Raw genomic sequence first — 444,167 nt, 5'->3', positions numbered from 1 at the left:
TCCTGGGTTGGACTCCGCCGTTGCAAACTGCCTTTCAATGGTCGAGTGGGCGGGTCGGCGAACAAGGACGTCCCGCCCGCCGGTCGTCTTGCATGGAGAGCTGCGGCAATGGCGGCCATCTTGTCCACCTCCACTTGCGACTTGAGTTGCTGGACATCAAGTGGCGGTGACAGTGGACAAGATGGCCGCCATTGATGGCGCTCTCCCTGCAAGCCGACCAACCCAAGACACGCTTAGGACCGCCCCCCTCATTTGAATAACATTGCGACTTGAAATCAATCAATGTGAGAGCAGAGCCTTTTTATTTATTCATTGAAATGGAATTCTATTTACACATTTATTTTTGTAATTATTTAGATTTAGATTTTTTGAATCTCGTTTTTTATTCTTGTATTTGTTTGTCGTATTTCATTTTCCAATCGATATCTTTTTGCGCTCGCGATGCTGCGGCGCAACAGTCGCACGGTGAAAGCCAGCGAGAAGAAGAACGCCACACGTTCCACGTTGAACTCAGACCCGACGCTTTTTCGTTGTTTCGCTCGCGTCACCGCAACATCCTATTTCGGCCATTTTCTTTCAGCTTTCATTTGATTTCGGCACAAAATTTGGCTCTTGTTGCCATTTTGGGCCGCAAATTTTCGCTGGCCGAATATTTGGTGCGACACCAAAAAAAGTATAACCGTTTTTATTTTCACTTTTAATCATTGACTTCTTTAGAATTTTGGCAGTTTTGGTCCCGCTTGATTGGGACAGGAAAAAAAATCATAAAAAAATAAATAAATATCTTCATAATGATGTCACTTTACAAATATTTTCACAATTGTGACCTTTTTTAAAAGGAGCCGTCATATTCAAATACTCTTATCAATAAAAGGATTGTTTTTATTTCTTTCCCGCAATTTCTGCAATTCTATGCAAATGTCATATATTGGACATAAATGTTGAATGCCGGACAATAGAACATTTGCCAATTTTGTATCATGGATGACTTTTGTTTTGCTTTCTTGCAGAAATATGATTTTAATATTTACAGTATTGTTGACTCTGTCAAATTCTTTCAACTTCAACTTGCTATGAATATTCATTGAAAATATCAAATGTCGCGCATGGAATGTGTGTGCGTGTGGTCGGTGTATTTCCGCATTAACGTGCGCATGCGTTTCCTCCTCAGCCGCTGCTGTGACAAAAAAAGTTGCGGAAATCGAAACGAGACGCCCTCTGACCCCGTCATCATTGACAGGTAGGACACGCCCCCTTTTCTGCGCACGCGTGTCATAAGTGCAAGCGCGTATGATGATGTCATCCTCGTGTTGTTCGTCGGGCGTCGGCATTGAGCCTGTCATATGTCGTTGAGGCGTGGGCGAGTACCGATGCCAGGTATCGGTATCACACTGTCGAAACCCATTTCAAAGTATCGGTGCTCGTGGTGGCCATTTTACAAAGAGGAACATTAAGAATATATTGATTTAGTTCATTGATTTCATTGGAATAACTACTTGCAATTATTACACTTTTATATAATAATAATAATAGTATATTATTATTATAAAATATATCAATGATATATATTTTACAAATTGTTATTAAGTTATTAATATCATAAAACACAAATTCCAAAAACAAAATAAAGACGAAAATTTTATGTTTACCAAACGAGCTCAAATGAACGAGAATGACAGCAAAAGATGAATTCAATGCATCGGCCTTTGGGGAGGATTTGATTTCACCGGAATAAGAACGTTGGGAAATGTCACGCAGAAGCCACGCCCGAAGGCGGCAGCCAATAGGAAAGCGCCGCCTTCGGGCGACGTCGTCCGAGGCCACGCCCAAATGCAACGCAGCCGAGAAAGGAGTTCCTCTTTGCAGTTGGCCCGAAAGTCAAAACCCTGCCAACGGTTGGCCTTTAGCTAGCGAGCTTACGAGCTAACGAGCTCCAAGCGGGTAAACGAGCGCCACGGGAGCTTCTTAACTGAATGGAAAATCCACGTGAATCGGGAATCAAATCGATTTTGGAAATCGGGATGGATGCCAGCCCGAGAATCAAGCAGAGCTCAGAATCGAACCAAATCGAGTTACGATGCCGCGCTGAGGATGCCGCGCTGAGGACGCCGCGTGCGCACACGCGCGAGCGCCATTCGGGTCATGTGATGGTGATTTACAGCGACCGGTTGTTTCTCTGCATTTTAGTGCCTGTTAAGAAAGAAGGATTTATGACACGCACGCACACACGCGCGCCTGCGCCCTCGTGACGTGCGTGCGTGTTTCGTGAGCCGTCATGCAAATGATGTGCGAGCAGCTACAGTAAAGACGTTTAGTGCAAAATCAATCTTATGTGCGCACGCACACGCGTGACATGAAGTCAAAGGGTTCCAGTGTCATGTGACCTTGTGCGCGCGACCTCAACACGACAATTTCATGTCGTGTGTTTTTGATAGCCGCAATTCGCAGCGCGGGCGGCGAGGCGCGCGTTTCACCATCCAAGTCACGTGTCGCGCATTAGCAGCCAAGTGGGTTGACCTTTCAACTCATCTCGTCTTACGGTCTCGTCAAAGCCAGCCTTACGTCTCCTTCCTGTCAAACGGCAGGAACGAAGGTCCTCGAACCCTCATCGCTTTCAAGTCCCGCAACATGACTTTTTACTTTTGGATGACATGTTTTCACCCTTGTGGTTGAGTGGGGACACTGCAGTCAGTGAACATTACATGCCACTCATATAAAGACACGGGATCGAACGCGTCGGCTATTTTTCATCCGTTGTCCTCAAGCAGGCCACAGAAACACAAAAAGACGCGTTTCAAAGACGAATAATCATTTTAAAAATGGTTTGCATTGAACCAATTAATCGTCAATATCAGTCAATAATATTAGCAGTAAGGAAGGAGGGCTGCTGGTGCAAGTCCGTTTTCGAGCGGGCTGGCGTCGGGCCAAAAACATTGCGTCATCAAAGAGACATTTTCAACACTGCAAAAAAGACGAAATGTACCAAATTGTGACGTTGGTGGTTCGAACATTTTCAACGAGCAACTTTCCAATCTTTCAAATCTGAGGAAGACATTTTGTTTCCTGATTGCGTTTGTGGCAACCTGCTGCCGATTTGCTCCGATGGCGCCGATGGCGTGCCAGCCCGCAATGCGTCCAACTGCATCCGGGTTGACTTTTGAATGCGCTCCATTTTTTTCTCTCGGCCATTTGGCCAAGCCTCCAAAATGGACACGCAACTCGTTCACTCGTTCACTCGTTCACTCGCGTGATTCTTGCCTAACTCTCTCACCCGTTCACGTCTTCGTTGCTAGCTCACTGCCCGCTAACGGACCTTTTGAGTCCCGCAGTTGCTCGGATGCGAGCTAACAAAGTCGTCACCGGCGATTCCTTCGCGCGCACGAGCCTCCACATTGTGTGCACGTGAAACACGCACACACAATGTTTGTAATAAATGGAGTTTCCCAGAGGAACTGAGCGAGCGAGCGAACGAGAGAGAGAGAGAGAGAGTCAACAATCGCTTCCGTTTCTAGACTCGTGTTTACTTTGTGGTGGAAGCGCGCGCTGAGCTAGGCTAAGCATGGCTGCAGTGGGCGGGGCTTCCATGTTGGGAATCGGCCGCTGCTTGACTTCCTGCTCGCACTTAATTGGGAGCAGCCAATGTGATGACATCACGGCTTCAAGTTCAAGTCCCACCCAAATATTTGCGCCATCGCCCCCCAAGCATTAGCATCCAGGAGTGTGCGGCGTCTCGTAAGGTCGACCTCCGCCACTCGGCGGCGTTGTGCGACCCCGCCCCCTCCTCGCCATGACGACCTTCATCTTTATGTAGGAATCAATATGTTATGTCCTGACTGAGCCCTAACTGTCTCATTCGCACCCGACATCACATGGCATGGCCGCCACGTGCCCGGCTCACATTTCATACACAACACACGTGCACGCACGCACGCACGCACGCACGTGCACGCCATCAACATGTTCCCATCTTCAGAATTATTGATTTATTTTTGGGGAATCCAAAGAGGAGCAAAAGTAGTGTTTGGGCGCCTTGACATATGAGTGGCGTTCAACGCTCGTATGTCAAAACCCTCCAAGGGAAAGCGCGCCAGTGCGGAGCTTAGCGGTCACATGACGCGGTCACCTGTTGTTGGGTGGGGGGGATCACGGCAGGGGTCGCATTTGGGGGGGGGGGGGGGGGGGCTGGCTGGTGGGGCTTTGCTCTTGGCAGGTGTTGTGGCGCCATAAAGCGGCACGAGTGGGAGGCGGCATCTGGTGGGCGGGGGCGGGGAGGGCCCGGGAGAGCGCGGAGGTGGCGTCGCTTTAGCGGCCAAGCCCGGCGGCCGCAGATGGTGGCGGGCTCTTAGGTCACGTGACTGGCGTGGCGTGTGCTGGAATTGGGGGGGGGGGGGGGTCCTGATGTTGCCACGCCATGCTACATTAAAGAGCGCCGCTCGATGGTCCACGCGGATGGATGCTGCCAGTCAAAGCTAACAGCCGCGTTAGCATCTCACACACTTGTTTAGTTTTCTGGTTTGGTTCCTTTTTTTGTTGGTTTTGTTTGGTTCGATTCTTGTTTTTTTTGTGTCTATGCTTCCGCATTTGCTTGATTCGATGACTTTGGACGTGTTTCCATATTTGGTTGCCATTTTGTTTGCCGGCACGCTCATTTGGTTCCTTCCGTGCTTCGGGTCCGACAGGCGTCAGGCGAGCCGCCGGCGTGCTCCGCTATGACGCGGGGCCAAGCGGGCCAGCCAGTCCGCATTTCATCCATTATGGGATCGAGTCCACATTTTGGCTGCAGGCCAATCGGATGGCTCCTCAAATCCCGGACGCTCCGGACGTCCGCCATGTGACGCCGTTTAGCGCTACGTTCGTGTCCCGTTCCTCGCAAGCGCAGTCACGACCGGTTTGTCTCCGAAGATCCAAACGTGGGACCCTCGTGTCGTTTTTTCTTCTGTCTTTCTTCTTTGTTGCAGTTTGTTTTTTCTTTGCTTCCTTTCTTCTTTGAAGGTTTCCTCGCGCCTGTCCTGTCCTGTCCCGTCTTGTTTTGTCCTGTCCTGCTTCCACGTTTGCTTCCTCGCATGTTTTTGCTTTTGGTTCCTGGTTTGCTTCCTTTTGGCATTCATTGTTTCTTTACACGTGCAATTGTTTGCTTCTGCGACTGGTTCCTTATTTGGTTGCGTGCGTGCGTGCGTGCGTGCGTGCGTGCGAGCGTGCGTGCGTGCGTGCGTGCGTGCGAGCGAGCGAGCGAGCGTGCGGCTGTCATGTTGATGTCGCAGGTAGCCGAAGTACAAAGTATATTTTGTGCGAATGTTTTTTCAATGTGATGCTAAATGGACTCTTCAAGGTGAAAGTGTTCTTCCAGCAGCAGCTTGACAAATGAATTTTGGGGGAGGGGGTTTGGGGGGGGGGGCAGTTGGGAGCGAGCGAGAGTGCGAATGTTTTTTCTTTCCGAGCGAGCGATGGCGAGAAAGTGGCTCGGACGTTCGGTGGGCCAACGTGGACGCGTTCGTGCGTGATGCAAACGGCTCGCCACCGATCGCCGCAATACTTCATCACGCAGGATGACGACGATGATGATGACGATGATGACGACGAAGGATCCTCAACATCATTTGCTGAAATTTGAATTTGTTGATCTTCAACATTCTCAACAAAAAGTGCAACACATCGAATAATCGGCAAGTGCTTGATGATGAAATGCATCGTAATAACGATTTTGCTCTGAAGAAATGGAAACGGATTTTATGGATCAAAACAGAATCGGAATCAGATTTAGTTCTGTACTGTTGGTTTGAAATCACTTCCTGTTTGATTAAAAACCACACACGCGCGCGCACACGCGCGTCCTGCGTGGCTCGTCCGGGTCCATCTGTGCCGCAAATCTTCATCACTCGCCTCCTCTTCCTCTTCCTCCTTTTCCTCCGCTTGCTCCTCCCAGTCAGTTAGCAGGTGTTCTTTTAAGGGTTAGCGTGTGCGCGCGCGTGCGTAATGTGGCCCCAGGGTCCGCTTTCGGCCGCCGCCGCCATCCGAGCGAAGACGCCACTCTGCCAAAAGACCCCCGCCCCCCGTTTTGTGAGTCCAGTGGGGGGGGGGGGCAACTTCCCGCCTCTTAAACTGTCTGAAGTCACGCCGACCTTCAAAGTGTGACGTCACCAAACTCGCAACTTCCCCCTGCTGCGACCGTTCACTCGGGTTGTCAGTGAATGGTCGTTCAGCAAGCAGGTTGAGCGGTCATTTCCGGCGACCGGTCGTCAATTGTCAGTGTCGGCCCGGTGAGCAGTCCTAACCGTACACGTTGTCAGTCTGCAGCATGCATGGCGACCATTCGCAAATCTACACATGCATGGTGACCGGTCGCAAGAGAGCAGTCGTTACGTAGCCGGCACAGTGGAAGCGGCCGGTTGCGCAATATCATATTGAGCTAACGTGCTAATGGCTAACAGGTGCAGCCAACGCGTGTTTAATGACGAGGCCGCGCAAGAGAAAATGGTTGTCGGCGGGGGGGTTAGCTTAGCTTATTTTAGCTTAGCGGCGCGTACGTGCGGCGTCTCGCTAATCACGCCTTCTAATCCTGCCTGTCAAACGCTCCAATCGAAGAGGGCCGTGTTCCGCCACCCTTTAACCGGCTAATCTCTGCGCCGCTGGAGGATTCTGGGAAGAAAAAAGAAACATTCGGGAGGAAGACAGGCTGAACCTCGTGATCAAAACCCCGCCCCCGCCCCCGCCCCCGCCCCGCCCCCCTCCCCCCAGGCTGTTCAATGTCCGCTCAAATTCAGACCGGCCGGGGGCTCTGGGCCACCGAGTTGGGAGCGCAGGTGTGTGTGTGTGCGTGCGTGCGTTAATGCATGCGCGCGTGTGTGAACACGAGCATCGATCCATCGACCCATCGACCCCCCCCCTTTTACCCCCACCTGCGCTCGCAGGCTTAAGTGTTATTTAGTCGTCAGTCATTAATGAACACGCTCGCATCCTGCAGCTGTCAATCACGCGCACAAAACACCAAATGTGTGTGCGTGCGCGTGTGCAAGCTTCCTGCGAGACCGTCGCACGCACGCACATCGGGCACAGCCTTGTAAAAACGTTTGCTGCCTGTTGGTGGCGCCCAAGAGTCGAAGAAGATTTTTCTTCAAGCGTGAGAGTCGTACCTACAAGTCGGCACGCGTGGGGGCGTGGCCTGCCTGCCGGACGCCAAGCATGAGTTAGGGCTGCAAGTCGTCATCATTTGCATCAATCTGTCAATTATTTGTTCAATTAATGGATGAATCGGATAAAAAAAAGACAAATGCAAAACAGGACGTTATTTGAAATGTGTGAGTTACTTTGACGTTTTGTTTGTCAACGTTGGCCAAAATGTTTTTGGAACACAATTGCTTGATTTTGGTGCCGAACCATAATCGGTCCGCTTTCACGCAGAAATTGGAGAATAGTCGAGGAAATGAAATTGTCAGCGTTGGGAGAGAAAATAATGATTGAATGGATGATTATTGATCGATTGTCGCATCTTCGAGTCAAACAGAAAATGCTTGAAATCGAAAACGCATCAAAGCGAAATGAACAAATGTTTGCTTTGACGTCAGCTCCGAAATGTTCCGTCCGTTGCGTTCCCGCCGCAATTGGACTCGACAAGTCAACACTCGCTGACCGTTCTTTTCATCTTGCGCGCCGGCAAAAACCAAATCATCACACGATTGCGTGCCTTTTTGTTCTCTGTTGCCTTTTTTTCTTTTTTTCATCACCACCTCGAAGAAGATGAAAAGTGGCGGACAGCCGGTTGCCATGGCGACCCGTCTGACAGGAAGCCACTTCCCGATTGCAGCCGCCCATCCTCCAAGGATGGACCGGTCGCCGGCCAATATCAAACGGATTGGTCGGCACTTGCGGCGTCCCGCCTGGCGCAGTGTAACACCTCCGCGCGGGCGCATGTGCTGACGCGGCGGCGTCACCTGCTGCCGTCGGCGTTTCGCTGGAAAAACCGTGACAGGAAGCGGCGACAGAGGCGACCCATCGCGCCGGTTTGTTGCGCGTTGTCACCTGCTGGAGCAGGCGGCGCCGCATACAATGCGCATACATTTGCATGGCTAATGTGGCCGTTTAATATGCAAATGTGGCCAATCGGCGGATGGCGTGGGAGGAACGGAACGACCGACGCAGGAAGTGACGGCAACTTGAGGTGGATGCAAAAGCAAGTGACAGCAGCAAACTTTTTTTTTGTCGTCATCGCTGAACGGCGTGGAAACGTGCTCAGCTCGCAACGCGTGTTTGTGAACGGATGATTTTTGGCAACATGGACGTCATCGGCTTGAATTTGGGGAGGAAGACGAACGCTTTTGATTTTCCGTCCTGGATAAAGAAAAGAGCAAAACAAACCATGACAAAGATGGCACTCGTGCGTAAAGGTGCGTCGCAATCCAATTCCATGTGCTGCCACCAGGAGGCAGCGCCGAGCAAGCAAGCAGAATTCACCTTTTCTTCTTCTGCGACTGCTCCGTCGCTCGCTGTCAAACGTTTGTTTCGTTTTGTCGAGGATGAAGAACGCGTACGTGGAACATCGTTTGCTTTAAATATGCGTTGCCGCGCAAGCTAATGATGCTAACGGTTAGCATGAGAATGTGTTGTTTGTTAGCATGAAGCGAAGCCTGCTTTTCCGTCCGGCAAACTCGAGTTGTTTTCAATTCACAATTCAAGTGTTTGCTTTTGGACTAAACTTCAGCTGGGAGTGGCCGAAGCGAGCAACGTCTTCTTGTTGAATTCGCCGCCGCCGTGCAGCACTCGGACATCGAGCGTTTGAGTCAAAAGACAGAAAACCCGCTTGAGGGACACTTCGTATCTGCCGTACATGACGGACGGACGGACGGACGGAAACGTACTTTGGAAGAAGTCCGTCACGAGTGGGAGCTGTGCGTTTTTTGGAGTGCGGTCCAAGGTCGGGCAGATGGCGCCAACCTTGACGCTGACCGCTGGTCCCCACGCCGCCGCCGCGCCGCCGTGGCGCCGCCACAGCAACACACCTCGCTCCACCGCCGCAGCATCGCACCCGCGCGCCGCCAAACAGATGGACGGAAGCACCGAGCGTTAAAACGCTTCGATGTGCTGAGAAAACACACACGCTGCAAAACACACGCGCGCTTGTGCCAACTCGTGTGTGCGTTCGTCTACTGTATGTGCGTGCGTGCGTGTTGATGCATCTTCAAAGGGGACAAAATTACATTTCCGATGTAATGTTTGCATCATCATTCCTTCTCTTTATCAAGAACCAATCGACTGTAAGCGCACGCGCGTGTGCGTGTAAATGCGGTGTTTCATGACGAAAAGTCCGCCTGCAGGGAAGGAAGTGGATCGAAGAGCAATGGATGACTTTGCAATGGATCGGCATCAATTTCCACCTGAAAATGAAGACGATGATGAAGAGGATGACGATGCGGCGCACTCGCCACGCACGCCACCGCGCGATTGGCTGATGAGTGAGTCGCCGTCTTTCGCCTCGTGAGTTGCCGTCAACTTCCTCCTGTTCGTTAGGGTTAGCGTTAGCCACGTTAGCCTCGTTAGCCTCATTGTTAGCAGAGCAAATCAAATCCAAAAACTGACTCCAATGTTGAATCCAAATGTAACATAAAGAAGCGACTTCTTGAACTGGACCTGAACCGGATCTGAATTTAATTGGACCTGGATCGTAAATGAGCTTATTGTGGACATGGATTGGATCTTCGATGCGCTTCAAATCCATCACAAGTCCATTGGACCTGGATCTTGAATGAGCGTGAAATGGATCTGAAGTGAATTGAATTGGAAGCGGATCTGACCCGGATCTGAATTGTCTTGGAATTGGATCTTCGTATGAACTTGAAGCGGATCAAGTGGTTGTCATTGAACGCTCCGGTCGCGTGAGCCAAAGTTTGAGTGGCGTCCATGTTGAACCCCGCACGAGAGCCTGCTCGCACCTCTGCTACAAACTAGCGGCATTAGCATTAGCGGAAGCCTTCCTCTTGTCTTGATGACATCGCACGTTCGCTCCTCATCATCCAATCGATGACATCGTTCAATCACACAAACTTGTCTAAAGAAACATGCGGTCGGGAGAGTGGCCACGCCCCCGGCCCCGCCCCATTCACCAGACGCATTCAAGACTTTTCATCGTCCTTTTAGGAACGCTACGAGGCTTACCTCGCTTCCTTTACGTTCGTTTCACATTTCTCGGCCGCCATTCGACGTCACTACGCACTGAATGCGTTGCCGCGTCAATAACAATGGCGGCGTACGTCCAAATAAAGTTTCTACAAAATGTATTCAACTGCAAAAGATTTTTCCAAAATGAATCTCATCGTAATGTTGTTAACAACCAAATAAATGATATAGAGCAACAATCGGGGTTCCTTTTAAACAAATGACAACTTGTAACGTGGTTCAACATGCGCGCGCGCGCACACACACCACACACACACACACACACACACACACACACACACTACACCTCCCAGCATCCCTTGGGGCTGCTGCAGGTGTTGTGGGAGGCGCAGGAACATTTTTGGGCTGGAAGCGCTCAACATGCTGCAAAGCAATAATGACAACAGCAGACCGCTGTGTGTGCGTGCGCGCGCGCGCGCGCGCGCGCGCGTGCGTGTTGGCCTTGTGTTTTTTTTTCAAATGTTTTTCCCCCATTTTACAATCCAACTCTGACTTGCACCTCCCACACTCGCACGCACGCACACACACACACGTACGCTCGGACACGCACACACACGATCTCTGCGTGCTTTTTGTGGCTCATCAAATCAGTTGTTGATTTGTGGTTTTGAACCCGCCTCCACTTCCTGTCCCGATGCGGACAAGAGTTTGGGAACTCTTCCTTAAGGTCGACCCGAACCCGCAAACATGCGCGTGTGTGCGAAAAAGAGGCATCCACGTGCACGCTGAGACAAAAACAGATGCACGTCACACACTCGCACGTATTGTTGACTCAAATAAAAACACACACTTGAGCGCACATCCACGTCCAATTCACATGTACACAAACTCACACGCACACGCGCATAAACAGACACAAGCACTTAGACACACACACGCACAAATGTTGTGGCAGAGTAAAATCAATAATAAAGAAAGAAATAAAAGTGTGTCAAATCTTTCATTTTTCCACAACACGACGCAAGCTAAGCGTCACAGTCGCTTCAGTGAGAGTCACAAACGATTGGTCGCACTCGAACAGCCGGCACAGGACAAAGAAAAACTGTTTGTGCGTCAACCAACACACACGCGCACATAACGGAGGAGGCGTGATTAGTAGGCGGAGTCAAAACATGTTAACCTGTTGAAATGTTTCCGCTGGCTCGGCTGCTAATTAGCATCAAAGAAGAACGGCTTCACATTAGCGTCACGTGATGATGTTCGCACGCACGCACGCACGAACGCACGCACGCACGCGCGCGTCCTCCCAAAAAGGTCCAATTGGTTCCGTCTGCCAGGTTGAGTGGCGCCGCTCTGTAGGTCGCCGCCTGCGTAACACGACGTGACCGTGTGTGCGTGGGCCTGCGGATGTCGAGGCGCGCGTGCGTTGTAATCCGAATCCAACCAAATAGTTTCCCATAATGCAGCGGGTGTGGCGGGATGACATCATCACCACTCCACTTCTCCGTTCATTTACTGACGTGCGCTCGCTGCAAAGCGGCAGAAGGCAAAATAAAAAACAAGCTGCAGGCCACGTATTTGGGGGCGTGGTCTGCAGGCCACATATTTGGGGGCGTGGTCTGTAGGCCACACATTTGGGGGCGTGGTCTGTAGTCTGTATTTCGATGTTAGTTTTTTTGTTGTGCATTTGTGCACATCTCAAAGCGGTTGTGTTTGTGTGAAAAACGAAACAAATGACATCCTTTGAAGCGTGTAGGCCACGCCTCCTGGCATTTTCATCCTTTGAAGCGTGTAGGCCACGCCTCCTGGCATTTTCATCCTTTGAAGCGTGTAGGCCACGCCTCCTGGCTGACGTAGACGAACCGGTTTTGGGTTTGTGTGCGATTCGCCCGGCGACGTGTGTGAAAAGTGGACCGGGTCAACCGAGCACTTCATTCCAGTTTCATAAGCATTACGTGCCGTTAGCTTAGCCGTTAGCTTAGCCGTTAGCGTAGCCGTTAGCGTGGCTTGTGTGTCTTTCCTCGTCCTTCCTTCGTTGTCTGTCTGAAATGTGAGGCAATGCAAATGCAAATTTTGCCCGGCAACCTGAAAATGCTCATTTCTCGTCTTCAGGATATAAAAATGTTGTCGCTTGCCTCCCGCTGCAGGTTCTTCCTCAAGTTCTTCCTCAAGTGCAATCAGAACTGTTTGAAAAATGCGGGAAACCCCAGAGACATGAGACGCTTCCAGGTCAGTCGCACGGCAACCGCCAACCGCTAACCGCTAAAGGCTAGCTCGCTATGCCGCGGCCAAGCTACCAAAGTGTTGTGACGCGTGTTTGGCAGGTGGTGGTGTCGACCACCGTCAACGTGGACGGTCACGTGCTGTCCGTCTCCGACAACATGTTTGTCCACAACAACTCCAAACATGGCCGCCGCGCACGCCGCCTGGACCCGTCCGAAGGTAAGACCAAGTCCAAGTCTTGGTTTTGGGGAGCATTATTCTGTTTCTGGTTTTCAAAAATATTTGTACTTTTTTCAACGTTGCTTACGGGAGTCGAATCAAAGCAGAGTTTTTCTTTTTTCTTTTTTCTTTTTCTTTGTAATCTTTAGTCCTCGTATTTAGTACTAGAATCAAGACTTGTTTGTATGTACGGTATGCGAGTACTTTTGCGAGATGCCGACATAAATCAATCAATCGATCCATGTTTTCAAAAAACCCGCAATCTTTGTGGTCAATCAAACGACGGACGAGGAAACGACTGGAAGTGACAATTAAGATCCTTCGTCGACGTTGTTGGAAATCGGAGAACAATCCAAACAATCTTCTCACGTTGTTGTCATTTTTACTCTCACGCAAGCAGTTCACGATGGCCCCTTCCCTCCATTTTGGTGTCAAAGACCCCAAACCAAACTCGTGTAAGGACGATTAAAACGTACAAATACGTTCTATTGTAAATATGTGGTCATATTTCCCAAAAACGTGTTTGTTTTTTTATGCGAGAGCAAACAGGAGGCTTCGATGCCGCCTCAACTGAAGAGGGACGCTGGAAGAAGGGTAGCAATTACAAAAACGGCCAGCAGGTGGCAGCAGAGTATAAGAGATGAATGCCATGTTGCAAAAAGCTCCATCCGCTTCGTTTTAAACAGATTTGTGAATAATGATGACACTTAGCTAATGTGCTAATGCTAATCGCTGCAAAACGGAAACAGATAGAAATATACTTAATGGACGTTAATCTTTCTTTTGGTAGGTTCCATGTTTTGATAGCAATGGAACACAATGTTGTGTGGGCCTTGCAATATCCAACTCCAAATCCAGTCAAACAGCCGGGAGCGAAGGGGGTTGCTTCGGTCAAAATAGGCTGCCGAATCGCTGATCAAACAATTTTGATCACCGATGAATGGTTAAGATTTCATCGAAAATGGTCCAAATGTCGCATTTGATGACCTTGCGCTCATTTTCATGTGTTCGTCACCTTTCAAGCTGGAGGCCCTTGAGCCCATCCATCCGTTTCTCGGGTCCGGGAATGAGGAAAAGAAAATCCTAGCAGCCAAGATGGCGAACACGCGGTCGGAGCAAAACTTTGTCTTCCTTTTTCCGCCTCCGACTTAACGAACGCCCGCCCATCTGGGACGCGGCCCCGAGTAAAACAAGCCCGCGTTCGCGTCGCCGTCCGTCTGGGACACGCTGCAACGTAAAAGAAGCCCTCCCGGAGCCGGTCATCAAAGAGACGTCTGGCGGCGGCGGCGGCGGCGGCGGCGTCCCGGCCGACGTCCTCTTTCAAGTGCGCTGGAACGAAGCTGGCAAGACGGCGATGAAAGGCGCGTTGGCCTCCCGGCGCGGCGCCGACGTGTTTGGCTCGCACCTGGCGGGGACCAAACAAACGCACCTTGACACCAATCTGTCGCCGACGCGTCAGCTCGCCATTGTTCTCGTGAGCACCTTGATGGCGCCGAAAGAGGGGCGGCGGTCCCGGTGGTCCGAAGGCTCCTTCTTCTTTCATCCGCTCTTCAAAAAGCCTCGACATCTGCCCACGCGTTTGTCCCGAGCCCGCCGTCGCCGCCGTCGTCGCCGCCGTCGTCGCCGCCGTCGTCGCCGCCGTCGTCGCCGCGGGATCCGCTTCCCGTTTGCGGCTTTACTTTGTTGAGCATCTTGACAAAAGGCGGGAAACGGACGCGCTCGGCACAATGGACGCCTTCGCCGCGCTTGCCAACAAACATTGGCGCCAAAACCAAACCAGCGTTTGCAAATTCTTGGTGTCAAACGTCTTGTTTTGACGGATGACATTATTGATCCTTATTTCCTGTTGCTCACGCAAATGCGAGAAAGTACGCATCGATCGCCACGTGACCGCCCGCGAGGGAAACGCCCACCACAGACCGAAACAGGGACATCCGTTGACTGGACAACAAAGACAACTCCTCAATTGATGAATGAACTCGTAGACCGACCCGTTGACCGACCCGTAGACCGACCAAACCATCAATTCCCCAAAATGACCAGCAAATCAATCAACTCGCTGATAACAAACGACTTCATAAATAATCAGCCAAACATTCAATAAATGTTTTTACAAGCAATCGTCCAATAGAATCGATCGATCGATGAACCCGCGAGCTCTTGCTTGTCCGAGTCACGCCGTCCTTCCACGTTCACGTGTGCGTGTGCGTGTGCGTGTTGTGAAGCAGCCACGCCCTGCATCAAAGCCATCAGCCCCAGCGAAGGTTGGACCACCGGCGGCGCCACCGTCATCCTCATCGGAGACAACTTCTTCGACGGACTGCAGGTGGTCTTCGGGACCATGCTGGTGTGGAGCGAGGTGAGCCGCGTCCGTCCCGGTCCGGACAAGCGCGAGTGTTAGCGTGTTCCAAGCGTGTTCCTTGATGCGTGTGCTTGCGCTCCGCAGCTGATCACGCCGCACGCCATCCGCGTCCAGACGCCGCCGCGCCACATCCCCGGCGTGGTGGAGGTCACGCTGTCCTACAAGTCCAAACAGTTCTGCAAAGGAGCGCCAGGACGCTTCGTCTACACAGGTGCGCACGCACGCACGCACGCGCGCTCATTTTCATTCGTAGGCTTAAGACGAATCAGTTTGACTTTTGTATTATTCTGATCATATAAACGAGGAATTGAATGAAATATTTTCTTTTCATGGAAATTGGTTTCAACTTTATTATAATAGATAATGAAATGTTGTATTTATTAAATATATATATTTTATGCCAAAAACTTTATTGTTCTTTACAGTGGATTCACAAACGACTTTCATGAGATGAGCAAGAAAAGTCCGATTTTAAGCAAATATAAATATAAATATTCACAATCCAAATCGTGATATTGTGAAAAACGTCACTAAGAAAGTGCACGTGTTTTGTGCACGTTGCAAATCAAAATGTCGGAATCTGCGACGACATTTCGTGGCCCAATTGTGCCAAATCTGCAGCATCCGACCTTTGACTTTTCCAATCCAATTTCATTTAAAAAAAAAAAAGACACAAAGTGAGGCCAGCGGGAAAAAAAGAAGAAAAGAAAGAAAAAAGAAAAGAAAAAGCCGCCACTCACCCGAACAAAAAAAAGCTCTCATGTCGTCTGAAGACGCGCACGACGCTCGTGTCCGGTCGACGTCCAGATGTCCTTGAACGCAGCTCAAAGGTCACGTGTCAGCTGTTGAGCCTGATAAGCAAAGGTCGGCGCGAGGCGTTGGATCCCCCCAGCCCACCGGCCGACGACCCCCTCCCTCGCCTCGCCGTAGTGTCACAATGGCCGCCGCCACTTTCGATTGGCCGGGCAGATAGTCGCCTTTGTCGACCTGTCGGCGGGAAAAGCCAACAAATCGCCGTCTTTTTCTTCGGTTGCGGTGGTGGGGACGCCTGACTGTGGTGGTCTCCTGTCCTCCTCGCCCCCCCCCCCCCCCAACACTTTCCGGGGGGGGTTGATTATCGACGTTTCTTCTACTCCAGTGCAAGCCCGAAGGAGGAAGTGCTGCGATTGGCCGATGACGTCGCCTGCGTGACCCGAGTTTGACCCCTACGTCAAACGCCGCTAGTTTAGACGCGGCAACCGAGCGGCGGCGGCGGCGGCGGCGGCGGGGACACGCGCGTGATGAAAGGAAGACTTCCTTTGAAGTCAGCTTTTGATTGACAGCCCGCCGGGACTTCCTGTGCGGTCGGCAGGGACCGTCACACGGCGGGCCCGTCTGCATTCCGCCAGCTAATGTGGGCTAATTAGCACTTTCAAAATGAGTAACATCTCAGGTGGGGAGGAGGAGGGGCCTCGTCTTTGAGTCAGCGGAAGGTGATTAGCCGCTAATTAGCATGCGTGCGGCGACTCGCGGCGGCCCCGGGAGGAAGCGGTGACGGCTGGGTGTTTTCCGGTCGCGTCGCCGGCAGCCGCGACCGGACGGCAAGCGCCAAGATTGACGACAGATTTCCGCAGCTGGCGGACGAGCGGCGGCGCCGTTTGATCCGTTCTGATGCGAAGGATCGCGGCCGAGACACCTCAGGTCTCCGGAAGCGGATGGTCAGACGCGGCGGCGTGCGACGGCATCGTCGTCGTCAGGGTGACATCGCAGATATCGGAGAAGTGGAAGTCACGTGATCAGCCAATCAGCACCAAGTGAGAAGAACCGGGAAGGTCTGCTTTCCGTCCGATGAACGCAATGTCAGGACGCCACTCGACCGACGACGAAACAACGAGGCGCATCCGCTCGAGGGTGAGGAAGAAGAGCCGACCGTCATCATCGGCGTCGGCATATCAATCACGCGGCCGGCAAGACGGCAAATTGGCGTCCGGTCGGCGGAACGGACGAGAGGCGGGACCGGCGGAATATGGCGGCGGCGGACGTGACCGCACCTTCCGCCGAGCCATCAAGCTCACTTAGAAGGACGACGCGCAATCTTTGGAATGTCCCGCAACAAAATGGATGCCAAGTAACGCGTAACGGCAACTTAATCAAGTGGACAAGATGTCCGCCCCGGGAAGCGGCTGGAGAATGTTGCAATTGCTCGCCTTGTTTATTTCTGAGGATCTCACGGCCGGTCGGGCAAACGAGGAAGCGAGCGAGCCAACAGGAAGTGGACGGCCGCCCGCTCGCTCGCTCGCCGTTCCTCTCCGTCTCTCATCAAGCGTCGAAAGAGGCCGGCTGAAGCTCTCATCTCAAAGCGCTTGGAATGGGAAAAACGATTGGGTTTCTTGCTTGTCAATCAAAGATGACCTGACTTGACCTCGTCTGCCGTTCTGGACTTCCCACAATTCCTCTTTTTGATGATGTGCCCTTTGTGTCTATTTACAAAGTGCAAAACGAGTGAAGTGAGTTGAGAGGAGCGACCGGCGGGGCCACTCCCAACCGGGCGGGGCCAACCCTCCACCCCGCCCCCCCAACGGCACCCGGGCGGGCCCCAGCGGGCTTAGCGGACGGAGGCCACAATTGAGACCAAATGCATGCCAGGATTCTTTCCCTGAAAATTGAAGCTTGAGTGCGATGACGGTTGAGATTCCGATTCCCAATCCGATGGAAATTTCCGTCTCGCCAGGTTACGATGGCTTCCGATTCCGATTTCAATGAAAATAGGTCTTTTCATTCTGATTTGATTGAGATTTGCTTGCTGTTAGATCCGATTGATGTTGATATCGATTCACATTTGTCGATATTTGAAATCCCATTTGGAGTTGAGTTTTGCACATTCGGATTGACAATCGGTCCGCTTCCATTTGCCGATTGGGGATTTGCATTCCTTGGCCGAGTTTTGAGGCAGGAAGGAAATGCATTTTGGCTTGAGGTGTGATTGTTTCCCGCCAAAAGTCTCGGCGGGATTGCGCCGTCGCCGGACGAGAAACCCGCCGCGGCCGACGCTTTGTCGCCGCTCCTCACGTTTTCCATTTCGGCGTTTCTTCATCCTCTTGTCTCCGCCTCCGGCCGCCTCGGACAAATTAGATTGAACGTCTGCGGGCCGGCCGGCGTTCCCGGGAAAGCCAAACAAATATTGTTCTAATGCTAATAGCGTCGCCGCCCGCCCGCCCGCCCGCTTCGTATTCATGAAGGCCGCACTTATGCAAATGAGCGCGAGGAGGCGGCCGACGCGCGGCCTGTCGATCATCGTTAGCCGCTACAAGCGCTAACGCTGACAAAGACCCTCTGACAAATTGTCCCCAAAGTCAAATTTGACAGCGTTTTATGATTAATGGACTTGATCGGCGAGAACAAGTCGCTCTCGACTCGCTCTTCCCGCCTTTGCGGCGGCAGGAAGTAGATTTGAATTAGCATCCAGTCATTTCATCAAATTGCGGCGAAATCGCATGACTTCATCATCGCCATGGCAACGGTGCGGCTCACTCGCCGTGCGTGTGCGTGTGTGCGTGTGTGCGTGCGCCAACAGCCTTGAACGAGCCCACCATCGACTACGGCTTCCAGAGGTTACAGAAGGTCATCCCTCGCCACCCCGGGGACCCCGAGAGGTTACCTAAGGTCAGTAAGCGCGCGCACAAGTTCTGCATTCCAGCAAGTTGTGTTTTCCGTCTCGTGTTTTGCTTCTGCTGGCTCCGATTCACATTTCGCGCATTGATCCACATTTAGACATTGATCGATTGATCGTTACAGTCACGAAAAGATTTGGGTTGAGATTGATCACGATTTTCATTTGAATGGATTTTTGAGGTTTCGTCACCAGATTTGGTTTCATATTAAGATTGAGAACAAGATTCTGATTTGGTTCGAATTGAGATTTCAAATTGAGATTCACGTTGAGGTTTGAATTCAGTTCAGGATTTCGATGTGGTTTTGAGTCCGATTCTGATCCAATTCTGATTCCAACAGACGACAGGTGGCGTGCGTTTATTGCTCCCGTACAAAACGCTGACTCGCGGCTCCAAATGAGATTTAGGTTCGAATTCACTTTCAGATTGAGATTTTGGAATTCAGATTGACATGATGTCGACATTACGTCTTTGATTGAGATCGACTTCTGGATTCAGAATGAGATTGTGGATTTGCTTTCCATTTAGATTTGATAAAGATTGAGATTGAAATGGGCTTTAAAATATGAATTTATTTTCAGATTTAGATGAAGAAAGAATTTTCGATTTACGTTGAGATTCTGATTTTTATTTGAATCAAGATTGAAATTCAATTGAGATTGAGTTTGGGATTTGACTGAATCCGACATTTGGCAATGTGGGCTGTGATTGGCTGGTTCCTTCAAACAGGAAGTGCTCGCCCCGCCCCCACCGGCGTGTCTGCGACTCTTTGCTTTGATGTGGTGGAAATACGACGCTGCCGTTTCGTGCAAGATGGCGGACGCTTGACAGTGAGCGCGCTCGCTCTCCTTCAAGACACGCACGCACGCGCGTGTGATTGAGGCGGCGAGATTGCGTTTGGTGGCGGCAATGAGGGCAGATGTGCGCCGACAGTGAACGCCGCTGCCAAATTGAAGCCATTCATCAAACGGCGACACGCCACAAAAAGCCGTTTGTTTGTAAATTGATGCTAATCGCCGGCGCAGGTCGCGTCGGCGCCGCCGGCCGCCATCATGGCCAGCCTTCACCTCTTCCTCACCATGAATATTTATGCCTTCCTCTTTTTGTCGGCGAGGTGGCGACACGCGTGTCGGCGGCGGGCGTCTAACCCGCCGCCTGTCACTTCCTGTTTGCTCCCGCCCGCCCGCCGCACGTTTGTTTGCACGCTCGCCGGCTGGAGCGTGACACATCAAACGCAGCGGCGCCAGTGTGTCACGTGACGTCACCGCATATCGGCCAAAAGGCGGACGCGCGCGTCATGTGACCTCCACAATCAGCTGGCAGAAAAGGATGAGCGGGTTCCGTTGGAAAGTCGCTGTTGACGTCCGTTCCGTCCACAATTGGCCGCAGTTGTCCACCTTGCCAGTAAGCGGCGCTGTGGTTGTCATTCAGATTGACAGGAGACCGGAGCAGGCTAACGCTTGCGCCGACATGGGCGGGAATCCATTCGCCAACGGCACGCAGCTGCAAAGGTCCGAGTGACTTGTTCATTTCTGAGCTTCTTGTTTTCAACACCGTCGCGAGTGACGGCCATCTTTTTTCTTTTTGTGTGTGTAAAGTCCGCGGCATCGCAAAATGCTAACATCGCGACGCACAAGAAAACGTAAAAACCTTTCAAACGCTTTCACGTTTTTCTTTGATTTGATTTATTTTGCTTAACAAAAATACAAAACAATAATATTGGACTTTATTGGCTGAAAAAAAGACGGCTTGGCTAGAACGCGACATCGTCTCTCACGGACAAGCCCCTCCCCCAATTCGTCGCTTGAAAAATCGATTGATGTTTTTTCCTGCAGAGGTGCAACGATTAATTGCCAACTGATCAGGAATGAAATGAATTGATCGGAAATTCAAATGTGTTTTAAAATCCAATTCATCGACAAAATAATCAACTTATGAATCAAATCTTAAAATAATTGTGAGTTGCTTGATTGAATTATTTGTTGTTTTTTGACACAAAATGTCGGTGAAGACGCTTTTCCGATTTGGATGGCAGCAAGTCAAGTTAAGCGAGCGGTCGCTTGGAAGACTCTGATGGCTGCTATCGTTGACCCCCCCCCCCCCCACACACACACACACACACACACACACCAACGCCAGCCCCCCGCCCACCAGCGCCATCTTCCTCGCCTCGCCGCTAGTGATTTATCTTAGTTAAGAGCTGTCTGCTAACTCCTCCTCTGGGTTGGACTCATTCTAGTCCTCGAGCAGCCCCCCAAGCACCTCATTAAGACCCCCGCAGCGGGAACGAGGAGGAGGAGGAGCTCTCGGGTCGGCGACGGCGTTGGTGAGCGGGACGTTTGAGGTTGTCCGCCAAAATTCGATGCTCACCGGGAACGAACGCTTTTGATGAACGAAGGAGCGCAAATTGAAAGAAAACAAACGAGCAAAAGCAAAATCGAAAAATTGATGATCGTTTGCTGATTGGAAATCATTTGGGACCAAATCAAAACATGCTGTGATTATAAATGTTTCTCATTCGAGGACGGCAAAAACGGCAACTTGAAGCGCGACCAGTCGTCTTTCACAAAAATCAACTTGCTCCCAATTTGAATATTCACGAGCTCCTGCCGTTCAATAAATCGTTGGGCCTGCTCATGTTGGAAGCGCAACGAAAACATGTCTGCCATCTAGTGGTGAAAGTTGACGTTACAACTTGAAACCAGAGCATATTCACAATCATTTGTTCTTTCTGTCATTCTTTCTACGACCCCCAAATTCAATTGACCTTCAGCTTTTGAGGACGAACAACTATTTTCTATCGATCCGATTGATCTTTCTTTGTTCTTTTTCCGATTGTGCGCAATCCATCGCGAGGCCGCCGAGGGTGGCCGTGATTTGCCCGGCGGGCCGTGGCTGCTTTCACGCCACAGAAAGGAGTCAGCGGGCGAAGTGTGAGCAGCGTCACCGCGGCAACGCACCTTCCCTGCTCAATGACGTCACGTGATCGGTCCCGCGCGCGCACACGCGCAGAATGCAAAGCGGTTGCAAAGAAGGAAAAGAGGATGTCATGATAATAATAATCATGATGACGTGTAATACCCCAGGGACGGCCAGCAGAGGCCTCCACCTTCCCGCTTGCTTTCCTCGGGGACGTCCGTCTCGTGGCAGGCTGACGTCGTCCTCCGGCTGATGATGACGTTTGTCAACAAACGTCTCCTTTTCTTTCCCGCCTTTTTTCTCTCCCCCTTTCTTTGCCTGCGCTCGCTTTTCTTCCCTCGTCTTGCCGGTCACGTGACGTGCGCTGATCTTCGTCCGTCGTCGTCTTCGTGTTTTTTTGCCGGCTGTCTTTCCTCTCTTTGATGTGAAAACGTGCGCGACAGGAAGTGCTGTTGAAGCGAGCGGCCGACCTGGTGGAGGCGCTGTACGGGATGCCGCACAGCAACCAGGTGAGCGCCGCGGGACGGTCAGCCCGACCTTTGGCCTCTTAATGACCCCGCCCCTCCCCTCCCCCGCAGGACATGATCCTGAAGCGAGCGGTCGACCTGACGGAGGCGCTGTACAGCGGCGTCCCGCGCGTCCACAACCAGTTGCCGTCCCTGAGCGGCGCGGCGGCGCATTCGGGAATGATGGCCGTCAACTCCTTCGCAAACATCTCGGAGGCGTCGCAGGCCGAGCAGGGTGAGCCGCATGAACGGGTTCAAGGGAGGAAATGAATGCGCTAACTTGATTCTTTTCATGTACAATGAAAACCTTTTAAAAGTTTGACCGCTGATGACATCATCACCCGTGCTGAGGAAGCAGGTAACGACCAATCGCGGCTCACCTGTTTTGCGGGGCCGCGATTGGTCGTGACCCGCGAAAGGTGACGTGATCGATGGCAACGAAGGGAATCCATTTTGCGGCTTTTGCCGGCGCTGCTTCGGCGTGCCCCGCCCACCCCGGCCTTAAATGTGTCCCGCGTTTCCAGGCTACTCGCGCGGCTCCAGCAGCGTTTCTCCCCGCGGCTACGCGGCGAGCGCCACGCCGCAGCAGACCGGCTACAACGGCATCAACAGCATCACGTCCTCCATCAATGGCTACGGCGCCGCCGCCATGACCAACCTGGGCGTGCCCGGCTCGCCCGGATTCATCAACGGCGCCGGCGCCAACTCCGCCTACGCCGGTAAGTGGGCGGACCCGCGCAAGTGCCGCGCTGCGATTGACAATAGTTTGATTGACGGGTCCCAAGTTGTGAAAAATCTCAAATCTGTCGTCGTGGCCAGCAAACGCGCCCGAGCACTCGCACCCCTGCACGCCCTCCCACCCCACCATGCGTCCCCGCCCCATTCGTTCCCCCCCCCCCCACTAATTCACTGACATCTTTCTTTAAGCAGATGTTGAAGCTCAAAATCAAACAAAATGTGTCCCTTAACACGTTCAACAGCAAAATGATGAATTGATCATAATAATAATCATAATAATCAAGCTGATGATGTCGCCACGAAGATTGATGTTTGGCTTGAGTTTTCTTCCTGTTTGCATTTGGGGCCAAAAAGCGATTTGACGCCCTTCAAGGTCTGGAAGTCTCGTTTCTTCTTCTGCTGCGTGAAGCGACGACTTGAAAATCAAACGCCGGTCGCACGTTTTGGAAGCCTTCACTTGCACGCGTCGCCAGTCTCGGCGCTAAGCTAGGCTAGCATAACAAGCAAATCTGCTCTGTGATTGGCCGTCCAACTCGACGCCATTTGTTTAAGCTTGAAGCGCTGCTATCATGCGCGTGAATTGCATTTCTTGACGTGATCCAGCCGCTTCGGTTTTGCCTTTTGCGCAACCTCCATCGCTCGCTCGGACCCTCCAGTCTTGATGCTAAGCTAGGCTAACGGCGTGGCGGCGACTCCGGTCGTTCCTTCAAGTTATGGATCAACTTTGGCCGACGCAGACGAGCCATCCTCACCCCCCCCCCGCATGCGCCATCCACCCCGCCCCCCCGCCACCCCGCCCCCTCGCCACCCCTCGCTTCCTCCTTCCTCACGCGTGGTCTTCCTCTTCTTCCCGCTCTCGCAGGCGTGCGTTCATTCTCACCTGTGACTGCAGTCAAACAGAAGAGCGCCTTCGCCCCCGTGGTGCGAGCGCAGACTTCCCCGCCCCCCACCTGCACCTCCACCAATGGCGCCGGCCTGCAGGGTGAGCATTGCCCCTCCCCCGCCCCGCCCCCGCCTCCTCACGAACCCCGCACTCTCACCTGCTTTCAGTCAAAGTTGATCCATAACTTTTTTGCCTCTAGTTGCTCGTTTTGCGCGGCTCTCTCGAACGCTTTCCAAGTTCGGCCCTCCGACGACACTTTGGAGCAACAGGAAATGCGCTTGGAGAGGAAAGTCGGACATTTTGGCTTGAAACGACCATTTCACCTTCATCGGGGTCATTTGCTGGCCTTCTTTGAAAGTTCTTGAAATTTTGCCGCCAAAGGCAACATGATATTTGTCAGGCATGAGCAGACAGGAAGAAAAAGAAAGTTCCGATCAGCACCTGCCGCCGGAGGGGGGGGGGGGGGTGGGGGGGTGGACCTGGTTCGAGAAAGACGCACAGCTGCGATGTCCTTCAGCAAGACACTGACAGGCTGAAGTGCTCCACGGGTGATTAAGCCTTAAGCAGTTGTAAATCGTCTTAAGCAGTTGTAAGTTGTCTTAAGCAGTTTTAAGTCGTCTTAAGCAGTTGTAAGACGTCTTAAGCAGTTTTAAGTCGTCTTAAGCAGTTGTAAGACGTCTTAAGCAGTTTTAAGTCGTCTTAAGCAGTTTTAAGTCGTCTTAAGCAGTTGTAAGACGTCTTAAGCAGTTTTAAGTCGTCGTAAGCAGTTGTAAGACGTCTTAAGCAGTTGTAAGTCGTCTTAAGCAGTTGTAAGTCGTCTTAAGCAGTTGTAAGACGTCTTAAGCAGTTTTAAGTCATCTTAAGCAGTTGTAAGACGTCTTAAGCAGTTTTAAGTCGTCTTAAGCAGTTTTAAGTCGTCTTAAGCAGTTGTAAGACGTCTTAAGCAGTTTTAAGTCGTCGTAAGCAGTTGTAAGACGTCTTAAGCAGTTGTAAGTCGTCTTAAGCAGTTGTAAGTCGTCTTAAGCAGTTGTAAGACGTCTTAAGCAGTTTTAAGTCGTCTTAAGCAGTTGTAAGACGTCTTAAGCAGTTTTAAGTCGTCTTAAGCAGTTTTAAGTCGTCTTAAGCAGTTGTAAGACGTCTTAAGCAGTTTTAAGTCGTCGTAAGCAGTTGTAAGTCGTCTTAAGCAGTTGTAAGTCGTCGTAAGCAGTTGTAAGACGTCTTAAGCAGTTGTAAGTCGTCTTAAGCAGTTGTAAGTCGTCTTAAGCAGTTGTAAGACGTCTTAAGCAGTTTTAAGTCGTCTTAAGCAGTTGTAAGACGTCTTAAGCAGTTTTAAGTCGTCTTAAGCAGTTTTAAGTCGTCTTAAGCAGTTGTAAGACGTCTTAAGCAGTTTTAAGTCGTCATAAGCAGTTGTAAGTCGTCTTAAGCAGTTGTAAGTCGTCTTAAGCAGTTTTAAGACGTCGTAAGCAGTTGTAAGTCGTTGTAAGCAGTTGTAAGACGTCGTAAGCAGTTGTAAGTCGTTGTAAGCAGCCCCCTGCTCCTGTGATGGCTCGAACGCAGATGTCAAACTTGGGGAAAAAAGCAGATCTCCTGCAATCGCCGGGTCTCGTTTTGAAGCGGCCACTGTAAGCGTGAGGAGGCAGAAGCGTATTTGAAGTCGCTCGAGCGAGCGCTGATGATTTTCTCGCAGCTTCAACATGTTGACGTTTCGTGTTGTTTCTTCCTGCAGCGATGGCCGGTCTCATCGTCCCGCCTATGTGAGGCCGCCCCCACCCCCGGGCCCCTCCCACGACACGACGCCATCCATCGGCGAGCCCGACGGATTCTTCGTCTTCTTCCGGCCTCCGCGTTGAAGGTCACGTGACTGTTGATGATGTCACCTCACAGACATGGATTGTGAGTCGGGGGGCCGGGTGGGGAGGGTATGGGAGTGGGGAGGCCCTGATGACATCATCATCATCATTGGCCAATCAGCTTTGAGCAATCGGCCGCTTCGGTTTGTTCGCTACAAATGTTTGCATGACGCTTGCTTGAGTTCCCAAATATTACGTGAAGATGGAAAGTTTTTTTTGTTTGTTTTTGATCTTCTGGGAAACGTTTTTGATTAATGCGAATTGACGCTAATGAGCTCCAACAAGGATCTGCCTTTTCTAGCTTTTACGCGTCGCCGTGAAACAATCTAGAACCTTGAAGGTTTTTTTCTGAATGGGACCAAGTCCAGAATGACGCAAGCCGGCGTTCCGTCCGGCCGCCAGTCAAAATGGAGTCTTCCTGAGGGGGCGGGGCCTTCACCACTGCCAATGTCCTCATCATCCTGGAAGCAACTTCCTCAATCGGCGCAATCGATTCCTTTGCTTCTTCTTCTTCTTCTTCTTTGTTAGCGCTCTGAAATGTGCTCACTTTCCGGTTTGGCGAGCAAGTCACGAGGAATATGTCCATCTTTTTTTTTCTCCTCGTCTTCTCTTCTTGCTGTCTGTTAGCGCGCTTCTTCTTTTTCTGTCTTTATAAGCTTCATTTTGTTTGTTATCTTTCAGATATTGTTGTAAAAATGTTTTTGTAAAAAGAAGTCACAACATTGTTATAAACATGTTGTCCACTTTTGTAAACAGATTTTGTGTCACACGCACGCACGCACACACGCACGCACGCACGCACACACAAACCAGCTAAGCTACAAGCTAAAAAAGAAAAAAAACTGTTGCAGTGATGTAAAATTTTGCACCTTTGCATTGAACCGTCTTTTACGCGTCCTCGTCTTGGTGCCAACGTGACTCTCGTTCTCTATTTTTGGTATTTCTTATTTTGGACTTTAGCGTGTACAACAGCGCCTCCGCTGGACACTTTGTCTACCACCTTTCAATCAGGGACTTTGATCAGGAAATTAAAAAAACAAATTGAAATGGCCACGTTTGCAAAGCGATGATAAAACTTGAGCACGACGACGTGCGACGCGCAACGCGTTATTTTATGTCTGTAACGTGTTTCTTGTTCTGTTCAATGAGCCTGATGGAACTTTTCCAACTCAAGAATTCTTTGGGGGGGGAAAGTCGTGCGTTTGAAAAACACGCACAAGATGGCTGACACGAACTCTGTCGAACGAGTCCACTTCCTGTTTGCTCTTCAATGTGTTGTTAGTTTGCGTGCGTGTCCTGAACATGTGAAACGTATTCAAAGCACAAACGTTGACGGCGGCGGACGTTCAGGAACACAAACGAACCGACATCGCGGATATTTGCACGCCGCTACCGACGTGCATTCGCGACGTACGATGCACACGATGACGGATGTACATATAAACAGACGTGCGTACTTCCATGAAACATGTTTCCGTTGAGACGTTTGTAAAGACGTGCGTTAGGACATACGTGTGCATGTTTGTTCTTTTCTTTCCTCTGTGATATTTGCTGACTCGTGCTTTTTTTGTACAGAAACTCTTGAATAAAGATTTCATCACCTGACTGACTTGGGCTCTCGTCTCGCTATTTGCTAAGTCGCCGTTTGTCCGTCCACGCGTTGCGGCGCGTCTCAATCGTCTTCATGGCGAGGCCAAATTCATCTCGCAAAAAAGGCGTCGGGAGGCCGCGGTTTCCGTCCTGACACTGAAACTGAACCGGCCGCTACCGGATTCTCCAGCATCCGGGGGGGGGGGGGGCGTCGGGGGTAACCCACGCTCGTAATGACCTCAGCAGAAGCGGCGGTGGCTGGCGCCGGTCCAGAGACGTCAAGATATTGTGGGCCCGTTTATGAGCGGAGAAATTCTAAATGAGCATCCGCAGATCACGCCACAAAAACATGTCAGCTTGATTGACAAAAGCAGAACGCACAAAATGTTTGCTGACACGAACGAAGGTAGCAGCAATGCCGGAGAGCGACGCACGTCGTGACTTGCGTCGTGACGTCACGACGTTCGTCGCGCGCGACTCACACGGACAGAGAGACAGAAAATGGAGCGCAAAACCGCGTAGGTCATTTTCCACAAAACAAACATCAGCAGCAGTCAAGTGGTCAAGATGCTCTTTTTGTCCCGCCCTAAACGCCGACGATACAAACATGTCGGCTGCAAACGCATCAGCGGTACGCGATGTATTATATTTGTGAACAAATACGGCAAGAATTCAGCAAAGTTGTTTGGAATCACGTCTGATGTTTTTCTTGTGCAGAAGCAAGTTGCCGTCAAATGACATTTTCACGTCCCGACCGAGCGGACGCGTTGCTTTTCTAGCGCAAAGAGCACGCAAGGTGTGTCCGAAAGCGGCGCCGGCGCCGGCGGGTGCTTCCCGCCGGGAGTCGTGAAGAAGAACGGAGCGCGCCGGCTCTTATTAAAACAATGAAGGTGCTAATTACGCCGCAATTCCCGCGCACGAGCGAGCGAGCAACCCGCTAATGAGGCCACGGCGGAGACGCGGCCGACGTCATAAATAAGACATTAGACGGCCCTAAAGGAGCCGAAGGGAGCCGGCGCCGGTCGGTCGGCCTGACAACAACCCGCAATCATGGCGCTCTCCCGGCGACCCTCGGCTTTTGTTTACACGTTTGACTTTCCATCGGGTTTCGCTCCCGTCGGACAAACGCACGCAGCGCCTCCTTCTTCATCGTTCTGCTGCACTTCCTGTTCTGCTGACGGCTTCCCGTTGGTCCGCTTGCTGTTCTTTCACGAGCTGCCAAATGGGTTCTCCAATACATTCTTTTAAGGTTTGGAATGATTGGATTTGCAACACAACGGTGCACGCACACGCACACGCACAGCTTCTAAAATGGTGGATGACGTCGCGATGACGTCGCGATGACGTCGCGATGACGTCGCGATGACGTCGCGATGACGTCGCGATGACGTCGCGATGACGTCGCGATGACGTCGCGATGACGTCGCGATGACGCGCTGCAACGTGTCCACATCTTTAATGGGCCGAAAACGGCGCGGGTGTGTGACTTACGCAAGTCGGAAGTCCGTGGCATTCGTAACAGTCGCATCTTTTAGAGGCGGAGGAAGAAGACGATGGTGTGACAACAATCATCATCATCATCATCATCATCATCATCATCATGCTTACAATTTACCGTCCCAGCAATTTGGAACGTCCCGTATAGTATTTTGTCATCAATGAAAAAACTCGCAAAGCCGTCAAAATGGACGCACTCGTGCATGCGCGGCGCCATTTTGTCCGCCGTTTGCAGCTCAATGACGTCCGCCGGCAAGTCTCGTGCTCGTGACCTCATCCTTTCCTTTGTTTTCATTATTCACTTGTTGGCTAAATCCACACGTGTTGCCAGTTTCTGTTGCGTTTGCTGACAATCCCCCGATGAGACGCCGCTGTTGCTGTTTTTCGGGCCCGCCTCCAAGCAAGCCAATAAAGAAAGAGGAAGTGGACACTTTTATTGTTCTTCTTCTTTTTTTTTTTACACATTTGACCGCCGCAAGGACGTCGGCGGAGTTAATGACGGACGGAGATGGAGAGAGACGCCGTGTGACAGGAAGTGGCCCGATTGCCGCCATAACTCGCGCGCTAATTAGCGGGCGCCGTAAAAGAAGTCGGCGTGGTCAAGCTAATGAGTCCACCAGAGGGCCGTTCCATCGCGGCGCACGTTCAAACAATAAAAGTACCAGCGGCAATTTTCACTCCCATTATTAGGATTCTGCTCTTCTTCTATTTTTTAACTTTAGCGTCTCCAGCCGCCGCCGCTGCTAACGACGTCTTTGTCTTTTAATTGCACTTGCTCATGAAGACGTTTGCTGATGTTTCTACCGAGTGCAATAAACACGTCAGCGCTAGCGCTAGCGCTAGCGCTAGCGTTAGCGCTAGCGTTAGCGCTAGCGCCGCTCGCTTCCTCGTCAAGCAATAAATGAAAAAAACACATCATTGACCGTCATCGCATCTTAACAATCCATCAATCGCAAATCATACGTCTGGAAACATTGCTCCTCCTCCTCCTCTTCCTCCTCCTCCTCCTCCTCCTCTTCCTCCTCCTCCTCCTCCTCCTCTTCCTCCTCCTCCTCCTCCTCCTCCTCCTCCTCCTCCTCCTCCTCTTCCTCCTCCTCCTCCTCGTGGAAATGACGACTGTGTGCTTTTTTGACAATGTTGTATTTTGGCACCCGCATGTTGAGTAATTATGCTAATTGCTTGTAATTTGCATATAATATTGGATCCAATCAACAATTAGCATATGTTGTGCTGAGTGTGTGTGTGCGCGTGTGCGCGCGCGTAAGTGTGTGCGTGTGTTTTCCCAGGAATGTAGGTCACCTGACGTGGGCCAGCAGAACCTCCCTCATCTTTTCTCACCTTCAATTCTTTTCTTGGCGAAAATAACGTTTGATTGTACGTACTTTTCGCTGCCGTTGCATTGATCCATATTGATGACGACATTTGTAATGATTGGCGAGACGTTTACGCGAGCAACACTTCTTTCCTGCCATCCTCATATTTGATGATTACCATCACTGTGCGTTATTATTATGTTGGTGAGAGTTGTCATGACAATTACACATTTTAACATCTTCTAATATTTCACGCAAGCTGTCATCATCATCATGATTATTATCCAGATTATTGTTGTGTGTGCGCGTGCGCGCGCGCGCGCGCGGTAGAGCTGAGCATCATTGCGAGTGAAGCCCATCAATTATTAATCATCGGTATTGATTAGTTCGATCCTGGGCGGGCTGCTTGTGAATATGCAAATGAGGCGGCTGCAATATGAGTGAGCTCATTTGCATATCGCGCAACCTCCTCGTCTCCTCTCACACGGCCGAGCAGCGGAACAGGAACACTTTTCAATGATGACGCTGCAGCAAATTGGACGGCTGAGCATCGGAACCGCCGTCCGTCCTCGTCCATAGTTGAGCGCGCGCGTGCGTGACGGACATCTGTCGATCACAATTCGCAACACGCGTGTGAGCGTGCAGACGTCATAATCACACTTTCGATTTGGAATGGCAATTGACAAGACATTTGCATGATCGATACCAACCTGGAGGCAATTTGAGGTCAAAGTCGCGTCATCGTCGGGAATTGAACGTTTGCAAGAAGTGGAAATCTTCACCTTCGTATCCATTTGCAAATGTATAAAAGTATGTGTTGCGCTGAATAAATATTGCAAATGTTGTTTTGGGGGAGGCTGGAGAATCCCGCGGGGGGGGGGGGGGGGGGGGGCGTCCGTCCGTCCGTCCGTCCGTCCGGTGGTCGGTCGGTCGGTCGGTTGCTTGCTGGCGGCTGAAAATGATGCAAAGCTGAGCAGAGTTTGCAGCTTGTGCAAGTTTTGGGAATCGACGCTGGAAGGAAGGAAAAAGATTTCCCAAGAACAACTTGCAAGAAATGTGAAAGAGGCCGAAGATGTCCAACAGCAGGACATGCAGGACATGCAGGACATGATGCCTTGATTTGTAAGTTCGGAGGCCAACAGGCAAAAGGTGCAAAAGTTGAGGCGGAAGAATTATCACAAGTGAAAGTTAGCTAGGAGATTTTAAATGAACAAAATCATAAAATCAATCAAACGATCCAACTAATTACGACTGTCATCCACAGCAAGGCGTCTGTGGGAACAAGAAACGTGTGGGGGGGGGGGCGCTGGAGGGGGGGGGGACATGCATACACCTGCGAACATGGCCAGGTGGAGCAGGCCACGTCATGAAAAAAAATAATAATAATTGTCTGGCAATTCCCGTGACAGGACAGGATGATGATGATGATGATGATGATGATGATGATGATAATGATGAAGGGGCCGTGAAGAAAAGTCGGGCAGTGGTCGACAAAAATACGCATACCTCGAAATGGGTTTCGTTTTCCATTTTTATTGATTGATTGATTTATTTATTTTAAAATGACACCCGGAACAATGTTGGTCCACTTTGGGCGTTTCCGCACGGACGCTCGTTGCTGGCGACACAAACAGCAGCAAAGTCGAGCTGAGATGCTGCCAAGTGTTTGTTGTCTTTGGGCTGAAAAGGGAGGAAAACAAATCTTGTCGGTGTGATGGGAATTTACGCCGCGCGACGTGAGGAAGAGGCGCGTCGTGACGTCATCGTCGGCGGTCGTCAGGTGGGGCCGGGCCAGCTGGTGCAGGTAAGCAGCAGCAGCAACACACCTTTGGCTTGCTCTGACAAAGCTCACGACTTGACTTGAGGCCAACTTGCTCAATTTGCTCAACTTGCACTCGTTGTCGTGCTGAGCTCGGTGCGAGTTGCTAACTTAGCTTAGCATCGTTCGTCTCGAGCAGTGACACGAAAGTCTCGGGGTCATAAATGGCAAAAAATAAAAAATAAATAAAATAAATGGCAAACGTGAACGGAAAAAAAGAGCAGACGAGCGGCAGAATCTTGTTTTTTTGTAAGTCTTTGCGTCCGCGAGCAGACAAAAGTGCTTCCTATGAAAATTCCTAAGCCGAACCCTGATGTTTCATCAGCAGAATTATGAAAATATGAATTGAAGGTTCAAATCTGATGTTGTGTTGCTTTAACTTTTAAGTGTGAATATCATCAAACTTGAGTCTTAAATTCGTGATTATCAAAGTCAAAAGTGGGTTTTGTTACCCCAAAAAAGCTCAACTGTGTGTTTGATACAATAATGGCGCGTAAAAACATGATGAAGATGATGATGAAGATGACAGCATCAATGATGAAGATGATGAAGATGATGAAGATGATGACCCACTCATGTTCATTTCTTCATCCATTCTTTCTTAATCACAATGAAGGTATTTAGTTCATTCATTCTTTACTCATGTATTCATAATTCAAAATCATTCTTTCACCCCCCCCCTTATGCATTCACTAATTTGCACAATTTTTGAACAGAAATCAGATTTGACTTCAATGTTTAACAACTAAACATATTCTTTATTTGAATTTGAATCATTCATTCAGTTGTTAGTTTTATTCATTGAACATTCGATAATGTATTCATTCAACCTCGCAACATGTTCATCCATTCATTCAATTGGTAACGAAGTCATTCATTCATTCCTTCCTTCTGTGTTCAGAAATTGAAGGCGTAAATCATGCAGTCATCATCTGATGTTCATCCTTTCATTTGAATCCTTTAACAGTTTGACCGATTTATTAGAAAAAAGGAACATGAGATTTTTGATTTTGAATCGTCGCCTTCATCCAAATATGGCCGACGTTGACGCTATGAAGTGAATCTGCGTGCGTGCGTGTGTGTGTGTGTGTGTGTGTGTGTGTGTGTGTGTGTGTGTGTGTGTGTGTGTGTGTGTGTGTGCGTGCGTGTGTGTAGACGCGCGCGGGCTGACAGCTGACCTTTATTCACATTCATGTTTTTCCCTCCACGGACGAGGAGGAGGAAGGAGCTCCTCTTCCTCTTCATCCTCCTGTGAAGCGTCACCGCGGGGTTAATGTAAGTCGTGTATCTCATTACGCACACACATCGTCACGTCCCAGTGTGTGTGCGCGCGCGCGTCTCGCGGTTCCGCCTCGCTGCTTCTCGCTTGTGCGTCCCCGGGGATGCGGGCCGGGCCTGGACTTTTCCGTTGGAAGGGAAAAAATGTGGAGAAAGTTCTTTTGTGCGGCGTGGAGGTTCTCACGCTGGCTCGTCCAGCACATCTGCCGCCGGACTTTCCGGAACCGAACCCGAGATTCCGTCAGCGGCCCAGAAAAGGCCCGCTGCTTGACGGGGAGCTTCCCGCCATCTCCTTCAAGCGGTGCCGGAAAAACGTGCGACGCGTCGCAACCTGGTCTTGTGGGCCTCTGCGAGCGCGACCTCCGCCAAGGCCTCCTTCCGGACCTCCTGCTAGACCACCTGCAGGTTCTGGTGGAATCCACCTGAAGACGTGTGTCAGGTTGTTTACGGTGCTTCCGGTCTGCGACAACATCAACGGAAAAAAAAATAAACAATGGCTTGACATGAGAGGAGGAGGCGTGGCCACGACCACCGCGTTGGCGTGAAAACTTTCCTGCTTCCTTCCTGCTGCTGGAGACGCCTTCCAGATGTTGATGGCCGCCACGGGAAACATGGAAACATCTGCCGCTTCCTGACAGGAAGTAGGAGCGCACGCGCCGGTGGGCGGCTTCTTCGTCATCCGCCATTCCTAAACGTGCCGCCGCTTAATATGTCACGTGATGTTTAGCATGACGCTAAACATGTCACGTGATGGTAAAAACATCACATGACATGAAACCTGTTAAAACATGTCACGGGATGCGTTAACGGGATACTAAATATGTCACATGATATTAAACATCACAATTTTTAAACATGTCAAATGTTGCAAAAAACCTGAACTGACAAACGTCAGACATTGCTAAAGATGTTAGCTAACGCTAAACATGTTACAGTGCTAATCAAGTCACATGACGTTAACGACGTTTCGACGCGCTATTAAACACGCCGTGTCATGTTGAACACGTTACATGACAGCGAACATGCAAGCAAAGCGTTGTCGTTTGTCTTGATGCGTCGTTCAGAATTTTGAAGATTGGTCGTCGAGTGGCGAGTGTTGTGGTTCCGCCGCCACTTGCGCGCGCTCCAAGGAGCCAATTAGAGCGGCGAGTGCGATTCGCCGTCGCTCGGCCGTCGGTCTGCAGACGTGATTGACCTGCAGCCCAGCCCGCTAAATCCCTCGCCCTAATTAAGAGATCCCTTCTTAGCATTTTGCCCAAAGAACCGCACGCCTTTCCCCGTTGCCCCCCCCCCCCCCTGCCCCCCCCCCTGCCCCCCCCCCACCTCCATCCTCAGAAAACATCTGACATGAAATCGATGCGTTTGGCGTTCAGGTACGAGATGGCAGGCGGGCCCAGAGGAGTCGGCGGGCGCCGGCCGCGGCCCGCTAACGCAAGCGAGCGGGCGGCCGGCGGATAAACCCGTCAAGCGCTAATAGGCTCCGTTGTGATTCGCTGAAATCTGGCTGCAGGCTCCGCCCCCTCCAGACACATAAATAAATCATCTTCCCAACTTTGCCTCCATTAGAAGACAAGAAAAAAGTTGTTGTTGTTTTCGCCGGCTGGCAGAAAATTCCACAATTTATTTATCATTCATCGTGCGCGGGTCTCCTCGGGCCGGGTTCCGCTTTGTGGGATTTGACTCGCCGCGTTCAGGTATCGCTTTGGTTCTTTCTTTTCTTTTGCGCGCCCGGCGGCCTCCCGCCCGCAAAGTTCCCAGCCGCCGCCTTCCGACCTCGCCGCAGACATCAAATATTTACGTACTTTTTGCAAGGCGCCAAACTGGTCTCGAGCGCTCGCGAGCGTTCCCGACTCGGGCCGCCGTCGCCGCTTCTTGCGCGCCGCCACGGACGACGTCATGGCTAACTTTGCAACGTCTGTGCTGCGACGTAGAAGCGATCTCGCCGCGACTCGGAGGTCACGTGAGCATCCCGGCGAAGCTTTTGGGGGCTTTTTTGACGTTCAGTTTTCAGAAAAACGTCAATATGCGTGTTTTAATGATGCCAAAACGGCGCATTTCGACCCGCAAACTGCTTCACGCAGCTGTCGCTAAAAAGTACCCAGCATGCTTTGAGGTGGGTTTAAAAAAAAGTTCTTTCATAATTATGGGTTTGTTATTTTAGTTCCGTTTCCCAAGTAGCAGCATTTGCCGTCTGCGTGCAACCAGCTGCTCTTCTATTCACGTTGATTGATTACAAGCGCTTCGGACGACGGACGGCGGACGACGGACGGCGGACGACGGACGGATGTTCGGTTGGCGCCGTACGCTCGTAAAACGCACGATGGCGACGTCTCGCTCACCGCCACGTCCGCTTGCTCGGGCTGCCACCTGGTGGCGGGTGGCAGACAAACGCGCCGAATCGATGCTTTGATTTATTAATTCATTGATCGATCTTTTTTGGGACTTTCTGTGAAAAGTCGTCTTCGAGTACCTTGAAAAGCGCTTGACGAGATAAATGGATTATTATATTATTATTGAATTTTTTGCTTTTTGCTGCAAGTGACAAATGATTATAGACACGATAAGGAAAAAATCACACGATCATTCCTTTTTTTCAATCGTCTTCACGCCGAATATCGTCTTATGGCCGCGGCGTCGCCGGCGTCAAGTAACCGCCGTTGCGTTTTTGTAACTCCAACAAATTGCCGTCACAAACGTGTGTTTTTTGGCGACGGGCAATCGTTGCTCGCTCTCTTCCTGAAGTTCACACGGTGTTCCCTCGCCGCGAGTCCCATGCGCGTCACGTCCCGTCACGCGCCGCCACGCCGGAGCGAGCCGACGGACGGGACCGGCCCGACCCGAGCCACGACCCCTCCCGTAATGGCTTCGGACCGCCGATGGCTTTTTTCCGGCTGGCCGCCGTCCTTCCCGCCGGGAACGCTGGACTCTCTCCAAACTATTTCCTGTCCTGCGAGCTCACAAATGTCAACACTCGATCAGACCTCATTGAATTTGGAAAACGCGCACACGCACACACAAAACGGCGCAAGGAGACGCGGGACTCGTGTTGCGTAACTTCCAAAGTTGAAGTCGGAGCACATCGAAAGATGTTGAAGTGTTGACATGATGTGATCTTGTACATTATTATATTATATTGGACTTTATGATACTTGACTGTCGCGTGCTGCTTAGCGCTAGTTTGTATTTTTTCAATCTTAAGGTGTCGTCTGGCGACGACAATTAAAGGCGGCAAGTCGTAAAAATGGCAAATAAAAAGTTGCGAGGAGTAAAAAGGGGCCGCGGCGATTCTTTATGTTATCTAATAATAGATGTGATTTATGGTGCCAAGCCTCTAATTGGCGTATGAAAGTGTGTGTGTGTGTGTGTGGGGGGGGGGGGGGGGGGGTCGTCAGGGCGGTCGTCGGGGCCGGGGCTCTCCGGGGAGTGCTGAGGGCCGAGGACTGCCGGGCCATAAAGTCCTCGGACCGACAACTCGGCCTGGTCTCCTCTGTGGGTCTTAAAAGGCCTCGTCAGGCAGCCAGGCCTGACCCCCCCCCCCCCCCCCCCCCAAGCCCTTCAATCACATCAAGCACCTTCGCGAGTCCATGACGGGGACTTTTCGGTTTGAAGACGGAAGCGTTGCTTATTTGTACGTTGCGCAATGAAATGTTGTCGCGTGAGCGTGCAGTCAGAAAACGTCATTTGCTCTGGCAACAATTTGCATTGCCGTGACAAGTTGCAGCAAGAAAGTTGCTGCAATTTTTGTAAAGTCTTGTTATTGATCAAGCTTTGTCATGCTGCAACTTAGCAACACGTTGCTGTCAAAAGACAACAAGAAAATCAGCTGCAAGAACAACAGTGACGGCAAAAACAGAAGATTACGTCTTATAAGTTAGCAGCAAGTAACGACAACATTTCGCAGACAAAAATGAACATGACAGCGCGTGCGTGCGTGCGTGTTTGTTCTCCATGTGAGGAATTGAGTCAGCGTTTTTGAGTTTGTTGTTTATTTTGACCTGGAGGTGCGTGCGTGCGTGCGTGCGTTTGTGTTTTGGTGGTTGCTGGGGAGTTGTTCCCTCCCAAGGGGGGAGTTGAGGAAGTGTAACCTGATGTAATTGAAGCCATTAAACGCGGAGTCCCCCCCCCCCCCCCCCAACACCCCCCCCCCCCCCCCCCCCACACACACACCATGTAGAGCGAATGAAACCATGAATGCATTTAAAATGGCTGCCAACTGCAAACTGCACGACGACGTACTGCATCGTATTGTTTTGCACTCAATCGGGTCCGGACCGGCACAAATACTCAGTCAGCATTTTGATTCTGGTTCCTCGCCACCATTGGCTGACCAATGAAGCACAGTATTGTACTTCATTGTACTACTTTATTTTATGCCGGTACAGTTGCGAAGTTGTTGGGGGGGGGGGGGGGTCAGCAGCGTTCCCATGACGACGTTACCGCCATAACAGGCTTTATAAAAGCAAAAGCTTGTTCAAAGAAAAAGAACTGTCATTGAAATGTGCTTGTGACATTTGGGGGGGGGGGGGTCATCTGAATGACGATGGGAGGGGGGCCAGATGAGGGGATCAAATTTTTGCGGGGTGGGGGAGATGGAGAGGTCTCCAGGGTGCGCTGATCCGACAGGAAGGAAGTGGACTTGGCCGACGTGGCGGACTCGCGATGATTGGTGGTCCAGATGTTCCTTCCTGCCTCCACAATGGACGTATGATTCCCTAAATCACGCGCGGCCTCGCCGGGAAGATTCCCAAACCTTCCGACAAGTCGCAAGTCTTTCAAGCGGGACGGATGACGGACGCGTGCGCTCGCCGCAAATGCAAAATTCTGTCTGCTCTCAATCAGAGGACGGAAAAATGTAAACGCGGCGAATCTAAAAAAGGGAGAACGGTGGGCGACGTCAGCACTCGGGATGGCGAGGGTCTTGGGCGGATCACATCTGCGAGCCCAATTCCGATTGGACCAAAGAACGAAGCCACAAATGACCGAAAGCCGCGCAACCGAAACGCACGCGATGAGAGCGAGACAACAAACTGATGCACGGAAATAACGATGGCGTCGTTGCGCGTTTACGTTGACGACGCAGCCCGACAACATTCTGATGACGTGTTGGGAAAAAAAAAGGATCCTGCTGCCGTCACACTCAAAGAAACGACGCGGGCGCGAGCACGAGCGCCGCTTGACGACGCGATCGTTGGAAGAACGTTGCGGCGAATCTCAAGCCATCCGAGCGCTTCGATTGTTTACAACGTGAGCTAGCAGACGCAACGCGGCCCAACGCCGCAAATTGAGCAATCGTTCACCGGAATTGTGATTCCGCAAATGAGATGTTGCTCGCAGCGCTGGCACGTGCAAGTTCGCTCTCGCGTTTGAGGACTGTTTGTCGTCGGACTGGCTCGTTGTCGTCATGTGGCCAAGCTTGATTTAAAAATAATAATCATCATCTTGAATTTACTTTGTCAATGATTACCAACATTTACGCACTCGCTTCTGCCTCCACACACACACACACACACACACACACACACACACACACACACACACACACACACACACACACACACACACACACGCGCATACAAGACTGTGCACGTGAACACTTCCTGTTCTTGAACTTCATCAACGCCTTCGCCCTTCAAACCACAGCAATTAATGATCTACTCCAACCGTTGGTAATGCGTGTGCGCGTGCGCGCGTGTGCGCGTGCGCGTGTGAACTGTTTACAAGCACGACGTCAACCAAGTGGTGAACTCATGAACACGTCTTCACGCACGTTGACGTCTTCACGAGTCTCACGGTTGTCATGTGCTGTTGATCACGTGACTCATCCCGTTTCGTGTTCAGTGTTGACGTCACGTGACCATAGTAGCATGTTTTGCTATCATGTCGCGGGATTCAGTGTATTTAGCACGTTTGATGTGCTTTAGCATGTTGCGCCATGCTAAGTCTCGTCTGGAGTGTTTTGCATGGTTTTAGCGTGTTTAGCGCGGCACGGCGCGCTTAGCATCCGAAGCTTGCATACGTTCGGGAACACCGACTAACGTGGCTGAAGTGGAAAATGGCGGCCGTCGCATGATATCGCCTTGTTGCGATGGTTAAAGTTTTGTCCACACCGCCGTAGGTTTTCTGAAGTTTTCTTGAACATGTCGCGATTGTCAAGGAAGAAGCCGATTGGCCCGACCAGCCAACGTCGATGCAAATAAGGCCACACCCACTTACGAGTCTTCCAAGAAAACAGCCGCCGCTCAGCGGGTGTTGGACTCGCATTTCACTCCACTAGCTTAATGCTAATGCTAAATAGCATCTACGATGTGGCGCAGCAACACGTGCAGACAGACAATATAACAGTGCTCAGTCACATTTCCTTGATCCTCTGAAAGGATCAAACAAATATTAGTGCCGTCCTGATGACCCGAGAAGTCTCAATGAACAACATGTGCGTCGTTCTGTCTTCTGCTGCCCCCGGTGGCCGAGTCAGGAAGAGCAGCAAGCACATTGGCCCTTTGCATTCATTTCAATGGGCAAAGTCCATTTCAGGTTCGAGTCTTTTAAGTGCGGGGGCTCCTCGGGGTCCTCATGTCGAAAGGTCGCATAGCGTTGAAAGAGGGAGGAAGGCCGGCAAATGTTTCCGAACCTGTACGAGAATCATAAAAGGTCGCCGGCAAATCGTTCTCTCGTCGTCTCGTCTCGTCTCGTCTCGTCTCGTCTCGTCTCGTCGGCCTGATGAGAGCGCAAACCATAAGTCGGTCTGCCGACTGGCGTCGGAGCAGCGGCGGCGACGTCTCCGCCCGTCGGACCGGCCTCCTGGCGTGTGTTGTTTTGCACGCTTGCAGCAGTCGAGCAAAACTTCAACGTGGCGGCGCCGAGAAATTGAACAGAATGGAAAAATGGCTTTGCCGTAAAAAGGGTGAGGAATCTGATCCTTTTGCCTCTCAGCTTTTCTGAGGTCGGGCTGTTAGTGCGCACATTAGCCCACCGGCTGCCCCCCCCCCCCCCACTCGCCCCCCAAAACCGGCCCGCCTGCCCCCAGAGTCAGCCGCTCGTCCAACGTAACGATTAAAAGCACAGCTAATGAAGTGTAGGATTAGCGAGGCGCTAATGGTGGGCGCGCCGGCCGCATTAAGTGGCGCTGCCTTCGTGTCGAGAGGTCGCCAGCCTGTCGCGTCTCCAAAAAGCCGGCGCTCAAGATTTCTTGTTTGTCAACAAGACAAAATGAAACCACTTCACTTTTTACATGATCGCTCTTACAGCCGCTGTGGCTCCTCCCCTTCCCCGTCTCCCATTAGCTGCATTTGTCAGCGCTGACGCAGCGCTCCAGCTAGCGCACGCTAATGTTAGCACGCAGCGAGCAGCCTCGCGTTCACAAATCCCAAACGATTCAAACCCTGTGACGATGATGTTATTCGCATCAATGGATGGCGATGACACGCTCGGGTCAGGAGCCGCCGCCGGCGTCACGCGTTGCCATTTTCCCGCCTTTTGCCACCTTTCCCTGGCCTCGCGTCATGTGACACGTCTCGCACGCAAACATCACCTCAGACGAGCGGCAAGCAATGCGGATTAAAAAAGATCTTGAATCGATTTCATGAGCAAAACGGATGAAGACAATCGCTAGTTCGGTCACGACAGGAAACGCGATTCTTCGATACGAACGTCAACAAACGCTCCGCACGATTATGACATCGGCACTTTGCGCGCCGCGTAAATAACATTTCAATACATGCGCAACTGCACGATTATGTCAATCCTGTCGTGACTTAACGACACGTACGCGTCTGTAACGTCACATGAAAGCATGTCGGCTTGCGGCGTGTCAGGACGGACGGATCACGCGGCGCAAAACGCGGCGCAAAACGCGGCGCAAAACGCGGCGCAAAACGCGGCGCATTTTGGACTTTTTGGACGTTGACGACCGTCGAGGACTTTTGCTGCGTTTCGGCTGGCAAACGTGTTGCACGCGCGCTAACGCGCACACGCAAAGAAAGCGTGTGGTTTGAGAGGTTGCGCGTCCCGGGAGGACCTCGGCGGAGTCCGGGCCGGGCGTCCCCCGGCGCGCCGGTTCACCAGGTGTTGTCTGCAACAGGCAATTAGTGGAGGAGGTGTAGCTGTCAATCAAGGGGGAGGGGGAGGGGGAGGGGGGCGGGGGGGATTAGCCGCTCGGCCGTAATTAGCGAGCTGGAGGCTGGCGGGCCCCCAGGATAAAGGCTTTGCCAATAATGGACCCTCGGGTATTAATTACTGAAGGTCGGAGGCGGAGGAAAGGCCGGGATCTTAGCAGCCGAGCGCGTAAGATGATTGTTTAAATTTCAAAAATAATACTGCGCTGACAGTTGTTGGCCTCCCGCCGGGACGCCGCTACAAGGTAGCTGGCGTAATTAGCTTGAAGAGGAAAGGCCACCGCGCACGCACGTGCACGCACGTTGGCGCACGCACGCACGCGCGCGCCAACGCGTGTGGAAAAACACTCGTGTGACGATCCGAGGGCAGAAAAAAGAAGAGGAGGAGCAGGAAGTAAAAAGGGAGGAGCAGGAAGTAGGAAGTCAAAGATGACTTTCAGCAAGTAGCGGCGACGCGCGACGGCAGCCATCTTACGTTGCCACTCTTGCTTGTGAAAAGCTTTTTATCCGATTCCTCAATGGACTCTTGAGAGCCTCTCAAGAACCAACTTGACGGGGGGGGGGGGGGGGTTGGGGGTTCGACGGCTTGACTTTCTGCACCTGTGGGATTGAGGAGCAGGAAGTTGAGGAAGACAAGAAAAGTGCAGAGAAGAAGAAGAAGTGTCAGCCGCACGCACACGTTTTTTCCCTTCAATGTTTTCTTCATTTCAGCAGCGGATAGTGATGACGAATGTGAAGGTGCGTGCGTTGACATGGGGTCAGCGAGGTCATTTCCTGTGGGACTTTTGGGGGATTTGATGGTGAACATAAACATGTCGGTGGGTCATCCTCTATTTTTTGGTGCTTTTTTTTCTTCTTCAACACGTGATCCCCTTTGACTCCCAGATGTGCGATGCAGCTGTGTGTGTGTGTGTGTGTGTGTGTGTGTGCGTGTGTGTGTGTGTGTGTGTGTGTGTGTGTGTGCACGTGTGCTTTTTATGCAAGACGCTCCAGTGCATGATGCAATCTGCCAATCGTCATGTGACCTCGTCATACTTACTCAACGCTAACCCAGTAGCATGTTAGCTCGTCTTTTTAACCTGAACGCTGGTGCCGAACGATGATAGCTAGCGGCGTGCTAAATAAGCGAATCGGCGACGTAGCACGAGAGAGCTAAAGCAGCGGCCTGACGTTGAAGCGACTGGACGCACGTGCGCGCGGGCAGTAAATCTGCTTGAGCGCCGGCCGTGCACCTGCACGCGGCCCCTGGCGGCCCCTGGCGGCCCCTCGCTGATGACCACAATAAACATGTCACCGAGCGCAACTCCTCGCCAGACGCCATAAAGAAAAGCTGCAACATGCGCGTGAGAGTTATTGTGTGTGCGCGTGTGCATGCGCATGAACATTGGAGGGAAAAATGCTTTCCAAGATGGATGGCAATGTTTTGGTCTTTTCACACGAGCTTTGTGAAAGTCGCACCTTCGTCAACTTCTCGTTCACGCGCACACGTTTGACCTTCAATAATCTTGTTATGAACGATTGATGCAATGAAGTGATATGAAAACAATTATCGTGTTCGGGCTTTCTCACAATAATGACGCTATTTACTCCATTTTATGATTTCAACGTGCATTTGAATGAATGAATGAAAAATCATATCAAAGAAAAATATAACCTTTACACATGTTCAAGATGTTCAAGTAAACACTTTTTTAACTCTATGTAACTTAATGAAACATTCCCCAACAATATTTCGCAACAGTTTTGTACATTCGCATCAAGTCACATCAACATCAAAGCGCTTCCATCTTTGACATTTTGTCATGAAGGATTTTATATTTGAGTTTTTCCTTCAGCCCCGACGAGGACGTCCGTCGCTTCAATTTTTGCACCCAAAAGTGAGACACATCTGTATTTTGCATTCGTCCTCACTTTACATATTTCTTTTTTTCCATCTTTTTTTCCCTTTTTTTCTAAAAACATATTTAACTCTTTCTAACATAATGAAAGATCTTACTTCAATTGTAGATTCCGTCTCTTAGTTTAAAAAATACAAAGAGCTAAGCTATTATTGAAAAAGTGTTCCCATCGTTTTGAAGTACACGATATCCATAAATTTCAAGAGGCCGATCCTATAAATCACCGATTCGTTGTTTGTAACCAACCTTATTCATTATTCTAATTGCTTTTTCTCTGTCGTTGAACGATTGGGTCTATATTTGTTTTATACACATTGGCCCACATTTCAGCACAATATGACACGCGAGGTCAAATAAGTGAAAAATACAAAATGTGGAGGCCTTTCTCATTTAGAAAATTGACTTTATAAAGAACAGCCGCTGGTTTTTGCGGCAGCCAATCGTATTGCTTGCTGCCTGGAAGTCCAGTGGGATTCATAGCGGCGCCTCCATCAGCAGCCCATCCGTCCGTGTGTCTTCTACTGCCCCCGTGTGGCCAAGGCGGGCACACCCAAGGAGCGCCGTTCAACGGACGCAAAAAACGCTTGATTTCTTTGCAATTGTGTGTCACGACGTCATCGGCGTACGCCGGGCGGGTTCGTCACGTAAACATCGGCGGCCGTCACGCGAAGGGCCGACCGACGCTGGCGTTCGCTCTCGTCTGTCAATCACACTCACAATTAAACGTGTTCATGAATTCATTTGCACGCGCGGGGAGGAAAACATCTGGCGAGCGCTGCGTCACACGCTCACATGTGCATGCGCGCCCGCCATATGGCTGCCGTGGCGTCCCGTTCGACGCACCCGTGACGAGAAGTGAGGGGACGAGTCCGTGACGCTATCAAGCGTGAATGAATGAATCAACAATTACAAACGATGCATCGAGTCTTCGCGATCTCGTTGACTCCATTGAAACGCTTTTGTCGTGCTTGCTGAAGGAAGAAGCTTAGCTGCTTTTGCTAATTAGCATAGGAGGAGCCAAACGCTTCCCTGCATCAACTCAAACGCCGCAAACACGTCCGTATGCAAATGAGGCAGTAAAGCGCCGCCACGCCATCGCCGGCTGCCAATCAAAACCGGGACAATTAAAAGCTCCGTCGTCGTGTGCATCTTTCAAAATGGCCGACTGCTCATGAATATTCACACCGACGCTTCACATTTCACGCATGTGTCTGTTTCTCAGCGAGTTTATACATTTTGATTTCTAGCTATAATGACATCATGCTACTGAATGCTACTTTGTTAGCAGTGAGCAGCATTAGCGCACACGGAGGCAACCTGGTCGCTCGCGGCCTCGCGCGCTCGCGGCCTCGCGCGCGCGTGTCCCGGGTTTGTCGTCGTGTGGCTGCAAACAACAGATCACATGACGGGATGAAACATGACGGCGACAAAGTGTGGCGCTTTCCTTCCTCGGAGGCGCCAGCTGCGGGCACGCCACCCCAAGGACGCGCGGCGCTACGCTACGATAGCGCCGTAGCGCTACGGTTCTGCTGGGCCGAGGGCGGGGGGGTGCGCTGGGGTGGGGGCCCTTCCCCTGTGCGGGTGCAACTTTAATGAGGCGACAGCGCGGCTGCTTGACGATTCATCAAACATCTGCACTGGCAGATGTGGAGAGACGCCGCAGAGACGCACGACGTCTCCGCCCATCTGGACGCGCACACACAAGAGGACATTTTACAGCACGCGCACGCACACGCACACACTTTCAGTCAGGACGTGTGTGTTTTCTTGTCATTCCTGCTTTGTGAGGACACTTGACTTACAATTAGGAGTGGAATTTCATTGCTTGTCGTTTCCCGAAGTCACCTCCAGTCACTTCATCCGTCTCCACTCGTCTCCACTCGTCTTCACTCGTCTTCACTCGTCTTCACTCGTCTCCACTCGTCTCCACTCGTCTTCACTCGTCTTCACTCGTCTCCACTCGTTTTCACTCGTCTCCACTCGTCTTCACTCGTCTCCACTCGTCTTCACTCGTCTCCACTCGTCTTCACTCGTCTTCACTCGTCTCCACTCGTTTTCACTCGTCTCCACTCGTCTTCACTCGTCTTCACTCGTCTCCACTCGTTTTCACTCGTCTTCACTCGTCTCCTCTCGTTTCCTGTCTTGGGCCCTGATTTCCGAAGATCCCAAAGAGCTGGCTTTAAACGTTTTGCACAAGATAACCTTTATCCTCCATGACCGTGTGATATTGATGCTAGTTTCATTAGCCCACCTCTGGCATTTTACATCATGTGTTAGCATTAAGCTAGTGGACTTTCGTATAAAGGCAAAGTTAGGTACTTTGGTGAATTACACAAAGTGTGATTGTCTTTGTTTGATGTTTAGTTTTCGAGTACAGTTCAAGTGTGAGAACCCGTTTGGAAGACGTGTCAAACATTTTCACAAGTCAACGTTCCAATCTCAACTCAGAAGTCAAAACGTGGGAAGCCAAAGCAAAAGTTTGTGGAGTGATGGCTCATATGTCGTAAAATTCTCAAGTCGGGTCACGATAGCTAAAGAGAAGAAATGTCCGGCGGAGGGAAGCGATTTGAAATGCTGACGTCTGCACGATCTCGAGAATGTCGACCATCGGGCAAACGGCGACCTCGGCGGACCGATAGAGTCGGCGTCACTGCAGATGGTCGGCAAGACCTCAAGAATCTTGAAGTCCTCCAGTCAGGGCAGGATCTCCTCTCGGAACCCCGCGGCCGCTCCAGACTTTTTGGACTCGGATTCCCTGCGACGATTGGAGACGGCGGCTTGATGAAGCCGGCAGAACCGGCGCGTCTACAAAACGTGGCGTAACAGCGAGGCCGCCAACGCAAACAGCCTCGCCGTCTGGACTGCGCTCATGAATGTCAACGCGCTCAAAGGGCCACCTTGGCGGAGTCCGACCCCCACTGGACGCTAATGCGGACCAAACTCTGACACGGGTGAAAATGGGCCGCGCGGGCCCGCCCGTGTCAGCGGGTCACGCGGCCCGCCGTACTGCCGGGATCCTGCCGCCGCATCGCCCGGCTGAGAAAGACAGTGGAACGAACCGACACCTTCTCCGTCTACGTGCGCGGGTGCCGTTCTGGACCGACGGCTTTGGAGGTGTTGACTTCTTTTTTTTGACGCAATCTTTTCTCGGCTGGCCATCCGGGATTGCGGGTGCGAGCGCGACATACTTCGCATGTCGGCGTGCTCATTCAATTCAAGATGGAGGGCGCTCGCGTGTCATTGTTTCTCATTTATTTGTTTGCCGCCGAGAGGAGGCGGGCGAGGATGGGCGGGGATGGGCGGGGCTGCACTTTGCCGTTTTACTGGCGGCATATGGAGCGCATTTATCACCATTTGCTGCCATCTTGCTAAACGCTGTGATGAACTCATTTGTTACTTTACTCTTTTTTAATCAAGCACATGCTGCGCTCTAACGTGCCAGCAATGCTCGTGGGCTTTGGGAACAGCGCCCCCTACCCCGACACCCCCCCACCTCACTCTCACCCCACCGCAGGGAAATAACGGCAGCGCATGCGAGGGGGCTGGGGGAGGGACGGCGCTGAAGAAGATTTGTTGGGGGGGGGGGGGGGGCTCAACTCTCCCGAGCGTTGGCGTGTGCCTTAGCATGACGGTCATTAGCCTGTTGGCTAGCGTGATCGTATTGGCGGCCATGTCGGGTAATAGCGGAGGAGGGACCGAGTCACGAGTTAAGTTGACCTTCAAGTTTCTGTGGCAAAAAGTCCTTTCCAGAACATTTCAAGCAAGTGGAGTCAAGTTCTTGACGACTTTTGGGCCAACACAAGACAATTGGGCTGTTTTTGTCTTGACCGCGACCCATCATGGCCGCCACACATGCAAGATCATCCTGCTGTCATTTGTTGCCATAATCCGCTCGGAAACGAGTCGGGCTGACGAATCGGACAGGAATCGACGACCACCGCCTGTCTTGTTGTTTTGCACCCGCCCGCAGACTCTTTTGGGAGTCTGTTAGCTTGCGTGTTTGGCTTGTGGGCGGAGCCTTGTTTTCAAAACGTTTGGCTACACAATACTTACCGTCTTGTCGTTGTTGTTTTTAAATCTTGCATGCAATACGCATTTTTTTTACAACTAAAACTAATGCTAAAGCCAACTAAAACGAAGATTTTTTGTGAAAAATGTAATGAATACAAACTTCGAAATGTCATTTTTGGCTTGCGTGGGCTTTTTGTTTGTTAGGGCTGTTGTTGTTTGTTGTTTTTGTCTCGTTTTCCTGCTTTCTTCCGTCTTCTCGTTATGTCTAAACACACCACCTGTGTGTGTGCGTGTCATTAGTGTTGGTGCATCAAGGCCCCGCCTCGCCAAAGCCCGTTTCAACGCGTCCTCACAAGTTGCGTAGCGTTGAGGCCGTTGGTCCACACGGTGGCGCCGTTTCCGAGCGGGAAAGATTTCAAAACGCGTCAGTCTGTCAACAACAATGGCGGATAGCCGCGTCGTCGTTTCGCGTGGCCTCCTTAGCTCGCTTCTGCTTTTGCAGCAAAATATTTGTCTTCTTTATTCCACGTTCAACGAGCGCCGTCGTACTTGAACGACCGCCGTTGTCACGTCTCCCGCGTTCGTCTTCTTCATGTTGTTCCGATACACGCGAAGCCATGTTTGTTCTGTAGATTGCAATAAAGTTTGTTTTTTAAGTGTCCGTCTTCTTGGCAGATTCTTCTTCTACGCTCTCCGTGAACTCCCTGTGGCTGCGCAACAGCGCCCCTCCAGTCTTGGCATACACATGACGGCCGTGAAACGTCCTCAGCGTCTTCTTTTGGACACACGCAAGTCTTGAAACGCTTCCGTGTGGACGAGGTCCGAGTCTGTTGAGTTGATCCACTCGGTGTGGGTGCGTTGCCTAAGTTATGTGTGGAAGTTGGTGCGTGAGGTCTTCGTCACAGCCGCGAAGCCAAAGCTCCGGCCGAGTCAAGTCGAATCAGGTCCCGTCACGTCCGTCACGTCCCGCCAGTCAAGGATATCTGCTCACCTTTTTCCTTATGGTTCAGGAAAGTTCCACGCATTGCATTCGTTCGGGTCCGGCTTCCCTCGACCACTCAAGTCGGACCCTGACAAGAAAAGTCACCCAGAAAACAAATGGAAACTAAGAAAATGTGAAAAACAAAAAAGATCACGAGTGATTTGAATGCAAATGAGGCGAGCCGCTATCCGATTGGCTGAGACTTTCCATCCCATAAAAGCACAAAGACAGCAGCCAATTTTCCTTCTCTTCAAATTGTGGGGAAAACGAAAAGAAAGAAACCCGCGCGCGAGCTCGCAGTTGTCGACAAAGAGGCCGTAACGTTTACAGGTGGCGTCATGTGACATGGAACATGCAGACGAGAGCGGGAAGTCGCGTGTGAAATGTCGCGTAAGGTGACGTCGGCGTGCGACGTGCGACGTGCGACGTGCGACGTGCGACGTGCGACTGCATGCCGGGAATATGAAACGCTGTCAGCACGCCAGACGGAACATGTGACATGTTAAGCGCTTCATGTCATGACAACCTGATGAATGACTGGACGCCATCAGCTGCTGAGACGAGACTTCATGGACGCCACGCCGGGCCGACGGCAAGCGAGCAACATCGAGAGTGCGCGCGCAGACGCATGAACGCACACACAAAAGCACGCAAACACGAACATACACAATTTCATCAACACGCGCACGTCGGCGCCGCGGAAGCTGAGAGAGCGACGTTGGGGAAATTAACGTTAAGATGGAGGGGGAGGATGCGGAGGAGTTTTCGGGGCGGTCGTCAAAAGGCTTGCCAAACCATCCGAGATCTTCCTCCTCCTCATCCTCGCCTTCCATTTTGTTTGCAAATCCCGCCGGCACGTTTTGGGCCGGCCATCAAACGGCAGCCGTCCCGACGGACGCTCGATCGGCGCATCCCGGGCGTCTCGTTACGGCGCCCGAGACGCGGCGGGCGCCCATCAAAGAGGCCGCGCGGAGGAGGCGGCCGATCGGGCCGGCACGACGAGACTTTTGCTAATAAATGGCGGCCGCCAACAAAGCTGGCAGCTTCCTGCTGCATAAACATGACTTTGCCGCTGCCGCCGCATAAATCCTGCCGTAACGCGCACGCCGCCGGGCCTGAGCGGGAATAAATTGGACATTTAGCGGGGGGGGCGTGTGTCTGGTGGGCCTGTTTTCAACTTTGAACCTTTGAGTGTGGGAAGGTTCAAAGTCTTTACGTTACAAATAGACAAACGATCAACTGGGTGGATATTGACGCGCGTTCCCGTTGTCAACGGAGGAGCAATTATTCTTCGCCATCCGTCAAGCTCACGCACGGATGCAAACTCCGCAAGCACAAGAAGGTCGGAGCGGGGATTCGAACCCAGAACCTGAGAATTGGACCACCAGGCCTGCATGCTTTTTTGTTTGTTTGTTTTAATTCCACTGAATTCCATTTTGTTGGCGGCGTTGAGCGATGCTTCCTTTTACCGCCACATGAAGTGGTTTGGGGGGGTTCGCACCAACCACCCGCCCCCTCGCCAACCCCCTCTTCTCCATCCACGTTGTTCCCCCCCGTGAGGCCTGGCAGCATCCAAAGCCCCGCCGCACTCAGCATCTGCTCAGCGAATGAATAAATGAAGCGCTCCCCGCGCCCGCCCGAGTGACGGCGCGCCGCGTCTTAATTGCGACTGAAAGCCGCCGACTGCCGACGCAAAAGCCGCTTTTCCTGCCTTTCCTTTCCACCGCCGCTAATTAGCACATTGTGTCCTTAAATGATTCACAAAGTGTGCGCCGCGCCCGCCGCCCGCCATCACTTATTCACGCGCCAAGCGGCGCTTTGTGCCAACATGGCCGCCCGAGGTAAATTAATTTCATCCAATTAGCAGATGCTGTCAGAGCGCATCAGCGTCTGCCGTCTCCGCCGCTCGCGCTAGCCGCAAGTCCCGAACGCTTCTTATGGAACGCCTTCGCCGGGGGGCGCTCGTTGCGCCGCATTGTGACGCCATCTTGTTCACTTGCTGATGTCAAGTCGCAAAAGTCCGACTCGACGCTTTCCTCGAACGCAGCACGAGCCCGCCTGTGAACGCAAATTGACCCGCGGCGTCCATTTTCGTCCCGCCGAGGCCCGTCGCATGTTGTGCTTTGCGTGTTGGAGTTTGCACACTGCGAGCGTCGCGGCTGCAAACGCAGAACTCAACATCAGCTTCCTGCGCGCCGCTGTTGCCAAGTGCGTGGGAGTTTTTAATTTGGGAGAAGAAGAAGAAGAAGGAGGAGGAAGAGGAGGAGGCGTCATCACGGGAGCAGTTTGTCTTTTTACCAATCTGATGTTCGTCTGAGGCCTCACACGCACGCACGCACGCACGCACGCACGCACGCGGGTGTGAACAAAAGGCCTTTCTTGTGGATGCCTCACAGGAAACTTCCCAGATGTTCATGTTTTCTCCCCCAAAGTTTTCTTTTTTTGCACAAAAACAATAACAAAGCTCATCAGACAAAGTTCACTGCTGAGCTTTTGCTCATCAGACAAATATGTAAATGAGCCGATGATGTCACGAGTGACGCTGATCTGGCCACGATTGCGCTTACGAAATGATTCTTCATTACAGCGGAGCGTCCACGACTGCAAATGGAACTTCCGACAGAGTTTATGGATCGATTGATCGGTTCAGGCCAAGAAAAAACTCTCAAGTCCGCCGCATGCAAATTTCCAGACAAATGAACTTGATTCTGTTTTCAGTCAATTCAAGTGAAAAATATTTGACAATGATATGCGACTGGTGTAAATATTGCGTTGTGAGGAACAGGAATGAAGCAGCAAATGGTTCAGTGGACAGCAAGTGTCAAAATGGCCGCCACTTTTCTGAGTTGGATCAAAATGGCTTCATTCCCACGTCACAAACGTGCAGTATTCATCATTCAAAATGGCGTCTTTGGACGAGTGGGACCTCGTTGAGCGTCGTCTCGTCAACAAGATTTTTGACTTTTGATGGTTGACTTGTGTTTCGGCTACTTTTTGGTGAAGCGGCGCCCGAAGCCGGCCCAGTCCCGGTCGGGAGAGAACATTTTCAAGGTCTCGTCCGGGACTGGGAATTTTCCGTCCAGGCCGGCGCTGATCCGTTCGGCGGCCTTTCCAATGTGAAGAAGCGAGAAGCGCTTGGCCAAACGAGAAGGACTTTGACGTGTTGATGTCACGCGGGTCGCTAAACGCACGGCAGCCGCTTCAAAGGTCTCGGATCGCGCGTCGTTGAGCGCAAAAAGTCGGGCGATAGCGACGAGGAAGCCGGGGGAGGAGCCAACCATTCCAAACGCAGTTCCCGACTATGACGGGATATTTGACAGGACTTTGGAGTCGGCTTGCCGTCGCCGGCGCGAAATGTTCTGGCGAAAGTGCATCAATGAGCCTGACGTGAATCATTGATGGCGCTCGAAAAATCAAATGTTTGTTTGAGCTGGCAAAGACAAAATGTGCCATGAATATTTCAGTCGGCTGCTCGGATAAACAACGGCGACAAAACAGCCATCAAACATTTACGCTGATGGACGCGTTCTTTGCCTTCCGCCGCCAAACCAGGCGGAAGGCCAAAAGTGCTGCCCGCAACCCGCATATCTCATCCACCAGCGTGCACGCGCATGCGCGCGCGCACGTGACGTACCGCGCATTCACGACGGCGCTGCAAACGTCTGCGTGTGTGCTTGTCGGTGTGTGTGTTTACGTTTGTTTGATTTGTATTGCTGAAGGTGAAGGTGATGATGATGATGATGATGAAAAAGTGATGAGGAGCCATCCCACTCCTGATTGGACCCGCACGCACGGACGTCCGACCCATCAGAGCGAGACTTAGTGGATTATTTGCGTGAAGACGTTTGTCCCGAGAGACGCTTTTGCCGTTGTCCCGTGTGAGCGGCGAGCGAGCGAGCGGCCACAAACGGGATGGAAACGCATCATCATCGACTCGATGCTCAACAACGGAACGAACGGACGCCGCAAACGCGTGAAGGACAAACAAAGCGGACGAAAAAGAAGAATGAGACAGACACTTCCCACAATTCCCTCGCAGACGCAAGATTCAAACACAAGTTTGAAGTTGTGAAAGTGACACTCGTAAATAAAAGATTGCAAAGAATTCATTGACACCAAATAAGTTTTCACGTTTGAGACTTACACTGAACAAATAACAAAGATGAGATCGAGATGGAAAGAATGTACAGCAGATATTAGGCTGATGAAGGACATGCGGGAAAAATGGCATCCATGTCGTCGGCAAACGGTTGCCCGCCGTCGCCACCGTCGCCGCCGCCGTCGCCGTCGCCGTCGTCTTGTTCTGGTACTGGTGTCAGGATGGATGGAAAGATACTTGAAGGAGGAAAATGAGAGGAGGACGAGTGGGAGGGGCAAAATTCGCTGGACCAGGAAGTGCCAAGTTTGACAAGTTTGAGGTACAAAGGATATTGAGAAAGATGGAGGCATGGAGAGGAATGTTTGTGTGCGTGCGGATGAGAGGAGGAAGACTGAAGCGACAAAAAGATGGCGGAGGTGGAGGACTTGAAATACTTGCGATCAACAGTCCAGAGCAAGTGAGTGTGTTAAGGAGGCGAACGAACGGGTCCAAGCTGCTTGGAAGGAGGGGGAGGAGCACGGGAACGCCTCAGGGCTCGTTTGTGATGTTGACCGAGTCGAAGGCCAAAGTTGAGTCACCACGGTAGATAAGTTGGATGTTTTGGGGGGGGGAAGGTTTGAGAGAAACGACGCACGCGGACGTTTTGGACACGTCAAGCGTGAGATGTGACTTTATGGCTCGGAGGAGGATGAGGGTGGAGCTGCCGCAAAAGGGAGCGAGTGGATGGCTGTCGTGACTCAAGAAGACACGAGGGCAGTTGCAGGCAGAAGATCCGCTTCCATGGAAAAGGTTCACCACCATAACGGGACAAGCCCAGAGGAATAGAAGAAGAATTCCCGTAAATGGCGGTCGTCCTTCAGCAACGAAGGCTTTGCAGGCCCCGCTTCAATGTAGTGGCGCACGGAAACACTGGATGGGAATAGAACCACTGGCGGAACCAGAGGCAGGCCGGGGTGTCGGTGGCCTCGCCCTGAAACTTGATTGCAACACACGCGCACGCACGCGCACACCTTCCGCCTCTCCAGATAATTGACATGTCACGGCAACCTTCTTGTGGCACTGCAGCCGATGTTGTGTGTTAGCGCCCTCTACTGGTAAAAGGTTCATACAACAGCGCGTATGAGAGCTGAAAGTTTGAAGATTCATCTTAACGTCTATTTTCCTCCTTTTAGGCTGAAAGTGGAGATTCCATAGCTTTGTGTTGTGTAATTGCAGCCTAAGTAACAATAAGCTATAAGTCTTATCTTTTTCATTGGATGCATAGGAAATGAAAAGTGGTTTGTAAAGAGAATGATGAAATGAAAAACTGATCAGCAATATGATACCCATGGACAAGTCTATCGGCGCCACCTGGCGGCTCAGTAATGTCGTAGTTGTGCATAGTCCAATTGTATACGTACAAGTCTGTAACGTACGCGGTATACTGTTACTATTCGTTTTATTGGGTGTACACTTGTTTCCAGTAATACATTTGACGTTCTTGGGTACCTTCCTTGGCATTAAATCAATGAATCTTCCCCAAAAATAAAGCCACATTCATTAACGTAACATGACGTCATTAGCATTTAGTTCTTAGTTTTAATTTAGATTTGTTGAACGATGGACATGTTCGTGGTCGGGTTTGCTCGTTCCTCCTGACCACCTAGGGGGCGCTAAATGATGACAACGTGTCTTAGTGGCTCAGCTGCGCGCTCGTCATGTCGGCGAAGAAGATGTCCAGGCAGGCAGTCCGGTGGTTCTTCGGCTTCTTTTTTGCCTTTAATCAACACGTTTTGAGGTTCTTCGCTCGTCTTTTAATTCTAATTGAGATGCAAGTGACACTTTGACCCCGTCATGACTGCGTGACCTCGGCAGCTCTTTACACTTCAGGTAAACGTGTATTGTTTTGAGCTCAAAGACGTTTAGCCTGCTAAGCTAACATGCTAGCATCCGAGTTTCAGAGAATCCAAATGGATTTTTATTGCCAACGTCAGTCCAAATTACATTCACGACGAGAAATTGGGGGACATTTTATGATGGGGTCTTTTTTTCGTAGAATCTCACTTTTAAACTTGCGTAAGTTTCTTAATATCTCTCGTATTTTCAAATGACTGCTATCATCGGAAAACTGGCTTAACACAGACAACATATAACAATGATGGTGTTTGTTTCTAACTAATGAGTTAGCTGTTTCAGTCAGTCACTACACCAAACATTAGATCAATGTTAGTGTAACAATCATAATTTGAAAACTACAATGAATATTAAGTTGACATTTTAAAACAAAAACAATTTAGCAAGTCAATTGGGACCTTGTTTGAAAATTATTTGCAAAGTGTGCATTCGTCTACCATTGATGAGTTTGGAAATGTGCGTGTGTTATGGCCCTGATGATTTCCTCTTGAGCTGTCTGCACTTGTTGAAGATCCGTTATTGTGGCAGGAGATGTCAGCGGAGTCGAGGCGTCTGTGGACGAGCGCCCCAGCCAACATGATTGTGAAGCGTTGAGTCATCGAAAAAATTAGAAAGGTCTTTCATTCTGGGATTGATTGTCGAATTGGTGCCAACGCAACCGAGTGGACGCACATCCTGGTTGGCAGCGATGTCGCATGCCGCTTGTAACGATTGTAACGATTGTAAACGCGTGCTTGCGTATGCAACGGCTGCTGTCTCGTTCCCTCTTGCTTGTTCTTTGCGTGCACTCCGGACCTTCTAAGTCCATTTGCTGCTGCTGTGTGGGTTTGCGACTGTTGTGCAGAATACATGTCAACGTGCACTTGAAAGCACGACTTTAAAAGAGTGATGTTGATGTTGGACTCGGTGTTGTTTGGTTCATCGCTCTCTTTCAGCTTTGGCTTGAGCGATATCGTCCTTAACGAGTCACAGGAAGTTGCTTTTGGTTGAGTTTTAAAACGAGACCCTGGTGGCCATCTCTTCAAGTGTGATGCTTCTGGCGACTGGCATTGCCACGGAAATGTTTGACCTTCGGACCCTCATGCTGAGACCTTGTCACTCATCCTGCTCTGTGTTCACCTTCTTCCCTGGCACTTGTGTCTGCAGCGTCCCGCTATGTCTCACCACCGCTACCGGCAAACGCCGCCGTCTGACAGCGACCTCCGACCCGGCCTGGCCGCCGCCGGCCTTTCGGAACGCCGCCGGAGCGCCGCCGCCCTTATGTGTCCAGGTCCACATCCTCGTCGGCGCCGGCCTTGCCGCTCGGCTCGACAGACAACACCCTCAGCGTTCTGAGCAGCCGCGGTCTGGAGCCCGCCGACTTGGAGCTCCCTGAGGACAAACTCACCGTGGAGTGTCTGCCGCACCTCGTCCGTCAAATTAAATCCAACAGAGAAGCATTTCAGCCTCCTCCCGTCTCCTCGTCTCACCTTCCCAGCTCGCCAAAGCCGCCCGTTGGCCGCCTGCATCTGGATCCCGGCCAGTTGGTTCAGTACCCGCTAGACCACATCGAGGGGATTCCTCGAGTAATCAATGGAATAGTCGTTGAGTGAATCCATTTCAAAAAGATTTGTTTTTAACGGCCCTAACTGCGAGCATGACTTCTTCACGGTAGATTGTTTCCAAAAATGAGATGTTACCAGTTTAACTCGTGTTGTATTGTCACCCTTTCAAATTTGTCTTTCAGGGTTTCCTGGAGCTGCCATAAGAGTCGGCAACCAACTCAACGTTACCTTCAGGAACACAAGAACCGTCGCCCCGATCTCCAACAAACATCGACGCCTCCTCAACGGCTCAGCGTCTTTGTCGGCTCGTCTCTTCTGGAGTTTGGGTCACAAGGCAAAACGATGCTGCCAGAAAGTGACAAAACTGCCCGGATTGAATCCGAAGGTAGGAAGACTTTGGAAAACGAGTCAAAGGCCAAGAAGAGAAGAAAAGACGAGAGTGAGTGGGAAAAAATGAAGATCGAGTCCAAATCCAAGAAGACTTGTGGAAGCAAGTCGGAGGCACAACAGAAAAACGCAGCGAGTCGACGTGTCTCTTCAAAGACGTCAGAGCAAATGTCTCGGACCGACTGCAGTTGTGAGGAGAACTCGTGGGAGACCTTAAAGAGAAGAAGCGCATCTCCCGAGGACACGTCTGTGCCTGGAAAGATCCCAAAGAGCGAGCAGATGTGAAACCTCTGCAGAGAACGACAACAATCTTTTGTTTGTGCCGGATGCATTTTGATGTCTGTGGCGTTTGCAGGACGCTGACGGACCTTCAGGTAAGCGATCGCCGCCGTATCAGGACTGGCGAGCTAGCCCATGACCACGTTGACACCTTGCGGATGCTCACAGGAAGCCGGTTTGTGCGTCCCGTGGTCGGCTACTGGTGCAGCTTGTGTCAGCTGATCTACGCTGATGAAGACGAAGCCAAAGTGCGGCACTGCAGCAGCCGCCAGCACCGCCTCAAATATCAGGTGAGCAAGCAGAACAAAAGGCCAGGTCCATCGGAGGGCTTTTTCTTTCTTCTTCGTTGCGTTCCAATGCGGCAAGCTACGTCGTCATTTCAGGAGAAGATGAAAATGTGAGGGAACGTCGTCGTTCTTCATCGATTCTTACTTTGCCAATAAAGTGACAGGACTTGACGTGTGTAAAACATTTATTTCGTAAAGCATGCTAACAACTTAGTCCGCCCGCACTGGTGGCAACATCACATGAACAGAACGGTCACACACTTTGCTATTGAAAGAAAAAGAAAAGTGAAGGAATTCACACGTTTGTCTTCTTGGCTCGCTTCTTCTCCGCTTTGCTTTGTTCCATCTCCAGATATTTCTGAAACGACAAAAGTCCCGCCGGTGACATTTTGGCCATTCTTGTGGCACGGCAGGCGATGCGCACGCCTGTCATAAGAACTTTTGCTTGGCGCTAAACGATATTGCGGTTTGCATATAATGATATAATAAATACATCCAAAGAATTCCCACACGTGCAGTTGCGTTGGGTTTTGATACCAGCTCCATTTGTCCGCATTATTTCCAATGCTGAATCTGATGCGCCAAATGCGTCGCTGTTATGCTGGGCTGGTTTCCCCAGAGGAAGTTTTTTTTTTTAATCCCCTGCCCGCGGGATCTTATGACTTTTACCACACAAGTGGCGATTTTTCCAAAAGTTTCCTTGTTCCCAACCATAACCTTAAACATGTGGAAGAAAACCGAAACAATATTAACATTCATCAGTGGTTTGAGCTTCTTTTTTTTTTTTGTATGCTGCGTGCGAGGTCATTAAACGAGTCCATTGCAGAATGCGAGCGTGTTCTTGCTTTTCTTTTGTTTATCTGCGATACATTTTCTTTTTCTTGTTACAAAACCTTGTTTCTAAACCTGAAAAACACACGAGTCTTCTTCATGCGTTTGTTGAAAAACATGCGTACCCTGCGGCAGGGGATGCAGATTTTCCCGGGGGTAACTTCTTTGGCACGGCACCGCCTCCAAGCGCGCGTCAACTTTGTCAAAATGATTCACTCCTCAATATGCAAAGCACGGTTTAGGAGTCAGTCGTGACAGCAAAGTCAACTTCTTGCCCACCAAGTGTCTTTGGTAAAGCCCAAATCTCACCGAGCGGCGCAGGATTGCGAGGGTGAGCGCACGTAGCCAGTGTTGCCTTTTCGGCAGGCTCCGAAGCACAAGCAATGAATAAAAACAACACCGATAGCTGCAAGAATGCTACATGCTATTAGCAGTGCTAATGCTGCGGCTCACAAAATGAGAAAGAATTGCGTGCGCTTATGAAGACCCGATGGGACAAATGCGAACGGAAATGTTCAAAATGGGTTTAAATGCCGCTTTACGGGTGGCGCCGTCTGCGCACATGGCTGAGAATTAAACGTATCGAGCTCCTTTTTTATTATCGTGCAATGAATTAATTTATTGCAAATCGCGGCAGCCCTCACCTGCAGCTTGTCGTAGTGCGCTTGGCTGCTGCAGTGCGTCTTCTTGGCCATGTCCTCGTTGGAGTAAAAGAGGAGACAGACGCGGCAGTAGTAACCCATCTTGATGTGCTCCACACCTGCAACCAAGCACAACCGTGAGTACCGGCCGTCCGGCAACTCGGCAGCACCGAGGCTCACTCACCGATTGCGCTGTCGGCCTCAAACGGCGGCAGCGGCAAAGATGCGGCGGCGCTTTTACTCTCAGAGGGCGGGGGGGCGCTTGCTTCGTTCTGATTGGCTGCTGGCTCCTCCTCCTTTTCTTTCAGCTGCGTCAAAACACAGCAAACGATTCAGCGGACATGAGACAGCACAACAAGAAGCGAACCTGAGCAAAACTGACTTCCTGGCCATCTGGAATCCTCTGGGGGGGGTCCGCTTCCATCTCCAGATGTGAACTCGGCGCGTTCTCTTCCTGTGGTTCCATTTGCTCCTCCTCCTCTTCAGGTTTCTTCTGTTCCTTTTCGAGGTCTTCCTCCGGTTGGACTTGCACTTGGGGCTTCTGCTGCTCCTCCTGCTCCTGCTGATGCTCCTGCTGCTGCTCCTGCTCCTCCTCCTGGGCTGCCTTCTGCTCTTTTTCCTCCTGGGGTTTGACGACTTCTTGTGGTTCCTCTTCCTCGGGTTTCTTGACTTCTGCTTTGTGCTCGTCTTTCTCCTTGATTTTCTTGGCTGGAGGTTCTTCCGAAGACTTGGAGGGCTTTGGAGACGAGCTGCTTGACCGCCTCTTGGTGGCGCTGGCACAGCTATGCCTGCGGAGACGACACAAAGTTGAAAGAGAAGCTGAAGGACAAACGGGAGCTGCGGTCCCAGAAGACAACAACGAGGAGGAGGAGGAGCTGACCCGTATTTGAGCTGCGTGTACTTCCTGCTGACATAGATGAGAAGACGTCTGCCTTGCAACTTTGCTGGGTTGGTTTTGTACGTTTGGGCCATTTCGTCCGCTGCCTCCGCCGTCTCCATCTCCAGGAAACACTGCGCACAAAAAGCACACGCGTTTAGCAAGAACACGTTTGGTGGAAGGACGTCTGGCGAAGGGCATACCTCCCGCTTGATGGGGTTCAGGAAGCACTTTTTGACTTTGCCGAAGGGCTCTGCCAATTTGAGGACATCCTCGTTCTCGTATTTGCCGTTGGGCAACTGGCCCACGTACACCACCCTGCTGGCGCCGCACTGCAACTCCAGGAAGCGCTCAGATGAGCGCCGGCCGGTTGGCACGCCGTGCGCGGACAAGGCCGCCCTCACCTGGATGGTCGGGTAGGTCAAAGAGTGGTTGACCCTCACCGGGCGCCCGCACACCGACGGCATGACGTTGCCGTTGTAGAACTTCACCATCGCCAGCGCTTCTTCTTCGCTGGAAAACTGGAGGAAAGCCTGCCGGGAAACGGGGAGCAGATGAGTCCGAGCGTCATCTGCGACGGGAAGCCTGCGACTCAGCGGTGCGCCACCTCGGGCCTCCAGTCCAGAACCAGGTGCTTGACCACCTTCCCGAAGGGTGTAGCCAGTCCCAGCAGTTCGTCCAGGAACTTGTACCCTCGTCTGAAGCCCAGGATGTTGACCACCCGCAGCCCCTGACGGAAGGAAGAGCGCACACATCACGTTGCCGTCTTCAAATGTAGACACTCGGCTCATTGGTCGTTCTTTACGCCGATACGTACTCCCTTCCTGGATGGGTCTGCAGAGAAGAAGAAGAAGAAGAAAGACTGAGCACGGCGGTCAAACGATCATCCCGCGAATTCAAGCTTCCATGATGGCTTACCAATGCCGTCAGACTCTCCTTCAGCAGCAGGAGCCTCTTTGTCGTCCTCGTCGGGGAGCTCGTCCAGCGTCACAAAGTCCTCCATGTTCTCCAGGAAGTCCTCATCCTGACCGCACAAGACTCATCGGTCACGCCACTCACATGACCTCAATGCGGTTTGCGCTTCCATATCTGCACGGACTACAAAAATCATTTGCTTTTCCTTCGTCAAGACCGGCGTGATGCTGCCTTGCTCATTATTAGACCAGGCCACTGAGGCCAGGGACTTTTTGACTTGTCACCAACGCAACGTCGTCTTGAAAAATCAATGGATTATTTGGTTGCCAGCATTTAGCGGCGGCTGCAGCGTTATCAGAACTGCTGCTAAATGCAACTGTTTGATGACTTTGGAAAAGTGTGCGCACTTTGATGCGGACTTTTTTTATCACGTACAAATGTAGTCCTCAAAATCCGCTCCTACGGTTCTGACGTCACCTCGTCTCATAGACCAAAATCTAGAGAGAGCATTTCTATACAGGAAAATAGTGTGCGGTTTAATTTTCAATAATAATAAATACAAAAACCCTAACTGTCATTGTCCTAATAACACCAGTTATACAAACAATGACATCTTTTTGCATGTTATGGGAAGGGGCGGGGCTTGCTGATGATGCCATGCCTGTGGCCAAGTGACCTCCTCCGTTGGCTGCTTGACGCCTCCTTCTGCTTCCGATTGCGGCTCCTGCGACTCGTCCTGCCGCTCAGCATCCACGGGCGCGTGTTCCGTGACGTCGTCGTTCACGTCACTATCTTTCTCGCCGTCGGCAGCCTGCGGAGGAGACGTCTCCTTTAGAACAATCCTACGCAAGGCCTCGTCCATCTTTTTGCACCCGGGCATCGTCACCTGATTTTGAAGGCCGTCTTCCCCTCCCTCGGGCTTCTCCTCTTCCGCAGCCACCTGGTCGGGTTGTTCCTCCTCGTCGGCACCCGTCGCACTCTGACGCTCGTCGCCTTCACCCTCCAGCACTCCCGCCACCTCCTCGTCGTCGTCGTTGTCGTCGTCCGAAGCAGATTTGTCTGCGTTGTCGTCTCGGCTCCTGGAAGGCGAGCGGGAGCGGGATCGGGATGGCCTTCTCCTGGTTCCGACTCCTTCCTTCTGCCTGCGGTTGATGCTGTTGATGATGATGATGATGATGAAGAAGGCGGTGGCGGTGAAGCTGCTGTTTGTGCGGCCACGTTGCCTTGACGAGTGCCCGAGCGGACTCACTTGAGGGTCTTGTACTTTGTGCAAATGTTGAGGCGGACGGCCCGTCCTTTGATTGTGAGCGGATTCAGCGTGTAGTATTTGACCATCATCTCGGCGTCCTCGGGACTTCCCAACTGGATGAAGGCCTGCTCAGCAACAAAGACATTCCACTCGTCAGCTCACGTTGACTTATTGATCCCGAGCGGGGAGACTCAGATGCAACGATACATTTTCAAAAAGTGTTTTTAGACCAAAGTCTGACAATACTATGAAATCCTGTTTTAGTGTTAAGTGCTAAGGCTGCACAATATGAAAAACAAATAGCGATAATGGTGCGTGTAACACGCATATGGCAAACGTGTGCGGCAAGTTTCATGTAGAATAGGATGCTTTTATCTGACCCATCGCAAGGAACCTTCAATGTACATCGCTATCCAATAGGAGAGCATTATCTCTGAACAACAATCGGGAACGTTGAACACTTGAATATCGCTCGTGCATCACCTGGTCGGTCAAAAAGAGATGTTTTTCCACCACGCCAAAGCGAGCGGCGGCGGTCAGCAGCTCCTTCTTCTTGTCTTCTTGTCGGGGCAGGTTGGAGAAGAAAACCACCTGGCTGTCGCGGCGCGGCGCTTCCCAGGACGCTCGGTCCGACGACCGCTCTTCCTTCTGTTTGTCACCAAAGATGGCGTGTCAGACTCTCCACAGGTGGGCGTGCGGTGCCGCAAGTGGCGTCACCTGGATGACGACCAGCCTCCTGGACAGGTAGAAGGTGATGGGCTTCCCGTAGAGCGTGGCTGGATTGTGCTGGTAGTAGTTGACCATGTCCATGGCCTCCTCGTGCGTCTCCATCTCCAGGAAGGCCTGCGCGTGCCAAGCGCCGCCAGACACCGCTGCCGTTTGTCAGTACACACTAGCGCCCCCTACTGGGAAGGTGAGCTCGAAAACCTACCTTGGTCGTGAGGACCAGGTGCTCCTGCAGACGACCAAAAGGTTTGGCGAAGGAAAACAAAGTCTTGTTGCTGAGCGGCTTCCTGTCGTATTTCACCACCACCACCTGGCTCCTCAACTGCGGCAAAAGCGCAACATCACGTTTGCGTACTTTGCTTGAGGAGCTCAACCTCCATGTTGTCACGTCGCGTAACCCATTAAGGCTTAAAGTGCCTGGCAAAACATGCCTCTAAAACCTCAAGTTTTCCTGGAAATTCAACAATATTAAAAATAATTGTTATCTCAGCTCCTGAAGCAGATAGAAACATCCTTCCAGACCTGTGGCGTTCACACAAACCCAAGTTTATTATTATAAACCTTCAATATATCCTGTTTTTTTTTTTTTAAATCAACAAACAAATGTCGCAGTATATAACTCCAAATATATTTATTTACCTTCAACACTGAAGCGCATTTGGAATAACCTCGGGGAATCGAGTGGTCATTATTGGCCGTCCATTCCGTTACAAAGCCGTCAAAATGGTCACCATCCTCCCTCATCATCTACAAACATATTTCTTAACAATATGTCACTGTCTACTCGTTACACGGATTCTAATTCCTCCCGCGGCGTCGTCAATCGCGTCAGTTATTTCACAACTCCCGTGAATCTGCATTAACCATAAACGCTCAAATAATATTCCAGGACATGCTACGAGGCCCGCGTCACCCTCTCGTGCATATTCGGATTCATTTCATCGGCAACAATTGGTCAAAACATAACAAAATGACATATCCGCTCTCCCGCCTTTAACGGTAGAAGCGCGGTCACGCGCTCCCGGCCTTAATGGGTTAAGGACCATCAACAAAAACCTCAAGACTGACCACGTTGGGTTCTGAGCGGTTCTGCCTTGCCATGCCGAGACCCAAACCCGGTCCCGGTCCCGATCCTGCCACACACAAACGGAACGGCGGTCATCAGACATGACATCATCGCATGTTGGAAAGGAGGTGCGTGCGCGCGTCTCACCCCAAGCGGACGGCATCCCAGAGGGGACGGGTCCCAGCAGCCCCGCTGCCAGGTTGGTGGACTCCATGATGCCGCTGAAATGCAGACCGCATCAACATGTCATGATGATGACGCCACGCTGGAAATCCATTTCCACTCAATTACTGACAAATCTACAATGTTTGACACTCACGCTTTCTTGTGCCACTTTTGACACATTGAAGTTGTCGCATCAACTTGCGATTTTTTGTAAGGAATGTGCACAATTTGAATTGAGATGCGAATTGAACGTATGTGAATTTTGCGATTGGAGTGAGAATGTATGATAGCATATTGTCGCGTGTTTGAATGTCAACGCGTGTGCCGTCATGCGCGTGTGGGCCGTGCACAGCGGAATGTCATTCCTGCTCTTGGAAACCCGACACCCGGAAGTGTGGACCTTTAGCCAGCTAATGAAAATTGGATTCAAATGTTACGCAATCGGTCGACATTTGCTGGTTACCTTCTGCCTGGAGCGCCGCCGACATCCCACTCGGGGTACCTAAAAGGTCACGACAAGGAGACAGGGGTCATCCATCCAAAAGAGAACCAACGCGTGTGCGTATCATGTCGTGCGTTAGTGTGTGACTCACATGTTGACGAGCACACGCCGGTTCTCGGCATGTCGAAGTCCGTTTGTGTGTTGGCTCCACTCCTACACACATGCACGCAAAATCAGCTCACAGTCGCGTCACTACGGCAACCCAACTGCGCCACCATGTTCCCCGTTGTGTGCATGTGCATGTGTCCAAAGTGTACTTTATCGTTAAATGTGCAAGATTAAAAAAGGAGATCATCCATGACAGCAAGAAGACCAAATGGAGGACAGGCCACAAGGCGGACCCATGTGACTAAAAGATGGCGGCAGGAAGGAGGTGTGGCTTTACTCACCATGCTGGAATGCACATCAAAGTCACAAAGAGAGCACACGTGCGGGAAGCGTGGGGGCGGGGCTCCCAAGAAGTCTTGGACTTTTCCCATGGACGGGGAGCCCTTCCTGCGCTGCGAGAAGGCGGGCTGGGACAGCAACGCCCCCTGCGGACCGCCGTAGGAATCGCGGGGCAAAAGCTCGGTGTACAACCTCTCTCTGCCGCCACCGCCAAAGTTCAAGCCCGCTCTGCGGCTGACGGAAGCAAAGCCAAAGTCCGACGGGTCCGAACCCTGAGCGAACGAGGCACCGCCCATCCTGCCGCCGTCGTCCCAGCCGGAAGAGGCGGGGCCCCGGCCCGTCTTGCGGTTCTTGAGCTGCAGGAGGATCTGAGGCAGCGTGTCCACGCTGATGTCCTCCTCGGGAATCTGAGCCAGAACGTCTAGATCGGCGGGTGACAGCCCCAAGCTGGCGAAAAGCTTCATGGTGCCGCCAAGATGGCCGCCACCACCGCGGGGCATATGAGAGCCGCTTTCCTGGTTGTCAGCACCGCCGCCCACCCCCGAAACCCCGCCCCTCATCTGTCGCACAGACCGCTGCTCGTTCATGCTGAAGTTTAAGGACCCTGCGGCCAGGTGGCCACGCCCCGCCGCGAAGCCTTTTGGAGCGCCGTCCATCACAGGTCAAAGACGTCGAGAACAAGTTCAAGAGGCGTCCGACGCAAAGTCAAGTCTGGAGCAAAAAGGCAAGCAGAGTCCTGAAAGACAAGAAAGTGAAGGACAAGCAGACATTGTGGTCTTCGCTCGTGTCCACAATGACCGGCAGCTACACAAGCATGACGAGGAGGAGGACAACGGGAATAAAATCATCCTCTGCAGAAACAAAGCAGGAAGCTCGAAGTAGAAAAGGAAAGTCACGTGGTCAGAGAACCGCTTGGGTAAGTAAAGTAAAGCAAGAAACATCTTCATCGTCAATAGAGGAAAAAAGATTTGGACAAATTGCTCCAATCACGTTGGATCCAATTCAAGGTAACTTCCAGTCGACCGACGTGTTCTAACATGGAAGCAGACGCGCTAACACGTAGTTGTGCTAATGATTAGCAGACGTGCTAACAGGTCAGGGGTGCCACTAAAGCGGTGGCAGGGAACCCTGGTCCTCGAGAGCCGCTGTCCTGCCTGTTGTCCACGTCTCCCTCCATCAACACACCTGATTGATGAACAAGATCGCACAGAGCTTGCTGATTAGCCGATCAGTTGAGTCCGCTGTGTTTGAGGAGAGAGACATGAAAAAGAGGCAGGACGGCGGCTCTCGAGGACCAGGGTTCCCTGTCCCTGCACCAAAAGCTAGCGCACTCGGTCGCAGTTCGTAGGCTACCAGTACGCACTCAACATGTCATCGCTTACAGCTCGACTTTTAATGCACGATGGTAGGAAATATTTATACATATATATATATATATATATTAAAATAAAGGGGGTGAAATGGAGCGTCGCCAGAGCTAACGTTAGCATTCATTAGCTCGTGGAAATACGCCTGTTGTAAGCCACGAGAGCTAACGCCAGCGGCCTTAATATTCTTGACGAAATACAACATAAAAAAGTGCAGCTAGATTAATATAAAGTGGGCTAAGTATAAAATATGAAATGTTAACGTTTAATTCTTCCTACCCGTCTTTGTGTCGTCCGCTTGTCGAGAGCTGCAGAATGCGCGAAGCGACGACGCAACACTCGCGAGATGTCTTCTCATCAGTGACGTCACTGCTCTGAAGCCCACTTCCGCCAGTGAAATAAAAACAAGAACACGATAGATGGATAGCACAGCTGAATTATTACTGTCGACATATTCAAATCTTGTCAATGGGGGCTCGGCTTTTAGGCAAGACTGGAAAATGTATATATTAAAGAATTGTTTCATGTTGATGCACCTCATTGCTAGTGACTACTGTAAGAAATTAAACTTTTAATGATGGGGGCGCAGATACATTGCTTAATAATTGAATAAAATCCACGCACAGTAATGGCGTTCAAGTGAGGATGCTGCGCCTGCGCACATTGACACCAACTAAAGCGGAGATTGAAAGCCGATTGGTGTGCTGTACTGATTGCTTTCTGTTGGGGAAGTGGCAAATGTATTGATGTGGCCCGTGGAACTTTGTAACAATGTCAAAATGGCCGAAACCTGTCAAGACCTGTCAAGAGTCTACACCGGGCTGCTCCCACAGAGCGCGTCGGCGTATCTGTGGCGTCACGTTATATCATCAACAACAGGCATCTGGAGTGCTCCTTTTTCCGACGCTCCCGTGTCGTCCTCTTCCCTAGCCGGTTGGTACGTGAAGGCCCCATGGCGATTTTAGCCAATCCCAAGCGAGCAGCGCGTGACGTCGACTGGTAAACAATCGGGTGCCTGTCGGCCATTACAGCCTTGTCTTGGACGCCACCGAAATAGCAAGCGCCAATCGATTTTTGTGGTAAGTGCACGCCAACAAAGCCAATTTTTGTGCCAACAAAAAGTACATTTGAGCTCACTGACATTGTTGTCGCCGCCCTGACGTCACATGTTGACGTGTGCCCCGCTGCTAACGTTTAGCCGTGCGCTGGTCACCAGTGGTGGCTAATGCTATAGAAATACATTCCTGCTTGATTCGTTTGTTGGCTACTCTTTACTCTCTGCTTATATTTTGAAGCCGATATCAGCACTTGTACTCCTGGAGCAATAACGGCAAGGCAGCTTTATTTATACAGCGCATTTCATACACGATTTTCTTCGCATCATTTGAACTATAACATTTAAAAACATTTACAAACAAAGGAGCTAAAGACATTTGAAAGCAAAGTAAATAAATCAAATGTAGCTTAATAAATGACTAAAAGAACAAAATTCTGGAAGATCTACAAATGTTACTTTTGTTTCGCTTTTCTTTCAACTTGACTTAATGATGTAAATGGATGCGGTGAGGTTAACTGAGATGAGGAAAGGGACACGGGCGGAGGAATGACAACTATTAACAATGACTCGTATTCCTTTTTTATTTAAAGGGGAACTAAAACTAAGATATCAAAACTTACAGATATATTTTTGGTCTCTAAACTCCAACACAATGGTTTGGGAAGATGTGCTTAAGGTGCAGCCGCTCACCTGGTAATTGGAGGTCTTGTCGATTTGCATACGTACCTCCCACATGGCCGCCAAAGTCATTTCCTCCTGATGTCTTTTACAAGCAGCAGACACATTTCTGAGTTCACGTCAAGTTTGCATTTGCAGCCAATATGACATTCAAAGAGCCGTGGCACGGGCGTGTCCCGATTCATTAGGGAGACGGAATCAATTCGGCTTGTATGTCAAAGCACCTGCCCTCGTCCCAGGAGCGGCACCATGAAGGACCCCAGGTTGAGTCAGGCCGTCGTCAGCGGCGTCATCGTTCTGAGCGACCAAAACGGCCCGGCCGATTCCAACCCGTTCGCCGAGTACATGTGGATGGAACACGAGGAGGAGTTCAACAGGCAGGTGAGGTGCCGATGGTCTGCGACCGCGTGATGTCGCGCGTGCTGATTGGTTGTGGGCGCTGATGCCGCACAGGTGGAGGAAGAGCTGTGGGAGGAGGACTTCATGGAGCGATGCTTCCAGGAGATGCTGGACGAGGAGGAGGAGTCCGAGTGGTTCGTGCCCGCCAGAGACCTGCCGGACGCTCGCTGCCACAAGATGGACCGGACGGCGGTGGTGAGGCGGCCATGTTTGCTATCGGAACGCAGTGAGGCCAGTGGCCCCGCTTTTGTGGCTGATTTACTTTTGAGGCCAAACTTGATGTACGAGTGCTGTATGGTGGCCGGCAGTCGACTCAACAAACTTTGGCAACAATTCATCCAAAAAGAGACTTACAGAAAGGTCCGCTCGCGTCATGCTCGCACGAATTAGCGTTTAACACAAATTGTTTTGCAACAGCACTCACTGCAGTCCTTTGCGTAGAATGTCTGATATTCGTGTCGAACATGCAGTCAATAAGCCTTTCAAAAGCCCGACATCGACAATCTTTGCCTTTTCATCCTTCCTCAGGTCGCGACACAACGGCAGACTTGCTAATGCTCGCTAGCATCAGCATGCCGCTACCGGCAGATGTAAGCAATGCTGTCATTGGCTTGGAGCAATGTTGGGATTATACTGCACAGAGCGACATTGTATTTGGGGGCGGGATTTGCAGCTGTGCCAAAAACAAGAAGCGCCGAAGCCGTGGGAAGAAACCAAACAAACATGGCGACGCCGGTGGACGAATGCGTGGACGAATTAGTCTCTTGTATCCGCATATCAACATTTCAAAACCAACAACATTAACTCAACGTCATGATATCAGCTCGTCACAACGGTCGCATGTCGATGACGACATTTTCCTCCTTTGCCGTGATTGGTCGAAACAAAAGTTAGTTAGACGCGCACACGATTCTGCTTCGTCCAATCAGCTCAAAGTGTTGTACAGCATGCCCCGCCTTTCCCGAGCAAATCAACGCAGAGCTGATATTGTGGACAACTCTCTCGAGTGAAGCACAAATCAATCTGGCTATTGCAAGGCTACCATAATGCACTCGTATCTCAAATATGCGCTCACAAGGCAAAGCAACAACAAAAAGACAGCTGGTATCTTGCGACGCGACAGGCGGGGGTCACTGCTCTCAAGCGGGGGTCACTGCTCTCACGCGGCCAGAATATTTGTGCCTCCACCCCAGCAGAGGGCGCTGTCTGACCTGAGTTTTTCCATGCAGACCAACATCCCCAGCGTCCTCAACCCCAACGCCAAAGAGTTCACGCCGGGCATCCAGAAGCACGTCAAGTGACCGACGCAAGATGGCCGCAGCTTCCGTGTAGGCGTGTCCCAAATGTAAACGTGCGCTTGATTGGCTGCCGTGCTGGTGTGTTATGTGGCGTTGCGCTGTGCCGTCTGCTTGCTTGTGGCTTCAGGTAGGTGCCGTGCTACCCACAATGCTTTGCTGCTGATGCACTAAAGCCACAAAACGACTGTAAAGAAAACTGACAAAATGTTGTAAAAAAAAAGTGTATATTTTTCTTAAAACTATTTGAAAATGTTCATTGAAGTAAATACACTGGTTGGCTTGTTTTTGAAGTGAGCTTTTGAAAAGTGCCGCCTTTCCGGACAAAATCCAACTTTGTGTGTGTGTGTTTTGAAGGCTCGTGTCCACTAGAGGGAGCTCTAACTCCGCGTTGGTGCAGTTGTGGCGTCACAAATTCCTGAGCCCGATTTGGCTTCAACTTCTCATTATCAGCAACAAGTGGAGACGAGCAACAGTTTACAACACGCATGACCTCCTCCTGCCAAAATATAACTGGCAAGCTCGGATCTACGTAAAAACAAACCCCCAAAAAACATCGGCCCCTCCGTAAAGATGCCGTTGAGCAGTGATTTGTCACCTTGCTGAACGGCCCAAGCTTGCGAGGGTGTGTTGCTATTCGGTCAGCTTTCGTTCAAGGCTGCAAAACGTTCGCCAGAGCCTCACACAACATGTTTATGCTGGCAAGCAGCATTTCTTATCGCCATCCAATTTTGAACATGTTCAAAATGTCTTTGCCAGCATAAACGCTTTGCAACCTTGAACGAAAGTTGACCAAATCAGTCAAAACGCTGGCAAACCATTTTTTTGTCTTGTGTACAAATAAGATGGTGGCAAAACTGACGATGAAAGTAAAAACGAGGCCAAATAAGCAAATACTTGAAACGGCAATCAGAGTAACTTTTTCCAATATTTCAGTCTCGTGTAAATTGTCATCTCCGTGATGCGAACTTCCATACGTTGACCTTCGCGTGTTATTCCCATTGCTTCCATTTCTTCTTGACTCGTGGTGTCCTGAGATAGCAGTTGAGTTTGTTCCATGACCGACGGCGCTCAGCAATCATTTTTCCCACTGAAACCAACAGAAATGCCAATAATCCGTCCCAGCCTCCCCAAAAAAAATCAACAAAAAAAAGGTTCTCGTGTCTTTTTTAATAAGAAAAATAGCACAAAAAAGTTCAAGCCACATTTTTGCTGACGCTCCACCGTTTGTCGAAACATCCGCTGAACGACGGCTCGTCCCCGGAAACGTTGGTGCGGGTTCAATCGCATCTCAAGGCGCCGCTGTCCAAAACACTCGGGGCCCGCCTCCATTCCAAACGCCGTCTCTAGAGCGCCCCCTGGGCCAGCTTGCCGAAAAGCTGGCGCCTCTGCGCCGGCGTCATGTTCTCGCAGCTCTCCAGCAGGTTGGCGATGACCAGCGTCCGCCGCACGCTCGACGACTTGACCCACAGCCGACCGTTCATGCCCGCCACCATCTCGCACGGGAACAGCTGCTCCAGCTCTGCCCGCAAATCACTCTGGGGGGCCAACAACCTGCGGTGGGGCAAGGGGGGCTTTACTGTCTTGGGAATCAACGCTCATTCCCGACTTCCCAATTACGGCAGAAAGATTTTCAGCGGACTTCTTAAGAACGATCGAGGTCAGGAATGGGCAACTGGCGGCCCCTTGATTAATGTGGAAAATAAAATAAACATTCAAATCCCAAAAATGATTTTGAGACCAAATGATTCCCGAACGCAGCCCACCGCTCCCTCGGGAATGGCTCAAATGCGGAGAAGACGCATCATTTGTTGCTTGTGAACCAAAATATCCCAAGATGCATTTTGCGCTGACTTTGCGTAATATGTCAGAATTGAGGGCGCAACTTGGCAAGTACGCCGCTTGTTCTAATTTGCAAAGAGAATCGCATTCTTTGGAAGGTGCTCGACAAGACGGTACTCGACGTTGTTCAAATTGAGAACCGGCCGCAGTCATTGGTGGTTGGCTTCCCAAGTGAACGCCTCCAAATGAGGTCGTTGCATTCTATTGGTTCACCGCTAGATGTCACTAACACGTTGCTTTCAGTGCTGTATTTTGAATGTGAAGCCTATTGAATGACGTTGTGTAAGAAATTTGTGATTGTTTGTTGTTTAAACAACCACTTTGTACTGGTAAATGACTAAACATTGTAAATATTTGTGTTTCTTATGAAGCCCTCTGAGGAGAAGCGGAGTTCCAATGTGGCGTACGCCAAAAATGACTTTGCTACTCCTAACAGGATCAGGAACAGGAAGTTCAAATCAAACTTCTAGCCTCATTTCATCAAATGGTCAGGTCGTTTTCAATCAGCCTGTAGGTCGGCTGCGCGCATACCGCCTGACGAGGCCCAGCGAGACCTTGAAGAGAAGACCGCCCGCTCCGAACACTCCCATCCCATTGGCCCGTCCCGCGCTGTCCACACACACTAGCTCCGCCTCCATGTCCTTATTGGCAACGATCAGTTGCGCAAACAGCAGGTCGCCAACCTGAAGCAGGCAGAGGCGGGAGATCGGTCAGTCACACAGGCGTCCAGTCCGCGGACGGAGGCCACGCCCCCTCTCACACAGACGAACCTGGACATTGGGTCGGTTCCTCTTGGTGGTGCCTTCGAAGGCCAAGTAGGACAAAGACGCCTGCTCACTTCCGCCAACGTCCACCTTGAACACGTCTCCAGACTTGGACGTCACGATGCCGATGACCGTCTCTCCTTTGGCGGGAACATACTGAACGCACACACAAACACGCAGGTTGCTTTCTCAACTCGCGTTCGTACGTCCTTGTGATCTCATCAGTCGCGGACCGAGTACTCATCCAATCGGAAGTAGGCACACGGAACGCGCGAATACCAGGAGGGTTTGGAGCTCCATAGTTGGAAAATTGGACATTTGTAACGCGACACCAGTAGCTGATTAGTGGTTCATTCTAAAATCATTCACCCGTTGACATGTATATTCTTTTGATTTCATGATATTGGCCGTGATTGGCGTTCAACCCAAATGTTGTCGCCTCTCGATGACGTCACACACGTACCTCACTGTCCAGACTTGTTGCAACATTCAGAAGTGTGGGAGAGAAAAAGAAGACATTTGTGCCGCGTGTTATGTATCGTTTGTCACCCTTTTGTGCTGGGCGTCCATCCAGAACATGTTGGGCTCTTTGTGCCGCAGAACTCCGCTTTTATACACCAGCAGGCGGTCGCCGCTGCGCCGCAGCCCGGGCCCGCAAACTACCTTGTCCGCCTTCGAGGGGCCCGCCAGCGAGATGGTGTCGGCGCCGGCGTCCGTGTCCAAGCAGAACTCGTCTCCCGGCAGCAGAACCGAGCCCACTTTGGCTTTTAATCGAGGCAACATTGCGATGTTCGGCTCGCACGCTTGCTGACTGCGTTGCCTGTCTATTGTTGGTGCGCGGAATCCGCCCGCAGCGACACCTCGCGGACCGGAGGCACAATCACGTGCTTCGTATATGCGAAGTGCGCATTATGCAGGTTGGCGTGGGTTCGCTCCCCGGCCTGGGAGACCCTGTTGGCATGTGCGCGTGTTTGTGGGAGGGGGAGGGGGTTAGGATATGCATGTTTAAAATGCATTCAATCAAAAACAGCAACTTTCCAGCGGTTGAAATGTTACAAATCAGAGCTCGTTCCATTGGATCCATTTCATTGTCAATGACCGTATGGTCGTTTAGCCTACCCACAATGCACCACGCCGCTACCCACAATGCACCGTTCCGTCGAGATGCGCATGGAACGGTATTTGAAATGTTGCGTGGCTTCAGCAGTAATGGCGCTCATTAACTCTTATGCCAACATTGTTTTCTTAAGTGATGCTCGTTGCGCTTCACTTTGATCTGCTTCAAGTACAGATCATCTTGTTTTCAGTTTAACGACTACTCATGTATGGATGTCACCGCTCAGAATAACTAAGAGTACACAGTTAGGTTTATTGCTTATTTGATTGGGACAATGCACATTAATTAACATAACGCAGAGCATGTCGAATAGGACCCTCCACAAAAAGTAGCTCACAATTCAACAAATCGCAACGTTCTAAACACGTTTGAAAAGAAGAAGATGTTGCGCAAGAGAGCCAGCCGACTGGTTTGTCGCTTTAAGATGGCGTCGCCGTCGCAATTTCCAACATTTGGCACGGAGCTCCTTGACTTTGTTCCTCTGACGGCCACCAGGCAACCGTTCATCCGCTTTCCCAACCGCTTGGCCTCACACGGGTCACGGGCGTGCTGGAGCCTATCCCAGCGTTTGGCTAAATTTGGTCCTGCAGGCAGTTTGTATTTGACCGTTTCCTGGGTTTCGTCAGTGCTCCGGTGCCGCCTCGCTTTTGGGACGAGTCCGTTCGGAACTTTCAACGTGTACTAACCGGGAGCAACTCGTACTTTTTTCTACTTCAATCTTACAATATTGGTCAAAAATACAAATACGACATGTAAATGTATAGCTTTATTGGTTAGCTACATGCTACTGTGTAATTCAATTGTATTCATTTAGCTCCAATTCATAACAGCAGTTATGAACTTCACTTCTCCTACAGTTTGAATGTTTTAGGGCCGCAGGAAGACGTTTCCTTTGTGCGTGCGTGTGCGTGCGTGCGTGCGCGTGTGGCTGATTCTGAGATGAGACTTGAGCAGAATAAACTCAAGTGTCAGAAGACCGATTACGCGGAAGCAGCGCCATCTTTTTATTGACACGTTGGAGTTGGCTATGGATTCACACAAAAGCGATCAAGTATGTCAAGCGGTGGTTTAACATGTTCAGATGTTCAACTTGGAATGTCAGCAAAGCTTCTCATGAAATTGTCGGCGTCGTTGGAAGACCACGATCATGACAACCGCGCACGTGGCGACTTTCAAGGCGGGCGGCATCCCCGCAGGCGCTGACAGAATTTCTGCTGCGACCTTATGACGCCTGCGGCGCGGCGCCGGTCGGGCCGTTCAGGTCCCGGCGGGGTTCCGCGTGGAGACGGACAGCAGGGTGACTTTGGTCCTGGGCCCCGACGAGGATGAGGAGTAGGACGCCTTGTCGGGCGGGCGGGCCGGCGGCGGAGCGCTGCGGCGGCCACAGAGCGCGCGCTTGGCCTTGTCCCTGAAGTCGGCCGACACGTAGTAGAAGATGAAAGGGTTCAAGGAGCTGCTGAACGTGCTGACGGCCAAGCTGAGCATGTACGGCACGTAGACGTCCTGGCCCACGCCGTGGCCGTCCGCGGCGTAGGTGAGCAGCAGCAGGACGTTGCTGGGCAACACGCAGACCACGAACACCAGCAGCACCAGCAGCGTGACCCGCACGGCGTGAGCGTAGCGCTCGCCCTCGGCCAGCAGCGCGCGCAGGACGCCGCAGTGGCAGAAGACGATGACGGCGAAGGGCAGCAAGAAGCCCAGCGTGAACAGGGTGGCGAAGTAAGGCAGGAAGAAGTTCTCCTGGTCCCGCTGGGGCAGCGCGTCATGGCAGGTGGTGATGTCGGGCCGGTCGAGAGCGTACGTCTGCTGCGACATCAGCAGCGGCAACATGGCCGCCGCCACCGCCGCCCACACCGCAGCCGTCATTCGCAGGGACGTCCGGCGGCCGCGCAGGCTCTTGGCGCCGAACGGGTGCGCCAAGGCCACGTAGCGGTCCAGGGCCACCAGCGCCAGGCACAGCGCCGAGCCGTACATGTTGCCGTAGAAGACGGCCGTCACCGTCCGGCACAAGGGCTCGCCGAGGTCCCAGTGGTTCCCGCGGAAGTGGTACGCGATGCGGAAGGGCAGCGCCAGCAGCAGCAGCGAGTCCACCGCCGTCAGGTTGATGAGCAAGACGGTGGACGGCAGACGCTTGCTTCTGAAGGCCAGGATCCACAGCGCCAGCAGGTTGGCCGGCAGCCCCGCCGCCAAGGCCAGCAGGTAGAGCGCCGGCAGGTACAAGGTGGTGGTCGGGGCCTGGATCTCCTCCAGCTGCTTCTGGTTCAGCGTGGTCGCGTTGCACGACACCCTCAGCCGGAAGGCGCGAAGACCTGCGCACAACCGCGACATCGGGAACAAACGTTTGGAGATCGAAGCACAGAAGCAAAAATGGCAAAGGTTGGATTTCTGTTTATGGCCAAAAAAGAGGCGCGCGCGCTCACATGTTGATTTTGTTCATGAAACGGCAAAGAAACGCGACTTCCGCTGCGTCTTGGTGTCCTCGCTACCAACGTAGTGAAGACGGACTTCTACCCTTCGGAAAGCGACCGTTAACGAGGTACGAGAGACCCGCAAAGCCAGGACGCGGATCTTTCTCGAGACCTTCGGAGGTCAAACGTATCCTTGCCTTGACTTGCAAAGACCAGATCACGTCTCAGTCTTTGGGCCGGACCAGACCAGCGGCCTTCCGTCCCAGTAATACGGAACTTCCTTGCGTGCAGAGATTCCAGGTTGAGCAAAGCAATTTTGCAGTAAACGAGCCGAGTCATGTTTGCGTTTGGTGTGCAGGTTTTGTGCCAAAGAGGAAGAAGAGTCGACTCACGCATGGACATGCCGGAACATTCCTCGGTGGGACCCGCCGATGACGAAGACGACACGCCGAGGACGGACCACAGCAGCCAGACCGAGAGCGGAAACCCAAACCACTTCATCACCTCCGTCCGGTTGTTAACGCGTCGTCTTTTTTGGGGCGATTTTCTTTCGTAAATAAAGAAAAGTAAACGTTTGTCTCCAATTTGTCTTCCTACGCTCCTTTTTTTTCCTGACTTCTGCTCCTTTTTCGCTTTTGCTTTGGCGTGGAGTGGCTTGCTCTCCTTTTCGGTGAAGTCTGATGCGGTCCAGATGTGTTCCGCCTCCAGGAGACGAATCGGTTCTCTTGCATCTCCACCGCGAGAGGCGCGCTGCATGCTGGGTAGTGAGCTCATGGTGCCGAACATGTGGGAAGTATTTGTACCATTTCCTGTTTTCACGTCGCTGTCCGGTCCCGATAAGAACGCTTCCTGTCTGTGGCTTTCGATGGCGCTGTTGCCATGGCGACACATTCAAGTCACGTACAAATAAAAGTCACCTCGACACGACACTGCAACATCTGCAACATCTGCAACATCTGCTGGTCTTCGTAGTCCAGTCATGCGTACGCACTTCACTTCCCATGATGTCCATTTACATTATTAAGTCTTACCTACGGGTGATATTTATTCATTCGTTTGCTTTTTATCTTGTTTTGTGACATGACTGCTTTTGACTCCATGTCCGGCACTTTTTTATGCAGCAATGGTTGTTTCCAAGTCCTTAATAGAAAGACGCAATGGAGTTGAGGCTGCAGTCTTGTTGCTCGATTCGTTTTGAAGTCCTCGTTTTGCTGGAGGAAGCAAACCGACAAACCATCATCTGATCTTCTTCCACTTCTCCCTTTTGGCTTCTCTTTTTTCTTTAATAATGATTGGAAAATACCGTTCAGTATTCATTTTTGCAACCACTCGCCACTTTGTGTGAAAAAAACTCAATCTCTATCGCTATGTGCACATTGAACATTATATTCTCGCGATACTTGATGAACATCTCGGCAGCTCAACACAAACACACCCGGGCGCAGAGTGTGTCCGCGTGTGCGCATGCGCGCTGCGCCACTGCCGAACTGGTGGAGCTTCCGCAGCGCACGAGCGTTAGCGGAACCAAAACAAGCCCAAAAAGGCTCGAGGGCACTCGCAGGCCCGACCGGAACGAACCAGAGCGACGAGGACCCCCCTCGCGACCCACGCACAAACCCCAAGCCGTCCGGCCAGAACTGCCGAACCCCGGCGGCGAGGACGCGGATCGAGAGGCACCAGGAAGGAAGGAAGGCCGCCTGTGCGTCCGCGTGCACGCGCTTCGACAAAGACGTGAGTCGTGCACGCTGCACGAGTCCCTGAAATGCAATCGGATGGATGAAGGACAGCGTGTCTGTCTTTTTAGTTGCTCCTCCTCCTCACGCAAAACTACACAACAAACACAAACCGCGGCAGGAGGCCTGAAGGTGAGCATGATGATGATGATGATGATGATGATGATGAGGATGATGATGATGATGATGATGGTCATCTGGCCGTGCTGGGCATCCGTAGAAAGAGACACACTAGAGAGGGCGCTTTAGAAAGGGAGGCTGCCGTTGGACATCAGGACATTTCAGTGGACGAGATTAGAGGACATGAAGACGTGCGGAGGACACGCACACGCACACGCACACGCATCGATGAATGGATGATCAAAATAGTTGTTGATGAATTTGATCACAATGAGATGAATTGTTGCACTTGATGTCGTTTGATGTTTTTCTTATGCCCGCCCGCCGACAGTTTTGGATGAGGACAGCATGACGTCCCTCAGCCGGAGCGGGCTCCGCATCCCCTCGGTGCCGGTCCTGGCGTTGGTCCTGGTGCTGGTCCGGTCCCCGTGGACGCAGGCGGGCCGCTCGGACCGCGGCGGCGCCGTGTTGGCGTCCGAGGAGTACGTGAGCGCCACGGTCAACGCCAGCGTGATGGACGCGCGAGGACACGCCGTCCACGTCATGAGCAGCGAGGACGGAACCTACGGACAGAACTCGCCCAAAGTCGACACCCGCGCGCTGCTCGTCGTCACGCCGGCGCCGCGCCACGGAGGTAAACTTGCACAAATGCGCAATCAAACACAAAAACCCACAAAAGTTCTTTTCACACGCACGCCCTGCGATTGGTTGGAAATCAGTTCAGGGTGTGTCCCGCCGACTGCCTGAAGCCAGCTGGGATAGGCTCCAGCAACCCTTGTGAGGAATAAGCGGTGAACTTTTGACTCAAATGTCAAATTCCCGGTTTTTGTCACTTTCGGTCAAGTCCAAAATGTTGTTCCGGCATTCTGATGAATTTTGGGTTTGTGAATCCATAGGAAGCAAAAATGTCCCAAATTGAAGGTCACGTGCACGTTTTTCGGCACGGTTCGTTCAAGGTTGCAAAATGTTGCAAAATGACGTTTGCCAGGCACTTTTTCTTGTCGCCATCAAATGTTCCAAATATTTTCCCCCAAAGTTTCCTGTTACGGGCCAAACTTCCTCTTTTTGTTGTTGTTGCCGTTTTTATTGTCCTTCAAAGTTTCCAGTTCTGGAATTTGGAATTTTGCAACCCTACGCAACCGTGAGATCTCACGGTTTACTTTTCCCATTGAAATGATTCCGAATTGAGATCTCTGCTCACCCGTCGACTTTGGTGACGTGATCCGTTGCCATCTGCCGTATGCTTCGCCATTTATTTCATCAGATCGTCAATCACGGGATTTATGAAGATGGAGTTTATTCGTCAATTCGCACAACGGTTTTGATCGTCTTAACGCTTTTATTGAAGCAACATGCAAGTGATTAAAAACAAGCTCTGGGGAGACGCCGCCATTTTAGAGGGTGGAAGCGATGGCGTTTACGTCACGACAGAGCGCGCGCGTTTCCGCACGCGGCCTCGCCATTCCGAACGAAGCGTATGCATGACGCTCGTTGGGATTGACGAAAGGAATCCTGTGATTCCGAGTGAAATTCCAATCGGATTCAAGCTTTTCATTCCCATTGAGGCGTTCATATGGAGCCTTTTCATTCCGTTTGGCGGTTGGGATTCATTCTCATCGGAATACGAGGCTCCATTTTTTTTTGCGCGTGTGTGCAGTGGTGGACCGTCAGGGCTGCGACCCCAACACGCGCTTTACGGCGCCTCCTCGTGGCGTCCAGTGGGTGGCGCTGCTGCAGAGAGGAAACTGCACGTTCAAGGAGAAAATCCTGAAAGCGTCCGCGTTCAACGCCACCGCCGTTCTCATCTACAACAACTCCACCAACAAGACGGTCAAGATGGGCCACGAAGGTCAGTCAGCGTGCTAACGTGCTAACGTGCTAACGGGAGACTTCCAGGTTGCGGCCCGGCGCGGCTCTCGGACGCGCCGCCGGATGGGCTTGCTGGGTCCGTGAAGCTTTTTGGGGGCCACCAAGTGCTAAGTTACAAGCGGCCGACATGCGACAGTTCGCCGATGAGCTCATATTGAGCGCCTTTAAAGTCCTCACAAAAGCGCGTCGTCGCTTTCCGTGTTTTTAGGGCAACATCGTGTGAAGAAAATGTCGAGATCGCTTGATGAGATTTGTCATACCTGTAAGGTAGACGGTGGGCCCAAAGGGTCCACGGGGCCGTCATGTACGCAGGAGGCCGGGCCGGGCCGAGGACGGGCCGAGTCCGCTCCCGCTCCGGCCCGTCCTCGATCCTCGGTCCCGGCGGTCCCGGCGGTCCCGGCGGTCCTGGCGGCCGGCTGGGCTGCGGGTGCGAGCGTCACGCGCTGTGGGCTGGCCTTCAGGTACGGGCGAGACGGTGGCGGTGATGATCACGGAAGCTTACGGCAAAGACATCCTGGCCCAGCTGGAGCGGAACCTGAGCGTGCTGGTGACGGTCCTGGTGGGCCAGCGCAGTCCCAGCAAGAACATCAACCGAGGCTCGCTGGTCTTCGTGTCCGTCTCCTTCATTGTCCTCATGATCATCTCCTCCGCTTGGCTCATCTTCTACTTCATACAGAAGATACGATACGGCGGCGCGCCGCACCGCGCACACGTACGTCTGTCCGTCTGTCCGTCTGTCCGTCTGTCCGTCTGGAGCTACCAAAGTTTAGCATTTTTATTTGCTTTTCTTTCTTACTTTTTACAAAATGCTTCATTTGAGTGTTTATTAGTTTTTGTTCTCGCTTTCTTTTTGTTTTAAAAACAAATGTGAATGCTAATAAACCTTTGCGTGAGTGTGTGTAAATAAGTGTGTATGTGCTTTGCGTGTGATCCTAATACGGCGTGTCGCGCTGGTCTGTCATCAGCGTCGTCTGGGTGACGCGGCCAAGAAGGCCATCGGGAAGTTGAGCACCAGGACGGTGAAGAAAGGCGACAAGGTCAAAAGAAAACCATGACCAATGTGTGTGCGTGCGTGTGTGTTTCATTTGCAATCATAATGTGTGTGCGTGTGCGTGTAGGAGGCGGATCCCGATTTCAACCACTGTGCGGTTTGCATCGAAGCGTACCAGCTGAACGACGTAGTCCGCATCCTTCCCTGCAAGTAAGTCATGTGACCGCCAGGGGCACAAAATGGGCGGAGCCTGAGTGACGTCCGCGCAGTCTTTGATTTTCGGCAGGAGAGGAAAAAAATGGTGTGAAATGAATATAAAACATCAATTTGAGGACATCCCAACTTTGATTTGGACCCGCGCTCTAACTTTGTATTTCACGGGTGGGCGGGGTCCACGTGCAGCCACTCGGCAAGACCGAATGTCACGTGACGTGATGCGTTGATCATCGGGTCACGTGACCACGTCATTGCCGGTGCGGGCTTGTTACCAAATGCTGTGAAAAAGGCCCCGGGGTCCTTGGTCGCGTTGTCACGGAGACGATGATGTCACGCGTGTGTATTCAGGCACGTGTTCCACAAGGCGTGCGTGGACCCGTGGCTGAACGAGCACTGCACGTGTCCCATGTGCAAACTCAACATCCTCAAGGCTCTCGGCATCGCGGTGAGTCCGCCCGCCTCTTCTTGTCGCGCGCCGCCACCTTGCTGATGTCGCCGCCGTTTGCCGTGCAGAGCGGCGTCCCCTGCGTGGACAGCGAGGTCCTGGACGCGGAGCGTCCCGGCGAGGGTTCGGCGTCCGCCGGCCCGAGGGCGCCGCCCGGACGACGCGCCGGCCGACCCGCCGTCAGCCTGGAGCCGCTCAGCCCGCCCCGCCCGGAGGCTCCGCCCCACACACCTGCCGACATCGCCATCGCCGTCACCAGTAAGATGCGGGCCGGGATCCTTTTTGTCCATTTTCTTGTGCACTCCACATTTTCTGATGACTTTCTACATGTCGTTTTTTTTTTTTGCACGTTTATTTTATTGACTTTTTGTTTAGGTCGATTTTTTTGCCATGTCAAGGCCAGAAGAAGGTTCGACATTGCCGGTTGCGAGTCGGCTTGTTGCGCCTCATCCAAACACATTGAATAGCTCCATTACCGTAACTTTCCCAAAAATGGATCCGCAAAATTCAAAAGTCACATTTGCAGCCTGGAGGTTGAATTTTATTACACGCAAATGATTGAGAGTTCGGGCTTTGAGTTTTATTTGATTTATTTTGGGGCTTTTTATTTTGACTCTCTTGAGATGTTTTCACAGATTTATTTTCAATGATGTTGAATGAGATGAGATTTAGAAAAAAATTTAGACTGAGTTTTAGGTTGTTGTTTTTTTTTTTGAGATGTTGAATGTCAAAAATTGAGTGCAAAAATTCAAAGTTGTCATTTCAACTTGCTTGCGTGCGTGCAGGCGGTCACTTCTTCACGTCGACGCCGGCGCCGCGCACGGAGCTGCCGGACCTTCAGGCCCGTCTTGACTTCTACGATGACAAGTCGTGAAGGCCGTTGCCGTGGCAACCCCTCCTCCTCCTTTTCGCACACACTCACACACAAACATACACACAAACATTCTGACCTGTGTTGGGACACTGGACCCAAGTAGTCCAAAGTGTTGTGGGGCAAGCGGATGACTCTGGATCTGGTCTCACTGGGTTTGGGAGCAGTAGAAGAAGAAGACTCGAGAATCTTCCACGGAAAAGTGAATTCCTTGTCAGGTTCTGCTTTCCCGGAGGCTTGGAGACGTTGTGTTCGGACTTGGAACTCACCCTGACTTGTGGTTTCTCCCTTCCGATTTGGTTCCTGGGACGCGATCGGGGACGACAAAGGCTGCGGACTCCGGTTCCGCTCGAGGACCCTGGAGAATTGGCGCGGATCCGCCGATTGTTTTTCCGTCGTTTTTTGTTCCTTCTCAGAAAAGCGAATTGGCCGAATTCCAGAGTGCCTGAATGTCGGTCAGCGGACGCGACTGCAGCTGGATCACAACCAAAGAAGCAGAACCGCTGGCGCTGTGAAGCAAGCCCAGTCTATAACTGAGACCAGAACCAGAAGCAGAACTTCCGTAAAGACAATCACGTGACCCTGGAAGAGCACAGCCCCCCCCCCCCCCCCCCCCCCCAATGGAACAGCCCCTCAGCCGCCCATCCAGCCAGTCCTGCTGAGATCCCGACCGCGTTCCCGTTGTCGCCATGGTAACCGTGTTTGTGGCAGTTTCTTCTATGACCGGCGTGGCCAAAGGTTTGCCAGGCGTCCAAAACGGAAGCCAGGCTGGCACATTTCTATGCTTTACCACCTGAAGCTAAAGGTTAGCCTAGCGCAGCACGATAACCGCAAGCTAAGATTTGCACAAAAAGACCGAAGGGAAAGGCGACGACTCGCTTTGCCTACTTAACTTGCGTTAGCGTAGCAAGACAAGGAAAGAAATCATCGATCCATCAACGGATGCGCATCAACTGACGAGCTCGTCGGCACGTTAGCCGAGCAGCGAAGCCGCCGACGTGAAATCAAGTCACACCCTGACAGCGACCTTCAGTTTGCCCTCGTATGAACTCCCTGAAAGTCCCTCTTCGTGACCGTCGTACCGACTCTGGGCTGCTCCCTTACAAGGGTCACCGCGCTTAACAATTACAGTTATTATCAAGTAAAACAGCATTAACACAAATTTATACTATCTATAGAGCACTATTTATCACAAGAAAATATATATCCTACAATCTATTAGAACCGTGAGCCAAAGCATACAAAGTGCATAAGTAAATAATAATCACGTTTGCATATTTAGTCATAAGGATAAGCAGATATCAATCCTGATTGGGACTCAACGCGTTCATATTCGTCATTTATGTATTTGTGATTGGGAGCTGATCAATACTTATAGATCTGTCATTGAAATACAGGATAGTTGTTTGCACATGGCAACGTCAAGCGAATGAGGCAAAAGGTTTGAGCATTTACACAATAACTTCAAGAATTATATGACTTCATGTTTGTTGTAAAATATGATGGCATACACGTGACCAATGTGTGTGCGTGTGCGTGAGAGAGAAATTAATGTACTGTAGTTTATTTGTAGTTTGTCACTAATAAAATGCTGCTCCTTTGACACCTGCCAATCAATCATCTTGCTTACTGGTCACCTGATCCTGGTGTGCGACGTGATTGGTGCAAACGTCACTTAGCATATTATGCATTGCATTTACCGTCGCTAAATATTTGGAGACAAAAGTCTGTTTATAAATATGAATTTATGTTTGCATTCACAGGCTGAAAGTGATTTGATGTCAAATGTTCTATCATGGCTTTTCTAACTAACAATTTTAAAAAAATAACGGTAAAGATTCATAAACACGAGTGTGCAAGTTCATAATAATGAAATTATGAAGGCAGTCCTTCCTGTTTACTTGGGCAATAAAACAATATCAAAATACAGGAAAAGTAAATCGAGTAACTTGTATTAAAAAAAAAGAAGAATTAAATACATTGATTCCGTGACATTTATTGTTTGCAAACCTCTAAATGAATATTCATCAAAAGCTGGCATTAATCTCCGTCAATTACAAACAGTGGCGATGATTTCGAACATGAGGACAAACTTAGCGACTGGTCATTTCTTCGGCTTGAAAAGAAGTGATCATGTTCGTCCTGGATTGGCTGGCAACCAGTTGGGGGCGTACCCCGCCCCGCCTCCTGCCCGAAGCCAGCTGGGATAGGCTCCAGCGCCCCCGCGACCCTTGTGAGGACAAGCGGTTAAGAACATGGATGGACGATCTTGTTGGTCTCGCATTTTTCAAGTGCTTTCCTAAATGATGGTTTTGATGCATTTCAACATGAGCGCTCGTTAAAAAGCGTTTCCGGAATGTCGGCAACGCATTTCAATGCGTCTCGTCTTGCGGTTCGCCTCCCCGTCACTGCTAGTGACGTCGCGCGGAGGGCGTGTCCTTCGCGTCAATCCGGAAGTGATGTACAGTCAGCAGACTGGGTTCGGAAGAGAACAAACACACGCACACAAGCAGAACCCGGCCTTCCGCTCTTCCTGGCGAGCGGAACTCGAGAGAGCAGCGAACCGAACCGCTGAGGAGGAGCATGTGGATCCACCCGGAGGAGGTTCTGCTGGCCGGCCCGCTCTGGGTGTCCGAGCGGGCCAACCCGTTCTTCGTCCTGCAGAGGCGGCGGGGACACGGCCGCGGAGGGGGGCTCTCGGGTCCGTGGTCTCGGCTTCCTCATTATTGTTATTATTATTACTCTGCTCCATCCGCTTTCGCATCGTTATTATGACGCTTGCTTATCATTCTCATCTTCTTTGTTTCCCGTTTTCTTCTTCGTCATCGTCTCCTTTTTCTTCTTTTGCAAACAAGCCGCCATGCCCACTTTCGGTGCTGAAGTGTAGTCACGATGGACTTTGGAAGAACACACAGCAGCGACATTTTGTTTGTTTGTTTGTTTGTTTGTTGAGTGAAGAAGAGACTGGACGTCGTGACGTCAGCAGCCCCGTTGGACGTGCGTGCTGCTCTGCTGATGGTTTTGTTGGTGCCAAGAGGTTGAGTGGACCCACTTGGTACCAACATCAAAAGTTCTGGATGCCAACTTATATCTGCCGTTAGCAATAACTTTGTCAATTGGTACCACGACGAGCAGACGAACCTCGATCTCGGTACCAACATAAGCTTGCTCAACAAATATGTCGGTACCAAAAAGTTGCTTTGTTGGTTCGAAGAACCTCTGTTGCTGTGTTTTGACGCGGCGTTTGTTGCGTCTGCAGGTTTGCTGGTGGGGACTCTGGATGTGGTTCTGGACTCCAGCGCCAGGGTGGCCCCCTACAGAATCCTCCTCCAGACCGCCGACTCGCAGATCTTCTGGAACGTGGCCTGCGGTGAGTCCCGCCCCCCCCGACCGGGCCGCTCCGCCCGTCAGTCCTCAATCCGCTGCCGTCTGAGTCTGGGCCGCATCTGGCAGGTTCCTCGCGTAAGGAGATCACGGAGCACTGGGATTGGCTGGAGGGCAACCTGCTGCAGACCGTCGCCGCCTTCGACAACGACCGCGACGTCGCCACCTTCGTCAGGGGCAAGATTTCCGTACGTTGTTGTTGCTCCCATCTTGCTTCTTTTGAGTAGAATTTTAGTACCTGCGTCAATGAATAATTGTTTGCATTCATTTTTTTATTTCAATAAAAAAATGGCCCAGCCTTTCGTCAGGGCACGTTAGACAAACGGTGAGCTGGTCGCCAGGCCACAATGCGGAAAGCGGTCGTTTGAGCGGACGTCCCGTTTGTTCCCGGCCGCAGGGCCTGATCGCGGAGGAGAAGCGTGCGACGGCGGGCGAAGGGCAGGACGAGGATTGCGGCAAGTTCCAGGAAGCCCAGCTGAAGATGCGCAAACTGTTCGTCATGCCCGAAGAGGAGAAGCTGGTCAACTATTACTCGTGCAGCTACTGGAAAGGTCGCGTGCCGCGCCAGGGTTGGCTCTACCTGTCCGTCAATCACCTGTGCTTCTACTCCCTCCTGCTGGGCAAGGAAGGTACGCCGGCGCTTGTCGTTCCGTTGCCAGCGCCGAGACTTTCTTCTGTTGCTGCTGTGATTTTTGCCACTAAGACATTCGTCATCTTCCCAGATTGCCGCCAAGATCCTCTCGTGTTTGGACGACAACGTAGCATGTTGAAGCTAGCAAACGGTTTTGCTGTTAGTCCCAACTAGGAAGCTCGCCCCAAAAAGTAGTCGGCCCACTTTCTTCAATATGATGCACCGCGTGCGTCATATTTCCTTGCCAAAATCTTGAAGCGTGCGTGAGTCCGTTGACTCGGCGGCATGGACGGCACGCGGCCAATCAAACGAGTGACCCGACTGGCCGAGGAGGCGGCGGCGGTAGATAAAGCAAAATTGTCTTTGCGGTTGTGAGATTGTTTTTGTTGCTTCCTCGCAGTGACTTTGGTGGTCCAGTGGACGGAAGTGACGCAGCTGGAGAAGAACGCCACCCTGCTGTTCCCGGAGAGCGTCCGCGTGAGAACCCGGCTGGGCGAGCATTTCTTCTCCATGTTCCTCAACGTCAACGACACCTTCAAGCTGATGGAGCAGCTGGCCAACTTGGCCATGCGGCAGCTGCTGGACAACGAGGCGTTCGCCGCCGACCGCTCGCTGCCCAAAGCCTCCAAGACCCTCAAGAACGTCTCCGTCCTCAAGAGGTCCGGCAAGTCCCGCTCTCCTTTGCAATTGTTGGCCAGGGGCCGCCATCTTGGAGGGGCCGCCTCCAAATACATTTGGCGCTTATTTTGAAGGGAATCTGGGCGGGCGAAAGCAAAGTTGTCAGGCTTATTATGTTGAGAACCAATTTGAATTTGAAGGAGCGTATTTTCTCCAGAAAAAATCATTTTGACAGACCATCTGTCACTTTTTGCCAAATGTTGTAAATGTTGTCAGTTGGGGTGGTTTGAGAATGAGGACCGAGTGGAGGGAGTTGCCAATCATTTGCTCACTCCCCGATCACCGCAAAAGTGACGGAACCGTCTTCTTGACCCGCGAGTCACTCAGTCGTGCGTTACTTTGTCACTTTGGCTGATTTTGAAATCGCTGAGTAACCACGGCACGAAAATCACTTTGTCAGTCCGTCGGTACCTCAGTGTGACTTTTTACCAACATCCCACGATTTCTTCCTACCAGTTCAGTATGACTTTAGGACATGAATCTGAAGAGAGTATTTAAAAAAAATAAAAATAATTAAAATAATCCCGTGGCAATATGGAGATGCTGTGACTTGAAATCCGTCCACAAGCGTGTCTTGCTCGTGTTTTGCCGGTGGAGCGCCACGCGGGTGGGACGGAGCAATCAGCGTGCGCTTTGCGGGCAGGGATCTGGACGCGCGGGCCAAGAACGAGCGTTACCGCAGCACCTTCCGCCTGACGCAGGACGAGCGTCTGGACGGACACACGGACTGCACGCTGTGGACGCCCTTCGCCAAGATGCACGTGGCGGGACAGCTCTTCATCTCCAACAACTACATCTGCTTCCGCAGCCGAGAAGAAGACCTCTGCCAGCTCATCATCCCGCTCAGAGAGGTCTCACGCACGCACGCACGCACGCACGCACGCACGCACGCACGCACGCACGCACATGCCAAACATTTCAAGGTCATTGATTGCAGCTCGACCCAAACAAACGCTCGTCCCCCTAAAACAACCATTTCCATTTTCCCGCTCGCCGTTTCATGCCGTTTGTGAAACACGGCGAACGTGTGTTGTTGTTTTGCTTTGTTTTTACGAGTTAGCCGTTGTCACGTGATCCATTTCTTAGCTTTGAGTTGTGGTGGGCGATCTTGTCAATTTCAAATGAAGTGAAAAACAAAATGGGGACAAGAGCTGGGCAGCCTTTTCCGTGCTCACACAATATTGTCTTCCACCATTTTGAAGAGTCATCCAAAATAACAAATATGGACACACATCAGCAAAAGCTGCACAAATAAACGATGCAAAATGTATTGATATGAAAACAAGTTTGTTTGGGCGTCTGCAACAACATTTGCGAGTTTGGCCATCTCGCGCTTGGCTAACGTGGCTCATGATTTCCATTGCCGGCCCAAACGGTTGGAGCCGGGATTTGAACCAGCGAGCCTCCGATCGCTGGACGACCCGCTCTACCGCCTGAGCCGCAGTTGTTGGCGGCCATTTTGATCCGGGACCTTTTGCGCAGCGTCGCAAGTTGACCGGCTTGTTGACCGGCTTGTTGGCGGCGGGCGGCGCAAACGTTTGTGATTGTCATCAAAAGTGCGAACGTGTGCCAGGAGGTCAAATGTCAAACGTGCTGGTACGTGAGTCCAACGTGCTTGCTTGGCGCGTCAGGTGTCCATCGTGGAGAAGGCGGACAGCAGCAGCGTCCTGCCGTGTCCCGTGTCCATCAGCACCAAGAGCAAAATCAACTTCCTCTTTGCCAACCTGAAAGACCGAGACTTCCTGGTCCAGCGCATCTCCGACTTCCTGCAGCGGACGCCGGACAGCTCGTGGGGGGACGTCAGTCCTCTGGCGGCCGCGGTAAGACTTCCTTGCTCTTGAAGATGACTTGATGTCCTTGCATGAAGGAACGAGAAGGACGCAACGTTGAGAATCCTCTCGACTGGCCGAGGTTGTCAAAACCGTAAACTAAGAATTTGTCTTGTGTCGTAACAGTAACAAGCAGCTTGATTAAAAGGAACACGTAACATACGCGGCGCGACGTCTCGTAAGGGTGCCAAACTGTTAGCTGTCATCTTTGCTTAGTGATTAGGACCCGGTCCCTTTGTCCCCACCCCCACCAATCAATCAATCAGTTGCGATGGAAATCCACGGACCCGCGTCGGACCCGATTGAATCAAATCCAGCCAAAGCCAAACATGCTCGACGGCCAAGTGACGAGTCGGCATTAATGGCGTCATCGTCATCGTCAGCGTTTTGCGCTTTCATCAGCGCGCGCTCGGTCGTGGACGCACGTGTTTGCTTTAGCTCGTAGCGCCGTTAGCACGTACCTTCTTGAAATGAGCACAATGATCTTGTCTGACAATTTCATTTGAAAGACAAACAACTGAACTTGAAATAAGCAAATTGAGGTTACATTTAAGAAACGATGTCTTCGCAGACTTTCAGCATTTCTTGCAACCTTTTGGCAAATCAAAATGAGGAGAGAAGATTTCCTTCGAAGGAAGCTGACCCGTCTTAGTGCAGTTACGCGATTGCCTCGCTGGCGTCGCGTTTCAGCTCATTTCAACCGTCGGACTTAAGAAATGACGTGCGCGTTCTATCGCGATGTCAGCAGGAAGTCTCAACAGTTGTCATTTCGTCCCGCCAGCAGACGTCCTCGAGTGTCTCCAGGGAGCGTCTTTACCATCCTGACGTGCCGACGGCCACGCAAGCTCTTCTGCAGCTTTACCGCAAAGACGCTCCGCAGGACCCGGGACCAAAAGCTGTGAGTCCAACAACGCACGGGACGCCGCCCAAAACGACGAAAGCCCGTTCGTTCGTTTGTTTTTGACTCGCTCATGTGCACGCGTCACGCCAATAACACGGAGACGGCGGGCTCGTTGAATTATTTCTGTGGCAATTGGAAATGTTGAACAACGTTTGCATTTCACGGGCATCTTTGTGCCGCCAAAAGACCAAAACAAGACATTCCAATCGGCAAACAATATCCAATTCAACCAATTGATATCAGCTACTGCCAATATCAATTTCACGTCACGTCAAACCATGTGGTGGTCATGTGGCGTGACGTGGCGTGGCGTGGCGTGACGTGACGTGACGTGGCGTGACGTAGCGTGACGTGGCGTGACGTAGCGTGGCGTGACGTGACGTGACGTGGCGTGGCGTGACGTGGCGTGACGTAGCGTGGCGTGACGTGACGTAGCGTGACGTGACGTGACGTGATGTAACGTGACGTGACGTGACGTGACGTGACGTGACGTGACGTGACGTGACGTGACGGTGTGTGTGTGTGTGTTTGGTTGCGTGCGTCAGATGAAGGAGAAGATGAAGGAGGAGGCGTGGAACATCCACTTCTCGGAGTTTGGCCGCGGAGTCTGCATGTACCGGACGTCCAAAACCCGAGAACTGGTCCTGGGCGGCATTCCCGAGCGGCTCCGAGGAGAACTCTGGTTGCTCTTCTCAGGTCGGCATCACCCGCTTCCTCCTCTGACGCTTCTATGACCTTTTTCTTCTCCTCCTCCTCCACAGCGTCATCCTCTTTTCTTTGACCTTCTTTCTTCTGCGCGTCATCTCCGTCCCGCTTCGGCGTCCGGGCTGATGCCGTACGTTTTTTCCCCCTCTTCTCCCGCCGGCCCGGTGTGTAGGAGCGCAGAACCAGATGTCGATGCACGCGGGCTACTACGGCGACCTGGTGGAGCAGGCGGCGGGCTCGTGCTCGTTGGCCACGGAGGAGATCGAGCGGGACCTCCACCGCTCCATGCCCGAGCACCGAGCCTTCCAGAACGAGCTGGGCATCGCCGCCCTGCGCCGCGTCCTCACCGCCTACGCCCACAGGAACCCGGGCATCGGCTACTGTCAGGTGGGTGGCGCCCGCGCTGGCGCGGCCGTGCGCGGGCCTGACTGACGGGCCGCCCCCCGCCCCGCCCCCTCGCCCGCAGGCCATGAACATCGTGACGTCGGTGCTGCTGCTGTACGGCACGGAGGAGGAGGCCTTCTGGCTGCTGGTGGCGCTGTGCGAGCGCATGCTGCCCGACTACTACAACACGAGGGTCGTGGGTGCGTACGGCGCAAAGATGCTCGCGCTCGCGCCGCATTTCTACTCGTGCGCCGGGATTAGAACGCTGCGCTTGATCTCAGATTAGCAGAATGTTAGTGGAGCAGATGCACCCGCATATCCTGATCCAATGGCTGGAGTATCCCGGTATTGATCCCGATACTCCAGTATTGTGGATATTGTGATTGATTTGGTGGCCGTTTCCACATTCCGCTATCGGGCCAAATGTTTCTCATCATGCAAAAGTGTCCCGCAATATCTTCTCCTGCCAATTCTGGAATATGCCGGCAGAATCTCTTCATCCAAACATTTGAGGGTCCAACCGGCGTTTGTTTGCAGGCGCTCTGGTGGACCAGGGTGTGTTTGAAGATCTGACGCGGGCCTTCCTGCCGCTGCTGTACGAGCACATGCAGGACTTGGGCGTGATCTCCACCATCAGCCTGTCGTGGTTCCTCACCCTCTTCCTGTCCGTCATGCCCTTCGACAGCGCCGTGCTGCTGGTCGACTGCTTCTTCTACGAGGGCATCAAAGTCATCTTCCAGGTACGCCGCTCGCCGTTGGCCGCCGACTGGGGCTGACGCGCCCCCGTCCCGCCCGCAGGTGGCGCTGGCGGTGCTGCATGACAACATGGACGCCTTGTTGGCCTGCGGCGACGAGGGCGAAGCCATGACCGTCCTGGGAAGGTAGCAGTCGCCGTTGGGGTGTGGCGCCGCCCGCCCCGTCAACCGCCCGCCGCCAGTCACGATTTGTGTGTGTGTGAAGGTACCTGGACCACGTGGTAAACAAGCAGGTCGCCACGCCGCCCGTCCCCCACCTGCACGCCCTCCTCACCGGCGGAGACGAGCCGCCGCCCGAGATTGACGTCTTCGATCTCATCAAGTCGTCCTACGAGGTCTGATGATGATGATGACGATGATGATGATGATGATGATGATGATGATGACGACGATGTTATAAGAATAGGCCTCCTTAAGCCTTCGTTGTTTCCACTCACGCAGGAAAGTATTACGACATTGTGCGAGCAGGTAGATCAAGACAGGCTCAACGTTAGGAAAAACGTGGGGGGGGGGGGGGGGGTCATCATCATGCTGAGTCAAGCCTGTCAGTCGTTGGCGTTAGTTGAAGGGACATTCAAGAAAAAAAATGCGTCAGCACTTCCGAATTGTTTTGTGAAGGGAGATCAAAAGGATGTTTTTTCTTCCACTCAACATTCCCGCCTTTTGCGGCCAAACAGACGCGATGTCGCAACGTTGTGGGAGTGTCAGCAGTTGGTAACGCTTGCGTGAAATGAACTTGAGATGGTCACGGAACATTTTGGGCGGTGGGCGGAGCTTTCAGTGGGGCATGAAAACAAAACGCGGCATTTCCGTCCATTTAACCTTTTTTCATTGATGACATATTTTTTCAATATTTAATTTTTTAACCAGCACAAAAAAAATTTGGGTTGAAAAACAGAAAAACTTCAATCGTGTCTAATTTCTCCAAACTATTTGAACTTTTTGGAAGCCAAAAGAGGGAAAGAATTAAATGATTTTGGGGGGGAAAGAAATATTTGTGAAATTGTTAGTGGTGACCTCCTTTGGGGTCATAGCAGACATCGGTTGTCCCCCAAAAATCAGGAACTTGATTTGAAAGGATTGACAGGTGAGACTCGCTCATCATTGCGCAATCACACGAAATAGCCGACTTTTGTGAAATATTTACACGTCGTCATTATTTGGAACGGCCGGCGCTTTTCAAATCTCTCGTTCCTGACTTGTGTGAGCAGAAATTTGGCGGCCTTCGCTCTGATGTCATCGAGCAGATGAGATTCAAGCAGAGGTTAAAGGTCATCCAGTCACTGGAGGACACGGCCAAACGCAGCGTGGTGAGCCAGCGGGCGAGGTCTCCAGCTAACGTGCTAACGTGCTAACAGCCGACGGCCTGACGACAGGTTTTGTGCGCAGGTGAGAGCCATGATGACCGAGTCGGCCTTCGCCATCGACGAGCTGGAGGAGCTCTACTGCCTCTTTAAGGTGGGAACCGGCAGGCGACGGGCGACCCTTAGCGCACGTTGACACCCGCCATTGGCCCCTTTCAGGCCCAGCACATGAGCGGCCGCTACTGGGGCTCCGGCGGCTCGGCGGCCGAGCGCCACGACGCCAGTTTGCCTTACCTGGAGCAGTACCGCATCGACGGCGGGCAGTTCTCGCAGCTCTTCTGCGCGCTGGCCGCCTGGCGCTGCGCCGGCCACGCGCCCGTCCTGGCCGCGCGACTCTTCAGGACGCTGGACGGCGACGGCGACGGCGACGGCCTGCTCAACTTCAAGGAGTTGGTCACGGCGCTCAGTGAGTCCGCAGACGCCGCGCGCGCGACGCCAGCGACAAGCGCCGACCGCTCGTTTGTCTGCAGGTGGGACGTACCACGGCGACATGACGGACAAGCTCAAGCTGCTCTACAAGCTGCACCTGCCGCCCGGTAACGATGTGTGTGCGTGCGTGCGTGCGTGCGTGCGTGTGGCACGGGCCGATATGACGCAACATCAACAACAATTATTTGGCTCAATCAAAACATTTTTTTAATCTATTATAGAATAATTAGTAGAAAATGTATGAACGGCTGTTCTTTCTTTCAAATTTCTTTTGATTGATTTCACAAGAATACAAAACAGACCCCCCCCCCCTCCTGCCCCCCTCCCCAAACTGAGAAAACAAACCCCGTTTCACTGTAAGCCACCATAAAGTCTCATCATAAACGTCCAGAGGCTTCTTCGGTGCCATCGCTCCCGATACTGAATGCTGACGGTATCAGAATAGAATACACTCAAACCTTGGACCGCAGTCCGTCTCCAAGTGCTGCTTGAAAATTATTTTCTTTAATTCTAGATAAGGACGGAGCTACCGCATGAGAAATTCGATTAAGATGGTGCTTGAGTCATCCGTAACCGTTGTCGGAGGTTTATTTGGGGCAGGCGGTATGACGACGCTTTGAAATGAAGAAAGCTGGCCAAGATTCTAAAATGCTGTGATTTAGGAATATGAAATCTTTGGACGAGCTGTGCGAAAGAGGCAAAAGCATCATCCACAAAAAGGTCATTTCCACGTTTAAGGCCCAAATTGGAGCACAGCTGAAATGAAAGGCTTTTCCACTGTTGAGGGTACAAAAATAGGATTGGACGCCACTCGGCTAAAAAGGCAAGTATCAACTAAACCATTTGTTTTCTTAAATTGAGAAGATATCCAAAGGGAAGGAAATTGAGTACTGGCTTGTTTCCACTGGCAGTTGGCGGGTAATCAATAAGGGAGAGAAAGCGACAGGAACGCGCTTCCGTATTGGACGGACGTTCTTGTGTCCGACTTAAATGGCATCACTGCTCAGCTATTTTTACAACACTCATATTGGCCTTGGGGCTAACCGGAACTTTTTTTTTTTTTTTGGTAGCACAATGCACATAAATCAGTGCATCTGTGTTTACAGTGTGTCGTCCTTCCCGTCCTCCTCGTCCTCCTCGTCCTCCTGCTCTGATATGAGCCGAGAAGGAGAAAGAAAAGGTTCATTAATGCAACTCTGCAAGCAGCCAATCATATTGTGCCCTGCTCTCAAAAAGGAAAGAAACAAGCTCATTCGCAGTGACGGCGGTTTTAGCGCTTATTGAAAGACACGGAGAAGCCGTAATGGGCCCATGCCTAATTGAGTATTTTTTATTTTTTCATTTTAATTTGGGGGGGGGGCTTTTTAGCCTTTAATTGACAGGCATGTGCATGTGTGGAACATGTTCTCCTGTTCTCCTGCTCTCGTGTGCTCCACAAAATGCACATCGTTTTCTTGCTTGTTTGTCAGCTCTGTGTCCCGAGGAGGCGGAGTCCGCTCTGGAGGCCGCAAACTTCTTCACTGATAACACGGCAAAAGGTGACCGCACACACACACACACACACACACACACACACACACACACACACACACACACACACACACACACACACACACACAAGCAGCCAGCCGTTTGATGAGTTGATGATGAAAATCTTCAAGTCGCTTGTGCTTGAATTTTGGCTAAATTCTTCTTCTTCTCCCTCCAGAAGATTCCGTCGTGCCGGAGGAGGACATTTTCCAGCAGCAGGAAGTGACGGCAGGTTTGTTATGATGATGATGATGATGACAATGATGACGACAACAACGACAATGATGATGATGATGATGATGACGACAACAATGACAATAATGATGATGATGATGATGATGATGATGATGATGATGCACAGGTGAGCCTGGCGGAGGCGGCAGCGGCGAGGACAAGAAAGGTAAAGGTCGGGTCCGGCTTTACTTTGACTGTGCAAACAAAGTGCGGCGGTCGCCGTGACCTTTGACCTGTGCCTTTCAGAGGATTACAGGTACTACCTGCGGATGTGGGCCAAGGAGAAGGAGCCCAAGCAGGAATCCATCAAAGATCTTCCTCGAATGAACCAGGTCAGCACGTCGCTTGATTTTCTTTTTTTGAAATTATTTTGCCGATTTCCTCGTTTACTCCAAAAGTGGCGAGTCATCGTATTCTTCGTGTTTATTTGAAAGCTTTGTGGTCTGACATGAAATCACACTCAACTTTTCCTGTTTGAGACCAATTAGCATGATTTCCAATCTAAAATGAAAATCAGGCCATTTGGGAAAACCTTCCACAAGAAGCCAATCGCGGGAACTTGCCGTCGCTGCTCGGGTCCTAACAAACAAAAACTCAAACTACGTTTTTACTCGACTAAAAAACAACTCAAAATGATCGACTAAATCTTTGCAAACTGCAGTTTGTTTGACTTTATTGCACAATACTTGTTACAGTCAACACGGAATAAAAAGTAAGCCTAATGAAAAATCTCAAACTATGATGCAGTTGACCTAAAAGAGGAAAAGTTGATTTGCTGTGAAAAGCAAAAGACGCCATTTTGGTTTGCACGCGTGCAGGAGCAGTTCATCGAGCTGTGCAAGACTTTGTACAACATGTTCAGCGAGGAGGAGCGCGACGAGCAGCAGCTCTACCACGCCATCGCCACCGTGGCCAGCCTGCTGCTGCGCATCGGCGAAGTTGGCAAGAAGTTCAACAACGGCGACAAGATGGCCGCCGGGTGCCGCGCCGAGGCGGGAACGCCGCCCGACGTCCGCCTGGAGAAGGGAGACGACGACGTCGACGATGACGACGAGACGGCCGAAGACACGTCGGCGTCGTCATACTCCATGCTGAGCGACGACACGTCCTCGGCCGACGGCGGCGAGCGGCCGAGGAGGAGGCGGGGCAGCGCGGCCGACGCCGATTGGTCCGTCACCTTCGAGCAGGTCCTGGCGTCCATGTTGACGGAGCCGGCGCTGGTGGACTACTTTGAGAGGAAACGGGACATCCGGCTCCGGATGGCCGTCTGCAAGACCCGGCGGGCGGCCGAGCGGCAAACCAGCTCCGGTTCCTCGGACCGCGAACGAGGCGACCCCTGACCCCTTTACCAGTCCTGATGTTTCACGTCGTTGGCAGCTGCGTCGCCGTAACCGTGCATTCGCTTTCGCAATAAAAGGAAGGAAGTCCTGAAGCGGGGGAAAAAGGAAAACACTTTTTGGATATTAGCTCCTAAAAAAAAGGAAAAAAAAGTCTTTTCTACAGACGCACACCACAAGAAAAATGATCCATTTCATGTTCTCATGTGAAAAATGTCACATTCAAGTGAGATGAGTTTTGCGTTTGTTACGTGACAAGTTGAACTGGCAAAACAAAACAAAGCAATTCTTTCCGCTTCAGCTCAGTGGCAGAGTTTGAAAAGTTGCGAGCAACCGTGCCGACGTGTGAAAAATGAAATCAGGTTCCATTATGAGAAGATGACACGTCGCTCCAGAGGGTTCCGCCTCTCATCCTGACCGGGAAAATGGTTTCCTTTTTGTTTTTGCCAATGTCAATGTGGAAGTCAAACTTCAAATGTTCAAACGTGAAATGTAATGAATATTCTGTGGCCGCAGCTTCCGTAGTTTTGTTTTCCATAAAAAGAAAAAAAACTCCCCCCCCAATTTGTGCTTCAGAGAAAAAACAAACAAAACTCTTTTAATGTGAAAGTGATGTGATCTCATTTCCTGCTCAATTGATGCTTTTACTCTTGAAGTGACTGAAATTTGACAAATAAATGTGGAAGGCTTTATTGTGTACAATGAATATGTATATGAACATACTGTATATGCAGCGCTTATTCTTTTATTGTTCTTGACCTTTTAACTACTCTCATCAATATTCATCCATCCTGACAAGATGTCTAATGAATAATCAATAAATCAATATTCAACAACTTTATTTCTTCATGAATGCTTCAGATTCATTATGCAATATTTCTAAATGGCTCTTTGCACAAATCCACGACTTCCTGAACTCAATACCGCTCCTTCATTTCTTGTCTTTTATGATTGGACAAGCTGATTAATCAGGTGTGCCTGACCTCAGTAACCACGACAACGGCCAGTAAGGCTTTTTTTTATATTCATAACAATGTATATTATGGAGCGACCATGTATATATAGTAAGACTTTTTTTTATTTTAACAAACATGTAGAGCAAGGCGTTTTTTTTTAATTGAGTATTTTTTAAGTATTGAGTAAAAACTGTCTTGCTGACTTGTGTGACGAGTAGAAAGCTTGCTGGCTTGGCTTAAAACACTTGAGTTCGTTTTGCATCGCTTCTCGTTTTAGACGCACTTTGTCGCAGTCTCCACCGCGGGTAAAGTTTTTTTTTTTTTAACAAGTCAGTAAAGCGTTTTTAAAAAGATGACCATATAAAGTATGGTGTTTGTGTGTGTGGGGGGTGGGGGTTAACGACCATGTATAGTCAATAATTTATTTTTAAAAAGAACTGTAAAGTAAGGCTTTTTTTTTAAGATGACCATGTATTTAAGTGCTACTTTTGATATGGTAGATCTCCACATTTTATTAAACAGACAGCCTGGTGGGCATCTCTGGTACTGCTTTTAATCTGACAGGTCGATATTTCTTTGTAAGTATGGATACATGTTCCTCTGGAACCCATGGAATTAAATGTGGGGTTCTCCAGGGTTCAATTTTAGGTCTGCTCACGAGATGGGAGGAGCAAGATGGCTGCTTTGTCGCTTAAACGGCGTACACGGGCGTAGAAGGGCTATCGGCGACCCAGTCATATATTCAGATCAGCACCGGAACTGACTGCCAGCAAGGAGTGCAGTTCCGAGTCTGGCCATGGGAGGCATCGTCGCATCATTTCTTCATTATTGAGCAGCAGCAACTCCTCAGGAGAAGAGAGAGAGAGCAAGAAGCGCGCAGTCGTGTTGTTGTCGGCCGGCATCAAATCTGAACTTGTTGGTTGGTGTTTTTCTTGTTGAGGCTTCAAATGTACGACCAGGACGAAGGTGAGCTCCTCAACATGAACGTTTGATTGAGTCGCCTGCGTGTGAACAAGACCGCTAACGCAAACAAGGAACACAGCGTCGCCGCCGTTGACCACATTGGCTTAGCTTAGCGGAGTTTAGCATCCTCCAGACTGCTACTAGGAATTTGCATAATGGTACTGTCCTATTTCTAAAAGAAAAGACTATCGCGACCTCTCAAGTTCGAGCAAGCCTAGTCAAAGAGAATAAATGAAAGTTCCGATCCAATATGTAGGGACGTAACAATAAATGCATCTAATCATTTTTTTTCATCATCAAAACAAATGTCACTGAAAAGGGCACGAGTAAAAGAGCAAAATCCTTTTTTTAAATTGGCACTGGATATTTTGCCGTGACCGGCAACTCTCTTGCAAGCGTTATTTTGATTGCTCTATTGCCGGAGCGAGTCATGCACTGGTTCTGGTTCTGGTTCTGGTTCTGGTTCTGGTTCTGGTTCTGGTTCTGGTTCTGGTTCTGGTTCTTGCCTCATTTCACCTTGTGTGTCTTTTCACCAACTTTTCATTTTGTTTTGCCACCCAAAATAGGCTGTTGTCTGCATTACCGGCATAAGCCTAACCAGTGCCACAACCCTCCGACAAGTAGAGTAGGACACACTTTGCGTCTGTCAGAAGTGCAGAAATCGCGCCTTTTATTACTTTGAATGGGGAACATTCAATAACTGTTCAATTCTTCTATAAACACGTGAGACAAATCATTTGACCAGTTACTCTGCAAACTTTACTTTGGAATTTAATATTTCTGGAGTTTTTATCATGTCCATGACAGTTAAGAAGAATCAAATGGTACTTGTGGTTCTCGTGCGATTCATGGTAAAATAGCGCCATTTTCAGGTAAGTTGCCGGTCACGGCAAAATGTACAACTTGGTACGTTTGGCTAAGCGTCCATCGTACCCCGAAAAGCCTGGCAAGCTCTCCATCGAGTCGAGGCTCTTACCTCGGTTGCGTATTCTCGCGTGTGTGCAGATAATCAGTATGATGAAGACGACGACGAGATCACGCCGGATCTGTGGCAGGAAGCCTGCTGGATCGTCATCAGGTGCGTTCGCACCGTTGTCAAGGAGTCGACTTCCTATGTGGAATGGCCGACTCTTTTGTTTGGTGCCGTGCGTGGCCGCGGGATCGCTTGGTGCTCAATTGATGTGCGTCTCGCCTCATTTGCAGCTCCTATTTTGACGAGAAGGGTTTGGTGCGGCAGCAGCTGGATTCCTTTGACGAGTTCATCCAGATGTCGGTCCAGAGGATCGTGGAAGACGCGCCGCCCATCGACCTGCAGGCCGAAGCGCAGCACACCTCGGGAGAGGTGGAGGAGCCCGTAAGTTGCCTCCTCGGGAATGCGTTATTTGCTCCTTCGCCACTTCCTAATCGTCGTATTGGCACGCTGTCGCTGTGGCTATTTAGTCTTTTCCAAGTCCGCCAGAGTGACCAAGTGGACCGAACGTTTGCAATCATTCGTCGGTCCCGACTGCTGAAATGCAAGAATTGGCAATTCCTCAAAATGGCACAATGCTGAAACAGGTGGACGAGCCACTTCAACAATAATTCAGAACATTGAATGACGATTCCGTGGAAAATAGAAATGTGCTCTTTGTGTTGGGAAAAGATTTTTCGGGTAAAAGTGTGATTAAAAAAAAACACAAGCCTAAGCCAGAAGAATGTTCAAATGTAAAACAAATGTTGATGATGTTGTTTCTTGTAATTCAGATTGATTGATGGCTTGTTTGTCAGCAAAAACACGGGAAAGGATATTGATTTGAAGTAAGCGCTTATTTCACCGTCTTGAGAAAATTCGACAAAGATGGCGGCCGCTTATGACTTCTGTATTGTTTTCATCTTTTCTTTCCTCGGTGTTTGTGGACTGGAATTTGAATTTATTTTTTGTTCAATGTGACGACGGCGAGCTCGTTCAAGCGCCGAGTCGCGTTCGGAATCAAAATGACGTGCCGTAACTTGTGGTGCGTTGCAGCCGCGTTACCTGCTGAAGTTCGAGCAGATCTACTTGTCCAAGCCCACCCACTGGGAACGAGACGGCGCCCCGTCCCCCATGATGCCCAACGAGGCCCGACTGCGAAACCTCACGTAAGCCCGCCGCCGTTTTTTTTTCTGGCTCCGCCGGCCGCTCTCACCCGCCCGTCCTCGCCACCAGATACTCGGCCCCCCTCTACGTGGACATCACCAAGACCATCATCAAGGAGGGCGAGGATCAGCTGCAGACGCAGCATCAGAAGACCTTCATCGGCAAAATTCCCATCATGCTGCGCTCCACTTACTGCCTGCTCAGCGGCCTGACCGACCGAGACCTGTGCGAGCTCAACGAGTGCCCGCTGGACCCCGGCGGATACTTCATCATCAACGGCTCCGAGAAGGTGCGCAAAAGGAAAACAAAAAAATGCCGTTGTTGTTAAAAATGACACCTAACCAAGAATTAGCAACCATTCATTATTATTCGTTGGCATTTTTTAAAGAATAATAGTTCCAATAAGAATATGACTATTATCGTGTTAAAGCATTCATTCATTATCAGCCATTCCGGCTGGAGGTGGCGAGCAAATAAGGTGGAGGTGGCCGCCTCTGAATTTTGTAGACAGGAAAAACCCTGGAATCGGATAGGAGATGTTGTCAGGCTGAAATTCCGACAATGATTGTGGATCAAAAAGAGGATTCTTATTCTCAGGTACGGAAACAATCTTCCATCATTTAGACAGACATCTTGTGGTTTTGATTCACTTGATCAATTATTAGTTGTCAATGGATTTATTGTTGCACCGCTAATCTACAAAACGCAGCACATTTTATTGCCCTTTAACGCTCTTTTTCGTGAATCATAATGAAATTAAATAGAAAACGCAAAAATGCAGTTCAACGGTGTCAAAGTTCATCAAATTGAAGTGAGCTGAATTTGGCCCAAGATGAATTACTCAAATGAATCGACAGCTCATTTCATTAATCAATTCATGGTTTTGTGACCTCGTTTAACTTCAAATTGCCCAAATTTCAGCCTTTCAACCATAAATATTCTCTAAATTCATGCTGTTTTTTTCTTCCTTTAAAATAAAACGTTTGCCAACATCTGCTTTGACTTTGGAAAATAATGAAAACAAAATGTGTTTTTCCATTTTCGGATGAATAATGCGGACCAAACCAGTAACTAAATTATCATCAATTAATGTTTGCTTTTTCTGCACTGCCAATTTTGCAATCATCTGTTTTTAAAATTAAGCAATGGAAACAAAAAGTGTTTCTATTCATTGAGTATTCAAATTTGTAATCCAACAGATTAATTTGTGATGGAAATAATGGCAAGTTGCAGCACTCGTAAAATGTCCTTGTTGTCCGCTGCCTCCAAATGTGGCGTGCGCTTGGAAACGCAGACGAGGTGACGTGACGTGCAACCGTGTTCAGGTGCTGATCGCTCAGGAGAAGATGGCCACCAACACGGTGTACGTGTTCGCCAAGAAGGACTCCAAGTACGCCTTCACGGGCGAGTGCCGCTCCTGCTTGGAGAACTCGTCGCGTCCCACCAGCACCATCTGGGTCAGCATGATGGCGCGAGGAGGACAGGTAGGTCAAAAGCAGGTCCAGTTTAAACAAAAGAAACAAATCGGCACCACACCGCCTGAAAATGGTGGCAGTGAATGAGTTGAGGGCACATGAAGAGAAGTTCCAATACTTCCCTATTACACAGAGCTGTGGCGCCATTTTGTGACCTTTCAGAAAAAGACACAAAAAGGTGAATAGGTTCAGAGTTTTTCAGCCAAGGGTTGGACCTACTGTAGGTTCCACAGAAGAAGAAAAAAAGGGATTATTGAAGACGGTAGCGTTGCAGCAATTGGGTCCTTGTTTAACTTGCAACTGTCCAAAGGCTTCGAATTTTAGCCTCTCAAACTATCAATCTTTTGATTTCCACGGAGGCAGACATTTTGTTTTCTCCAAATCGCCTTTTACTTAAGAGAACAACAATCGCTATTTCTGCCCATTTTTTGATGGAAAATACGTATTCATCAGTTTCCTGGACTGTCAATTGGGAGTCGTCTCTTGTTTTGGATTAAAGCGATGGATATTTGTTTTGTAATCGGATTCATCGGTTAATGGGAACTGCGATGTAAGGATGTTTAAAGTAACGGTTAGCTGCATCCGTCGGCCACCCGCAAGTCCCCGATGATGTGTTTTTGTCACTCAGGGCGTGAAAAAGAGCGCCATCGGCCAGAGGATCGTGTCCACGCTGCCGTACATCCGCCAGGAAGTCCCCATCATCATCGTCTTCCGAGCGTTGGGCTTCGTGTCGGACCGAGACATCCTGGAGCACATCATCTACGACTTTGACGACCCCGAGATGATGGAGATGGTGCGTAGCGTACTTGTGGGCATCGTGCACGGCGGGCGCCGCCTCGTGACTCGGGTGCTTGCGCTCGTTCAGGTGAAGCCGTCGCTGGACGAAGCCTTCGTCATCCAGGAGCAAAACGTGGCCTTGAACTTCATCGGGTCCAGGGGAGCCAAACCGGGAGTCACCAAAGAGCGCAGGATCAAGTACGCCAAAGAAGTCCTGCAGAAAGAAATGCTGCCGCACGTCGGCGTCAGCGACTTTTGCGAGACCAAGAAGGCCTACTTCCTCGGGTGAGCAAACCAAAAGCGCCGTGAGTTGTCAACCGCCAAAGTCGAGCCGAGTCTAATTTTTTTAGTCGCAAAGGGGCTTGACAAGGCCACAGTTGACAAAAATCAAAGAAGTGAATTCTCCCGCACGTCTCCCGTTGTGGCTTTGAGAGAGAAAAAAATTGCAAATACGTCTTGACGTACGAGTTGAATTTGAAAACTCCAAACACTCGTATATCAAATCAGCTCTCCTCGTTGCATTGAGAAATGCTGTCAATCTGTTCCAACGCTGAAGGATTTTTGTGCGTGTTTGTTGTTGGCACACTATAATATTGTGCTTGCTAAAAACGGTCATAACAAACAGTTCACAGGTCTCGACACTACGACCAATCCACCCGCAAGCGATGTCATCTGAAACTACGCTATGCAAATTGGGACAACTTTACTTCAGCAAATACGGTCATGCTGTATCTCCCTCAAAAACCTGTGGTGCTCCCAGTGCAAAAGTTAGCGTAGAGCCCTGCTTCACTTGACTTTATTGCATTGTCCCTTGTAGGGCGATTTTGTTTGCACACAAAAACAATACAATCAAATAAAACCTGAGCAGCAACGTTTTTCTGCATGATGAATTCAATCCACTGCTGTGCTGGTCATTACCACGTCATTGTTTGTGAGCAAGAAGCTAACTGGATTTTCCTATGTGGTTGTTGTAGTTTGATAGTTCGAGCTCGAGCTTGTTATCCATTGAGTCGAGTCGCGTTTCCTGTCAACGTGCGCCACCTCAACATTTTCATTTCATTTCAAAATGCATTTTGCGATCAAGCTGAAGCTGTCATTGGACTTATTTTCCAAACAGGCCAGGAGAAGCTTATCCAGGCAGGGGACGTGATTCTTATAACGGTCTTCTGGCTAAATAAAAATTAAATGGCTGACTGCAGCTCGGGTTCTAAGATCAGAGCACGTGACTGCGGTCCTCCAGGCTGCTCGCTGTCGAATTGACTTGAAAGTTGTGCTGCTGCTCTGCTGACTGACTGACTGACTGACTGACTGACTGCGTTGTCCAAATGCAAATGGGTGGAGCCAGCAGGCCTCTGCGGACGCCGGTCAATGAAGTGGAGGCCAGATTTCAAAGCAAACATGGTAAAGCAGCATTTTGCTGTGATGCTGCACGGCAATGGAAGAAGCTGCCAAGTCGGTGGACACGTTTGTTGTTTCGTCTCGCTCGCTCGCCCCAGAAGGCACCGTGCACAGCTAAGCACTTGATACGTATTGAGATGATGATGAATCCAAGCATTAATACTCGAAATAGGGGCGTTAAAAAAAAATCGATTCAGCAATATATCGTTCAAACATGAAACAGATTGCAACCTGTTTGGTAAATACAGTGGCTCACACTTATAAGCCTGAAGTACATCTTCATACAAACCTTGCAGTGTATCTTACATGTACAAGTTTACTGATTAGTATTTTCTAAATTTGAATTGGGAAAAAATCCCAATAATTGACTTCTAGATTTGTATAGGGATTGATCGGTATCGAATCGAATCGTGACCTATGAATCATGATACAGATCGAATCACAAGGTACTGGGCGATGTCCCGTGGAGTTTGACGTGCGGATTTTGCGTGTGCTGCTCAGGTACATGGTCCACCGGCTGCTGCTGGCCGCTCTGGGCAGACGAGAGCTGGACGACCGAGATCACTACGGCAACAAGAGGCTGGACCTGGCCGGTCCGCTCCTGGCCTTCCTTTTCAGAGGGTCGGTGGCCGCCGCGCCGCACCTCGTCCGCGTTGTCTTTTGCGGGCCTGCGCTTGAACTTCCCGTCTCACGTCAGAATGTTCAAGAACCTGCTGAAGGAGATTCGCATCTACGCGCAGAAGTTCATCGACAGAAGCAAAGACTTCAACCTGGAGCTGGCCATCAAGACCAGGATCATCTCGGACGGGCTCAAGTACTCGCTGGCCACCGGCAACTGGGGCGACGTCAAGAAGGCCCACCAGGCCCGGGCCGGTGTGTCCCAGGTTGGGGCGGCGCGCACGCATGCGCGCGCTATGATGTCATTTCCGTCCCATCTGACCCAGCGCTTGGTCTTGTCGTAGGTGCTGAACCGGCTCACCTTTGCGTCCACGCTGTCTCACCTGCGCCGCGTCAACTCCCCAATCGGACGCGATGGCAAACTGGCCAAACCCAGACAGCTGCACAACACGCTGTGGGGGATGGTGTGCCCCGCCGAGACCCCCGAGGTCGGTGCTCGTCGCAACAGCCGCACGTCAAGCCAACGCCACCAAACCAATGTTTGATTTTGTGTGTGTGTGTGTTGGGGTCCTAAGGGTCACGCTGTGGGCCTGGTCAAGAACCTGGCCCTGATGGCTTACATCTCTGTAGGATCTCAACCTTCTCCCATCCTGGAGTTCTTAGAGGAGTGGAGCATGGAGAACCTGGAAGAGATATCACCTGCCGCCATTGCCGAGTCAGTCTCACACGCGCACGCACGCGCACGCACGCGCGCACACACACGCGCACACACGTTGAGATGGCTGTGCGATCTTGGCTTCACTTTTTCTGACGTCACCATTTTGACTTTGAAATGCTATGACACCCTTCACCCTTGGGACTGCACTTTTGATGACTGCGTTGTTATGGCAACAAAAGCACGACTACTCTGTTGTGACTACACGTGTACGACGTTTAATTGAGATATTTTTGGCATGTGTTGTCCTTACCGCAGTAGTTTTAATGTGTCATGCATTTGACTTTTATTGGAGTATTTTTGGTAAGACAAAACACAACTTTTACTTGCTGCGTTTCTTTTTCTCCTTTTTTTAGTAGTCTACATGTTTTAGCCAGCCAAAGTGACTTCCACCTTGGCAGCTGTCACATGACACAGAAGTTTTCAAAGTGACTCGTGTTCCTGAAAGCAGCTCAAATACAAGAGCGGCAACCTTTTGCACTCGTTCATGAGTGGAGACAAAGATGTGCCACAAATAAATAAATAAATAATTAATGAATATATAATAAATAAATAGATAAATACGTACCTCATCCCCTCCCAGGTCTCGACACGCGGGATGCGATAAGCAGCCGCGACGGCGGCAGCAACAGATGTTACAACAGATTTAATTATCTAGTAAATTGGAGGCAATCTTAACCTTTTTATTGTAAACAGAAGTTTCACTACAGTGCGTTATTCCAGTATGAACATCGTCCATTTCCTATACAATTGCATTATTATATTAACTGTTACAAAAAACGGTGAAGAAAACTTACCAGACAAATTAACCCTGTACAAACAAGCTGTCGCTTTGCGTGAAGTATCATACGAAATGATTTTTTGTAGTTTTTTACAAAATGATAGTCGGACCCTGCAAAAATGATCTCTATTTTGCTGGGTTGCCCACTGAAGCATTGGCTCATCAATGAAACCTTCGCTGATTGATTTTAGCCCCCGGCGACAGCGGCAGAATATTTTCAACTTTCTAGTATCGCGTCGCAGGCCCACACGTGCACAAAATTTCACATGCACCGATGTCGAGTGTCGCCCATGGGGAGGGGGGAGGCGATTTTCGCCTTTTCGCCTTGTCGCCCTGATTCCATAGGAAATGAATTGAGAGCGAGCGACGTCGCCTCCCGTGTGCAGAGCCAATTTCTCGAGAACTTGTTTGGAAGACATTTTACTTTGATTTAAGTCACGTTACTCCGATTGTGACGACACTGAGGTCACAAAAATGCCACTATCTTGGATTTATTGTGACATTTTGTGGACACGGCAGCGCCACCAAGATTTTTGTGAACGGCTGCTGGGTGGGAATCCACAAGGATCCCGAGCAGCTGATGAACACGCTGCGGAAGCTTCGGCGCCAGATGGACATCATCGTGTCTGAGGTAGCTGGCTGGTGGGCGGGGGTTCACTTCCTCCTCCTCGTAATGGTCCTCGCCATTCACGCTCCTCGCCCGCCTTTCACCCGCCAGGTGTCCATGATCCGAGACATTCGAGAGCGCGAGATCAGGATCTACACGGACGCCGGACGCATCTGCAGACCGCTTCTGATCGTCGAGAAGCAGAAACTGTTGCTCAAAAGGCGACACATCGACCAGCTCAAAGAGAGAGAGTACAACAACTACAGGTGACGGGGCAAAGTATGGCGTCTTGTGGATGTATAAAAATAAATAAATCAACCCAATGCAATTTCTTGGTAACATTTAAAACGCGCAGTTGTTCTGACGCATGGACACATTTTGTTTGTTTTGCTGTCTGCGATTGTGTGAGTGCAAAATGGCTGCCACATCCTGGCATTTCACATCACAGCTCCCAAAATCAAGAGGCTCCCTCAAGTGTCAGCCTGAGTCATGTTTGGAAAAGAAGCAAACAAATTTGTGTTCAATTTCATGAAACGGCAAATTGAGCAATCCTGTTGCTCCATAAATGGAATTGTCATCTTCAAATGCTTGAAATACGCCCAAATTTCTTTTCAAAAGGAATTTCCATGGCCCGTGTCTTTACGGTTATTGATCAAATGATATAGAAAGACAAATGTGAATCCAAATCGTCGTCCTGTGGCTTCAGCTGGCAGGATCTGGTGGCGAGCGGCGTGGTGGAGTACATCGACACGCTGGAGGAGGAGACGGTGATGCTGGCCATGACCCCCGATGACCTTCAGGAGAAAGGTGTGGCTTACTGCTCCACTTACACCCACTGTGAGATCCATCCGTCCATGATCCTGGGGGTGTGCGCCTCCATCATCCCCTTTCCCGATCACAACCAGGTGGGTCGTCCGTCCGTCTGTCCGTCCCTCCCAATTCTGCACCTGGAGCCGTCAGCTGGCATTCTGATCTTGTTGTCCGTTCAGCAGCTTTTGAAGTGTACACGCCGCACACAAAAATACAAAATCGGCCATGGAACAATTTTTGCTCGTGTTGTGCCTTGCGTGCTCCGATCAGAACGCCGCACGTGTAAAGATGGTGTTCCACCACCGTTGTGGAATGTCAGAGTTGTCGCGTGGTGATGATCCCGTGAACTGACAAACACACAGATGAGCAGACGCCACTAATGGCTGCCGCGTGTCTCAGATGCCGATCAATTGGTGCAGCCGCATTATCGATACATGTGAATGGAATTGCACCGAAAGAACAAGACCAATTTGTACTTATTTCTGGCTTCTTAGGCCCGCCCCAACGTACCGGTCGGTCTGCTTGAGGTCAAATGAGTTTCCCAGCGAGTCGGAGTGACTGTTTCCTGTTTCTGTTTGCGTTCAGTCCCCCAGGAACACGTACCAGTCGGCCATGGGCAAGCAGGCCATGGGCGTCTACATCACCAACTTCCACGTTCGCATGGACACGCTGGCGCACGTCCTCTACTACCCTCAGAAGCCGCTGGTCACCACGCGCTCCATGGAGTACCTGCGCTTCAGAGAGCTGCCAGCAGGTGCGCACGCATGCCACGGCCGCTCACGACCGCTCGCTCACGACCGCTTCCCGTCGGCAGGCATCAACTCCATCGTGGCCATCGCCTCGTACACGGGCTACAACCAGGAGGACTCGGTCATCATGAACCGCTCGGCCGTGGACCGAGGCTTCTTCAGGTCCGTCTTCTATCGCTCCTACAAGGAGCAGGAGTCCAAGAAGGGCTTTGACCAGGAAGAGATCTTTGAGAAGCCCACCAAGGAGACCTGCCAGGGTGAGCGCGTCCTCGCATCCACTCGTCGCCAAACCGACGTACCCGTTTGTGTGTATAAATGTCATAATTCAAATAGACGTCATTTGCACTTTCTACGGTCAGTAAAAGACAAAAACATTCAGCATATACGCACAGTGGCATTTTCACCACAGAGAAACAATGCAGTCATGTAACGTAAGATGGCCGCCGCACACAAAGTAGTTCCTGTAGTCAAAAGATTCCTTGCGAACAGAGCATGTGCAAAACACAAAACAATTTTGCGTCGAAAGCGTGTACCCGATCATGTTTATATGAACCAATATTTGTGTTTGAAAAGAGCATATCGCCGGCGTGGGGCCATGTTAAGGCTTTTCGTGGCCGTTTGGTTTTTTGTTTAGAGTGGTGGACTATGTGCGTGTGTTGGTGCTCCTTCCTGATTGGTGGTCCTCGTCCCCGGTTCAGGCCACCATTCGGTGCCAGCGATTTTGAGTGTCCTCGTGTGTTTGCTTGCTTTTTGGTTCAGTCCCACGCAGTCCCTGCGCCTCTTTGGTTGTTTTTGTTCTGATTTAGTGTCCGCTGTCTTTCGTGGGGTGCGCCATTGCCATCAATTGGACCATTCTCTAATTGCCACCTTCCATGCCTGTGACTTAAGAACTTGACCATAACCGTCATCACCTTTTTCGGGCAGTCACTATTCATTCGGGTGCACTTTGACAGGCGGTGATTCGGGAGCGGCGGCTCCATTTTGTCCTCTTTTTGGTGAGGCGTCTGCGTGTTGGTGTTATGTTGCGTGTTCTCCCCATGTCCAGTTTGTCCACCCGTTTGGTTCAATGTGCCCACTTTTTCCATCCCTCCCCTCCTCCGTGTGTGCTAGCCACGCCATAACATCACTCGGCACGTAACGGGCCAAAACCTTGTACCTCCAAAATCGTTACTTTTCAGGAGACCCCAAAAACGGCATTGACGTTGCGTCATCGTAACGAGCGAGCCATTTTAACACTTAAGGTTGGTCAATCATTTGTAAAAATGACACTCGCACATGTGGACGGACCAAAGTTTTTGAGAAACTCTGAAATTTGTGACTTAGGAGGTTTTGGCCCGACGCCAGCCATATTCAGGTTTTGACACGCCTTCCAAAAGGCAAACCTTGGCAATGTTGCGCTTTTGAAAGTTTCGCCGACTGCACGCAAACGACATCAGCGTCTTCCGACGTCACGTCTCAGATATGACATCGTTGCGCGTCATCACGCAGTACGTGACCTGATTGCGTCAATGACGTGGCACGCCTCCTCGCAGGTATGCGTCACGCCATCTACGACAAGCTGGACGACGACGGCCTGATTGCCCCGGGCGTGCGCGTTTCGGGCGAGGACGTGATCATCGGCAAGACGGTGACGCTGCCCGACAACGACGACGAGCTGGACAGCAGCAACCGGCGCTACACCAAGCGCGACTGCAGCACCTTCCTCCGCACCAGCGAGACCGGCATCGTGGACCAGGTCATGGTCACGCTCAACCAGGAGGGATACAAGTTCTGCAAAATTCGGGTAACTCCCACCGCGCCGTCGCCACCTGACGGCCGGACCGCGTCACCTGACGTCTTCCGCCTTTGTCACGGCAGGTCCGTTCGGTGCGGATCCCTCAGATCGGAGACAAGTTTGCCAGCAGGCACGGACAGAAGGGAACCTGCGGCATCCAGTACAGGCAGGAGGTAAACGGCTCGTCCAGGGCTAGCAAGCGGGCGCCGTCGTCACGCTTGTTTTGTTTGGCAGGACATGCCGTTCACGTGCGAGGGCATCACGCCCGACATCATCATCAACCCGCACGCCATCCCGTCCAGAATGACTGTCGGCCATCTTATCGAGTGCTTGCAGGGCAAGGTGAGTCGGACCCGGCTTATGTTGGGACTTTGATAGCAGTGTAGAGAATAACGGCGTTCGGTAACTCTGAACCATAAAGGGACTAATGTAATTATTTTCCCTATATTTGAAGCGCCGTTATTGAATGAGAAATGCGTTGCGGTACAATTTATTTATTAGTTTTAAGACGTTGCAGAAAACTTGCTGGAAAATGTCATTTGCGCAGTTAGCGGCACTGTTGTTGTCGGACCTCGTCACAATAAAAGTGCCTTGACAGCTGAAATGTGTAGTGACTTTTATTTTGGAGGTGCGGCGGGAAGCGTGTCACGACGTGACGGACGTGTCGTCCTTCAGGACCTTAAAACGTTGCATATTTTAGCAAAGAGTCCGTGTCTTCGCCTGGAACTGGTTTGACAACTTTGACAAGAGTGAAATTACCGCTAGATGACATATGTGCCACAAATCACCGTATATCCAGCATTATTTTTATTATTATTATGATTGCTGTCATAACTGGCCGTGGTAGAACATACATCACCACTCCAAATGTAAAGATTATTATTATTATTATATGATACGTCATGGGGTGAGGCATTTGTGTGACAAATACTCACAAAAATAAATAAAAAACACCCTTTATAGCCTGGACATAATTAGAATTCCTTGTATAGAAATAGAATGATGATGATGACAATAGTAAGAATATATAAAAAATCTAAATTGTTTGATATAAAACCTTTTTTTTTCTTTCTTTTTCGTAGTGAAAATAGTTACTTTGCCTGGTAACGAGCTACTTTTTAATGAAGTAATTCAATTACTAACTCAGTTACTTTTTTAAGCACGTATGAATGACTTTTTGAAAGTAACGTTCCCAACACTGTTTGATAGCCCGACTTGTCGTCTCCTCCCCGCAGGTTTCGGCCAACAAAGGCGAGATTGGCGACGCCACGCCTTTCAACGACGCCGTCAACGTGCAGAAGGTCTCCAACCTGCTCTCGGAGTACGGCTACCACCTGAGGGGAAACGAGGTGAGCGCGACTTGGGATGCCCCGCCCCCACACTTTTGACCCCATTGACCGAGCGGGCCGTGCTCAGGTTCTGTACAACGGCTTCACGGGCCGTAAGCTGACGTCGCAGATCTTCATCGGGCCCACCTACTACCAGCGCCTCAAGCACATGGTGGACGACAAGATCCACTCCAGGGCCCGCGGGCCCGTGCAGATCCTCAACAGGCAGCCCATGGAGGGACGATCGCGGTGAGACCGAACGCCGGCGCTGATTGTCCTTTTATCAAATGAAATGAAATTGAAAGGCTCTGCTTTATTTCTCACGATGCCAGTCCGTCTGTTTGATGTGCCATGTGACGTGCGTTTCAGCGACGGCGGCCTTCGCTTTGGCGAGATGGAGCGCGACTGCCAGATCGCTCACGGCGCCGCCCAGTTCCTGCGCGAGCGTCTCTTCGAGGCGTCCGATCCCTACCAGGTGCACGTGTGCAACCTGTGCGGACTCATGGCCATCGCCAACACGCGCACACACACGTACGAGTGTCGCGGCTGCCGCAACAAGACGCAGGTAACGAACGCGCGCAACGGTTTGTTAACGCTGAGGTCATCCAAGTCACGAGCATTGACAAACACACTTTTGTCTGGCGCCGAGAAGCTCAAATTGCGATCTTACAAAAAGTGCAACAGTTCATCAATGAATCGTTAGGAGGCCGTTGTTGAACCACAAATTGTTGCAACCTTTTTGATTTGTTGTGCAAACAATCTCCTTTTACTTTGGAAAGCAATTGCTGCCGATTGTTCTGCAGAGCAGGACCTGAAATTGATTTATTCCGTTAGAAAACGTGTCCTGCTTTTTAACAAAGGGATAGAAATCATTTTAAAAAGCGAAACACAAATTGATTGATTGATTATTCAACTAATTGTTATTTGCAAGTTGCCTAAATCTTGAAGAGACTTTGTTCATTCCAAAGGGTTGACGTTTGGGCCCGACCTATTCATCTGTAGACGATTCAAAATGGCCGGCCGCTTTGACGTTAGCCCTTTTCAAACTAATGGCAATTGGCGGGATTTTTTTCAGATTCAACGCTATGACGACGATATGCACTTACTTTCTCAAGAATCTGTAAATGGCGTTTAGTGTTGGAGTCGTTTGTCCACTAGAGGGAGGAGAGATTCCTTGCAGTCAAATCTGCATTTTGGGAAAATGGAAATGTGTGCTTGCGAATTAAGGATCAAGTCTTTTCAAATGTTTTGCCTGCAATTCACATCTTAGTTGTCGTAAGCATTATTGGAGTGATTCGATTTTTTTTTTCCATTCATTTTTTTCTGCTAAGTGTCAGAATTGGGCCCTTGTCATTTGCAGCCATACTTGATCCTTTTGCTGACGGCCGCGGTTTGTGATGTTTTCAGATCTCGTTGGTGCGTATGCCGTACGCGTGCAAACTTCTCTTCCAGGAGTTGATGTCCATGAGCATCGCTCCTCGGATGATGACGTCGTAGCCGCAACTTCTGGGACCACCTTTTGACTTGTCTTTGATTTTGTAAACAATAAAAGTGACGCGAGCACACAATGGCACGCTGCAGGTGAGCTTTATTTTCGTGTCTTGCTGTTTTCTACTGGTTAGAAAGGAAGCGATAGAAGAGAGCGTGCTTTGGATATTTCAAAGTAAAAGGTCAGCATTGAGCGGAGGTGGAAGATGGCTCTTCCTGCGGCGGGCGGCCGATCGGCGGCTCACAGTTCTTCCTCCTTCATCACTGGCAGGAAATGACATCATTAGCAAGCATCATTTGCTGTCGCAACTGCAACAGGAAGCTTTTATTTTGAAGAGCGGGATTTGTGCTGCTGCTCATTGGGTGGCAGCAAACCAACCAGTCGGCGCTTACCTTTCTTGACCTCATCCATGACCTCGACCTTGACGTCTCGGATGTTGGCGACCAGACGAATTTCGCCAACGGCTGAAGCGTCACCTTTGGCGTTGGCGGCGTGACACTCGTAAGTTCCCGCCTCATCTTTTGTCAGGGGTGAGATCTGAGAATTGTGTACGGTGATAATGAAATGATTTAGTTTCTCTTTTTCTGTTAGCTGCGTCCAGATGAAAAAACTTACACGAAAAGAGTAAGGGAGATGGCGGTTGTTCCAGATGGGTCTGAGCCTGCCAGGTACTTTTAGAACGATTTTTAGGTCTGTATTGATAAGGGAGCCTCGAGGGGTGGGTCAGTAATTTGATTTGAATTGGAGTTGCGTTTAAAATGAGAGAAATGATTGCATGCGTGTGTGTCATTGAAATTGGAATGTTTCTTTATTTCAGCTATGAGTCTAAGAAAGAGAATAATTGAGAATGGATTCTACAACTCGACGGGGAAGCCATCAGGTCCGGGACGTTTATTCATTTGATGGCTGCAATGGAGTTTTTTATTATTTAGGGACGCTTTAAGAATGCTCAATGATGAGCACGGGGCGTGTCCACTACACTTGTGGCTACTAATTGTTTGCTTCATTTTGACTTCTTGCAAAAAACAAACAAACAATGGAATTCTCATCTGATTGGAATGATGGTTGACAATTCATTCTTCAGTTCACAAAGTGGCAACTACCTACAAACAAAGCAAAGACAAAAGGCCAAGAGCACAAGACGACGCCGTTGAAAATGCTTTTGCTTCTCCTGTCTGTTAGTGGAACCCCAATTAAGTACTGCTTGGCCACCTCCCAAACACATTGCCCCCTAGTGGTTGGAGGTCAAAACCAATCCAAGCTTGGGGCTCTGCACTTGTTTTTTTCTTTTGGTTTGATGGGATTGAAAGTGTTCTTGTCGCAGTCGGTGTTATCATAAATTGGGTTTCTTCATCAGTAATGTTAAGTTCATGTTTTTGTAATTGTTCAGTGGGCTTATTGGCATTTACGAATTGCAGCGGATTTAGTTTTGGTTCAAGTTTCATTTTTTCCTGTTGCTCGTCTATGTGTAAAATGCGCTGAATAGATGTTGCTTTTGTGGAGTAGTTTTGTTTTGGAAGGTGGCGCCGTGACAATCAAGACTGACCAGAACCCAGCCCGTCACTTGATGCTTTTCGGGGCCTCCTCGGGTCTGGACGGCCAGGTTGTCCCTGTCCCCGGGAAGGAGGGACATCTTCTTCCTGCCGCCAGTCTCCTGCGGGAGGACGCCACCACCATCATCATCATCATCATCATCATCATCATCATCATGGTCAGTGCTTCTTTGTTGGTGCGTGCGTACCTTCCTCCACGTGAGCACGGGCGTGGGCACGCCGACGGCCTCGCAGCTGAGGAAAACTTGAGCGCCGCTGACGTTGAAGACGCGGGCCGGAGGCGAAACGATGACGGGAGCTGCCGAGACACGAAGAGGAATTCTGTTTGGGTTGGCGGGCTCGCTCAGGAATTCCGTGTTTAGACGGGCGGCGGGAGGATTAGGAGAAAAATGGCGAGCTTGCGCGCACACGCTCAAACATGTTTTGCTACCTTAGCACGAGCGACATTTTCAAAGTGTTGGTGTGTTTGGTCTTCAACAGTGGGAGAGCGTAGTGTGACCACCACAAACGTGTTTGTCAGCTTAACGCGACAAGCGCCCCCCCCCATTTTCTCTTTTGGTTATCTTAGCACGAGTGTTGGTTTTCTAGCTGCTATGGAATGAAATGTTTTGTTGCCGCGAGCTGAGCCCGAATGAGGTTGAAGTTGCCTCTTGAGTGTCCTCACCTGCCGCGCATCGCCCTTTGTTGCGCACGCCGACTTGCGGACGTCCTTCTTTCTGCGCGTGTGCGTCGGCGCTCTTGAGCGCGCAGACGTGCGCGTACGTGATGTCGTCGGTGCCGCACACTTCATCTTGGCTCTTGCACGCGCACATGCCCACTTTGCTCTTCTTGTCGGCGCGCACGCACTCCAGGCCGGCGCCGCAGCGTTGCGCGCCTCTGCCGCAGCGCTCGCCCTCCGCCGCCAGACACAGCACGCAGCAGTCGCACGCGTCCCGAACCGAACCGGCGGCGCAGCCCTCGGACGGCAGAGGCGCGCACTGGGCCGGCTCGCACGGGCCGCATTCCGGAGCCGCCCGGACGCACAGCAGCAACAGCGCCGCCGCCAGCGGACCCCAACGCCACAAAAGCAACTTGGACTTCATGACGACCTCAAAGTTCTGACGAGAGACAAACACAACACAGACAGCAACCCGGCCAGGCTCCGCCTATGACTGTGTGTGTGTGTGACTCTTATCATAACCCCCCCCCCCCCAAAGAATGTTCCACACAGATGCACGCTCATCACTGAATTGAAAGGAATCGTGTTGAAACAAATCCACGCTTGATTTAAACACAATCCAACAAAGCATACCAAAAGAAAACATAGTGAAAGAGCAAATGGGAGGATTTGTCAAGTCAGCCATCACGTCCAGTACAGCGTTCCCTCGTTTTGCGCTGGGGTTAGGTTCCAAAAAATACCTGCAATAAATGAAATCCGCCAAGTAGTTAGCTTTATGTTTTACATTGGTTATCAATGTTTTAAGGCTCTTAAAACCTCCCCACAGTTTATACAGTTTTCTCATCCAGGCATTTACAGGTGCTCGTCAACATTTTTTGAATACCCTCAAAAGTATTGAATAATTTCCGTAATTCCATTTAAATAGTCAAACTTTCATAGATTATAGATTCAGGGCCCACAATTTCAGGAGGAAAATGAGGGCCATCAGAGGCCAAAACAACGAGCTGACAGCAAGCATGAAGAAGGCCTGGGCTTCCAGGACCCCCAGGCAACGCCACGGCCATTCCAGGCAGTGGTTAAGGCAAAGGGAATCCAAACAACTATTGAAGATTGACAAATGGTTTTGAAAATACCACCCATCCTAATTTTTCCGTGCAAAACACTGGGAAGTATGCATGGTGATTTTTTTTCACGCTATTCTAATTTGTTGACATCCTGTTTTCATGTTGTTTTTTAGCTGGAAGCCCAAATAATGTAAAAATAAACAAATACTTGAAATCCATTAAGGTGTGGGACCTGCAATCTATAATATGTGAAAGTTTGACTCTTTGAATGGAGTTACAGAAATTACTCAACTTTTTGAGGATATTCCAAATTTTTGACGAGCACCTGTGCATTTTCTTACATTTCTGTTTAAACATTCTCAATGTTGAAACTTTCATAAATTGAAACTGCGACCTTGAACGAACCCTGACGTGAAATCGACATTTGTAGCATCGCAAATTCGCTCCGTCACTAAGTTACAGCCTTACGACAATGGCTGCCCTCCAAAGTCCACTTGCTAAGAATCTGTAACAGTAAGCGAGTGTTTGTTTTGGGGCAAACGTCAGCTATAGACCATTCACAAGTCCTGTTCACTAAACAAAGGAATGTTTAGGAACCAACTTGTCCACTAAACCAAAAGTCACAAACAACTCAAGTGTTGTTAAAACAACAAAACGGCATATTTGATGGTTTTTATTTTGATGAAATGACAAGAAAAAGGAAATTCTTGGCGTGTTTACTCGGCGTGGAAACTGGCCGACAGGAAATGAAGACGAGTTCTGGCTCGGGTCAGCGGGTCCGAGACAAATCCCAAAACAATGCGTGCGTGCGTGCGTGCGCGCGCACACAAACACGAGCGCACGTTTTGTCGGCTATTCAGCGACACTTCCTGTTCAGCTGCAGACAACTTCCTGTTTACTTGCGCTACTTTGTGGAGCGGCATCCACAAGTGTCGGTTTTTTCTTGCGCAGCGTTGCGTCGCCGCCGACAACTTCCTGTTCACTTGCGGTACTTCCTGACGACGGCGTCCATCAAGTCTTTGTAGGGCGTGTTGGAAGGCCGCGTGGGCAGTTTGAGGATGTGGACAACAGTAGGAGCGCGAAGCAGAAGATTGTAAGCCAAGCCCACCAGGCTGGAGCACCACCAGTAGAGCGCCATCGCCTGGAGGGAAGAAGAACTGCTGCATTTCTCGCACTTGCCGGGTTTGCGCGCAAGGGGGGCGGAACTCACCGAGGGGGCGCCGGCGGCGATGAGAATCATCAGCAGGGACAAACCTCGCATGGCGTTTGTCACCACTTTGTGGACCGACAACGCGTTGGACTTCTGCAGGGAAAAGAGCTGAACACAAGACGATGAGCAAGATGAGCACGGTGCGACGTCATCGGCGGCCGTCAATCACGTACCTCCACGTTGAGCAGATTGGTCAGCCCCAGAGCCAGGGGGAGGAGCCACGTGGAGTCGGGCGACGTCAGGTCGGGGAACCACAGAGCGCCCCCTGTGGCCAAGGAGCCCTGCAGCGCTGAAAAGCAAGACGGCACGCTTGGCGAAAGTCGCTTTTTCTCACCCGGAAGCTCGACATTCTCAACTCTCGCGTTACGGCCGAAGACAAGCCAAACGTGCAAAGAAAGCGCAACAAAGAAGCTCGGAAATGAACTTGTGCGTGATCATGTCAAATTGCTTCCTGTATGGAGAAGGAAGTCACATGCCATGCTGGGATTTTGGCCCCTCCCTCCAAACAAGCATTCAAACCGTTGTTGTTTTTCCCTCTCTTGCTGAAATGTTCGCCCTCGTTTCATTTTCATCATCAATACTTGTCAAGAAAGTCTGCATACATTTTCCCGTTCATCTTTCCTTCAACAATGCAACATTTGTGCTGACGTTGTCACCTCATAAAACTAACGGTCGCTTTTATGTACATTTTGCCGTCATCAGACGAGACGATATCCTCCCAATCGTTAACCGGCTTGTTCAAATATTGTTCAGCAAACGTGACTTTTTTCCATTTTCGTTTTTCTTCCCATCAATGATGTCTTGCACCAACAACTGCCACTCGTCCTTTCTGCTCATTTCGGGTCTTCACAGGTGGTTCTTGCCTCTTGGGCAAATCTTCTGTTTGTGCTTTGAACTGAGAAATGTTGCGAGGTGCACCCAATGGTGGACGCAAATTTCTGCTGGCAGCATTTACATACATTTGGGCCCCAAGCATGATGACTGGAACCCTTGCCAAGTTATGCCCGTAACCGATGCCATGTTTGTTTGAACAATTGCTTTGCGATGGCAGCTGAGCCCATCATGACGTTTGTCTTTACTCCCACCTTGGCAAGGACAACTTTTTGTAGGATGATATTCATTTGCACTGACAACGTTTGATAATTGATCATTTTTACGTGTTGGCTTTGAAGACGCACCCGAGGCATGTTTTCAAACGATTTCATTTGTGAGCTCATTTGGGCTGCAACATCTGGTTCATGTGCTTTTAGAAATGAGTGACAAAAATGAGAGACGCACGATTTCAGCCACATGCATCTTTTCAAATGTGAAAAACATGCGTCTCATCGAGGGCCCCGTCGGTGACGACAGACGGGCCGGGCAGTGCCGAGCCGACTCACCCGAGTGCCGTGCGCTGAGGTTCCTGAGGGCGAGCGACAGGCTGATCCAAAGCGGCAGCTGAACCCAAACCAGCAGTGACGCCTTGAAAGGGTGACAGTTGTCCCTCACGTACAACTGGGACACCAAACGCTGCAGATTCTTCTGGAAGTGGAAGCTGAACGCCACAAAGATGCGGTGGCGCCGTCAGCCCCGTGCCGAACGTCCCCCACCAGCGTCTCGGCCCGAACGTCCTTACCGACTCTGCTTGTCCGTCCATCCTCGCTCGCTGGCCCTCAGCGACACAGCGTAGCGCACCCTCTTGGCCAGCGCCGCCATCTCCGGCTGCAGCATCTCCACCTGCGTGTTGCCGCGGTGACGGACACAGGAATCAAGGAGAGGATGTTAGGCACAGATTGCCACGGTTACAACGGTTTACGAGGTACACGTTTTGAAGCAATTCAGTGTCTCGCGTAGGCCCGACTGATACGGACTTTTGGCGGCCAATACTGATATTGTCCCATAATCGATTAAGCGGCCGACAAATGTATCATTTCATGCGAAAGTAAGAATGATTGCGGCCAATGAAACTGTTGGAAAATCAGAAGTTGAGCTGTTGGATTGGGAAATGTGACAATGTGCCGCTGTTTGTTTGGTGCCACCTTGGCGAGTATGCGCATCTGGTACACAGTGAGGGGCAGCGTGATCAGCGTCCTGGCGCTCAGGGCGCTGACGGCGATGCTGATCCACCAGGGAAGACCACTGGTCTGCTGGACCTGCACCAGGAAGTCCTCAGCCAGGCGCACGGGGGCCGAATGCGCCATCTGCTCGTACCAGCTGAGATCCGCGACCCCCGAGGACACATGGCGGAGAGTTGAGGGGCCGGTAGGAGGAGGAAGTAGAGGAGACTTCCTGAGGAAGGCCGAGCCGCACGACGCTCTTACGGGAAGCCGTAAGACGTGGAGACTCCCCCGGACCAGCATGGCGGCGTCCCCCGCCTCCTGAAACGTCATCATCATCAACTAAGGCTACCTCTGCATGGTCAGTGGACGTCAGCTTTGTTTTGGCCATCACAAAATGAGTACAAATGTTTCCGGAATACCCCAAAATATATATCACGTTTTGTTTGTTCGCTTTTTCTTCGTTTTGTTATGATGAACGAGTCAGCAATGCCTTGTCCAACTAATCAAGCAAAAATAGAAATAACACTCCCTCGGCAAGGCTAAACATGTCAGGGGGGGTTAGTCTCATATTTCATAATCACCTGTTGGCGGTCGTTTTTTGTTCACCTTTTGCTTGCCGTTCAGCAGACATCAACCGAAGAGGAGCGTCGCGGATTAATGACGTCGCGTGTGACGTCCTTGGGCGGTTGGACGATGTCGTCTCCGAGCACTGAAAGTGCTTTGCTTCTGTGCATGTTCTCTCCTCCTTTTTTTTTTTTCCATTTGATGTTTTCCGTATCTTTGCTTTAAAAATATCTACGTTCACAAATTTGCATGTAACTTTTGACAGCCACATTCAAAAGAAAATGCAGATTGTTAGTAAAGTAAGATTTCGGATTTTTCATCAAAATGCTGTTGTATGTTTTGCGGAAATTAATATAATTTTGTGAGCAAACCCAACGTTGAAGAGAAAGAAAACGAGACAAATTCCATCGTCAGCCCACAAAAGCCTAAATTGCAGCTTTTGCGACGAAAAGGGGACCGGTAGCTGAAAATACACATTCACAATAAAATAAGTATTAAAAAAAAAAAAAGGATTAAAGCGAAAGCACTTTTAAGTTGTTGTCCTTTTTCAGAAAGATATTTCCCAAAACATTTGTTTTTAGGAAAATCGCTCTTTCGTGGCCTTGCCCCCCAAATATGTAACGTTTGACTCCATGTTGAATGTCTTAAAAGGATGGAAATCGTTGAAGGTTTTGAGATGCGCTTCTTTATCTTTTTATGATATGCTTACAACGAGCCACTTAGTTGTCATCCCGATCCCGAATCCCAAACATTGATTTCTTCAGGATCTGGCTAGCTTTGTGCGCGTGCTGCGACTTTATTGTGAAGGAACCAGAGCCGGAGCGGAAAAAGCTGAGCACATTAGCAAGCAGCCAAGATGGCGGAGTACAGCCAGGCCGGGCTGCTGGCCGCTCTTCTGCTCTTCGCGGTTCTGACGCTCCGTGACGTCTACGTGGGCAGGTCGAGCCCGCAGCAGTCGGCGAGCGCCAGGCCGGAGATGGAGTCCGGCAGGGCGGCCATGTACGGCGGCACCCCCGTGCTCAAGTTCCAGTACTGGTGAGCCAGTTGCGGTTAGCGGCGGCAGCTAACAATTAGCACGCACGCACGCACGCCAACAACGTCTTTGACAGGCTGTAATATTCTTTCGTGAAACAATGTTTCGAAACGTCTTACAACAAATAATGACTTCTGTTGAACCACACGCTGACAGTTGGAATCACTGCTTGTCATGTGATGACAACTCGTGGAAGCTATTGGCTGCGTGGTTGACGTACAAGTACGCACGCAAGTCAGGTTGATCCGCTTGCAAAAGTTGCAACTCACTGGAGATCACGTGACTATCAGTATATTCTTGGAGCTTGCTCATCGACGATAACGAGTTCCAACATGGCTCTAACTTATAGGAGTGGAGCTCCGTCGTCAACTGAAGACCGCGTAGTCAAATATGTTACTTGAAAATAATCATTTGGTTTAAGGTGTGCATCAGAAAGTTAATGACGCGCGCGCGTGTTCGTCCGTTGGGCAAAGTTGCGAAGGGACTTCCCTAAAAACGAGATCAGTAACAAGATCAAGTGACATTTTGTGGCAGCATTTGCTGTGATATGGAATTGGACTCAACTCATGTTGAAATAAAGATGCCGTGAAATAAAGATGTGTGACAACAGCGGCGATCCGCTCTTTGAAAATGTTGTCACGGTTGTTGTCTTTTTGTTGGCAGCATCTCCTGAGGCTACAACAAAGTGTTCCAGGAGTACTCCAGAGCCATCGGGCAGCTGTACCCCGACATGCGCATTGAGGGCCAAAACTACCCCCCCACCCCCGTCAGCAAGTACGTCCACAGCAGGTGTGCGCGCGCGCGCGTGCGTGCGAGTTGTGTGACGTGCGTCCGTGGTTCTCGTCAGGTTGTTGGGCAGCGTGGTGTCGTACCTGAAGCTGGCGTCCATCTTGTTGATCATCAGCGGTCACAATGTGTTTGCGATGTTCAGCGTGGACACGCCCAGAATTTGGACGTGGACCCAAGACAACAAGGTGAGCGCTTGACGTGACGGCCGCGCCGACGGACGGACTTCACGCCGTCGCTTTCTCTCGTCAGATCTTCTCGTGCCTGATGGCCTTCTTCCTGTGCAACATGATGGAGACGCACTTCCTGTCCACCGGAGCCTTTGAGATCACGCTCAACGGTAGGTCTGAAACGTCGCTTCTGATTGGTCGGTGTCCTCACGTCAGACATGTCCTTGTGCCGCCCGCCACACGTCAAGGAAGGCCCCCCGTGTCGTTGGATGGCGAAAACGAGAGAAATTGTTCCAATCACGATTTTAGCCTGCTTGTCTGCCATCTCTGAACGTGTGAATGGAGAAGAAGATGCGAGCTGAGGTTGCATAATCGTCGATCCGAGCAGTTAGCCAATTAACAGCTGACCTGAGCTCAAAGCAGCCAATCCAGCGTGCTCCTTGGTCGGCTGCACAGCACTCACCACAGCGTCGGTTGTTTGAGGGAGTGGGCGGGGCTTCCTTGCCTGGGAAGCGTTTGCGTCCCTGTCGCCGAAATTCTTCTGCCGCCAGAACGTGCGATCAAGTCAAGACTTGAGCGTTCACCAGCTGCTGTCGAACGTGCGCACGGCGAGTTTGTGCATCTTCCTCGGGCGGGAACGTCAGTCGATGCGGCTCGTCGTCATCCTCGCCGCACGGCTGTTGCGGGGATCTTGTATGTCAGCGCTTGTATTGAAGACGAGAGTACGGAGGACCAAAACTGCCAACATTCAAAATAAATAAATGACCAAATAACAAAAAAATGTCAGTTAAAATAAAAACAGATATAAAAAAAGGTATATTAACAAATATATACATTTGTATTTTTTTTTTTTTTTTGAATTATTATTTTTTTATCTGTTTTTATTTTAACGGAGTCATTTATTTATTTTGAATTTAGGGAGTTTTAGTCCATACTGCCAGGACGATGTTATTCAAATGAGGGGCGGTCCTAAGCGTGTCTTGGGTTGGACTTTGCCGTTGCAAACTACCTTTCATTGGTCGAATGAGCGGCTTGGCGAAGAAGTAAGTCTCGCTTGACCCATGAAAGGTCATTTGCAATGGCGGAGTTCAACCCAAGGCACGCTTAGGACCGCCTCCTCATTTGAATAACATTTCCACCTGGCAGTATGGACCAAAATTGCCAAAATGAAAAATTAATGATAGTTTCTATTAATTTTGGGGCTTCAATTTTCAAATGATATCTATTTTTATATCTGTTTTTATTTTCATTTTATGTATTTATTGAGAATGTTGTCGGTTTTGGTCCTCCATACGATGGCACGCCTTGCAAAAGGGTTGTTGATCCTTGTTGTCGTTGGCGACTGCCTCAGATGTTCCCATCTGGTCCAAGTTGGAGTCGGGTTACGTCGCCAACATCCAGGAGATCTTCCACATCCTCCAGCAGCACCTCAACATCCACCAGGCGGACGCCGCCGGCTTCTCCTCGCTTTAGAAGGTCAGCCGCCGCCTCGCCGCCGCTTTCTTCTCGCCGCTTCCAGACCAACACGTGTGCGTGCGTTTAGGTGCGTGGGGCCGTCCTTTGTCAGCGGGGCCGCCGGCCGCCGGCATCCATGAAGGTCGGGTCTGAAAGCAAACTCTGCAGGACCTCACCGGAAGTTTCCCGCCGACGACCGAGCGCCGCCGCCGCCGCCTTGTGACCCGCCAGCTCTGCAGCTTTCTTGAGGCTAACGAACATTTGTGACAAAACGTTCCTTCACGTGTACGTTAATCCCGCTTAACTTTGTCCTCACTTGTAGGTCGCATACTAGTACCGCAACTGCACGTTACTCGGGATGCTACTAGTAAGCGATCCACAAGGCATGACACATGCCTAGTGGTGTTACTAGTGCTGCTCATTGCTTTCATTGCGTACTAGTAGGCCATAGAAATACTACTAGTAAGAGAGCGCTTCTACTAGTGCGCTGAGCCATCTTACTAGTAGTGAGGACAAAAGGCAAACGAGTACCTTGAGGATATCGAATAAACCCTCGAGTGACTTTCTGTGGGTCGCGGTCCAAAATAATCGTTTTTTGTTTTGTTCTGATGATCAACAATAAAAGCAAACATTGGTTGACAAAAAAACAACAACTTCATTTCGAGGGTTATAACTCATCATTTAAATGAAATGTACAATGATTTGTGGCTTCGCATCAGTGAATATTTTTTTATTGATGATTACACACAAAAAAGGTCATTTGTGCAAACATGGGATTTCTCAAATGTTTATCAAGCCGGCAGTCCGAGTCAACATTCAAATGATTACACAAGAAGAAGCGCACCGCCTGAAAAAGTTTGATGACATTTTGCAATCGCGTGGAAGGAACGCTAGCTAATGTTGTCGTCGCCGCGACAGCAATTACGTAGCATAAGTCAAAAGCACAAAGACTTTCCTGAAGGACTCGACGAATCTCACGTGTGGTTGAAATTGAGAGCATTTGGACAATTTGGGCTCCATCAAGTGATTTGTTGATTATTCAAATAGTTGTGGATTCCAAATGTTCCTCACAGCTCCGCGTCGACGTGATGCTAACACGACCGCCGCGTCCAATTAGCTTTGATTTACGTTCCGACAGCTTGCGCTCGCTGCCTGCCGACAATTCTTCAAGTGTTTTTGTAATAAAAGATGATTGAGGGGATGGAAATGGACTCATTGGCGTTTTCAAATGTTAGCCGTATGCTAATTAGCCCAATAATAATGTCGTTAAATGTGGCTTTTGTTGAAGCTGTTAGAGGATAAGCTTTTTCCTCCGTGTGTTCGTCTTCTTTCGGGTCGTGAGAATGTTGGTTATCTGAAGACAGGCTGGAGACGATGAACAGTTCCTTCCAAGCTTTTATTTCTACAGAATATTCCAGGCACAAGTGAGTTACAGACGATGGCTGTAGCTTCTCACAAGTGCGAAGTTACAGTATCTCGAAGGGCGGTACCACACGGTTTCCAGTAAACAGTTCAACAAAGTTAACCGGACGTGCACGATAACATTCAAGGACACTAGCCAGCCGCAGAACAATCATCATTTGAGGAACAGAGGACGTTATAGTCACGAATGACTACGCCTGGCGGCGATAGCGATATCACGCAAGGATATATCCGCAGAACAAAGTTCTACTGAGGAAATGACAACAGTTATGACTAAATCTGGGCAGAAGACACACTTCAAAGCCAACATACAAACGTGTGATTGTTCGTGCACATGTATAAAATGTGTACAATGCTGAAAAAAGTCCAATCGTCACATGAAATCGACCTTCGCTGGCTTCCGGCGTCAGTGACGCATTGGTTGAATCCATTTCGATGTGTCCATTGCAACAGCTTGCACGTCAGCTATTTGAACTGCATTTCTTTCAGATCTTTGCACACTTTGGAGGACCAAAACGACATCGTATTTCATTTTTAAACCCTAACCTTTCGGCTTGGGGAAACGAATAAAGAATCCATCCGTCCTTCACATGTGGACGGTCGGAGTTTCCGGAAGTCGATTCTGCAAGTCGCAGAACCGCTGCGTTGACTCGCCTTACGTTTTTTCCGGCGATCAACGAGAACAACACAAGCACGACTCGCATAATAGCTCGTTAATGAGCCGTCTTCATTTTTGACCTTACGGTTCAAGCTGCTGAAGTCACGTGACCTTGCGGTCTAAAAATAGCATTGCGCGGTACCCCATTAAGAATATTACAATGGTTCTTTTCATGCACACGTACCGCACTATTCATCTACTTTCAGCAACCCCCCAAGCATGGCAGCGCGTGGTGACGGGTTTGAACCCCAAGTGGATGGGCTGCGCATGCAGGTTATCATGTGCCCCCTTTTTTCTTTTTCTTTTTTTACTATGAACACCTGCCCCTCCAAAGCCCCTGCTTGGCTACAATTTTGGCTAATAAACTTTATTAAACATATTGCAAAACTGACAGGAAATGTAATGTCCTCGGTTGCCTATCGGCTGATTACTATGGAGGTAAATATGGCGCAAAACTAACTCGTAAAAAAAAAGTCTAAATTAGTATCTGTAAAAGTTGTGATTTGTACCTGTCGAAATGACAACTTGTAGTCAAAGAAGTCGCCACTAGGAGTCACAAGTGGCTCAATATGGATAAATTGTACTCCTTTAACATTTCAAACTCAAAATTGGAAGACATTTTGAAAGCATAATTTCGTCACTTTCCCAAAGTTTTTTTACACATACAAATTTGTTTTTTTACAGGTCTTTTTTTTTTTTTTTTTTTACAAGTTAGTTTTGCACCATATTTACCTCCATAACTGCACTATTCATCTACTTTCAGCAACCCCCCAAGCATGGCAGCGCGGTGGTGACATGGGTTTGAACCCTAAGTGGATGGGCTGCGCATGCAGGTTATGTGGGTTTGACTTTCTGGACCTGGATTTCCCATCTGAAAATTGCCAAATTACATTTAATACATCAATACTACAACAACTCTTTGTAATTGACTTTTGTGAATGTAAAACGTTTCTTATAGAAGCTGTATTATATGGCCTTTAGATATCTTTATTACTCTTTGCAACGAAACAAGAAACAACATGCACAGAACGCTTTCTTTTTTTCTTGCCTCCCTCCAGTTCGACAGGGCGGCGCTGTCGCGCTCGGCAAGCTTAAAGAGTGTCGCTAGCGTTAGCATTAGCGTCAGCAAGCGGGCGGGAGCGCTTGCGAACTTGACTCATTTGCTCGTACTGCACTTTTAACGTGGCCGTCTCAATTACGTCCACGACTGATGTCCGCTTTCGACGTTCAAACTGAATTTGTTCGCCCGCGACAAGCGGAAGTGAGGAAGCTAACGAAGCTAAGTGCTAGCGAGGAGAGGAACGCAACGCACCTTGGCGGGCGGTGAGTGACGCGAACTGCGGACCGCCGACTGCTAGCCGCGTTACCTTTGCTCTTTTGTCGTTGAGGTGCAAAATCTTGAACGCTTTGAAGTCCTTCCCGAGCAACTAAATGGCACGCGCGGTTTGAGGTTGTTCATTTTTGGGGTACAGGAATGCAAACTAATAATTGTGTGTCTTGTGTGTCCCCAGCGTGTCCCGCTACTGCTGTTTTCGTCCCCTTGCAATGAACAACACCGTAAGTCGGCACACAAGCCAAAGGTTTGAACACAGCCCAGAGTGCTAATGCTAATGCGAACGTTTAGGGAAGTGTCAGTTGACGTCATCAAGTTGGCGTGTCCGTGCTATTCCATGTTTGTCGTGTCTATTGTGTGAGCTTTTCGTTTACAAAAAAAGACAATCACTTGTCCGGGAAAGGAGGCGTTCGAATGACAATGGCCGTCTGGCTACAATTGGCGATGTAAACTTGGTTGAGTCTTGGCGACTCTCCCTGAAGCTGTCGTCCAAGTTGGTGTTCACGTGGGAAAGACACAAAAGAAGTCCAGTCATTTCAAATATGCTGTAGCGCGGTCCCGTGCAGTTTGATTTAGCTTTTAAATGTGACGCCAAACAACAAGTCGATGAGCTGATGACTTGTGAAAGCTTGAGCGGAATTTGCCAAACACAAGCGCGATGTCATTTTGCGCGTGCTTGGCAGAAAGCTCAAATGATTCTCGTGGCCGACGATCGCACTTGACAAGCTGCTTCCCACAAAATATCAAGCCTAATGCAACAAAACACCGAAGCTTTTGTACATATGTGGTAACCTTGTTTTGCTAGATAGACACATGATGTCAATTGGGCAAACTTTTGTCCCGATTTTGCCCAACTAGAATTTGTCGTCTCAACTTTATTTATAAAGCACTTTCAAACAACCATTACTGTGTACAAAGTGCTGTACGTGGAGTCAAAAAGCAGCCATGCAATTAAGACCGGTAAAATAAAATAACAAAAAGAAATTTAAGCAGGTAAATGAAATAGGGCTGAGCGATATGGCCAAAAAATAAAATCTTTTTTTTTTCAGTCATTCAGGACGATTACCATTTGAATCGATTTTATTCTAATAAACCCAACAAACATTTATTTAGAGGTTTAATTTCTTCAAAAATAATTCCTGTGCAATATGTTCAGACAACAGGAATGTATTCTAAATCAGTTTTAACATAAAGTTAACATTCATAGTTTGTGCTTAAATGCCACAATGACGTAGTTGGTAGCTATTGAAAACATAAATCATGTCAAAACATGTAAAGCAGACATCCAGCATTCTGACACTTGTGCAAACTCACAAAAACATTTGGATGGAACCGAACATAAAAAACTGCTTTTAATAATCCAGAAGACAAAACTCCATTTTACAATTTCGCAAATTTTCAATGATCTGATTTTTAAAATTGTGTATCAAATGAAGCCCTAAATAGAAATAAATATCAGTCATTAATAACACAAAATGTACCATCTTCAACCACTTAAACCATCCTGTTGAATCAAAAGTCAAAGAAGGAAGAAAGCAAAGCATCCATTTGAATTTTTTATTATTATTATTTTTAATTCATTTGAAAGTTGCAAAATATGTATTTACCATATCACGTCCTGACAGACGCGGCCGGTCACTTTTCATCCACATTCGCCATTGGGGTGAGATGGCTCCGCCTCTAAAATGAGCCAACTTGACCATGGCAAGAAATACGCTTACGTTTACAAGATCTTCGGGTCTTTTGAGGACAGCTGCGCATCCTTTATTTAAAGTCCTTTCATTTTCCCCGTCAAATGCATCAAATGTCTCCTTTTGTTATTTTGGAGAGCGCCACGTTTGTGTGTTTGTCGGCGCAGAGGAAGAGAAGGAACGTCGGGAGCCTGCTGGTGTCCGGCAGCCCCAAGCCCCGCGGCCACGCTACCGCCAGCAGAGCGGCCCACGCTAACCGAAGGGCTAACGGCAGCAGAGCGGCCGGCAGGAGGAACAGCCCCCGAGGGCGCCGGGCGCTCGCCGTCGCGGACGCCATCGACGTGATGGACAACATGGAGGACGAGGGTGAGTCGCAACAAGAATCCTCAAACGCCCCGTTGCTGGTCATCAACGACTTGTTGCTGTTCAGGTGTTGAAGAGGTGGTGGACCTGACGTCGGAGGCGGTAGAAGCCGCCATGCATGTTGTCGACCTCACCAACAACGACTCCGTGTTGGTAAAGCACGCACGCACGCACACGCAAAGGAAAAGGAAAGGCGCTCGCGAGTTGTGCTATGTGTGGTTTGGCGAGGGTTTCCGACTTTGCGCCATCTGGACCGGCCCGCGGGGAGAAGCGGCCGCCGGCAGCTGTGAGGCTCATTTCGGCGAGCCCACGCAAGATCTGAATTTGGACCAAACCCGTCCAATCGTTCCGGCAGGTGAAAGGATGACAAATTAATTCATATGCGTGGGCTTCATTTGCATGAATTGTCGAAAGCTCAACTGGTCTCATTTCAAAAATCTGTTCAGCTGTCAAACGATGACATTTTTTAATCAGATAAATCACAATTAATCATTTAATTAAAAAGACTTTTATCCGCATTATTTGCCTGCCAAATTCAAAGAGCGCCTGTTGTATGTTAAATCTTTTGACATTTAATGTTATGAGGACATTTTTTGTTTCACCGCACACGCTCGTCCTCTTTTTCGAATCAGCGCCTTCCCTCTGGAGACGAGCGCGTTCTGCTGGTGGGCCTGATTGGGAGGAACGCTTGCAAAGCGTACGTTTCAGATCTTGGAGGTCAAGAATCTGCCCGTCGCATGGCAACAGTCATCCGATTGGCCCACTCGCTTTTACACACACGGCAAATCCGAACGCTTGATAGTTGGCGAGCCGAGCGGTCGTCCACATCTTAATCTTGCAACGTGTGCTTGTGGATGAAATCTGCACACGCGTCGGTCGGTCGGTCGGTCGGTCTGGATGGATGGATTGAGCGGTCCATCTAAATTGTGACCCTCACCTGCGGTCACCAGGTGCGACTGTTTGAGAAACGAGGGGTGGCGGCGAATGACATCTTGAAATTTACGAGCTGACAAAACGTGGCACGAAAGTGAAGCTTTCAAACTAACTCCTCCTCCTCTTCTTCTTCTTGTTGTTGCTGCGGTCACGTGGCCGTCACGCTCCCCCAGCTGGTGGATGAAGGTACAACACGTTGCACTTGACGCACACGTTGATACGCTGCTGTGACGCCGCCCGTGTCCTGCAATCAGGTGCTCGCGGCAGGAGGAGCAACTTGAGGGAAAGTTACGTCGTCAGCAGCGACGACGACGACGTGTCGTCGTCCGTGCCCAGCGCCAACGTCTTGACCTCGCTTCAGACGCAGAGTTCCACCAGGTGAGAAAGCACATTGGCTGCCGGTCGTGTCGCGCATCGTCAGCACACGTCACATCGCATCGCATGTCCCACATCAGGAATACGAGTAAGACGCACTTCGGAGTCAAAACAAAAACAAAAGAAGATGGAAATCCAGTTCAGGCCCTTTTTTGGATAGAACATTCCGGTTCCTGGAAAAGACACGTTGCGTCACGCTCATAGACGCATCACAGACGTGATGAACACAAGGCATCTTCAGCTTTTAAATCAGGGGTGGGCAAACTCAGTCCTCAAGGGCCGGTGTTTTGGAGGTTTCCCTCTTCCAACACGGCTGATTGCATTCAACAGGATTGATATCAGGCTTATGCAGAGCTTGCTGATCATATGAATCAGCTGTGTTGGAGAAGGGGAACATCCGAAACCTGCAGGACTTCCAGGGCCGAGTTTGCCCACCCCTGTAATGTAGATGAATTTGCATCATTCAGCTCATTTCGCAGCATCCGTCGCCACAAAAAGATGCACTTGAATCCAGTTGATAGACGACACAGGTGTGTGTGTGCGTGCGTGTGTTCAGGTTGACCCCGGGAACCATCAGCTGCCCCGTGTGCCTGGACACATACCCGGAGGTGAGACCCGCGCCGGCCGGCCGATCGGCGTTCCTAACGTTCACTTGGTGATGATGATGATGATGATGATGATGATGATGATGTTGTTGTGGTTATTGAAGATGGTGGAGAGCGGCCGTCTGGTGGTTTCCACCAAGTGCGGTCACGTCTTCTGCAGCCAGTGCCTGCGAGACGCCCTGCAGCGCTCGCACTCGTGCCCCACCTGCCGCAAACGCCTCACGCCTCGCCAATACCACCCGCTCTACATATGAACGGCACGTTCGCACCTTTTCGTTTGTTCGTTCTTTTTTGTGTGGGTCATTTTTGCTCGTCTCGTTTGTGTTGGCTCGTATTCAAATGAGTTGCGCGCCGCTCGCCCAACCGGACGGACCGGAAACGCTTGGCGCGGTGACGGACGGGAATGTTCTGGAAAGCCTCGAGTTTCACACGTTAAAGGCTTGCACTTTTATCTGCCGCGCCAAACAAAATTCTCCTGTCGCGTCACTGTTCATGTGACAAAATGTTTCCACAAAGGTTAATAAAGTTCCGATTTCATACGTTTATAAAATACTTGTCTTGAATATCAAATGGCGGCAAATTTGTGTCCTATCTAACTCTTCATCTTCACTAAAACATTTGAAAGATTTCCTTGTTCCATTTAGATTTTTTTCTGGGAGTGTTAAATTTCATAACTTGGCTGCGTCTGCTGTTTCTTTTTTTCTTTTTTTTCTTTTCCAAAGCCGAATTTGAAGCAAAGCACATTGAATGTGTTCAATATGTGATATATTGATATTGACAATAAGATGCTAAAGTTGAAACAATTGATTATCAAATAATTGATCATTTTACCATCTTAATTTAAAATAGTTTCAAATGTCAGCCTCCCAATGTTGATTGTTCCCGATTTCTGTGGCAGATCGATTATCTTTGTGTTAAATCTAAATGAAAACATCAACATTTTACTTGGGAAAGCAGTGATCCACATTTTTGCCGGTTTTATGAACCAAACCAAAAACCAAATCAATCAGTTTGTGCATCTTCTGCACTGTCAATTTAAAAATCATGTCAATAATTGTTATTTGCAGACCTAAAAAAAAAAAACCTCAATGAGGCGATTGTATGACAGACGTATGAAGATATAAAAAAAATAAATGTAAAAAAAAAACGTGTTGGTATTTCAATTGAAGAATTTTATGAAAAACAGTTTAAATGTTGAACAATATTTTGTTGTTGATGTCCAAATGACAAAGCAAATTTCTGGGCCACGAGTCATGTTTGGGCGGTCGGGTCACATGACGCGCGGGGAATCTCCCGATTGGAAAAGGCTTCGTCATCGCGGCCTGTCATTGGTCCGTGTGGGCGGGGCTTAAGCGCTGAACCAATCGGGCAACACGTAAATATTGACTCTCCATGGTTACGCCCATCCCGGAAGTGGCCAAGACTCAAGTCAAGCGACAGCGTTTAAAAGCTGCGTCACAAAGTGCCCAAGTCGATTCAACAACGACGACGATCTGAAGTAGAAGCACAAGCGGACCAGAACCGGAAGAAGAAGAAGAAGCACAAGCGGCCAAAAGATGTCGGTGACGGTGAAAGCTTACCTGCTGGGAAAAGAGGAGTCTGTTCGGGAGATTCGCAGGTTCCTGGTGGAGCAGGACGCGATCGGAAGCTTCGAACATCTGTGCTACAAAACTTGCCAGATGTTCCCCGTACTCAAGGAGGCCGCCTTCAACATGTACTACAAAGGTCGCGCGCACACGCACACGCGTGATCTTCTTCGTGCTTCGACCAAGTTCGACTTTGCAGCTTTTACCTTTTTGTTTTGCTTTCCAGATTGCGAAGGAGACCTGGTGGCCTTCTCCTCGGATCATGAGCTCAACATGGGCGTGGCCTGCATTAAGGATGACGTCTTCCGGGTTTTCGTCAAAGGTAAAACTGCATCATCATCATCCAAAAACTGCGTTCAACTAAAACCATCAAACGTCAACAAAAGTATTATTTTGTGGGTTATCTTAATTTTTAGCTTGATTTTATCTTGAAAGTGTTTCAATGTAAATCATATTTTATTATTATTATATATTAAGTCCAAATTCAAATAGGTACACTTAAAATATGTGTTGTATTTATTTCGTTTTAAAATAAAGCATCTCAATATGTGTTTTATTTTATTTACGATATTTAGATAGATATTTTTCTAACAATGTCCTGATATTTACTTTTAAAATAAAAACAAGTATCTTGATTTCAAATGAAATTTTCCATCCAGACTGCCTGACGTGCACTGACTCTCTATATTTTCCATCCATATTTTTAAGAATAAAACACCGAAGAACGTGTTTGACCAGATTTGTGCCACTGCGTTTGCTTTTCAGAGAAGAAGGAGCACCGTCGTGACTTTCCGGTTCACGCTTTTCCCCCGAACGCGTTTGCGGCGGCCCCTCCCCCGCACCACCTGGCCGCCGTGCACGCCAACGTGACGTGTGACGGCTGCGAGGGTCCGGTGGTGGGCGTCCGCTTCAAGTGCAGCGTGTGTCCCGACTACGACCTTTGCTCCGCCTGCCAGGTGCAAGGGAAGCACACGGAGCACGCTCTGCTGCCCATCTGGCACCCCCTGCAGGTGACCACCGCGCACTACATGGCCCATGCAAGCACGCGTGCTGATGTTGCCTTTTTTCAGGCGCTGTTTCCGCGGGGAAAGCTAATGAAGATGCGCCACTGCAGCAAGAACCAGAAGTGTGCCCGAGGTAGCGCCCCCACTGGTCAGTGTGCTTATTGTTACTTTCATCATCCCGTCGCAAGCTCATCGTTGTCCTTTGACCCCGAAGCAGGCCTCAGCTTCCTGAAGAACGTGGGCGAGGGCGTGGCGGCCATGCTGAGCCCGTTAGGTGAGTGACATGGGTGCCAAACGACCGACCGGACGGGAAGTGATGCGTTGTTGTCGCGCGCAGGCATCGACGTGGATATCGACGTGGAACACCAGGGCCAGAAGACCAAAGTGACCAATCAGGAACAAGGGGACATGGCAGTGGGCGGAGCCGAGGGAGACGCTCAACCCGAAAAGGTCAGACTCAATAACGGGTCGCGTGACCATCAGGTTGTCATGGGCCTTTTTGTAGTGGACCTACGAGATCAATTTGTACTGATTTCAATTATTTCACTTTGGGCAGGATTTGAATTTTGATTTTGAAACGTAAAAAACGTACACGCACGTGCGTGAGCTTGACGGAGGCTGCAGTTCCGCTTTCGGCCACAAGTGGCAGTTGAGAGTGACAAACTCCACAAAGCAACTTTAACAGTGTCCATAGGTCAAGACCTTTTTGGTCCTTTGTCAAATAAACAATCCTATACAAACATTTGGACTTAACTTATCTGGACAAAAAGTCAAACAAAAAGCTTAGCAACCGATGGAAATGTAGCAGTTTTGTTTTTTCAACTTGCGTTCTACTAAACTGCTCTGAATTGTTCAGTCCAAATGTCACATGACATCATTGCGCAATATCGTCTTTTGTGGACGTCAGGCTTCAGCCGCCGCCAAAGACTTAGACGAAGAATGGACTCACGTCACGTGCAAGGAGGTGGACCCCTCTAGTGGAGAACTGCAGTCGCTGCAGCAGGATGAGAAACCAGACCAGGACGGGGACCAAAAGCTGAAGGGGGATCAGAACCAGGACGCTCCTGCTGAGGTCCAAAAGGCTCCTTCAGGCTTGAAGGTGGCAGCGCTCTACCCTCACCTTCCTCCAGGTAAAAAGTCGCCCGTGTCCTCACCGCCGCCGCCTTCCACATGAGCATGGCGCTAACGCGAGTCGCGTATCCCCCAGAGGCGGACCCCCGCCTGGTGGAGTCTCTGAGTCACATGCTGGCCATGGGCTTCACCGACGAGGGCGGCTGGCTGACCCGCCTGCTGCAGGCCAAAGATTTCGACATCGGCGCCGCCCTAGACGCCATCCAGTACGCCAAAAAGCCCCGCGACCACCCGCACTGATGCCACCAATTAGCTTCCTAGCGCACGCGCGCTAGCGTCACAGACAAAGCTCTAAGCTTGAAACGTTTCAACAGTTAAAAATAATTGATACTCAATAAAAACACTTTGATCAGCTTTCATGTTTTGTTTAATTTCAACGAGATTATTTTCAGTGTTGCAAACGTTGCACCAAAATAAACGAGTGAAGGTTAGGAAGTTGAATTTTCATCAGAAGTTCACATCAAAGTCTTCTCCGCTGTCAAACATGGAGGAAGTGGTAAGCGGGGGGCGGGACAGCATCATGCTGCTCTTGAGTCTGGGGGGGTCGGCAGTCGTGTCGCCCAACAATGATGGCGCTCGCGTTTTCATGTTCACGGCGTCAACGTCTGACTGATCCAACAAAAACAAAAAGTAGCTTAGCATCAAGCCTGTTAGCCTAGCTTAGCACACGTGTAGCCGACCTCACCTGAGATCCGTCTTCACACTTCCTCTTCCTGACGCGCGCGCACACACACGTTAACAGATTGATGTGTTTCAAGTGGGTGTGGCCTAACAAGCACATCACCTGTCACTTGTGCTGTTGCCTCGGAAACGCCGCATGTCCTCAGCTTCATCCTCTTTAGGTGCTGCGGCCACATATTTGCTCCAACGGCTCACCTGCGGGTGGACCACCTACTCGCACGCACACATTCACACATTCACACATATACATACACGCACACACCAGTTGATGAGGTTGCTGGCTTGTGCGTGCCGGTCGTCGTCTCACTTGTTCATCTTGCTGGTCTTCACTTCCTGTTTCGTCTTCTTGCTGCTTCCTACCAATCACGTGGATGACGTCAAAGTTGAGCATGAAAAAAAAAAGCCTGTTTGTCGGTTACCATAGCGACCCGGCGTCTCGTTCTTCCAACATGGCGCCTCTGGCGGCGTTCAGTTTCTGAACGTGACGCCTGCAGTCCACCGCGCTGCCGCCGCCGAACTCCTGAGTCACGTGATCATATTCCCAAAATTCAACAGGTTTGAACGCGGCGTCCACCCACTGACGTCAGCGCCTACCTTGAGCAAAGATTGCTTCTCTCCGCAGAGTTTACACGTCCACGTTTTCACCTTCTTCACCTGTCACACGTTGGGGAAAGGCAGAATGTTCGAATGTTTCATGCGGAAACTTACAACATCATCTGTCGCTCGGCTTAGCCGCGTTAGCCGTTAGCTTCACGTGTGTACGACGCGTTTGCGTTCTTCTTACTTGTTGCACCTGGAAACAGTCGCAGCGGAAACATTTGACGACTTGAAACATTTGGACCATCAGCAACACCTTGTTGCAAAGTCAGCAGCAAGACGCCTTAAAAACTCAAACTTATCTTTCCCACTTGCGTTAGCCGGGCTTTATTTGAAAACTGACGTCACATATCCGGGCATCAGCTCGAAGTGCGAGAGCGAGAGAGCGCCTCCTGTCGGCGCGGCGGGAGTCGACACTGGAGTGAATGATGCTGCATTCGAGGAAGCTAGGAAATCGCATAGACCCCACTCGGATTGTCGCAGTTGCAACGTCAATGTGTAAACAACAAAATGGTGGATTCCGATAAATTGCTTGGGTCGCCATTGTCGAGTGACGTCAGCCTGAAGCCGGTCAGTTGACGTCGTGGTCTTTCTTTTTTTCCGAATTCGCAACTCGGGATCACAGAGTTTAAAAGAGGGTCCCGTGCACACCTCCTGGTATGGTGGGTTAAAGTCAGATTTCCCACTTTCCTCTAATGCAGCATCATTTCCATCGCTTCTGCACTGCAGGGGTCACCCAGTGGCGTAGCACGTTCCCCCAGGGCCCCAAGCAAGAAGGGGGGTGCCTTAGCGGCCATTCATAGTATACTTAGTGCGTCATTTTAAAATTGCACATCTGTATCTTCAATAAACAATCACCATTTAGTTACTAATCGTATGGTCTTTGTTTAAACCATATTATACATGGTTGTTGTGTTTTTTAAAATTAAATTTGTTTTAACACCTTACCTATGCTCAGTTTGAGGATACATATATATTTTTTTTAAAATAAATAAAAGCCTTACCATACACAGTTTTTTATTTTGTATTAAAAGCCTTAATATACATCGTTTTTATTTATTTATATAAATGACTTACTATACAAGGTTATTTTGTTAAATAAATGCCTGATTATATATGGTCAAATAAAAAAAATGCCTTACTATACTTTTTTTTTTTTTTTTAACAATTGATTGACTATACATCGGTGGTGGGCACACTCGGTCCTCGAGGGCCAGAGTCCTGGAGGTTTTGGATGTTTCCCTTCTCCAACACAGCTGATTAATGATCAGCTCACCAGCAAGCTCTGCATAACCCTGATAACGATCCCGTTGATTGGAATCAGCTTGTGTTGGAAAAGGGAAACCTCCAAAACCTGCCTCGAGGACCGAGTTTGCCCACCTCTGCTATACATGGTCGCCTCACCTGTAGTGCTCTTACATTCTGCTGCCAGAACTAGAAGAGCACAGGTGGGCAAAATATTACTCCTACACTGTAAAAAAGACTCAACTCAACTTTGAAAAGCGAAACTACCCCCAGCAAAAATGGGTTGAAATGACGTCACTGGTGTCCGTCCAAAAGACGTCTGAATTTGGTGGAAAAGTGAAAGGTGAAAAAGACGTCATTTTCAAGACGTTGAAAAGTTGTCCTTCAAATGACGTTTGATTGTTTGGTTGAAAAGTGAACCCAAAAAATCCAGCGCGTCTGTGAACGCTGCGCCTTTTCGCCCGGTCGTAAAAAGCTCGCCCCCTTCAATCGAGGGCGTTTCCTGACAATATTCTCTTTAAGCGCGGACGGAGGAAGGCACGAAAGCATTCCATGACGTCAGCATCATCTCATCCGACGCCCCAAAAAATGTGCGCATGAAAAAACAAAGTTTTCTCTTTCGTATGGAGAATTTTGATGCATTTGTGACCTCTGCTGACGCTGGACTCCAATAAAAGGAGAAAATCAAACGTTAAGAAGGCCAACAATGATGACGTCACTTTATTCTTATTATTTTTTAATCTATTTGCGTTCAGCACGTGCGCACTTTTGGTCGTGGTCAATTTTGTCTCTGCCGCACATGCCAATTAACTCCCGTGTGGAATTTGTCACGTGAGTCTATTTCGAGCAGCAGCAGTTGTTCTGTGAAGCGTGACAAAGTTTCTGTGTTCTTCTTTTCTTGCTTGCTTTCTCTGCCATCCTCGAACGTGACGTTCAATTGTGTGTGTGTGTGTGTGGGGGGGGGGGGGGGTCTTGCTTCTTCCAAGGCTTTGTCATAATGGCCTGCAGCCACTGGAGGCGCTCTTGACACTTCATCCAGTTCGTTTTTGTTTTTTAAACAAATTCCCTCTTTGTTGCTCCAGCATGAGGCACTGCCAAGTCGAGGCCAAAATAAAGTCAAATACAAACGAATTCTACAATGTGATGCACACGACGTGGAACAATCTGCAGTGTGGCACCGCGCCACAGGGTGGCGCTTCCTTGTTTTGTTGTGCATATGCAGCACTTTTTGGTTTTAGCCGTTAATGATTTTGACCAGATCAGTGGTTTTCGACGCCGTGGATGTGTATGATTTTTTTTTTGTTCCTTTTATAAAGTGAGCCTGTGGACTTCCAGTTCCTTTGTTGTTTTCCGGTTCCGATACAAATGCAAACGTGTAAATAATGTACCCAATGAAGCAGAAAACTCATTTCCGATAAAAAGCAGCGAGTCTCCTTGGGGCAGAGCGAAGGCACAAGCGAAGGCGCAAGCGAAGGCGCAAGCGAAGGCACAAGCGAAGGCACAAGCGAAGGCACAAGCGAAGGCACAAGCGAAGGCGCAAGCGTTTGCTGCAACAAGCTGCATGCGCTTAAAAACACGCAAGCGGTCGTACTTTTCCAACAAATACAAATTCTTCCGTGGCCGAAATTCGGCAAGCATTTTACAAATTGAAAAACCAAGGCAACATAAAAACAACTGCTAAATAGATTTTTCTTTGTTGAAGTATTTGATATTGTAAAAATGTGCATTTCAACCCGCATATGTGTCTAATGGCTTCACTTGTATTCAAAAGTGTTGCTTTGAAAACTTCCAGACAGTTGAAGACATGTTGTTCGGTTGGTTGGTTTGCGGTTATTATGGTCAATTTGAAGCGCAAGACAAAAGGTTCGTCGCTTCTGCGCATGTGCCGGCCTCCGCCGCTGATGCGTTCATGGCTATCGTAAAGCTTTTATTTTCCCATCTTCTCATCACGCAGTGATCGGATTTCAAATTCAATGACGAGTTTAAAGTGGGTGGAGTCAGTCTGCAGATTTGACATGTTCAAGAGTTCAAAGTTCAACTCGAACCCATCCACGTTGGCCTTCTAGAAATTCTCGAAGTCTGTACCCTGCAATACATCAGCAACAAAGTGCAGTAAAATCCCAAACGGAACACAAGCAAGCACATTTTGTCTTCGTTGTATGGAATCTTTGCAATGTTGTACAGTACAACTTGTACTGGTCGTTTTCTTTGGCAGTATTTTTGCCGAAGCTCTGCGCCCGCGGCGTCCGTGAACTCATCATCGCGTCAGGCCGGGCGGCGGTGCGTTCAAGAACTTTGCTCGGGCTCGTCGAAACTTTTTCGCGGTCACACGGCGGTGACGGACGGACGACGGACGACGGAAGAGCGAAGCTCTCCAAAGACGCCGTCGAGGTCGTAGGCGGCTTCAGCAGGCATGGGCTGCGGCCACAGCAAGGTGAGACCGAGGTCCGAGTCCGAGTCCGAGTCCGAGGCCACCCTCCGGGCAACGTGCTCCGCAAGCAGCCGCCGAGACTTGCACCAAAGGCAAAAGTCGAACGTTTTCACGGCAACGTACGCGAACCGACGACAACGGCAAGTGAAGAGCACAAACGCGGACAAAGTGCAACTTTTATGAGCGCACGTGTTTTCAATCTGCCTCGTGTTCAAACAGTCTTCGACTTTCTACACATAACTCGGGAACGGACATCATGACGTCATCACCTCGTAACCCCGAAGTCACGCTTCTTCTTTTTTTTTAAACCCCGTTTTACGCGTATTTGGGATGAAGTGGGTGTTGATAAACTACAACAAAATGGAGTCTAGTTGAGATCAACAGTCGAGTTGTTTTTATTTATTGAATCAAACAAGACCAAGCAAACGTTTTCGCATGACCGTTTAAAAAGTGACGTCATCGTCACGCGCCCAATCAGTTGCATTCAAATGAAAGGCGACATCATGTTGACAACTTTTGAATGGCGTCAGTTATGCGCATGCGTTAAAGGGCAGTCCATCAAATGTGCCTGTAATTCCTATCTTTGTTGTAAGGCAGCCAAAAAGAAGCAATTTTATTCATGATGGTTTTTAAATCAATGGGACCATTCAGTTATCGGATTTTGTGTGCGTGTGCCAAATATCCGCACCGGCCTAACACAATCCATATGGTCGGCGTTGGGTCCGATTCAAGACACCGGGGCAGTCTTTGAAATGACTCCGAAACAAAAGCCTTCTTAAAGGTACAGTCAGACGGATTTGTTTGGGCCCATCTGGGTCATTTCTGGGCGGAGACGTTTTACTCCATCAGTGGAATATGCAAATATCGCTGTGTGAATCCCCACTCCTGATTGGTGGACCGGTTTCACGCTCGTTCCTGGTCGTCTGCTGCCCTCGACTTCCTTGAGTGTCACTTTTGAATGTTGCGTTTACGAACCGCAGCAGAAATCCATCGGACCGCACCTTTAAAACGTGTAACGCTACCGTGCTAACGTCTCCCCCGCGGACCACATGATGATGACTTCCTGTCGCTCGCGTTTCCTGTTTCTTCCTCTGTGCGGCGCGAGAGCCTCTTACGTAAGCGCCAAAGGCGCGTACAAGAATCTTTTGGAGTCGCTCAGAATAGAAATCGGCGTGTGGTCAGCGCCGACGACTTTCTCTCTTTAATTGGTTTACTTGCTTAATTGGCTTAGCGGCGCAGACGTGCTCAGGCTGCCTAATGTGACCGGGTCCAAATGCTAGCATAACAGCTAACTCGCAATTGAAACCTGGAATATTTCTCTCTTTTTATTACACATTTTTAAGTGCTTTTGGGCCAAGGCACTGCGTCTCCTCCGGATGAAGAGAATTCGGGCCAGTGAAGAGAGAATTTCTTTTTTTGGGCAGAATTCTCACTTTAAAGTCCGAATCCTGCCAACCCTTTTTTTCTCTCTCCCTTCACCGGCCCGAATTCTCTTCCGTCTTTCGTGTCCATTGGCGACGTTCCTGCAGCGGCTCGAAGACGTGCCGAGTATGACGTCACGGCAACGACGCCATTTGCAGAGCGGTGGGCGGAGCGCGGCCCCTCGTTAATGACGGCGAGCCCCTCCATCGTTCCAAATCACACCCGCAATAAGTCAAATCCGCAATATTGAAAAACTGGAAGAACATGTTTTTATAGCATTTTTAAAGGTCTTTTAACACACGTTGAAAGTGGAACCAACACTTTCAAACGCTTTCATATAGAATGAGGCCGGATAGCGATCGCGCAGGCTGGCGGAAAACTGCGTCGGCGCCAGGTGAGAAGGATTTTCTTTTGTAAGTCCCCAACTTCTTCCAAAACGTCGTGATGAGCATTCCGCGTGCGTTGCCACCAATCCGTGTGCGAGTGACGTCGCCGGCGTTTGCGGCAGGCCGAGTTGGGCGGGAAACAAGCAGCAGGGCGTAATCGCTGAGAATCCATTTCAAACCATTGGCTAGCGACGGCACGAGTCTTGGGTCGTCGTCGTCGGCGTCGTCGTCGTCGGCGGCGTCGTCGTCGTCTTCGTCGTCGTCTTCGTCGTCGGCGTCGGCGTCGTCGTCGTCGTCGTCGTCGTCGTCTCTCTGGCGACATCTGCTGGCGTCCAGCGTCTTTTGTTCGAAACGTTGCTGACGTCTCGCTCGGTTGCTTTTTTGTTGCAGAAGAAAACCAAGAAAGGCCACGCAGACAACAGCCGCCAAGATGGAGGTCGGTGTGTGCTTGCGTGCGTACGTGTCTGCGTCTCGTGCTGTTGGAGGAAGTGATGTCATCTTTGTGCTTGCCGCCCTCAGCCAATCGCGCGCGTTCCGAGCGACGCGGTGCCGGCGTGGCCAAGGCGGCGTTGGAGAAGCGCCTGGAACGCTTGGAGCGCCAGCCGAGGATCCTGAAGGAAGTGCTGTCGGCCGACGGCGGCGCGCAGAGGGCGGAGCTTCTCAAGGAGCACGCCGACGAGGAAGTGTGCACGCTGGTGCTCGCCATCCTCGACAAGGTGAGCTCGCCACGCGCGTATGCAGGACCAAAACTGGCAAAATTCAAAAGAAATAAATGACTAATAGTGAAAATAAAAACGGATATAAAAAAAATATCATTGAGAAATGAAATACAAATGTATTGAAGCGAATATTAATGCTATTTTGGATGGAAAACGCTTCGTTTGATCAAGAACTGCAAAAGCAAACTCATGACGTCATCGTACGGCGCCGTCGCTTCCTGGTCTTCTTCTTCTTTGAAATGACTGCTGGATCACATCTCTTGATGCTGTATAGCGCCACCTACAGCGGCGGAGTCCCCCAGAAGTCGCGTGTCCGTTTTGCGCATTTTCACTAAATTTGCTTAAAAAATTTTGAATTAAAAACGGAAAATTGCAAACATTAAAATAACCGTGCTGCACAGCAAGTGCGCTCGTCACATGCTAACGTGGCTAACGTGTCTTGCGTGCGTCCTTTTTGCTGTTTGTGAAGGTCAAGACGGAGACGTGCGCTCACCTCAACGACGTTCATCAGCAACGACGACAACAAACTGCACAACAACACCAACAACATGTGCACGGTACTCACAATGGCCTTTTCTATTGCGTGTGCGTGTGCGAAGTGCGAAGTGTTTTGTTTTGGACTTTTCAATGTAACAGATTTACAATTTCCCAAACATCAGGATAAACGAAAACATCGCTGCTGGATCAATATCATCGATCTCGTCACGTTGCACCTTTGACTTTGTCTGACTATTTATGTGGCTGATGTGTCTTGCAACCTCATTTATGATGATATTTTCAATTTTTTGCATCCTTTTACGGCCAAATTGCTCTCAAGTCTCCGATCCTGCACGGAGCGTGCGTGCGTGCGTGCGTGTTTGTGATGGTCCTGTTTCCTTTGACAGAGATTGAGCGAGCTCACGAGGAGATCAAAGTTCAACTGACGGAGAAATTTCACATCAGCGAGAACCTATGGAAGGTAACCGTGGCAACCATGTGACACGCGCGCCCACCGTCGCGCGCCGGACATCAGCAGCCTGCTTGTGTGTGTGAAGGTGGAGGTGAGCGAGTTGAAGGCGGAGCTCGAACGCTACAACCACCTCAAGAGGCGTGTCCAAGAGTCCACCTTCAAGAAAGATCTGCTCAGGAACATTCAGGTAAGCGCGCGTTCGCGCCTGCGTCTCCATGGCAACCAGCGCCCGCTTCCACCTCACCGCCGATCATGACACGTGACAGGCGCATGGCAGTCCAGGTGCATTCTGGGAGTCGGAGCAGGAGTCTTTGCTGTTCGTCATCGAGATGAAGACCGAAATTCTCAGGGAGCAAAACAGGAAGTTGCAACGCATGGAGCAGCTGGTGAGGCCGCACGCACGCACGCACGCACGCACGCACGCACGACGCAAGCGACACACGCGGCTTTGTGTCGCGATCGTAAGCAGGAAATTGCGCTTCTGCAAAAAAAAGAGAAAGAATACACGCCAATAAGGCATATGCCACGGAGGAGGCGGGACTTCTGGGTTTTCACCCATCAACTTTGTTTCCGCTTCCGGTTGGGGGGTGCGGGTGTTGGAACGCGGCCGGAAACGGCGCTCGTGTGTAAAACCCGGAAGTCCGCGGCATCGACCCCATTTGTGAAGCAGCGCGTCGCGCACAATTCGAGCAAATCGCCTTTCATTTTGTGGTTGCGTCAAAAACACCCGTTGGCGTCCCCGTCGGCGTTTTTGACGCTCTCGTTGCGTTTCAGGCGGAGGAGAAATCCTGCGCCGAGGATCACTTGGCGCAAACCTTGCAGCAAAACGAAGACTTGCGAGTTCGTCTGGACAAAAGTCAAAACATCCTGCAGTGAGTACGCTTTCCTTCAAAAAGAAGTTGGAAAAAATGCATAAATTGACCCCTTTTTCAGGCCCCTCCCCCAAAAAGAAAACTTGTTTCTTGAAATTACGACTTTCTTGAGAATGGACAACTTTTGACCACTTTTTCTGGAGATGGAAAACTATACAAATGTACAAAAATATACAACTTAAAAAAAAACACAACTTTTTTCTTAAACATAAATAAATACCAATTTGGAGGGAAAACTATATATGTAATAAAAACAAGACTTTCAAAAACACTTCTTCATAAACAAGCTTTTTTTTTTGTAGAAAATATGACTTCCAGGAATTGTTTTCAAGAAAATATATTATTTTTTCCCCCAATATAACATGTTCTCAAAACTTCCTAGAAAATAAAATCATGTCCACTTTTTCTGGAAATTTCTGGAAAATATGAATGTGTTGAAAACGTGCCATTTTCTGAAAAATACTTCTTCTTTTTTTTTCAAAAATAAGACTGGAGAAAATCTTTTTGTAGAAAAGAGAGGACTTTCTCAAACATTTTTTTCACTTTTGTAAACAATACTTTTATGTGGAAAATATGTTGTTGACCTTTTGTAGGATTTTATTCTTGAAAAATGTAAAAAAAAACAACAAAGAAAACATTTTAAGAATACTTTTTTGAAAATAAGGTGGGCTTGAAAAATATTGACCACTGCTTCTGGAAATATAAAACTTTTCTAGAAATTTTTTTTTTCTTCTTAACAAATAAAATTTTCTTCAGGATAATTTTTTTTTCCTCCTTTTTTTTTTTACAGAAAAGATGCAACTTTCAAAGATATAAGATACATTTTCTGGAACAATAAAAAATCTATAAAATAAATAAAAAGTTTTCGACATGTACAAAAGTTGTTTGTACAAATACTTTAACCGATTGAGTCACAGTGACAAAAAACAGCAACAAAAAAATTACGCAACGCTTGCAAATCCCCAAAATAAAATTTGACAAAGCTAACTTGACTAGTCGTGTGGGTCCTCTGTTGTTGTTGTTGTTGTTGTTGTTATGAATATGAATCTTCCTTTTGAGCAAGGTCTTGTTCACATGATCACAATGCGGTCCAAAGCGGGTCCTGCACCTTTTGGATGTTTCCCTGCTCCAAGACGGCTGATTCCAATGAACAGGATCAGTATCAGGCTTATGCGGAGCTTGCTGATGAGCTTCAGGTGTGTCGGAGAAGGGAAACATCCAAATGCCGCAGGACTCCGGCCTTCCATGACCGACTTCGGACACCGCTGCAATATCGCATTGTCAGCCGGTCCTGATGGGACGAGACCTTTTGGGACTGAGACGGGTCGCCGGCGTGCATGTGCTAAGAGTGCTGTTGCTTTTGTTGTTGTTGCGCTTCAGGCGCGCGTGTCGTGAGCGCGAGGAGGCGTGCGCGTCGTTGGAGCGTCAGCGTTTGTTCAACAAGACGTTGACGCAGGACAAAGAGCAGCTGCTCTTCAAACTCGATCATCGGGACGCACTCCCCGCTCTCAACATGGCCGCCGCCACCGTCGCGCCGTCCTGATCGCTTCTGCGGATGTTAGTCACTCCTCCAGCAGCCCCCCCCCCCCCCCCTCCCCCTCCCCCTCCCCCTCTGGACAACATTACAAAGTTTGATTTCACAAGCGCAAGAGACGCTTTTATCCCTTTCTTTTTTTTTTCATCCTAGAAAGCCACAAACTATTCAAAACTTCAGCAGTGCCTGATGCTGAGTCACGTGACTGTGATGTCACGCTCAGTTTGCGGGAATGCTAACATATTAGCATGCCCCCCCCCTTCTTTTTTTTAAATAATTAAATGCATCATTTAATTATTTTAATTTTTTGTTAAAGGGGTTTGAGTTTACTGGCACATGTGTTGTTAGCATGTCCACATGTTCAAATGCTACATATTGTCATGTTAGCATGTAGCTTCTTCGAGTTAAGAACGAGTTTCTCATGTGCAAATGCTGCTTTGTTGAAATGCCACCTTAGCATGTTAACATGTGACTTTTTCGAGATAAGATTTTTTAGCATGACCTCATGTTGATGTGTTACAGTTGACGTGTTCCATTAGCATATTAGCATGTAGCTTCAGTTGAAGCTGATGGTTTGAATCCGCCAGTGTTTTGTTTACCAAAGATGCATTTTTGTTGTGAAAATACAAATTGTCATGCACCCGCACTTTTTTTTTTCTTTTTACTTTGTGGACTGAACTGTTATCTTTGTTTTTATTTTCAAGTGTTGTTGCCATGACTCAATAAAACATAAAGTACTCAATAAAACATAAAGTACTCTCATGCATCTGATGACAAAAATCACGCCCCCCCCCAAAAAAAAAAGTCTTAAACATGTCATCCTAAAAAATTGTAAAGGTTTGACAGTTGTGTATATTTTGTGGGTAACAAATATTTTTGCCGTTCATGTTTTTGAGGAAATATTTTCAAGAAAAACTTTTTCAACATCTTTGACAGTTGTTTTTTTTTCAAGAAAAGTTATATATCCGGGATTTTTTTTTATATCTTATTTTCTGGCACATCTAGCAAAGAAAAGGTGAATTTAATGCCTTTTTTTTTATTTTAAAGAATGTATTCTTTTAGAAGGTTCTACATAAAAAAAGAAAAATATATTTTCTAGAAAGAACATGAACTATTTTCCATGTTTTTACAGGTTTAGCAAATGTCATATACTGGAAAGTCATATGGCTTGTTTATAGTTATAGTTTAAAATTGGAAAAAATCTACCCGAGCCAGGGTACAGGGTTCGGTACTACTAAGTTGAAATTGTCGTTTTGATGTGCTCGTTATGTGATTGACAGTTGAGCCACTGGAGGGCGCCAGAGGGTTGTTGATACTCCTCGTCATGCTAAATCCCGCTCCCACACGCACACGCACGTGCACACACATTCACAGGTAGGATGAGTACTTCCTTTAATGCTAATCGCTAATGTCGCTAATGAAGATGAAGTGATCCACACGGGGGGAGTGGAGGGGGGTCTACTGGTCGGGTACAGGTGGCAACATTTGTAACAGGCAACTTATACAAGTTCAGATCTTTTTATTTATTTTTATTTTTTTACCTTTCAATTCAATCAACACAATAATGAAGTGCTAGCTTGATTTCGGACCAATTTGCATAATAATCACCGACTATCGTTCATCTATTTGAAACACTGCCAACATTATTATTTAAATAAGAAGGAATAGTTTCTCCCTCATTTTTGAGGGACATCCATTGATTTGAATCAGCTCTAGTTTCTATTTTTTCTATTATTGTTAATTTATTTTTACAGTGACTTGATAATGAATCAATATGACAGTTTACCAAATGCACTTTGACGGTTACTAACGCTTGTTTAAGCTTTGGCGTTTGACTGCTTTTGTGTTTGTTTGCTTGGTTTTCACACGAAAGCTGATTTGCATATCGGCCTGCAAACAACTGGAGAATCTCGAGCCGCAACTTTCAAACATATGCACGGCAAAATGAAATCAGACGGAAGGAGACTGATGCGGCCTCGTCAAAGTTGGAGCATCAACAGAAAACCCGACTTCATTTTCCAAACTTGCGTCAGTACTTAATTAGCTGATATCATATTAGTCATTATTGTTTGAATAACAAGTCAATAATTGCCACTGTTCTTTATTTTCAACGTGCATCGTTGATTGTCACGAGTTTCACGATGACGCGCATTCATTTTGTCCTCGAAACGTGTTTGTTTCTCGACAAACACGCGTGCATACTCCGAGGCCGACTTGTAGGAAATAAGGGATGAATAAATCGATCAAAATTGGACACTTGCCAATTGCAATTGACGACGCAATCAAAATCAAAGGGAAAACAAAATGGACGCATCAAAAGCCTCGTTTTTAAAATCAACATTTAGGCACTGATGCGACTTCGTTGCGTCTTTTTTTTTTTTTTTAGCTGATAATGTGCACTTAAAATCAAGCAAGATTAATTCGATGTATTTGTGATTATATTGACTTTGAAATTAACGTGACGGTTAATTCTTTTCGAGGATGCAGTGTGTGTGTGCGTGCGTGCGTGCGTGCGTGCGTGTTTCCCGTCATCTTGGCTCATGCAGTCTGAATATTTCGATGCAGTTCTTTCGAGAATCCAATCCAAGTGCGTTGCAAAACAAAATAAATCAATCACATTCGATTTGGATTCTTTGGATTGAAGTGATTGTGATTTGGATTATTTTTCAAAGGATGGATCATTTTGAGATTGTTGGATTTGTGGACTGATTTGGGGTCGGCTGTCATTTGGACATGACAGGTTCTGAAAGCCTGACGAACTTTGTTGTTCTTCCTGCGGGTCGTCGTCATCTTGTGCGCATGCGCATGGGAGGGCGAAGCTCTGGCAGGTGTGTTGCGCGCGCGTCTCACACGCGCGCGCTCAAGTTGGCTCCTCGGAGGTGAGAAGTTTCTTTGCGGGTGGGGGTGTAAAGGGGGGGCTGTGAGGGGCTCCACTTCGCCGTCGGAGTTCATTCCCGCCACTCGCCCGTCACTTTGGCGCCTTGACGCACTCCAGGACCAAGAAGGCGACACGCACGCACGCACGCACGCACGCACGGGCGCGCACAGGTGTCCCGAGGAGCGGGATGGTTCGGCTGTGAGCTTCGGGTTCGGGTGTCGGAGACTCGGGGGTCTCGTCCGGCCGCCATGTTGCAGCCGCAGCAGCTCGGAGGCGTCAAGAAATGTTTCTCCATCGAAGCTCTGGTCGGGAAGCAGCACCAGCACCAGCAGCACCAGCAGCACCAGCAGCAGCGGGCCGCCGGCGTCCAAAGCGTCCGGACCGCCTTCGAGGAGCCCATCCGGCCCACCGCGCTCCGTTTCCCGGAGGCCCTGCGTCCCCTCCCCGTCGGACCCGGGGACGTCCGGGCCTCGTACTCGTCGGTCGGAGCCAACTTTGGACTGCACGTGTTCGGCCGGCATCATCCCGGGCTCGGCGGCGTGAGCCTGCTGTACCCCCCCGCCGCCGCCGCCGCCGCCGCCGCCGCGGCCGTGGGTGCGGGCGCAGGCCCCCCCGCCTCCTGGATCCTCCACAACCACCACAGATACGCGCACGCGCTGCCAGGTAAGACGCGAGCTCCTTTCAGGACCCAAAACGCAGCATGCGACAAAATAGGATTTGACTTTCAAAAAGAAACAAAGTCTAGTTGTGACGTCACGTTGGATTTCATATGAAAAATGTTTCTCATGAAAAGCGAAAAAGCGCTCGACAAAACCAGAACCCCCCCCCCTTTTTTTTCATGGACAATTGCATTTAAGACAAATCTTTCAAGCGTTTTGTTTAGAATACAACGATGACAAAACGAGTCATCTTCTTCACAATTCTAGATTTTTTAGACCCAAGGACAATTCGTAAATGAGACAAAAACAATTGAGGAGACATTGTCCTTTGATATTTGATCCCTCAAAAAGGGATGATTATTTTTTTAACAAAAGATTCGAAACAGACAAACATTGAAATTTCGAAGCTGAAAATCTGATCACCAAAAATGATCACATGAAAATGAAAACCGTTTTCTAATGCATTCAATTCTCCTTTGGAAATAAAAATGTGCATTATTCCAAATCCGGCTTTATAGTGTATAGCCCCCCCCCCCATTTATTAGTATAAAAAACAAAAACCTTTTAAAAACAAACAAACAAATGTCATTTCAAGTCAGCTCAAAGCGTCAAATGCAAGAATTTCCTGTTTACGCGACGTTTGCGTTTGAAAGCTGCAGATCATAAATCAATTGAATAAAACATGAAAACGGTTGTTGATCGTTAAAGAAAAAAAGAAATTTGTTTGCAACAAATTAAATGGAAACGAAAACAAAAGCAAGCTTTAAATTTGACGTTTCTTTTTTTTAACATGATGTTTTGCCGCCGACATTTCTGCGTTTCTTTTAGGATCATTTGAGATTCCATTTGATTGACAAATCCTTCTGGTGACGTCACCGATCAGTGATTGAAATAACATACCAACCATCATATTAATGTGATGATGATGATGACATCACGCCCACATTTAGAAGGGCCAGGGGCCTCAAGGCCTGCATGGAGGGCCTGGTTGCCCCCCCCCCCCCCCAAATAGGCGCGTGTGTGCGTCTGTATGTAACCCTTGCTAGTGTGTGTGACTCAAATCGTGTTTGTGCTTGTATTCATTTGTTCGTGTGTGTCTATGTGTGCTTTTGTCTTTGCGGTGGTCCATACACGTGTGTTTTTCCAGGTTTAACTACCATTGTGGGGACCGACTTGAAATTGTGGGGACATTTTGGTGGTCCCTGTGAGTGCAAAATTCAATAAATTTTCATGGTTAGGGTTAGGGGGCGGGTGACCATATTCGCAATTCTAAAAAAAGAGGACACTTGAAATCGTGCGACCAGTCGCCGTTACACAATGTATGTCACCTCCTATTTTTAGTCGCGCAACGCCAACCGGACATTTTCATGAATTTATAAAAACCTGGACGTAAGAACATGGTCTGTCCTCATCAAAGAGGACACATTTGGTCACCCTAGTTTGGGGGAAGGGGCTTGGAAATGCATCATGTCAATGAGATGGCCCCACAAAGATAGTACCATAACCATATATGTGTGTGTGTGTGTGTGTGTGTGTTTATTAGTGTGTTGCTCCAACAAGAAAGAGAAAGTTAGCCGTCACTCAGCTGGTTAGCGGCGTGGCTAATATGCAAATAAGTGTGAGATGCAAATATGCTAATGAGTATCATCAGGTGTGTTTGTGACGAGCACACAGCACAAGTCCTGACATCATCATCATCATCATCATCATCATCATCATCGCCGTCTGCCTCCCCCCCCCCAAATAGGCGCGTGTGTGCGTCTGTATGTAACCCTTGCTAGTGTGTGTGACTCAAATTGTGTTTGTGCTTGTATTCATTTGTTCGTGTGTGTCTATGTGTGCTTTTGTCTTTGCGGTGGTCCATACACGCGTGTTTTTCCAGGTTTAACTACCATTGTGGGGACCGACTTGAAATTGTGGGGACATTTTGGTGGTCCCTGTGAGTGCAAAATTCAATAAATTTTCATGGTTAGGGTTAGGGGGAGGGTGACCATATTCGCAATTCCAAAAAAAGAGGACACTTGAAATCGTGCGACCAGTCGCCGTCACACAATGTATGTCACCTCCTATTTTTAGTCGCGCAACGCCAACCGGACATTTTCATGAATTTATAAAAACCTGGACGTAATAACATGGTCTGTCCTCATCAAAGAGGACACATTTGGTCACCCTAGTTTGGGGGAAGGGGCTTGGAAATGCATCATGTCAATGAGATGGCCCCACAAAGATAGTACCATAACCATATATGTGTGTGTGTGTGTGTGTGTGTGTGTGTGTTTTATTAGTGTGTTGCTCCAACAAGAAAGAGAAAGTTAGCCGTCACTCAGCTGGTTAGCGGCGTGGCTAATATGCAAATAAGTGTGTGATGCAAATATGCTCAAAATTCAATACATTTTCATGGTTAGGGTTAGGGGGAGGGTGACCATATTCGCAATTCCAAAAAAAGAGGACACTTGAAATCGTGCGACCAGTCGCCGTCACACAATGTATGTCACCTCCTATTTTTAGTCGCGCAACGCCAACCGGACATTTTCATGAATTTATAAAAACCTGGACGTAATAACATGGTCTGTCCTCATCAAAGAGGACACATTTGATCACCCTAGTTTGGGGGAAGGGGCTTGGAAATGCATCATGTCAATGAGATGGCCCCACAAAGATAGTACCATAACCATATATGTGTGTGTGTGTGTGTGTGTGTGTGTGTGTGTGTGTTTTATTAGTGTGTTGCTCCAACAAGAAAGAGAAAGTTAGCCGTCACTCAGCTGGTTAGCGGCGTGGCTAATATGCAAATAAGTGTGTGATGCAAATATGCTCAAAATTCAATACATTTTCATGGTTAGGGTTAGGGGGAGGGTGACCATATTCGCAATTCCAAAAAAAGAGGACACTTGAAATCGTGCGACCAGTCGCCGTCACACAATGTATGTCACCTCCTATTTTTAGTCGCGCAACGCCAACCGGACATTTTCATGAATTTATAAAAACCTGGACGTAATAACATGGTCTGTCCTCATCAAAGAGGACACATTTGGTCACCCTAGTTTGGGGGAAGGGGCTTGGAAATGCATCATGTCAATGAGATGGCCCCACAAAGATAGTACCATAACCATATATGTGTGTGTGTGTGTGTGTGTGTTTTATTAGTGTGTTGCTCCAACAAGAAAGAGAAAGTTAGCCGTCACTCAGCTGGTTAGCGGCGTGGCTAATATGCAAATAAGTGTGTGATGCAAATATGCTCAAAATTCAATACATTTTCATGGTTAGGGTTAGGGGGAGGGTGACCATATTCGCAATTCCAAAAAAAGAGGACACTTGAAATCGTGCGACCAGTCGCCGTCACACAATGTATGTCACCTCCTATTTTTAGTCGCGCAACGCCAACCGGACATTTTCATGAATTTATAAAAACCTGGACGTAATAACATGGTCTGTCCTCATCAAAGAGGACACATTTGGTCACCCTAGTTTGGGGGAAGGGGCTTGGAAATGCATCATGTCAATGAGATGGCCCCACAAAGATAGTACCATAACCATATATGTGTGTGTGTGTGTGTGTGTGTGTGTGTGTTTTATTAGTGTGTTGCTCCAACAAGAAAGAGAAAGTTAGCCGTCACTCAGCTGGTTAGCGGCGTGGCTAATATGCAAATAAGTGTGTGATGCAAATATGCTCAAAATTCAATAAATTTTCATGGTTAGGGTTAGGGGGAGGGTGACCATATTCGCAATTCCAAAAAAAGAGGACACTTGAAATCGTGCGACCAGTCGCCGTCACACAATGTATGTCACCTCCTATTTTTAGTCGCGCAACGCCAACCGGACATTTTCATGAATTTATAAAAACCTGGACGTAATAACATGGTCTGTCCTCATCAAAGAGGACACATTTGGTCACCCTAGTTTGGGGGAAGGGGCTTGGAAATGCATCATGTCAATGAGATGGCCCCACAAAGATAGTACCATAACCATATATGTGTGTGTGTGTGTGTGTGTGTGTGTGTGTGTGTGTGTGTGTGTGTTTTATTAGTGTGTTGCTCCAACAAGAAAGAGAAAGTTAGCCGTCACTCAGCTGGTTAGCGGCGTGGCTAATATGCAAATAAGTGTGTGATGCAAATATGCTCAAAATTCAATACATTTTCATGGTTAGGGTTAGGGGGAGGGTGACCATATTCGCAATTCCAAAAAAAGAGGACACTTGAAATCGTGCGACCAGTCGCCGTCACACAATGTATGTCACCTCCTATTTTTTGTCGCGCAACGCCAACCGGACATTTTCATGAATTTATAAAAACCTGGACGTAATAACATGGTCTGTCCTCATCAAAGAGGACACATTTGGTCACCCTAGTTTGGGGGAAGGGGCTTGGAAATGCATCATGTCAATGAGATGGCCCCACAAAGATAGTACCATAACCATATATGTGTGTGTGTGTGTGTGTGTTTTATTAGTGTGTTGCTCCAACAAGAAAGAGAAAGTTAGCCGTCACTCAGCTGGTTAGCGGCGTGGCTAATATGCAAATAAGTGTGTGATGCAAATATGCTCAAAATTCAATAAATTTTCATGGTTAGGGTTAGGGGGAGGGTGACCATATTCGCAATTCCAAAAAAAGAGGACACTTGAAATCGTGCGACCAGTCGCCGTCACACAATGTATGTCACCTCCTATTTTTAGTCGCGCAACGCCAACCGGACATTTTCATGAATTTATAAAAACCTGGACGTAATAACATGGTCTGTCCTCATCAAAGAGGACACATTTGGTCACCCTAGTTTGGGGGAAGGGGCTTGGAAATGCATCATGTCAATGAGATGGCCCCACAAAGATAGTACCATAACCATATATGTGTGTGTGTGTGTGTGTGTGTTTTATTGGTGTGTTGCTCCAACAAGAAAGAGAAAGTTAGCCGTCACTCAGCTGGTTAGCGGCGTGGCTAATATGCAAATAAGTGTGTGATGCAAATATGCTCAAAATTCAATACATTTTCATGGTTAGGGTTAGGGGGAGGGTGACCATATTCGCAATTCCAAAAAAAGAGGACACTTGAAATCGTGCGACCAGTCGCCGTCACACAATGTATGTCACCTCCTATTTTTAGTCACGCAACGCCAACCGGACATTTTCATGAATTTATAAAAACCTGGACGTAATAACATGGTCTGTCCTCATCAAAGAGGACACATTTGGTCACCCTAGTTTGGGGGAAGGGGCTTGGAAATGCATCATGTCAATGAGATGGCCCCACAAAGATAGTACCATAACCATATATGTGTGTGTGTGTGTGTGTTTTATTAGTGTGTTGCTCCAACAAGAAAGAGAAAGTTAGCCGTCACTCAGCTGGTTAGCGGCGTGGCTAATATGCAAATAAGTGTGTGATGCAAATATGCTCAAAATTCAATAAATTTTCATGGTTAGGGTTAGGGGGAGGGTGACCATATTCGCAATTCCAAAAAAAGAGGACACTTGAAATCGTGCGACCAGTCGCCGTCACACAATGTATGTCACCTCCTATTTTTAGTCGCGCAACGCCAACCGGACATTTTCATGAATTTATAAAAACCTGGACGTAATAACATGGTCTGTCCTCATCAAAGAGGACACATTTGGTCACCCTAGTTTGGGGGAAGGGGCTTGGAAATGCATCATGTCAATGAGATGGCCCCACAAAGATAGTACCATAACCATATATGTGTGTGTGTGTGTGTGTGTGTGTGTTTTATTAGTGTGTTGCTCCAACAAGAAAGAGAAAGTTAGCCGTCACTCAGCTGGTTAGCGGCGTGGCTAATATGCAAATAAGTGTGTGATGCAAATATGCTCAAAATTCAATAAATTTTCATGGTTAGGGTTAGGGGGAGGGTGACCATATTCGCAATTCCAAAAAAAGAGGACACTTGAAATCGTGCGACCAGTCGCCGTCACACAATGTATGTCACCTCCTATTTTTAGTCGCGCAACGCCAACCGGACATTTTCATGAATTTATAAAAACCTGGACGTAATAACATGGTCTGTCCTCATCAAAGAGGACACATTTGGTCACCCTACTTTGGGGGAAGGGGCTTGGAAATGCATCATGTCAATGAGATGGCCCCACAAAGATAGTACCATAACCATATATGTGTGTGTGTGTGTGTGTGTGTGTTTTATTAGTGTGTTGCTCCAACAAGAAAGAGAAAGTTAGCCGTCACTCAGCTGGTTAGCGGCGTGGCTAATATGCAAATAAGTGTGTGATGCAAATATGCTAATGAGTATCATCAGGTGTGTTTGTGACATTCGTTTTTCGTCAAATAACCGCGGTGACGTGTCGCTCAAAGATGAGCCAATGACGTTGCGACTCATTGGCCCCTCCCCCAATACGATTCCTAATGTTCGATTTGCGGAAGCGTCCTGGCCCGGCACGTCGTGGTCAGCGAATGAGTTTGCCGTTGATCCTCAGCGTGCGCTTTGCATGTGAATGTCACACGGCCGCCGCCGCCGCCGCCGCCGCCGCCTGGCGCTCGCCGTCATTGTTGTCGCCGGCGAGCCAACCGACCTTTTTGCGTGCGGCGTGACGGCGGCGGCCGATCTTTCCAGGCCCAACATTTGCACGTTTGTTTTTATGTAAACCATATCGAGCGTTTCAAGCGAAGATCGCGCCGCGCACACGCACGGCGTTGGCCGACGTTTAACCGCACACGCGCCACACAAAGCAGGTCCACTTGTTCTACTTTCTCGGACCCCAAACACACGGCAAGCATTAAAGCAAAAGAATGACAAGAAAGATGAGGGAAGGGCTTTTCCATTGGATTAGCATCGCTAACGTGTTAAAGCGAGCTTGACTTCCTGGAAGGTCGGGCTCGGGTGCCGGATGTTGGTTCTCGAGTGGAAGGTCATGTCAAGAGTGATGAAGGTTTTTCTTTGCGTGGTTCGGGTTGGTCCCGGGTTGGAAAGATGACTTTTAGGCTGTGACATTAAGTCGAGCGTTAAGTTTGGGCCGATGCGATTGATAGCGTTAGCATTGCTCATGTGCTAAACCCTGCCGCGAGCTTGACTTCCTGTCTGTGCACGTGTCCCGCGCTCAGGTGACGACGGCGGTGCCGAGAACTTTCTGCTGCACGGCGCTTTCTCGCGCAAACCCAAACGGATCCGGACGGCGTTTTCTCCCTCGCAGCTTCTGCGTCTGGAGCGAGCGTTCGACACGAACCACTACGTCGTGGGCGCCGAGAGGAAACAGCTGGCCTCGGCGCTCTGCCTCAGCGAGACGCAGGTGAGCCATCGGCAACACGGCGAGCGTTCGTCCGTTCCGTGGGGGCGTTTCTTGAACGCCGGCTCCATTTTCGTGCTCGGAAGTGTCAACGTGTCAAGAATTGAAGTTTGTCGAATGCGTTGTCGCGTGAAAATGCTGACAAATGATCGCATGCGAGGTTCGTTCTGCTGCGTCGAAGGACCGAAGGTACGTTTGGCTGCGGGTTTTAAGGTGGCAGTTTCGAGATTGGGTGCCAGGTGGGAATGGTCGACAACAGGGGTCCGCAACCTTTACTGACAAAAGGAGCCATTTTAGGCCAAATAAATAACAATAAAATGTGTCTGGAGCTGCAAAACCTTTCGACGTGTGACAGCGCGTTTACTGAGGGTCCGAACTAGAGCGGCACCATAACGCAAAATATGCAGCAAACAATACTTTGAGATTCTTTTCATTCTACCTTTCGTCTTCCGTTTTTTGGGTGTTTGTAAATGTTCACACATTTTTAGACTTTCTCCCTTTTTGTCAAATTTCTGACATATTATGCTCTTTTTCTGCCTCACTTTTTTTTGTTGACATGTTTATGGCTATTGTTAGACATTTGTTATTTTGTGAACACATGATCATTTGGGGGATTTGGGGACATTTTATAGTATATCTCTTCTGCCTTTAAAAAAAAATATATATATAATTTTCTGACTATTTTTTTCTGGCAATTCCAAAGACTTTTCATGGTAATTATTTAGCTTTTTTTTTGTTTTTGGACATTTTATGGTTACTTTTTGGACATGTAAAGGTTTTTTAAACTTTTTTGTCTTTTTTCTGACAACCTGAATATTTAATTAATTATTATAAAAAAAATCAAAATCATGAATTCATTTAAAGAATATTTTGTCTATAAAACCCAAACCCTATGCAAAACAACAACAATACAAAACAAACAACACATTTCTATTCATTTTTTTAGACATCCACATGCAGGAGCGGGACTAACGAGCGACATTTGGGTCCAGAGCCGCAGGTTGCAGACCCCTGGTCGAGAACGTAACGTTCTACAGTGTAACGCGTGTTAGTTCGTGTGTGTACGATTTTCTGGAATATTGTCGAGTGACGGCGAGGGACGGCTTGGTTCTAACTTCTTGTTCTAAAAAAGCGTACGTCGAGTTAGCCTTGCCTGCGTATGTTAGCATGTCGCATGTTAGCCTGTCCTGACACCTGCACTCATGTGTTTGCGCGTGTAGGTGAAGGTGTGGTTCCAGAACCGCAGAACCAAACACAAGCGTCAGAAGCTGGAGGAGGAATCTCCCGAAGCGGAACGCAAACGCTCCAAAGGCAGCCAGCACGTCAGCCGATGGCGAGCCGCCACGCAGCGGAGCCCCGGCCGATGCGCCGACGGCATCGCCGGCCACTGAGCTCGCGCGGCTCACGCGGCTAACGTGGCTAACGCGGCTAACGCTCGCCGTTCACGTAGACTGAGATGGAGAAAGAACTTTCTTGATTTTCAAGACCAAATTCCCCAACGCAAGCTAACGTTAGCATCCCGTGGGAAGTCAACAATCACAACGAGCACAAATTTGCATTCTCACTTGCTGATTGGCTGAGCTGAACTTGGAGGTGTGGGCAGGGTTATGTAAATGAAGCGCAAGCAGTGACGTCACAATCGGGTCAAATTGAGGACGGCGGACCGAAAGGCGCGTTTGAAGTCACCGTCTCGTGACTCCACCTCCGCTTGCTTGTCACATTCCAGAAACGCAACAAAACATTTGGATGCAAAAATCTTTTGGACATCATGGATCTCCTTTAAAAAAAAGAAAGAAGTGTATTAATAACGTGAGAAAAGCAAACGGCGTCTGTTGCGAACAGACGGACGCCAGTCTGGAGGACGTGTGGGAACAAGACCAGCGCACGCACGCACGCACGCACGCAAGCGCGCACGCACGCACGCACGCACGCACGCACGCAGGACTTCCATCAAACTTCAATTGAAGCGAAAGCTCGAAAACAAGAAAGACGAAGATTTCAATCAATTTGAAGGAATGTCTTGAAAAATCAAAGTTAGTTGTCGGCGACCAATCGGTGGCTTGATGAACGTGCGCTTACGTTTGCGGGCGTCTTCCGAGGACAAACGTCGTCAAAGAAAGGAAGATGCTTGGAATCGCTCTTCGTCATCATCCTCTTCTTCCTGGAGGTCATGTGACCAAGCACTACTTTATCCCCAGTGATCAAGTGGTCTTCCCATGAAAAAGGGGCGGGGCCCAAAAAGTGGAACACTTTGTACTTCCGGTGTTCACGTTTGAAAAATAAAAGTCAATCCAATGAGCTTTTCTCTTCATTGCTGTCGAGTCCTCGCGAGAATCCGCCATCCGAAGTCAGGCCTCCGTTGTGTTGCCATGGAAACAAACGAGGACGCCCGCAGACGGAAATGAAGTCGGTCATAAAAAATGTCTTTTCTTTTTTGACATCTTAATGACTCCGCAATTTTCCTTGTCCACTTGATTGTCCCGCCCACTTTTGTGCCCAAGTCCAGTACACGGCAAGTACTTGCTTACAGGTAAATACTTGACAGGAAAGTCAAATACATTTTGCGGCGTGCGTACAATTGAAGTCGCGGCTTGCATGTCAACGTTTGCAATTAAGTCAAGCATTTGCATATGCAACAAATATGCAAACAAAGTGCTTCAAAGTAGCCCAGGTACAGATGAACGACCCAAAATGTCAACTTGGCCGTGGAAAGGTTTTGGTGCCAAAGAACATTCAAAGGCGTTAATGACTTAACACCTCGTAATGGCATTATAATGACATGCTAATTATACGCAAGTCATATGGAAGAAGAAAGAGGAGAAAACGCAGCATCACGCACACACATTATGGAATACGGGACAGATATAAACACACGCATATATATATATATATATATATGTGTGTGTGAGAGATGTTAATCAGTTAAGACAAAAGGGTGTGTGAACATTTGAAGCTCGTTAGGTTAATTAACACTTTCCCCACACAATTTATATTCAAATGAGGTGGTCTTTACTCGTTTGTGTGCGTTGGCTCGCACGCTGTTCGCTTGAGAAGAGCGTAAATGAATATTCATGAAATAGCCAATTGGGGCTTTGATGAAGCAAAGGGATCGATATCATTGACGACGATCGGCGTCATTGATGTTGATATCGATCGAATGTCGATATCGTCATCATTCGCGTCGTCATCTCGTCGATGTCAATGACATTTTTCTTGTTGCCGTTTTTGTGCGTCGCGCACGCGATACGAGTGACAAATCAACGCGAGCGCACCCGCGGACCTCGCTCAGTCAAAAACCCACGTTTGAATGTTTGAGCGCGGCCTCTTTAGCCCCGCCCCCGCACGCAAATGAGCCGAGAGATTTGGCTGAAGGTCACGCCGCCGCGCAAAAGATGGCCGCCTCCCATTCAAAAAGGCTCACGCTGTGATGACAACACACATGAGTCAAATGTGCGTGCGTGTTGCCATGACGCAAATGCGCCGATTGGCCGTCGTCAACGGCAACAAAACCTTCTCAACGGACACTTTGAAAAGGTGAAAAATAAGAACCGCACTTGACCCGATTGCATTTGGATTCTTTTGGTGTCCCCGCTCGAAGTCCGATCGCGATTGCGATCAAGAGATGAAATCCGAAACGTGATGAATTATGATCGACAGCCACCAACCCGTGGCCGCGCCGTGAAATCAAAACCCGTCAACTTTGAAGCGTTCAGCTTCACATCAAATGTGCTTTTAATAGAAAATCCGAATCCCGCCATGAGATGGAAAGATTTGGTCAACGTGTCCTTGTGATGCGTTTCTTTCTGTTTTGTGTCTTGTTCACATTTTCTTCTCGCGGCCGTTGCCGCCTGGCGGGCTGGCTGGCGGAAGCGCGAAAGGATAATGATGCGAACGATGCTTTTAATGACGCGTTAATTAGAATCACGCGGCGCTGGAAGACGACGCGTGAAACGCTCGTGCACGTTGGCCGTAAATAACGCAACAGATTGGACTGCATATGCTTCGCGTTGCAACTTTACAACCGCGCTGGCAACGGCACGCAACGCACCCGCGCAACTATTATTAGCAGACTTTGAAATCGCAAACAACAACAAAAGCAAACACGAATTTGGTGCCGGAACGCGTGATGGGAACTTCAGCAAAATTCATACGGCGCTTCTGACTCCGGCCTTGCTGGTTCCGACCGCTCGCCAAAACTTGACAAGAAGGCGATGATGCGCAGAAAAGAAGAACAAGTCTGTCAACCTGACGTACTTTTTAGCCGTTCCGCTAAAAATAACAATTCAGTCTCTCCCCATTGATCCATTTGGCTATGAAGCCATTTAGCCGTTTAGCCGTTTAGTTATGTAGCATTGATCTGTTTTTAAGCTAGCAAGACTTGAGACGCGCGTGTGATGCGTTTGCAGTCCTCTCGGTAAAAAGGAGCATCATTTGTTCAGCTGCAGATGGCCACCTGGAGCGCCTTCCGCTGGAGCCCCTCCCACCTGGAGCCCCTCCCACCTGGAGCGCCTCCCACTGGAGCCCCTCCCACCTGGAGCCCCTCCCGCTGGAGCCCCTCCCGCCCATCATTGTCGACAAGCGGTTCCACGCGGAACACGCTTGACCTTTGAACCTCCAGCTGCCGTACCCGCGCGCCGGCCATAGACAGACGGACGACATCGGCAACGGCTGACGCCTCCTCGTGCTTCTCCTTAAAAGTGTGCGTTCTGCGTCTTGGGAAAAAGGGACAATTCTCATTCTGTTGAATTTCACGCTTCGGAGCTATTTATTTACACTTATGGCCGTTTTGCTATTTAGCCCTTTGACTGTTAGCATCATAGATATGAACACAAGTCACTATGACACGCCCCTTTTGAATTGCGTGCCGACGGGTATGCGAAGCCAGGACGGGCAAAGCGATCGCTTTCCATGCAGACGGCAAGAAAAGACACAGAACAAGCATGTGGGCGGACACTGATGAACAATTAGGGCAACGATTTGACGAATGCAAATACATCATTTCTTTTTTGATTCCAATGTTGTGCATTCTGTTGTGGCGATGACAAAAAAGTCAACCACACAAAAATTGGTTGAGAAATGATCCATTTTCTAACTTCATTTCAATGTCCTTGACGCCACTGTCGCCCCTGCCAACATGGCCGCCACGTAAGGTTAGCGGTTAGCCTGACTGCTCCAACATGCGGCCGTGTTCCATTTTCATATCCGTTCAACATTTGCATTTGAAGTTTTAGCCATGAAGTCCTTTTTGGCCTTTTATCTGCTCATCCATTTAAGCTGTTAAAAAAAGGATCAGTTAAACAATTTAGCCGTTGACTTTTTCGCCATTTAGCACTTTTGGCCCTCTCACCATCGAGTTGTTTCCCCATTTTGCTGTTGACTCTTTCAGCCGTTTAGCTGCGAACAAGTGACGCATCAGATGGAGCCGTCATGGCTAACTCACTAATGAGGCGCCACGAGCCGCCGCCATTAGCGCCGATGTCAGCGCCAGACGCAGATGGCCAACGCAACCGTGCCAACGCAACGCCAACACGCACAGACACACTAAATGCCCACACAGCTTTGTGTGTGTGTGCGCTTTATGTCATTTGAAGTGTACACACACACGCACACACACAAACTCATCTTTAATAGAAAAACATGAAAAACAAGAAATTGTAATAATGATAATAAAAATAATGATTTGAAAATGTTGTCTTTTTAAACTGAAATACTTTTTCTCTTGTCAATCGTGAGCATGCGAGTGCTCAAGTGTTGTTGACATTCCCCGCTAGCCGATTAGCCGTAGCCACGCGTCATTGTTGTTGACGCTCATTTTTTTGCTCGGGTGACGGCGCAAGCGTAAGAAACGTCCTCTTTTGGGAGGACAGACCATTTTCTTACGTCCTGTTTGGATAAATTCATGAAAATGTCCGCTTGCGTACCTGCGACTGCTAGCACAATTTCAAAGCCGAGGCGAGTGTCCTCTTTTGGGAAACGGGAATATGGTCACCACAGTTAAGGAGGCCGAGCGCATGAAACACGTTGGCACGTGTCACGAGAATTCACTCTGATGACATCACATTAGTCGTCTTTTACGAAGTCATGTTAATTCACTAAAATAGATGAAAGCCGTCATTGTGAGTTCGTCGTGGTTCTTTTTTATTTTTTGAACCGCGATGGCTGAAGGCGATTTCGTCAGCGCTCATGCAGACTGTCCAAGTTTCCGTTGGCGTTCCGTCCATCGACAGCAAAACGTCAAGTGACGGACTGACGGACCGTCCATCAGTCCGTCCGCCTCGGGGAATTACATCAACATTCGATTTGTGCTCAAAAAATTCCAGAAAACAACAAAGCAAAAAAATTTATAAAAAAAAGTGGCTGTTGGGAAAACTGAGCTTCCTTAATTCACAAAAAAATCGAAATCGGGACTTCACAATTTCCTCCTGCTGCTGGACTAATGAAATGCGGCGGCCTTTCGGGGACGCATGAAACTTTTCCCACCAACGCCAGCAAACACAAACACACGCACACACATTTTCACAAGCAAGTAAGCACCTGGCAACATGCTTCTACACCTGCGTTAAATGCGTGTGTGTGTGCGTGCGGACATTTGTGTGTGACAAGGTGTTATCTTCATTATCACCCCCATAAGCCCCTCCTATAGCCTCCCCGCCCCCCCCAATCGCCCATCCTGAGAACATCTGAGGTGTTAACGCCAAACAAGAAGAGTGGGTGCAACTGAGGAGGGATGGGGCCACTTCCCTCTCTTCCAAGCACGCACACACGCACACCCCCACACGCACACACATGATGCATTTCCTAGCCCCTCCCCCTAAAACCCCAAGCATAAAAAATTATTGCCTCCCCCCATTTCTTTTCCTAACCTCAACCATAACCCAATTCAAACCTAAAGCCTAAAACCAAGTCTTGGCCCTCAAAAAAAGGTCTGAACTTGTGGGGACCACCAAAATGTCCCCACAATTCCAAGTCGGTCCCCACAATGGTAGTTAAACCTGGGAAAACACTTGACGTATGCTTCACACGTGTCACTGCGTGTTAAACGTGTGTGTGTGTGTGTGATTGTGTGTTTGTACGTGTTATTGTAGCCTATGTGTGTGTTTGCGATGTGTGTAATAGTTTTGTTATTAATAATAATAATAATAAATGTAAGTCATCAGCGCCTTTCGTGACACCCGAGGACGCTTCACACGACAGACTCGACTAAACGAAGACAATTCAAAGCAAAGGTGGCGAAGATGCAATCATGCAAGAAGTCCAAACGACAATCGGACCGGCGCTGAAGTTTGCTGCCGTCCAAACAAGCTCATGTCCGATTGGCCGCAGGGACGAACATATGCGTCCGCGACTGCTCACTGACCGGTCGCCGAGGCGACCGAGGCATCCTGAGTGATCGACCATCTGGTCGCCTCGCAATCTTTTTTTGCGACTGCTCATCTCCTCGTCGGCCCGCTAAACACCCACGCGAGACCCCAACATGGCCGCCGAAGCGCTTGTGACGTCACGTGACCAAGAGGGCCGCTGGCGCCAACACGTCCAATCCGTCGTGCCCGTCCACAAACACGCTCGGCCTGTTCAACGTCATCTGAATCGCATCACGTCAGTCATGTGACACGTCAGGCCAATCACGTCCTTGTCGACTTTTGTGATGACATCACAGAACTGACGTGTGACGACAGCTGATGTCGCAGGGCGGGACATGCGGGCAGTCCCGTTGTCCCGAAGGATGGTGACGGGGTGAAAGAGACCTCAGTCGGCGGGCATTGTGGGCCCGGGGCACTTCAGTCCTGGGGGTTGGAAGGGGGGGGGGTATTGTGAGTTTCTTTGAGCTGGTCCAAGGGGACAAAAGCGGGATAATCCGCTTCCCATCGGCATGAGGCGTCTCCTCCCACTCGTTAAGGTCGGGCCTGACAAGGCCTCCTTTCCTGTCAGCCCCTGTTGACACTTTGAATGGCGGCACAAGAAGGTTAGCCACATGCTAACAGTCATGCTAACTTGCATGCCTAACTCCCTTTGTGGCGTGTGAGTCCACCATTTTTTGGGACCTTCATTTTTTTATTTGTCCAGCTAAGGCAAGTGAAACATCTCATTCAAATTCTGGCTATCAAGAAGCGCGGTTGCAAAACCACATTTTGGAGGTGGAGGCATCCCGCCCAACAGCGATCAAGACAAACTGCCACATTTGAATTCATGTCAAAATGCACTTTTACTGAACGTGGTTGAACCCGCAACCCCATCGTGTCTTTAGCTTAGGAGGGCAGAACGCTAACCGCTGAGCTTAAACAGTCCGCAGAAGGTGCGGGAAGTCATGTTTGACGTTCAACCCACGGCGTCCGTTCCACTCGCGTTATTTGGGTCGGATGTTTTGATATTCACTTAAACACACGTAAAGCACCGCCATGGAGGGATGGAAGGGGGGGGGGGGGCAGGGGGGTCGGCACGCCAATTGTAAATCTACATTTCAAGCAAGCGGAGATAACAAACTAACAAGCTAAAAAACGTGCTTCTTTGATTAAGTTAGCTTGCGAGCTAACGTCAGCGTGTCGACTGCGAGCCTTCAGGCGGTCAAATGCGAACTTGCCGACCAATCAGGACGCAAGAGTCACTCGGACACATGTTGAGCGTGTCATGACATCTTGTCATCGTTCAAGCGAGTGAGCGAGCTTGTGGCTAATTGAGATGATTACCCGCAAGTGTCACGACATGCTAGCGCTGATGCTAATGAGCATCTTTGCAATGGGGTGTGTGCGTGGAAGTCGTGTAAACACCCCCTACTGATCCCGCACTTAATTGATTCCAGCTCAGCACAATTAAAACACTCACACTCGCTGTGGGGCGCAGATGGGGGAGGGGGGTGTAAAAAAGGGGGGGGGGCTGAGGAGGGGGGCTGCGGGAGGTGTGCAGGGAGGAGAGGAAATGAGAGGAGGACAACAGAAGGTTGAATAGAAGTGACGATTTGAGTTTTTGGGTGTGTGAGCAAAGAAACAGCTTGGAAGGAGGTGAGGCGCGCGCGCACGCACACACACACAGAGCTTGTGTGCGAGTGAATGTGAGGCGACAAGGAGACAAATTAAGGAGCAATTAGACTTTGGCATGATGAGCACCATGTGACCACTATGTGGCGCTATTCCAGCTCGACTTTCTTTTTCCCGTCTATGGATGCCAAATTTGGAGCCACACAAAACATGTTCAACATTCTCGTCACCACACACGCACGCACGCACACGCACACGCACGACACGTCATACAATGAGATTGAAAGCAGCTCCTTCTTCTCATGCATGTCAAATAGGCAAGAAGTTAAAATAATCATCATAATCATCATAATAATAATCAGCTCATCCGCTAAAGCTCTGCAGAAGCCTGACAACTTGACAAGCAGCCTGATTATTTGATTCAGGCGTGTTGGAGGAGGGAGACAGGAAGAAAAAAAGCAGGCTGGATGGTCAACAAAATGATTGACAGGTTCATCCAACTCAATTGTTGTCATGACAACGCACACATCCAAAACATCAAGACTGACACAGGTGAGTCACCTGTGATGCCCATAAGTTAGCAACAGGAAGCCCCCCCCCCCCACCCGACCCCACCCCCAAAAAAAATCACAACACACACACAGAAGGCCTCAATGAAAGGGAAAGTGACAGGCAAAAATGCAGAGTTGGGTTTGGACCAAAGCAGGTGTGCGTGATGATGTCATCACATGAAGGGCGGGGCGGGGTCTGTCACTCGTCACAGCTGTCCATCAAAACTTTTTCTGATGTTGTGATCCGACTTGCCGGACCGCATCCCGCCAGCGGCCCCTCGACAGATGGGCGTGTGCGCTCATGAAAGACACCCCCTTTGTCTCCAGGTGTGTGCGTGTGTCCCCAGGCTCTTCCTGTTGCCCCCCCCCCCCCCCAGGAGGCATGCAAGAGTCCACAAGTGATCCCCAGTGAGAACAGCCCACCATCGCTCGCGTTTGTTTACTCGCCGTCCGCACCTGCTTGGCGCCGTGTTGCCTTCAGGAGCTACGCTAGCTAGTTAGCCAACCAAATTAGCTTCGCCTTGGGATGCCGTTTTTGGGAGATAACGTTTGTGCGGTTGCCTTCGGGTGCCACCTTGAACCGCGTCCAGGGGCCAAGTTGGGCTCGCGTCTTCTGATGTCAACCAGATTTGAGTTTGGACGTTTTTAGGGTTAGGTCACTTTGGAGGCGGAGACATCTTTCACTTTTTTGTAATGGGGTTAGGGTTAGAAACCGTACAGAAACATTTTCGAGGTAGCTGCGGCAACAGACGTGATATCATCTTTTTGTAGTTTTATCTCTTGAACATTATTTGGCAGAAGCGTCCTCGGATTTCCATTGGCACTAATGTGATGGCATTATGTACATTATTATGTGGAATAACACGTTGAAATGTTTATTAGTGTGCCTAATAATAATAATAATAATAATAAAGCTGCCATCTCACTGTGCGGCCAATGTTTTTGGTTTTCATCAGGATTTGTAAGATGTTTACGTGTGGCAAAGACATTTTCAACATGTTCAGTCCATGTTTCTGTCAAGTTCTTTCGCAACCTTTTACGAACCCTGACGAAAACCCCAAATGAGCTACATTCACATGCATTTGTTGTCCATTTTCAATTTCATTTCAATTTTTCCACTTGACTTTAAGAAATGATGTTGACTTTTTGGAAAACTTTATCTCCAGTATAAAACTTTAGGTAGCTTTTTACTTGCTTAGTTTTTAATTTAGTTTAACACGGTGATGCCCCGGGGAGCTCTCTGCAACCCCCCCCCCCCCCCACCATTTTTAAACAAAGCCTTTATATATTTCGATTTAAAAGAAAAACTCCATTTCAACAAAGATTTTTTTTTACGCTTTTTTCTGCTACTGCAAATTAATATTGGCTTGAAAAATCGCAGACTATGAATAATTGCTATCGCCCCTAGAAAAAAATACGTAAACATATTGGTCTGTAACTAACGTTGATCTATTATGACTTGTGGTCCTTCAAAAGCAACTTGATGGATTGCTGAACGAGCGCGTTTATTAGCATGATTAAAATGAGCATTTGCAAAGAGCACAAACTCAAAAATAACCAAAAGGCAGTGAGCAGATGGAGGCGAATCCGACGGACAGATGACGCTTGGCGGCGTATGCCGTTTTGTTTTTCACGCGAGTGGACGTCGTCCGTCGCTCGTTTGTCCCTTCTGACAACAAACGTCCCGTCAGTCGATGATGAACGTTCAGAACTTTACGAGTTGCCGACAAACAGATGGACGCAAAGTATTCAGCCTTTAGGTGCCCGGCCGCTGCCTGCAGGACCCCTCGGACACGCCCCCAAAAGCTCCAGAGAGCCAATCACAAATCTCCTCACTTGTTGGACTTATGTGGCATTCCAAACAATTATGCAAATGTCTCATCTTTTGCAAAAGTGTTCTTTGGTTGCTTTGTCCTCACTGCTTTACTTCGACACGAAAGGTTGAATTGTTGGTGAGATCTCATGTGACATTTGCCACCAGATCAATCTTTTGTACATTTAAGCGAGCGTGTAAGATGGCCGCGGGGCTCCTCTCAGCCCAAGTCGAGCATGTAATTATGACGAATTCTCGTAAAAAGTCAACATGTCGGCCCGAGGCCCAAAGTGTCAATTATGGCTTCCAGAAAGATCCACGAGACAAATTGCGGCAGTAAGACGGGAGACGAGCCGTTAGCGACACGAAACACGCACACACTGCAACGACGACAAGAATGTCACAAGCTCCATCAGACATGAGCAGCCGATTTCGCGGTGCACTTGGCCACCTTCAGACATGACGAGTCGACTTAGAAGAGAACGTTTGACTGTTGCATTTTAAAGTTGTGATGTTCAGACAGAGTTCAACTCCAACAGAAGCTTTAAGAACAAGCGCTCGCTCTGCAGTTGGCGTAGCAAGAAAGATGCATATTGGAATGAATGTAGTCGGAGCGCCATCTAGTGGGCAAGCGGCCTAAAGGACACTATTCTGAACAACTCCGAGACCGAACAGCATTTACTGTTTCATGAGAAATTTGGAATGTACTGTTATCGGGCCACGGTATTTAATTGGCCAAACTCTAGAAAAGGGCTAATTGACCGTACATAAACACGCAGACAGAAAAAGTCGTTGCCCGGATGTCCCAAATTTTGGAGACAGTTGAACACGAGGAAGGGGCAGAGGACAACAAAGGGACAGAATGAATACATAAATAAATATCATATTGTTATCATTTATTACCCCAAAAAATGCGGCAGTCTGAGGTTGATTATCATCATAATCATTCATCTCATTCAGTGATGTCATCATCTTACAACAAGTAACATGGCGTCCGTCCGTGGCGCTCCTCAAGCAAAACCACACTTTAAAAAAAGGAACAGCACTTAAATAGGAAAAAGACAACAAGAATTAAATAATTGTCTTGTATCTTGTCCACTTGATATCAAGACTGAGTAAAAAAAAAAAAAAAAAAAAGCCAGGGTACACGTTAGCGCTGCTAGCTGTGTTGAGGGGTGTGCAGACTTTTGTTCTCGGGGGCCACGTTTGGCTTTTCTAACCGACGTACCTACAGTATGTTTGCTTTTTACTATTCAAAATAAATCCATGAATACAAAATAAATATTTTAAACAAACAAAAAGATCATTTTACACTCAAAAAAATTAATGAATGCAGCAAATAAAATTGTTTATTTCAATGATAGAATGCTGCTCACTATTTAGCATAATTTAAACCAACTAACCAATTATTTAATACAATTTTAAAAACTTGCAATAAAAAATACACAATTGACTATTAAGATAAATAATTTAAGAAAATGTATTAAACATTTTGAATTAACCAATTTTTGTAACACTAAATTAAAAATAATAATAATAACTTATCTTTAATTACTTTTATTTCATAACATTTACTTCCAATTTACATATTTCACAAAACCTTCAATTATCTACATTTTTTATTTCAATCACCCCCCCCCCCCCTATTTTGTTCTTTATAACAAAGCAACCAAGCAGTTATTTCATCAGATAAATGAATAAAAAATGAATGAATGAATTTTGGAGAGCAAACCAATGCGAAATTAATGCAAAAAATAAAATTGTAGTAAAACAATCTTCATACACATTTTCCCCATCCTATTATTTTCAATTCTAAATCATTCGGCAATAATTTAATGCCATAAAAACATGAAATGTCATTATTTTTTCTTTCATTTGAACAATAATGTTGACGTTTTTTTTTTCCCAATTAAATTTGTTGAGAAGAAGTTTTGTTTGAGTTGTTAATAATGCTAATGTGATAGATGGAATGTGTTGGAAAGTTGTTCTCCTCATCTGCTTCCTGTTCAGGAGCTCTCCAAAATAAAAGGCGAGTGTGCGTGTTTGTATGTTTGTGTGCATGCGTGTCCTACGCGAGGAGGCACCAGGGCGTCTGGTCTTGGTCGCACTCCAGCCTAATGTTGATGACGGTGCAGGGGGCGCCCCCTATCGTCAGCTCCTGGCGGGACTCCACTTGGTAGCGCAGGTTGCTGAGGCCCCCTTCAGGATCCACTTTGAACTGCTCCTGCACGCCACAAAAAAAAGTTGCAATTTGGAAAAATAACTCCGTTTGAAATTCTTCCCCACTGACGCCACCATGTGTCAAAATGTGGAATAGCAAGCAGGCTAGCTAGAATTCACCAAATAGCACTTTTTTTTTATGTCATTATTCACAATATATGAACTAATTATGAAATGAAATGAAAAAAAAAAAACATAAATACAAATGTAATCAATTTAATTAGTTAGCACATTTCAGGCTGCTAACGTTTTTTCAGTGACATTTTGTTGGAGTGCTCAAAGCAAGCAAAAGTTGCGCAACCTGCTTCTGGGCCGCCACCCGCTTCTGGTCCCGTTTGCGCCAGGCCGGGTCGTGCACGTGCAGGAAGGTCTCGTAGCCCGTGGTGATGCCGACCGGCCGGGACAGCTGCAAATGGACGCCAACGACACCACTGGGTTTGGGAAATCATCGGCCTTGGATTTTGAAAAGACGTCAGGTGACACTCACCTGCAAGTTGGCCTTTCGCAGACGTCTGTAAAACTCGTCGTCCTCGCGGCCCCACCCCCAGAAACGATTGGACATCCCGTTACACTGCCGGTATACAGAAACGTGCGTTTGGAACACTTTTCATTCAAACGTGAAATGGATCACATCGAAATGTGACATCGCGTCAAAACGAAAATTGATCATGTGGAAACATGAAATTGGTAACATCAAAATGAGAAATTGATGACGTGAAAATAAATTGATCATGTCAAAATGTGAACTTGATCACATGAAAATTGGGAATTGATCATGTCAAATGATGAGATTAAAGCGATGACTGCAACATCAAACCAAAGTGCAAACTCGATTGTGTCCAAATGTGAAAGTTCTCCTGCCAAAAGGTGAAGGTGCTGCCGCGGAAACGGCGGTTACCATGCGGTAGTGCTTCTTGGTGAGCAGCAGGATTCCGCCCACGTAGGTCTTGTAGTGGTAGAGCGGGTGCAGTTCCGGGGAGGCCACGTGGAAGGGCCCGTTGGCCGGGAAGCCGTAATCCAGCGCCTCGTTGAGGGGCAGCAGGTCCACGTCGTGCATGGCCAGGTAGTCGGTGTCGTTGGCGCTTTCCAGGTAGCCCACGTTGATCAGCGACGCCCGGTTGAACCTGCCGGTTGGGTTGATGAGCAAACAGGCCAGACGTCCCCAAAACGTGATCCCGCGTAACTTGTCGGAAGCCATGACTGGCTCTCACCTGAAGTGATCCACCTGGTTGATGATGAGGATCTGGTGCGCAATCTTCTTCTTGTTGAGGAAGGCGTGCATGAAGGGCACGAAGACCAGCAGCTCCTCGAAGCGCTCCCTGAAGGGAATCAACAGCGACATCTTGTGAGGACCCCACCGCGCCTCCTCTTGCGGGCGGCTCTCGGACCGGCACGGAGGCGGCGGCGGCTGCTGCGGCAGGCGTCCGTTCCGCTGCGAGGAGGCGGCGGCGGCGGCGGCCATGTCTGACGAACAGCTGAGCTGCAGCCACAGCAGAGACGCAAGCAGCAGCAGCAGGCAGAGGCCGAACAGCTTGTACACCGAACAGCGGCCCCACGCTAACCTGAACACACCAACAAGACGTCAGGCACCATTTGCTTTTTGGGGAAGTTTGTTTTTTGACGAGCACTGAAATCATTCCATCAAATCACAGCAGGTTGATGCAACAACATGCTTTTAGTAGGATCCTCCCCAATGAAGTGAAAAATGACCCCTCCCCCCCCCCCTCTCTATCATTGATGAAGCACAAAGTAAGCTCTCTTAAGTGATATGGGAAACAATCACTGAACTAAACCAAATTTAGGACATTACATCAAGCGTCAGAATGAAGCTTATAGCTATGCTAAAAACTCTCTTTTTAAAATCTTGTACAGTACTTTCATTTTTACTTTCCACATTTTGTCCGTTCAGTTCACAGACTGTATTTGAATTGTGCATACTGTACACATTGATTCAATCCTTTGAATGGTTTTAAACATCTGCGTAGACTTTTTCAATTAATTTTACCCTTCAGGTCGAGCGTGTGCACGTTACATTGGCTAAAATGATTAAATACACTTTTTAGGGATGTAAAAATGGCAGAGCTGATTGTTTTAGGTGGTTTACAAAGTTTGAGAAGCAGCGTTAAGCTGTTGCTGTGCGCACATGCCACGTTTGTGTCCAATTCCAAACTTTTGACTTACTCTTTTAAGTCTTCCTACTCGACAACTTCGGAGGCGACATTTCTTCAAACAATACATTTGAATTTAAAATCCTTACAGTCCATTACAGGCTGAAGTCGCTTTTTACCTTCTCTCCTCCTTGAAGTAGAGCACAGGTTTCCTCTTGGACGAGAACATCATCGTGAGCCTTCAAAAGTTCGCTTTTTCAAAAAGACAATTCAAACCCGCGCGTGAGTCCTCCTCAATATTCGCCATGCCGACGAGCGCTCGCGTTTAATCGGACTTCATTTCAACTCGGAGTCACTCGTTCATGTCGGCGGCGTCCTCTCCCTCCAAGGCTGGACACGTAGCATGTAGCATGTAGCAATAGCACGTAGCCAAGCTAAGCTAACATGCTGCTAGCGAGAATTGGCGGAATGCGGCCCGACATGCGACGAGCGCCTTTAAAACGGATTCGACGTCAGCTGAAATAAAGCGCCGATATGGATTTTCTTCATTTTTATCCACGAAATCAGGGAGGAGCGGGGAAAACATCCCTCAAGAGCCGAACGCGCTTGGGTTCAACCTGATCTACTGCTCGAGCGGCAACAAAGCACAAATGCTGAAGGGTCCTACCTCCCCACTTGAACAACGGAACAGAAAACCAACAGAATAAAAATAGTTTACAGTAACTTTAATTTCAACATCTTTCAAATCATTACATTTAAGTATCAAATTTCAATGAGAACAAAAGCATTACAAACTCGTTTTCTTGTCAAGAGCAAATTGGGCTAAAACCTTAAACACGAGTATTGTAATGAAAAAAGATGACTTTTTTTCAAAACCTTTAAAAGTATTTTCTAAAATCCAATATTGACACAAACATCCAGAAACAAACATGACAGTGTCACACTACTGAATTCAGCTTCCGACCTGCATAGATCAAATGTAGAACACATTAAAAACATCAAAAAGTCAACATTCACACTGGATGCAGTAACTTGTTTTCTCTTCGCAGACAAATTTTATTTTGGGTTGGGGTTGGGGGGGGGGGGGGTGTGAAACCACTGAAATTAAATTGTTTGACACGAGTTCATATGTGCAGTGACCATTCGTGACGTCACACGAGCGCCGCGCCGTCAGCCGTCAGCTAAACTTTTGCAATAATCATCTGTCCACACGTGACGCCGTGGACCCACTTCGCATTTCACTGGATGATCCAAAATTTTCCGTCTAAAAAAATCATAAATATTAGTAATGGTCTCAAGTAACTTTTGTGCATGGCATCTCCGCTCCATACTGCATCTCTTCATAGGCACGCGCGCAAGCGAGCATGCGCTTAGACCAGCTTCTTGGCCTCAAAGAAGCCCTTGAGGTGTCTCATCTGCCAGATGCCGATGGCCACCAGGATGAGGGTCTGCACGATGGACCACCACAGGACGCGCTGGTTGGTGCTCTCGCTGGTCTGGCGGAAGCGCTCCTCCCGGAACTGCAGGCGACAGCGCAGGCGCGTGTAAACATCACTACGCTGTAGGAAAATCAGCGCAGCCCCCCTCAAGTGTGCTGCGGCAAACATCCAAATGGCCACCTTTCACTTTTTCTTTTCACCTTACGCCACTGGGTTACACTAAAGGGGTATTATCTGTAGTAACCGCCCAAAGTGCGGCCTTTTGGGGAGGCGAGGACCCAACAGTTGACTCGGGCAAGGCGCATGACCAGGAAATGATGTCTGCTGATGTGCGGTGATATTTTTTCCCTTTAATGTACACCAAGTGCCTCGACTCAATAAACGGGAAAGCCTGCAATTTCTAATCGCCACTGACCCTTTGGTAGTTCTGCTCCTTCTGGATCTGGTCCACCTGCTCCACCAGCTGCCTGACTCGCAGTTGCAGCTCCGACAGTTTGTCTTTGGCGGCGATCTCGGCGTAGTTGTTGGCGTGCTCGCCCACCTGGATGTCCAGGTGGACCCTCTGCGGGAAAAGCGGCAAATGCCGGTCAAAGCAAATGGTGGAAGAAGCGCGGTCGCATTGTGCGGCGCATCCTCACCAGCATGCCTCCGGCAAAGAGGGCGAACTTAGACGAGTTGGAGTGCAGGCAGATCTGATGTTCTCCGGGTGTATGAGACGTGAAGGTGAACCTCCCCTCCGAGCCATACTGTCGAGACAGGATCACCTGAAGAGAGAGAAAGAGAGAGAAAGAGAGAGAAATCATTATCTGCCGGGCTCGAGTTCCACGTAGAATAACGAACCTTCTCATCGGGGTCTTTGACTTCCACAAACATGCCCAGACCCTGAGTGGCCGGAAGATATTCTTCTCTGTGTTTATCGTACAGCTGAGTCCGATAGTTGCCTGCAAACAACAACACGGAGTGAGTTTCATGCCAATAGAAAAAGACATTTCCCTTGCAGCCACAAACACTTAACTAAGTGCCATCACGCAAACACTACTTGCTTTAATGCGTTCTGTGCATCACAAATCAAAGACCTCCGAAACAACACAGCTTGAACGGTATAATAGCTGAAATATCGCTAGATGAAACGACAGAAAGTTGAATAAAAATCCCAGGCTTTAAATCACACTTTAAGAACTGTCGAGCAACTTTGACTAACGATGTTTGAATCTCAAAAGTTTGCGAGCTAGCGGTTAGCTTTCGCAAGGCCGCTTCCCAGTCGCCGAGGCGCTTACCGATAATCATCGTCTCATCTGGGATTTCTTCTATGAAACACTTTTTCTCCGTTTCTCCGATGTGGAAGTACAAGGCGGTGACGAGGCCGTAAAAAATGTTGAGAAGGAAAAACGACAACAGAGTCGAGCACATCCTGACAGACGCCATCTTACTGCCAGAGCGCGCCACTGCGGCTGCGCAGAAGTGGCAGTGCCACATCAACCAAAGGCCACGTTCAAGCCAATCAGCGCCGTTGGGAGTTTTTACTTAAATTTTATTTATTTTTTTTCTAGTTGGAACCTAAAAGTACAACAGCTACCGATAACAAATACAATGACGTTCATGTAAAAAGTAAAAAAAAAGAAAAGAGAAAAAAGTCGACATTTAAAAGCACCCGGCAGTGCTCCTGTAATACACTAGAGAGCAGCAAAACAGGAGACAACCAGTTACGCGATAAGCGAAGAAGTACCACTTCCCCAAGCTGTTTCCAGGGTAACCAGAAATGGCGCCCGGTAAGTAGCTCGTCTGTCTCTGAACCGATCAAATAAATCCCTATGTCGTTACATTTCTATTTCCTGATGAGCTTGAACGCATTTTCATGTGATTAATATGAAAAGCAACACGTAAGACTAGTTAAATTGCAGTATTTAGATAAGGCGAAACACGTTCTTAACAAAACAGGCTAACATTATCAAGCAAATTCATTTCGCTTTACGTCAATTTTTGTGCAGGAGGAATGATTCAGTAAAAGTACTACAGTACAAATACAGACACGTGGAAAGCTCGGTTGCAGGTCCTTAAGATAATGTCATGTACAGTACAGACTCCGAAGTGTATTTCATTACAAGTAAAACGTAACAATGAATTTCATTCAATTACGTGCATGCATCATAAAAAAAAGTCTGCAGATTTATGCTATCAAAATGTGCTCCCATAGTTTTAGTTTTTGACTACCCCAAAATACTTATTAGCCCATGATTTAAAAAACAAACACACCTGAATGTGTGAAGTGAGGTCAGAAGCTGAAACTTTTTACGCTAAAATCTGACGTTTTTACCATCAATCATTTTTGGATAGGGAATATCTTGCTTCTCCGAGTCTGTCACGTCATGGTTGTTAACGCTGCCTGGTTCACATGCTTGCGTGTCACTCCTGTCCCTGTTTTTTTCTTCTTCTTGTAATATACGTTGATTGGACAGAGACAAATGCATTCAACGTTATTTGTACAAAAGAGATCATGTGACAAATTGCGGCTAATTTGCAACTCTTGCCTGGTTTCACAGTCAAATAAGGCAAGGCAAAGAAACCCAATAGAGCAATTTATACCAACTAAAGAATAGTGCAAATAAAAGATGAACATACAAAAAGAAAATCTGTTTTGCAAATTGCAACAAATGTTGAAAAATACCCAGTGAATGTAAGCGGGCAGTAAAGGTCTTGACCGTGATGTCATCGTTTGTCTCCAGGCAACCAGCCAATCGTATCCTTCCCGTGATGTCGTCGTGCGCGTGCTCGACCTTGTGCGTGTGACCTTGACGCGCAGCCTCAGCTTTCGTCGACTGCCTTGCAGGTGCTCCTGTACCTCAACTGCTGGTACTTTGCCGCCTTCTTCCTGGCGCACGTCCTCATGTTCGTCTACAAAGGTCGTCCGCCGGCAACGTCTCCTTTCAGCTACTGTCAGCGTTAACGGGTTTCTCCAAGATCTTCAAGGTCCGCTTCTTCTTCTCGGCAGGCCTTCTGCTGCCCTACCCGACGAGTAATCTGATTCTGGACGTGGCGCTGCTGCTGCTCTTCCTCGGTCTGGAGATTCTGCGGATCTTCTACGGTGGGTGCCGACGCTGCGCTTGGCTTGAGATGTTTCCTTCCGGCAGGTCCGTTCGGTCCAAGAAAAGAAGCCAGTTTGATTTCGAGGGGATGTCGAACATCAGCAGACCCACGGGAAAGTCTCAAGAAGCCATCGGAGAAAAAGCACAGGAAGTCTGCCATCTTGTTTCCCCCCAAAGTTCCTCAAAGACAAACTTATTGATTTGGATGTCGACAGTTTGTGGAGACAGGTGATGAGCGTGCGTGCGTGTGTGCGTGTCAGGGTGGAAGGGCAACCTGTGCGAGCACGCGGTGACCACGGCGGTGTCGGTGTTCCTGCTCGTGCCGTGCGTCACGCTGTCCGTCTACTTCCTGCTGCTGCAAAGTTTCGTGCTGCGTCTGGAGTTCCTGCTGGGTTTGGTGCTGCTTTGCTTCTACGGCCTCCAGTTCCTGCTCGGCGCGCTGGCCTTGTCGACCTTCGCCAGGTGAGCTGCAGGCGCCCTCGCGCGAGGCCCCCAGAATGTTCTGTCATGGCTTCTTCTTCTTCCTGCAGGTCCAAAGTTTACTGACGAGCGCCGAGCGTCCAATCAAACACTTGAGATTTGATTCCTAGTTTTTGTACATCATTTTTCTACTCGTCGACATGTTTGGACATTTCTACTTTCGTACAAAAAGTCAAACTCTGAACATCACAGAAATCAATCAGCAGTCAACCATCTTGCGATTGTTTGTGACTTTGAGATGTAATTAGGATTTCATATTTATTATCTTCCAGTGGATATGAATTTGTTGAATACTGTTATGGATTAATAATGAAATCGACTTCCTTATCCTAAAACACATGTCAATCAGGGGTGGCCAAGGTGGGCCCGGGAGAGTCCCTATCCGGCCTGTTTTCTATGTTGCTCTTCACGAACACACCTGATTCAAGATCAAGATCGTTATCCGATGAGCTGATCATTCGATTCAACTGTGCTGCAGGAGGGAAACGTGGAAAACAGGCTGGATAGGGGCTCTCCAGGAATCAAACTTGGCCACCCCTGATGTAAAGGATCAGGTTATGTGGAAGCGGGCAACTTGTATTGACAATTTCGATTCTCGAACTGCATTTTTGGGGGGTATTTGCTCTTATCTTCAATTGTGCTTTTTTATTTTTTAAGTCCCCTTATTGTACACATTTCTATACGTATTCAAAATAAAACATAAAAAAAACAACCCAGGTGCCCTTGGGAGCGTATTGCAACATGTCATTTAGAGGTCAGAAGGTCAACCAAGAACATTTATTTATTTATTTGCCCCGCTGACCTCGAGACACAAACGTGTGTACCGTCCACCAAGGAGCACATCACAGAACATCAGCATAGGGAAATTGTCTCTGACTGAATCAGCTTAGCAAGCGGTGTCCCACAGGGTTCAATGTTAGCACCACTTCTCTTTCTTTTCTGTGTTCATACTCTCTGCGATCAAACAAGTCCGTCTGCTAATGATGTGCTTTTTGCATTCCTGCCTCCCGGCTGCCGTTTCAAACGTGGTCTGATTCGGTTTCCTTGCCGTATTTCTTCCTCCAGCCGCCTTCAACGCCTTTCACGCATTCCAAATTGACTTTACTTTAATTGATAGCAAAAGGAAAACAATGACATTTGCGCCATCGAGATCAGCAGAAGCTACCGGGAACACCTTTTTGTATCTTCTTTCTGACAATTGTCACCGTGTGTGCGTGGAGAGCTAAAAAAGGTCGTGCAGTCACAACTCGTGTCTGCTGGAGAGCAAATCTCAGAAGGTCATCAGAAGGTCAACAGATCATCTGGAGACCTTCCAGACGACCATCACCAGGAGGCATGACGACAGCGGACAGCAGGGGGCGGCAGACAGTGCTTGGCTTGAGAAAAACAGGTCAGAGGTCACAGCAGACGCCAACCTGATGGAAGAAGTCACTTTTCATGTCTTCCGAGGACCTTCGGAGTTTCCTCAAGATGATCGCCGGCTTGTTTTCTTTCATGACAAAGATCTCGCTTGTCTTTGTGGCGTCGGCGCGCAGGCAAGCGAGAGCTTGTTCGGTAACGCTCGGCCCGTCGGGACGAGGCGTGGCTTAGGCGCCGATCGCAGCTGATCTGATGAGACCGCAAAGTCTTTCACTCCCACAGCTGGGAACATGTCAGCGCTTCACGTTCCAACATGTTCGTAAAACACGAAAAACATTTGACTGCACCGTGGAAACCATTGGAAAGGAACGCGCACGCGCACGCGCACGCACACGCACAGCGCTCCTCTCCCTTGAAGGTATTCAAAATGCTTGAACGCCATCTCCTCGTTCCACGGCCTCGATGAGGTTTCAGCACTTGCTTAAGGACACTTGGATAGGGTTGAGAATCGAACCGGCAACCTTTTGGATGGGCAAATGACACACTCCGCCACCTGAGCCATGCCACCTCTGAAGACAACACACGTAGATGATTTTTTTTTTAACGAGCTTAATTTTGCTGGAATGCGACGTCTTCAATCCAACTTTCTTGCTCACAAAAAATGCTCAACCTTCCCGTCGTCCCGCGTTGTTGTTTTTGGTCCCGTTTCAAGTTTGCATCGAGTTGCGTGCCTTCCGTGCAGCATCGCGCAACCACAACATGCCAGGGCAGCACTGAGGTCCATTTAATTGCGAATGCCTCCTGCAACATATTCCCCAAATTCATGCGAGAGGAAAGACAAAATGACTGACGACGAGACGTCTGTCTTATGTACGCGGGCAAATATGCTTAGATGCAAGTTTAATGCGTGCACGAAGGAGGTGAAGCTGTCGCCGTTCACAGCATATTGCACTCCTATGCGTATACGGCGCATCTGCGCTTCAATGAGTTTGCAAAAAGTCAAGATGGCCTCGAATGATGCGCTGAGACGAAATGGACCTCGATGGACGAGCGCGAGCGGAACGTTTGCAACGGAAAAGGTCAACACGTTGCAGGCGGCGATAAGAAATCTTGTTGGCTCCGATCATGAAACGATTGGACAAACATCCATTTAAATGCTACACGATACCAGTCGCAGTTCTGGAGACAACATTTGGTATTGTTGTCTTTTATATCGCGTTGCTATTTTTTAAAAACGTTTTCTTCTTATCGTGTTGTTGGCTTGTTTGTGTTTGCACTTTCAGTCTTAAAGCTTCACCATCAAAACATTCTTTTCCTCATGTTGGATTTCCCGTCACATTTCCCATCAAAAAAAAAATCTCCCCTTCATTTGCAATGAGATGAAAGTTTCACATCCTTCAAAGTTCAAAAATGTTCAGCTCGTTCAATTTGCCTTTTTCAAAATTCCAAGATTTTTTACTTTTCAAAATCTTTTCCCAATAGAATTACACGATAGCGTTCTCACCTTCAGGCATTCTGCAACATTTCGCAACTGATTGAAACATTCCGACTTCAACATGATTGGCTCATTCAAAGCAACATGTGATTGTGAAGTAGTTCCATTCCTCAAATTCCAAATAAAAGCCCCACATTTGACATTTTTGCATATTCGTCAACAGTTTGGACATTTCTTGACACATTCAAACTTCTCGCTCATCATTTGCAAAACTTTCCACATCAAAGCTTCAAATGGAGATTTCTTGACATCTTCGCCTCCAAGTGGCTCGACGGATTTTTTAAAAGCCTTCAAACTGTTCAGCTCGATGGCCTCCCATTTCTTGCGCAAAGGAAATCATTTCCAAAGCGTCGGAACAAGTTGACGTGTGTTTGGATGAAAAGTGGGAGGAGCCCAAATGTTTTGGCTACGGCAGGTGAGTGCAGAACCCCATGAAAAACAAACACGCCTCCTCCTCTCCGCTACCTTTGACTATCGTCACACCTGCGCATTTTCAACCACACTTGACCTTTGACCTTTCGGTCCCGTGACGGCGCCGCCACGCACCAACCTGCCCGACGCCACGTCGGCACACCGGCGAGGAAAACAGGAGGAGGAGGTAAATAAAGGAGGGAGACAAAAAAAAGTGAGCAGACTGGCAGGAAAAAAGAGGGAGTGTGAGCCCCTCCCTTCCTGCCTCCCCCCCTCCCCCCTCCCTCTTGTCAGCCTTTCTGGAAGCTTTCAGGCAGGGTGGAAAATGCCACGTTTCGTGTCGGCCAGAACCAATTACACCCCCCCCCCCACCACCACCACCACCAATCCAGCTGTTCCTGTCATCAGGAATCAGACGACTGGCGCACTCCATTGCTTCTGTTTGACTCCATGTGAGAAATCGCCTGACAAATAAATATCGCCAACAATCAGATCATGGTAGCCAAAGTAGTGGTCATGCTAAAATGTTGATGAATTGCAGAGCGCCCGAACCACACCAGAAAATTGCCCCAACGCGCTGAAAAGAGCCAGTTGCGAGAAAATGCAAAATTTGGATGGATGCAATATCACATGACTCCTTCTTGTGACTGCAAGCCAAGTCAGTGGTTAAGATGTCTTGTCGGTCAACAAGTCGTCGGGTGCAAACGACTGTCGCGTTTAGCATTGGTGGTTGGGACGCACCTCCGAGCGGGAGCACACAAGACATCTTAACGACTGACTTGGCCTGCAGTCACAAGAAGGAGTCATGTCATTTTGCATCCATCCAAATTCGGCATTTTCTCGCATCTGGCTCTTTTCAGCGCATCGGGGCAATTTTCTGGTGCGGTTCGGGCGCGCTGCAATTCATCATTGTTGGCTTTGCCACAGCCAATCAGGCTGCCGCTGTCCTAAACAAGCCTGCCGCCGTGAAGGCGTGGAACCCGCTCACTCGGACGTGAGGACAAACGTCTTGTGAGACCGCCGCTTGCCGTCCTTTCAAAATGCCGTGAGAAGAAAAATGAGAAGACGCTCCAAAAGCTGACTGGCAACAGAAAACAAAGACAATCAAATTCAACTGCTTGGTGTCACTCTTTGAATTCTCACAACGTGCCAATGAAACAAGCATTTTCTACATTGGAATGTGACAACGAACCAACATCAAAGGCCCTGGACTCGGGTTTCACAAGTTGAATGTTCTTATTTCAAGATTTTGCAGAATCAAGTAACAAGATCAATGGAAAACAATCAGACAAAAGTGCAATAACGTGGTTGAGTGGCTCGTTTCGTTATATTTACTCAACTCAATTTTGGTCCTTCCAGCACCAGCTCGGCGGTCTAGTGGAGTGCCTACCCTCAGACTTGGAGGTTGTGGGTTCAATCCCTGGCTGGCTCATTCCAAAGACAATGAAAATGGGACCTGTTACTTCCCTGCTTGACGCGCAGGCAAAGTTGTCCAAGCCTAAAAAATACTTGCGTATTTTAAGACAATATTTCTCTTTATTACAGCTTGAAAAAAGTCACAATGACTTTTTTGTGTAAAAATACAATTTTCAAGACCGCTGTGGTTGATATGATTACATTTGCGACTTTTCTTTTTGCAGTGAACACGATCAAGCCGTGGTTTTATAAATGGGCAATATTTTGAAAAAAAAATCCATTATTTGGATTTAGTCTGCAATATTTTGAAAAAAAAAATCCATTATTTGGATTTAGTCTGCAATATTTTGAAAAAAAAATCCATTATTTGGATTTAGTCTGCAATATTTTGAGGGGGAAAAAAACATTTGCGAATTTTCCGCAAACTGTGTCACCGCCACCAATGAGTCCTTTTTGTGTCTTTACTGTACGAGCCCTGACCTGACGCGAGCCAGCGACCAGTCCGTTGTTTGTCCTTATGTCCCTGCAAAAAAACGACTTTTTCATCCGGCTGACATAAACATGGACTCAACGCGAGTTATTTTGACGTTCTTTTAGCAGCACTTTGGTCTGCAATGTCAACAAGAGCGGCTCCATTTGTGGTCACAGTTTGGCCTCTCCCACCGGGCGGGGTAAAAACGGGGGGGGGGGGGGGGGGGGCGTCGTCCTTATCCTGCCACAGTGGGAAGCGTTCAGAAGTCTTCAAAGTTCTTCTTCTTTTGCGCTGACTTGTCTGCTGCTTCTCTGCTCCCAAAAGGTAAGACTTCGTTTCAGTCCTTCTCATGCATTTGTTTGTTGTTTTTGTTGTTGTTGTTGTTTGGCAGCTGCCTTGCTAATGCTTCAGCACACAAAACACCAAAGTGACATGATTGTAGATTTTCACGTTTTGTTTTGTCTTGTCAACAACGCGTCATGTGAAAAAGCAAAACAAAAACATCTTTGAGTATTTGAAGTAAAGCAGCTGAGCAACAACAAAGAAAAGAGTCGCAATGAAATGAAGATTGTTTGCCACATCGGCAGCGGGGGCACGGGGTGAGGGGGGGCGTGTGGGGGAGGGGAAGGTCCTGAGTCACACGTTTGACTTGGAATGCCAAGAAAAGGCCAGAAAAGGCGACAACACCTCAGCCCGCCGCTGCTCGCTCCCATGGGAAGGAATGCGCGTTGTCATGGCAACCGCTCATTTGCTTACCGACCCACGCAGCGGCACTTCAAAGATGAGCAACATTTGCACTAAGACGTCCAAATGGATTCCCACAAAAAGGGCTCAAATCAAACGGAAGCGTTTCTTCTGTTTAGAGAAACTTCCATTCAAGTGGTTGACGATTTCGTCTTCTCCCACAAAACACACAAAGAGCTCATTTTCATCAACGACGTCAATCCAGAACAGGACCAGCACCGCCCGCCGGCTGCGCCACGGTGGGCCGGCTGCGCCACGGTGGGCAGGAATGTTTGAAGTCGCGCTGGCTCCTCTTACGCCCTCGAAATATGACACGAACCCTTTGCCAAAAAGGACGATGTGCAGTCGCAGCAATTTGCACTCGATCGTCGCTGCTCGAGAAATGTGGCGACAAACAACACGAGCGGCTGCACAAAATGATAACAATCAAATTGTGTTTTACTTTGCGCCAGGCTTTAGACGTGGTCAGAACAATCGTAAATTCTGCCGCCAAATTGTCACGTTGGCAGGACCGGACTGCCGAATCGGCCAAAATCGAAATCTGTCAGCAATTGTGAGCGGCAACAGAAGATCCCAAAGATTTCAAATCGAGTCAAACAGTGCGTTCATGAAAGCTCGGCTCGTTTCAACGATTAACTGAACACGTTGCACACTAAGGAAGAACACTATAAAGTTTGATACACATAAATGTGTCAATGCGTTTTGGAATCGGCATTTCTTGTCCAGGTGTGAGTTTCAGGCGCTTCCACATTTCTTTGGTGCGGTGGGGGTTGCAGGTGTGCTTCCAGGTGGGGGTTGCATTTCCACAAACACTGCCGACAGGAAGTTTGAGTGCCATTGGAGCGATGCAAGCTGTCAGCAGGTGCATATTTTCAGGCCGGGTTAGAGTTAGACAAGCCTCATCCACGCACGCACGCACATATGCACGCACCTTGCTAGCATTCTGCTAATTATGCTAATGACAATAATAAAAGCTTTTTCTGTAAGTAAGAAGAGAAGCGAGCATGAAAATCTGAAAAAAGAAAACAATTTTATTTTTGTTATCTTTTAAGATGATTTTGGGCCAAGAGAAAGGACAAACCCTGACTGGTCGCCAGCCACTGGCATCGCATACAGTATAGATGTTCACAACGAGCGGGATAAAAATGGCCGTTGAGATTAAAGTTGCAGATGGACGAGAATCTTGGTGGAACGTCACGGAAAAGAAGAAGAAAGGAAAAGAGAGGATGAAAAAGTGATCTCAGGTTACTTTTCCACGTCGCTGAGCTCATCTTACCTTTTCCTCGTCTTTCTTTCTTTCTCAACTATGGAGCTTTTGTCTTCACAGCTGAAAAAAAGACAGCACGACTTGGAAGGTCTCCAATGTTCTTTCAGGAGCATGAAAGTTAAGCTAGTAACTAATTTCACCACTTTCACACGCTAGCTAACCATCAAATGTCAGCGTTAGCCACATTGTGGACGTGCTCGACGTAGCCGGAATGCAATGACGGGCAACTGCTAGCCTGCTTTAGCATTAGCGATAGCAACACTACTTTTCAAGTACTTGGCACAGCTTCAGTCACGTCCGTTTTCAGCAATCGGTATCATTAAAAAACGGACCCAAAAAAACGACAGTATTGAATTGAAATTGTCTGCTGTCGCCCATCATAAATATTTGCTTTATCACCATTTGGTGAAAGTTGCGTCGCAGCATATCAAAGAAGTCGACAATACGTATTTCTTGACTGTTCAAATTGAAGTTGAAGAAGATGTTTGGACTGCTGTGCTTTAAAGTGTGTTAAAAAAAACATTTTTATGGTCTCGCTGTTTTAGCCTCCACTTGAAACGGAATTGGTCGTCGGACAACTTCCCGCTTGATGCGTTCACGTGTCGGGATGTTTATGGCGAGGGGAAGACCGTATTTGCGCCAATCTCGCCTTGAAAGTACAGCACTGCGTGTGCGTGTGCGCGCGTGCAGTGCGCGCGTCAGCTAGTTTTCCTGGCAAGCTGAATTCGGCAAAGTCCGCCAGCAAATCAAACAGGTTCGTGTAGCAAAGAGCGACTTTATAAGAGCGACGGCACGTTCCAAAGAAAACACTTTGTTTGCTACTTGCGTCACCTCCTCCTCTTCCTCCTCTTCCTCCTCTTCCTCCTCGCCCAATGAGGATGGTGATGTTCCTCCAAGTCAAACACTCGGAGGAGATCTTTTTTTCCTCCCTTCTTTTTCTTCTTCTTCTCAATGTTGCCTTCTGGCTATTTTTAGAAGAGATGCTGCCTTGTGCGCAAAGTTTCCGTTCTGGAACTTTCCATCAACAAACAAACACGCTGGCTGAGCATCATCATCATCATCATCATCATCATCATCATCATCATCATCATCGTCCTCCTCCTCGTTCGGGTACATTTTGGACAGTTGCGTGCTTTTGTCGCGTGAGAACACAGAAGTTCCTTTTGTGGGAAAATTGGAAACTTCTTAAGCTAAATGAAGACAACGACATCAAATCCAAGTCATTCCGGTTGTACGAAGCAGGCGCGGCAAAATTTGGGGAAAATCGAAACATTCCTTGTTTTGTGTATTTCCATTCAAAGTAGGAAGCGGACGCTGTCTTGAAGCTCGCGAGAAGCTCGCGAGAAGCTCGCTGCTCCACTGCAACGGCGACTCGCTACATCGTGGAATAATCAAAGTCTCCGGAGAGAACATCGTTCGCGTCTTGTGGTCCACTTCAGCTCAAACGTGAATGTTTTTTTTTGCGTTCTGTCGTCGAGCAGCTCTTTCATGACGCAGAACAAATCTCACAGAGATCGCCAACGCTTTCAACGTGCTGAGGCAGGAACTCCGAAAAGATGATCAGATCATCCGGCGGATCGAGGAGAAGAACATTCCGGATGTCGAAAGTAGTCCGGAAGAGCAGCATGAGATTATTTTCTTTTCGTGCTTTGATGCCGGCACTTGGCAGCCTGCCAGCGTTCCTGGCGCGTTCCTGATGTCTGCACGAAAGAGGAGACGCCGAGCGGGTCAAGCCAAACAAAAGCGCTTTTATGGAATTCGTCATTTGACGGGCAGACGGAATTCCTCAGCAGTGAGGCCGGACGAGACAACGCTCGCTTGTTCAGCATCTGGAAAGCAAAGCGGCAATCAAGCAAAAAGCGGCGCAAAGGTTCCGAAACACCTCGTACGTCCTCAGGGGACCTTCGCAATGCTTGCAAAGGGCACATGTCGTCCGAACGTTGGGGCGAGTGTTTATTTGTCGGGGGAAATGTTCCCAAAACCAGAGAAGGAATGCTCCGTGTGGGATCGTGGCTTTGCAGCTCGTTTCCATCTGCAGTCCGTGTTCGTAGATAAGAAAGAAAATGAAGACATGCAGGCGTTCTGCAGGGAACCGTCTGAGGGATCCTGCGGATTCTCACCGTTGGTTTAAAAGCATGCGTGTTGAAATCCAAATGAAAAGTCTCCTTGTTTTGCTTTTGTGTCCGCAGACACTGAAGATGAAGGCGTGGATCATCTTCCTGGTTTTCCTGGCCGGACCCGCCATGGCCGCTCCTGTAAGTCCTCGCTGCGTCTGACAAACAATCACTGGAAGGTCCTCAGCTTTCTCAGAAGAACCTCAAAAGTTCTCTTCGGAGATCTCGAAATCATCAGTCGCTCCGAGTCCATAATTCCGGTTGAGTTCTTTGTCGTCGTGTTCCTTGAGTGCTTTGTTCAAGTGGCGGTTTTTTCCTCCTGTTTGTCAGACTGAGGAGCAGCCGATGGACGAGGAGCTGGTGGCGGTGGAGGAACCGCCGATGGACGAGGAGCTGGTGGCGGTGGAGGAACCGCCGATGGACGAGGAGCTGGTGGCGGTGGACGAACCGCCGATGGACGAGGAGCTGGTGCCGGACGAGGAGTTGGTTGTGGACGAGCCCGCAGCGGAGGATTCGCTTGTTGAAGTGAGTCGCAAACGGTCCTTCGCCAGAAATGTTTGCAGTTTGTCAGCTTGGATCTCAAGCGAGCCTCAAAATGTTCCCGCCTGTTTTTGGCCCGCGCGGTACGAAGGCAGAAGGTGAGCGAGCGCGGCAGACGCGCACACACCAGAAGGTCGCCCATTCCATGTCACCTCCCGGGAACCTCTCAGTTGAGTCCAAAGGTCTTTGAAGAAGATGAAGAGGAGAAATCTGAATTCATGGAACAACGCGAAGACCGCGTGGAAGCATGGAAGGGATTTCTACTTCAAAAAAGTCATCCGGATCAGATTGATACCTTTTTCTAATCCCCTTTCTTTCTAATCCGGATCAAATCGATCTTCCAAACAATTTTGGGATAGGATCAATCTGATCCAGAAACCAGAACCCAGAACCCAGAACCCAGAACCCAGATTTGAGGTTTTAGGATAGCAAGACTTCATGGATTCATCCCACTTGTACTTTTTTCCCTTCGCTCCCATTTTTATTCTGCTATGCAGCACACGATTGTGCGGTTAGTCCCGAATTCTTTGAGACAAAATAAAGCGTATCTCGGAAAAAGTCTCTCCTAAATGCCCAATGAAGAAGCCGAATCCTAAAGTCCACCTTTTTGAAATGATTTAAGGAAAGAAAAACCATCTGATGCGTCAATAGATGTCCAGCAAAGAGACTGTCGCAGGTTCCACCTCAGGTGAGTCCAAAATGGCATTCGAGAAGATGGCGACCAGGAAGCAGCATTTATGGAACAACGTGGAGATGACACGGAAGCATCGAGAATCTGACGGAACCCAGAAAAGACCGTGGACAAGAACGTTGTGGATGTCATCCCGGTCACGGTCATTCAAAAACGATCAATTGAGGTTCACGAGGAACGACAACGAAGAATTCGACGTTACGGAAGGAAATCTTTTGGACGAAAGGTGAAACGTCTTCAGCGGCCAAGAAGAGTCCAGTTGCCCTAAAATGTTTGCCGAACATTCTGGACGTTGATGTTGAAAAGAGGAAAGAGACGAGCTGGACTTTGGATTCTGCAGCTGCTCGTGATGATGTCGCCTTGTTGGCCATCGTTCCGCATCGTCACGTTTCAAATCCCAAATTTCCGTCTGGAGGCCTTCATGTGAATAAAGAGAAGCTTGGAAGTCGTTCAGCAGGAAATCAAGCGCCAAGACAGAATGTTCTGGGAGCCATTTGTTGTTTTTAGAGAAAAAAAAAGGCGACTTGAGCGTGTGAACGTTACAAACACCACATCTGGAAAGATCCGCCTCACGCGTCCTCTCAGGAAGCGCCGACGTCATCTTGGCCTCGCCGCATGCAGACGCAGCTGCTCGTTAGCGCCGGCCTTGCCGTTTGGGTCCCGCTCGCGGGCACATTCTTTCAGGGCGGAACCTTCTGGAAGGCGGCCAGTCCCGCCTCAACGCCTCGGAGGTCGCAAATCAAAGCTTGGCCGAGCGAGCGACGCGCTCCGCTCGCTGCTTCTGAAAGCTTTGAAACAAACACGTTGCTCTCCTTCTTGCAGGAGGCGGAGGTCGGCGCCAACCCGGTGCAGGTGGAGGTCGGCGACTTTGACGAGGCCATCGAGCTGGAAGACGACGACGTTGCGGAGAGTGAGTGAGCGCAAGCGCCAGCGCCAGCGCAAGGGCTCGCTGGCGACGCGCTCGTCCGGACTCCAGATTCAAGAACCACAAGCAAAATGACACGTTCAGGACCAGAATCGTGTAGAACCAGGACAACACTCGTAAAGTACACACTGTGCTTGTGTCCAACTTCACAAGGTCGGGTCCTCCCAAGGGCGAATTTGTCGGCACACTTACAAATAAATGGACCGGGATCGGCAACGCTGCCTGTCGGTTGTCGCTCGCACATCGACAGAGCGTCCATTCGCGTGTAAATCAGGCTTAAGTCCGTGCGTGCTGTCGAGTCGCGCCGGGAGTGGCGTCATGAATTTGCCCTTCGGAGGACCCGACGCAGGAAATGGTGGACTGCGGTAACAAGAAACACAAACACAACACACACACGCCAATGGCATCGCTCCCAAAAATCGAAATGCCAACTATAAATATTTCCTGACAAAAATAAATAAAACATGAACAAAGTCCCTCCGTTTTGACGGCTTTGCGTCCCGACGGCGCAATCGCGAAGCTCGACGAAGTCGTCCGCTTCAACTTGTTTGCAGATGTTTGTGTATTTTTCCCCATCTTATATTTGGGTAATTCTTCTCGTCTCTTCGTGGGTCTTCAACGGGCTTTTGTTTGTTTGGACTTTTTGGAGGAAGCGCGTGACTTGAAAAGCATGTTCGAGACCGCAAATGATGCCACTTTTCATGGCCGTGTGTTTTTGTCCAGACGCGTGCCTGCAGCACCAGTGCAAGAAGGGCAAAGTGTGCGAGGTGGACGAGGACAACACCCCCGTGTGCGTGTGCCAGGACGCGTCCACGTGCGCCGCCGCCGAGGGACAGTTTGAGCACGTCAGTTCTCAGCGCCGACCATTCCGCAGACTTCTCCATAAACAAAGCATTTCTTCAGACTTCCCGGAAGTCAACGGTCGTAAATGAAATATGTTGAGAGCCGCAGACGGCGCCCCGAAGGTTCCCGGGCCGAGCGAAGCGTAAAAGTCTCCGTGTTGAACTCCGCAAGAGACACAACCAAACGGGCAACGATTGACGAGACACAAATCATTGCATCTCACTGTTGCGTTGACGTGTTCAGGTTTGCGGCACCGACAACAAGACCTACGACACGTCCTGCCACTTCTTTGCCGCCAAGTGCGCCTTGGAGGGAACCAAGAAGGGTCACAAGCTGCACCTGGACTACATCGGACCCTGCAAAGGTAAAACCTTCCCCAGCAAATATTGAGCTCATGCTTTTCCCAGAAAGGAAAACATTTGCATGGAGAAAAATATCCACATATAATTGTTGCCCATTTCAATTGCCTTGAAATAACAATAATAAAAAAAAACTTTGGCTTGTAAGTCAAGGTAGCGGCGTACTGCCAAGCGTGAAAATAATTCCAAGCATCTTCATCTTCATCTTCATCAGCAGCTGCCGCTGCAGCGCGCCGCTCTCGCTGAGATGTGCCCGAGCGTGTTTGTGCACGCGCTCAAACTGGGCGTGGCTGGCGTGCGGGAGTGCGGGGTTCAAGTGGAGAACAGGACGACGGCATGTTGACGCTTGTCTAGTGAATAAGATGCTAACTTGCTAACACGGCAATGTTAGCATCAAAAGCTGTTCTCGTCAGCACAATCCAAGAACTGGACGGTGCTTTGCTTCTTTCTTCTTTTTTTTTTTTATATGGTTCACAAGTTCTTCCAAAACTCACTCGGTCGCACTTCCTGGGAAGAAAAAAATGTGCACCCGGCGCCTGTTTGACAGATCAACATGAAATTGTGAGGACCCGAGCACAAAACTGATTACAAAGTCAGGCATTTTTGTCTAAAGCAGCAACAGTCCGCCGATCGCCGGGCTTGTCCTTTGACAAACTCCTACTTGAGCTTTGGCCCAAATGAGTTCCGATCCGAAGACGGTGTCTGAAACAGTTGGCCGACGATGTTGGGCGACCCAAAAGGATTTTTTTCAGACCAGATCATTTCGACCTGCGCAGACCATTTCAATCGTTACCCAGACAAAAGTCCGATTTACAGACGTTGGATAAGTTCAGCGCCAAAGGAAGTGCTCAGAACCTGAAGTGGTCCAAACTGGATGAGCTTTGAGAGTCAGCGAGGGCGGGAATGTCGACAGACTCCGTCGCTCGCCGTCCTAACAAGTCGATTTGGAGGCACCGCCAGGAGCTCGACATTCCTCGCAAATTACTTTGTGGGATTCGGATCGGGGACGTCAATCACATTCCCGGCCGGAAGCTCGCGCGCGGCAATCGGGACGTCACCGTTGCCGTGCTTGCTTTTAAACGTGTGCTTCGCAGACGAGGCTCGCTTTCTCCTCTCCGGTCGCGCAAACAGCAAAACGTCAAGCGGCGGACGGCGGCGCCACCGCAGGACATTCCCAGTTTGGGAATTTGCGGAAGAAAAAGCCAGTTTGCGTCATCGGTTGGACAAACGGCAGCCGAGTTGCAATCGTTGTAGGTGCAACTTTTATGGCCTTAAAATGTGACCACCATTTTGCCGTTTCCAAGACATCAAAAAAACAAATTCTTGCGTGTTGAGCATAAAAGCAGGAATGTCTTCACACGTTTGCCTTCAGAAGACGCAGCTCGATTTTCAGATGAGCTCAGTTGTCACGTCGAGCGTTTTTCAACCGGCCTCGGACTTCCAAATGTGAGCGGAAAGACAGCACCCGAGCGGGATGAGCTCCGGTTGAGTTTGTCATGCGAAAGTGGGCGCGATTGCCGGCAGGCAGCTTGACGGCGTTTTGTGCTCACGCAGACATCGAACCCTGCGTGGACAACGAGCTGCGGCAGTTTCCTCTGCGTATGCGGGACTGGCTGAAGAACGTCCTGGTGACCCTGTACGAGCGCGACGAGGACAACGACCTGCTGACCGAGAAGCAGAAGCTCAGGGTGAGTCTCGCCCCTTTCGCGCCGTCGCTGCGGCGGGAAATTGAGCGTCAGCCGTTAAACTTCACACTCAACCTTCAACTTTGCACACGTTTGCGACTGCGGCGCTTCTGTTCCGAAGCCAGGAAAACGCCGGCTGGCCGAGAACCTGCCGTTTTCTAGAGCTAACGTCCGCGCGCAGCAGAAATTCTGAGGGCTGCGGCATCGGGAGAACATTTGTTGTTGCGGCGGAACCGACAAGTTCTCCGAATGATGCACCGAATATAGTTGCCGACGAATTTGATCACGGAAACCGTCGAGGCTCGTCCGTGACGTCTTCCGCCGCGTCGCGTCAACAAAAGGCCACCTTTGTTGTTGTGTGCTGACCCGCTGACTTTGGGCGCGGCAGGTGAAGAAGATCTACGAGAACGAGAAGAGGCTGAAGGCGGGAGAGCACACCTTGGACCTGCTGGCTCACGACTTCCTCAAGAACTACAACATGTACATCTTCCCCGTGCACTGGCAGTTCAAACAGCTGGACCAGCACCCCGCCGACGGGTACGTGTGCCAACGCGCTCCCGGGCCGACGCCCGTTCGCGGACCCCCCGCGGTGGTCGCAGGTTTATCCTGGAACCCAATTTGGGGATCCTCGCAAAAAACATTTGCCTCCGTTTACAAGATGATCTCCATTTTGTGGGGAAAGCGTACATGCACGTGCTGGCACGGGTCAAAACACGGCGGCGCGGGCCTGCCGGCACCTGGCCGCCGTGCCGGCAGCAACAATCAAAAATTCTTCAACAAGCAATGATAAACCGACAATCGGCATTTCCCACAGAAAATGCTGATCGCGTCCCTCCTCGAAAATCTGCAATTCCATTTTCTAAGTATTTGGGGAAAAGAAAATCCCCGAACAAGTGAATTGATGGTGTCGAACCCCACTCGCGTCTCCTTAATACTGCATTTAGGGATGGGCGAGGTATCGATAGCGGGCCGACGCCTTGACGGCGTCTCCTGGCTGCTTCACAATCCGGAACTCGAGGCACACGCGCGCATTCAGATGAAAAGCACAGAATTTCATTGGGACTTTTTCTGGCTAAAGGATTAATTAGCGGCATTTATTTATTTATTAACATTTGTTTTCTTGTGTGTTCCATGCAAAATATACATTTTAGGAATTAACGGCAAAAAGATCATGGAAAATGACCATTAATTGTAAGCAGTTTTAAGGAAAAACGCTATATCGGGATCGAAAGGTCCATCTTGAAAATGATTGGTCATTGTTTTTGAAGATTATGTGTCAAAAGTACTCGTAATCCATCTGCTTTTATGAAGGATGACTGAAATGTTCTCTAAACGACGTATCCGTGGTCAAACTCGTTGCCAATTAAAGTAACACATCGGTTATTTGCCGATTAATCGTAAGCGTTGTTTGATTGGCAGCTACTTGACGCACGGCGAGCTGTCGCCCCTCCGCGCCCCCCTCATCCCCATGGAGCACTGCACCACGCGCTTCTTCGAGGAGTGCGACGCCGACGCCGACAAGTACATCGCCCTGGAGGAGTGGGCCGCCTGCTTCGGCATCAAGGAGGGTGAGTAGCCCGCACCCGCGCCCGCGCCCACCGACGGCGCACCGTTTTGCAGGTTGCAAACGTAGCTGCCGTGTTGCCGCGCGATCCGCACATGCGAGCCTGGCAACGGGCCAAAGGCGCATACAAATCATTAGGGGGGTCCCCAGCACCTCTTCTTGGAACCCAAGCCACTTAGCATTAGAACTAGAATTAGAACGATGGACAGGAAGTGGCGTCATGACTCGTACCAAAAGTGAAAATATAACCGGAAGTAAAGCGGAATCGTTGGTGACGTCATATTGTCATCACAAAACACAAAAGTTTTTTGGAAATGTTGATGAACTTGAAAGATAATTGTCCACTGAAAATGACGTGACGGGCCCGGATTTGCAACCATGTGATCGGATCTTGAATTGCGCTCACGAAGCAGGCGAGGAACTGCTTTTGCGGCATCGAAGCACTCAATTCACTTGAAATTGCTTCCTTGGCACCAAAAAAAAAGGTTGGATTTTTTTTTTTTTTTTGGTGAGTTCTTCAGGGCGCCGACTAATAATGACTTTAATAATTGATTGATCTGTCAACGATTTGCTCAATTAATCAACAGAATTGGATTTAAAAACAGCACCCATTTTTGATTTCCGTGCCTCAATTCAAAACACGACATCATTTCAAATTGACGGTGCAGAAAATGGACAAACAAATTGATTAGGACTCATTTACGGGTTTGGTCGGTAACATCTGCCAGAAAATCGGCCCAAAATGTGGATCGTTGTTTTCCGGACTCAAAGACGATCAAACATGTTAAATTGTTGTTTGCAATTTGTATAAATAAAGTTGGTTGATAGCATTAACACAGGCGGCGGAAATACTTTTTTGTTTGTTTTTGCGACATCCGTCGGATCCGTCGGATCCGTCGGATCCGTCGGATGACGCAACAGCAACAGCTGCTGTTTGAATTGGAATTCAATCCGGCTTTCAAAGTTCGCCACCAATTCTTTCCCATGCGCTCATTTGGTCGCGTGCTGCTAACCGTTTTGTGTCTTTGCAGAGGACGTGGACAAGGAACTCCTCATCTAAGCGCCGGCTTCTGTGGGGACGAAGGAGGAGCTCGTCGCTAAGTTGAAAACAGAAACAAGAAAACAAATTGACTTTTGGTGCTAATTGCTTTTTCATTTTGAGTTTCAAGTAACAACCTTTTCTGCCTATACCACTATTAAACAAATTCCAAAAGAGAAACGTGCACAAACTAACATCAAACTAAAGACTTCTGATGTACATGTTTTTATATATAAATATTTCAATATACAATTATTTTGAAGGGCTTCCATTGGACATCAATGAGACTAAAGTGTCAAAAGTCCGAAAATAAAGTTTGGAAATAAATGTTCTCTGCGCTTTCTACTGCACGCTTACTTGCTTTAGTTGTTGCGCTCCACGACTTCGCTCGTTGGCGACCGCCCGGTTTCCATGGCGACGCTCGTCGACGCATGGTTTCCACGGCGACGTTGCTAAAAGAAGACGGGCATGTTTAAACAGGAGAAAGTCTCGCAGGCTGAGATTTTCTCTCTCCAAAGTGTTTCTACTGACAACAGCAGCTAAGATTCCTTGAGGAAATTCAATAAAGTCAATCAAACCCTCCGACGTCTGCACGCCTTTCGTATCTTCGTCACAACCCCGGCACACACTTCGGTTCGGACATCCTCGTCTTCATCGCCGTCTCCAGATATTAGACAAGCCCCAGACCGACATTAGCTTCATTACGAGACCTGCTGTTAGCATCAGCATTTTGTGCCCTTCAATTTGGCCTGTTTGTATTTAACGAATCGTTTTCAGATTTTGGACATGATTCCTGTCGCTTCATCAGAACCTCCGGGGGGGACACTTTGAGTTTGGACCTCCTCAATTTGACCACCGTCATGCGGCTAACGACGCGCACACCTCGAGTCCAGATATTAGGCCCATCCCACACTGACATTAGCGTTTATGAGACACGTCAGTCGTCATGGAATCAATTGTGTAGCAAAAAAGTCATATTAGCATATTAGCCACCATCACACACTGGCATTGAGCTTCCTTCACCAGACCTCAAGTTAGCATTAGCATGATGTGCTAACCAATTTGGACACTTTCGTCTTCACTTAACAATGACGAGCTTTTCGATGAATAATAACTACGAAGAACGATGTTGAATGAAAGGCGAACTACCTGACTTGCATAAATGGGATTTGAAGAAGGAATCCTTGATTTCTATTTTCCCACACAGAAGTAAACGAGATGCTTGCGCCTGAAATATTCCAACCTTGTGCATGTCTCAACCCATCACCTGCCGTCGGAATGCTAACGTTAGCATAGCAGCAAACGGCCTCCTTCCGGCGGGCGGGCGGGCCCCCGGGAGAAGACGGAGGGCCGCGCCCACCCGCACCCGGCCGGACCCGCCCGCTCACCACGCACACCTGCTCATCCTGGCTGGGCTGCAGAGGGAAAAAACACACAAGGGAGTTCATCTCCTTAAAAGGAAACGGAATCGCTGAGCGTTTCAACAAATCTCAACTGCTCCACAAACAAGCCATCAGCATTATTGCGACGTAATCCTCGGACGACGTTACAAACAGAAATCGCCAGAAAAGAATTGAGATGATATACGGCGCCTTTTATTTGACTGTATCATATTAACGTGATGCTCGTGTGAACACACACAAGTTTAAGCTTCTTTACTTGAAACACTTTAAGCAACTCGTCGACAGTTTACATCATTAGAAGCCTTTATATTGTTTCGTCGACTTCAATCTATCTACGTTTAATACAGCAACTATAAAATGCAGCTCGCAAGCTTGATCCACTTAATTTCTATATTGCTTATCGAGTTTGAGCTCCATTCCGCTTGTTGAAACTCCCTTTCATCTTCTTTGATCCAAACTATTCTATGTGCTCGTGTCAAACTCATTTGAGTTTGCGGACCGCTTTTGATCTCAATTGGGCTGGACCAGAATATTCCTGCTCTAAAAATAACGACAATTCCAAATGTTTCTTCGTTGTTTTGGTGCAAATAATGACTACATTGGAAAAATAGTCACATTTATTGGTTATTATCTTGTTACAAATCATTTGAGTATGTTTTTTTTTTTTTGTAATTATTACATCAGGTTTTTTCCATCCACACGTGCAACTTAAAGATCACACATTAGGAGCTTTTTATCAAGCTTGTTGAGATCTAGGAAATATTTTTAAACGGCAGCAGTTTTTGAAACTTAACAACTTTTAGACGTCCCAAGATCAGGCGTAAAAAGGTGCCAAATTCAGCATATCACAAAATCATTTAACTGGTTGTAAAAAAAACCTCAAAAAACAACATTTGGTTCTCACTTATTTACATTTTACTGATGAAAATTGTTTGGGCTACGTACTGTACTATTTACTGCACATGTAGCTAACAACGCTTCCGTATTTTTTTCTTCAACCCTACATGTTTGACAGCACCGTTCTGGTTTGTGCGCTCAGTTTGAATTAGATGTTGGAGTTTGAATGAATAAAGACAGCAAAAAAAAAAAAGTTTTTGTTTTTTTTATTCAACCCTACGGACCGGAGATATCAACGCCGACTTCGCCTCGAAGCGGCCAACCAATAGCAGCGCAGCCTCCACGACTTGCTTACCCCCGAAACATTTTTACGATTGGCTGTGCTGTCGGCTTTGGTAAGAGACACAGTTCGTTGCGATTGGTTGACAGCAGGAGTGACGGCGAGAGCTGCGCGTGATTGGTTACAAGCGACCGAACGCAGGCTGTGATTGGTTCAAAGTGCGGCTGGGGGAGTGGCACGGGGCATGTGAGTAAGCGCTGCGCGGCTGAAACCGGCGAGCGAGGGAGCGAGCACGTTGTTAAAGTGCTTGTGTTTCACTCATTCTAAGACCACTTTTTGTACTAAAGCGACTAAAACTGAGACACTCGACCTCTGGTGAGTAACATTTAAGATTGCGGCGCGAATAACCGCTAAAAGTTGTAATGTTTCTTCCACCGCATCGGGTTAGTTAATTGGGTCGGTGGGGTGGGCGCCGTCTATGCCCTGGAAAAGGAAGGCTATCTGTTAGCAACACTTAGCTTCAAAGGCGTCGTTTTCAACAAATGACGCCGTTTTCATACAGTCGCGACATTTGCCGTGAGCGGCGCGTGTAGGATTTATTCTCACTTCTCGTCGATGTGTTTGTCCGGGAATTAGCCAGCATCCTTGCGCTTCTTCCCCGCCATGCTGCGTGCTTTCGTTTTTGCTCCGGGCCTGCTTTTCTCCTCGTTCTTATTTCGTTTTTATTTTTATTTTAATACACCATCCGCCGATATGCCTCCTCCTTCTTACAAGACGTCTCCCGCTCTCGGCTCTGTACGTTTAGCGGGTCGTCAAGTGAGCAGGCGAACGTAAAGTAAGACTCGAAACGGTCGACTGGCACGTGCTAGCCGGCGTCGCCGAGCCTGGAGGCCCCACCGAAAAGTTGTCGGATCTTCACTTAAGTCGCCTTCGGAAAACATCCCGACCACTTCATAGCAGAGAGTTGGCCATTTTGTAGCGCTTTATCGGTTAACCCTTTCAAACGTGCGCTCATTAGTGCTGCGCGGTCGCACGATCGCGATCAATTTCAGGTCGATTACGGTCGGCAAACCTAACGATGATCACCGGATAAAAGTCCTAATTGAGGAGTCGCGAAAGAGGACGCATTTATATTGCTGCAATCGGGACCATTAACACGTGCTCTAACTCCCCAATCGTTACAAAAAGGATTTGTAGCGAATCATCTCGGTCCCTAATTTGGAAATGTCATAGAAAGCTGATGTTGCCGATGTGCTTTTGTGCAGTCCAGTGAGTACAGAAGAAGAAGAAATGGTGATGGAGAAGCCAAGTGCCCAGCTGGTCGGGCGGGAGTTTGTCCGACAGTACTACACGCTCCTCAACCAGGCGCCCGACTACCTGCACAGGTACGCCTACCTTGCATCCGGTGTGCGTGTGCGTGCGTGCGCCCGCTAGCATTCTCAGGCTTTTGTGTGTGCAGGTTCTATGGCAAGAACTCGTCGTACGTCCACGGCGGGCTGGACGCGAGCGGCAAGCCTCTGGAGGCCGTCTACGGACAATCGGTGGGTCACGCAACTGCCACGCGTGAATCGCTGCGCAACAAACTCGTTGTAACACGATGATTACGCAATCATTGTTCGGGCTGGGCAATGCAGTGACATTTTATTGTGGTTTTGGCTTCTCTCGATTTAAATAAATATATATATATATATATATAAATCAAAGACATATTATCTGTTCGTGGTTGCGCACGCACAAATTCCCAATGTTGAGAAAGTACAGTGAATGCACCACGTTACTTGCACAGCAATTACATCTGCAACAATGAACAGCTTTTTGGATTTTGACGTGATTCTGATTCTTTTGCAATGTTTGTCCAATTGTAACACTTTTATGCAAAAATTGCTACGCAACGATTGCAAATGCTACACAAGCCTTGTGAGGGGCGGCGTGGTCGTGGAGGTTGTGGGTTTAATCCCATGCCATTGTGACCACGTGGAGGTACCCTTGAGCAAGATCCCGATGTTGCGTCATCCGTAGGTGAAGGAGGAGGAGTCGCATGTAAGGCGCATTGAGGGTCTCGTAAGATGGACAGGCGCTGTTGAAAAAAGTACCATTTAGCATTCTGACCCAATCGTGTTGTTCCACTCGCGACACAACAATTTTGACTCCATCCTTCCGACGTGACGCTTGCGGGCCAACAAATGTTGCGCGTGTTGCAGGACATCCACAAGCGCGTGATGGCGCTGAGCTTCCGCGACTGCCACACCAAAATCCGCCACGTGGACGCGCACGCCACCTTGAACGAGGGCGTGGTGGTGCAGGTGATGGGGGAGCTGTCCAACAATATGCAGCCCATGAGGAAGTTCATGCAGACCTTCGTGCTCGCCCCCGAGGTGAGCCCAAAAGCCGACCGAGCCCAAAAGCCGAGCCCAAAAGCCGACTTCGTTTGATGGTCGCTTAAAAAGATGCTAACGTCGTTGTCATCCTTCTCCAGGGTACGGTGGCGAACAAGTTTTACGTCCACAACGACGTCTTTCGCTACCAGGATGAAGTCTTTGCCGATTCGGACTCGGAACCGCCTGAAGGTTAGTTTGGAGTGGGACATCTGAAGAACTTGAAACAATGGAAGAAGTGCTAAGTGTGCGCGCTGTGTTCAGAGTCTGACGAGGAAGTGGAAGAGCTGGAGGAGCGGGTTCCATCTCCGGACGTCATGGCCGACGAGACGGTCCCTGCTTTCTACCAGCCTGCATCCATGTACGCGCACGCACACGCATCAATGCCCCGCCTTGCCTGTGTTGACATTAAGACGCATTCGCTCCTTCCCTGATCACTATTGAGGATATTTTTTTTTCCGAGTGACCCTAAAGAGCTTCTTTAATGTCTGCAGAAAATCTTCCTGAAGTTACTCTGGCGGTCAGGAATGACTTTATGACTGTCGCTTATTTGCATAATAGATCAAAAATGTATTTTATTGTCTTTGAAGGTCAAAGCAGGCTTTTGCAAATATCTTATTTTGAAGGGGGAAAAAGTGGGCTTTTAAGGGAGCGCTCGATAAGCGGCTAAAATCAGGATTTGGGCAATTCTGATCATTTGATGAACAATTAATCCTAGTCTCTGCATATTTCAACATTTTTCATGGATTAGTGCAACCGTGTCTTGGGTCTGATGAGACCAAGTGTGATTGCGACATACTGTCTGTTGCGGCTTGGGAGTCCCAAACAGCACAAGACCGTGACACCTTTTGTTTTGGTTTAGTCCCGAAGTAGCACAGCCTGCTGATGAGCAGGAAGCGGCGCCGGCGAGTCCAGAACCGGAACCCGAAGCGGAGAAGGACGCCGAGGTGGTGGACGCGATGGAGCTGAAGGCCGCCACCGCCGCTGCACCCGAGACGCAAAGTGACACGCGCACGCACTTGGCCAATGAGCCGACGGACAAGAACACGGAATCCAGCGCCGAACCCGCTGAGACGGCACCCGCCGCGCCGGAGGAGAACCGGGTCAGTGGCGGCTTCCTTCGCGCTAACCGGACGCTAGCTAACAAGACGCTAACGCCGCACGTGTTGTTGTTTGCAGCCGTTTTCGTGGGCGTCGGTGACCAGTAAGAACCTTCCGCCCAGCGGGGTCGTCCCCGTGTCGGGCATCCCGCCGCACGTCGTCAAAGTGGCCCCCGCCGCCCCGGTAAGTCGCACCCGAGACCGCTGGCGTCCAATCTATTTGAGGCCCCGCAGCCGTTTAGTTTAGCGTATCAGCGCAAATGTTAAAACGAATCCGGTGACTCGGGTCAGGACGGACATTTTGTTTTGTTTGCTGTTTGTTAACCCATCGTTGTTTATTTGTTATTGACACAATAATCATGAAGAAGGAAAAACGTCATCATCGACCATTTTGAATCTCAACTACGAACGCACATTCAATGGATTATTATGTTTTTCATATATTAATTATCATGTGCCGGAAAATGTTGATCATTGTTGTTGCAAACGTCTTATTTTGAAAGAACAAATATAACGCTGGGCAACAACAAATTTGAAATCAGAGAAGCGTTTGTGTCCCTAAACATATTTTGGACTAAAGTCTTTCCTTTTTTCCGCTAAAAAGTTTTTCAGATGTTTTGAGGTTTTTACTTCTAAAAGCTTGTGCAAGAAAGATTTGACCATATGTTGTACTTTTATAGTTTCTGAGCTTTCAGGGAAGAAAAATTCCACCTGTTGCTCAACCTAATGATGAATTCACAATTATTAGGAAATCACAACTTTATTACATATTATCATCATTATGATGAATGAGGACAGATTTGCAATCGGTACAAACATTTTCTTGAAATATTTTACACGCATCTCTGAAAAAAAAAAAAAAAGCAGTAAAAATGTGTTGCGCAAGTGGACGTCCACATTTTGAAGGCGTATTTGAGGATTTTCTCCAAAAGTCGAAGCCAAGCGTTTGTTCGCGGCGTTTGAAAATGTGCGCATGCGGAAGACCGTCCTCGCGGCTCTCCCGCTCCTGCGAGGGAAACGCCTCTCAAATGCTGCGAACGCGCGAGCTCGTCTTCATCGTCTCTCTAAAGTCTGCCGCCGGCCCGGCTTCAAAGACGGCGGTCCTCTTGCAGCGAGCTTCAAAGTACGCGAGACGCTCGGCGCGGCGCCCAACGGCGGCGAACGGCCGCGAACGGCTGAATCGGAAGCTCAGCGGCGACATGCTACAAACACGCGGCAAATAAGCAGCGCGCGCGACGTCGTTACGACCGATTGATCGTTAAGATGATCCACTCGGAAGACGCGGCAACAAGAAATCATTGAATCCATCTTTAAGTCAAACAATGGCTCGAAAACAAAGTTAACGATTCATTTGACTGATTGATTGATTTTGACACGTCATGTAAATATGGAACACAATAAGATTGTCGTTTATGACCAAAATACGTTTGTCCGGTTTTCGTGTAAAAGAAACAAAAACTTGCAATGGATCAAGCGCAACGTTTTTTTGTTGTTGTAAAAGGATGCGGGTCCCGGCTGGCCACGCCTAATTTCAAGACGTGCGTTTCTTGTCCGCAGGTGCGCGCAGACGTCAAGTCGGAGTCTCAGTCGGCGTCACAGAGACCTCCACAGCGGGACCCCCGACCCCGAGAGCAGCGACCGGGCGCCCCTCCCCCCGCGCACAGAGGACCGCGCCCTAGTATGCGCAAAACAGGAAGTGATGTCGTCCCCAGCGGACGGCGCTGTGCCAACGTTGCTTCTTTTTGTTTGCTTCCAGTTCGCGAGGGCGAGCAGGGCGAGGTGGAAGTCCGGCGGATGGTGCGTTACCCCGACGCCCATCAGCTGTTTGTGGGGAACGTCCCGCACGCCGTCGACAAGAGCGAACTCAAGGAGTTCTTTGAGCGTAAGTCACGTGACCGCTCGGCTCCAAATGATGTAAGAGTCGCAGAAAGTGCGTCTTGGATTTTCAACATTGGGGAGACGATCCGGGAACGTCGCTTGAAACGTTCTCGCTGCGGGTTACGGCAACGAAGAGCGCAATCCACGCAATTGCACCTGCGGCATGCGCACGTGCACGTGCCGTGTTCTGCATGGCCGCCGACGCAGCTTGTCGACTTGCTAATAAGCTAAATCGGGACGTGGACTGGAAACGGATGCAATAGCTAATTAAAAATCTGTGATTTTGGGGATGCGAGAAAGATGAACCGTGATCCAGCGGGGGAACGCTGCTAAAAAGAAAAGAAAAGAAGCGTTTCAATTCCGGCACACGGTGTGAATGGTGACGTGACGTGAGGCTGACGTGTCTTTGGATGCGTGTGCAGAGTACGGAACGGTTTTGGAGCTGCGGATCAACAGCGGAGGCAAACTTCCCAACTTTGGCTTTGTGGTGTTCGACGACTCCGATCCGGTCCAAAAGATCCTCGGCAGTCGGGTGAGTTTGACGATCACGTTCATCCGCTTCGCCATCACAAACAGGGCGGCGTCAATTATTTGGACATGGTTCGGATTTGAAAAGTCGCACCGCCGGCTGAAACGTGTCATTTGCGAGATTTCAATTGCATTAGTCTTTATCTTTAAAACAAGTGGGCCATTTTGAGGAGTAAAAAAAAAGAAGAAATCATCTCAAGCGGTTCATGAAGTTTCATTTTCCAATCACTATTTCAGTCTTCTTTGTGTTCTATCAAACCTCGACTTGTGCCGTTTACAATGGCATTCAGAATGTTTTTTTTTTTTTTTACAATACAATTTTCTTTTACTTTTTCACCTCATCTGTAAAGAAAAGATTTAGTCTTAATCTTTCTACCAAAAAACAACAACAACGTATAAAAGCCTGATAGTTTTCAGGAAAAAGAAACAAATCGGCGTTAATGTCAAAAATCCAAACTTGATTAAAATCATGACTTTCCTTTTGTTTTTATTGAAAGGGAGGAGCAAAAATGGCCGCAAATGTTTGAAATTGGAAAAAAAGTGCGCTTTTCTTAGCGCATCTCGTCTGCTCTTCAGCCCATCAAGCTGCGCGGCGAAGTGCGCCTCAACGTGGAGGAGAAGAAGACGCGCTCGGCCCGGGAAGGCGAGCGGCGGGACGTGCGGCCACGCGGCCCGGGAGGACTGGGAGGTCCGCGGGAGCGCATGGGCGGCGCCAGCAGGGGCCCGCCCGGCGTGGGCCGCGGGGGAGCCGCCCAGAAGCCCAGCTTCGGGTCCGGACGCGGCGCCCCGCCCGGCGAGGGCCGCTACTCGGCGCAGCGCCCGTGAGCCGGCCGACGGCGGCGACGTCTTGACGATTGGACTTGACCAAATTGACCTTGAAGCGTCCTTCATGTCTTTGGATTTTAGTTTAGTTTGCAGATTCTGGTCACGTCACTGTCCCGCCCTCCACTCCCCTGTTTTTCTTGTGTTTTTTCCCCTCCAAGCGGACTGGAAGTGGGAAGTGGACTTGAATCTCCCGCCTGTTCTGTTCCTTAAAGGAACGCTACGCCGGTGCTGGAGGCACCGGCGTCTTTTTAGCGAGCTCGGCGCTTCCCGCGGAGCTCGCCAACCACACAACTAAATTAAAAGTCGGTTCCTCTTTTCAAAAGCTGCGTTGCGTGTCTTCTTCAACACGTCATCAACACGTCATCAACACTCATTCACACACGACAAATAAGTCATGGGTCGTGTTGTTCCGATGCCGCTTTTTGGCCCTCGATTCCGACACACAGCTTTGCAGTACCGGCCGATACCGATACCAAAGTTGTTGTTTTTATCTCAACGTGAAAAAGCTGTCCTGCCAATGGTTCGGAGCATTCAAGGGCCAACAGGATATGTTCGCTCGGCATGCAGGGAACACGTCACACATCAGTGAATGTCGTGCACGACATAAGATGCATCCAAAGTGTGTATTAGCGTCAGAATGAATGGTATCGGCATGTTACTTGTTAGTACTCGCCGATGCCGATGCCATTGTTTTAATGCAGTATCGGGGCCTGTGCCGATATCGGAACAACACTGCTTCTGAGAACGGACACTATTTTGAAAATGATTTGCTGCTAATTATTAATATAGAGTCAAAAAAAAAAGTGCTCTTTGTTAAGGAAGGTCATCTCTTGATTTGGTCTTATAGAATCGTAGAAGACAAGATTTTGGGGTCTTGAAAGTCACGTGAAGGTGCGATCCATTGTCAGGCGTCCACGTGGAACTCCTTTTTGTGGCAGGCCTCATCAAAGACACGCCTTCCCTCAGACGACCAAACCAAAGAAATGCTTCACGGCCTCCGCGTAAACAAGCCGACGCTGATAATCATTTGTTCAAAGTAACGAGACGCGTCTAATAAGCCAACACGGTTGATTGCAAATGACTTCATCACCATCCAAACGGCATGTTTTTGTTGACGTTGCATTTCAAACAGAAACCGTTAACACGTCACCTTCGTCAATAACGAGTGAAAAATAACCCTCAAGTGTGGACTGACAGGTAGTATAGATTTGTGAGAAAATTGGAAATTTCCCTAATTGTGACGTACGAGAAATGGGGAGTGAATCCCAACAGACACTATTTGCTCCTTTCAAACAAGCAGTACAGCAACCCGCCACCAGGAGGTGGTGACGCACCACAAGCAAAATGTAGTAGACCTTCCATTTAGTCGTGATGTTATAAACGACAAGGTCGGCCAAAAGACGTCACACGAACAATTGAGAAATCTCGCTAGATTTTCTTCCCACGTGACTTTTGACAACCACACAATTGACATTCGAAGCTTTTCACAGACGCCAAACGCCGCTTGCGACACTGCTGGAAACAACGCCACTTGTTTTCTTTTCTCCCCCCAAAACCACCACCTCGCTCAATCAAAAAAACTCGCCGCCGTGACGTCTTCACGGAAGGCAAACTCGACAATACCACCTCATGTCAACTGTTACCATTTTTATCACTACATGTCAACAATGCATCCTAAATATCATCCATGCGCACATTTTAGGCGTGAGCTTGATAGCATTCAAAATAAAGAGATGCGATCTGCAGCAATCTCATTAAAAAATGTTACCATTACTTGGCGGTCCTCATGCAAAGTTCACCTTAATTAATCATTACAAATGATTGGCAGTGCAGCGATTAATTGACAAGTAATCAATTCCCAAATTGAGTCATTTGGATCATCAATCTGACCTCAAATCGTTAGAAGCCTCATCAATTCGGTCCCTCAGCAGCAAATCTGCAATTTCCGTCGACCTTCATGAAAGCAATCTGATTTTAAAGATACTTGCAAACATCTGCCGCCACTTTTGAAAACATGACAATTGTTGTTGTTGCTTTTTTCCTACCATTTACGTCTTGCTCTTCGTCAGGAGTTGAGGTCGGCATGTTTTTGGTTGTTGTTGCTTCCATCCAAACATTTGAAATTCCACGCTGCACTTTTTGCGGCCCTCCACCTGCCACCGACTTTTGTGGCCGTTATCGCCCCCTGCGGGTCTGGAGTGCATTTTCCGAACGCTTTCTTGGGCACGAATCACCACAAAGGATGTCACGGGACTATAAAGAAATACCTTGCGATGAAAAGTGTGGCACGACCGCCATTATACTGCCCCCTACTGACAACTTTGTCTCAGTGGCAGCAGACTGTACAAGATGTCGTTTTGGTAAACGTATTGGTAATTGCTAAAAAAAAGAAACACGACAGCCACTTCAAAGGTGGCGAGGGACGATGAAGCTATAGTCAACATGAAGTTCAATCAAGTAAGTCAACATTGAGTAATAATAGCATCAAAAAGGACAAATAAACAATGTTGACTTGAGTGCCTGTAGTGAACAATTGCGCATGTCAATGCCTCGTGGCATTGTGGGTAAACGTTTTTATCATTTGAACCCTCCAGCCCTGATCACGATTGTCAGCACATATGAATGAATAGCATCATCAAATATGACCAGCAAACACCAGGAGACAAAATGGCAATCAACAAATCAGCCATCACAGTGTCAAGTTTTATTTGCACTTTTTAATCTTTCTGGATTTGTTTTTTTTTTGGAACATGACACAAATCTTCGAGCGAGCGGTCGCCAGCATTGTTCGAAATGATGTTGATAAAAGGTCGTTAATAGAATAATTAGTAGGACATATTTCAATAAATAGAATATGTATATATATAAATATATGTACAGATACAGCAGAAATGCTACATTCTTTTTTTTTCTTCTTCAAATTGCTTCACAGTTTTTGTTGTGCGCAAGCAAAAAAAGCAAAACAGCCGCCAATCTCGTCATCTTCATATTCATGCAAAATATTCTTGGTCAGATTTTGGAAAATCAAAGTGATTTGCGGCACTTTTCTTTTTTGTTCCTTGTTTTTTTCTCTCCATCCGTTCGGCTCGGACGGAGCACGCCGGCGCCGGCAGGCCAAAGCAACGCAAAAGGGCGGCACAAAAACGTGCCGCCGCCCAAGCTGGAAAAGCTCCAAAAGCCAAACGAAGGAGAAGAGAAGAGAAGAGAAGAGTAAGGCCATTCCGACGTGTGCAAAAAGAATCAGCAAGAATCCAGAATCAGTCGTCTCAGACGTCCGTCAAATGCAACAAATTAAACATGCTACTTTAAAAGCCCCCCCGCCCCCCCCCCAACAATAATTATAATTCCTCATAACTGTGATGTGAGAAAGTCACATGACCTCATGCCAGCGCGGCTTTGAAGCGGCGCTCCTTTGGAAGCACAAAAAGATTTGCAGGTCAGAGGTCAAAGGTTAGGGAGAGCAAAACAAACACGACCCTCCCAGCATTTACATCAGCAAACCCTCGGAAAATATTGCATGGCTGTTTTTTTTGTTTTTCCCTCAAAAGACTGAGTGAAGGTATTCCTTCTGGTTTTTCTCTTAACTTCATGAAATTGTTTGATGCATGTAAATAAAAATAAAAATTCATCTAATGAGATAATTTCATGGACATATTGTAAATAATACAATTATAAATATCAAAATGAATTATTTTACGTAAATGCCAAAAAACAAATGCATATATAACAAAAATGAATATAGAAATATAACATACAAATATTGAAATAAATATTAAAAACAAACATCTAAATAAATGGTTTACTTTGTCATCTCATTAATACGTGAATTGATTTATGGTAAATAAAATGTAAAAAACAAATAACCTTATTATAAATACAATAAAGAGATATTTTATTAATAACTGGTTAATACGTTATGATTTATTCCTATCAACCATTATAATATTTTTTAAGTCAAAAAATGATAATAAAAAAAACTTGAAAAATGATAGGTATTATTTCTAATTTCAAATATCTATAAAAATGAGAATAACTTTATTTTTTCCATTACATTTTTTTTGCCCTCACGCTTGTGTCTGTTTACAAAATCAAACAGGGACCAAAAATGTTCCCACCCGCCCCCGATAGGTCCTCGTTTTGTTTGTTTTTCTTCGTTAGCTAGCGAGCGAGCGAGCAGCGGCGGCGGCGGCGGCGGCGGCGGCGGCTATGGCACAAACTGTCATAATATAAACATCATTTCTACATCATAAGAAGTGACAGCCAAGTGGCATTGATGCGCTGTTAGCATGGAAACAAGCAGCAGGAATTGAAACGCTCAGAAAAAAAAGGGCATTATTTTCAATTTGCAAACACAAACGTGAGCATTTGCTTTGTAGGTGTCGAGAGAAGCCAACACTAGGGGGCGCTATTGGGCGCCATAACAGGAACAAGTCAACATCTGCATTTGTTTACGCACCATGTGACGTCTTTTAGAAACATTTAGCGCATTTTGTTTGCTGCTACGCGATCCGAACTTGCAACAAGCAAGTTTAACAGAGTTTGTTTTTTGTTTTTTTTGTTTTGCGTTCATGAAATGACTTGATTATATGCTAGTTGTAAAGATCCGGGAATGATTTGCACGTTACAAATTGCAGCAGCTAATGAAGCAACGCTTTCCATTAGCCAACTAGCATTAGCTTCTGTCCCAGATTTATTTTCACACGTTTGAGACAGTTGTCATTGTTTTACGGCCAAATGGAATGCAAATAAGGGATTTGCTCATGCTACCTGATGCTAACTAGTTAGCAAAAGGTTCACCATGAACACAAGTTCCAATGTTGATAGCAAGCTGGCGTCTTTCACACCAAATCATGAAGAACACTTTTGACTTTTGTATGTTGAAAATAGCAGCTGCTGTTGAAGCTAGCACAGAAGCCCATTGAAACGCTAGCCAATTAGCATTAGCATTTGTCTTGTTAGTTTCAAACATCTTTGATCCTTTCCATTCCTTCCAGGAAAATAGAACACAAATATTCAACATTTTTGCACAAGTTGCTGCTGCCCCCTGCTGGTTTGGAGTGCGGTGAACACACTTCATCTGCTGGAAAAGGAGGAGGAAAAAAGGAAGAAAAAAAAGCAAAGGATGCGGCAGCTTTGCTGTTTTGTGGCCGAGTTCTATTGGAGAAAGTCTGAAATGATTTGAGTTCTCGCGTGATGTCACATGACAGATAATTGCTGGATGATTGGCAGGCGATGGCGACATCATTTGCATACGGAGCGCTTTGCATAGAGAAGCCGAGTGAGGATCAAGTTCAGGAAGCACGAATCGCACCAGTCTGTTTGGCACATGCCCCTCGCATGAAAAAAAAAAGCCTTCAATAAATTAGAAAAATAATAAAATCATGAGAAGAATCATTTTATACATACACAAATAAATAAGAAAATAATCTCTTTCTATATATATAAATTAAATGGGGAAAAAAATCAATCTAAAAAATAATACTGTACAATAAAAAAATAGAAATAGTCAATCATAAAATAGCTAATAAAAGAATAATCCTTACAAACAAATCCACAAAAATACAATAGTACATACAATAGAAATAATCAACTGCTCAAAACACCATAAAAAAAAACATAAATAAATAAACAAAATAACATTAATAAAAAGAAAGAAAGGAATTTGTTGAGAAATTCAATAATAATGACTACTAAGCACGTGTTGTCTGTTATGTGAAGGGGTTAGCGTGCTAGCATTAGCATCAAAGCAAAAAGTTCATCAATATTCTGGGAGCTTTCTGGGGGGGGGTTGAGTTTGTGACGCTTATACGGCGGCCCCGCCCCCTCCACGCACATGACGCCACCCACCCGAGCAGGTGGGCGTGGCCTCTTCTGCTCACTCGACTTTCCCCCCCCAGCTTTGTTTGTCATGCAGCCATTCATTCACTTTGCGTCTGGAGGAAGAGGAGGAGAAAAGGCAGGATGAAGAGCGGGAGTTGAGTCGTGTCTTTGCCGAAGATGACGAGAAGATGAAGACGAGGATGATGATGATGAAAGTGTGTGTTTATTGTTTGTGTATGTCTTCGCTGCGGATGATCTTGTAGGTGATCCAGTAGAAGATGTTGAAGATGAGGAAGACGAGCGGGAAGGCCACGCGCGACACCGTGTCGATGCGTTTGGCGCGGCCGATGAAAAGTTTCTTCATTTCCTCGATGCTCTTCTCGGGCGCCGCCCCCCCGCCGTGCCCCGCCCCCCCGGCCGGCGCGTTGTTGTTGTTGTTGCCCTTGATGGCCGCCATGCCGTCCTTCTGCAGGCACGCCGGGCCCACGCCGTAACCCGAGCCCGGGAAGCTGAAGCGACCGTCGCCGCCGCCGTCGTCCTCCTGCAAACGCATGGCGGAAGACACACGCGCACAAACATGAGCGCGGCGGGCGGGCGGGCTTCGCGGGTCCCGATGTTCCGAAGAGCGAACGTATCGGAGACGTCGCGGTCGTGGAAAACGAGTCAAAACAATTTTTCCGTCCCGTCAGAACCCGCTTCGGTATCAAATCTCTTCTTCTTTGGGTTGCAGCTGACCCAGATCAAAATTCTTTGCACAATGAACGGGACCTGAAACCCGAAATAAGGCTCGGCTGTTCCAGTCCACTTGTTTGTTTTTAAAAAAAATACACATTTTAAAGATTAAAGATCAATATTTACGGACCGCTTTTGAAAGTAAGGCCAGAAAATGGAAACATTTTACGGCTTCCAAAACGTGCCGAGGAAAGCGAGCGCAAACTTTTGGGTCCTGACAAGGAGACCAATTAAAAATGTCTCCTCAATCAGCCCCGCCCCCGCCCCCGGCCCCGCCCCCAGCATTTCAACGGATTCGTCGTACTCGACGATGTCATCGACAGGACGCCATTTCCAAAATATGAAAATTCCAACATTGCTTCTTAAATGGCATGCGTTAAGGTTTCAACAACGACCAATCAAATCTTTTTCTTCCATCACTTCATCCGTTTTGTTGGATTGTTAAAAAGTTGCGTTTTTGGGCATATTTTGTCGTAATGCCATGAGTGGAAAAACAAACACATTTAAAATCATTTGGCCCACATTTATAAAGTATATAAATATGTCAATATGTTGAAAAATGAAGTAAAATACATTGTTGATTTGTAACTTGTATGATTTATTATTATTTCTGCAATGCAAGATTTCGGTTTGGCATTTTTCCCATCATGCAACAGAGATATTACTTTTACATCTGCAAGTAATATCCTGTGGCATTGTGGGAAAAAAATGCAGAACCTTGCAACGTATTTGCGAGTAAAACGTATTTTAAGATGTTCATTCGCCAGCCAAAAAATGTTTGTTCTACGTGAGCGCTTCCGTAAAGCGCAACAAACAACACGCACACGTGCGCGTGCGTGCGCGCGTGCGTGCGTGCGCATCAGGTAACACGCTCCATTTTTAGCCTTCGTGTCCCAATTCTGTCCTTGACTTCAGGCAACACCATGTATTACACTTTTTTTCATCACGCACACACGCGCACACACGCACACACGCGCACACACGCCCGCCGACCTCGACGCGCCCTTGAGCTAAACTATGACAGATGTTGGCCGCTCTTGCCGGCAGAATCAATGGGAGACAAAAGATAGAGACACAATGAGGGAGGAGGAGGAGGAAGAAAAGGGGAGGAGCCTAGACGGCAACTTCCCGGGAAAGTTACCAGGGAAGCAAAGCAAGAACGAGACGCAGAACAGGAAGTGGATGAAAAAAAGGAACAAAAAAGGAAGTTGAATCAAGAAGACGATCATGTGGAATAAAAGCAGCGAAAGAAGAAAAAGTCGCCAACAGGAAGTTGATGAAAAACAGGAGTGAGAAACAGGAAGTGGAAAAATCTTTCTGCCGTCATGGCGGCGACCAATCATCGAGCGGGCCCGCTTTGCACGGAGCTCGCTCATCCATTGCGTTGCCAAGCGGCGTCCCTCAGGGCTCCGCGCTCGCCACCGCCGAGCGGATCGATGGTCGCGCCGCCTAACGAGTTGCTAATAACTCCGCCCCTTAATTGGAGCTGACAACGTCGTGACGGCACCTAATCGATGGGCGTCCAATCATCTTCACTTGAAATGACAACTGACGCCAATCACGTGAGGATTTTCAGCCAAAAATGGACTTTTTGCTTGATTTTGTCTTTTGAAAGCGTATTTTTTTTCATGACAAAAGTTGATTTTAAGAAGACTTTTTCTGTTTTTGTTGATTTTTGATTTGATCTTCGATGATTTCAAATTGCGCTTTTTGCAAAGTAACAAATCCATGTGAAAGTGGAGGTTGCGGATTTTTGTCAATGTTTGTCTTGTGAAAAACATTTGAAAGCGTTCGTGTCAAGACTTTTGTTTGAATTCCGCCGCATTTGCTCGCTTGTCACGTTCGCGCTTCCAAAACTAAGAAAGAAAGAAAGGAGCCGACCTTCATGTGCCGTCGGCGCCGGCGGAAGCGAAGAAGCTCTTTGTGCTGGCGAGCGATGAAGTTGACGGCGGCGTACTCCAGCAGCGCCGAGAACACGAAGAGCAGACAAACGGCCATCCAGATGTCGATGGCCTTCACGTACGATACCTGAACGCAAAGACCAGCAGACAAAAGCTCAGCTTCTCTTTTGGGCGTCGTCGCGCCGCACGCTTGACGCGGATGGTCGCGACGTTGCTTTGCCAATAACGGCTTTGTCCCGGTGAGAGCGCCCCCCTCAGGCCACACGCAAGCAATGTAAGAGCATTTTTTTGCCACTGAAAACGGATTGGCTGATTTAAAGAGCGATTTCTTTCTGGCTTCTAGCGACTTTTTGATTCTAAACATTCCGGCAGCTGCAAATGAAAACAATTTTGAAGTTCTTCAGAAGAGAAAAGACATTTGGAAAAAAGTCCGCATTTGTCATCGTCCTCAAAAGTCTGGTCACGTTTCTGTCAGCAGGAAGCTAACTGCGCTAACTGCGCTAACCGCGCTAACTGCGCTAACTGCGCTAACTGCGTTCTGCCTGTGCACGTCCTTCCGTTTGCTGATCTCACCTTCATCATGACGTGCAGCACCTGGATGCACATCAGTGTGTGTGTGTGTGCGTGCGTGCGTGCGTGCGTGTGTTACACTCAGGTGTGTGCGTGCGCATAAGATCAGCTGTGCTGCGTGATCATTATTGTGACAGCTGAACTGCAGCGGAATCACGGTTCACTTGTTCAATTTTTAGAGCGCATGAAGCACCTAATGTCCACAAACCGTGTGTGCGTGCGTGCGTGCGTGCGTGCGTCGGGGATTACAGCTTCCCTGGACGTAATTATACAATCCGGTAGTGGGTCACGCAAGCTATGACTGTTTTTCTTTCTTTAAGCTGAAAATCCCTCAAAGGAAAACATTTTGTTGCCTAAAAACAAAACAAAAAAACTCCCCCTTCTCGTTTTCCTTTGGACGGCGAAAAGTAGTTGCTGAACGCGCATAAACGACACTGGCAACCCATTTTGACAGCAGCGTAAAAGTCGCCACCTCGTGGCTGGGAGGTGCGAGGGTTTTACGCGCGACTGACCTTGGGCAGGGAGGCCCTGGAACCCGAGCTCTGCGTGGTCATGGTGAGCACGGTGGTGATGCCCAGGCCCACCCGGGCGGGGGCGGCGTCCATGTTGATCCAGAAGGACACCCAGGACAGGATGACGATGAGCAGGGACGGGATGTACATCTGGATCAGGTAGTAGCCCATCTGGCGCTCCAGGTGGAAACGAGCCTCGATGCACGTGAACTTGCCTGACGACAGCGCAGCAAAAAAAGGATCAAAGACAAAACTTGCATTTCGCTGCAAACTTTGCTTCATTTCAACGTCGGGTCAAACTCGGACGACGAGAAACCGTTTTGGGATCGGATCGCTCATCGATGAACATTCATTGGCACAAAAATGGTCGTGTCGCTTTAAATCTGCTTTGCTGAAAAGAACTCGTTTGCAAATTCATTCAAATTTTGCGTTTATGTCGCGATACGCAACGTTAGCGCGAGGAATTGAATTCCGACCCGAAGCTCAACTTTTAGCCCCGCCTCCAAACCAACGCTCCTCAGAGTCGCGTTCGCCATCAACGCCGGCCGCAGCCAAAGTTGACGGATGCAGATGAAGAGCGGATAAGGTCAAGGGTCGCGGAGGCGGCGGGGAGACGCGGGAAGGAGGAGACGGAGGAGCGAGGAGGCGGAGCAAGTTGACGGCGTCCACTGACGGCAAAGACGTCCAATGGCCGCTCACGGGAAAAACATGGCCGACGTCACGCCGCAAAACCTTCAACAGTTTTCACGTCGTCAATTCTCGTTGACTGAAATGTTGCCACAAATTTGGTCCCGGAAATCCGATTTTTACTCGACGCGATTTAGAAAACGGACGCAAACAAAAAACACCAGAAGGTTTTTTACAAATCACAATTTTAATGCAAATTCAAACTCATTTAATGCCCACGTAGTAATCGAATACGCACGCGCGCGCACGCACCATCCTGGCATTTTGTCAAATGAAGCACGAAGACCAAAATGTTGTTGAGAAATTTCAAGTCGATTTCGATGTTTTACTGCCGCCACATTTTGAAGTCTTCCTTTGAGCAAAACACATTTCATGACTTTTCTGCTTTGAATATTTTTTTAGATTAAAAAAAGAAAAAGTATAACGTGGATATTTGCAGTAAGAATTTGCTTTGGCAGAAAAGCAGCAACGACGAGATTGAAAAGTCAAACGTGACGTGAAAATATCATCAAATGCAAAAGACGCGAGGAAGACAAAAAGGACACCAAAAAAAAGAACGCCGTCATTTTCACTGGAAAAAGAAAAGAAAATTCCTTGAAAGCAGCGCTGACCTTTCCTGCGACCCCAAGGAAGCCCACGTGTTCGTCTCTTCTTGACCCCGTGACCTTTAGCAACAAAGGTTGAAGGAGAACCGGAGGCGTTTGTTTGCATCCATCTCAGGCGGCTGCCATTTTGATCCTGCAGCGCCCTCTGCTGTCCATCAAAATGGACGTCAAAGCGCCTTCAGGTTGGCACGGCAACATGAACAAAGAAAGGCCTTCCGATCGGCGGGGAGGCGGGATCAACGCGAGCGCGCTAGCACGCTAGCACGTTTCCTATCCTCGCCGCACGTTACGACAAAATGGACGCCCGACGTGGTCGCGTGGTCGCGTAAGATGGCCGAGCGGCCGTTTGATCGGCCGCACGAAATTATGACAACATTCATATGCCTCAAATATCAAGCGGGGAGGAAGAGGAAGAGGAAGAGGAAGAGGAAGTCACGGCTAAGTTTGAGAGCTTCGAAGATATTTATTCATATTTCAAGAACAAGATTGAAAAATGATTGACACTTGAATTGAGACACGCCAGAGGACTGTCAGCATATATCGAGTAGTGAACGAGCGCCGCCGATATTTTCAAAATGGGACAGTCGATAATCATTTCGGAAAACTCTTTTTTTGAATTTTCAGCCGACTTGAAAACAAACTTTCGGAAACGTTTCTTTTTGTTCCACATCAAAACGAAAACTATTCAAAAAACAGAGCGATGCTATTCACTTCTTCACGTTTCCGATTGCATTTTTGAAGTCCTTTTGATGACCTTGGAAGCTCCTTGAACATTTAAAAAAAACATATTTTTTTATTAAATATATTGTCTGAGGTTAAAAAAAAAGAAGTATATTTTGAAACGTCTGAAAACATTTTGCTTGTAAAATGAAGACATTTGCTGATATTTGCTTATCTGAAGGCGAGCGTCTCGCTTAAAACTGGTTTTCAGCCTTCCTTCCTTTCTTCCTTCCTTTCTTCCTTCTTTCTTCCTTTCTTCCGATGGAAGGCAGATTGTCGTCAAGTGGCGTCTCTTGCGACGGTTGAAAGGCAGTTGCGATTGTGCGTCAAGACGCCATCGCAATATTGTGAAGATATCGGCAAGGAAGTTGCCGGCCCAAGGTGCGAAAGCCGCATTGCCCGTGTTGTTATTGTTGCTGCGTTTGCGGCGCGCACGCACGCAGGCGAGTTGTGCAATGCAGCAGGCGGCGACTTAATTAGTATTTCAAGAGGCTTTTTGTCGCCCACTCTTTGTGTTGCCGGGCGGAATCTCTTCTCTGCAGCTAATAAAGATGCCCCCCCCCCCCGTGCACACAAAACAACACGCCTTCGTCAGCGCGCCGGCTCCCGACAGCCAGCAAAACACACGCACGCACGCACGCACGCACGCACACTCGCGCACATATTGAGAGAGACGGAAAGACAAAAAGGAGGAGGAGCTACGACGGCCGCGCGAGGAGCAACGCGGGACAACAAACGTCACATTACAAAATGCCGGCAACGGAGAATTCCCTTCAAAAGTAACTTAGTTACTTTCCTGATTACTTTCTTAACAGTTGGCTTGGATTCAAAATAAAGACGACTTCGTTATTCAATTTAGATTTTTTTTTTCTTTTTTTCTTTCTAGAATTTAAAACGAAACCCAAATATTTTTTGTTCAAGTTAGCAGTCGTCATTTCTGATGTCTATTGTTTGCAAATATAGCGATATTGCGTTTGCGGACTTTTGCAGTCTGGCCTGACTTGCAATAGAAAGAAAAAGAAAACTTTTGCAAAGATGTTCTTTTGTTTTTTGCTGACACCAACAAACAAAATATCTCCGATGATGTCACTCCGTTCATTTGAATATTCCCTCCTACCCACAATGCATCTCACTGTTTGTTGAAAAGCACCGTTTGCATTTCTTAAATGTTGGCTCACGGTGACTTATTTGCTTCGTGACTTTGTTTTGAGTCGTCGAGTTGTTATGAATCGCGAATCGCGAATCGTTGCCGGCGACGGTCGAAGGCGAATCGTCGTCGGGATCGAAATTCAATGAACATTTGGCCGATTGCGCGCCACAATGACAAAATCGGCATCATCGTAAACAAAAGAAAAAGTGCGTCACGGCAGTCGTCGATGTTGCGCTTGAGGTGGAAGTGACGTCATCGTCGCTCGATTGCCGCCGATTGCGACTGCGTTGGAGGAAGATCGTTAATCAGAAGAACGCGTTTCACATTTCGACAAGAAAATCCGTTCAAAGCAGTCAATGAAAAATCGAAGTGGAAAAAGTCCAGAAAAAAAACATCTAAATAGAAATCAACAAGGACAAGCTTGCTTTCTTTCTTTCTTTCTTTCTTTTTTCATTTTTTTCTTTTTGAAAGTCGCGCTAAGGTTTGCGTCGCTCACCCGTGTTGTAGTGTTTGGTGCAGTATCGGAGGTCTTTTTCCTCCTTGAGGATGAACTGCGGCAGCGTCAGACCATCGGCGACCTGCACGGCGCCCTTCTCGTCCCACTCGAAGATCAGGTCGTTCATGGTGTAGCCGACTGCACGCACGCACGCACGCACACACGCACGCACACACACAGCCCAGCTTAGCAGCTCATCAATATTCATGAGGAGGAGGATTCTTCATCCTGTTTGACGACTTGCAGCCGCTTAGCGCCGCCGCCGCCGTTTACGAGCTTTCGCTCATCAGGCGGACATTTTCTTTTTCTTTTCTTCTTCTTCTTTGTGTTATTATTGAAACGCAAAAGTTGAGAGGAAGGAGGCGGGCCAAAGGATGCGGTCGCCATGGATACCGAGCGACGTCACGCCTCTGCCACGTTGGCGCCGGGCCCGGAGCGCGTCTGCCCTGCTCGCCAGTCGCCTCACGTCTGCGCACGCACGCCTATACCATACGTGCGTGCATACGTGCGTGCGTGGATCTTTTCAATGTATGCAACATTCATAAACTACAAACGTGTAATCTGTGTGTTGGTGTGTATTCATAAAGTGTTTACTACAAATGTGTATGTGTGTGCTTTTACTCTCAATGCGTGAGCGTGTGTGCGCGTACACCTTAAATGTGTGTGTGTGTGTGTGTGTGTGTGTGTGTGTGTGTGTGTGTGTGTGTGTGTGTGTACTCACAGCTTTCCAGTTGCATGATGCACGTTTGCACATCCATAGGGAAGTTCTTCAGATCCATGGGACAGGCCAGCACCAGCGTTATTCTGAGACACACGCACGCGCACGCACACGCACACGCACACGCACAGTATAAGTCTCGATGGCGCTGACGTGTATCGGCCCTTTAAACATCACCAGTCGTTGAAATCATTGAAAATCAACAATTGGTCGCCAATTGAAAGGAACAAATTGATAAACGTGTTGCATAATTGAGGGTCAGCACGGTGCGCTAGTGGTTGGTTCCGGGTTCCAATGCGGCTTTGCGTGGAGCGACGGGACGGGCCGGCCATGCGGCAAAGCCGGCGAGCGTCCTAGGCTCCGCCTCCAATGCGCATTTTCCCTGGCAGGAAGGAGGCAATAAAATGCGGCCATGAAAATCCGGCGCCATAAAACGCCGCCGCCGCCGCTCGCTCGCAAATCAAAACCCAACAAGTGAAGCAGCACGAGGACAGTTTGGACACGCGAGCGAGCGAGCGAGCGAGCGAGCGGGCGAGCGAACGCATCGGTCGCCATTAAACACATGCAAGCAGCACAAGTGCAAAGAAAAAGCACAGGAATATTTTTCTAAATGAATGAGAATAATAATAATAATAAGATTGTCATCGTTTTGACAACAAAGGAGACATTTTTTTGTCGTGATGAAAATTCATGATCTTTTTTGTGTATTTTTCAAAGCGAATGAAAATTTGTATTTTTTGTTTCAAAAAATGTGAAACGTGAAGAAAAAAAGGCGGCCATCTTTGGAAGAACAAAGACGGATTTTCTTGCAGGTTGCAATAAAATCATATTTTCACACGAACAAGTTGACAAACGAACGTTTGTGTTCATCTTATGAAAGGAATCGGAAGCCAATCGTCCTTTTCCCAAATTTCAGACTTGCAGGGGTCACAAGTCGCGTTTGTTGAAAATGTTTTCATTTTAGAGCTCGCAAACAACAAGCCTCGCGTGGAGCGCGTTTCCGCCCTGCTTGCGAACGAAGCTCGATTGCGTGTCGCGCTCGCGTGAAGAGTGCTCGGAGCTTTTCCTCCTCCTGCCGGCGGACGCCGCAACGGACGCCGCGCAACGCCGGAATACTAAAAAGCTCCCGAGATGAGCGGCCAGGCAATAAAAGGAAGCGGGAGGAGGCGGCGCAACGGAGGCGGCGCAACGGAGGCGGCGCAACGGAGGCGGCGCAACGGAGGCGGCCATTACTCCCGCAGCCCTGAAGTGGACGCGGGCGAGACGCCACGAAAAGAAAAGCGGCCCGGAACGCCGTCAAGGTCGCAAACAGGAAGGAAGTCATCAAATGTGGCCTCAAACTGCATCAAACTTTTGCCCTCATTCACTCCCAGGCGGCCCTTTGACTGAAGCGACCCCCTTCGCTCCCGGCCGTTTGACTGGATTTGGCCCACACGCACGACGTTGTGTTCCATCGCTATCAAAACATGGAGGCTAACAAAAGAAAGTTGAGCGTCTCTTCTTTCATCAGCAATTTTTTGAATCTGTTTTCGTTTTGCAGCAATTAGCATTAGCACATAGCTAACTTTCATCATTATTCACAAAACAGTCGGGAATCTTTTTGCATGGCCTTGCTTGATCTCTTATACTCTGCTGCCACCTGCTGGCCGTTTTTGGAACAACTACCCTAACGTCAATATGTCTTTGGGACACTTAAAGCATTGAAAACAGAAAGTCTTGATGTTTTCGGGTAGCAAACGAGCGGACAGACATTCGCGCGCTTCCTGCTAGCAAGAAAACCACTTGCTCATTTCCATGACGTGAAATCGGCCACAGCAAACTTTTGCGACGTCACGCATACTTTTCGGTTACCGATTAAGGTGAAGATTTCCGACTTCGAGACGAATAACGTTGCTCAAATTGTCAACCATTGGAACGATTTTCACAACAAGCCTGCGGGTTAATCCTGTCTTGGTGGGCGCCACGTTGGCGACCCCTGGTGGACATCATTCACACTTTTCACAATGGAAAATCGTGCACGTGTTTAGCACGCAAGGTCAAATTTGGCGGCTATCCCAAAAGACGGAATCCGCAATTTATTTAAAAAAACAAAATGGCTGCGGGAAGCCAAGATGGCCGACATCCTGAGACTTTTCACAAATGGCTTCTTGAGACTTTTCGGGTGAAAAACTCATCATCGATTTGCCGAACACATTTCTTGCTGAGGCCTACGTCGAGAAGCCACGCCTTTTTTTCCGGTTCAAAACGAACTCCGGTGACGAAGATGGACGCTTTCAAGCAAAATGGCCGACTTACGCCATCTTTTCAGGTGAGACTTTTTTTGACGTGACAATCACGGGACCTGCTGCCATTTTGTTTTTTTTAGGCCCAAGAATACAATCAAGAAAGAAAGTTACGTTTGTGCCCAAATGAGCATCTAATAATAATAATGATAATGATGATAATAATAATAATGTGTGCCGTACCGTATGCTGTAGAGCACGTTGCCGTTCTTGGAGATGCGCAGCAACTTGTTGTCGGTGGTGATCTCGTGGAAGTTGGCGCCCTTCTCGTTGGCGAAGAACAAGTCGGGCTTCCAGATGGAGTCCAACATGGACGGGTCCAAGTCCAGCGAGTCGTCCGGGTACTCGCTGTACGCCAGGCGCGGGTCGTTCCACTGCTGCCTCAGGAAGATGTTCACGCGATAGTCCTGGCAACGCAACGCGCAAAAAAAAAAGCATCCAATTTCTTCAATAACGAGCGATTGTTCAAGTGTTCAAATCGTTTCAAATCGCGCACGCACGCACGCACGTTGTCACGGGATCTTCTCAATGGATTTGGCGCCGGGATAAAAGATGAGAAATCCGATTATTTCCGTACTTGGTTGTTTTTCTTTCTAATCCGCTGCCACGGATTAGCGACCGCTCACTTGAGTCTCTCACGCACACGCGCACGCGCACGCACAATAAAAGTGAAATATGATAAACATGTTAAGGTAACATGAACTAATGAGGATTTTTTTCAGTGGTACATTAGTAGTCGATTCATCTGTCCATCATTTTTTCGATGAATCGATAATGTGAATGAAAACAACATCAAAGCGTTGTCTGTGGAACATTCCTTTGATCTTTGATCGATCAATTTGTTTTATGATCGACTTTTGCTTCAAATTTGAAGTTCAACAGAAATCGCGTTTGCTGCACACGACACTTGAATTGCGCACACGCCGCCACACGCGCGCTCACTTTTGATCGGCACGAAATGTTTTTCCCGGGTAATGACGCAGCCTCAGTTGCTCTTTTTTTGCGGGTACGAGCGCCAATTGCCCACCAGGGGACGCTGGAGGCCATGAGGAGTGGATGAGGCGGACGCCGTCAGCGAGCGGGAGATTCCACAAACACAACTTCAGACATTTGTGCGCTTTCAATATCGGAAAACAATTATCGATCGATTTGCATTTTAGCAGGCGAAGCAGCACCATGGGAGCTAGCTAAAGCGCGAGCTAAAGCGCGAGCTAAAGCGCGAGCTAAAGCGCGAGCTAAAACACGAGCTAAACGCTAGCTAAAGCGCTATCTAAAGTGCGAGCTAAAGCGCTAGCTAAAGCGCGAGCTAAAGCACGAGCTAAAGCGCGAGCTAAACGCTATCTAAAGCGCTATCTAAAGCGCGAGCTAAAGCGCGAGCTAAAGCGCGAGCTAAAACGCGAGCTAAACGCGAGCTAAAGCGCGAGCTAAAGCGCGAGCTAAACGTTATCTAAAGCGCGAGCTAGCACCTGAATGTGAAAAGCCTCTCACAATTTGGTTCCATTTTTGAACTCGGACCCGAAGGCGCCCAAAAACATTTCCTCAAGCAGAGCGAGGGGCTTACCATGGTGGTCTCGGCGATGGAGCCGAAGCTGTTGATGAAGATGTTGCAGGTGACGTTGACGGGAGGACCTGAGGAGGACGAGAGCGCGGGTCACATGACACGCCTCAAAGCACAAAAACATTTGCGTCGTCACCAGGTTCATAAATAGAATTTTTTTAAAAACCCGCTCGCTTTATTCGTAAAAGAACGACTGACTGTCCAAATTTTGCTCAGAAGACACGAGCGCAGGGGACGTCCTGCCCGTCCGCGCAAAACCTTTCCAAGCGTCCACAAGACAAACTGGCCCGGGAAGTCCAACCCGGTGGTTGGAAGTGGCAGGACAATACGAAGGTCCAGAAAAATCACATCTTTTGGACAATCGGGTCATGATATGACCTCGTCACATGACTTCCTTCAAACCTCAAACAAGTTCCGGAACTCGCCCCAAAATGGCTGCCTCAAAGCTCATGGCGGACTTCCTGTTCAATGATGCTCAAACGTCCGCTCGTTGGTTTCGGGAACCCAAAAATGGAAACGTTTCGTGATGTCGCTATCCAACATTTTGGGAACGGATTCTTCGATCCATGAATCGACTCATCGGATTCATTTGAATTTTGAGTATTACAAAAGCAATCATCGACTGCTTTTGATACTTCATGTTCGTTCAGTGATGAAAAACGGAGGCTTGACGTCCGAAACGACGGTCAGAGTTTTCCAAAACGTCTTATTTTGATTAAAGACAGACGATGATCGGTCTTCTTTGGTGAAGGACGACAGAAATCCGTCAACAATTATGAGATGTTGATGAGCTGAAATGAGAGCTTTTGGAACATTTTCAATTAAAAAAACAGCTCCAAACGATTAATTTGATCATCGATTACTTGTCGATGAATCGATTATATTGACCGCCTTAGAAGGACACAAATTGTGGCCTTTTTATTCCAGGACTTTGGCTGGTTGGAAAAATGTTGACGGACATGAAAATTGTAATATCACAAGAAGACGCGCGACGAGTCGGCTCCAAAAATAGCAACGTTGTCGTCACTCAATTTGTCTTCAATCAACGCGTCAGATTTCGCCCCGAAATCAAAAACAGGATCAACAACATTTCATACTCATAATGTGAACGTCAAACTTGGAGTCCACTCTGAAACACGCACGCACGCACGCACGCACGCGCGCGGAGGTCCATCAAAGTGTTTTATCGTCCTTCAGCCAGTGTCGGCCGCCATCTTGCTGAAATATGACTGCAGATGAAAAATCCATGTCATGTGACCCGCGTCCCTCAATTGGCTTCAAAGTCAAACTTCCTCTTTCATAAACACTCACTTTGCTCTGCGCGTGTGCGCGCGCGTGTGCGCGCGTGTGCGCAAATGGTGGTAAATATCGGCGAGTAAATGATGAGCCTGTACAAACATGGCGGCAAACATTGTTGACTCCAAGCTGGAAACGCTCGAGCCGGCCGCACTTGTTTGTTGGACTTTTATTATTTATAAGATTTATTTGCCTTCAGGTCACAGCGGACTTTAGGCAAACACACGCACGTGCGCGCGCACGCACACACGCACGCTGGCTGGGACGCTTTCATATCCTGCTGCACGTCGGCGTGTAATTCCAAAGGAAAGACGGTGGACGACTTTGATGGCCAATTACTCTCGCTGTCTGCGTGTGCGCGTCCCTGCAGGCGGGCAAGAAGGCGGGAAGGCGGGAAGGAAGGCGGGAGGGAGGCGGGCGCTCCCTGCGGGTCCATTTCAAGGCAAAACATGAATGGCGAGCCGCGATTGGGCCGCGGATGGCGTGCCGGAAGGCCGGCCACAAAAGAGCGTCTTTGTCCTTCCGCTAAGGAACATAAACGCGACAAACAAAAACCTCAACGAGCCGCATGGAGGCACACGCACGCGAACAACATCCGAGACGAGACAGAAAAGAAGACAGAAGGTCCAAACGCTTTTTTTTTATAAAAAAAAAAAAAAAAGGTCCAAACGCAACGTTTGGAAAGCAGAAACAAGCAATAGAAAGCAAAAGAAGCCATTTTGGAGGGCGAACGGCGAGCTTTCATCGAACGATCCCAAATGTGAAACACGAAGACGGACAAGATCCGCATCTCACCCGGGTTCGAACTAACAAACGCAAAAGCTGGACAAGCTAAAGACAGAAACCGCAACGATGGAAAGCATTCAAAGCAGAATTATTATTATTATTATCACGATTTGAAATTGAAAACACATTTCAACAAAAGTTCATGAAAACGCGTTTGAGTACAAGAAGTCGTCAATTGAAGAAATTGTCGTCAAAAAATGGTTTCATATAAATATCAAAGTGGTTGAAGGCGCCATTTTGGAATAACGAGTGCAAGTCCAAAGTCAGGCCAACGAGATCAGCGGCTGCTTCGTCCGATTTCGAACCCGAAGTCTTTGCTTTCGTTCGTGACTTGAATTGATGGAAATCAGATTTGACGGCAGTTTTGTGGAATAACGTCAACGTCTGCGTTTGTTCCACTCGGAAGTCAATAATTTAGATTTTATGAACAAATTGCTGAATGGTTACTGTTTTTTTTTCAAACTTGTGTCAAGTCTAATTTCCATTTTGATTTTAATGAGGAAAAAGTTTGATCAATTTCATTATCAGCTTGACATAAAAAATAAAAAATTATTTGAAATAAAATTACATTTGGCCGTCAACAGATTACATCAAATGTTTTGAAATTGGTTGAACGCTGTCATCATCATCATCATCATCATCATCATCATCATCATCACTTGCTGCTTCCCGTCAGCTTTTTCCCGTTTGAAAGTCAATTTTGAGTGGACTGGCACGTTTTTTTTCCCTTCACGTTGCCGTCAATTGGATTTTTCTTCCTGTCAGTTCGCCGCCGCCGCTTTAACTTCATTAGGATGAGACGTGTGTGCGTGTGCGTGTGCGGAGTTGCGAGTCAACACACTAAGCCGCAGATCAACAACTGAGAGCGCGAGGAGAGACGACGGCGGCAGTTTCATCGCGTGTCGACGCGACTCGGGGCTCGTTCGAAAGTCCAAAATCTACCGCCAGCCTTTTGGACCCAAAACGTACTTCCTGTTGCGGTGCGACCGCTTGGACCTTCTCGCTACCCGCGAAAACATTTTCAAATCTGACACCCAAAAAAAAATTTGCGATTTCTGTTGCTAACATCTCGACAGCGCGTCAGCGCCACCCGCAGGAGCGAAGTGGAAGTGCCGCTATTGGATTACAAAGATGGCGCCTGCCGACATCGCTGCGCGTGTGCGTGCTCAAATGAGTGTCGGAGTGTGTGTTTAAATGTGTGTCTGTTCAAACATTTTGCGTGTGCTTACATGCGTGCGTGTGAACATTCATGAAACGCGTTGAGGTGTTGCTTTTAGCTGCCGTTTGTGCAGGCGGCCATTTTATCTCGTGTGCGTGTGTGCAATTTAATGAAGTGCGTTGAAGCTGTGAAGTTAGCTTTGAATCATCTTGACAGGAAGGAGGATGTATCATGGCAGATGAGCGCACGCACGCGCACGCACGCACGCACACGCACGCACGCTGACTCAACCTGGATGTGCGTGCGTGCGTGCGTGCGTGCCGACATGCAAATGTCATATGAAGGTGAGGCCATGCGTGTTTGTGCCGCAGTAAACATGTCGTCAGACTCGCAGCAAATTAGGACTGCGTGTTGATAATCTTGCTCGCTTGACTTGAACTTTCTTCCTTTTAACAAACGTTTCAATCTGCGAGAACATTTGGGACGAAAATCTTTCAGTGACGCACAACTTTGGTTCGGTTGTGTTATGTCCTCTTGCACGCACGCACGCACGCACGCACGCACGCACGCACGCACGCACTTCATCCAATCACAATTCAAACAGCACATGCCGCGATGTTTATGACAGGATACGAACAATAAGGATATTGCATCATTGGGAAAACTCAATTCAGCGTTTGTATTCTTTAAGCTTAAAAGAAAATACGACGAGTTCAGACGATTGTTTTGCATCTGATGTTATTTTCGGGCGGTACAAAAAGCGACATTTCATGAACCAACGATTATTTCAGCCATCGATGAATCTGTCGTCGATTCATTATTCAATGAACTCATTGCCCCCCCCCCCCCCCAAAAAAAAACGGGACATTATTCCAAATTGACAGTCCACAAACAAACAAATTTTGATTCGGTTCAAATGAAGAAAATGCAAAAATGTCGATCATTGTTTTGCAAATCAAAGAAAGAAAATCGGTCCACTTTCGTGCACGACGACAAAAATTGAGGAGCCAAAATGTTGAGCTTTTTTACAAATCTAAATGAAAAAAGATATCAAAATCATTCATCGCATATCGAAAGTAATGATCAATTCATTTGATCATCGATTATTGGTGAATGAATTGATTCATCGTCGCACCTCGAATATGAAAATAAGAAAAGAAAAAGTGTTTGGTGTGAGAATGTGAGCTGTTGATTTAGTTGCGTTAGCGAAGGTTGAAAATGTCGGTGGCTGGAAGGTGGCCACGCCCAGTGGCAGATTGGCCACGCCCAGTGGCAGATTGGCCACGCCCAGTGGCAGATTTTGGCCACGCCCAGTGGCAGATTGGCCACGCCCAGTGGCAGATTGGCCACCGTGAATGTCGAACCCTGAAATTGTGCAAAACGTCAACTTTTGCCAGCTTTATCACAACGCTGGACGTTCACAAGATGTCGCATGCGTCGTCGCAAGCCAAGGAAGGAACAAAAAAAAAAAAACGATGGCATTGATTCAAATTCTTCCCCCCAAAAAGTTGGCCACGCACACGCAGCATCAACGCCATGGAGGAAGAGAGAAAGTTTGCGGGAAGAAACCAAAGAGGAAAGTACCTTTCTTGTGAGTCGCTTCATTTTTGGAGCCTTTGGGGTCTAATAATAAACAAAAAAGACCACAATTAAACACAACACAAATTGTCCATTTGTTTTCTTTTCTCGACGAACGCGAGCTCAGCAACGACTCGCTCGCTCGTTGTTTGTCCCGCTGGAGGAAAACAACGCGGCCGTCGGGCAGGGGAGGGGGCGCCATCGCACGCTGCCAACAAGGGAGGGGGGGCAGGGGGGTTGGGGCGGGGGTGGCGCGTTGGCAGCAAGGGGGGAGGGGGTGCGGGCGGCTGGCGGGGGGCGGGGCAAAGGGGGCGGGGCAACAAACTCTGGAGGCAGTAGCAGCAGGGCAAGAGGCAAAAAGAGGCAAAAAGAGGAGGAAGAGGAGGAAGAGGAGGAGGAAGATGCACGATTGGGAAAGAACAAAGTGCCGGCCGGCCATGAACAAGATGACGAAGAGGAAGAAACAAGCAAAATGCACGAGGGGGGGTCTTTTCAAACGCAACGCTCGCTTACTTCAACCCCAGTGATGATGCAAGGGCGGGCGGGTGTGTGTGTGTGTGTGTGTGTGTGGGGGGGGGGGGGGGGGCAAAATGCATCAAGACGACATGTCAAAATGGCTTCCTTTTCATTTTAGCCAAAAGTGCGCGCTCGGCATGGCGCACAGGAAGTGATGTCACACGGCGACACCCGCGGCGCCGTGACGACCCAAAACCACCCTCAACATTCTCCAGTCACGAACGTCACCTTTTTTGCCACATTTTTGCCAACCTGGAGAAAAACCACAATTGCGTCATGTGACCTCAACAATCATGGAAGCTCAAGTGAAGTGACGTCATCGCAATATTCTTCAAACGAAATGAAATTAAGATTGATTTGGACAAAAAAAAAAGAAAAAAAAAGAAGAAATCTCGGGATTTGAATCGATGTAATAAACCCAACAAACATTTATTTAAAGGTTTCATTTATTCCAAAATGATTTCTGTGCAAAATGTTGACATTTGAAATCACGTCAATTTAGCATTCGTAGCTTGTACACAATTAAGTCGTTGCGAACTATTGCAAAGTGTACATTGTGTACATTGTGTACCTCACAATCACATTTGCAAAAAACACAACTTTTACTAATAATAATCCAGAAGAAGACAAGAGTAACTAAAGATTTGATGTTTAAATGATGACTTGACTTATTTCTTTGGTTGATTGCCAAGTCAAAGCAGATGTTTGCAAAAGTCTTATTTTGAAAGAACATCCAGAAGACGATCAACGATCAGGCCACGCGAACGCAAGACGGCACAAAATGGACCCAAACTTGCAGGTTTTCGAAACGATTCAGCAATTATGAATTCATTTGATCATCAACTGCTCGCCAACGGATTCATAATTGATTGACGAAAGCGTGTGGGAGGGGCAAAACAACGAACAGCTTTTTTTCCTGTCTTTTCACGGCCTCTCGATATTTAGACCGATTCTCACCTGGAACGTGCAACAGATACGTTCCCAAGACACAAAATGACGGCCGCACGTGCGAAGGCTTGAAGCCGCGTTGTCACGGTCGCTCGTCAGGCGGGACGAAAGGCGGACTCGGGGTGAATTGTTCTCGGGATTTCACACCCCGCCCACGTTCGCCTGCGCTCGTGTCACGCTAAGCGCCGGCTTAAGTCGAGGCTTAAAGTCGGGATTAAAAGTGAGCCGGAGGCAGAGCTTAGCCTCGGGCCGTCCCAGCATCACGCTAGCTGCCATTCAACGCGCGCGCGCGCGTCTCCGCTATGCCGACGCTAAATCGTGAGCGCGGCTAACTAGCGTGGATAGCCGCTGCTAGCGTTAGCGATGACGCCGATAAGGCCGCATTGGCTGCAGGGGTGATGGGATTCCGCACGGGCGCTAACATATTAGCATCACATTAGCTGCCGGTCACGTTGGACCCTCCTGGAAGCATCCAGACGGAATGCATTCATTCACACCTTTTTCGACACAACTCAAATAGAATTTGCGTAGCGTCGTAGCGTCGTAGCGACGTAGCGTCGTAGCGTCGTAGCGACGTAGCGTAGGAAGAAGTTGGAAAGCGCATTTCATCTACAAGCTAACTCAACATGTAAAAGCAGTTCAAGACATTTCAAAGCAAAACATTTTTTGGGATTGGTTTTGTCTTCCCGCCTGTCTTCATGTCTGTCCCATCTTCAAACTCTTTCTGTCTTCCCGTGTCTGCTTGTCTTCCTGTTCTTTTCTTCCTGTTCACGTCATTCCCTTTTTTTTTTACAGCCCTTCCTCTTCTTGCTTTTAGTGTTGTCGTCTTTTTTTGTGCTTCCGTCCTCTTCCTGTTTTTCCTGCTCTTCCACTCTTCCTTCCTTCCTGTTCTTTGTTTTTCCTGATGTTCCTGTCTTCATGCTCCTGTCAATCTTCCTGTTTGCTTGTCTTGCTGTTCTTTTTGCGGTCCTGTCTTTCCCGTCTCCCGGTTCGTGTCCCAAATTGGGATTTTACGCGTGACGGCCAAAGTGTGTGCTAAGCTAAAAGCATCTGAACTTTGTTCTTAGTCAGCATGTCGTTCGCACGCTACCTTAGCTCCATCACGCCCCCCACCAGGCCCCCCCCCCCCCAAGCTTATTACTGCACGTCCATTCGTGGCATTAAGCGGCCATTAAGCAAGTGCTGATGGCAGCAAATCAACGTCAGTGCTGACGGATCATAAAGCACGGCCCACCTGGACGCGTTTCAACACAACGTTCCGAGTTAGCATGTTAGCGGATTCTTTGAGTCGATAACTTCTGCTGCCTGTTAAGACAAAGAAGCTCATCTCAAGCATTTTTAGCAGAACCAGATCATCATCATCATCATCATCATCATCATCCTAATGTAATGCGTGATTAAAAAAAAATGGGCTAAAGTACTGGTATCGCAAGTTTAGCTTATGTATAGCATGTTTTAGCAAAAGTGAATGTTTCAGCTCATATACAGTTTAGCATTAGCAAGGTGACAGGATTTGAAAAAACGGAAAGAAGATGCTTGCATCAAATGTCCACTAAAAATCCTGTACTCGCGCTCAGGTATGAGGGGGGGAACTTTTTCTTTATTTTTAAACACAGTAGTTGCCGCTTAAGACACCATTTACAACTTTAAAAGAACTCCAATAAATACATTGACATAATGGCGGCGACTAAAAGAAGAACAAAAGTGTCAAAAAGGCATGAAAAGATGAAGTCACGACTCCCATGACTAAAAGGACGGGCACGAGGCGAGGGTTGATAAGGTGGCAAAAGGTGCGAGATACGAGGGGTTGTGGGTCGGCCCACAACGTCATACGTCGGCAAAACAGCCTCAAAATGGAGCCAAACAGCAACTCGATCAAAACGATCTTCAAGAAAGTCAAACTTCGGACACTGACGGCCATATTTAATACACATGGCTTTCCAAAAGTGCCTGTTTGGAGAAAACACTATTTGTGTGTGGTTTGTGTCTTTCACCAGCGTTGTGTGTGCGTGTGCGTGCGCGTGTGTGCGTGTCTTGGTTGCTGTCGTCAGCCCGAGATGGCGTGTCAGAGACCACTGAGCTGAGCTGCACTAGTTTGCCTTTTTTAACTGGCACACGCGCACGCACGCACGCACGCACACGCGCACGCACGCACGCACGCACGCACGCATGCAAATGAAAGTGCGTGATGAAGGAGCAAGTGCGAGCCGTCACGCCGCGCACACGACACGACAGGCGTGACAGCGCGCCGACGTTCACGTCACCTCGTCACGATTATCTCTTAAACCATCCCTGAGACCGAGACGGGCTCCTCCCCCTCCATCGCGTCGCAAACATCAAACCTTTTCATTCGCTACCGCCATTAATGAGGCGCTAGCTAGCGCGGAAAGGCTAAAAAGACGGCCCACTTTGGCAGCAGCGCAACGTGCTCACGGTGACACCTTCGCGACGGGAAACAAGCGCGCCCGTCCAAAGTGGCCACGAGCTCGCTCATGCTAAGGAAGTTAGCATTCGTGCCGAAGTTCAGTTGTTCCTCCGCTAGCGGCTTTGAGAGTTAGCATCGAACCGCTTGTTAAGACAACGACGTGTTAGTTGAGCGAAAAAGCGAAATGAGCTCATAGATAACATAAAGTCGCTCGGGTCGGCCAATATTTCCGGATGATGCCATTCTGCCATTTGTCCACTAGGTGGAGCTCTGACGCCATTGGACGTAAGAGAAAAAAAAGTCTTTCTTCCGGCGAGGTCCTTCTCGCAACAACATTGTCGGTTGAGCTTGTTACGTTTGCCAGCAAAAGCACATCTTCAACATTTGAGTACGTTTGAGCGACCGCGTGAGTGGTCGCCGCACGCTTCCTAATTTGGCGGGAACGCTCTCTGTGCATCTCCTATTCCAAATGCCAGGAAAACGTCTCTGCTTTGGAATTTGGAAGTCATCGCTCGTTGCTCAGATGCGGCCGCACGCATTTATGGCTTCAAGAGAAAGATGACCTCAGAAGTTCCTGCTTTTATTTGACGAACGTTCTCGAAGATTCCTCTCAGTCGTTAAGTGAAACCGCAACAACAAACAAATCTGAGGCTAACGACCAATCAAAAGTTGAGCTCTTTGAATTGATCCGTACTTGCGTTGCTAAAGTGAGAAACCTGTGACATGTGTCTTAAAGGGGGCGTGTCCATTCAGGGAGGGTTGGGGTCGCGTCAGTTGTCATCATCATCATCATCATCATCATCATCGGAATTCAAAAACAACAACAAGCAGTCAGGATAGCATGTGGCTACAAGCAAAGTAGCCAGGTAGCATCGGAGGCGGGGGGGGGAAACATCCTGCGAGCCGGGTGCAAAAGAGGGAGAGCGAGGAAAAAGGCGGGGGGGGGCAAGGATGGTGGGGGTCTCAAGATCAAACATTTGGTCATTGGTTTACCTTTGTTCCACACTGAAAGTTGAGAACAAGCACATGAGATGATTAAACAGAGCGTTAGCATTAGCATTAGCATTAGCCAGTCAGGGGTGTCATCGTTCTCCAGCCCCGATTTCCCGTCCGACCGCCAAGTGCGGATTGCGGACGGACCCGAGACAAGTCCTTGGTGGACTCCTGCTCGCGCCGCAAACGCAACTCTGCCCTAACTGGTGCGCTGATTTAAGGTGGAAAGGCGAGATCTGGGAACTCTCAAGCGGAAATACAAGTCTCGGAAGTTGATGTGGGAATTTGACATCATGTGGAAAAACGTTATCTGGCGATCGAAGGTGGAACGCGACGATCCGGAAGGATGACTTCAGGTATAAAATCATTGGGAGCTGAATTGGAGGTGGAATAAAATGGATTTAAGGTGGAACAACATGAACTGCGAAATAAACTGAAGGCAGAAAAATGTGATGTGGGACTTTGATTAAGGACAATATCTGAGAACTCCACTTAAGGTGGAACAACATGAACTGGCGACTCGACCAGCACGAACCGTTTCTCAAAACGTGTCCTCGTCCGTCTCGTGACGCATCATCAGGCGTACGGAATACCTGGACGTTGTTCTTGCCAGCTCGCTTGAACCCAGGATGCGTCCGTTGCTGCTTGTGAACGCTGGGCTACCAAAACAGATTTGGTTTTGCTCGAGCGTGCAAATGCGCGCAAATACGTCCAATGTACAAAGACAATTGCGGTCTTTGGAAGAATGTTCTCCAGCACGTTCTTTAAAAGAACGTACTTGGCCAGTTCGTGACATGCGTTCTTCATATTACATCAGGGAGCCTCGTTTAAGGCGGAAGAACGCGATGCGGGAATTTAAGGTGGAGCAACTTGCTCGCTGAGGTTGCGCGAGTTTGTCTTAAGGTGGAAGCGCACGATCTGTAAACGTCTCGTGCGGGCGGGATCGGCTTTAAGGCGGAAGAACACAATTCGGGCGCGGCCCAGCTAACGAGAGTCCGGCATGTGCTAGCGTGTGCCATCTAGTGGCTCATCTTTGTAGTGCGATGACACCCCTGCTACAGTCTAATGGTTTAGTCTGAAGTCAAAGGCTGCGTTGGCAATCATCCACTCATTCCCGACTCACTCCATCGAGTTTTTTTAGAGTGGACATAAAAAAAAAGTCATCTCCAAACCTCTGTAGCGATGAGGAAGTGGGGGACGATGCATGACTCGTTCCCCCCTCCTGAAACGCTACAAAGGAATTGTTCTTGCTTTTTAAGAGCAACTTTTTGGAGATAGTTGAGAAAAACATCCCCTAAAACCCTGACAAGCGACGACGGAGGGATTTCAAACACAACCAAAGTCACAAATACAAACCTTTTGCCAAAAGTTTATGGAAATTCTCGGCGCCAGCAAACACGCGGCCCAGCGCTCCTACCTTTGAAGTTGGGTCTGATCCTGGCGTCGTAGCCCGACACTTTGCCCATCAGCTTGTCCAGGAACTCGGACGGCGGCATCGGCGAGGCGGCTTTCCGGGCCGCCGCTTCCTTGGACGCCGCCAGGCTGCAAAAAAAACACACAAAAACACGATTCTCACATGCTGACTCATTCAACAGAATGGAAATCACTTTGTTAAAATGTCACTCTATAATGATGTCCTTTATTTATAAAAAAAACAACATACAGTATTGACATGAATTTCAAACTGTTTTTGTCGACGGCCAGCGTTGTGTGCCGAATGTGCCACCAGGGGGCAGCATCATACAGACAAACGGCAATACAAAGTCACTAATATGGCTTGTCTGCCTGAAGGCCTTAAGACGCCTCGACGACTGATGCTAATTGTTACCCCCCCAATGGCGTTTTCCATGATGTGCTAGCATTAAGCTAGCAGGGACTTTCCCAAGGCAGATTTCTTCCTTGTTTGAAATATGCAACTTGGAGTTGCTCAGCCTCTTTTTGGAACATTTGCTGACTAATTGCTGCTTTTTCAAAAGCGTGTTGCGATGACAGCCACATCGCCGTGTTCGGTCTCACGTTTGCACAAAAAGGGTCCCAACAACGGCTTGCATTTCAAATAAATACAAAAATAAAAACTTATTGGTTGAGTCACGCTTGTGATGGAAATCTTCATTTTGGAATTGCCAAGATTTTTTGAATTTGAATGAACAAAATGAAGGTGTCATTCATTTGAAGGCGATTCTTTTTCTTGTCAAAATGTCAAGAATTTTGTCAACATTTGTAATTTTGTTTGAAAATGGTTGACGGATGTGGAAGGACATGAAGGTGGGCAGAATCATGAAAAAAACGCCGCGTGTGTGTGTGTGTGTGTTTGCGTACACAAGAGGTTGCAAAGAACAATAATTAAAAGATGCTAATTGGCTCCCAGAACACAACAAGCATCAGCAATTAATTAACAGTGGACTCGTTAACTTCAATGTCAAAGTTGTTGTTACAAGAACGTTGACGTTCTAACGCAGTTCATGGCTTGTGCCCCCCCCACCCCCCCCTCACATCATAACACAGTTTTTGTTTTTTAAGTAGTGTGATCTGTATTTTGTACAAGCAAGTCCAAATTTGTGTCTTTGGTGCAGTACCACGTTATGCCACAACATGTCCAGTGGCAGCACCGAGTTTACATGCAGACAAGCAGCCTAATTAAGAGCAAGAAGAGGACACGGCTGCCAGTCTTGTTGCTAGATGCACTTATTCCGTGTGTGAATACGAATGAAGCAGCAAAATGCACACGACGAGGGGGGCGGCCATTTTGCCACTTGATGTTGACTGGAAATGACATCACAGTAACGGGCGGGCCCAGGTGACAACCAATCACGGCTCATCTCTTTTCTGGGTTTGAACATGTGACGTTCGCAAGCGGTACACCCCCCCCCCCAAAAAAAAGAGAGAAAAAGACAATATACTTGAATGTTAATATTTTCAAAGTATTGAAATTGGTAATGGCATATTTTTTTAACAGATTGGACATCCGAGAGACCAGTCCAGACATAACGACTGCCTCTCATATCGAGAGTCCAAGATGGCCGACGGGACCCCCAAGCCTCCCCAGTGTGACGTTTGCGGCGCTCGCCGCTTGTCACTTTTGCTTGTCGGCGCGGTCGGCGAGATGGAGCCGAGCGGCCGATGATGTCACGGACGGCAAAAAAGAGCGGCGGCCAGCGAGGTCGGGACTGACCGGCGAAGGCCGAGCGAAGGCCGAGCGAAGGCCGAGCGGCGGCCGTGTTCGCATCAGCGCCGGCTTCAAATGCAACACTGCAAGCCACACTTGAGCTCGCTCGGAAGTGGAACAACGCCGCCGGCCGCCGGCCGCGCTCGCCCCTCCCTCCCGGTTGGCCGCTCGGATGGATGAATACGCGGGATAGCACCGATACCGTCCACGTGTACTCAACGCTTGAGCAGACAGCACCGATGACCATTACAACTAGAATCGAGTGTAGACAAATATGTATTGATAATCTCATAATCAATGAGCTGTCAATTGATCGCACCTGGAAATGAATTGTGTTACTTCTCAATCTATTTCCTGGAGCCTTCCGTTCGGTCTACTCGGGCGAGCCCTTCTCCGATGGGTTGCCAGGTTTCGTCGGAAAATGGCCGCCAGTAAATTGCGAGCAAAGCATCTTTCAAACAGGATCAATTGATTTGAGCGCAATTGCGCAACATGATTAGCATCGAATTTGAAGTGACGAGCCACGACGCGCTTGAAGGAAGGAAAGCAGGAAAGAAAATGGAACGAAGACGACCACGACGTGCCGCGGGACTTTCGGGACAGCCCGTCCAACAACTTCACTTCACTCAACGATTTTGGTGGGAAAACCGGTCAAGCTTTGGAAAAACATTTTGTTGATGTTTTTTTTAGTTTTGGGGGCAAACGGACGCGAACGGAACAAAACAGAAGCCGACCTCCGACCGCTCGGAGAAGCTCAAACCTCCGCCGTCGCTTCCTCCTTCTCCCGCGCTCATGATCAAAGTTCCGCTTGCTGTGATTATTCCGGATCAATGGCGCCGAGAACAAACTGCCCGTGCGTGCGTGCGTGCGTGCGTAAAACGCGCAGGCGGCGGGTGGCGAGAGGGAGGCCTGCGCCGAGGCGAGCCTGCAATCATTAGCGCTAAATGTTGCTCATTATGCTCCTCTGAAGACCTCAACTCCTAATTGGCCTCAGCCCCCCCCCCACCCACTCCCCCCCCACCCGTGCCCCCCAAGAGACACTCGCTCATTTCGTTGGTCCCACATGACACACCAAAACCAACATGTTTTTTTTTAACTGCTGTATCAAAAATGGAGCTGCTATTTGGAGAACGGCTTCATCTGATGAGGATTTTTTTCATTGATGAATCGGATGAAAAGCATTTTTTTGGTCGATGTCTTGCTTGGGCTTAAGTTGCGGGTCTGAGTCCTCGCACCGTTTGGGGAAACGACTCAAGACAATCTGCTGGTCCCGTAAGACCACGTCGGCCTCTTCGGCACGCGCGATTCGTTACGATGTTTGACTTGAGACGGGCCGTTGGGGGTGTGTCCAAAACATGTCTGGAAACTTTTGCGAACGAAGGAAACGGGTTCGTAAGCGGCGAGGACGCGATCGTCGGAAGAATCGAGCTTGAGCGAGCGTCGTTTCGTGCCCGAAGGAGTTTCAGAGGAGAATCGCGATCGCTGCGCGCGCGAGACGCAATACAAAATGGACCCCCAGCAACCGTCAAAGACGCAAGACAAGCAGACATGACGGACGGGAATGACAAAAAAGATCCGGTGGGCTCTTTTCCTGATTGGTCTTTTTCAGCTCGATTGGTCTTTTTCAGCCATCAACTTCCTTGAACATGAATTTGTTCTTCCACGTCTGCCGTCCGACATTTTGGCACGGCGGATGTCGTTCCCGGACGCAATCGGGAGATTTTGTGTTCGCATGCGTCTGAGTCCCGCCCAGTTTGACCCCCTCGCGAGACTCATGAATATTCATGAAGTGTGTCCATCTTTGAATTGAACGGAACTCTTATGAATCGAAATCAAATCGATTGAGGAAATGACAACCGATACTACCACGTGGCCCTCAATTCCAACGCGTAGCGCGCCGCGGACGGGGCCCGACGTTATAACTGTCATCCGGCGCCAAAAGCGTGTGCGTTGATCTGCTTTTCAAAAGGAAAGGTGTCGCCGTCCTCCTTCCCGATGCCGCGTCCAAACGCCTTCTTGCCCACTTCCTGCCAGCTCAACTCATGCGGCGGGAAAGGCGCATTCGTCAGATCCGCTCGCCAATCGATGTTTAGTGATCGGCGGCTGCGCTTGCTTGATGCAATCAATGAAACGGCGTCCAAGCCCGAGGAGCTGAGGTGGCCATTTCTCAAATGAACTAAACGCCGCGCCCACAATGCCTCTGCGGCGCACACACACACACACGCCGGTGTCGGGCGTCAAAAGGTGGGCGTCGCCAACACCATCAAAGTGTTGTTCAGAGGCCGCCTGGGGAAGAAAAACAAGTCCAAATTGTCCGCAAATCTGCAATGCGACTTTCGTGACAAGTCATTTGAAACAATCAAGTGACGTGGAAGGAAAAAGTCAATATTTGAGGCCCAAAAAAAGGAGGGGAAAAAATTGGACAACACTTTTATGATCATGACCATTAGGGGTGTGGCCAAAAAATGGATTCTTAAAAGAATCGCGATTCTCATTTAGTACGATTCAGAATCCATTTTAAATGTCCCCAAATCCATTTTATTGAAATGATTTTAGACCGTCTTGCCCTCGTTTGTGTGTGCCTTTATTGGGAGCGCCGTTCCCATTGTACCTGATTTGGCCACTTAGGGGCAGTGTGGTTCCGCGCGTTACGTTGTAGCCACATTCGAGTCAAAGGAAAAAGTCATGATCAAGTTATTCCAATAAAAGCCGATTTTTAAGCCGCTTAGGAATGTCTCTTGCGTCTGTCGACATTCCTCAAGTCTTTGAAACGAACAGTCGTTCTTTTGAGTGACAAAAGTGCCGCGAGTAGCGAGTAGCGCGCTAATTAGCATTGGCGAGTTGATCATTCTCTGCACATCTATAAATTGAAGCAGAAATCATCATCAAGCAAATCATTTTGAATCCAAAATCGATTCCGAATCGAATCGCAGAGCCAACAATCGCAATCGAATTGTCTTCTAATGACCGCGGTGGCGAGAATTCTTATATTGTTTGTTTAGTTGTTGAAACGCGTGTCAAGCATGCTAATCCGAGGTAGCGTTCAGCTAGCGAGGCCATTCTTTTGCATGAAGTGCTCAGATCTCAAGTCGGCACTCACAAGTCAAAACAATCAACAAAAGAAATTGAGTCCAATGATGGTGGTCAATCAGTTTGCTCGTATCTCGAGGCGCCGCTCGTCCTTTGATTGTGAAAGGGTGAAAAACTGTCGCCTGAATTTTGCACGGATGAGTTGAAGTTGTAAAATTCATTTCCATGGGATTCATTTTCATGCAAATGTGGAATTTGGGGAAGCGGGAAAAGGAGTCATTTGGATGTGAGTGACGTGGGTGGCATCGGTGAAGGAGAGCGCCAAGTCGTCCGCTCGGCTGACTGCTAACTGGCTAACCCGTCAGCCGCCAATCTAAGCATGTTGAGTTTGTCGGCCTCGCGTTGGATTGCTTGGAATCGAGAAAGAAAGCGCGCGAGCCGATAATCTCATCTGGTTTTGCGGCGGATGAGCGTGCGTGCGTGCGTGCGAGTGTGCGTGCGCGCACGAGCGAGAGCGTGCGGCAGGAATCATCTCATCTCATCTCGGCGCAATAAAGCAGGAAGGAGCCGGCAGGCCCCCGACAACATTTGCATGCAATCGAAACACGCCTTTTGTTGACATTCCATCGGCGAATTCCACAAAACAATCAACACGATGTGATTGGTCCTCATCCAACCACTCCAGCCAATCAAGTGTCCATTAGATATAGAAAAATAATGGACATTGACTGGCGACCAGTCCCTGGTTTGTCTTTATGGTTTGTCTTTATGTGCCTGACTGGCGACTCGCAAATGTTTGTCTCCATGTGGCCTGGGATTGGCTGGCGACCAGTCGTCTTCTCAGTATTTAAGAAGTATAAAAGGAGGGAGAGACCCCCACCCCCCACAATTGAATTGAATTTAATAAACTTATTTCTTTCCAATTTAGCGGGTCATTTTCTCAAATGTTTTTTGGCATTTCAGTTTCATTTTAATTCTTTCAAAATTAGAAAAAAAAGAGCTCATTTTTTCAAACAATAAAATCGAAATAATTGCTAAGGTTTATTTTGTGTTCATTTTTTTTGTGTTCATTATAGAGTTTTTAAAAATGTTTTTTTTATTTGAGCTTACATTTTTTAATACTACATTTTTAGTTTTCTTTTTTTAAACAAAAACATTTATGCTGTTTTATTTTCAATTTTTGGGGCAGATTTTTTTCTTCCAAAAGCTTTTCAGTGTTTCAATTTTTTGGGGAGGAATCTTTTCAATATTTTCATTTACTTTGTCAAACAGTCAAATGAATTGCTAAAATTTAAAAAAATATATTTTGTTTTTCAAATTTTATGAGGCAAGTTTTTCAAGGTTTGGGGAGATTTTTTTCTTCATGCTTTTTATGTATTTATTTTTTGTGGCATTTTTTTCAAAATGAAAAAAATAGTGGGGTTTGTGTGTGTGTGTTTGTGTGTGTATATGTGTGTGTGTGTGTGTGTGGGGGGGGGGGGTTACCGTTTTTTTCAAACCATAAGATCAAATTGCAAAAATGTTTGAATCGCACATTTAATGCTGGTGCTGAATTTTTTTTCCGTTAACCCAAATAGCAGTCGCGTTCCCATCCTGTCCGTCCCGCTTGTCCAACCCAAAATGTCCGCGGGGGACGCAGTGGATAGCGGCACGGGGGGGGGGGGGTGATGATGTTGGTGGCAGATGACGACTCGGTCAGAGGCAGGCATGAGGAAACGTATCTGCAAGCGGGAGCGACTGCATGTGACCTCAAAAACACAGAACAGGACCAAGACCGAGACTAAAATCCAAACCAGAATCAGGACCAGCAATAAGACAGAAACACAAGGACAAGACCAGGAACAGGACTAAGAACTGGGTTCAAAACAGAACCACAAATAAGACTAATCGGGACGAGGCAAGGCAGGGAACACCCTGGAATGGTCGCCAGTCAACGTCAGGCCCAAAAAAGGACTGACTGGTCGCCAGATGAAACGGCCAAACACAGACCGGTCGTCGGACCATCAAATTCACAAGTCCATTTGTTTGCAAGATTGGAACCCGGAACCTGGAGCGTGCGAGGCAGACCTGCCGTCCACTTTCGCACCGTGCTGCCTCCATTAAGAGCAAAATTGGAATTGTCATGGCCAAAGCAGGCCTCTCATTGGGCAAGACAATTGCGTCCATCTCGGCCGCACTCCTGTGCCCAAACGCTGCCCCCCAACCCCAGCTAACAACCCCCCCCCCATCCCAAACAAGTGTCCACCATTCCCAATTGCATGTATTTTGCAAGCGCGCCGGTTGTCCTTACCTGAAGAAGACGAGCGTCTCCCACAAGTAGATGCTGAGCGCGTTCAAGCGGCACATTTTGGAGAGTCTCATTTTCTTTCGGTGGGGGAGGGGGGCAAGTGAGGTTGGGGGGGGGGGGGTGTTTTGGTCACACTCTGCCGGGCGGAACGGCCCCTTCAGGAAGAGGAGGGGGTGGCGGGGGCCCAGGTGTGGGGTGGAGGACCTCCAAGGTGAGTTGGGAATCTGGGGTAGGGGGGGAGGGGGGGTCAGGGACGGGAGGGGGGGTCCGTCAGACCTCTGCGGCCATGCGATCACACCTGTGTCCTCTCAGGGAAAAAGGGGGCGCGGGCCGGGGGGGTGAGGGGGAGGTGAGGTGGTAAGGGGGCGTTTGGGTTGGGGGGGGCTCCAGAGTGGGATGGGAGGAAGAGGAAGAGGAGGAAGAGGAGGAAGAGGAATTCCACCTGCTTACAGATCCTCACAGCTGGCAGCAAAACGCGCCATATTCCTTCCTTGTCTGGCAAAGTGTTAATCCAAGTGGGAGGCGGAGAGTGTCCCCCCCCGCGGTGAGGATGAGGATGCCGCTGGTCCTCGGCGCCGCGCACGCTCAGGGGCGCGCGCGCTCGTCAGCCATGCCGTGTTGACGCACCGGCGGACGCTCCCGTACGCGCCTGCCGCGTCGCGTCGTCGCGTGTGCCGCTTCCGTGCGCGTCCGCGTCCACGTCCGCGTCCGAGACGAGTTGAAGGCGTGGAAGAAAGCGAGGCGAGCGCGGCGCCGTGCGCGTCACGTGTCACGTCAGGTGGGACGCCGCGGCCGCGTGTGATGCTCCTGCTGCAGTCATTTAGCAAACTAAGCCCCGGCCCCGCCCCCTCGCCACGACACGCCCACCAGCGCCAGCCGTTGGCCCGCCGGCCGACCACGCTGGCTGCCGATTGGCCGACGCAGACGTCAGTCATTAGGCCGCACCATGTGGGAGGCAAACGTCACGCTCCCAACATGAGGGGACGTGACGTCATCAATAGGCACTTTGACGTCGCAGCGGCTCCAAAAAACTAAATTGAGATTTAGGAGCATTTAAAATGTCCGAATTACATCCACTTTGACATCAACTCAATGAATATTTGAATATTTCAACATATTGAATTCCACTTGATTCCAAAACAACAACAGGAAAAAAATGTCAATCATGTACTATTAATATTACAATAAACCAATTGAACTATTGCTTAATGAGAGGGCTTATTAATAATATTAATAATGATAATTATTATGAATTTAACAATTGAGTAATTTGTGGACTTTTGTCAGTGTGGAAAACGTCAGTTCCAGATTTGCTCCGAATCATCCGTCAGAAAATGTTGAGCGTTGTTAAGTAAAAGCATTTTTGTTGTTGCAAATGTCTTATTTTGAAAAACACACAAATAACCTTTCAAGAAGGACTGCAGAAAATGAAAAATATTTATGGCTGATGTCATCTGCAGGATATTTGTGCATATGGACACAAAAGTATAAACGCACCACTGCTGTGTAAAAACAGGAAAAGGACATAAAGCAATTCAGAGGATTTGTCGAATTCAAACTGGAATACGACGACACATCAATGTAGCGATATTTGGACCCACCGTAGCCAATTTTTTTATGTATTTCGTGCCCAAAAACCAGAGCGGCCGGAATGTTAGCTGCTGTGTGCTAGCGCAGTTAGCGCTAAGGCGTCATGGCCGTCACACGCTTCATGTTGGCTTTCAATTCAGACCGACGAAGGAATCCCTCGCTTTGATGTTGCGACAGCCGCCATTTCCACCGCCGGCGCGCATGAAAGGCAACATTTTGGTGCGGGCGCGGCAACGCAAGAGGGCGGGTTCGGCTCACCTGCCGCAAGGACAACAAAAGAGAGGAAGAAGCGTCGCAGTCAATTGAGCAAAAGGCGCGCTGTCACTTTGCATTTTCTTCACGCGGTACAAACTGAACGTGACCTTTACTGCGGCGCGCGTGTGCGCACATTCACCGTCACCCCTCCATGAGTTTGACGTCAGGCCTCAGCGGACACTTCGTTAGGCACCGATGGAATTTAAGACAATAACAACAATAAGAAGATTAGGACGAGCGGGGCAACAATTCATCGATTAATCGACAGTTCATTAAAATTGCTTCGCTTCAAATTGTCGCAATTGTCGCCTCTCAACAGCAAATTTGTGTTTTGCTCCTTGAAGGCAGACGAAGGTGGGCGTCAGGTTTGGCCGGACAAACAGGAAGTGCCTTCTGGGTGCACTTCCTGTCCGTGTGAATGTGAGCTCAGCATGTGGACAAACCAATCGTTTGATTGATCGTGATCAATGTCCAACAAGCAACTCAGTGAACAATGTTGGAGGGGGGGCGGGGGGGGTGCGATATGAGGAAGCCGAGGTGCCGAGAGGCCGACTCATAACGCCGACACGGGTAAGGTCTCAAGGTCAAACACTGGCAGGTGGCAAGGTCGTCCGTTGCATGGCGGGGGAGCTTTTAATCCCAGATAACAGCTCGCTTGAAAGGAGCCAAAGGAAAACTATTAGCGGGCGGCACGTGCGCACGCACGCACACGCACACACACACACAATTGGACGGAGAGCGGCGGTGCAGGACGCCGACGACCTCTAGCCGTACAACGATGGCGCTCATGAATAAAACAGCGGCCGTTAGAAGACATCCTCTGTCGGAGGGAAAGAAAGAAACATTTCTTTAAGTTGTCGGGAAAGGCGGAGCGATCGTCCGCCATCTTGCTTAGCGACGACATCAACATGTCCATTCGAGACGGGAAATTCTGTTGGATGCCAATTGTCGGGACCAGTCGCTAAGTTCATCGATTCAACAACAAAAACACATAGTGGCAACTTTTTCTTCTTTTTTTTGCATCAAAATGAGCATTCAAGAGCGCCACAAAACTGCTGAAAAATTGTTGTTCGTCAATGAAAAGTAAACAAAATTTTCACCGGACTAAAACTAGACGAGACTAAAACCCTCACGAATAAACAATAAGTGGGACTAAATCAGTAAGCGTTTTCGTCGACTCATGAAGACGAGACAAAAATATATAAAAACGGGACATTTTAGTTGATGAAGAAAAATGATATGATTTTGCAAAATCTTGTCTCTGCTAATCTGTCATGTGACACACAGTGACACGCCCCCTTTCAAATCTGCAGCTCGCGACAGACAGGAGGTGGAGTCACACTTAAAAAACAAAACAATTATAAAAATAACGTGACATGAATCCAACAACAATAATGTTAATCCGACCGCTAACTAATGGCGGCTAACTTACTAGCTCATAGCATGGAGCCATCGTGGCGATTGCGGCAATATCGCGATATTAAAACTGCCACAATATATCGTCGTCGTGTCACGATAATAAAAGCAGCACATCTGCAAAAAAGTCTGGTTGATTTCCATTTGTGCATTTCTAGCACCCTCTGGTGGCAAGTTTTTTAGTGCGGCTTAATTTTCATACGGCATGTTTTGTCCCCCCCCGTTTGAAATCTACGCTAAAGGTCCGATGAAGGCGAACGTCATATGCTTGTGAAACGAGTCCGTATGTGGAGGAAGTCAAGATCAAGTCTTGTTAGAGATTAGAGACGTTTGTCGATGTACAATTTTGTGCTGTTTTACTATCAGCTCTTTTTTTTCTTTGGTTGACAATATCGTGACCTTTTTTTAATATTGCCATCCTCCCCACAATATCGTGCTAATTATTGTATTACAACAATGTTACAACTTTTGGCGATTTGGCACAAGCAGAATTGCAAATATACAGACCCCCCCCCCAGAATCCCCCCCCCCTCACAGAATCCCCCCCCCCCAATTCTGGCCATTCTTCATAAAAAACGTAGTTTTGGGGAATAATTCATTTTGACGTGGGTGATTACAATTCACAAAGGTTCTTTTGGGTCAACTGGACTTTTTTGTCTCGTTTTTACAGAAAACCGAAAGACATTTTGAATTTCTTTAATTTCAGTGCAAATTGCCGCAAGTTCATTTGAGAGAAAAGTTGCTTGGTATCGGATCCTCATTTCTTCTTCTGAATACTCCAAAAAGTGGAAAATGAAGAATGAAAAAGAAAAATGCAAATCTGTCATCGAGCCGCGGACAGAAACGGAAGCAAACAACATTTTGACTGACTTTGCCGACGAAGACCAAAATATTTCATTGGCACCAAAAGCAGAGCAGGCGCGCGCGGGTCTCATTTGTTGCTTTTCATGTGGAAAGCAAAAGAAGAAGAAAAAGAGGAAGAAGAGTTTGCGCGCCGAACGCGGCTTGTTGTTGTTTGTCGCCGGTGAAGGTCGGCCCCGGGAAAGGAAAAGCGAATAAGCGCAAATGACAGAAGAATGCAAAATGAACTTTGACCTTGTCAGAGCGGCTGCACTGCATGGCGGCCCCGGGGCTCGCACGCCAACCTGCTCGCCAGCGCCAACGCCGCGCACAAAGGCAAAAAGCAACGCAAAAAGGAAAGCAAGGAAAAGTGGAGCGAGGCCGGCGATGTCACGTTCACGTTCACGTTGACGTTCACGTTCACGTTCACGCGACCTCCGCCAAGCATTTGAAGTGAAATTGCGGCACTTTTTCTAAAGATGGAATCGGATGACTTCATCATTCTTTTTCAATGAACACCTTTAAGAATGGAAGCAATTTTTAAGATCACAGACTCAGATAGAAAAGCACTAACAACAAGTGAAGCCACTGGCGGCCATCTTACGTTGCCACTCAGTATGGCCGCCCAACTCGAATCCATTGATTAAAACTGTGACAAGCGCTTTTCATCCGTGAGAAAGTACAGAATGTTGGAGCGTATTATTTATTTGTATGGCAACTGCACTGGGTCAAAATTGTAGGAAGTGCCAGACGTAACTTCTCTCTCCTCTGATTGGTTCTTTCCACGTCTGTTTCGTTCAAGTTGAGTTCAGAATGAATTTGAGAACTTCTTCATTCTTTTTCATCAACAATTAAAACCTTTCAAAACTATTTTATCACACTTGCTGTCGACTGAAGACGACATCAGCCGCGCTGAGGAAGTCGCCTGCGACCAATCGCGGCTCCGTTTGCTGACCCAACCCAGGTGAGCCATGATCGCTCGTTAGCGACTTCCTCAGCGCGTAACTTGCGCATGAAAAAGAACAACTAAGTTACCAAACACGATGTGACCTTTGAACTGCTGAAAACGTCTGAATGAAAGTCCGAATTCCCCCCCGCTGAGGAACGCGCGTGACGGCGACCGCGTCGTGACTCTCGCTCGCCGGTTCAGCCGTGAATCCGCTTCCCAGGCTAACATGACGTTTCGGGTCACATGACGATGCTGTCGGTCGCCGTGCGCTATTATTTGATCATATAGGCCTTTATTCTGTCACATCCACGTGCGCTCTGTCCTAATACGTGCGCGCGCTCGCTCACGCGCGTGATCCGAACGTTTCACGAAGCAGAAACGCACCCGACCCGTCGTCGGTGTTTGCGCAGTTGAAAGGAATCAAGGAAGGAGACGAGCGAACATCCGACGCGGGCGTCCGTCCTGCACGTGCGGCTTATGGAAGGAGAAGCCATTGGTGGTCCCGCCCGCCCGCGCTCGCGCTCGCGCTCGTCTGCGTTGTCCCGCCAAGGCCCCAAGAAAGCCCAGCTGTGCTCCCGCCGGCGGCGCCGACCGGAGATGCACTTGTTTTTTTTCCCCTCCCCCTTTTTCATACACGGAAGCCTCCGCCAAACAACAACAACACAAAATCTCCTTTTGAGCCGTCACGCACGCGCACGCGCACGCGCACGCGCGCACGCGCTCGACTTCACGCTTGGCGGGAGACGTCCCAGTATTTACCGAGCGGACTTTTTTCACGACTATTTGCAGCCAGACCTTCCGATTTGCTGCAACTTTTGGCGCCGCTTTGGCCTCATACATAAAAGATGGCGGCGCGCATGAGTGAACGTAGCGCAGCGGGCTAATTGCAAATATTTACTTGATGTAACGCACGCGTCCATATTCATGCCGTCGTCCTTCAACATATTCATGCTGTCATTCGAGCGCTCACCGCGACAAACAAATCGCACTTTATTCCGATTAAATCCGTTTTTTTTTCCTGCTTTAAAAACCAGCTCGAAATTGCCGGCGAGACTGAAAATGTCGAGCGACGCATTTGAACTTTGCATTTTTGGGAACATTTCTCGCCGCCTGTTTTCCCTTTGCGTGCGCACTTCTCTTAACGAGAGGTCCGGCGTGCTCGCTTCAAGTCATTTGTCACCTCAAGGTTGCCATCAAATTGGCACGTAAAATAAAAGGCAATTAAAGATTCTTTCTACGTCTTAAAGTGAAATAATATATCGCAATATCAGCTTCGTGCTAACGTACACATCAAGCCAAACGCCATCGAGAGGCTGACGGGAAAAAAAAGGCCAATTCATGAAGTAGCAACGCACAAATGGAGCATTTATTATTAATAATGATGAATCTGTCTAATTTTTCAATTCATCAACGCGTGCACTAAAAGCGACATGTTTGAATTTCCATCCTTTAACAAAAGCAGGAACGAGTAGAAAATGTACAGAAATACAATGAATGGTTCTGATTCAGTCACGCTGAGTCGATAAAATCCATCCGGAAATCGGTAAAAAATGGCGATGACTGTTTTGCAAAATAACTGTTTTGCAAATGTCGGCTTTCGTGGAGGACTGCAGAAATCGGACAAAATTGATTTGAAAACGATTTCAACAAAACAATCTCTAAACGATCCCAAAAAAAGTTTGACATTTATTTCATAATGGCTACGTTGTTGAACATTTTTGCAGCTGTCATACACGTGAATGAAATAGGCCAAGGTTAGAAGAGTTCAACAAAACTGACAAAATAACTCAAAGTAAAAGGGAGACACATTTTTGTTAACAAAACCAAATAAAAAAATTATCATAATCATCTCATCATACATCAAATGTAATAACATAAAAAGAAAAATTCACTGAATCATCCTATCAAAAAGTTTTCAACGTTGTCAATTATTATCGTACGTGAGCTTCCGGGTTTGATTTGATCAATTTTGATTGATTTCCGAGCCCTCCTCACTCAGCTGTTATTAGCTCAAGTATTAGTTTTAGTTTTTCAAATGATATCAATGTCGTTTTTGAAAGCATTCCAGTTTTTATTGTATTGATTGAATGAATATGTTTATTTCAAATAAAAATTGGGGTACAGCATTTTGTTAATGGTAATAACACTGCTGAAGGCCCGTGATTTGACCTTTGGCCTTTGGCGCCCCATAATGTCCCCATTGGCAGCCTTTCCGGTTGCCGGCCAGCAAACGATTGTGAAGTTGGCGTTCATTTCTCAGCGACGGACGTCCTCACCTTGCCTGGATTTGCACGCGCGTTGGCCACGAAGCGGATGCGCAGAACGGAGGAGAGGCGTTACGCAACGGCGGCTGTCGACTCGACTGAAGCGGGCCGAGCTCGCCGCTGGCGGCCATATGTTGCTGCGAGGAGGAGCGGCGTCACTTCCACTCGTGTGCGCTGAAGGTAAGGAAAGCTGCGTGCGCCGGCCGGCCGGCCGTGACGCTGATGGCGGATGACGGACGAGCCGGATGAGGTGGACTCATTAGACGCGGACGCGCCGCCCGGGGGCCCGGCGCTCGCCCCGGCACGGGAAAAGCGCTCCCGTCTTGCCGTCGTCACGACAACGCCGCCGTCATGTCGGAGATGAGGATGAAGAGGACGAGGCTCTAAACGATGTTACGCTTCGTTCCCTCGCATGAGTCACGTCGGACGAGAGCCGCGCGGGTTGATGTGCCGGCGCGCGCTGTGCGGGGTCAAAGGTCAACTCGCCCCGCGGGCCAAAGATGGCTTCTTCGGGCGTCCGCAAGAAACCCAGAAAGGAGGACATTAACAAAAGAAAAAGAAAAACTTAAGAATGAACACATAATCGGTGCTCTTCAAATTTGGCAGGCAAAGAATGTTGATAAAAAGCGTTTTTCGATGAATTTTGGTTAATCATGATTAATCACTTAATTAAAAAGGCTTTTTATCCGTCAAATTTGAAGACATAATTCTTTTGACTTACTTGCATGCAGTTATGTTTATTGCTCAAACGGTCAAGATGAAGAATCTTCTGTGGTCAGAATTAATTGTGTGATTAATCTTAGCGTTAATACACGACGAATTGCCAAATGGTTGAAGTGTTTGAAAAAAGGACTTCTTTTGATTGGATGATGTGAAGAAGGCGTGGCTATAAAAATAGTGGGCAAAAAAAGAAAGTGTTGAGCGTCCATTTATTCCCGTTGACTTGCATTCATGACGCGGCTTAAAAGCTGCCGAACGGCTGCCGCGATGGGAGCTTCGCACCCGCCTGCTGGCATCATCACTATTTCTACTCGATGTGCACTTTATTATTTTACGCACACGCGCGCTGCTCAACGAGTGTGAATTCATTCCATCCATGCCAATTGGCATCAAGAGGAGAGAGCACCTTTAAAACACGGCCAAGGATGATGACACAATTTGTCAAACCTGACACTTTCTATTGGTTCGTCAGCGTTAACATTGGGGGGGGGGGGGGGGCATTTTTTCAAAAGACGCCGCGCGGCCTTCGCAAGCTGTCCTCGTTTATTATGTTCGTCAGCCATCCCACAACGTGTTGACAGAAAATCAGGGACAAAATGTGACCACTGATCGACTCGCGACCCAAAACAACTTTGAGCACTTTCCGCTAGCTCAATTTAGCGGCCGCCATTTTGGCTCACTTTCAGCCAATGGGAAGCTGCGTTGCTAAATCGCTCGACTCACGCGTCCAATGACAATCAAGCGCGGTGGAAGAATTGGGACCTTTTCCAACATTAAGTTTGTCAATACACTAATCAAAACTAACAAAGAAACTAAAACTCATTAAGAAAAACTAAACAATTTCATTAACAAAAGAAAAAAGAAAACGAAAATGCTTTAGAAAAAAACAAAAACTACATTTTGTGTTTACAAAACTAACTCAAATTAGAGCGAAAATCTTTGGTTTTAATCTTTGGAAAATAATTGATGATCTTAAATGTGACTTGACGCATATTTTTATATTTTTGTTTGTGTCACACCGAAGTGACGTCATCTCGCGGCAGCCAATGGAAAAGCGCCGCCTTCGGATGACGTCTCGCCAACTTTGCATGCTCCGCTTTTGCCTCCTTTTTCATTTAACTCAGCCGAAATGCAACGCAAGGTAAGAAATGTGTTACTTTTTTCATTTGATGGCGATGTTTACGAAGTAAAACATTTAAAAAAGAAAACACTAATGGTGAAACTAACGACAACTAAAAGAACCGCCCTCAAAACTACATTTAAAAACGAAAACTCAAAACGAAATCAAAACTAACTCAAATGCAAATTCCAAAACGATATTAACTCTTAAGTCAAATGTTGCCCTCAAAGCAAGCAAATGTTTTTTGGCTTCGGGTCAGGTTGGCTTTGGTGTTTTTTTCTTGGTTGTGTTAGAAACGCTTGCCGAATGTTGACGAAGGACATCGGACAGGCGGCCTCATTTGTCGTTTGCGCATTCCGTCCGGCACGGTCGCCGCGCTGCGGACGCCGGAACGTCGTCCAGGCCGCATCGTCCACGTCCGCACGCCACCGAGACATCAGCATCCGGAGACACGTCGGGATGGAAACGTCCTGAGTTAGAACACACTGCGGGGAAGGCGGCAAATATGGCAAAGCGGGGGGCGGGGCTTTGAACTTCATGCACGCTCCAAATAGCAGCGAGCGAGCGAGCGAGCGAGCGAGAGAGCGAGCGAGCGGGCGATCGAGCGTATGGAACAACACGTCTGAGGCGCTCGTGGACAAAGCGGCAGCTCAGGTGTGTGCGCAGCGGCAGCGCCGGCGCCGCGGGACGGCAAACGTTGTGACGCGAGGTCACCGAGACCAGTCGGCCGTCAAGACGCCAAACGTCTCGACGGGTCCTGCGCCGAGACGCGTCTGCTCGCCAGATGCAAATCGCAACTTACAGGGACACTCGGGAAAGATGGACGACGGCGTGATGCGAGTCGACGGCGTGTCACGAGTGGGAAAAACATGCTGGAAAGCGGCGCTTCGAACCAAAATGGCAGACTTCCTGTGACTTTTACTTCATAAAGTCTCGAGACTTTAAAGCGAAAATTGGGTTTCAAAACATTCCAAGGCAGAACAATCAAACCAAATGTGAAAATTTGCCTCAACAAAGTTTGCTGAAATGCGACACAAGAAAACGCAGCCATTTCCAAACATTCGTCAGACTTGAAATTTGCGAGCAACCCGACGACATCAAAAACATCAACAACCCGAAAAGGCAGCTTGAAACCAAAATGGCGGACTTTCTGTCTTTTCAGGCATGACTTTGTGAGACTTTTTTTGTGGGTCTTCTCGGGACAGACATGAAATAACAAACGTCATGTTTGAAAATCAAACCATCGTGATCAGCTCGGACCAACTGAGCCCAAAAAGTCCACTTTAAAACCAAGATGGCGGTCGTGGCTTCTTGAGACTTTTTTTTTTTAAGTGAAACTGGATTCCGAATTTCCAAACTGTTTCATGGCAAAACCCTCCAATTTCCCCACCGTGCTCCGCCCGCGCCCGCGCGTGAGCCGTCTGTCTCGAACGTGCGCTTCAAGTTTGCTCGCAACGAGACAAAACCTCAAAGACGTCTTTGAAGAACGCAAGCGCGAAATGCTCAAGGTCACACCAAAATGGCAGATTTCCTTCATGTCGAGTCAAACCGCTTGCTTTTTATTCATTGATATTTTGACGTGTGACGCGACGCGTGTCCGCCGCTGACCGCTCCGCCATTTCCCAAAATACAAAATACAAACAATCTGCAACAGTTGGCAGATGACATCACGGGGCGCCGGCGGCCCCGTGATGTCATCATTTGAGGCTAGCAAAAGTAGCAAAGCGTCAAGCACAACTGAAGTTGCCCGAGCGTTGTCTTGTCGCCAACGCGCTGCGGAGGCGGAGCTTCCAAATGGGGGCGCGCAACGACGGCGTCCGCCGCGCGGTAAAAAACATGTTCTTGTTTTCTTGCTGTGGCTTTTGATGGCGATTTGCACGAAATGTTCGTCCTTCTCCAGCGTCAACGCCGAGAAACAGACTTTTGCGAATTATTGCGATTATTATGGCCCAAGCGAAGGAACGGTCTTCAAAGTGTGGCTGCAGGCAAATCAGGAGGGCAGACGTACGTCGACGAGGCCCACCCGGAAGCGGGTATCCGAGACAAATGGACAAAGGGGCCATTTTTTTCCGGCGCCAACCCATGTGGGCGGAGCATGACGTCAAAGCCGGGTGATGAAAAATATCAGCCCTCGACAGCACGTTGACCGATCGGCACGAAAAAGTCTCAAGGACGCGCACCCCAAACTGAACAGGAAGGCAGCCATTTTGCTTTGAAGCAGCCATTTTGGGAGAATTCCAGGGCTTGAAAATGACGAGGAGGAGGATTTATAAGCTCTTTTTCTTCAACTGCAAGCGCAATTTGCTGATTCCGTTTTGTCGAGCAGGACGCCGGCGTGTCTCTAACGAGGCCCGTCCATCAAAATGGCGGTTGCCGGGCGTCGGGACGTCCCCGTGTGGCGGAAACGGCTGGTTTGACGCTTGAGCGAAACGCGGCGAGTCACCGGGGGCTTCGTTGCCGTGGCAACGGCATCATTTGGCCCGCTGACGTCAAAGCGCTCGTTTAGCGTCCGTCTGCTGGCGTCGCCGACACGAGCGAGCGCGAGCGCGTGGCAATGAAAGACGGGAAGCGGAACGTGAGCGGATGGAGGAGGACGAGACGAAGAGGCGAGCGAGGTCAGCGCAGGAGAGTCCATCTTTACCGCCAGAGCCATTTTATAGCTCGGGGCCGTCTGACTCGCGCATCTGCTCCGAAAGAGGCAAGAGGAAATGCCACGTTGTGATTGGCTCGTGCCGCGACAGCAGCACGCGCGTTGTTTGGCCATCAGCAAAAAAGGAACAGCAACGACACATGATTTGGAATCATCCTTTCATTTGCCCCCCCCCCCCCCCCATGAATCCCAAACGGTACATGACTTCAAATTGACAGCGCAGGAAATCCAGTCAAACATTGGAGGATTCACTTCCTGCTCTTTTGGCGAGCATGCGTTTCCAAAGCAGACGTTTGCAAAATGTCTGCTTTTGAAAGAGCACAAAGTTCATCAATCTCCTTTTATCGAAGATGACAGAAATCTGAGAACGTTTACTGCTGAGACGTTTGTGACATTTGGAGGATTCTCGAGAATCTCGCCATGACAGCTCAAGTTGGAATGTAAACAAACAACTGCCGTTTTTGGACCGCCGGAAAGTCGCACGCACGCGACTTGAGTTCGGTGTCATTTGGTGTTTTTTGGCCCCCGATACGATACCCAGTTTTGCAGCGTTGGCCGATGCCGATAACGCACCGATACCGAGGTTGTTGTTTTTTCTCAACATGAAAACGCTGCCCTGCCGTTGGGTCAGAGAAATCCGGAGCAGCTCGTTTAGGACTTTCTGGACCTCTGAAAATTGGTTGACTTTTGTTCTCGAGCAGACAGTCGGAGTCACTTCTTAAATATTTGAATCGATTTACCATGACAAGGTACCGAAACGCCCCAAAAGCCACCGTAGGACATCAAATAGGAAATGTTGCGTTCCTACTTGCAAGCATTTGCACTGATTGATGGTCTCTATTTCCTGTCCTGGCTGCAGGTCTGAAAACGCATTCGCTCGCTCTGCCGTTGCCCATCGTTCGTGCCTCCGAGCAGGCCAGACGGACATTTTGTCCGACTTCCTCCTCCTGATCAAGATGTCGGAAAAAGGAGCTGACTCATCGCTCCCTTTTTCTTTAACGACCTTCTCATTTTAACGAGGCACAAGCGGCGCTAAGAACACATTAAGACTCCGGCTCGCCGCAAATGCGGTTGCTGGCTTGGATTTGACTTGAACTGATGGGTAACATCGCACACAAACACACACACAGCGACACTCGCAGGCCACGCCTCTCGTCATGCCATTGGCCGCCCCGGAGTGAGGATGGAACCTTGTACAAGGTGTGAGGTGTGCCACGTTCAACCCCCCGTGGTGAGGACATGAAGCGGGCCAATATCAAAATGGGGCGTTTGCCTTTGGACCAATGCCCACGCACGCACGCACGCACGCACGCACGCACGCACGCACGCACGCACGCACGCACGCACGCACGCACGCACGCACTATAGGTGGCTCTTCATCACATGACAACAAATAGATGGCTCAGCTTGAAGTCTTCAAAGTTTATGGAGGTGCGTGAGTATGCACACAGCATGGAATAACACACACACACACACACACACACACACACACACACACACACACACACACACACACACACACACACACACACACACACACACACTGGCACGTGCGTCGCTGCGGCGTCCCTGATGAATGCGACGCCGCAGGCAAATGGACGAAATAGACAAAGTGTGTGTTGGGAACATTTCAGTCTTTCCTCCGTCCTTCTAATCAACTCGTCAGTCGAGTTGATTTGATTTCTTTTTCTGTAAAAAATGAGGATTTCGCGACTCGGGAGACGAGAAGGAGTGAATGATTGAGAAGGCAACAAACGGTTCCATTTGCCATCCCTTGTCTTGCGCTTATCTGGTTGTCGGATCAACGGGGGGCAGCAGATTGAGCAAGGACGTCTAGACTTGCCTCTCCCCAGCCACTTCATCCGGCTCTTACATGTGGATCCTCAGGCCTTCCCACGCCAACCGGGAGGACTGAGTCTCTCTCTCGGTGGGACGTGCCCGGAACTCTTCAGCGGGGAGGCGTCCGGGGGCCATCTTAAGTGGATGCCCCGGCCACTTCATCTGGCTCCTGTCAAAGCGGAGGAGAAGCAGCTATCCTCTTTTAAGGCCGAACCCGAACACCTTGCGCGTAGCAAAATCATTTCTTTCTTGTTCTTTGGGTCCCATCCCACAACTTGTGACCTTCGTCCAGTCCATGGAGTCCATTTGGGATTCACGAATGGCGATTGCGGATTTGGACCGCGAGTCCAGGCCCGCGCCATCTGCTTTTTCTTCTTGTCAAGTGCACGAAGCCGCTGCCAGTATTGTCCTCGCACCTCACAGTTGAATGTGTTGTTGTGACTTGTACACAACATGAAGCTTGATGTGACCGCTTGTGTCCGCTCGTAGTGAGACACCCCCCCCCGCCCCGCCCCCCCCCCCCCCGCCAACCCTTAAGTTATTACGTGATGCACACAGTCAATGGAACACATTGAACACGCACACACATTTCCACATGGATGCTTGAAGATTGTAACTAAAGCGTGCGTGCATAAAGGGGGACAGCAAGCGTCAATAAAGTCCTTGTCTGCATGCGCACAACGTTTCAATTTACGACACTCAACTTCTCCATTCGGGGAAACGCTCTTTGCCGCCGCGTGTCCAACGCCGCACGCAGTACACACGTGTGGCGTTCGTGTCGATTGCGGTTGGCGAAGGACGCCCCTTTCGTCTTTGGCGAGCACGCAGGACTGGAAGCCCCTCGTGACGTTTTGGTCCTGGCCTTGCTCAGATTCTGAATTCTTCCTTGAGCTCTGCCTCAACTGGTCTCCTCGCTCCAGATGCTCTCGGGTCTCGCTGGCGCCTCTTAATCCCGGACCAGGCCTGGCTGGCCGTCTCGACGACTCGTGACTTGGTTGGTGGCTTGAGAATCTCCGGGACATTATCACGAGCGCCTGGTTACAAAGCAAAGCCAACCAAGAGATCTGGACTAAGAGGGTGGGCAGTCTGGTCCAGGAGATGTAGACCATGAGACGTGCACCGGCAGATCCAGATGAAGCGCAAATGTTTAAGACTCTTTGGATACGAATACCTGGACCAGGAGACACGGACTACAAGATCTGGACATAACGACACACACAAGGAGATCTCCACCTGGACACCAACACCAGAAGGCCTGCACCTGCAGAACTGAACCGCAGGACCTGGACCAACAGTACCTGAGAGGGTCCGGACCATGCAATCTGCAGCAAAAGATTTGCATCAGGACAGCCGTCGTCCCAAGAGACCTGAGCAAAAAGCTCTGGCAAAACAAAATCGCGACCAGGTTATCGAGACTAGAATTTCTGCACCAGGATCTCTTCAGAGATCTGGACGGAAAGGTCAGGACCAAGAAATCTGAGCCAGTAGGCCTGCCCAGGTCGATTTTGACAAGTAGACCAAGAGAACACAAGGAGGTCTGGAACATGCAATCTGCACCAAGCGGTTTGGCCCAAAAGAACCTGCACTAAAAGATTTGGACCAGACTACGGCAATTTGGAAATCTGCATCAGACTTTCCGGGACCAGGAGAAATGGACTGGGACTTTTGCACCACGAGACTTTCGCAAAGATGGCTGTGAAAATGGTTGTGAAGATCTGCAGCTGAAGATGAAGACCAGAACCAGAAGGAATGCTCCGGGTCGGGAGAACTGCACTCAGAATTGTGAAGCAGGAGATCTGGACCAAGAAATCTGGAACACGAGACGTGCATCAAGAGACTGCAGTGGGAGGTCCGCACTAGGAAAATCTGGACTGGGAGACCTGGACAAAGAAAACCCTGACTTGGGAGTTTCGTTTCAAAAAAAAATCTGGTGTGTAAAAGTAGGATGTAGTGTGTCGTGTAGTGTGAATGTAACGTGTCGTAGGTGTCGTGTGCGCGTTCCAGTTCCCCGCATTGACCTTGTCTCCGCGGCGTTCTCGCCCTCCCTCCCCTCGCCCTCCATCTTCCCCGCTCGCTGACGACCATCTGGCCTCAGTCAGCCATCTTTAATGGCTTCATCACGGGCCGCGGGAAGCTGCTGAACCGAGAGCACGGATTGGCTCGACGGAGCAGCGCGCCCATAACCAATGAAATGACACCACCCCCCCCCCCCCCCCCCCCCCGCCCCCGCCCAACTATGGGCGGCGCTACGGTGATAAATGAAGCCTGCAGTGCTGAACGGGCCCAGTCGGAACAAAACGACACAAACACCGAACCCGCACTCACTGTCTACTACACACAAGCGTCAATGGCGCAACAAAACACCACCGCACAGACGCACTACACACAACCGCGAAACAGAATTACTATACAACTATCACCTCACACACACACACACACACACACACACACACACACACACACACACACACACACACACACACACACACACACACACACACACACACACACACAACATAACAATTGTATATATCCTCTTTCAGGAGCCACTAAACACAACAACTATACAGAAAATGATGATAAAGAACCATTGCACAGCACAGCACAAAAAAACACAACCACAATACACAACTACTACATCATCTTCACACGCAAAACCACGACAGACAACCGCTGAACATATACAGAAGCACTGGCAACCACAACACAAGACCTCAATACACAAACACAACCACTACACACAAGCACGGGTGGCAAGCACTAAACACAACAACGACACAAAATGGCGAAAAAGAACCACCGCGGAGCACAAGAAAACAGACCCACGGCACACAAACCCCGTACATACTGTACATGTTGATATTTCACATAAACACACAAAATCATTACACAAAAGCCTTTAACGACACACAATCTCTACAGGGAAGCACGAAACACGACACACACAAGCACAACAGACACACTACACACAAGCTCGAAAGGAAGACGGGAACCTCAAAATAGAAGCTTTACGCACAACAAGTACACGATAGACACACAACCGCTACACAAAAGCGCTATACGCACAACCAGTGCACGCCTCCATTGCTACACACATTTGACACAGCACAACTAAATGGAAGCGGTACACAGCTCCTGATTGGACGTGGTGGGCGGGGCTACCATCCAAGGACAGGCTGAAGGACGTGTGATGTCATCAGTCAGTGAAGGGAAAAAAGCGACGGAGCTGAGCTCAAAATGGCCCCGAGGACGAAAGACGATGATGACGACGACTTTGAAATCTTCGTCGCTCACCGCCATTTCGTCGTTAATGATGACATTATTACAACATTCATTAATCACACGCCGCACTCGAGGGCGGCGCTCACAAAGTTCAATCTGAATGTGCGTGCGTGCGCGCGCGCGCACCTGACGCAAAGATGGTTGACAGGTGAGGACGGCGACGCCGCATTGCGTGATCGCTCGACCTCATTTTTGGGTCGACTTGATTGCACTTCCTGTTTGTCTACATCACTTCCTGTCAATTTCGTGTTCTCTTTGAGAGCAGATATATTCGGGAATAACGTCATTGTTGTTACGCTGCCTCCGCACGCACGCACGACAAACAAACCATTACACACGACACACAACCACGATAGCAACACACAGCTACACACTATCAAACACATACTAAATATACTAGAACATCATGGCACACAACTAGTGTAGTACTGCACACAGCCTGTGTACACGGACACACACACACACACACACACACACACACACACACACACACACACACACACACACACACACACACACACACACACACACACACACACACACACACACACAGTAGTAAAGTAAAAAGTAAAAATCCCAAAGGGGACGTTTGCCCGTCACATTCATCTTGGAGGTGGTGGTCTTCCCGGCGCCGGTGGTGGTCTCACGAGAGCCGCATGAGCGCAAAACAAAGCAGGAAGTGGAGCAAGCAGACAGGAAATAAATCATCTGGCTTCCCGCTGCCGACATGACAAAAAGACAAAGACCAAAAAGAGACTCTCGCGCCCAATCCACAATCCATCCAAGCCAAATTCATTCTTATCTCGTTCTACGCCTTTTCTGTGTGTACCGTTTCCGACACACGATGCATTAAAGCGGGTCCGGGACAAGAACCAGGACAGAAGTAAAACGACAACAAGGACCAGTTCTAAGACAAGAATTGGGAGTATAACCAGAAACAAGTCGAAAACCAGAACCAGGGCTAAGATCATGTCCAGGTTTAAGACTAGGGGAAGGACACCTGCACAAAGAGTAGAAGTAGGAACACCACCAAGACGAGGGTCATGTCAAAGACCGAAACCAGAATCGTTACTAAGACCAGAATCGTTACTAAGACGAGGACCAGGAAAAGAAGACGTTTTACCAGGACCAAGTCCAGGAACAGGACTATGACTGCTACCAAAAGCAGAAACTAGGACCAGGGCTGCTACTAGGACGAGGACGAGGACGAGGACGAGGACGAGCAACCTTCAAACAAGCAAACCAAGCATACAACAATCCTCGCAGGTGTTTGTTTCCTCTGCCACGAAAGAAACAACGGACTTTTTCTCTTCTTCTTGCTGTTAATCACGCTGCATCTCAGTTGTCAGCTCAGTGCCGCCCCCGGCATGTTGTGGCACAATGCGGTACTACAACGAAGGCACCTGCGCTAAATGTAGCATCAACACTCTACTTTATAACTTAGATATATCATCCATTATTGAGACAGGAAATACTGTTTTTAAAAAGTGGAAGGTTAGCGCTTATTTCTTTGCGATGCCGCAACGGCTAAAAGAAAAGATGGCGGCCATTAACGCGTGTCACTCAGCACAATCAAAGTGAAGAATATCTTCAGGCTTCAATTAAACGCCGACTTCAATCAACTTCAGCAGCGCTTGCGGCACTAAATCTAAAGTACGTGTGCGAAGATATTATGCGCGTGTGTGTGTGTGTTGCGCAAATTATATTCACACGGCGCTCCAGAGACTCGTCAGCCTTTGATAAAAGTCAATAGACGTTTTCTCCATTTTAATCTTTCTTCAAATAGTTCATTATGCCCGAGTGTGCGTGCGCGTGCGCGTGTGCGTGTAGTTATGAAGGAGGGCGCGCATGCTGAGCCAAATGGGATCTTCCTATGTGCCTCCAGGCAACTGTTGACTGTGCTGGAAAATATTGGACTTGTAAATAGCTGACGTTTCAGTGTGTCTGCGCCACACACACGCGCACGCACACGCGCACGCACGCACACGCACTTTTTTTGCACTTACAGGCGAATGAGGACTTCCTGTCATACGATGTCAACTTTTTCTTCTGTTAGCACAAAGCAACCAATAATTAGCACATGCGCGCGTGCGTGTGATTGACACACGGAATGTGTGTGCGCACACGCACGCACATTCCGTGTGATTGACAAGCGCACATCCAGAGGTGCAAGTCGAGGAAGTAAGATCTCATTAGGCAGCAGGCTTCTTTTTGCCAGCGACTTCCTGCTTCCTCTCCGCTGCACTTCCTGCATCTGCCTGCTTCTACTTCCTGGTTCGAGTGACTTCCACGAGCTGCTTTTTGTTTGTTCGACGTCATTGTTATTGTTTGTTAGCAGCTTCCTCAGCTTCCTGTTGGCTGATTCTTGTTCTGCCGGAGTCGACTTCAGCAAGCGCGACATCACTCGACAACGAAGACCACCACCGAGACCGGCACAGACTGGCACAGGTCCTCAAATCACATTTAGAAACCTGCCTTTATAATTGGCGTCATTAATACGAGTAAAGGAATATCTTTTCTTACAAGTATTTCGATTTACATTTCAGCAAATCCCGCTGGGCTAAGTTTTGTCGAACAACTCAATTCATGTAATAATAAGGAGTGAAAGATGATTTTTTTTTTTTAAGAATCTTGTGTTTTGCCATTCACGGTCTTCTTGTGCAGTTGGGGTCGACATTTTTGGCAACTCAGACCTTCCAATTTGAGGGGCGTTCAAGTGCACGTTTCCTGGCCAGAAAACTCCGACTTCCCATTTTCCTGGAATGCAGCATTTGTTTTTGCCCCTTTATTATTATTTTGGTCATTCAGAGCATGTTGCAAGGAATTGAAGTCTTGTTGTTTTGGTCCAATTCCTTTACCTTGAAGAAGGCGCTGCCCCTTTAAGAGAGAGCGCGAGAAGACAGCCTGAGCTTCCTGCTCACATGAAAAAGGAATCGTAGAAGGAGCGAAAAGGTTCTTGTCGAGTTGCGTCTGATGCTAAAGTCCATAAAAGGCATTCCGTGTAAGTATTTGACATATCGGTGCCGGTAAATTGATGTAAAGCTGACGTGTTCGAAGTTGTTAAGTGCACCGTTTCCGTCGTCGAATGCTCCGTCGTGTTTGTTTGCAGTGACGAGCGCAACATGGTCGAGTCGTGTACGTTTAATTGACGTGTTTATTGCGTACTTGTTGCTCCAGTTTCACGGCCGCAATATGGAGAAAAGGTCTGAAGCCGTCCTGGCGCGTGGAACGTCTTTTGCGTTTCGCAAGCTGGATCGCCGAAAGCTGGTGCGAGGCCGCCACAAACTGGCTTTCCTCCTTCCTTCCAGTTCGGCGCTCTTCGTGTTAGGTCCACTTCCTGCATCCTCTTAGAACAATTTCCTGCTTCCTGTCATCAGTAAAAGGACGAGAGAAAAAAAAGTTGTTGACTGACGTGTTCACTTTGGACGTCTTTCCCCGCCTTCGGGCCGGGCTCGGCGGTTAGCGCGTTCATTAGCGCGTTCATTAGCGTCCTGGTGTTAAAGAGCCACGAGGCGTCTTTTTAAAACATTAAAATGTTGAATTATTCAAAGGACCTTTTGCATAATTGCAAGAGATTTTTTTTCCTTCCCTGCTGAGAATTTTTTTTCTTGCTAATGTGCACTCAACTTGATGAATGATTTTATCCATCCAGTAAAGTTTTTGTGGCGCAGCAGAGAACAACAACCGGCATCAATAAAAACAAAGCATCAACGTCTGACAAAACAAACCGACTCCGTCTTTGTTCTCATACTCGTCTCGTTCTAGTCCTGTTACGGCTTCTGGTTCTAGTGCTCGTTACGGCTGCGGCTCTGGTCTTAGTCCAAATCTGATCCTCTGGTCTGATCCTAGTTTCAGTCCTGACCTCAGTTTCGTCCTTCAGTCTTAATTCTGCTCCTAATATCAGTCCTGATCTGAGTCCTCGTCTGATTTCCGGGACTTGTTTAATGCTGTACTAGTTTTAGATCTGAACCTTGTTTTATTCCTCATCCTGGTTATAGTCTTGGTCCTGGTCCGAGTCGTAGTCAGAGGCCTGGGTTGGGGCTTACTCTTCGGTCCATTCCCACTGACGTCTTATGGCAAAGTTTGAAAACCTGCATCATATCAATCAAAGCTACCGGCCAATCACGGCCGAGTGTCGACCTCCGTTCAAGTAGCGAGCGAACTCAAGTCTGAGGACGACAGCTGCGAAGGCAAGGACCAAACGTACGAAGAGACAAATGTGATAAACGACACGTTAGCCAATTAGCTTGACGGCGTCCCCGTTTGTCCCATTTTGGTGGACGTGGCCGCCCGAGGGAGTCCCGTCCCTGCCCCCCGCCCCCCCGCCGCTGGCTTTGAAATGCAAATGAGGCGGCGGTGTGGAAAAAAGCTGACGCCTGCGGGAACCCTCAATGTGTGTCACATGGATGGCCGATGGGCGGGGCCAACGTGCCGTTAGCCGCCGATGTGTCCGGCCGGGTGTGCAGGGACCAGATGGTAAGCTCTCAACGGGTTGGCGCCATCTTGGCGAAGAGGAGGAGGAGGAGGAGGAGGAGGAGGAGGAGGAGGAGGAGGAGGAGGAGGAGGAGGAAGAGGAGGGAGAGGAGGGAGAGGCATCTGCTTCCAGGGATTCCGAACCAAAGACATCAAATGTAAACAGAGCTCACCTTGGCGTTGCTGTGAAACGTCGGCCATATTAGATGTGTCAAATCTGCCGATGCAAGTCAAACCAGACTGAACCTCGCAAGGCGACAACACGATCGACTCAAGCTTTGCCGGAAGAAACCGAGGCCGAAGCTGATCTCCGAAGCGCGATCGCATCTCCCAAATCAAAACAAAAGTTGCCTACTTTTATTTTGTGTTCTGTGGAACGAGAGTGACACGTAACGCGCGTGGCCCAATAAAGCCGATTCTGATTGTGATCGCCAGGCAACCAATAAACAAGACATCGCAACAACGTCCACTAGGAGACGTTGACGTACGATTGATGCATATTTGATGTCTCCCACCGGGCCGCCATCAAACAGATCCTTCGTGGCAGCGCTGGGACGGGCCGGGCCTAAGAATAGCGCGTCCGCCGGCGTTGTCATCGACAACCGACAGAAGAGGAACCCCCCCGCAAGCCCCCCTTTCGGGTCTCGCTACTTCCTGGAACTGAAACCTTCCAATCCCGTTTGTTGAGAGTCGCCTGCGTCACAAAGTGATGCAGAAACTTCCGAGCAGGAAACAAACAATAGTTCATGCGGTCCAAAAGCACAACTTTGAAGTTTCACAAGCTTTGATCTGCCGGTTGATGCAACTCCAAGTTTGTCATCGTATTCATTCAGAACGGCTTCAAAGGCTCCGAGACTCATGAACGAAACTGGTTCTGGCCCGCGATACGTTACCCTGAAAGAACATTTGGACAAAAGGGAAGAGGAGGCAAAGACGAAGAAGAAAAAGATGAAGACGTTGACTGCAGAGTCCGGCAGTGCGCGGCCCATCCCAAGAAGTCGGCGACCAGTCAGCAGAATGCAAATGTTGTGCCCAATCAATCTCATCTCTTTGGCATTGACCTGGTCAAAGAAATCAATACTTGATACCGCTGAAGTCAAACCCCCCCCCCCCCCCCCCCCCCCCCACAGACGCATGTCCTTTTGCATCACAATGCTAATAATGCTAAATGCTAAACAACTTCCCAAACCAATCAAACGCTCGCATCAGCATTGCGTCACGAAAATCGTGCGTCGAACGTGACATTCCGATGCGGGAGGAACCGCGTCCACTCACGCATTCATGGCGTTAACACCAATGTTACAAAAAGTGGCATTTTGGCCGAAACTCGGATATTGACAACACGTAAACGTACCGAGAAGTAGATTGATTAAGTTAGAAGTCAAACTGGTGGCTCGGGGGCCATTTTTGGTCCGCAGGATGAGATTTGGTGGGCCTGTTACTTGACACATTTTCCTGTTAGTGCGACCCGTTCCTCTTTGCTGTGTTGTTGCTGTGGGTGTTTTGTGGGTTTGAATCACAGAAGGAAACCATAATGATAATCATTCTGGAACGACACCGAGCGAAAGGAAAAGAAATCCCGTCACCAAGTCCCGTTTTTTGTCAAAAGCTGCCGTGAAGAGAAAAGTTAAGAGCGACGGAGACGAAATGTTTTTGCTGTTGAGCGCAGCGGTTGACCTCGGCACGTTTTGTCATGACTCAACGAGACAAACTGCGGAATATGCAAAGTAGCAGGAAGATGAGAGCGGAACCGGGCCGGGTCACGATCGCGTTCACCTTCTGAACAAGCCGTCATGATATGAATTGCAAGATTGAGGAGATTGGATGATTGGTTTTTGGAATACAGAACTTGTGAAATACGTGATGCGGCCCCCGCATCAATTGAGTTTGAGACCCCCATTTAAATGGGAGTGCTTTGATCTGCTATGGTCTACGAACCCGATCCCAAATAATCCAAAGTAATCCACTTTGGTCCACTGCGATTCTATCGTCTTTGTGACTCAGGTAGTTGTGATCCAAAACAATGCATCGTAATCCCGCATAATCCATCGTAATCCACTCTCATCCTCTCATCGCGCGGCGGATTGATCGACTCATCGGCAAGTGCGAATTCACCCCCGCGAGGACCCCAACTGACGAAAGGCGCACACGTCGGCGGCCCAAACCTGAAAATGGAAATGCTTTCAAAGTCAATGTTTTGATAGTAAAGATGCAAAATGCGCATCAGACTCTCGCTGCTGGAGGGAAACATCGGGGGGGGCGCGGGTGGCGTGCCGATAGTGGAGCGGGGAGGGGAGGGGCGAGGGGACGGGGGGGGGGGGGGTCGAGGGGGTTGCACCTGAGAGGCTCAATGATTTATTGCGAGGCGAAGCTGAAGCCAAGTCGCCGCCTCTAATTAGAAAATCTTGCACCGGCAGCAGCCGCTTTGAAATCCCAAACGGCGTTTCTCGCGCTGCGGCAGCTTCCAGACGGACGCGGCCGACATTTGCACCAGGACGCCAACCAGCTCACGTTTACTCGTTGGCCAATCGCGCTCGCAGACTCGCGGAAATCTTTTGTTCCGTGATTCAAATCCATCATCGAGCATTTCCAACAACAAAAATTGTCCTGATTTCATTTTAATGAGCAAATTGCGCACGCGAGAACACGCGGCTGCTGCAAGACGTCAAATTGGGAACATTTTCAGGAAGTTTGACCAACGGACACGAAATTGGGTGAGCGCGTCGAGCAAATCAGGACGCACAAAAAAGGTCTCGGGGACCCGTCCGTGTCTGAAACAGAACTTTAGACGTTTTTAGTTTGAAGCGGCCTTTTTGGTTGAATTCAAAGTATCGCACGTTGTTAGCAAGTTTGAAATCAAATTGGCCAAATTGACACCAATTGCACAAGTCGGCATGAAATACGGCCGATATGTGGATCGTGAAAGGACAAACATCAAAGTCTCAGTGAAGCCAAACTGAAGTCGGGTCACGTGAATGTCAAGGTGCCACTTGGACTGCATCGAATCACAAACAACATGGCTGACTCACTCGCCTGGAAAAGTTCTCATTTTGTGTGTGGATTTTTTTTTTTTTTTTAGGACATTCCAACATAAGACGAAGATCATTCATGACATTGAAATTGCACCCAAAAAAAAAAAAAGGCTTCCTCACCTGCAGAAAAATATCGTAAAAATCTGCCAATTTTGATCTGCCATTTTGCCTGTAATTCAAATATTTATTGTTAAGTTATTTTATTCATCTTTTTTGTTTTAATTCATCAGCAAATGAATGCGTTCTCACAATTGTATCATGATATCGGAATCAGCCTCTAAAAACTGATATCCATCGAGTCGTACTTACTTTACATTGAAATATTTTTCTGCAAAATCAATCACGCTAGGTTAAAAAAGCGACAACATTTATCCGTTTGAAAATACACCCAAATTGTGAGACAAGCAGGAAAAACCCTCGACACGCGCACGCACGCACGCACGCACGCTCGCACGCGAGCACGCACGCACGCGAGCACGCGAGCACGCACGCACGCACGCACGCACACGAGCACGCACGCACGCGAGCCTGGCCTCCATCTGCTCAGTCGTGTCGCGTTTGTCGTCTTGTGACCCGCGCGCACCGGCTAGCCGCTAATGACGCCGGCAAGGCGCGCGTATGCTAACGCGCTTGTGGTGCGTGCGCTAATGACGGCAAAGCTTGACACGCGCGGCCACAACAGCAGCAGCCTGCGCTTAAAACGCTCATCAAGTTCCTCCCCTTGAACAGGAATCGTCAAAACTCTGGTTGGTGTTACTCAACTGGATTTGACGCCATGCTCCGTTCAATGACTATGCTAGCTCATCATTAATACTCTTGTTAGCATACTGGGTAAAAACTCTCCTGTTAATGAATAGCGATGAACGCGCCGGTTAATATTTGACTTCATACTCGTCGTTAAAAGTCTGGTAAACACTCCAGTTAATACGCTGGGAATACTTTGAGTGGATCCTCGAAATACTCGTTAGCACGTTAACACTCTTTCCTGTTTTTGTTTTTTTAAACACAGTCATGAATACTCTTGTTAACATTCTCGATAATCTCCCGGTAAACACTCGTTAACACTCTTGTTGATCTTGAACACACGATACATACTCTGGCTAAATATTTGACTTCCTCTGCTAACGTTATCAGTAAACATCTCGCTAACTTTCTGGTTCCGACTCTCATGACGACCTTCGTTAAAACTCTTTTTATTACTTTTTTGTTTGTCACGATATTTCGATGGACGGCTGCTGCAAACACAGAACAACAGAGCGGCCAGTACGCTGCCTCCAGGTCCGCCATTTTGTCATTTGTAGTTCAAGACGAGTTCCTGCGAGGATAAACTAGCGCACATGCTAACGGCATCGCATCTTTCTTCCGGAGGATTGACGACGTGAGGGAAAAGTGCCGAGTCACGCTCGGACATCCATAAAGTCATCAAACGGTCGATAACGCGCGTCCCAAAAACCCGACTCAGCGGCCGGCCAATCACATCGCCGCAACGCAATCGTTCACATTAGCGGTCGGCCAGGATCCGTCGGGAAGTCCGAGAGACGTTGGCGGCGGCGGCGTGAGCTCGCCATATTGTTTGTTATTTGCCGCTTGTCCGCAGCTTCATCAGTAAACACGAGCTTCCCTCCTCACTCGCTCTCCCGAGGGAGGAGGGGTGAGCGGGGGGGGGGGGGGGGTGATAGATTGTTCTCCCTGCCGCCTCAGTGGCGGGAAATTGCTTTGTTTTGTTAGCGTCCGGCGGCGAGTGACAGAGCGCCATCTTTCTTTCTCTCTTTGCTTATTTGCGAAATACGGAGAAGAAATGACGAGCGTGACGAGCGCGACGGGCGCCGCGTGCTCGCCGCCAGCCGGCCGGCCGGCGCGTTCACATCAGTCACGTCACATACAAGCGGAAACAAACGCTTCCCCAACCTGAAGAGTGTTGTGGAATTTTCCAGAACAAACGGCCGAGCACGAGGGGGAGGCGACAAAAATGAAAACGGACAAGATGACGGATTTTGGGACGGAATGCGAAAGAAATGTCAAATAGCAGCAAGAATTGCCGGAGGAGTTCTTAGAAGGATGAGGATGACGATGATGAAGATGAATCAGGGAGGAGATAAGAAAAGAAAAACTGAAGAAAAGCTGGGGGGGGGGGGGGGGCTGCTGGGGGCGGGGGCGCCTCCTGCCAAGTTGGGAGAGGCCCCGCTGGTAATTTTCACATTTTCACAAACACAAAAAAAATTAAAAAAAATAAAATAAAAACAAGGAGGGGAGGGGCTCGATGTCGTACTGTTACCGGTTCGATCATTGTTTGCAAACATCTTATTTGGATTAAACATCATTCTTCTCTCACAAAGGACTCCAGAATTGAGTCGACAATTACGCGTCCATCTGCTGAAATCACAACATTTGGAACATTTCCCGTTAAAACGATGACTCCATGATTAAAATCGTTGTCGATTCATTGATTCATTTTGACAGCTCGAGTGACAACGATTTACTTGGGCTGTCAAAATGTGCGTGTAAATTTGGATTCAGTCGAAAGTTCCTTCAATGTCGCTTTTTATTTTGAAACGTGCGATTCATGTCCGTCCCTTCCTGTCGTGGAATTGCACTCGCAACGCAGCAGACACGCCCACCTCAAAATGTCATAATCACGCATTTATATTTGTGGGGTCAGGTTGGATTTGACCTTTTTTTTTTAATGTTTCACAAGTTACTTGATATTAAAGATTTGAAAAATGCAATGAGATGTCACCAACGTCTTACAAATGCAATTATGCCATCTAGTGGCAGAAAAATGACCTCCACACAAATCAATATCACACTCGGTTTTTTTTTTGTTTTTTGTTTTTTACAGTGTACATCTTTTTAATTTTAACTCAATTTGATGAATTATTATGAAATTACTATCAATGACTAAAATATGCAGCCATATTATTAGTTGAACACCTTTTTCCACTTATGTAAACAATAAACATTTTATTGTACATTTAGAACAGATATAAAAAGTGCAAGTATCTTGAGTTATTGAATTCAAGCGATTCATGACAATAAAAATGTTGTCATTGCATTTACATCTTTAAATGAAGAACGTCGAACCCCTGCGTGGATAGTTGGATGTTTTTGTTTTTGACATGTCGTCTGAATAAACGCTTACTGATGGAAAATTCACGATTCACATTCTATTCATAATGAGCGTCAATTATGCCGATTTCTGCTGCCGCCGGTCCGACATCGTGCGTCCCAGTCGGCCATCATTTGAAACGAAAATCTGGTTTGAAAGGAAAAGCGGATTGGAATGTGGCGAGCAGCCAACGCGGTCATGTGACTTGGCGGCCATGGCGGCGGCCTTTTGCGCAAATCGCGCGTGTGCGTGCGTCCTTGGGGCTGACGCGTTTGCCGCCAAAGTGAAGTGACAACGGAGGTGGCGAGGGGCGTGCACGTGACGCGCGCGCACGCCCCGTTGCCGCCTCTTGCCTCCTCCGCCCTCGCTTACGTGACACTCAACATGCTGCCGGGCCGCTCTGTCACTGCGCATTACAGGTATGCGCGCACGCACACACAAAGTACTTATCACCTAAATAAAACTGTCGTGACACAAGGAAACACATCAGCAGAGTTTCAGGGGATGTGCGCGCGTGCGTGCGCGTGCGTGTGTGCGCGCGTGTGTGCTGTGAGCCACTTTTAAGTTGGACTGCAACTAAAGTTTGTTGTTTGACTCGAGCTGGGCGACGTTGCCCCAAAATGTTGAAGATCGGTCGCCCAATTGGAATCCAAAAATCGAACGACCATGAAAGGATTCTGGGGCTGTCGGTCGCGGTGGGAACCTTCGACCGTCTCACCGTCGATTCCATTGCGATTTTCGATTCAAAAGGATTTTATGAACTCTAATTTCTGCTTCGATTTATAGAAAAGAATGGTTAAGATCTACTCCAGTCCGACTGGCTAATGCTAATTAGCTACTCGCGGCATTTTTATCACTCAAACAAACGACAATTCGTACGAAAGCACGTTCACATGACTCGGCGCCATTTGCTCTTCCTACGCTACAAAAAAAACAACTTTTATTGCCATAACTTGACGGTGACTTTTTCTTTCTTCTCGAATGTGACTTCACAGAACGCGCGGAAGCACACTGCCCCTCAGTGGCCGAATCGGGTACAACATGAACGGCGCTCCCAATATAGGGACACACAAACAAGGGCAAGACAGTCTAAAATCATTTCAATAAAATCCATTTGGGGACATTTACAACCGATTTGAAATGGTACTGAATGACAATCGTGATTCTTAAAAGAATCGATTTTTTGGCACACCCCTAGCTTTAGCTATCAAATTTTTTTTTTTTTATATAATTGACTGTCCTATTGATTTATAGTGAGTTAATTCTATCAGCCCTTTTAAAATTCAGTCTCTGTTTTAGTCCAGTTTCAATCCCGCTTGTTAGTTTTCATCACAAGTCGTCGTCCCGTTTTTGTTTAGTCTATTTTTAGTCAACTATAAATTTTGCATTTTCGTCTTGATTTTAGTCCAAGAAAACGTTTAAAAAAACTGCCCACGTCATTTGACCCCTGTATACATTTTTTTTCGCCAGCAGATAATGTTGAACATTTTGGATGTAAAACAATTTCAAATCAAATTTTCTCTCATCTTTTTGATGAAAAACAAATTGCCACACAATTCCAGCATATCGACAAGTGGCTACTATGGCTCCGTGCTACGAGCTAATAGTTAGCATTAGTTAGTGTTGGGACGTCAAAACCGTTGGATTATTCCGTTACAATTGTAATTGTTTCGTTTTTTAAGTGTGACTCCACCTCCTGTCCGTCCCGTGTTTGTGCATGTTGCACTCGCTAGCTGCAGGTGCGAAAGGGGGCGTGTCACTGTGACTTGATTGGAGTCCAGCTTTTATGAAGTGAAGAACATTTTCATCTCGTCGATGAAAGCGCAAACTGATTTGTTTATTCATGAGTCAAGTCTACTTTTGGTGCAATGAAAAATGTGCGTTGAGCAAAATATTTTTGTTTTGCTTTTGGTTGACGAAATGAACACGAACGTCCCGCCGCGATGGCGGCGACCGCGTGGACGGTAGATTGTTGGCCCGTAACGCGAGTGACAGCGTTGTGGCGGGAATGTGACGTTACGGACCGAACCAGGAAACAAAACTTCGCTCGTTGAAGTTCGTGTACTTTCTGTGGTTTTGAAATGAAATCCTCCAAGTCGTGCTGTTGCTGAATACAGTCTGATAAATTGAGGAATTGAAAAATATTCAATCAATTCATAAAATGCTGCAGCGAGATCGAAATCGCTTCTCAACGTTTTACAATTCAAAGATAATTCATTCCCATGAACGAGCAGTCGTATTGTGGAGAGGTCAAGTCAAAAGTAAACAAGAGAGAGAAGAGGGCGGTGGGGTTGCACAAGTGTGCACACCCCTAATAACCGCCGCTATGGATGTGTTCAGATCACATTCAAAGGCATGTTAACATGAATGTCATGAACCCAGAAAGAAGCTCAGATGTACAAGTAGGCTTTTGCCGACATATTTCATCCAAAGCTTACGACTATTGCGGATAATTCCGTCCACCTTGACGAGCTTGCAAAACGGCAAAATGGGGAAAAAGGCAAACACATAATACATTCACTTTTTTTTTTTTTTTCACATCTTCCCCAAAGTGGACAAATGGGATTCCACACACACACAAAATTGATGGTGGAAAATTCCATCACAGTCTACCAGGGAGATCCTCTTAAAATCAGCACACACACACTTTGTCGCACGCGCGCGTGCGACAAAGTGTGTGGCGAGTGGAGGATGCTGAACTTGATCTTTTTCAATTTCCTGTCACGACCCGGATCCATCCATCACGTCCACACCCGGCTCACCGTGCTGACTTCGCACCTCCGGCTGTCCGTCCGCACGCATGTGTGTGCCGCCCCCCCCCCCCCCCCCACCCCACACACACGCACGCACACTTAAGTATCACAAGGCTTGGCTGAGGGTACAAATCGGTGCTCCTACCCAAGTTAGCATGCTAATACATCCCGAATGGCTGTTAGCATGACATCACAACATTGAGGGTGAGCCCAAGTTAGCAAGCATGCTAATATGCCCCCACGTCGCTGTTAGCATGGCATAGCAGCATAGCCTAGCAATCCCCAGATAGCATGCTAATACACAACTTAGTGCCTGTTAGCATGACCTCAAGTCATGCGGGTCAACTCGTTTTAACGTACCCGGATCAATTTGATTTTGAAAATCCATCACTTTGGCTGATTGAATTATTGGCAATTAGTTCCAAGGATCGGGATTGTTTCGAAGAAAATCGAAAGTGGCATTTTTCCTGACTCTTACTGGCAAAATATCTTTCTGGTTTTACGTTCCACTTTCATTTTCTGAGGATTTTACTCGATCGCTTCCATGAAAACTAACTTTTGGTTTATAGTGTCAGAAATGTGCTGTTACGTTCCAAAAGTAAAAAAACGATGTTTGCAAATGTCTTATTTTGACAGAAAGATCATCAGACTGCTTTCATGGACGACGACGACAGAAATCGGAGAATATTGACTAAGGATACTCCGATTATGTCTTATTATCGGCGCCGATATTCAGCATTTGGACGAATATCGGCCATTTTGAAGACTCGTACGGCCGATAATAGATCCACTTTAAAAAAACTAATTATTGGGTTTTTAAATGTTCAGAAATGCTGCTAAACTCTGCACCTTCAGTTTTTATATTTGATTTTCATTTCAATTTGAATACTTTTTTTATTTACTGTGGAAAACAATAGGGAGCTATTTACTTCAGTTTTTATTGAACTTTTGACGACAGCCCCTGAGAGGTCCCTGAACATTTTATTCGATTTTTTAAATTGACTTTGATTGTTTGTTTTTTAACGAATTTACGAACCCTAAAAGCTGCTCAATAAACATATGTTTTAAAATTCTAACTCATTTAGAGCTGGAGTTTCTATTTCTTTAAATTTCAATGCCAATATTTCCCCTTTTGGTGAAAATGAATACCGGCTCCAAATATCGGTTATTGGCGTCTGTGATGATACTAATAATCGGTATCGGTATCGGCGCTGACAAAAACACATCTCGAATATTGACAATTGAGAGGATTATTTTGAATTCAATCCTAAAGGTCTCATTTACTGATAATCAAAATATGTATCAATTTATTTGACAATCAATTAATTGCCGATTAATGGCTGCCTGTCTTTACTGTAATTACAAATGTAAGACAAAGCATGGAACGACTTCCAAGCATGGAAGACGTTGCTAAATTACAAACTAAAGAAACAAAATGAGAAATTGTGAAAATATGGTTATTAATCAAACTTGTGGAAGATCGAGTACAAAAAGACCTCGTGGTTGTCAGCATGACGCCACACGCCTCAAAACATTTCTACCGCTCTTTTTCCTTGAGGACGCACAATTTCGTGTGTGCGCGTGCGTGCGTGCGTGCGTTTGTATCCAACAACTTTTGACAGCCTAGCCCCGCAGCGTTAGCATGCGGTAGCCTGAGCGCGTGAATACCAAAACATTGTTTGTTTATTCATGAGCGTCAAGGACAACCGTGTTTATGCGCTCGACTCGATAAAACATGATCGCGCGATCTCGCGGCGCTTTGCCGTTAGCGCCGACGCGGATAGCATCCATGCTGCTAACGACGACGCGCCAGCTAGCGCAGCTTCAGCTAGCATGAGGCCTTTGGCGAGGCTCGTCGACAGGACGCGTCAACTCTTGCTCATGCGGGGAGATTTAGCGCTTGGCTCCCACGCCAACTTCCATCTTGCAATCTCGCACCAATGACACGTGACGAGCGCTGCAGGACAGCAATCGACTGGAATCGTTGTGATTTGTACTGGCCACCATTTTTTGCCTCCCATACAATACTTCCTATTTACGCGGTACAAATTTCAACTTGCTTCCAAAATTCACGCCTCCCGGGTTCAAGTGTTTTATTTCTACAATGAATACTTTTGTCATTTTCGCATCGTTGATCTTTCAATGGACTTCATTAGCATTCAGCTTTCAGCATTCCCGCCTCATTTCTGCAGAAATTGCACTTCGTCTTGGACATCAATCGACCTCCAGCACGTCACTTCCAACTGCGCTGGGCGGCAAACGAGTCCGCGTGTCGTGATCTGTTATTGTTGATGACGACCAATTAGATCCATCCTCGGCGGCTTCGTGCGTTACAACGTCTGCTGTTGGAGAGCAAAATAATTGAAATGCGGCGTTAGCCAGTCAAGGTCGCGCGCGTGCTATCGTGCACTACCGTCGTAAGAATAGCGCTTAGCATGGTGGCTCGTAAAGTTAGCGCGCACACACTTTGTGGAAAACAAGCAAAAGTGGGCAAGGAACGCTTCCCTGAGGAACACCGTTTGACTCATCAAATTGACAATCAATCAATTCCCATTTGATTGGATTGACGCTCAATCCAAACATGACATCACAATAGAGCAAAATCTCATTTATGATTTGTTTGCTTTTAAATGGATATTTTTTAAATACCAAAAATGTCATCAAGAACCAATCAAATTCTTGACATCGTTTGATGACATCGTTTGATGACATCCCACGCCATGAGCCGGTGGGTCAGGTGGTGCGGCGCTCATGAATAACGACACAGGTGAGGAGAAGCGCGTCGTCCATATTGATGAGGCTCATGAATGATTGGCGCGAGAGGCAAGCGGACGTTCGGGGCGCTCCAAGTCGCGATTTCGACCCCCCAAACCCCCCCCCCTCCGCGTCCCCCCCGCCAATCCGCTCCTCATCCATAAACAATCGTATTCGCATTTCGATTCACGAGTCAGCGTCCAATCACAGTGCACGCATAACAATCGTGGTGAAGAAGAAGAAGAAGAGCCGAGCCTGCAAACCACACATCAACTTTATGGATCTTTGATCAACTGTATTGATCTGCAGCTCACTGCGGGTCAATCATGTTAATTATGTTTTTGAATGAGTTAAGACCCAACTCGCGCAAGGTCAAGGTGAAGGTCGTTACTTTCACTTCTATACCACGCGTCACGTATGGAGAGCATTTCTTCATTTTCGTCGTCGTTGTCGTGAGCAAAACAGGAAATGCTGCAGTGCAAACACGCTCACACGCGCACACGCGCACGCACACACTAAACTCATCAACTTAAAATGAAAAAGACAACGAAAGGTAAGAAATGAATCCAAAACCAAAATCATAAACATGATAGCTAACAATAGAAACGGTCTTTTTTTTCAATAGCTTAAGAAAAGCAAATCCAAGCGACATCAAGTCCAACGCGAAGAAAGGATGACATCACGATTGAAAGCGTGATGAAGGAAGGAAGCACTTCCTGTTTGCTTGCGTGACTGCGGCGGCAGCGTGGACGACGTGAGGACGTTGCAGATGTCGGACGGGATGCATTTGGAATATGGAATGGCCCCCTCCCCTTGGCGCCCGTCAAGCTTTTACTGCTGATTGCCCCCCCGCTTGCCCCCCCCTGCCTCCCGTGTTTACGACGACCACGTGACCGCCTCCTTCCCACCCTCCCGCCGTCCATCACCTTTGCCTCAAATAGCGACGGGACGCGTTACGGACGGGACGTCGTCAAGGTGAACCCCCCCCCCCCCCCCCATCTCACTTGCCCCCCCCCCCCCGGCTGACGTATCAACGTATCCACAAATCAATGTGAGTGTCTCCGCAATGCGACGCGTGCACAAACCACAGCGGCGGCGCCTTCGCCTTCCTCGTCTTGTGCTTCCACGCGTCAACAACTGGAACCCTTTCAATGCTGGCGGCCATCTTGAGGCGGGACAAAAAAAACCTTTGTGTCACTAAAGGATTCGTGCACGTGCATTGGCGCGTCTGTCCCTTTCTTTGCCGGCAGCTTCCCGCGAGACTTGCATGCGACCGACGGTTTCGCTCTCTCGGCGCGATGTGACGCGAGAGTTTGATGAAAGCGCTCACGTCCGTCCGGGGAAGCGACGTCACGTATGCGCCGCGTGACATGTCGCGATGGACACGCGATCCCGCTGCTCAATATTCAGGTTGCTTTGCGTCTTCTGCACGCTGGACAAATCTTATCCGGCTTTGAAAAACGACTTTGTCGAAAAATGTGGACATTTTTCGATTGTCTTCATAAAAGGTGCAGACGCGCCGTCTCGCTGGCAGCTCGCGATTTGCAAAAATAATTAAAGAAGAAAAAAAGTCACTGAAACGAAATCTAAAAGAAATGAAAAACTAACGTGACATCAGAATATGAAATGGACCCAAAACACGGTCGCTTGCCGCCGTCCCGCACAATCCCGCGCGTCACAACGCGACCAAGCGCGACGCGACGTGTTGTGCTTTTGGAAATAATGGAAAAACAGTCCAAGTGAACCATAAGTGGTGCAAATGGGACTTGAACCCGGGCCCGTCTGGTCCAAATACAAACCTTCATCTTATTGAGCCAACGGGACTGTCATTATTTGAGAGTTTTTTAGTGTTGACGTGTCCGTCAATTCGTCGGCGCCGGAAACGCATGCTTGAGGTTCGTATTAGCGAGGCATGTTTGATTGATCCGAATTCGGGTCCCAGAAACTGCACTCGTGGATTCGCTATTTCCTACAATACGAACACTTGCTCGTCATTTGGCACATTTCACAACGACCGATGTGGCGGCATTCATCCCGCGATGTCACATGGTGGCCTCGTGTCGGGACACGCCCCCAGCCTAACGTTCGTGAGGACTGAGTCGGACGTCGGAGTCCAAGTTCATCAGCACGTTTGCTCAAAACCAAGGACGGCGTTAGCGTGTGAGCTGAATCCATTAGCGTGTCACGGGATCGTCACGTACGGCGCGATCGAAAAGTCGTCGCGCGCCGCCGGCCGGCGAGCTTCCCCCGTGATCAATAACGCGCTCGTCCTTTTCTGCCGGCAGTCTTCTTCATCACATGCCGGCGTCGCGGCCAACGCTAGTTTATTGCTCAGCCGGCTGGCAAATTTATTTTTCCAATTTACTCGTCTGCGCCGCTTCCAAACTTCGATTGCGTGCGTGTGCGCGTCCCAGCAAATGGAAATTGATCGGCGATGCATCTCGTTAATTGTTTTCTGATCAGCAAGCGTTAGCAGCCTCGACTCTCTTACGACTCGCGTTCCCATGGTTGCTTCCCGCGGCCCAACACGTCAAAATTGGAAATATCGACGTCAATAATCGTTCGTCCGTATCGTTGAATTGTGGAATTCAAGCGCTTCCTGCCAAGCTTGTTTTTCAGCCGCGAGGCGCGGACGAGCTTCTCACTTGATGACGTCTTCTTCTCGCGTGCATCAACGCGATGACGCGCATTCCGGCGGCAACCGGGAACGCTTTGGTTACCGAAGCGGGGCAGCGCGCTACGGGAGAAATGGTCCGAGTGCGAGTGCACCGAGAATGTCAGGAGTGAAGCGGATTTCATGCTGCCACCCACTTTGCCGTGCTGCTCCTTCTGGTGTGTGGGCGGTTGGCCACTGGGAGGCGGTATAATGCAGTCGTGCAGACACCAACAAAGAAGAAGAAACTTTTTCTTCTACTACCATTCTGACCTTTTTCAGAAAATAAATAAATGTCTGTGAGTGTCGTTATATTATCTTTGCGTTCGAAAATCTGTTGCGTCTAAAACCGCAACGATCGATGCTAGATTTTCACTTAAAAGATAGCATTAAGCTAGTAGGCACAATCTGGTCGTTTCCAAAACAATATTCTCTTGCAATTGCCTCGGTTTCATGTTTGCGTTAAGCGGAGTCGCTCGTGTCTCACGGCAAGAGCGGATCTGATGCGCCGACCCATGTTTTCTGAAAGGCGCACATTCCGACGGTGTGAAAGGGGGCCGGAGTTTCGCAGCGGCACGCAGCGGCAGCGAGGCTTGAAAGTTTGATGAGGGCACGACGGAGACATTTCCCGCCCGCAGGAGACAAGCAGCGAGCAAACGCCGGCTTCGCTCCGCCGGCGGGCGCTCGGGTGCGTCGCGACCTGATGAGCGGTGTCAGCTCCGCTTCGGCGCCGCGTCCGTTGCGGGCCCTCGTCACGCTCGCTGCCGCCTCGTCCCTCGTTAACCTCGCGTTTGCCGCAATCGCGCGCGTCACCTTCTCGTTGGACGCATGCGGCCGGGAAAAAAACCTCTTTATTAGAAAATCGGATTGAGTTTCTGCTTCCACTACAGCAACAATCGGCACACGACACAGAAACTAATAACACGACTGGACAACAATCAATCCTATCACTCCATCACTATTAGGACGTTTCTCCACTTTTTTGTCTCTCTCCATCCTTCACGCTGGTCTCTTTTTTCCCCCCATCACGCTAACATGCTACATGTGTCGGCCATGTTGCCGTGCGCTCATCAGCGGAGTCGCGCCAACGCAATCCCCGGGCGATGACCTTTTCAAGCCGTCAATCAAAGTGACACGGGGCAGATTGTCAAGCCCGCATGCTTTTGATTGACAGGCCTTCTTCCAGCCCGCGGTTGCCGCGGCGACCGTCCGTCCGGTCCGGTCCGTCCGCCCGGTCCGTCGGGGTTGTCGCTCAAAGTCACAGGAAGTGAACGGGAGCGAGCGGAGGCCGGAGGAGTTGGACGGTTACCGTGGCAACCGTACACGGCGAAGTCCGTGAGGTGGCACTTGAAGGAAGGAGACGACGACGGCGGCGGGGTTTGCGCTTTTGCAGCCAAACTACTTTCTATCCGCAAGGGGTGAGGAGAAGAAAGGAGGAGGAGGAAGAGGAGGAGGAGGAGGAGGAGGAGGAGGAAGAGGAGGAGGAAGAGGAAATGCAGTCAGGCTGAGTGATGATGGAGCCGCCGAGCAGATGAACATCTCTGAGGGGACGAGCGCTCCATCAATCATACGCCGCAAATCTTCAACATCCATCAGCATCTTCAGCATCCATCTCACTGATGGAGACAGTCTGGGGGAACGGGGGGGGGGGGGGGGGGGAGAAAGAGGGTGAGACAGAGAGGCCGAGAGAATAGGGAGAAAATGAGAGTCAGGCGGAGAGAGGACAAGAGAGACAGTTCGGGGCAGAAGGAAAAAGAGAGAAACGGTGGAGGGGGGGGGTGATGGACAAGGTGGAGGGAGAAAAAGAGAGGGAGAGAAGCAAAAGAGGGAACGGAAGAGATGGTTGAAATGGAGAGAGGGAGGAGTACAAAGTCAATTAGGGGAGAGAAAGACAGAGGGGGGAGGAAGAAACGAGGGGTGAGGGAGGGTGGGCAAGAGCAGGAGAGAGAATTGGGGAAAGAGGAAGAGATGGAGAGAGCGGGAGGGAGGGAGAGAAGCACAGAAAGAAGGGATGAGGCAGAGGGATGGAGAGAAAGAGTGGGTAGACTAAAGGGGGAGATGAGAGATAGAAAGAGAGAAGGGGAAGGGGAGAAAGAGCAAAGGCAAGGAGGAGGAAAAAAAAAAAGGGAAGAGCGGGGGGGGGAGAAGGGGGGAGACAGAGAGATTGGGAGGGGGGGCAAAAGACAGAAGGAAAGAAAGAAAGAAAGAAAGAAAAGAAAGAAAAGGGATGGGGCAGAGAGCGACAGAAGGACGAAGAAAGAGGGAGAGAGGGAGGGAGGGAGGGAGGGAGGGAGGGAGTTCTCCATCGCCAGGGCCATTGAGCACTTTTTATTGATAGAACTGCAGCAGCCACGTGCACACACACACACACACACACACACACACACACACGTGCACGCGCGTGTGTGCTGACAGCAATTAGACGAGTGGAAGCAGCCTGGCTTGAGGCAGCGAACGCTCACAAGTCAAAGTCAGAAGGGGGGGGGGGGGCTACCTTGACTTGTGAGCGGCACAATCGCTCACATTCTCCTCTGGTGCTACGAACTCCCTTGTGGGTCGATTGTTGTCCGGCGCTGTCATTGGATGCTGCGCCCAAAACCCAATTACGGATCAAACATGGAGCGATCCACTTTTCGGTGACCCGCGTGAAGGATCGGACAATATTTATGAGTTTCTTGACTCCGCGTTGGGTCAAATTGACCCAAGTAGAAGACGGGTCCATTTCTGACCCAAGCGTTATTAGTGAGCGCGTTGCGGGCAGATTGTTGTTGAACAATGTTTGTAACTTTGTCCAGACTTAATCATAACCGATCGCAATCGCAAAACATTTACCGCTCGAGGTTCCGTCGCGGCCATCGAACACACGCTGATTGCTTCCCTCGCCGTCATGTGACTTAACACACGCAAATTCCTGCGTGTGCTGCAACACGGGTCATGATACTCGCATTTCTATTCATACGAGGGTGTTGCGCGCACACACGCACTCACACGGACACACACACACGCACACACACACACACACACACACACACACACACACACACACGCACACACCATAAATATTGGATGCGCATATCAATGCACAGAAGCCACAACATGAATTCTATATGCAACATGTCGACGCACACGCGAGCCGGCATAAATATTTGAAGGATGGCTTTTAAGACGCTTGCCTTCGATTGGCCCGTCGGCGACCAATCCCAGAAGGATGATTGGAAAACAAACGCGAGCGTGCAACTGCCAACGTGGAGTCAACAATTCGGACAAACGTATTGATTAAGTCAATGTTAGCCAAATGCTAACATCATAGCATTTTTTTCCCATAATGCCACAAACCCGACCTGAGTGAGATCAAATACTCGCAACGGCGGCCAAACAGTGAAGTTGCTTCTTTGCCAGCTCTCGTCACTCCGTACAGGCAACATGGCGGAAAACAGTGGCAACACAAGATGGCTGCCGTCTGGCTTCAACCGCCAGGGGCCAATTGTTAGTCCATGTAAAAAAAAAAAGACATTTTTGTCCATAATGCCACAAGGTTTTGACTTGCACATGCGCAACGTGGCAAATACAATTCTACGTTTTTAGCATTTGGCCGACATTTTGTACGAAAAACTTGACAGTATGTTCACATGACTTTGCGGATACGTTCAAACAAGTTGACCAATACGTTCAAATGACTTTGGAGTACGTTGACACATACTGAGAAGTCATTCTGTTGTTTGAACCACCAATCCCAGTCAAAACCGTTTACTCCGCATGGGCCCTTCCACAGCGTTTGCATTTGGTAGCCATTTTCCAAAGTATCCGTTTTCACGAATGGATATCGAGCTTCGTTATTGAGAATCGTTTCAACGCAGGCCGAGCGGTGAAGTTCGTCGGCCTCCATTTGGCCCGGCATGAATGTTTGGCTCCTGCGCTGGCTGAAGGTTCAATGGGGATTTTCCCACGATGCACTGCCCCAGTGCTGTTAACTAGCCCGCCCACAATGGTTCAAGATGGCCGCGGCGCAAACACAACATGGAAAACTCGGACAGACGGACGGAGAGGACAAAAGACAGCTGGGACGGTACCCCGGCGTCCAACTTCTCACTTGTCCTCCTCTTCCTCATTCCTTCTTCGTGGCCTCTCTCACCCTCCTCTCCCTCGCCCCTATTGCACCCGTCTTTATTGTCGCCCCTTCCCCCTCACCCACTCCTCATCCCAGCTGCATTCTTCTTCCTCACCCCTCCTGTCCTCCCCCTTTCCGATTCATCCTCTTCCTGACCCCTCATTTCCCTCTTCCTCATCCTTTTTTTTTTTTTACAACTTTCTTTGGACCATCGTCTTCCTCACCCTGTGAAGGCCAAGGAAGACAAGAGTGACATCCCGGTGAGCATGTGTGTGTGTGTCAGGTCAATGTCGTCAGTGAAGTCTTTGACCTTTGAGGCTTCGCCGCGAAGGCAAGTGATCTCACTTCCAGTGTGACGGACGCACGTCCAGTCCACTCACTCACTCACGCGTCATGCGCCAAAAGCCTCAGGAACACGCGCGCACACGCGCACACGTGCACACACGCACACTTGTGTTCCCAAGTCGCCCAGTGACAAATGAAGATGAGCTAATGCTAATGCTAAAGATGATCTCATGAATGCCGGCATTGGTCAGACGAGATCGGCAGCTCGCGACGCTAACAAACACGACGCAATGCTACTCAGAAACGAGTGTGAAGCTATCCCACGAGCTAACGTGCGCCTTGAGATACGAGTGAGAATTTTGAGATATGAGCCCTCGTTTGACTGACTTTTTTTACATTTTTATTTATGTAGCAAATTCCGTTTAGCTTAACGCTAATCAGACTGCAAAACGTGAGGCTAATGGCTAGCATTGGAAGTTGAGATTTTGAATACAAAAGGTGAAGCTACACAGGCAGACAATACAACAATAATCACAGGCATCTATTCTTCATCTTCTGCAAAGAAGGACTCACATTACGGCACCTTAAACATACAAACAAAACCAAAATAGAAGAAAAAAGCAAAACAAGGGAGCAAATGACGCAAAAAAACAAGAGAAACATGGGAGGAAACACAAAAAACGACATACATGTTAAAAAAATAATGCAAAAGCACACAGAAATAAAAACAATCACAGCACAGAAGCAAAACAAACACAAACAAACACAACAGGCTAACGGAACACAGAAGAGTACACAAAAACGTCAACGTAAAAACACACAAAATTAAGAACACACCACACGCATCCCATAACATCCTCTTCATCATCATCATCCTCTTCATCATCATATGTGATGCAAATAAGAAACGCGAGCGTCGATGTCGATGGCGCGAACAAAATGAAGGCGAGCGTGACGCCGACGACCCCGCGGGCAAAGTTCGCCGACTGACGACTCGACGTGTCACCGCGATGAAGGTCGGCGCTTTTCAAGCGTGGCGCCAAGACGACCTCGAGCACAAACAAACACAAAAAAACGTGGCGGGGGGTGGGGGGGCAGAAGTGGTGATGTTTGGGTGATTGCAAATGTCACGCTCAAGTTGTCGGAGCGGACGGACAACTTGATTGGTTGTCCGCATCCTGCTCACGTGTGACGTTCATGTTGTCACAGCGCCTCCTATGGGCGAAATATAAGCAAAGGCCACAAACGAATGCAAACAGGTCACATGAGGTCAAGTGAGCTCAGCCAATCACAAGCCGGACTAAAGTCAGCAGTGGAAAAGACACGACGATAAGGACGCAAAGACGCTAACATGCTAACATGCTAACATCCTCCAGCTCATGTCAAAATGAGGGCCTGATGTTGAACACGTTAATACATGACTATGCAATATAAGACAAAGATAATAATACTCCAACATGCTCAAAAAACAAGTCAGCTGACTTTTCCCCAAATAGCCCACTTAAGGACAAAGTGTTATAAAAGGTGAAATGGGTTCATTTGATTGTTTTCTACATTTGATATTTTTGAACGAATCATCCAAAATAGGATTCTGCCAATTATCTGAATTGGCATCGGCCTCCAAAATTCCATTTTAGTATCCCGCTAACCCGCAAAACAAATAAATAAACACAACGTGGAACGCTCCAAATGCTAAATATGTTTGTTGCCGTTTAGCCTTTGGGCGGCACAGACACGGCGTCAACATGTTTAGCACCCGGCTGACATGCGCGGCCACGCACACACGCGCGCCGGCGCCACGGGACAGGCGGCCTATTGGCTTTAGCGACTGTCGCTCCGAATTAAGAGCGCTCGCCCTCAAAGGCGCCGGAAGCAAAGCGAGCCTGCTTTGCACAAGAGCGCACCGCTTCTACGGCACAAACAAATGCTAGCATCCTGAGCTAAACGATAGCGCTAACACGAGCAGCTGGCATGACGCAACCCGGATGGGTTGAAAATTGGGCCCCCAAAAATAAAGTGCCGTTGAGGGATCTTGGAAGTTATTTGAAAAGTAAAAACTTGTTCAACCTTTCCATAGGTCAAGACGCGCTGGTGTCGGCGACGCTCCGATAGACACGTCCACAAATAAGTCGATATGAGGCATATTTGTAAAGCACTTTGTTGTTGTTTTTTTGTTGTTTTTTTTTAATAAAAAAAATAATAATAAAAAATAAAAAAAATTAAAAAAATAATAAAAATAATAATAAAAATTAATAATAAAAAAAAAAAAATTGTAAAGCACTTTGGACGTACGTATGAAGAAGAACAAAACACGAGATGCGAGGGGGGTGCCAAGATTTTCTACTGTCTTGCCCTTCATGTTGTACCCGATTTGGCCACTTAGGGGCGGTGTGGTTCGGCGCGTTCCGGAGCCATATATACGCTCTAGTTTGGCCGACTGGGCTTCGGCAGGGTCACAAGACGGCGTCACGCTGTGATTGCTCAACGGCTGGTCACATGACATACGGACGCCATCTTGTGACCCTGCCGAAGCCCAGTCGGCCAAACGCTCTCTCTACACGGCTTCGGCGCGTTCCGATACACTTTCAAGTCATCGGAGTAGAAAGAAAAAGTCACGATCAAGTTATGCCAATAAAAGTTGGGTTTTTTTGCAGCGTAGGAAGAGCAAATGGCGCTGAGTAATGTTAACATGCTTCTCTGTATACATTCCTAAAGCCTTTTGTGTGAACAGCCGTTCTTTTGAGTGATAAAAGTGCCGCGAGTAGCGCGCTTATTAGCATTAGCATTAGCGTGCCAGACAGCAGCAGATCGTGACGATTCTTTGCACATCTAGAAATTGAAGCAGAAATCATCATCTATCAAATCATTTTGAATCGAAAGTCGATTCAGAAACGAATGGCAGACCCAAAAGTCTCAATCGAATCGGGACACGGTCAAAGATTCCCGCCCCCGCTATATGGACTGCTTTGACCGTTTTGATTCAAATAGGATTTTTCCATTTCATTTCAACGATGACATATTTTTGAGCAAAAGTACGAGTAACGCATTTGAATAGTGAACGCAGACCCGCATACCCGTCTGAGCGCTAGCATGCTTGCATGCTAACCACCATTTTTGGAGCTGAGCTGAACACAACCATGTCACAACGCCAGTTTCAGCATTTCAACAGAACAAATATATCATCAAAAATATAATTAATGCAATACATGTTATCGGTGTGTGCGTGTGTCATTTACGTATTTTTTCAATTGTGTGTTTTGTGACCGTGTGTCTGTGCTATTCGCGTGTATGTGTCTTTTGCGTCTCTTTGTCATTCGCGTGATCGCGTCATTTGTGTTTATTTGTGTGTTGGTGTCGTCTGTGTGAATGTGTGTGTTTGTGTGTGTGTTTGCTTCATTTGAGTGTTTATTTGTGTTTGCGTGTTGCACACATGAGCAGTTCCTTTCTCGGCTGCACATTAATCATACAGGGCACATACACACATACTTGTGCAGACGGGTGTGTTGTACCTTTTTGTGCCACCATGTTTGTGTGTCCATCCTCTATCTGAGAATTCCAAGTCTTCTTCTTCTTCTTCTTGTTTAAGAATTCCGTGCGGCTCGCAGGCTCCGTGACACGCATGCAGCCAGGTGTTTCTTCCTAATGGCAAAGGTGACATTGACAAGTCAAGACAAAAGACTGAGAAAAGGGTTTTACAAAATTGCTTTTATTTTTTAAGAAAAAAAAAGGAATCAAGTCCAAGGTGAAGTCACGCTGCCCCCTGGCGGCTGCTGAGGGATCCTGCCCTTCTTCATTTATTCTGCATCAAACTTCTTTATTTGAATTCTCTTCTTTAAACTGAGACATTGGGCATTTTTTTTACCTCCACAATTTCGAAGAGTTCAGAGATATCTTGATGAAAGGTCTCTCTCACAGGTTAATAAATTGTGAGATCACAAAAGATTAAATTAGCCAATTTCACAGAGAGATAGATAGATAGATAGATAGATAGATAGATAGATAGATAGATAGATAGATAGATAGATAGATAGATAATATCTATCTATCTATCTCCCACCTTTCCATCCATCCATCCAGCGACGTATGACCAAAAATGGTCGCTTCCGGATCAGGAGCTGACGTTGCACTGCCACCAGAAACAATGGCGGCAGTGTACGAGAGAAAAAGCCGTCAATCATATACATAAATGGTGGTTAAAAAGAATTGTGTCACTGTCTACGTGTCGTGACAGACATAGTCTTCCCTTTCTCTTTTTGTTTTAAAACAACATAAAGCTTAATTTTAATCATCTTTTTTGTGTGTGTGTGGGGGGGGGGTGGCATTTAATTGCCTTAAACGTCCATTCTAACACAACTGAGGGATGGGAGCGGTGTGGTGACTAATGACTTAAAAGCCATTCATATGTATTTTCGCTGGGATTTGGCAGCATAAATGATCCTAGATCAAATAAGAAAATGAAAAATACCTCCTCTGGCGTCGCCATGTTGGATTTTGCTTCTTCGAAAGGAATGAACAGCAGTTTGATTGAAAGCGGCGCCATCTGGTGGACAAATGCTGAACGCTCATTTAAAGGAAAGTGTCGTGCATACAATTATTTATCATGAGTGTTTTTACTTTTGTGATCGTGCGCCATTCGTGTGATCGCGCGTGCGTGTGTCATGGGTGCGTGTCACTTGTGATTGGGGTTGACTGTGCGCATGCGTCATTTCTATGTTTGTGTCATCAATACGTGTCATTTGTGAAATGGTGTCATTTTTTGTAATGGGATTTTGTCACAGCAGACACAAATCAACGAACATCCAGCAAAAACCCGAGCGACAGTGAAAGGAGTAACAAGTGCCGACTGAACACCTCCAAATGCGATTGGCCAGAAATCCGGTGCACATTTTCATCTTGGCAGGAAACGCGCAGGAATCAGTGAAGAACACACAGACACGTTTTCGTCCGACATTTGGCTTCGGAAGTGCGGAGGATTTGGTCAATTTACCGAGTGTCAATAATTGAGTCAGACATTTTGGTTCCAAAGTTTAGATTTGGCAGAATTTTGGCAAGACTCCACCTTGACAAATTGCACTAATCACCTGCACCAAAAAAGGAAAGTGCTCCACCACCAGTGCGTGAATAACTTGAAGTTGATGGCAGGCTCGACAGAAATCAGAAAGCCAAATCATCCACAGAGGAATGTTGCATGTTCGTCGAAATCAACATGACGTCAACAGAGACGCAAGCAACTCGTGCAATTGACAGGACATCGGGACGGGTGCAAGGTTTTGCCATGTCAGGACCCACAAAAATGGACAAAAAAAACCCAAGTCACCAGGAAAGGAGTAACTTATGCAAATGAGCTTGTCCATGTCACAAAACCTGCGAAAACGAGACAAGAATTCGAAAACAATGCTGTGGAATGCACTGGACGTCGGATAGTCCATTTTGATTTGCATGCAAAATTTGACGTTTTGGGGGAAAGTTTTGCCCCCAAAAGTTTGCTGATGTCTTAAAATCTGTGCTTATTTGAATCAATTCAATGTCCAAAAGCCCGATGAGCTTTTATGATCGGCATAATTCTTCTTCCTTTCAAGTGGTGGCGAACACTTGCTGATGTTTCCGTTTTGTTTCCCACACGCGCGCAATCACAAAGTCCATCTTGCGTATCCCCTCCGAAATGAAACTTTGTTTACGTTCAGTCGCGTGGTCTCAATGACACGATCACGTGGGCAACGTGCAGCGGCACGTGTTGTCACGCACTCCAATGTCACGCATGTTCGTCGGGTGACGTTGCCATGGCGACACCTGCACGCCTTTTCTTGTCAATCGCACCTGTGCCCGCCCGGGGACCAATCGGGTGTCGGAGGCACGCGGGCGCTCAAGTGGGCCGAGACTTGTGTGCTTAACGGTCAGCAAGCCAGAGGTGGCGAAACTGCTCGCCCTTCGGCGGAAGGCAAAACAACAACAACAACAACAACAACAACAAAAGTTCACAATGGATGTACAACCATGTACATGATTTTCATAACTTGACACAGCAAATAATCATCATCATAAAACAAGTCCCTTTCAGTACACCCTCCATTTAAGAAAAAAAAAACATCAATTCATCGTTTTTGTCTTCAAGCCCATCATTCAAAGTGAATACAAATCTGTCTGGCCTCCGAAAGAAAGAAAGAAAGAAAGAAAGAAAGAAAGAAAGAAAGACAGAAAGAAAGAAAGAAAGAAAGAAAGACAGAAAGAAAGAAAGAAAGAAAGAAAGAAGGACAGAAAGAAAGACAGAAAGAAAGAAAGACAGAAAGAAAGAAAGACAGAAAGAAAGAAAGAAAGAAAGAAAGAAAGAAAGACAGAAAGACAGAAAGACAGAAAGAAAAGGGAAAAGCTTTATACAAGAAAAGAAAAGAATGTATCCAAAAAAACAACAACTGTGAGCAATTAAACGCAACAGCTGCCAATGATATTTTCTTCTTCTTTTTTTTTGACTGACCCACTTTCACGTTAGCCTGACAAAAGTTTTCTAACACCAACAGAAAGTGAAAAGATAGTCTGGACTCAAGTATTGACATTGGGTAGGAAAGAACATTTGGAATTTTGGATAAAAGCAAACTGGGACGCCTTCTGGTAGTCAAGTAAATGTGAACAGATAATGAAAAGTCATCAAACTGTTGAAATTGGAGCAAAATGGTGGACCACCGCATCTGAAAAGGTCAACACAAGCATTGGGAAAGTACGAACGAATATATTGGGACACACAGGAAGCTTTTTTCAAATGAGTTTTCAATCTTCACGTTTTGTCAGTATTTACTTCCGCGTACAGTATCTGAATTCTTTTTGCTGTTTCGCTCTTCGGATAAGTGATCAGTTTGAAATAAACCAGTGAATTGAATGACAGTGTCGACTGTACCAGTGTGTGCGTGTGTCTATAAATAGCACATGACATATGACAGTGCAGCGGAGTATGATTAATGTTAATAAGTAGACCGGACAGCGCGGGTCAGCGCGCCGCGAGAAACCAGAGCCGTCTTATGGCTGGCGTCCGCAACAAAATGTTTACTGGTGGAAATGAGACACGCACAAAAATGCGGCTCATATGGGCCTTATTTTTAGCACCTGAATGTCATCTGAGGCGAGTATTTTCAACCTCTACTGTAACTATGTTGTTGAAAATGGTCGCACACGCAAAAGCCGCTGGATGGTTTTTCATCAGCCATCCGTCGCAGCGACGTTTTTCCTTGAAAAATGCCATTTCCAACATTTTTCAACTTCAAACGAAACATGTCCAACACGCCAAAATCAGTCAGTCGAGCATTTGTACGTGGTTCGCATATTGCAGATTTCCTTCTCAACAATTTTTTTCAAAGGGGGATTTGAACGATGAAGACGTTGGACTGGCAACGCGGTTTTACTTTGGAAAGCAAAAGCGGCAATTTGTGTAAGCTGTGAGATGAACTTTTGATTGTATTTTGTTACTTGAAGATCACGAATGTGGTTTTGTTCACAGTTTGGACCTTGGCATGCAAAGAGCAGCAAAATATCCGATGAATGATCCATTCGGAATAGAAAAGTTCTACTATTTAAGACGTCAAGAGTTAGATTGCAAATTTGCAGAGCTGGGACCGGCGTCTGCAATCTGCGCGTTCGCTGAATCAACTGCGACGAGTTACTTATTGTCCTTTTTCCTGGAAACGGTGACGTGAAAAAGATGCAAATGTCAAATGGAGGGCACGTGCGCAGCGCTTCGTGAACACCAAAAGCGTCTAAAGCGCTTCGCAAAACTTCATCGCTTAACTCGTTTGACGACGTTTCGACGTATGGACTGAAGTGGCGCGCGTTCACGTACGGAAAGTTGTCTTTTTTTAACAGCTTTCTTCAACTTCTGCAATCCTTCGTCGTGGCCCGGCCAGCGGTCAAATCCAGCTTGTTTTCCTTTTTCCTTGCTTTGGTCCAGTAAATCCATCTTTGCTGTGTTATAGCAGCAAGCTAACGCTAAGCTAACGTGGCCAAATAGCCTTCGTGTTCGCATTTCAAATCCAGTCACCGCCGATTCGTGCGCAAATCTTCGCGAACCTCCAAATGTTCAGCAATCGGCAGCCATTTTGAAACTGAGACCTACTTTTTGCCGTACCAGTTCGATACGCAATTCTTCAGTAAAAAATGAGCTTAAACGACCTTTATTTGTGATGATTGATAATGAACGCGAATCATTTGTGTGAAGGCCCCGATCGGGTCACGAGGACGCAAACGCTTGTTTTCAAATGATCACTTGTACAACGTTCCTAAAAAATCTCTCAGTGAAGCAATTTTGCAACAGGCCTACCTTGGGGGCGCCATTATATAAAACAACTTGATTCGTAGGAGAAGAGTGTCTGCTTGAAACCAAGATGGCTGACTTCCTGTTCAATTCCAGGCATGGGTGTGTCATGATACAATAGACACGCCCACCTGGGGTCGGGAGCCATGGTTTTTTTCCCTCTCATTTTCTAGGGGGCTTTATAGAGTGAGTACATATTGAGAAGCCTTAAATGCCCCAACCCCCCCCCCCCCTCCAAGGATACACACGCTTGCCAAATTGGTGACTTTTTCAGCTCGGGTTTGACTTTTGACTAATAAGTGATGGAGTGCTTGAAGCTGTTTTGTTGTTCTGGAACTTTGCGTCCAAGCGTGACGTTTGTGTGCTATCAAACTCTTATCTCGGGACGGGGCCGGGCGGAGGTGCGCTTGAGCAGTTAAGCCAAACTGAGCAGAAACATTAACTTCACAAGTACTCACAAGCAATACTCAAGTACAAGTACACAAAATACTTGTGTAAAAAGAGATGCCGGTAAAAGTAGAAGTTACGATTCAGCTCAACTGTAATTAAGTCAAAGTTCAAAAGTACAGACTGTGAAATGGAGGAAGTCCAAAAGTAAACAAACAAAAACAAAATCAGTTCAGCAAAATGGCTGCTTTGCTACTTGGAACGATACGACAACAAAAAAATGTTTGCTACCTGCTTGCACATTTGTGGTGACATCATTCCAACTTATATTATTGGGAAGGATTTCTCATGTGCTACATATTCCTGATGTTACACTATAGAATTACAAATTCAACAGCCCCCCCCCCCCCCCCCCCGCCCCGACCTTCAGACGGTTTAAACTTCAAATTGTTCAGCTCATGTTGGAAACGTTTTATTACATTCCCCAAAATGGCCACATGCTCTTCATAAAATTCCCAAATTAAGAGATATTCTCTTCCATATTTTTTCGACTGATTGAAACAAATTTCAATGCGTGTCACAGATTTCACCGGTTTTGATTGATTGTGGCGCATCTCAGTGCGATATTCTGCACAAATTGTGCATCCTTGGCATATTTCTGAGGTGGTGTCGGCGAGTGAGCGCCCGCCGCCAAGCTGAAGGTCGCCGACTGACTTTGCGTCAATGTCGTGTTTGTGCTGATAAGCCACATAATATTTAACAGGCCAAAGGTCACATGGCTTGAAGCCCCGCCCACACGTAGCCTAAGGTGAAAAGTGAGCAAAATAAACAAAAGACGTTCAGAAATGTCCTGTCGACACGTGCTAGGAGGCGCTAACGCTCACAATTATGGATTCCAACAACTGGAAATGAACTTTGAACTGCCATACAGCAAAACAGCACATTTGATTATTGGACGTTTTTGACACAACAACCGACCGAGAAAATACTTTGAGCTACTTTCGTACTCAGTCGTTTGGATACATTTTGGCTTGTTGATAACTGGTTAATATTTCCAATCAGCTTGAAAGTTGACAGAAGAAATACAAACACAAACGAGAAAAACTGCCAAACATTTGTTTTTCATTTGACTTTGACTTGATTGTGCAATGCTTGCTCTCTTTTTGTTTTACTTGGATTTGTCCACATGAAACCAGAAAGCTGCTAAATAAGAACACAAATGGCCTGATTTAAATTATTGTTTGATTAATAACATGTCTTAAAACATAAATCTTTTAAAAATGTTATATTTTAATATAATTCATATATTTTAGATCAGTACATGATCATCATCATCATCATCATCATCATCATCATCATCATCATCATCATCATCATCATACAGTCTACAACGATATAAATAAAAATATCCTATTCCAAAAAATCTTGGCGCTGGCATGTTTTCCTCATGGCTCATTTGCATATCGCGCTGTCGATTGGCTGGCAGCTTGGGCCGTCTGGCGCCCGATTGGCCGAGAGGAGCTTGCCTCGCGTCCTCATTGGCCGCCGGCCCGGCGGGGAGGGCACCGCGCTTTGCAATCAAAGCGTCGTGTTGCTTCTCATCCGATTCACAACACTAAACAACACCCGCGCGCGCACCTGCGAACCCCACAAACCAACTTTGTCTCGTCGTGTGCTTGCTCGCGGATGAACTTTGAAGAGTGACACGATTAAAAATGACTTCCAACAACTTCCGGATGGATGATTTCCTCGCTGGATGGGTCGGAGGTCAGTGGACGGCGTTTCCTTGTGCGCGTGCTCGTCTACATCAAAATATTAGGGAGCAGTTCGCGTGTGTGTTATTTTGACCACGCTGTGTTTAGCCATAAGCGAGAGTGCCCCAAAAAGTCGTCAACAGTTTATAATTGTGATGCAAATTACATTTGAGATCATTTTGAGTGTGTGTCTTTGTGTGTTCATTAGTTTCATATGCTTGCGTGTGCGCGTGTGTGTGTGTGAGTACAGCGTTCCCTCGTTTTCAACTCGGGTTAGGTTCCAAAAAGGATCCGCAATAAATGAAATCCGCGAACTGGTTAGCGTTACATTTATTATAAATGTTTTAAGGCTCTGAAACCCACACAGTTTATGCACTTTTCAAATTGAGGCATTACAATTTCTCACATTTTTTTCTTGTTTAAATATTCTCAATGTTCAAACCTTCATCATTTTTGTGATAAAATAGGTATATTACTGTAAAAAAAAAAAAAAAAGAGACAGAAATGCATGCAAAACTGCACTAAAACAAATCTGCGAAACCGCGAGGACGCGAAAAGTGAACCACGTTGTAGCGAGGCGACGCTGTACTGTAAACAGCTCAATGAAAAGTTACAAATATAGACGACACCTTGAAATAATTTGCACATGGATATTATTAAGTGTTTATTTAATTTAGCATTTTGTTTTTGTCCCAATCTGCATCCTATTAAATAAAGTTTGTTCTCAAATTTGGCAGTGGTGAAAGAAGTTTCCCATAATAAGACATGCAGATGAACATGCACGTGTGGCCAGTAGGGGCGCTCTCGCCGTGTTGTTGTTGCTCGCTTGAGGTCAATCAGGTTCTTGTTGGTCCCAAAATGTGTTCATCAAAATGCTTCATAAAAGAGGGATGGAAATGTTGGGATAAAAAACAAAGAATGTCGACGTTAGCAAGCGAGTTGCTTGCTTGTGCTTAAGAAATGCCGGCAAAGTCACGTGATCAATTGAGTTGTGTTCATGTGTGCGCAGGGGCGTTCAGTGTGGTAGTGGGACATCCTCTGGACACGGTTAAGGTAAATAAATGAATACATTAATTAATGAAAGAAACTATTGAATGTGTGCTGATTGTTGCGTCGGATTTGGCAGACGCGACTGCAGGCGGGAAAAGGTTACAAGAACATGATGGACTGCTTCGTCACCATCTACAGGAAGGAAACGGTATGACAAGCGCACCACACACCTTTTCAAAATGAACCAGTAGAGAGAGAGAGTTTACAACGCACTTCTCGTCAAACCTTTTGACAGGTGTGACGTTACTTCCTGCCCCGCCCCCTAACTTCCGGTCACGCGGCCCCCTCTACCCAAATATGGGCACATTTCCTATGACATCTTAATTCTGGTCCTGCCCCATTTGCCCAAATATGGACTTCCTATGACGTCATACTCCCCGACATGTCCTGTTTTGACCCCGCCCCTATACCCATATATGGACTTCATACGATGTGATAGGATATCATAGGAAAGTATGACGTCATAGGAAGTCCATATTTGGGTAAAAAAAAGGCAGGACTGGATAGATGACGTCACCTGTCCAAAAAGTGCATCGTAAAATCTCTCTACCAAGACCATTTTTTCCCTTCAATCTGGTCGGATAAAAAAATCGTATGGAAATCATTTATTTCCGTACATTTACCGATTGTCGAATGTATTTATTGTGACACTGATTGAGCGTGTGTTTGTTTTGTGGCGTTCAGGCGCGGGGCTTCTTCAAAGGCATGTCCTTCCCCCTGGCGACCATCACGGCGTACAACTCGCTGGTGTTCGGCTTCTTCAGCAATACGCAGCGCCTCATCAGCAAGCGTCGCTACGGCGACGAGCGCCACCCCGCCAAGCTGAGCGACGTGGCGGCGGCCAGCATGCTGACCGGTTTGGCGTCGGTCAGCTTGGGCGCCCCCGTCGACCTGGTCAAGATCCGCCTGCAGATGCAGACGCACGCCGCCGTGCAGGCGGGTAAGTCGCCCGCAATAGTCGGATCTCAATGCTAACATACACGCTGCATCCATTCGTAAAGAAATTAATTGTGTCAGGCGATTGGAATTTGTAATTGTAATGAATTGCATGAATTCAATAGTTAACAACATTTATTATCTGTTCTAAATGTAAAATAAAGTTTCAGAGGTGTCAAATCCAGGTCCAGAATGTAAAACTCCTGCCACAGTTTGGCTTTAGCCCCTGATGCTAACTAGTTAGCTCCCTAGCAGGTAAACGAGCTAGCTAGAGAGCTAGCTAGCGAGCACTAGGGCAGGGTTTTTACTTTCTGGACCTGGATTTGACACCTCTCATAAGTTTTCATACTCTTGTTCACATAAAAGTGGGGAAAAATGTTAAATTAATACAAATATGGCTGCATCATTTAGTCTTGTCTGACAACGTATTTGGATGTCAAGCGTCGAGAATTCAAGTGTGAAGTTTTGTTTTTTGCCGTTTTTGATTCGCAGACCAGTTCTTGGTGCCAAATGTTTTGGTGCTGTGGAAAGACACATGGAAGCCAAAAAAAACAACCCAAAAAAGCAGAGCAAATTGCCATCAGTGTGGCGCTTTTTTCTTTTTTTTGGTTTGGGATATTTTGGAAGGGGAATGCCGGATGGCTGCTCGTCCGTCCGTCCGTCCGTCCGTCCGTCCGTCCGCCGCCGCGATCGCATATCAAGGAACAGGATTCAGTTTGCCAGACGTGTTTATGAACTCAACGCGCACGTGTCACTGACTGCTGTTCATGTGACACACGCGCGCGCGCGCACGCACACACACGCGCGAGCTTATCTGTGAAGATTTTCCTTGAAATGAATTTTTCATTTCAAAGTGGAGAAGTTTGTTAATTAGTAAGCAACTCGTGAAACATTGATGATCTGCTTTTGTTTTATGGCTGAGGGTGAAGTTGTGCAATTAATCCAAATTCAATTATAATTATTACACTCCAAATCAGCATAATCGTTAATTTTATTTTTATCAATACTAATTTTGAGTTGTTTGAGCTGTTTAAATTGATACTTTTGCACCTTTTTTATATTTTAAAATAATGAATTGAATACATTTAGTTTCATCCAAAAGGCATAATAGTGTTTCAAAGAATTGTATTTGTCTTCATATTTTTTTTGACATTTTCATGTTTTGTACCAAAAAATAATCACGATTTGAATTATTACAAAAATAATGGTGATTAATCTTTTCTTCATCATCGAGCAGCCCTAGTTGGGGGTGGTGTGCAAAATATGAGCCGGGGGCTCGCATAAGGCCTCTGAAATATTTATTGATTTTTTTTGTTTTGCATTTCTCCCAAAAATAAGTTATTTGAATTGTAAAACAAGTGAAATCATTAGTAAATATGATTGTGTCAAAGTTTGCTGAAGAGAAGCAGAAACGGATGAGTTGAAACATATCCTGCGGTCTGATGAGACCAAGGTCAACTTTTCCTTCAAAAACTGCCTTTTGCTTTTTGCCGCTTGACAACAAGTTGTGAGAGATGTTTTTGTTTGTGTTTTGTGCGCAGAGAGTTTCCAGCTGGCGGGCGGCGTTTCTCACAACATGGCGGGCGTTCGCTCGCTGCACATGTCCAACAACGGCGGCGGCGGCGGCGGCGGCAGCTTGTACAGAGGTCCGCTCCACTGCATCGGCAGCATCGTGCAGCGCGAGGGTCTCCAGGGCTTGTACCGCGGAGGCGGAGCCATGATCCTCAGGGACGTCCCCGGCTACGCCCTCTACTTCGTGCCCTACGCCGTCTTCTGCGACCTTCTCAAACCAGACGGCGCCACTGCGCCGTGCCCTTTTGCCATCTGTCTGGCCGGCGGACTCGCAGGTCAGAAACATTCTTTTTATTATAAGAAAAAACGTTTGGTAACACGACACCCCCCCCCCCCAAAAAAAAGAAAAATCCCCAAATTGATTGCATTTAAAATTAAAATTGGTAGAATTTTTTGAATGACATTTATAAACAATGTGCAATATAAACTGTTGAGTTTTGCCAACATAGTATTAATAGTTAAGACTGGCTTTTATTTTTTATTTAGCTGAAGTCTAGAAAAGTCGTCTTTAAAAAATAAAATAAAAACAAGTATGAAATCCAGAAAAGACTCATTCTTTTTTAAATTAAAAATAATTATAGTAAGTCAACAAAAAAGGTTGGTCATTTTTCATTGTTAATAAAAGAAAAACAAATAATTTTTAAATGTCAATGTTAAAAATTCACAAAAGCGGCTGCCATTTTTATGTCCGGCACGGTTGTCGGTATCGGCTCGCTAACTATTCAAGGATCTTGTAATCGAATGGAGTTACTTTACAAATCAAGTAACTTCAATTACATTTCAAGGTAACTTCAAATCATTTACGGTGGAGAAAAACGATTCACCTCAAAGACTTCAATAGTACTTTAAACACGTACAAAAATAACACACTTTGAGACCAAATGTGGCATCAAAGACACGAACCACAAACATCAAGTAACGCTACAAACATCAAAAGGCAACAAAGACCACACAAACATCAACATCAACGTCAGAGACACATCAAATACACTCCACAGACAAATCATACAAATCAAAGACAGGCAAAAAATCTTGGAAGACGATTAAATGCACTTGCAGTAAATTTTACAAATAAGGATAGACTTGAAAGGCAGTTGACGTACTCACGGACACATTCTGCGACTCGACGTTTGCCCTCGAGCGGACGCTTGCACAAGCGCACTTTGTTTGTTTGCTTCTTTTTTCAACATCGACCCTCATCTGGAATCCATTTTGCCAGACAAACCATGCGGCGGCGGCGGCGCCGGCGGCGGCGGCGGCTCGCTTTGTTTACCCCAAAAAACAAAACATGTCCTACTTTCTCGCACGTTTGTACTTTGCACCACGTGAACTCCCAAGCGCGCTTTTGTGCGCTTGGGAGTTCAAACGTAAACATCAGGTGAGCTCAGCCAGGTAAGGGAGTTCAAACTTTCTTTTTTTGCAGGTTCTATTTCCTGGGTGACGGCCACGCCCACCGACGTGGTCAAGAGTCGCCTGCAGGCCGACGCTCACCTGCACAGGAAGTACAACGGCGTCCTCCATTGCATCGTGCACAGCTACAAGACGGAAGGAGCGCAGGTTAGCACTTGGGCGCCCTCTGCTGGCTGGACGCCGCCGTCAGCGCCGTCAAACTCATTGACGCAATGTTTCTTTGAGTCCATCTTTTTATACCTTTACACTGGACAATGCTCCAGTTTTCTCAGCTTTCAACGGCTTTTAGCACATGCTGTTGAACACCAAGTGTGAATGTTTATTACAATTTTAATGTCAATTGCAAAAGGTCCCCATTTAACGCTTTGTGCGTGCGTGTGCGTGTGCGCAGGTGTTCTTCCGCGGCGCGTCGGTGAACGCCATCCGAGGCTTCCCCATGAGCGCCACCATGTTCCTGGGCTACGAGCTCTCGTTGCAGTTCTTCCAGAGCTTTTAGGGGCAAAGCGGTTGCTGTGGCGACGCTTCTCGTTGTGGTTTTTCTCGGAGACGAGAGGTCAACAGTTGTTCAGCCGCGTCACTTTCGGCTAGGCTAGGCTAGGCTAGGCTAGGCTCGGCTAGGTTTAGCGGCAACCCCTGTTAAATTTGCACACGTTTCAAGTCTTTTTTTCCTAACGTCTCTGAACGACAAGCGCTAACTTTTGTCAACTACAATTATTACTGATTTGCATATTAGCTATTTAAAAAAAAAAAAGTCTTCAGAACGATGTAAGAAAATGTAAATAGTTTTGTGTTTCTTATATTAAGAATCATTTATAATCACGCGTGATACGTTACTAGCACAACTGTAGCCTCAGTGCGTATATTAAAGAATATACTGTGTATATGAAAGGAAGCAGTTACATTCAATAAGGTGCATTCCAACATTAATCGCCAGCGCATATTTGTTTTGTATGAGTTTTGTAGGTTTCGTTGCTGTGTTCATGTGCAAACTGCCATTCCAGTGAGTTTTCTTTGTATTGAAATAAAATTCATCTTTTACAAAAATTCATAAATGAAATGTTTCTCTCATATTTGGTGTTTTAGCGGAAAAAGTCTGGGCGTCTCGTCTCCCTTTTATGTGCAATGCAACCTGACGTCCACTAGGTGGAAGTGTTGCGCAACATTGAAAAAGTTGAGACAATTCATTAACACCAGCTCAACAAATTTCAATGCAAAATATTTCCCGTTGAAATATAATAATTCACGCTTTTTTTATTGACACAATCTTTGTTTTAGTCAAATATTTACAGCATTTTTTATTTTTAAACAATGTTTGTTGCATTCATTTAGACCCTAGTTTAATATGATGAAATAGTTGGCCAAACATTATTTTAACAAATACAAATAAAATGTGAAAAGTAAGCATGACTATATTTTTTACTTTTTACAACGTGGTTGATCGCGACCTCAAAAATGGCTACATGGAATTTGTTTAACACATTTAATACAACTGATAATAATGTATAAATATGTTTTAAATTATGTATTTTCATTTGATTAAATAATTGGTTTACTATAAATGAAACGAAAAATGAACATGACAATTCTTAATGACTAAAACGGCGCTGCCTTCACGTGCTATCGAAATGATGGTAAATACCACATGTCGACGTGAACGCCCCCCATGTCGTATTTTCGACTGGACAACTGGGAATTTAATAATTACAACAAAGAAAATGAACTTGAAGTTCTTTTTTTGTTACTTCATTTGCTCTTTTTAAAAATCTAAAGTTTGCTTTCCTCTGATTTCGATATGAAATATTGGACGATGTCAAACCAACATTAATACACTACACAAAATGGACACATGGCTTTTTTTAAGTAAACAATTTTAATGTTGTTTTTTTTCCGTGACAACCAAAAAGGACAAATGCAAAGAAGACGCACGTTTGTTGACACAGCCGAGCGCCACAAGGACAACATGACATGCAAAGCCTAGCGCACATTTTTCATATATATATATTTGTTTTCAAACTTGATTGATGACATTCTGCGGCACCAGAAACCATTTTTCACCCTGAATGAAGGGGAAAAAAGCCCCACAATGCATCAGAAACCGCCGCCATGGCACCACAACGTTATCTGCTTGCTTCTATCGATGGGCGGTGCATGGAGAGAGAAAAAAGGGGGCGAGGGGAGCAACAACAACCCACAGACGGGTTCGAGTCCCACGTGATGATCACGGGACGTAAACATGTGCACCAAATACAACGACTGATATTTCTATATCTATATAAAAAGGCAGTTCAGAGCAGAAATGGCAGTTGACCGCTAACACATGCTATGTGTCTTGGAATGTAGCTTGAGCTAACACAAGCTGATGCTAACTAACGTGACCTAATAACCTCTTTGAGACCCATTCATGCAAATTAAATGTTCACACGGGTTTCAATACGGCGGCGCATCAAGAAAGAGAAGAGCTGCGTTGTGACGTCTCAACGACCGCCACGTGTTTGCCTGTCTTATACTGCCCCCAGGTGGCCAATGTGCGTACACCACATGGAGATCAGCTTTGCTCGGCAGACGACGCGGAGGCAGGCACGTGGAGCGTTCAAGTGCAACGCGTAAAAACGACGACCATGACGGGCTCACGCGTTCATTTCATGCATCCACCCCGCCTGCTCACAAACAAAGACAAAGACAAAAGGGACGCAAAACATGGAATAGCCCTTTGGAAAGGCGTGCGGTGGAGCCAATAGGAAGGCGGACTAGCACACGTGACTGCGGGAACAGTAAACGCAGAAGAAGAATTCAATTGGACACGTAAACATTTAGATGAGTTCATACAGACAGATAGAGCACAAGCGAGTCTGAAAATTATTTTGCCAGCATGACAGTTAGCATTTTAGCACGAGTCAAGACATTAGAAATGTGGGATCCACCCATGAATAATTTGGCCGCGTGAACTCAGAACGCAGCGAAACGTGCTCACGGACTAAACATGTTTGCGTGTAGTTACGCAACAGGCCAAAGTGACCTTAACTCTGGTACGGGTTCATCTTACAGATGACCGGCTTGACCGGCTTTGACTAGAAAGAGCCTTTTGGATCCAACAACGCAAAAACAAACAAAAAAACGGTACTTCTTCCGAGCCCTTTTCGGACATGTTGAAAAGTACATATGCGCATGTGCTGAATTGAAAGGTGTGTCGACATCATTTGTCATGTTGGTTACATGGTTCTTGAAATATTTGGAAGGAATGAAAGAAAGAAAGAAAGAAAAAGTTACATCTGGCAGTGTTGCTACTTCCTGTTTGTCAGCTGGCCAATCAGGTGGTGTGCATTTACCACGTCCGCTTGCAATGAAGTCACATGTCCGGAAAAACACACATTGAACTTTGAATTTGATGGGCCCCGCAACAGGTGGCGGCCAACCAATCAAAAGGCCCGATAGGTTCAAATGAAACCCAAAAAAATGTCAGAAGTTAAAAAAGAGAAACTTCTCGACTGTGCAAAGCCTCCATTTTAACAGATGCAGCAGCATGTGCTAAGTGTCTCATAGCTTTTGGCAATTAAAGATGAACACAGAAACTTCTAAATCCATCTTCTTGGTTTTTTTCTTCCAAATATTACTTATGATATATGAAGTATGTCAGTCAACACCAGAAATGGCAAATCCAGGTCCAGAAAGTAAAAAATCCTGCCACAGTTTGGCGTTACCTCTCGTGCTAGCGAGCTAGCGAGCTAGCATCTATGGCTAAAGCCAAACTGTGACAGGGTTTTTACTTTCTGGACCTGGATTTGCCACCTCTGGTCAACACATTAGCATACATGTAGCCACCAGGAGCTAAGGGATGTAGCCAAATATGCTAAAAGTGAGCATTCAGCCTTTTTAGTCTGCGTGCTTGCACCCACACGTAGCTAATGTAGCGTAGCGGCAACAACACCTCATTGCTACCACTTTCTGCACGTTTGCAAGCAAACTTCCTGCGTGTGACGTCATCAAAACACGGTTGAGTAAACCGCCGGGGCACTTGACAAGCTCCAGGAATACAAACAAACAAATCAACTGAAACCCCAAAGAAGTAAACAATTTATCAATCCACAAATTTGGTCTTGGGTTTGCATGCGTCAACCTGAGGAACGAGCTCAGTCGAAAGACACACAACACAACACACAACAACACGCATTAGTGAGTTCTTCCTACACGCGCACACAAAACAAAAACATTCAAAGAAATTATTGCAAAAAGTCTAAAGTGTATGGCTTCGAGGTCTAGTCCCAAATCTTCTTCTTCTACTACTTTGTCACGTGAAGTCAAAAAGTACAATAAAGTGTTTTGTGATCTTCCCGCAGTTGTGAATGACTGCTGACAGCAAAGCGCGTCTTGGCCTTTTAGCTTCTTAGCTCTTTAGCATACTAGCCTTTAGCCAGATATGCGAAGACCGTCGGTTGACACGCTAACCACATTTCCTGCAAGTCATCATTCATGCACCAGCAATGCAGTACGGGCGCATCGCTAATGTACCACCGACAAGCCATAATGCACCCAAAATGCATGACTAATGCACCACAAATGTCGTCCGAATACACCACCGGCACACCGCCGATGCACTGATAAAGCACCACTAATGTACCCATAATGCACCACTAGCGCACTGGTGACGCACAGTTTAAGTCGTAATTGGTGGGGAAGACTGGGGGGGGGGTGATTGATGTCGAAAGCAATCGTATTCTTTGGTCTCCATGGTGATCCATTTTTATGTTTAACCCCCCCCAATATTTTCCATTGTCACAGTTTGCATTGATTGTCTAAGGGCAGCACACGACCGGAAATACCTGCCCAATTTTTAACGCTAAAAAGAAGCCAGAAACTTGAAATCCATGAAGCAATCCAGCAAAACAAAATCCTGTTATTGAATAATTATATGAGCCAGGGACTACCTTTCACACAAGACAGAAAAAGACTGCCTATTGGTGGATTGATTGCATGCGTTAAAGGGGCTATTGTCCTCAAAATTCACGCAAGAGACAGAAAAGAGCATGGATCCAATTTTGCCTTTCACGCAGAACCCGGCAAACACAAGATGCCATCAGACACCGCAATCGCAACTTTCCATAGTTCCCTTACACACAGCTGCTGTCCAATCACTGTTACGTCTCTGAGACGACCGCAGAAGTGGACACATTTTCATCCCCCATCTGTGTGAAGGGCAATGTGAAAAGGGCTCAAGGTTCCCCAAAAACGGGCGTATCCGACATTTATCCACCTGTGACTTTCACAAGGAAGCCAGCAAGTGCAGCATATGACCAGATTCCCTTTCACACTGCCTTTATGACTACACCTTTGACACAACCTCGGAAGCCAGGAAATTTCCGGACAACTTCAGCCAACAACTCGAGTAAAGAAACTGTGGCAGAAAAGCTTTGAAGGGCAGCGTGAAAGAGTTCCTGCAAAATGAGTGCATCAGAAACGTACCCAAAGAGCCTTTATTCAACTGTACCTTTCACACAGCTGCCTCCCAAGTTGAGAAATCTGAAGGTTTAGTTCCCCTCCCCCTCCATTTTGGGTACTTCTCAGACAGGATAGCAATCAGGAGGAAGGCCAAGGATAAGACGCCCGTTGGCAGTGTGAAAGGGGCTAGATTTGGTGCATAACAGTCAAGTCGGGTATTTAGTCCTCTTAACCGCCTCATACAGTGTCCAAACGTTTTCATTGATACCAATTTATTCTCCTAAAAGGATGCCTAATGCGTAAACTTGGTGGCCAAATCCCCTTCACTCTCCGGCGCAGGTTCACCTTACGTCTTACTTTTATACCCTTGAGCCCTAGAAATTCAGCTTTCACGGCGTGTTTTGGACTCTTGATCCAATAGAATGCAAGATGTTTAATCTGGCAGTGTCGTTACTTCCTGTTTGCCAGCTGGCCAATCATGCGAAACGTTGGCATGCATGAAGGCACGTGTGCGGAAAAGTAAAGGTTCAACTTTGGATTTGGTGGCGTCTGCCTAGCGACAGGTGACAACCCACCAGTCAAAAGAGCTGACGGCGTCAAATGAATTTCAAAAAATGTTGCCGAACAGAAACTCGCGGAAAAAAGGCAGTGTGAAGCCTTCAACAGTTTGGCAAGAACATCCCTCCCCGGGTACGAATCATCTTTCCCACAATTCCTTTCCCCTCCCCGATCTTCTTCGGGCTCTACTTCTTGAACATGTCCTGCAGCGGACCGGGCAGAAACTTGAGGACGGTATCCAGGATGCTCTCGTCGTCGTCGTCGTCGTCGTCCCCGCAGCCCCTGGGGATGGCCTTCTTGGGGCGCGTCAGGGAGCCCTCGCAGGCCTGCTCCATTGCCGCCTTCTCCTCCGCCTCCTTCTCCTCCTTCTTCTTCAGGCCGTACTGCAGACAACAAAGACCCACTTTGAAGTATGAAGAACAAATGCAAGACGCCTGCATTAGCATCAACGCGAGCATTGTCGCTCGGAGGTGCGAGTACCCTTCAGCCAACGCTCTGCCAGACTTGAGCATTAGCATTAGCAATAGCACATGCTAAGAAAGTTAACATTGTCCAACGTGAGCTTTCCTGGGAAGAGTTTGCGCTACCTTGACCTGAAAACTCTGTTGAACGTTAGCATTAGCATTAGCGCATGCTAAGCAAGTTGCCACTGCCCACCGTGAGCTTGCCTGGCAGGATAACGGAGGAGGGATTTTTATTTTTTATTATTTTTTGCGCTACCTTGTCCCGAATGCTCTGCCGGACCTTCTCCCTCTCGGCCTCCATGCGGGCGTGTTTGGCCTTGCGTTCGTCCTCCTGCTGCCTCAGAGCCTCCTGACGCTCTTCCTCCTTCTTGGCTGCGTCGGGGTCCTTCTCCTCCTCGCCGCCCAGCATCTTGCCCATGTCCTTGGTGGCACCTGAACGCATCACCAAGACACAAGAGAAGATGGCGAAGGTCCATCGATGGCGTCTCGTTAGTACCTGCCTGCGGTCGATAGTAAATACGGGACCACCTGAGCGTATGAATTTTGGAACCGGCGGCGGAGAAACGGAACGACGGCATCGCACTATTGATCTTCTTCTTGGCCCACGTGCACACGAGCGACACGTGCGCGACTAACGTCTGAAACCTTCGAGGAAAGCATCAGCTGTGGTGCACAAGCAAGTCATTATTATTGTTATTATTGTTATTATATTCCTCATTTTGAACATGTAAATCGTACTATTTGTAAATGCGTGATGCATGTGGATGATAAACAAAATGATGAAATGGAAGCTATTATTGTGTATTGTTTACATTTAATGTGTTATTTATTGGAAGCATTGATGTCTGTGGTGTAAAAGCGCATGTCGTCATCATCATCATCATCATCATCTTCATCAGGTTTTTTCCTGCCCGTGGTGCTGTGTGACCGCAACATACGCAAGTGTGACAAATTAACACCCAGCTGATGAGAAAGAGGGGGGGGGTGTGGGTGGGGGGTTAATGTGGGGTCAGCGCCCAGCATGAGGGCGATGCTACCGTCAGCCTGTGCGCTGCGGGTGTGTGACAGCACACAAAACATCACAAGTGGAACATATGAGGAGACTGTCGGCGTTCAACTTCACATCTCGTGACTGTTTCTTCATTCCTTGCGTGAAATCTTTGACCCTACCTCAAAGGTCAAACTAATTTGCACGTCCCTTTTGTCCCTCCATTTTTGTATCGGTACCTTGTATAAAAGCATGCTTTGAAAGGAGCCAGTGTGTCATTACCTGCTTTACGCGTTACACAAAAGAATGCAAGATGAGAAAATTAATTTCAACAAATGATGGACCGCGTGAAAGGGGCCACAGCACATCACAGACGAGTGTTACACATCCGATGCTACCTCAGATGCCAAGAAATATACTGTTTGTCGTTGCTCCATTCTGTATCGATACCTCACATGATGCAGGACTGTAAACCTCCTGTGTGAAAGGGGCTTCAGTTTTCCTCAAAATCCGCTGATCAAAAACTGAACAGACAATCCGCCGTTTGTCCTTCTGAGTATTTGTTTGATACGAGCTCGGAAGCCGCAAAGTTCCTGATGCAACGTCATCCAGAAACAGGAAAGTGACCCGGGGGGGGGGGGGGGGGGAAGCAGGGTGAAAGGGGTTACATGAATTGGTGATTCGGTGTGAAACGCGTGAGACGTAACAAAAAACTCAACCTGCGAGATCTCCTCCAAATCTGCTAAATTACAACAACAGCATTGTCCCCACATTTCGTGTCGTGCCTTTCACACACAGGTCAAATCCATCGGCACATGCACATACATGTGACGTACAGTAACTGACACGTATTTGACCTTCATCATCCTCATCATAAATGCATGAGCATGAAGATGAGGATGCTGTTGGGGGGCCAGGGGGGGTTAAAGAAACGAGACGTTACAGTCCCTTTCCTCTCCTTCACCTCTGACACCCTCCTCCTCCTCCTCCTCCTCCTCCTCCTCCTCCTCCTCCTCCTCCTCCCCTCCCCTTCCTGCAAGTCGTTAGCATTAGCACAAAGGAGGCTAATTGAAGTGCTGCTCGTTACTCCATTGAGGCTCTCCACCTGAAAAGCGCTCGCGTAGCGTAGGATAATAAAAAAAAGAGAAGAAGAAAAAAGACTCGGCACAATAATGTCGTCTTATCTGTCGCATCGTCACCGGATCTCGCCGTCCAATCAGACGTCTGCTTTGGGTGCCGGCAGGAAGCAGGCTCGGGATGGGAGAAAAAGAAAAAAAAGTGGGATGAGATGAAGAAAATCCAAAAGGAAATGAGCGGGCAGGACTGGCCCTGCAGACAACTGATCCAAGATCAGTTTTTCATCACACTGGCGCTTCCTGCCCACACGTCATCAGATGCACGCCATGTTTAGTTCACACTCCGCCGTTCATCCGGATATTGTTCGAAGGACACGTTCATGACATGCCGATTGATTTTCAGCCCGCTGATCGTAGCACAGGAAATCAAAGACACGCACTTCCTGTCTGCGCCGTTGGATGGCCGTGATCAAGGATTTTGTTGCCTGTGCAAACCTTTCGTTTGCATTTGAGTCGTTGTGAGGCCAACGTATTGATTTCGTTTTAGACGAGCTGCTGAGCTTGTTTCTAATGAAACCATCAGTTAAAAAAAAAAGAAAAGTCAGTCAATATTTCCCTTCCAAAGAGATTCGCTTGCCTCCGCTAATCACGTTAGCGCATTCAGCTGTGCGTGTGTGTTGCCCTTTGTTGACATTTTGTGGCGTCCTTTACAAGGTCAACATGCCACTAATGCTAATTAATATTACTATTTGCGCTCACGCTAATGCTAACCACAAAAGCACGTACTGACAGGCACGCCAAATCTCTGCGCCTTTGATCTCCGAAACCCGTTGAAGTTTATTGAGAAAATGAAACTGTCTTGCCTGAGACCACGTGAGACCACCCCAGACTGTACGAGCCCTCCTGAGACCACATAAGACTCCTTGAAACCACATTTCAAAGCCTCAGACCACCTGAGACCACTTCAGATGCTTGAGACCGCATGACAGTTTCAAATCACCTGACACCGTACGAGTCTTTATGAAACCAATGGACACGACAAAAAAAAAACATTCAAACTAGTGTCACTTTGTGCTAACAAGTAGCATGCTAAGCTAACACGACGTGTTGATTACTCACCGCCTAAAGCTTGTTTCATCACAAAGTCCATCTTGACTTTTTGGGTGGCTTGGACTTCTTCTTCTTCTTCTTTTTATTCAAAGTTGAGCTAGCATGTAGCCTCTGTCGCTATTTCCCGCACGAGTATCTGGATTTCTTGGAAGGCACCTGCCACAAGAAAGAAAAACAGAACTCAATCAGCGCAATGATGACGTTTGTCACATGGAGTGCATCCAAAACGGGAAGACAACAACGAGGACATCGTGGAGCACCGCATGCTAACGCCATAGCTAATGATGGGAATTTTTTTCGCGACTTCAGCGTAGTGCCACGTTGTGCCACAACAAGTCGGGCAGCACTGAGCTCTGTTGGAAGACGTGCAGCGGAATTGGAAGTGAGAAGAAGAAGAAGCAGAAGCCAAAACACGTTGCTTGCTAGCAGTTTTTTCTCTCTCCAGGTTTCGAAGTCGCTTGCATTCGTCTTTATTCAATTGTCTGTTTCCCGCTTTGATTTACTCTTTGTGGTCACGCGATCAAAACAAGACGGAGTCGTCAATATATCTGCACGCCGTCTGTGACGGCGGGGAAAGAAATCCGACGCAAACACTTGTGACGTCACTGATGTTTAAAATGTAATTGATTGATTTTGAGCAAATGTCGTCCCTTTTCGTGCCGATGGCTTCTTTTCTCAAAGTGAGATGCGACGTCTCCACGCAGCAAACGCAGCCCAACCTCCTCCTCCTCCTCCTCCTCCTCCTTCTTTCCTTTTTTCTGCCCGTGTTAATTTGATGGTCGCGAAGGCTGGCAGCTCCGTGACGCAGGATAATCCCATCAACGGCCTGCGCGCCTTCTCGACGCTTCCCTTTCTTCGCATCTTCTTTGGATTTTGGTTTGCTTCCTGGACGCCGGTCAACATTCTTTTGCGCCTTCGCTTTCTGACACTTTTTTCCTTTCCATTTGATCCATTTTGGCTTCCCTTCTTCTCGGAACCACTTTTTGGTTTGACTTCTTTCCTTTCTCAAGTCATTCCCATTTTTCCTTTTCTTAACCGCTTTTCATCCTTTCCTGGTTCCAGCAAATGTTTTTAAATCCAGATGCCAGGGACCATCCTGTCACGAGCAACCCGCCCCACCCATGCAGCAAGCCCCCCCCCGAGGCAACCTCGGATGGACAGCAATAAGAAATCAATACTGCGCGGAGCACAAGTGGACGGCGATGGATGGCTGCAGGTCAGCGGGATTCAAACAGGAGCCAGTCACAGTGCGCCAGAGCCCCGTTTGTTCGGCACCTCGTTATTCCTTCTCATAAGCTCATTAATAAGAAAACGACAGGTTGCCATGGAAACGTCAACATTTCATTCATAATTCAAAAAGAAAAATAGCAACAGGCACAAGTCGCTGATGAATTATTGACCAGCTGCTGGCGGCCACCTGACCTGAAATATATATTTATATATTCTATATGGCATATGCATCTTTTTTTTTTATTCATGTGAGCGCATGCTGGCCACTGATTGGCTGGAGGCTGTGAGGAGGAGTCACATGACCTCATCTCAAATTACAACCGTGGTGAATTATTAACATGAGCATCATTTATTTATCAGCAATAATAATACTAAATATATAGCGGGGCTCTTCAAATGTCAGGTTGGGTGCGGGTCCGAAAATGAAGTCACGCCAACCTCACGCTCGATTCTTGTTCAATTACTGTTCAAGCACTACGAGTCCGAGTTGTGATCATGTGACCACAACCAGCCTATTAAACGCTTGAGATTTGCCAGATCAAGGACACGCACACAAACAAGCTAACAAAACACACACAATCGCAACGTTGATGCAGAAAACAGACATTTTTCCCCAGACAACTTTTTTTTTTTAGATTGAACAAAAACACAAAAGTTAAAGGAAAGAAGCGGACGGGTTGGGGGGGGGGGTGGGGGGATCAAGGTACGAGCAAACAGAAAAAATCGACGTCAATCTGACCTCAATTTGAGGGCCAAGATTTAATTTGAGATTTTAGGTTTGAATTGGGTTATGTTTGAGGTTAGGGTAAGGAATAGGGGAAGGCAATCATTTTGGATGGTTAAGGTTAGGGGGAGGGGCTAGGAAAATACATCATGTCGATGAGATGGCCCCACAAAGATAGTCAAACAAACGTGTGTGTGTGTGTGTGTGTGCGCGCGTTAGGGTTGGATGTAAAGATGGAGGGAAGCTCATGCGGAAAAAGGAGGGCAATAAAGTAGGACAAGAATGTGGAAGCAAACAAGGCAAGGAAAAGGACAGGAAGCGACGTTTGTCGCTCGCCCCTTTCACGCCGACCATCCCACGCTCTCTTTTTTCCCCACCGACATGCCGCACGGGCGCAAACACGCACACGCACGCTACTCCCGCTGAGTCAACACTTCTGTCACTCAGGTCAACTTTGAACCCGGCAACAGGTGTGTGATGTCTGTTACTATGGAAACACACAAGCGCACAGGACACAGTGCAAAAGCTCCCTGATTGGACAGCAATGCTGGCGTGTTCACACTCGAAAACAGGAAGCGTCCAGAAAAGGTAATCCAGTCAACGGGATTTTTAAAAACGTATTTTAAGCTTTCGGCGGCGTTTATGTTAGCAACTTAAACCGTCAAACACGCAAACACAAACAAGGAGCTGCTGTAGACCACAAGTGACGCCCACATGCAGACCAAGTGACGAGGTCACACCCCTTAAAGGCACACATGCAACACACAAATGACACATTTGGAAAAGCATTTCAAGGGAATTTGAAAGATTTGTTGTTGTTGTTGTTGTTGTTGGCATTCGATTGGACGCGCCTCCGCTCTCACAATCCGGTGCTGCCACTCAGGCCTCATTGCTAAAAGATCAGCGTGTGAATTTTTCATGCCGTCGTGTGGCGCGGCGGGACGAATTCACGCAGATGACAACAACACTAGAACACAGATTGTATATTGTAGAGGAACACCATCAGCAAATACTTGCACGAACGTTTCAACCAAGTGGTCATCAAGCAATCCTAAAGATTCACAATTGCGTCACTTCTGTTAAACGTCGTCAAAATCTGGCAGCAAACCCACAAATGCTCGAGGACGCGCCCACCAAATTTGGTGCTGCTGAGTCAAACTGCCTTTGGGGCGGGATTTTCAAAAGGAATTCGAAGGAGCAAGATCCCTGGAAATGGCACCTAAGATGGCCGCTTCAAGCCCAAATGGAAGACTTCTTGAACATTGAAGTATTAAGTGGCTTATTGAGACTTTTTTTGTGGGTCGACTCGTGATAATCGTGTCTCCCAAATTTGGTGCTACGAAGTCAAACTGCCTTCGGGGCGGGATCGTCAAAAGGAATTCGAAGGGGCCAAGATTCCTACAACCTAAGATGGCCGCCTCAAACCTACTTCTTGAGTCTTTTTTGCGGGTCTACTCGTGATGAGGTCCACCAAAGTTGGTGCTGTGAAGTCAAATTGTCTTTGGGGGCTGAATTGGGAAAAGAAAGAACAAATATCTGAGGAGCAGTGACTTCCACCAAATGCTGATTTGGTGACACACAACAAACACACACCTGCACACAACATAAAGTGCACGTGGACACACGCACGCACACGTACACGTGACATGAATGTGCATTAATATGTCACAACATACACACACAAAACAAACAGACACGCACGCCAAGTAAATTGTGGGTGAAGCGCGCGGCCACGCACGCACGCACGCGCACACGCCTAATCAAATCTGGTTCCTCCCATCAGCCTTCATCAAATCCTCTTCCTCTTCTTCCCGCCACTTGCATGCATCACATGATGAAGATGATGACGATGAAGACGATTATGACGAACCACGCGGTGGTTGCCAATAATTTCATTCCATTTTTAAGAACATATTTTTTAGTAAGGTGTGTTAATCTGCCAAAGCGCGCGCTCCGCCGCCAAAGCCGCAATGATGGAGGGGCGTGCACGTGCGCGCGCGCTTGCTTGCGTTTCTACCGACCTGCTGCAGTCGAGGAGATCCCGCCAGAGTGCCGCCGAGCCCCCGCCTGACCACCCTCATATAGACCCTCTCAAGCGCGCGCGCGCGCGCACACACACACACGCACACGCGGGCCAACACGCCTTTGTCTCTCAGCCCGCCCCCTCCGGAGCTCCATCAGCTCACAGCGGCGGCAGCATATGGAGAGCGGGGGTGGGCGTGTCTTATTTTCTTATATTCTTTTTTTGTTTTGTTTCCGGCACTGACGTCAAGTTGAAAACCCCCAAAAGTGCAGCAGCACCCCCACCTGTGAGTTTTCAAAGTAAGGGCCATGGTTCGGTGGATTTGTTGCTTTGACTTGAGGGTAAAAATGTGAGATACGAGCACAGAGTGAATACGTCGACGGGAAACCTAAATGTAAGACATAGAGAATGAGATGTTAGCTTAATGCTAATTACATGCAAAACGTCAAACACAAGCTAACAAAAACCATCATCAGAAGACTTATGGTATATATTCTTTATCCTCCGTGAAGAGCCGCCAATATTAGTGCCACTTTTTAGTAAAAGCAATTAAGTATAGCTGGCTATTTATTTATCAAAGAATTCTATGCTCTAATAGCAACAAGTGTACAATAGCGCAAACATTCTTGACTCAAGTTGTAACTTGTAATCAAGTATAAAAGGCAGAAATGACTCACGCAAGTACTTGAGTATAAAAAGTCGTGAAGCGCCCGAAACGAAGGTTGCGTTCAGGCGTCGTGGTCCAAAACAGTGTCACGTCCGTTTTCGATGCTTGCTGTTGACAAAAAACAACACGCACACACGCAGGCAGCTGCGACGCGCGTGTGGCTCAAGTCGCATCAGCTGAACAAACAAATGTGCGTGTGTGTTCACCACGCGCGCGCACGCACGCACACACAGGAAGCAAGACATTGATATCAATAGATGGAAAACTAGAGAGCTGAAAATACTGAGCATCATATAATGGGGGGGGGGGGGGGGGGCATAAAATATGCAGGAAGTTGGAAAATGAGACGAACAGAAATAGAGTTTTCACTCGACTTTGGCAAACTGGTGGCCCCGGGGCCATACTCGGCCCGCCACGTGATTTGAGGCGGCCCATCCAAGCCACTTGTGTGCAGCGTCTTCATCTTTCTCGCTGAAACACCACAAGTGAAAATTGGCTTCACCTTCGGGCCGCAATTAACCATGACTTTAAAAATGGATGAATCCAGTTTTCGTGCAGGTGACAAAATTCATTGAAAAGATTTGACTTGAGTTGTAAACATTTTCTGCAGCGGCATTAATTAACGCTTGCAATAAATGAAACTTGCATCCAATCAGATGCAAGATCCCGCCTCCACCTCTCCGAAGAAATGAACACTGAAAATATCAGGCCAGACAGAGTAAAAACAAATTCAGGTTTAATAGCAAAAGTTGACATTTTTTGTACAATATTTTACAACAGCGCCACCCACTGGCATGACATCATACATACGTGCCAGTTGAAACCTTTTCTCCACGACGAGTGCCCCTTTTGGCCCGCCAATACTCAACTATTGTGCTGCAATGGCGTCAAACCTCAACGAGAACGAACTCGTATCCATGCGTCACGCATTCGGAGCCTCTTTGGCAAAGATATCAAATTGTGTAGTTACGCTTAACACCTCTTAGTACTACTGGTAGAGCTTTAGAATGTCACAATCAGTTCAAGTGGGGTGGGGTCAAGGGTCGCGTCAGGAGTCGTTGGGGAGGCCGAAGAGTTTGACGGTTCCCGCCTCGCGGCTGTTGTCGTACTTGTCGTCCTTGTCGTCGCAGGAGTAGGCCAGCAGGTGGCGCTTGGGGTGCCAGGCCACCGTGAAGGTGGGGGAGCACTGCACCTCCCACAGCTTCTCACCTGCGCGCACACGCACCAACCCAAAGATCGCTTTACGCTCACAGCAACAAGACGGCCGCTTGTCGTTTCAGGCCGATGATTAACATTTCAAGTTTAAACCGCGATCGCCATTTTGACGCGTATCGGCATCCACGGCAAGAACCCGCAGCCAGGCAGGCAACTGTTTACTTATTGACATTTCGCGTTAGCTTGATAAGACAAGTCTTCAAAAGCTTTATTGAGCCAAGGCACATTTTTCACATTTGCATCAGCGCTACCAAGTGTACATTTTAGCAGATCTAAAATGACAAACAACAGTGGTAGAGTGGTCGTCTGCTATCCCTCAGGTTGTGGGTTCGATCCCTTGCATGCTGACGTTTCCTTGAGCAAAATACTGAATATTGTGTCATCAGAAAGCGAACGACTCGTCAAAATGGAAAGCGGTGTGCAAAATGTACGAACCGAATCGTAAACTCTTGCAATTTTAAACCCAATATCTTTTTTGCAACAGTTATTGGCCATTTTTAAATGAGTTAAAAACTGCATATTAATTATGGAAAAAGTATTTTTCTGGCGCCACCTGCTGGAATATCGACCGTTTCTTTCTTTCTTACAGTTGAGCCGGTGACAGGCTGACTTGTTTTGTCCCATCGATGGCTGTGACGTTCGTTTGCTCGCAGAAAGACCCTCGCCAGCCCCCGGAGCAAAATCGCATATGATTAAGCGCCGCTTCATAAACGAGGCGAGTCGGCTCATGACTTGATTTCTCGCCTTAGCGCGCTCCGCGCCGCACAAACCTGTTTCCACCTCGGCGATGTCGATGAAGTGGTCCTCGGACGCCGACGCCAACATCTTCCCGTCGTGACTGAAGCTCAGCGTCCTCACGGGCCAGTCCAACCTGCGGCGGACGTCGCGGCACAAACGATTACTTCTCGTCGCCTGACAAAGGATGGCGCCGGATCGGGTTTGATGACGCGCGCCGCCGATTGGAATCTCACCTGGAGAAGCAGCGCACGCACACCAGCTCGTCCAAATCCCACAAGCTGACCAGCGCGTCGTTGCTGCCCGTGGCAAAATATTTGCCGGTGGGGTCGAACTTGATGCAGATGCAGTTGGACGGGTGCGCGTTGATGGACTGGATGGTCTTCAGCTCGGGGTAACTGCAACGACAACGCGTCAAGCCGCACGCCGAGCCGCGAGTGCGGCCGCTCGCTCGCTCGCCCACCTGAGGATGTTGATGCAGCCGTTGCCGTTGGTGAGGAAGAACATGTCGTTGTCGTTGTTCCAGGAGATCTCGTTGACCTCGAACTTGAACTTCTCCTCGGCCTTGGTCTTGTGCGTCTTGGCGTCGATGAAGGTGACCACGTCTTCCTTGTTGCCCACGGCGACCGTCTGACCGTCCGGACTCCAGCAGATGTTGATGTTCTCGCCTTTGGCGGCGCAAACAAAACGGAAGGAAAAAAGGGGGTGTTGTTGTCATGGCAACTTGATTGCAGGAGCAAAAAGTGCCTGACACGCTGACCCGGTTCAGGGTTCAGGCTTTGGAGATGTCCCGAAAACATTGTCTTGCATCCAAGTCTGAGTGCGAGTAATTTTCAAGAATTTGCCAATACCGAGTCTCGATCCGAACCACCCAAATTGTCTTATCAGAAAAAGAAAAAACCCCGAAAGAAATGTATCTTAACATGATCTTTTTTTTTTATGGGTAAAACAAGGTCGTTACTTTTGTTTCGAAATGCTCAAAAACAGCCGTCAGTATATCCTGGCTCCGCCCATACGAAACGTTTCACACAGCCCCGTACATCCCAGCTTGTGATTGGCTCTACGACACGCGATCACATGACGTGCAATTGGCGAGATGAGAACAATATGAGGGCAATGCGCCGCGCCGCGCCAGAAGATAATTTCATGTCAGCAAGTCTGGCTGATGTAGCCCCATTTTAGCTCCATTAGCTAACATCTTTCAAATTGACATAGGAGGAAACATACGGTAAAAAGATTTGTTACTTCTACTCCTCAAATACATTTCAGAACTTGTACTTTTCAACTTTTACTGAGTAATTATTGGAGTGAGTACTTTTACCAAAGTTGTTTTTTACACAAGTAATTGTACTCTTCGAGAATATCAGTACTTTTCCCCATCTCTGCTTGAAACTCATGTTAAGGTTCCAAATTGAGATTTTTATGGTCTTCAATTAGGCTTTCAAGTAATTGCGAATGATTCAAATTCGGCTTTCAAGCCAGCGCTGGCTTTTCAAAGTCGGCTATTAAGCCAGGATGAGGGTTCGAAGTTTGTAGCTTCGGCCGACCTTTGGTGTTGACGACGGCCGTGCACTTGGTGGTGCGCACGTCCCAGATTCGGATGCTCTTGTCGCCCGAGGCGGTGACAAAGAGGTCCGGGTTGGTGGGGTGCCAGCACAGCTGATCCACGCTGTCGCTGTGGCCGCGGTAGTTGTTCTCCTTCACCTGCGCACACAAACGCGCTTCCTTAATGGAGCGGTCACACCTCATCGGCACCAGCGACTCGGTGGACTCCAGTTTCGATGGGGACGGAAAACACTCACGGAAACAGGCCATGACAAACGGCTCTTGTTCATCCACACACACATCACTCACCAGAACAATTTGGATTACTCGGTTAACCGATGGGATTTCTATTGATTCACAAATTAGGTCTTGTAGCCAATGGTCCGGTTTTCAATATGGGTTCAGGCTTAGGTTTTGAGTTAAACAAGGGTCAGGGTTACTATTAATGTTTAAGTTTTATGCTAATATTGTGGTTGAAACTTGAAGCTTAGGGTTTCAGGCCAGCGGTACAGTTCTAAATAGGGGCAACGTTTGAATTTTTAATTTGGGTCCAAGCCTGGGTTTAGCGTTTCAAAAAGTCAGTTAGTGTTTCAAATTAGGTTTAGGGTTTTAAATTTGGGTTGAATACATTGTCAAGATATGAATATATATTTTTCGCTTACATTAAAAACTTGATTTATGTTTGTTTTTTTGTCACGTCATAGAAAAACACGTCTGTTGTATATTATGCCGAATGCGTGGAAGAATTGGATTTTACGTCATTCTGGAACGCTTTACGTACGCGAGACGACTTCATGCTTGAATTTCTTTCTTTAAAAAATAAAAAATAATTTGTAGAATAATTTGAGAAAATAATTTCCCCATGACTAGTAATGATGATGCATAAATAAATAAATAAATAAAACACATCAATATAAAAATGTGTTAGAAAGCAGTGGCTGGTTGTCTTTTCTATTGATTGGTCCCGCCATGGCGTCCGTGGCCAAACTCACCAGTCTGTCTTTTTCCAGGACAAAAACGCTGGCGGTTTTGTCGACGGATCCCGACGCCAGTCTCCTGCCGTCGCAGCTCCACGCCACCGAATGGACTTTGGCCGAATGCGCCGGGAACTCTCGACTTTTGTTGTTCGTTTTGAAAGTCTCCTGCATCGTTTGATAATAGCGTGTCGCCATTTTGGCTCGAGCGCAACAGGAAGTGGTGACGGTGAAAGGGAGCGAGTTGAAGTGGCGCTTGAAGTTTGAGCGCCCCCTGCTGCAGCGGAGAAAAACGCACACGTTCACTCGGCACTGGACACTAGAAAACATTTTGATACGGAAGTAAAATCGCAATATTGAAAGAAAAATATATCGTTCATCATTTTATTATTAGTATTCCACAGTCTAATATTGCTACTGTATTGTACTGTATTTGCCACTTGTAAGTTGTATGAATATTAAGTTGCAAATGCAACATATTCTTATAGTTTTATTTTTTAATATGTCTATCTACTGAACCAAGAATTCATATTTCATATGGAAAAAAAATACTTTATTCGCCGACCTTAATTTTCTTTCATGTACTGGCACATTAAAACCTCTGGGTATCGCTGTTTGACAGTTATATAGTACTTACGAGACGGAATGTCTATTACAATATATTAACTCGAATTATCAATACTATAATTACAGGGACAGTGATCATTCATGACCATTTTTTTAAGCAACTGATATTGTTATGTTGTAGATTATGCATAGTGACAGCACAATAATAATAATAATAATAATAATAATAATAATTTGAGGATGGGGAAGAGAGGGGGAGACTGGTGGTGACGTCACAGAAGAGACCGAGGGGCTGGCTGGTGTTTGCCGGCTGCAGCGGTCCTCGGAGTGCATGTCTTCTCATCCCTCCTCCACGAGAACACATGATGACATCTGGACCGGCGAAACCGAGCTCCTTATAACCCTTTCATATATGTCTCGTGCAATTATTGCATGTCTTCTTTTAAAAAAGTCAAATTACGTCCATTAAAAATGCTTTCCTGCTCGTCATCGTCGCTGGTGGAAGGATGCGAAAAGGAGGAGAAGGAGAAGGAGAAGGAGAAGGACGCGCGCATGCACGCGGAGGTAAAACCAACAAATTAATCATTCATTCATGAGCGCATCAAAAGCTGTTAAATGCTTTACATGGGAGGCAACGGACGTGAATGAAGACAATGCTTACCGAACAAAATGTGATGGAGGAGGATTTCTTGTTGTGATTTACGACCTCATCTCACCGGCCGGCTTTTTCTGGCTTTCAGGACCCCTCCCTAAATGAATGTGCCCACTCAGCACATTTGCACACATGCATTACATATCCACGCATACACTTTTTGTATAACAACAGGACTCCCGTGTGTTTAAAATTTGACTTATAAGGATCCTTTGGGGGAAAAAAACAAAAAACAGCAGAACGCTAACATGCTAATGTTTGCTAGCCAAGTAGCGCTTGACCCTGGCGGGAAGTGACAAGTCATCACCATGACAAACATGAAGACCGATCTGGGATGCAGGTTGTCAGGGCAACGGCTAACGAAGGCTCGTGGTTAGAGGTCATTCGGAGAGATGCACGTGTGAAGCGAGCACGTAACATTTTTCATTCAATGGTCGGAACATTGGAGGTTTGTTACAATTATAACATTAAATGTTTGTATTGTTGTCAAATGTTCGTAACAGGATTTTTGCGAGATTGGATATTTGCAACGTTGATAGTGTTTAAGGGGACAGTGTGTAGAATGATTTGCCATCTAGTGGTGAAGAAATAGAATAGCATTTTGTAGCCACACTTTGCAAGCCGACTATCAATTACTATGTTTGCTAAGTTCTTCTCTTTCAGCCGAAAGTAATAACAGGGTTTTTAAAATGAAAATTGAAAAATGTTTGGAAGAATGAACGCAACATCAAACGTGGGTCATGTGCTCAACGTGTCCCTTTGCTAATGGTAGCCGTTAGCGTGAGAGGCGGCAGGTAGATGAGTCTCAAAAAGTGGGCCAAGTGCTTCCTGCTGCTGCTGGGGGCGAGAAAGTGAATGTGAGCGAGGATGTTTCACCTCGCCATGATGCTGTCAGCTTCACGTAGCGTCACACCGACACGTTAGCTAGCTCACACTTGCGTTTAGCTGGAGATGACGTCGTGTAACGCTGCGTAACATCATAACGTCGTCAATGTTGTGCAACATTGACACAAATAAGTTGTAAGTGGTTAAGAAGAGTATTTTGTGTAATGGCGTGTAACATTGTCCAACATGTAGCACAACCCTGCGAGTTAGTCGTAACAGAGCAATTGAATTTCACATTATCGAATGTGTCGCGTTCTCCAGCATTTTGCAACATGTAATTAGTTGTGATGTTGTGTGACATCTAACGTTGTGTAACGCTTGCGTCCCGCAGTGCAGCAGACTGACGGAGCAGAGGGACGAGGCCGAGAGACAACTCAAGCGCATCAAGAGGGGTGAGGCTCACTCCCCAAAATCTTATCTTACCCCCAATGCTAACAGGCTAGGCTAAAGGCGGTTAACAAAACACACACGCACACACAAACTCGTGCACGTGCACGCGCACGCACACATTGTGCCAACAATAGGCTAGTTGAGACCCTAACATGCACACACCTCCTTGAGGGGGTGGGGGCGTGACCTAGTATAGTGGTTACCGCGGTGACGGCAGGTTTAGCGAGTCCGTTTTAGACTCGTTCCTGTTCCTATCATGACGATCCACACAGGTAAGAATATAGTGATTCTATTTTTACTTTAAAACAATCACCAGCGCTGTCTGAGAAATAGATTTTGTCGCTTATGTAGACGGGCTACAAAAATGCTAATTAGAGTTGAGATTGTGAAGTAAATTTACATATAAGATAAGAATTAAGGGACTTAAAAGGGTTTATGTTAATTCCGTTTTGCAAAACACGTCATACTAAATACTTTCAGTGGTGATATTGAGGACGCTTGCTGTGAGGCGGGAAGGAGTTGGCTGGGGTCGTCAACGGGGTGGCGGCCCCGAGTCAGTCAGCCACTCGCTGAAAATTGACAAGACATCAATCATCCGGCTTGAAAAAAGTCTTTTTGCACTCAATCGGGTTCAATCCAAAATTTAGGACCATTTCAACAGTATTAGGAATCAATCTTTTGGTTTACATACTGGTTGAAACATTTTGATAAGATCTAGAAATCAATTTTAATTCACATCATTTTTCGCTAAGGCTGTGAAATGGATCAAAATTCAATTTTGATTATTACCCTCCACGATTACAAAATTAGCATCATCATTAAAAGAACGATTATTAATACTAGGACTGCTACGAGTCCTCGCCATTTCTGCCTCGGATACCCGCTGACATAGTCGTAGTCAAGCTAATGGCAGCATGCATGACAGTGCGCGCGGCTAACGCTGACAGAAACCCAATTTCAAAATAAACCTTACCTTAGCAAGTAGTATGTGGAGAGGAATGCATTGTGGCGCTGCGTGTCGCCGCAGTTTAAGGGCTGACGACGCGCTCGTCTATTCGGAGTTTATGAACTACGGCGGTAGAAACGCGACAGACGTCAGTAACACGACTTCGTCCTCCAGTTAAGAGCGCTAGACATATTTATGCTGACATTGTATTGTACGGCGCCTCTTGCCAGCGTTTAGCGGCGACTGCTAGCTAGCAGCGGGCGACCAGCAGCAAGCAGCAAGCTAGCCGCGCTAGCTAGCAGCGGTAAAGTGCTCCAGCCGTCCGATGACTTCTCAAAGGCATGAATACTACAAACCGTAGACAGCTGGGGTTAAGCTTCACCGCGAGCGCGACCCTCGTGAGGATTAGCGCTTTCGAATTGAGCGTGAGCGTGAGCTTTGCCCAGACAGGGTGAGGGGTTAAAAGGTGTTTGTGGTAAAAATACCTCGGCTGGACTCACTTCTCGCGTGCTGAATTATTGAGGCGGGAAGAGTTGAATAATTGACGGCGCTAACAGCACGGCGGCGGCGCGCATGAATAAATGACGGCCAAGCGAGCGGATGACACGACAGCAAGTCAGCGCGACTTCACTTTTGTCACACAACAAATCAACTTTCTCCACTGTTGGACTTGTTGTGTTTCATTCTTTACATCTCAGGTCAAAAAGGTCATAAAGAGCACTTGGGGCGGTGTCCGTAAATTCAAATGCCTTATAGCGCTTGTCTCTTTGAGGCCCCGCCCCCTGTGAGTCGTCTGTGCTGTGATTGGGCAAAATCATCAAATCCATCCACTTTTACAGGTGTGGCTTATCAAGATGCTTAATAGCATGCAGGATATTTGCACATTTAATAATTCTTCTTTAGCTGCCCGTGCACATTAAAAGGCGGCTGTAAAATGTGCAGTTTTGCTGTACTGTGTTAATGTGGCAAAGGAGAAGTGCGTGCTCACAAACGGGATGGAGAAACAGCTCAATTGCAATTTTCAGTCAATGTCACTTCTTGTAACTTTTATTAAATTGTATATAATTAATATGTGAGCATGACGGTGCTTCAATGCACATTTCATATAAATGTGGATATTTTTGTACCAGTTTCTATATGATTAACAATTATATACGCTTGACAAGATTTGAACTTGACTTGAACGTGAATTTATTTGAGTCGGTTCATTAATGAAATCACAATTAGTATCATTTGAATGAGAGTTGAACAGTTTAAATGTGATGTTTTTAACAAATGACAATAAATAACATTTGCGGCTCATTTAATAGTTTAGAACATAAAACGTTGAAATGCGGGACACAATCGAGTGAATTGAACACCAAATTGGAGGTCAATTCAAAGAAAGAAGACATTTCAAAGTACAGTAAACGTGATTTGGGCAACACACGGAATGACCTCACGAGACTTCAATTGAAGTTATTATGCAACAAAATGATGCGAGACGCATTTAAATACGAGGAAGGACAAACAACTTTTAAAGCAACGGCGACGCAAATGCGCAAGAGGAAACCATCTCAGGTGGAGCAATTTCTCTGAGTTTGCCAAATTCCGCACGAATCCTTTTGTCAACAACACAGTGCAAATGTTTAACAGACCAAAGTCAATCTTGTTCATGCCCAAAACTTCAATGACACGTCAATATGAACCTCCTCTTTCTTTGTTGACAATGTGATGAAACTGAACAACAACATGTCGGCTGACAGGAAGTGCATGTAAAAAACAACAACAACAACGTCGTTAGTGGACGGGAAGAACATCAACGCGAAAGGAAAGAAGCTCACAAAGTGGATCAATCCTCTCTGAAAGCATCTCCACTCTGGGCGTGCGTGCGTGCGTGCGTGCGTGCGTGTGTGCTGACGTGTGCGCGTGCGTGTCAGTGTCTCAGATGGTGATCGAGGAGGTGAGCGTTCTGCAGACTCAGCTGGAGATCGAGAAGTCGTGTCGGGAGAACGCCGAGGCGCTCGCCACCAAGGTCCGCCCGCCTGTCTGCATCATCCTCGGCGGGATTAGCCGCCGTTTGCGTTCTCAGTGTGACTGCGGATGACAATTTATGCTGCGTCAGCAAAACAAAACAAAAACAAAAAACTGCATCCACTATTCGCCACTCACGTGAAATCAGGGATGGGCACGTTTTTGTGCTCAAAGTCAAATATGAACAAAATACTTGTAGTAATTAAAATGTGTACATGAAATATAACATATTTTTATTATTATTATTATAACTTAATAATCATTGTATTATTATTATATTATATATTATTATTATTTTATATTATAATATAATTTTTAATAATTCATGAATTATTTTTTATGTATTTAATTTGACCAATTATTTAATCAAATATTACAATTATAAAATACTGTACGCATAAATGATAAATTGAAAAAAAAAGGCTTGTGTAAAATTGATTTTAGTGTTTGTATTATCAAATAATAACACATTCATAAATGTGAAAAAAATATACATATTTAAAAACATTTATTCATTGAAAACTGCAAAAATATTTATTTTAAGAATTTTCAAAAAACTAATGAAATTCTAAATGTACAGATTTTGTAAAATGAATTAACAAATTAATGAATGAGGTAAAATAAATGTAAAACATGTCAACTGTAATCATACTGCTCAATACCATTCAAATACGCCCTCTAGTGGCTGTATGCGGTATCATGACGACATCAGCGCAATCGGATTGGACGCAAACGTGTCTTGAAGTGACGTTGATTGACACCTGTTCTGCCCCGCCCCCCACTCCCGACAGCTGAACAGCGAAAACAGGAAGTTGAAGTACCTAAGCCTGTCGTCACGAGCGCCGTGTCTGGACGAGCTGCTTCCCGGCATCTCCGACTGCGTCGCCGTGGAGACAGACGACGGCGAGATGGCCCACGACGATGAGGACGACGCGGCGCCCGACGTCTTCGAGCGCTACCGGCAGCAGGTCAAAGGTAATGCACCAGATCTGCGAGAAAATAGGGGACTCAAGTATCGGGACAAACAGATAAATGATATGTTGACGAAAATATCAGGACAAGTGAAAACAACATGTGGACAAAAGTAATGGGACACACAGGAAGTGGAAAGAAAACGTAGACATTACTATGCATGTGTGTGCGTGCGTGTGTGTGTGTTCAGAACTGCGAGAGGCGGTGAGCACCCTGTTGGAAGAAAAGAAGAACTTCCTGTGCCAGATTGACGACCAACAGAGAAGAATCGACGAGCTCATCGATAAGGTGGGCCTCTTTATCCTCGTCTTTTTGGGGTTTTTCTTTCAACATAACGCAGAAGCTTGATTTGGACTCAACCACGGCAGTCGGCGCGAGACGAGAAAGACGCCAAGGAACTCCGCCACGCCATGGAGCGGCACAGCAAAACCATCGAGAGCTTCAACAGAGGTGAGGGGCTGGCGAATGCTCGCTTTTGGCCGACAGGTGGCAAATGCATTTTCCATTTGGCAACACGAAATTTGGCAGGCGTGCTCCGTCAAAACGGATTTTGCGGGGCGGAAGGCCGGCTGGCTAACGGGTGTTTGTGCGTGGCTAGTGTCGGCCATGGCGACGCGGGAGTACGAGGACATGAAGGGGCAACTGGATTTGGAGCAGAGCCTTCGCGTCAAAGCTGAGACGTACGCGCACCAGGTTCGAAAAACACCAAAAGCACAAAACGGTGCAATAATTGCAAATTCAATGTTCACACGAAAAGTGCGAAATGAAACCGAGCTCAATATTTGTGAAAAGGCATCTGTGCAATTCCGCCACACTGTAACATCACAATATGGCTCATTTACATAATCCCGCCCCAAATACATTTCTCAAATAATGACTTGACAGACAGACCATACAAACAACTTTTACGATAACTACAAAAGAGCCAAAAGGTAAACAAAGATGCAGTTTTAGCAATTAGCATTAGCTTGTGATAAGAACGTTATAATAATGTTCAACTTGCTCCACATCTCAACATTAATTAAGTAGTGCCTTGAGATACGAGCGACTCGATTTACGGGGTTTTCGTGACATGAGTTGCTGTTATGCAGATTTTTCGCTTGATATTTGAGCGCCGTGTTGTGATTTTAAGAATGACTTGTTGGATATTTTCAATAAACCTATAGCCTCTGTTAGCTTAGTGCTAACACATAACGGCAAATGCACAGACGGGCTAACGAAACTAGCATCCATTTGTCAGTCAAAGGGTACGTGGACAATATAACAATACTCAAAGACATGTATTCTGTATAATGTACGAAGAGCGACGATTATTACTGCAGAGAAGTTAAAAAGCTGTAAAAGCATGATGTCATTATTTTGGCGCTGGTGAAACACGACCAGCATCGGCCACACTCGCTTGACTGACGAAACGCTGCAGTAAAGCGCCGGGCGCAGACGGTTTGTCTGCAGATTGGCCGCGCTAACAGCTAACGGCTCGTGTGTGCGTGCGCGGGGCAGATGCTGGTGAAGCAGAAGGAGGCCAATCGCCAGAGCGCGCTGCTGCTGCAGAACGCCGAGCCAACCCTGCAGCTGCTCAGCGCCTTGGAGGAGGTCGCCGCCCTCACCAAGACGCTGGAGGACGGACGGCTGCAGCATCAGCAACAGGTAACGATGAACACCTTTACGTCTGTAATTGCTTCCAATTGTCAACGTGCTACACAAACAAGTGAGATGATGTGGTTGCATATGTGTACACACCCTCTTGTATTTGGGGCTGTGTTTAGAATTGACCAGTTATGTTAAATGGGGGTCCAGTCCTGATGACCTATCTATATGTGTGTGTGTGTGTGTGCGTGCGTGTGTGTGTGTGCGTAGGTGTGTGAGCTGCAGGCCGAGCTGGACGACAGCGCCGCAAAGAAGAATCTGGAGAGTCTTCAGAGACAAGTGGAGCTGCTGGAGGAGGAGAAGAAAAACTTGGAGGGACGACTGGAACACGCGGAGAAGGACAACCAACAGCTGCAAACGCAACGTAGGTACAAACACACACAAGCTAACAAGCTTAGCATCTGTAACCTATATATGTCCTGTGGTAGACGTGTGTCTTATGTACTGTGTAGTATGTCCTCTGTTCTGTCTTCTAAATATTGTGATCTATGTCCTGTGTCTTATGTACACCGTTCTGTGCAATTTTACGTTTATAAATTGTTAGATGTTCCGAGATCCGTGTCCCGCATCCTATGTTTGATGGGCTACTGCATAGGTGTCAAACTCCGGTCCTGGGGGGGCCGCAGTCTTGCAGGTTTTGGAGGTTTGGAGCTGCTTCCAATCAGCAGGATCGTTATCAGGCTTATGCAGAGCTTGCTGATGAGCTGATCATATATCAGCTGTGTTGGAGAAGGGAAACATCCAAAACCTGCAGCACTCCAGCCCTCGAGGAACCGGAGTTTGACACCTCTGGGCTACTGGATGCTGTATGTCCAGGAAATGTTTTCTATGATACGCTTGCAAGATGCTCTGTGGCCATGCCTATGTTCTACCTACTGTTTGTTCCATGGTCTATGGACTATAGTCCAAGTCTCGGCCTTATGTCTTTGTACATTGTCCTGTGGTCTACGTTCTGTGTTCCGTCTCAGATGTTTTCAGCACACAACCAAGAGCAGATGTCATCTTCTTCTTCTTGTCGTTCGCAGTCCAGCTGCTCCAGAGGGTCGCCATGACTACCGACACTCCACCCCCTCCACCGCCCCCTCTACCGCCCCCTCCCCCCGCTGCTCCAATGGCTCCGAGTGTAGCCTCGCCACCGGCGCCCCTCCCTCAACCCCCACCCCCGCCCCCTCCGCCGCCGCCACCGCCTCCCCCTCCTCCACCTCCCCCGTCCAGATGCAACCCCCTCAGGTGAGGCGCACCCGTGATGTTTGTCCTCCAGTAGCACACCAACCAATTACAGTCGTACAGTGACTGTTGCCAGGCAGAATCTGTAGACTCGTTGACTTTAAAGCTCTCATGTTGTGTTTTGAATTGATCAAAACTCATGTTGGAATTTCTCATGTTGTAGTCCAAGTTGGCGCTCCTGGAACTCGTGTCGTAGTTCACACTCTGGGCTCTTAGGTTGTCGTTGCGTTTTTAGGCTCCATGTATTTAGACTGTTGCGTCTTAGCAATCAAATCCTTGTTGACTCTCAAGGCTCTCGTCATAGTTGAATTTATCATCCGTCTTGTCTTAATGGACTCTGTAGCTTCTCATGCCGTCGTTACATACGTCTCCCGGCTCTTAATGGCGAGGTGTCAGTGATTTTCACATCGACGTGAAGCTCGGCTCAAAGTGTCGCACATGTTTCCAAAGTAACATAATTGCATTTGAGTGTTAGTAAAACGTCATTGATTGATTTCAAACTTCTTCAGTTCTCTGATCGCCATCATGAGGAAGTCGTCCAAAGGATCCAAAACGTCAGCGAAGGTGGAGCAGCCGGCGGGTAACGGCCATTTTTTTCCTGTGATGAACAAGCTAGTACGCTAGTATATGCTAACTAACGTTTTTACATCTTTTAGCGACTGATGCCACGAGCTAATGTTAGCAGAAGCTAACTAATTATGTCTTTTTACCATCTGATGATGATGTTAGCTAATGTTAGCGCATGTTAACTGATTGAAATGTGTTTTTAGCATCTGATGTGAAGTAGCTCGATAGAACATGCTAGCGTTTGAACGTTTGTTTGTTTTTTAGCTTCTGATGATGCCGTGAAGGTGAAGGCCGTCAACGAAATGATGGAGCGCATCAAACACGGCGTGGTGCTACGGCCCGTTAAGAGTCAGGACAGCAAGGTCAGGATTTGTGTTGCTTGTGAGCATTTTTGCCGCTTTTCTAATATGATGCCAACGTTCTTTCCCTGTTCAACATTCACAAAATGTCATTTTGTCTCCCCTCAAACCCAAACTTGAATAACGCAGCAGAGGGTTGCCGTCAAAGTGAGTACGTTGACATACGCTCACATTAAGTAAGTAAAGTAGTCAATTGTTTGTTTTGTGGTCAGCAACCTCCAGCAAGCGAGGAGAAATCTCAGGAGAGCGCCATGGACGAACTTAAAGGCATCCTGGTACAACGCCTTCGTACATGTCCAAACACGCGCACACAAACAAACAAACAACCGGCTTTGTCTCCACCTCCAGGAAACAGTAAAGCGCAGTCCCAGTCGAGGATCCCAGGAGGCGCCGTCGCCAACGGGGAAGAAGGACAGCGAGCTGGAAGTTATTCTGAGAAGACGTCGCAACAAGGCGGGAGAGGCCGGATCTGGAGGTACGACCGCTCCAAACGAGTGGAGTTCGCTCTGGTATCGTCGTCGACTCCTGGTTGACTCTTCGAGACTCTTGCAGTTGACTCATGCCAGCTCTCACGCCACAGTTGTCGGCTCTCAAATGACGGGCGACTCGTTTGGCTCGCGTCATAGTTGACTCTGCGTCATGTCTATTTGACTTTTGTCTTACGTTACAGTTGACTCACTCGACTCTTGCAGTTGACACTCTTGGCTCTCATGTTGTCATTCGTTCCATTTGCTCCGTGTCGTTGTTGGCTCTCACCTCATTACATTTGAACAGAGTGGACTTCAATAAATTGAGTGATGATGTTTAATACGTTTTATGCGGAGCTGACTGACTCGGCCGGTGGGTCGAAACAAGGTCCCGCCACCAGTGATCAGAAAACCACGGCGGCGTCACACTGACAATTGAGCACGCTAACTTTACGCCAATTTCACGCTTCAGGCTATGTCATGTGACCTGCAGTGTCAGCACGCCTTCAGTAGAGGGCGGCCAAAGTCAGGTCATGTCATTGGTTGATTGACGTTTTCACAGGGAACGTTCGAACCGACCCCGGTTCGACCTCATTCACTCTATAAATTATTAGAGCAGTACATTCAAACCCGATTGGATGCTGTCACTCACATGGACGATGGAAAATGCTAATTAATTTCTCTCGGCACTCATTTCGCACTTGATGCTTCAATACGTTCTCACCTTGTGGATGACTCTTTAGCCTCTCAAATCGTAGTTGACTCTCTTGGCTCTCACCTGAGAGTCGACTCTCGAGGCTCTCATGACTCTTCCTGACTATGCTATAATGTGGTTGAGTCTCAGAACTCTCATTTGATCATCTCCTCGTTGACTCTTTGCTTTACTGCCTCATGTTGCCGTGTGGCAATTGACTCTTGTGTTCACTTTGTTCTCGGTCAGATGAGCGTGACGGTCATCTGAGTCACGTGTCGTCCTGCGACAGCCTGAATGGGAGACGCGCCAGCAGCGAGTCGGGCAAAGATCCGGACGGTTCCGTCACGCCATCCAACCCCGCGGTGGCCCCACGGGCGGTTGGGGAGAGGCGAGGATCCGGTCCGGGACCCGCGGTGGCGAGGAGGAGGAGCTCGGACAAATCGCGAACCTGTCAGGAAAGACGATCCGGCTCCTCCGTGTCGGAAAAAGACACGGCCGACTCTCCTGTCGGAAACGGCTGCCAGCACAGGTGGACGACCGAAGCTTGTCTTTTATGAATTCTTCCGAATTGAATTCTTCTGTCCAGTATTCTTTTGTGAAACGTCTTCACCAACTAACAAGAGTCCCGTTTAACTTTTGCAATTTGATTCTATAATCCTCGATTAACCTGTGACTTGTTTCCGCTCCACAGTGTCACAGAGGACGTCACCGCTGCAATGGCGCCCGTCCAGTCTAATGGTGTTGACCACATTGAGGATGCGCATGCTGCCATCTTTGTTGTGGGTGACATGAATGGCGGCGACGCTGAGGGCGACAGCCAGGGGGCGCTCTGAGGATATTTGCCTAATATGCACGTTTAAATCACAAACAATGCACAGCCGCTGTACCGTTTTTACAACAGTCATGTGAGGTTTTGCTCGGGTTCATGCTAGCAGGCTAACAGGCTAAAATACTAACGTGCTAGCGACCATAGCCTGTTAAGTCACATGACTGACATGATTTGAAACACATATGCAATTGAACACTTAGCAAACAATCCACAGACCGCTTTTTGTGTACAACAAACATGATTTATACTTCCTGTTAGGTATATATATATATATATACATATTATATATATAAATATACATACAGTATATATATGTTTTTTGTTACGTTATCCAAGTGGAGCTTTCTTCTTTTTTTCCCGCTGTGAGATGTATTGATGGAGGTTGACCTTTTTTTTGGTTGCACGAATGACGTCTTTGTCTCACTTTGTGTCGGATTACGTTAAAAAAATACACACAGATTTTTGGTATTGTGAATATTAATGGAGATCGATTACATCCAGTTGGATACAAAACTAAAAAGCAGAACAAAGAAGCAAAAGATGCGAAAAGTGCATTGTTTACCATGTACTCAATGAACACTTTATCAGCTTTATCAGCTGTTAATGTTCATTTATCCACTTACTTTATATCCAAAGCCACGTCAAATATTCAAGTAGTGTTTTTGGTGCCATCTAGTGGCACACATGGACAAACCTTTTTGGGATGGCGTCAACGACTTGCAAAAAGCCTCATTTGAAACCTTGACCTTGCCTTAAAACAACAAACCCAGTCTTGAAACCCTCAATAAAATAACAAAATTAAAAAAAGACTAACTAGTGGTATGAAGCCCATTTTGAAACACTAACTGTGATTTGAAAACCAAATTAAAGTCCTAACTATTGTTTGTGACCCTAAACTCAGATCTAGAAACGTGTTTAAAGCCCCAAATCGAGTGTTAATATGCTTCGCTTTGTTTGAGACTTAAAACCCAAATTTTGAAAGCGTAACCTTCGATCTTGACGAAGGCAGATGGTGTACTGTACCTAATCAAGTGTCCACTATCGTCTTCTTTGAGGGACTTCAGTGCAGGTGATTCTCGGCAACCTCTCCTCAGGGGTAAAACCTTTTCACTCGTGAACACACACACAAAAAAAGTCGTCTTCCATCTTGCCGGGATGTCGACATTCTCTCGCTTTGATTTTATGTCCGGTTTATCTTGACACCATCCAGCAAATGATTTGATTGGTTGGACATGATGAGGGCCTCTTATGCATATCGAGACCTCCTGCAGGCCTTTTACACGCGACTCCTCCTGCCATTACGTTTTTTAACATTCACACTTTGCTTTGGGTGACTTTTGATGTTGTGTATGCGTGTGGGATATATACATTAATATATGGAGTGTTGACGTTTTATTTTATTTTTATTTTTTATGATGCATTCACATGTAACCTATTACCTATACTATCCATTTATCCATTTTCTATACCATCACTCCATTGAAATAAATTACAATGCAAACTACAATTTGTGTTGACTATTTGGGAAAAGAAAGCAAAAATTAGTAGTCAATACTCGATGTCACAGCTGTTTTCTAGTTTGTATCCACCCCCAAGTAAAGGTCATCAATACAAATGTGCTGCAAATGACACAACTCGCACATCTCGGGCTGAGGAGTCGGCATAGAAGTTTGAATACTATGATAATAAAAAATAACAAAAACGATACTAACAATAGCTCGTAGTTTAACTCAAAATAATCCTAATGAAAACACAACTTCATAATGTGAATAATAAATTACGTAAAAAAAAAATGTTAGTATGTGCGAATTTTCCGAACGTAAACAACAGTCATCAGACGTCACGTGGTTGGTCATATGACTTTCAGTTGCGCGATGACGTCACAGGCGGAAGTAAACAGCAGTCCGAGTTTAGCCGTCTGTCGAGCGTAGACTGTTGACTTTTTCAGCCGTCGTCTTTGTTTTTATTTGCTCGGTTTTTATTTTATATTTCATTGTAACGAAATCGAGATGAGGAACATTGTGATATTTGCTGTCACGCTGAGCATGTTGGCAGTTGTAGTTTTTACCGACAGGCAGCACGACTGGAAGAGAATCAACAAAGTAAAGGTGAGAATGAAACTTATTTATTTATTTATTTATTTATTTATTTATTTATTTATTTGTTCAGCCCCTCTTGTAAACTCAATCAACATATTGTAGGCTTAAACGTGTACATGATTATTTTTGTTTTGCGTGTTTGTTTGTTTCCCAACATTGAATTTGAGTGTACGTGATAAATTGTCTTTCTTTCCGTGTGCAGGTTTCGGGTTTTGCATGGAAGAACTGCGGTAAACCGGACGCGGCGGCGGTGCTGCAGACCCTCAGCGTGTCTCCGGACCCCATCAGCATCCCCGGAGAGCTGACCGCGTCCGCGTCGGGATCCACGTCCGTCGAGCTCCTCGCGCCTCTGAGCGTCAGTACCGGACACACGCGCACACACGCGCACACACCAATGCATCTGCTCAAGAACTATTTAGTCATTTGGCTGCAACAAGAACAAAGAGTAATTGCTTTTACACGACGGACATTTTTATGAATGCGTTTTGATTTTTACAAGGTGCAATTGGCTGCATTTGCCTACAAAGCTAAATGTGTTCCTGGTGGGAGTTTTCCATGAACGACTTATTTTTCTTGACCACGTCTTCCTCTTCGGACACTGCGGACACACTTTGGACTTCAACAGTCTTTTATTGCGACAATTCAGCAGGATGAAACCAAGCACAACAGTCTTGCGACGCTCCTGTGAAGCGTTAAAGTTGAAGCCTGACTTGGAAGTTTCGTTTGAAATCACCCAAATCTCGACTTGAACCCTGAAGTTTTCTTTTAAAATTCTAAACCTGTGTTGATTTGAGGGCCTAATCTTGTTTTCGAAGCCTCCTGTGACAAGCAAATCCTGACTTGAAACCCTAACTGTTATTTGAACCCCCCACCCAGCCTTGGAACTTCAATTTAAAGTTCCAAATCATTTTTGTTCAAAACCCTAACCCCGTCTTTTAAGTCCTACTTTCAAATCCCAACGCAAGCTTGATATCTTTGAAATCTTAATCCAGGCTCCAACCTCAAATTTGAGGCCTTGTTCGAACCTCGACGCTCAGGAGTTCATGTGACACTTGTGTGTGATGGCGCCATAAAAAATGGAACAAGTCATTTGGCAGGTCGTCACGGTAACAATCAGTCAATGAAAGTCAATTTGATGGCCACCATACAAAGTGAAATGCCTTGAAATGTGACTTTGAGCAAGGAAACGCGTGACAGGAAATGCGTGCGTGTAAACTTCCTGGCGGCGTTTGTTTGTGTGACCCGACCAGGTGAACGTAACTTTGGAGAAGGAGCTGGCAGGTTTTTGGGTGACGATTCCGTGCGTGGACCAGCTGGGGAGTTGTCACTATGCCGACGCCTGCGACATTTTGAACCGGCTGATCCCGCCTGGCCAAGACTGCCCCGAACCGCTACACACCTACGGGCTGCCCTGTCACTGCCCCTTTAAGCCTGTAAGTGGCGCTTCGCACTCCGCACCAAACTGCATGCTTCAATTCAATACAACCCGATTAGCATTCGCACCCATTCCACCATAAAATGTGTCCTCCTCCATTCTGTTGAATTTTTCTGCATTTGTTGTACTGTTGAGTAATTTAAAAACATATATTTTTTATATGTTAATCTTTTTAATTAATTTCATTTACAGTACTTCATTTGTTAATAAAATGTTCAAATAATCTATACTGTGGTTTGAAATGACAATGACAAAAAAAAGATTCCAAAAAATAAGCTACCGTAATTCTTTTTGTCATATCAGTCATTCCTTCTACCAAAGCCAAAGAAGCAACGCCCTACGCACACGAGCATTCTTGCTAACTTTGTTGCTAACCAAAACAACAGCTCACAATCTTACAAACAAAATGGTGATTGATTACAAAAACTAATTCTGATTTGCTCATTTTACCCGTTCCTCAGCAGAATTGACTCCAAAGCAAATGAAAAAAAAAGCCTCTTTCCCACCCAACAACTCTTTTGCTAACCAAAACAGCAGCCCATAAAAAAAAAATTGAGCGATTCACAGGTCAGAAAACAGGCTCAGGTTTGGTGTCACTTGTTGCTAAGCAGAATGTGAAATGTCAAACCATACTTTTTTAGCCAATCAACCAATTTGCAAGGCCAGTGGGATGCATTTCAATGATGACTCTGTATGAAATGTAAATGTTGTGTTTGTTGTTTTTGAGGGCTCGTACGCATTGCCTGAGTCAGACTTCTTCCTGCCCTTCATGGACGTTCCGTCGTGGCTCACTAACGGAGAGTATCGTCTTCAGGGGGTCGTGGGGGGCGGCGGCGAGGAGCTGGGCTGCCTCAAGGTGGCGCTGGCCCTCCACTCGGAATAAACGCACAACAAGCTCATTTGGAAAAGAACAATAATGCAAGTTTCTTTGCTTCATACATGATTCTGGTTTTACCCAACATGTGTTAACTATAAAGAGCACTAATGTGTGTTTTTATTAGTTATAGACGTGTTTTACAACTGCAATGGCCTTATATTCTTTGTTTTTTTCCATTAACAAATTAATCTATTTTTGTGGAATTTGGTGATTAAATAATGGAAAAGGAGGCCCATCATCACAATGAGTTAATTTACTGTTACGCATCTGGAAATGTTGCACAGTGTGCAGTTTTGTAATAAACGGGACTACATTGAAAATTTGTTCATCACTTATTTTATGGAAAAAGAACAAATCTGACAACCAAATGCACATGTAATGACAAATATTGTCCACTAGAGGGCCAACAATTGAACACGTTTGAACAATGGACATGTTTGACTTATTTTAAGTATTAAGCGGATCTCATCCTACTACTACTAACGTGTGCGCACCCCCCCCCCCCACACACACACACACACACACACACACACACACACACACACACACACACACACACACACTCTGAAAAATAAGTGCTGACGTGTGTTGGTTTGCACAGGAAGACTCACAATGACAGGAAGAATCAATGAGGGACACACACACACAAATGAACATTTTTCTTGTCTCGTGACTTATATGTGCAACACACACAAACATGTTCTTTTTAAATATCAACTTTTATAAACATGTAACGTGAAAATAACTAAGAAATTTCATGACAAACATTTTAGTAATATGTCACAAAAATGCATTGAATGCCAAAGAGAGGCAAAGTTAATGTTGTCATGTTCCTATGTACATTTAATTATGAAATGATGCATTTAACATTGTTATGTCTGTGACAAATGTGACAAGATTACATACTTAGTTTTAACAAAAAATAAACACAAGATTGTCATGTGGAAATAAGCACATTTCGCAATGTCATGCGACTCCAAACTGGTGCATTTAATGTCGTTTCCCAGCTGTGAATGTTCTCACATTAGCCCGTTGCTAGCTCGCGCCACCCACTTGTAACTGAGCACTGAGCAAAGGCTTCACCTTTGACCCCTATCTTAATGTTTGTTTGTTTGAGGAGAATAGACTGGGCTCCATGGACAATATTAACATCTGTCAAGATTTGGGGCCATCACACAGAACAAGGAAATGTAGGGTGCATACTTTCCATGTAAATGATGGAGACGGAATATTTTGATTCGTGTTTTTTTAATTTGGTTTCACGTGCGATGATGACATCATCAGTTGTTTTAGCTGGTGTGCGTCCAGGCTGGTCAGATGTCGGCCAATCAGATGAGATTACCAGTGAAAACAAACATACACACATCACCTCCTGTCGCCACATATCACTCTCAGTGTGTGTGTGTGTGTATCTTTACATACACAAACAAACACAAAAATAGTGCCCCCCCCCCCACATTTCCACACTATATGCGCATATACAGACTCTTAAAGCAGTTCTCTGATCACCTCTAATAAATAGAGAATGAGAAAGAATGCAAGTTTGTTGTGTCTCGTGACCCCCCCTCAAGCAGGACGTCCCGTCCATGGCCTTCACCGCCGCCTGACCGCTTCCTTCAGCGGAAGAGAAAAGAAAGACGGGAGAGGAGGCGAAGCAGAGTCGGGGGAGTCAAAGGGGCCGAAGGAGTTGGCCAGCATGGGGGGGGGGGATAAGGTGATGATGTGGAGGGAAGCGAAGGGGTCAGGGGTCAGCACGCAATCAGCGGCACAGAACAATTGAAGAGAAAAAAAAACGGTGAACGAGTTCAGTGGCTGTCAACACGGGCAAAACATTCTGTCAGTTGACCATAAACACATAAAAAAAAAAAAAACGTTGATGTGGAAAACACTAAATAAATTTAGGAGGTAAACGTTTCAAGGAATGTGACATCAATATAATGTAAAGTCATGTTGAAAACACATTTAAAGTCATGCAGCACAATCACTTTTAAGTTTAAGGGTTGAATACGTCTTTTCAGTTCTTTATTAGAACAACCAATCAATAGTGCCTTAAGAAAAGCTCAGCAACATAATGCTAACAAATAATGGAAAATGCCATTGACATGCTAAAGGTTAGCATCGGTAGCCGCAGTTTTAGAAACAACAGCTATTCAAAACAAAAAAGGCATGTCGTACGATTCTCCTTTGTTTACATCTGCATGACTGGACAGGTATTATGCTGCCCCCGGTGGCCAAGTCGGGCACACCAGAATGGAATCGAACTGAATTGTTGAATTATTTTACATTCTCTGTATTTATTTACATTATTACTCTGTTTTCCTCATTCCTCGGCATCTTATGTTTGTAGACAAATATGCAGAATATGTTGACATTTATCCTAATTACAAATGTGGCTAAAGCAGGAATGCGTCTTTTGCCACTTTTGACATTTTTGTGCGCGTTTGAGTGCTGCCGTCCGAGACCACAAACAACAAGTCCACAACAAGACCGTCTGAAAGCTGTAATTGTGCCTCTGCCGATGCAACAAACGTGTCGCTTGACGCCAAATTTAAACCGTCACCACACGGACGTCCGCCCAAAACCAGCAGCAGTGTCCTGCGGCCTCACGGAAAAGTTTGGGAATCATCCTCAGGTTGAGAAGAGACTCGTACGCAGGTGTCAGGTTTCCCCCAGACGGGGGAGGATCGCCCTGCTGCTCGAACCGGGATGCATTTGCATAGTGCCCCGCCTACCCGCTCTCCCATTGGCCGAGCCCGCCGGCATGCCGGTCCTCACTTCCAAACTTCCTCAGTGTGAGAAAAAGTTTCCAGTGGTGAGGATGATGATGAAGTGTGCGGCGGGACTTTGGGAGCAGCTGTCGGAGTGAGCAACGCCAGCGGGGATGAAAATGGGAATGATGATTTGCTCCTGGACCAAAAGTAAACCTGGAGAAAAAAACTTTTTTTTTCTTTTACAACTGGAAAAAATGATCTGATCCTCACTTCTACGCCGAGCTGGTGCTTGATGATTTGATCAGAAATTCACCTTTGAGCGAGCTGGAGTTATTCCTGAACCTAAACCTTTCCCCCAAAATACTTAGCTTCTTGTTTTGCGACTGGAAAAAATGATTTGAGAGTCCCTTTTATTGGATTGGATTTTTCTCTGGATGTCGATTAGTTGATGGACGTCATCATGCTTCTTCTCCTCCTCCTACCGTTTCTGAACGGGGCCCGGAGGGCCGGCTGCTCCGAGCCGTCGTCCATCACCATCCAGTACCGCGTCTGGGAGGAGCAACCTGCAGGAACCCGGGTGGGCCGGCTGGTGGACGACCTCTGGCGCATGGACCAGGTGGGTCCTCTGGAGAACTTCCAGGTCGTAGAGCACGGGCGGGCCCTTCCCTTTGCCATCAACGCCAGAGATGGCGAGATCTCCACCCAGGGCCGCTTGGACCGGGAGGTGCTGTGTCGCGGCGCAGACGAGTGTCAGGTGGCCTTCAGCGTCCTGTACAGGAAGAGCGGGGCGGTGCATTGCCTGCGGGTTCACGTGGAGGTCATGGACCTTAACGACCACAGTCCCAGCTTTGCCAGCCCCGTCCAAGAGGTGGAGATCTCTGAGACGGCCGGCTTACGGATGTGCATCCCCCTGGAATGCGCAGTGGATCCAGATGCGGGAGCCAATGGACTTCAAAACTACACCTTGTCCGTCAACCAGCATTTTGCACTAGATGTGACTTCCGCGCTGGGCGGAGCCAAGCAGGCGGAGCTGGTGGTGATCAAAGAACTGGATCGGGAAGTTCAAGAGTCCTTTGAGCTCACCCTGGTGGCATGGGACAAAGGGAACCCCCCAAGGTCTGGGAGTACTTTGATTCGTGTTAATATTCTGGACTCCAATGATAACAGTCCTACTTTTGAGGACAGTACCCCCTCGGTGGAGATACCCGAGGACACAGAACGTGGGACAACCATCATCCGTCTCAGGGCCACAGACCCCGACCAGGGCGCCAACGGGGAGGTGGAATACTCCTTGAGTAAGCACTCGCATCCAGATGTTCAGAGGCTCTTCTTTGTAGATCCACAGAGTGGCGCCGTAAGCATCAGAGCGCCTCTGGACTACGAGGCCCGGACCTCCCACGAAGTGGTGGTCCAGGCCCGTGATCGCGGACCAAACTCCATTCCCTCACACTGCAAGCTCCATGTCAAGCTTGTGGATGTCAATGACAACGCCCCGAGGATCCACATGACCTGGACTCATCCCAGCTCCCCGACTGCGATGGTGCTGGAGGGAGCGCCAGTAGACACCTTCCTCGCCTTGGTGATGGTATCCGATGCCGACGCAGGAGAAAACGGGAAAGTGACGGCCGTGATGCAACGCGGTTCCGGCCCCTTCCGTATTAAAAAGATCCACGGTGAAAATTACATGATCGTCACTGCGGGTGTCTTGGATCGAGAGAAGGTGATGGAATACAACATCACGCTGGTGGCGCAGGATTACGGAGATCCGCCGCTGTCCTGCGTGAAACACCTGCCTGTTCGAGTTCTGGATGAGAACGACAACGCGCCGGTGTTTTCCTCGGCCGTCTACAAAGCTTCATTCAAGGAGAACAACGTGGCGGGCTACAGCGCCCTCAAGGTCCAAGCGCACGACGCCGACTTGGAGCTCAGCGGCAGAGTCTCGTACCGCCTCTACAACTCCAGTGACCGAAAGACTCCGATCCAGCCTTTCTCCATCCACCCAACCAGCGGCATCGTCAACGTCCTTCAGCCTCTGGACTATGAGGAGTACCGCTCGTATCTATTCCTGGTGGAGGCTGTGGACCAGGGCCACCCGCCTCTTCGGACCACCGCCACGGTGCAGATTGACATCCGGGATGTGAACGACAACTACCCGGTCATCAAGGAGCCACAACCCAAACAGGGCGTGGCTCAGCTCAGTGTTGCCATCAACGCGGACCGCGGGGAGATTGTGGCGGAGCTGGGTCCCGACGGCGAGGAAGGATCGGCCGCTTTGCCAACCGGGCACGCGGTCCGAGAGGGATTCGACGGATTTCTTGCCTCCACCATCAAAGCTGAAGATTCCGACTCGGGATTAAACGGACGGCTCCGATACGACATCGCCGGCGGGAATCCCCACGGCCTCTTCTGGTTGGACCAGGCCACGGGCCAGCTGTTTGTCAACACCACCAACGCCACCCAGCTCATCGGGAAAACAGTGAAGGTGGACATTTCTGTCTCTGACATGGGGACCCCCAGCCTCGCCACCAAGGCCACGCTGGAGGTGACTTTCATCAATCTCAAGGACCACTTGAAGAACTCCTCCACTGGGGACCGGGGGCGGCTCAGCTTCGCCATGATGCTGGCTATCTGCTTGGGGGCGACGTGCCTTCTGCTGCTCCTCGCCATCGCTTCGGTCACCACCTTTTGCAGACCCGACAAAAGGGACTACCGGGCCTACAACTGCAGGCAGGCCGAGTCCACGTACACTCGACACCCGCGCCGCCCGCAGAAGCACATCAGGAAGTCGGACATCCAGCTGATTCCCGTCATGAGGGACCGCAAAGAGGAGACCCCGCTGGCCGAGAGTGAGAAGACGGCGCTCACGGCATCACATGACGAACGCACGGAGAAACTCTTTGAGTTGACGCCGCTGATGATGAACTCGAGCTTCCGTTCTCAAACGCACCTGGAGGGCGACTTCCCTCATGGAAAAACTCTACGCAAACCTGGAAACATCCAACTGGCCGCCGCTTTGCCTCTGACGCCGGCGACTTCCTATCGTACGCTTCGTAAGGCCAGAAACCCGTCGTCGGCGTCGTCTTCAGGGTCCCGTTGCAGCACGCTGAAGCGGGACGCGGCGGACGCGGCGGCGTCGTCACCACAGGCCACGCTCAGGAGGCCCAAGACGTCGGAGGGTCGGACGTCCAGCGACGCGGAACAGCGACAGATGCTCCGGAATCTGGTGCGACTGTCCATGGCGGCCTTCGCCGACTCTATCGAGCTCTCATCCGCCTCCCCGGAAGTCCAGGTGAGTGCTCGAGCCTCTGTTGGGATTGTCCTATAAAGTCAAGACTTTGAGCAGGGGTGCCCAAGTCCGGTTCTCGAGAGCCCCAATCCAGCCTGTTTATCATGTCTCTCTCCACCAACATGTGATTCATGATGAGGATCCTTAACAGGCTTCTGCAAAACTTGCTGATGATGGATTCAGCCGTGTTGGAGGAGGGAGACATCGAAAATAGGCTGTCTTTTCAGGACCGGGCTTGGGCACCTTTGACTTAGAGTATGTCACATACCTTCCTCACATCACAGAGTTGAGGAATCACTCACCTGGAAGGTGAACAAGCTCATCTCCACCTGTAGCTAAAGCTAAAGTGTTTCAGGGTTTCTGGACTGGATTCCCCAACCCGGGTCATATGACATGACATGACTTACACGCAGGAAATCATACCTGGAAGTGCAGACAAGTTGGTTGCCTAACATGCTAATGCTAATGCTAATGCTAATGATGCTTTACCCACTTGTTTTGTGCGCTGTGATGAAAACGAGTTTTTGCCGTACATCCTCATGTGGAATGACGCGATTTCCATACATCCACGTGACTTCCATTCGTCACGTGACTTCTATCTTCGTTCCAATTGGATGTGAGCAAAGCTCCAATTTCCATAAATCTCATCACGTCTTTTTAATGGCCGTCTTATATCCGCTGTCTCGCTTTGGTTGCTGCTCGAATTGTGCTCGCCCGCCGTGGCCAACGTGCGATCGCTTAGGATTCAACATGTGCTTACAGTTAGCGTGTCGCTAATTAACTTGCACCCCCACATTTGCTTCCCTCTCCTGCCCTCCCCCGCAGGCTTTGAAATTAATCTGAAGTGAAGGCCATTAGAGAATTGGGAGTAACACGCACGCGCGCGCGCACACCCACCCACACACACACACACACACACACACACACACACACACACACACACACACACACACACACACACACAGCAGTGTCTGAGTAAGTCATCAAACAGGAGCTGGAAAAAAAAGTCATGAGGGTGCGCGTGTGCGCGCGCATGTGTGTGTGCTAAGTGAGTGATGGCGATGGCCAGGAAGAAAGCAGAAAGTGTATTCGTGCGCTGGCGTGTCGTTCGTCAGCGTCATCTGCCGCCGCCGCAGACGCGCCTTTCAACTCCAGATCGCATTTCAATGCACGCGCGTGCGTGCGTAAGGCGACACCATCGCGAGGCAAAATGTCACTTTTGCCGCAAAGACAAAGAGTGAAAAACTTTCGGGCCATCAGGCGTGTCCACATGAAAAAACACCTTTGAAAAGTTTGTTTTGGAGTGGAAGTCAACCGTAAACATTTCTCGTGACATTCTGATGAATATTACATTTGTGAGTTATGAAGCGAAATCAGGTATTTTTTATCTTTTTTTATCCATTTCAAGCGTAAAAACGTTTTCGCAAATTTCGGGCCCTTTTTGGAATTCAGTTTTATTTTCGCATTTCTTGAACATTTGAATAAAAACGTGTGGATGGAAAAGGACGAGGTGAGCGTTTCTACCCAGCATGCATCACTCCTCACCCGCCCTCGCGGCCCATTTGGCACCAGAACCGCTTCGGACGGCGTCGGCCTCCTCCCTCCGACTTGCGGAGGAAGTGGCCTGCTACGCACGCACGCACTTCAGCGTCCATCCTGGAAGGAAGGCGGCCACAAAAGAAGAATAGACTCACTTCCTGCACAACACGCACGCAAAAGCACACAAAGTCATACATTCGTCTACGCGCGCACGCACACGTTGACGGATTAACCTTCGCTCATTTGTGTGTGTGTTTCTTTTATGGGAGAAGCAGCTGCTGATGTCCGTCACACACGCACACGCACACGCACACACACACACACACTTGTTGTGACGTCCGTCTCGACTTGCACACTTCACACGACTTCCACGTCATGCCTCTCGTGTCACGTGACATGGCGAACGTCATATGTCACTTCTAATTTGCATACGTGTCATGACTCCCACGCCATCCGCATGTCACATGACTGACGCGGTAACATAATCGACTTCCATCAGTCTCTTGCAAAGTCGCGACAGGAAGCAATTTTGTTGTCGTTGAAGTCACATGTCGTCCATGTGACATTTTTGAACACAATAGCCACAACAAAAGTGACGACACCCCAACAGGGCTGGACCGGCCATCCGGCACGCAGGGAAGATGCCCGATGGGCCGGCCTCTTTTGGAGCTCTTGTCATGATTATTTTCCTACATTTTACCAAAACGAAACAAAAATATCTTCGTCAACACACATTTTTCACCGGATGAAAATTTGATGAGACGAGACTCGACTCTAACCCTCATTGATAAACAATAGCTGGTAGTAAATCGGTATGCATTTTCCTCGACAAAAGACAATTAGACGAACATGTACTTCATTTAATAAAAACGAAGTTCTACGGACGAAAATGTGGATTTTGTGACATATAGTGACCCCCCCCCAGCCCCCCCCCCCTTTTATAATCTCCAGCTAGCAACACGTGGGACAGACAGGAGGTGGATTCGCGGTGAAAAAAAGAAAAGTCAATTATAGTTATAACGTAACTTTATGTATAATGTTAATCCAACTGCTAACTAAAGATGGCTAATTTACTAGCTCGTAGCATAAAGCTAGCCACTTTGTGTGTCAAGTTGTTTTTCATCAAATGGATGAGAGAAAATTTGATGTGAAATAGTTTGAGATCCAAAATGTTCAACATGATCTGCTGACATAAAAAAAGGATTGTCGTGACAAAAACTATACTAAAATGTTGACAGTTTTTCTTGATTAAAACAAGATGAATAGAATGATTTTTTTGTACTAAAATGCGAGATTTATAGTTTATAGATGAGCAAGCGGGATTGAAACGGGGCTAAAACTGAGAGTGAATTCAAAAATGGCCGATCAAATTAACAGGACGGACCAGCGGCCACTAATCCATTTCGAATATAGATAGCAAATTGAAACATCATCAATTAACATGAAAATGCAGATTTTTCTTGGGTGCCGGTTCGGCCTTGCAGCCCAAAAGTCAAACTGCCCAAAATGTCAATATTTAATAAATATGAAATAATAAAACATAATTTTCCAGCACTTTCTTAAGTTTCTTGGAGTGGACGCAGGTTGAATCTTCTTGCACTCCTCACAGATCTTTCGCATTATTGAGCCTTTTGTTTGAGGATGCCTCCCTCCCTCCCTCCCTCCGAAATGTTCAATAGGGTTTGGGTCTGGAAACCTCCCTCAGCCTCTTTAGCAAGGCAAAGGTCATCTCGAAGACGCATTTTTCCCGAAGAAAATCCTGTTCAAGTGGACAGTCCGAGACTTCACGTGACCGAGACGTGTCACCCGACGGACGTCATGATGTCACATGACTTCCGCTTGTCACGTGACGGTCAGCAGTCAGTAGTACACGCCCACCTGACTGCTCTCATTTGCATGTTGATGGACTTTTGCTGTTGTGGTTTGTGTCGCCGTGCAGCAGATTTCTCAGCTGCTGTCGCTCCTGCGTCAAGGTCAGCTGCAGCCTCGGACCAACTTCCGCGGGAACAAATATTCTCAGCGAGCCGCCGGAAGGTCAGTCTGCATCCTCTCGCAGCTTCTTCCTCTTCTTTGGCCGACAAAAAAAAGTACATCAAGCTGGCATTTTCACAATCAAACATCAACTTTTGGGAGTGTGTTCCTAATATTTTGACTGTCAGGCGATTACAATTTTTCATCTTAATTCATCACATGACTTCAATGGCTAACTTACGATCACAACATTTACATCTGTTCCAAATGTACAATAAAATATTTTATTATATTAGTTTTCATACTCTTGTTAACATAAGTGGAAAAAAATATTAAACTAATAGAAATATGGCTGCATCTTTTTTTAAATTAAAAAGATGTACTGTACTGTAAAAAAAACGAGTGTGATATTGATTTGTGTTGCTCATTCATTCTGCCACTAGATGGCATAATTGCATTTGTAAGACATTGGTGACAGCTCAGTGCATTTTTCTTTTTTATTATTAAATTTTTTTTCTGGAGAGCTCAGTATTGTTCATTCTGTAATTTTACAGATTTGACATGTCATCATCATTGTTCTTTTTTATTTTTATTTTTTTTTTCATATTTCTAATCTTTAACGTTAAATCATTTTATAATTGTAAAATACAACTTGACCCTAGTATCCACAAATAAATGCATTATTATTTGCGTTAAAAAAATGGTGGCATTAAAGGAACTTTAACACGCTACTCAAAATTTTAGGAACGGCTCTTGATAAAAATTGGGAGCTTAATGGAGACCTGTAATTGTATGTGCGCGCGCGTGTGTGCGTGCATGTGTGAGATTTATTTACACCACAAATAAATGCAACAGAAAAACACAAAGTCAAAAACATGAGCAGGAAGTGAGTCATCACCTCACACGCGAATTTGAGCAAAAACTGGACACGACCGAATTTTGACTGATGTTTTTTTTCTCCGCGCATACGTGCGTGCGTGCGCGCAGGTACGCGGGTCAGGACTGCGGCGACTGGCAGAGTACCAAGGACAGCGGGCACGGCGAGAGCGAGGCCGGCGACATGGACTGGGAAACGGGCAGGGACTCGCCCGTCGACCCCCAACTTGAGGAGGGACTGCACAACCTGCTCATCCAATCTGGTACACACACACACACATGTTGGGTTTACATTTCTAGTGGGGACATCTCATTGACATGATGCATTTCTTAGCCCCTCCCCTTAACCCCGAGCATGAAAAATGATTGCCTACCCCCATTCCTGACCCTCACCTCAACCATAACCCAATTCAAACCTGAACTCTAAAACCAAGTCTTGGCCCTTAAAAAGAGGTCTGAACTTGTGGGGACCAGCAAAATGTTTCAAGTTGGTCCCCACAATGGTAGCTAAACCTGGAAAAACACTTGTGTATGGGCCCCACAATGTAGCAAAGACAAAAGCACATGAAGAGCGATTCTTCTTTCTTCGTTGCGGTATACTAACTCACAACTTGCACTAAAAGCTTGTCGAACTCATTTTGACATCATCATGCAACTTTGCAATATTTTTCTTGTTGACATTTCAAGTGTGTTTGTGGGTCAGTGTGACGCACACATGCGTGTGTGCGTGCGTGTGTGTGTGTCTGCCCGCTATTGTGATGGTCTGAGGCCCCTTAAGGAGGGAATTACCACTAAAACTTGCACCCCCCGTCTGGACAAACGTTGTGTGCGTGTGTGTGTAAAACACACACCTGTGACACATTCAGTGCGTGCGTGCGCACACGTGCGGAACCTTTGATTCCGCCGCCAACATTCCGATGCTCTTTTTTCTTTTTGGGCCCTTGGATTTCTTTCTTTTGCTTCCTGCGGGGTGGAGATTTGGTTACACTTGCAGAGGAGGAGAAATGAAGGAATGCAAAATCCATCCTTCTGAATGAACTCGAAGAAAATCAAGGCAACACACACGCCACTAAAAATATGAGGAAAAAAAATAAGGAAGAAACCGAAAGCAAAGTCATGAACCGAGAAAAGAACCAAATCAATTCTAAAACAAGTCCAACACGTATGTCGATAAATTAAATAAGTAAATAAAATGGCGGAATGACTTGAATGTCAAGCAATAACCAAGTCAAGAAACGAGTTGGTCAGAAAACACACAAAAAACAACATAAAAAAAAAAGTCAATGACTGGTCACCAGCCAATGCAAAACGATGGAGTGGTCGCCAGTCGATCACTTTAAGATAAACAATCACTGACATTTTCAAGAACGTTTGCATTCACATGCTGTATTTGGGCAAATAAAACGGCCAGATTTAAACCCGGAACTTGTGGGCTGCGAGACAAACGCGTCAACCGCATGCGCCGGCGTACTTTTTCTTTGTTTGTTTGTTTTTGTTCCCGGCTGAAACTTTAAAAGGTTTTCAAGAGGATTTAAATGTCTTAAACAAAGACAGGAAAGAGAGCTCAACCGAGTGGGCGCCACATCCCAAACCACTGCTTGTGTGTGTGCGTGTGTGCGTGTGCGTGCGTGTGCGTGCGCGCGCGCACTAATGGCTTGCACGTGTTTGTGGCGAAACAAAGAAGGCAACTTGAGTGACATTGTTTGACTTCATTTTTCAAAACGACACCTGAGGCGGCTTCCGTTGTTCAACTCTTTGAAATTGGAAAGTTTGTATTTGTTGTCAATGTGCCATTTGGTCGTCATTCAAGACTTCAAACATGCTTTTAACACCTGATTTGAATTGGGGAAACTTACGTTAAAAACTAAATACAGACACATATGGTAATAACAGGACACTAAAACAACAAGAACAGGACAGAAGAACAGAAGAGCCGAGGTCCAAACGAGCACAAGAAACAAGTGACAACAGTACTGAAAAAGGGGAACAGGGACAACAGCATGAAATAGAAAGAGGGTGAGAAAAAGAACAGGACAGGAAAGAAAGAACTTGAGCAGGAACAGGGAAAAAAGAAAAGAAAACAAAGACAGACCTAGACAGAATTTGAACAAGAACTGAATGAGAATAAGGCAAAAGAAGTATAAGAATAAAATTTAAAATTACATTTGAAAACCCCCACAAACACGTTTAGGGCAGGACAAGAGCAGAAAGAACAGGACAGGCATGGATGGAACAACTATTAAAGAAGACCCAAGCACAGGACAGAATGAGGATAAGGACAGGGGCAGGAACACAGAGGCAAGTCCAGTCAGTATAAGAACGAGAACAGGATGGAAACGGGACAGATCTAGAACACTGCCCTGTCAGACAGACAGAACAGGACTGGCAGGAACAAGAACAACTATGAAAGGGCTGAATTAATGACTGAGCAAGGATAGGACAGAAGAACAGGAACAAGGAAAGTGAAGAGAACCAATACGAAAACAAGAACAGGACAGGCAGGATCAATACAAGAACTGAATGAAAACAGGAACAGGACAGGGGTGAGGACAGAACAACATAAACAGTGAGGATTAGATCAAGAACTGAAAAAAGATCACGACAAGCCAAGTCCAGACCAAAACAAACATTTTCCATTCATTGACTTCCTCGTGTGAGAAAAAGATGTCGCCATGGCAACAACTCAAAAGCCACCAATCACGACGCGTGTTCTTTCAGATGACGTCAGCGACCCGTCGTGGATGGCGCGGCTGTCCGTCACCCTGTCGGGAGATTACCACGACAACGTCTTCGTGCCCAACCTGCCGCCGTCGTCCGACAGCGAGCTGATGCCTCGGCGCGCTTTGGACTCCTCGTCCTCCTTCTCCACTTTCGGTAGCAGCACGCAAACTTTTGGGATCCCATTGTCGTGATTGGTCAAAACCAAAAAGATGGGTCGCCCAATCAGCTCCGAGTATTGTACTGAATGTCCCGCCTTTCCCGAGCGTCCCACCTCCAGCGCGCCAATCACTCACAATGTCAATCTGCCTCGGGCCAGGTTACCAGTTTGATGCAGAATACAAAAAGTCACAATCCACAAAAAACACACACGTGGTCAGCCATTTTGATTCGAAGCAGCCATTTGATGGCTATTTTGACCATATTGCAAAAAGAAAACAAAACCACATCACGTTTAGCTTAGCAGCATGACATTTGGTTAGCATATCAATCAGCCGGGACCAGATCCACAAAAAGTCTCCAGAACAAACAGTAAGTCTGCCATTTTGGATGAAAGCAGCCATTTTAGGGCCGATTTCCGAGCAATGTTGCGCCTGGAGTTTCTTTTGAACATGCAGCCCCCAAAGTCAGGTTTACGCAGCATCATGAACATTGGTAGCCATGACAGAAGATATGTCTGAAAAAAAGGCAGGATTTCCGCCATCTTGGTCATTTAAGAGTCTTGCGTCCATTTTCGTGATCTTGTATACTTCATGGCTGCCAATAATCAAGGCCAGAAATGATGACAAGAACACCTCACATGAATACGTTTTCTGAAAATTCTCCTCACACACACTGTCGTTACCTCTCTCAGGGAAAACCCCAGACAAGGACGGCCCCCTGGGCGGGGCCTTGCTCTCGGAGGTCAGCACGCTCTTCGAGATGCTGATGACGCAGAAAGCCGACGCCCACCCGGGCCCTCGAGCCGACGTCCTGTACCGGCTGTCTTCGGCGTATCGCCGCTCGTTGGAAGCCGAGCCCGCCGCGCCCGCCGCGCCCGCTGCGCCCGCTACCGGCAGCCCGACCAGGGGCCCGCCGGCCCCGCAGCCTGGACGCTTTTAAAACACTGGAAAGTCAAGCGTCATCTCGTGTTTGTTCTTTCATTTAGTTGCGGGCCACAAACAAAAAGTCCACGCGAGGAGCAAATAAGGACAATTTAGTTGTAAAAAACATGAAAAGTTGCATTATGACGCGTTGGAGTGTTTTAATGTGGATCGCACTGACAAATTTCAACCGAGCCCAATTTTGTTTTGTGTCAACACTGAATCCAATTTGAACATTTGGCTGACGAAGACTTTGTCATTGAGGCCAAGCAGACAAGTTGTCCCGAGAAGGCCGCGGCGTGGAAACAATGAAGAAGGGAAACAGGAAGTGTGAGAAAGGAAGTAGCTTTAATGGCAAATGCGTGGACGGAGGCCAATGGCCGCCAGGCTGAGGTTTTCCTTTGAGGATGTCTCATGAAGTTGCGCGTGCGTGTATGTAAGGCTTCGTGTGCTGTACGCGTGCATCGTGGCCGACGTTCGCCTGCCGTCGACCGCATTGGAAGAGCAGACTTGAAAATGTTGCAAACTCTGGTTTGTGCGAGAAAAAGCACCCTGTACATAATTTGGCTTTCTTTTGGACACATTTTTGGATCTACTTTTCCAATAAACTGAAGCTGACGTTAAAACTTCGCGCGTATGCGTGAGTGTGTTAAAATGCAAGTTTGTTTGGTGTTCCCTCTGCTGGTCATTAGGCGCTGTTACAACCTACCGAACATGGAATCTCCTTTCGGATTCCAGATTTGACCAAGTCAACAACTACAGGCCTATTTAGTATTTGAATCATTTTTGTCTTTATGAAACAAAGACCCAAACAAATGATGCCAACAATCAGTTAGGATAGATGCTGACTAAATGACAATAAAGATAAATTAACAACAAGGACATGACAGTGGTTAAAAAAAAGACCCCCCCCCCCCCCCCAAAAAAAAAAAAAGCAGCAACAAAGTAAAAATGGGTGACAGTCAACAACAATGACAAAACAAACAAACAAAATAAGATGATTGAAAGAAATCCACAAGAAAAGATAAGAAAATAGGCGAATATAAAATAAGCAACAATGACCGTGATGGAGAGAGACTGGAAGCATCACAGAAAGGTATATAAAAAGCGTCTCGTCATGTTGAAAGCTCCGATGTATTGGGTTGCTTTATGGACAGCCTGAGTTTGGTTGTCACGGTAACGTAAGTCAAATATAATATAACAGCAACGTCTCTGCAAGTGGACAAATCCTCTCGTCTGTCGTGTTGAATAGCGCGTGTGGCAGATTTAGCATATTTAGCATATTTAGCATATTTAGCATATTTAGCACCCGCTGCACGTTTGTCTTGATGAGGAGGTGAAAGAGGTTCCCGCGCTGAGCTCCCGCCGACTCGGCCGTCGTACGTCATCCCGCTTTTCAACCGACGCTGACTCGGCTCGCGTCCTCTTCCACTTCGAAGGTTGTTTGAAAGCCAAAAGAAAGATTTAGAGAAAGATTTAGAGTGCAGACGAGCGAGCGAGTGAAAAAGAGCAAAACAAACACTTTGCTTCCCTGGCGGTGTGCGCGTGTGCGTGCGCGCGCGCGCGTGCGCGCGCGCGGCTAATGCGCTTTGCTATTAAATGTGCCACCCGCGACTCGGAATGTAATAAAAATCTGATTAAAAGCAGTCGGCTATTGAAGTTGAGAGTGCGCCGGCTCGCTCCCGGCGGAGGGTCGCAGGAATGCGGAAATGGGAGCCACGCAATAAAAGAGGGGCAACAACAGGTGTTTCATTTTGTGGCCGCCGTCGCGCGATGATGAAAGATCGCAAACATCAACCGGCAAAGAATGTTTGCATATAAAAATAAGGGCACAACGAAAGTAAAGTTGCGAGAACACAATTGATTTCAAGAGTTAAAGTAACTCGGTGAGAGTTCATCTATTCGAACTGCAACGACAGAAGGAAAAACATCCACGAGAGCAAAAAGATGCAGAACAATAACAACAAGGATGACAAATCAGCACCAACAAAAAACGATGAAGGGCGTGCGGGCACCGTGAAAACAAAAGGTGCAAAAGAGAACAGAAACCATGGCAGCGACTAACAAAATAAACAATAAGACGGAAGGAACATCTGCTACAACCGGGACAACAATAACACAAAAACAAAGACGCTCAAGAGAAATAACCACTGACAGCAACATATAGAAAACATGAACTCCAACACCGCTCCCACCCCAACGTAACAAAAACAGCAAAACAATCAATACAAAAAAATCTGCTAACCTTGGACAACAGCAACTCAACAAACAGACATTAAGACAACCATGAAAACGAGCACACAATAAAACATCACGAAAAAAGGGGAGAGGATCAACTCAGACAACAACAGGACAAACAAAACAAGACATATCAAACGATTCCAAAGAAAAAGATGATTACGACAACGACGATGACGGCGGCAGCAGCAACAGCAACAACAACAACAGGTCGCTCCACAGTGACGTCATGGGGATTTCTTGCTTGGAACTCATTTTTGTAAGAGAGATGATGTCAACTTAAAGACTTAAGGAACCAAATGGAATCCTCCCAAAGGCACCAACTCATTTGTGGCTTGTGACTTTTAACAAAAACAATTGCAATCACTCCAACGACAAACGATAACAAAAGAACACCAGAAAGTCCTGCACGAGTTTCCTTGTGTGTTGTTGCAATTCCAAACAGCAGAGGGCAGCAGACACCTGCAGATAAACTCGTGTGACGGAAGAGCAAAACGTGCACGCTGGTGTTGTCCAGGCAGAGCCGCAAGCTGAAGCTAACAAAGTTCAAGCAAGACCGACGATACATTTTTCAACAGAATGTACGCCAAGTGATGTCGACAGGAAGCCTCCTGTGTAAATGTTGACATCCTGATCGTGTTTGAATTTTGTTGACGTTCCAAACTATACACAAATCCGCCTGACTTTTGGGGAACAGCAGATGTGATGATCTGCATTTCAGACGGACTGCAGTCACAAGCACAAAACAACAACTGGCAAACGAGGACAAAAAGCAACAGCATAAAACACCAACATGGAAAAGAATCAACAACCAAAAAAACAGGCAAAAATGACGAAGGCACAAAGACTATAACAAAATAGTAAATACATAAAAACCCACAACAGTTAAGAAAAAGAAAAGGCAACAAAAACAAAATGACAGCAGAAGCAACAACAAAATAAAAACTATTCGCGTAGAAAATAGCAACATTAAAGATGACAGTAACAAAATGACAGACAACAGCAATGTAAAAAAAAAAAAACAGCACAACAATAAAGGAAATGACCACAGAGGCAAAAATGACACGACGACAAAAATCTGTATGCAGTAATAACAAAAAAGAACCATGACCAAAACGACAACAATAAAGAAAATAAAGAAGGAAAAACAACGCTCAGAAGGTTTTGAGTCTTCCTTCCGGCGCTAAAAAATTCGTCAGAAGTGTCATGAGCGGGAGGTTTTGTGCTTTGCGGTAACGTCAGTAGAAGCTGCTGATGGGCTTCCGACCCGCCTCCATTCCAGCCCGAGGGGGGGGGGGGGCGGTTGGGGGGGGCGGTTGGGGGGGGGGGGGGGTCAGATTCCAAATGATGAGAGATGGTGGCAGCAAAGCGGGAAAACAAAAGTAGGCGACAGAGACAGATGAAGCGATGCTCACATGGATGAAAAGTGTCGAGGACCAGACCCTCCTCAAATTGGAAAGTTGACCAATCGGGCGACAAATAAATCAACATTTGCGGCTTTTCACAGTCGCAAAATTGTTGCAGCTGCGTTCATCCAGGGGGACGTTCACATTTGAGTATTTGCGGCTCAGCTGTGAAATCCAAAACCTGTTTGGAAAATTCAGCCCTCCAGCACTCAAGTCCACATTTTAGGCTCATTTTGGCCATTCAAAAATTCAGCAAGTTGGAGTGAGTGACATGAAATTTGGTCTATCATGATTAGACCCACAAAAAAAGGCAAGAGGCCACGAAAACAGGAAGTCAAGCGTTTTGCTGTAACGGGGCCATTGGCAGCTTCATTGGCTCAGTTGAACCCAATCTGATTTGGAAAAGAAACTCTGTCCCTAATGAGCGTTTAGCAACGTCAACCCCCCCAAAAATATTATAAGAATAATCTCACCGAACCACCCCAAGAAATACAGGAAGTCTGCATTTGGGCTTGAACAAGGCATTTATGGGGCCATTTTAGCAATTCTTTTCACCGGCGAGGCAATTTCACTTGGCAACATGAAATTTGGTAAGCATGTCAATCACGAGGAGACCCACCAAAAAGAAGCCATCCTGAATAAAAACAGGAAGTCGACCATTTTGTCACAGTTGATTTTGAAAAGAAACTGCTTCTAAAGATACTTTCATTAAGCAACATGATGTTGAGTACTAATAGAAGGCAGGTTAAACACACACACACACACACACACACACACACACACACACACACACACACACACACACACACACACACACACACACACACACACACACACACACACACACACACACACACACACACACACACACACACACACACACACACACACACACAGCCATTTTAGATTGAATAAGTCACTTTAGGGATCATTTCCAGGGATACTTTCCACTTTCACTTAAGCCCCGCCCACACGGAAGCAAAGTCGTTTTCGTTCCTCAAGCAAATCTCGTCCACACGGAAGCGTTTCAAGACTTGCGTGCGTCCAAAAGAAGACGCTGAGGACGTTTCACGGCTGTCATGTGTATGCCAAGACTGGAGGGGCGCTGTTGCGCGGCCACAGGGAGTTCACGGAGAGCGTAGAAGAAGAATCAGCCAAGAAGACGGACACTTAAAAAAACAAACTTTATTGCAATCTACAGAACAAACATGGCTTCGCGTGCATCGAAACAACATGAAGAAGACGAACGCAGGAGACGTGACAACGGCGGTCGTTCAAGTACGACGTCGCTCGTTGAACGTGGAATAAAGAAGACAAATATTTTGCTGCAAAAGCAGAAGCGAGCTAAGGAGGCCGCGCGAAACGACATCAACGTGCGACAACGCGTCGTCGTGGCGCTGCGACGTTACGTCATCGCCGGAGGAGGCTCCTGCGTCTGGCGTCCACACGGACGCGTTTTCAAAGTCATCGCTTTCAATCTCCGAAACAGCGCCCTCGTGTGGCCCGACGGCCTCAACGCTAAGCGACTTGTGAGGACGCGTTGAAACGGGCTCTCGCGTGGACGGGGCCTTAATTAGCAGCCTGAAATTTGGTAGACATGTCGTCTATCATGAGACACGCAAAAAGTCATGCCTGGAAATACATCGAGGTTCTGCCATTTTGCCTGAAAAGCATCATTTAAGCGTCACTTTGTCATTTAGGTGCACTCAACATACAAAACCTTTCTGAGGATTTCAAAAACCACAAGATTTATGGATAGGCCGAAATTGAGAATAATAATAATAATCTGTCACATTCCGGTAATCAAACACAACATTCGCACAACCGCGCACACAAAAAGAGTTGAAGTCGCTGCCGCGTTCTGCTTTTGGTCTGCTTTTAAAGTGTTGCCAAGGACGCTCGTCAAGACGATTCGCGAGAGAGACAACAGCTGAGGACGAGCCGGCAGCTGCAGGACGTCGGCTTGATGAGCGGCACGTCAACGCCGCAACATTTCCAATTGGCCAGCGCATAAACGCCGGATGACAAAACACCTTTTGTTGAAGATAATAAATACAGCAGCGTTGTTTTTGTCATCACGTCTGACTTTGTGCTTTGTTAAAACGTCTTTTCAACCGATTGCCGTCTTTTGTCTGTCGTCTTCGCATCGTCAACTTTCTATTGAATTATTCAACACAATATCATGTGAGTGCTGAGAATTTGGAAATAACTTCGGATAACTTTTTAGGTAACGGTCTTCATGTTGTCGTTTTGCCGTCTTTGCAGTTGCCGTCTTCAGGTCGTTGTCTCGGTCGGATCCGTTTCTGTGGTTGTGTTGCCGTCTTGGCGTCATTTTTTTTTCTCTTGCAGTCTCGCCGTCGGCATTTTGTGTTGTTTCTCAAGTTGCCATCCTGGTATTGCCGCCGTCCGCTGACCTCCTTTGGCGGCTTAATGAGAACAAAAGACGGACGTCAGGCTTGTTGAAAGGTCGGCCCGTTTCTCGGCCGCCTCGTTGCAAAGCGCGACGCCTCGCGACGCCTCGTAACGTCCCGTAACGTCTCGTAACGTCTCGTAAGGCCGAAATGCCAGCCGTCAATCGCAGCAGCGAGCGCCCGGCCAACGCCATTAGCCACGAGAAAAACTTGGCAATCGCCCTCGGGCTAATGCACAACAGCAACATGAATAACATTATCATGATCAATATCCATCAATGTCCGCATCAGAGCGACGCGTGTGTGCAAAGACTTTTCCTTGCGAGAACTCGTTAGGATTATTGAAAGCTTTTGACTGTTTACATGAAAACAAATGTCAACGTAAAGACTTGTTTGACGTTCTGTCCGTCCGTCCGTCCGTCCGTCCGTCCGTCCGTCTGTCCGTGTCTCTGGACATCACCCAAAAGCACAAAAAATGCTTGGTGTTACTCGAGAAGGGGTTTTTTTTTTGGGCGTATTCCAAGCTAACGTTTGCGATCGTGTCCGGAAGAAAGAAAAGAAAGTGTGGCGCGCGCTTCCTATCGAACGATGTGAGCGCAGGTTCCTTGTCGGAGGTGCGAAGATGTAAACATCCCGCGGCGGTGCGGCGTGCCGTTGACATTTGGCGGCGAGCGTTGCCGCTGATATGAGCCGGCGGTGATTTCAACGAAGCTGTTTGTTTTGCTTGAAAGTCGGCCGGGCGGAAAATGACATTTTAAAAAGCGTGTGACGCTTCGGCCGCTCGCGTGGCCTTTTTACGCCATCGCCTCGCAAATAGGAACAAAATCAACTATTATGAGATGACGCGCGTTTGGCTTTTTCAAAACAAAAACAAACATTTTGGCACTTAATTTTTCATTTTGATTAGTTAGTAGCGCGGCTGAAAAAATTCATGGCAATACTTTTTGTTCCAGTTGGTGGCCTGTAAATGTTTGCACTACCCGTAGCATTGATCGCTAATGATTTAGCGAACCCGTCTGCGGCTACGCACGTAAAGACAGCAGTCAGGTTTGCATCCAGTTGTTTCCAATTGAAGCAAATTGACTGAAAATGCGCAAAACGGACATGCGACTTCTGCCCGTTTCCATTTTGCGAATATTGAGAGGGGACTCCGCCGCTGTAGGTGGCGCTATACACCATTAAGAGATGTGCAGTCATTTCAAAGAAGAAGAAGAACAGGAAGCGACTGCGCCGTACATTTGTTTGCCGTTTTCCATCGAAAACGCCATTAATATTTGCTTCATTAATGAATTCCCAAAAGATTTCTGTTTGCCCCCCCCCAAACAGACCTTATTTTATCGTCCAACTTTGCGTTGTGACTACAAACGGCCGTGTGACGTAATATCGCGTCAAAACTTGCCACAACACTACTAATACTATAAAAGCAGTATAAAGTCACGTTCGAGTTGAGTAACGCTAACCCAGAATAACCAATAAAATAAGAAAAAATACATTAAAAACTTTATTTTTGAAAATTTTTAATGTATTCATTTTTGAAAAATATTTCTGTATTTTCTACCCATTTTCTCATAAAATGTTTTTTTAGCAAACACTGTGCAACCCCAATTTTTTTTTTTTAAAAACGTTCACAAGCTTGTTTTCAAGTAAACTTTTTTTTGTTTTCTCCCAAAAGTCTTTATGTTTTTTTTCTTGAATGAAATGCGACTTTGTTCTTGAGTAAAGTGACTTGATTAAAAAAGAAAACAAGCAACTTTCTTCTTTCCGAAAAGTTTTTGAAAAAGGCGTGACCGAGCAACGACGTTTCACGCACGTTTAGCTGGAACACTTTTGGAAAAATCTGCCTCTGGAAAATAAAGTCAAGTGCGACTTCAAACTTTGTTGTGAGTTTTCAGTACAAGGCGTTTTTTGGAGAAATGTCAAATTGTTTCTTACGCGTTCAACTGGCCGCGCATTTCGCGGCCAAAACGTCTCGCCGGTTGGACGGCGGCGAGCATCCGTTGTCGTCATCTGTTTTCATGCTTCCGCGGGTGCGATGGATCACCCGCGTCGGGAGAAAGTATTTATTATAAAAGCTCTCATTTTTTAAACAGCCCTTTTAAAAGCGGCGGCGGCCATAAATCAGCGGCGGCGTAACGCCGGCCAATCCCGACGCGCTCCCTCAGGAATCCATTAGTGCTATTATGTCAGCCTAAGTGGACGGAACGGCTTAATCCGGTATCGATCCCGCGCCGCTCATCCCGTCCCGACTCGCCCTCGGACGGCGACCGCTCGCGCGTGCTACTAGCCGGGCTAGCTCATTAGACGCCGAACAATCTGTGTGTGTGTGTGTGTGTGTGCGCGTGTGTGTGCAAGATTGTCCCCCTAGAAGACACACTGATGTCATGTTGTTGTGTGTGGGACGGATGGGCGGAGCCTCCTCCATGACTTTAAAGAACAGGAGAATATTAGCTACTCAGCACAACTTGCCTGCTTTTTGTTTCTTATCGTGTTCCAGTCGCGTTCGTATTTCGGTGATTCCGTTGATCAAAGCGGTTTTCCGTGGCTGTTTCGTTTTCTTTTTTCTTTTCTTTTTTCTTTTTTTTCTTTAAAGAGCTCAGTATTGTTCATTCGGAAATGTCATCATCATTGTTTTTTTTTTTTTTAAATATATATATATATATTTTTTGTATGTGGGTGAGTATGTGTGCGTGCGTGCGTGCGTGCGTTTCGTTTTCTTGCCGACGCGTGTTCTTTAGCTTCTGTTCTGTCGTACAGATTAGAGATCGACAATATGTTTTTTTCAGGGCCGATACCGATTATTAGTAGCCGAGGAGGCCGATAACTGATATTTGTAGCCGATATTCATTTTCAGTGTAAAGTGTGGGTGGTGGATGTGTGAGGCGGGGATTATTGGCGTAAACATTTTTAAATGACAAATGTCTTAAAACGCTGTCTTAAAGCATATTTATCGAAAAAAATGTCTGACTTTTCAAAAGTTTTTTAAAAATCTTAAACAATATACATCTTTCTTTATTTCTAACAAAATGTTCAGGGAGCTCCAAAGGTTATCGGTACGTCTTAAAAAGTGTAATAGAAACGAGCAAATACCGTAGCTCTCTATAGTTTTCTACAGTAAATATTTATATTTAAATAAATATACTCAACGTTCACATTTCTTTGTTTTAACGTCAAACAAAAACAAACGGTTCAGAAGGTTCTTCGGGTCAGCAGCATCTCTTAGAAAGTCAACTGAAAATTTAAATAGTTCCCTAAAGTTCAAATGGTTTTAGCTTACCTTATATCAGCCGTCAGATTTCTTTTCATATTATTATTATTATTGGGCCAGTATTGATATTTGTCAAAATGGCCAATATCGCCGTCAGCACAGTACAGACAACTTGATTAAAATATGGAACAGTCCAACCCTCAATGATGATGATTTGTTTGTCGTGTGGAGAAGTTGGCGGCCGCCTTCTGTTGACGATTGGTTTTCAATTCGAGTCAACCGGGATTGCCAACAACCAGCTTGAATATTGCTTGACTTGCTGCCAACCTGCTGCTTGTTGTCAAGTAAGTTGAGTTCACTGCCACCGTCGACATTTTTGCTGGCAAATCCCAGCAAAAAATGGCCCAACCGACGGCTCGTATCTTAAGAACTTGGTAAGTTGGATCGTCGGTATCGCAGGGCGGCGCTGGTACCGCTGGTACCGCTGGCCCTGACCAAACAGCATTCTTTCAGGGGTTCCATCTTCCACGGGGCGCAGAGAGCTGCGCCGCTAATTAAGAGTGCGCTAGTTATGAGGTCATCAATTATTCAAGGTTGAATAATACGTTCAATTATGCATCATCTCGATATTTGGAAGCGTAACAGGAAGTAAGTGGGTTGCCTTTTCCAAGCGGCGCAATCCTCGCGTTACTCCGAACCCTCGCCAACAAAATAATGACCAGTCAGCAGTTTTCAAAAGTACAGAAAATTCCGGATGTCGACGCGTGACGTCCGGAATCAACTGCAACCGTCCCGGTTTTGACGTCCGACATGAACAGAACAATTGGAATAATCAGTCGTTCTCCGGCGCTCTCTTCATATTTCCCGTGTGAATTCTCATGGCGCCGCTTTAAAGAGAACGAATTCACTTCATTGACAAGTTTGACTTTATGAAATAAGAACGCCGAATATGGCGGCGCTTTTCAAATGCAGATTCAACCACAAATTGTATTTATTTTAATTGCATTCTGCTGTTTTCCATCCGGGGAAAACATTGCGGAGAAAATGAAGTCAAATGAAGTGAAAGTTGCTTAATGAATTGCCTCCGCTCAGGTGAAACATCTCAGCACACCTGACACTTGAAAAAAAAAAGCTTCCCGGGAGATGACGGATGGCAGGCAGAATATTATTCTCAAATCTCAACGTCGCTTTCACTCAATTTGTGTTGGAATGTGATTTTTATGTGACACTGCCCACACGCACGCACGCACGCGCGCGCGCACACGCACACACGTGCAGTAATGGCCTCCCTCCTCCACGTCATCTATAAATAGGCTGAAGCCGAGCGTGAAATGAAACGCGAGAGAACAGCGTGAAATGAGAGCTAAGTTGGGGGAAAATGGAACATATTTATCCTTTTGTTTTTGAAGACAGGCGGCAAATAGCACTTTTATTTTACACTCGCCACGCAATCTTCCCAAACACGGCCGCCATTATGCCGATTCCGCCGCCCGGCTGGCCTCGCCCTCGTCCTCGCCCTCGCCGCCGTAATGAGTCTTCTTGCGCTCGCTCCGCTGTTTGAAAATAACAGGAATATTCTTTTCTTTCTGTCCGCTTCATGACAGCGGCAGAGGGAAGTCCGTCTTCAAAAATGCAACCGATTCAACCGATTCATTGGTTTTGAGCTGAAGAAATGTGAGCGCTGCGCCAGACCAGGGATTTCATTCAAGTCAAAGACGTCTCGCTCACGCCGGCAGGGGATTCCCATGAACGTCCCCGACATGATCACGCATAAGATGTAGCGTCTTGCGGCAAAATGGCCGCCCTCCTGTTGTATTTTGAAGTAAGACTCCTTGACAATCGTCTGTGGGGCCGACTTTTGATTTGAAAATACGATTGGAGTGCAAGTGAGCCCGAAGAGCCGAAAACGTGCGCTGCAAGTCTGCAAAGGCACATTTCTGTTTCTGTCTGGATTCTCGAGACTTTTTTGAGACCCGCAAATCAGCAAATTCCATCTTGTCAAACTGGTTTCTGGGGATTACGGCTTTTTGAAAATACGAACAATGGAGTCTAAAGTGTCCCAAGACTTTCTGCATCTTTTCAATGGTGGCTTCATGAGACTTTTTGGAGCGTCACCTCATGATCGAGACGTTTTGTGTTCACGATAGACAGATGCACCGAATGTCATGTTGCTCAGGGAAACTGGCTTGGACAAGTTTGTCTTGGAAGGACTACGGGGAGTCCTCGAGGGACGAACGAGATCCTGACGATGTAACCCGAAGCGGCGGCAACGCAACTTTAAATCGCTTGAAAATGATGTGATGACTGCGGCAAATGAACGAGAAAGAAAGTGTGCGGACGAGGCACGGGCGCCGTAAAGTCCAAACGTCGTAAAGTCCAAACGCCGTAAGTCGCGTACGCCGTAACTCAAGGACCGGCTGTATTGGAAATGGCCAAAATGCCACTAAAATTACAGCACAATGGCAGACTTTATTTATCATTTGTTCTCATGATAAACTGGCTTCAAAGGGATTTCCTTTTTTTTTTTTTTTTAACAATGGCTGGACACATCAGGACCAGTTTGTGAAGCTGATGCCAGTTGACCAGGTTGAGCCTTCCAGTTACATGTTCTGTAGGTTTTAATACAACAAAAACAACAAAACAGAAGCGTGTCAAAGAACGTTTCCCACAACAAAGATGGCGTCAAGGGGATGCGCGATGCAATGCAGCAACTCAGCAAGTTTCCTGTCAAACGATGCCTCATCATGATGAGCGCTGTAACGCTTATGCGAGATAATTCCGTGGGCTCAAATAAGCGCCAATAAATTCATTCAAAGTTGATTTATCTCGCGGCTAATGTGGCGTATTTTGTATGCAAATGTGAGCCGCGAGAGAGTTGATTCATCAGCTGGTTAATGCGCTCACAAATAATTCCACAATGGTTTCATTCTTCTTGGAAATGGCAAACTCAATTTGCATGTTGCAAAATGTTTTGACGTCTCGTCGTTCCACCAACAGACAAACGAGCAAATGAGTGCCTAAGCACCGCGGCGGCGACACGCCGGCGACACGCCTGCGACATGCCGGCGACACGCCTTTGGTTCATGACTGGCTTGTCAAGTACTTGTGTTAGAGTAGACAATATTAAGTATTGTACTCTTTGCGTGTTCAATTAAATGAATGGTGAGATCCTGGTGAAGAAGTCCCTTTGCAAAGGTATTATAATTATCAGAAGCTTCTGATGACAAAAGCTGACGACACTGAAGCCGTGTTCCATCAGATTGTGTGTCCGGCTCTCCGTCACATCCTTATTTATTAAAAAGTGGGCGAATACGAAAAGTCTCCACCCATCAGCCCACAGTACATTTGATTACAACTCAGTGAATACAAGAGAATCTGTTCCCATGGGTATAAATCAGATTAGAGAAAAACAATAATAATAAGCCTGTGACTCCCCTCTTCCGACCGGCAGAGACCGGCCCTCCCATTAAAGATAGCAAATGTACAAACCCGTTGCCCTTTCTCTCATGAAAGTAACACAGATAAGAATACAATTCTATTCATTGAGCCATACTGCTATAACTAAATCCAAAACGGCTAAAATATAAATTGAAACTGAAAAACAATGTTAATAACTCATCACTTGCCACCCATCTGGACTGACCAACTTGAACTTGAACCTGAAACTTGACATTCTACCAACTAATTACTAATTACTGACAAACGGCCTGAACCACTCGACCCGTTACTGCGACATGAACCCAAAATCACATTTTCCGATGAAGCGCCTTTGACTCGTCACTGACACGCAACTGAAGTGACCCGGCAGTCGCATTCCCGCCAACCTGCCGTTGACTCATCACTTGCTTTCCCGTGACCTGCCACCGACACACGCAACCCGCTTGACTCGCCATCGACTTGCCGACTTGAAGTACTTAACCAAGCCGCCATTGAGCCGTCGCCGCCAGAAGAATTATTCACCAGCTGCGAGCGACGCGCTCTTCCTCTGCCAGGATGACACCAAACCGCCGTGCAGTGACTCGCCACTGACTTCTTCGCGGCCCGCCGCGTATCAGCCACCGACATGACAGCGACATGCCGTGAAGACCTCGCCGTTATGTGATGACAACAAATATCTAATATGGCCGATGCTTGATGTAGAAAAAAAAACTGTTAGCAAAGTTTGTTTTCAACTTTCGTCACCCGAACGGCAGCGGCTGTGACGACGCGCGGTCGGCGCGCCGAGTAAATGATTATTTTCAGCAAGGTGGGAAAAGGTCAGACGCTCAGCCGGTGACGTTCATCACGGAGGGCTGCAAAGGTCGCGTCATGTCTGCGCACGTGCGCACGTAGCCTCGGGCAAGTTTACCTCCATCGGGCACCCCCCCCCCCCCCCCCGCGCAGCTTTTGAATGAGCGGGACACGCGAATTGAGCTTCAAACGCCGCGCGTGCGCGCGCCACGCGGGCCGCAGTCGCGTAGCGCGCGCATTCGTAACGGAAACGCGTAAACCAACGGCTTACTGATTACCACATGAAGCGAGTCGACGACATCACAATGATCTGCCGGTAGAAATGAACGGACCTGCCATAATTCACCAAGAACTTTTCAAATGTCACTGACTGTCATTGACCGTCCACGAAAGAATTTCTGCAACAGGAAGTGAAGTTCTTCAACTGAGAAGGAGAAAATAATCCTTTTCATTTTCGGCCAATGGCGGGTGACAATCGTAACCTTTTGGCCTCAGCGACCACAGCTGAGTTGTTAGTTACAAGACTTGACTTGTTGAGGAATGTGCATCTGATGGCATTTTCAAAGTGATGACATCATCACAAACGCCAGTTGGGGGTTGTGCGGTCATCATTTCTTGTAGAATGAAGGCGTCGTCAGCAGCTGTGTCGCGTTTGTATTTTTAACATGTAGGCCGCTGCGCCCATTCAGTCACATGACGCGGCCGTGATTTAGCACGTATGCTTTGGTGGAACGAGTGTGGTGGTTTGAGGGGGGGGGGCGGGGGCGGTGGGGGGGTGTGGGGGGGGGGGTTTGCGTATGCACAGCGTACTTCATCAAGCTTAATTTTAAAGCTGCTCAGTCGGCGTGTTCCTCCGCCGTTCCTCCTCCGCTGGCCTCCTTTTTCCTTTCCTGCCGCCTCAGCAGCTTGCCCGCACGCCGCCCGCTCAAACGTGGCTCGAGGTTGATGGCGCTGTCTCTTTAAGAATCCATCATGACTTCTGAGAACGAATGCCCTCAACCTGAGATGGATAAAAAAACGGCTGGATTTTGCTGCTTGACTATCAAAATAGGAACCTGTCGTCCCCCGACAGGAAAATTGGGCTCGGGTTCGGGTTTTTCAAGTCACCGTAACTCCTGAAACGTCATTCCAACGGATTCTGAGAACGGAGGAGCGGAGCATTATGGCGAGAGAAAACAGGCGGACTGCTCGAATTGTAGCATCTAAAGGGTTAGCTCATATTCCACTAACACAATATTAACCACAATACCATATTTAGATTAGTGGGGCTGCATAAAACATATTATTGTTTAAAAAAAAAAGTTTTGGGTTGACTTCCAGCACAATGTCCGTGTCGCGGCTGCATTTAAATATAATAGCTAGATACTGATAAGCTAATGATTTATTAACAATTGTATTCATTCAAAAGCGCAGGGCAAAAAGGCCCGGCTCCGGCATTGGAGTCGGGAAAGTACAATCGGCCCAATCGGGCCCTGCTTGCTACAGGAAGTGTGAAGACTCCATTTGATCCAAACTGCAGAGGTTTCAAATCCGGGTCTGTAAAGTCAAAACCGGCAGGTACACCTGCTTGCAGAGAACTCATTTACCTGCCGGTTAAGTCGTCCATGACCGGCCACGTTTCCGTAACTAACGTGCCGCCAACCTGTCAATGATTCCACACGAATTTGTCAATGACCCGCCAGCGACCCGCCACTGGACATTCCACCGACCTGCCACTTACCAGCCATCGGCATCGCACCGACTTCCTGCCGTGAGACGTGCTACGAATATTCTTAAATTGTTCTCTTGCTCTTTTGAAGGTTGGCGTTTATTTAGCGGGTTTCCCGAGGTGTTGGCGCCGGCAGCGTGCAGAGAGTCTCCTCCCGCATGTCACAGATGACAAAGTGGCTCACCGCGTGCCGGCTGGTGTCATCCTACCTTCTCGCTCCCACCCGTCGCTGCAGCAAGGCGACGAGCGGGAGCGAGAAGGAAGCGTTGAGGCTGGCGCTGATGTGGGAGGGAGCGCTTCTTTTGTGGCTGCTTTCTGTTTTTCAAAACCTCGGATTCAGAACAACTCAAATGCATTCAAGTCTGTTGGGCGTTACAGTGACACGAGCAAGACTACAGTTCTGCTCATAAGTTGACTCAGTACAAGGTAACACCTATGAAATGAGCTCCCTACCAAAGTGTGACACTTCGGCCCCGTCCAGACGGAAGCAATTTTTTGTGCTTCCTCACAGAAGCATTTCAAGACTTGCGTGGGTCCAAAAGAAGACGCTGAGGACGTTTAACGGCTGTAATGTGCATGCCAAGTCTGGAGGGGCGCTGTAGCGCAGCCACGGGGAGTTAACGGAAAGCGCAGAAGGAGAAATCAGCAAAGGCGACAAACATGAAAACAGACAACATGAAAAAGACGAACACAGGAGACGTGACAATGGCGGCTGATTCAAGTACAACGCCGCTTGTTGAACGTGGAAGGCGAAGGAGGCAAAGGAGGCTGCGCAAAACGACGACGACGACGACGCGGCTCTCCGCTATTGTTGTTGACAGACTGGCGGTTTGCGCGCAGTCGCTGGAGAATCGGCGCATACGTCGTCAAACGGCTGACAATGCGTCGTCATCGAGCGGCCATCGTTACGTCATCGCCGGAGGAGTCTCCTGCATTTGGTGTCCGGACGGACGCGTTTTGAAATCCGTCCACTCTGGAGCCCGCTTTCAAAAGTCGGCGCTTTCAAGCTCAGGAACCGTGTGGACCAACGGCCTCAACGCTAAGAAACTTGAGGACACGTTGACGCTGGCTTTCACGAGGACGGGCCTTATATACTTTTTGTTTATTGACCCGTCAGCAGACATGCCACTTATCTCGATGTTAGTTCATAAAAGTCTCTGCATGTCCTATAGAAGAAAATGAGCACGACACTAACCTTCCATTGACAAACCATTAAACATGCCACTGACATGTCACGTATTTGATCATTTCACTTACTCATAACAGTTTCTACGTCTACCATAGAAAAAAAACAACATACTACTTAACGACCCACTATAAATGCAAACTTACTTCTCACTAGACGTGCCACTGACACGTCATTGGGTAGAACACATACAGGAAGTCTCCGAGTTACGTCGGCGGCGACCTCCAGCGCATCAACTTTACGACACCCGTGCCTCATCCGGAGCGCCTTCCTTTTCCGTGAATTTCCCCCAGTCATCACGCCATTTTCAAGTTATTTAAAGTCGCTAACTTGCTACCTGCAGCAACGGGCATCCATGCAGCAGGTCGGCTCGCCATCGGGGTGCGTCACAGTTCCGTCTTCAAGTTTCCAATAGCTCCGCTTTGCTGTCCGTCAGCAACGAATGTCCGTGCGGAAACACGAAATATTGGTTCCGGCATCTTGCAGGTGGCGCAAATATATATCTATATTTTTTTTAACTACTGTACAAAGTGTTTGATGTAAAAACTTTAGAGGTAATTCGGGTTACATCGCCAGCTTTAGGAACGCAACTTTTATCCCTTTATCTGACACTGACCTGTCCCTGTTCTTCCACTGAGCCCAGCGAGCCGTGCCGCTCGACATGCAACTGATCTGACATCGCTGACGTCCCAGTAATCTGCCAGCGACATGCCACTGACATGCCACTGACATGCGATTGATTTGCCGCAAGTCTGCTACTGAATGTCACTGACATGCCAACCTGCTGGCATTGCCGCTGCCACCGACATGCCGGCGGCCTGGAAGTGACCTGCCACTGACACACCTCTGAGCTGCCACTGATGTTTAGTGGCGCAAAATAAACAACAACGCTGTACTCATTAATGACTGTTGCATTAAGCACATTGCAGCTTGTATGTATTTATATTTCATGTCTGTGTCTACATTTTCATGACTCGAGGCGGGACAAAAAATAAATAAACGTCCTTTGAGGAGGACTCTGCGCTAAATCCATCTGAATGATTGATTATGACGCAGCCGACGTGTCCACTGTCGCCGAATCATAAAAAAATAAAGGAGTACTTTCGATTCGCTCTTGGCTGCCGCTGGCAGACATTTCCAAAATAATCCTGCTCAAATTGCTATTTGGAGAGGCGGAGCGGAGCATAAAAGGATGAAGGAGCACATAAATCAGGAGCAAAAGTCCATTCTTTAAGAAGGGAGCATCCTGCCAAAGACATCTTCTCCTTGGAAGTCGTCCCGGCTGCTGCAACAGACCACAAGCTTCCAACTGCGGCGCCGCGTCCTCACGGCGGGATTTTCTTTGCCTGCAATGTCTTCAAGTTCGACCAAAACATCTTCGCAAGGTTCAATCGTGCGAAGCTGTCGTGCTGACCTTCGGCGGACCTCTCAGTGGCCTTCGGTCGACTTGCTATCGTGCCGCCGACCAACGCATAACCTGCCGCTGACATCCGCCTCTCGCCAATCTGTCACGAACACGCCACCGACTTGTGACTTTGCTGTCACCGACCACTGGCCCGCCAAAGACGGGCACTGACCTGCCAGTCGTGGTGTTTCCATCCACTTGCTTCCATTTTTAAAGGCAAATTTACTAAAAAAATGCGCAAAACTGACCCCACGAGTGATGGCTGGGAAACGGCGACTACTGTAGAGGGTCTTGCCGAGGAACCCAAATGGGTGCGACCGTTCGCCCTAATTAAGTTTTTACTCAAACGACGAAGGAAGGTACAAAAAAGATCCATTTGAAATACTTTGAAATGTTGCGAACATGCCACTGACCAACCAAAGAGTTGCCAAAGACCTTTCACAGACATACAACGTACCTGCCATTTTTTAATTTGAATTTTCAGTCAACTTGCTTAAAACAATTCAAAACAATGGGATGGAAACCCAATTACTGGTTTGCCATTGAGCAACCCGAGCCACGAACGCGCCACCAGTCCGCCACCAGTCCGCCACCGGTCCGCCACCGGCACGCCACCGGTCCGCCACCTCCCCACCCAGCCAGCTTTCCTCTCCCAGCCTTTATTCCACCGCAAAGTCGATAAAAGAGAAGCGTGGACGAGGTTAAGTCTCGCCAAGCCACTTCGGCGCCTGATTGACAGACGGCAAAGAAACCTCGGCTTTCCTTTGACGGCGACACTTGAGCTGGCCGATGAAGACGAGCGTCCGCTAACGACCTTCCTCAACACGGCCCTCCTTCGCAGCGCTCGCCTTGTTCATCCGCACGAGACAAAGTCAGCAGACAAGCGGCGACCTCTCCACCTTTTCCGCGGCGAGAAAAAGACGGGATTTTCTCTCTCTGCTCGTCTCTTTCATCACCCGGCTTGTAATTAGCCCAAGCCGAGATTTCTTCCCTTTGTCGGCTTTACTCCGCCAGGATAAACGTCTTTTGTGACTCCTCGCTCGCACCTTTTTTTCTCCCCCCCCCCCTTTTAACAAGCCCCCCCCTCCTCCGAGGGGAGCCGATAACCCACCGGGAGTTAGTGCCTCCGCCTTTATCTCCCGCCACACAATTAGCCGCTCTATCGCTCATCACCGTGACGCGGTTTCTCTTCTCCGTCTCCTTCTTCGTCTCCTTCTTCGTCTCCTGCTTCAACAAGGCAGCGGCCTTTCGTCGCCGCTTCCTCTCGAGTAGTGAAAAAGGAGAGCGAGTTGTTGGCGAGCGAGAAGATAAGACGCATTCCAAATGAAAGCGTCCCACTTCATCCCTTTTCAAAGCCGTTTTTTTTTTTGGTCCAATCCTTCACTTGGAACACGCTGAACAGACACAATACTTTTATAAATACAAAGAGTGGGACTCCACTTAAAAAACAGCAACAACGAAACGAAGGCTTTCTAATCAATTGATCAAATGAAGTCAAATAATTGACACCAAAGAAATTGCCCAACTCATACGTTGACCAAACAGGTACCATTTTCAAAGGGCTTTTTCTTAATTCAAGCGCGCTAACCTGCTCTGTCCATAACCAGTTGCGAACATGCAACTAACCAATCACATGTCACCGGTCTACCAATCCCTTTTTACTAATCCGTCACTAACTTGTCGCTAATGTGCGCTTGACCGACCACAGACCTGCCATCAAAATGTACGTAAACTTCCCATCGGCCTGTGACGGACCGACCAAGGACTCGTCACTTGTCTGCAATTTGCCGTCGCTTGCCTCCCCCGCTAAGACCCCCCCACACCCCCCCCCCCCCCCCGCGACCCCCTTACGTGAGGCCTTGATTCTGCTGCAAAGCACTTTCAGTGTCTCTCAAACATATTTGATGTACTTTCAAATACGTTCCAGAACAGCGTTAAAGCCTCCAACATCCTTGGCCGAGGGTAAGCAGAGGCGCAATTTAATATAAAGTACCACTTTACCGCTTCTCCTGGCAAAAAATGCCGCATTAAAGGCAGCAGCAGTCGCATAAACATTTTACTGTGATTTAATAACAACAAAGTCGCTGGCCTCAGACTGCCTTTTTTTTTTTTTTTAAAAAAAGTAAGATTTTTCTCCACTTTCAGAAAGCTACTCAGATGCCACTTGACTCCACCCTTCTTTGTTGGTACATTTTTGACCTGTAGGTGTCGATAGTGCGCTTTCAAAGCGATTGTCAAAACAAATGGCGTAGAAGAAGAAGAAGCTAGTTCCGAAATCTGTCTACCGCTAACGATCTCGACAGCGATAAAAACAAAGCAAAACATCTTAGCGTGAGTTCATTTTCAAAAATTGCCGCAACAACAACATTTAGATTTCGATCAATGGACGTGAATGAAAAAAAAGGAACTCATGTGGCTACTCATGAGCGTCGTCTTTACGTTAGCTAAAGTGCGGCCGTTGAAGCACTTTCTCATGGAGAATGAACTTCAACGCCATTGGACCAAAGAATCTTCAACATGTCAACATATATATTTGTTCATATTTTGAGGCGCCTGAAAGGGATTCATTATTTCTTGTGGCAAATATTATTTCGGCGTCCGTGCGATTTACTTTTTGTAAGACTTTGTGGAATTGACTAATCAAGAAAGCTGCTCTACTTGCGATTGACTTTGTCCACTAATATTCATAATTCTGTGTTTGTGCGTAATGGACGCAGCAGCGGGTCGTTATCGGGGAAGTTTGAGCGTCTTCGGCTAACGAGCACGCCGATGATCAAGTTGCAGATTCGCAGGGGAATTTAATTAATGAACACTTAAACGTGGCCTCAAATACTCGCAGGCCCTTAAATCAAGTCAATTAAAAAGCTGGAAGTTAATTAAAAACACATTGACAAGGACACTCGCCGCCTCGTTTTCATGTTTCAAAGCGTTCCAAGTGGTTGCGGGTGGCAACGAAAAAGCCGAGTTGATCTGGTCTCCTTTCCAACGAGCTTTTCAAGAGAACGCCGCCGACGTCGAATGCAAGGCCAGGAGGCCGACCTTATTGGAGCAAATTGATTTCCTTTGCGTTGAAAAGAATCTGACGCCATTCGTGGCCGCAGTTTGTCTTCTTCTTCTTCATTCAGACTTCGGCAAACCTTTTGAGCCGCGCACAACTTTCCAGAAGGTTGAAGCAAGCAGCGCCGCCGTGCCGTAGCTCTTCGCTGCTTGACGTACATTTGAAGGCGCCGCATTCATTTTCAATGAATAGCTCGGCTGACTGCGAAGGGCAGATTCGATTGACGTGGCAACAAATGCGGACTGGAAGAAGATTGGACCAAATGAGCAGAATCCACGGCTGGGAGTAAATGAACACAATGGCGACCGAAGTTGGAATTGAGCTTGTGTTCTGCTCGCCGTTGTTTCGGCGGCGCCGGCCGCCTGTGATTGTTGTCAACGCCACGAGCGGCCGCTCTTTCTCGCCGTTTCATCATCATCGCGCGACGCTAAATTACAGCAGATGAGAGGAGGCGAGCGTCCCGGGAGGACGGGCCGGCCTTTTGGGCCCGTGCGTTGCCGTGGCGACGCGCCGTCATTTCGGTTCGCGCTTCTTCACGAGGCTTCGCCACACAAAAGGCCTCCACCAATTGAACTGAAGATAACGCCGTTGCCAGAACATTTCTTCTGGAATCGAATTGCACGCTACTCACTCGTATGATTCCCTCACTAACAAGCTGTGGGCCTGCTGTATTAAAAGCCCAAATATTCGAATGCACTCCATCGCGTGCTCACTCACGATGACCGATCGTTGTGAATGAACACCACAGTTAGCCTTGCATTGCTAGCTTAATTCATACTGCATACTGTATGACTCCTCCCATTTGCGCTCCCTTGCGAACACACAATATGGCTCCCACACAAACACACCATATGATTCCTTCACCAAAACACATTTAAAATATGTTTAAAAATGTGTTTCAATGTGTTAAAAAAAAGCATTGCAATGTGTTTGAAATAAAAACCCAAGCTTCATTGTTTTTCAGTGTGCTTCAATGTGTTCAAAATTGTATTCTGATGTGTTTCAGAAGTTTTTCTCCAGCCACTCACCTAGTTGAATCACGTAGCGCTTCACGTAGCCGGGCGAGAACGTCGGCGCCTTGCAGACGTTCCTCAAAATAAGTATCAGAAAGAATCACAAAAGTGGATCCATAATGAAATGAAATTGAATCGGATTTGCCGGGCAGCAAACTCGCTGTTGACGAGGCCGAGTCGTTAGCGGCGTTAGCGGCCGGCGTGTCTTTGAGGTGTGAATTTTGGCAAAAGTCAACACCACCTCGCCATGTGAGATGTTAAGTGTAGAAAAAAATGGCTGCTAAAATATTTAACACAGCTAGAGGCGCAAAAGAGAGCGCGCCGCCTTCGTTTTTGAAGTAATGGCGGCTAACGTTAGCAATGCACTTATCTGAGGCGGGGCGGACATCTTGTTTTGAATGAAGGAATCACTTGTTTTGATTGACAGCTCACTGAGGAATTCATTCCATGTTGAAGACCATCTGGAAAAATGTATTTTTTAATAAAGACAGACAGCAGCGTGTGTTGTAAAATACGAGAGTTAACGGCGTGCACTCGGCTACTGAGGCCTCAAAGAAGAAGCAAAGTGTTGACGGATCCGAATCAATCTTCCTCACTGACTTGGTGCTTTCTGCAGGTCTGCCTGCTGTTCCTCCTCCGCCCTGTGGGGGGCACTGTGGATCTTTGGGACCAACCGAGGGAGGAGGACAGCAGATCTCGCAGGCCTCACCGTGTGGTTCCTCAACTAACACGCTGTATGAATACACCAATTATCGCCGTATGGCTCCCTCACTATTGCACACTACACACACTGTATGTATGATTCCACCACGGTGCACTATATCATTCCAACAGTAACACATAAAAAGAGTCAAATGCTGCTCACTGTTAGACCTTCACGGCACTCTTTATGACTCCTTTTCTAAATAAGTACAGTATGACTCCCTAACTCAGCGGTGGGCAAACTCGGTCCTCGAGGTTTCCCTTTTCCAACACAAGCTGATTCCAATCAACAGGATCGTTATCAGGGTTTTGCAGAGCTGTCTGATGAGCTGATCATACATCAGCTGCGTTGGAGAAGGGAAACATCCAAAACCTGCAGGACTCCGACCCTCGAGGACCGAGTGTGCCCACCCCTGCCCTAACTAATACACAATATGACACCCTCGATCATACACCGTATGACTCCCTCACCCAAATCAGTGACGAAGATTGAGTTTGATACACAGTAATACACTGTATGACTCCCTCACTAGTAAACAAAATGACACCTTTGCTAATACCCTGTATGAATTCCCTGCTAATGCACTGCATCACTCCCTCACTCAAGCCACTGAGGAAGATGAATTTTTATACACATTCACATACAGTATGACTCCCTCACGAATGTGCTATATGACTCCCTTGCTAATATACTGTATGACTCCACCTCTGCTCAAATGTCGCATTATTAAAAAGACACAAAGCTTTGCGCTCGAGTTGTTTCCGTACACCAAATCCAAACCAGCAGCAGCAGCAGAAAGGAAACGTCACAACAAGGCAACGCAGCAACACAACACATTAACACAACAGCGATGCCATTAGCATCCGTGCTAATGATGCTAACAAGCCAGGGCTCGTTAACGCTTGTGTTTGCGTCCTGCGGGTGATAGCAAAACACAAGACGTTTATGGAGAGTTGGGCCGCGATGTTTGTCTCACATGACGCACGCACGCACGCACGCACGCACGCACGCACTTGAACAAGTGATATCATCCATTCATCTGTCTTGACTGCCCTTCTATCCACCCATTCATTCTCATTCATTCATCTGGACGTCCGTCACAGCAACAATTTCTGAGCATCAAGATTGAAACATTTGGCAGAAAAAGAAACAGGAAAAATCGACTCGAGTAGAGTAACTAAATATATGTACTTGATTATTCCCTCCCACTGAAGATGGATGCCGCAAACAAAAGGAGGGTGCGTGTTTTAGTGTGTGCGTTTTGTAAATAGCCCGATGAAAGCTTTTTGTAGCCTCAAAGAAAACAAAGGTGAGATTCACACAAAGAACAAACTTTTTGTGTTGCCGCCAAACTTTTCGTGCGTGTCTGTTGTGTGTTTGTGAAGTTTAAAAATCAGATGGTTGTTATACTTGTCATCTTCATCGTCGTGTCGAAGCAGACCAACGGCTTCATGAAGTTCAAAAGAGGGAAAACCACATCATCGTCATCATCTTCGCAGTCGAGATTCACTCGTCTTTTGTTTTCCATTCCTTCCTTCGTTCATTCGTTCATAATAGCAACATCGGTCCTTCATTCTTTCATCCTTCCTTTCATTCCATCCATCCAACCGAGTGTCGGCGTGTTTTTCGAGCTCTCAGCCATCCATTTCGCTTTGACGTCATCTCCCGGATGGCTTCCGTGCGTCCGTGCGCTGAAGGGCTGCAAATCGCCATCGTGACGCGTCGCCTCCCAACGTTCGATGGGTTTCGAACCGCCACCTTCCTGCATTGCAACGCGATCAATGTTGGCAATGTTCCAACGATCAGAATCCCAAATGCGCATTTCCTCGCCGGTGGACTTGACTGGCGCCCATCCCAAATGTGCAATTATGTCATTCACGTGCAATTATGAACATATTTATGCAAAAGAGTTTGCATGCTTAGCGCCGCCGGCTCAGCGATGAAATACATTTCGAAAACAAATATGCATAAAAATGTACAAAATGAGCAAACGACGGCAAATGACGCTGGAAGCGTTTTCATCTGCGGCGGTTCACACTTGTGCTGTCAACGTCCATCTGCTGCTGCGCACGCACACACACACGCATGCACGCGCGCGCACGTCATGTGTTCCATGATCAGCGCAATAAAAGCAGCTTTTGTGTGATTTTTCCTGACAAAGTGCGGAGGCTGCACTCACGCCAGCTGTTCATTAAATAAAGAAATGAACTCCTTGGAGGCAATTAAAAAGAAAACACTCTTTGCTGTTTTGTTTGTTTTGGTTTTTACCTCCACCAGGGAGAAGCATCATCAGTCATTTCACTTTTTATGGACAAATATATGTAAATGTATTTAAAGTTATCATTAAAACACCAAATAACGCCACATGTTGTGTCCCAATACTTTTGGCCATCTTTTCTCTTCACTTCCTGTATGTGTCCCAATACTTTTGACATTCCCCCGACTTCCTGTCCATACCAAATACTTTTTGCGCGCATTTTTCTTGACTTTTCACTGCTTTTGCGTCCCGATACTGTATTTCAATTTCACTTCCTGTTTGTGTCTCACAATTTGCTTCCACATTTTTCCTGGACTTTTCACTCCCCCGTGTGTGTCCCAATACTTTTGCTCAATCTTTATTGACCTCCGACAACAACAACAACAACAACGCCGAAGCTCTTCATTCCGGATGAAGAGGCTTCACTCGGACATCTTCCACTTGAGGTTGCGTTGAAAGCGTCTCTCATCTCATTGGGAATAATCCCAGCACGCACACGCACACGCGCACGCGCACGCGCACGCGCACGCGCACGCGCACGCGCGCACACGCACACAGCAGCGATGCTAAGCCAGGGCGTGAAATGAGATTCTTGTGGATGAGAGCTGCTCTTTGTGATCGTCGAAGGGCCTCCGCTGAACACACACACACACACACACACACACGCATAATGTATGTGTGTGAGTTTCACACACAAATGAAAAATGAGACAAACACTTCTTCTTTCCTCTGAAGGCTCTCTGGATGTTGAGGGACTCCACTGTTTCCACGGCAACGGCAGCCCATTTACTCCCTATGGTGTGTGTGTGTGTGTGTTTGTGTGTGTGTTTGTGTGTGTGTTTGTGTGTGCTCACAGCGACTGTCACGCTGCATCCCTTTGCACTGAGCATATAGTGTATTTTTATATTGACGTGTGTGTACGTGTGATAACATGGCCTGATGGAGGGTCTCCGCGGCCTCGACAACAACATGGCCGCCCGTGTGCCCCCCCCCCCCCCCCATGGAATACCAAAAAAAAATGAAATGTGTGCGCGGGTCAGCGTCCCAAGCTGGTGTTTGCTGCTTTTTGTTTGTTTGACAGTCGGCCCGGCAGCGCCACCTGCCAGCTGCGAGGGGAACGCCGACGGCTGCCAGAAGCAGATAGCGGCCGGCAAACACGTCAGGGCTTGCTTTTGCACGGCGCTAATTAAAAGTAGAAAAATAATTTCAAGTGCAAGAATAAATCAATTGAAGTTGAAGTGGTTTGCAGGAAATTGCCGCCCACGCGCGCCACGGCCAAAACTCAAATGTTTGACAATGTGGTCACGTCCATCTGTCCAGCATAAAAGGTTCAAATCAGACAAAATTTGTCTTTGGAGGAAACGGGAATAACCAGATTGCGCCTAAAGCGGCCACTTTGCAACAAAATGGCAGACTTCCCGACTCTTTTTCGGAACGCTTTCCTGACATTTCTCTCTGCATCTACTCATGATAGACATGAGCACCACATTTCGCGTCGCAAAGTCCAACTGGCTTCGTCGGCTTGATTTTTTTTTGAACAGTTTTCTCTTCTCATGATTGACGCATCGACCACATTTCCCGTTGCTAAGTCAAATTGGTTTTGGGGTTGCATTTTCAAAAGAACATTTCCCGGAGCAAGAATGGCTAAACCTAAAACGGCTGCTTTGAAACAAGATGGCTGACTTTTCTTTTCAAGCACAGCTTCCCGATACTTTTTGTGGATCTCTACATAGAGACGACCAGACTAACACATTTCATGTTGCAAAGACAAAGTCAGACGTTTGGGACAAAAACATAATAATAAAGTGGTGCGCAGTGGAACCAATCAGCACTTAAAACCAAAAATAGCAGACTTCCTGTGTCTTTTCAGGCTTGACTACTTGAGACTTTTTTGTGGGACTTCTCATGACGGACATGCCTACCAAATTTCTTGTTGGTGCGTGAAACTGGCTTCAGGGGCTGAATTTTTTGAAACATTTGCGCGATGGCAGGTGAAAAAAGCAACAAAGAAAAAAAAACCTATTCGGCGATGAATGAAATGCACACCAGAAGCATTTTTCCCTTTTTCAGTTTCTTTTATTTGCTTGTTTGCTGGCACGGACGAGAAGGTCGACTGGCGATCAACTCTTCAAAAACACTCCACCTGAAATGTCCTTAAAGTGGATTGCTTTCCAGCGAGAGGATGAAAAATGTCACAACGCAACCACAAACGCACTCTGTGTGTACTTGTGCAAAGGTTAGTGTCTGACCTTCATATCTAAGACAATAAAAAAAAGGAGAGTCTCTCTCTCACATATACGCAGCGCACACACACACGCACGCGCACACGCGCACACGCATACACACACACACACACACACACACACACACACACACACCAAATCAATATGTTTTGCTCTCTTAACCAAGCATTGATGCTAATGGCTAATATTAGCAGGCAAAAAATATATTAAAATAATTTAATTAAAAAAATTAAAATCCATTTTTGTCTGATTAATAATGAACTATTTGAATGTTAATTAAATGTAAAAAATAACATTTACAACGCGTCAAATTTGTTTAAACATGAAAACTAAATTTGTTAACAGATGATTAAATAATGAAGTATTCTTTTTTAAATCATTCCATTAATAAAACGGATGAAATATAAATGTTTGAAATCTGAATCAGGCCAACTCAGGGATCATTTGTAAAACTAAAGCATAATAAAAAAGCCTAAGTGGACGCTTGATAGAGAGGAAGTAGCGTCATGAAAAAAAAACGGGCAAAACAACACCATCACCTGAGGAAGCAGATCCTCATCATCGTCATCCTCCTCCCCTAATTTGCATACGCCCAATATGGCCACGGCGCCCATGTCCCAGGGGCTTCCTGGACGGCAGTCGCCTAACGACGGCTGTTGTTTCCCGCGGAGGCGAGGTGGCAGCTTTTTGTCGCTAATAACGTTCTCGACGCTGACGTGTCGCCGAGCGCCCCGTCGTCCTCGTCGCACTCGTCTTCCTCGTCGCTGCCGTCTGCCATGTTGGAGGGAGCGCCGCCAGGGCCTGGCAGCTGATTTATTTGAATTATTGTCAGCGGCGCCCGCCTCGCCGTCCGGGCAGGCCTGGCGGCTGACACCCGTTTGTCAATCTCGCCGCCAATTATAATTTTTTTGGTGAGGCCATTAGCAGCCGGGAGGGAGCGAGCGAGGCGGCTGCGGCGGCGCCGAGCGCTCGCAGGCCTGGGCAGGCAGCCACTTCCTGCCCGGTCTTAGCAGGATGTGAGGTCACGCATAAATTATTCATGGGATGCCAACGAGTGCTTGATGTTATTATTATTATTATATTTTTGACAAAAGGGAATGACTTGAAGGCCGCTAGCTTAATGCTAACACATAGTGGGAAACGCCATAGGCAGGCTAACAATTATGATCAGATAGTAAAAAAGCGATGGATATTTAAACAAAAAACGGCAAACAACAACACATGCATACCGCTGCTGATCTCGAGCGCTTGGCGATGTCTAAGACAGGACATCCACATTTACAGATCCTCACTGATCCTAATTTGAAACGTTCTCTCTAAAGAATATACGAGTCTGTGTGCTATTATATTGTTGTCATTCGTGGTGCTGCACCATTTGTGTTCAAATATCCATCTTACAGCGTCGATGACAATCATGAACATTTTTCGATATCATTTTTCATGATGTGTTAGCATCAAGTTAGCGGAGGCTATGTGGTTGTTTTAAATGCGGAATTATCCTACAGCAGATAACAAAATAAATAAATAAATGCAACACACACAACAACAAACGTAAAATACGTGGGTTGCGGGTCAGCACTCGACTCGGGTGCGCCAACGAGAAAACGGAGACGTGAAGACGAGGCGTCCTCGTGTGCTCGAACATTTTATTTGGCCCATTTGTTTATGTATTTTTTGGAGCGGGAAAGAAGACAAATTGGAGTTTGCCAAGATGAGCGGGAAGAAGGCGATGGCGCCGGAATCCTCCGGCTTAACGGCGGACGGCGCGGTTCTCTGTTAGCTCGCGTGCTAATTGGATGCAAAGTACAACTTTGACAACACAATGTTGAGCCTTGTTTTAATGCTAATTCCCTGCACACGCACACACATTGAATGTTAATGTGGCAGCTGCAGTACGTGTGTTTGTGCATTTCAGAGTTTGCGTGCAGCTGGCCAATCGGAGGCCTTGGGGGCCGGCCCACCACCGACAGTACTGGATGGATACGAGCTCGATGCGATTGATACCGTTTTACTTCTGCTTTTGTATGCGCCGCAGCTTTTCCCAAGGTGAATTGAATGATACAAATTTCAAATGTCAAATGGGAATCGGATGCAAACATTTACAAGTCATAGCAAACGCACCATTGACAACGAATGGTTAACAACTTTTGAGGGTAAAAAATGTTGAACTTTGGAAAAACGGAATATTTGGAATAAGAAAAATACTAGCCTCCATTTTGTGAATTTCTGGAATATGTTGAAATTGGAATGCTGTGAATCGGATGAATTGGGCGGAAGGAGAAGCGCGTCAAAAAAGTGAGAGGAATAAAAAATAGGATAACATACGTGTGAAAAATTCATGTGATAGCACTTTTTTTTTTTTTTTGTAAGGCTACGTAGCCTTAGCGCTAAAGCTGCCAACCAGCCACCTGGCAGCTAAACGTTCATGCAGACTGACAAGCGAACACTCCGTCAATAATCCAAGTCGGTGTTGAAGGATTCCCATCCGGTCGTGTGTCGCGGGCGGGAAGCTAATGCTAATGGCGGCAGCGGCGGCGTTCACCTGTTTCTCGCCGCAGCTCGTCTGTCAGCGGTGACAGCGAAGACGCTTAACGCTAATTGGCCTCCATCCCTCCTCCCGCCATCGCCCGCCGCCAGGAATTAAAATAAGAAATGATTCTGGCGGAATAGCAAATTGCAGGTGTCAGTCAACCGCGTGAATCACCTGCTGTCATCCCGGCCTCCTCTTCTCCTTTGAATCTTTTTTAAGATCGTCCTCGTCATTAGCAGCCCTGTATGACGCTCTGGCATCCACGTACGGCACATTAATTGCACACGCCTCAAAATAGAATATTCTAATTGTGTCGTTTGTCGGTCCGTGTCTCGCGTTGCATATTTTCATCATATGGCGGCGCCTTAAGATAACAGTTTCATTGGTTATACACGAGAATAAGAAAATAGCACTCTGCTTTATAAAAACACAGAACGGACCAAATGAATTGGAATGTAAAGCATTTTTGATTTATTTTTGCTTCAATTCAATGGAACGTGTGTTGCTCCTCCTGTTGCGCACGTTTTGACCACCTGAGGGCAGAACAAGACGGAATAAGCAACATAACGAAGGTAGAAAGGAGCGACAACAAATGTTTTTATCAAGTATGTTGTTACGGAATGTTGTTTTCATCATGAAAACACTTGACAGGACATTTTTGTATTTGTCACGTTTTCATTGTTTCTCCCTTTTGTCAATATCTTGTCAAGTTTGATCACGCCCACCTGTGCTTGTCGTCCAATCAGCTCCCTCCGCAACGTGTGTCTTGTCTGTGAGTTGCGGCGTGTTTAGTTTCTGGTCGGTTCATTGTCTCGTCTTCAATGTCGTCCTCGTCACTTGAATTTATTCCCAGTTTTGTTTTGTTTTGGAGTTTGTGTGTTTTTTTAAAAATTTATTTATGTACAGCCAAATGTCTGTTTGCCTTTGAGTTGCTTTTGTAATGAACATGTTTTTTCGGATCGCTTAAAACTCGAGACAGCGTTCAGTTGAATGGCTTTATCGTACCAAAGTTCCATCGCACTTCATATATTTCCGTCATATTTAGTGTTCTATAAACCTTTGCAACTGTGAGCGCAATCACGTGTTTTTTTTCTTTCCCAGATTGAATCGATCCATAATCCGATTAAGGAATACAAATGGCTCTCATCAGATACATGGAAATCATTTGAGATCATCTGTTGATGGAGAAAAAGGCCTGCAAGCATCTTGGGCGGATTTTTAACAAGAAGCTCTGTGACACTTTTCAATCTGACGCTAATTTACTTTCAATTAGGCGCATACGCACTCGGAGATCACAAACATTTCACACGCACGCGATGCCGTACACACACAAACCTCGTCATACGCATGCGCCGTCAAATACACGCGCTCGCTCAAGCACAAAATGCGGGAGGTGTCCACAAGTCAGTCGTGTTTTGCTGACTGATCGTCGCTCGCATGGGCCACGGACTTCCACGTTGGTCACATGACCCGGAGGCCGTCTCCTACCAGCCCCATGACGCACCGCCGCCGACGGCTGAGCCCGCTCATCACCGCGGCGACCGGCTCCAATCAGCACACGCCTCTGGGGGGAAGGAAGAGACGAGGAAGGATGGAGTGAAGACGGAGGGAGGATGACGGACGGCGACGGACGGACGGCGCCGGACGGACGGCGCCGGACGGACGGCGACGGACGGACGGACAGCGACGGACGGACGGCGACGGACGGACGGACAGCGACGGACGGACGGCGACGGACGGATGGCGACGGACGGACGGCGACGGACGGACGGCGACGGACGGACGGACAGCGACGGACGGACGGCGACGGACGGACGGCGACGGACGGATGGCGACGGACGGAAGGCGACGGACGGACGGCGACGGCCGGACGGCGACGGCCGGACGGCGACGGACGGACGCGACGGCCGGACGGCGACGGCCGGACGGCGACGGACGGAAGGCGACGGACGGACGGCGACGGACGGACGGACGGAAACGTCAGCCGGTGCATGACATCACAATTCAATTGTATGGATTCGTTTTCCAAATTGATCTTCGCATATTTCTCTATGTTGTCAATTACAATTTCAAACCATTTCAACCGCAAAATGTTCAGCTTTTTCCTGACATATTGGAAGAAATCTTACAACACGCATGAATAATCATGGCCAAAGATTATGAAATGAATGTATAGTTGTTGCTTTCTGTCGGCATACAAAGCAGGATGGAAGAGGATTTGTCATGAAATAATTTTCAACAAAAAACAAGTGTTACTGCTTTCATTCGTCTCAAACAAAAATTGTGCGCCACCATCCGGTGGTGGACAGTAGAACTACACCCAAAATGAATAGCAGGCACAACAAAACAGTGACAAAAATGTGGTTGTTTTTGTTGCTTTGTCTTTCTTTGGTTTTGGTTTTCATTGTGGCGTTTCCTTGTCATCGCGCTGGTCATACCGCTCGGTCCCGTTGTGTCTTCCGATCGGCACCCTCAGCCTCTTGTGTCATGTCCAGGTGTTTGTCATTGTCTCCTATTTACTTCCCAACTTCCCTGCGTTCTTTGTTGGATCATTTGTTTTTGTCACACCGTCTGTCAGTCGTCCCGTCCTTGCCCGTGTGTTTCGTTTGTTACTTTTGTTTTTGGATAATTAAGATGTTTTTTCACGTTGCCTTTTGGTTGTTTTTTTGGAAATACATCCTTTTTTGTTGATCTCCCGCGTGCCGGCCTCGCCTCCCCGAATCCTGCATTTGGGTCCTCACCCTCCAAACGGAACAAAAATGTCGCATTTACTTAAGAGGCCCGTATTTCATCCTTAAAATGAATAATACTGCAGTAATAATAATCATAATAATAACGCAGGGTGATTCCAGCTCCGTGTGTTGTCACATGTGGAGATGACGTCACGGCGAGCACATGATTTCCTCAACGTCCTCTCGTCGCCGCGGAGCAAGCAGGCGCTGACATTTGTGCGGACGACCGGCCCATTCCCTCATTCCCTCATTCCCCGACAGCCCCGCCCCTCAACCCTCCTCCCTCCCCCCTCCCCGCCTCTCGCCTTCCTCTGCGTAAAGGTGAACTGTTACGGAAGAGGCGGCAAAAAGGGCCCGCGGGGTTAAACGCGTAAAAGATGGGAAGCGGCGAGGGGAGTCGGCAGCGCGCTGGAAGCTTCTCTCTGCGGAAAAGGTCAACGTGTTTAACAGGAGAAGCAGGAATGGAGCGCAACGGGCCGGAATAGCCGCTCAGCCGTGATGTCATTCAACACGGGTGGGAAGCGCTTCTCGCCAACGGAGGCGGGATCGCAAAATTGTCATTGAGGGAACAACAGGCCAGTCGAAAGGACGGTCGCGATCCAATCAGACGCAAATGTTAGCATGTCGAGAAAGTCGCTAAATGCACAAAAAAGCGATCCGGAGGAAAAGAACATCTTCGGCCATTGCTGAGTTTTTGTTTGTCACGACAAATGCCGACATGGCCATTTTTCTCTCTCCCAAGATTCCGATCCTTCCAAGATCGGTCGACGCGCTGCCGGCGGCGACCGTCTGTCCCGGGACCTCATTAGCTGCACGGTCGCCGAGTGGTCTCAGCTCAGTCGATTGGTCGCCGTCCCCTTTTGAGGGCAACAAAGCCACTCGGCGAAAGCCAAGTGACCACCGGAGACTACGAATGGTCGCCGACACCGATATTAATACCAAAACGGGAAAAAGTCCGTGAACTGAAAACACTCGCATTTCAAGTCAGCCATTGACATGAATGGAAATGTCACGGATACGTTCCAGCCACCATAAAAAAAAAAAAAATATATATATATATCTATATTTGTTTTGATTTCTGGTCTGCAAACTGGAGGACAGGAGCGTTGATTTGTTGAGTCGCAAAGCAAACAACAACAACAACACGTGCCAGGGTCGCACTTTTGTCCTTGCGACAGTCAAGCATGACAGCGCGTGCGTGTTTTGGGGACGTGTCACGAGATCGACGGTTGTTGGTATCATTCAAAGCTTGCTCGCTGTATCGGACGCGGCGGAGGTACGATCCATGAACGCAAACATATCTGGACACACACATGCATGCACACGCACACAAACAACGTTTCCATAGCGACGTGTAAAAGCCCACAAGAGGCTCTTTTTTTTTTTTTTTGAGAGGCACTTGTTGCTCATCTTGTGCATGTGTGTGTGTGTGTGTGTGTGTGTGTGTGTGTGTGTGTGTGTGTGTGTGTGTGTGTGTGTTATCGATTGGCTTGCAGGCCGAAAACATTGCGCGTGCACTTGAGCAGGCCTGGGGAGGCGTCGCCGGCCGTGGGTTATTACCGTCTCATTAAAGGAGACGCCGGTCTGATCAATCAGTCAAAGAGCCCGGGAGGGAGGGTGGGGGGGTAGTGGAGCGAGAGGGGTGGGGGTGAAGGGCGTGGCCCTGGTGAGAAGATTTCCCAGGATGCACCTCTTCCGAGGACGTCACAAACGGAGCAATGCTTTGAGTTTCACACGCACGTACGACACACTTGAGCACACACAAACAGCCACACAAAAAAAACACACTCACGCATGAACACGGAACACGCGTGAACGTCCCGGTGGCCACCGCGCACGACACAAACTCACGCACACGTGAATGAAAAGTGTTTGTCGGAGGCCAACCAGCGTTCCAGAGAGGAAGACGACGAGTTGCTTTTTCTTGATGTTTTTGGGGTGAGCCGCGTTGAATGACTGTGAAGTGATGTGAGTCACTCTCACCCTCGGCCCGGAGCTGCTCCAGCCGCTCGATGAAGCGAGTCACAACAATAAAATGTAAGCCCCCCCCCACCACCACCGTTACACGCCGCCCACACGGGCACAGATCGAGCGAGGAGAAGAAGAGAACAGCAGCCGAGCGGCGTTGATGCCGCAACAACGAGCAAGCGGCCATTTTTGCATTTCACACCCAATTGAATCTGCTGGACATTTTGTGCGCACTTTTTCGCCCTTGAAACGCAAATGTTGCTTTTCAGAGATGATGACCCCAAAACGGACACCAACGGTTCGTAGTCAAGGAGGCCGAGAACCGATATTTATTTGCAATAACAAGGAAAATGTTGGCATCGGAATTTTCAATCCCAACACGTACGTTTGTTTAAATACCTTAAAAGGCATTTTCTTCCTCTTAGAAAATAGTCATTTGAAACAAAACAATGATTGCATGTTTCAAATACCAGCACCAATAACAAGCCTGGACGATAATTATCGGTCATTATCGGACTGATTAAAATTTGTGTTTTCAGGGATAAATTCATCCAATATATATATATATATATATAAAAAATAAATAAATAAATAAATATATATATATTAGTTAAACAGTCCTATTTATGATTGAATTAGTCCCGTTTATGGTGTTTAATGGATCTTCTTGAAAGTCTTACCCACCAATTTAATATTAAACTCAAACTTAGTCCTGTGATCTGTTTTCCATTTTTTTGGGTTCAAATATAAATGAGAATTAGTGTTAGAAAAACAGACTTTTTAGTTGTCAGTTGCCAATTACAAACACAAAAAGTGAACAATTTGTTGTATTTGCCCAAACATTTTCTACTGTTGATTTTTCAGCTTCAATTAGCCACATGTGGAAAATGGAACCTGATCTAATGAAACCTTTTTATGATGAGCATTAAAAAAAAGACAATTGATGGGATTCCTCAAGACTCCTCCTCCATTCAAGATGAATGTATTGTAACCGTGGAAACCACGGTGCCTTCTCTTCTCACTGGCAAAAGTAATAAAAAATGTTTTAGGGGAAAGTCTGCTTTTTAATTCCTTTAGGAGGATTAATAGGTTAGTAACTGAAGACTGCTGACTTAGCACTTTTTTTTTTTTAAACCAGGTTGTTAAAATGTACGATGGCCCTTTAAGGCAGGTTGGTTCTTCTCCATGTCCTATTTGTCCATTGCGCATGTTTTGACATAAGAGATCATTTTTTTAAAACTTATTTTCACATTATTCACATTTTTTTTTACAGTGTTCTGTTATATTTACAATTCACTAATTGCTATTATTTGTGGATTTGTTTCTTAGTTATTCACTAAAAAGCCTGGTCTGATATAAAAGTACTGCTTTGGCGCCAGCGTGTGGCATCTTGGTGCTACTTAAAACTCGAACTTAAAAATATTTCTGTGCAAATTGATGCCATTCGACTCACTCAAAGCGAAGGTAGGTCCCCGTATTGCCGGCATTTTTCAAACATTTGGACTGATGATTCCAGACCCACAGAATATTGTGCTTTGAGAAAATGGAAGCAGTAAACATTCATTCATCACAAGAAAAACGTTTGCCTCGAACTTTTCCATTTTTTAGCTCTTTGAAGACCGTTGACAGGAATTCCCGCAAACGGGAATTTGAGCGCGTTGCCATTTCATAGTGATCAGAGGTCAAGTCAAGTCATCTGAGGTGTTGGCAAAACCAGGTCCAGACAGTGAAAACCCCGCCACAGTTTGGCTTTAGCCTCTCATGCTAGCTAGCTAGCTCCCCGGGTGGTAGGGAGCTAGCTAGCTAGCATGAGAGGCTAAAGCCAAACTGTGGCGGGGTTTTTACTTACTGGACCTGGATTTGTCACCTCTGCCTTAGAACTTGACTTGATTTGACCAAAAACACAGGTTTTGGATGCTATTCATTTTCATTTTAGGACACCCAAAATAGCCAAAATAGGCAAAAAAGTATGGCCAAAACGTGGATTTAATTTTTTATTTTATTTACACGGTGTTTGCCAATCACTTCATCAATGACATTTGTTATGATTGCGCAACACTTTTTACAACCTCCCGCGACATTTAACGTTCGTGCCGTACATGAACATCCCGTGTTGTATTGAGAGGCGCCGAAACTTGTGAAAAGAAACAAAGAAAACGGTTTTGAAGGAAACTAAAGCAAAGCCCAAAAGAGGAAAGAATTTGTTTTGAATGATGTCATTGTCATTTAAAGACCATATTGGCCGACTTGGGTTCAATTTTCTGCTAAAGTCATATGAAGCAGACGACACAATCCATCATCAAATGTGTCAACGTTTGACAATAACATGAAGTCATTGATTGGCGATCGGCGGGCGTCGCCATGGCGTGATGTCATCCGTCTTCGACAGTCGGCCGCCGCACTCGCACCCGCACTCGCACTCGCCCTCGGCCTCGCCGGCCTCTTTTTATTCCACCTGATTCATCAAAAGTCGGAATGATTTAGCACTTTGGTGCTTTTAATTAAATAAGTGTGTCACAAAGTGTTTTATAGCGCAATAAAGGACAAAAGCGCCGCCATTAAGGATAAAGTGTGAGCGTGCAAGTGTGTGTGTGCGCTTTTTGTGATTGTAAAGATGTCCCGTCTTCTCGCGCTACTTAAAAGATTCTTAGTCATTTTTTTTTCTGTCACTGCCGGACAGATTTATTAATTTCCTCGAAAGAAGCGGCGGGAAAAACAAGCAAATCTTCCAATGCACTGCAGGCCACGAGCAGTTTTTTCTTTGCCACTTTTGCTACCTTGCGGGACCTTTGATCATCGAATCGAGTGTGATTTTTCTTCATGTGTTCTTGTTAATGTGTATTCAAATATATTTCTTACAATGACAAAGTATTGAGCAAGGGAAGTATTTTCTCCGCCTTTGGCCATCACACAAACTTTAGCGACTATGCAGATGATTTTCCTACTGCAAACTTTACAGGGAGTGTTTTAAGTAAGGCTGTCAAAATGAGTGCGTTCCTTTAATGCGTTCCTTTAATGCCGCTGATGTTTTCAACGCGGGATTAATGAGCATAACAAACGGAAACGTCATCAATGAACACGAGTGGCAGAAGTGCATGTGAGGCAAGAGTTGATTTTTGTGTGCCGGTCCCGCCCTGCCCATGAATGATCCGCCATTGTGCCCCGGTGGCCATCAGCAGTATTGCGCAGTTGCCGGGTCACCTCCAGGAGCGCCGACGCTGCGCTTTGCCCCCCGCTCATCCGTCTTGCCGCCGCGCCGCGCGCGATGGAAGTCATGTGACTCACACGTCGGCCGGCTGAGCGCGCTCATGCATTCCAAGTGGTGAGGCGTCATGACCCCCCCCACGCCCCCCCCCCCCCCCACACTCCCAAAGGCGGCTTTACGCCTGGTCACAAATAAGCGTCCGAACCCTGACAAGGACGAACATGTTTATTTTTACATACGCAGCACGTATGTTACGCATCTCATTAATTAAAAGTAGCGCCACGGCAAGGACGCGGCGCCGAGTGCTACTCCACTTCTCGCCGGTAATTAAGTGATGATTATGTTTCTGCCTTCAAGCAGACAAGCAGAAACTACAAACCACCTTCACAGCGCCTTGACTTACAGGTTGAATCAATTCCTTCCGGGAGCAGTTTTGCTCGTATATCAAATCAGTGTGTCCCTTTGAAATGAATGGAAAAAGGCAATGAATCCATTTGGGACCCCCAAAAATAGTTTGTCTCTTAAAAAAACATTTTGTTTTGTTTTGCAGTATTATTAAAGGAAAGTAGCACTTTCTTTGTTTGAAACATCATTAGTTAAACAGTCTCTGTTTTTCTTTTTAAAGAGCAAAAGGGTTTGTTTACCTTTACAGACACATCAAAACCGTCAATTTGGCAGCTTCTGAAGAAGGCAGCAGTGGACGCCACTAAACGGGAAACCAATAAAGGTCAACAAACCCTTTTTGTCTTTAAAAAGAAAAACGAGACATTAGACGACAAGGTGAACTTTTTTAACCATGTAGAAAAAGGTTTGGAATTGACGACAAGATGGCGGCAAAGCACTACTTTCAGTAAATGACTACTGAATACAATCGCACCCAAAATCTGCAAATTTGTGAATGCCCAATTACGAGGTTAAAAGAGAATGTAAAGAAAAAAATGACTTCATAAAGTGCATTTACAGTACGCACTGTAGTATTTGTGTGCCTTCAAGGGGCGTGGCCTAGTGAGTGATGTCAGGAGCTGGAGTCGGATTGGCTGGTTAGTCCAGTTAGGCCGTGCTCCTTGCCAGTGTTGTCATTTTGTGTTTGCGTGTTTGACTGCTTGACCCATTGGCGACTGTGGCTCTCCTTGCCCACATGCCGAGTCCATGCAGCGTCGTACATACAAAAACATTGAGTTGAAGTTAGCAGCAACTTGTTAAAAGTGGGCAGAAATCGCTGCCGTCTTTCCAGTAGACGCAGCGAGTGCAGTAATAATTACCTGCGCCCGGGTCGCCTCACCTGCGTCGTCCGCACGCTCGTGTGACTGTCAGCAGCATAATGGAAACTTCAAGGCAAGCACGCGTAGCACCCTGACAAAGAATCGCTTTGAAAAGTCAGCCCCAGAAGCCACTTTTGAATTGCCCGGATGACATTTGGGAGGCATGTCGATTAGGAACGCACAAAAAAAGTCTAAAAAGGTTTTGTGTGAAAATTCACAAGATTGCCGCCGTAATGGTTTGAAAGCAAACCATTTTGGGCTCGTTTTGGTTGTTATATGAGCAAACTTTGAACATTCATTCCAGCTCTACTGACAACTCACCAAACAAGGAAACAAAAAAAACGTCTCAAGAAATCATGGCTAAAAAGACACAGGAAGTCAGCCATTTTTGCTTCCAAGCAGCCGCTTGAGCTCATTCTGGCTATTTCCAAAACTCAAATACGTCTGTTGAAGAATTTTCCAAACTTCACTTCCCAAAGCCAGTTTGACTTGGCAAGCATGTCGAATCACGAGTAGACCCACGAAAAGTGGTCGTGAAAAAGACACAAGGAGTCTTCCATTTTGGTCCGGAGCAGCCATTTTAGGGCAACGGTGGTCATTTCTTGAGCAAACTTTGAAATTGCAGCCCCCAAATGCAGTTTGAGTGAACCACATGACATTTGGTCCATCGTGACCACATTCACAGAAAAGTCTCAACGAGCACACCCCAAATGACACAGGAAGTCAGCCATTTTTGTTTGAAGCCTGATTTTGTTCAAAAACCTGAAAAAGCTGCACAAGTCCCTTTCATTTCACAACATGAAAGCTGGTGGGCATGTTTTCCCGTGAATAGACAGAGCCGCGACAAAAGTCTCATTTTCAGTGGTCCTTCAAAGACCAACTCCTGGTCTGAGAGATCTGTTCAGATTTTGAGCCCATCCCAACCACTTTTCTCCGAAGTGGACAGATGGGTGATGCCGAAAAGCACATTTGTGTTTAATAGACGAACGCAGGCCTTGCGAGATTCGTAGACGCCGTCGACTGGCAGAGATGCAAAAAGCTTTGATTTCCTTCAAACGCTTTCCTCGCATCGGGTCCTCCCAAGGGCCCCAATCATCGGCGCTCGCAGCTTTAATTGACTTTTGTATTAGCTCGGCTGTGTCGTTTCTAAACACGAGTGTTGTGTTTTGCTGGGATAAGCCTTTGCATCCGGACGCGCTGTGTAAGTCCTCAACTTTCCACAAGCTTTGTGAAATTACTTGTCCTTAATCTTGCTAAAGCATCAAAAAAACTGAAAACTTACAAGTTCCCCTGGGGTGGATGCAAACGGGGTGGGGAAGGAGGGGTGGGAGGCGGGGTGGGGGGGGGTTGCAAGGAGGCGGTGGTGATATGTGGGTTAGAGTTGTGTTCTGCTGTAGTCAGCATTGGCCTGAATTCCAACAATATCCTCCTGAAGGATCAAACCCGCCAGCTGCTGGTGCAAGTAGCCCCCTCGCACCCCCTCGCACCCCCCTCCACCTCACTATAAAGCTCAAGACCCCCTCCTTCGATGCATGATAATGCACATCAGAGACAAGTCATCAGGCTCAACCCACCCCAAAGTGCACCTGTACTCCATTTCTCATGCGGACCCGGCGGAGCGCCGTAAGCCTTGTTTGCGCGGCTGCTAATCCTCGCTAGGAAACAGCTTTCACAGGATTAGCATCCGCCGCGCGTGTTTGTGTGTTTGTGTGTGTGTGTTTTGGGTCTCTGCGGAGGGCGAGCGCTCGTAGATGCGGGGGGACTTAAAGCAGTCGACTTGGGAAGCTTCCCTTCCACATCCTCTTCAGGATGTTTGGATTTGACTTTGACCCTCATTCCGGCGCCTCCTCGATGGCGTCCCCCGGCGGCGTCCGTGACAGTGGAGCCCCCCCGCTGACGGACGTCAGGCTAAATGCCCTCCGCTGCGCTTGACGTCCTTCTTCACGCAATGTAATCACATTACTGACTGAGAACTGAAGGTCAGAAGAAAACAGAAGTGTCCCAAGTTTCTGTTCTAGGGTTCGACCCAAATCTCAAGTCTTCATGCTTGAGCGCAAATCATGTGGTTAGTTTTCCCGTGAGTCAGAGTTGAATCTTTTTGCTTGGGTTCAAGTGCAGTCACAACTGTTCTTCGTCTCAAAGTCTCTGTTCTTGAGTCCAACTCAAGTCTCAAGTCATTTTGCTCGAGTCGGCGTTAACTCTTAGATTAACCTTAGAAGTTAATCAAAGTAAATTGACTCTTGTTGGTTGCTGGTTTTATTCCAAAAGGCTTCTTCAGCTCCTCTTTTAGGTGTGGAGTCTTTTTGGAATTTAGAACTGAAGAAGTCTTTTGTGTTCCACTGAAGTTGACAGCAACCAAAAACCTGGATGACTGAAAAGTTACATAAACATGCTGTACATTTTTCTGAATTCAAATGCAGTTTTTGCAAGAGTCTGATGCGAAGACCTTTCACTTAAGTCCAAGTCTATTCTGAAGTCTCTCTTTTTGAGACTTGTGCTTTTGTGCTTGGCCTTATTGGCACGTCCTCGGTGGTTTTGCTTGAGTGGCAGGTCTCGTCTGAAATGTCTGGTCTTGAGTTCAAGTCAAGTCCCAAGTTGGAATCCAAGCCTTGTCTCCTGTGCTTGAACCTGAATCGAGTTTCAAGTCTCAAGTCTCTGTATCTGGACTAAGACTAAGTCTAGTCTGCAGTGTATGAGTCCACATTCTCAGGGCCAAGGCTCAAGTCTTTGTTCTTGTCTTCAAGTCTTGTCTCAAGTCTGCTTGCATGAGACTGACTCTTCTCTTGAGCCGTTCTTTGAATTCAAGTTGCAAGTTCTCGTTCGTGTTCGTGTTCAGTCCGATGTCTGATCTCGCGTCTGTAGAAGACGTCCAAGTCTAGTGTTTGAACCGGGATTCAATTTTAAGGCTCTGCACTTGAGTCCAAATCGATCCTTTCAGTGCCGTTTCACAGATGACGCCAGTTGATAGCCAGACTTAAAAGATGCTCTTTTCGGCGTGTTCAACGCAACGGGACTTTCACAAACATCTTTTAACAAACTGTTGAATTGAAACGCTTTCTCAGGTTTCGTCTTTCTCGACTAGTCTCAGTTGCTTTTTCTTGAGCCTGAGGGTACGTTTACACGAGAACAACGTATTGAAAATATTTAGTTCCTTTCAAAAATGCCCGAAGACCTTATTTGCATAAAAACTGCTATTAGTATTTGTAATATTCTACTCAACATAATCTTAGTGTTGAGAATGCGAGTTATGAGAGCTATAAGTTGCTGCCGGTCACAATTCATCGTTTTGAAGGTTGAATTTCTCGTCTCCAAAACGACACAATTTGTATCAATGATGAACAAATGAATCTCCTCCCATTTGGTGGGCGTGTGATTTGCGGTGCTGCATACATGAACTCACATTTTTGCCGTTAACTTTATTCCGGTGAAAATGTATTTGAATCAAAAGACATTCAGCAACACCTCCGAGAGGGAATGACCTCCGTACCAGCTTCACTGATTGACAGCAAATTGCAAAAAGTCTATCATGACAGGATTTAGGAAACGGCCCAAAGAACCCCAAGCCCAAAACTAAACAGGAAGTCAGTCATGTTAGTTTAAAACCGACATTGTGAACATTTTTTAAATTCAGATTAAAAAATCTGCCCCTGAACAATTTCACCAATTGATGGGAAAGTGGCTGGACATGCATCATAACAGGACACGGGGGAAAGTCTCAGGGACGTATGCATAAAATGGAAAGCCATTTTGTATTTTTCTACTCCAAAGCAGCAGATACAGGAAGTGATGTGGTTGTTGTCTTGTCAGCAAATCTGCAATCGTGTGCCCGATGACCGCAGCCGCAGCGTCAAACATCAAACTTTGTCAAACTTTTTTCTCGCTCGCATAGTTCTCGCCTAATCGCCGTCTTGGATTCGTCTTCTCGCTCCACAAAGAGCGGCGGGTCGTCGCGTTAACAGCGGCGGGCCGAGATGAAAGCCGAGATCCGAGAAAAAGAAAACCGGTAATTCCCCTCAGCTTCCAAATTTTGCGTGCTTGTAAATAGCTGAGATAAAAGCAGCCGCCGAATGTTTGTGCTTAATATTCCCATTAGACTTCTAACAATGGCGGCTTTTGTACGCCCGCATGTAGCGAGCTGAATGCAAACTCCTTTTGCCTCCGGTACTTTGTTCAATCAGAGAATTTCGCTCCGCAAAAGTACGAGAAGAAAACATGGCAAGAACAAAAGGGGAGGCGCGGTTGGGGAATTTGTGGCAGGTGAGCGCTGGAGGAGGATGAATGGCGCCGAGATGGCGGGAACTGCAGGAGCCTTTTTAGAGTCAACATGCGGCATCGGATTCTGCTGACACGGACGATCGGACAGAGACGCTCAAAAATAACATTCAAACTTCAAGGCGCTTTGTGCACAATCATTTCAAATGTCACAGTTGTTGTTTTTCTTGGATACAAACGAGCCGCAGAAAGGGAAGGATGGAGTTGACCTGCAAATTTCTATCCATCCATCCATCCATCCATCCATCTATCGCCATCCATCCATCCATCCATCTATCGCCATCCATCCATCCATCCATCCATCCATCCATCTATCGCCATCCATCCATCCGTCCATCTATCGCCATCCATCCATCCATCCATCTATCGCCATCCATCCATCCATCCATCCATCTATCGCCATCCATCCATCCATCCATCCATCCATCTATCGCCATCCATCCATCCGTCCATCTATCGCCATCCATCCATCCATCCATCTATCGCCATCCATCCATCCATCCATCCATCTATCGCCATCCATCCATCCATCCATCCATCCATCCATCTATCGCCATCCATCCATCCATCCATCCATCCATCCGTCCATCTATCGCCATCCATCCATCCATCCATCTATCGCCATCCATCCATCCATCCATCCATCTATCGCCATCCATCCATCCATCCATCCGTCCATCTATCGCCATCCATCCATCCATCCATCTATCGCCATCCATCCATCCATCCATCCGTCCATCTATCGCCATCCATCCATCCATCTATCGCCATCCATCCATCCATCCATCCGTCCATCTATCGCCATCCATCCATCCATCCATCCATCCGTCCATCTATCGCCATCCATCCATCCATCCATCCATCTATCGCCATCCATCCATCCATCCATCCATCCATCTATCGCCATCCATCCATGCATCCATCCATCCATCTATCGCCATCCATCCATCCATCCATCCATCCATCCATCCATCCATCCATCCATCCATCTATCGCCATCCAAGCGCTTTTTGGCCGTTAGACACATCTGTTGAAGCTTAAAGTTTTGTCCAGTTTGGTCGTGAAGAATCTAACCAGAACATGAGCTCTTACTTGACCCGGGGGCTCCATCATGTCATCATCAATCCTTTTTATCTGGCTTGAGGCGTCACCGCGGCAACAACACTTACAAGCCCGGAAAGCTGTTTGGGAACACAAGCCCAGACCAGGACCAAAACCAGAGAGTCACCTTCACTCGGCCCGCTGAGTCCAAAGTGTGAACCGGAACGTCACCCGAAACATTTCGGTTGCTGTACGGGACACTTTTATTTTGGCGGAGGATCAATCAGCCTTCCTGCTTCCCTGGAGGAGGATGGATGACGGCCTCGTGCGCCAAATACATTTTTCATTAACAGGATTACTGGCCAGCAGTAGAAACACACTCCAGAACGTGTGTGTGCGTGCGCGTGCGCGTGCACGTGCGTGCGTGCGTGCGTGCGTGTGTTCAGGCTGCCAATGGATTTAATCACTTATCATTTCCGCCTCTTTTCTCCCGCTGCGCCACCAACCAGCCAGAGCCAATCAGCCGACTCCAATCCCAGCAACATGTCGGCTTCCAGGACCACTGACAACCTCAACGGATCAGCCTCAGTTGACAAACGCAGATTCTTCTTCGTCATCAACAGAACCGACAGAGTAGCATTGGATTTGTTCATTTCGTTCATTTCCCACAGTCCAGGTACATAATGGGCCAGAACACGGACAGAATTTCAGGCCCACATCGACGAACTTTTTCAGAAAAGTTCTCATGGTGAGAATATTTTTATTTTAATCACACATTTGCTGGTACTGACGGAATCGCCACACAAGGCACAGAAGACTGGAAGCTCATTTTGGAGTGAAACCGAATGGGATTTGGAACCACGTCGTTCTTGAGCCGAGAACTACATAGGATTTGGACCTGGAACCGTACACACTCTTACTCTGCAATTATATACACGCACGCACATAGCACTTGAACCTGATACTGCAGTACATACAATTGTGATCATGAACTTCATCGGATTTGGGCCTGGAACCAATCGAGCGTTTCAACTTGGAACTGCGTACAGTTTGAACCTGTAAACATGTACAATTTGGACACAGAACCCGATACAATTAGAACCTGAAACCACATTTGATTGGAACACAGAACCACACTCAATTCAGACCTTGAAACACACCGGATTTAGACCTAGAATAACAAAACATTTGGACCTAGAATCACTCTAGATTTTGTCCCCAGAATCACACCAGGTTTGGATCCAGAATGAGATGGCATCAAGACCCGGAGCAACACTGGATTCATACCACAGAACCACATTCATTTGGGATTTGGAACAACATGCAATTGTGAACCAGTACCACAAAGCTTTTGCCCAAGAAACCAAGAAAGTAGCATTTGGACCTGGAACCACTTGTCTACACAAAAAAAGAAGTCATTAGCATAAGGCTAACTTCAAAAGAAAATCTTCATTGACACGTTGCTGTGAGGAAAACATGACTCAATTCTTTGTTCCTCCAATATTTGAGCACAAGACATGAACAATTTCACTAACCTTGACATGTAAACATGTTTCTGCGTGTGCGTGTGTGTGTGTGCGCACACGCGCATGCGTGTACTCTGAGTGGACATTGCGTAGCGTTTAAAGAGTTAAAAGTGTGCCATGTGACCAAGTCTAATTAGAACATGAAAGGTGGCACCGTAATTAGCGGAGGAAAAAGCCTCGCAGGAGAGATAAGAAGAAATTTCTCGAAAGAAAAAGAACTGCTTCAGTACAAAGAACACACAAACAGGGGAAACACAAACGCGCGCCCGCGCACGCACACGCACACGCGCCTGTTTTTCCCTCTCCAGAGTTGCATTGTCAGCAGGAAACATCCCGCCCCAAGCAGAAATAGAAACTTTACACGCAAATTCTTATATCTAAAAAAGCAATCACCATTTTTCATGGCTTTGATTGACAGATCCATTTTTGTTGATCCGGGCACGATCGTCGGGAGGATTGCTTCCCCTTTCGTCGCCGTGTCATCGGGACGAGCCATCACCGCATCATGGAAACGCACAACTTGTTTTCCCATGATGACTTTCACGTGCTTTTGACGGCGCCTGATTGGCGGCCGCTCGCCGGCTGGAATTGCAAAAAGAGTCGCGGCGAGCTCGGGACGTCTCACCGCGGAGGGTCCGTCTCACTTTACTCCTTTTGTTTGCCGTCTTACCCGGAATGCCCTAATGAAGCATTTTTCCAAAAGCGTTCCCAACGCGGTTTCAAGTCGCTCTGAAGCATTTTACATGCAAGGGTTTTGAAAGCATACTTCAAGAATGTTCTTCCATAAATATTCCCAAATGGGTTCCAAAGTAGGTCCTAAAGCACCACTCGTATATTCCCAATGTGTCCGTCTAAGCGTGTTCTCAACGAATTCCCAAAACTTCCAGGAAGGTTTTAGGGCCTTTTTTTTCCCTCCCAATTTCCCAATCGTGATTTCAAAGCATATTCCAATTTGTGTTTCTTTTTGCATTCCAAATAATAATAATACCTTTTGTGGTTTGGGCCGCACCTCCATTTTGGAGCACAAGATTCCACACCAAAACGGCAGGTGCTCAGACGAGAGGCAGACCGAAGCGCAACAGTCCGATTGCCATCGATTCGATGCCTGGAGAATCAAATGACCCGCAAGAAAGAGAAGATTCTCAGGCATGCTTCAAAGTACCGGAGAATATTCCAAGCTCATTCCCAGCAGGTTCCAAGAACATTCCGGCTTGTTCCAAAGTATAGCGCAAGTGTTTAGCCAATATATTCCAAGGGGCTTCAAACAATTTCCCAGCGACGCCCAAGCGGGTTCAAGGTTGTCTCAAGCGTGTCACACCTCGTGGTTTGAAAGCGTGAAAGATCCGCAACGGAATTCTGGATCTCTGGAAACTGCCGTTTGTCGTCCTGCAATCTCAAAAGACACGTTACATTTCCGATTTGGAATTCAGGCAGCACAAACAATTGCGGGTTTGTCTGTACTTGGAAAAAGAAAAAGAGCTTTTTATAGGCATCACAAAAAGTGACATCTTTTGTCCTAAATGACGTCGCAGATATGTGGAAAGGCGGGATATAATTGGAAAGATCCCAAATGTCTTTTTACGAGACAAGACTGAATGACAGATAATCAGCAACACGTCAAGTCTGGACGTGTTTTCAAATGTTTCAAACGTGGACGCAATACATTTCCCAGTCCATCCCAAATGTTTTCCAAAGTTATTTGATCACGCTTCCGCATTCCCGCTGATGACATCATCCATGCGTGAAAGAAATCTCGGAAATCCTTTCCCAGGAAGTGCTGAAGGTGTCAGACGTCCCCCCAAATAAGACGTCGACCGCAAAGTGACGCGTAACGTTTGTTTGGGGCCACACAAATCTCGGCGCGATCCTGGAAAATAAGACGGCTCGACGGCTCATTTCCAGCCATGATGTTTTATTCATGGGCGGGACGCTCGCTGTCGCTTTGACGCCGTCTCGGTCACGACGGCGCTGACAAGGACGAAGCGGGAGGCCGAATGCGGGGGGGTCGCGCCTTAGCGCCTTAGCGCCTTAGCGCCCCGGCTGATAAGGTTGAGCGGGAAGGTTTAAGCGACGGCGACAGGTGTCGGCCTCCGCACTTCACTTTGCATCAGCGCGTCGGCTCGTCCGCGTTAGCCGGCGCTCGCTTGGCGTCGTCACGATGCCGCTTCATTCGACGCCGTCTGTCATTTGGACGCTTTGCCGAGTTCCCGACGGGCCGATGCCAATGTTTTCCTTCTCACCTGTTTTGATTTCTTTATCCCCCACAAAATTAAAAAAGAAACACTTTTGAGGGCTTAATGTTTCTTGTGTTTTGGGGGATCAGAATCATCTTTGGTTTGGACAAGTTTCCAATTTGGTTCTTAACTGGCGTTTTGACTTGGTTGACAGTTTTTGACTGTTTTCTGATGCTTGTTTTTGACTTGCTTCCTGATTAGGTTGCGGGTGGGCTGTTTTGTTGGTTTGGTTTGTTTGGTTCCTGTATATGGTTTTCAGGGTTGGGGAATCCATGTCCTGAAACAGTTTGACTTTAGCCACAGGTGCTTCTACTCAACAGGTGCTTCTATTATGCGCTCGTTTAGGCCACCTGCCAGTTAAGTCGAAGCACCTGAGGCCGAGGCCGAGGCCGAGGCCAATCTGTGGCAGGGTCTTGTCTCTTCTTTCATACTTGTTGACTTGGTTTTGGACGATATATTTGGCTTGTTTGTTGACCTGTTTTGTTGTTTTGCTGGTTTTTGACCTGGTTGTTGTTGTGCTAGTTTAGCAGTTATTAGCTCCTTTCTGGAATTCCCCTTGTGTGGAATTTTACTGTTGTTTCACGGTAATTGTTTTGAGCTGGGTTTTGAAAGTGCGTGTGTGCGTTTTTTTTACTTTACTCTTGACAGTTGACTGTTATCTGTGTTTCTGATTTGCTTTTTTGGTGGTGTTAGAGTAGAGAATATTTGTATTCTACTCTTTTCGTGTTCAATTAACTGAATGGTGAGATTCTGGTGAAGAAGTCCCTTTGCAAAGGTAATTAGTCAGAAGCTTCTGATCACACAATTGAAGTCACCCAAGCCGTGTTCTGTTCAAAAGTGTGCCCCTCCTTCTCCTGCACATCATTATTTATTGAAAAGTGGGTGAATACGAAAAGCCTCCTCCCCTTCACAAAAAGGCAAAAGTTCTCAGGAATACAAATCAGATTAGACCTAAACAATAATAAATCAGCCTGTCTCACTTCGACCGGTACTAGACTACACTCCCTTCTAGATAACATTGAAAATAACTTGTTGCCCTTTTCTTCTCAGGCGAAAGAGACAGATAAGAATACAATAGACAATTCTATTCATTGAGCTACACAGCTATAACTAAATCCAAAACGGCTAAAGTATAAATTGAAACTGAAAAACAATGTTAATAATTCAACAGTGGTTATAGCCTTGGTTGTGAATTTGTTTTTCGACATGGTCACTGATCTTGATTTGTTTTTCTAAATGTTTACATTCGTTTTACACAGTTTGTCATCATCCTCTCTCTTGCCCCCCGCCCCCCCCCCCCCCCAGTCCCGTAAGACCCTGCGCCATCTTCTGGGCCGAAAGAAGGGCCTTTCAGTCGCGCTGATCTGAAAAGGTCCACGAGGGATGCGGTGGCTTCCTCAGCACCATCTGCTGCACCATTTCATTAATTAGCGGTGTTAGCGCTGCTGCGAGGGGATGCCGTCGCTCAGCGGGCGGGTTCAAACAGAAACCTTAAAATACTAAAAGGTTCATGATCAAATTTGCAAGATCTTTAAACAGCTGATTCACCTTCAAGCCCCCCCCCCCCATTTTTTAGCTTGGTTTGAGACTTTGTTCTTGTGATTGACTTTAGACGTGTTTCTTAATTTTGTTCCTGACTCGTTTTTTTTTTTGACTGGTTTAAGGCATTAACGTTCAACACGATCTTCGCCGTGAGTCGTCGTTGGCGTCGGCATGTTTCTTAGTTTTATATCCATAAATAAAAGATGAGTTTGCCATCAAAAGCCTGTTCTTGCTCTTGCATTTATTGTTTTATCAATCAAAAGATACAAGCGTGAAAGTCACAGTTTTCTTTTCCCAGAAAGCAACATTTTCCACTCTTTGGTCAGAAACAAATGTTTTTTTGTGTTCTACGGCATTTTTTTTTAAAGAATGGGAACGCTAGAAACAAACTTTTTATTCGTGGTGTGAGACGAGAGTCTACTTTTTTCATTTCATAGTTCTGGCGCTTATTTTCTGCAACACTCTAAAGATCAGCCCAAATGCTGTAAAACGGCTGGCGGTCAATGAGTTAAATGTGCCATAGAAATGAATTGGGATTGTATCAGATGATGACCGTAATCTTATTAGATGATGTGAGCCGCAACGTTTTCAACTCTCAGGCGGTCCGACGTGCTGCTCGCAAGCTGAGTGGAACGAAAAAAAAAACAAAAACCTGATGAGCTCCACAAATGAAAAACCATTATCCTTTATTTCTCCGTTGTTTGCTCTTTATTACTCGCGCGGCTCAGGAGGGCTCGGGATTAAAGTTTGGGAGAAAACCTTTTGGATTTATGGCGGGGGAAAAAAGAAGAAGCAATATGGAGGCCAGGCACTGTAATCTTATGAGTGGCCCGGGAGCCGGCAGATAAAAGTAAATCTACTTGGCACGTTCCCACATGCCCTCCTCGTATTTGTTTGCCGTGACACCTCCACGGAGGAGTCAAAAAAAAAAAGAAACCAAACAAGCGAGGCACCAGGAGGTAGATTAGGAATGTGGCCATCGCCATAATGGCGGAATGATGGCGGAATCAATTGTTTTCCCGCGGCAGAGCCGGCGCTTATTTTCCTGGCGGGAAGCTCCTCTACCTGATTAGCCGGCGCAAGACCTGCTGGGAAGATCACGAGACAGCGCACGTGCACGTGCACGTGCATGCAAGAAGTTGGTGACTTCAGCCAGCCTGAGGAGCTTCCGTTCTGCACGTCCAGTCGGGCCGCCGTGGCTTTCTTTTTTCATGTGACGCGTATCACCGATTGTTGGCTACATTGCGGGATGCTACCTTCGTTATTCTTCCCGCGAGGACGCACTGCAAAAGCAACGAGTCCTTGCCAGGAACGAGTGCGTAAAAAAAAACCGAGGTTGGGATCAGTTCACACTTTACAAAAGAAGTTGCTAAATCCGACGGCGGACCACGAGATGCAGTTGCCATGTTTGGCAACTTGTTTTCAGTGGACGCTCCTTGACAATCACGCTATGCTTTTATGGTTCAATAAAAGGGTGGAGCCTCAAATCACTTCGCATTGGCATATTTGCTGAGCTCAATTGCCAAATGTACGGCTTGACTTGCTAAGTGTCTTTAGTTTGCTTTCCGCCATGTTGGGCTGCGCCGTGCAGTGGTCCTCGGTTGCTTCTTGACAATTTTGGACTTGGCTCTTGATGTGGTTGTAACTTGAGTCTTCTGTTTTTTTTAACAATTTGCTTCTTGACTCTATTTTTGACTAAGAACATCCCACAAATTGTCTCTTACATTCTCATTGATTGTGTCACCAAATCATTCGCCATTTCTAAAAACCACAATCATTTTTTTTTTTTACCTGATTGTTGATGTAGCACAAAAATGGAAGCAACCAAATGTAAACATCAATTTATATTAAGAATGGATTTGTTTAAAAGAAAACTGCTTGTAATACCTGCCCAAAAAATAATAAATAGAGTTGCAATTTTTCCTGCCATCATCAAAAGAACAAATCCATTTAGCAAAGGGCAGGAAGTCGACACGCTTGATTTGCTTTGGCGGGCCACACGCGGCGTAAATGACGCCTCCGCCTTTGATAGATGTTGGCGTCGTCATGACGCTCTCGGTTAGCGAAGCGCTGACACCATCTCCGTGTGAAAGTAGCAATTGCCTCATCTGCATATCTCATCACCACTTCGGCGTCTGTCGTCTGGCCGGGGAGCGGCGAGGGCTTTTAGCGAGCAGCGGGGTCGAGCGGAGCGCCGTGTCGTCGCCGGCGCTGCGCCGTAAATCTGCCGGCCGATCAATGGCGATCTGCCAGTGATGAATGAGAGCCGATTCGCTCCATCTTGAGAGGCTTATCAGCCAGCTAGCGATAGGTTGCCGCGATAAAACACGGCTTTCTTCATGGCGTCCCTCGCGTCAAAGTCACGTGACACTTTAAGCGGTGGCGGGAACGGCGGCAGGGAGATGAGGAAAAACTGATGTCCGGTCCTCGGTGAAAGGTGTCCTTGTTTCGAGATCGTAAGCCACAGTCGGGTCTGGTAAAATGTTGATCTCGTGGTATAATGTCGGTTCTAATTTGTTGTTGGTTCAAGAACGACCGTAGTAAGCCAAGAGTCGACGTGTCGTCGGGTGTCACGTGTCTGTCGCTGGTCCGAGAATTGGGGTGAGGTTTGCTCGAAGATGCAGTTCGCGCATGGTGTGACTTTGAATAGATTCTAGCACTGAAGGTGTTGTGAGCCCTTGGTTGTACGTTTTTGGAGGTTCCTGCGGGTTCTCGGTTGTCAGGTGCCATTGGTCCCGGTTCCGGAGGTTGACTCTGAGATGTCAGGTGCCATCGGTCCCGGTGCCGAAGGTTGACTCTGAGATGTCAGGTGCCATTGGTCCTCCTGGATGATGGGATTATGAGTTTGTTGTTTGTAGAGTATAAGAAGCCGAGAGGTCTAACGAGTCAGCAGAATTGGTGTCACGTTTTAGTCGGAGTCTGGAGTTTTAATTGTCAGGTCTGGAAGGTTCTGGCGTGTCTGATGGCCTTGGTCAGTGGGACCCGATTCGTACGTTGTTTTGGCTTCTACGCTGTAGGTTGTCATTGGTTGGGGTTAAAATATCCGTTTTCTAAAACAACGACAAACTCAACGACCAACTAACACAAGTTACAGCAAAAGTTGTTGACTGCAAAAAGGCTTTCATAACTTGATGTTTTGTTCGGTCAACGTTTCATACCCCTAAAAAAAAAAGAAAAATCAATGTTGTCATCCAATCATATCTGAAATGTTTGTGTCAAAGGTTGTTTTTGCTCACCGTCACCAGTGTGACGCTCCACAGCGACTATGCTGAGTCTATTTCAAATATTGCTGACACGTGTAGAAAAGAAGCACAAAAAGGTGTCTGCACTTCCACTTCCCGTCTCCGAGGCCTCCTGACTCCCGCTGGCATTTTCCCGCCGTCACGCTGCTCTTTGTTCGCCGTTGACTCACCTCGGGCTGCTCCAAACCTCGACAGCTCAGCTCGGCTCAGCTCAGCTCGCTTCCTCGCCGGCCGGCTGCGTTTCCAGTCGACTCCTCGTCCGACCTCCCGTCATGGCGGGAGGTCGGACGTGTTTGGGGAACGGGAGGCAAGCGCGACGCCGCCAACTTGGGCGTGACGTTGATTTGTTCACCTGTTAAAATGAACACGCGATATTTTTACTCAAAGGCTTCCTTCCGCAACTGCATCTCGAAGGAGTGTACCGCGTTCTACCGGCAAGCGTATAAATATGCCAGCACATTGCTGAGTCTTCATATTGCTCATTTGACACGCGCGCGCGCGCGTTGCTCAACACTGACGGTGACTTCATTATTTTCCCTTTTTGCTGTTCGCGGGTGCCAGATTTGGCTCGGAGTAGGACTCGACATTAGCAGCGGCTCTGATCTTTTTCAAGCACAAAAGTACAAACTTGAAGCTGATGCCAGACTCGCAGTGCAAAACTGCTCGCTGCCTCACAGGAAAACAAACCAACTCAAGAAAGTCAAGAACTGTCAAAAAAACAAGTTGCTTACCAATAAAAACTAAAAGGAATCTGCTTTTTGACATTGTTTTCTTTTACTAATTGGTTTTCTTAATTGGTTTTTGGTCTTTGACTGGTTCAGAACTTTTAATGCTTGAAGTGCATCTACTTCATTTTGTCACATGATTCTTGATATGGTTCTTAACTTTGATTTTTCTTTTCTTTGATGTTGTTCTTGGCGTTCTACAGTTCTTGACTTGGATATTCACGTATGTAGTTCTTGACTGTTTTATGCAGATGCTGACTTAACAAAAACAGTTTTGAAAGAGAGTTAAGGAAGTGCTTAGCTTAGCTTAGCTTAGCATATGGAGATTCATCTATTTTAGTGTCATAAGTCTCATAACGTGATGTTTGCGCCATTTTGTAACTGAGCTGATTGTTTCGCATCAAGTAGCTTGCACGCGAGTTGGATAACGAGCCACATGCTAACGTAGCAGCCTGATCTGTTAAATGTGTAAATGTGTCGTATGTCTTACTTGACTGGTTGTTCCCTGCTGGGAAAAACAAAAGACAGTAAATGGGAATTTTTGTCTTCTTTTTTTTTAGTTCCATGATGTGCTCAGACAACCGATAGCGGACAGGCAGGCGGGACGAGCGGCAGCACGGAGGTAAACTTTTATCCGCGGCTCTTTTGTGTCCAGGACAATGCGGGAGGCAAATGTTGCAAAGTCGGAGAGGCAAGATTAGCGGCGGCGGCGAGCGAACATCTGGCGGCGACAGATATGCCGCCTCAGACCTCAGCGCAACCCCGGCGGGTAAACAAACCCTCCACACTTTCTTTTTGATTTATGGCCGGATGCGCGGCCATTATCGGCGAAAACGTGCGCGCGGCTCTTTGTCAGCTCGCTTTTGCGACTCGACGGGCGAGCGGAACGCGGCGAGAAGATGACGGCCCGGGCGTGCCTGCGAGCAGACATTCATCATCGCACGTGTCGATATGGGAGCGTTTTCACAGCCTTTAAATGTTAGCGCGCCAGCTCCGCCTTTTAATGAAGTTCACCTTTCTGTATGGGTGCATCCAACAAAGAAATACATTTCCAAACCAGCCAAGATTCACACAAAAAAGAGAGATCCATATCAAAAACTGGTCAACAACCACAATCCAAAACAAAACAAGTGTAAGAAGTTGGCCAACATCCATAAAAACTCAACCCAGGACATGTCAAGATCCAAATAAGGAAGCGCAGTCAAGAATTACATCAAGAGTCAAGAACCAGTCGAAAACCAAGTCAAGACTTACAAAGCAAATGCAAGAACCAAATCGAGGTCCACATTTAGAAAATCAATTCAGTAAGAAAAGAAGAAACACGGTAAGAATGACATTAAGTGTCGTTCCAAGAATCATGTCAAAATCCACGTTGAGAACTAATGCTTTAAAAACAACAACAAAAAACGGTTAAGAACAAGAACCCAGCCACAGATCACATAAAAACTGGTCCAAAAGAAAAAAAAAAGTGCCACAATCTATAATCTTTTCATAATCAAGACAAGAATACGTCAACAACCACATAAAAAAAGCAAACTGTAAAAACCCACATCTTATGGAGAAAGCCAAGTCAAGAACTAAGACAAGAACCAACCTCAAAAATTAAGAAACCTTTTTCAAGAAGCAAGTCAAGAATATATCAACATCTGAATTAGGTCAACAATAGAAAGTCAAGAACTATAGAACCACAACAAAAAATAAGAAATGCTCAAAAACCACATCAAAAAGTCAGTTGAAAAACATCCAACAACTATGCAAAAGTAATTGAATAAGGAAAGACGGCGCCGCCTTGAAATCCGTTTCCAGATGAGCACATTTGCCGCTTTTTAATCCCAAATCTCGCAGTGGCCGCTATTATTTCCCAGCTCGCAAGTTTTCTGCTCTCCTTCCTGCCGCCCACTCGTCCCCGGGGTCCTCCAGGCCTCCGCCTCCTCCCGCGTCCCCCAGCAGGCCGTCTCCGAGGACTCCCGGCGGATCGACCAATTAGCCCCGGACCCCCCGGCCTTGGGAGAAGTGGAGCGAGGCGGGCACAACCGGTCGTCACGTACGCCCCCCAAACCCCCCCCCCCCAACCCCCCCACCCCGCCGCGCCGAGAGGATAATGCGTGACCCCTTTAACAGACGACCCCCTTTTTGCCTGCGCCGCCACTCCATTGTGGCCGAGACAGCCGACACCCACGCGTGGGCAAGCAGCCGCATGCTGCTTCACCTCATCCCGAGACAAAGGCTATCGACTGCAATGTGGAGATCCCGATACTGTAGCAACTTGGCCCTTTTGCAGTGCTGCTGGAATGTGTCACATCGTGTACATACATACATATTGCATCTATGTATACATTAGTGGTGTCCACATTTGTTTTGAGTTCATTTAAAGTTCCTTTTCATTAGTTTGAATCGATTCCTTACTTGCAAAGCCTGTACTGGGAGAATTCCGACACAGCAGACACGTCCCTGTCAAAATTGATCAGCAATAAATGTAAAAATAATGCATATATTTGTGCACACTGGGCTCCAGTTGTATTTTACAGTTTAAAAAATGTGCAGGAGTTACTTTATGTTAAAGATTAGATCGCTCTTAACATCAAAAGAAAAATCGCACTGAGCTGTCACTAATGTCTTACAAATGCAATTATGCCATCTCGTGGCAGAAATATGACCAACACAAATCAATATTGCACTCTTTCATACAGTACGCTGCATCTTTTTCATTTGAACTGAATTTCATGAATTATTATTAAATGACTGCATCAATGACTAAAATAAGCAGCCATATTTATATTAGTTGAACACTTTTTTCCACTTTTATGTTAACAAGAGTAGGAAAAAAATATTTAGAACAGATATAAAATTTGCAATTAATCGGGAGTTAACTATTAAAGTCATGCAATGAATTACAATTCAAAATGTGCCTGAGAGAACCATTTTTGAATCCACACACAGTTTTGTTGTTGTTTTATACATGATGTATTTTCCTCCATTTACTCGTCGGTGCCACGGGTGAACTCTTGTGGTTGGTTTTGGGGGTCCGAAGGTTAATACAGCAACTCGTTCATGTCCGCTCGTCTGGTGGCGGCGGCGGCGGCGGCCTTTTGTTCCGCTGTGTCGGCTGACAGGAAGTAGCGATTGGCTGCTGTTAGCTGCCACACGCGTTGATACGCTAACAAAAGGACACGCACGCGTTATCTGATGGACAGACGGTGAAAAAAGGGGCGGGTCCGTGTAAGAAAGCCATCTGAAAATGTCACCTGGCGAGCGCAACACGCCTGAGGCGTTGTGATAACGCGCACGTGCAGATTGAAACCATGACAATGTTTTGTTTTTTTGTTTTTTTTGCCACTATTATACTTACCTTGATTGACAGCTTCACTTTGAACTCCACTTCACACATCCCATAATAACACGTGCACATTTATGGTGTCATGACAATAGAAACTCACTCACTCACTCACGAAGGTTAATTAACCAACTGAGTAACTCACTGACTAACTAAACTACGTCATGTAATAATCTGATTTACTCATGAATTATTTCAATATGTACTGAATTAATTATCCATTTTTCAAACCACAATTACTACCACTGCTAACTAAGCAGTCAGTGAACTCATTATTTTGCTGTGATTAAGCAAGTACCTCATGAAGGCTTTTAAATCTTATCAACTAAGTAGCAAATAATTATGTTACAAATGAATGAACAAAATATCTAACGTAATCGATAACTGAAATCTTTCAGTATCAAACCAGCCTCGCCACTAACCAAACCAAGCGACTAAATGACCAACAGACGAAATGACTAATCAGCTAATTATCTCACAGGCTTACTAATGGCTAATGGAAAAATGCTCATACGAGTATAAATCAAATGATCTAACGAACGAACAAACATCAAACAGGCCGTCAAACTAACCAACCATTCCAGTTATTATCAAATTAAAGAATAATTTAACCGACGACATCAACTCAATAATAAAGTATTGGATTGGTTATCCCAATTTCAAACAAAATAACCAATGAACAAAGTAGCTTACAAATAAACAAATGAACGGACTTCAAGTATTGCCAATCAAATCATTCTTCCAACTAACGAAGCAAGCAAGCAACTCACTTAAGACAGACGTATTTAACTTATGATTCAAGTAGCAGTCATTTTCTTTTGGGAGGAGAATAATTGTACAAACTCAGTCACTAATTAATCAACTAACTGTAAGTCAGGTGTTTGCCGACGTTGCAGGTGAAGCCAGCAAAATTGAATTTGGCAGATTGCTTGAGCAGCTTCGAGTTGGTCGACCACGGCGCCCACGACGCCGACCACGACCACGACCACGCCCACGACGACCACGACCACGGTGCCCACGACGACGACCACGACGACCACGACGACAACGACGACCATGACGACCAAGACCACGACGCCCACGACGACCACGACGACCACGCCCACGACGACCACGACCACGGTGCCCACGACGACGACCACGACGACCACGACGACAACGACGACCATGACGACCAAGACCACGACGCCCACGACGACCACGACGACCACGACGACAACGACGACCATGACGACCAAGACCACGACGCCCACGACGACCACGACGACCACGCCCACGACGACCACGACGCCCACGACCATGACCTCGACTACGACGACGCCCACGACGACCACGACCACGACCACGACCACGACCACGATCACGACCACGATCACGACCACGGTGCCCACGACGACAACGACCACGACCACGATCACAACCTCGACGCCCACGACGCCCACGACCACGACGACAACGCCCACGACGCCCACGACGACGCTCGAGGCAGATGAAAACGGAAGCAATGCAGCACTGTCAGAACAGAAGAAGAAAGGAGATTGTATTTTCTGGTGTGTTTTTTTTGTATTTGGAGTGCAGCTGGAGGCTTTCTCTCATCTCCCTCCCTCACGCGGACGGCCCCCCGCCTCCTCTTTCTTTCTTTTTCCCTTTTTTTGGGGGGGTTTGCGGGCCCACTCAACACACTCGACGTACTTCACACTGATGTCGCTGCATTAAAAATTGAAAGTGCACTTTTGTGTCACTGCTGCACTTTGAGACGCACGCACGCACGCACGCACGCACGCACGCACGCACGCACGCACGCACATTCTCCTCAGATGCTTATGAGATACTCGTGTGATTGTACGATTGTGACCTGACAGAGATACGACTGCATTACTTGAGATACACAAGAGATCATGTCGTTGTAATACTTCCGAAATGTTGATATGAATTGCATTTTGGAGACCAAAACCAAACAAACCCCAAACCAGTCCTGAAAGCGTCATTAAAAACTTCAAATCTGAATTCTGAATCAAATGTACTTTGAATCTCTAACGCCAGATTGGAAACCCTAATTTAACTTTTTAAGCATTGTTTGAAGCCTGAACTTTGAAAGACTAAATCCCCCAATCCCAGGTTGGAAACCCTAATCCTGGCTTGAAAACAGAGATTTGGAACCCTATTCTAAGACTTGGAACCCTACTTTGACACCCTAAAATGGGCTGGGAAGGAACCCTAGCTTTAAATCCGAACCGTCATTTGAAACCCGAAACCTTGTTGGAAATCTTAACAAGAGGTTTTAACCCCAAATTTGAAGCATGCTGAGTTACCTTTTGTATGAGATGTGTTGTATCAATAAAGTTGTCTTGCCCAATTTGAAACCTTAACCCAGGCTCGGGTGATGCCCCTTTGAATCCTCGGCTTGGAACCCTAACCCTTGTTGCAAACCTTAACAAGAGGTATGAAATCGGCCGCTAAGTGGATCCCATTTTCACGCAGCGCCCCCTTGAGGAGGTCATGAATTCCAAGGCGACGTTTATTTTGTTGTTTACTTTTTAGCTTGTTTTGTGGAACGTTTGAAAAGTTGAAAAACGAAAATTCATCAGGTTCCTCTTTACACTCTGCATGCACTTCCGCACGACATCTAAAAATACAGATCAACTCTTTGTCAGCACAGCCAACAAGACACAAAGACAAAAAATATCAGCAGCAAAAGTTGAACGCAAGAAAACCAACCAACACAAAGCTGATGACCTTTTACTTGAAAATAGAAGCAAAATAGTTGTTGAAACTTTGGTGATAATGTTTGATTGCAACAATCTTGTACTCCAGAATCGAGCAGAAGGACTGTAAATAATCCACAAAGGCAAATGTTTGGTCACTCGAGAGCATGTGTCCATCTCATATTATGAATGCAATGCAATCTCGACTTCAAGTTATTCGTGTTGTCCACGAGCTTGTACAATAGAAATTAATACAATGAGAAAATAAATAAATAAATAAATAAATAAATACAATGAACAGAATAATTACACAAAGTTAAATAATTAAATGAATGACTAAATGAATAAATGAATAAATAAATAAATAAATAAATAAATAAATAAATAAATAAATAAATAAATAAATAAATAAATAAAACAATGCAAAATGTGGAGCGGCAGTTTGCACAAATGGAAATAATCCACAAAGTGACCAGAGCTGCAGTAATACAGCGTCGTCTGATGAAGTGACGGCTGGCGCACTTCGAGTCCATCAAACCTCTTCGCCGTAACTGTCCGGAGGCGTTGCCATGGCAACCCCTCCGGGAGCAAAAGGACGGCGGCGAGAGCAAAGTTTAGCCTGGGATGGCGCCGTCGGATGGTGTGGAAAACCCGCCGACCGCCGCGCAGCGCAGGCGGGGTTCCCGTGGCAACAGCATCCTCTCGTCCCTCCCTAATTCGGCCAGAGGAACCGGCGGCACGGAACGCCGCCGGGCTTCGGCGAGCTCGCACTTAAAAGCCACATAGAACCTCAGGAGAGGCCGTCTCATTGGCTGGGAGTGGTCAGGTGACGCTGACATGCTGTCCGAGGGCTCGATCGGTTACGACCGCGCGTGTTTACGGCCGCTGATGTTGAGGCAAGTTTCAAAGTAGGGCTTTAAGACATGCTGAGGGTTTCAAGTACGACCTCCAAGACCTGCTTGGGGTTTCAAAAACAAGTTTGGCTCTTGGCAGACATGGTTGGCTTTTCAAATGACAGTTTCAAGACGGTATTTGAGATTTCGAAGGGCCTTCTCGAGTGAATTTGTTTCTTTGTTGTTGTTGTTTTCCTCAGACTAAGCCACACTCTTTCAAAGTAGGGGTTCGAGACATGGTTAGGGTTGTAAATGAGGTTTTCAAGATAGTCCTAATCAGAGATGGCAAATCCAGGTCCAGAAAGTAAAAACTAGCTAGCATCCTAGCAGGTAAACAAGCACCCGGGGAGCTAGCTAGAGAGTTAGCTAGCTAGCACGACGGGCTAAAGCCAAACTGTGGCAGGGTTTTTACTTTTTGGACCTGGATTTGCCACTTTTGGAAATAAGAAAATTTAAAGTAGGGTGACAAGGAACTCTTCAAATCACTCTGTTACTGTTTTTTGTGTTCTTAGGCCACGCCAGAGTTAGATTTTCAAGATGTGACTAGGGTGGGCATTTGAGGGTTTCAAGGCAAGTTCGTGGTCTTAGATTATGGTGTCGAGCCAGTGTTGGGGTTTCAAATAATGGTTAGGGCTTCAAGGGAGGGTTAAGGTTTCAAATAAGACGTTCAAACCAATATTAGGGGTTCAAAATAGGGCGCCAAGGACCTGTTCAAATCACTTTCTTGTTGTTATTATTGTTTTCTTAGGCCAAGACAGGGCGAGGCTTTCAAGATTTCAAAGTTTCAAGACAACTCGGGTTTCAAGTTAGAGCGGATCAGTAGTTAAGATTATGGTTTGAAAATGATCGTTTCCCGCCAAGGTTAGGGCTTCAAATGAGTATTTCATGACAGATGTTAGTAGCCAAGCATGGGTTCGGGTTTCAAACCTGGGTTTGGGTTTCAAGGCAAACGTGCATTTCAACACATGAATAGGGTTGCAAATTAAAGTGGAAAGTCGAGATTAGGGAATTTCGGGCTCAATCAGCTGCGACCACTGAAAGTTTTGATTTAGCATCCAATGTCCGTTTGATTTGCAAACTGCAAATTGGTTGGCATGTCTGTCATGAGTACACGCCTCCCCAAAAAAATAATAAGCAAAAAAAAAAGCGCTTCAGGAAGCCATGCCCGAAAAAGTCACAGAAAGTCTCACATTGTCCTTCCAAGTCTCAACTGGCTCAGTTGCGCCCAACAGGATTTTGTGTTTGGAAATTCAGGCCCCAAAGTAATCTGACATTTGGTGTGAACGTTTACCATGAGGAGACCCACCGAAATGTCCCAAGATGCAAAACACACCTGATTTTTGTGGTTATGCTTTGAAGCGGCTCCGATCTCAGGGTCCTCCCCGAGATGACCGCCGTTGGCTACTGGAGGCCTCAGGACTGTCAACTTTGTGATTTTACATTCCTGGCCGCTCGGGAATCTTCTGCTGTTGATCTCCATTCCGGATGCTTCCACTTCTTCCTCGGCCCAAATGCAAATTCAGGCGTGGGGGGGGACGGGAGAAAGATTAACCCGACTGACCCGCCGGCTTGCAAATCTATAAAGTGTTTGATGAGACGCTGGTTGGCGCGGCGGTGACCATGCATGGGGAAAACGCGCACTGAATGTAAACACGTCTAAATGTGGAAACGCCTGCAAATCTTTATATAGAACAGGAAAGGAAAAAGCCTCATTTGAAAGCCTAAACGTGGCTTTAAACCGTCACCCTACCTACAAACTTTCATTTGAAACCCAAAACTCTGATGTGACCACCCAACCTTGGCTCAAAACACTTACCCTGGCTGGAAAATCTTATTTCAAACCCTTTCTCAAGCTTTAAACCCTGATTTAAAACCCTAACCATGGCTTAAAACCTTTAGTTTAATCCCCAAATTTGCCTTGAAACCCATCAAATAGGCGAGTAAACTGAAACGCTGCCTTTAATATGAACTTATTCACTCCCAGCCATTTTCCCTGAAGCAGCCCCCTTCACTCCCTGCTGTTTTACTGGATTTTGACTGATTTTGCAAGGCCCACAGAATATTGTGTTCTATTGCTGTAAAAAAATGGAAGCTACCAAAACTTCTATCATCGGGAAAAAAGGTATATTTCTATCTGTTTCCGTTTTGCAGAAACTAGCATTAGAATATAGCTAAGTTTCATCATTATTTACAAATCTGTTTAAAACACTGGGCAAAACAGCTTTTTTCATCATAACCCGGGTTGATCTCTTATACTCTGCTGCCACCTGCTGGCCGTTTTTGTAAAAACGTCCATTGCTCCAACCGTTTTCTTCAGTTCAGAGGCTGCATCAAAGCCTTCTGTATGCTCTAGTGTAAAAAAACGTATAATTACGTCTTTGGGAGCAAATGAGTTCATTGCTCTCGTTTGGAAACCTGATTTGAAACCCTAACTCTGGCTTCAAGATCTAATTTGAAACCATATGTCAAGCTTGAAACCCTGATTTGACACATTAGCCTGTAAAAGAATGGAACACATTTGAAACCCTAACCTTCATTTGAAAACCTAACCCTGTCTAAAATTTCCAATTTGAAACCCTAACCTTCATTTGAAAACCTAACCCTGTCTAAAAACTCCAATTTGAAACCCTAACTCTATCTTTAAACCCTGACTCGAAAGTCGAAGGCAGGCTTGAAATTCTACTGTGAAAGCCTGACTCCAACTTTAAGCGCCGCTTGCTTTGCAAGCTAACCCTCGGCGATGCGCCGACGTTAGCGCTTGCGCTGGTCTTCGGGTTCAAGCGCCGTGCCGGTTCGCTGGATGTTACGTGCTTTGGCTCGGCACACGGATCATTTATTTCCATCCGAAGCTGTTGTTCTCTCGCCTGCGGCAAGGCAGCGTCTTGGCAGCGCTTCCTCGCTTCTCGCCTTCGCCGCTGCCAACAATTTGGATCCACTCCTTACAAAGCAGTGATCGGCCATCAGGATGACGGACAAACCGGCAGCATGTCTTTCATCACGAAGGTCCCTGGAGCTGGACGCCTTCGAATGTTGCTGACCTTTTTCATCATCGTTATGTTTTTTTTCCCGCTTTCGTCTGTGATTTGTAAGGCTTGATTTAAAAACATCCACAATTTGCGCATAAATCAGGTTTGGTCATGAAATGTGCTCATCAATTGAAGTGTGGGCTGCTCATCAAATCAATGAAGTGTGATCATGTATTGAAGGTGGTCATACATGTGGGGTGGTCATAAATGCTCCTACAGTCCCAGGTGGCAGAAATTTGGGGTGGTCACAAATGAACTGTGGTCATGAATTGATGGTAACAAATGGCTGTTGTCATCAAATTCACGTGGTCACATGGTGGATGCTCATTAGTGTGTGTGTGCGGTGGAGGTGGGCGTGGTCAGAAACTGTTGTTGTCGGCGGTAATAAATTGACTTGCTTCTAAATTGGGTGGAAGTGGTTATACAAATATCATAAATTAGGTGGGCTATACATACGGTCATAAATTGTTTTCATCATAAAATGTGTGTGTTCATAAACAAAATGTGGTCATAGACAACGTGATCATAACTTGGGGTGGTCATAAATCATAAACACGATGTGGTCATAAACTAAGCATTGACATATATTGGGTATGGTCATAATTTGGGTGTGGTCATACATTTGGTGGGAATGAAGGTAATAATAGGCGTGGTCTTGAAGTGTGTGTTAATAAACACATTGTGGTCAAATATGGAGTTTTGATCAATTGGGCAGTTGATGTCAAATGTGGGTGTTTTAGAACCATCCATTTAGGAGGCCATGAAATGCCAGTGGATTTTGGGCCGGGTCATAAATGGGGTGTGGTCATAAATGACTCTTGTTCACAAAACGGCTTGTTCAGCATCAGATTTAAGTCTGTCAACGTCTGGATTCATTTGTTTGAAAAAAAAGAAAAAAACAAAACAGGGCCCGACAGGATTTGAGTTGAACAGCAACGGCTGCGAGCTTTCAATGCTTCGCTTTGACTTCCCGTCAGTGACGGAACATGGTAAGAACTCTGAGGACGGGTGCCTTGCTGAGCCGGCGCTTTCCGCTCAAGCGCCAGGATGCCCCGCGCTTGTTAGAACACAGCCAACACCGGCGGGGGGAAAACGCAGAATCAAAACAGCGTTGTCGTTACCGCACGTGCACTCGCGCACGCAAAAAACAAAACAAGTGCTTTTCGTCACGGAGCCGCGGCGGACGTGGAAGTAAGAAGAAGCAATTAAAATATGTGGGTCGGTGCTTCCGCAAAGACAAACGGGCGCAGCCGTTCATCACAGCGGGAGAAGGAGGAAGATGAGGAAGATGAGGATGAGGAGGCTGTATGGATTGGGCGTGTGCGTGTGCGTGCGCTTAGCTTAGCTTAGCTTAGCCGCTGCACCGCGTTGACAGTTGACAACCTCCACACGTCGCCTGCTGGGATCTTTGTTGGTTTACGAAGCAGTCGACAAAAATTCTCAAATTCCCAAATGACTTTTCTACCACATTTGGCAGGTGATTCAACTCTAAGCTGTTTTTTTTGTTGTTGTTTTCTCCAAAAATGCTATACATTTGTAAAACTATTTAATTTCAATGAATATTCATTTGAATTTGGACAAGTTGAGTGTCAGCTCGTCAGCATTCACAGCCGATTTTCTGCCGGTCCGTTTTTCTCATCCAAATGTCCTGGATTTCGGACGTTGTCGTTAACATTTCTCACGGATCGGTCCTCAAGCGGCCGACGGCGATCCATTCAAACCTTGATTGATCGCGATCCCCGGATTTGTGCCAGGCATCGCCGTGTGTCCCGCCGCTAATCAAAGACTTCATGAAGTGAAGAGGAAGAGCTCAAGTCATCCCGGATGCGTTCACGCTTGTCACTTTCCATTCCAAACGGCGCGCGTTGCCATCGATCTGATCGTGTGTTTTGTTTATGTTGCGTTGGGCGACGATTGGTGACGCTCGTTTACATTTGCTCAGGTTAGAGAACCGTGATTGCTTGATTCCAATACTCCTTTGAGCACATTCCTGCGTTCGGGTCCTTATTGACACCAAACCTGACCAGTGATTATTTCTTCAACCCGGAAATGGATGTTTTGGTGTTCGCGCAGTTTAGTTGAACCCGCCCCCGTCGCGCCTGAATTGAGTGATGACTATTGTGTTGGAAAAGCAACAGAGACCAGGCTAAGCGAGGCCGGGACTGAGCGGGGCGAGGACATTGTGGAATCGGTACTAGAAAAGCAGCATAAAGCAATCTGGAACTTTTGTGGAAACAGCCGTTATGGATATAAGCAACAATATTAGATGATGGAAAATGGATGGATGGATTAGACGATCACAAAAAGGTCTAGAGTGACCGTGATTGGCCGCACCTTCTACCAGAAGATATCTGGGATAGGCTCCAGCACCCCGCGACCAATAAACATAAAATGGATGGATGGATGTCGAGTGTTGGAATTGCAAGACTGCATTCTTTTCAAATCCAAAGAAAACCTCCTTCCACTTGAACGTCTTTTTGTTTTGTTTTGTTTGCTGCTTTTCTGACAGCGAGCGTTCGCGTGAGTGACAAACATAAACGGACGCCGTGAGTGACAAACATAAACGGACGCCGTCCTCCCACCCAGCGACACGCACGCAAACAGTCCAACTGCTCCCCAAACTCTTCAAGTTCATCAGACACCCCCCCCCCCCCCCTCCGCTAACAACCCGGCGGGGTGCGCTTAGCTGCACATTGTACGTTGCGTTAAGGACTTTTTATTGAGGACAGTCGAGTTTCCTAAAAATCGATGTGGTACCAAAACAAAACCCATCCCTTTTTGAAGTGGAGAATAAGACAACGATTCTGAATGCAGTTGCTGCATCCTCGCTTGTTCTTTTGCTACTCACTAATAACTTTTTTAGGTGGGAGTAACTCAAGTCAACTCAATTCTATAACTAGACTAGTATCACACTATAAACAGGCTACGACCAAATTATAACCAGAACTTTACCTACCAATCTAAAAAATCTAAAACCAGAGAATAACACAAATTGGGTCAAAAAAGGGACCGAGCCAACTTTTTGGGGTTATTCAATTTACCCAAAACAACCCATATAATTGGGTTGCTTTGTGCGTTATTCATTTAATTTGACCCAACTTTTTGGGTTAAATAACTCAAAAAGTTGGGCCGGTTCATATTTGACCCAATTTAATTGGGTTGTTCAAGCAACCCAAAAAGTTGCCGACAAAGCAACCCAAATGTTTGACCCAACTCTTTGGGTTAAATAATTCAAAAAGGTTTCGTGTTCAATAACTGAAAAAGTTGGGTCGCTTCATTTTTAGACCCAATTCAATTAACCCCAAAAATTGTCTTTAATAAATAACCAACAGAGCATCGCAAATTTTTGATCCAACTTTGTGGGTTAAATAACCCCAACAGTTTTTCTGTCAAAAGTTGGGTATGTTCATTTTTAACCCGATTCAACATTTACCCAAACAGTTGGCTCAAATGAATAACCCACAAAACAAGCCCAAAATAGGCTTGTTTTGTGGGTTAATAACTAAATTTTTACTCAACATTTTGGATTAAATAACTGAACAAGTTGGGTCGTCCATTCTGGATCCAATTTGGGTTATTTTTGAGCCAAGTGGTTTTGGAGTGTCGTGGCACCTCCTAATCCGACTGGTCTTCTCTCGCAGCCAGGTACCAACGGCGACCCCGACGCTGCCGGCAAATTTGTTTTCCATGCAGTCCTGGAAGGTTTCAGGTTCAATCTGTGCCTAAACCGCAAGTCGCTCCGTCTTCGGGGCCGCGTGCGCCGTTGTTGTTGTCACACCTTACTCCCGCGGGAGTGCCGCTTGATGTATTGATCATGTGACAAGCCGCCGGCGCCGCCGCCGCCGCCGCCGCCGCCGTCATCGCTTCTGCATTTCAAAGGCAGAAGATGAGACGTGCTAAAAATTGGACGACACGTGTTGTCTCTGCGGCGGATGCTGATGATTAAAGGATTCGTCGACACCAACAGCACACATAAGAATCCCAAAAAGATTCTGGTCTGGTCGCGGCTGGCAGGGGGCGCTGGTGAGAAGCAAGCACGATGCGCGACTGACAGCCAAGGCAGCAGAAATGGCAAAAAAAAACCAGTCTTGGCCTCGTCTGATTCTAATCTGGTACAAGTTTGGCTATTTTGTGCTCCTAATAGTTAAGTTTGTTTCTCGTGCGGCTGTCGGTGGACGCGTTTGGCAGCGAGTGCGCGCGAGTGCAGCGCTACGCAGCGCTCAGCAGCGCGAGTGCAGCTTTGCGTCGTCCTGCCGCCCACGTTTTCTCTCTCCTTTCTGTCTCTTTCTACCCCCCCCCTCGCTTCCCCTCTTCCTTTCCCCGCGCCGGGCTCGCGCCGGGTTGCCGGCGTTCGACTTGGCCGTGTGAAGTGACAGGCCGCAGTCACGGGGCGAGCAGCGCGGCAAGCATTTTGCGAGCATCGACTCCCACCTGGCGCCAATTAGAGTTGCTATTAAAAGAGATGTCGGGGGCGCCGCTGACAGATGGCTTCACGCCGCCAATGCCCCCCCCCCCCCACCCCCCGCACAGTACGCCCACACCTCACACCGACACTTATAGCACATAAGATAACGTCGGCCGTGGCGGACGCGTTCCAGGGCAGCCATTACACAACATTTGATTGGAAGCTTCATGTTCGCCGTCTGTTTTGGCGTCCGCCTGAACTGGAAACTTTTCCCATCTGGAGCTCGCAAAATATAAAACAAACATCTCGGCAGAAGACGTCCTGTCAGTCTTCAATCACTGGTTGCAGCGTCGTCCCGTACCGGTCCTCGTTGGGTCCTCGTTTGGTGCTAGTCTGGGTCTATTGCTATTATTGTTGTTAATATTTTGTTTTATCTTTTATTTGTATTTATGTACAGTACTTTGTTGCAAATGCATACAAATAAGTTGAAGTACTGGTCCAACCGGTCGGTACCAGTTTTTATAGCTTCTCGTCTTTGTCAGAGCCTCGGAATGGGTACGGAACTAGCCTGGCACCAGTCGGGTACTAGTTTGGCTAGTCTGCGTCTAATCCGATATCAGTAATCAAGTAACTTGTTTGAAATAATAGTAAGTAAGCAGGAAACCGTGACAGCCGAGTAGTAAACTGGTTGTCGTCTGAAAATGGCTGCTTCGAGTCTGGCAATCATTTAATGCCAACCTGGTTTTTGTCTGCTATTAGTCTTGTCCTCGATGGATTCTAGTCTCGTCGAGTGCTCGTGGTCTCACATGAGTCTGGTTTTAGTCGAGCAAAAACAAATCACAGCCGCCGCATTGTCCGGACGGAGTAATGATGTTACCTGCTGAAATTGACCCGCACTTTGCTGGGTTGTGAATGTCAAGATGTGCCTCGTTGTAGCCTGGCCCGAGTCTGCTTGGAGTTGCTTGCGGACGGCTTCTCATTGGCTCCTGTCATCAATTGACCTGTGACCTCGTTGGGTGTTTTTTCAGTTTGGTACGGTACGCGGTACACTCATGTTGTTTCTAACCTTTATTATTTCAGGTACTTTTCATTTTGTGATATACATGCATGATGATAAATCATATCAAGAAATGCATTATAATTTCACTGACATGATTTCAGCACATGCATTCAAATCTGAGCTTTTCAGCATTCCCGCGCCATTTCTGCAGAAATGGCGCTTTTGTCTCGTTTGACACAAGTCTGGCCTTACGCTAATTGACTTATCGCCCGGTTGTCCTTTGGTTCGAATTGCTCTAGACTGGTACTAGCTTGATCCACATATACTTTTAGTTGGGTTCTAGCCTTGCATTCATTCCCATCGGGTACGACTGTGGTACTCTCCTGGTCTAACCGTGAACTCGTTTCAAAGTTGGATCTCAGAATATTGCGGCCTTGCGCCTCCTGATGGCGCCAACTCCCGCGGTGGCCTTTTCTCAAACTTGGTGAGAGGAAGTTGAGCAAACTTTTGCTTTGTGTGTGTGCGTGTGCGTGTGTGTGTGTGCGCGTGGGGGTGCGCGTGCGTGCGTGCGTGCGTGCGTGTGTGACGGCAGTTAGCAGGAAGTTGAAGTGTATTTAAGCGTGTGCGTTCCACGCCACAGAACCTTTTCTTCCCCGCAGGGTTTGGGACGGACGTAGCGCCGCCCTGGAGAGCATCCCGGGCCCTGCGCCTTATCTCCGCCAGGCACATGTCCCCACCCTGGCCCCCCCCTCACCCCTCGAGGGAAATCACGCCGTCTCCACCTTGGGCGGCACACAGGTGACGAGAAGTCTTTGTGCGCTCGCCGCCAATCAGCCCGGCGCAGTCGCAAGTCACCAGAGAAGCCTCTCGCTACTTTGGCACAAAACTCACACAGCTCACAAACTCAACTCTTAGCACGCACGCACGCACGCACGCACGCACGCACGCACGCACGCACGCACGCACGCACGCACGCACGCACGCACGCACGCACGCACGCACACAACTTTGGTTTGGCCCCCCTCATTCTGCTTCCAAACGTACTTTCTTCTGCTACTAGTTTTTATCTGCTCCGGGCCTAGGCAGTTTATCATCTGGTTCTGTTCCCACCTTGTCAGATCCAGCGGAGTTTAGAGTCCTGCATTACTAACCCTGCACTAACTAGTCTTTGTTTGATCTGCATCTGATTCTAGTTTGTCACTCCTCTGGTACTCGTATCACTATGGTCAAGTCCAGTCTGGTTGAAGTCTGATATCAGTCTGGTTGGTTAAGTGTCATACAAGTCTAGTACTAGTCCCATTGTAGAACTTAAGTCTGGTACGTTTCAGATTTTCTGGTATCAGTCAGGTGCTCGCTTAGATTTCTTTGGAGCTGCTTATTGATTGCTTCTAGTCTGATTCTAGATGTGCACTAGTCAGGATCTAGACTCACACTAGTCTGCTAGCCATCTGCTTCCAATGAGTTTCTAGCCTGGACCCTTTTTTTTTTTGGTACTAGACTGGATCAGTTTCTCATATCGTCTTTTAATTCCAGTCTGATTGTAGCTCAGGACGATATTGATGATATATATTGTCTTACATACGAGTCGGATTAATTGGACTCCAGTCTGGTTCTATCCATTGACTTTTCTTGTTGTCGTCTGGTTCTAGCCTTTTTGTATATCTTTGAGGATCTAGTTTGGTTCACATCGGACTTTAGACGAATTCTAATCTGGCACTTGTTTAATACTGGTTCGGTTCCAGTCTTAGTCTCATTATAGTCCGGTTCAGTCGAAAATGAACTCAAACGTTATAAAAGATATGAAAAAGTTTTAAAAATAACATTTTTACGTGCCCTGGCACTGAGTTGGTTGGCGCGGTGGGCAGGCGGGTGCTGGCGGTGGTCGGACGGGGCATTAACCAGCGGGAAGGCCGTTGCCTCGGTAACAAAGAATAATAACAACAAAGCACACTCATGAATTATTGAAGCCGCTTGCTTTATCGGAGTCGTTCGAAGGTGCGCGCACGTGCACGCGCACGCACGCACGCACGCACGCACGCACACAGCATACAAACAGGACAAACATCAATTATGCAGCACCGCCCCCTCACCCGGACCCCCTCACCCCCCCTGATCCACTCAAAGTATTCTTCCTTCACTTTAATTGGACTGGTGGTCTGGGGCATGAGCCTGGGAGGGGGGCATGGGGTTGTATAATCTACCGGGGGGTGTATTGATGCAGGGGGAGCTATTGATCGCCTGTCTATGTGGAGCCATCCATAGAGACGCACGCACGCACGCACGCACGCACCCCCCCCCCCCCCCCACACACACACGCGCACCACCCCCCACACACCCACACACTAAATATGGCAATCTGATGTGTTAAAAGGCTACAAGCATCTAATAATCAATGATCTAACTTGACTGTTATGCTCCACCCACACAGATGGACTAAAGCGTAAACATTTTGTCCGTCAGCCTAACTAATGTACAAGGTTCAAATTTGGTCGCAGCCACTCAATATTTCAACGACAAATTTGTTGTTGAAGTAACTCTGGAAATGGCCAGATACACACTAAAACGTCTCCTTCAAAACAAAATTCACCAAAATCGCCACAACTTAGACCTGTTCTAACCTGGTCTAAAGTGTAGTCTACTTTCACTCACCAAATTGTCAAATTGCCAAATTTCCAAACACGTTATCCTAGACTATTTTTTATGCAGAGCACTGGTGCGTTAGCCCTGGGTCACCGTATTACTTATACTTAAAACCCTATAAAGCCTGAACTATGAAATACAGGAGCGAACATTCGGATTATTTGTAAATAGAGTCTGTATTGGTCCTTTTGAACAAACAAACAAGAACGAAAATGGTTGAAAATCCACTTCCATATATGACTTTTGGTTTGTGTCATATTTGATACATCCGGTTTCAATGCTTTAAATGTGTCCGTTCATCAAAAACATAATAATAAACAGACATATCAAACCAAAAATCAGAAAGAACAATCGGATTTCATGTGCTTTGTGACTGTTCAGACTACAAAAGGGCCGTCCGCTTTCAATCTGGGTCGGCGAGAAATCGGATTTTGGCTTCTTAACATGGCCGGATTGCGTAACACGTGCTTTTTTCCAAGCAAGAAATGCATATTTTCGTCTTCGATAGTACGTTTTGGTCTGGTTGGTTAATCTAAAACCCATTTGACCTGCCGGAACCCCCCGGCTGCCGGTCTCTCGGCGGCGAGATGGAAGCCGAGTGTCCAAAGTGCAACTCGTTAGCTGACTCGCCGTTTCCGAGGCGCATTCATATTCATGTTTTCGTCTTGTGCAAATCAATAGGCCACGGCGAAACTTGATGATATTAAAACATAACAATATTAGCGCGTGGGCGAGAGCGCTTTCATTGCTGCCCGCCGCTGCCTCCTCCTCCTCCTCCTCCTCTTCCTCCTCCTCTTCCTCCTCCTCTTCCTCTTCTTCCAATGCATGGCAAGATCACATTTCAGCACCTTTGCCATCCGGCGGGAATGCTTCTTTGCTTTTGGGAGCAGATAAGCCCGGATGATCCGCAACAATAAATAGATCAGTGAAACCCCTCCGCCCCCCCCAATCCAATCCTTCTCCCAATCCCCCCCCTCCCCCCATGCTCTAATCTGTGCAATTTGCCAAGGATGATCAAAATTTCATGAGCGCAGAGCACGACGGGAGCCTCGCGCGGATTATCCGGACAAAAATGGCCGAACCGCGTTTACATTTTTCTCAACAACTTTTCTTTTGTTTTCAAAATTTGGACAAGAATGACTCTTGCCGTGTAAAGCGACGGCTGAAGCACGCAACACGTCGGAGTGACAAAGTCACGTGTGCTTCTCCTCCAACTCACAATGAGTTCCATATCCGATTGATACGTCGCCAAAAGTGTTTTTGTTCCAGTACGCGAAAGATCGCAGATGATTTTGGATGACTTGGGATTGTTTTAGCGTTTGTTAAATCGGTTCAAACAGTCTTCATAGTTTCCAAACACACTCAAGTTATTAAATGGATCATAAAAATATATGTTCAACTCAAAATGGTGCTTGTTGCTTACACAAAGTCAGATGTTGAATAGAAAAAACAACAACACTTTTGTTCATTGGGGACTAAATTGTCTTTAACTAAAAATGTGTGTTTTAAGAAAAAAAAACAAAAAAAAAACACACACGTGAGGTTCGTCAAATTGTATCACGTCAGCAATGTTTACAAAATGACTGCTGATGGGATTATGGAATTGGATTTATGGTTGTCGCGCGCATACAAAATATTCACGCAAGGTTGGTTGAAATCGACATGAACTTAGATTTGTATCGAAAAAGTCATCATATACTTTGAAGGCTTAACTCATCAATTGCATTTGCCAAAACAACTTCGTCTCACGAAGACTTTGATGTTCACAGTAAAATCGTAGACGTTAGATTGATTGAAGGCTTTTCGATTCGTCGAAGACGAAAATGACTTTGATGTTTACAAAAAGATATTTTGTCAAATTGTTGATGAAAATGCGTACGTTGGCTTCTTGCGGAACGTTGTCAAAACAAATGAAAGTGTGTGCTCGTTTCAATGAGAACCAAATTGACTCATTGAGCCATTTTCGGCAGTAAACATTTTTGTCCAGAATGGATTTGATAACTACATCATTAGTTTTTACGATGAATACCTTTAAAAAGGAATTCTTCCACTTTTGTCGACTGAAGATGACATCAGCTGTGCTGAGGAAGTCGGTAACGACCAATTATGGCTCACCTGTTTTCTGGGTTTGGTCACCAAACTGAGCCATGATTGGTCGTTACCGATTTCCTCAGCACAGCTGATGTCATCTTCAGTCGACAAAAGCGGAAGAATTTCTTTTTAAAGGTATTAATTCCACATGAAAAATAATGAAGTTATCAAATGGACTCATTTTACTGCTGAAAATGAGTCAAGTATCCTTTAATGTTGCTAAAGTTCAGTTTGTCCAACTCCAACATCATCAGTCTTTCTGTCTGTTGCCTTCTCAAAGCAACTTGTTGCTCTTTTCCAACACGCGAGCAAAACGCCCCGTCAGCATCCTCCTGCGTTGCCATGACAACCGTGTGCAAGTCAGCACCCAAAAAAAGCAGCGACTTGCGCGACGGCCGTTACTTATGCCGCCCTGAGATTGATTGCGCCGGCGTGACGCGGCGCGAGACAGAAAACACCCGGGCAACAAGTCGCCGTCGCTCCACGCCAGCCGTCAGCCCGTGAATTCATCTGTCGTCATCTCCCGCCTCTCCCGCTACAATGTGGCTGACAGCGCAGCCCGCCATCGGTCACACTTTCCCGCTGCCTTCCATTAGCGCCGCGCCGCCAACCACGCAGGAGCGCCACTTTTCTTTTTCTTTTTTTTTAACGTTAAAGCTTGTTCGGCTTCTTGAGCTCCTCGTGTGTCGACGGAGAAGGAATTAAAAATAATTTTTCAAAAAGTTCAACCACATGGATTTTGATTTGCGGTTGATTTAAGGCCAATGTAGCAAATTTGAACTCCAACTTGAGGTCTTTGTTGTTGTTTTTTATTTGAGAATCCTCAATAGTTTCTGTCATAATTGTGCATTCCCGTTACAACGACATTTTTGACACCAATTTTGTAATCATTCGCTCATCGGAAGAAGCGATCTGATTGGCTCAAAGACAATGTCGGTTTGATTTGATATCTTATGTGTTAAGTATTCTTCCCTAATTAGGAAGAAAACTGTGGAAATGCAAATCTAAACTCTGACAGGATTATCGGGTGAAGAACGTGACCCTTGAATGCGATTGGGTGAGACAGGAAATGCATTTTTATCAAAGATGTGATATTTTCTGAATTGTCAGGAAGCTGCGATCATCCGACCAAGACGCCGACAGTACATTCGTGCTTCACTTTCAAAATGCGTTTGATGAAAATGTTTGCGGACTGTTCGTCCGCCGCCGAGTTGACGCTCCAGTCCCGATAAAGTCACTTTGAATAAACGGACCTCAAGTGCCTTTTAATGGCGTTCGAGCGCAGATGTTTGCTTTTTGCTCGTCCGCGGAGTCTCGCGTTTGCTTGACTTGGATGACGAGATTCTGACAGCCCAGCCCAGCGTGACCGGCCTTCGCCTGCACTGTCTGCGGATGATGGTCTCTGGGGGGGGTCAGGGTTTCTCTCTGGGGTGCGATGGGTGGTCTCTGGGGGTCCACGTCTTCTTCTTCTTCTTCTTTTTGGCTCGGTGAGAAAATTCTACGTCAAGCGCTGGCCACTCGATCGGGGCTAAATTGTGAGTTCATTGTGTCCAAGCGCCGGACGGTCCAGACGGCGCGTTCACTTGCAGCCATAAAAGAGGACGTTTGCAGTCTCGTCCTTCATCCTTCTCCTCTTCCTCCCCGGCTGCTTTATGGTTGCGTGTCGCCACGGAGGCTGAAAACAAAAAGTGGGTCAGCAAGGACAGGCAATAATTTCTTTCTTAATAAAAAAAAGTGTGACTCATGTTCACATGAGGAGCGATGACGTTACGATGATGTGATGTTTTCCGACTTGGGAACGCGACGTGAACCGAATCTCAACTCAACGTCAGAAATCTGAACCCAACAAAGCGCAACTCGTTTCATCTTGGGAAACCCACGTAACATAATTTGATGTCGCTTAACCGAAGATAATGCAAACTAACACGATTGTGTCACGTTTCGTGTTTTTATTGTTTAGATTCTGTTTGTTTTTTTGGTGTGCTTATGTTTCACGTTCTTGGCTCATCCTGTTCGTGAAGGTTTTTTATTCGACCTGTTCTCGTCGGCCCTCGTGTCCACCAATCAGCACACTCGTTGCTTGTGTCTTGTCCAGGTGTGCCTCGTTGTATTTCGTTTTCTCTCGCTCGCTTGTTGTTCTGTCCTGTTTTCTTCTTCACTGCTTTGATTCATCGTTTTGTATTTAGACTCTCCAGATCTTTGCATGACCTTTTTGTTTTTGAAAATCTTTTTCATTTTTGAATTCATCCCGCTTCTCAAGTCGAACCATGACAAACTTAACCCTACTGTTGTGTTTGTTCCTTAACAATGATCATGTGAGTGTGTATTGCGCTTCTCCTCCCGGCAGAAATGTTGGGGTGTGTCATTTATTTGTAATCTTAAAAAGCTTGTGTTTGCATCTCATCTTCCTCTTGAGCAATCACAAGCTCTCCTTCATCCGTTTGTCCGCTGGCGTGTGAAGCGGGTCTCGTCGCTGGCGACGAAGCCATCGCGGGAGTGCTGGATTTGCCTCACTTTTGGCAAACGGTGACGTTTCAGGCCCTAGTGGTCACCGGCGGGGGCACGCGCATGAAATCCAGATGAGTTATCATCGCTCCGGCGACCGCTCCAGCGACCGCTCGGCGCGCGCCCGAGCCGCTAATCCGAACGGACGCAGGTTGCCGTTCCGGGATTTGCGGCGGCTTTGATAAGAGAGTCGCTCGCGATGATATCGTTTCCTGCCGGATGGCGCGTCCCGCTGGGAGATGAGAAACTCGCAAGAGCCGATGGCCAAGCGATGACGAGCGCACGAGCTAATGGCGTCCTGGAGAAGTGATTGAGGGCAGTTTTGACACAAACGTTTTTTTTTGTTTTTTTTTCTGGTGACAAAAAAGGTGTCTCTTCTTTCTTTTGTTAGGTTCGGTGCTTGCTTACATTACCACAGAACACAATATTCTGTGTGTCTTTAAAGATAAAGATAAGATAAAATAACCCAAATAAATTCCACGAATCAAAAAATAAAATATGAAAGAGAGAGTACAAAAGTACCGAAAATGAGTACTGTGGAGTACCGGTATCGGTTCCCTGGTACCGAGTATTGGAACGGCATCGCTTGAAATGCGAAAGGTCGCCATCCCTCGTCGTGATTGACGTTGACGTCAGCTTAAACCTCTTTGTGACCAATTATTGCGCCACTTCCTGTATGTGTGTCCCCGTAGAGCGCGGCGAGATGATGCGTCCATTAGCGCACGCTAAAATCAATGGAAGGCAGATTAATGGCCGCCAAATTGAGCCCACGCCTGCTCGACATTTAACTTCCGCCGCACGACTTCTCTGGCTCTTTATCAGCTGATTATTAGTTTCCTGTTTGTCGGCAACTTGACATTCTCATGTCAGTCTCCTCACCGTTGGTGTATTTCATACATTTCATGGTACTTAAGTCGGGCCTGAAATTTCATCAGTTCCCGGATGGACCAGCAGGTCCATTTTTTTGTTCATCGTTCTCGAGCTTCTTCAAACCGTAATAACAGACTTCCTGTGTTGATTGGGTCATGGCTTCTTGAGACTTTTTTGTGGGTTTGCTCATGATAGACTTTATGATGGAAAGTCAAACTTGCTTCAGGGGCTGAATTTTAAAATGATTGAATTCATGAATTTTATAAAAGAAAAAAATGACGCAAAAATGGTGACATCAAAGCGGAACCGCTGACACCAGGTAGACGACCTGGTTTGAGCGTGGATTTTGTGACATTTGTTCTTTTTTTTTGGTGGGTCTCTTCATGATGGACATTCCTGACTTCAGGGCTGATCTTCTTTCTTTCTTTTTGTTCAAGGGGTGCGAGCAAGCTAATTCTGCTACCGATGCCAAGACAACCCTAAAATGGGGTCGATTCTTTTTGTGCATGGCTTCTTAAGACTTTTTTTGTGGGTCTGCGGAATTGTTAAAATTGCATGTGATATGAGCGGGGTCCGTTTTTTAAGTCTCAACTTTTTTTTCTTTTTCTTTCTCAGCAAAAAAAAACAGTCAAGCCAAAACCCCCAAAATATAAAAATATAACATCTTACGCAAGCATGTCGGAGCGAGCGACATCACAAGTGGCGGCTATCGTGATTGACATGACTTTCGTCCAATCATGCGCCAGCAGTCACTTCAAAGCCGGCCAATAACGTGACACTTTTCTGTGTGTTTTTGTGATGCGTCACTTCTAACATTAGAAGCGACTTCAAACGAACAAGATTGCGACGAACTGTAAAGAACGCGCGCGCGCGCACACACGGACGCAGAGGGCTCGTTATCTGTGGAATTAATGGCGGCAATAAGCGACGGCGGGGAGACGCCGGGTGATTAGCAAAAGCAATCGGCCCCTTTATTAGATTTAGAGGAACAAAGACGCAATCGAGGCGGGCGCTCCGGAAGACGAATGGTCGCCGCGTCCTTTGGGCTTCAGGGTGAAGGAGAGGCGCGCGGGAACGAGACGCACAAAGTTTTGAAATCATTTCAATTGTCACCGCGCTTGCATCTCAAATCATCTTTACCATTCCAATGAATGACTTTCCTCCATTTGTACAATAATTGAATTAAAAAGTTTGCTGACCGGCATTTAATGCTTCCGCTACTTCATTGTGCTCCTCCTTCTGATGTGCCCACTTTGGCCACTGGGAGGCAGTCTCATGCAGTCAGAATGTCAAACTCATATCGAAATACAACTGTTGATTTCAAACAACCGATGTTGCCTTGACGATGAACTGCGAGCGTAACACTATCATTTAATTAGAATCACCAATGACATGCTAACGTTAGCATAGCTAACTATAGTTTTAGAGCCCTTTCAACAATGGATTGTTGCTCGCAAGTGGAAGTAAAAACTTGGCCAAATGACGACTCATAAATCAAGTCACTCATATCTCAAGACACCAGTGTATTTCCATTTTGTCTTGAGACTGCCTGGTATCGTAGGAGTATCGACGTGCCCACACATCGATCTTGCCGACACGAGTCTCGTTTAAAACTTTGGGAACGAACCGCGTCGGCCGTCTTTTGACTGAGTCCATATAGCAACTTTTATTGTTGGCCAGCGCTGATAAGATTCTGCCGGCACTTCATTAACAAGCCGGTGTGCGTGTGTGTGCGCGTGTGTGTGCGCGTGTGTGTGCGCGCGTGGGTGCGCGCGTGTGCGTGTGTGGACTTCCACCTCAGACTGTCTGTTGTACAAATTGTCCGCACGTAATTGGCCAGTTTCAATTAGCATGTGTCAGATGTGAGCAGGAGACTTTTAATGATGTGAACATGTTTCACTGATGTGCGTGTGCGCGCGCGCGCGCGCATGCGTTTGTGTGTGTTTCAGTGAAGAGACCTCATTAGCATTTTTTGCAAAGAGTCAATTGACTGCTTTGACTCCAACAACAAAATTAATGACTGGACTTTTTTTCCCCTCCTCACACGTCCTCAACTGTCACATCAAGGTGTTTCGTGGTGCAGTTGGAAGTGGGGCTGAGCGATAAAGAAAACCCCCGTCGAACCCGCTAACGTGGAGTGTTCTTTATTTTCGTCTCGCTTCTCCTATTTGGAGACTTGTTGAGTTGAGCCGCTCATTCACATTTCTCTCTCTCTAGCACAGTATATAAAACTAGAACTAATTCCTCAGAAATTTCAAATGGGACGGCTGACTCTTGCAAGGTGGAAAGTCGCATGTAGTGATAGTTGAAAAAAGGTCACTTCCTGTTGATATTAGGTGACTTCTGGGTCACTTCCTGTTGAAACAGGTCACTTCCTGTTGATATTAGGTGACTTCTGGGTCACTTCCTGTTGAAACAGGTCACTTCCTGTTGATATTAGGTGACTTCTGGGTCACTTCCTGTTGAAATCACCTCACTTCCTGTTGATATTAGGTGACTTCTGGGTCACTTCCTGTTGAAAATGTCACTTCCTGTTGATATTAGGTGACTTCTGGGTCACTTCCTGTTGAAACAGGTCACTTCCTGTTGATATTAGGTGACTTCTGGGTCACTTCCTGTTGAAATCACCTCACTTCCTCTGTCACCTTACCGTAACAGGTGTCGTAATCCCTGCCGTTGATAGTCAGTAGGGGGTGCTGCAAACAACTTTTCCTGAAATCGAAAACAACCTCTTGAATTTTTCACCACGACGCAGTTGCTTTTGTGCCCCTGGACCAGTTTTTCCCGTAAGTTTGTTAGCATCTCTTTTTGTTTGTCACTCAGCTGTTCCATCCTATTTCCACATGACAACAAGCATCTTGGCCTTTTATGCTAATGTAGCATCTTGCATGCTAGCTGTCGGAGATGCTCGACGAGTAGCATGTTATTGGACTTTTGTTGACTTGTTTATTGCAGCGCTCAAGATGCTCGTTATGATGTTGTTTTGTCGTTAACGGGGTGACAAAGTAAAGGAAGAGCTTCTTAAAAGCAAAAAAAAAAAAAAAAAAACCTGACGCTAAACACATTCAGCCCAAATTAGCCACGACGGACGCACCGGGAGTTTGACATTTGCGAGGCGCTCTCATGGTTAGCGCTTTATAATTTGAGTGTCTTAAAGCTGGGGGGGAAAAACGAGCGTCGACAAACACGTTTCATCTGCGGACTTGACGGTTTAAAAACAGAAGAAGAGGACGAGGACGGAAGTGGGCATGAAAAGGAAAGATATTATAAAAGGAGAGCGAGAGACGCTTAATTCATCAAGGCGGCATTCATCCTGTCAAGCCTTCTTTTTTTTTCCCAGGACGGCGCCAGCAGCCTGTGATTACTCGCCGACATTCCCAGGCAAAAAGACAAAAGCCCGTCGGGCAATTTGACGTCGAGATGACGACGAGGTAAATGGCGGCTCGTCCCGGACAGGCGCCATGACAGCTGTCACTTTCACTTTCACATCACTGCCATCAGGCGGAAGTCCGTCTTCACATTTCAACACTTGCTCCGTCCCAAATGGTTGTCTTGCGACTTTTGGATTGGCTAACTTCCTGTTCAATTTGGGACGTGTGTCCTTGAGACTTTTTAGTGGCTCTTGTTATGATAGACGTGTCCACCACACGTAATTGTGTCCATCAGTGCAACTGGTGTCAAGGACAGTTTGTTTTTCTCAATTCCGTTGTTGTGCATGTCGTTTTGAAGGTGGAAGTGGTGTCGGAGGTATCGCAAGGCATTCGATCCACTTTTTTGATCTGCGTTGGCCAGCGCGGTCGCCGTCGTCCGTCTTGGAAGAAGCGGGAAGAAAGCCAAAGTTGAAGTGCGCCTTTGTGGGGCGAAAAAGACAAAAAGTTGTGCGGCGAGCGAGGCCCGCTTGGAAGCCCGCCTGCCTTCTGTGATTGGTCCCCGGGGCCTGCCAATCACAGCGGGGAAGTCAGGTGTGACCGGCCTTGTGTCTTTGTGATTGACAGCAGCTCCTGCCAATTAGACGGCCAGCGCGTCCACGCACGCACGCACGCACGCGTACACACAAATACACGCACGCGTACACGCACGCACACACACAGTTGTCAATGTTGCTGTCTGCCTGTAAAAGTCATCTGGCTGCCATGGACATGCATAATGTCCACTATTGTCTCTCACCATGTCCCATCAATTGTTTTCCATAGTGTCTTCTTTATGTCTCATTTTCCACATAATGTCACATTTTGGCCCATAGTTAACGATCATGTTCTTTTACGTCCCATTTTGTCTTATATTGTCCTTTATAATGTCCCATTGTGTTCATTATGTCCCACCACAACCTGTGATACTCCCATTATTTCTGCTATGTCCCTTTGTGTCTTGTTTTGTCCCATGGTGTCCCCTATAATGTCCCATCATGTACAGTAATATAATCTCCCTTTTCTCACCATGTTCCATAAATATACAATTCTAGCAATAATTATCTCTTGTAATGTCCCATTATTTGTCCCATTATTTGTCCTATTGTGTCCTGTTAAGTCTCATAGCATCACTGATGGGATCAGAGGTATTACTTTTAACTGGATAAAGTCCTATTTATCAAATAGGAAACAGTATGTCCAGTTGGGGCAGCACAGGTCCATGTGTAGAAATATCATATGTGGAGTTCCACAGGGATCTGTGCTGGGCCTCAAATTGTTTCTTCTTTACAATGACTTGTATTTAATCTCAGAAAAGCTCAAATTTTCAGATGATACAACAATATTATTAAACTAAAAAACCTGGTTTGCCGTCAATAAAGTGTCTTTAAATATACTAAAAACAAAAATGATGTTCTTTGGGAAATGCCACATAAATCCGGAAACCCAAATTCAAATTGTGAATGTCCCGATTGAAAGAGTTGACGAGTACACGTTTCTTGGTGTAATTCTTGACCATCAAATATGCTGGAAGTCACAAATTTCAAAAGTCAAAACAAAGTTGGCAAAAATTGTGGCCCCGATGAATACATCTAAATATCTCCTCCATAAGAAGTCATTGTATACCATTTAATGTGCTCTTTTCTTACCTCATTTCATATATTGTGTTGAAGTTTGGAGAAATGTATATAAGAGCAACAAAGAAGTTTTGTGTAACATACAAAAGAAAACAATCAGGATTCTTCATTTCGCAGGCGACACACAAATGCCTTGTTTTCTTCTATCAAAAAGTTTCTAATTTGGGAAATGAATAGAGTTCAAGACAAATGTATTTATTGACAAATATTCTCCCAGAGTGTATCAAAAATTGTTCTTACAACGTGAGAGGAAGGACTTGGAAAGCAGGAGTGGGACGGCCTCCAATCTGATATTAAAACTTGTACGAAATTCAAACATCTATACAAATTTCTTCATGCGGAAATATGCAGAGCAATTAAATAGCTAATGAGTAACAGGTGTCTTTTTCTTCTTCTTTTTTAAACACTGTATTCTTAAATAAGTCGATTGAGACTATTCTTCTTCTCAAATCGTCTTCAGTTTTTTAAATATTGTGCAATTACAAACGTGTATACCATTTACACAATTTGCCTTTGAGTTCTCTTCAAACTACGCGACCATTAACGAGTATTCTGCTTGTGCCAATTGTTTGCATTCTTATATTGTGTATTTGATGCCTCTTTTTCTTGTAAATAAGTGTTTTTTGTCCTCAGTTTGAGGTTCCGTCTTATGAGAAATAGTGGAAAATAAGGGGTAGGAACTTCTACCTGCTCCCGTTGTGTAACTTTTGTTGTAGTTGTTTTGTTTCTTTTTAAACGGATGTGACTCAAATAAATGAAAAGGAAAACAAAGTTCATTATGCCCGATAAAGGCTCAAAGTGTCCCATCTTGTTCCATAGTTTCCATCAGCGTCCCCGATTCCTTTCTGCCCCGGAGTATTTCATCCTATTCGATTAGTATTCATGAAGTAAGATGGAAAATCTCCTTTTGCCCTCTCGCGATTCCTGCACGTCCTCAAAGGCGTGAAATGAATGAGTCCGATTATTAGTTCTTATCATCAGCAAGCGATTGTCGTCCACGACGTGTCGCGTCGGTTCGCGACAAACAGCACAAGGCTGATGTTGTTTTTTTCCCTCCTCTTAGTTAGCATCGGGGCTAAAGTGGCGGCTCCGCTAACTCACGCTAACACAAACATGGAAGTGCATTTACAGCCGGATTTAGCGGCACATTATCCTTCATGTAAGACCCCCCAAAAACGCCTTTAAGCAGATTGGGCGTATTATTTCCCATATTTTCCATTAACCACTTGAAATGTAAACCATAGATTTACACTTTGGATCCGCGTGTTTGGAGCAGCAGGAGGCGTGCAAGCCCTTTTCAAATCCTTGATTATTATTATTATTATTATTATCATAACCTTTTGCTGGCCTCAAACTTGGTGGCGATCCTGCTGAAAATAGTTGAAGGGCCCCCATCGAGACCCTGAACAAAAGTATTCTTGACAGCGGATTCTTGGATGGACGTGAAATCCGCTGGACGACACTTTCAAAAAAAAAGGAGCGGCAAGTCGTCCATTTGAGCTTGAAGCAGCATTTTAGGGTTGAGGGGAGAACAAGTCGGATATCGTGAGTGAAGCGTAAAGTCGAGACTGGCGGAGACGTCACATCCGACTGTCGCGGCCTTTTCCTTTCTTTATTAAAACCAAACAACACATTAACGATGAATAAGAAATACATAAATGAAAAAAATAAATGGGTGGGATGCTGGAATGAATTCACGGCATTTCATTTCAATGGAGAAAATGAATTTGATTTGGCAGAGCGGTCATCTTCCAACCCAGAGGTTGTGGGTTCCATACCATGCCATTATGACCACCTGGAAAAACCCTTGAGCAAGGTACTGAAGTTGCGTCATTAGCTGGTGAATGAGTCATCGAATGTCATTTACTTGGTAATGGTAAATAGTACTTAAACTACAAGTACCATCTACCAAGTAAATTGCGTCAATTCAACTCGTAAGTCAAAATGGTCACCGCAAAGATTGACTTGTTTAAAGTTGGGGATGGGGGGGGGGATAATGTCTGACCCGTTAAATTGTTACAGATTTGTTTTTCCCAAATGGATGTGTGTGAATATTCAAAGGTTTACTATTTAAGCGGCGACATCTGGAGAATTAGCGTCGCTTTAATCCAAATGAGGGACAATCTGCAGCTTATTTGCGCCGTTTAAACCAAGCCGGAAAGCATCGAGACGCAAAACCAAGATGAAGGCCGTGATGATTGCGCGGTTTTTTCTCGCCGAGCGTCCTCGACTTCGACAAGTCTGCGGGGACGAGAAGTGTTCAATCTCATATGAACGTCGCTGGTGTGTGTGATTTTTAATTACTCGCTGCTATTTTTAGCCGCCGTTCCCGCGGGTTTTGTCTTGACGTGGCGCGTTGCGCTCGTGGCGTCGTCGTCTTTGGGCCGCCGTGCTTCCCTGCAGTCGAAGGCGCTTTGCGTCAAATGACAACAAACGTGCAACTTACACAACTTTACAAGGCGCGAGCGTCTTTGAGCGTTATATAAATCCGATGCATTATTATTATTATGTATATATTGTTTTTATTTACATTTATATCTTTTTTTGTATTACTTTTGTTAATTATATTTTTATATTGGTTTTTATTTTCACTTTTATTCAATCCATAGTCATTTGTTGTTTTAAATGTTGTCCATTTTGGTCCTCCATACACTGAAAGATGGCTGCCCGAGGGTGTACCTAATGGATTGTCCGCTTCCTCCCCGTTTGCCATCTTTTCTTCCATCTCGTGACTTCCTGTCATCCCTCACGCGGCGCCGTCGTTAAGGATGACGGCGATGATGACGATCACCTCGGCATGCTGGCAACCATCAGGCAAACTGGCGTCTGCCGGCGTATGCAAATTCCCTCCATTTGCACGCATCGTAAACTCCAGCGGGAGCGCCGCCACTTCCTGCCGCCTCCCGCCACTTCCTGCTTCCATCCACGGCCGGCAGGAAGTCCATCGGCGTCCCGGCCCGCTCAGCCAGACTTTCATTTGACTTTTCAACAGTCAAGCACTTTTGATGGGCGGAAGAAGAGCGTCTGATTATGATTATTATGATGATGACCGTCCCCCCATAAAGAATATATGATCAGCCCGTAAGGAGTTGCAGGAAATATTACAAAGTGCTTCTCACCGCCGTGTTACGTCCGCACAAATTATCCCCGTAATTGGATTGCTTTCTTGATACTGAGAGGACATCATTCACACGCACGCACGCACGCACGCACGCACGCACGCACGCACGCACGCACGCACGCACGCATACAATATGCACAAATAAGTTCACACGATCTAACTCAGTTTTATGAATTATTGTGAAATGACTAAAAGATGCAGCCATATTTCTATTAGATTAACATTTCTCTCCACTTTGATGTTAAGAAGAAACTTTAGGAAAACATTTTTTATTGTACATTTTATTCTACATTTGGAACAGATACCAAATTTGCGGTTAATCACGAGTTAACGATTGAAGTCATGCGATTAATTACGATTACAAAAAATAGTATATATCCTGCATACATGAAACACACGTTCCATGATCCATCAACTTTTTGTCCCAATTTTTGGTTGTCTCACTTTCATCAGGGGTGGGTTTTTTTTTTACACACATCTAAAGGTTAGCGGTTCACTTAGCATCAACGCTAATGTGGTAAAAAGATGCTGAAATATTTAATCCACTAATTGGAATGCTCTCAAGTCGCACTCCCATTCTTCCCATTTTTCATCATCATCATCATCATCATCATCATCATCATCATCATCATCTGGGAAGCTGGCGGTGGTCCGGGGGCCGCCGCGGCCAAACACTCGGTTCCTTGTCCGAGCCGGCAGACGTCTTCCTGGCCCGAGGCGCGGCGGCCAGGAGGACAAAGCGGCAGATGTCCCGCACAAGGCTGAAGGAAAGCAGAAGGACGGACGGCACACAATCAGCGACATTCATCAACGCGCCAGCGCGCATTCTTTGGCATCAACGTCGACCGCTACATTTCCACCGTAGCACGTCGTCGTCAAAAAAAAGACACTTTGATGTTTGTGTTTGACTTTTGATGTTAGCATTTGGACCGTTTTCATATTATGGGATCGGTAACAGTAAAAACATGTTGAAAATCAATTCATTGTAATGATGAGTATTTGAGTTATTGGCAGTTGATAATAATTGAAAGAAAAAGAAAGAAAAGTGTTCCAAAGGACTATTTTTCACACTTTTGTTGCCATAATGTTTTGACCGTTATGTCTCTTAAACAAAACAAAAAATCATGATTTGCAACATACAACAGACACTAATTGCATTTATTTTTCTCCAATTTTACGACACACCTTTTCCATGAAAACAATCTCAATGGAGGGTTGCAATCCACCAGAGGGATCTGTGATCTCAAGTGCCAGGATGTAGCAGCTGTTTTGGATTAGGTATGACTTTGTCAAACTTTACAACTCTTTACCGTTATTATGAGTTTGAAGGGCTTAATGAGTAATCCAGTTTGTGTCTTAATGTTCTGATTGTCGAACATTCGGGCCTAACATTCTAAATCATCAATAACTTTTTGAAAATAGGACTTCAAGCGGGGCTTTTTCAGAATGGGAAACATTTGCTCGTCAAATAAAATACAGACAAAAAAAACAAAACAATGTCTTTACAGTTATTAATCAAATGATATGAAAATGGCTTTTATGCTAACTATTTTTAAGCAAATGGCCCATAATGTTAGCATCATCAAATATCAAACACTAACGTGATTGGCTGAGAGCCATCTAAGTACCTTTGGCGTGCGTGTGCGTGCGCGCGACACAAAGACGAGTGTCGACGAGACGGTCCCGGAGCGCCGGCGGACGTAACCTTTAACACACGCCGCTAAATCTTCAGCGTCTTCAAGTCTGCATATTTGAACAAATAAATCACTAAATGACGTGAACCTTGAACTCATTCCATTTTCCTTTCATGCGTATTAAAGCTCAGGTGACGGCTAAAAAGTGGAATCAATGATTAGATTGTCCGCGTTAATAAAGCAGCCTGACATTAAAGAAAAACCGGCGTCCTCGTTGAGCTTTTCACAACTCGCATTAGCGCAACGGGCGGGAGGTTCACGTCAGAGCGGGTTAGCCTCTGCCGCTAGCGGCAGCGCTAGCAGGCAGCGTCAGCGGCCCCCGCTGCACTGCGGGAAGCCCTGAATCATTCACGCCGTACTGTATATCATATTGATGGCGGTACGTACGTGCGTGCGTGCGTGCGTGCGTGCGTGCGTGAAGAAGGAGAAGAAGCCATTTTGGCAGCGGTGCTGCAGACTGAGACCGATTCAGCATCAACAGCAATAACGCTAATCTGGTAGAATATGAAATCATGTTGAAAATGAAACGGGTTGAAACTGATGCCGCTAGAATCCGAGTGTGGTCGGGTTAAAAAGGTGGAACAGGCAAAATATGGAGGAATATGACAGAATATATAGAACACAATCGGGTCTGATATGATGTATAAAACTACTGAACGGGGATGTAGAACTCAAGTCCAGACTCGGACTCAAGCCCAGTCCCGGAACTTTTTGGTTGTCTCGGACGTGATACTTGAAAATGACACGGCCATTGGACTCGCAAAATATATTTAATCATTATAATTGATATAACATATTTGCGGCTTGACCGAGTCCAATTGTGTTTTTATTCCTGGAAATTAAAGAGATAGTCCAAAGTTTTCCCACTGGCATGCAACGAATAGGTTCGATGTGGGTCCCAAAAACTGCGGCACCAAAGTTGGAACAAAGGTTTTGGCACAGGTTGAATATGATACAGATGGAACAAAAAGTAGGACACGGGCGGGACAAAACATGGCGGAATATGACGGACGGGCGCGACACAGGTGGAGCAAAACATGACGACCTTTGACACAGGTGGAGCAAAACATGACGACCTTTGACACAGGTGGAGCAAAACATGACGACCTTTGACACAGGTGGAACTTAATACGGATGAAACCAAGTATGAAGGAACAAGACACAAATTGAACAAATCACGGTGAAATCTTACTCGGGTGGAATATGACACAAATATGGTGGAGCAAAAACACCGCGGGACTGATGGAACAAATTATGCTAGAATCTGGAATTTAAAAAAAAGTGGAATATGACACTTTCAATTGGGTCTCGATTCTTGTCGCTTGCACATGCAAACACGTTGTGACTTCATTTTGTTTGCCGGCTTCAGACAAACGAGCGCTTGTTCTTTTTTTGGAATCTCTCTTTGTCCAAGAAGCCTCGGGCCAGGACTTCCCTTCCCGCCTTCCCGCCTTCCCGCCTTCCCGCCTTCCCGCCTTCTTGCCGCTAATCCCGTTCACAACAGACGGGAAGTCGGCAAATTGTTTTGGCTGCTGGCGGGAACAACGCGGCCCTCAACGAAAGCTTTTTTCCGTATCCGCTAACGAGAGCCGATGAAGCGTCCATGAAGGCGCCCGTCCTGGGACTGTTGTCACGACGCTGAAGCATTATGGGCTGTCGTCTTCTTCTTTTGCTTTTATTTAATCTAGTTTGTCCGTTTGACTGCGTCCGAGTCGGCTCGGAAGCGCCTGAAGGCAACGCCGCCGCCGCCGCCGCCGCCGCCGCCGCCGCCGCCGCCGCCGCCGCCGCCGCCGCCGCCGCCGCCGCCGCCGCCGCCGCGGTGCCTTCAGGTCCCAGCTGACACCAAAACGACTTTGGGGAGGAAGCTTCTCGACCAATCAGGGTGAATCTTACTGACGAGACGTCTGCTTGGTTTGCAAGATCAAATATAATCCAAATGTCATCAATTAGGAGACTCGAGGTCTTTTGTCATGCTTTGACTTGATCATTTCTTTGGGAAAAACATCCTTAGGCTCCACACAAAAATGACCATATTTTTAATATTTTTTGGTAAATTCAGTAGATCAGATTATTTATTTTTTTCCCAAAACATTCACAAGAATTGAAAATGAGCAAAATATGAACTCTTTATACGGTTTTTTTTTCCATTCAACATTTTACAATCATTTAACAACAAAACTAACTTCAATTATTTTTTTAACGTTGAATCCTACTCGGGCTATATTTTTCACAGTTTTTCTTTAATGTAATACAATTCAGCAACAATGCTGGTAAAAAAATAAAAAATACCAAAAAATACCAAAATCTGCATTATTTCAATGATTAACAAAAACATACCATAACTTAAATGTTCAATTTAAAGGCAATTACTTTGGTTTTAGTTTCATGTCATCCGCCCTGTTCCTTGTGCCGACCAATCAGATCCCTCCACCAGCCACACGCGTCTTGTTGCCAGGTGGGCCTCGTTGGCTCGTCCGCTTGCTTGTATTTAATGGACGTCTTTCGTTTTCGTCTGCAAGGCGTCGCTTGCGTGTTTTTCATTCTGAGATGAAATTTTAAGGCTGTTAACGTTGTAATAATTGACCCAATATGTTTTTGTGTGTGTGTGTGTTTGTTGATACCAATGAACGAATGAACGAATGAACGAATGAACGAATGAACGAATGAACGAATGAACGAATGAACGAATGAACGAATGAACGAATGAACGAATGAACGAATGAACGAATCGGGTGGACTCAAAGTGGAAGCGGGTGCAAGTGTGGATTTAAGGAGTGCACAACAAAGCCGACTGTTGTTGCTTTTGATTACAGCGGCAGACTTTAATGATCCCACTGTGGCAATAAATGTCAGGGAAACACAATTAGCAAGATAAGTTCAACTCTGTCTACGACACACGCGCACGCGCACGCGCACACGCACGCTTGCTGTCACACGAGTGCTTAGCTGGCAAATGCATCAAGTCTGAAAACCACCGGTTTCACTCATGAGACATCTTTTACAAATTAAAACCATAACCCTGACTTCAAATAAAAAAAATGTCTTGCAGCCCCCATTTGAAACCCAAATTCTTGTTAGAACCCCAAACCTAGAATCCCAACAGCGTTCTGCAACGCCTCATTCTATCATGACACCCAAATTCTTTCTGCAAATCCTGGTTTGAATCCGCAACCCTGAAAAATGTCTTGAAACCATCACGTCACAATCCTAATTTGAAACCCAAACCTTTGCTCGAAACCCAAATTCTTGTTCTACTTCCTTGAAACATTGTAATTGGAAACACCAACTTTAGCTCGAAACCCTCCTTTGAATTTCTAAAAACCTTCTTTGAAACTCAAACCTTAGGCTTAAAACACTAACGCTGACTTAAAACGCTAAGCATGTTTTCGAACCTTCCTTTAAAACCCGTCCCAATTAGCGAGGAATGTTTTTCAAATGTCGTGTCGCGATGTCATGTTGTCAAGCCGTCAAATGCGGCGCGCCGAATGACGTGCAGAGCGCATCGTGCTTTTTGGGCAGGCGGGCGGTCTCTCGCCTCCTCGCGTGAGACATTAAAATGTCGTTATATTAAAACATGCAAATATTTAACAGACCCGCACGCGCACGCGGCGGCTGCGACGTGACACGATGTGACATCGTCCCACAGCAGCAACACAAATTAGGATTTGTTGTCGTCGTCGTCTTTTTTTCGGCAATATGTCCTCGGGCTGACAATGTTTTGATCACGCTAAATATTGATGGAGTCGGCTCGGCCCCATAATCAGCAAACGTTGCGTCGTCGTGGCGACGCAAGTGAAAAAAAAAAAAAAAGGAGATTTAATGAAGCGTAATTGAAGCTGACGCTTCCTAACATCGTTCATGTTTTCGTGTCCTCATTACGTCAAGGTCGTTAGCTTGTTAGCGTAGCGACCACCCAGGGAACCACTTCCTGGTGAGGAAGAGGCCACGCCCACTGGCCTTTCGATTGACAGGCTTGAAGTGGCGATAAACATGACATCAAAAGTGATATAGTCAAAATTGTGTGTTATTCATTTTGAAACGATGCATTTGAGTAAAACACGGCAGGCTTGAAACCGCAGCCATTTCCTTCTTGTGAAACCCGAACCGCATTTTTGAAAGACTGCTACAGACCCATTGCCATGTCTTGAAAACCCAACCGTGTTTTTTGAAACATCAATTTAAAACCTGACTGAAACTGCAACCACTTTGATATCCAAGACTGTTTTGAAGCCAAGATTTGTAACCTGCCTTGAAAACGACTTTTCAATCGCTAACATTCAAGCTAAGCTAACTCTCACCTGGGTCAAATCAATTGTCTTGAAATTGGTCTTTTATTTTGAAGGCCTGAGTTTTCGACAGGATCTTCCGCCGATGTTGCCTTCACTTCCTGGAGTGTGGCTTGTAATTAATCGCCTTGCGAAATAAAAGCTGAAAGTGTTGCCAAATGTTCATTTAACCACATTATTTTTCACTCGCATTTAATGGTTTATTTATTTTGGATGTCATTTCAAACTTTTTGAGTTTGACTGTCAAATGGTTTCAAACCAGATTCAAAGACTTTTGAAATGCTTTATGCAAAAAATGCTATTTTATTACGAACGGATCGTTTGCCAGCCAAAACAAGTTGGATCTGGATCGAATCCAGATCGCGCATCTGCACGCAGATCAAACTTCACCTGCGCGTCACATTCCGACCTGCCACGGCGAGCATCTGCGGACGTTGCTGACGGTCGGGCGTGAAACTCAAGCGGCCGGCGCCGGCGTCCGCCGACTGTCGGCGTCCGCCGACTGTCTGGACGTGGCACGAGAACACAGGCCGGCCCGCTCATGAATATGGACGACCACCAGGCGGCTCTTTGTGGCGGGCCGCCCTTCGCCATCCATTAATAAACATCCTCAGATGTCACCAACATTTTCATGTCTTTGGAAGTCAGCTCTTCACTTTTTACGCTTGGACTTCTTGCCGCCATGTCCAACTTTTGTCCGTTGTGGACAAAATGGCTTTGTTGGAATGAAATCGCACTAAGCAGCATTCCGCAAGCTAATTGGCGGATTTGTTGATGAAAAACATTACATAATTACGAGGGGTGTCAAAATGAGCGCGTTCATTTCAAGTGCCTTTAACGCCACTCATTTTTGTAACGCACGATTATTGACCGCCCCTTCCAGTCGTAACGCAGCAGACACGCCCACTTCATAATTTTGCAGTTTCATAATAATGCACATATTTGTAGAGATTGGGGTCGAGATTTAAAAAATGTCACTTCATGTTCAAAATTAGATCGCGCTTGATATGAAAAGAAAGACGCACTAAGCCAACATCTTACAAACGTAATTATGCCACCTAGTGGCAGAAAAATGACCAACACAAACCAATATCACACTAATTTTTTCACAGTTCAGTACATCTTTTTAATTTTAACTCAATTTTATGAAATTACTGTATCAAAGATGCAGCCATATTTCTATTACTTTTTTAAAAATCGTGTGAGCAAGAGTATGAAAAAATATTTGATTGTACATTTAGAACTGATCTAAAATTTGCAATTCATCTGGAGTTAACTGTTGCGATTAATTACGATTAAACAAATAATAATTGCTTGACACTCTTAATTACAACAAACTTGTTTTGAACCAAAAATCACCAAAATGAGTAGGCTCGAACATGCCCACCTCCCCCCAGTGTAGTTTGTGTGCATGAGTGTGTTTTATTGTGCGTAAGATGTCGTGTGCGTGCACTTTGAGTAAATATGAGGATGTCCTAATATGCCGGCAGCGCAGAGAAAAGAAAACATCCATGAGATGGATGAAGCGCGTCTGCGGCTGTCACTCAATTTGATTGATGGAGCTGCCGGCCAGTGGAGTTCAGGTGCGGAAGGGGCGGGGCCGGCTCATCGATTGGCTGTCGTGGGACGTGAGCGAGGCCCTCCATCTTGTGTCGTTAAGCGCTCGGCTTTGAGGCTCACCGGGAATCGCCCGACGACTTTTCCCTTTGCGACTTATTCAGATTTATGCTTGCATACTTTCATGCATTTCATCAGATTACAAAAAAAAAAGAAAAAAAAAGAAAAGAAAAAACGATTACAAAAAAAAGACTGACAAAAATGCGTTGAGTTGAGCAGACATGGAAGTTCTTCATGTGTCCAGTTTGATGTTTTTTAATCATTCAAAGACAAATGGAGTCGAGTCAATTCAATTCAAGACGCAACTTTTCAAACATTCTTGCAAACTTCTGCTTTGGATGCTTTTCTCTCATTGATGAATAAAAAATCCTCAGTTTGAAGATTGATTACGGAAGCAGCAGTTTGAATTTTACAACCGTCAAACTCACTTTTCAAGCTTCTTTTGTCGAAACCTTGCGGCGGTTTTGGCGCGCGCGCTCGCTTTGAAACACGTCGGCGTGATCCATTTGCTTGACTCGAGCATTACGCTTGCGAACGTGCCGTCACAACGCATGGCAACGTGGACGCATCGGCCATTTTCCCCGTTGGATTTGAAAGAATGTCATCTTTTGTCAATGTCAACGTCAGCAGTTTTCATTTCCGTTGATACATTTGGTCACTTTTTGGCGTGTCTGTTGATCAGGATCGATTTTGTCCCTTTTCATTTCTTTTACTTTATTTTGAATTCAAATATTGCTTTATATTGTCTTTTGTTTTCCTTTACACATGAAATAAATGATTGATTGATTGATTGAATGAGTTTTTACCTTTTCAAAAATGTTTCGTTAGATATAGTATTGGTTTAAAATTGTACCTAATATGGAGTATTTGTCGAGTGCAATTAAGAAAAAAAATCACTTCGTATGGTGTAATAAAGTCCACTTCTCAAAGATGTACAGTAAAAACGAAAGAAATCAGTTTCAAATGAACACCGAAAGATTTTGTCAAATATTCATTGACAAAGGCAAAATATTTTTTCAATGTTTTCACGATAATTCTAGTTAGTTTAATTTAGTTGTATAAATGTACGATGTGGTTTTAGTCCGTTTTTATTAAGTATTATTTGTAATATTTCACGTTATATTCAAGTTTTTTTCCCCTGCTTGCTTATTTCTGTTTTAGTTTACCTGATACTCCGCATATTCAGTATATATATATTTGTTGTAGTTTTCATGGTTTTCATTTTCGGAAGGAGCATCTTTGTAAAATTGTCGCAATGCCCGAGTTGACTTGACGTTGCGTTTTCCAACTCCTTCTTGATATGACGTCTTTTCAGCTATTGCGGGCAGCGTCCGACCCGAAGCCGGCGCTAAACCTTCTACACCGACGATGGCATTTGTAAGACGGCGCTCTTAATGCTCATTGCGCTGGAATGCAGTCGAGGAAGGTCCAAAGAATGTGCCCCCCCCCCCCCCATACAAGATCCCCTCCATGTGTCCTATTGCGTGCTAATGAGAGGACAGGCGGAGCAATTGAGCAAACGCGGCGCCGAAGGTTCTAACGCGAGCGTTGATGCCGCAGCGATGCTTCGGCATCTTAGCCGCCGCGACGCTAATCACTTCCCCCGTCTGCCGTCACTAAAGATTCCGCCCATTCGAATGGGAATCCCGGCGGGATTCCGGAAAATGTTGCGGCTGTAACGGTGTGATAATCATGATCATCATAACAATAAGAAGAATGATAGCACGACAGACATTCTGCAGCTTGTTTTTTATGCTCGGAATTGTCTCGCATCATTTTCAAGTTTGCCTGAGAAAACTTGTGTGTGTTTCAAGTGTGGCCCCCTTTTTGTTGTACACATTTATTGATGATGAAATGATGCATTAGCACTTTTGTGGCTAAATATAGCAACTTTTGCACTACACTGGCAAATATTTTGCCAAAAAAGCACCTGGCAACAAATGTAGCTGCTATTGAAATTGCGTTGGGGGTCATTCACGTACCGATTTTTATATTTTCATTCGTTACTTTCCACTCGCGTTAATTTCGTCAGCGAAAACTAAACAAAAATAATTTCGTCAAAACACATTTTTCACCGGGCCAAATGTAGACTTGACTAAAACCCTCATTAATAAACAATAACAGGGACTAAATCAGTATGCATTTTCGTCACAGGTGGCAAATCCGGGTCCAGAAAGTAAAAACACTTCCACAGTTTGACCTTAGGCCCAAGTGCTAGCCAGCTAGCTAGGAAGCTAGCTCCCACATGGTGCTCATTTACCTGCCAGGGAGCTAGCTAGCTAGCATCAAGGGCTAAAGTCAAACTGTGGCAGGGTTTTTACTTTCTGGAGTCGGACCTGGATTTGCCACCTCTGATTTTCATCGAAGACGAGACGAAAATGACTTCACGTCATAGAAACTGGATTAAAATCTTATGGGCATTTTAGTTCATGAACAAAAACGAGACGAAAATGATATGATTTTGTCAAATCCTGTCTCTGCTAATCTGTCACTGTGACACTGTCATGTGACACACAGTGACACGCCCCCTTTCATATCTGCAGCTCGCAAGTGCGACATGCACAAACGCACGGGACAGACAGGAGGTTGTTTCACACTTAAAAAGCAAATCATTTATAGTCGTAACGTAACATTAATCCAACGGCTATAACGTCCCAACAATAATGTTAATCCGGCCGCTAACCAATGCTAGCTAATTTACTAGCTCATAGCATGGAGCCATAGGAGCCACTTCTTGATGTACTGTAATTGTGTGTCAATTTGTTTTTCATCAAAAATAATAAGAGAAAATTTGATGTGAAATAGTTTTAAATTCGAAATGTTCAACATAATCTGTTGACAAAAAAAATAATACAGGGGAGAAATGATTGTCCTGACGAAAACTCGACTGAAATGTTGGCAAACACGATGATGTTTTCTTGGACTCAAATGCTCGATTTATAGCCGACTAAAAAGGGATTAAATGAAAACAGGATGAGGTTAAAAAAAGAAGGAACAAGCGTTACTGAAATTGGACTAAAACGGAGACTCAATCTTAAAACGTCTGACGAAAATGAACACTACTTTTCACACGCACCAAAGAAACGAGTGTCAGGTGTTAATTTGCTTTCCCGCGCACTTGTTGCCGTTCAGGCGTTGCGCGAGTGCGGCGTGGGAATCGTTCCTCACGTTCACAAGCGCGATTAAAGCGCACGTTCGTCTTCATCGAGCGGCGAACGTTGTCCCGACGCACTTTCAAGTCTTTTTCCCAGGATGCAACTCTGGTTAGCTCGTCTTTGCTTCGGCGCTTTTTGATTCTGATGATTTGATTCTTTTAACGGCTGTCAGGACCTTGTCGGCGATCACGCGCTGCGCGCCGTTATTGTTTGACGCCGTTTGATGTGAAAGACGTGTTTTCCTTTAGCGCCGCTCTCAAACGTGCCTTTCATTCCTTTTTTCACCCTGACAAGATTGCGGAGTCAACGTGACTGGCGGCGTGCTGCCGTGTCAGGTTGGCGAAAACGGCAGAGGAAGGCAAACGTCGACGTTTGCTGGCAAACGCGCCTGTCGTCAGCCGCTCATTTCATCCCGATCACCGTCACCGAACATTTGGCTTCAGCTTCTTCTTCTTCTTGCTTGGCTTCTGCGACAAGACAATCTTTCTCCGGAAATCGGAAATCTTCTTGACCTTCTAAAAATCGAGAGTATCGCAAATAAATATTCCTCTAGAAATCAAGAATCAATTCAGACCTTTGAAATGATGTTCTGCTTTTTTCTAAAATTCACAAATGTTCTACAAAAAATATATAATAACATGACAAAAAATGTGTCCTCTAAGAAAAATCATATATGTAATGCCAAGGGGTGTCAGGCAATTACAATTTTGAATCGTAATTAATCGCATGATTTCAATATGATTTTAACAGTTAATCACAAATTTCTGATATAAATGTACAGTAAAAAAATCAAAATAAAAGTGGAAAAATGTTAAACTAATTAAAATAAAAGTGGATTTTTTTTTACGAATATGGCTGTATATTTTAATAATTGATACAGTCATTTCATAAAATTTACTTTAAAATTAAAAAGATGTACTACACTGTAAAAAATGTGTGTGATATTGATTTGTGTTGAGGTCACTTCTCTGCCACTAGATGGCATAATTGCATTTGTAAGACGGTGACAACTCAGTGCATGGTTTTCTTATTAAGAGCTATCTAACTTTTAACGTGAAAAAACTTTAAAATTGTAAAATACAACTTGACCCCACAAATATATGCATTATTATTCAATTTATTTCTGATAAATGTTCACGTGGACATTAATCGTGCATTAAAAAAAATGTGTTAACTCCAAATGATCACACATTTTGACACCCCTCGTAATGCCTTAAAGCCCATGTGGTCTTGTGAGACACAAAGTTAGACAGCGGGTCGACATTCACAAGGATATCAAAGGAAAAGCGGAATATATGTCTCGGTGCAATTATGTACGTGCGCGTGTATGTGCGTGCGCGTGTGTGTGCGTGCGCGTCTTCCCACTTGCAAGCGTCCGCCTCGCAGTGGAGGTGAAAAGTTGTCATTGGCATGAAATGAAAAGCCGGTGCAAATATTTACACCTTGATGGCGTTTGGGCGGCGCTCCTCCTCCTCGCTCATTAGCGCTCGCCATCATTCACGTAACGAGCGCCACCAGCCGACGTGCTCGTTACAGAGACGTCGGCGTGTGCATATGACGGCGAAGGCGAAGAAGGCGGGAAGACTTGTCTTGTTATCGGGCTAACGATCGTCACGACCCCCTCGAAGGCTTTTGCGCCTTCGCACCCCTGCCGGCCACCGCGAGGGACTTCCATCAAGTCGACTCGGATCAAGAAGCGATCACCTGAAAGAAAAGGTGGGCAGGCGGAGTTGAAGTTGCTTTGTTTTTTCTTTTTCATTTCATCGCGGCACATCGAAAAGCCCCCAAAATAGTAAAATAACAAACAAAAGTAATTACGTAAAAGTAGTAAGGAAGTAATGAGTCAACATATTCAACAACAAAAGTACAAATAAATGTAAGTAAATAACATTGAAAAAGTCAAGAGTAAATGAGCTGCACTTATTTTTAGCCTCGTCGTTTGCAAACATTGCCAGAAACGCAAACCGCCCTCCGGGAGAAGGCGCGGGTCCATACGGGCCAGAACATCAAGACTGGCCAACGGGCTGTGGGGCGACTGAACTCAATAAATAACATCCAACAACATCAATCATTTTGAACGGGTTTGCATTGTTGCGCAATGTCACGACTCCCCTTTCCCATTCACCCCGACCCATTTGACGACCGGAATATTTGATGACATGATCGGCTTTTGCTCCACGTCGTCGTTCTCAGCTTTCGGAATATTTCTGCTCGGCACGACCTTCACTTTCTTGAACGTTCCCACCGGGTTATTTGATGGCTATTTATTTGGTGGCATTTGGCACGTGACCAACTCGGCTGTATGGACGCTCCAAACCAGGTTTTGTTGTTCCTTTCTGACAAAACATATTCTCAATCTGAATCTGAAGCAGACAAGTCGAAAAAAAGGCAAAGGTGAAGAGCTCTTCCAAATGGAAAGAGTCTGCATTAAAGCACTTGATGATGCTCGTCTCCTTTTCGGGACAAGTGCTGCCAAAAGGTCGGCGTCTGAAGCAACGCGTATACCAACGGATAGAAAAAAAAACAAAAGGGGGTAAAAAGCAAAACGGCTTCAGTGTGACGTGAAAAGAATGAAAGCGTTCGAATAAAGACGCTGGCGTGTCGCGTGTCGCGTGTCGCGCGTCGCGTGTCGCGCGTTGCGCGTCGCGTGATGTCACGATGGAGGCGAGAAACGAGGACAACTTTTGGAGTGCAATCATGCGCTAATCAAAGCTTTTACCCTCTCAAAAAGGAGTCAATTAAAGTGCTTGTTGACCTGCACTCGCGGATCTCAATTAAAATCAGCGAACGCGCGCACGCGATCGCGCACGCGTTCACGTGTTCACGTGGCTGTGAAGGATTACAGCGATGTGGTTGTAATTAGCTGTGGCATAATGAACATTTGGCCCCGTGGACAAGAATAATGAAGCAGCACTTGATGGCGATCGGCCTGAATTAAAAAAACGAAACTTTTATTACACGTGTTGCGCCGACAACACACGCACACACATCGACATCACTGAAAATAAAGAAAGGCAAATGAATAAAAGATCGATCCTTGATGATTATGAATCATAATCTAAACCGTTTTAAACCATTTTTAATGGTAATAATTTGTTCTTGAAATATCTCATTTCATTTGGCTGAACGTGTTTTTTTTCCGTCGGGCAATTTGTGGGCACCCAAACATTCTTGCTTGTGTGGAGAATTTTAGGCCTTCCACTTTTTTACAGCTCACTCAATAATAATAAATGAGTATATTTGCAATCGACTGCGTAATACAAATCATATATTCACAACAACTGAGTATATTTATGAAACGGGTCATCGTTTAATTAGACAAAGACCGTTTGCTGACGCAGCCTGTCAAATGTTTCATTTGTATTTTAGTCAGGCAAGCATCAGGTTCTCATTGAGAGTCAATTGGGAATTTCCATGTTGTGGTTTTTTTTTAACTTGAAATTTAACTCAGCGTAATGCGCAACGATAATCATAACAACTCGGTCAAGATGAATTTACGGTAGTTTGATTTTGTTTGTTTGTTTAAATCAGACGTTTGTGTGTGCACCGCAATTCGGAATCTCAAAGTTTTTGACAACTTGATTTAAACTCGACGCTTACCTTCGATTAGTGAAATGACAATCATGACATTTGTCAAAAGATGACACCAAAATGGTTGTTTTTTGCTGTTGTTGTTTTGGTCAGGCATCTGTGAGGACAGCCGCAGGTCATAATGGAGCCATCCCGCCATCCGCACACGGGTTTGAAATGAACATTTCAGCATAGTACCAAGTCAGTTGGAGCCGGATTGAAGTTGTTTTGTATTTTACTGTGAACGAACTCAAGTCGACGTGACTATTGTGATTATTTCCAACTTTTGACAGTCAATTATGCTGACGAGATTAAAAGTCAATCTTCAGCCGGCAGGACGCCTTCGCCAGAATTAGACGGAAAACGATTTGGCTTCATCTCAGGTTGAAGTCTTTTTTTCCTTTAATGTCCACAGTAAAGGTGTCACCAAGTTAGCCTCGGTCATTAGCGGCTGAGGCGAGGTGAGGAAAATGGCGGCGCTGTTTGCGGGTAAGTGGCTTATCTTTTCTCATTACTGCGGGATTCCCGCGCAGCCGGCAGACGCTTCTCGGCGTAATTACACATTCCGCATTCTTCGTCTGGCTGCGGCGGAGGAGTGATGAGATGGTTGGAAGGTTTGCACAAAGCTTCGGTTCCGTACGCACAAAAGCGCGCCCGAAGGCCTCAACGCCCGCTGCGCTTGGAATGTCAATGCGGACACCTGATGAATAAATAAACACGCAATAAGTTCCAGGCAATATAAGAAAATCTCCTTTCTTACACGATTTTTTTCATTTTTGAAAAATAGGTGCCACAAATTGGTGATTTCTAGTCGGGCATCTTTGTGGTGTTTCCTAAACAGTAAATGTTGTGTATTGCGTGCTTAATGGGGGCTTGGGATTTAAGCTAAATACTCTATTGTTGTGCTAACTTTACGCTAACCATGTGCTTTGCTAACGGCACTATTCTCAAATGCAACTCACTTGAATGGCTGCTTAGCTAACCGATTAGCTGTCTTGTTTTGGTCTCATGTATATTGATGAAAGTTTACATTTGCGTGCGCGCACATGCTTGCTATCATGTGCTAATGGCATACGAAGAGGCTTTGTTTGGCTGTTGTTAGCATGAGCCTAGTAGCCTAGCATTTGTTTCATTTGATCAATCAACATTTTTATTTTTTTTTATCCCACAGACTCCCTGAAGGAGTTCAAATTCAACATGACTTCTAATTCATTTTCAGACATTGGTCCTTGAGACTTTTTTTGTATGGGTCTTCACCAAATTTCACACTGATGAATGAATTTGATGCTTTTCACCTATGAAATCCCAAAAAACAAGAACAAGGTCAAATCAAAATTTATTTTTGTTGGGGGAGGGGGAAATGTTGGCATTTTTTTCCGAGGTTCCACTTAAACACCCTCCCCGCCCTCCCCTCCACGCGCCCCCCTCCCCCAAAAAAGTCCACTACCTTCCAGACAAAATGGCGGACAACCTGTTAGATTTTTATGATGAACATGCACGGCAGTTCTCGTGTAAATCAGACTTATTAATGATAATGATGAGTGCTAATGTTTTTGTCCCTCCAGAGCTGGCCAGTGTTTTTTTTTTTTTTTCAGCATGTTAAAGCCCCTCAAGAAGCAAAATAGTAATAAGAAACAAAGCAGCTCCGTTCTCAGCCATAAAGAGGAAAGAAGACAAGCTTGTTGGCGTATGAAATATAAATGGCACACAAGTTGTTGTCTCGAGTGAGCAGAGCTAGCGAGCTAGCCTGCGCATGGCCGCGGGCGTCGTGTCCTTGGCGGTCCGCCGGCCCGTCCCCGACACCCCCGCCCCCCCCCCCCCCCCCGCCCCCACCCCCGTGCTCCCCCTCCCCGCGGCACATTCTTTGTAGCGGCCGTGCAGTGGCCTCAGGGGTTTTTACCCACAATCCTCCTCGGGGCTGGCCGCTATCGCTCGGTGCGGCGCGCAAGGTCAGCCGCCCGCCGGCCATGAGCGTGCCCCCCCCCCTCCCAAAAAAAATTCAACCGAGACGCTGCCGCCGCTCAAAAGTTGCCGGTTTTCTTCGCCTCACTGGAATATAAGTCATAGAAGATGTATTTTTTCATTTTTCTTTCTTTTTTTCATAGAAAAGTTATATAAAAAGTTCTCAGGCCAA

At 47.5% G+C, this 444,167-nt stretch overlaps 28 protein-coding genes and 3 long non-coding RNA genes across 60 annotated transcripts in view; 19 read left to right on the top strand and 12 right to left on the bottom strand.

The window, feature by feature from the left end:
- LOC147167795 (transcription factor COE1-like) overlaps positions 1-27,066 on the top strand; it is a 38,419-nt gene extending 11,353 nt beyond the window's left edge. Inside the window, 11 exon segments of the mRNA XM_086086835.1 lie at positions 1,172-1,240; positions 12,255-12,336; positions 12,432-12,549; positions 14,778-14,908; positions 14,996-15,122; positions 18,465-18,553; positions 21,924-21,989; positions 22,059-22,221; positions 22,511-22,705; positions 23,587-23,706; positions 25,334-27,066. Coding sequence (XP_085942961.1) covers positions 1,172-1,240; positions 12,255-12,336; positions 12,432-12,549; positions 14,778-14,908; positions 14,996-15,122; positions 18,465-18,553; positions 21,924-21,989; positions 22,059-22,221; positions 22,511-22,705; positions 23,587-23,706; positions 25,334-25,365 — 1,192 coding nt within the window. The 3' untranslated portion in view covers positions 25,366-27,066.
- Positions 27,067-53,762: 26,696 nt separating this feature from the next.
- On the top strand, positions 53,763-60,324 carry LOC147167794 (uncharacterized). 2 transcript variants are annotated; one of them, XR_015096221.1, is made up of 5 exons: positions 53,763-53,924; positions 55,095-55,598; positions 55,675-56,253; positions 56,327-56,448; positions 58,226-60,324. It is a non-coding gene; the product is annotated as an uncharacterized LOC147167794 (long non-coding RNA). The 2 variants fall into 2 exon arrangements; XR_015096222.1 differs by lacking the exon at positions 58,226-60,324 and having other exon boundaries at positions 55,095-55,531; positions 56,327-56,616.
- Positions 56,613-65,544, bottom strand: matr3l1.2 (matrin 3-like 1.2). 4 transcript variants are annotated; one of them, XM_086086077.1, is made up of 22 exons: positions 65,451-65,544; positions 63,807-64,540; positions 63,509-63,570; positions 63,379-63,417; positions 62,898-62,971; positions 62,753-62,817; positions 61,890-62,006; positions 61,676-61,801; positions 61,442-61,606; positions 60,959-61,083; positions 60,596-60,863; positions 60,371-60,520; positions 59,713-59,818; positions 59,612-59,628; positions 59,402-59,524; positions 59,199-59,327; positions 58,998-59,126; positions 58,798-58,928; positions 58,300-58,705; positions 58,102-58,225; positions 57,921-58,036; positions 56,613-56,803 (listed from the first exon to the last, which is right to left on the bottom strand). In XM_086086077.1, the coding sequence occupies exons 2-22, from the start codon at positions 64,458-64,460 to the stop codon at positions 56,741-56,743; spliced, it is 3,189 nt and encodes a 1,062-aa protein (XP_085942203.1). In that variant the 5' UTR covers positions 64,461-64,540; positions 65,451-65,544; the 3' UTR covers positions 56,613-56,740. The 4 variants fall into 4 exon arrangements, with proteins under 4 accessions (XP_085942203.1, XP_085942200.1, XP_085942202.1 ...); XM_086086074.1 differs by having other exon boundaries at positions 58,998-59,327; XM_086086076.1 differs by having other exon boundaries at positions 58,998-59,327; positions 60,386-60,520.
- Positions 65,545-66,070: 526 nt separating this feature from the next.
- On the top strand, positions 66,071-68,897 carry LOC147167792 (polyadenylate-binding protein-interacting protein 2-like). The gene is made up of 4 exons (XM_086086079.1): positions 66,071-66,250; positions 67,146-67,287; positions 67,360-67,500; positions 68,535-68,897. Exons 2-4 carry the CDS (start codon positions 67,156-67,158, stop codon positions 68,604-68,606), a joined length of 345 nt encoding a protein of 114 aa, XP_085942205.1. The 5' UTR covers positions 66,071-66,250; positions 67,146-67,155; the 3' UTR covers positions 68,607-68,897.
- Positions 68,898-69,750: 853 nt separating this feature from the next.
- exosc3 (exosome component 3) lies at positions 69,751-72,065 on the bottom strand. The gene is made up of 4 exons (XM_086086078.1): positions 71,756-72,065; positions 71,213-71,362; positions 70,974-71,125; positions 69,751-70,154 (listed from the first exon to the last, which is right to left on the bottom strand). The coding sequence occupies exons 1-4, from the start codon at positions 71,987-71,989 to the stop codon at positions 69,947-69,949; spliced, it is 744 nt and encodes a 247-aa protein (XP_085942204.1). The 5' UTR covers positions 71,990-72,065; the 3' UTR covers positions 69,751-69,946.
- A 532-nt stretch (positions 72,066-72,597) lies between these two features.
- Positions 72,598-76,557, bottom strand: LOC147167790 (proteinase-activated receptor 4). The gene is made up of 2 exons (XM_086087451.1): positions 75,124-76,557; positions 72,598-74,632 (listed from the first exon to the last, which is right to left on the bottom strand). Exons 1-2 carry the CDS (start codon positions 75,620-75,622, stop codon positions 73,581-73,583), a joined length of 1,551 nt encoding a protein of 516 aa, XP_085943577.1. The 5' UTR covers positions 75,623-76,557; the 3' UTR covers positions 72,598-73,580.
- Positions 76,179-82,579, top strand: rnf130 (ring finger protein 130). 2 transcript variants are annotated; one of them, XM_086087449.1, is made up of 10 exons: positions 76,179-76,462; positions 76,536-76,596; positions 76,916-77,218; positions 78,242-78,433; positions 78,915-79,165; positions 79,419-79,490; positions 79,572-79,654; positions 80,009-80,105; positions 80,174-80,363; positions 80,891-82,579. In XM_086087449.1, exons 1-10 carry the CDS (start codon positions 76,196-76,198, stop codon positions 80,977-80,979), a joined length of 1,605 nt encoding a protein of 534 aa, XP_085943575.1. In that variant the 5' UTR covers positions 76,179-76,195; the 3' UTR covers positions 80,980-82,579. The 2 variants fall into 2 exon arrangements, with proteins under 2 accessions (XP_085943575.1, XP_085943576.1); XM_086087450.1 differs by lacking the exon at positions 76,536-76,596.
- An 834-nt stretch (positions 82,580-83,413) lies between these two features.
- Positions 83,414-95,974, top strand: tbc1d9b (TBC1 domain family member 9b). Of its 7 annotated transcripts, none has more exons than XM_086086955.1 (23): positions 83,414-83,677; positions 84,236-84,346; positions 84,430-84,548; positions 84,758-84,989; positions 85,392-85,650; positions 86,313-86,520; positions 87,301-87,489; positions 88,283-88,396; positions 88,945-89,095; positions 89,277-89,491; positions 89,571-89,688; positions 90,026-90,228; positions 90,287-90,369; positions 90,449-90,578; positions 91,455-91,553; positions 91,633-91,701; positions 91,767-92,013; positions 92,078-92,143; positions 93,506-93,574; positions 93,745-93,798; positions 93,928-93,966; positions 94,047-94,132; positions 94,619-95,974. In XM_086086955.1, exons 1-23 carry the CDS (start codon positions 83,560-83,562, stop codon positions 95,138-95,140), a joined length of 3,501 nt encoding a protein of 1,166 aa, XP_085943081.1. In that variant the 5' UTR covers positions 83,414-83,559; the 3' UTR covers positions 95,141-95,974. The 7 variants fall into 7 exon arrangements, with proteins under 7 accessions (XP_085943081.1, XP_085943080.1, XP_085943076.1 ...); XM_086086954.1 differs by having other exon boundaries at positions 88,280-88,396; positions 93,928-93,972; XM_086086950.1 differs by lacking the exon at positions 83,414-83,677 and adding an exon at positions 83,693-83,973 and having other exon boundaries at positions 93,928-93,972.
- A 942-nt stretch (positions 95,975-96,916) lies between these two features.
- On the top strand, positions 96,917-111,772 carry polr2b (RNA polymerase II subunit B). Its single transcript, XM_086085966.1, has 24 exons — positions 96,917-97,059; positions 98,062-98,134; positions 98,260-98,410; positions 99,062-99,174; positions 99,242-99,461; positions 100,498-100,656; positions 101,276-101,440; positions 101,513-101,709; positions 103,324-103,443; positions 103,520-103,706; positions 103,785-103,928; positions 104,016-104,155; positions 105,456-105,567; positions 105,655-105,809; positions 106,250-106,448; positions 106,939-107,107; positions 107,168-107,359; positions 108,635-108,885; positions 108,960-109,049; positions 109,111-109,218; positions 110,112-110,225; positions 110,293-110,453; positions 110,574-110,769; positions 111,612-111,772. The coding sequence occupies exons 1-24, from the start codon at positions 97,041-97,043 to the stop codon at positions 111,699-111,701; spliced, it is 3,525 nt and encodes a 1,174-aa protein (XP_085942092.1). The 5' UTR covers positions 96,917-97,040; the 3' UTR covers positions 111,702-111,772.
- Positions 111,773-111,775: 3 nt separating this feature from the next.
- igfbp7 (insulin-like growth factor binding protein 7) lies at positions 111,776-114,404 on the bottom strand. Its single transcript, XM_086085970.1, has 5 exons — positions 113,911-114,404; positions 113,435-113,544; positions 113,240-113,347; positions 112,086-112,230; positions 111,776-111,956 (listed from the first exon to the last, which is right to left on the bottom strand). The coding sequence occupies exons 1-5, from the start codon at positions 114,326-114,328 to the stop codon at positions 111,934-111,936; spliced, it is 804 nt and encodes a 267-aa protein (XP_085942096.1). The 5' UTR covers positions 114,329-114,404; the 3' UTR covers positions 111,776-111,933.
- Positions 114,405-115,808: 1,404 nt separating this feature from the next.
- On the bottom strand, positions 115,809-119,214 carry cox18 (cytochrome c oxidase assembly factor COX18). 3 transcript variants are annotated; one of them, XM_086085968.1, is made up of 7 exons: positions 118,799-119,214; positions 118,197-118,532; positions 117,794-117,894; positions 117,558-117,712; positions 116,352-116,467; positions 116,179-116,286; positions 115,809-116,109 (listed from the first exon to the last, which is right to left on the bottom strand). In XM_086085968.1, the coding sequence occupies exons 2-7, from the start codon at positions 118,515-118,517 to the stop codon at positions 115,948-115,950; spliced, it is 963 nt and encodes a 320-aa protein (XP_085942094.1). In that variant the 5' UTR covers positions 118,518-118,532; positions 118,799-119,214; the 3' UTR covers positions 115,809-115,947. The 3 variants fall into 3 exon arrangements, with proteins under 3 accessions (XP_085942094.1, XP_085942095.1, XP_085942093.1); XM_086085969.1 differs by having other exon boundaries at positions 118,197-118,535; positions 118,824-119,214; XM_086085967.1 differs by having other exon boundaries at positions 118,197-118,535; positions 118,799-119,205.
- A 381-nt stretch (positions 119,215-119,595) lies between these two features.
- Positions 119,596-122,883, top strand: selenot2 (selenoprotein T, 2). Its single transcript, XM_086085973.1, has 6 exons — positions 119,596-119,816; positions 120,478-120,588; positions 120,662-120,788; positions 120,853-120,940; positions 122,122-122,246; positions 122,314-122,883. The coding sequence occupies exons 1-5, from the start codon at positions 119,638-119,640 to the stop codon at positions 122,241-122,243; spliced, it is 627 nt and encodes a 208-aa protein (XP_085942099.1). The 5' UTR covers positions 119,596-119,637; the 3' UTR covers positions 122,244-122,246; positions 122,314-122,883.
- Positions 122,884-125,379: 2,496 nt separating this feature from the next.
- Positions 125,380-130,009, top strand: rnf4 (ring finger protein 4). 2 transcript variants are annotated; one of them, XM_086086666.1, is made up of 8 exons: positions 125,380-125,628; positions 125,817-125,862; positions 127,497-127,695; positions 127,760-127,845; positions 128,799-128,811; positions 128,880-129,003; positions 129,557-129,608; positions 129,710-130,009. In XM_086086666.1, the coding sequence occupies exons 1-8, from the start codon at positions 125,516-125,518 to the stop codon at positions 129,857-129,859; spliced, it is 783 nt and encodes a 260-aa protein (XP_085942792.1). In that variant the 5' UTR covers positions 125,380-125,515; the 3' UTR covers positions 129,860-130,009. The 2 variants fall into 2 exon arrangements, with proteins under 2 accessions (XP_085942792.1, XP_085942793.1); XM_086086667.1 differs by lacking the exon at positions 125,380-125,628 and adding an exon at positions 125,672-125,693.
- A 913-nt stretch (positions 130,010-130,922) lies between these two features.
- On the top strand, positions 130,923-133,680 carry sqstm1 (sequestosome 1). Of its 5 annotated transcripts, none has more exons than XM_086086665.1 (8): positions 130,936-131,330; positions 131,418-131,513; positions 131,957-132,201; positions 132,262-132,328; positions 132,413-132,469; positions 132,533-132,645; positions 133,103-133,325; positions 133,403-133,680. In XM_086086665.1, the coding sequence occupies exons 1-8, from the start codon at positions 131,162-131,164 to the stop codon at positions 133,564-133,566; spliced, it is 1,134 nt and encodes a 377-aa protein (XP_085942791.1). In that variant the 5' UTR covers positions 130,936-131,161; the 3' UTR covers positions 133,567-133,680. The 5 variants fall into 5 exon arrangements, with proteins under 5 accessions (XP_085942787.1, XP_085942791.1, XP_085942790.1 ...); XM_086086664.1 differs by having other exon boundaries at positions 132,410-132,469; XM_086086663.1 differs by having other exon boundaries at positions 130,941-131,330; positions 132,262-132,343.
- mrnip (MRN complex interacting protein) lies at positions 133,671-135,016 on the bottom strand. Its single transcript, XM_086086668.1, has 7 exons — positions 134,792-135,016; positions 134,602-134,661; positions 134,427-134,527; positions 134,315-134,363; positions 134,111-134,217; positions 134,012-134,039; positions 133,671-133,935 (listed from the first exon to the last, which is right to left on the bottom strand). Exons 1-7 carry the CDS (start codon positions 134,849-134,851, stop codon positions 133,774-133,776), a joined length of 567 nt encoding a protein of 188 aa, XP_085942794.1. The 5' UTR covers positions 134,852-135,016; the 3' UTR covers positions 133,671-133,773.
- A 3,092-nt stretch (positions 135,017-138,108) lies between these two features.
- Positions 138,109-145,100, top strand: ccdc69 (coiled-coil domain containing 69). Its single transcript, XM_086087335.1, has 9 exons — positions 138,109-138,283; positions 140,479-140,524; positions 140,608-140,804; positions 141,277-141,364; positions 141,692-141,765; positions 141,842-141,943; positions 142,023-142,142; positions 142,531-142,628; positions 144,009-145,100. The coding sequence occupies exons 1-9, from the start codon at positions 138,263-138,265 to the stop codon at positions 144,169-144,171; spliced, it is 909 nt and encodes a 302-aa protein (XP_085943461.1). The 5' UTR covers positions 138,109-138,262; the 3' UTR covers positions 144,172-145,100.
- Positions 145,101-147,288: 2,188 nt separating this feature from the next.
- On the top strand, positions 147,289-156,330 carry LOC147167779 (homeobox protein EMX1-like). The gene is made up of 3 exons (XM_086087622.1): positions 147,289-147,703; positions 154,758-154,942; positions 156,160-156,330. The coding sequence occupies exons 1-3, from the start codon at positions 147,289-147,291 to the stop codon at positions 156,328-156,330; spliced, it is 771 nt and encodes a 256-aa protein (XP_085943748.1).
- A 10,820-nt stretch (positions 156,331-167,150) lies between these two features.
- b4galt7 (xylosylprotein beta 1,4-galactosyltransferase, polypeptide 7 (galactosyltransferase I)) lies at positions 167,151-171,224 on the bottom strand. The gene is made up of 6 exons (XM_086087693.1): positions 170,783-171,224; positions 169,707-170,057; positions 169,394-169,619; positions 168,983-169,066; positions 168,797-168,901; positions 167,151-168,499 (listed from the first exon to the last, which is right to left on the bottom strand). The coding sequence occupies exons 1-6, from the start codon at positions 170,833-170,835 to the stop codon at positions 168,344-168,346; spliced, it is 975 nt and encodes a 324-aa protein (XP_085943819.1). The 5' UTR covers positions 170,836-171,224; the 3' UTR covers positions 167,151-168,343.
- Positions 171,225-171,313: 89 nt separating this feature from the next.
- On the bottom strand, positions 171,314-173,518 carry LOC147167777 (transmembrane emp24 domain-containing protein 9-like). The gene is made up of 5 exons (XM_086087694.1): positions 173,320-173,518; positions 172,883-172,983; positions 172,681-172,806; positions 172,458-172,604; positions 171,314-172,123 (listed from the first exon to the last, which is right to left on the bottom strand). Exons 1-5 carry the CDS (start codon positions 173,516-173,518, stop codon positions 171,974-171,976), a joined length of 723 nt encoding a protein of 240 aa, XP_085943820.1. The 3' UTR covers positions 171,314-171,973.
- Positions 173,519-173,779: 261 nt separating this feature from the next.
- Positions 173,780-176,308, top strand: tmem216 (transmembrane protein 216). 2 transcript variants are annotated; one of them, XM_086087428.1, is made up of 6 exons: positions 173,780-173,811; positions 174,766-174,779; positions 174,849-174,942; positions 175,032-175,124; positions 175,386-175,587; positions 175,656-176,308. In XM_086087428.1, exons 1-6 carry the CDS (start codon positions 173,802-173,804, stop codon positions 175,669-175,671), a joined length of 429 nt encoding a protein of 142 aa, XP_085943554.1. In that variant the 5' UTR covers positions 173,780-173,801; the 3' UTR covers positions 175,672-176,308. The 2 variants fall into 2 exon arrangements, with proteins under 2 accessions (XP_085943554.1, XP_085943553.1); XM_086087427.1 differs by lacking the exons at positions 175,386-175,587; positions 175,656-176,308 and having other exon boundaries at positions 175,032-175,379.
- Positions 176,309-180,977: 4,669 nt separating this feature from the next.
- On the top strand, positions 180,978-193,111 carry sparc (secreted protein, acidic, cysteine-rich (osteonectin)). Of its 2 annotated transcripts, XM_086086815.1 has the most exons (11): positions 180,978-181,082; positions 184,959-185,024; positions 185,214-185,282; positions 185,355-185,408; positions 186,937-187,024; positions 187,763-187,884; positions 188,126-188,246; positions 189,796-189,929; positions 190,315-190,463; positions 191,346-191,494; positions 192,522-193,111. In XM_086086815.1, the coding sequence occupies exons 2-11, from the start codon at positions 184,968-184,970 to the stop codon at positions 192,548-192,550; spliced, it is 972 nt and encodes a 323-aa protein (XP_085942941.1). In that variant the 5' UTR covers positions 180,978-181,082; positions 184,959-184,967; the 3' UTR covers positions 192,551-193,111. The 2 variants fall into 2 exon arrangements, with proteins under 2 accessions (XP_085942941.1, XP_085942942.1); XM_086086816.1 differs by having other exon boundaries at positions 180,985-181,082; positions 185,214-185,408.
- A 2,170-nt stretch (positions 193,112-195,281) lies between these two features.
- On the top strand, positions 195,282-202,071 carry g3bp1 (GTPase activating protein (SH3 domain) binding protein 1). Of its 3 annotated transcripts, none has more exons than XM_086087910.1 (12): positions 195,282-195,424; positions 196,315-196,434; positions 196,509-196,590; positions 197,251-197,424; positions 197,526-197,616; positions 197,689-197,785; positions 198,287-198,527; positions 198,604-198,708; positions 200,082-200,202; positions 200,281-200,406; positions 200,825-200,934; positions 201,507-202,071. In XM_086087910.1, exons 2-12 carry the CDS (start codon positions 196,340-196,342, stop codon positions 201,753-201,755), a joined length of 1,491 nt encoding a protein of 496 aa, XP_085944036.1. In that variant the 5' UTR covers positions 195,282-195,424; positions 196,315-196,339; the 3' UTR covers positions 201,756-202,071. The 3 variants fall into 3 exon arrangements, with proteins under 3 accessions (XP_085944036.1, XP_085944037.1, XP_085944035.1); XM_086087911.1 differs by having other exon boundaries at positions 201,428-201,566; XM_086087909.1 differs by having other exon boundaries at positions 200,082-200,406.
- A 2,373-nt stretch (positions 202,072-204,444) lies between these two features.
- Positions 204,445-282,260, bottom strand: glra1 (glycine receptor, alpha 1). Of its 3 annotated transcripts, none has more exons than XM_086086677.1 (11): positions 282,245-282,260; positions 281,289-281,418; positions 257,781-257,982; positions 230,625-230,749; positions 219,510-219,577; positions 218,132-218,355; positions 215,670-215,752; positions 214,949-215,086; positions 211,291-211,505; positions 210,189-210,335; positions 204,445-208,116 (listed from the first exon to the last, which is right to left on the bottom strand). In XM_086086677.1, exons 4-11 carry the CDS (start codon positions 230,701-230,703, stop codon positions 207,799-207,801), a joined length of 1,272 nt encoding a protein of 423 aa, XP_085942803.1. In that variant the 5' UTR covers positions 230,704-230,749; positions 257,781-257,982; positions 281,289-281,418; positions 282,245-282,260; the 3' UTR covers positions 204,445-207,798. The 3 variants fall into 3 exon arrangements, with proteins under 3 accessions (XP_085942803.1, XP_085942804.1, XP_085942802.1); XM_086086678.1 differs by lacking the exons at positions 257,781-257,982; positions 281,289-281,418; positions 282,245-282,260 and adding exons at positions 224,332-224,370; positions 229,208-229,219; positions 237,694-238,498; XM_086086676.1 differs by lacking the exons at positions 257,781-257,982; positions 281,289-281,418; positions 282,245-282,260 and adding an exon at positions 237,694-238,498.
- Positions 282,261-288,081: 5,821 nt separating this feature from the next.
- Positions 288,082-294,230, top strand: slc25a48 (solute carrier family 25 member 48). The gene is made up of 7 exons (XM_086087276.1): positions 288,082-288,229; positions 289,226-289,269; positions 289,343-289,414; positions 289,951-290,206; positions 291,744-292,049; positions 293,198-293,331; positions 293,576-294,230. Exons 1-7 carry the CDS (start codon positions 288,178-288,180, stop codon positions 293,678-293,680), a joined length of 969 nt encoding a protein of 322 aa, XP_085943402.1. The 5' UTR covers positions 288,082-288,177; the 3' UTR covers positions 293,681-294,230.
- Positions 294,231-298,638: 4,408 nt separating this feature from the next.
- cplx2b (complexin 2b) lies at positions 298,639-307,556 on the bottom strand. 2 transcript variants are annotated; one of them, XM_086087686.1, is made up of 4 exons: positions 307,468-307,556; positions 302,823-302,969; positions 299,896-300,071; positions 298,639-299,558 (listed from the first exon to the last, which is right to left on the bottom strand). In XM_086087686.1, exons 2-4 carry the CDS (start codon positions 302,851-302,853, stop codon positions 299,361-299,363), a joined length of 405 nt encoding a protein of 134 aa, XP_085943812.1. In that variant the 5' UTR covers positions 302,854-302,969; positions 307,468-307,556; the 3' UTR covers positions 298,639-299,360. The 2 variants fall into 2 exon arrangements, with proteins under 2 accessions (XP_085943812.1, XP_085943811.1); XM_086087685.1 differs by lacking the exon at positions 307,468-307,556 and adding an exon at positions 306,789-306,945.
- A 615-nt stretch (positions 307,557-308,171) lies between these two features.
- Positions 308,172-312,183, bottom strand: thoc3 (THO complex 3). 2 transcript variants are annotated; one of them, XM_086087321.1, is made up of 6 exons: positions 311,945-312,170; positions 310,955-311,111; positions 309,871-310,075; positions 309,644-309,805; positions 309,443-309,543; positions 308,172-308,666 (listed from the first exon to the last, which is right to left on the bottom strand). In XM_086087321.1, the coding sequence occupies exons 1-6, from the start codon at positions 312,122-312,124 to the stop codon at positions 308,506-308,508; spliced, it is 966 nt and encodes a 321-aa protein (XP_085943447.1). In that variant the 5' UTR covers positions 312,125-312,170; the 3' UTR covers positions 308,172-308,505. The 2 variants fall into 2 exon arrangements, with proteins under 2 accessions (XP_085943447.1, XP_085943446.1); XM_086087320.1 differs by lacking the exon at positions 308,172-308,666 and having other exon boundaries at positions 308,679-309,543; positions 311,945-312,183.
- A 579-nt stretch (positions 312,184-312,762) lies between these two features.
- Positions 312,763-325,642, top strand: shtn3 (shootin 3). Of its 3 annotated transcripts, none has more exons than XM_086087318.1 (17): positions 312,763-313,057; positions 314,362-314,422; positions 317,286-317,380; positions 318,171-318,354; positions 318,542-318,639; positions 318,720-318,801; positions 318,950-319,044; positions 319,852-319,998; positions 320,209-320,362; positions 321,024-321,228; positions 321,735-321,805; positions 322,057-322,154; positions 322,284-322,298; positions 322,364-322,426; positions 322,500-322,626; positions 323,559-323,841; positions 324,004-325,642. In XM_086087318.1, exons 1-17 carry the CDS (start codon positions 312,926-312,928, stop codon positions 324,143-324,145), a joined length of 2,052 nt encoding a protein of 683 aa, XP_085943444.1. In that variant the 5' UTR covers positions 312,763-312,925; the 3' UTR covers positions 324,146-325,642. The 3 variants fall into 3 exon arrangements, with proteins under 3 accessions (XP_085943444.1, XP_085943443.1, XP_085943445.1); XM_086087317.1 differs by having other exon boundaries at positions 322,281-322,298; XM_086087319.1 differs by lacking the exon at positions 314,362-314,422 and having other exon boundaries at positions 322,281-322,298.
- LOC147167769 (uncharacterized) lies at positions 316,567-325,358 on the bottom strand. The gene is made up of 3 exons (XR_015096304.1): positions 325,165-325,358; positions 318,201-318,368; positions 316,567-317,442 (listed from the first exon to the last, which is right to left on the bottom strand). It is a non-coding gene; the product is annotated as an uncharacterized LOC147167769 (long non-coding RNA).
- A 377-nt stretch (positions 325,643-326,019) lies between the features above and the next one.
- Positions 326,020-328,872, top strand: gm2a (ganglioside GM2 activator). The gene is made up of 4 exons (XM_086087238.1): positions 326,020-326,249; positions 326,443-326,595; positions 327,491-327,673; positions 328,403-328,872. The coding sequence occupies exons 1-4, from the start codon at positions 326,151-326,153 to the stop codon at positions 328,556-328,558; spliced, it is 591 nt and encodes a 196-aa protein (XP_085943364.1). The 5' UTR covers positions 326,020-326,150; the 3' UTR covers positions 328,559-328,872.
- A 2,493-nt stretch (positions 328,873-331,365) lies between these two features.
- pcdh12 (protocadherin 12) lies at positions 331,366-343,343 on the top strand. Of its 2 annotated transcripts, none has more exons than XM_086088092.1 (5): positions 331,366-334,552; positions 338,031-338,122; positions 339,047-339,198; positions 341,654-341,809; positions 342,507-343,343. In XM_086088092.1, the coding sequence occupies exons 1-5, from the start codon at positions 331,712-331,714 to the stop codon at positions 342,752-342,754; spliced, it is 3,489 nt and encodes a 1,162-aa protein (XP_085944218.1). In that variant the 5' UTR covers positions 331,366-331,711; the 3' UTR covers positions 342,755-343,343. The 2 variants fall into 2 exon arrangements, with proteins under 2 accessions (XP_085944218.1, XP_085944217.1); XM_086088091.1 differs by having other exon boundaries at positions 338,028-338,122.
- Positions 343,344-422,147: 78,804 nt separating this feature from the next.
- LOC147167765 (uncharacterized) lies at positions 422,148-423,995 on the top strand. The gene is made up of 3 exons (XR_015096370.1): positions 422,148-422,332; positions 422,887-422,977; positions 423,276-423,995. It is a non-coding gene; the product is annotated as an uncharacterized LOC147167765 (long non-coding RNA).
- Positions 423,996-444,167: the final 20,172 nt, after the last annotated feature.

This window comes from Leptonotus elevatus, chromosome 10 (assembly GCF_054856555.1).
Source record: "Leptonotus elevatus isolate MCC_2025b chromosome 10, RoL_Lele_1.0, whole genome shotgun sequence".
In the NCBI taxonomy this organism is placed as follows: domain Eukaryota; kingdom Metazoa; phylum Chordata; class Actinopteri; order Syngnathiformes; family Syngnathidae; genus Leptonotus; species Leptonotus elevatus.
Note: the sequence above shows the minus strand (reverse complement) of the source record. Positions and strands in the feature narration are given on the sequence as shown.

What these genes read in the sequence shown, in the direction of transcription:
- igfbp7 (XM_086085970.1), bottom strand. Translation starts at nt 114,328, where the DNA reads ATGAAGTCCAAGTTGCTTTTGTGGCGTTGGGGTCCGCTGGCGGCGGCG. An exon ending in CCGTGCTCACGTGGAGGAAG is followed by an intron (nt 113,348 to 113,434) that starts GTACGCACGCAC and finishes GTCCTCCCGCAG; the next exon opens with GAGACTGGCGGCAGGAAGAA. An exon ending in CATGGATGAGGTCAAGAAAG is followed by an intron (nt 111,957 to 112,085) that starts GTAAGCGCCGAC and finishes ATTTCCTGCCAG; the next exon opens with TGATGAAGGAGGAAGAACTG.
- cplx2b (XM_086087686.1), bottom strand. Translation starts at nt 302,853, where the DNA reads ATGGACTTTGTGATGAAACAAGCTTTAGGCG. An exon ending in GATGAAACAAGCTTTAGGCG is followed by an intron (nt 300,072 to 302,822) that starts GTGAGTAATCAA and finishes TGATGCGTTCAG; the next exon opens with GTGCCACCAAGGACATGGGC. An exon ending in GGCAGAGCATTCGGGACAAG is followed by an intron (nt 299,559 to 299,895) that starts GTAGCGCAAAAA and finishes TGTTGTCTGCAG; the next exon opens with TACGGCCTGAAGAAGAAGGA.
- rnf130 (XM_086087449.1), top strand. Translation starts at nt 76,196, where the DNA reads ATGCGCGCTGCGCCACTGCCGAACTGGTGGAGCTTCCGCAGCGCACGA. An exon ending in GCACGCGCTTCGACAAAGAC is followed by an intron (nt 76,463 to 76,535) that starts GTGAGTCGTGCA and finishes CTGTCTTTTTAG; the next exon opens with TTGCTCCTCCTCCTCACGCA. An exon ending in CGGTGAAGAAAGGCGACAAG is followed by an intron (nt 79,491 to 79,571) that starts GTCAAAAGAAAA and finishes GTGTGCGTGTAG; the next exon opens with GAGGCGGATCCCGATTTCAA.
- ccdc69 (XM_086087335.1), top strand. Translation starts at nt 138,263, where the DNA reads ATGGGCTGCGGCCACAGCAAG. An exon ending in TGCAACGCATGGAGCAGCTG is followed by an intron (nt 142,143 to 142,530) that starts GTGAGGCCGCAC and finishes GTTGCGTTTCAG; the next exon opens with GCGGAGGAGAAATCCTGCGC. An exon ending in AAAAGTCAAAACATCCTGCA is followed by an intron (nt 142,629 to 144,008) that starts GTGAGTACGCTT and finishes GTTGCGCTTCAG; the next exon opens with GCGCGCGTGTCGTGAGCGCG.
- g3bp1 (XM_086087909.1), top strand. Translation starts at nt 196,340, where the DNA reads ATGGTGATGGAGAAGCCAAGTGCCCAGCTGGTCGGGCGGGAGTTTGTC. An exon ending in CCGCGCCGGAGGAGAACCGG is followed by an intron (nt 198,528 to 198,603) that starts GTCAGTGGCGGC and finishes TGTTGTTTGCAG; the next exon opens with CCGTTTTCGTGGGCGTCGGT. An exon ending in ACTCAAGGAGTTCTTTGAGC is followed by an intron (nt 200,407 to 200,824) that starts GTAAGTCACGTG and finishes ATGCGTGTGCAG; the next exon opens with AGTACGGAACGGTTTTGGAG.
- tmem216 (XM_086087427.1), top strand. An exon ending in CCTCATGTTCGTCTACAAAG is followed by an intron (nt 174,943 to 175,031) that starts GTCGTCCGCCGG and finishes TCTTCTCGGCAG; the next exon opens with GCCTTCTGCTGCCCTACCCG.
- b4galt7 (XM_086087693.1), bottom strand. Translation starts at nt 170,835, where the DNA reads ATGATGTTCTCGTCCAAGAGGAAACCTGTGCTCTACTTCAAGGAGGAG. An exon ending in CCAAGAAGCACTACCGCATG is followed by an intron (nt 169,067 to 169,393) that starts GTAACCGCCGTT and finishes GTATACCGGCAG; the next exon opens with TGTAACGGGATGTCCAATCG. An exon ending in GGGTGGCGGCCCAGAAGCAG is followed by an intron (nt 168,500 to 168,796) that starts GTTGCGCAACTT and finishes TGTGGCGTGCAG; the next exon opens with GAGCAGTTCAAAGTGGATCC.
- exosc3 (XM_086086078.1), bottom strand. Translation starts at nt 71,989, where the DNA reads ATGTTGCCTCGATTAAAAGCCAAAGTGGGCTCGGTTCTGCTGCCGGGA. An exon ending in TGGACGCCCAGCACAAAAGG is followed by an intron (nt 71,363 to 71,755) that starts GTGACAAACGAT and finishes GTGTGCGTTCAG; the next exon opens with TATGTTCCCGCCAAAGGAGA. An exon ending in GGAACCGACCCAATGTCCAG is followed by an intron (nt 71,126 to 71,212) that starts GTTCGTCTGTGT and finishes TGCCTGCTTCAG; the next exon opens with GTTGGCGACCTGCTGTTTGC.
- glra1 (XM_086086678.1), bottom strand. Translation starts at nt 237,764, where the DNA reads ATGAGACTCTCCAAAATGTGCCGCTTGAACGCGCTCAGCATCTACTTG. An exon ending in CCAGGGCCTCCCTGCCCAAG is followed by an intron (nt 210,336 to 211,290) that starts GTCAGTCGCGCG and finishes CTTTGCGTTCAG; the next exon opens with GTATCGTACGTGAAGGCCAT. An exon ending in GGCGCCGACGGCACATGAAG is followed by an intron (nt 208,117 to 210,188) that starts GTCGGCTCCTTT and finishes ATGCGTTTGCAG; the next exon opens with GAGGACGACGGCGGCGGCGA.
- tbc1d9b (XM_086086949.1), top strand. Translation starts at nt 83,748, where the DNA reads ATGACGCTTGCTTATCATTCTCATCTTCTTTGTTTCCCGTTTTCTTCT. An exon ending in TCGTCAGGGGCAAGATTTCC is followed by an intron (nt 84,549 to 84,757) that starts GTACGTTGTTGT and finishes TCCCGGCCGCAG; the next exon opens with GGCCTGATCGCGGAGGAGAA. An exon ending in ACTCTGGTTGCTCTTCTCAG is followed by an intron (nt 89,096 to 89,276) that starts GTCGGCATCACC and finishes CCCGGTGTGTAG; the next exon opens with GAGCGCAGAACCAGATGTCG.
- shtn3 (XM_086087317.1), top strand. Translation starts at nt 312,926, where the DNA reads ATGTCTTCTTTTAAAAAAGTCAAATTACGTCCATTAAAAATGCTTTCC. An exon ending in TCGACGAGCTCATCGATAAG is followed by an intron (nt 318,640 to 318,719) that starts GTGGGCCTCTTT and finishes CAACCACGGCAG; the next exon opens with TCGGCGCGAGACGAGAAAGA. An exon ending in TCCAGATGCAACCCCCTCAG is followed by an intron (nt 321,229 to 321,734) that starts GTGAGGCGCACC and finishes AAACTTCTTCAG; the next exon opens with TTCTCTGATCGCCATCATGA.
- slc25a48 (XM_086087276.1), top strand. Translation starts at nt 288,178, where the DNA reads ATGACTTCCAACAACTTCCGGATGGATGATTTCCTCGCTGGATGGGTC. An exon ending in CCTCGCTGGATGGGTCGGAG is followed by an intron (nt 288,230 to 289,225) that starts GTCAGTGGACGG and finishes ATGTGTGCGCAG; the next exon opens with GGGCGTTCAGTGTGGTAGTG. An exon ending in TCTGGCCGGCGGACTCGCAG is followed by an intron (nt 292,050 to 293,197) that starts GTCAGAAACATT and finishes CTTTTTTTGCAG; the next exon opens with GTTCTATTTCCTGGGTGACG.
- mrnip (XM_086086668.1), bottom strand. Translation starts at nt 134,851, where the DNA reads ATGGTCCAAATGTTTCAAGTCGTCAAATGTTTCCGCTGCGACTGTTTC. An exon ending in AAGACCAGCAAGATGAACAA is followed by an intron (nt 134,218 to 134,314) that starts GTGAGACGACGA and finishes GCGTGCGAGTAG; the next exon opens with GTGGTCCACCCGCAGGTGAG. An exon ending in GGCAACAGCACAAGTGACAG is followed by an intron (nt 134,040 to 134,110) that starts GTGATGTGCTTG and finishes CGCGCGCGTCAG; the next exon opens with GAAGAGGAAGTGTGAAGACG.
- sparc (XM_086086816.1), top strand. Translation starts at nt 184,968, where the DNA reads ATGAAGGCGTGGATCATCTTCCTGGTTTTCCTGGCCGGACCCGCCATG. An exon ending in GACCCGCCATGGCCGCTCCT is followed by an intron (nt 185,025 to 185,213) that starts GTAAGTCCTCGC and finishes CCTGTTTGTCAG; the next exon opens with ACTGAGGAGCAGCCGATGGA. An exon ending in CCGAGAAGCAGAAGCTCAGG is followed by an intron (nt 189,930 to 190,314) that starts GTGAGTCTCGCC and finishes TGGGCGCGGCAG; the next exon opens with GTGAAGAAGATCTACGAGAA.
- rnf4 (XM_086086666.1), top strand. Translation starts at nt 125,516, where the DNA reads ATGTCCGCTTTCGACGTTCAAACTGAATTTGTTCGCCCGCGACAAGCG. An exon ending in GGACAACATGGAGGACGAGG is followed by an intron (nt 127,696 to 127,759) that starts GTGAGTCGCAAC and finishes GTTGCTGTTCAG; the next exon opens with GTGTTGAAGAGGTGGTGGAC. An exon ending in GCCTGGACACATACCCGGAG is followed by an intron (nt 129,609 to 129,709) that starts GTGAGACCCGCG and finishes TGGTTATTGAAG; the next exon opens with ATGGTGGAGAGCGGCCGTCT.
- LOC147167779 (XM_086087622.1), top strand. Translation starts at nt 147,289, where the DNA reads ATGTTGCAGCCGCAGCAGCTCGGAGGCGTCAAGAAATGTTTCTCCATC. An exon ending in ATACGCGCACGCGCTGCCAG is followed by an intron (nt 147,704 to 154,757) that starts GTAAGACGCGAG and finishes TCCCGCGCTCAG; the next exon opens with GTGACGACGGCGGTGCCGAG. An exon ending in TCTGCCTCAGCGAGACGCAG is followed by an intron (nt 154,943 to 156,159) that starts GTGAGCCATCGG and finishes TTGCGCGTGTAG; the next exon opens with GTGAAGGTGTGGTTCCAGAA.
- LOC147167790 (XM_086087451.1), bottom strand. Translation starts at nt 75,622, where the DNA reads ATGTGTCGCCATGGCAACAGCGCCATCGAAAGCCACAGACAGGAAGCG. An exon ending in ATGTTCCGGCATGTCCATGC is followed by an intron (nt 74,633 to 75,123) that starts GTGAGTCGACTC and finishes GGTTGTGCGCAG; the next exon opens with GTCTTCGCGCCTTCCGGCTG.
- polr2b (XM_086085966.1), top strand. An exon ending in GCCTGCTGGATCGTCATCAG is followed by an intron (nt 98,135 to 98,259) that starts GTGCGTTCGCAC and finishes CCTCATTTGCAG; the next exon opens with CTCCTATTTTGACGAGAAGG. An exon ending in TGGACATCATCGTGTCTGAG is followed by an intron (nt 105,568 to 105,654) that starts GTAGCTGGCTGG and finishes TTCACCCGCCAG; the next exon opens with GTGTCCATGATCCGAGACAT.
- LOC147167792 (XM_086086079.1), top strand. Translation starts at nt 67,156, where the DNA reads ATGAAGGACCCCAGGTTGAGTCAGGCCGTCGTCAGCGGCGTCATCGTT. An exon ending in AGGAGGAGTTCAACAGGCAG is followed by an intron (nt 67,288 to 67,359) that starts GTGAGGTGCCGA and finishes GATGCCGCACAG; the next exon opens with GTGGAGGAAGAGCTGTGGGA. An exon ending in AGATGGACCGGACGGCGGTG is followed by an intron (nt 67,501 to 68,534) that starts GTGAGGCGGCCA and finishes TTTTCCATGCAG; the next exon opens with ACCAACATCCCCAGCGTCCT.
- thoc3 (XM_086087320.1), bottom strand. Translation starts at nt 312,124, where the DNA reads ATGGCGACACGCTATTATCAAACGATGCAGGAGACTTTCAAAACGAAC. An exon ending in TCCTGGAAAAAGACAGACTG is followed by an intron (nt 311,112 to 311,944) that starts GTGAGTTTGGCC and finishes TTGTGTGCGCAG; the next exon opens with GTGAAGGAGAACAACTACCG. An exon ending in GGCTGCATCAACATCCTCAG is followed by an intron (nt 309,806 to 309,870) that starts GTGGGCGAGCGA and finishes TTGTCGTTGCAG; the next exon opens with TTACCCCGAGCTGAAGACCA.
- cox18 (XM_086085968.1), bottom strand. Translation starts at nt 118,517, where the DNA reads ATGCTGGTCCGGGGGAGTCTCCACGTCTTACGGCTTCCCGTAAGAGCG. An exon ending in CCTCAGCGCACGGCACTCGG is followed by an intron (nt 116,468 to 117,557) that starts GTGAGTCGGCTC and finishes CTTGCTTTTCAG; the next exon opens with CGCTGCAGGGCTCCTTGGCC. An exon ending in TCGCCGCCGGCGCCCCCTCG is followed by an intron (nt 116,110 to 116,178) that starts GTGAGTTCCGCC and finishes TCTTCCCTCCAG; the next exon opens with GCGATGGCGCTCTACTGGTG.
- matr3l1.2 (XM_086086074.1), bottom strand. Translation starts at nt 64,460, where the DNA reads ATGGACGGCGCTCCAAAAGGCTTCGCGGCGGGGCGTGGCCACCTGGCC. An exon ending in TTGATGTGCATTCCAGCATG is followed by an intron (nt 63,571 to 63,806) that starts GTGAGTAAAGCC and finishes GCATGTGTGTAG; the next exon opens with GAGTGGAGCCAACACACAAA. An exon ending in TTCTGGACTGGAGGCCCGAG is followed by an intron (nt 59,328 to 59,401) that starts GTGGCGCACCGC and finishes GTTTCCCGGCAG; the next exon opens with GCTTTCCTCCAGTTTTCCAG.
- LOC147167777 (XM_086087694.1), bottom strand. Translation starts at nt 173,518, where the DNA reads ATGTGGCACTGCCACTTCTGCGCAGCCGCAGTGGCGCGCTCTGGCAGT. An exon ending in TCTTTGCCGGAGGCATGCTG is followed by an intron (nt 172,605 to 172,680) that starts GTGAGGATGCGC and finishes CTTTTCCCGCAG; the next exon opens with AGGGTCCACCTGGACATCCA. An exon ending in AGGAGCAGAACTACCAAAGG is followed by an intron (nt 172,124 to 172,457) that starts GTCAGTGGCGAT and finishes TGTCGCCTGCAG; the next exon opens with TTCCGGGAGGAGCGCTTCCG.
- sqstm1 (XM_086086661.1), top strand. Translation starts at nt 131,162, where the DNA reads ATGTCGGTGACGGTGAAAGCTTACCTGCTGGGAAAAGAGGAGTCTGTT. An exon ending in GGCCATGCTGAGCCCGTTAG is followed by an intron (nt 132,470 to 132,532) that starts GTGAGTGACATG and finishes TGTCGCGCGCAG; the next exon opens with GCATCGACGTGGATATCGAC. An exon ending in CTACCCTCACCTTCCTCCAG is followed by an intron (nt 133,326 to 133,402) that starts GTAAAAAGTCGC and finishes CGTATCCCCCAG; the next exon opens with AGGCGGACCCCCGCCTGGTG.
- gm2a (XM_086087238.1), top strand. Translation starts at nt 326,151, where the DNA reads ATGAGGAACATTGTGATATTTGCTGTCACGCTGAGCATGTTGGCAGTT. An exon ending in AGAGAATCAACAAAGTAAAG is followed by an intron (nt 326,250 to 326,442) that starts GTGAGAATGAAA and finishes TTCCGTGTGCAG; the next exon opens with GTTTCGGGTTTTGCATGGAA. An exon ending in GTCACTGCCCCTTTAAGCCT is followed by an intron (nt 327,674 to 328,402) that starts GTAAGTGGCGCT and finishes GTTGTTTTTGAG; the next exon opens with GGCTCGTACGCATTGCCTGA.
- pcdh12 (XM_086088091.1), top strand. Translation starts at nt 331,712, where the DNA reads ATGGACGTCATCATGCTTCTTCTCCTCCTCCTACCGTTTCTGAACGGG. An exon ending in TCTCAGCGAGCCGCCGGAAG is followed by an intron (nt 338,123 to 339,046) that starts GTCAGTCTGCAT and finishes GCGTGCGCGCAG; the next exon opens with GTACGCGGGTCAGGACTGCG. An exon ending in GTCCTCCTTCTCCACTTTCG is followed by an intron (nt 341,810 to 342,506) that starts GTAGCAGCACGC and finishes TACCTCTCTCAG; the next exon opens with GGAAAACCCCAGACAAGGAC.